The sequence below is a fragment of the Sus scrofa genome, chromosome 3 (genome assembly GCF_000003025.6).
Source record: "Sus scrofa isolate TJ Tabasco breed Duroc chromosome 3, Sscrofa11.1, whole genome shotgun sequence".
NCBI lineage: Eukaryota > Metazoa > Chordata > Mammalia > Artiodactyla > Suidae > Sus > Sus scrofa.
Window position 1 is genome coordinate 58,296,944 of NC_010445.4, and position 562,775 is coordinate 58,859,718.

The following is a 562,775-nucleotide window of genomic DNA, read 5'->3' on the forward strand; positions in this document are numbered from 1 at the left end:
TATAAACACTCGTGTAGAAAGAGCAAATTGAAAAGCCCTCTTGCCTTAGCCTGGATCATAAGTAGGCTAAACAGTAGGTATGTGCTTCTGAATCTGGTCATCCGGTGACAAGTACATTTTCAGTATTGTCCATTGGTCCAGCTCTTTTCATCATGACAACAGTGTATTTAATTAATGCTGACTATCTTGCTGCATCACCGATTTACTTCTTATTTTTTCTTTTTAGGGCCGTACTAGCAGCATATGGAGGTTCCCAGGCTAGGGGTCCAATCAGCGCTACAGCTGCCAGCCTACACCACAGCCACAGCAATGCCAGATCCTTAACCCACTGAGCAAGGCCAGGAATTGAACTGGCAACCTTCTGGTTCCTACAGATTCGTTTCCTCTGCACCATGAAGGTAACTCCTACTTCTTATTCGTCAAGATGGTTGAGATCATCAATTGCCAAAGTCCTAACTCGCATGTGATGCCCATTATGGTCTGCCACCTTCATGCTGGGCAGTTATCTTAGGTTTTATCTCATGAGTAATTGCCTTCCTCTTCTCCCCACCAGAAGCAGCAGACACCAGTGGCATTTTGTAGATATCCCAGAATGTGAAAGCATAAACCACAATATATAATACACTAGCAACACAGTACACTCAAGAGTATCAACTGTTTACCTTCGTGATCATATGGCTTACAGGGAGCTGTCAACATCCACTTCTAATTAAAAAACTCTCAACAGGAGTTCTCGTCATAGCTCAGTGGAAACGAATCTGACTAGCATCCCTGAGGATGCAGGTTCAATCCCTGGCGGATCTGGTGTTGCTGTGGCTGTGGTGTAGGCCAACAGCTATAGCTCTAATTCGACCCCTAGCCTGGGAACCTCCATATGCCACAGGTGCAGCCCTAAAACAAACAAACAAAAAACCACTAAATGCATTGTTAAAAACATTCCTACGGCAGGTTCTCACTGATGAAGTGTTTCTACTAAACATTTTTAAAGATTACTATATATACATTTAGAGCTGTAAATTCCCATCCGTTATAACGGAATTCCACCATTTTTTAAGGGTTGTATTTTTTACTACTCAGTTCCAAATATCTCGTTTCCATTCTGATTTCTTGATTGAATTACTTAGAAGTATGCAGCTTAATTTTTCAACATTTAAGGATTTTGTAGTTATCTTTGTTTCCATTGTCACCATAGAACTTATTCTTTAATATGATTTCAACGTGTATACTCCTTTGAAAGTTGCATTTGCTTTTTGGGCAGTGCATAGTGGTTCTTGGTGAATAATCAATGTGCACTTGCATGTATATTTTGTAGTCATTGGCTTTGGTGTTTGGTTTTTCTTTTTTTCTTTCTAGGGCCGCACCTGCAGCATATGGAGGCTCCCAGGCTAGGGGCGAATTCAGAGCTGTAGCCACCAGCAATGAGGAATCTGAGCAGCATCTTTGATCTACACCACAGCTCACAGCAACACTGGATCCTTTACCCACTGAGCAAAGCCAGGGATGGAACCCACATCCTCATGGTTCCTAGTCAGATTGTTTCTGCTGTGCCATGATGGGAACTCCCCAGTTCAATTATTTTATATCTGTATTGGTTTCATGTCTGTTTATTATATCAATTACAGAAACAGGAGGGTTAGAATCTCCCAACTATGACTGTGAATTTGTTTTCTCCCTTAATTCTGTCAAATTTTGCCTCATATTACTTTAAAGCTCTGCTAATTAGGTACATACCTCCTTAGGATTATTCTATCTTCCTGCTGAACTGATCCTTTTATGATTGTGAAAACTTCTTCTCTGGTAAAACCCTATCTTAAAATCACTTTGGCTTTAATATAGCCATATTTGCTTTCATTGATTAGTGTCTGCATGATATAACTTTTTCCATGCTTTGTTTTTAACTTACAATCTGTATCTTTTTTTTTTTTTTTTTTTGCCAGAACCCACGCCAAATATAAGTTCCCAGATGAGGGACTGAACCTGAGCCGCAGCAGTGACCTACACCACAACTGCGGCAACCAACGTCGATCCTTTAACCCACTGCACCAGGCCAGGGATAGAATACCCATCTCCACAGTGAGCAAGATCCTTAATCCACTGCACCATAGCAGGCACTCCCAAACTATATCTTTTATAAATAGCATATAGTCTCTTATTTAATCCAGTCAGACCATTTTTATCTTACAGTTAGAGCATAGGTACCCCTACTTTCTGAATGTTCGCTTTACACCACTTCACTTTTATGAAACACCTACATCAGTACCTGTTTTTGCTAACTAAAAAATCTGAGGAAGATTTTTGCTTTCATTAAAAAAAAAAAAAAAAAAAATAGACTTCCCTTCGTGGCTCAGTGGTTAACAAATCTGCTAGGATCCATGAGAATGCAGGTTCGATCCCTTGCCTTGCTCAGTGTGTTAAGGCTCTGGTGTTGCCGTGAGCTGTGGTGTAGGCTGGCAGCTGCAGCTCCGATTAGACCCCTAGCCTGGGAACCTCCATATGCTATGTGTGCAGCCCTAAAAAGCAAAAAAAAAAAATAAATAAAATAAACTGTGTGCTTTATGCCAATTCATTTTGTGCATCTGCTAGCAAGATGTGTCCTAAGATAACTGCTGCTGTGCTTGTGAAAGGTTTCAGAAGAAACTTGTACTTTTGATACTTTTGAATAGTAGGGGAAACCTGTATTTAGAAAAATTGCACTTCTTCCTTCTTTCCTGCCCTTTTAATCAATTAAAAGTAAGAATGCCATTTTCTCATTCAACTTTAAAGGCTTTTCCTATTTGGAGTTAATATTTATTTTGGTTAAAATATACATAATACAAAATTGGCCAATTTAATCATTTTTAAGTGTACAATTCAGTGGTAAGAAGAGCATTTACAATGTTGTACAACCATCACCATCTATCTCCAGAAAGTGTTCTATTATCCCAAATAGAAACCCTGTACCCATTTAACAGTAATTTCTATTTCCCTTCCTCTAAGCCCCGGTAACCATCCTTCTACTTTCAATATCTATGAAACTTGACTGTTCTGGGAATACAACTGTTCCTCATGTAAGTGGCATCATACAATATTTGTCCTTGTGTGAAATAATCTGCCTTACTTAGAGTATTTTCAAGATTTGTTCACGTTGTAGCATGTGCCAGAATTTTTTTCAAGACTGAAAAATATTCCATGATATGCATATGCCACATTTTTATCCATTCACCTGTTGGGTTATTTCCACCTTTTGACTCTTGTCAATAATGCTGCTATTGAACACAAGTGTACAAGTATCTGCTTGAATCCTTGTTTTCAATTCTTTTGAAGATAAACCTAGGAGTGGAATTGCTGGATCATATATTCTATGTTTAACTTTTTGAGGAACTTTATCCAGACTTGGAAAAATATCATTCCACTATTGCTTAAGTTTATATAGAAATTTACAATTCCCTCATACATCATTTTTTCTTGCATGTTGTGGGTTAATTTTCATTTCTAAGGATATTCATTCTTTTCTTTTTTTTTAGGGCCACACTAGCAGTATATGGCGATTTCCAGGCTAGGGGTCAAATCAGAGCTGTAGCCGCTGGCCTACACCACAGCCATGTCTGAGACCTACATCATAGCTCTTGGCAATGCCGGATCCTTAACCCACTGAGCAAGGCCAAAGATCGAACTTGCGTCCTCATGGATGCTAGTCAGATGCATTTCCGCGGAGCCACGATGGGAACTCCCCTAAGGATATTCTTAAAAGGTCCTTCAGCAAGGGCCTGAAAAGAAACTCTGGTTTTTAATCTGAAAATGTCAGTAAAGAACAGGGGAGATAACTCTGCCGTGTCTAGACTTATTTTCAACCGTGTTCTCTGGCACAGTCAGAGTGGCACCTACTTTCTTGACTCGCACTGCTGCTGTTAGGAAGCCAGCTGGTAGTCTGTCATGTTTTGAAGATCAGGATCCCCATTCCGGATCTTTTAAGAGCCTATTTTGTTTGAGGTCCTCTTTTCACTTAGTGCTACGTCCCACACAGGTGTGGGTGTTTTATTTACCTTGCTTGATTTCATTGGCCTTCTTCAATCTGATGACATGTTGCTGGTACCAAGAAAACTCCAGTCTCAGCATGTCACCCTCCCTCGCTACTCTCTCAGTTCCCTGTCACTGACTATCAAACCTGTACTTTTCTCTTTATAAATTCACACTTCTTTACAGCCTCCTGTTACTCAACAGTGTATTGTGTATTTTTACCAATCTTCCAATTTGTAAAAAGAACTTTTTTCTGCTGCTTACTTCATCTGCCGAATTTCTGATTTTAACCATCATGTCTCATTTCTGTTAGTTCTATTTAGCTTCTTTCCAAATCTGGTGAATTCTGAAAATCTCATTCTTTCATTATATTGCTATGCTCTCATTTCTATAGGCATATTAAAGACATTTCAGAATATAAAGTAAGTACTGGATCATTCCAGAACCTACAAAGTTTGTAGGTTTAATATGGCAATTTTCAGGTTTGCATTGACTCTTGCACATGGTGGCTTTCAGTTTTATATTTGTTGGTACAGTGCATTTGAGTGTGAATAAAAGTCTGGAACTATCTGTGGGACTCCGTTGAGGGCTGGTTTGAGGGTCATTTCCTCTAAAAAGAACTGAAGTTTTCCTCTTCTTTTAGCTATTGGAGATTTCCAATTAACAGTGCCAGTTCTAGATCCACAACTGTATAAAGGAGCTTCTGATAAGAAATTCCCAGGGAAGATACTTCCCTCTAAGATGGGTAGATAGTTATTCTTTTCAGAAAAGTTTATGTTTTTGAAAGTTCATCCATTAACTTTGGCTTGAAGTGGGTTGGCATCAGGCAGGGATCTTTGACCTCCTACTCTGAACTCACAGGTAAAACCTAGGTTCTAGACCTTGTCTACACTACTTGATTTCAATTTAATTCCTTTTAATACAGCTAGAGCTGTCTAGGAGAATCACTGCGCTATAGAAATAGAAAGGTGGCTTCTTTATGAATTTTCTTCCTTCACAGAAATGATTATTTTCAATACCACTGTTTGAAAACTTCTAATAATTTCATTTTGTAAATTCTTAAATTATGAATGGCTAGAAGAGAGACAAAGTATTTCAATCTCTTACCTTTTTAGAACCATTTAACCAGTCACTATTTGGGTTTTTTGGTTCATTCTCACGTCTAAGGGTAGTTAAACTGTGGTGTTTCTTTACAAAAGTGTGAGAGCAGTTTCCACTTGGCTGGGGAGAAACTTGTTTCCATATTAGCATTGTAATAATCACTCAGAAATCACTACAGCATTGAATTTCTGTGCTTTTAAGACGAGTTCCTGGAGCAAACTCTTATACCTGTAACATTCGATGAAAGGTGTATTGAATCTACAACCAGAGATAATGCCAATAAACTGAGTCAAAACATTATATGAATACTTTAATGCAAAATGCTTAACACTTAAAATTAGCAAAGCTTCATTTAAATTAAAACTCCATTTGACTAAAGATGGTTAACCCCAAGAATTGCACAGTAGTTGATTTCTGCTATATAATGCCAGTCCTAATGCTATACAGTAAGCACTGCTTTGCTGGCGGTCGTTTCCTCCACTGCTCTTCTGAACCCTAAGGGGTGGGGGAGAGGGTACGCAGACAGACACACAACAAAACGCAACCCAAATAAACTGCGCAGTGATTCCTAATCGTTATAACCCATCTGACGAAGCTGTCAGATCAAACAGCCGGGGAACAACTGCAGGTGGTTTCCAGAGCTGATAAGAGGTTTCGTTTTTACGGCTTGGTAGAAGCTCTGCACTGGGTGAGCAGTCACAGTTTAAGGATGCATGTTCTGTAAATAGTTACTACATATACACATTTAGTGTCTGTAAACACTAGAAATATACATTAGACAGAGTACCCTTACCAGGTGGGTACAGTTTAAAAAAGAAGATGAGGTAACATGAATCTCAAAGTCCACAGGAATCCTGCCTGAAGAGTTTGAACAGCTGCCAGTAATTCACTTCCAATGTGCAGGGGGGTTATGCGCCTCTGGGACCCCTAGGGTTTGCCAAAACTGGATTCACTGGCTTTCAGCATAGCAACCGCATCTTTCACTGCGTGGTAGATAACATTCTTCACCTGAAAGGAGGAGAGAAAATGTGGTCAGTTTACCATTAACTCGAAAATCTGTGGCTAAGAATAAACTTCCCCCTACCAATTTTATAACCATTTAAAACTCAAAATTCAATATGAAGTGTTAATAACAGCTGAAAGGCTATTTAGGGCTCCTTGCTAGTATTTCATACACATTTTAAACCCAGGCCGCCTTTGAAAAACTTTTCCCCTCCATAGGCTTTGATCGCACATGGCCCTGCCCCCAGTGAGTGCGGGGAGAAGCAAGTCCCAGGGTATAACTCTAGTTTCCAGAGTTTCTTTACTGCCCTGGTTTCCCACATTATATAATTCACTAAGGAAAGCCTCTAAAGACCCCACTCTCTGAGACCCTCTTTGGACTGCAGAGACTCTGCTCTACTCTCCCCAAGGCTGAGAACACTATAGCACTAAAGGTCTTTGATCAAGACCCCTGTCTGGCAGCTGAGCCACAATCCCAAGTCAGACCTAGTCATTTTCAAGACTAAAGCCTTTCTTTGGGGGCACAGCCCCTTACAAAGTCTAAACAATATCAAACCAAAATGAGATTTTGTGTTTATTCCTCCTTTGCCTAAGTGGATGGTAGACCTAGATAGAAAGCCAGTTCATCAACTCACCGTACTGAGCATGATATGGCCAAATGCACTGATTATTTTTATAAGGTCAGTAATGGGCCATGAAGCCAGGATCAGAGAATGCCAGGAATCAGTGCTATTTTTACCTGTAATTTATCTTCATGATTCGTATGAGTCTGTGACAGATAGCGGAATTCCTGAGTGAGCCAGAAGCAGTGTTTAACATGCTCTGGAGAAACGAAATCTTCAGCCACTTTGATACAACTATATAAGTTATGAACCTGGAAAGTGACAAACCACATCAGTTAACACGTGCAAAAGTTTACAGTGTAAAGAGAATAAAGAATAAAGGAATGGTTCTTGCCTGATGTGGAGCTCCTGCTGGGATAAATACCACATCTCCAAGAAACTGCACAATAGCCCAGCCTTGAACTCCATACTCTTGATGAAGACGCTTTCTTAATGATCGGTCTAAATACCAGCTCTGATCATGAATGGGATCGTGATCTGCAGGGTTTTCCTGACCTTGCTCCTCTGATACCTGGAACACATACAAAATGTTATGAAACTGAGCAACAGGCTGAGGCTCAGGGAAGACATTTTGCCCCCCCCTGAACAGTGTGGGTGGCCACGAAATGTCAGGCCTCCTTGAATACACGCTCCTGATGGCAGAAAGAGACCAACAGTAGTCGAAGACATTAACAAAATGAAGCAAGAGAAGAATGAAGGGAAATGTGGCTTGCCTTATGTCATTTCCTATAAATCATGACTAGCAGAGTCTTTTTTTGTTTGTTTTTTTGGCTGCACCCACGGCATGTGGAAGTTCCCAGGCCAGGGACTGAACCCTCACCACAGCAGCAACCCTAGTAGCCACAGTGACAATGCCAGATACTTAACCTGCTGTGCCACATGGGAACTCCCAAAGGGATTAACCTTGAGCACAAAAATCTCCAAATGCACTCACTATAACATAAGACAAGACATAAATAAGAAAAAAGCCAAGTCCCCCTCTGTTCAGAGGGGTGAGCCTAATCATCTAGAAATCACTGTTCCTTAGCAACCAGCCTCAGACTATCCAATCTGAGATGCACAGACTTAACTTCTGAGGTTGTGATTATTCCCCAGTAACCGGGTCAGTTCTTGACACGTAGTAATTGATAATCCTGCATGCCACAGGGTAAGGAGCACACCTTTTTAAGAAATTCTCTTATCTTCTCTGTGTCTTTAGCAGCATATATGTGCCAGAGGGCTCCTGGTTTCTCTTTTCCTTCAATAAATCTCTTTATTGTGAGTTCATCAGAATCTCCATCTTGGATGGTTTTAAGGACTTCTGCAACAAAAAGAGCAAATATCAGACCACATGTTCTAGTTCAGAGAGAAAGCTCCACTTTCAGGCTCAGCACCTACCTTCCTCTTGGTCACACTGTCCTTTAGGAATCCCCACATAGACCATGACATTCGCTGCATCAGATACATCTAAATGAAGATTTGTTGTTCCGTATTTCCGATCTTCTGGTGTAATTAATCCTTCAAACAGAAAATGCCTTAGATTTACTGGGACAGCAAAGGCTGACAGTTTTTCCCACTCCCTGGGATAATGGTCACAAAATTTAAAAGCTGCCTTTCTAGTCATGTACAAATAACACAATCATATTAAACATGAAATTATTTCATCTTTCTAACTTTGCAAAGAATCTCTTATTAACTAATTACAAAAATTAAAAACAAAAAACAATTTCTAATACTAGGACAGGTGACAGGCAAAATACAAGTTGTTTCTGGTGACAGGCAAAATACAAGTTTTCTCCTTCTGAGAACTGAAAATCTTAGATGAAATTACTAAATTTTTTTCAATGAGTCAATATGCTGGCAAGAAAGAAAGCTAAAGCTAGAAAGTGTAGCCAAAAAAAAAAAAAAAAAAAAAAGAAAGAAAAAAGAAAAAAAACGAAAGAGGTGAGCCGGAACACAAGGTCCATGCTGGTGCTCAGTATTAAGACTCTGATCTCTCACCCCAGAAGGCCCACTTTGTTCAGTATTGACCTTGAAGCTTGGATGCCCATCCTGACATGAGGACACTGCTTCCTGAATGGGCAGCACAGAGAAGCATGGCCGGTGGTGGGCGAGCCAAGGTGGTTTTCTAACCTGCCTGGCCCTTAAACAACCCTGTCTTCTTTGGAGGCCAAGGAATTTCTCTCTGTAGTTTGCAGGCCTGTGGTTTTATGAGCAGAGGGTACCTTATAATTTCAATCTGGGATCAAGGCCCTAGGGCCTTGCTGTGCTTTCCTTTCCTTGCAGTTTGCTGAAGTATCAGATTTATATTGGGCAAAAATCACAGGATAAATGAGATTTTCTTTACTATGGAAAAGGAAAAATATAAAGGGAAGAAACAGTGAAACAATTATGGAAAAAAAAAATGATGCCCTTTGTAACTAGGTGATGAATATATGGGAAGTCACTGTACTAGGCTCTCAAGTTCTCAGTGCATTTGGAAAATTTTCCCCCCCCTTTTTTTTTCTTTTTAGGGCCGCTCTTGCGGCAGATGGAGGTTCCCAGGCTAGGGGTCTAATCAGAGATACAGCTGCCGGCCTACACCACAGCCACAGCAACACAGGATCCGAGCCGTGTCTGTGACCTACAGCACAGCTCATGGCAACGCTGGATCCCTAACCCACTGAGCGAGACGGGGATTGGACCCGCAACCTCATGGTTCCTAGTCAGATTCTTTTCTGCTGTGTCACGACAGGAACGCCTAGAAAATATTTCTATAATGAAAAGTAAAAATATAAAATCTAAAAAAAACAAAGCAGTTAACATGACAGAAGACCAATAAATGGAAATAACAGTTATTTCATGGGACATGGACAACATGGATAAAGATCCAAAAGTTTGATTCTATTTACTTTATGAAACTCAAAAATGATTAAAAACTGAAAAGGTATTTTGCAGGAATACAAATATGTATGTTAAAACTAGAAATGTAAGGATATGATAAACACAAACTTCAGGATGCTTTGTTAACACTGGGGGCAGAAGGAAGGAGATGAAACTGGGACAGGAGTCGGGAAAAGGAAAAGATCTCAGAGCCTCATCAGAAGCTGCCTGCTGGTTTGGCTAGTGCCAAACAGTGAAAAGAGCTGTGCAAAACAGGAAGAAAGGGACCTCTACCCAGCCTTCAGCCCAAAGCCCCTTCCAGTCCTAGCAATGGGTGACTGCACATTGATAAAACCAATCTCTAAACGGAGAGAGCCTCTAACACAGATGGAACCAAAAGCAATGGTCCCAGGGAAAGGATTCCCAGAAAAAAAAGAAAATCCTGAAACAAAACACACCATGGTCTTTTATGAAAGGAACATAAGCTGATACAGTAAGGGTGCTGTGGCAGAGCCCTGGGGCTGGAGGTAGGCTCCAGCCTGGAAATTAGTGGCAGCCCCAGACCTGCCACTCTCTGCCCCTTGGATATGTGATCAGGTCAATGTCCCCCCTATCCTCTTGAAGTCCTGCTTCCCGTTTGTAAAACTAGTGGAGCTGGAGAGAGGCCAACCCTACGCTCTTTCCAAAGAGCCTTTTCTCTACTTTGAGGAGTCAGCTTAGTCACCTAACTTTTGAAAAGTGACCGCTTTTTAAATTAAATGATGTTTAAGGTATAAAGTATTTGAAAATGAACACTTTTTCACTGTTTCCATCCTGAGTGCTTACTCCAAATGGGAACAATTTTGATACTATAAAGCTATTAGAGAGTAACACTGCCATCTATCTATTGGTGTTAGGGGAAAAATACACTTGTAAAAAATATGCTGCTGTTTATTTTGCAAACATCTCAGATAACCAACCACTTCTACCCTATAAGGCTTTGAAATTTCTGTAAAGCATGGATAATCACCGTGCAACATTACACCATTTGCGTTAGTGGAAAAACGCTTCCACTTACTTAAGTTCATTATAAACCCCCACTGTGAATAGAATCGACCCGAGATCCCAGCCATCAGCTGCTCTGAGGGCTCGGGGGAGGGGAACTAAGCTAGGGAGCATGCTGCAGACCCACAACCTATGTGGAGCTCTCTAAACTGAGACCTGAAAAGCAAGGGGGCTCTGCCAGCTGGGTCCTCTCTTCCACAGACCAGGTCTCACCCTACCCCAGCAGAACTATCTTGGGCATAAAGACTGTGGGAACTTCCCAACATAAACTTCCCTCTTGGAATATTCCCTGACCTCACTTCCCTAGGCTGACTCCACCGTCACAGAAGAAATGTGGGGCTGAGGTCCAAGCCCTCGCTCCCTCTCCCCCGCACAGTGTCCGGAGAACACAGCCAAAAGACTGTCCTACCACCCTCAAGTCTGAGAGACTGGAGTTGGGATAATTATGGAAGGAAGGAATAAAATCAAAGAGATACAATTCAAAGGGTGCTTTCAGTACTAACTATGACCCACCAACACAGAACACTGCATTCAAGGAAGCAGGTGTTAAAATAGCTGAATGGTAGCAGACTAACCTAAAAGTCCAGCAACATTAAAGCAAGTAATAAAATGACAATCATGCAATGATGTACCACACAACCATTAAAAATGATCACACTAAAAACCGTAAGTGACATGCAAAGGTTTAATAATATATCATTGGGTATAAGAGAAAGTTTTTAAATGACATACGCCTTACGACTGCCACTATGAAAGGGAAATATACATACGCATGGCCAAGGGATGAAAAGAAATATGCAAAAACGTCCCGTGCTGTGTTAACAGTTAGGATCATGGATGTTTTCCATCTTTCCCTCCCCCAAAATCAATGTTCCAAACATTCTGATGTGCTTTATTTCCATAATAATTTTTTGAAGCCAGCCATTTCTTCCTTACCATAAGCATTATACATCTTGGGACCCAGATCCGGCCTAACAAAGTAGTTTGGCAGTCGTGAAGCCAAGTTCAGTTTGCCGTCTCTCCTTGTGTATTCAGGCAGTGGAATGTTGGCCATCAGATCATCAAACCTAGGACAAGGGAACCATGAATTTGCAAAATAAACTTGTGTTTCTGACACATTGTGGGATTTGCTTTTTTCCTTCTTCACCAAGACAGACAAAGTTATCTGTTCTAGTGAAGATGGAGGGAGCTATCACTAACAGTATTTAAGATCAGAGTTACAGTGGCTGTGAACAAAGACGTCTTCTTTCTCTCCCACAGCACACAGAGGTATCAAAACGACCTAGACTATTTCAGACAAAAGATTTGGGCAAAAAAAAATTTTTTTTTGTCTTTTTTAGGGCCGCACCTGTGGCATATGGAGGTTCCCAGGGTAGGGGTCTAAGAGGAGCTGTAGCCTCTGGCCTACACCAGAGCCACTGCAACGCCAGATCCGAGCCGGTCTGTAACCTACACCACAGCTCACGGCCATACCAGATCCTTAACCCACTGATCGAGGCCAGGGATCAAACCCGCGTCCTCATAGATGCTAGGCAGGTTCATTAACTGCTGAGCCATGATGGCTACTCCGGACAATAAGTTTTTGATGATAAGGTTCATTCACAAATCAAGAAAATGGACGTAGCAGTTGTGCTGTCTTGTCATCTAATGCCTTAGGCAATGACAGCACCATCTTATACCCAGAGCCAACATGTTCTTCCTGTCTCCTGCCTCCAAATCAGTGCATGCACAGTGGAGCTGGCCTCTCCCTGGAGGAGCACTACAGTGGAGGTTTTCATTAGTGAGCCAGACTTGGGTCAGTAACAAACTTCATCTCACCACGTCAAAAAGAATTTATCCTACCAAGTCAAGGACAGGATCATCCCCCCTCCCCATCTTACCTGGAGGGCATCATATCTCTAAAATCTTCTCCTGGTGGCCAGTCCTTAAGTTTCAACACCATTGGCTCTTTTTCATTTTTCAGGCGGTCTGAAAGGGAACCACAATTACTGACTTGTTACTACTCATAACTCAGAAACAGACCAAAATCAATGGCAAATTAGCACTTTAAGCCTTAACAATCCAAATAAAATTTATCTCTGCAAAATCCTCAAATCATGATACATTTAGTATATTATTTTCCTTTAATACTCCCTTCCTGCAAATTGCCAACCATGTTATTTCTACAGTGCCAAGAAATCCATTCATACCCAGGAAGCAGCAAAGGGTACGTAGCAAAATAAAGATTAGCAACTAATTTGTATTAGACCCCTATCTTTTCTAGATACTTATTAAACTGCTACTTGTCCTTTTGAGATTTCAAACACTCCCTTTTGTCCATGCCACAAAGGTGGTTTTTCAAGAGATCCAGCCTCCTGTTCTGTGTTCTAGAAGTGAACAGCTCCGCAGCTAACAAACAGCAATGCACTTTAACAATCAAAGGCCACAGATGTTCAGAAACAGGACCCATACAGCCCACTCGGCCACCGCCCCTCCGCCCCCAATCTCTCCATCTTCTGGATGATACATACAGGGTTTAGTTAGAACTACTTTCTCGTAAGAGAACAATTACCCACTGCAGGTAATGCCAAGGAACCAAGAACCAAGGAGCTCTAATTGAAAAAGATATGTTGATAATTATTAACTGCAATGACAACTATTATTCATTGCTTGCTGTATCCCAGTCTCCGCTAAGTGTTTTAACCATTTAGTCCTTGCAACAAAATCCAACACCCCAATAAGATCAGGTACTACTTAATATTCCTACTTTGGGATGAGGAAATTGAGATGCCTGAGATGAAGCAGCAGAACTGGAACTGGAACCCTGGTCTAATTTCAAACACTAAGTGTGTGTGTGTGTGTGTGTGTGTGTGTGTGTGTGTGTATTTTAATACATTTTATTGGCATATAGATGACTTACAAAGTTGTGTTAGTTTCAGGTATACGGCAAAGTAAATCAGTTATACATATATCCATTCCTTTTCAGATTCTTTTCCCATATAGGTTCTTACACAGTACTGAGTAGGTTACATTTGTACAATGTTTCATGGTCAACCAAGTACTGTCCATAATCTAGTTTAAATAGGTATCCACTCTAGGAGACAACACACACAGGAAAGCACGGGGTACAGTGTATGTTCAGCATGCCAGTGGCACAACAGTGTGGACGGTGTGCTGGTGGTCTGGGCAGCAGAATCATCAATGTGGAAAAGGCAAACTGCATAGACTCTGTGCTGCCTTAACCAGCTACAGGCATGAGGAAGTGTGGAACCCCGAAAAATCAAAGTACTCAAGCTCAAGTACACAAGTACATATCAGGAGTCAGGATTTGAACCCAGGCCTATCTGGAGAGTGCACTGTGGTAGCTGTGCCTCCCGATCCCCTTTCAAAGGACCGTCTGGGAGTTGCCATCGTGGCTTAGTGGAAACAAATCTGACTAGTATCCATGAGGACGTAGGTTTGATCCCTGGCCTTGTTTTGTGGGTTAAGAATCCGGCATTGCCATGAGCTGTTGTGTAGGTCGCAGATAAAGTTCAGATCTGGCTTTGCTGTGGCTGTGGTATAGGCCAGTGGCTACAGCTCCGATTCAACCCCTAGCCTGGGAACCTCCATAAGCTGCGGGTGCAGCACTTAAAAGAAAAGAAAAAAAAGACAGAAACAAAGGACTGGCTGCCCAGACATGGTTTTGGGGTCTGCCTTAGCTGCAGAGAGCTACCCCACAGGTCACGGCCTTCACAGGGCACCACTACCCAGAGACAGGGGGATAAAAGCCCTGACATTTCCCACTTCAGCCCAACCTGAGGCAATGAGGGGCAATGCTTGCTCCAGAACCCCCTGCCAGACTGGCTGAGATTTCACTGAGTCTGCACCACACCTGACTCCCTTTCCTACCCCATCCTGCTTCCCCCCTCTCCATTTCAGAGGTTGATCTCCAGATAACTATCCCATCTTCACATCTACATGTGGAAAGCCCATCATGCCTTATTTAAGAGTAGGCTCTACTTGTTATAAAGTTTGTTGACAATATGGGACCGTACATGTGGGTAAGGGGAAATAAAGAAGCAGGCAATTACAAGATAAAAAGTATGTCTCCAGAGAATGAGAATGATAAGTGAGCAAACTAGAATTACTCAGAGTCTAAAGAATGAACTGGCCAAATCCCAGGAGGGATGGGCGGGGGCGAGGGGGAAAGACGAGTGCCTATGCTGATGGGAATCCCAGGGTCCGGTGTGGATGTGATGTTCTCGGAAACAGTTCACCGACTGGCCAATCCACGTGAAGGGCCCCGACTCAGCTCCAGTCACAGCTGTCTTACCCCACAATCCCCCTTGCTCAGAAGACGTAGGCAGTGACCAATGTGGGTTGAGAGGACTCACATTCTCTGGCACCTTCAGGTCTACTTACCTTGTTAAACAACAATTAAAATTTTAACAAAGTAAAAAGCTAAATAAAAGCACCAGCTTTGAGTCACAAGTCCTGGCTTCTATGGGCACAAGTGGACCCACAGCATTTCTGTCACAGGACAGACAGGGAGTCACCTCAAGTCCAGATGACCCAAACCACACCTCTCTAAGGAACTACGAAGGGAACCTGGCTCAGCCCCAAAACAGAACTTAAGGGCGGGAGGAGATAAGACACTAATTGTAAACTCCAGTGTCATAAAAAATGCTCTTATTGCCACTGAAGGGCCACCGACTCCTGCAATTCCCGTGCCCACCCCGCTTCAAAGGTCTTTAATACATACTTGGAACATCTTCAAATCCATCCCAGAAGTCTCCTACTGTGGCTCCTGTGATGATTTCATTGGTTCTGCAATTAACTAGGTCAACTTCCTGATTCCCAAACTCTTTCCTGAAGGACTCGGGTTTCCAAAGTTCAGTGTTCAGTTTATGGTGCACTCCTGACACCATCACTGGCTAAGAGAAAAGAACGAAGACTTTAGTTTGAGCTTCCCCAGCCCTGTCCCCACACCCGTGGCAGCCCCTCCTCCAATAGCTGCTGATTTGTTTTTCTCTGGCTGGAATTCAGTCTCAAAGTGACTGTGGGGTCAAGGATCCCAAAGTGAAAGCTTAGCTCTCTGAGCACGCTCAGCATTTCTTGCCTTCGCCACTCAGCCCTGCTCATGTTCTGCTCTCAAACTACATTAGTGAGCTTCTAAGGGCAAGGATCACGCCTTCTGACTCCAATCCCTACTCACAGAAAACTGAGTCAAAGGCTCAAAGGCCAGGCAGGGGATGTGAGGGACAAAGGTGGCAGGAGTGCCCTGTCCTATGAAGGTGCTGCCACTGGCCTCCAGCCTGTGGCCTTGAGGTTGCCAGGTCTTTTGGCTATCCAAGACAAGCTAGAAATCCTGATCTTTACATGAAAAAACCTGATTGAAATATTGGCAACAAGTTTGCATTTTTAAAAACACTATGTAATCCAAACAAGACACTAGGGATGCAGACTGTATTCATTCTGTCACTGCCATTATGAGCAAGTCTTGTCAGAATACAGGACTGAAAACAATTTTTTTTGTTAAATGCATACTTTTTGCTACTAGCAATTCTCCAAGTCCTGGCCTTGTCTAAGAGCAAAATGTTTCTCTAGTGAGGACTTCATTTGGTCCAGAAGAGATGATAAAGATTCAGAAAACATAAATCCAAACAAGAAAGCAGAGGAGCAGGTCTACAAAGCCACGCATGCATCTCCTAAACCAGCAACCAATATGGAGCATCGCTGCCCTTGAAAGCAGGCCCCTTCCCTTGGGGGACTACACACCAATTCCAGGACAATACCATACGGCTCAGGACCACCTAAAAGGGCCTCAACACAAAGGTTCTAATTCATGCAGGAGAGATGCCGGATTTTTACCCAGTTTTTGTCTAATCCCCCAAACCACACTGGCCTTAGTCACACTCCCACTTCTCCTAGCGAGGGTTAGCACACCAGAATCATGCAGCCCAGAACGCTCTCATCAAAAACCTGAGGAGGACTGGTCAGAAGCCATCAAAACCTCACTGGAAAATGCAGCTCAGGAATACATGCTGCAAAATAAGACTCAGAGCCATACTCTGCACTCTAGTTATATTTACCCTAAACATTCAAGTACAGTAAAAGAAATATAGTATATAGCATCTATAACCTGGAGGAGGGGCCGGAGGTGGGGTGGGGTTATCAGAAGTGTTCTAAAAGCACCAGAAGGGGATCCGAGCGGGCTGGGCAGCAGGAGCCTCTCTTACCTGCCCCTGTTTCCAGCACTCCCTAAACACATTCCAGTTGCTCTTGTTGTTGGGATCTTGCAGGCACAGCAGGCGATTATCACACAGCCAGTAGTGAGGGGTGTCAAAGCCCAGGATGCTGGGCTTAATAGTCAGTCCTTGAGGCCTCTTTGACAAATCAGAGCAAGTCTTATTTTGCACCAAAGAGGCAAAGATGTCATCAAGGATTTTTGGTGTATTCTTGAGTCCATTTTCTGTCTGAATTTGAAAAAGAGCACAAGTCTTAAGTATGTTGTTCCCTACCATCAAAGAACGCATTCCTCCAACGGCAGAATGAGCAAACACTACACATTCAGGAAGAAGTCCAAGCCGGGACCCTCAGGGAGCTAAGTCCTCTTCCTCTACCCAACATCACAGCTCTCAGAAGTGGGTTCAGGAAAAGGTGTTAATGGGAGAAAATGACCCAGCCCAGAATTATAATCCTGCGAAGCCCACCTGCCGATGAAACAGCCTTCGGTATCCACGAAGGAACACATGGGACTCACAGTTGCCTTTCTACTTTCCGTTTCAATTTCCCTAGTCTCTTCCTATTCTGACTATTCATCTTTTTAAGGTGGAGCATAAACAATAAAAGAAACACGTACCTTTCCTGTAGAGGAATTCAAGAGATTTCGCAGGAAACCAGAATTGTTGTTGCTTACAGGTGTCAAAATTGTGCTGTTAAAGGTGTGGAGGACTGTGCTAGATTTGCTCAAGGGGGGGAGGGGTGGAAGGCATTTGATTTCATTCTTTAAAATTGGCATCGTTGGCTGTTTTTCTAAAAACAAAACCAAAAACATCCAGATGGAAAAGCATTCTGAGGCAAATCCCTTCCTCACTAGTTGTCTATTAATAGAATTACTTGGAACTTGGTTTTCATTTACTAGAACCAAAAAACGTAAGAGGATAAAAACTAATGACATTATTGATATGGACAAGGATTTCTAAGTGCTATTAAAATACACACACACACACACACACACACACACACACACACACACCTCCAATATCTAAGGTGATACCATGGTAAACAGTATTTTTTGTTTGTTCCTACTATATAAAATACAATTGTTTTTTGTAAATTAACATTGTAACTATTAACCCTGACAGATATGCTTATAAATATATTCTCTTAGATTTTTCACATGTATAATTAAATTGTTTACAAAAATCAACAGTTTTATTTTTTTTTCCCCATCCTAGCTTTGTTTGCCTTACTGCAACAGCCAGACTACAGCACATTTAATAAAATAGTGAGAGCAGGTATCTTAAGGAAACTGTTAAAAATATTCAACCAATTAAAAAATTCAATCATTATTATGATGTTTGCTATTAGTTTTACTGTAGAAATTCCTAAGATTAAGGATATTCCCTTCCATTCCTTATTTAAGGTTTCTTAAAAAATTATAAATAGGTATTGAATTTTATTCTTTTTGTGACTCCTCACATGACCCTTACCCCACTTTTTTAATTTTAAAACTACACCTTGGAGTCCCCTTTGGCGCAGCAGGTCAAGAATTTGGCATCGCCACTGCAGCAGTTTGGGTTGCTCCTGTGACATGGGTTCAATCCCTGGCCCAAGAATTTCCAGTCTATCAATCAGCAAAAGTTCTCCTTTCTGGTGATGCACTTTGAAAACACTTGCATCTGTGTCAGGTCACGGGATAACTACAGGGAACCACGTTCCATTCCCCATGACCTCTAGCCACTCTGTTTTCACAACAACCGGGGCTGCCAGGTCCCTCTGGGGACAGATGCAAGTTCTCCAGAACCAGTAGGAAAGCAAGAAACACTCACCCTTGTTTTCTTTGTTGACATTCCCGCTGGTCAGGTCTGCCAGCCAGTTCAAAGGAGAGGTGCTGGCTGGACAGGCAGGCTTCACGCTGTTGGCGGGCTTGGAGGCAGCTTCCCCACCCACAGCCGCTGGTTCCAACGCTGAGGGATTCTGTGGGGGCACGGCACCAAGAGTCGATTTTTCTCCAGCTAAGGAAGTCTGTGGTGAAAATAAAAGGAGACTTTTACATGAGCTGAAAAACTGTATTTCCCCTTTCTTCTCTCCTCCCCTAACTGCTCACCACCAAGAGATAAATATCCAAAACATTACAACTGCAGTAATTCCGCAATAATAGAGCAGAACTGTAATGTAAGAGGGATTTTAATTTTTGCCTTCTAAGAATTATAGTTCCCCTATGAACTCACCCCAGTGTCCTGAACAGGCACTCACAACCTGGTGGCTGAGTGAGGGACTGAATAAATGAGGCGGCGGGGGTGGGGGGGGTGGGGGGGCAACACAGCTGTGAATTAGAAGGAAATGGGATGCAGAAAAAAGAAAATGCTCTTCTGATTTAGGACAAGGTAGGAGTCTTTAAAGTGTGAGGAACAGCCTTTAAAAGACTGCAAACATAAACTGGGGGGAAAAAAACCAACACTGGACAGAACGTATCACTTATATTTCTGTTACTTAAAAAACTGGTCTGACAACTCAGCTATTGAGTTTACACACACATATTAAGAAGGAAAAAAAAATAGTCACACTCCTACTGTGGTCCTGGCCCTTGCTTTACATGTGATACAAACATGTGATGCCCAATGACCAGTATTGTTTATTATTTCTCTACTGAGAGGAAGCTGACATTCATCTGAGCTGAACTTATGCAACTAGAAAACGGCAAGAAAAGAATTCTGATTCCAAAGATCACAATTCTTCTACCTGTGCTGCCCCTGATACACAGCTTTATGAAAATGTAAAATAATTGTTAAAAGCGACGTGGGATGAAGATTACTGGGGTGAAGAAGAGAAAGGAGACAGTGGGGAGGAAAATGTGATGGTGCCACCGGTGAAGGAAAAGGCCTCAAGCACTAAGCAAATGTACATTTTTTCACTTTGAGTGATAGCTACAAAAAGGTTCATTTCAATAGTATTTCCTTCAATTCTTCATATATATAGATAAAATATATTCAGTAATTTATTTTAAAGCTTATCTGAATAATTTTAACTCTATAAAACATGAGATTTTTTTTTTTTTGGTCTTTTTAGGGCCACACCCATGGCATATGGAGATTCTCAGGCTAGGGGCTGAATTGGAGCTACAGCTGCTGGCTTATACCACAGCCACAGCGATGCCAGATCTGAGCCATGTCTGTGACCTACACCACAGCTCACAGCAATGCCAGATCTGAGCCATGTCCGTGACCTACACCATAGCTCACAGCAATGCCGGACCCTTAACCCACTAAGTGAGGCCAGGGATTGAACCCACAACCTCATGGATCCTAGTCGGATTCGTTTTGCTGCACCATGATGGGAAGTCCTGAGAAGTTTAAAAAAAAAAAAAATACCCATACAAAATTCACAGCAGCTTATAGGTAGACCATATATAATAGAAGAGGATTTTCCTTTTTCAAGGAACAAAAATTAAAACCTACTAAAAGAGGCTACAGATGAGGTCCACAAAAATAATGTGAAAATTGAGAATGGGCTTATGAAATGTCACATGAAACATGAATTTATCTCTTTCCACCCACAGCTCTCCCCATGTTCCTTTCAAATATATTATATAAATCCTTGGGTTATTTGAAAACAGAGAGACAACAATCACAAGGATGGTAAATCTAGCATAGACAGTAATACCTGTTTTATGTCTTCCTTTGAGGCTGGCTTTGAAAAGAGTTTGAATTGCCTGTTTGAACAGGGACAATTTGCCTTTATTCCCCATTTTGCTCTTACAGAATGAACAATGTCTCCAACATCATAGAGGGCTAAAAAAAGGGCACAGGCAAACATCTGAACAAGGATATTAGGTACTTTCAACCTCAACATTACAACGCAGAAGCTGCTATTTCCAAAAGGAGAACTTTTTTTCGCATAATACTCTAAGGGGCTTACATTCCCTCCTTTTCTTCCTAAGTATGCCTTCCCCCAAAAGTGCCATTTCCTTTCCTACAAAATTATTTACAAGGCCTTTATCAAAAAGTTTGGGGACAGTATTTAATAATTATTTCTGGATAATTTATGGTACATACTAAAATAAAGTTAGAAAGTAATTATACTCCATAAAGTAACCAAACTAGCAGCCCCTATGAGCTAACCAAAACAGGGGAAAAAGAAAATCGTTACGCCCCATGAGGTACCTTTTCCAGGAATGATCTGTGTAGGCATGAGGTTCTCTGGTTCATGTATCTGACTCTTCACACATCTCAACCAAGAGAAAGTCTTGTAGGCAGCACCTGCAAATAACTGATTTGTAGTAACTGCTCTTCACGGACTCTGGCCCCAAAAGCTTCAGAAATCCATCAGCCACAAATCAATGAAAGGCTTTTTTTTTCTGGCTGCAGCTACAGCAAATGGACGTTCCAGGGCCAGGGATCAAACCAGAGCCGAAGCAGTGACAATGCTGCGTAGTTATGCTGTAGGCCACCAGGGAAGTCCAGTGAAAGGCTTAATTTAGGAGTACAAGGGGCTTGGAGAAGAATCAAGTCAGTTCTCACCCTGTTGGCAATTTTTCCTCTTCATCCGATAGCAATCCACACACACTCCAAACCCACACCGAGGACACACCCAGTGCAAGTTGAAGATGGTGGTGTCACACACGTCACACATTTCTCTAACACCTTTGACAGCTCGCTTCCAAGCAACCTGTCCTGCAAAAATCAATAAATCACTTAGTCTAGGGGAGGTAAAGGCTTCTGAAATAAAACACGAAGAGGGAAGGGAGCTGGTGTCATTCTTCTCTCACCAGAGTTCCCACTAACTGTTCAGCCTCCAGAGCCCATCTCAAATGCCTCCCTGGCCATGAAGCTCTCCTGGACTCCATCAGCACTCCTATCAACTTGTATTTGTACTTCAGACTCAGACCTCTCACAGTATACAGCCAGGTACAGTTTTACTTCCCTCTGGCAAACCCAACTCTGTGCAAGCAGAACCCGTGCTCCTGGGCCCTACCTAGGCATCCCCGCTCCCGCTCCCACCCCGGAGCTCTGCACACTGCTGGCGTGTATGTACTTAGGACCGCTGAGTACATCAATGAAAAAAGCAGCAGTGGTTACACAGCTGGAGTTCAGATACAGCTATAAGAGAGCAGTGGTTCTTGACCTTCTGCATCATGAGACTCTTTGAGACTATAAAGGCAGCATGGATCACGCCTTCTCCAAAGGAAAAAAAACGGACTCAGATACACAAACCCAAACTTCAGCAGAGTATCAGGTAACTGATTCACAGGTGCCCTAAGTCTACTCAGGCCATTAAAAACCCCAGGGCGTGTGAAGAACCTGGATGGAGCAGCTGAGCTGGGTTCCTCCTCTCACATTTCTTGACTTATCAGTCTCTACTACCCCAACAAAACAGAGTGCTTCTAAAGCTGCTCTTCACGTCAGGAGGACTGCGGCTACTCTGGCTTCCCACCTAGCTCTGAATTTCTGCTCCTGGGAATGCCCCAGTTCCCATTCCTTGGACATAATAGTATTCAAACTTATCCAATAAATTATTGCTGTGCTTAAACTAGCTTCACTTAGTTTCTGGAACCTACAACCAAAATTCTTAAGACTGGTATGTTGGGATGCTTACAATGAAACATACATAAATGTTATGGAGAGTCTGAAAAGAAATCTATCCGAGGAATGGGAAAGCTTCATTTTTAACTCTCAATCTTTTGGGAAAGATAAAATGATGGAAGAAAGTGTGATACTTAAAAAGACAGATGCCCTGGAGTTCCCATCGGGCTCAGTGGTTAACAAACCCAAGTGTCCATGAGGACATGGGTTCGATCCCTAGCCTTGCTCAGTGGCTTAAGGATCTGGCATTGCCGTGAGCTGTGGTGCACGTCGCAGAAGCAGCTCAGATCCTGAATTGCTGTGGCTGCGGTGTAGTCCGGCGGCTAGAGCTCTGATTCCACCCCTAGCCTGGGAACCTCCATACGTCGTTGAGTGCGGCCCTAAAAAGACAAAAACAAAAAGCCAGATGTCCTTTGGTGCTTGGGGCTGGACACCTCACAGATGGGTGTGCTATGTCTCTGGACATTATACCCTGAGATGCCATGAGGGAGTTCTGGCTCTAACGTGTCACCCACACTGATCTCTGTGGCTTACTGGGCTGCCAGATTAGTGTGAGAGAGCTTTTAGAGAGTGGAGGACACTGCACACGCCCAGCTGGAACCTCCAAGTATTTCTGTAATGTTTCCCTGAAACACATTCTGGATTAAGAACCTTTGTCTGAGTGGCAGCAATGATGGCAGGAGTGAGTCAAGGGTAAAAGCATAAGGAAGGGTGATCCTAGGGAGGCAGCTGAGGGAAGGGAAGCTCAGGCTTCCATGGGCTATACCATCAGAACCTGGTGCTTTCAAAGACTTGTCAAGGAAGAGGACTAAACAAGGTGTCAGGCAAGACTTGCTAGTGTGGCAGGAATTAGTTCAAATGGTTACATGAATAGTCAATCAGGAAGCGTGAAGTATAATTAGGAGGCTGGGAAATTACCCTCAGGAAGGAAATGGCTGTGCTGTGTGCGCTACTGGGACAGGGATTCTGAGTTGGTTACTGATATTCAAACACCTGCACTAATAATTAGGTGTGTTCATGAAATATGAGTGGGATGAACTTTGAGAGACATTCCAGATGAGGGTAAAAAGCCCCAGGATTAAAGCTACTTTGTGAATCCTAGAGTGGGAGGGAGACATTGTGAAATAAAGTCAAAAGCATGAGCGTTGGAAATTAAAAAAAAGAAGAACTTTTGTCTCAGACCAATCAGAGGCCCCACCCCCTTTTGGTGAGCCCATACTGTTGGTAAGGCTGTGCAAATTCCACCACCATCTCACCTTTACCTTTCTTAACAAAAAAGGAGTTCCACTCCTTTAGTAATTGTCCCCAAATAAACCTCACAGAGAGGTGACTGACTCTGATGAAGTCAATAGGCAGAATCTGTTACAAAAGGAAAAATGTAACTTCATCATACCAAAGTCATCTAAACTTATGGGTGAAAAATGGAACCCATGAAATTAGGACTTAGGTGTCATTTAAGAATGAAAATCAAGTTGGACTCAAAAATCCTACCCCCTAAGAGATGCTCTTACTGTGTGGCTCAATAGTTGACATAGCTTCCTTTTCAGAAATCACCATTTGACAGAAGTGGTCTCCAATGTTGGCCAGGATATACTTTGCCGTGTCCAAATCAGTCCCCACAACATTTTTGGTTAAAGGCAACCACAGGCCGATTGCTTCACTATCATACTTGTTTGGTGTTAAGAAGCCTTCTACCCGCAATACACCATGTTTATTGAACTGTAACCTAGAGAAAGTAGGAAAAAAGAGTATTTGTCACTCAAAATATTAATAGCTTGTTGTTACTATTTACATGTTATTCAATCAACCAATTCCTTCCCAGTTTTCTATAGTCTTCATGGCTAATTACAACAATTGCTACTTGGCAACATCAACAGAAAGATTTTTAAAACTTCCAAGTCTTCCACCAAACGAGAGGGGGACTGGTAGGGAGAGGGAGGTGACTTTGCACTTGAACCAAGAATCTACTCATATTGCCTACAGTGACAGCTACTGAACATGTGTGACTTGAAACTTAATAGCAAGGAAAATCACAAGCCACCACAGAATGAAACTGATAAAAACCAGAAGGTGATAAATAATCTGACCAGATTTGAATACAACTACTGCTTCAAGAATAATGCTCAGCAAAGGAAGGCCAAGTCTAGACATCACTGAAGCCATGACCACCTGGATCTTTAGGAATCCTAGCTGCAAGTTACTCTGCAACCTTCTGGAATGACAGGCAGTGTTCAGATGGGCCTTGGTACCTATGAAAGTGGACCAAAGAGCAGGATATTTCTCAGAATATTCTCTTTCAACATCTTGAACATTTGAAGTGTTTTTTCTATGCTATGTATTAGTTTTAGATTTAAACACATTATATATCAATCTAGCTGAAGACACAGAAGTAGACACAAAACACCCAGTCAAGCAGGATGTGACAGGCATCCTAACAGGCACTGAATCCTACAGGAGCCAGAGAAAAAAGTACTGACTATGAGTTCCATGGGGCTAATATGAAAAAGACTTCGCATAACAAAATTGTTAAGTAATTAAGTCTGGCCTTGCAAGAAAAGGTAGACATTAGGTAAGAGAAGCCATGTCAAGGGAAACGGTATTTCATACAAAACCAAGAACAATGCAGGGACCTGGATTTCTTTGCTAGTCATTGGGCAGCTGCCAGAATTCTTTGAGCCGAGAAGACATACATAAAGTTGTGTTTGAGAAAGAGTATTTGTCCAGAAGAGTGTAGAACGAACAGGAAGGACACTGGGAATTGCATAACAGATGCAAATGTATTTCTAGGAATCCAAAGAGAGATGCAAGTTTTTAAGTGACAGCCTAAATCAGAGATAGTCAAAATTCTAAAAACGAAATCTGAAAACCATTTCAATTGGGGAGGAGATGGAAAACAGAATCTGGCAACTGAGCTTCACCACTGAGACCCACCCTATGCTCTCCCTTTCATCCTCAGAATTTAATGACAAACTTGATGAGAGGACTAATGACAATCTCAAATCTTCACTCTAAATATCGTGGCGAAAAGGCTCTGCTTTTAAAATTATGATATTCTTTTAACCAAAGAAGTGAGTTTGTTCTGGTTTCTATTATACTGGCTTCTACTAGACAATATTAAATAAAGGTACTTTCCCTTCAAAGAAGTAAAAAAAATGGGAAAACAGTTAAGTCATAAAACTAGTGGTTTCTATTTAGTGGCAAAATAGTAGTTTTTTAAACGCTCTAATAATATTCAAAAGAAAAAATTATCATCCCCTCCCTAAAATACCTCTGCAACTTAAACTAAAACCGAACAATTTACCTAGTCCCATTTCTTCCAGTAGAAGAGACATAAGAACATGAAATCAACTTTATAATAGGAATACACAGATCTGTATAGAGCATAACCATTTTGTGCACTCTTCAAAATACATAAAAGTACCCCAAAATGCATATATACCTTAACACACTTACCTAGGTAAAAATAAAAAAGTCTCCAGAGAAGTTGACAAGACGTCACCTTTACTGAGTACCTATTCTGAGCCAGCTGTTATTCAGAATATATTCTAATATAAGGGTATGCTACCACATCAAGAGTTCTAAATGCGCACACACACACACACATCATCATGATGTTTTTCAATTCACCCAGGAATGAACAGAACAAACTACTATCTTAAAAACTGTAGTTCATTAAATAAGCTGAACTCTGAACGTTCCTAGGCCAGGTATAATTAATGATCTAAAATACCTGTGCATTTAATTTAGGTCATCAGTAATCTTTAATCTTGATTTAAAAAGGGGGGGGGACAGAAATAAATAAAAGTCAAAACTTCTGTTAATGATTAGAACTAGTTGGCGTGAAACTACCTAGATTTCTGAGAAAATGTATCAAATCTAAAAGCGTATCTAGGAGTTCCCCACATGACTCAGCAGAAACGAATCTGACTAGCATCCATAAGGACACAGGTGCGATCCCTGGCCTTGCTCAGTGAGTTAAGGATCTGGCATTGCCATGAGCTGTGGTGGAGGTTGCAGACGTGGCTCGGATCCCTCATTGCTGTGGCTGTGGTGTAGGCAGGCAGCTACAGCTCTGATTCACGACCCCTAACCTGGGAACCTAATATGCATGTGCTGTGGATTCGGCCCTAAAAAGACAAAATACAGGAGTTCCCGTTGTGGCGCAGTGGTTAATGAATCCGACTAGTAACCATGAGGTTGCGGGTTCGATCCCTGGCCTTGCTTAGTGGGTTAACGATCCGGCATTGCCGTGAGCTGTGGTGTAGGTCGCAGACGCAGCTCAGATCCAGCGTTGCTGTGGCTGTGGTGTAGGCTGGTGGCTACAGCTCCAATTCGACCCCTAGCCTGAGAACCTCCATATGCCACGGGAGCGGCCCAAGAAATAGCTAAAAAGACAAATAAATAAAAAGACAAAATACAAATAAATAAAAATAAATAAAAACACATCTATACCCAGAACAACACTGCTCACTTATATATCAAAACAAAACAAACAAAATCCCAGAAGGTTACTTTTTTCTTCACTCAGGACAGAATTAATTTTAAAGAAAATCTGGCTTACAAAAAAAAAAGCAATGTAGGAGTACTCATTGTGGCTCAGCGGGTTAAGAAACCAACACAGTGTCCTTGAGGATGCAGATTTGATCCCTGGCCTCACTCAATGGATTAAGGATCCAGTGTTGCTGTAGCTATGGCACAGGCCTGCAGCTGCAGCTCTAATTCTGACTCCTGGCCCGGGAACTTCGATATGCCGCAGGTATTGCCATTAAAAAAAAAAAAAAAAAAAAGAGCAATGTAAAAATCAAAATTTTGGGAGTTTCCATCGTGGCTCAGCGGTTGGTGAATCTGACTAGGAACCATGAGGTTTCAGGTTCGATCCCTGGCCTTGCTCAGTGGGTTAAGGATCCAGCGTTGCCATGGCTCTGGTATAGGCTGGCGGCTACAGCTCCAATTCTACCCCTAGCCTGGGAACCTCCATATGCTGCAGGAGCGGCCCTAGAAAAGGAAAAAAAAAAAAAAAAAAAAAAAAAATCAAAGTTTTTGCCCATAGAAGTAGAAAATATATATATTTTTTAGAAACACCTCTTCCTGCTGGCAAAGGTACGAAGAGATAGGAATACTCAAACACTGCCAGAGGGCATGGACACAAGTAGGTAACCTTCAGGCAGGGCAATTTGGCAAAACCTGCATATCAAAGCCTTAAAACACCCACACCTTCAGACCTAGTAATGTCACTTCCAGTAACCCTTCCAAAGTAAATAATCAGAGATGGGGACAAGGAGATGATCATTTCTCCACTCTTTTTCATGGCAAAAAATAGATAATAACCTTAATACCAACAAGGGTTAAGTGAATTTTTAAACACTGCATTTATGGGCTTTTGTAGTTATTCAAAAGCATTTACATGGAGTTCCCTTCACGGCTCAATGGTTAACAAATCTGACTAGGAACCATGAGGTGGCAGGTTCAATCTCTGGCCTCGCTCAGTGGGTTAAGGATCCGGCGTTGCCATGAGCTGTGATGTAGGTCGCGGATCTTGCGTTGCTGTGGCTGTGGTGTAAGCCGGAAGCTACAGCTCCAAAAAGACCCCTAGGTCTGGGAACCTCCATGTGCCGTGAGTTCGGCCCTGGAAAAGACCAAAAAAAAAGGATTTACAGCACAAAGGTTAACATCATCAAATGGTTCCTACTGGAAAAGTATGTATTAGGATAAGCTGAGATTCAAAACAGTATACACAACCCACCATATAGGTAATGGGGTTCATAATATATATTTATGAACATGTAAACAGTAAAATGCACTGAAAAGTTAATAGTAGTTATTTTGGAGGTTTTTTTAAACTTTCAGAATTTTCCTATGTTTGTTATTTTCATATATAGAAGTTTTCATTTTTAAGCTTCTTTGCTTTAAAAAAAAAAAAAAAAAAAAAAGGAGTTCCCATCATGGCACAGCAAAAAATGAACCTGACCAGGAACCATGAGGTTGTGGGTTCGATTCCCAGCCTCGCTCAATGGATTAAGGATCCGGCGTTGCAATGAGCTGTGGTGCAGATCGCAGACATGGCTCAGATCCTGTGTTTCTGTGGCTGTGGTGTAGGCTGGCGGCTACAGCTCCAATTTGACCCCTAGCCTGGGAACCTCCATATGCCACCAGTGTGGCCCTAAAAAGCAAAAAGCAAAAAAAAAACCTGAAAAGGAGAATGAGAAAGAAGTGATGTGTAATAAGATCTAGATTTCTAACCCCGCAGATTAAAAAGAATAATCTCTACTCTTTTCAGTTTTAGCCTTGCTGTTGACAGAAGAGGAGGGGGAAAGATACAGTACCAGGCCAGGTGATCTCAGCTTTTCCCCATGACCTTACCTTCTGAAGTGAAAGAAGCGGCAAAATACTGGCGAGTCTTTCTGTTGTTCCTTGTCCTTTCGGAGGCTATCCAGGCGACATTCCCGGCACTTGGGCAGCTGCGCAACAATGTTCACACAGGAGTCATCCTGCACAAAGGCCTCACCGCTCTGCTGCAGCTTCTTGAGTTTGGCTGGGTCTGATAAAACTGACTTCCGGGACGGGGCTACAATAATTAGATGAAGGAAATGGGACCTCAGATTTTTAGAAATCACATCAATATTTGACTGAATTCTATTCAAAGGGTCAGTTTCCTCAAAGGGAGAACTCTTCTCAATTACTGATTCAACTGTAATTTCTAAAAGAAGACAACTAGGAGTCCCCGTCGTGACTCAGTGGTAATGAACCTGACTAGGATCTATGAGGACGTGGGTTCAATCCCTGGCCTCCCTCAGTGTGTTAAGGATCTGGCGTTGCTATAAGCTGTGGTATAGGTCGCAGACACAGCTTGGATTCCACGTTGCTGCGGCTGTGGTGTAGGCCAGTGGCTACAACTCCAATTCGACCCCTAGCCCGGAAACCTCCATATGCTACAGGTGTGGCCCTAAAAAGCCAAAATAAATAAATCAATAAAAATAAAAGACAACTGTCAGAGGAACTAGAAGTTTTCTCCTTAGAAGTATTTCTCATTTGGTGAATCATTTAGCAACTTACAACCCCAAATTCAATATCTAAACTCACGATTATAAGTTAACACATACTTCTAGTCACAACCCTAGATGATAAGATAAACACTTGGGGAAGACTTTCCCAAATCAGGTACTTAATTCAAACTCACTGCAAACTTAGTAATACACAGAAATAGGGTCACCTCAAGAAACATTAGACTGTGCGGAAGTCAATTTTGTCACTCTTCACTCAAAAAAAAAAAAAAAAAAAAAAAAAATAGACTGCCCTAAGGTATGTTTCTAAAGTACTCTGAAAAAGCTACCATTCTAAATATAACAAAAACCAAATAGCTTTCTTGAACAGTCCCCTTGATCTATAAGAGTTACCTTCTCTTTTGTCTCATTTTTGTCTTTTCTAGGGCTGCACCCATGGCAAATGGAGGTTTCCAGGCTAGGAGTCGAATTGGAGCTGTTGCTGCCAGCCTAAACCAGAGCCACAGCAATGCAGGATTCGAGCTGTGCCTGCAACCTATACCACAGCTCACGGCAATGCTGGATCCTTAATCCACTGAGCGAGGCCAGGGATCAAACCCTCAACATCATGGTTCCTTGTCAGATTTGTTAACCACTGAGCCATGACAGGAACTCCAACAAGAGTTACCTTCTAAATGCTTCCAAGAGATGTCAATTTCCCTCATATGCATGTTCCATTCAAGATTAAGAGCACTGGCTAAAGACAGGATTTTGATTTTAAGTGAATGCATAATTTAAGTTTTAATTTACAATGGGCAGAAGAACTTGAAAGGAAATGATAGTATGGTTTCTAAAAAAAAGAGAAAAAAGTAGAGATGTCACAGAAAAGGGCACCCACTGTGTCAGCACAGAAGGGAATCCATTTATAAGTCAGGAGCCTTGAGGAATACAGGGGCTCAACCAACCAGACTGAAAATACTACACAATCTGACGTCAGTTGAATCTACAGACTCAGAACCTGCGGACGGACAACAAAGGAAAACCTGGGACTTGCGTATTCTCGGATGTTTGGTATCTACAGGAGTGGGGCCGGGAATCCTGGAAACAATCCCTCTCAGACACTGAGTGACAACTGTATTTCATATAAAACCAACCAAAAAGACTTTTTCTTAGGGTCCAGGGGAGCTGAGAAGAGGAAAGTAGATTCTTATGCAAACAAAAAACAAAGCCAGAACTTTTGAGGAAGGCTGGTATATAGTATAGTCTTGGAAGAAACTGGAAGTCCTTGAACCAAAGGCAGCTTTAAATAGAAGAAGCATCTTTAATAATTCCCTAGAGGTGTTCTGATCTTACTTCTTTCTTAAGGCAGGACTAGAGCACACTGTAAATGCTAAACAGATGCTGTCAGGCCTTGACCCCTTAAATACTCTTATTCAGTTAGTGAAGTGTGAGAAAGGAGAAAAAATAAAGAGATCAGTAGTTCATGATGGAGTTTTAACTACTCGGATACTGAAAACACACCATCCTTGGAGGTGGACTGGGCTTTCCCAAGGCTGAGTCCAAAGGTTATCTTATCTGTCCTGCCTGGGCTCAAAAGAAGAAATATCTAGAAATAAGCAAGTTGAACTCTCTCTATCTAGCTCTTCAGTGAGGAGAGCAATCATTCTCCCATCAATGATTCAATTCAGAGCAGATCCAAGGAGGAGAAAAAGCAAACTTCTGAGGAGCCACACATCTACCAAACAAGAAAAGGGCAGCTCTTCAACTCCAGCTTGCTTTTGTCTTCTAGCCCCTAAGCAAACACTGGCATAAGGCACAAAAACAGTTTCCATGCCCAGAAGCAACAGTGGTAGAAATAGCACAGAGATCCTGGTAGGCTTACACCTCTTCTTACTCCCCAGCCTCAAGTCCCAGTAGACAGCATGCACCACAACGTAACCAGGTTTTTCATTTCTATTCAAACCATTTTAGTGGGAGCACAGCTGCACAACATATTAAGTAAGACAAAAGCTGGACCCCGTAACTACCTATAATGTGCTTACCAGTATAGAACTTTTACTGTTTCTTCACATAATATTAAAATAATTTGCCTTAAAAACTAGCTCAATGTGAAGGCTGATGACTCAAAAAGGATAAAAAAATAGAACAGGGACTTGGTTATGAATATTCACTTTCTTTGGAGCGTTACATAACTCCTGAGGAACAGTATAATCTTATGCAATTAATTTTATGCAAATTAACAGCTTTATCAACTTAAGTCTCAAAAAGGAAGAAGCTAGGTCCCAAGTACTACTCAGCAAGGAAAATTCTTTTCCAATTCCCCCAATTCCACTTCAAAAAGACCCCCAGTCAAATCCACCCATCTTTTCCCTCTACTTTCAGAGTCTACAGTAAAAGTTGAAGTGTAGACTATTCATTTTTCCTTTTTTTTTCCTTTCTTTTCTTATGGCCATACCTATAGCATACGGAAGTTCCCAGGCTAGGAGGTGAATCGGAGCTGCAGCTGCCAGCCTGTGCCACAGCCACAGCAACACCAGATCCAAGCCATATCTATGACCTCATTGAAGCTTTTGACAATGCCAGATCTTTAACCCACTGAGCAAGACCAGGGATTGAACCCACATCCTCACAGACACTATGTCAGGTTCTTAACCAGCTAAGCCACAATGGAAACTCCTGGCTATTCATTTCTTACATATCTAAAAGAATAACATTTTTATTAGGGTTTTTTTGAAAGTTAATTTTCCCACACTGCTGACAGTTATCAAATGTATTTTTAAATTGTAACAGATCTGAACCTTTTGACATAGTGAAGCCATTTAGCTCTACTAATTCTGGTAAGAGAACATCTGATAACTACCATTACCGGAATGCATCCTAAAACTTAAGTAGTATGAAATGCAATTTTCTCTAAAGAAGAGTACTTAGTTTTAAATTCTAGGTACAACAGGACCTCCCCTAAATCAGAGACTCTGTTGTCTCAGTGCTCTTTAAATTCTTTACCTAAAAATCCCTCTTCTAGAGGTGGGAATACAATTCCCTTTTTAAAAAATTCCAAACGTGGACTACCTGAGTATAAAATTTTAATTACCTTCTCCACCCCAACCTGGATGTTAAGATCAGTGATAGGCTGAAGATAAAGCAATCACCATATTGTTTTAGATTTTTTAATTTTTTGTGTGTTTTTAGGGCTACACCCACAGCATATGGAGGTTCCTAGGCTAGGGGTCAAACCAGAGCTGCAGCTGCTGGCCTACGCCACAGCCACGGCCACAAGGGATATGAGCCACATTTATGACCTACACCACAGCTCACGGCAACACCGGATCCTTAACCCCACTGACTGAGGTCAGGGATCAAACCCATGTCCTCGTGGATACTAGCTGGGTTCGTTACCACTGAGCCACAGTGGGACCTCCTGTTTTAAATTTGATTTCAAATTTTTTTTTCCCTTATTTTTATTTTGTGTGTCTTGTTAAGGGCCACACTCAAGGCATATAAAAGTTCTCGGGCTAGGGATCAAATCAGAGCTGTAGCTGCCAACCTACACCACAGCCACAACACTAGATCCAAGCCTCATCTGTGACCTACACCACAGTTCATGGCAACGCTGGATCCTTAACCCACTGAGTGAGGCCAGGGATTGAACCCGCATCCTCATGGAGGCTAGTCAAGTTCTTATCTTGCAGAGCCACAACAGGAACTCCTCAAAATTATTTTCTTACAAACAAAAATTGGAAACCACCTAATAGGAACCAGTTAAGTCTTACAGTAAATGCACACAATGGAATCCTTGAAGCATTTAAAAAGTTGATAGACACCTATACTAATCCACTGGGTAAAACTGTTGGTATAAACTCATTTGAGTAATACAGTTTATCTGTGTTTCTATATATACGGAACCAGGGCCACCAAAATATTAACAATAATCATTTCTGAGAAGATTTGGGGATTTTACTTTCTTCTTTGAACTCTTCTGACTGTATATGAACTTTCATATACAGTCACTGTCAGATTATTTTCTCATAAGGAAAGGAGATATGTATGTAGCCAGTACCATCTCTCACCTTCTACGAATAAAGATATGAAGAAACACTCACCATTCTGGATTTTATTGTTGCTTCTTGTACAACAGCTCTCACCATCTCCTTTTACCGAAGACTCCTTTAAGTTCTGTGTCTGGCAACCTAAAGTTGGAGGCTCTACCTTTTTTTCCACACAACTATCGGAGCTATTACTACTGACACCTGCTTTCTCTTCTGGCTTATTAGAAAGGACATCAGATGTGGAAGGTGCATGTTCTAGGTGCTTCTGCAGTTCAGGAGTACCAGCAATTTCCGCTTCTGCTGCAGAAGGCGGCTTTGTAGGTGAGCACTCCTTAGGAAGGCCAGATGATGATGGAGGAAGAGGCTCCAAGCTGTTTTCCTGACCAGTGCTGGTCTTCAGCTGGGTACAGCTTCCTTTTGGTTCACTCAGGGTTTTTAGGTCTCCAGTTCCAATCTGAGAGGACTTTGAAGATAGCAACCCTACTTTACAGACAACTTCTGGTTTTGTTCTCAGTATTTCAGGTTTTGTATTTAGACAGGAAGAAAGTTCTGGTAAAATCTGTTTATGACACCTGAAAAAGACAATATGCAAAACTAGCATCCAGACCCTCTTTCATTTCTTCCTTATCTTCCAAAAACAATTGTTTGGCTCTCTAAGGTCACCAGTGTGAAAGAGAAAAGAAAACCAATTGTATAAGAGAATTTAGGATAGGTTTCTGTGAGCTGGAGTTAAAAGTAATCGGTTAATGGCTATGCAAAAATTATCCTTAACCCTAAGAAAAATACAATCCTAAATCTTATCTGCAACTCTTCATACATCTTTTACTACTTCAAGTTACTTCTGCTTCTTACAGCATAATGAACCTTAGCTTTCCCTCAAAACAAACTGAACATCACATGGAACCAAAACCACCACCAGCACAAAACCCTGTCTGGTTTTGAACATGTAACCAGCCTTAGCACTGGATAATTTCATTCTTGTTTAGTCAGTGATCAGGACTCACAACAAATAGAAGAGTTGGCTGACTGTTCACAGAGCAAGCTGCTGTCCCTTCAACCCCAACAGGGGTATCCTTTTTTTTTTTTGTCTTTTTTCCCCTCTGCTTCCCAGGACTGCATCTGAAGCATATGGAAGTTCCCTGGCTGGGGAATCAGAGCTGCAGCTGCTGGCCTAAGCCACAGCTCACACCATGCTGGATCCTTAACCCACAGAACGAGGCCAGGGTTTGAACCAGCATCCTCATGGATACTAGTCAGACTCGTTACCAATGAGCCACAATGGGAACTTCCAGGAGTATCCTTAAAGAACTTTTGCGTCTCTAAATTTCATCCTAAAGTTCTTTCCCCAGCAAAATGCAAAATCCTTCCTGCTCCATCTTTTTTCCTGCCTCTAATGAAGGATCTTATCGTTGGGAAGTTCTCATTTAAACACTCATCCTGGACATCTTTGCTCAGACACCAAACTTCTTAACCCTTCCCTCTTTCTGCTCTGAAGAACACTCTACCCTCTATCCGACTGCTATGCCATCCTCCACGCTCTATCCCAGGCAGCCCACTTTCCTCCAGTGAACCCACCTTACTGCAGTGGTTCTTCAAGCCCACCTCTCTACACCAGTCTCTGACCCATATCTTGAGGCTTTATCTACTGCCTACACAGGCCAACACCCCTTCTAAAAGAGACCCTTTCCTTAATACTCTTCTGTAAACCTTGTAACCACTTGAAATCTCGGGTTAGATTTTTCACCTTCAACTATAAATTAGTAACTCTATCTCCTAACTATGGCTTCCTCATTTCTATGACCTAATACTTTCTCTGCTGCCCCATTTCTCACCTACACTTGAAGTCCCAGCTGATGAGAACCACTCACCAGAACCCTGTCTCCCCTCCTCCACACTCCCATTGACCTCAGTCTTTAACATACAACCAATCTGCTCCCTATTCCTTGAAAGTAGACGTCTATTCTACAACTGTCTACAGTATTTCAATTAACCATTCTCACTGTATCAAGAAAGCTGCCCTTCCGTCTTATCCCCTTCTGTTCCATAACCTTTTGTATGCAGTTTTGTATATGCCCCAATACCCTTTTCACCTCTGAAGGCACCTGAACAACATGGAAACTAACGTCCCTGGACAACCTGAGGTACAAGAAACAGCAAGTCATCACATCAAGTTTTAGCTTTGCTAATACGCTATGAAACACAGAATGGAGGGTCAGTCTTGCCATCTGAGTAATGTCAGCTGAGATAGAAAGAACCATGGCCAGAAGAACCTTTCTTCATATCAGGATAAAACACTGTTTTTTGGGGTTTTTTTTTTTTTGGTCTTTTTGATATTTCCTTGGGCCGCTCCTGCGGCACATGCAGGTTCCCAGGCTAGGGGTCGAATTGGAGCTGTAGCCACTGGCCTACGCCAGAGCCACAGCAACGCCAGATCTGAGCCGCATCTGCAACCTACACCACAGCTCACGGCAACACCGGATCGTTAACCCACTGAGCAAGGGCAGGGACCGAATCCGCAACCTCATGGTTCCTAGTCGGATTCGTTAACCACTGCGCCACGACGGGAACTCCAGCATAAAACACTGTTAACATCTAAGTACTCACCCTTGAGGAATTTTTGCTCCAAGGTTAGGTGGAGAGTTGGCGGCCTGAGGGGTGTTCTGCTGTCTCGGGTCCTTACTCGGCGGAGTTGCTGCAGTACAGCCAAGCAGTATCTCCTTAAAAACTGTTGTGGGAACAGACTGTACTGGACACACACTGGGAGAGGCCTAAAAGATACCAAACCAAACAGGTATTAAAAGGAAAGCCTCTAGCTGAGGCATTACAAAGTGCTAGCAAGATTCAACTTCATTTGCTTGGTTTAGTAGCAAACAAGCACAATACCATCACCAAATAAAAAGAACAGGATAGGAGAACAAGTAATAAATCACAAAATAAGGGCTTATACCTGAGGGCTATTAAATAAGTCACTCCAGCTTTTCACAAAACTTGAGTCTTCCTATAAAAGATCACAAAAGCTGATCTTTTACAGATCTCTGAATCATTATGCCAGGAAAATGCAGCCATGTGGCAATTACTTCAACAATGCAATGCACAGAAGTGAGCTTATAATCGACAGTCTTCAAATGGTGGCAGCTTCACATGCATTCAGTTCAACATTACTGAGTGCCCACCACGCACTTACTGCGCAGACTGGCAGGAGACCAGACCACATAGGACTCTTGCAGGCAGTGGTGCCTACTGGGTACCAACATAAGCCTTTACAATGCAAAAGGGTTGAGGACATGGTTCTTGCTCGTATGTTGGCTCATCGAGTCATAAAGGTCATCCCAAGCTGCAAAAAATATCAAGTCATGACAGGCCTGTGGGACAAAGTTAGGACACTTGTCCCCTTCCCTTCTTGTGTAGTTGCATCTTTACAAAAATGTAAATAATGGACCAACTTCTTCCCAGTTCATACTATCCAAAAAAACTTCCCACCACAGAAGAAGAAGGAAGAGATAAAACTCAACTGCAGACACCTATACGGCCTCTGACTATAAAGCAGGTGAGATCTACCAACCATCGTCTCCAGAGTCTTCACAGATGCTTACATTTCAAGTCACAGCCGACTCCATCTCCCTCACCACAATGACCTTTACATTCACCTCACCTTCAAATCTAAACCTGAAGAATTTTCAAAGCTGTTTCCATCTTCTGGTTACTACTAAAAGTTGATGCAGAACTTCCCTTAGTACGTTCTTAAAACCTCACAATTCTGAATGTCTTTTTTTGGCAGACATTTACTCTAATAGCCTTGAAAATACTGTCTAGTACATGCTAAATAAAAATATCTGAAAAATAAGACTTTACTTAATCACTATTTTAAGTTTTGGCATAGCTTCCAACTATGTAAAATAATAAATTGCCAGATCACACAGTAGACTACTGTCAGCTCCATGCTGGTTAAATATTAGCTTAGTGCTCCCCAGAAAGACCTGGGGAGGACGCTCTGGACACTGCTTTAAGGATGTCCTTGGGATAGCCTACTTGACCTCTCTGGGCCTCAGTTTCCCAAACCTCAAAATGAAGAAATTAGATAAATTTATTCCTAAAGTCCTTTTCAACTCTATTTCCCAATTCTCTGGTAAAAGTTTAGCCTCCCCAGGTTTAACTGCCAAGTCATTTCAAAATGCTTATTCAAGATTCACTTTTGCCACGCATCTTCCCTCACATCACCTTCCTTATTCTGAATGATGCTTGGGGTTAATGCACTGATAGAATATCCTTCTTAAATTCCTCTCTTAAGAGTAATGTACTTAAGTAATTTAGATCACAAACTTTGGCATAAATTTTTATTCTGTACGATATCCACTGAACTGTTCAAGCAAAAAAACTCTCCATCTCATTTCCCATATCTGACCAATGAACGAGGAAATCCTGTCTCTATTTCCAAAATGTTTGTGGAATCTATAAATTTCTTTCCATGCCACCACTACCACCATCTTTTCCCCTAGTATACTAACTGGCCTGACTTTGTTCCATTTTTGCCTGAACCTTCTACCTCCTTTCTAAAATTTATTCCACCACAGAGCACTCTTTATTAATCAATCAGATGGTGGAGCTGCCTACAAGAATTCTATGTGGTCTGGTCTGCACCAACCTGCACCACTCAACTCTATCAGCTTCCTTTCTGGTCTTCCAACGTTCTAAGCTCTTTCTTGCCTGCATCTCTGTACTTGCTATTCCCTCTGTCTGGACAGTTTCCATATGGCCAGCTGGTTCCAGTTCCATCCTTCACCCTCAAATCTGCTCAACTGTCACCTCAGCATCTCTGACCACTCTTTCTGAGGCAGTGACCCACAACCTTATGCTTTATGGCATTACCATGTTTTTAGCTTTTGTTGTGCTACCACACTGTGAAAGTGCCTGAATTTCCTTTTTTACTATCAGTCTCCTCCCAATGAACCGTCAACTCCTATGGGCAGAGACTGCTCTTACATCCACTGTTATACCTTCTAAAGCCAGGCATGTAGCAGTTGTTCATAAGACTGGTGGAGTGCATGAATGAAGAAATGCTATTAGCACTTGTTATTTCAAAATAGCTAGAAATAAGTCTTATGAGTTACCTCAAAAGCCAGGCAGTAGTGCTCACCAATGTCTAGCACATATTAAATGTTCAATAAGTATTTGTTAGCGAGTGGGACGGAGGAACAGAGGGGAGGAAGGAGGACTCTGTTGTTTTCACAATGGAGCCTCAACACATCAAGAAAAAGATGTGGAGAGGAGTGGCAGCAACAGCAAAGGATTTAAGAGCATTGGGTCCTGGTGTTAGACCTGGTTGGAATCCAGTCTCTGACACTTCCTGGCACACTATTTAACCTCTCTAAGCTTTGGTTTCCCCGGTCGTAATAAGGAGTAATGAATGAGAGTACTGACAAGGAAGGAGAGTAATGTCGCATACTATACAGGACTGTGCTTTACCACAGTGCCTGGCCCCCAGATTAGCTGTCCCAGAGGAGAAAAATATCATGAAATATTTCTCAGTTCCGTCATCATGTGTAAGAATTAGCATAACCTAGGATACTTTTCCTTTAAGGAACTGAAGCATATCACTCTACAGCTTTCCTAAGGTTTAGCTCGACAGGGATAGAGCTCCAATCCAAAACCCGTCTCCACGTGCAACCACTGCACTGGCCTCTGACTTGACAAGGGTCAAAGTTTCTTCTTACCTGAAGAGTTTTCCCTGAAGGTCTTCTATACCAGTCATGGCAATAGTTCCTCCCTGCCAGCAGACGGAGATAATATAATTGAGTGTATGGTGGTATTCTAAAAAGGACACTGCTGGCTCACACTCCTCAGCAGACTCACTCTGTTAACTGGGCAACATCCTAACTCTGAGGAATAGTCTACTAGGCAGAGAAGACCTTCAAGGAGCCAGATGTTACTGGCAAACAGGTTTACCTTCTCCAAAAATATCCATCGAGAGTCTCGTCTACCTAACCCCAAACTCCTATCATCCAAAACCACCAAACTTTGTGCCAGTCCAACACATCTGGAAAGTGCAAACACAGTAAGATGTGTGCCAAGGGTGTTACTGTACTCACCTTTCACTCACATTTAAATGACCTCCCTTTCTTTCCCCAATTCTTCCTTTACCTCTCCATCTTTCTTGAAATCTATGCTAGGCCAGTGTTTCCAACAACTTGCCTGATTACAAAAATCACCCAGGATAAAAAAAGAGCATTTACTGATATGGAAAAATACAATGTACTACTGTAAAGGACTCAAGGAAGCTACACAAGAGTATGGTTTTTAGTTTATTAAAAGAAAGAAAGAAAGAAAGCCTCCATGAATATAAAGGGAAAAGAACAAAAATAAATAAAAAATAAAAACCAGGAGGAGGATAGGTATTCCAAAACATGAAGTGTGAAAGTCTCTGAAAAGTATGACAGTGAGTGCTGTTTCTTTTCTTTACTATGCCTTTCTGGGTTAGCTATATATATATATATATATATATATGTATATGTATATATATATGTGTGTATATATGTGTGTATATATATATATGTATATGTATATATATGTGTATATATATATATATTTTTTTTGGTCTTTTTGTCTTTGTTGTTGTTGTTGTTGTTGCTATTTCTTGGACCGCTCCCGCGGCACATGGAGGTTCCCAGGCTAGGGGTTGAATCGGAGCTGTAGCCACCGGCCTACGCCAGAGCCACAGCAACGCGGGATCCGAGCCGCGTCTGCAACCTACACCACAGCTCACGGCAACGCCAGATCGTTAACCCACTGAGCAAGGGCAGGGACCGAACCCGCAACCTCATGGCTCCTAGTCGGATTCGTTAAACACTGCGCCACAACGGGAACTCCAAGCTATATATTTTTAAATGAGAATAATCTTTCCTTTAATATAAGAATCTCTATCTTGAAAGTAAGTGTAATATAAAGAATAACTTTCATAGAAAAAGTAATGTCTAAAACATCAATATCCTGTGAGAATTTACTCTCCCCAACTTCCTTTAGAATGAAAAAATGACCAGCATAGGTCTTAAGAGCTGAAGCAGACATTTTTTAAACATCAAATTTATTTTCAGATTTTAGAAGCAGAAATTAAGGCTCAAAGAGGTTGAGGGACTGACTAATCTCCCAGCCAAAGGTCAGGCTCTTCTGAAAAAGTATCTTCTACTGGGCCCAGCAATCAGTTCGGCAGCACACAAACGTACTGAGCTGGACCATATGCTGACAGACAGCAAAAAGACGTGCTCCCTGCCCTTCAAGAGTGTGAGTCAGGAAGAGAGGATCACTTATCTAGGTATGTATTACCATACTGTACGAGCACCTCCTTCCAAGTTATAAATTTACTTGATTAATTACCTATCACATCACTGATAAACTTGACACTCTGAAGAAATGGCACCTTGCCCAACAGGAGGTCAACACCAGTCCTGCTTGGACCCCAGGTTGATTTCTCCATGATACATCATCAGGATGCATTTCTACTCCCTGCTCCCCTCCCCAACATAACGTTGTGTGGTTCTCCTTTTCATCTCACTATTTACACTGATACATTCTCTATGACAGGCAACACCCAATCGACTTCTCCAACTGCCCTTTTATCACCTCTACCCCAAGATGGCTAACAATCTACCCAATGCCAAAACCTGACAGGTTATTATTATTCTACTCTGTTTCTCTTTCAGCTTTTAATACCATGGATTACAGGACAATATCCCATGTAAGATTACCACTAAAATGCAATAATCATATTCTCAATTTATAGTCCTTAATACATTACCTCCCCCTTGAAAACTGTAAGGACAAATGAAATACTAATTTTCATAATCAACTCTTCATTCTTTCCTGAACCACCTAAGGTTAAGCCTACACACTTGGAAGGAAGACAGAGGTATTAGATACCTTGGTTTACAAAGCTTCTGGTCAAGTGTCAAAGCTCCTGTTTCCGGTACATAAGCTTAAGACACGGGAAAGCCAATCAGCCTAGCTGCCCAGATTCTTAAGTATCTGTGTAGCACATGCTGACTTTTGTTCTAATTGATGTTGTAGTCCAGTCTGCCCCAATCCGAAACTGTAGATTCATTAATTGACCCTGACCCACTCTCTCATGCCATCTCTAACTCTACCTTGCTCCCCCAGACCCCAATGGTCCTCTAAAATGCTGCCAACAATCATAATATAAACTTGGTCAATTTTAAAATTCTAAACTCCAACCTGGAGCAGAGCATCATAAAGGCGTTTCTGACCACTTTAATGCAGTAAACTATGCATGTGACACCAATGCATTTGGATACCTAAGCTGTGAAAGGTATTTGAATTGTAATAGGGCCTAAAGATTCAACTCACTTAAAAAAGAATCAGTCTTAGCCACCGTCCCCTTTCCCCCCCACCCCTTCACCATCAGATTTCTAAATCTGTCCCTGTCATTTATAACCCAGTTTATCCCAGTCCCCCAGTCCCTATTTGGCTAGTCAATCTAGCCCAATCCTTTGGGAATTCTGAATAAAACTGCCCCACTGCGTACGCTGTGATGCTATGAAGACCTGTACTAAATACAAAGCATAGTAAAACAGGGCATTTGATCTGGTCTGGTTTATAGATTAAAGTGATGGCAGAGATATTAGGTATGGCTTCCCCTGAGGAAGCAACACCACATTAGGAAGATAAATGAGAGTTAATTAGAGTGAAGATGGAATTAGAAGAGAAAGGAGAACAGTGAATCCTGAGGTTGGAGAAAGCATGAGATATATGAAGAGCTAAAGAAAGCCAGCTTCTTTACAACACAGGAGAGGGAAAAGCTGACAGCCTTAAGTTTCTTGATCCAAATCCTAACTATTTCAGAGCAGAATAAAAGCTAGTACTTGAACTAACAATGTCATTCATAGAAATCTGTAATTTTCTAGGCAGAAATTACTAATGGCAAACCAACCACTTCCTTCAAAAAGCAAGTGTGTTGTGATTCACCTAATTATAAATGACCAATCAAATCTCTCTATTATTGAGAGGGGAACTCTATTTCAACACCGAATCTACTCAGAATTCTAAGGTTCCTGCCCTTTTCTTACGCTGTTACAATTTGATACACACAACTCAATTTATCTTCACAAACATCTCCATAGGGAGAAATGATTAAATCTATTAAGAATTTTAGGCAAACATCAAAAACTAAACTTTCTTTTACAAAAATTGTGAACCAGAAACTTATATTATCTCCATCTGCTTCAGTATAGAAATTATGGCCAAGATCTGGGACTAGTAAAAAGCAGACACAACAGCACAGAAGAGCAGAAAAGAGAGCTTTATAACCACTAAACACACTGGCCATGCACTGTGAGAATTAAAGAAGACTTTACACAAGTGACAAAGATAAATCAAGGTTACCTCAGAGCAAGACTTTGCTTGTTTGGAAACCAGGCTTCCATTATTCTCAGAAGACTTGCGTTTTACAGCTCCAATTCTTGTAGAATTACCTAAAATAGTTACAAATAGGTAAATTGGCTTCTCTGTTTCTCTTAATGTGAAAAGGAAAAAGGAGAGCAAAGATTTTAAACAATATATCTTACCACATGTCACAAAGTTATCATGTACAACTTCAACATGAATCAGTGATGGATCGACAATTTTCAGCGCTGGAATCTTAAAAATAAATAAAAGAAAGATCCTGGGAAATTTTTAAATGCTCAGTAACATACCTGAAATTAGCTCTATTAAAATAACAATGGGGACTTCTAACACATCATTTATTTTTAAAATAACGGTGGGAGTTCCCATGTGGTGCAGCAGAAACAAATCCGACTAGGAACCATGAGGTTGCAGGTTCGATTCCTGGCCTTGTTCAGTGGGTTGAGGATCCAGCATTGCTGTGAGCTGTGGTGTGGGTCACAGACACGGCTCAGATCTGGCATGGCTATGGCTCTGGCGAAGGCCAGCACCTATAGCTCCGGGTGGACCCCTCCCCTAGGAAACTCCATATGCCTTGGGTGTGGCCCTAAAAAGACAAAAAAACAAAAATAAAATAAAATAAAGGGTTGTACCTTTTTCTATTACAGTATTTTAATATAAAAGAATAAAGATGTTTAGCTCCTATATCATAATTCCTTTTTATAATTTTCTTCCCCTGTCAAGTTATCTTACGTGCAATTATCATCTTTACCTCCTCACAGTTGACTTGAAGAGTTTTTGATGCTGGGTTTCCATTTACAATGGTTGCAGAAAACCACTGGGTAGATGGGTCCAAGCTATAAATTTTCACTTCTGAACCAACTAAGTTTTTGTCGCCTTAAAAAAAAAAAAAAAAATCCTTAGAACAATTTGCATTATCTCCCCACCAAACCATTATCCAGGATAATCTTTTTCCAAGTCTTTAAAAAATGCAGTAGACAAAAGTAAACATTAAAAGATATTGCTATAAACACAAGAAGACAGACATTTCAGTAAAGCTAGGGGGACATTTAAACTTTTATTTTAGAGCTTCATTTTCCTATTGGTTTATCTTATTAAGAGTTGCAATATATTTATCCTGGCATTTATATCAGACCACATATCAGATAACTGATTTTGAGACTTAATTCACTCTGCTATGCAGAGTTTTAGAGGATCCAAATTCAGGAACCTCAAAAAACTGTTCAATCTGCTGAAATACTTATGATTGTGAAATTCACCAAGAAAATCAGCAACAGTAAATGGTAAGATCGGGATTACCAAATAGACATTTTATCAATTTTATAAGACTAAAATCCCAAGCATGTCAAATTCCATATCAAAATATAGCTGAGCTTGTTTTCTGTTTGTTTGTTTTGGCCACACCTGCAGCATGCAGGAGTTCCAGGGCCAGGGATCAAACCCATGCCACAGTTATGACCTGTGCCACAGCTGCAGCAACGCCAGATCCTTAATCCACTATGCCTCAAGGGAACTTCCCCAGCTGAGGTTTTTAAATATCTACTTTACTTTTATCATTTCCACATCATCTTTAAGCTTTCCAAATTGCAGAAGCTTTAGATATATTATACATAAGGTCTTCCAATCACCTAGTTGCATGAGAAAAGCAGCAAAGGGATTTCTAAAAAATTAGAAATTGTAATGATCAAATGAGTGAGAAGGGCTAAAACATAGCTTTTTATAGACCACAACTATCATCAACAGATAATCCACATACCTTGTAAAAGATGGCTTTCATCCAAATGTTTTACAATCAAAGCTTGAAATTCTTTACTGACATTCTGATTATCCATAAGGGAAAGTCGAAGATTGTTTACATCCTGAAAAATGGAAAATCATTACATTTTTAGGTAACAAGAATAGCTGTTTAAATTACAGTGGATATTTCAGTTTAATCAGAGAGATTAAAATAGTGTCAAAATTAGTTATCTGATGGCACCAAATCACAGCCACTACAATGACTGGACAGGTCAAATGGTAAGAAAACATCAAGGTATCACAGGCATAAGGCAGAAAGTGAAGTCACCCCAAGCTAAGAGAGTGACAGATACCAAGAGTGGCTCAAAGCTTAAGTGTAAATAGGACACAACTTGGGCTATGGGAAATATAAGCAAACCAGTGGGATGAACTGGGAGTTTGGGGTTAGTAGATGCAAATTATTACATTCAGAATGGATAAGCAATGAGGTCCTACTGTATGGAACAGGGAACTATATCCAGTCTCTTGAGAGAGACCACGGCTGAAGATAATATAAGAAAGGCCAGGTATATATATGGTATATATATGTATGACTGGGTCACTTTACTGTACAGCAGAAATCGGCACCAATTGTAAATCAATGCTACTTTAACATTAAAAGAAAAAAAAACCACACAGATCCTTAGTGTCAATTCATTGAAACTACTATTTTTAACAACAAAAAAAAATCACTTCACACAGATTCATTTAACCAAACTAGAATTTCAAACATATTCTTCTTTATAAAGGGTGATAGAACATGATAGAAGATAATATGAGAAAAAAAGTATATATATGTATAACTGGGTCATTTTGCTGTACAGCAGAAAGTGACAGAACACTGTAAATCAACTTTAATGAAATTTTTTTTTAAAGGAATAAAAACAAAACAATAACAACAACAACAAAAAAACGGTAAAGGGGGGTGGGAGAGACAAAATCTCAGTGGAGTTCCGGTCGTGGCACAGTGGAAATGAATCTGATTAGGAACCATGAGGTTGCGGGTTCGATCCCTGGCCTTGCTCAGTGGGTTAAGGATTTGGCGTTCCATGAGCTGTGGTGTAGGTGGCAGACATGGCTTGGATCTAGTGTTGCTGTGGCTCTGGGGTAGGCCGGCGGCAACAGCTCCAATTAGACCCCTAGCCTGGGAATTTCCACATGCTGCGGGTGCAGCCCTAAAAAGAAAAAAAAAAAAAATCTGAATGAATAGCCTAAGTCTTCAGCAAGCCAGTTCTGAAACATTCGGATTCTTGGCAGCTCTATTTCTGGCACAATTCCATAGTGTTCTGGCTTTGAGTGTACACTCGGTTATGATAAATGTATACGGAAACTGTCAATAGGAATAACCTGCCAAACCCAAACTATACAGCACTGAAGCCCTTCCAATAGCAGGCCTTCATGCTTTTCTGCCACTGTGAAATGAGTACATAGTGATCAAAGATAGTTCATCCGTTTCTCCCACTGGCAAGAAGAGTCTGTAAGGGAGACCATGGTTGAAAAATGCATTTCTTAAGCCAAGTAACATTAGACTTAATCTAGAGTCTTCAGAAAAGCTCAACATTAATTACCAGAATGGGCCATGTGTTTTTTTTTTTTTTCCCCCTCGTGCTACCGATATTTCAAAATATTTAAAATGTGTTCTCCAACTCCTACTATTAGACAATATAGCATGTTAATGGGGAGAGCAGCAAATAAGGTAGAATAATTGTACTCTGCCTAGAAGAGTTTTAGGACTCTTTAAAAGTGCCAGATAACTGACCTGGATACTTTGTCCTTTTTCTTAGCCACCGATAACTAAGACATTTTCAATCCAAAAGACAGACTTAAGTTTCAATTCCAAATTCTGCATATGCCAAATGATTTTCAGATTCTCTGTTCATTACTTAGGGCAAGCATCCTACTGTGGTAACTACGTTGCTTAGAATAGTTTCACACAGTAGAAGCCTTATGTGATCATCAGTATCTACAAGAGAATGCTCTGAAGCACTAAACTTTGGCCACTATTATCATTAGTGAAAGTCAAGCGCCTACATCATAGTCCTCCTCTATTAGTAACAACACTCACAATGACAGCACAAAGAGAACCTCCCTGAGAATAAATAAAAACTTACTGATCTTTTTTAATCTCAAGAAACAAAACTGAGTTCTACTTTAACTGAAAAGGTTAGACACATGAAAAATGTAATAAAAAAAAAAAAAAACCTGTCTCCAAAACAATGCTAAGAAGTAAAAACTACTCTACTGCTCAGTAAAGCAGATATTCACAGGTCCTCCTGTGTGTTCTGTGATCCTTAAGAATAGGGAAAATATTAAGATGCCTTTCTGACATATGAAAGTAACTTGCATCTGCAATTAAGCAAAAGCATCTTCCTCTGTTCCATTTACTTAAACACTACCAAGTTCAGAGTGTGAATCTTGTTCTCACTCCCCTTTCAGGATATGGAGATAAAAGTGAGACTTGAGTACAGAAAAGCTGGTACTCTGAGTTTTCCAATACAGGCCCAGCAATGGCAATGATCAATGGCTCTAAACTGCCTTTTAGCAATTAAACTGGCTTAATTATTCACAGCCATAGAAACAAGTCAGGCAACAAAATACAAGTGGGTAAAGGGGATTATTGAGTTTCATAAATGACATCTAAAAGACCAATGTTATTATACAGCCAACATTATTCCTGAGGTACTGATCTGTGGAGATAATCTGTGTGTTCTTCCCCTCCATCCCTACATTTTTATAATAAAAGAAAAAAACCACATATGAGCAAGACCCAAGAGCCTAAATGTTGTGAAGAAAAACGTGGGAGTTTCGCGAGCTAACTATAAAGAATAAGAATACACACACACATTTGATTCATATTGTTTGTGGTAATTATGGTCTTTACGTCTCCTCAACCCTGTGCTGGTGAATGCTGGCTGAATCACTGCTCCTAGAGGAAAGATGGGTTAGGTTCCTTCAAGCCTCTGGTCACGACATTTTCATCAACCAATCAACACATAGCCTTGTTTTCTGTGTCTCTGTTGAGAAACATTATATAGTATATAGTACTACATTACTAACCTTGAATTCACAGCCACTATATCTCACGGCTGAATGAAACTTACCTAATACATGTACTTTCTCCCTAAACACATCACAGCTTCCTTGCGCTTCAGCACTACACTTGGGGGCCACTTCAACAGTAAAATCAACAACAATAAAAGCACAAAAATTCACTACTAAATAGATCTTAAAAAGGACACTTGCAGCAGGAGAGATGAAACAAAAGGCAGAGTGTCACCTTACTTGACCTCAGCTGGGAACATGTGTCACACAACTCAAAATTTTCACCACTCTGCACATGTCTGTGAACGGCTGTGAAAGCACCAAAGCACTGATTTGGGACTTACAAATATATTTTAGCAAGTAAGCAAATTCCCAAATATAGAATCCTTAAATATTGAGGACAAACATGCTTATAGATATTATGTGTGTTTGTGTGTGTGTGTGTATGAATGATAGTCAACCTTTAAAATTATTTTCACATCACCTAGGAGTTTCTATACACAACAACATCAACTGTAGTACCTTTAGCTTTCTGACTCCAAATAAAGAGTACCAACCCAAAGGCTAACATTGAACAATAATATCTAACAACTCAACTGCTGATGGGATGGGTCCTTTTTTGTTAGAAATCTGAATTATCTGAATTAGGACAAGTAACATCAAAATTTTCATCCTCATACTAAAGGAGTTTGTATTTCTACTTTTAGAGTTTAATATTGTTCCTATGTTTTACCTGTATAGGCTTCAAAAGGTCTTTAGAAAGAAATACTCTTTGTTGATCTCCCAAAAAGCGAATAGATGTTATAGATCCTAAACCAGCTTTGTCCAACAGAGGTTTATACATCTGAAACAAAACAAAATGTTTTGGCATCATAACTGCTGTCAGCAAAACTCTGAAAATGGGAACTGTGGGAACTGACAATTTTCTTTTTTTGGCTAAACCCATGGCATGTAGAATTTCACAGGCCAGGGCTGAACCTGCGCCACAGCAGTGACCTGAGCCACTGAAGTGACAATACCAGATCCCTAATCCACTGCATCACAGGAGAGCTCCTAGGACTGGCAAATTTCCATATACACAGAAAGAGATTAAGCCATTCAATTTTTTATTTATTATCAGAATCTCAATAACTACTATTTATGCAACTACAACAAGATCAGGTAGTTTTTATCCAGAATCAATCATTTAAACCAACTACACATTTGAGAGTCTTTAACACTTAGATCTGGGTTTCAGATGTATGGTTTCCCCAAATTTTATGCAAAATGTTTTATTATGTACATTTTTCTGAGGAGACAGGGCCATGTTTTTAGCCAATTCTCAATAGCTAGGGGAAAAAATATAAAGGCCAAAATACAACTTCAAACAAAACCCTCCATCCCTCAAAAAGCTCCAGCAGCTCTTCTCATCCATGGGCAAAATCTTAACTTTGCTGCACAGCATCCAAGGCCCTTCACAAGCTGGTCAGGCTTTCAATCATCCTCCTGGCATTTCCAACTATCCAGTGTGACCCTCCTTCAAGCCCCAGCTCGTGTCTCAAACAGCCTGAACTGTCCTCTCCAGACACAGTGATCACCTTTTTCCTTTAACTACACCAAACTTAGGGTATGGAAATGGCACAGTCATATACTGACTGCTAGTATCTTCAGAGCCAAAAAATAGTATGAGCCAGAGGGAACCTTAAAGATCATGAGATCAAAAGTAGAAACCCTTATGGGGCCAGGCAATAACTACTATTTGGCATCAGGCAACTGTTGCAATAAGGAACCACTACAAGGCTCCAGTGTTGCTATATTTTGCAGTCTTTCCAAGAAAAGCTGGAAAACTAGATTTTCAGGTTATACTTTCTACATTTTTTAAAGTAAAAAGCTAATTCAGATTTGCTTCGGTTGTGAGGGTCAAACTAAAAAGATCTGTATGTCAGTATATACCTGCTGGTTTCTAATCTCTGACCTAGACATCCCCCACATTACCTCTACCTTCCCACTCTTCAAGTGAGGGAAACTTGAGGCCCAAGAAAGTCAAGGGTCCAGAGATGGAAGGCTCCTAGCAGGGCTGACTGGAATTCTGGGTGTTTTTCTGACACTTCTACATTGTCATATATCACTATCATTATTTTCCAGAGGGCCAAATATAGGCATTACATATAGATTTTCCCTGTTTCATTCATAAAAGATGAAACATCCTCTTCTCAGGCGTTCAATAGACCCAAGTTTTACTCACAATCGCAGGCCACTGAACAATTCGCTCAGAAATTTCGGGAGACTTCCGTTCCGCTAAGACCAAGTTATGTTCTACTAAAAAGGCTCTTCTTAGAAGGCTATAGACATCGATCCATCTTCTCTTCCTCCAAGATTCCCCATCAAACTCCACACACACCTAGACAAACAGAATTCAAGAAAAGAGACTTGATTAACAAAAACAGACATGAAAAATGCCCCAATTTGAATTATACCCTTATCATTCTACTTGAATCTTTTATCTGAAGTGTGCTGGCCCCTATTCCTGATCTCTTACCTCCCTTCACAGCCCACAGTGAACTACCCAGATATGTTAGTCTAAACCATCAGCTTTGGCTCCCAAACCACTTTAGGAAGCAGAAGTCAAGAGATTTGGGAGCCAGTCTTTGCCCTCAAAGTAACCTCTGAAAAGCCCTAATCCAAAGAACCCCCTTGTAGAAGGTTTTTACATATGGTAATTAGACATCAGAGCTTTGAGAACTGAAAAAACAGAAATCTAAAACCCAAAGAAGGACTTATTGCAGGGCGCTGTGATTCCATGTTGACAGTGAGTTTAAGATGACACCCTCTGCCCCCCATCAACACAATCTACCACTGGCTTTCCAATCCCTCTGTTATCAGGAGGACTCAGCACAAGGTACTTTCTCAATAACACTTTGAGTTGAATAAACTGGAAAATTTACATCAGAGTTCTACATCAAAAACAATTTTGGTAAATATAGAAATTGGCAGTAATTGATAAATGACCCTAATTTTTTCCAAAACTACTTTCAGCTTCTTACATGAAAATGAAACTACCTTTGAAATACCATATTCCAAGTAACTATGAAGTTTTCTGTTTCTGATCTGCAAAACACCTTTTAACCCTAATGTTAAAAATCTTATAATTTATATAAATATTTTAAAGATATTAAAAAATTCAGTCCAAAAGTGCATCTCTGGCAGTAACCCTGAAGTAGGAATCAGTTACAAAACCTTAAAAGTCACATGAATGTACCAAAACATGTTAGCTTCCTTAATCCATCATGAACATGCTACCCCTTAATTTATTCTGTATCTATTAAAATGTTTTCCATACATTAAATGAGCTACAACAAACTCACTCGATTCAGTGTAAAAATTACTTTTTTTTTTTAGGGTCCACACCCGCAGCATATAGAGGTTCCCAGGCTAGGGGTCTAATCGGAGCTACAGCTTCCGGCCTACAACACAGCCACAGCCACTTGGGATCCGAGCCGCATGTATGACCTACACCACAGCTCACGGCAACGCCAGATCCTTAACCCACTGAGCAAGGCCAGGGATCGAACCTGCAACCTCATGGTTCCTAGTCAGATTTGTTTCTACTGCACTACAAGGGGAACTCCTAAATATTACTTCTTAAATTTGGTTTAAGAGTCCTCCTCTTACTAGAGAGGCCTCTCATGTTTGGTTTCAAGGAATTAGTGAATACATCTATCAACACTTCATAATTTCATAGACAACCACATCTCCCTTTTCAACCTTCAACTTTTTCTTTTTTGGCCACCCCGCAGCACATGGAGTTCTCAGTCCAGGGATCAGATCTAAGCTGCAATTTCAACCTATGTGGCAGCAGTGTCAACAGTGGATCCTTAACCCATGCCAGGCCGGGGATGAACCTGTGTCCCATTGCTCCAGAGACTCTGCTGATCCCATTGCACCACAGAGGGAACTCCTCAACTTTTAATGTTTTGTTTTTTTTTTTAAAAAAAGTATTTAATTTCCATTCATGTCAGAACCCAATTCAAAAAATTCTTTCCTCAAAGAAGCCTTCCCTTACCAAAGAGCCCTTCTCTCTCCCAAGAGAAGTCCTTTGTTAACTGTACTCAAAACTCTGTACTTTTTCTTCCCAGCACTTACATTTTGAATTATTCATTTGTGTTTAACTGATAGACATATTATGAACTCAAAGAGGTCAAAGTCTATGTCTGCTTTTACTTACCACTGTACTTTACAGGGTTTCCAGTCTCCTGTCAGTTCTGGAACAGTTGTTGAATGAATGAGTTTCTCTCTGAACTGTGCTCTTACCTTCTGTTTCTCTCATCCATTTGGAAGGGAGGAAGTTCCCAAGTGACATACCACTAGCCTCCTTACCAAACCTTTATAGCTACAGAATATCAATCTTTAAATTCAATAAAATTTAAGACTCATCCTATCCTTCTCCCCCAACCACAAAATGTGCACCCCTAATTTCTCAGGCAACTTTCCCTGAGAACTTGCATACTTTTTGGTGGGGCAGGTTTTTAACTTTGCAGTTATTACAGAGTAAGTGCAAATGTGGAATGACTTGCTATGAGACGAGGCCCCAAGTATTCTCTCCTTCGTCCTATGTAGTCCATCCATCACTTTAACCAACTAAATTAAATGGTCCTTCTCAGAGGTGTTCAGAGACTGCCTATGCCCCTTTCTGCTTCCCTGGCCACAGGACCCAGGTCCTTTGATATCTCCCCTAGTCTTTCTACCCCACATCACATCACCCTCAAATCCAACCTAGCTTTGGATTACAGGTTTCCCATCAATGTAGTGTAAGAGGAATGTGCATCCACAAACTTCAGAACCAGAAAGACCTGGGTTTGAATGCCAGCTACGTTGAAGCATTCTTAGAATGATATTACATGCATAAAATATGTCGGATTACAAAGGAAACCAATTAACTGTACCTAGGTTAAGAACCTTTACCTAAATCTAAGTTTCTGATTCCTGTTTGGTAGCTTCAAAATCAAAGTACTAACACCTACAATCATTTAGGTAGATTGCAAAGTATGTTAAGCATCTGGCAAAGAGACTAGATAGTTTTAAGACTTCCATGGTAATTCAAATCTTAATTTATCGGGTATTACTTCTTCAGTTAGGACAAGGGGAAAGAAGGTCTTCAATAGGATCATCTAACAACTACTCGGAAAAAAAAAAAATCATCTAAGACCTATAGTGGTTCCCAAAACTTAAGCACTATCACAATTCTTACTGTAACACTATCTATAAAGCTTATGATCAAGCCTAAACCAAAATCTAGACAAGGTTCCCTTTACATCTCAGTTTTTGAGTGATGTGAAAATTACATTTAGCTCTTTAAAAACAGTTTATGACTTTGAAGTATTGTGTTAAAAATTCACATTTAAAACAATGAGTTTTTTAAAAATAATAAACCCAAAAAGCTGTGTGCTTTCTTCAACATCTCTAAAAAGTTTCCCATCTATCACAGCCACATGTCTTTCATTTGTGTCTTAAGGTCTTAAATTCTATATTTAAGGACCACCCCCCTCCACAAGAAAAGTCTCTTCTGCAGAAATTTCTATTAAAAAACATACCCATGAGAATTCAAATTCAGGGGGAACTAAAGTGATCTGACCACGCTCCTGCAAGCTGAGGGATACAACTAGTTCTATTTCCAAACTGTGTTCTTTCTTCCACAATCACTGGTTCACACCAAGGAGATGTTATTTATGTTGTCTCACTACAAAGGCCAGAAAGAGGCCAATTAACTTTGATTTACTACTTATAATTCCCAAATTTCCTGGTTTTTTTTTTTTGAATAGAGCATTTTGTAAATGTGTGCCAATTAGTATAACAAATATCTTGACCAGATGTTGAATATTTCAAATTAATTATTTCAAACTAATTTCTCCCACGGAAAATCTTTTTAATATATATGAATTCTCTAATCAAGTTAATCTCAAAACCTCTCTTAGTATACACTAATCTTACCCAAATATACGATTATGAAAACCATGAAGATGGCCAAGAAAAATGTTTCCAAGTTTAAAAGTAGGCATTTACCCGATGGCATGACTTTTAAGTCAAGAAGTTTTTAATGCCATATCTGTTCTATGCCCAGCTATACGATGCAGAACACCACTAATTCCACTACTCCACAAATTAGGAAAAATTAATTCAGTATGCTTCTATTTATGTCTTCTTATACCTAAATAAAAAGCTCGTCTAAGACCCCAGCATCACGCATTCTATTATAAGGGTAAACAGCTTTTTATTACACTGTGCTAAGTGCTTCTCATTTTACATGGGTTGACTGGAAACGGAATCCACCAACATTCGAGTTTGAATTGTATGCAAGCATGAACCGATTATGCATTGGTCATGGCCTTCACCTGACAAAAAGGGCTTTAACAGGAAATGATACATACAGATGGCCAAGTACTACCAAGGGCATCCCTAAGAACTACGAAGGAGCAGAAGACTCAAGGAAAAGGTAGGTTCAAAGGAAAGGGAAAGACCTAGACAAACAAGTTGGGGAAAGAGGGCCTTCCCAGCATGCATAATGAACAAAGCCAATTTGCCTAAAAAGAGCAGGATAAAAATAAGGCTAAAGTCGTCCTTATAATCACACCTGATTAAGATCTGTTGTTATTCCAGATAAAGAAAATGCCTCTGCTTCATAGATTATTTCTAAACTGCTTTTCTATATAGAAGTAATAATTGTATGATTCCTTCATTTATTTGTTTAGGTATTTTAGTAAAAAACAATATACCAGGCAATGTTCTCAGTGCTGGAGATAAAGAAACCAGCAAAACAGAGTGCTCTAACCTCACTCCACCTGACTGTTAAAGCCTAGTGGTTACAGTCTGGAGACAAACTTGGTCAAGTTATTTAACTCCTTTAAGCCCCAATTTCTAACAATGAAAAATGCAGTTTACCATCTAGGATTTTGTGAAGATTAAACAAAATTATTTGCATAATAATAAGTATGTTATTATGTCCTCACCTAACTTGTTTGTAATCAACTACTAAACACTGTAGCCAAGTAAGTGACTTTGTTGCAAAGTCTTTCTCTAGATGAAACAAAGTTAACAAGCTTTGGCCTCATTAACATCATCCTCAACCAAGGAAGCAAATCAGTCTGGACACACTTGTACTTCTACCAGTACTAAAACAGTTGCTCACTATTTCAATTTTATTCATTCATATTCATTACAGCACCCAGTCCCAACCCACTCCAAAACTCAGTAGCCAGGTAAGCATGGTCTTAGTTGCTTAGTTCCTGCCTGCATCTTGCCAAACACAATTAGTTTCAGTGTTTTTATTAAAAACTGTTTTTGCTAACACAACATGCCCTAATTAAGTCATTGACTTCATCTGCTACTCAATTAATGACTGCTGTAATAAATCATGATTAGGAAAGAAAAACAGAGTAGTTCCTTACATGAGGGCTGAGTTGTGATGTCCCCAGGTTAAGGAGAAAAAAAAAAAAAATCCAATAGAATCAAAACTGTTCTTGAATTAAAATCCCTGCCGTCTTCAGGTTAGGCAGCTTAGCAGAGTGGAAGAGACAGCCAAACCTAGGTTTAAATGCTCCCTCCATCATTAGCTAACTATGCAAGTCTGGGCAAGACTCCTTTCCCTAAATCCATTTCTTCATTCTGAAAATGAAGATATCACCACCACTTCAAAGGCTGGAGGTGGGGGAGATGTGGAGATTAAAAAGAATACACATAAAGGACCTCCTAGACTGCCTCCCTAATCCAACAGGTCCACAATCACTGTCCGGGAAGGGAACACCTAGTCTCTCATCATCTGCCAAAGAACTAAAGACTATAAAGCTTAATTTTGTTTACAATAAAGTCAGATAAAAACAAGCACACTAGAGAAAATTTTACTTGACAAGTGAAATAAACCACAAGAACTATGACTGAAACCTAGTACACAAAGCCCATTTTATTGAGAAAGGGTATTAGCCTAAAGCAAATAGGTTGGCCATCCTTGTGCCACACTACATTCTGTCAGTATCAAAATCCAGCTTGCTAGGAATGAAACCAAACTTCACAGTGTAGGACAGGACACCTTTGGTGGCAAAGCCTTTGATCAGGGAGCATGACAATTAAGAGGGAGGGCTCAAGGGTCAAAACTTTCTGGATTAGAACCTAGGCTATGCCAATTCCTCGGTATGTGACCTGGGGAAGATGATCTCCCCCATCCCCAGGACTTCTCTCTGTAAAACTGGGACCATAAGTAACTATCCCCAAAGAACTGTAAGGATTAAATAAGAGCACAGCTCTGAAGTGTTCAGCATGATGCCTGGCATATGGTTAAACATTCAACGGTCTTTCCTTTTCAACTAGATGATAAAGCACACTATAGAAGCTTTACAAACACATCACCACCCATCCCTTTCCTACAACCCTTTGCAGACTAATACTGGTTGGGGCATGCACTGTCACCTCAAAAGCGTTCAAGTGAACAGTGTTTCAGAAGTCAGCATGTTCAAGTACCAGCGCAAAAACTTACTTTCCTTATTTGAGCAGTTTTCAAGAAAAATTGAAGATAATGACCAAGTGATACTGAAACATATCCATTACCCAGGAATGGCAAGCTCCTCTGTTCTGGCAAGCTCCCTTCAAGTTATCACCACTTTGGAGTGTTTGTTGGGGACCGTTTTTCAGTTATTTCTGCACAAAGGAGTCTTTGTTGGTACAATGGCTTCCTCACTGGTAGTTTCCAGACAACACTTTCACAGCAATACTTCTATTAGGGAGTATGATCAGAAGTCATCTCTTTTTGAAAAGAACTGTGCAAGGTTCTGCGTGTCACTGTGATTAAAAATCACACTGGCCGCACTTGTTCCCATTTCTCTCCTTCCCCTCAAACACCCAAATGGAATACTTTGAAGCCATTCCTCCAAAACACCATATAAGGGGCAGCTCCACCCCGACCCTCCATATATGGGCATATCCCACACCCACCCACAGACTCATCAGAGACAACCAGGAACCCACTCCAGCCCTGACCCACCATATACGGACAAATACCCACCCTAATAGATCTAAGCTCCTCCCTCTACTCTCACACTTCTTTTCTAACAAGTCTGAAAGTTGAATAAGTTGGGTGAAGAAATTAGGGGGAACAAACAAGAAACCCAACCGAAAGCGCTTCCAAGCAGGAGCGCTCAGTCCTTAATGACTCCAAACGTCACCCACTTGCCCAACTTCATCTTTACAACACCACTCCGCCTTTGGAGAAATAATCGTACAGCCCTAATGAGGCACAGCTCGGGCAAAAACTAAGCATGTCTGAGCAACCCTAAGCCCATTATTAAACATAGGCAACTCTAGGCCAAGCACACCTCGCTCTACACACCATTTGAAAGACTTTCAAGGTCTAGTTGCCTGCACCTTCAGATCAGATGCCAACTTTCTGGTCGCCTTTTCAGAAAAGGGGGGGGGGGTGCCGGCTGTCTCGTTACCTAGGTAACTAGGAAACGGCCGCCAGCCGAGGCCCGGGAGCCGTTTTACCTTCAGATCCTTCTTGGTAACGTCGGTGTGGGAGACAGCTCGAATGGTCCCGGAGAGCCAGGGCCACTCGGCGACGCGCTCCACGTCCCAGCTGTCGTGGCCGCCTTCGCTGCCGTCGGCAGCGGACAGACTGAGGAATCGCTTCCCCACCAATACTGGCCAACTTTCTCCAAGCGTGAGCACCATGATTTCCACGCTGCAGGAAGGGCTCCTCCCTGCAAAAACACAAAAACAAAATGCAACGGGGGCGGCCGGTGGGAGGGAGGCCGGGAAGAGAGCGCGGTGGGGGGAGGCCGGAGCGGAGGGAAGGGTTCTAACCCCGCTCGGAGGACGGGACCCCAGGCAACCGCGGGTGCGACTGAGGATCCCGCAGCCGATCTCTCCACCCGCGTCCTCCCCGCCCCCGATCCCTCCCCCACCGCAAACACGGGCCCAAGCGCCGCGTGACCCTCGCTCTCCCAAGTTTCGCTTTTCCTAAACCTTAAACCTAAACGCAGACAGAGTGAAGGGAAAATCATTTGCAGCTTAAGTGAATTTGAAAGTGTTCGCCCCTCACCCCGGAAAAGAAAAGGCCCCGAAGCAGAGGGCCCGTCCCGGGCGGGCGGTCGGGTCCCCGCCCCGGGCGGCCCCGCGGGAGGGGCGAGCCCGCGGTTCCGCACTTGCCCCGCCGCCCCGCCCCGACACCCGCTTCCCAGCCCCCGACCCCCGGCCTGCGCCGAGGCGCGGGGGCGGCGGGGCCGCGGGCTTGGCGCCTTCACCTTTCTTCCTCCGCTCCCCTCAGCCGAGGCCGCGGCGCGCTTACCCCGCCTCCCGCCTCCCTGAGTCACCGGCGGCGGCCGCCGTTTCCAGCCGCCCAGCCGACTCTAGCTCTGACTTGGTTCAAGAGCTCTCACAAGACACGCACAGCCTCCCGGGCCCGCCCCCTTGGAGCCGCTTCCACCGCTCATTGGCTGGGCCCAAGGAGCTGGGCGAGACTCGTGGGGAAAGAGCCCATCGCCATTGGCCGTCCTAGGGAGGGCGGGGCGAGAGAAAAAAACAATTCCTTGGCTGCCTCCTCCCTTTCCCCTCCCCCTTCCGACTCCCGGACGACCCCCATTAGGTTAAAGTACACCAAGCGTAAGTGAGGGATCCCTCCGCCACAGCCATTCTTTCCATTTGTTGCCTCACAGGATACAAAAAAGTCCCGCGAAATCGGCTATCAACTTTAGGACCCAGAGGGAAATTACAGTGGTGCACAGATAAGACTGAATGGCGAAGCCCAGAGCTGTAAGTGCCTATTGGATTGCTTTTCAAGTGCGTAGGCTGTCGACCGAAGATAGGCATTCCACTTGGCGGAAGAATCTCACAGGAAAAGGGTGAGGGCGGTGCAGAGTCAGCGGGGGAGGGAAGGGACGGGAACGTGCGGTTTCAAGCGTACTCAGCTAGAGGGAGGAGCGACAGCGCTCTGGAGGCTGGTGCGCAGGCGCTTTGCTGAGCAGAGGCTGGAGCTTGGGCTGCTGGGTGAAATGGCCGCGGGAGGCGCAGGCGCACGTGGTGTTCATCATGGAAAGTCTAAAGTCCGCCATTTTGAAGGAAAAATGAAGAAAGGCATGGAGTCATTGGGAAATGACGTTAATTAAATCTAGAGCAAAAGAGGACATCAGTAGAATGCGAAATGGATTTTTTTTTTTAATGTAAAGGGAGGATGGGAAGATATTCTGAGACCTACAAAGAAATTGAAGGACTAGATCAAGGTCATAATGGTGTAAGAGATGTGAAGAGGAAGTGACTTTGAAGGACAAAGGAGTTGAGAGGTGATTATGTCTTTTGGACCTCAAGTTTTTTGGTTGAATAAAGAAAAAAATGGAATAAAGGAATTGAAGTTCTCTTATTTTATAAAGGCTGGTGCTTGACATGGCATCACATTTAATCATGATTAAAATTAAGTGAAGAACTCAAGCTACCAATTTTACAAGTGTGAAAACTGAGAATCAGAAAAAGTTCAGAAACCTATTTGTGAGATTATAGATGCAAGTTAACTCCGTGTTGGCTTTAAACTTCTATGTTCTGAACAGATGACATTAAATTAAAATTTTAATTAAGAATAAACACTGAAGAATTAATTTGGATTGCAATTTGCAGACCATTCAAAAGGGAGGAAATGGAACAAAGAAAACCTATTGGTCTAACATAGGTCAGAATGGGATAGAGAAAAAAACAAATAAAACTTAAGACAGAATGTGGTAAATAGAAAAAAAAAACTAGAGAAGTCTAAATATCAGTATTTACAATAAATATAAGTGGGTTAATTTTGCTCAGAACTTAAAAAGACACACTGGATTGAAAACAAAATCCTATAAATTGACCTCAAGTGAACTCCAAAAACACAGAAAACTTGAAAATACTGGGTGAAAGAGTTTCTAATCTAATGGTAATTGAAGGAAAACAAAATAGCACTGTTAATATGGCTGAAAGCAAAAGCATCAAAGAGAAAAGGATTTTATGTCAATAAAGGGTAAATCCCACAAACATAATACAGACTCTTGAATTATTATGACTCTGGGAGCATAGGAACATAGCCTAGCCTAAGCTAAGAGTAAACTTATGAAAACATCTTGACAATTTGTAATAAGAGTAGAAGATATAAATACATCTACCCTAGAAACAGGCATTTCAGATTTTTAAAATAGGTGAGGGTATGGAGGACTTAGATTACATAATTATTAATTTGAAAAATAATAGGAAAAAGTTCTATTAAACTTCAAATGACACATAATGCCTATGTTATATTCACAGTTCCAGAATTTAGGAAAGATAGATATTCTATGCATTTTATAAAACTTGCAAACCTTTTATTATCAAATCTTAACCAGGAGAGTGCAATAAAGGAAAGCTATAGCTTAATCACATTATAAATAGAGGTGAGAAATTCTTATATAAAATATGAGCAAGGGAGTTCCTATTGTGGCTCAGCAGAAACTAACCCAACTAGGATCCATGAGGATGTGGGTTCGAGCCCAGCCTCACTCAGTGGGTTAAAGATCTGGCATCGTCATGATCTGTGGTTTAGGCCACAGACTTGGCTTGGATCCATGTTGCTGTGGCTGTGGCATAGAGTGGTAGCTGTAGCTCTGATTCGACCTCTAGCTTGGGAACTTCCATATGCTGCAGGTGCAGCCCTAAAAAGCAAAACAAATAAGTAAATTTTAATTTAAAAAATAATAAAATATAAGGAAGCCAATTCCAGCAGTATATTTTTAAATAATCACCATGAATAATTATGTTTATTATATGAATATGAGGATATTTCAAGATTAGAAAATTACTACAGGTCACCATAACAGATTAAAAGAGAAAAATCATGTTCATTTTAGTAGAGGGTTAAAAGAACATGCACTCACAATGAAAGCCAAACTACCTAGAAAGCTAGGAATATTAAGAGCACACAGTATTCAATACTTATTCATGATTTTTAAAAATAATTTTAAACTTCCTACAAAATATGAGGAATATGAGACATCCACCCTAGAAAAACACCTAGAAAGATGAACTAGGAAACAGCAACAAGGTTTTTCATTTAGGCATTTTTTTTTTTTTGGCTGTGAAAAATTAGAAATAATCTAAATATGCTTCAGGTGGGGAATAAATAAATGAAATATACAATATAATGAAAAGCCATAGTGCATTTGAAAGGGAATAAAACATATTTAGATGTACCAATAAGAATAGACTAGCAAGAGTTCCTATTATGGCTCAGCAGTTAATGAACCTGACTAGCATCCATGAGGATGCGGGTTCCATCCCTGGCATCACTCAGTGGGTTAAGGATCCAGCGTTGCCATGAGCTGTGGTGTAGGTTGAAGACACGGCTCAGATCTGGCATTGCTGTGGCTGTGGTATAGGCCAGCAGCTACAGCTCTCACTGGATCCCTAGCCTGGCAACTTCCATAAGCTGCAAGTATGGCCCTAAAAGACCAAAAAAAAAAAAAAAAAAGAATAGATTAACAAAACATATTTTGAATGAAAAGGTTGCATTTGGTAATATCTGAAAATACACAAAAATTACACTATATATGTTCTATGAAATATACATATTAAAACTTATGATGACGGCTACTGGTATTGGAGGGCACACCCTAGTACTGAGGGTACTGGTCAAAGGTAATTTAGTGTTCTTAATTCTCTCATTTTTATAAGGCAAATGTATTCATCTTTTGAAATTTAAAGCTGTATTTAAAATCCTATTTAGCAGATGTAAGCTATAATACATGGAGGGGATAATCAATAAGATCCTTCTGTATAGCATAGAGACCTATATTCAATGTCTTATAATAAACCATAATGGAAAAGAATAATTTTCTCTACAGCAGAAATTAACACAACATTGTAAATCAATAATACTTCAATTTAAAAAATAAATTAATTTTAAAAATCACATTAATGGAATCTATAACATTAACACTCAATAGTATTCATAACAAATTATTAGAACTAATGCAAGAGTCAAGAAGGTGGTGCAATGAAAGATCAATAGCAAAAAAAAAATCAAAATAATTCCTATACTTCAACAAGCATAAATTAGAACGTACAACAGAAGAAAAGAAACAATTTATAACCATGAAAACTATAGAATTTCCAGGAAAGAACAATGTGAAAGAAACAAAAACTATAGGACTTTACCAATGAAAAGAGATCCACAAAATAGATGCATAAAAGATTTGAAATTTTCCATTTCTTTAGATGACTTGATAAAGATGTCATTTCTGCTCAGATGAAACTACTTACAAATTTCTTTCAATGTATGAAAGAATCAAAATCAAAATATATAAATAATTAAGAGAACACAGAAACAGACCCATGTATATGTGAACAATTAGTTTATGACTAACACACCATTTTAAATGAATATAAACAATAAACTCTTTAATATATGCTTTGAGGTCTATTTGTTACCCAGGAGAAAGTAGCAAAGTCACATTCATATATCAAAATTCACGAAAAGAAGTTCCAGGTGGACCAAAGAGCTAGGTATAAAAAATCTAGCAAAATATTTTAAGATTCCTTCTCCCTTTCCTTCTTCCTTCTCTTTCCCTTCCTATTCCTGAACATTTCAGTCCTAAAGCCACTAGGAGTGCAGAGTAAAATATGTTTTTATAAGAGGCTGGCTGGTATGGAATGTTTGAGCTAATAAGGAATTACGGCCTGGCATGCGAAGTGAGATGAGAAGAATCCACATACAGGTCAACCCAGCATGGAATACCTAGAAACCAAATAACATGAGGCAGGCATCTATAAATGGGGGTCACCTGGTGTGTTATGAGAATCCAACTAAGGCAAAGAAACTGCTCACATTGAAGAAAAATCTGGCACTGTATATTAGACCCTGAGAAAGGTAAGGAAAGCATGTATGCAGGGACCAGCAAAGGACACTGAAAAGACTAAGAGAGATCTTAGAAGTTGGGAGGAGAAACAGGAGAGAGGTCCATCCTGGAACCAAGGAGGAGAGAATTTCAATATGGAGAACCATTCAGAGAAGTCAAGGATATACTGAAGTCAAGGCAGATGGAGGACTGAGAAGCATTGACACTCCCAACCAATAAATTTTAGCCTAGTCTATTTGGTCCTTGATTCTGCAACTGCAGAACGATTAGAATGCAATTTTCTGTCTAAATCAGCTTCCCTTAAGGAAAGGGAATTGGGAGGTATTTTCCCTCCCTTAAGGTATTGTCCTTAATGGAGGTAATGTCATAAGAAACTATCAGCTAGGAGTTCCTGTTGTAGCTCAGTGGAAATGAATCTGATTAGAATCCATGAGGATGCAGGTTCAATCCCTGGCCTCCCTCAGTGGGTTAAGGATCCGGCATTGCCATGAGCTGTGGCAGATAGGTCGCAGATGAAGCTTGGATCTGGCATTGCTGTGGCTGTGACAATAGCCATTGGCTACAGCTCCAATTCGACCCCTAGCCTGAGAACCTCCATATGCCATGGGTATAGCCCTAAAAAGCAAAAGACAAAACCAAACAAAACAAAACTATTATCCAAATTCCGGCATATATATTACAGTCAAAATCCTGCCACTAAATATATAAATGAGGGACAACAGAAGGTTCCAAAAAACTTTAAGAAAATCAGCAAGTAGAAATTTGGAGTCTATTTGGTCCTTGATTCTGCAACTGCAAAACAATTTGAATACAATTTTCTGTCTAAATCTGCTTCCCTTAAATAGTACTAGAATAGTGTTTTGTATGAAAATTCAAATGTCTTATGTTATTTCTGTTAATGCACTGCACCTGTGACAATTAATGATGCAAAACATCAGTACTAAGCTCCATGCCCTTTTTTTTTTTTTTTTTAGAATTTTTCCATCGAGGGAGTTCTAGTTATTGTGCAGGGGAAATGAATCTGACTAGGAACCATGAGGTTGTGGATTTGATCCCTGGCCTTGCTCAGTGGGTTAAGGATCCAGCGTTGCTGTGAGCTGTGGTGTAGGTCACAGACACACCCCATCTCAAGCTGCTGTGGCTGTGGTGTAGACCGGCAGCAATAGCTCCGATTGGACCCCTAGCCTGGGAACCTCCATATGCCTCGAATGAGGCCCTAAAAAAGCAAAAAAAAAAAAAAAAAAAAAAAAAAAAAAAAAAAAAAAAATTTCCATTGAGGAATAATGTATTTCCAGAAAAATGCACAGATTTAAGTAAACAGTTTAATTAGTTTTGCAAAAATCCATATAACCCACACCACTATTAAGATGCAGAACAGAGGTCAGCCAACTGTAGCCTACAGATCAAATCCAGCACACCACCTAATTTTCTGCAGCCTATGAAGAATGATTTTTACGTTTATTTAATATTTGGGGAAAAAACAGAAGAGTAATATTTTACAACTATGAAAACAGTACAGAATTCATTTTATTTATTTATTTATTTAGTCTTTTTTTTTCCTTTTCTAGGGTCGATCCCGTGGCATATGGAGGTTCCCAGGCTAGGGGTCTAATCCAAGCTGTAGCCGCCGGCCTATGCCACAGCCACAGCAACGTGGGATCCGAGCAACATCTGCGACCTACACCATAGCTCACGGCAACACGGGATCCTTAACCCACTGAATAAGGCCAGGGATCGAACCCGCAACTTCATTGTTCCTAGTCAGATTCGTTAACCATTGAGCTGCAATGGGAACTCTGAGAACAGTACAGAATTAAAATTTCAGTGTCTGTACATAAAATTAGAACACAGCTTCTAAATAGAAGGACCACATAACTTACTTTTGTCTATAGGTGCATTAATGTCTTCAAAATGTGGTCCCTATATATCCCTAGATAAATGTCCTGGATTAGGTCCATCGGAAGGATTAATACTGGCTAATACTTGCCCCCCCCCAAAAGAAGCTCTCTCTTCTTTTTGGTGGGGGGGTGCCCCCACAGCACATGGAGCTCCCTGGCCAGGGATCAGATCCGAGCCACAGTTGTGACCTAAACTGCATTTGCAGCAACATGGGATCCTTAAACCCACTGTGCTTGGCCAGGGATGGAACCTGTGTCCTAGTGCTCCCAAGATGCTTCTGATCCAGTTGCACCGCAGTGAAAGAAAGAATCTCTTTCTTAAAACCCTATATGTCACTTACTGACTTCTCACCATCTGGCTGAATGACTATACATTAATAACATCACATTGTTTCAAAAGTTTCGTAGGACTTGTCCTTTAGTCAATGGGACTTGTGGCTGAATATATTCTTATATCTCCAGCTGTTTTCTTTTCTACCACCCCCACCTCAACCATCTGTGCGATGAGCAGAAAAGGAAAAGATGGAAAATTTCACATGGGATTTCTTAAATGCAACCTCTTGTTTTTTTTTTCCCAGTGCTTTATTATGAACAATTTTAGCTATTACCCATATGCCTACCATCTGAGTTCTACAATTGTATTTCGCTATTTGCTTTATTTATACAAATTTATTTATTTTATGTATTTTTTCCTGAACCAAAGTTGCAAACATCATTGAACTTAACCACCAAATACATCACTGTGCACCTCCTAAAAATAGATTTAAAAAAACTATAATATTATCCAATATAACTTAATACCCTGTCCATTTTCAAATTTCGCCCACTATTTTGAGTTTAATTTTGAACAGACACCCTTGGATCTCAAAGATTCCCTCAAGGAAAGAGATGGTAAATACTCTATAATTAAGAAGTTTGGATTTTTCCTGGTCTCTAAAACAAAGTGAGAACTTAAAGGGTTTACCTTCCATCAAAGATGAACAAACAAAACATTTCTGTCTCGCTCCTGTGAAAACACAAGGAAAAAAAGAAAGAAAAAAAAAAAAACCACAAGGTAGTCATCACCCTTAAGATATTTTCCAAATAAAAGATTATACATGTTTGGATTCTTAATATCTACCCCTCTCCCCCAACAATGGATGATTAACTGATTTTTATATATTGATGGTGATAAGTTCTGGCTTTTCATGACTAAATGACTTGGAGTACATAAAAAAATTTAGAACATAGGCACATCCATTTGTTTATCTATAGCTAACTGCATGCTACAACAGCGACTGAATGATCCTCGAAGCCTAAAATATTTACTTTCCACCCCCTTCCAGAAAAGGTTTGCAAAACCCTGATGGAGAACATTCCATGACTCCTAAAAGCTCCGAAGCACTGTTTTCTACTCCATACTCCTGCCCAGAGTAAACCTTGTTCCACTTTCTATTACTATAAATTGACTTTACCCATTTTTGAATTTTATTTAAATGACACATAACAGTACATATGCTTTTGTGCCTAGCTTCCTTTACTCAGCATGTTTTTGAGAAGCATCCATGTGATTACATCTATAAGACGTGTATTCCCTTTCTTTCTTTTCTTTTCTTTCTTTTTTTTTTTTTTTTAGGGCCAAACTTGCAGCATATGAAGATTCCCAGGCTAGGGGTCTAATTGGAGCTACAGTTGCCTGCCTATGCCAGAGCCACAGCAACACCAGATCCAAGCCCTGTTTGCGACCTACACCACAGCTCACAGCAACGCCGGATCCTTAACCCATTGAGCAAGGCCAGGGATCCAACCCACAACCTTGTGGGTTGTGTCAGACTTGTTTCCACTGCACCACAACAGGAAATCCGTGTATTCCCTTTCATTGCCAGGTAGTATTCCATTGTCTGAATAGACCATATTTTGTATGTCCATGCTCTGTTATATATCTGAATGGTTTTCAGTTCTTGGCTATTATGAATAATGTAATCAGAAATATGTTTGGGTTTAAATCTACTATCTTAGTGTTTGATTTGTTTGTCTTATCTCTGCTGCTTTATACTTTACAGTATTTTAACTCTGCTATTGTTCATCCCTTCCTACAAAGAGAGATTTCTATTTAATGTAGCTTCCCTTCAGCCTAATGAACTTTTCAAAATGGATTAATAGGGAGTCCCCTTCGTAGCTCAGTGGTAATGAACCCAACTAGGATCCATGAGGATGCAGGTTCAATCCCTGGCCTTGCTCAGTGGGTTAAAAATCTGGTGTTGCTATGAGCTGTGGTGTAGGTTGTAGACACAGCTCAGATCTGTTGTTGCTGTGACTGTGGCATAGGCAGTTGGCTACAGCTCTGATTCAGCCCCTAGCCTGGGAACGTCCATATGCCAGGGTGCAGGCCTAAAAAGCACTAAATAAATAAATAAATAAAATTAAAAATAGATTAATAATTCATTCTGAAATGTAGATGACATAAGAACCAATAAAATGAATAATCTGATCATTGCTCACTGAGCGATTCTGCCTAATGATAATCCTAAACCAAGAATTTGACCTATAGGTGTTCCCAGCATGGCGCAGTGAAAACGAATCTGACTAGGAACCATGAGTTTGCCAGTTTGATCCCTAGCCTCGCTCAGTGGGTTGAGGATCAGGCATTGCCAGTGAGCAGTGGTGTAGGTTGCAGATGTGGCTTGGATCTGGTGTTGCTGTGGCTGTGGTGTAGGCTGGTGGCTACAGCTCCGATTAGACCCCTAGCCTGGGAACATCCATGTGCCACAGGTGTGGCACTAAAAAGACAAAAAAAAAAAAAAAAGACTGTAGATTTACTGAGTTTCTTAGATCTGTGGGTTAATATCTTTAATTTTAGTAAAATTCTTAGCCATTATATCTTTATTGTTTCTGCCCCACTCTATTTCTCTTCTTCTGGGACTTCATTCACATGTATATGAAACTGTTCACTACTGTTCTTTACACAGATATTTTGTTTTCACTCTTTATTTTGATATAAATTATTTATTTATTTATTCTTTCTTTCTTTCTTTCAGTGATTTTTCTTCCAAGGCATATGGAAGTTCCTGGGACAGGGACTGAACCCACGCCAAGCAGTGATCCGATCTGCTGCAGTGACAATGCCAGATCCTTAACCTGCTCTGCCATCAGGGAAATCAGGTTTCAGTAATTTATAATGACTTGTCTTAGAGTTAGCTAATGTCTGCCCTTTAAAAAATTCTTTGTTCCTTATATCATTTTTTTACATCTAGCATTTCCACTTGGCCCTTTTTTCATAGTTTTCCTCTCTTTGGGGAAATTCCTCATTTGTTAACATATGTTGTTCATTTGTCCTACTAAATCTTTTTAAAATTAAAATAGTAGTTGATTTGCAATGTTGTGTCAATTTCTACTGTATGGCAAAGAGACACAGTCATATCTATGTACATTACTTTTCTTACATTATCTTCCATCATGGTCTATCCCAAGAGACTGGATATCTTCCCTGTGTCATACATGTCCTACTAAATCTATTACATATTTATCAGTTATTTGAAATATGGATTTTGATTATGCCAACATATGAGACAGCTCTATGTCTGATTCTACTGACTATTTTCTCTCTTGAAGATGGATTTCATTTTCTTGTTTTAAAAATGTATTTTTATTTATTCATTCATTCATTCATTTTGGCCACACTTGTGGCATATGGAAGTTCCTAGGCCAGGGATTAATTCTGAGCTGCATATGGAAGTTCCTAAGCCAGGGACTAATTCTGACCTATGCCACAGCTGCAACAATGCTGGATCCTTAGCCCACTGTACCACAACAGGAAATACTAAAATGTCTTAAATTTTCTTTTACATTATAGATATTGTATGTCAAGTAACAGAAGTACCTGGGGTAAATAATATTCATGCTCTGAAAAAGGCATACTTCTGTTGAGCTGTTAGTGTATGTATGTTGTAGGGGAAGTGGGATGGTGAAACAATCTTATCTGTTCCAACAAATCTGGGACTGGACTTTGTGTTTATTAGTTAGGTTCAGCTTATTACACACTTTGAATTATTTGAGAGCAGGTCAGGGCCAGGATTAAGGTGAGGCAAGTGAGGCATTTGCTAAGGAGCAAAAATAGATAGAATCAGTAAGCACTGTGCTGAACCACATTGGAGTCTGAGGCAGCAGGGAAAATCAGTAATACCATTTCTATATTCATTTAAAATTTGAGATTATGGAGTTCCCATCATGGCTCAGTGGTCAACGAACCCAACTAGATCCATGAGGATGCAGGTTCAATCCCTGGCCACTCTCAGTGGGTTAAGGATCCAGCATTGCTGTGGCTGTGGTGTAGGCTGGCAGCTGCAGCTCTGATTCGACCCCTAGCCTGGGAACATCCATGTGAAGCAGGTGCAACCCTAAAAAAAGACAAAAAAAAAAAAAAAGATTTTGCTTATCAGAGGTGTTTGTGTGTAAACTTTTAAAAACATATTGTATTAAAATATTGCTTATCATAACTAAATTTGAGGGAACCCCCCCCTTTTTGACCATACCCACAGCAAGAGGAAGATCCCAGGCTGATCAAACCCATGCCACAGCAGAGACCTGAGCCACTGCAGTGACAACACTGGATCCTTAACCTGCTGTGCTTCAAGGGAACTTCTTTTTTATGCTAAAGGTAAATTCCTTGTACGCCTTACTTGGCTACCTTAGACCTGGCCATGTAGTGTCAGAAATTTTCTTGAAATCAGACCTAGGATCTAAGTGCCTAGAAGACTGATCTCTCCTCTCTTGACCCACCTTAACATGTCAGCAGGTCCCCTATGACTGCACATCAGGGGTCTTGCTAGGTTTTCTTGCAGTAATTTGCTGTTCCCTCCTACTCAGTGTAAGGCCCATTGTGCTTCTCCATTCTCTTACTTCACCTTCAGACGTCAACTGGCCTGGCACATCTCGGCCTCACAGTGTGTCTCTCCCTGATCTTCTGCCCCAACTTTTCTTGTGAGCACTTAGTGAAGAAGTCTATGAAAAAGAGTCAGCAGTTTGGTTCAGACTCCCCTGTGTCTTCACCATCCAGGTATTCTAACTTTTTTTTTTTTTTTTTTTTTTTTTTTTTTGTCTTTTGTTGTCGTTGTTGCTATTTCTTGGGCCGCTCCCGCGGCATATGGAGGTTCCCAGGCTAGGGGTTGAATCGGAGCTGTAGCCACCGGCCTACGCCAGAGCCACAGCAACGTGGGATCCGAGCCGGGTCTGCAGCCTACACCACAGCTCACGGCAACGCCGGATCATTAACCCACTGAGCAAGGGCAGGGACCGAACCCGCAACCTCATGGTTCCTAGTCGGATTCGTTAACCACTGCGCCAGGACGGAACTCCATCTAAACTGTCACTTCAAACAATATCCTGCCTTTAAAATGGCATCTTACTTTTATTATTATTATTATTGTTATTTGTCTTTTGTCCTTTTAGGGCTGCACCCGCAGCATATGGAGGTTCCCAGGCTAGGGGTCTAATTGGAGGTACAGCTGCTGGCCTACACCACAGCCACAGCAACACAGGATCTGAGCCTCATCTGTGACGTACACCACAGACACCACAACGATGGATCCTTAACTCACTGAGAGAGGCCAGGGATCGAACCAGCAACCTCATGGTTCATAGTCAGATTCGTTTCTGCTGAGCCACGACAGGAACTCCTGCATCCTGCTTTTAAAATTGGAGTTCCTGGAGTTGCCGTCGTGGCGCAGCGGAAACGAATCCAACTAGGAACCATGAGGTTGCAGGTTCGATCCCTGGCTTCACTCAGTGGGTTAAGGATCTGGCAATGCCATGAGCCATGGTGCAGGTCGCAGACACGGCTCAGATCTGCCATTGCTGTGGCTCTGCCATAGGCCAACAGCAACAGCTCCAATTAGACCCCTAGCCTGGGAATCTCCATATGCCGCAGGTGTGGCCCTGGAAAAGAAAAAGAAAAAGACAAATTTTATAGTCCATATCTTTCCTTCGCATGTTCCTGCTTTCCTCTACCTCCTTGATCATATAGGCTGTATTGATGATGACTGTTTTAATGACCTTGTCTACTAACTCTATTATCTATAATATTTGTGGGTCTGTTTCATTTGATTGGTTTTTCTCCTCATTTTGAGAAGTGTGTCTGGTAGTTTTTGATTAGATACCAGACATTGTGAATTTTGTTCTGCTGGGTGCTGGATATTGTTGTATTCCTACAGTTATTGCTGAGATTTGTTATAGAATGAAGTTAAGATACTGAAAAAGAGCTTTCCTTTTGAATTTTTGTTTAGTGAAACAAGCAACCCTTACACTAGGACTGATTTTACCACATTATAGAGGCAATTGGTCTAAGGCTTATTTTGCCCTTCTGAGGACTCTACTCAATGCCAGGTGAATGATGATGCATTCTATTCTGTCTGGTGCAACCATGTACTATTCTCAGCCCTCTGGTGATTGTGTTCCTTTCAGACAGTTATTACCCTTGTTATAGGTAGTTTATCTACTCAAATGCTATGTGAGCATTTAGTTAACAACTCAAGGTGGACCTCTTAGAGTTATGCAGAACTTTTCCTTTGTGCAGCTTTTCCACCTGTGAACTGTAGCTGCCTTGGCCTCCCCAGTTTCCCAACTCTAAATACTCAACTTAAGGAGATCTCCAGGCTCTGCCTGGGTTACCACTTGCTGCACTGTTACCTGAAAACTCTCTCAAAAATGTAAGCTAGGGAGTTCCCATTGTGGCTCAGCAGTTAAGAATCCAACTAGTATCCATTAGTTTGATCCCTGGCCTTGCTCAGTTGGTTAAGGATTCAGCATTGCTGCAAGCTGCAGCATAGGTCACAGATGTGGCTCAGATCTTGTGTTGCTGTGGCAGGGGCATATGCCGGCAGCTGTAGCTCCAATTCTACCCCTAGCCTGGGAACTTCCATATGCTGCAGTTGTGATACTAAAAAGCCAAAAAAAAAAAAAAAAAAAAAAAAAAGGTAAGCTAAGGCAATTGTCAGGCCTACCTTGTTTGGTTCCCTTCTCTCAATTCTGCACCACTCAGAGTTATTTCTGTCACTCACTGTTTCATAGTTTACTTGTTGAGTTTTTTGTTTTTTGTTTTCAATTTGTGTCAGGCAGGAGGAGTAAATATGGTCCCTGGTATTCCATCTTTCCAGAAGCAGAATTTCATCAAAATTGCAATTGAGATCAGGGAGAAGATTCAATAAATGATGTAAGCATATATATTAATTGGTATCCTAATTTGCAATTATAGGGTCCATTGTTGATAGTTCTAACAGAAAATAAAAGCATGAAGCAATATGGAGTTCATGTTGTGGCTCAGCAGTAACAAACCCCACTAGGATCCAAGAGGATGAGGGTTTGATCCCTGGCCTCGTTCAGTGGGTTAAAGGATCCAGCATTGCCATGAGCTGCGGTGTAGGTCATAGATGCAGCTTGGATCCTGCATTGCTGTGGCTGTGGCATAGGCCTGCAGCTGCAGCTCTGATTGGACCCCTAGCCTGGGAATTTCCATATGCTGTGGGTGTGGCCCTAAAAAAGCAAAAAAAAAAAGTGTGAATCAATATAAAATATAATGGAAATTTTCCAGAAGAGTTGAAGAGTTAGACTTTGAGGTGAAGCATTTAGAAATTTAATTTGCTTGTTTAACTGCCCAAAGGAATGATTGCACCATTTCCAGTGCTGACACCATACTTTTCAGCATAGATGTACTGCTGCTGCTGCTGCTGTCTACTCTGTGTCTCTCTTCATCACCCTCTTCAGGAATTACATTTGGGTAGAAACTGTCTCCTCATTACACTCTTTTGCAAATCAAGACCTCACTTGTGCATGCCTGGCTAATGAAACCTAGATCATATGCTTCTTTCCTAGCCACAGAGAAGCTGGGGAATTATATTTTGGCTTATAGCATGAGAAGGCAGGGCACATAACAGCCCTGGATATAGAAATGGGATTCATATGACACTAGTTGGCCACAAATAAGACAAATGATCCCACAGCAAAAACTAAATAGCCATCTGAAAGAAAGGTAAAGTTGAATTCCCTGTCTCACACCTCACACCAGAAGGTCAAAGCTTTAATCAGGAAAAAGTAAAACAGTAAAGGTACTAAAAGAAAAATGGGAACAACTTAAAAATAATCCATTTTATTTTTATTTTTAAATTTTTTTTGCATATTTGTCTTCTACTCAAATATCTAAGGACTTACAGATCTAAAATAAACATTAAAAGAGTTCCCACTGCAGCACAGTGGGTTAAGAATCCAATTGTAGCGGCTCTGGTCACTGCGGAGGTATGAGTTCTATCCTTAGCCCAATGAAATGGGTTAAAGGATCCAGCATTGCTGCAGCTATAGTGTAGGTCACAGCTGTGGCTCAGATTCAATCCCATCCCTCAGGCAAGAACTTTTTATGCTGTGGGTATGGTCATAAAAAATAATAAATTAAATAAACATTAAAACAGACCAATAAAATGCTGATGACCTGTAGAATAAATATAAATCTAACTCGATGGCTCTACCTTAGGCACAGGCTGTACTAATAGGCTCTGGGGAGTGTTTCAAAGATTCTCCACTTTCCCATCTGTATGACAAAATATCCACAACCAATCAGCTGTGCTTTTGAGTCTTACCCTCTATTGTCTACTTTTATCATTAGGTATATCTCCCAGAGAGCCCTTTTAGCTTTTTTTTTTGGCTTTTTGCCTTTTCTAGGGCTGCTCCCATGGCATATGGAGATTCCCAGGCTAGGGGTCTAATCAGAGCTGTAGCCGCCCAGCCTACGCCAGAGCCACAGCAACACAGGATCCGAGCCACATCTGCAACCTACACCACAGCTCACGGCAACGCCGGATTGTTGACCCACTGAGCAAGGCCAGGGATCGAACCCGCAACCTCATGGTTCCCAGTCAGGTTCATTAACCACTGCGCCACGACGGGAACTCCAGCCCCTTTAGCTTTTAAGAGCCAAGGGCGAGAGCTGTTCCTTGTGGTTTACTAATAGTGCTGCTGGAAGTTCTTAACTGCACTGTGGACAATAGGACACAAGAGTGGCAGTTGGGCAGCAGAAAGAACAAAGGCTTTGACTCATGAGCCCTGGTTTGTGCCCTGGCTCCATCACTTACTGGATGATTGAGCACGTTTTCTAATCTCTCTGGGGCTCAGTTTCCTTACAGATAAAATTGCCCCAGTAATACCTACCACGTAGCACTTTTCATGAAGACAAGATCATAAAAAAGAACATTATATGTGTGTGTACAAAACATTATGTATAATGTTATTTTTATGAAAGAAGAGATGTTCAGTTATGCATATTGTTATGCATACATATTCCACCACAATATTTATAAAATTAATTTTAAAATAGGACTTTCCTTTGACGAATGAGGAAAATTATCCTTCTAATACATCAAGGAGGACATAGTTTTCATTGTGGAATGTGAAATGTGTATATAAGTCATCCATTTTTAACTATCCAGGGGCTCTTAGCTGGATTGATGAGATCAGGGGTTAAAAAGAGCTTTTCACTGTCAGTAATTTTAGAATTTAATAGCATCATATCACCATCTCATTTGCCTACAGCAAGAGAAGTATTCACCTAATTTCTTATCATAGAGCACTGCTAAATTAAAACTGGTTTTATCTATTCTATGTTTGGAGAAACACGAGTTTCATCCTTGCAGTCCTGGTTTAACAAGAGCTGTGGGGAAGATTTACCTAACCTTGGAAAGTTGAGGGTGTATCATGAAAAAAGAATTATTTAATAGACCATCTTAAATATGTTTTCTTTTTTATTACTCAATGAATTTATTACATTTATAGTTGTACAATGATCATCACAATCCAGTTTTATAGGATTTCCATCCCACAACCTCAGCGCATCCCCCCACCCCCCAAACTGTCTCCTCTGGAGACCCTAAGTTTTTCAAAGTCTGTGAGTCAATATCTGTTCTGCAAAGAAGTTCATTCTGTCCTTTTTTCAAATTCCACATGTCAGTGAAAGCATTTGATGTTGGTGTCTCATTGTATGGCTGACTTCACTTAGCATGATAATTTCTAGGTCCATACATGTTGCTAAGAATGCTGGTATTTCATTCCTTTTAATGGCTGAGTAATATTCCATCGTGTATATGTATCACATCTTCTTGATCCACTCCTCTGTCGATGGACATTTAGGTTGTTTCCATGTCTTGGCTATTGAAAAGAGTGCTGCAATGAACGTTGGAGTACATGTGTCTTTGCGAGTCATGGTTTTCTCTGGATAGATGCCCAGGAGTGGGATTGCTGGATCAAATGGTAGTTCTATATTTAGTTTTCTGAGGAATCCCCATACTGTTTTCCACAGCAGTTGCACCAATTTACAATCCCACCAACAGTGTACTAGGGTTCCTTTTTCTCCACACCCTCTCCAGTACTTATTGTGTGTAGACTTTTTGATGATGGCCATTCTGGCTGGTGTAAGGTGGTACCTCATAGTGGTTTTGATTTGCATTTCTCTAACAATGAGTGATGTTGAACATCTTTTCATGTGCTTCTTGGCCATCTGTATGTCTTCTTTGGAGAACTGTCTGTTTAGATCCTCTGCCCATTTTTTGATGGGGTTGTTTGTTTTTTTGGTATTGAGCTGCAGAAGGTGTTTATAAATTTTGGAGATTAATCCCTTGTCAGTCGATTCATTTGCAAAGATTTTCTCCCATTCTGTGGGTTGTCTTTTCGTTTTGTTTAGGGTTTCCTTTGCTGTGCAGAAACTTTTAAGTTTGATTAGGCCCCATTTGTTTATTTTTGTTTTTCCTGTCATTACTCTCAGAGGTGGATCTGAGATGTTGCTGTCGTTTATGTCAGAGAGTGTTTGGCCTATGTTTTCCTCTAAGAGTTTTATAGTGACTGGTCTTATATCTAGGTCTTTAATCCATTTTGAGTTGATTTTTTGTGTATGGTATTAGGGAGGGTTAAATATGTTTTCCAACAGAGAAATTATTAAGAATATCTCACCTCCAAAACTCAAGCATCTCATCAGCTTTATTATTTGACTTAACAGTGACTTTGACTGTTAGAACCAATAATAATGCAGATTTGAGGGTATTGTTACTATGATGTGGGTCTAGAAAAGTGAAATCCTCTCATTGGTTCACTCACCTGCCATGTGGCATCTTCAAAACCATTTTTCATACAACTGCACACTATCAGAATGGCCAAAATCCAAATCACTGACAACACCAAATACTGACAAAGATATGGAGCAACAGGAACCCTTGTTCATTGCTGGTGGGAATGCAAAGTGGTACACCTAGTTTGGAATACAGTTTGGCAATTTCTCACAAAACTAAACATACTCTTACCATGGGATCTGGCAATTTTGCTCCTTGGTATTTCCCAAAAGAGTTGAAAACTTAAGTCCTGATAGTATATACAGAAAATCCTAAGGACTTCACACAAAAACTACTTGAACTGATCCATGAATTCAGCAAAGTAGTAGGATACAGGATTAGCATCCAGAAATCTGTTGCATTTCTATATACTAACAATGAAATATTAGACAAGGAATATTTTCTTAAAAATACCTTCCAAACAAATAATAAGATACCTAGGAATAAATCTGACCAAGGCCGTGAAAGCATTATATGCTGAGAGCTATAAAAGATTAATCAAGGAAATTAATTAAAGAGGATTCAAAAAACAGAAAGATATCCCATGCTCCTGGATTGGAAGAATTAATATTGTTAACATGGTCATACTACCCAAAGCACTCTACAGATTGAATGCAATCCCTATCAAATTACCCATAACATTTTTCACGAAACTAGAACAAATAATCCAAAAATTCACATGGAATTATGAAAGACCTATAATTGCCAAAGCAATCCTTGGGGAAGAGGGAACACAAAGCAGGAGGCATAACTCAGACTTCAGACAATATACAAAGCTACAGTAATCAAAACGGTGAGATGTTGGTATAAAAACAGGTAAATAGATCAATGGAACAGAATAGAGAACCCAGGTATAAACCCAGACACCTACAGTCAATTAATTTTTGACAAAGAAGGAAAGAATAGAAAGTGGGGGAAAGACAGTCTCTTCAGCACGTTGTGCTGGGAAAACTGGACAGCTGCATGTAAATCAATGAAACTAGAACATACTCTCATAAAAATAAACTCAAAATGGCTTAAAGATTTAAACATAAGATACCACACCATAAAACTCCTAGAAAAGAAAATAGGCAAAACAATCTCTGACATAAACTGTACAAATATTTTATTAGGTCACTCTCCCAAGGCAACAGAAATAAAAACAAAAATAAACAAATTGAACCTAATCGAACTTGCAAGCTTTTGCACAGCAAAGAAAACCATAAACAAAACAAAAAGACAGTTGGAGTTCCTGTTGTGACTCAGCAATAATGAGCCTGACTAGTACCCATGAGGACTTGGGTTTGATCCCCGGCCTCTCTCAGTGGGTTAAGGATCTGGCATTGCCATGAGCTGTGGTGTAGGTCTCAGATGCGGCTTGGATCTGATGTTGCTGTGACTGTGGTGTAAGCTGGCAGTTACAGCTCCAATTTGACCCCTAGCCTGGGAATTTCCATATGCCATGGGTGCAGCCCTAAAAAGACAAGAAAAAAGAAGAAGAAGAAGGAAGAGAATGAAAAAGCCTACAGAATAGAAGAAAATAGTGGCAAATGAGGCAACTGACAAGGGTTTAATCTCCAAAATATACAAACTCATACAACTCAACAACGACAAAAAAAACCCAATCAAAAAATAGGCAGATCTAAACAGACATTTCTCTACAAAAGATATACAAATGGCCAATAGGCACAAGAAAAGATGCTCAACATCAGTAATTATTAGAGAAATGCAAATCAAAACTACAATGAGCTACCACCTCACACTGGTCAGAATAGCTATCATTAATAAGTCTACAAATAACAGGAAGTTCCCATTGTAGTGCAGCTGAAATGAATCTGACCAGTATCCATGAGGATGAGGGTTTGATCCCTGGCCTTTCTCAGTATGTTGGGAATCTGGCATTGCCGTGAGCTGTGGTGTAGGTCGCAGAGGTGGCTCGGACCCTGAGTTGCTGTGGTGGTAGCATAGGCTGGCAGCTGTAGCTCAAATTCAACCCCTAGTCTGGGGAACTTCCATATGCCTCATGTGTGGCCCTAAAAAGACAAAAAAAAAAAAAAAGTCTGCAAATAAATGCCAGAGAGGGTATGGAGAAAAGGGAACCCTCCTACACTGTTGGTGGGAATGTAAATTGGTAGAACCACTATGGAAACAGTATGGAAGTGCCTCAGAAAACTAAAGATAGAACTACCATATGATCCAGAAATCCTGCTCCTGGGCATATATCCAGACAAAACTATAATTCAAAAAGATATGTGCACTCCCATGTTCACTGCAGCACTATTCACAATAGCCAAGACATGGAAACAATCTAAATGTCTACTGATAGATGAATGGATTAATAAGATCTGATATATATATATATCACATACATACATATACATACACATTGGAATACTATTCAGTCATAGAAAGAACAAAATAGTGCCATTTGCAGCAACCTGAATGCAACTAGAGATTCTCATACTAAGTGAAATAAGTCAAAAAGAGAAAGACACCATAAGAAATCACTCATATGTAATCTAAAATATGGCACAGTGAACCAACAACTATGAAACAGAAACAGACTCACAGATGTGGAGAACAGACTTGTGGTTGCAAGGGGGAGAAGGAGGGAGTGGGAATGGACTGGGAGTTTGGGGTTAATCAGTGCAAACTTACCTTCAGAATGGATGAGCAATGAGGTCCTGCTGTACACCACAGGGAACTATATCCAATCTCCGGGGACAGACCATGACGACTGGGTTACTTGGATGTACAGCAGAAATTGACACAACATGTAAATCAACTATAATTAAAAAAAAAAAAAGAATGTCCAACACCAAAAGGGAACCTTAATGTGAACTATTGACTTATGATTATTATGATATGTCAGTACAGGTTCACTAATTGTAACAAATAGACCCCTCTGGGGGATGTTGATAACGGTGCAGGCTATACATATACAAGGCTGGGGCTAGGGTACAGGTAACACTCTATCTTACCATCAATTTCACTGTAAACATTAACCTGCTTTTTAAAGATCTTAATTTGAGTTCCCATTGTGGCTCAGCGGTTAACAAACTCAACTAGCATCCATGAGGACTTGGTTCAATCCCTGGCCTTGCTTAGTGAGTTAAGGATCCAGCATTGCCATGAGCTGTGGTGTAGGTCACAGACACAGTTCAGATCCTGCATTGCTGTGGCTATGATGTAGGCTGGCAGCTACAACTCTGATTGGACCCCTAGCCTGGGAACCTCCATATGCCACAGGTGAGGCCCTAAAAAACCAAAAATAAAATAAAATAAAAATCTTAATACAAATAACTGTCAGAAAATTACAAAGGAGTTTCCACTGTGGTACAACAGGATTGGTGGCTCTGTAGCACCAGGATGCAGGTTCAATCCCCACCCAGGCACAGTGGTTTGAAAGATCAGGCATTGCCTTAGCTGCAGTGTTGGTTGCAACCGTGCCACAGATCTCCTCCCTGGCACGTGAACTCCACATGCCATGGAGTGGTCAAAAAAGAAAACCTATGTCTACCTGAAAATCTGCACATAGATGTTTGCAGGAGCTTTATTCATAATTGCCAAAACTTTACAGCAACCAAGATGTCTTTCAGTAGATGAATGGTGAAATAAACAGGTATATCCAAATAGCGCAATAATACTCAGTGCTTACAAAAGAATGAGCTATCAAGCCATGAAAAGACATTGAAGAACTTTAAACGGGTATTTCTGAATGAAAGAACCCAATGCTGGAGTTCCCATTGATTAAGAACCCAACACCTGGAGTTCCCGTAGTAGCCCAGTGGTTAGCGAATCCGCCTAGGAACCATGAGGTTGCAGGTTCGATCCCTGGCCTTGCTCAGTGGGTTAAGGATCCGGCATTGCCGTGAGCTGTGGTGTAGTTTGCAGACACGGCTCGGATCCCGAGTTGCTGTGGCTCTGGCGTAGGCTGCTGGCTACAGCTCTGATTCAACCCCTAGCCTGGGAACCTCCATATGCCACAGGAGCAGCCCTAGAAAAGGCAAAAAGAAAAAAAAAAAAAAAAAAAAAAAAAAAGAACCCAACGCTGTGTTGGTAAGGATGTGGGTTAGATCCCTGGCCTCACTCAGTGGGTTAAGAATCTGGTGTTGCCACCAACCTTGGTGTAATGCAGCTCTGATTTGACCCCTAGCCTGGGAACGTCCATGTGCTGCAGGTGCAGCCCTGAAAAGGAAAGGAAGCCAATCTGAAAATACTACTTATTGTATGATTCCATTTGTATGACATTTTGGGAAAGGCAAGACTGTGGAGACAGTAAACAGATCAGTGGTTGCTGAGGCTGAGAGAGGGCAAGGAGAGGGATGAATCGTCCCCGCACAGAGGATTTAAAGGATAAGGAGGACATTCTGTGACCCTGTAAGGATGGTTACATGTCATTGTACAGTGTATATACATTGTACATGAAATGTATAGCTCCAAGAGAATCTGTCATGTAACCTGTGGGTTTTGGGTGCCTATGCTGTATCAGTGTATGTTCATCAATGGTAACAAACGCACCTCTCTGGGAGGAATGTTGATAATGGGAGAGGCTTTTTATGTGTGGGGGCAAGGAGTGTATGGGAACTCTCTGTACCTTCCTCTCAATTTTGCTGTGAATCTAAAACTGATCCAAAAAAAATAATAAAACAACTTTTCACATCTTCCCACCAGAGTGGTCTCCCTGAAGTGACTGTAGCAAAAATCTTTCCGTGGCTGGAAATAACAAGCCAAAGACCCTTACTGTGTTGAGTTCCTCCATGCTTCTCACCACTTACTGCTGCCCTGCACAATTAATCCTGATGAGCACAAGCATATCTGTAGTTCCCCACCTTCACGCTGATGTGTTTTGCTTTGTTTTGTTTTTGTTTTTTAGCGCCCTACCCGCAGCATATGGAAGTTCCCGGGCTAGAGGTCAAATTAGCGCTGTAGCTGCCACCCTACAACACAGCCACAGCAACACAGGATCTGAACCTGTCTGTGACCTATGCCACAGCTCATGGCAATGCTGGATCCTTAACCCACTAAGCGAGGCCAGGGATCCAACCTATGTTCTCCTGGATAATAGTTGGGTTCATTACTGCTGAGCCACAATGGGAACTCCGACGGTGATAATACTTGATTTCATGATTTTGCTTATACTGTTCCAAGAATCCAGGACAACCATGCCTTCTCCCAAACCTGGCTAATTCCTGCTTACATTTGAGATTCAGCTCCAGGGTCACCTCTCTGACCTTCCCAGGCTGGGCTGAGCACCTAGCCTTCTTTCTCTAGTTCTCAGGGTTCATGGGTTTGAGTGGGTTTGTGAGGTGGGGCCGTGGTCAACAGAGGGAGCAGAGCCTGTGGAGATGGGAAAGCACAGGCTTCTGTGTGATCCTTAGTCTAGCAGACGGTGGCTGATGGGTAGGTGGTTGGGGAGGGGTGGAGAGAGAGTTTTACACCAAAGGCCCAGAGGAAGGAGGCTGGAGAGTCACACTGGGCATAGATGGAGTTTTTCAGGCATGTCAAAGAGTTCAGACTCTATGCTGAGAGTGAATGACAGCCACTGAAGGATTTAAACTTTAAGAGATCTTCATTTCAAAAGCTTTATTTCATCAACCGTATCATGAATTATAAAGCAAAGGAGGTGAAAACCACAGCAGGGAGATCTGAGCGAAGGGACTTTTATTCTTAATTGCGGTGGGAGATGGTGGTAGCTTGACGTGCATGAGCAAAAGAGGAGGTGGAGGGAAATGGAAGGGCTTGGTAAATAATAAGGAATAATCAACAGGACTTGGGGATTTAGAAAGGGCTTGGTGGTCACAGTTTGCTGGGGTGGATGGTGACACTATCCGTGAGATAGGAGACGGGTAAGAAAACTGGCTTAGGGCAGAATTGAGTTGGTCAATTAGATCTTTATTTTTTAAATTATTTATTTTTAGGGCTGTACCTGCAGCATATGGAAGTTCCCAGGCTGAATGGCCTGAGCTAATGGCCTGAACCTAGCCTGAACACAGATTGGGACTTGAACCCAAGGTTTTAAATGAGAATCACTCACCCTGTGTCTGGACTCACTGAGGTTCAGGTTCTTCATGTCTCCATGCAGAAGGAATTCAGCGAGAGACAAAGTGATATGCAAGAAACAGATTTATTAAGATAGGATGCTTGTGAGAGGTGCAAGCGGGCAGGCACGGAAGCTCTGCTCAGAGGATCTGGTGGGCTAGTTTTATCATCCAATGGGAGTGGGTGTTGGAAAGGCCTGCCTCTTCCTTTCTGAGAGTAGTAGCTCCTCCTTAGTATCCTGTAAGGTCTGTATTCAAATCTGAAGAAGGATGGTCTTCAAACTCTTGCCCTAGGTCTGAATCTGAATGCAGGCCTTATCCCATTCCCCTCCCAAAGACCTGAGGCAATTCTCTCACCTCCACTAGTCAAGCAAGCCTGCCTTGTTCTGATGATTTTCTTGAACTTACAATGGGCTCCCAACATCCCCCAGGTTTCCCTCTTTATCTATGATCCACTATTGGGACTTTACAACCACCTGTGCCTACTCCATCCCTATCAAGGATAGGGGTAGAATCAGAGCTACAGTTGCTGGCCTACACCATAGCCATAGCAACTCAGGATCTGAGGCGGGTCTGTGACCTACACCAGGATCAGGGCAATACTGGATACTTAACCCACTGAGTGAGGCCAGGGATTGAACATGCAACATCATGGATACTACTGTAGGTTCCTTTCTGCTGAGCTGCAGCAGGATCTCTGAGCTTAATTTTTCAACCTTAGCTTCAGTGGAGTCATTCAACATTTATCAAAGATTTACTGAGCATCTACTATGTGCCAGACCCTGTTCTAGATACTGGGGATAGAGTAATACATAAAACAGAAAAAAAAAAAAAAAAAGAAAAAAAGGGAGTTCCTATTGTGGCTCAGCAGTAATCAACCTGGCTGTATCCATGAAGACATGGATTTGATCCCTGGCCTCACTCAGTGGGTTAAGGATCCAGCATTGCCATGAGATGTGGTGTGAGTCATAGACACAGCTTGGATCCTGTGTTGCTGTGACTGTGGTGTAGGCAGGCAACTTTAGCTCTGATTCAACCCTTAGCCTGGGAACTTCCATATGTTGTGGGTATGGCCCTAAAAATCAAAAAGAAAAAAAAAAAAGAAAAAAGAAAAAATCCTTCCCTTCTGGAGTTTACATGCCCGTGGGGAGAAAGGGGGTGGGGTGGGGAATTAGTATATTTTACAGGGTGTCAGAAGGTGATAAGTGTTAGGAATAAAAAAAAAAAAAAAGCTGGAATGTGGTCTAAGTGAGAAGGTGATATCTCAGCAGAGACCTGAGGATGTAAGGAACAAGCTATGTGGGCAATTGCGGAAGAGTGTTCCTGGCAGAGGACCAGCCAGTGCCCCGAGGCGGGAGTGTACCTGGTATGTCCCAAGGATGCCAGAGAGGCTGCAACAGAGGGAGCGAAGAGGAATAAAGTCACAGGTAGCAGGGGTCCTAACGGGCACAGAAAATGCCTTGGATTTTGATCTGAATGAAGTGAGGGAGCTCCCACTGTGGTGCAGTGGGATTGGCGGCATCTCAGGAATGCTGGGTTGCAAGTTTGACCCCCGGCCCAGCCCAGCGTGTTGAAGATCTGGTGCTGCCACAGCTGAGCTTAGTCAAGATTGTGGCTCAGATCGGATCCCTGGCCAGGAACTCTGTACACTGCGGAGCAGCCATAAAAGGGAAGAAAAAAATCTCAATGAAATGGAAAGCCACTGAAAGGTTCTGGAAGGTTTTCAGACTCGGAAAGAGATGACCTGATATAGGTTTGTCCAGGATCCTCCTTGGGGCAAGAACGGAAGTTGGGGGTCCAGTTAAGCTACGGCTGTAGTTCAGGTGGGAGATGGGGGTAGCAATGGAGGTGGTGAGAGGCAGTCAGATACTAGCCGTATTCTGAAGGCTCTGCTCACTGATTGAATGTGAGGTGTGAGAGAAGGGCCAAGTCAGGGATGTACAAGCCCAGTTTTCACAAGGTGGCCTGGCTCACAGATACAGTTCATGAGTGGCATTCTCTAAGTGACTCTGCTGCCTTCTGTGGCTCACCACCAAGTCTATTTCTAGGAGAATCTGAGCTTGAATTATGGTATCTCAAACATCATCAGAAAATATTCGATCCATTAGCATGACCCTCAAGAATCGTGTGTTTTCTGTTCTTACATGCTGCACAGTGTTTTGAAATACCTAACTCTTTGATTCTCCCTGAAGTCTTCCCCCTTTCTCTTTCCTCTGTGAAAGCCCCCACTCCACACTGTTGAACTCAGGACTAACATATGTCAGCAGAAGTGAAGCTTTCGGAGTTCCTATCGTGGCTTGGCGGTTAACAAATCTGACTAGCATCCATGAGGACACAGGTTCAATCCTGGCCTCTCTTAGTGGGCTAAGGATCCAGCATTACCATGAGACGAGGCACCAATCCTGTGTGGCTGTGGCATAGGCCAGCAGCTACACCTCTGATTTGACCCCGAGTCTGGGAACCTGCATATGCAGCAGGTGGAGCCCTAAAAAAAAAAAAAAAAAAAAAAAAAAAAAAAAGTGAAGATTTCACAATATGGCAAAAATACCTACTGAAAACAGAGAGGAGCCTATAAATTAGTCTCATGGGTAAATAGAAATCCTAGATCAGGCTTCAAAATAAGATTCAAGGTGAGTTCCAAAGGGAATTGCAGATTAAGTTCTCCATGTGAGACCAGGATTAGATAAAGCTAAAACTGATAACCTTAAGCTAATTTAAAAGGTAAAGTAACTACTTCTATCTACTGTTAATTAGTTTGCTTAAATAATGCTAATTAACTCTGAACACTACAGCTATTTTAATGAAAAGTTGACTTGTGGGCTATTCGGTCTCTGCCCCTCCAGATTTGCCCTTCTCTTGTCTCTGTGACCCAGGAGGCTGACCCATCTATTAGGTAAGAGATTGGACGGTGGGAGGAGGGAGAAGTTGGCATGTTTATTCCCCAGGCTCTTCTTTCCCTGCTGGACCCTGGATTAACTGCATTCCTTTGGTGGAGGTCACATCTCCTGCCAGGTGGCACTCTCTTACCACCACACCTGCTCCTTCCAGGCCCCACTAACCCAAGGCAGGGATGGCATCACTCCGTTGGGAACACACCTCCTTGTGGTTAAACTTGACCCCACCCTCACCCTGTAGATACAGTCCCTTTATTACTCTATCTTTGGTTATCTCACTTGAGCTTTTGGTGCCAGGATCCTGACTGATGAAGTGATGTTCCTTGTTAAAAAGAAGGAAGGAGGGGAGTTCCCGCTGTGGCTCAGAGGTAACAAACTTGACTAGTTTCCATGAGGACAGGGTTGGATCCCTGGCCTCTCTCAGTTGGTCAAAGATCCGGCGTTGCCATTAGCTGCAGTGTAGGTCACAGACGTGGTTCAGATCCAGTGTTGCTGTGGCTGTGGTGTAGGCTGGCAGCTGTAGCTCTGATTCAGCCCCTAGCCTGGGAACTTCCATATGTCGTGGGTGTGGCCCTTAAAAAAAAGACAAAAGACAAAAAAAAAAAGAAAGAAAGAAAAGAGCCCAACTAGTATCCATGAGGATACGGGTTCAACCCCTGGCCTTGCTCAGTGGGTTAAAGACCCGGCGTTGCCTGAGCTGTGCTATAGGTCACCTATGCAGCTCCAATCTGGCATTACTGTTGCTGTGGCTGTGGCTGTGGCTGTGGCTGTGGCTGGCAACTGCAGCTCTGATTCAACCCCTAGCCTGGGAACTTCCATATGCCATGTGTACAGCCGTAAAAAGACAGGAAAGAAAGAAAGAAAGAGATGGAAAGAAGAAAAGAAAGAGAAAGAAAGAAAGAAAGAAAGAAAGAAAGAAAGAAAGAAAGAAAGAAAGAAAGAAAGAAAGAAAAACTTTTTTTCTCCTAACAAGTTAATAATAAAGGCTAATCTGTCTTGATTGCTTGTAACATGATTTGTAAATTTTATCTTGTAGACTCTTCAAGATAGCCCTATAAGGGAGGTATATTATTGTGTTTTTCTCACAAGAAACTTTGAGTCTTTGAAAGTTTAGGAAGCTTGCCTAAGAGCATGAAAGATGAGTTCGTTTGTCTTCTGCGCTGGTGGGTCTTTTTACCCCAGTCCTATATTGTTTGTGATCTTGGGTCTGAAAAGTCTCCTGACTCTGCCATAGACCATTATTGACTGCTGCAGCTGTGACTAGGCTCATGCAAGGGGCTGAGAGGGGCCTCTTGGCAGCCCAGTTGCTTTGACAGATTTGGCTGCCAGCTGCCCACTATTGCAGTGTGGTTTCTTTCCCAGAGCAGCCTTTGAGGGGCTCCCACTGGGGGCTGAAGGAGAGGACAGGGGTCTTCTTCCCTTTTTCTGTGCTCCTTCCTACCCACCCTCCCCCACCCCTCCCTATGGGACTGCTTCAGCCCTAAATTCCTTCTTACCCTTGACTCTTTTTCATGAGTATATCTTTCCATTTTAAGGGTTTAATATGAAATATTTTTGCATTTGTACTTTTGTATTGTTTTGCTTTTTTAAAAAAAATCCTGATTTGTGTTGCTCTGACTTTTTATTTTTTGTATTTTCTCCTCCTTGTGATTTTTTTTTAGGGCCACACCCATGGCATATAGAGGTTCCCAGGTTAGGGGTCCAATCGGAGCTGCAGCTGCCAGCCTACACCACAGCTACAGCAACGCCAGATCCGAGCCCCATCTTCGACCTACACCACAGCTCACGACAATGCCAGATCCTTAACCCAATGAGGGAGGCCAGGGATGGAAGCTGTGTCCTCACGGATGCTAGTCATTCAATTCCGCTGAGCCACCACAGGAACTTCCCTCTTCCTTATGATTTTTTATAAAGCAATTTTAGTGGAGGGCAGTTGACTTACAATGTTGTGTTCCAGGTATATAGCAAAGTGAATCAGTTATACATATACATATATCCATTCTTTTTCAGATTCTTTTTCCATATAGGTTATTACAGAATATTAAGTAGATTTTTCTGTGCTTTACAGTAGGCCCTCGATCTGACTTATTTTAAACGGTATTACCTTGCTTTTCAACCTCTTAAGTCTATCAGGTTTGTTATTGTTGTTGTTGTTTGCTTTTTAGGGCTGCATCTCCAGCATATGTTCTAAAAGCTAGGGGTCGAATCCACAAAAGCCACAGCAACGCCAGATCCTTAACCCACTGAGTGAGGCCAGGGATCAAACTTGCATTCTCATGGATACTAGTCAGATTCATTTCCGCTGCGTCACAAGAGGAATTCCCAAGTCTACCAAGTTTTTAATTTTATCTGCTATTTGTTTTGCTTTAAATGCTTCCTTTTTAAACTTTTATTTTGTGTGCAATTTAAAAACATATTTAACTTTTCAAACACTATAAACCAACTATAATGGAAAAAATAAAAATCATTTAAAAAATAAAAATTCTCAGAAAGAGAAAGACAAATACCATATGATATCACTTATATCTGGAATCTAATATATGGCACAAATGAAACTTTCCACAGAAAAGAAAATCATGGACTTGAAGAATAGATTTTTCATTGCCAAGGGGAGGATGAGGGTGCGGGATGGATTGAGAACTTGGGGTTAATAGATGCAGACTATTGCCTTTGGAATGGGTTAGTAATGAGATCCTGCTGTGTAGCACTGGGAACTATGTCGAGTCACTTACGGTGAAGCATGATAATGTAAAAAAAGAGAATGTCTACATGTATGTGTAACTGGGTCACCATGCTGTACAGTAGGAAAAAAATTGTATTGGAAAATAGCAATTAAAAAAATTAAAAATAAATAAAAATGAAAAAAGAAAAATTCAATCAAAAAATTTAACTTTTTGAACATTGTGTTTAATTTTTAATCTTTTTGTTGCTGTTTTTCTTTTTTTGCCCTGCAATACTGTAGCAGTCACTACTTTATCGTCAATATTTTTGATCTGGTCTTACTTGTTTCAATTTTTTTTCAATTCCTTACATTTTAAATTAATTGGCTTCCTTACTTTTATTTATTTTATAATTTCTGTTCTTAAGCTCTTAGCCTCCTTTTTATCTGAATACATAATAGCTTTGGAATTTATTTAATGATTGTTTGGTATTTCTTCCTGGTATTTATTTTTATATTTAAACTATACCATTAATTTCACCAGATGAATTATTAAACTTCTGTCTTTGTTTTGAATTTGTTTCATGAATTTGAATCATGATTCTTCTCTTCTTTTCATTTTACTCCTTTACCCTCTTAAAAAAGATAACTTCACCTTAAGAGTTTTATCTATTCTTTTCTTTTTTTATTTTTAATTTTTTAATTTTTATTTTTTGTCTTTTGTCCTTTTTAGGGCTGCACCAGTGGCACATGGAGGTTCCCAGGCTAGGGGTCTAATTGGTGCTATAGCTGCCAGCGTACACCAGAGCCCCAGCAATGCCATATCCGAGCCGTATCTGTGACCTACACCACAGCTCACAGCAACGCCAGATCCTTAACCCACTGAGTGAGGCCAGGAATCGAACCCGCAACCTCATGGTTCCTAGTCGGATTTGTTTCCACTGCACCACAATGGGAATTCCCTTATCTATTCTTTTCTTAACTTCTACTTTTTATTGTTTTTTTTTTCCCTGTAAAAGTCATCAAGGAGTTGCTGAGAGGTTGAAAGCTTCCACAAAAATTCTTGCCATAAATTGGAACAGCATTGTAGGTCAACTATAATTTTTTAACGTTAAAAAAATAAAAAAAAAAAAACAAAAAACCCTCTCACCGTAAACTAGCAAGATTTCTTTTCAGCACTGGATACAGCTGTCTCTCTGAAATCTCAATAGATTTCACATGCTCCTACACTACTCAAAAGATTAAAAAAAACAGCTGTATGGGAAACAAATCACCCTTCCTGAAATGAACACTTACTTTTCTGGCCAGGGAGGGTGTGCTGTGCATCAGCTTGAAGGGCAAGGATTTAACAGAAACTGTCATTGAGCCCAGGGAGCTGCATGTTCAGATACAACCAGTGAGGCAGTTACCAGAACTATGCAAGTAGATGATGGGTATTCCCCAGGGATTACTTTGTGCTAATGTTCACATTCTTAGGGGTTTTTTTGTTTGTTTGTTTTGTCTTTTTTTGTCTTTTCTCTGCCTGCACCTGAGGCATATGGAAATTCCCAGGCTAGGGGTTTAATTGGAGCTGTAGCCATGGCCTACACCAGAGCCACTGCAATGCCAGATCCAAGCTGTGTCTTCAACCTACGCCACAGCTCACGGCAACGCCAGATCCTTAACCCACTGAGTTATGCCAGGGATCAAACCTGCAACCTCACGGTTCCTAGTCAGATTAGTTTCCACTGCGCCACAACGGGAACTCCACATTCTTGGTTCTTATGCTCCTGGGAAAAAAATGTCTTTAGCAAGTAAGTAGGTGTGAATCTCAGTCTATAAATACCCATATGTAAGAAATCAAAAATTCACTACTTTTTTTTTTTTCTGGCCCCTCCCTTGACATATGGAAGTTCCCAAGCCAGGGATTAAACCCTGGCCACAGGAGTGACCTAAGCCATAGCAGAGCAATGCTAGATCCTTAACCCACTGAGCCACCAGGGAGCTCCTGAAAGCTTCTTTACTTTTTATAATTCACCTTATTTATTTTTGCTTTTTAGGGCCACACCCGCCACATATGGAAGTTCCCAGGCTAGGTGTCAAATCAGAGCTACAGCTCCCAGCCTACAACACAGCCACAGCAACTCAGGATCCAAGCCACGTCTGTGACCTCCACCACAGGTCACCACAATACCAGGTCCTTAATCAACTGAGCAAGGCCAGGGATTGAGCCGACATCCTCATGGATACTAGTCGGATTCACTTCCGCCACAATGGGAACTCCTATAATTCACCTTAAATTCCATGTCCAGCCTAGTGGAAGACTCTAACTTGAGTCCTGACTAGGGTCCCCCATCCACAAGGTTGTATCATGGTTTGAGGACCTTACTCTGATCCAAGAAATGGTCGCATCAGGGATCCAAGCCAGGGTTCTGCTGCTCTCCTGCTCCACGCCTGCTAAAGACAAGGGGCATCTTTTTGAGGTTGACAAAAGGACAGGATCGTCATTTCTCCAAAACCCACAGACTCTCTCTCCCTGGCCCTTACTCTTTCCTCTCCTCATTCTCCTTCATGACAATCTTTGTGGGTTTGGGGATGATCCTTCTCTCATCTGAAGTGTCTTCAAAGCCTTGTGTTGCTGCGCATGAATTTCTTTCTCTTCCTGGTAGAATTCACGGCAAACTTGTGGGGTGCTTCTGGTTCTTCTCTGGAACAGGACAGGAAAGTGAGTACTTAAGATCTCTATCCTTAGGTTTTCTCATTTGTAAAACAGGAATAATAATGATATTTAACTAAAAAAATAGACTTGTTTGTTGCAAGAACAAAACAAGTGTTAAGACAGTGACTGGTACATGCATGGCAAATGCATGGGGTGAGCCAAGAGTGGCTTATACAGTTTTAAATGGTTGAAAAAAAATTAAAGGAAGAATAACTTTCTATAACACATGAAAATGACATAGAATTCACGTTTCAGTGCCTGTTTTATTGTAACTTGGCCACATCCATTCATTTATGTGCTGTTGCAGCTACTGAACTACAATAGCTGAGTCCAATAGTTGTTTGTTTGTTTATGCTTTTTAGAGCTGCACCTGGGGCATATGGAAGTTCCCAGGCTAGGGGGCGAATTGGAGCTGTAGCTGCAGGCCCATACCACAGCCACAGCAATGCAGGATCCAAGCCACCTCTGCAACCTACACCACAGCTCAGGCCATCTCTGGATCCTTAACCCACTGAGCAAGGCCAGGGATCAAATCTGAATTTTCATGAATACTAGTCAGATTTGCTATACCTGGGCCACAATGGGAACTCCATCCTTTGGGGGTTTTATGGATGCCTTATTACATAACACAATTGACTAAACCATTGATAAATGACCACTGATTCAACTTCCAGCCTCTCCCTCGTCCCCTGAGGTCAGAGAATAGGAAAGGACTGAAAATTCTAACCCTCTGATCACCTGGTTGGTTCCCTTGGCTATCAGCCTCCAGCCAAAAGTGCTTCTAAAAATCACCTCACTCATATATCAAGACAACCTTATCACTCTCAACACTTAGGAAATTACAAGGGTTTTTGGAGCTGTGATCCAGGAAATATGGAGAAAGAGCAAATATTTTTTATAAATCACAATATCATAGTATGGTAGCACAAACCAAACGTTAATTTCTAAGGCATAATGATTGGGCCAGCAATGAACACATGACCTAAGCCTGGACTATCAGAGTTTTTCTGTAGTATTTTTCTCATTAGAACTTAGAAAGATCCCTGTTTCCTCTCTGGGTGTGTGCTCTGAGGATGTAAGGTTGAGACTGCCCTTGGCCACATCTCCCACCCCATAGGTGAGCCAGTATAAGAGAAAAGGCTGGCATGGAGAGAGGAAAAGAGGAAGAGAGTCCTGGCAGAATTTAAGCCCTGGATCTAGCTGAATCTGAAGGTGGATCTAGACTTAACTCTCTCTGCAGTCTTTCTACTTGAGCCAATGTATTTCCCCTACCTCTTTAAGCTAGTTTCAAGAGTCTTGACAAGTAAATCCTTGTAGGCAGAAACTGTATCTTGTATTAATTTATGCTTCATGGAACCTAGAGCAAGCACAGAGTGAGGTCTTAAGGAAGATCTGTTTTAAAAACTAACAAAGAGGAGTTCCCTGGTGGCCTAATGGTTAAAAGATCTGGCATTGTCACTGCTGTGGCTTGGGTTGCTGCTATGGCCCAGTTCCATTCCTCGTCTGGGAACTTCCACATACCTTGGGTTTAGTTTTTAAAAAAAAACAAAAACAGGAGTTCCCATTTGGCACAGCGGAAATGAATCCAACTAGGAACCATGAGGTTGCAGGTTCGATCCCTGGCCTCACTCAGTGGGTTAAGGATCTGGGGTTGCCGTGAGCCGTGGTGCAGGTCGCAGACGCAGCTTGGATCCCATGTTGCTGTGGCTCTGGCGTAGGCCAGCAGCAGCAGCTCCAATTAGACCCCCTAGCCTGGGAAACTCCATATGCCGCAGGTGTAGCCCTGAAAAGACAAAGACAAAACAACAACAAAAAAAACCACACAGATAATTACCTTAGTCAAGTTTAAATTCATTTCCTTGGAATCTCCAAATGCACACTAATGTACATACTCAAGTACACAACAGACTCCCCTTAGCAAAACTGGAGTGTGTATGTACACACATGCACACAAACATACATATAAACACACGCACAAATGCTTTTCTGGAAACACAGAAATAGTCAAAGGCCAAGTTGCCAAAGCCAGTTCTTTAGAGAATATATACAGCAATATGTATAAGACATGGAAGAATAATTAGTATTTTTTAGCTCTTATTTTCCCAGGACTACGCTTTGTGCTATTTTCTAGTCCCCCTCATTTGCTTCCCCATGGAATCCTGTCAGGTAGATATTTTTAATCTCCATTTCATAGATGAATGAACTAAAGGCTCAGAGAAGTAAAATTCAGGGCCACCAGCTAATATCTAGATCTGAAATTCAGAACCAAGTCTGACTCCATACTCCTGTACCACAGTTTGTAGATTTGAAACAGGAGTTGAAACAGGACACAACAGTTCACCTCTGAGAACACACCTCATGTCTTCCAGAATCAAGAGAGGTACATATCTGAACACTCCTGTTGTGGCTCAGTAGGTTAAGAACTTGACTAGTGTCCATGGATGTGGGTTCAATCCCTGGCCTCACTCAGTGGGTTAAGCATCCAGCGTTGCTGCAAGCTGCTGCATAGGTCGCAGATGCAACTTGGATACCATGTTGTTGTGCCTGTGGCATAGGCTGAAATCTGCAGCTTCTATTTGACCCCTGGCCTGGGAACTTACATACGTTGCGGGTGCGGCCCTAAAAAGACAAAAAAAAAAAAAAAAAAAAAAAAGAATGTATGTGCGTGGCTGGATTACTTTGCTGTACAGCAGAAATTGGAGGAACATTGTAAATCACTTCGACTTCAATAAAAAAAAATTTTTTTAAAGAGAGAGAGAGGTACATATCTAAAGTCTCAGGCAAACCCAACTTTTGAGGGCTCATCCATGTGAAGGGAGGTGACACCCTGTTTAGGGGTGTTGATGGCACTGTGGCTTGTTTGCTCTGTGAGTCTTCGGAAGCTGCAATGATGAGGAGCAGGAATGAGAAGACAGTGTTGGGGGCCATGGGGGAGGGACGGGGGGGGGGACCAGAGCTACAAAGGGGAAGTAGGTGAAGGCAAAGAGGGAGGTGCAGGGAGTTCCCATCGTGGCACAGTGGAAAGGAATCCAACTAGTATCCATGAGGATGAGGGTTTGATCCCTGGCCTTGCTCAGTGGATCAAGGATCTAGCATTGCCATGAGCTGTGGGGTAGGTCAAAGACACAGCTCGAATCTGGCATTGCTGTGACTGTGGTGTAGGCTGGCAGCTGCAGCTCTGCTTTGAACCCTAGACTGGGAACTTTCTAGGCTGTGGGCTCAGCCCTAAAAAGAAAAAAAAAAAAAAAAAGAGGGAGGGGCAGAGAACCAGACCTCCTTGTCACCAGGCTTCTAGTTTTGTTCTTTTCAGGCAATGACCATCTTCCAACCCATTAACTGCTGACCGTAAATTGATATGTGCACACCCCAGGCCATCTTTTCTTCTACACTAAGTGGATGACAGATGTACTACTAAAAACGCTGTCTATTGGGAGGATACCCCTTCGCCCCTGTCTTTCAGACTTGCTTCTGAGGGAAGATATAAAACAGCAGCTGTTCCCTTGAGGCTGTATCATACAGACCCATCTGCAAACTCAGCCTGCCCTTTGTGTTCCTCTGTCAACTAGTCATAATTCCCCATGAGGTCCACAGATGTGGGTTGAGAGAGATGGTAAAACAGTAGAAGCAAAAACCGTGGGGATGTGACTTACCTGCTCATGCAACTTTCTGGAGATTTTAGACCCAGTGGAGCCTCATCTGGATACATTTCCATCATCTACTGAGTGCTGTTCCAACAGTACCATTCAGTGGATCAAATAACACCTAGTTTATCTGGGAGGCAGTTTGGGTTGCCTTGTGTGTCAAGTGCAAGATTCAATCTCTATCAAGGCCCAAACTCAGCCTTGGTCTGAGGAGTTCCCATCATGGCTCAGTGGAAACGAATCTGACTAGCACCCCTGAGGTCGCAGGTTTGATCCCTGGCCTTGCTCTGTGGATTAAGGATCCGGCATTGTCGTGACCTGTGGTATAGGTCCTATTGCACCTCTCTTAATAGTGGATTACCCAGCGTTGCTATGGAGTAGGCCAGCAGCCGTAGCTCTGATTGGACCCCTAGCCTGGGAACCTTCACATGCTGCAGGTGCGGCCCTAAAAAGACAGAAAAAGAAAAATTGTTTTAAAATATCATTTTTCTATCCCTGGCCTCGCTCAGTGGGTGGGGGATCCGGCGTTGCTGTGAGTTATGGTGTAGGTCACAGACTCAGCTGGGATCCCACGTTGCTGTGGCTGTTGTGTAGGCTGGCAGCTGTAGCTCCAATTCAACCCCTAGCCTGGGAACTTCCATATGCTTCAGGTGCGGCCCTAAAAAAAAAAAAAAAAAAAGAGAGGCAGAGAGTAAACCAGGCGCTTTGTGTGATAATAAAGAGTCAATGCAGTTTCACTGATCACAACAAATATGCCGCACTGGTATGGGATGTGGAGAGTAGGAGAGGCTATGAGTATGTGTGGGAGGAGTAGTTGGGAAAAATATATATGTATACTACAGCTTACATAAATGATAATCCACTTTTAAGAGAGGTGCAGGAGGAAAGAAGGAGCTCCACAATCAAACGAATATAATGGGTTTGAATCTTAGTTTGCTAAATTTATTTTCCTTAAATCAACTTAGTTCTGACTTGTAGAAAGGCCACATCCTTTCTACGAAATCCATCCTAGGCACTGTTGTCCCCTCCTCCTCTGCCTTGCACCTGGCTGGTGCATTAGGGCCAGGCAGAATGCAGATAGAGAGTCGGGAGCATCCGAGAAGAGTCTCTAGTCTCCAGACTGCTCCCTGGAGAGAATGTGGGGGAAGCATCACATTATTCATGAAGGGAGGCTTCTAGTTTTTTGTTTTTTGGGTTTTTTTAGGGCTGCACTCGTGGCATATGGAAGTTCCCAGGCCTAGGGGTCAAATTGGAGCCACAGCTGCCGTCCTACACCACAGCCACAGCAAAGACAGATCCTTAACCCACTGAGCAAGGCGGGGGATTGAACCTGCAACCTCATGGATCCTGGTCAGGTTCCATGTGCCACGAAGGGAATTCCCTCACACCGCTTTCTACAGCAGCATCCCCTCCTATGACCCAGTGACCCTGGAGATTAGTACTCCTCTCTGTGCGGCCTGTGGAAGTTCCCAGGCCAGGGACTGAATCAGAGCCACACCTGCAACCTGTGTCACAGCTGCAGCAAAGCAAGATTCTTGAACTGGCTTTGCCAAGCTGGGGCTGGAACTTGTGACTCTTCAGTGACCCGAGCTGTGGCAGTCAGGTTCTTAACCCACCACATCACAGGGGGAATGCCTAAGAATTCCTCTCTTTTTATCTAACTTCTTTTTTTATTTTTTATTTTTTTTCGCTTTTTTGCTTTTTAGGGCTGTGACCGCAGCATATAGAGGTTCCTAGGCTAGGGGTCTCATCAGAGATGCAACTGCTGGCCTACACCGAAGCCACAGCAACGCAGGATCCGAGCCACGTCTGCGAGCTATACCATAGTTCACCGCAGCACCGGATCCTTAACCCACTGAGTGAGGCCAGGGATTGAACCTGCAACCCCATGGTTCCTAGTCAGATTCATTTCTGCTGCACCAGAATGGCAATTCCTTATCTATCTTTTGTGCCTTCTGGGGTGGGGGCTCAGGAACATGTGGCTGGCTATTCCCCCAGGCCACTTCTGAGCCATGGCAAATTAGGTGAGGTGGTCCCAGGACTTCAGTGTCCCTGGCATGTCACTCAGCCATTTTTACTCTATAGCTCAGTGCATGAAGGCCTGAGAAATGCCTTTGAGGGACCAGAGTTCTGAGAAGGAAGAAGGAACAGAGCTCCTCTGCGCTCAGATCTCCGAATTTACTGCATCTTTTTCTGTGCTGCCCAGACAGTAGCCACTAGCCACATGTGGGTATTTAATTTTAAATTAAGCAAAATTTAAAACTCACTTCCTCAGTCACACTAGCCACATTGCAGGGGCTCAATGGCCACATGGGTCTAGTGGCTACTGCCTTGGATGGAGCAGATAAAGAATGGTTCCTTCATCACTGAATATTCCACTAGGTACCTCTGGACTGCTCTGTTTTCCATTCCTTTGGATCTAACCTGGGTGGGAAACCACCAGTTCTCTTGTTTCCTCTCCAGCTGTCTTCTCTTCCACAGGCGAGAGAGAATTTTTAATCTCCTTTCACCTCCTGAAGAGAAAGAGAGAGAGAGAAAGAGAGAAATAGGGAGGGCCTATTGCGGGGGTATAGTGGTTAATGGTTTACAACACCCTCTACTCCTCAGCTGTCCCATTCTTCTTCCTCACTCCATTATTTCTGCAGTGAAAGTTGTCCTTAAATTGCTAGTCTTTCCTCAGAGTCATAAGAAGAGGAAGGAGTGGGTCACATAGTGATTTATTAAAAGTATCCTATGACAATGCCATTCCTTTTATTATACAGGAAACTACTAAAATGGATATTGATTAGTACTTTTATTATTCAACATGAGCATGAGATTTTATCGTTATGTTGCCTGTATTCCTTTACCATAACGGGGTTCTTTTAAAAAAGAAACAAAACAAAACCAACAACAACGACAACAAAACAAGATTCTAGAATGCTGATCTGGCAAGTGAAAGTCTGAGAAAAAGGCATCTTATCCCGGTTTTAGAGGGAACGTGGAATACAAATGAATTGGGAAATATCTAGCAAAGCAGAAAGGAGGTTTGGAGGAGGGAGGGAGGTTTTGCGGTTAGTAAATAAACCAGAATGCCCTGCTGTCGGCTGTCACGAGAAGAGTTTTATGAAGACCATGTTATCACACTGCGGCAGGATTTTGTTCTCTCTCTCCTCGTGCATTCAAGAGAGATGTGAAGAGGAAATGAGAAGGGCAGAAATAGACCCTACCCCCAACCCCAGTGGAGCTGTAAATAGACAATTAAATATCTGTGCTCCTAGAGGCAGATCTTGAATGTAAGTTCCCAGAAGGAACAATGAAATCAAGCTTTCCTCCTGCTACTGAATGCTGGAGATGGGCGTGTTCCTTACACTGTATCGCATATATTCTTTTATATATATATATAATTTTTTTTTCTTTTTACAGCCACACCCAGGGCATATGAAAGTTCCCAGGCTAGGGGTCTAATCGGAGCTGTTGCTGCCAGCCTACGCCAGAGCCACAGCAACATGGGATCCGAGCCTCATCTGTGACCTACACCACAGCTCACTGCAGCGCCGGATCCTTAACCCACTGAGCGAGGTCAGGGATCGAGCCCACATCCTCATGCACACGGTGTCGGCTCTTAACCCACTGAGCCACAATGGGAACTCCTCTATTGATTATAAAAGTGACATGCTCAGTCTAGGAAACTTAGAAAAAAAATATAAATACATATGAAGAAGAAATGAAAAAATAACCACTCTCTAGAGATAAGTATTATTATAATTTCCTTCTGTTTCATTATACACACACACTTTATTTTATCACAACTGGGAATATACTTTAGATACATTATTTGGGTGCTTTTTATCTTTTTACATTACATTGTGAGTATTTTTCCCTTTTCATTAAAAATTGATTTAAGGAGTTCCCATTGTGGCTCAGCGGAAATGAACCTGACTAGTATCCATGAGGACGCAAGTTTGGTCCTCGGCCTTGCTCAGTGGGTTAAGGAGGCAGCATTGCTGTGAGCTGTGATGTAGGTCACAGACTTGGCTCAGATCTGGCCTTGCTTTTTTCACTGCACTCGTGGGATTCAGAAGTTTCCAGGCCAGGGTCTGAGCCACAGCAGTGACCCAAGCCACAGCATTGACATGGCCAGGTCCTTAACCTCCAGGCCACCAGGGAACTCCCCAAATGGCTTTAAAGCTTTGCCAGTAGAGGGCACTGGAGAGACACAGCAGAAGGAAAGTTGCTTCCTTGGTCCAGGGTCCTTGTTCAGTAGGTTCCTACATCAGACACAGCATCTCCAGTCCTAGGTACTTGCAGCACCGAGTCTAGCAGATTTCCCTGGCACCTCTGGCGGTTTTGCAGCAGAGTGCCTCCAGTAACATCTCCCCATGAGCAGCTTTCTCTGGCACCCTAGAAGGCTGATTCCCAAGGTCCACTGCAGCAGCATCTTAGCAACCCTGCCACCCTGTGCACCATGGCAGCTCTATGTGTCGCAGGTGCTCTGTGTGTCTGCTATTGCTATAGTCTTTAGAGTTCTCTTTGCTTCTTCTTCTCCTTCTCCATCTCCTTCTTTTCTTTTTAGGGCCGCACCAGAAGCATATGGAAGTTCCCAGGCTACGAGTCGAATGGAAGCTGCAGCAGCCAGCCTACACCACAGCCACAGCAAAGCCAGATCCAAGCAGCATCTGCAACCTGTGCCACAGCTTGTGCAACACTGGATCCTTAACCTACTGAGTAAGGCCAAGGATTGAACCCACATCCTCATGAATACTAGTTGGGTTCCTAATATACTGAGCCACAACGGGAACTCCTAAGCTTGTCTTTGCTCTTACTAGCAAATTCTTTGTTATTCCAATCCACTATTATGGTTTATAATTCTTTGTATTAAAATTTCCTCATTCAAATTCTATGTTGTTCCTCTCTTCTGATCGGACCCTGACTGATCCAGGGGCTAGACTGCCCTGATCTCTCTCATGGGTGATGGAGCCTGACTCCTCAGGCCAGCCTAGATCTCAGCTCTGATCCAGACCCAAATATTCTATGTTGCAAATAGAATATAAATAATCAAAACTCTGATTTAAATTTGCTTTTAAGCTTTCAGGTTGAAAGCCTTATTGCTATTCAATCTAGGGAGGCACAGTACAGGCACCACTAAACTTCTTCCTCTATTCAGCAGCCACCAAGTTCAGTCTATTCCTCCTTCATCTTTTCTCTCCACTCTGTTGATGTCTCTCCATTCCTCTTTCCCCATTTCAGGCATCTAACCTTCTATACACAGCAGTGCATTCTCGTTGTCACCAAGTAATTCCCCTTTCCACCCATTGCTCTACTCAAAACCAGTGGCATCTGAGTTAACAGGCCCCAGTCATGACCTTGGGTGATTAGTGACCTTGTGAACTATTGAAGATCATTCCTTTTCCATTTTCTGTTATCATCCAGAGCCACCAGCAAATGACACTGCCTGACTTACTGAGTAAATAAGGGATATCAAAGATAACAGCTATTCTGCTTGGTTGAACACAAAAGAAAACCCTCAGTTTAGAGATATGTGAACTGGTATGAAGGAATAATAAATTCCTCCTTCTTTGGTTGCTGGAAATCACTCATATCCTTCAAGATCCAAAACACATCACTGTTTTTTTACCTGAAAACTGGGTTTCCCTCTTGGTGTGTTTGCCTTTGGGTAGGAGCCAAAAGACACAACCAAGTCAAAGAGCAGGTGTAGAAAGGATTTATTATTTGCAGCAAGTAAGGAGAACACCAGGGATTTTTTTTTTCCCCAGAGCATTATCTCACCAAACAGCAAAATTGGGGAAGTTTTAAGCTATGAGTACAAATATGTTCATGAAGGGTCTTGATCAGAGAATTCAGCATAGAACTGGGGCAAAGGTTGGCAGAGTCTAAGCTTTACTTGATCGAAGTCACGAGGGTCAGGAAAAGCCAACATTATCATTCTTTAGGTTCCAGTTAATCGGTTGGTTGTGAGCCTTGAGGGGGGTTTGAATTGTGGAAAACAGCACAAGAAACTGCTTCAGGCTAATCTTTACCTTTGAAATAGACCTGAGAGTCTTTACAACTGACGTTTTATCTTTGCTGTTGTTACTTCTCTTGCCTGAAAACTGTCGCATTTTTTTTTTTTTTTTTTTTTTGGGCCGCATCCACGGCATTTGAAGGTTCCCGGGCTAGGGGTCAAATGCAGGATCTGAGTGGAATCTATGACTTAACACCGAAGCTCACAGCAATGCCAGATCCTTAACCCATTGAGGCCAGGGATCGAACCCACAACCTCATGGTTCCTATTCGGATTCATTTCTGCTTCGCCAAGATGGGAACTCCTGTCGCATTCTTTTGTTCCCGTAAGATCTTTAGACCTGGTCAAGGACAAGCAAAATGGCTTAAGCCTGTCTTACATCAAGAAAGACTTGCCTGTTTCTCTTTCAACAGGACCCTCTACCATAGCAGATGCTTACAGTTTCAGCAGTGTTTTTCTCTCGGCTAATTAGTAGGAATAGATCCTTTCTTTCCCCTGTGCCCTTACTGTGTGTTTATCCCTTGGCTGTAGAGCAGATCACAGTTTTTCTAGATTGAAATCAAATTTCCCATCAAATGTGAATTCCTACTGAGAAGGTACCATATCCTTGTTTATTTTTTAGTTGCCTAATTAATGAATGCTCTATTGTTATGTTAACAGTAATAAAATTGATACTACATGATCAACATTCAGAGGACAGTAACAACCAGAATAAGATGAACTCTAGACAAGTGATTCTCAAACTAGCTTGCATCAGAATCTGAGGTTGGGGGAGTTCCCATCTTGGCTCAGTGGTTAACGAATCTGACTAGGAACCATGAGGTTGCATGTTCAATTCCTGCCCTCTCTCAGTGGGTTAAGGATCCAGCATTGCCATGAGCTGTGGTGTAGGTTGCAGACGTGGTTTGGATCCCGTATTGCTGTGGCTCTGGCATAGGCTGGTGGATACAGCTCCGATTGGAACCCTAGCCTGGGAACCTCCATATGCAGAGGGAGCAGCCCTAGAAAAGGCAAAAAGACACACACACACAAAAGAATCTGAGGTTGGGGGTGGAGTGAAAGAGGGAGGTTTATTAAAACACAGGCTCCTGGGCCCTACCCATAGAGTTTCTAATCCAATAGGTCTAGGGTGGTGTCCTCAAATCTGCATTATTTTTCTTTTAGGCTGTGCCCCATAGCATGCAGAACTTCCCAGGCCAGGAATTCAACCCACACCACAGCTGTAACCAGAGCCACAGAAGTGACAACGCTTGATCCTTAATCTGCTGAGCGATGAGGAAACTCCCCAAATTTGCATTTTAATTTTTTAAAATTTATTTTGGCCTCATGTGTGGTGGTAGGAATGTAAAGTTCACAGGCAAGAGAAGGAACCCACACCACAGCAGTGACAATGCCAGATCCTTAACCTGCCACACCACAAGAGAATGCCAAATCTGCATTTTTAAAGAATTCCTGAGAGTCCCCATCATGTCTCAGGGGTTAAAGAACCCAACTAGTATCCATGAGGATGTGGGTTCTTTTTTTTTTTTTGTCTTTTGTCTTTTGTCTTTTGTCTTTTTGTCTGTTGTTGTTGTTGCTATTTCTTGGGCCGCTCCCTCGGCATATGGAGGTTCCCAGGCTAGGGGTTGAATTGGAGCTGTAGCCACCGGCCTACGCCAGAGCCACAGCAACGCGGGATCCGAGCCGCGTCTGCGACCTACACCACAGCTCACGGCAACGCCGGATCGTTAACCCACTGAGCAAGGGCAGGGATCGAACCCGCAACCTCATGGTTCCTAGTCGGATTCGTTAACCACTGCGCCACGACGGGAACTCCAGGATGTGGGTTCTATCCCTGGCCTCGATCCATGGGTTAAGGATCTGGCTCGGATCCTGAGTTGCTGTGGCTCTGGCGTAGGCTGGCAGCTGTAGCTCCAATTCGACCCCTAGCCTGGGAACCTCCATATGCCTCAGGTGCGGCCCCAGAAATGACAAAAAGACAAATAAATAAATAAAGGAATTCCCAGGTGATGCTGCTGGATGAGAAGAGAGAACAATGATGAGATAGGAGGAAATGGGCAGGGCACAGCCATCAAAATAATGACACAGCCATTGACAAGAACTGGATACAACAACAACTGGTTAGATCCAATTAGGGCTAAAATGGCAGATTTGATCTCCAGCCTCATTCTGCCTTCATTGTTGTGTATTAGCATGCTAAATGACATGCCCACAGGCACCAGGACAGTTCTAAGGCTGAGCATAAAGGGGCAAAGAATGGGCAGTGGCCTAATTCCTGGAAATCCCCACTCCCCTCCCTGAAATAGTTGGAATAACCCTCCCACTCATTAGCCTAAGAAATTACCCAGCCCATAAAAACTGATCACACCCAACACTTGCGGGGGGCCCCCCCCTCCCCGCTTTAGAGCCAAACCAGCATAAGGAAATTCCCAGGCCAGGGGTCAAATCAGAGCTGGCAGCTGCCAACCCCAGCCACTACAACTCCAGATCCAAGCCACATCTGTGACCTATGCTGCATCTTGCAGCAACGCAGGATCCTTAATCCATTGAGCAAGGCCAGAGATTGAACCCTCATCCTCATAGACACTATGTCAGGTTTTTTGTGGGTTTTTTTTTTTTTTTTGGTCCTTTTTTGTTTTTTTAGGGCCTCACACATGGCATATGGAGGTTCCCAGGCTAGGGGTCTAATCGGACCTACAGCTGCCAGCCTATGCCACAGGCATAGCAACGCCAAAACCAAGCCATGTCTGTGACCTACACCACAGTTCATGGCAACACCAGATCCTTAACTCACTGAGTGAGGCCAGGGATCGAACCTGCAACCTCATGGTTCTTAGTCGGATTCGTTTCCACTGCGCCACAACTGGAACACCCATGTCAGTTTCTTAAGTTGCTGAACCACAACTGGAACTCTGGGCCTCTTGTTTTCTTTTTTAAGGGCCACACCCTTGGCTCAGTGGGTTAAAGATCCATCATTACCCTGAGCTCTTGTGTAAGTCGCAGACACGGCTTGGATTCTGTGTTGCTGTGGCTGTGGTGGAGGTCAGGAGCTGCAGCTCCAATTCAACCCCTAGCCTGGGAACTTTCATATGCCACGGATGTGGCCCTAAAAAGACAAAAAAAAAGGAGATCCTGTCATGGCTCAACGGTTATAAAACCTGACTAGCATTCCTGAGGAAACGGGTTCGATCCCTGGCCTCACTCAGTGGGTTAAGGATCTGGCGTTTCTGTGAGCTGTGGTGTAGGTCGAAGACACAGCTCAGATTCCAAATTGCTGTGGCTCTAGTGTAGGCCGCTGGCTGCAGCTGATTACATCCCTAGCCTGGGAACCTCTATATGCCGAGGGTGTGGCCCTAAAAGCCAAAAAAAACCAAAAAAACAAAAAAAAAAACAAAAAAAAAACCCACACAACTCATTTTACCTATCACTTTGCCTCTGGCCAAATTCCTTCTGCACACAGACATAAATAATCTGAGCTTCAAAGTACTGAGATGACAGTGGGTTAAGCATCCGGCATTGCCATGAGCTGTAGAGTAGGTTGTAGGTCGCAGACCTTGAAACTGACAGTATTGAAGGCCTGAAACACAGATTGGGACTTGAACCCACGTGCTGGGACTCGAACCCAGCCTAAACCCAGATTGGGACCTGGACCCAAGATTTTTTTTTTTTTTTTTTTTTGTCTTTGTTGTTGTTGTTGTTGCTGTTGTTGTTGTTGTTGTTGCTATTTCTTGGGCCGCTCCTGCAGCATATGGAGGTTCCCAGGCTAGGGGTCGAATCAGAGCTGTAGCCACCGGCCTACACCAGAGCCACAGCAACGCGGGATCCGAGCCGCGTCTGCAACCTACACCACAGCTCACAGCAACACCGGATCGTTAACCCACTGAGCAGGGGCAGGGACCGAACCCGCAACCTCATGGTTCCTAGTCGGATTCGTTAACCACTGCGCCACGACGGGAACTCCTGGACCCAAGATTTTAAGTTAGAATCACTCGCCCTGTGTCTAGACTCACTGAGGTTCGGGTTCTTCATGTCTCCATGCAGAAGGAATTCAGCGAGAGACAAAATGATGGGCAAGAAACAGATTAACTAAGATAGGACACTCGTGAGAGGTGCAAGCGGGCAGGCATGGAAGCTCTGCCCCGAGGATCTGGTGGGCTATAGTTTTATCATCCAATGGGAGTGGGTGTTGGAAAGACCCGCCTCTTCCTTTCTGGGAGTAGTAGCTCCTCCTTAGTATCTATCTGATAAGATGTGTATTCAAATCCACAGAAGCTTGGTCCTCAAACTCTTGCCCTTGGTCTGAATATGAATGCAGGCCTCATCACTTCCTCCACCCAACGACCTGAGGCAATTCTTAAGGCTCCACTAATGATCAAAACTGCCTTGTTCTGATAGCTTTTTTGAGCAATTTATTTACTTAAAACAATCTCCCAGTGTCCCGTAAGTTTCCCTTGTCATCTGTGGTCCCGTATTGAGACTTCTAAAATACCTGTGTTGGAGTTCCCGTCGTGGCGCAGTGGTTAACGAATCCAACTAGGAACCATGAGGTTGCAGGTTCGATCCCTGCCCTTGCTCAGTGGGTTAAAGATCCGGCGTTGCCGTGAGCTGTGGTGTAGGTCGCAGGTGAGGCTCGGATCCCGCGTTGCTGTGGCTCTGGCGTTGGCTGGCGGCTACAGCTCCGATTCGACCCCCAGCCTGGGAACCTCCACATGCCGTGGGAAGCGGCCCTAGAAAAGGCAAAAAGACAAAAATAAATAAATAAATAAAAATGAAAATACCTGTGTCTACTCCATCCCTACCAACGTAGCTTGGATCCTGTGTTGTTGTGGCTGTGGAGTAAACCGGCAGCTGCTCCAATTGGACCCCTAGCCTAGGAACCTCCATATGAAAGGAAAAAAGGAAAAAAAAGTCCTGAGACAAGTTGTTCAGTTTCAATTGGAAGCTTATAGGTTCAAGTCCCATTTGAGGTGTGGTAGCCCATTTCCTCTTTCTCAATATTCTCTCCACCTGTGCTTCTGTCATCCTCAGATTAACTCCAGGTGTAAGAAGACTCCCCAAATGAATCTTTCCCTAAAGCAGCACCTGTCATAGAGTCACAGTTTTGTTCTTTGTTTTTTGTTTTTTAATTTTTATGGCTGCACCCATGCATGTGGAAGTTCCCAGGCCAGGGATTGAATCCAAACCATAGCTGTGGCAACACCAGATCCTTTTAACCCACTGCTACTGGATGGGGGTCGAATTTATGCCTCTGCAGTGATCCAAGCCCCTGTAGTCAGATTCTTAACCCACTGTGCCATGGTGGGAACTCTGAATCACAGATTCTTGACACAGACTCTTCGGAGTTTTCTAGTCATTCCAATTTTGTATCCAAAGCAGGAATACTTTTGACTGTCAAGTGATCCTCCACATTTAAAATCTCCTCTGTAACAGTTGATTGTCCTATTCCCTTCATGCTGTGACACATTTTGAGCTGTCAACTCATCTGGCTGCCTGTGACCAGCCTGGGACTGAAGATGATATCAGCTGGCCAACACCAAGGACTGTCCTCTGTTATTTGGGCTCCTCTGGGAACCTCCCTTGTTTTTATTTTATTTTATTTTTATTTTTATTTTGTCTTTTTAGGGCCCTGCCAGAGGCATATGGAAGCTCCCAGGCTAGGGGTCGAAATCGGAGCTGTAGCTGCCAGCCTACACCACGCTATAGCAACCAGGGATCTGAGCTGAGTCTGCGACCTACACCACAGCTCACAGCAACGTCGGATCCTTAACCCACTGAGCAAGGCCAGGGATTGAACCTGATTCTTCTTGGATACTAGTCGGGTTCGTTACTGATGAGCCACAATAGGAACTCCCCTCCCTTGCTTTTAAATTCTCACCCACCCATTCCTGACTCATCCTAGATCTTCACAGGACGTATGTTCCAACAGCCTGGGTTTGAACCTGGGTTTACCTTGGGGACTTCGCTGAATTGCCATCCCTCCTTTCAAGCTCCACCCTTCCTCCCCACCTGCCCCAGGTGGCTTTTTATAAGGCCTTCCCCATTGGCTCCCCCAGGGGGCGCCCTCACCCCAGGCCAGTCTCGGAGGTGACCCATTGTCTGGCCTGCACAACTTCAGGCCACTTGGTGAGACGGTCCTCACTGGGGGAGAAATCCTGTCGCCATGGTTTGCTGCTGGGTGGGATGGGTGATGGGGCAGTAGGCACTGAGGAGGGGCCTAGGCTTGGGTTTGGGAGTCAGATTGCTAGGTTCTGCTTGGACACTGTATTCCTTGGTGAACACGGGCAAGTTACTGTCGCTGAAACCTCAGGAAATTGCAGGATTAGTGTGAGGAAAATGCATTTAAAGCACTTTCCATCAGCCTAGTAGCGCAGTGTTCTAAATGTTAGTTGCTAATAAGTTTGGATCCATTGACTTCCATTTGAGTCATATTTTCCCATCCGAGGGAGGGATGTTTGCAGGAAAGAGGCAGGGGCACGGGATTCTGTAACTAGAGGGAAGGTGGGGGTAGATGAGAAAGGGGGCTGAGCAGGCTATGGTGGAGAGGAAGCCATAAAAATTGGGGGAAGGCTTTGTGCTACTTGCCTTATAGACACTATTTGATGTAACCCTTAGAGTTATAGAAGCAAAGGAAATATAAGAACACCATCCTTCTTCACAGCTGAGGGGGTAGAAAGGTGACCTAACTCGCCCATTGTCAGCACGTTTGAACCTAGGAATTGAATAGCTGTGCTGCTCTTCCTATCTGATCCAGTGGAAGCAGGGCAGGGAAGAAGCTTGGCATAGGGGGCACCTGGGTAAGGGCAAAGGGGACTCAGCAAGGGGGCTCTGGTCCTGAAAGACACTGTTCCTGGAGTTCCCACTGTGGCTTAGCGGGTTAAGAACCTGACTAGTATGCATGAGGATGCAGGTTCGATCCCTGGCCTTGCTCAGTGGGTTAGAGTTTGGTATTGCTGCAGGCTGTCGTGTAAGTCAGAGATGTGGCATGGATCTGGTGTTGCTGTGTCTGTGGCTGTGGCATAGGCCAGCAACTGCAGCTCTGATTTGACCCCTATCCTGGGAGCTTCCATATGCTGAAGGTGCAGCCCTAAAAAGACCAAAAAAAAAAAAAAAAAAAAAAAAAAAAAAAAACCTCTTCCCAGTAGGCTGCTTCACAACTCAACCCCAAATCTGTCTGTCCCCCTCACAGCCCAGCAAGCTACCGCCCTCTGCCCCTGAAACTATATCCCAGCCCTCCTGATTATAAATGGATATGTCACTTGTTTGAGGCAAGGTTAATGGCTTGCTGCCATGTAATTTGGCTTTGCATCCTCATTCTGCCCCTAACTGGCTCTGAGTCCTTGGGCAAGAGTTCTGGGCCTCAATTTCTTTATCTGTAAAATGGGAGAATTTTAAATTTCCCCTCTCCGGATCTTAATGAACTAGAGTGAGTTGTGGAGTTCCCATTGTGGCTCAACCAGGTTAAGAACTCAACATAATGTCCATGAGGACTTGGGTTTGATCCCTGTCCTTGCTCAGTGGGTTAAGGATCTGGCCTTGCTGCCAGCTGCAGCATAGGTCGCAGTCGTGGCTCGGATCCTGTGTTGCTGTGACTGTGGTGTAGGCCGGCTACTGCAGTTCTGATTTGTCCCCCAGCCTGGGAACTTCCATGTGCTGTAGGTGAGGCTGTAAAAAGAAAAAAGAAGAAAGTGAGTTGTATCCGTGAGGCCCTTAGCCCAGAGTCCAGCATAGAGGAAGTGTAAGTCTGGGTTACCGGAGTGGATCCCATGTGTCAAAAGTCGGTTTGGCTTGGCCTGGCTATCAGCCGCCCTGGCAACCCTGAGGAGTCATTTTCTGTCTTTGGTCAGCCATTTCCTCCCCTAGAAGGTGGCAGCAGAGTCCTTTTGCTTTTGCTCATACTAGGTATCAGCTTGTCCTCTGCACTTGCCATGCAGTGAGTGACCTCCCCAGAAGATGGATCCTAGGATTCTCCCCATTTCATAACCAGAGCACTGAGGCTCAGAGATGTGAAGTGAGGAACTCAACATCACAGGGCTCGGAGGGGCAAAGCCTGGAATCAGAGTCCCTTTTTCAGACATAAACCTAGGATGAAGTCCTGTGGACAAAACAGCTCAACAGTTTGGCTTGGAGCAGCAGGGGGGAGGTGGGGTGTTAGGGAACCTGGGACATCAGACTTCTACCTACCTGTCCCCCAGGAACTATAAAGACGCTCTTGCTTGGGAGACCACAGGACACTTTCCCAAGGCTTTTGTTTTATTTAGCCATGCTTATGTCTGCTTTCTTCATCTCCATATTCAGTGCAGACAACTGGCTCCAGAGTAAAATATACCCACTTCTTGTGGAGAAAACGAAAACCTCCTATACTGTTGGTGGGAATGCATATTGGTGCAGCTGCTATGGAAAACAGTATGGAGTTTCCTTTAAAAATTAAAAATGAGGAGTTCCCGGTGTGGCACAGTGGGTTAAGAGTCTGACTGCAGTGGCTTGGGTCCCTGAGGCGGTTCGTGTGCAATCCTTCACCTGCTGCAGTGGGTTAACTGATCCAGCATTGTCCCCACTGGGGAATGGATCACAGCTGTAGATCAGATTCAGTCCCTAGCCTGGGAACTTCTATATGTTGTGGGTGCAGTCATAAAAAGAAAAGTAAAGAAAAGAAAAGAAACGCAAAAAAAAAAACAACCCTAAAAATAGAACTATCATATGATCCAGCAATTCCACTCCTGGGCATATATCCAGAAAAGACAAAGACTCTAAATATACATCCACCCCAAAGTTCACTGCAGTACTGTTCACAATAGCTAAGATGTGGATGCTACCTAAGGGTCCACCAACAGATGAATGGATAAAGAAGTTGTGATATATATGGACAATGAAATATATTAATCAGCTATTAAAAATGAATGAAATAATGCCATTTGCAGTAACATGGATGGACCTAGAGATTATTATACTAAGTGAAGGAAATCAGATAGAGAGACAAATATTATATGATATCACTTACATGCGGAATCTAAAAAAAATGATGATACAAATGAACTTATTTACAAAACAGAAACAAACTCACAGACATAGAAAACAAATTTATGGTTACCAAAGTGGAAAGGGGGCGGGAGGGATAAATTAGGAGGTTGGGATTAGCAGATGCACACTGCTGTATATGAAATAGATAATCAGTAAGGACCTACTGTGTGGCACAGGGAAATCTATTCAACATCTTGTAATAACCTACAATGCAAAAGGATCTGAAAAAAAAAAGTATAACTGAATCACTTTGCTGTAACCTGAAACTAACACAATATTGTAAATCAACTATACTTCGATAAAGAATATTTATAGGGAGTTCCCGTCGTGGCACAGTGGTTAACGAATCCGACTAGGAACCATGAGGTTGCGGGTTCGATCCCTGCCCTTGCTCAGTGGGTTAATGATCTGGCGTTGCCGTGAGCTGTGGTGTAGGTTGCAGACGCGGCTCGGATCCTGCGTTGCTGTGCCTCTGGCATAGGCCAGTGGCTACAGCTCCGATTCGACCCCTAGCCTGGGAACCTCCATATGCCGCGGGAGCGGCCCAAGAAATAGCAACAACAACAACAACAAAAGACAAAAAGACAAAAGACAAAAAAAAAAAAAAAAAAAAAAAGAATATTTATATATACCCACTCCTGAATCTCTACTTTTCTTTAGATAGCTTTGCATCTGTAAGGTTCTGACTCCCTGCTACTCTTTTTAATAGTAAAGAGTGGCACAATGAGGCACAAGGATTGGGGTAGAATCAGAACTATAGCCACTGGCCTATGCCACCAGCCACAGCAACACCAGATCCGAGCCGTGTCTGTGACCTACACCACAGCTCATGGCAACGCCGGATCCTTAACCCACTGAGAGAAGCCAGGGATGGAGTCTGCATCCTCATGGATACAAGTCAGATTCGCTTCTGCTGAGTCACAACGGGAATTCCATCTTCCTTTCTTTCTTTTACGTGCCCATGTCTTATCTGCCTTTCTCTGTCACTTACTAGTGTTTTGACCTTGGGCACAATATCTATGTCCAAAGGCCTGATGTGAAGCTAAAATGAGACAATGCTTGTAAAGTGCATAGCACCCTGCCTGGCCTGCTAAGTACTCAATAAATGGTAGTTTTTTATCATTACATTATTAATAAGAACTGGATTATGACTTCTAAGTGCTTTTGCCTCCTTATTGTCTCCCCAGCACCCAGTCTTATGTTTGTAAAATTCTGCTTATTCATTTGTATAACGTGCACACTGGGCCACTTCATCATTGCTGCTGTAAAGAGGTGGCAGCTGAGCTCTGGCCTGCCTCCTGGCCCTGGGCCCAAGCCTAGACATTGCACCAGGCTATTGTCAGAGGGAGGCCCTGTGGCTGGTGGGTCACAAACCCATGGCCCATGTATGCTTTGCTTACAGGACTGTGTGTGATACCCACTTTGGGCCTTGCAGGGATGTAGGAAGAGACCAGCCTTCAGAGGATGTGGAAGAAACAAAGGCAGGTCCCCAGGGATTCTGAAGGCCGCTGCCTGTATTAGTGTCATAGAACAGACATAACAAACTACCAAAAACTGGATGGCTTAAGACCAGGGAAATTTATTCTATCATGGTTCTAGAGACTAGAAGTCTGTAACCAGGAGTTCCCATTGTGGCTCCATGGGTTAAGGACCTGACAGTTTTCTCTGTGAAGATGCAGGCTTGATCCCTGGCCTTGCTCAGTGGGTTAGGGATCCAGCGTTGCAGCAAGCTGCAGCATAAGTTGCAGACTGACATGGATCCTACATTGCTGTAGCTATGGTGTAGGCCAGCAGCTGCAGCTCTGATCGACCTCTGGCCTGAGAATTTCCATATGCTGCAGGTGTGGCCATTAAAAAAAATGTATATATATATGGGTTCTGAAATCAAGGTGCATGCAGGGTTGGTTCCTTCTGGAGACAGACAGTGAGGGAGAATCTGACCCACACCTCTGTCAGAGCTTCCTATAGCGGCCGGCTCTTCTTGGTGGTCCTGGGCTTAGAGATTCATCGCTCCAGCTCCCGATCCCATCACTACATGACCTCCCCCTGTGTGTCTATGCATCCTCTCCGCTTCACCTAAGGACAGCAGTTATTGCATTTGGGGTCCAGCCTAATCTGCTATAACCTCATCTTGACTGCTTACATCTAAAGACCCTATTTCCACATTCTGAGGTCCTAAGTAGGGTAGTAGATATAAATTCTGGAGGACATTACTCATCCTACTCTACACCCCCTCTCATCCCCAACCCATCAGTGGAGTTGCTGGTGTTTCTCAGGTGTGGTCCTGGTCCCTCATAGAGAGAGGGTTGCATGGTCTGCAAAGCTGAAACTGTTCTTAGATTCAAAGAAACACAGACTTGGAGTTCCCATCATGGCTCAGTGGAAAAAAATCTGACTAGCATCCATGAGGACATAGGTTCAATCCCTGGCCTTGCTCAGTGGCTTAAAGATCTGGGGTTGTCGTGAACTGTGGTGTATTTAGAAAACATGACTCGGATCTGGTGGTGTTGTTGCTGTGGTGTAGGCTGGCAGCTACAGCTCTGATTCGATCCCTAGCCTAGAAAACTCCATGTGCCAAGGGTGTGGCCCCTAAAAAAAAAAAAAGACAAACACTCTTTTTTTTGGTTTTTTTTTTTTGGTGGTGACCTTGGCAAATGGGAGTTCCCAGGCCAGGGATTGAACCTGCACCACAGCTAGAAACCAGAGCTACAGACATGACAATGCTGGATCCTTAACCACTAGGCTGCCAGAGAATTCCATTTTTTTTTTTTTTTTTTTTTTTGCTTTTTATGGCTTGTACGCACAGCATATGGAAATTTCCAGGCTAGGAGTACAATCGGAGCTGTAGCTGCCAGCGTACACCACAGCTACAGCAACATGAGGTATGAGCCTCATCTGCGACCTATACCACAGCTCACCGCAACGCCGGATCTTTAACCCACTGAGAGAAGCCAGGGATCAAAACCATGTCTTCATGGATGCTGATCAGGTTTGTTAACCACTGAGTCACAAGAGGAACTCCCTGCCCGAGTTTCCTGAGACAATCCCCATTTCGAATATTCCAGCCATTACCCAAAGCAGTATATTTATATTTGTCAGACTGCAGCCCTAGTTTGAGGGCCTGAAAGAAAAAGTTACCCTGCCCTTAGCACACAGTCAGTCCTTCACTGAACAAATTGGGCACCTACTATGAGAAGGCACCGGAAAGCCAATGAGGAATACAGATTTGGAATACAAATTGTCCCTACCCCAGGGAGCTCACCAATATCACAAATGCATAATCATCAGTGCAGACTAGCAATGGAGGAGCCCATCCAGGAGCTCTGAGGGCCGTGTTAGGGACCAAGCATAGCTCCAAACAGGAGGTCAGAAGAGGCTTTCCTGTCTCTTTCCTGCAGAGAAGGGAACGTCCAAGAAGACGTGGTCGTGGTTTGTGGACGTTTAACCGGCAGATTCTTGACTCGCTAGGAGGAAGATTAACCACAGTCAAGTTGCATCAGAGGCTGAAGCTGAGGTTCCTCCCCCACCCCACCTCCCCTCTACACCCCAGCCACACTCCCTTTCAGGGAGAACTCAGCTAAGGGGCTGGGTCAAGGGGGAGGGCTCTGAACCGAGAGGAGGGAGTGGCTGGGGTTCGGGCTCTGCAGAGGGAGGGGCTCTATGTGCCCTCTGCCCCACTTACCCCCCTCCCCCTTCCTCCTTCACCAACACTCCTGCTGCTGCTCCCCAAAGGTCAGGCTTCTCTCCTCCCTCTTGGGGGTGCCCCTTACCCTGTCCTGGAATGTGGTAGCGTTAACTGTGCCACAGTCTAAAGCAATCCACAGTCTGGTAGTTATCTGTCTGCTGAGAAGCCCCTCTAAATCCTTGCTCCCCTCAGTTCCCCATTCTGCCCCCCACCCCCAGCCGCTGCCACGTGAACTCAGGGGTGGCACAACCGGGTTCGTGAACAGTGCAGCAGAATCACTGGGACTGGTGGGTTAGAGTGTATGTTCCAGGCCCTTCCCCTCAGAGCTATCATTTAATTTTCATGGGCCCAGGGCAGGTCTTCCTTCTTCCATATAAAAATACTAAAACTTGGACTTCCTGTCATGGCTCAGTGGAAATGAATCTGACTAGCATCCATGAGGATGAGGGTTGGATCCCTGGTCTCAGTCAGTGGGTTAAGGATCTGGCCTTGCCTCGAGCCATGGTGTGGGTTGCAGACACTGCTTGGATGTATTGCTATGGCTGTGGTATAGACCAACAGCAGCAGCTCGGATTAGACCCCTAGCCTGGGAACCTTCATATGCCTCAGGTGCAGCCCTAAAAAGAAAAAAATAGGAAAAATTATTTTTTACTGCCATGTTGGCACAGAGAATATAATCCAGGCTAGACTAAATTATCTTTTTTCCTTTCTTTTTTCTTTCTTTCTTTCTTTTTTCTTTTTCTTTTTCTTTTTTTTTTTTTTCTTTTTTTGGTCTTTTTAGGGCTGCACCTGTGGCATATGGAGGTTCCCAGGCCAGGGGTTTAATTGGAGCTACAGCTGCCGGCCTGTGCCATGGCCACAGCAATGCAGGATACAAGCTGCGTCTTCAACCTACGCCACAGTTCACGGCAATGCCAGATCCTTAACCCACTTACCAAGGCCAGGGATTGAACCCGCAACCTCATGGTTCCTAGTTGGATTCGTTTCCGATGCGCCACGATGGGAACTCCTAGACTATGTTTATTTCGTTCATCTCATTTTATTTATTTATTTATTTATTTTTGTCTTTTTGCCATTTCTATGGCCGCTCCCTTGGCATATAGAGGTTCCTAGGCTAGGGGTCCAAACCGAGCTGCAGCCACTGGCCTACGCCAGAGCCACAGCAACTCGAGATCCGAGCCACACCTGTGACCTACACCACAGCTCATGGCAACGCCGGGTCCTTAACCCACTAGGCAAGGGCAGGGATCAAACCTGCAACCCCATGGATCCTAGTCAGATTCGTTAACCACTGAGCCATGATGGGAACTCCTCATCTCATTTTAAAAGAAGTGAAAACATGTTCGTGGGCCCCAGGCACTGTGCCTCTTATACTAGGGGGATGTGGCAGCCCTGGCCACCCTGGATATTTTGACTAAGAGGGGCTGGGGATTTATACTTGAACTTGATGCTGCTGACCTCATTTAGAGGAGGAAAGTGGTCTGTGTTTTTCATTATGACCCTAAATGCAAAGAGGCAGAAACAGGTCCTGAAGCAGCTCTAGGGCAGACTCCTGCGGACCCCCACCTCAGATGGGGGATTTGGGGGGGTAGTCTGTGTGTTATGGGTTGTGATGGCCGAGGGAGAGTCATCAGGAGAAGCAGAACGGAAAGTGAGATGGAGCCAGACTTTGGACTACAATAAGGCTTTCTAAACTGGGGGGGTGGGGGTGGGCAGGTAGAGGTGTCAGTGACAGCTCTGAGAGTCATGTGAAAGCTTTGGATCCACTCCCCAGGACGATGCTGGTATGCACACATAAAACAATGTTTACACAGGCTCTCTGGGGTCAACAGCAGTAACCTGTACCCTGGAAAAGAGAAGCATTGCGCCAACACCGTCTCCCTCCCCCCGACCCATCCAGCTCCCTGCTCCTGGGTTCCAAATTTCAGGCTCGAAGATTCTTTGTGGGCTAATCAGAGAAGGCAGTGCTGTTCTTGACTGAGCATCAGTTTCCATGGGGAAATGCAGGCCTTTCTTCTATGGCAGATTTCTGAAGGGCTTTTGCAGCAAAACTGTTTGTCATTTGGGGGTTGGTTGTTCTGATGGTAATCCACTTTAATGAGCTCAATGGTAAGAACAAACAAACTGGCCTTTTCTGGGCCTTTTGGGGGGGGTCCTGGCCCTGAGTTGAAGTGCTTCCCACCTCCAAATCCAAGCGTCCTGCACGTTCCCCTGTGCTGTGGCTAGCCAGCGCTCAGCACAATAGCAGCGCCAGGGTGAATTAGAGTTTTATGCCAGCAATTCACCCAGCTGCTGCAGAACTTGCTTCTGCCTGGAGAGAAAAAAAAAAAAAAAAGGCTTTGATTAATTCTGAATTAAAATAACTGGAAAGAAATCTCTGCAGTTCACCAATCAGAGAGAACAAAAGTAAAATTCAGCTAACCCCAGAAGCCAGGATTTCAAGTTTCACATAATCAGCTAGTTCAAATTATTCATGTTGATTTTGTATTTGAGGCAACTGTTTTCCACTAAATCAATTAAAATATAAATGTAAGAGATTGTTTTGTTAAAATAATAGTACATCATTGAATGTAAAGAATGTAAATATCCAGAATAAATGTGTGTATGTGTATTCATTTAAGTTCTCTTTTATAGCTTTTTTTTTTTTTTTTTTTTTTTTTTTTGCTTTTTAGGACCTCTTCTGTAGCATATGGAGGTTCCCAGGCTAGGGGTCTAATCTGAGCTACAGCTGCCAGCCTACACCAGAGCCACAGCAATGCCAGATCCGAGCCTCATCTGCGACATATACCACAGTTCACGGCAACACCAGATCCTTAACCCACTGAGGCCAGGGATCAAACCCACAACCTCATGGTTCCTAGTCGAATACATTTCCGCTGCACCAAGACAGGAACTCCTCTTTTATGGATTTTTCACTCTCTAATTCCACAGCATAGGGGCTGGTTGTGGCAGCAGAAATTGTGTCTACCCCGGTACTTGCTTTACATGTGATTTCATTTAATTTAATTGTCTTGTAAGCAACCCCGTGGGAGACCACCATTTTGTGGGTAAGACACTGAGGTTCTAAAAGCAACCATTTGTCATCCTCATTATTGTTGTTGCTGTTGTTATTTCTACTGAGATAGACTCTTCTTTCCTGGATAGCCTAAATTTTATGTTTCCTGAAGTCAGGTGGATGAACCAGGCTTCTTCTGATATGGAAATTCTCTGCTCATGTAATCAACACAATTCTCACGCATGGAGCAAGAGCTACTTGTTTTTCCGGACTTGTCAGCCAGGTCTTCTGGAACAATGGTGTTGCAGGGAAGTGTGAACTTCCGTCATTTTTCTCAGTGGGACATTACTCTGAAGCCTAATCAACTCTTTCTAGGCCCTTGTCCAGAGGATCTTGAACCCTTGGGAAAAGAGGGGAATGCAGTGAGCTCTGCTCAGCACTTGTCCAGCCCAGCTGTCTCAGTCCATTCTGGTTACTACAACAAAATACCCTGAACTGGGTGATTTAACTGACAAACATTTATTTCTTGGAGTTCTGGAGGCTGGGAAGTCCAAGAGATGCATCCCAATGTTCACCGCAGGACTGTTTACAGTAGCCAAGACATGGAAGCAACCTAAATGTCCATCTACGGGAATGGATAAAGAAGATGTGGTTCATATATACAATGGAATATCACTCGGCCATAAGAAAGAATGAAATAATGCCATTTGCAGCAACATGGATAGACCCAGAGATTATCATACTAAGTGAAGTAAGCCAGACAGAGAAAGACAAATATCATATGAGATCAATAATACATGGAATCTAATAAAGAATGATACAGGGGAGCTTGTTCACAACACAGAAACACACTGGAAGATTTCCAAAACAAACCTATGGTTACCAAACGGGAAACGTTGAGGGGATGGATATATAAGAAGGTTGGGATTAACATGTACACACACAAGGGAATCCCTGTCCTGGCTCAGAGGTAATGAACCTGACTAGGATCCATGAGGAGGACGTGGGTTCAATCCCTGGCCTCACTCAGTGGGTTAAGGATCTGGCATTGCTGTGAGCTGTGGTGTAGGTCACAGACACGGCTCAGATCCCCCATTGCTGTGGCTGTGGTGTAGGCCGGCAGCTATAGCTCTGATTGGACCCCTAGCCTGGGAACTTCCATATGCCATGGGTGTGGCCCTAAAAAGACAAAGCAAACAAACAAACAAAATATACACACACTACTACACACAAAATCGATAAGTAACAAGGACCTACTGTATAACACAGGGAACTCTACTCCACACTATGTGGTAACCTATATGGGAAAAGAATCTGAAAAGAAACAGATATATGTATGTGTATAACTGACTCACTTTGCTGTACATCTGAAACTAACACAACACCGTAAGTCAACTATGTTCCAATAAAATTTAACAACAAAAATAAAACAAAGGGAACAAAAAAAAAGATGTGGTAGATTTCATGTGTAGTGAGAACTCTCTCCCTCGTTCACGGTGGACAGTCATTTTGCTGAGTCCTCACGTGGCAGAAGGGATGAGGTGAGGGCACTCCTCCCTCCCCTAATCCTCATGACCTAATCACCCCAAATACCAGCACGCTGGGGGTTAGGTTCCAACATATGAGTGGGCGAGGGGCAAAAACATTCCATCTACAGCAACAGTCCCACTGGCGACCATGGCCAGTGGGACTGTTGACACTCTTGGAAGATGTCAGGAAGCTAAAGAGGTTGAGTAGAAGCTGGGGATGGGGTGAGAATAGCAATCAGCCTCTTCCCTGGGTTTGATATGAGGGATTAGAGATTCTCTGTCTTCAGGGGCTGCTAGCTTTGGAAGATATAAGTCTGTGGCTGCTGAGTTATCCATCTGTCTTCAGGTTTCTGCTCAGCTATCACCTCTGTGCAGACACAAATATCAGAGCGGGGCGGGGGGGGCGGTGTCAAATCAGAGCTGTAGCTGCTGGCCTACACCACAGCCACAGAGAAGTAGAGGGAGACAGAGCTAAATGGGGTTGATTTGGGTGGAGAAATACAGCTCTGGTAAAGTAGGCACTGCCTGGGAGTTGATCTAGTGTTTTTCATCCCTCCTTCCGTCCATTCATTCATTCGTGCAACAAGCTTTTATGCAATGTTTGACACATGCCTTCCATAGGCCCATGAGCATGGAGCCAAAAACCATGGATGGATAAGCCAGGCTGGTATTCTCTTGTACCTCCCAGCCTTCTGGAATCAAAAGATGTGGAGTGGTTTGGGAATTTAGGCTGTGGGTGCGGGGATCAGGGCTCCCACCTCAGAGAGGTGCTTGACATGCCTGTGGTTGGCTGGGGCTTGACATGCCTGTGGTTGGCTGTTGGTGAATATTCCTCAGCATCTGGCGGTCCCCAACAGTCAGAAAGCTTTTGATGGGAACTGTTGGGCCTTTGCACATCTTTATGTCCATCTGTGACCTGGTTTCCGTTTCCACTCTAGGAATGAGTACACATCTCATGGGAATGATGGCGATCATACAAAGGATTTTCCAGGGCAGTTTCATTTGAGCCTCACAACAACCTCATATAGTCAGCAGGGCAAAGATAATTTCCCCTACGTTCCAGGTAGAAAACAAAATCCTGAAGCATTGATAGGCTGTAATTTTTTCCAAGGTCAAGGGCTCATTTATTATGCAGGCAGAACTCTGAAAATTCTGATTCACAGTACGGTCCACATTGCTTGATCCATGTTGCTTCTCTAGCACATATCTTGCTAGGCATGTGTTAGAAGACAAACTTGTGTGGGTTGAGTTTAGGGGCCTCAGAGGTCCCACAGACCCTGAACTGTTACCCCCAAAGAGCTTCCTTCCATGTTTGAATGGAAGTTTTCATCTCTAGAGAGCCCTTTAAAAAATACTGGGCTCTTACTTTGAAGACCTTGAAGCTTCATCTATAAATACCATAGACAAAGTGGCTTACAGTCACAGGAATTTATTTCTCATCTTTCCAGATGTTGGGAAGTCCAAGATGAATATGCCAGCCGATTCAGCTCCTGGTGAGCACTCTCACCCTGGCTGGCAGTTGGCCACCCTCTTGCTATGTCCTCACACAGTGGAGAGAGAAAGAGAGTGAGCAAACTCTCTGGTACCTCTTTTTATAAGAGTACTAATCCCATATGAATACCCACCCTCATGACCTCATCTAAATCTAATCACTCCTAAAGACCCCGAATCCAAATATAATCACATTGGGGGTGAGAGGGAAGGACTTGACATATTATTTTGGGGGAAACATAATTCCATCTGTGGAAACCTAATCTGTAAGAGTTCCCACTGTGGCACAAAGGGATCAGCAGCATCTTGGGAGCCTTTGGACGCAGGCTCGATCCCTGGCCTGGTGCAGTGGATTAAGGATCTGGCATTGCTGCAGCCGCGACTTAGGTGATGACTGTGGCTCAGATCTGATCCCTGGCCCAGAAACTCCATATGTCTTGGGGCAGCTCAAAAAGAAAAAAATTAAAGAAACCCAATAAGTGAAACATTAGCACTCATTAGCACAATCCAAATTAATTGATCAATTTCACCAGACATCACCATGGAGCACAGACGGCAGGATCCAGGGGGAATGGTCCCCAAGGTCAGCTCTGCCTCCTAAAAGACAAGAGGAGACTAGTAGAGGTTTGGGCATTACCAGGTGAGTTATGGCAAGTTGGGGCGGGGGACCTCGATGTGGTAGGGATGCTTATCTCCAGCTTATTGCTTTGGGCCCTCTGAGAGTATTGTACTTCTTAGCTCTTCTGTGGTAAGGTGGGACCATGAGAAAAGGTCTGGTCAATGAGATATGAGCTCAGGAGGCATGTGTCACTGGAACACTTATTTATTTATTTATTTATTTTTTTAGGGTTGCACCTGCAACATATGGAAGTTCCCAGGCTGGGGGTTAAATCGGAGCTGAAGCTGCCGGCCTACACCAAAGCTTGAGGCAATGCTGGATCCTTAACCCACTAAGAGAGGCCATGCATTGAACCTGCATCCTCATGGATACTAGTCGGGTTCATTACCACTGAGCCATGATGGGAACTCCTAGGCTGGAGGATTTAATCACCAGTGTGATACTCTCCAGAGGGACCCTCCCCAGCAATCCCAGTGGTGGTTGTTCTGTCAGCCTCCATGGAGGGAAGAGACTTGAAGTAGAGACCCAGCCAACCTGTGGTTATCACTTTGCATATTAGACATGATGAGTTTGGGGCTGTTTGTTACTGTGGCACAACCTAGCCTCTCTTGGTTGATGCATCTGGGTTCATAAAACTGTAAGAGGATACTCAAGGCATCCTGGTGGGAGGTTGTAGGGGCTATGACTACAGACTCAATGGTCAAGCACCAGTGGAATCACATGATTCAGGCCCACAACTCATCCTGCTGACTCGGTCTTCAGAATGTTATTGGGCCCTTCTCAATGAGACCAGAGAATTCCTTAGAATTTGTCCTTCTTTTATGAAGATGGGCTGTTAAGTCAATGCTATATGATGACCATGATGGTTCTGGAACATTGGCTTATATTTTATTTCATTTTTTTATTTTTATTTTTGTCTTTTTAGGGCCAACTTGTGCCATATTGAGGTTTCCAGGCTAGGGGTTGAATCGGAGTTGCAGCTGCCAGCCATAGCCACAGCAACACAGGATCTGAGTAGGGTCTGCGACCTACACCACAGCTCGTGGCAATGCCAGGTCCTTAACCCACTGAGTGAGGCCAGGGATCGAACCTGTGTCCTCATGGATGCTAGTCAGATTCATTTCTGCTGAGCCACGATGGGAACTCCATGGCTAGAACTATTTTAGAAGCTTTGGGCTAGAGGGGATAAGTGGAGGACCTCTTGTTGGGTTAAACAAGAGTGTATCCAGGAGTTTTCTTGTAGGGTAGTAAGTTAAGGATCTGGCATTGTCACTGCCAGAGCTTGGGTTGCTGCTGTAGTGCGGGTTCAATCCCTGGCCTGGGAACTTTCACATGCCACAGGCACAGCAAAAATAAATAAATAAATAATAAATAAATAATAATAATAATAAAAATAACAATGTGAGAAACATAATTCTAATTCTCTTAGTTTTTTGTTCTTGTTCTTTTGGTCTTTTGGGGGCTGCACCTGTGGCATATGGAGGTTCCCAGGCTAGGGGTTAAATCAGAGCTGTAGCTGCCTGCCTATGTCATAGCCACAGCAACATCTCAGCCATAGCAACACCAGATCCAAGCTGCATCTGTGGCCTACACCATACGGCAACGCCGGGTCCTTAACCCACTGAGCGAGGCCAGGGATTGAACCTACATCCTCATGGATGTTAGTCAGGTTTGTTACTGCTGAGCCACAACAGGAACACCAGAATATTTTTTCATTCATTCATTCAACGCGTATTGAGCCCCTGCTGTGTGCCAGTCACTCTCCAGCAGTATACAAAAGAACAAGTGCCCTTATTTTCACCGGGCTTATATTTCAGCAAGAAACATATGTCGAACAAGAAAATTAAGTGAAAAAGACGGTGCACTGTACCAGCTACTTCTTTAGGTCACCTATAACTCATGCTTGCTGAAAGCAGCCTGGTCTGGAAGAAAGAGCATGAACATCTGTCCTGGTTCTCAGTGCCGCCTCTTGTTTGCTGGGTGACCTGGAGTCCGAGTGGCCACATTTATTTTATTTTAGTCTTTTTGCCATTTCTGGAGTCGCTCCTTTGGCATATGGAGGTTCCCAGGCTAGGGGTCCAATTGGAGCTGTAGCCGCTGGCCTACACCACAGCCACGGCAACACCAGATCCTTAACCTACTGAGCAAGATCAAGGATCGAACCAGCAACCTCATGGTTCCTAGTCGGATTCACTAACCACTGAGCCATGACGGGAACTCCCTGAGTGGCCACATTTGTGATTCTAAATGTGTATAGGCTGTAGGGGTCAGGGGCAGGTGTAACCAATGTGATTACAATTCCTCAGCTGTAACATTTTAAACTGTCATCAAACATTTCGGTGAAATAGAGAATAATGTAATGAACACTTAATATACACACCTACCAGCTTAATGACATGAAACTGGGGGTTCCCATCGTGGTGCAGCCGAAATGAATCTGACTAGGAACCATGAGGTTGCAGGTTCAATTCCTGGCCCCGCTCAGTGAGTTAAGGATCCGGCGTTGCCATGTCCATGGTGTAGGTCACAGATGAGGCTTGGATCCTATGTGGTTGTGGTGTAGGCTGGCAGCTATAGCTCTGATTAGGTCCCTAGCCTGGGAACTTCCATATGCCGTGGGTGTGGCCCTAAAAAGACAAAAAAGTAAAAATAAAAAAAAATTTTTAAATAAGACATGAAACTGCAAATTCAAGAATTCAAGGTGTCTCTTTCCCCCTTCTTTTATTTTCTTTTTTCTTTTTTTTTATTCTTTTCCTTTTTCCCCCCTTCTTTTTATGGCTATTCCTGAGATGTCATTGGAAGTTCCTGGGCTAGGCGTCATATTGGAGCTGCAGCTAAGGCCTATGCCACAGCCACAGGAACGCTGGATCAGAGCTGCATCTGTGACCTATACTGCAGCTTATAGCAACACCAGTTCCTTAGCTCACTGCATCCTCACAGAGACAACAGCAAGTCCTTAACCTGCTGAACCACAATGGGAACTCCTCAAGGTGGCTTTGTCATGTGTCAGCTTGGCTGGCTTGAACTGGGTTTCCCAGAATTCCCTTCCCTGTGTGTTTCTGCCGAATTAGCCACAGGAGACTTTTCCTGGGATTTGGAGAGCAGTGCCGAAGCCATATTATTTCTTACACATGGAAGGTCAGGGCACTGGCTTTTTTTTTTTTTTTTTTATAATTTTTTTATTTTCCCACTGTACAGCAAGGGGATCAAGTTATCCTTACATGTATACATTACAATTACATTTTTCCCCCACCCTTTGTTCTGTTGCAACATGAGTTTCTAGACAAAGTTCTCAATGCTACTCAGCAGGATGTCCTTGTAAATCTATTCTAAGTTGTGTCTGGTAAGCCCAAGCTCCCGATCCCTCCCACTCCCTCCCCCTCCCATCAGGCAGCCACAAGTCTCTTCTCCAAGTCCATGATTTTCTTTTCTGAGATGTTCATTTGTGCTGGATATTAGATTCCAGTTATAAGTGATATCATATGGTATTTGTCTTTGTCTTTCTGGCTCATTTCACTCAGGATGAGATTCTCTAGTTCCATCCATGCTGCTGCAAATGGCATTATGTCATTCTTTTTTTATGGCTGAGTAGTATTCCATTGTGTATATATACCTCATCTTCCGAATCCAATCATCTGTCGATGGACATTTGGGTTGTTTCCATGTCCTGGCTATTGTGAATGAATGTCCTGGCTGCAATGAACATGCGGGTGCATGTGTCTCTTTTAAGTAGAGCTTTGTCCAGATAGATGCCCAAGAGTGGGATTGCGGGGTCATATGGAAGTTCTATGTATAGATTTCTAAGGTATCTCCAAACTGTTCTCCATAGTGGCTGTACCAGTTGACATTCCCACCAACAGTGCAGGAGGGTTCCCTTTTTTCCACAGCCCCTCCAGCACTTGTTATTTGTGGATTTATTAATGATGGCCATTCTGACTGGTGTGAGGTGGTATCTCATGGTAGTTTTGATTTGCATTTCTTTTTTTTTTTTTTTTTTTTTTTTTTTGGTCTTTTTGCTATTTCTTTGGGCCACTCCTGCGGCATATGGAGGTTCCCAGGCTAGGGGTCGAATCGGAGCTGCAGCCACCGGCCTACGCCAGAGCCACAGCAACGCGGTATCCGAGCCGCGTCTGCAACCTACAGCACAGCTCACAGCAACGCCGGATCGTTAACCCACTGAGCAAGGGAAGGGACCAAACCCGCAACCTCATGGTTCCTAGTCAGATTCGTTAACCACTGCGTCACGATGGGAACTCCTGCATTTCTCTTATAATCAGTGATGTTGAGCATTTTTTCATGTGTTTGTTGGCCATCTGTATATCTTCTTCGGAGAAATGTCTATTCAGGTCTTTCGCCCATTTTTCCATTGATTGATTGGCTTTTTTGCTGTTGGGTTGTATAAGTTGTTTATATATTCTAGAGATTAAGCCCTTGTCGGTTGCATCATTTGAAACTATTTTCTCCCATTCTGTAAGTTGTCTTTTTGTTTTCTTTTTGGTTTCCTTTGCTGTGCAAAAGCTTTTCAGTTTGATTAGGTCCCATGGGTTTATTTTTGCTCTAATTTCTATTGCTTTGGGAGACTGACCTGAGAAAATATTCATGATGTTGATGTCAGAGAGGCACTGGCTTTTTTTGGGCACTGCTGTTTCTCCATTTACCTTGTTGGCCGGGGAAGCAGACAGGCCTGCAGGGCTCCACCTGGTCCTGCTTTTTTCTGCAGTATCTCTGATTGCCGAAACAGGTTTATGCTAAGCTCTGTGACAAAGGTGTCAGCTTCTCCTTCAGGATACCCTTCATTGAGGCTGGAGGCGGTGAGCAACTGACATAGCTTCCTGTCCATCCTTGTGGTTTTCAGCTCATGTTCATGGGTTCTGCCTTGTTCTCATGCTCCTCTATTTTGCATCTGTCTTCTCTTCCTGACTGCCCGCCCTGGGGACTGCCAACTCCAGCATCAGAGAAGAAACATTCTTCCAGAGAATTATTTAAACAGCCCCCACAATTGCATATGGTTAAGTCCTGTAACAAAGAACATATAGAGGTTGATAGGTATGCTGGTAGGTATGTAGGTAGACAGACTGCCAGATAGAGATGGGGAGGTATCTTGTAGAGGTTTTGCTTCTCTGGTTGATACACCCTGTATTTCCTCTTGATTACACCCTCCTCCATCCTCTACCTAGAAGTAATCAGGATCTCATATTTAGCATTTCTTATTCCTATTTTTACTCTATATGTGTTTTCCCATAAATGATATATAGTATTCATTATTGGATTCTCATTTAATATTTAATAAACAATAGCTCAAGCCTCTCCCAATCACTGCTTGATTATTGATTCTCAGATCTTCCTATTCCCAAAAGGTGTCTCCCTGTTTAGCTCTGGGGTCCCCAAAAGAGTGCCTCACATGAGACCACAAACCCCTCTGACCGCTGCTTGCCATAAAGCATGTGCCATTTCCTTCCTTTCCTGTTCCAAAGACCTGAGGGAATGTCACCATGGTCACTGCCATTGTGCACCTGCAGATCAAGAGTTGGCTCCCTGGCTCCCAGCTCACTGGTTCATGTGCCAAAGCAGATCTGGGTTCTGTCTGAAGAGGTCAAGGATGCCCTTTCCTCTGTCCCCAACACCACACATCTTCACCTCTGTCCCAAAGCAGCCCAGCTTGTGTCTAGGGTCTCAGATATTCTCTCATTAAATTAGGCTCTTCCTCTTGTCGCCTCCATCCCTCAGATCCTGAAAAAACACTCCTCCTTCAACCAAACCAAACTCACCTGCCACCCCATCACTACAGCAAGAGGCAACCTCTCAGAGAGTATCTTGGAAATTCATCCACAGTCAAATAACACTTACTCACCCACAGCTTAAAAGAAAAGATATAAAGAGATACAGAGAGGAAGCTAGGCATTTCCCACAGTTGCAGGGTGCAAGAGCACACAGTGATTTCACATTCGCCATCAAGGTCTCAATGTGACAGCAATGCAGGCATCTTCCCCAAGAACAGTGCATGAACAGTTGCTGTACCTTTAAGAAATGTAAGAGGATTCCATTGTGGCTCAGTGGTAATGAACCTGGCTAGTATTCTTGAGGATGAAATTTCGATCCCTGGACCTGCTCAGAGGGTTAAGGATACGGTGTTATCCTGAGCTGTGGTGTAGGTCTCAGAAGCAGCGCAGATCTGGCATTGCTATGGCTATGGTGTAGGCTGGCAGCTGCAGCTCCAATTCGACCCCTAGCCTGGGAACTTCTGTGTGCTGCAGGTGTGGCCCTAAAAAGTAAAAAAAAAAAAAAAAAAAAAAAGTGCCGTAGTTGCCATCTCTGCAGCAGCACCGGGATGCAGGTTTTTCAATCTCCACCTCAGCACAGTGCGTTAAAAACATACAGCATTGCCACAGCTGTGGTATTGGTCGCAACTGTGGCTCAGATCTGATCCCTGGCTGGGGAACTCCATATGCCACGGAGCAGTCAGAAAAGAAAAAAAAAAAAAAAAGAAATGTAAGAGCCTATACTGGTCTTTTTTTATCAAGTCAAAAAAATAGTACCCAAAGATTCACTCAATCAATTCATGTTAATTAGGTTCCAATCAAGTGTCAAGAACTAATTGATGGATGCTTGGGATCCATTGTAAAGTAAAACCAATCAAGAGCCCTGCCTTTGTGCAGTTTCTATTCTGGAACAGAACAAATTCTTGAAAATATTAACTGGTAGTTTATTTATTTATTTATTTATTTATTTTTAGGGCTGCACCCACAGCATATGGAGGTTCCCAGGCCAGGGGTTTAATCAGAGCTACAGCTGCCGGCCTATGCCACAGCCACAGAAATGCCAGATCTGAGCTGTGTCTGTGACCTACGCCATAGCTCATGGCAATGCCAGATCCTTAACCCACTGAGTGAGGCCAAGGATAAAACCTGAAACCTCACAGTTCCTAGTCGGATTTGTTTCTGCCGTGCCACAACAGGAACTCCTTAAATGGTAGTTTAATATCAACAAACAAACCACCCACTCAACAAATGGGCAGAAGGTCTAAATAGACATTTCTTCAGAGAAGACATACAGATGGTCAACAGGCACATGAAAAAATGCTCAACTTCACTATTAGAAAAATACAAATCAACATTACAATGAGGTGGAGTCCCCTTGTTAAGAGTCTGGTATTGTCAATATAGTGGCCCAGGTTTGCTGCTGTGGTGCAAGTTCAATCCCTGGCCCAGGAACTTTCATGTGCCATGGGCACAGACAACAACAACAACAACAGCTACAGTGAGGTATCACCTCACTCCAGTTAGAATGGCCCTCATCAAAAAGTCTACAAATACCGAATGATGGAAAGGGTGTGGAGGAGAAGGAAACACACTGCTGGTGGAAATGTAAATTGGTGCAGCCACTATAGAGAAGAGTATGGAGTTTTTTTAAAAACTAAAAATAGGGAGTTCCCGTCTTGGTGCAGTGGTTAACGAATCCAACTAGGAACCATGAGGTTACGGGTTTGATCCCTGCCCTTGGTCAGTGGGTTAATGATCCAGCATTGCCGTGAGCTGTGGTGTAGGTCGAAGATGCGGCTCAGATCCCGCGTTGCTGTGGCTCTGGCGTAGGCTGGCAGCTACAGCTCCGATTTGACCCCTAGCCTGGGAACCTCCATATGCCACAGGAGTGGCCCAAGAAATGGCAAAAAGACAAAAAAAAAAAAACAAACTAAAAATAGGGAGTTCCCGTCGTGGTGCAGTGGTTAACGAATCCGACTAGGAACCACGAGATTGTGGATTCGATCCCTGGCCTTGATCAGTGGGTTAAGGACCCAGCATTGCCGTGAGCTGTGGTGTAGGTCGCAGACACGGCTTTGATCCTGCGTTGCTTGGTTGTGGTGTAGGCTGGAGGCTACAGCTCCGATTAGACCCCTAGCCTGGGAACCTCCATATGCCATGGGCGCAGCCCAAGAAATGGCAAAAAAGACAACAACAACAACAAAAACCCCTAAAAATAGAGCTACTATATGATCCTGCAATCCTACTTCTGGGCATATATGGGGAGAAAACTCTAATTGGAAGAATACATGCACCCCAATGTTCATTGCAGCACTGTTTACAATATCCAAGACATAAAAGGTACCCAAATGTCCATTAACAGAGGAAAGGATAAAGATGTAGTACATACACACAATGGTATATTACTCAGCCATTAAAAAAGAATGACATAAGACTTCTCGTCATGGCTCAGCGGCAATGAAATCAACTAGCATCCATGAGGAAGTGGGTTCTATCCCTGGCCTCACGCAGTGGGTTAAGGATCCAGCATTGCTGTGAGCTGTGTGTAGGTCACAGACTTGCCTCAGATCTGGTGTTGCTGTGGCTGTGGTGTAGGCCAGTATCTGCAGCTCGGATTTGACCTCTAGCCTGGGAATTTCTATATACTGTGGGTGTGGCCCTAAAAATACAATGAAATAAAATAAAATTAAATAGAATGAAATGCCATTTGCAGCAGCATTTGTAGACCTAGAGATCATTATACTAAGTGAAGTAATTCAGACAAAGACAAATATCGTATGATATAACTTACATGTGGAATCTAATAAAAAAGATTCAGGAGTTCTCATGTTGTGCAGCAGGTTAAGGATCTGGCATTGTCACTGCAGCGGCTTGGGTTGCTGCTATGGCACAAGTTCAGTCCCTGGCCTTGGAATTTCTGCATGCCATGGCGTGGCCAAAAAAATAAAATTAAATAAATTTAAAAAATGATACAAGTGAACTTATTTACAAAATAGAAATAGACCCACAAACAGGAAACAAATTTTCAGTCACCAAAGGGGAAAGGGGTGGGGAGAGATAAATTAGGAGTTTGAGATTAACATATACACACTACTATATATAAAACAGATGACTAACGAGGACCTACTGTATAGCACAGGGAACTCTACTCAATATTTTGTAATGATCGATAAAGGAAAAGAATCTGAAATAGACGTAACTGAATCTCTGTGCTGTAAACCTGAAATTAACACAATATTGTAAAATAACTACACTTCAATAAAAAAATATATAAAATTGAAGTTCCTGCTTTGGCACAGCAAGTTAAGGATCTGGCATCGCTGCAGGTGTAGTGTAGGTCATATTTCTGGCTTGGATTTAGTCCCTGTCCGTGGGCGCAGAAAAAAAAAATTACATGTATACACACACACACACGTCTATATATACATGTACAGATATATGTATATATGAAAGTATATATATATACTCACAGACATACATGTATATATATATACACTTTTTTTTTGTCTTTTTAGGGCTGAACCCATGGCATATGAAAATTCCCAGGCTAGGGGTAGAATCAGAGCTGCAGCTGCCAGCCTGTACACCACAGCCACAGCAACTTGGGATCCAAGTCACCTCTGCAACCTATACCACAGATCACGGCAACACTGGATCCTTAACCCACTGAGCAAGGCCAGGAATCAAACCTGCGTCCTCATGGATACTAGCCAGATTCGTTTCCACTGAACCGTGATAGGAACTCCTATACCTTTTTTAAATGGTAGTTTATTCTCCATCTCATATTTGTGCCTTCCCTTCAGAATCCCAAAGATATTTTTCAGGCCAAGTTTCAGCTGGAGCATCATATTTTCTTAAATTTGATTTTTTAAAATCAACTTTCTGAGGTATCATTTCCAAAATTCATACATTTCAAGGGTATGGTTAGTTGAGTTTTTTAAAAATGATACACTAGGCAGCATCCATCACAAAACAGAGAGAACACTTCCATCACCTCAGCATTCCCTTGTGGTCTAACACCCTTCACTCTATACAAATATCACTCTGTTTTCTGTCACTCTAGATTAGATTTGCCTTCCCTAGGGTCTCCTATAAATGAATAACACAGTATGTACTCTTCATTGGGCTTATTTATTTATTTTTCTTAGCAGAGCTTTTGTTTGTTTGTTTGTGTTGTCTTTTCAGGGCTGCACCTGTGGCATATGGAAATTCCCAGGCTAGATGCTGAATCAGAGTTGCAGCTATAGCTGCAACCTATACCACAGTTCACGGCAATATCAGATCCTTAACCCACTGATTGAGGCCAGGGATCGAACCCTTGTTCTCATGGATACTAGTCAGGTTCGTTTACCACTGAGCCACAACAGTAACTCAGTGTAGAGGTTTTTGTTGAGATTCATCCATGCTGTTGCCTGGTAAATCATGCCTTTTTATAATTGAGCAGCATTTCATTGCATGGCTACTCCACATTTTGTGTATCCATTCACCTGTTGACAGCCATTTGGGTTGTTTATACCTTTTTAAGCTGTTACAAATAATGCTACTATGAACATCTGTGTACAAGTCTTTGCCTGATTGAATGTTTTTATTTCTCCTAGGTAAAACGCCCAGGAGGTAAATGTATATTGGGCTGTTTGGTAAACATAGATTTCTTTTTTTGTAAAGACTTAAACATCTTCTCATATTTATACATTTTATGTGTATATTTTATCTTATGAATAAAATCTTTAAACATTTGACTTTTGATAAACTACCAACCTGTTTTCCAAAGTGGTTGTGTCCTTTTTCCTCCCATTAACAATGTACAAGATTTCCACTTGCTTCTCATGTTCACCAGCACTTGGTACCATCAGCCTTTTTCGTTTTAGTCATTCTTTTGGGTGTGTGTGGGGGGCTATCACATTGTGGTTTTATTTTTTAATTTATTATTATTATTATTTGCTTTTTGCTTTTTGCCATTTCTAAGGCCACTCCCTCGGCATATGGAGGTTCCCAGGTTAGGGGTCCAATTGCAGCTGTAGCTGCCAGCCTCCACCACAGCCACGGCATCTCGGGATCCAAGCTGCGTCTATGACCTACACCACAGCTCACGGCAACGCCAGATCCTTAACCCACTGAGCAAGGGCAGGGATCGAACCCCTAATCTCATGGTTCCTAGTCGAATTTGCTAACCACTGAGCCACGACGGGAATTCCTGTGGTTTCATTTTTTATTTTCTATTTTTGACTGCCAGCACAGCATGTGGAATTTCCTGGGTCAGGGAATCCCGAGCCACAGCAGTGACCTGAGCCACTACAATGTTAACATCAGATCCTTAGCCCACTGAGCCACATGCAAACTCCGGAGCCACACGGGAACTCCATCGCTGTGTTTTTAAAGTGCCTTTCATTGTTTTCTTCTCCTTCTTCCCCTCTTCCTCTTATTCTTCTTCCTCTTCCTCTTCTTCCTCTTCTTCCTCCTCCTCTTCTTCTTCTCCTTCTTCTTTGGCTGCCCCATGGCATATGGAGTTCCCAGGCCAGGGATCAGACATGAGCCAGAGCTGTGACCTACACAACTGCTGAGGCAACACTGGATCCTCAACCCACTCTGCGGGGCCAAGGATAGAAACATTCCAGAGATGCCATGGATCCCATTGTGCCACAGCAGGAACTCCTTCCAGGCACTGTTTTAGTGCTTTATTAACTTACTTCTCACAACCACCTTATGAAGTGAGTTCACTTTGCATATGAGGAAACAGAGGCACAGAAGGTAAGGTGGGGGCCCAAGGGCACCACATACCTAGTAAGTGGTAGAACTAGGGTTCAATCTGGGGCACTCTGCCTCCAGACTTAGGACTCTTAACTCCTCTGCTGCACGAGCCACCTGAGATGATCTTGGGTGCCACCATGGGTGTCATTTATAAGGAGGCAGCCTGGGACCTGAAGAGAAGAGGTATTGCCTAAGTCATGGCTTTACCACTTAAAGACAGATGTCTGAAGAACCACATGCCAGGAAACAGAAGAAGCTGCAGCTGCCAGCCCACATGTGGGGGCTGGGCCAGGCTGAGGGCCAAGGGTCCCTGGTCTCAATCTCTGCCTCTCCCTGCTGAGCCCTGCCAAACGGCCACGTGGCAGCTCTGCCGGCAATAGATAGCGCAAGACCGTCCCTCATCCACCCACTTCCGCTGTTTCAATCCTGTCAGCGCCTAGGGAAGGGCCCCATCTGAGTCAGTAACCGTTATAAGAATCTGGGGGTAGGCCAGGGGAAAAAACAAGCTTGCTGCCTTGAATCCTTTCTGGAAACAGGTGGGGTATAAATTATAAATCAATACCTGTGCTAGTCCTGTAAGGGGAGAGGAAACAACCAAAGAAAACAGAAAACCCCACAACCACACCAAGTTTCCAATGTTTCCACCTCTGATTTTATGATACTCAAGGAATAGGACAGAGAGGCGGTCCCTGGACTTTGGAATTTCAAACACCAATGAAGTTTCACAAAAAAAGGAAAGGAAGGAATGACATTCATTTGGTTGTTTGGTAGCTTTTTACTTTGCCAGGAGGGACATTAATAAAATAACAACCTCTAATTGCTATCACCATTATGTCATAAAAGAAAGGACATATTAAGAACCCCTAAGGTATAAAAGATGATCTCAGAATAAGAGATGGTCTTTTAAATGGGATACATTAGCTTTATGAAAAAATACACTGTTATCCTGGTTTTTCTCATTGAAAATGGTATCATTGCCAGGTCCTCATTCCCAGGAACCCCTGGGGCAGTAGAAAGTTCATGGTCTGGAGAATCAGAGAGGTAAGTTCAAATCCCAACTCTGCGACTATCCCTGGAGCTCTCCGCGGCATCCTGGTTATCTACCTATTGCCATGTAACAAACTACCCTAAACTCAGTGGCATAAAAAACAACCATTTACTACATGTATGTATTCCGTGTGTCAGGAATTTGGACAAGACGCAGTGGCATAGCTTGTCTCTGCTCCAGTGTATATGGAAACACAGCTGGGAAGACTCAGATGGTTGCCAGTGACTCTAATGACTAAGGGTCAGGGTCATCTGAAGGCTTCTTCCTATATCTGGTCCCTGGGCCAGGATGACCTGAAGGCTGGGCTCAGCAGAGACTGTAACTGGAGCACCTACATGTGGCTTCTCCCCATGACTTGGGCTTCCTCGTAGCATGGGGGCCTCGGGGTAGTCACACGTTGTTTATGAGGCTGGTGGCTCAGTCGTCCAAGAATGAGCAGCTGGGAGTTCTCATCATGGCTTAGCAGTAACAAGCCCAATTAGTATTCATGAGGATGTGGGTTTAATCCCTGGTTCTGCTCAATGGATTAAGGATCTGGCATTGCTGCGAACTGTGGTATACGTTGCAGACATAGCTCGGATCTGGGGTTGCTGTGGCTGTGCAGCAACCAACCCATCTGAGCTGTGCAGCTCAGATTAGACCCCTAGAGTGGGAACTGCCATATGCCACGGGTTCAGCCCTAATGAAAAGAAGGGAGTTCCCTTTGTGGCTCAGTGGTTAACAAACCAGACTAGGAATCATGAGGATGTAGGTTCAATGCCTGGCCTCTCTCAGTGGGTCAGGAATCTGGCATTGCAGGGAGCCGTGGTATAGGTCAAAGACGCAGCTCAGATCCTGTGTTGCTGTGGCTGTGGCACAGGCTGGCAGCTACAGCTCTGATTCAACCCCTAGCTTGGGAACTTCTATATGCTGTGGGTGTGGCCTTAAAAAGCAAAAAATAAAATAAAATTAAAATTAAAAAAATAAAAAAATAAAAAATAAACAGAAAAGCAATGTATTCCATTGTGTAAGTACATCGTAATTAATTTAATCAATTTCTTACTTTGGATATATAAATCATTTCCAATTTTCATTGATTAAAAATAACTTAGCAATGAGTATATTGTTGCATATTTTAATTATCCATGATAACTTTTTTAGGATAAATTCCCAGAAATTGAATTTTTAAGGCTTTTGATGCTAAATTATAGTCCAAAAAAAAGTTTGAGTTCTTGACATTTCTATGGGTTAAATATGGTATAGTAAGGTCTCATCATACAATCAATAACTCACTTGAATTAAATTTACTGAGGGAGAGATGGGGGGGAGCTGAGATGATGTAGGGGTTTCTGCCTGTTATTGCCCTTCACAAGTTCATGAGACGTCTCCCTGCGGTGATGATACGGGAGGGTGTGGCCCTGCTCCTTCCTCAGCAGATCTCTGTCCCCATGCGGCTCTCATGGTGTGAGTACCACCACTCGATACGTGATTCTAGGGTTTTTTTGTTTGTTGTTGTTGTTGCTTTTTAGGGTCACACCCCAGTATATGGGAGCTCCCAGGCTAAGGGTCAAAACAGAGCTATAGCTGCCAGCCTACACCACAGCATCTCAGGATCCGAGCTGAGTCTGTGACCTACATCACAGCTCATGGCAATGTTGAATCCTTAACCCACTGAGTGGGACCAGGGATTGAACCCTCATCCTCATGGATCCTAGTCGGGTTCATTAACCCCTGAGCCATGAAGGGAATGCCTGATTCTAGTGTTTACACATCTTTTTTTTTATATGACATGCTCTTATCCTTCCACTTCTTCAACTAGAAATGAACAAAAATATAAAGTGGTCTGATTGATAGCTTGAGGAACAACTCATTGTATTAGACCATTTTGGACCATAGAAGTAATTTTTTACTGTGTACTATTTTTTGGTTTAAACCTCAGCATTGATATGGGAACTCAATATAAGGTACAGATACACCAGAAGTGATTTACCATGAAAAAAAAAAAGGAAGAAAGAAACTTGAGTATTAGAGCCTCTAATTTTTCCCCTTTAAGGCCCTGCGCAGGACCCTAGCAACAAAATAAAAATTACATGTGCAAACGTGAAATATTTTAAGTAATATCTGTTATGGTGGCTATTTTTCCAACTCCATCTCACAATCATATTTCCTTTTTTTTTTTGTCTTTTGTCTTTTGTTGTTGCTGTTGTTGCTATTTCTTGGGCCGCTCCCACGGCATATGGAGGTTCCCAGGCTAGGGGTTGAATCGGAGCTGTAGCCACTGGCCTATGCCAGAGCCACAGCAACTCAGGATCCGAGCCGCGTCTGCCACCTACACCACAGCTCACGGCAACGCCGGATCGTTAACCCACTGAGCAAGGGCAGGGACCGAACCCGCAACCTCATGGTTCCTAGTCGGATTCGTTAACCACTGTGCCACGACGGGAACTCCACAATCATATTTCTTGTACCAAGTATTATTCAAGTGGTCAAAGGCGTTGCGGGGAGCTGGCTAAAGCAAAATTGAATTGGGAACATATTTTCTTAGGGTTTGAAGAGATATGTTTATGAAGTTGCCGTGATTTCCATGTTTAGTTTAAGCTATGGCTACTCCCCAGTGGAGGAATGGTTTCTAAGAATATTAGAAACTCACCCAGCTTCATGACGCAAAGGTACAGAGCTAAAGACTGGTGTGATCACGGTATGAATGCATCCTGCAGCCTTGCCCCTGGAAATGTTCAGATAGTGGCAGAGAAACAAGTTTGAAATGTACAGAGCCAACATCTAGTCTATGAATATTCTTCCAATCACAGGGTTCATAATAAAATTGTAATTGGAGGATTCAGTTCTCATCAATGCCTAATCAAAATGATTCTCCTCTTTTAGGAATTTTCTCAATAATATAGTGTATACAGTTATACATGCACTATATCTATTTTTTACCTTTTTTTGGGCCATGCCCCGAAGTTCCTGGGCCAGGAATCGAACCTGCGCCACAGCAGCGACAATGCCAGATCCTTAACCCATTGAGCCACCAAGGAACTCCTATCTTTTTACCTTTTTGATGGGCATGATGCAACGTAGAATGCATCAAGTTTTCCCTGTTTATAGAGAGTACAGAACTGTAGTGGGATTACAAAAAGCAAGTAAATCTGTGTGCAGTGATATATTTTATGAATTCCAATGGTAAATAAGAAACATTTCAATCAACCATGCTAGGATAAATACCAAATTATATTTCTATCCTCTTCATAAGGAATGGTAACACAAAAATCATTGTCAAATGAAGAGATGATGGGAGTTCCCGTCATGGTTCGGTGGTTAACAAACCTGACTAGCATCCATGAGGATGTGGGTTTGATTTGTGGCCTCGCTCAGTGGGTTAAGGATCTGGCGTTGCCGTGAGCTGTGGTGTAGGTTGAAGACGTGGCTTGGCTCCTGCGTTGCTGTGGCTGTGGTTGTGACCTGTGGCTATAGCTCCAATTGGACCCCTAGCCTGGGAACCTCCATATGCCGTCGGTTTGGCCCTAAAAAAGAGCAAAAAAAAAAGAGAGAAAGAAAGAAAGGAAGAAAGGTACAAAGAAAGCAAGACAGACAGACAGACAGACATGGTGAAAAACACACAGCTAGAAAATGTAGAAAAATATTACAAAGGAGTGTTAGGTAATTAATAAAAATGCCGTGATACTTTTACTGCTAGTGACATTTGTGATATTTTTCAGTTTTAAAAAAAAAATTTTTTTTTGTCTCTTTGTCTTTTTAGAGCACACATGCAGCATATGGAGGTTCCCAGGTTAGGGGTCTAATCTGAGCTGCTTCCACTGGACTATGCCAGAACCACAGCAACGCCAGATCCGAGCCACGTCTGTGACCTACACCACCCCTCACAGCAATGCCGGATCGTTAACCCCCAAGCGAGGACAGGGATGGAACCCGAAACCTCATGGTTCCTAGTTGCATTTGTTTCTGCTGTGCCACGATGGGAACTCCACTTTTCAGTTTTCAAAAAGTTGTAATTTGTTATGATTTCTTTTCTCTTTCTAAAAAACTATTTACAGCAGTTCCCTGGTAGGAACGGTTAAGGATCTGGTATTGTCATTGTTGTGACTTGGGTCATGGCTGTGGTGCAGGTTTGATCCCTGGCCTGGAACTTCCACAAGCCTTTGGTGCATCCAAAATAAGTAAATACATACATAAATAAATAATATTTAGAGTCATACTTAATTTTGTATTCATAGTTTTGAGCTTCCAAATTCTTAAAGTTTTAGTCCTTATAAACCTGAATATGCCCCTGAATATTTTACTATATATTTAATATGTATTCCTTTCCATGGTCAGTGAGATTGAATTTCACCTGTTAATTAACCATTTATACTTCTTCTTTTGAGCATTGCCTTTTCTTTTTCCTTATTTTTCTATTGGAGGGCTTTTGCCATTTTCTTATTAGTTTGCAAGAGTTCTTTGTCAAAGAATACCAACCTCTTGTCTGTTACATATGTTAGATTTTTCCTACTCTGTCATTTACCTTTTAAATTTACCAATGGTATTTTTGACAGAGAAAAATTTAAATATACATTCATTTATATTTTATACCAATACAGCAATTAATCTTTATCCCTAATGTACATACTTTACATTATTCCTGTTCTATGTATATATGTGTGTGTGTGTGTATATATAAATATACAAATAAATATATATTTATATATAAAATATATTTATATATTTATTCTATATATGTGTGTGTATAAATATAAATAAATATATGTATTAATGTTTAGAGTCATACTTAATTTTGTATTCAAAATATATACATATATAAAATACATATATTTATTTATCCCTGATGTACATACTTTACATTATTCCTGTTCTATATATATGTGTGTGTGTAAATAAAAATATATATAAATATATAATTATATATAAAAATAAATATGCATATTTATATATATATATTTATATTAATTGCTATATTTATATAGCAATTAATCTTTATCCCTAATGTACACATTTTACATTATTCCTGTTCTATATATATATGTGTGTATATATAAATATATAAATAAATATATATTTATTTATTTATATAAATATAAATAAATGGCTGCCCCACAGCATATGGAGTTTTCTGGCCAGGTATCAGTTGTGACCTATGCCACATCTGCAGCAATGCCGAATCCTTAACCCACTGTGCCAGGCTGGGGATTGAACAACAACAACAACAAAAAGTCCTAGGGGAGAACTTTGGCCCAGCTTGTGTCTGTGGCCAATTAAGGTAGTAAGACCTGTGAGAAAATGACATTTAACAGATTGGATATAAAATGAAGACGTCTTCCCAGAAGAAAGGGGAAAGGTGCAGGTCAAAATCAGATCATAAGCAGCCACCTTAACAGCAGTTCACCTGAAAAATAACAAAGTGAGCCACAGAGAGGGCTGCAAGAGTCTCATTGTCTAGAAGCCTGTATCCATTCTCTGGCCTGATGTTTTCAGGGTCAAGGACAAATTGGCAGGGGTTTATGATGGAGAGATGTAGCACGTGTAACAGTTACACTGAAAGAGATAGAATGAAACAAAAAAGCAACTTTCTTGTTTCTTGGTTCTTTTCTCTCCTCTGCCTCAATGCTTGCTCTGTTGAACACATCTCCCCACATCACCACCCCCCCCACCAGTCCTTGAGTGAAATCTGGTTGGTCCTACTAGTTTTCTGGTCCTCTTCAGATAACAGAAAGACCTCCAGACATTTTTTTTTTTTATTTGGTCTTTTGTTTTTTGCCTTTTTAGGGCTGCACCGGTACATATGGAGTTTCCCAGCTGCCAGCCTATGCCACAGCCACAGTAATGCAGCATCTGAGCCGTGTCTTCAACCTACACCACAGCTCACAGCAATGCCAGATCCCTAACCCACTAAGCGAGGCCGGGGATCCAACCTGAGTCCTCATGGATGCTAGTTGGGTTCGCTAACCACTGAGCCACAATGGGAACTCCCTCCAGACATTTTAATTCCATGAATAGTCTCACTTCATTCATTTAAATGTCCAGGTGTGTGCAGTAGTCAAACCTGAGGATTCCATTTATAAGAATAAGGGGGCATCTCCAGAGAGAAATGGCATGGGATCAGCTTCTCTCATTTCCCACCAAAAGGATTTCTTTGAAAACCCCCCCCGCACCCCCGCCACCTCGCCTTGCTTCCCTCCCACCATCACTAACAGCATTTTGGACCTGGGGGTGGGGGAGGTCTTAGAAGCATCCTATTTGCTTGGTACTGTCCAGATCTGCCTAGGTATCCCAAGGTTCTGTCTGTGGGGTATCATTTTAACCATCTTACCTTGAGGAAGTTATGGTGAGGCTGAACAACAGATCAAGAGAAAGAAAGCAGCAAGTGTTACAGTTCTGCTACAATCACAGCTCCCTGGGTGGTAAACAAGCCAAGTAAACACAGCATGCCTGGTAAACACTGTCAACACAGGGGTAAACAAGGCAAAGGGGCAGAGGGGAACTACAGTTTAGGGGAAGGAAAAAGCAAGGGAGGATAGGCAGGTTCAGGATTGGCTAATTTGAGTAATTTAGTGGGCTTGAGGGCAGAGGAGCTGTCCCCAGCTGTCTGATAACTGGCCCTGGGGTGATAAGCTGGGTATATGGTGGCCTGTGTGAGCTCCTGATAAGGCAGTTGGTGGGGTGTGAACTTAAGGGGCTGTGTACGAAGGGGAACTGACTGCTCCCTAGCCTGGGCCTCAAAACTGGTCAAGACAGCATTAAAAAAAAAGAGAGAGAAACAAAACTGAATTACAGGGATTTTATAGGTTCTTTGGAGACCACTCATAGGTTATGTCTCAACTGCAGTGTCCTTATTGTGGGCAAGGTCTTTCTTCCACTTGTATCACAAACTATCTCTCTACTTCCTCTGAAGATATAGTCTCGGCCTCTTTCTGCAAGGTCTGAGGTCTCCTTGCCTCTCCCAGGAAGCTAGCTGTCTTGGCCAGGGTTTCTTTAAAGGAGGCTTCATGCTAGCTCTTTCCTGTGCTTCTTGCATCTGACACTGAATTATACATAAGCATCAGCAAAGGAGGATAGCGCTCTAAGAGGGCATCATGGTGGCAGTGAGGAAGGAGGCAGCTGAGGCCAGAAGGAGTGGAAAAAGATTTTTCAAGAACAAGGGAACAACATATCAGGCAGCCCTTATGTAATAAAGGCCAGGGCTAGGGTGAGGAGGGTGAGGCACTCTCCTCAGTGGTGAAACTGAAGGGCGTGCCACAAATGCAGTAATCAAGATAAATCATATTTAATGCAATTTAAAAAAAAACCCACGTAGAAGGTGCGCATTTCCCCTTTTGCCTAAGGCTCCAAAATGGCCCCAGCGTTATACAATTATAGCTTCTAGCTTCCTTCCGGCCAAATCATGCCCCTGAGACACTTCCAAACAGAAAAGCTGGAGGAGTCCTCTAGGAAGGGCTCTCCTTAGTTAATAAATCTGAGCCTCGAAGAAGGAGGCTAGGAATACAGTGTATGAACAGTGGAGAGGGGACACTTGTCTAAGCCCCAAATGCTTAAAGTGAAAAGGGCTAGAGGGATATTTGGGGCGTGGAGGTGGCAAAGAGCTTGTGTGTAGGCAGGGATCAGGTCACGTAGGGACCTTCAGAATTTTAACTAGGGGAGACGCGGGCCCAGATTTGTTTCTTATGCAGATAATGCCTTGTGGGTTAGTTCTGGAGGGGTCAGATCTGGATACAAGAAATCCCTTATGAGGCTAGTGCAGAATCCAGCGAGGGACTATGCCCATCAGAACAGGTGGAGACAAATTCCTAAGGGCCAGTCCTCAGTTTCCCCGCTGGAACACAGAGGATGGGGCAGCCCCCGGGTCTCTGCCCTGCCAATTGGGCCACCTCAGGGTCCCCTGTGAGCGGCGGATGTGCCGGGGGGCGCAGAGGAACCACCCCAATTTAGCTGGGGGCCTGGGGCCAGCGGGGCGGGGCGGGGCCGGCCGGTGCCCAACCTGCTCGCTGCCCAATCGCCGCCGGCCCGCGGTGCCCCGGGGGGCTGGGGCCGCCGCCGCCGCTGCCGCCGGAACGTGCCGCGGCTGCGCCGACGCGCGAGCGCCGGGCAGGGCGGCGGGCGCGTTCAGTCTGGCGGCGGCGGCCGTGCGCTGACGGACGTGCCCGAAGCGCCGCAGCCGCCCGCAGCCGAGCCCGGCCGCGCCCGCCCGCTCGCCCCCCGCCATGGTGGCATGGATCATCTCCAGGCTGGTGGTGTAAGTGGCCTTCTTCCCCGCGTCCCTTCCTTCCTTACCCCCTTCTCCGCCCCCGGCCCCCGGGGCTGCGCGCGCCCCTGCAGCGCCGGCCCTGGTGGCTCCGGCTATTAATACCCGGCGGCCGCTAAATTTAGCAGGTACAGTAGCTGCCGAGGGCGCCGGCGAGCGGGCGGCGCAGGACGCGGCTGCTGCCTTGCGGGGCCCGGCCCGGGAGCGGGGGACCGGCGGGCGGAGGCAGCGAGGGCTGGGGCGCACGGGGCTCCGCCGGGGGCCGCTTTGTTCCCCCGCTGGGTGCGCTCGGCCGCGAGGGCCCGAGTGGGCGAGCCGCGGGGACCAGCGTCCCTCTCCTTGGGGGGAAATGTTGGTTTGGGGTCGCCCGTCGCCGCGCCCCGCCACCGCGCTTTTGTCAGGTGAAAACGACGGAGCCCAGAAGAGCCTGGGGCTCTGCCTAGAGGGGTCGGCGCCGAGAAGGGCGGAGAGCCGGAGGCGGGGCTCCTAAGGGGGCGAAAAAAATACTCCTTTTTAGGTTTCTTAAATTGACAGCGGCAAGGCGAGAGGGGCGGAGGAGGACATGTGCGAATCTTGGGGTAGCTGCCTCGCGTCCCCTTATCTAAGTCCTTTGACGGGGATGGGGATTGAAGGAGAGAGAGGGACAGGCATCTCCAGGAATTCACGGGAAATTTCCGAGTGACAGACGGCCACCCTGACCGTGGGGATGACATCTCCCAGGCGTTGCGGGAGAGCGCAGAGTCATCCGGGGCGAGGCCTGTGTGAAGTCATTGCGGGTGGGCGTGGGGGGCGTTTTGCTCTGTCCAAGCCCCAGAGCTGAGTAGACCTTTGCAGAGCTCCTCCCCTCCTGGATTTGTTCTCCTTTGGAGGGAGACAGGGCCATCTCTTACAGTGCCTCTCCTTCCCAAGCCATTCTCGCCTGAGTGGGGACAGATTTGCCACCTGCTAGGGGAGACGGGCTGAAACTGATCAGGGGAGAGGGGCCAGGGAGTGCGACTGGGGCTTTTTCTTTGTCTAAGAAAGAGGGGCTCCCGACTCTGCTTGATTGTGCAGCATCACTGCCCACGTTGTGGAACGTCTTCCATCTCCTACCCTTCTGTCCTGATTTTCAAAGAAGCAGTCAGAGGCAGGGCTTCTGAAGTCATTCTCAGCATTGTCTCCTGGTCACCGTTCTGGACTTTTCCTCTCAAAGACAGTGTGTGTGCCTCTCAGCCCCCAAGTCATTCATTCCAGGAGGGCCTCTCCACAGCTGTTGCTGCCTGCTGAGTGGTGGTGGGGGGTGTTGTGCTGTACCTAGAGGTGGCATGTTAAATATTTAGAAGATTTCTGCGGGCAGAGCTGGCTTGAATTACCCAGGGAAGCGGCTGGCACGCCTTGCCCCACCTCATGCCCGACCAAGGCTCGTCTTGCCTTCAGGGTGGTATTTTTTTTTTTTTTTTCCTCCTGAAGTAGTGCTGTGATCTTCATACATGCAGGTGGCTTCTGGGGTGGGGTCAGGCACTGCTCAGGGTGGGACCAGAGCGTTGAGTTGACCAGTCTGGAAGGCTCACTCTTTATAGGTCCTGCTGGGCTGGGGCTAGAACACTGGGGAGTGATGGTTTCTGGTCTGGAGTCCATGGAACCGCCTTTAAATGTATTAGCACCCTCCCCCTGTATGCTAAACCACTGAGGCGGGTGGAGAGGAGAGGCATATATTTGGGCGGGGGGGTCTTAGGGACTTGCTGTTAATTTTTAAAACAACCACACTCCTGAGAAGTGAAGCTTTAGAGAATTTAAATGACCATGAGGACTGCCCCTCAGGTCAGCCCAGGACTCTCTGCTCCAAGGGAGAGTTTGTGGAATTTGTGGTTGTTATTCCCACAAAAGGTCAGAGATATGACTTACCCCTCAATCCCTAATTCTGTAGAGAAGCCCAACTTGGATGTGTCTGTTGCAAATGGTTAAAACCACTTTAATAAGCAGTACCTGTTTCCTATAAATAATACCCGTTCATTAGAGGAAAATTAGAAACTATAGATCAATAGACTGAAACTCATCCACGTTATTACTGTACAGAAATAGTTAATGATAATTTGGAGAGGTATATTCATCAAGGCATTTTTCCCTCAGGATACATGCCCATATGTTTCTATTTACCATTTGAGGAAGTTATCGATTCAGCCCAAATTTCCGCAAACCTCTCAGCAAAGAGAAGAAATACCATGTTTGGAGTCTGAAAAACCTTGGTTCAAGTCCCAATTTCGCCTCTTGCCAACAGATCCCAGTTCACAACTCATATCACAAGAGATTCTAGTTTGCAAGCACTAGGTAACCTCATCTTACTGTCGCAGAGATTTCAAAGATGCATGATACCTACCTAAATTGCCAAGCACCGCAGAAGGCATTAAAGCCATGAGAGTCCCCTCCTTCTGTTCTCTGGGAGACGGGGGAAGAACTCCAGGAGGGGCTTTCAGATGTTATTCCTGTGGTTTTCACCCTGGCTTCCCTGAGGGCCACCCAGCCTGAGTGGGTGGGTTCTGGGCGCCTAGTCCTGATTCCTTTTGTTTGTTTTATATATTGGGGTTCTAGGTAAAATATAATTTGGAAAATATATGAGTTTTACTACTAAATAAAAGCCACTGATCCAGTCCTCCCCTCATCTGTGAAACTGTAGAGGAGTGTGCCTTTCCCAAGGACTGGAGGGGAGCTGGTAAAGAAAACAGGCTATGGAGTTTGGGGTCCATGCCCTTTTCACCTCTGCCCATCCTGAACAGTTGTCCTAAATTGATCTCTTTCAGGCTTTCCAGACCTCTAGTGTGGCGTCCTATGGTTTTGTCCACAAGCCCCTTTCCTATAGGCATGTTTTCATGGTTTTGGAAGCCCCTGTCACATCAAAGAACATTCAAGGAAGACCTATCACTGTGTTCTGAGGATTGGGAAGGGAGTGTCTTCCTTCCAGCCAGAGGCATCAAGGCAAGCTGTTGGTGTCTGCAGACAGCCAGCTCTGGTTTGTGGCTGTCTGTATTGCCGTGGGCTGTGAGCGTTTGGGGGCAGTGGTGGTGGCTTTTTTCCCTCCCTTCCCCCAGGCTCATTTTTTGAAGTGCTGCCCGGCACTTCAGTACACTCAGTGAAGGTTGGTTGTGTTGAATGAGTGAGATCAGAGGCCCTGGGATAAGTAGGGGAGCCAGTCAGTGTAATCCCCTGGGGACACAAGTTAGTGGGCATCAGGACAGACTTGTGCCCACTGGGCAAAGCTCTTGGAATGGGAACCAATTTGAGACACTGCTTTCTTGCCAGCTGTCTTCCTCTAAACTCCCTTGGCTCAGCCTAGGAAGAATTAAGGAAGCAATATTAGTGCAGTGACAAGGCTGGCCTTGTTAAAACCTGGTTGATACCCGCCTGGAACATGGGAGCTCACTTAGGACTGGCCTGCTTGCCTCCTTTAATGTATTTTCTTTCCAAACAACTCAAGGGCTAGATGTGAACGAATTTCAAACTATGCACTGGAGGGGGCACCCAGCAGTTGCTCTGCGCCTTCTTGGGAGAAGACACTATCTTGAAGCATTTATTCCAAGGAGCAGATGTTGACTCATTGTCTCTGGACAGCGTTTTGGCTGAGGCCCAGGATGTTGGCTAAATGGATCTAGAACTTCCAACCACTTATAGGATTAGCAGACCAAAACTCTTAACTCACTGCATGGATGGAGGGAGGGAGGGGAAGCGTCCTAATTCAACAAAAATTTTAAATAACTGATAGCAATGCAGAAAAAAACTCCCCCCCCACATTGCACATCTTTTAAAACTGTGAGTTTTTGCAAAGTACAGTCCGATGTTTAAAACAGAGTCTTGCGTTGGTAGCTAAAGGTCTAGCTAAGTCCTGGGACTGTGATTTGGAACACGAGGCCTGTGGTGCCCTGGGTCAGGGGTAGATGTATAGAGGATCCTGGAAGGAATGTGGGCTGTCCTCAAGATGTTCCCCAACTGTGGTAACACAAATGGAAAAAAGAAAAAAACATAAATTCTTAAACATAAGCTTGCCTTTTTGGGGGGCCTGATTAAAAACAGTGGAAGGCAGAAAAATGATCCTGTAAATGGAGGGTTCAGGTTAGTTGAGGATTTTTTTTTCCCCTGGCACTGGGTGTGGTACAGGATAGGAGCTAAGTGAATGTTTCAGTTGAATTGTGAGCAGAAAGATGTTGGGCCGGAACTCGGGTTCTAGTCCAAGTGCTGGTCTGACCTGCTGGCAGAGTCCTAAGAGTAACTCGCACCTGCGCCAGGGGCCCTGCTCCTTGGTCTGTGAGACAAGGGTGTTGATCGGAATCCTCTTGGAGGTCTTTTTTTTTTTTTTTTTTTTTTGTCTTTTGTCTTTTGTTGTTGTTGTTGTTGTTGTTGTTATTGTTGCTATTTCTTGGGCCGCTCCCACGGCATATGGAGGTTCCCAGGCTAGGGGTTGAATCAAAGCTGTAGCCACCGGCCTACGCCAGAGCCACAGCAACGCGGGATCCGAGCCGCGTCTGCAACCTACACCACAGCTCACGGCAACGCCGGATCGTTAACCCACTGAGCAAGGGCAGGGACCGAACCCGCAACCTCATGGTTCCTAGTCGGATTCGTTAACCACTGCGCCACGACGGGAACTCCCCGATCTTCATTTATTAATCCTGCCTGCCTGCTGGGAAGTAACTTTTGTGCACTTCTTCCTGATGTGTCTTATGTGCAGGTTAGCTGACAAGTGAAGGTCCCACCTGGTTATTAATGGCTCAGTCCTCCCCTTCCTTCTGAAGCAAGCTTTCCTCTTTGGAGTGTGCACTATTTGGGAGGAGGAAGAGCCCCGGGAAGAGTGGGAGAGGTGACCAGTCAGGCCCTCAGTAGCCACCTAGTGAGGCTGCCATTTTGTATTGTATATGTGTGTTGTGTGTGTGTGTGTGTGTTTTCCAAGGGATTTCAAGAGGCTGGGGGACAGGGAAGACTCTGCCATGCAGTCGTCACAGTGTATGGCACCTTTGGAATTTTATTGCCAACAGTGAGTTGCATGCCTGACTGGTTACCAGGCTTCTTTGTGTCTGTGGGAATTTTCTGAGAAGCAACAAGAGTTAAGAGGGGTTGTGTTTGGATATGAAGATACTGTCCTCTCACTTCTAGGCCTTGGGAAGGGCCTGGAGGATCAGAAAATGGATAGTTATATACATATTGTTTGTTCTGATCTTTCAGATCTCATCTGTCTTCACACAGAAGCACATTGTTTTCCCTTTGGGTTATTTTAGTTGCCCCCAGGGCCTTGCCTTTGATAGTAGAGAAAAAAATAAATATAAAGGACCAAGCGTCTGGCACACAGTAGGTGTGTCTGAAGGAATCTTATCCGATGTTGTAGGCCCTCGAGTGTGGCATGTGTACTTAGGATGGCCAGTGGGTTTCTCGTCTCATAATTGACAGGAGGCTTCCTGGGCCCAGTCTCGAAATGGGATATGAAGCTGGGTTGGGCTCAGTGGGGAAGGAGTTGCGTGAATGATTCGTGCTGGGAAGATGGTAATGGGGGCACACGTGTTGGTTCAGTATTTGCTCTCCCACACTTGGTCTGTTCCTGGTCCCAGAGGGCCTGTTGCCCTGTCAGACTTTTACACACTTCCCTAAATTAGTGAACAGAGAGCAGCATCCTTTACCTGAGTTAACGTCCCCTCCTGACCTCCTGCCCCCTCCAGGCCTTTACAGTACCAGTCAGTTCAAGGCCTAGGTGCCTCCTTGTTACCAGCATAGGGAGCTGTCCAGCCAGTGGCTCTCTAGTCTGCCTCTTCCCCCTTAGGATGATCACATACGGATCACATTTCCCCCTTTTCGTTTGCCTTTCACCAGTCACAGCTCGGTTACTTTCCACCTTGCCTTCTCTCACATACTTGTGCATTCACATCTTTTCTGCCTCCTTGTAGGGATCTCTGGATGGTACTCTGGGCTTTGAAACTGGTTCCCATTGCCATCTGGTAACATCGCCCATTCTCCTTCCCTCTACTTAGCCGTGGAGGTGGGCAGTGACTCAGGCTTAGCTACACATTCTCTTGGGAACAGAGATTGGTGCTGAAGTGGGTCTGTGACTCAAACTGAGCCACTTGATCCTTTCCCAGGGTTTCTTGATTTGAAGCTGGGAGAGAATAGCCTTGCCTGGGGGACCCAGAGCTGGAAGATGTGGAGGTGGGGTTGCTGGTGGCTGCCTGGTAGGTGGAGACAATATGGAGGCCAAAGGGGTGAATTATGGCAATGCAGAGGCAAACAGAGATGAAATACAGGCACAGAGAGCAGGAGGCTGATACCAGGGTCTTAATTCTAGTTACTCAGGCCCTGGTTCTTGCAGCGCCTCCTTTGATGCCTTGGTCTGTCCCATATCCCAGAATGAAGGCCTTGAATAGTACTTGTATTAATTTAACATTTATTGTGGTGTGAGGATGGACTGGGTTATGCTGCAGTAACAACTCTCAGATCCTAGTGGCTGGAGAAAACAAAGCTTTATTTCTTGCTTTACCCTGCCTGTTCACGGTGGGTTGGCCAAGGCATTCTGCTCATTGTAGTCACTAGAGGCTCAGGCTGACCGAGTCCTCTTTGTCTTAGGGCGCTGTCATTGTAGCACAAAGCACCCAGGGATTCACTGGCAGAGGGAAAGAAAAATGGGGAGTCATGCAGGCTCTTAAGTACCTCTAACCGGAAGTGACCTGTGTCACTTCTGCTCACATTTCATTGGCCAAAGAAAATCATACGGCCAAGCCTGAATTCAAGTGGGTGGAGAGTTACAGTCTCACTAAACATTTGTGAACAGCTCCAGTGACCACCGTAGATATTAAATGAATGCATCCTAAACAGCTCTGCAAATCTATAAATGTCCTTTTGTTTTGCTAAAGTTGGTGTAAAATGTGGTTGTTTTTTTTTCTTCTTACAACTGGGACAGTCCTAACACACTCCTTTACCCTTTTGCATTAGAAAAATTCCTCACTCTCTCTTTTCTTTATCTTATTTGTGAGTTTAAAAAGAAGGTCTTAATTTGAGTCATTACTAAATGACCACAATTTAGTATTTGTGGATAACTGATGCCATTCCATGGCCAAAGACCTTGAAGGTGCCTTATGTTCCATGTTTGTCTCCATCTGCCTTCCTCCATGAAACCTCCCTGGGGTCCCCTTGACCAAAGAAAGATTTCTGTTCTTGGGTCCCCAGTGTGGCATTGTCACTTTGTGCCTTGAAATGTGGGGGTTTGTGCATTTGCCCTCCCCCTCCTTAAGGACCACATCTGTTTCTCAGCCTGCCTCTCAGCTCCTCGTGTGTAGCAGGTGCCTGATGAGTGCATGTTGGATCATGAGTGAGTCAGGACCTCTCCATGCAAAGAGGGGTCTGTGCACCAGCAACATTGGCATCACCAGCAGCTAGTTAGGAATGCAGAATCCCAGGCCCCAGCCAAGGCCCGATGAATCTGTGTTTTATCAAGATTCCTGTGAGACTTGAAAAGCACCGAGTCTGGATTTCACAGGGTGTCATCATCTCACCTGTGAAAAGAAAAGAAACTGATTTGCCTACGGTTCCCACTCTTGGCTGTAAAGGGGGATGTGGTCCCAACCATCCATTTGTGTTGGACTCATCCCCTCTGGTCTCAGAGGTCCCAGCCCTGACTTTTATGAGTTCCAAATGGCGTAATTGGACTCCACTAACCCAGGGCTCAACTAAAACTTTCACAGATGGACTGTCTAGCTGTGACCTGCATAACAGGTAGTTTTGCGGTAATTAGGGTTTAAGCTGCCAGGGCAGTGGCAGTCAGTCAGAATACTCTGCCAATGGGTCATGCTACTCAGAGGAGGGGGGGCTACAACCTCCCTTGAGAGAGAGGTTGGTGAAACACAGTCAGCTGGTGCAGGGGACTCAGTGGGTTTACAGGAACACAGGAGGGCTTTTTCTCATGGGCATATGAGGCCGAGAACCACTGGTCCCTGTATGTCCCTCCTGAGGAAGTCACATGATCCCTCGGGCTCTGTAAATGCTTCATGTGTCATGTGTCCTATGTGCTGTGGAGTCCAGGCTTCTCTGTGAGTCACTTTCAGCCCTGCCTTCAAAACACTCCCAGTCCAACCAGCTCCCAGCTCGACTGCCACGGCCCTGTTCCAACCCCAAATTGCTGCTCTCCTGAACCATTTCAGAACCACTCTAATTGTTTTCCCTGTTTCTACTCCTGTTTCTCCAGTAATTTGTTTAAAACTTAAGATGGGAGTTCCCGTCGTGGCTCAGTGGTTAACGAATCCGACTAGGAATCATGAGGTTGCAGGTTCAATCCCTGACCTCGCTCAGTGGGTTAAGGATCGGCGTTGCTCTGAGCTGTGGTGTAGGTTGCAGACTTGGCTTGGATTTGGCGTTGCTGTGGCTCTGGCATAGGCCGGCGGCTACAGCTCTTATTGGACCCCTAGCCTGGGAACCTCCATATGCCACTGGTGCAGCCCTAGAAAAGGCAAAAAGACAATCAGTAGATCAATCAATCAATCAATCTTAAGAGAGATCTTACATAGAAAACAAACTTACGGTTACCAAAGAGGAAAGGGGGTGGAGGAAGGATAAATTAGGTGTTTGGAACTAACAGATTCAAACTACTATATATAAAATAGATAAACAACAAGGTCCTATTGTATAGCACAGGGAACTATATTTCATGTTCTGTAATAAACTATAATGGAAAAGAATATGAAAAAGGATGTATACACATGTATATCTGAATCACTTTGCTGTACACCAGAAGCTAACACAACATCGTAAGTCAACTATGCTGCAATAAATAAGTATAATAAAGGAAAACATTTTTCAAAAAAAAAAAAAAAGATAGGTCTTAGTTTTCTCCCGCTGTTTAAAAACTGTCTAGGGAGTTCCTGTTATGGTTCAGCCATAATGAACTAGTATCCATGAGGATGCGGGTTTGATCCTTGGCCTCGCTCAGTGGGTGACAGATCCAGCGTTGCCATGAGCTGTGATGTACGCAGACCTGGCTTGGATCTGGCACTTCTGTGGCTGTGGTGTAGGCCAGCAGGTGCAGCTCTGATTTGATTCCTAGAATGGGAACTTCCATATGCTGCAAGCACAACCCTAAAGAAACCAAAAACAAACAAACAACTGTCTAAAGATTTTCTGTCACCTTAAGAATAAGATTCAGACTCCTTACCATTCTCGACAAGACTCAGCGAAGCCTGACCCCTGCCCACCGCCCTAACCTCACCTTGTATTGCTCTCTTTTCCCTCAGCTCCATTATCCTCACTTATTCCTGGAAGGCAACAAGCTTGTCCTGCCCAGGGGCCTTTGCACTTGCTGTTCCCTCTGTCCTGTACACACCGCCATGGATTGTGCATGGCCCTTTCCCTCTTTCCATTTGGGTCTCTGCTTATGTCACCTCTTCAGAACAGCTTCTCCAGACACACCTGCCCTCACTTCTGTCTTCTTGTCCTGCCCTGAAACTATGCTTTTAATTCTTTTGTTCACTTGTTTCAGGTCTATCCACTAGGATTTGATCTCCATAACTTCGAGATTTCTATCTTCATCACAGCTGTTTTCCTGGTTCGTAGAACAGTTCTAAGCTCAGAATAGGTGTTTGCAAAACATCCAAATGATGACTTTGTATTCCCTCTGGGATTAGAAAATCCTATTTTATTTTATTTATTTAGGTTTGTTTGTTTGTTTATTTATTTTTTCTTTTTAGGGCTGCACCCAAGGCATATGGAGGTTCCTAGGCTAGGGATAGAATCAGAGTCACAGCTGCTGGCCTACGCCACAGCCACAGCAACATGGGATCTGAGCCGAGTCTGCGACATGCACCACAGTTCATGGCAATGCCGGATCCTTAACCCACTGAGCAAGGCCAGGGATGGAGCCCGTGTCCTCGTGGATACTAGTTGGGTGCATTAACCACTGAGCCATGATGGCAACTCCAGAAAATCCTTTTAAACCTAGGTTTGGATGGAAGATGATATGAGAAAAAGAATGTATATACATATATGACTGAGTCACTTTGCTGTACAGCAGAAATTGACACCACATTGTAAATCAACTATACTTTAATTAAAAAGTTAAATAAAATAAACCAAGGTTTGTAGAACCTTGATTTGTGATCATGGCAAGTAGCATAACCTCTCTAAGCCTCATTTTCTCACCTGAAAAATGAGAGATTTGATTCCTCTTTCCGGCAATATGGAAAATTGTATAGTCTAAGCCCCTCCCATAATAAAAATTAAAGATTTTAAAAACAATTTTGGATAAAATCTAATAGCAATCATAAATAAGCTTTTAGGTAAGTAAGGGAGTTTGCCAGGGGGCAAAACAGAAAAGGAATCATTTTGCAAGTGTGTAAATTAGTACTGTAGCAGCTGCACAACAGACAACCCAGAGATTTAGCTTAAAACAACAGTCATTTTGTTATCATCTCCCCTGGCTATGTGGTCAGGAATTTGGACAGGACACAAAACTCGTTTCTGCTCATGATGTCTGGGTCTCAACTGGGAAGATGCAAATAGCAGTGGCAGACTGGACGTCTCTTTCTTTTCTTGGGTTCAAGGGCCTTTCTGTGTGGTCTTTCTTTTTTTGTGACTGCATCTATTTTATGAAAGTTCCCAGGCTAGGGGTGGAATGGGAGCTCCATCTGGGGCCTATGCCACAGCCACACAGCGACACCAGATCTGAGCTGCATCTGCGACCTATGCTGCAACTTATGGCAACACCAGATCCTTAACCCACTGAGTGAGGCCAGGAATCGAACCAGCATCCTCAAGGATATTACATCGGATTCTTAACCCACTGAGCCACAATGGGAACTCCCCATGTAGTCTTTCTATGTAATTTCTCCAGCACGGAGGCCTCAGGATAGTCAGATTTCTTACACAGTAGCTCAGGATTGCAAGAGTGTATGGCAGAGAGGCATCCGTAGAAACAGACTTTTTATGAGTGGGTGTCAGAAATCCCAGGATGACACTTCGGCTGCATTCTATTGGCCAAGCAGGTAATGAAAGCCATCCTAGATTTGAAGAAAGGGGGATTCGATTATTTCTCCATGGGTGGGGTAGCAAATAATTTGCAGTCATCTTTAACATACCATGCTGAAGGATTGGCCTAACTTGATTTTTTGTCTGCCTAGAGAAAAGAGGGACCTTGGGTCTGCAGAGGTTTGCATAGAGCTCAGACTTGAAGGGCTGTTCTGCGGTAAAAGCTTAGACCTGCAGGCACAGGGAGATGACCATGGAGCTTGTCTGTCTTGCCGAGAGTTCTTGGTAGAGGGAAGCTCTCCGTGGGGAACTTGAAACCACCTATGGACCTGTCCTCATGTGGATATGGGCTTTGAATGAACACATCCTGTATGGTCTGAGCATCCTCAGCTGAGAGATTAACATCATTGCCCTGGGTCAGCATTACTCCTGGGGCGTCTGACAGAAATTAATCCATTCTCTCTAAGAGCTCTCAGTACACAGCATACAGAGTTAGCCCCAAAGCACATATATTCATGCTTCAAAATTATAAAACATGTGAGGTAATAACCCCTCTGAGCAGAAGTTAAATACTCCAAGATTAGCCCTCCAGAAATAAATACATAAATAAATATATAAATAATGTACATATATATATATATATATTATTATTTTTTTTTTTCTTTCTCGGTCTTTTTACAGCTGCACCCATGGCATTTGGAAGTTCCCACACCCACTGTATATGGAGGTTCCCAGGCTAGGGGTCAAATCGGAGCTGTAGTTGCCAGCCTACGCCACAGCCACAGCAATGCCAGATCTGAACCTGTGACCTACAGCACAGCTCATGGCAACGCTGGATCCTTAACCCACTGAGCGACGTGGCTGGGGATTGAACCTGCATCCTCATAGCTACTAGTCGGGTTCTTAACCTGCCAAGCCACAATGGGAACTCTATAATATATATATTATTTATATAAAATAATTATTTCTTAGAACCTTAGAATAAGTCTTTCTAAAATGAAAGAGGAATTGAACATATAAGAAAACAGCAGATCCCAGGGTGGAGCAGGGAGAGGAGTAGGGCCCGTGGGAAAAGAAGCGATTCTAAAAGTAAAAAAGAGAAAGTATTAAAATTAAAAACCCAATGGATAGTTTGAAATGATGAAGGATTGAACATCAGGGGTGTGATATCATCTGCCTTTTGGCGCTAGAGGGATTCTTAGTGATTTAAGGCTGTTGTTTGAAGGACAAGGAGGATGGGGCCTGAGGGATTAGGTCATTCATCAAGGTCAGTGGCCTGATTGGCTAGGTCAGGACTGGAGGCTAAGTCTCCAGTTTCTGAAGGTTGATGTGGAAGAAAGACGTTTGTTTTTGGTGGCTAGAGGGTTGGGCTAGGACCAGTGGGCTATGAGAAGACAAATTTTTGTTTTGATAGAAGGAAAGCTTTCTAGTAATTGGTGCTAAAGCGATGCGATGAGCTCCTCTCTTCCAACCGTGAGACCTTCCAACTCTAAACCTGTATGATTCTGATCCTTCCCCTTATAACAGGGGAGGAAGAGAGAATTGTTGAAAAAAATCCTCTTTTCAGTGGCAGGCCTTCTGTCCTTGTTCAAGATACATTGATTCATTGCTTGATTGAGTCATTCATTGATAACGGTGCCCATTTATTGACCATTTGCTTTGTCCCAAGCACTACACTGGGCATCAAGGATTAGAAGATGAATGAGGGGAGTTGCCGTCGTGGCTCAGCAGAAATGAACCCAACTGGTATCCTTGAGGACACAGGTTCGATCCCTGGCCTTGCTCAATGGGTTAAAGATCTGGTGTTGCCATGAGCTGTGGTGTAGGTTGCAGATGCGGCTCGGATCTGGCATTGCTGTGGCTGTGGTGTAGGCCAGCAGCTACAGCTCCGGTTGGACCCCAAGCCTGGGAACCTCCATATGCTGTGGGTGTGGCCCTAGAAAGACAAAAATAAAAAGAAGATGAATGCATTCCTGTTGCATCTTTGAGAAGTTTCTGAGGTCAGATGGCCAGTCAGTGGGGAGCTTGGACTTGGATTCCTGTGTTCTTCCTGCCTGGCCAGTGTTCTTTCCACTGGGTGGTTATTTTGTGGGTGTGTGTGAATGTCTTTTCTGGCTTTGGTTGGAAATCAAAGGGAGGAGCCCTCTCACTGGGGAAGTGGTGCATCTGATATGTAAAGGGAGATTAAACCATCGCTGCCTCTCTCTGCCTGGGGACTCTGTGGCAGCCAATGTTGAGAGAGAAGAGGAGGCAGAGGGGAGGGGATGCAGAATGAATACAACCTGGGACAAAGAGATGGGTAAAGTTGAGCATCCTTATCCACTGCATTAGTCTACTATTGCTGCTGGAAGAGAGAACCACAAAGTTGGTGGCTGAAAACAACAGAGCTTTAGTCTCTTACAGTTCCGGGGGCCTGAAGTGTGAAATGAGTTTTGGGGAGCTCAAGTCCGCGTGTTAGCAGAAGTGTTTCCTTCTGGAAGTTCCATGGGAGAATCCATTTTTTTGGTTTGTTTGTTTCTTCCAGAGTTTGGTGGCTGTTGGCCTTCCTTGGCTTGTGACCACATCTTTCCAGTCTGTGCTTACTTAGGCATGTTTTCTTTTCTTCTGTCTCCGTATCTTTCTGTGCCTCTCTCTTAGAAGGACATTTGTCGTTACATTTAGGACCCTAGATAATCCAGGATAATCTCCCCCTTGCAAAATCCTTAACTTTGAATCACATCTGAAAGTCTCTTTTGCTGTATAAGAGACTTTCTGGGGACTAGGACCTGGATGTCTTTGGGGACCATATGCAGCTTATTAAACCCATAGCCACTAGCCGTGCTGCCACCAGGCTGAGAGAGATTCATCTAAGAATAGCCTACAAAAGAACACTCCTCTGTTCTAACATCTTATTCTGTCTCCATTTTCAGACTCACCTGGATTTGTAAAAATTAATTATTGAGTCAATAAAAAAGATGACAAAGAAAGAGGGTATAATGGACAATAGTACAATGAATACGCCTTTCCCCACCATCCAGTTTAAGAAGCAGAACATTGCCTTCATCATATCAATATACCACTGTTTACAGACACTTGGGTTCTTTCTAGATTTTTGTTTTTCTCTTACAAAGAAAAGACTTGTGCAATGAACATTCTTATATGTGTTTGCTGGTGCACGTGTGCACACATTTCTTTAGGAATGGAATAGCTGAGGCATAGGATACATGTATCTCCCATTTGACCAAATAACATAAATTAAATTTCATAAAGGTGTGGGTCTCTTTCTGGGCTCTCTATTCTGTTCCATTAATCGACTTGTCTGACCCTGCACCAGGACCGCACTGTCTGCTTCCCATAACTTTGAAGAAAATTCTTGCAATCTGGCCTGGCAAGTCCCCTCTGCGTTTTGTTCTTCATAAATTGTTTTCCAAAATGCTTTTCCTTCAGTGAAAAAATAGGGTCACTTGCATGGTATCTTTACCATCACTTGCTGTTGTCACACTAGCATTTTTGCCAGTCTGGTGGGTACAGAATGGAATCTCATTATAGTTTTCATTTGCATGCCCCTGAATACTAATGAGATCAAGCATCTTTTCATATGTTTATTGCCCATTCATGTTCTCTCTCCTGTGAAGAGCCTGTCTTCAGAGTCTCGCCAGTTTTTCTCTTGTCCTTAGCTTACTGATTTGTAGGGATTCTTAAATATTTTAGATGCTAATCCTCTGTCACTTCTGTGTTACACATATTTCTCCCAGTCTGTGGTTTATTTTTTCATCTTCTCTCCAGTGTGTCTTGATGAACAGAAATTCTTAATATTAGTGCAGTGGATTTATCAGGTTTTTTTCATGTATAGTTTATACTTTGTGTGTCTCAGGAAAACTTTACCTCTCTGAAGTCATGAAGCTATTGTTCTATATAGCTCCTAGCTAGCAGCTTTAGAGTTTTGCCATTCACATTTTTTTCTTAATCCACTTTGAGATGATATTTTGTAATGATGTGAAGTAGGACTCCAGAATTTTTTTTTTCATCAAGAAAACCAATTGTCCTAGCACCCTTTGTTATAAAGTACATTTTTTCTCTTTACATATGCAGTGTCCAGCCCTGTCACAAATTAAGTTTCTGTGGATATGTAAGTCTATTTCTGGGCTCTTTATTCTGCTCCACTGAACAGTTTGTCTGGCCCTATACCAATACCACTGTTTTAATTACCATAACTTTATGAATATTCTTGGACTCTGGCCTGGCAAGGCCCCCCCACCTTTAAAGGTGCCATAGCCCTTTCCTCGTCTCTGTGTCTCTCTCTCCCTATGTATATATATATATTTCCTCTTCTGAATATACATATATAATTTGAATTATCTTAGAATTATTTGAACTACAACACATACACACACAGTCACTTAAAAATGTTGGGAGTTTGATTGGGATAACATTGATATTCTTTTTTTTTCTTTTTTTTTCCGTCTTTTTGCCTTTTCTAGGGCCGCACCCCCAGCATATGGAGGTAACCAGGCTAGGGATTGAATCGGAGCTGTAGCCACAGGCCTACACCAGAGCCACAGCAACTCGGGGTCCGAGCTGCGTCTTCGACCTACACCACAGCTCACGGCAACGCCAGATCCTTAACCCGCTGAGCAAGGCCAGGGATCAAACCCGCAACCTCATGGTTCCTAGTCAGATTCGTTAACCACTGCGCCACGATGGGAACTCCAACATTGATATTCTTAAGATATTGAGTATGTCAATTCAGAAACATGGTATCTATCTGTATTTATTTAGGTCTACTTTAATGATTTCAGTATGTTAATAATTTTTACTGTGAATGTCTCATGTGTCATTTAATAGATTTATTCCCAGTTACTTGCTATTTGTTGATGCCAGTGTTTTTGTTATCTTATTAAAATTTTTGTCTTCCACTTGTTAGAAGAATGCATCCTTGCTAAACTATAGATTTCTTTTGAGCTTTCTGGATAAATAGTCATGTCCTCTGAGAATAGCCCAGTATTGTGTCTTTTCAGTAACTATTCCTTTTTTCCCCTCTCTCTTCCCTGTCCTGGTTAAGATCTCTAGTGCAAGATGACTAAAAGTGGTAAGGCAGACCTTCTCATCTGTTCCTGATTTAAAAAAAGGAATGTTTTGGAGTTCCTATTGTGGCTTAATGGGTTAAGAACTAGACTGGTATCCATGAGTTTGCGGGTTTGATCTCTGGCCTTGCTCACTGGGTTAAGGATTCCATGTTGCTGCAAGCTGTGATGTGGGTCTAGGTCACAGATGTGGCTCAGATCTGACGTTGCTGTGGCTGTGGCGTAGGCTAGCAGCTGCAGCTCCGATTCAACCCCTAGCATGGGAGCTTGTGTATGCCACAGGTGCAGCCCTAAAAACTTAAAAAAAAAAAAAAAAAAAAAAAAAAAAAGGAATGTTTCAACATTTTTCCATTAAGTATTGTATTTGTTGTACAGTTTTCAGAAATATACTTTATCGTTGTAAATTTTCTTCTTGTCCTACTTTGCCGAGAGTTTAATAATGAATGAGGAGTTCCCGTCGTGGCACAGTGGTTAATGAATCCGACTAGGAACCATGAGGTTGAGGGTTCGATCCCTGGCCTTGCTCAGTGGATTAACAATCCGGCATTGCCATGAGCTGTGGTGTAGGTCACAGACTCGGCTCGGATCCCGCGTTGCTGTGGCTGTGGTGTAGGCCGGTGGCTGCAGCTCCGATTGGACCCCTAGCCTGGGAACCTCCATATGCCTTGAGAGCGGCCCAAGAAAATGGCAAAAAGACAAAAAAAAAAAAAAAAAAAAAAAAAAGAATGATACTGTATTTTTTCTAATGCTTCCATTGAGATGATAATGTATTTTCTTTTGGCCTTTAATCTGTTAAGTGGCAAATTGTATTAATTAATTTTGCCGTTAACCAACTTTGCCTTCCTGGATAAACCAAATTTGATCATAAAGTTGTTTTTCTTTTTTGTTGTTAGAACAATCCCAGATTCAATTTGTTAATGTTTAGTTTAGGATTTTTTTAAGTTATGTTTGTGAGTGATATAAGCTGTGTTATCATGTCTGGTTTTGTATCAGAATTATGCTAGCCTTATAAAACAAGTTGAGGGCGAACATATCCTCTTTTTTTTATACCCTGGAGTAGGTTTGTGTTAAGACTGGATTTCTTTTCTTTTCTTTTTTTTTTTTTTTTTTTTTGTCTTTTTTGGCCTTTTTTTGTCTTTTTAGGGCTGCACCCACGGCATATGGAGGTTCCCAGGCTAGGGGTCAAATTGGAGCTGTAGCCACTGGCCTACACCACAGTCACAGCAATGCTGGATCCTTAACTCACTGAGTGAGGCCAGGGATCGAACCTACTTCCTCATAGATACTAGTTGGTTTTGTTAATTGCTGAGCCCCCATGGGAACTCCAGGATTGGATTTCTTTATTGTGTGTAAAATAAATGACCTTGCCAGTAAAATTATCAGGGCCAGGTGTATTTTTCTGTGGGAAAATTAAAACTAGTGATTCTGTTTCTTTAATGGTTATAGATTTTTCCCTATGTTCTTGAATCAATATTAGCTTAGTTAATTCATTTTAGTAGGTTTTTAAATTTTATTTATTTATTTACTTTTTAGGGCCGTGCCCACAGCATGTGGAAGTTCCCAGGCTAGGGGTCAAATCAGAGGTGCAGCTACCTGCCTGCACCATAGCCACAGCAACACCAGATCCTTACCCACTAAGTTAGGCCAGAGATTGAAACTCATCCTGGTGAACACTTGTTGGTTTGTTACCACTGAGCCATGACAGGAACTCCTCATTTTAGTAATTTTTCAAATTAATTGATAGTTAACTGCATTGCTTCTGCACTCCATGCTTTTTTCCTCTCCTGCTAGCGCTGTCGTTAGACATGTTAAATGTCCTTACTCTGTCTTCCATATCTCTTCATTTCTTATTTCTGATCCCTTGTTTTGTCTCTGCTACTTTATGAATAATTTTCTTTATGTCTGTCTCCTTAGCAATCTCTAATCAGCTGCTGAACATATTCATTGATTTAAAAATTTTTATTATTCTGTTATTGTATTTTAGAAATTCTATTTAGTTCTGTTTCAAAACTAGTCATATTTTATGGCCTCTGTTCCTTACCCATATTTGAAATTTATGGATCTTTTATCCATGCATTATTTGTAACATCACACATCAATCATTTAGAAACTATTTGTTCACCAAGTCAAATGCAGATATTCTAAATGTTGGCACATTTCCAAAAAAATGTTGACAATTTCATTATACAGTCTCAAAAAATCACCTTCATTAATACTGCCATCAATCTTGGGATACTGTCAATTCATGGTGGTGGATAAAAACTTTCCCCAATTCTCATTTTTTTTGCTGGATATCTCAAATTTTATCATTGGCGACAAACACTATTTGTTTTTCTTGACGTAATGGGCTCATTTCATTCATTTCCTAAAAGATGCTTGCCAGATACCCAACTCTGAATAACCATAATTTGTCAGTTATTCAAGTAACCATAGCGTTCCATGAAAAATAGTGGATAACCAGCATGCAACTCAGTGATACAAGGGCTTTTCCTAAGACAACTGTCATACTTTAGTATGCAGCAGTATTAATGCTTATTTCCCATTTCATCACAAAATATTATAAATGCTTGTACTCCAGGTTTGAGATTTAATAAAATTGATGATTTCCACTGCATCATCAGTGACATTCTTTAATGAAACAGGCGTTTTTTTTCCTGCTGTGTCATGGTGAAGAATGCAATGACTGCTGGTAAAGTTCAGTGTCATTGCCTTGATTCCTGCAAAGACAGTGATTTTACCCTTTATTGCTTTTGCACTGTCCATGCAAATTCAACACAGTGAAAAAGGCACAGGTCCTAGTATTATTATTAAAATGCTTTGAACCCTCTGAAAAGGTCCCAGGGACCTCTAGAAAGGGTTTTGGGGTCTCCCTGGGGGGGGGTGTCTTGCTTTGGGAACCATTCACGATGTAGTCCACTCAGTAATCATTACCACATCTAAGAAAATCAACTCTTATTCCACAGCTTCATCCAACATGTGGTCCATACTCAAATTAACCTCAATTAAGAGAAAATCCTTTATTTACTTATTTTTACTTGTTTCTGTTTGGATCCACATTCAAAATTAAAGTTCACACGTTCAATTAGCTCTTGTATCTTTTGACCAATCTAGAACAGTCCTCCCCTGACCGCACGTACCAAACAAATGTATGAAAAGCCTAGGCCGGCTGGAACGTAGCACATTCTGGATTTGTCAGACTCATTGTTACGATTTGACTCAGGTCAAACATTGTGTAGATGGTGAGGTACACCTCCCACTGCCTTCTGTCCAGAGGACAGGATGTCAGGCCATCCCTGTAGTCGGTGAAAGGAAACCTGACTACTTGGTGAAAAGATTTACAGTTTCTTTAAATGCAGAATTTTTGGTTGTTTGCAGTGGGAGGGTAAGTCAGAGTATCTTGTCTGAAACTGTTGGACATAATGGTCTCCTTTTGATTCTTCATTTTTGAGATTCAAAGGTGTATCAGAATTCATTTGGTTCCAAGAAAAAAAAATGTGACTCATGCTGGCTCACATAACTTAAAAGTCTAGGGTGGCACTGGCTTCGAGTAGGGCTTGATCCAGCAGTCCAGGAGCAGCACCAGAACAGTGGGCTCTCTTGGTCTCTCCCCTGCACCCATGTTAAGGCTGACTCCCCTTGTGGACACAGATGGCTGCCAGCAGCTGCTAGGGGGGTTGAATTTCTCATTGATGTCCAGCAGGAAAAGGGCGTCTCCCTAATAAAAGGAGCATATCCTCTGTGGGACCCAAGGGGGTTTCTTCCCCAGAAGTTCCTAGCAAGCATCTTGCTCTCTTGATTTGGTCACATACCTGTCCCTGAGCCAGTCCCTATGGGAGGGGGATGGAATGTGCAGACTGACTTATACCAGCCAAGATGCACCCTGGATCTGGGGATGTGGTAAGCTTCTCCGAAGCACAGGGGCTACATGGGGCTGGGGAGAGGACCCAGAGAGCATCTGCACCCCATGGCAAGATGACAGCAAATAGGAGTTCTCCTCGTGGCTTAGCAGTTAATGAACCCGACTGGGATCCATGAGGATGCGGGTTTGATCCCTGGCCTCACTCAGTGGGTTAAGGATCCAGCGTTGCTTTGAGCTGTGGTGTAGGTCTTGAACTCGGCTCAGATCCTGCGTTGCTGTGGCTTGGCATAGGCCAGGAGCTGTAGCTCCAATTCAACCCCTAGCCTGGGAACCTCCATATGCCGTGGGTGCAGCCCTAAAAACCAAAACCAAAAAAAAAAAAAAAAAACAAAAAAAAAGGATGACAGCAAATAGATAGATCCCTGGCCAGGGAACTTCCATATGCCCTGGGTGCAGCCCCCAAAGAAAAAAAAGGACAAAGGCAAATATCCATTAGGGTTAGAATCCCTAATAATGTGAAATCCTTGATGGAGTACATACCATGTGGCAGATATTGAGGCATACCCTTCTTTGGTCATTGATCGAGTTCACTAAGTCATCTCGTATTTAGTGAGATGCTACTGTGGGCCAAGTGCTGGGCTGCCACTGATGGGAAAGAGTCCTCACCATCACGGCATTCCTCCTATAAGGCTCCGTGACGTTAATACAGCAGACATACAGGATGGACGTTACTACTTCTGTCCCAAAGGGTAAAACAAGCCCAGAGGCTCCTCAGGAAGTTAGTGGTAGGACTGGATCCAGAGAAAAATGGTGCAGCCAGCAGTCCCACCTGGCCCAGGGCTTGGGGGTGTAGATTCTGGCCCCAGCTCTACCCATGATGGGTTGTGTGACCTTGAGTCTTTCTCTCCGGGCTCCTCTTCCTCTCTGTAAAATAGAGTGGGGTGGGGCTGAACCTCCTGGCAGGAGGTGCCCTGGTTGTTCCCACCATCCCACTGTCTACATCTCCTAGAAGTGCCAACTGCCCTCAGCATGGTAGACCTTCTCGCCCCCTCTCAGCCTCTCTCTCCAGAGTCTCCCGGGTCCTGCAGGTCTTCGATGTTGGTGTGAGGAGCTGTTAAGAACTAGAGACCCAGGAGGGAAAAGGCAGGACCCTCAGGAACTGCCCACACTCACATGCACCAGGGGGTGAGAAAGAGAAGGTGAGGACTGCAGGACTGGCTGGTGAGAGGCTGGTGTGGCTTCTGCCCACCCAGACCCTAGAGAATCAGTTTAAGAGGCTCTTGTCCATCTTCCTTTGTAACAGTTTAGCCGGGTTGCTGGGTTTCCTATCAAGGCCAGCTCAGCCCTGCCCACCTGCTCGCCCCACCTGTGCTTGCCTCATCTCAGGAGAGGCTGGATCCAGGCTCTGAGGTCAGCCTGGACTGGCCCAGGCCCGCAGTGTCCTCCCAGGTGTGACTGAGGCTCTGCGCTTCCCCAGAGGCAGCTCATCCAGCTTAATGAGGCTCCGGGCAAGGAGGTGCCTTCCCTGTAGGGCATGAGCAAATTCCCTGGCTGGCAGGCTGGCGGCAGGATGAGGTCAGCTGTGGTTGCCCTGGCACCAGGCAGGGAGCTGTGGGGCTGGCTGAAGTCCCTCTGAATGGGAACTCTGAACCTGGCAGGGGAATTTGGAGATGGCTTCCTGAGTAGGTAGACCATCCCACTCACTGTAGATAGTCTTTCTTTTATTATCATCATCATCATCATCATTATTACTTGCTTTTTAGGGCCACACCCATGGCATATGGAAGTTCCCAGGCTAGGGGTCAAATCAGCGCTGCAGCTGCCAGCCTATGCCACAGCCACAGCAACGCCAAATCCAAGCTGCGTCTGCGACCTACACTACAGCTCACAGCAACACTGAGTCCTTAACCCACTGAGTGAGGTCAGGGATCAAACCTGCCACCTCATGGATACTAGTTGGGTTCATTATGGCTGAGCCACAATGGGAACGCCATACCTTCCTTGATATGATTGTACCACTTGAAGGTTTGCAGACTCCTTTCAGGTCTCTTGTTGGATACAGGGTCATAAGCATTGTGGCTTCCAGGCTGAGACCAGCCTGCATGTGCTTATTTGTTTTGTAGTATTTTATTTTATCGTAATTTAGATTTTATTTACTGCATCTATGGAATGTGGAATTCCTGGGCCAGGGATCAAACCTGATCAAACATGACAACGTTGGATCTTTAACCTGCTGTGCCACATGGGGAACCCCATGCCTTGGGGTATTGTAGATTTGAATCCGTTACCACATTTAATGGGGTTCCCACTATGGTGCAGTGGGATCGGTAGCATCTCTGGAGCGCTGGGATGCAGGTTCAATCCCCAGCCTGGCACAGTGGGTTAAGGATTCACCGTTGCTGCAGCTGTGGCCCAGGTCACAACTGCAGCTCAGATCTGATCCCTGGCCCAGGAACTCCATATGCAGTGGGGTGGCCAAAATAAATACATACATAAATAAATTGGGTTGTCTTTAAAAGAAAAATTGAAAGGTGTGGCAGTAATATCCAGATTTCTGTCTTCTCTTGAAGAGTAGGGAGATCTGGCGTCCCAAGAGGATTCCAGCAGGGGAGCATCGGCTAAGTGAGCTATGGCTGCATTTGATGGGGTGTGGGCACCCCGGTCTGCCCCCCCCCCACCCACTTACTGCAGGCTGCTGGAGGTTTCCGCTTCTCATCTTACACCTGGTCCAGCCTGATGCAGTATTTCCAGAGCAACCTGGGAAGATGGGCATTCATATCCCCATTTGGCCAATGAAGTAACCAATACCGAGACTGGTTTCAACACTTGATGTTGGAAAATAGTCATGGCTCTGCCACCTAACAGTTCTGAGACCTTGGGTGTGTTACCTTCCCTGCCTGGGTCCCAGTCTCCCCATTCATAAAATAAAGTCGGGGGGTAGCTAAATTCTCACGGGGGTCCTACTACTTACGTCATCAGAGTAGTCATTGACTGTGTGCTGCTTGGCCCTGAAGGGACACAGGACTGTGCCTTGTTTCCCAGACATAAAGGCAAAACTTAGGTCCATTTAACCATAACACCAACAAGTCCTTTTCATGATACATGTATATACTCCATGTCAGCTGTTGTATTGGCAGTGCACATACCTTGTTTTGCTTAATCCTGAAATGGTTGATGGGATAGGTCAGGTTGGCAGTATTATTTGCATGGTACAGATGAGCAATCTGAGATTTAGAAAGGTTAGGGCATTTGCCCCCTTCCTTTTTTTTTTTTTTCTTTTTTGGCTGCCCTGGGGCATATGAAATTCCCAGGCCAGGGATCAGATCTGAGCCTCAGTTGCAACCCAAGCAGCAACACTGGATCCTTAATCCACTGTGCCAGGCTGGGGATCCAACCTGTGTTCCAGTACTCCTAAGATGCCACCAATCCTATTGCCCCATGGCAGAAATTTGCCTGGTTCCTAATTGTCAGATCCATTGGATCTGTCTGATTTCACAACCTTTGCCTTGTCTTTGCCTGCGTATTGCTGCGTCCCCTGTGTCCAGAAAGGATTGTTAATAGTGGCAGCAGTGAGAGAGTGAGGGTGCAGCCCTTCTGTGGGCAGTAAGACTCCTGGAGATTCTGAAGTACCAGGGGCTGGACAGGCTGGTCCCGAGAGGCAGCATGAAAGAGGATTGAATGGTCTTCCAGGTGCAGTTTGGATGCCCTTCTGCAGGGAGGGAAGCATGTGCGTGTCTGATGATATCAGGTGAGGTGTAGGGGTGAGAATGTGCCAGTTGTCTTTGAAGGATCAGACGGGCTGGAGTTGAGAATTCATGTTGTGATGTCTTGAGAGGTCTGGTAGGAAAGGTAGACTTGAGGTCAAAGGACAGGCCTTTGCTTTTAGGCGAGAGTAAGCCATTGACTTTTTTTTTTTTTTTTTTTTTGTCTTTTTAGGGCCACACCCTCAGCATATGGAGGGTCCCAGGCTAGGGGTCCAGTCGGAGCTGTAGCTGCCGGCCTACACCACAGCCACAGCAACTCGGGATCCGAGCCTCGTCTGCGACCTGTACCACAGCTCACTGCAATGCCAGATCTTTAACCCACTGAGCGAGGCTAGGGATCGAACCCACATCCTCTTGGATCCTAGTTGGGTTTGTTAACTGCTGAGCCATGATGGGAACTCCACCATTGAGGGTTTTGATAGAGGGGGAGGGGTGATGTGAAACAGTTACATCAATGTCAAGTTTGAAGCAACAAGAGTTGAACCAGGGTCTGGGCAGTGGGAATGGACAGCAAGGATTGAATTAGTAAATCAGGAGAACATAAGTGATTGACAGGACCTTGAACCCCGCATTCTGATGTGTGGAATTAGAAGGAATTTGGGGGAGTTCCCTGATATCTCAGCGGCTTAAGGATCTGGCATTTTCATGCTGCAGAACAGTTTCATCCCTAGCCTGGGAACTTCCAAGAACACTGCCCCTAAAAAAGATGGAATTTGGGAAGTTATCTAGCTTTATCTTGCCCTGGTGCAGGGATGCCTCCTTTGGTGACATCTGTGACAGCAGTGCATTGGGTCACTGCCAGTGCAGGATAAGGGAAGAGTTTTTTATGTGGCTCTTAGCTTCTGGAACCAGCACATAAGGGCAAGAGTTATTCAGCGTCTGCCCTGGCGTCAACAGTGTCCCCCAAGTTCGTTTCCACCCTAGACCTCAGAATGTGACTTTATTTGGGAGTGGAGTCTTTGCAAATGTAATCAAGTTAGGATAAGTTCACAGTGGATTAGGATTGGCACAAATCCAGTGACCAGCATCCTTATAAGAAGAAGGAAATGTGGACCCAGACTGAGACATGCAGGGCAAAGACCATGTGACAGCTAAAGCATTTTGGAGCGATGCCTCGGCAGACCAGGGAATACCAAGGATTTCTGGCAACCCCTAGAAACCAGGAAAAGACAAGGAAGGATTCTCCCTTTGAATCTTTGGAGAGGAAGGTACCTTGATTTCAGAGCTGGGAGAGAATAAACTTCCATTGTTTTAAGCCATCAAGTTTAAAGGAATTCCCGTCGTGGCTCAGTGGTTATTGAATCCAACCAGAACCATGAAGTTGCGGGTTTGATCCGTGGCGTTGCTCAATGGGTTAAGGATCCAGAGTTGCCATGAGCTGTGGTGTAGGTGGCAGATGCAGCTCGGATCCCATGTAGCTGTGGCTCTGGTGTAGGCCGGCGGCTGTAGCTCCGATTCGACCCCTAACCCGGGAACCTCCATATGCCATGGGTGCGGCCCTAGAAAAGATAAAAAGACAAAAAAAAAAAAAAAAAAAAAAAAAAGGTTTATGGTACTTTGTTAGAGCACCTGTGCCCGTAATCTTGAAAAACCCATGGCCCCCGGTGGCCTCCCTGTCCTAAGAGAACACAAGGGCTGCCCCACATGATTTTCCTTAGAGGACCAGTGCCGGCTCCAGGTACTTTCTCCTTTCCATTCTGGTGTTCACGGTCATTTCAATAATCCAGGCTAGAATCTGCACTGATGTTCAGAGCCTTCCACAGGGTCCTCCCAAACAACCTTATTTCTCACTGTTCCTGGTGACCTTCCCTCCATATGCCATGTTCTTTCTGTGCTTTGACCTGAGTAATTGTTAATCCTCTCCTGAATGCCACCTCCCACTCTGCCAAGCTATATATCACCCATCTTTTTAAAATTTTTAAATTAAAATGTCTTCTTGGAATATAGTTGGTTTACAAAGTTGTGTTAATTTCAGGCATATAACAAAGTAAAGCAGTTATACAATGATCCATTCCTTTTCAGATTCTTTCCCCATATAGGTTACCACACAGAGCTGAGTAAATTTCCCTGTGCTATATAGTAGATCCCCTTACCCATCTGTTCTCTATATAGTAGTGTGTGTATAGATCAATCCTAGTCCCTCAATTAATCCCCTCCTCACAAGTTTCTCCTTTGGGAAACATAAGTTTGGATAAAAATCTTTGAGTCTGTTTCTGTTTTGTAAGTTCTTTTGTATCATTTCTATTAGATTCCACATATTAGTGATCTCGTACAATATCTGTCTTTCTGTGTCTGACTGACTTCACTTAGTATGATAATCTCTAGTTACATCCATGTTGCTGCAAATGGCATGATTTTATTCCTTTTTTATGGCTGAGTAGTATTCTATTGTGTGTATGTACCACATCTTCTTTATCCAGTCCTCTGTTGATGGACATTTTTGTTGCTTCCATGTCTTGGCTGTTGTAAATAGTGCTTCAGTGAACATTGGGGTGCATGTATCTTTTTGAATTATGGTTTTCTCTGGATATATGCCCAGGAGTGGGACTGCTGTCTTATATGGTAGTTCTCTATATTTAGTTTTTAAAGGAACCTCCATACTGTTCTCCATAGTAGTTATGCCAACTTACATTCCCACCAACATTGTAGGAGGGTTCCCTTTTCTCCATTCCCTCTCCAGCATTTATTTTTTTGTAGACTTTTTGATGATGGCCATTCTGACTAGAGTGAAGTGGTACCTCATTATAGTTTTGATTTGCATTTCTCTAGTAATTAGTGATGTTGAGCATCTTTTCATGTGCTTTTTGGCCATCTGTCAGTCCTCTTAGCAGAAATGTCTGTTTAGATCTTCTGGCCGTTTTTTAATTGGGTTGCTTGTTTTTGTGATATAAAGCTATGCAGATGTTTGTATATTTTGGAGATTAATCCCTTGTCGGTTGCTTTGTTTGCAATGATTTTTTTCCCATTCTGTGAGTTGTCTTTTTGTTCTGTTAACAGTTTCCTTTGCTGTGCAAAAGCTTTTAAGTTTAATTAGGCCCCATTTCTTTTATTTTTGCTTTTATTTTCATTACTCTAGGAGGCAGATCAAAAAACATACTACTGTAGTTTATGTGAGTCTTTTGTCTCTGTTTTCCTCTAGAAAGTTAATATCTCATCTAACATTTAGATCTTTAATCCATTTGAGTTTATTTTTGATATCACCCATCTTTAATGCCTACTTTTTCTTCCTGGGTCATTCATTCTAAAGTAGATCCTCTGTCCTGCAACCTCAAAGCACATTCTGCTTAATAGCACCAATCATTGGGGAGTCTCCTTCCCAGCTGTCCTGAGACATCTCATGGTTTTCTTCTTAACTCATTTTTTCTTTTTTTTCTTTTTTTTTTTTTTTTTTTTTGCTATTTCTTTGGGCCGCTGCCGCGGCATATGGAGGTTCCCAGGCTAGGGGTCCAATCGGAGCTGTAGCCACTGGCCTACGCCAGAGCCACAGCAACGCAGGATCCAAGCCGCGTCTGCAACCTACACCACAGCTCACGGCAACGCCGGATGGTTAACCCACTGAGCAAGGGCAGGGACCGAACCCGCAACCTCATGTTCCTAGTCGGATTCGTTAACCACTGCGCCACGACGGGAACTCCCTCATTTTTTCTTTTTTTACTTTGCCAGTGTTGATGGCTTGTTTCTTTAGTGCTTTTCTCTGTCCCTTGAAGGTAGACAGACTGTCTGCTTTTCTCCTCTATACACTCTATACATTGTTATTACTCAACATATATAGAGAGGAGTTTGGAGGCAATGATAGGTGATAATTTTCTTTGTGAAAATTAAAAAGAAAGATGGGAGTTCCCTGGTGGCCTCGCAGGTTAAGGACTTGGCGTTGTCACTGCTGTGGCTCTGGTCATTGCTGTCGCATGGGTTTGATCCCTGGTCTGGGAACTTCTGCATGCTGCAGATGCAGCCAAAACAAAACAAAACGAAACAATGCAAAAAAAGAAAAAAGAAAGAAAGTTGACTCAAAGGGAACTCTTATTGACTTTCAGGGTAGAAAGCATACTATGGCTCCGAGAAGGTGATGATGTCTATCTATACCTTGGGAGCACAAACTCCATATTTTTCTCAGCAAGTGCAGCCTCATTTGTCCAGAAGGCAACAATCAGGCATTGAACATCTTCTGTGGTTCTGATTCTGTGATGGGCATGAGAAGGTGGTGCTGCATAAGACAGAAATGTCCTTTATGTGAGTGTTCAGTTTTGTGGGCAGTCCTGACCCAGAGGAAATGAATACTTGTTGACTTACTACCCAATGGCTTTTCATTCAGGTGGCAAGGTACAGACAGGCCTGGCAGTCAGGGTGGGGTCCCAGCAGCCAAGTTTGTGCTAGATGACCTGCCCTCTCTACTTGGCTGTGGCCAATTAGATCCGAGGTGACTCAGACCAAACCAATTATGTTTTCCCTCTCTGGGCAACATAGACGTGAGATTCAGAGGTAGCCAGTTGCTGTGGGCTGAAGTGTGTGTGTGTGTGTGTGTGTGTGTGTGTGTGTGTGTGTGTGTGTGTGTGTGTGTGTGTCCCGGGGTCATATGTTGAAGCCCTCTCCCCTAATGTGAAGGTGTGTGGATGGGAGGCCTTTGGGGGGTAATTAGGTTTAGGTGAGGTCTTGAGGGTGGCACCTTCATCCTGGGATTAGTGCCTGTGTAAGAAGAGACTCCAGAGAGTTCTCTGTCTGTCTCTGCCATGTAAGGACACAGAGAGGAAGTTGGTCATCTGTTAAGTCCTCACCAGCCATACCAGTATCCCGATCTTAGACTGCCAGCCTCCAGAAGTATGGGAGAATAGATCTGAGGTTTAAGCCACTCAGTCTGTAGGATTTTGTTATGGTAGCCTGAGCGAAGACATTAGTTATTCAAGAAGCAGGAGTTGTAATGTGTTAGGAGACGAGGTTGCAGCCTGTGTTCTGCCAGCAGAGCATGTTGAAGGTGGGCCAGCAGAGAAGGAAGAATGTCCAAGATGTTCAGAGAACACAGAGGTGCCAGAAATGCTGTGTGGTTTTCCAGGACCCTTCAGTCCCTGGTTCTGGACACTTACAAAGCCCATCTGCCCTGAGGTTCTTGCTCCACCCCAGCATCCTCCCCATTAACTCTCTGTGTTGCTTACACCGGCTTTGTCAATTTCTGTTACTTTGCAACCAAAAGAATCTCTACCAAGGAATTCCTGTCATGGCGCAGTGATTAACGAATCTGACTAGGAACCATGAGGTTTCGGGTTCAATCTCTGGCATCGCTCGGTGGGTTAAGGATCTGGCGTTGCCATGAGCTTTAGTGTAGGTCGCAGACGCAGCTCAGAACCTGAGTTGCTGTGGTTCTGGCGTAGGCCAGCAGCTACAGCTCCGATTCGGCCCCTAGCCTGGGAACCTCCATATGCCCCGGGAGCGGCCCTAGAAAAGGCAAAAAGACAAAAAAAAAGACAAAAAAAAAAAAAAAGAATCTCTACCAAGACCCTCCCATTTGGCAGATAAGGAACACAGGAGCCAAGAGGCTGACTAATCCGGGCTCCGTTAGCGAGTGACAGAATTCAGGCTGCAGTTCAGGTCCTCAGACCAGCTGTCTGCTCTCCTGCCCTTCCAGGCTAGCAGGACGAATTTGTTAAACTCAGGAGGTTCTGGAAACCACAAGGAGAAATGCCGTTATTCCTCTCCCGCCACCCGTTTCAACCCAATGTGTGTCCTGTCATACTTGAAAGTGTCTTTCCAACATCACGTGTTTCCCCCTTTTTTTCTGTAATCCTGTCAAATGGAGTAAGCAGGGCTGTCACCACGTGCATTTTTTTTGCCTCTGAATCTTGCATCTAAGATTCTTAGCAGCGTGCCCTGGTTAACAACAAAGTAATGGCCAGTCCTTCCTGCCTTCACTGCATTTGTCTGCCTTTTGTTCTTGTAATCGGATACAGGTTTCTGTCAAGAACAGGTGATTTCCTTCGAGCTATATGATAGGGAACACCTGACACCCGTGCCTGTTTGGTTTCTATATTTAAGATATATTTTTAAAATGAGGTCATCATTAATTGGAACCTATATAAAAATAGAAAGGAAAAGTTGTTCCTGTTTCCACCGTCCCACCCCAACGGCCGATAACTCTGTAGAGAATCTTTCTAATGGTTTTCTACTTATGCATTGGGTTTGTAAAAATACATAGACTTGTAGTTATGCATGTTAACAGTTTCCTAGTCTACCTTTGCCTTAAACATGGTGCTGAAAGAGTTTGGTGCTGTTTCAGACTTTTTATAAATATTCTTAACAGCTGTGTCCATTCAGGTAAATTGAGCCCAATTAGCTTAAGTGCAGAATAATTCCTTTGGGGCATGAATGGCAAGAAATATATGAAATGTGAGAGCCGTGCCTCCCTTTGTTAGACCTTTCATTTGTTTGCGATTGTGTGTGTGTGTGTATGTGTGTGTGACTGTAGGTTATGGTACAGTTCTTCGTTGCTTTTCAGATAATTTCCTTATGCTGGATTCCATGAAGTGGAATTGTGGATAAACAGGTGTGACGCTTGGAGAGGCTTTTGTACCTGTCATAGAATCCCTTTCACACAGGAAGTGCCGATTCCCCCTGCTAAGCAGCAGTGTGAGAGGCCCTATCAGAGATTCACTGCACTGTTCTCCACCCTTGGCTCTGAATAAGTAATACCAATACGAACAAATAGCTGCTTCTATTAGTGCTCTTTGAGGTCTGTTAGGAGAATTCCCAGCCACCAGTTTGTAGATCACATGACCCTTAGCAAGAGGGAGGGTCATGCATTTTGTCCTTTCATTTGATAAAGTTACAGTAACTGTTTGTCTCACTGGAAAGATGTTGCCATTGTGATATTGTAGATAGTTTTACATAAAAATCCTTCAGCCTTTTTTTTTTTTTGGTGGATGGATAAAGACTAGGTAACAATTTAAGCCAACTGGGAATATTTTATTATGATCATATTTATTCAAGCAAAGGTGGGAAAATGAGGGACTAGATTTTCTTTTTTTTTTAAATTAAAGTATAGTTGATTTACAAAAAAAATTTTTATTATAGTTGATTTCTTTTTCTTTTTTTTATATTTTCTTTACTCAACTGTTTTTGTATACTCTGTCTTGGGAAGAGAGGCCTTTGTGTTTTTTTAGATGAGGGTGGGTGGGAAACGTCTCACAGAAGAGGTAGGTCTTGATTTAGAGGGAACAGGAACGTGGTGAGGACTGTGTTAGAACTCATGTGGTGTGTTGGGTTTGGCTGGATCAGCAGGCAGGGCCTGAATGCAGGATCCTGGAAAGCCAAGCTCAGGATTTTGGAAACTGATTACTACTCATTATGGAGCCGTAGAGAGGTTATGAGTGGGGAGGGAATGCAAAATGGTACAGCCACTTTATTTTTTTAATTTTTAATTTTTTTTTTTTTTTTTTTTTTTTTTTTTTTTTTTTGCTTTTTAGGGCCACATTTGCAGGCTCCCAGGCTAGGGGTCTAACTGGAGCTACAGCTGCTGGCCTACACCACAGCCACAGCAACGCAGGATCTGAGCCATGTCTGTGACCTAAACCACAGCTCATAGCAACACCAGATCCTTAACCCACTGAGTGAGACCAAGGATCGAATGCACAACCTCATGGCTCCTAGTCGGATTCGTTTCCGCTGCACCACAACAGGAACTCCAGTACAGTCACTTTAGAAAGGAGTTTGGCAGTTTCTTATTAAGTTAAACATATATTTATCATCTGTCACAGCAATTCCACTCCCAAGTATTTACCCTAGAGATATGAAAACATATATCCACCAAAGACTTGACTCAAATGTTCATAGCAACTTTATTCCTGAAAACCAGAGGTTATGGGCAGGAGAGTGGCCTGAGAATGAATCTGGCCGTGAGGTGTAAGACGGACTACTTTTGGTCAGAGTGATGGGAAAGGGAACTAGTCAGGAGGTACTCACAGTCCTCCAGGCGTGACATGAGAAGGGCTGATGTTGTGAGGTGACTAAAAAGGGCTGAGTACAAGAGGCACTGCAGAGAAAAAGTCCAAAGCTTGGAGCCTGAGATGCAGGTTCTGAGGGAGAGAAGGAGGTTATCTGAACGAGGGCAGTTAGTACTGAGGATGGAAGTAGGGCAGTGGTTTTAAAGTGTGCTTCTGGGGCCAGCAGCAGCAGCAACACCTGGGAACTTGCTAGAAAGACAGAGACTCTGGGCTCTACCCTTGACATTCTGGGTGCGGCCCAGCAATCTATGCTTTCCACAGGGGGATTCCAATGCAGCCTCATGTTTAAGAGTCACTGGGAGTTCCCGTTGTGGCTCAGCAATAACGAACCCAACTAGTATCCATGAGGACCTGGGTTCAGTGCCTGACCTCAATCAGTGGGTTAAGGATCCAGTGTTGCCATGAGCTGTGTGGTAGGTGGTAGATGTTGTTCAGATCCTGTATGGCTGTGGCTGTGGCAGAGGCTGGCAGCTGTAGCTCAGATTCAACTCCTAGCCTGGGAACTTCCATGTGCTGTGGGTGTGGCAAACACACACACAAAAGAACCGAAAAGAAAAAAGAAAAAAAAAAGAGTCACAGACATAGGAAAATCAAGTAGGATATATGACGCAGGAGGAAATACCAACAGGCTGTTGGAGGTTGGGGGAGAGGGAGGATTGGGGAGGGAGCCGAGGGGCTGATATGGCCACTGGGTGCATGATCTGTGCACGCAGGAGCCCAGGAGTGTGAAGAGGGCACGGGCGGGAGGAAGGGGGCCAGGGCCAGGCAGTCTTGGGGGCGTCTCATTGCGACTCTTTGCTTGCAAGTAAAGCGAAATGTACCTCAGATCCGCTTTAGCAAGAGAGGACTTTTATGGAAAGGACGCTGGGGCAGCTCCTGGAATGTGAGAGGAGAGAGTTCACCTAGACACAGGAAGAACCGAAGCCAGGAACCGAGCATGGGGAGAACTCGGGGTAGCTCCTCTCGCTGCCCCTCTCTCTCCCTTAATTCATGAAACCAGCATCCATCCAACTCCCAACCACGTGCCTGTTTTAGGTAACAACAATGAGCTAAAAAAAAAATACATGAGGAGTTCCCATCATGGCTTATCAGTAATGAATCTGACTAGTATCCTTGACGTGAGTTCAATCCCTGGCCTTGGCTCAGTGTGTTAGGGAGTTGTCATGAGCTGTGGTGCAGGCCAGCAGCTACAGCTCCAATTTGACCGCTAGCCTGGGAACTTCCACATGGGTGGCCCTAAAAAGCTAAAAATATATTTATGATTAAAAAAAATTAAGAAGGTTCAGCTCTGTCTTCATACAGCATGTCTGTCTTTCTCAGCATGAAATGTCTCTGTTTCTCTATGTCCCATTCTTTCTGTCTCTGCAGGCATCCATTTCTGCTTGGTGAGCATTTGGCCAGATATGGCCCCCCCATAGCTGCTGGGTTACAGTCCTCATTTTCAGTAATCTGAACATCTCTCAGCTCTGATGCTAAATTCCTGGGGGAAAAATCTGAGCGGCCCAGCTTGGAGCCAACATTGGTTGAATCAGCTCTGGTTGGAGGCCGCTGGGTCCTTGGTCCTCACCCTGGAGGTGGGGGTTGGGGTGGTCCTTATGAGAGGGGAATGGCAGTGGGACTGTGCCAGAGAGTGCACTGTTTTCTTCGTTATTGGTGTGATCTGGGGTTGGTGGGGGTAGTTTTTGGTTTCTTTTTATAATGAACTTATTAACAGAGCACTCTCACAGCAATGAAAGTTCCCATTGAGGGTTTGCACGCACTAATTATTAGAAGCCCTTGTGGTCCAGGAGGAACTTATGGGTGCAGAGTTGCTTTGTTTCTTTTTGGACATGGGATTATAACCTTTAAAGTAGCTCCCCCCCACCCCGAGAGTCTGTGATTATAAATGAAACAACAGAGTTTGAGCATCCAAGCCTGAAGGATGGATTCTGGGCTTGGAGGGGAGAGAAGGGCATTGCAGTGGCATCTGTGTTCCTTCTGTGTTCCTTCCTCTCGGCCAGAGCTGACTCACCTTCATCTGGTTGGTGCTGAGGTGAATTTAGATACATGCATCTTTCTTTGCCACAAAATCTAGGGCAAGGTGACTAGTGGTTTTACAGGGACTAATCCTTTGTTGTATTGGAATATTTGAGTCCTGGGAGACCACTGGGCGTAGGTGTGAATGGGTCGTTACCTCCCTTCCAAGGGGGGAAATGCCAACTCACTGATTTCCTTCACAGTCCTGGTTGTAAACTGCTTCTCTAACCTACTCTCTGCCCCTGCACCATTCATTCATTCATTCGTACCATCACTCACTCATTCATTCATACATTCACTCATTCATTCATGCCTTCTGTGTGCCAGGCACCATGTGAGGCTGTATTTTCAATTTCATTTCCTCCCATTTCGTATTTTCAGTCACCCACCTTGTATCCTCTTGGTTTTCCCTCCTCCCCTCAGCCTTTGGATGGACCCTGGCAGAAGGTGCCCTGGAAATGAGAGCCGCCCCCAACCTGTGCCCTGTTAGCCTGGCCCCAGCTGCACTGAGCCCCTTGTAGCCCCAAACCCACCATGCTCTCCTATTTCTGGGGCTTGGTCATGTTTTTGCGCCTCCTGGAATACCCACCCTTTCCTCCTCAATCTACCAACCCTCTGCTTATTCTTTCATGATCTCCTGGAGCATCTCCTGCTAATTTAGTGGCCCAGCCTCAGCTCACAGAGTACAGTTGTGGGTGAGATTGAGTGTCATCCAGGGAGACTTGACCTTGGTGATGTCTGGGACTGTCCCACCCATCTTTATATCATGACAATGATGGTAAAGGACTGAATGCTATGGTGGGCAATAGGATAGGGGAGAAAAGGAAAGGATAAAGAAGACAGTTTAAAACCCTCATAATTCCATTACAGGGATGCTTAGGAGGGATTCTTAATAATTTCTGAACACAAAAAGTTTGTTAGTTGAAGTTACTGTGTATCTTGTTTTCCCATTAACATTAATGTAGTAATATTTCCCAGTGTCCGAAAGATTTCTAAACAGGCTTTTAGTGACCTTTTAAAGTTATACAGTCAATTCCCTTTTTAAATTGTTGGACATCTTTATTATTTTTAAGTTAAATATATAATAAGCCCTGGGCATTCCCTTGTGGTTGCCACTCTAGCGGCTCGGTCAATCCTGGGCTCGGAAACTTCCACGAGCTGCAGGAGTGGCCAGAAAAAATTTAAAAAGCCTTGGAATGTATTTGTGTCTTAATCTTTGTTTGCCTTTGATGATTTCTTTTGGATGGCTTCCCAGGAGTACAGTTACTAGGTCAGAGGGTAGTAAAGCTGTTAAGATCTGAGAGATAGTGGCAACCTGCCTCCCAGAGAGATTGTACCAATCTCTGCTCCTATCTGCAGCTTTTGGTAACTGGCTTTGTAAATTCCTAAAGAAGATGGATGCAAAAAAAAAAAAAGAAAAGAAAAAAAATTGAAGCCCTGATAGCTTCTTAATTGTCTGTGGCTTCAATCTGGGGAAAGTGGCAGCTTTTCTTATGTTAGGAGCCAGGTGGAGAAAGGCCTGTTGCTTTGCAGCCTGGGGCTGGAAGCTTGGCCCTCAGTGACAAGGTCCAGCGCTGTCAGCACAACCACCCTTTCCAAGACTGAGTGTCCTGGAGGGATTCTACAGCTTTCTGAAGCGGGGCGGAGAAGCTGCTTACTGAGCATTGGGCAGGGGGCACCAGGCAGCACCTCATGAGCCACACATCCATTATTGAGGAACTCAGCTTGGGGAAAAACATCAACTTTATAAAGCCTACCTGACATTAAAGGAGAATGGAGTGAGTATGAAGCATTTGTTGCTTTCACTGTGTGCCTTCATTTGCATGGGGCCTCCTGGCTTAGTGAAGCCCAGGAGCAAAGGTGGGTTCCCAGGGGTTTTTTTTTTTTTTTTTTTTTTTTTTTTTTGCCTGATAGGAAGTTGGAGCTGCCTGGAAATTGAACTTGCAGCCCCATGATATGTACATCTGTTGAAGTATTAAGTATACTCTGCTGGTATTGCTTGTTTTTGCTGACATACTTCTGGACTTGGTGCCATTTAGAGAACACTTAAACAATAAAATGAGCCCTAATCAAGTTCTTATTTTCCAGCTGAGGATGATCTGTCATAAATTATTTTTAAATTGACATTATATTGTCACTTAGGAAGCTGAACAAAAATAATTAAAACATTTAATATGAACAAAATGGTAGATGGGAAGCTAATACCTGGTGAGTATGAAAGTTTTCATATTCCGGTCCTTAAAAACTCTCATCTCATTTCATCCTTACAGTGGGAACTGTTATTTCTTTTTTTTTCTTTTTAGGGCCGCACCCACGGCATATGGAGGCTCCCAGGCCAGGGGTCTAATCAGAGCTATAGCTGCTGGCTTGTGCCACAGCCACAGCAATACCAGATCTGAGCCGTTTCTGTGACCTAAACCACAGCTCACATCAATGCCGGATCCTTAACCCACTGAGCGAGGCTAGGGATTGAATTGGCAACCACATGGTTCCTAGGCGGATTCATTTCTGCTACACCTCGATGGGAACTCCCCCAGGGAACTGTTATTTCTTATAATTGTAGATGAAGAAACTGAAACTTAGAAAAGTTAAAGAACTTAATCATGGAGTTCCCGTCATGGTGCAGTGGTTAACGAATCCGACTAGGAACCATGAGGTTGCGGGTTCACTCCCTGACCTTGCTTAGTGGGTTAAGGATCCGGCGTTGCCGTGAGCTGTGGTGTAGGTTGCAGACTCAGCTTGGATCCCGCATTGCTGTGGCTCTGGGGTAGGCTGGTGGCTAGGCTCCGATTAGACCCCTGGCCTGGGAATCTCCATATGCTGCTAGGGAGCGGCCCTAGAAAAGGCAAAAAGACAAAAAACAAAACGAAACAAAAAAACAGAAAAACCCCACAAAACTTAATCAGGGTCATGAAGCCAATAAGTGATAGAGATGAGATGAAACTATCTGCTCCAGAGCCCCTGTCCTCTCCATCTTCAGGGGTTTGTTTTTCTCATGGCCCTGGCAGGAGCTAGAAGAAAGGGCTTTGTAAACCAGCTGCTGTTACCTGCTCCTGGGGAGGGAAGGGCTGTGTGCCCCTAGGAGAGCCTGTGTGGTTTCTGCTGGGGGCCAGAATCTCCTCTGAGAGGCACTTAGAGCCGGTTTCAGAGGAAGCCAGAGGGAGAGTTTGGACAGCTCCCAGCTTCTCTGGGCTTGGACACTCACTGTGGGTGCTTATGCTCAGTTGGGGCGATGTGGGTTCTTCCACAAATACACACTTTGGGTGGGTACCACTCGACTGGATTTCTGGCCCTCTCAACTCAGGAACGAAATCCTCACCTTTTGGTACCATCCTCATTGGGTTTGTTGGTGGTACCGAGGTGTGAAGGGCTTTGTGCACACAGATACATAATCTACTGCCAGAGGAGCCTCGGTCAGCCCCAGTGGACGTGAGTTCACGTTGCCCAGGAGAAGGCTAAGGGGACCTGAGCTTTCAGGCATCAGTGTCTTAGTCAAATCGTCTTTGCTTTTCTGTTTTGTTTTTGTTTTTATATGAACCAGGATAGAGAAAGCCAACTGGATCTCTTATGATCCAGAAAGGGGAATTCTTCATGGTAAAGAGGCAGGCAGCTGCAGCTGGACTCCATGGGGTCTCAGAACCTGGGCTGGAAGCTGTTGGGAGGCCTGCTGTAAACTTTCTCCCAGACCCCCCCAGACCCTGGTCTCATGACCCTGCTTCTCTGGCCACATTTGTTTCTGTGCTTGTGCGTGCAGTGTGTGTGTGTTTGTGTGTGTGTGCGCCAATGCATCGTGTGCACACTGCTGCTCTCTGACTGTCTCTCTCTCCAGGTTTCCACTTTTCATGTATATAGGACCAAACATGGGCACCTGCAGTGATAGTCTCCACTCCTGAGTTTATATCTCTTTTGTCCAGCTATCCAGCAGAAACCACTAATTCAAGTTTCTCAGTCCCAGTGCTGACCCCTGGGAGATAGAGGGAGGTCAGAGGTCAGAGGGAGGTCATGTTGTATGAACCTGGCTGCTGCGCCCCCCCGCCCCCCGTGTTTGAGAGGGGACCTTTTTAGAAAAAATTTTTTTTTTCCTTTTCAAGGCCTCACCATGGCATATGGAGGTTCCCAGGCTAGGGGTCAAATCAGAGCTGCAGCTGCTGGCCTACACCACAGCCACAGCCACACCAGATTCAAGCTGCATCTGTGAACTACACTTTGGGTTGCAGCAATGCTGGATCCTCAACCCACTGAGCAAGGCCAGGAATCGAGTCCACATCCTCATGGGTACTAGTTGGGTTCTTAACCCACTGAGCTATGATGGGAACTCCCAAGAGGGAAACTTTTCAGAGGGGAAGAAGGAGGGCTAGATCGACACCCTGTCAGTGGAAAACTGGGTATGTCGGTCACTTTGGCTAAACAGGTAGCATTTGGACTGGACCAAGGAATGGAATGGAAGCAGGGAACAGATTTCAGGTCAGAAGAAGAAAGAGCTCCTGAGTGTGGTCCAAGGTAGACCAGCCTGCTTTGGGTGATAGCAAGGTCCTTTTTGATAGCAAGTTCAAACCTACTCAGGAGAAGCATCCTAGGGGATTTAGGCATCTGCTGGGTGGACCTGTTGGCCTTCGGGGTCCCATGTGGCTATGACAGTCTGGCTGTGAGCTGCTGCCTTTGCTGCAGTCGCTTCCCCTGGATTCTTCTTGCATAGAAACAGATTGGAGGGATGTGCACCAGTATTTTTTGGCATACCAGTCTTGGAAGGCCATATTCAGTATAGAAATATTTTAACTACTGTTCTTGCTGCATGGTAGGATTCTGGGTGATTTTGATTTTATTCTTTCCCGCCTTAACTTTTTTTTTTTCTACAATAAACACGAACGGAGTTCCCTCAGCAGGCTAAGGATCCGCTGTTGTCACAGCTGTGGGTGGGTCTGGTTACTGCTGTGGTACGGGTTCAATCCCTGGCCTGGGAACTTCTGCATGCCTTGGGCAGAACCAAAAAAAAAAAAAAAAAAAAAAAAAAAACCAAACAAACAAACAAAAAAGAACCCCAAAACCCAACCAACCAACCAACCAACCAAAAAAAAAAAAAAAAAAAAAAAAACCCGAGTTATTTCTACATTAATAGTAAGCAAGTTAAACCCAGTGGTTGAGTTTCAGTAGGCCAGGATCTACTGAGCGGCTGGTATAAGATGAACAAAGTGTGGTCTCTGCCCTCCAGGAGTTTATGGCCTAACGGGAAGGGGGTGATATGAGAGCACATAAATCAAGCTGAAAGGAGGCTGTGTTAAATGCTGATAGACTATTACAAAGTGTGTGAAAGGCACTCCTATATGATAAAACCCTCCTGAGAACCTCAGGGAAGGGTTTCCTGACAAGAGTAGCACTGGATCTGGGGATAGAACAGTGGTTCTCAACCAGGGCTGTTTTGCTCTGAGGGGACATTTGGCAGAATCTAGAGACATTTTGGATTGTCACACCTGAGAGGGAGGCACTGCTACTGGCATCTAGTGGGTAGAGCCCGAGGATATGGCTGAACATCTTTCAATGCTCAGGACAGCTACCCCGTCCAGCAAAGAATTACCTGGCTCCAAATGTCAGTAGTGCCGAAGCTTCTAATCCAGTGCCTAGGATTTTGGAAGACAGAGATGAGGAACGAACATTCCAGACAAAGAGAATGATGGCAGGGCACAGCGGTAGAAACACATAGACGTGCACAGGAATTAGCAGAGGGCACATGAGGCTGGTGGGGTGGGCTGTGGCCGGCTGATGGAGGCCCTTGGTGCCAAGGCAGGCAGTTGGATGTTTTCTGTGGGCAGTAGAGAGCCAAGGAAGTTTTTGAACAGTGGAACCGCTCCATCAGGAATGACATCATTTCAGAGTTTCCTTGTGGCATAGTGGGTTAAGGATCTGGCATTGTCACTGCAGTGACGGGGTCACTGCTGTGGCTCAGGTTTGATCCCTGGCCTGGGAACTTGTGCATGTTGCAGAAGCAGCCAAACAAACAAACAAAAAAAGGCGGGGGTGGGGGGGGAGGAGAATGGTTTCACTTCTCGTCATCCCAGCTTGGCTTTATTGCTTGCTCACCTGCACATCCACTGACGAAAATACTCCTGTTTTTTCCTGTTTTCTACCCCAGTCCATCCATTCTTTGTTTTCAACTCATCTGAAGGGGAGCACTGTCAGCACTCTGCTTGCTGACCCATGATTCCCATCTGCTGGTGACAAAGGGATACAGCAAAAATGTGCTCCCCCTTTGACCTTTCTGTTTCCTGCTACAGCTTGCAGGAATCTACCATGGCAAGGGGTGACTGTCCACGTCTGTCCCAGTGGCCTTGTAGCTGCTTTGCTTGTCCGCCTGCCACCACTCTTTGGGTGTTTGCTAACATTCTCACCCTGTCTCCAGATGCAGAGTGAGGCGGGAGGTGGCAGAGAACAGTTCACACCTAGTGGTGTCTAGCCAGTGTAAGCAGCCAAGCGGAGGCCAGGGCTAGACCTGGGTCAGGCTGCCATCCTGGGATGGAAGGATGCCTGGGCTGGGGGACGAGGTGCCCCAGAACTCAACAGGATCCTCTCTCCGTCTGTTTACTGCTGGCTCGTCAGCAGCAGAGCAGTGCTGGACACCTGCCATGCCAGTCAGTACGACGTGTACCAGGGCAGTAGGTCAGTGATGGCTAAATGAGAGAATGAGGAGACCATAGTCTGGGGATGAGTGACGAGATGGTCCAGGATCACCCTGCCAGCTGAGCCCAGAACCGTGGTTCCTGACCCCTAGTTGAGAGCCCTTCCCCTGGGCCACACCCCTCATCAGTGCACAGAGACCCTGAGTGTCATCCTGGGCTCTGGCTGATACGGCTGTTCCCCCAGAGCAGGTGCCTTTACCCAAGCTCTCTGTGCTCCAAACACTTCTTAACTGCTTGAATGCCGCTGCTCCCCAAACCAACTAACCAACCAACCCGCACTAAAAAGCAGCTTGCCTTCTCTACCTGCTGTGTGGCAAAGGAGTGGTAGAACGAGCCAAACCTAAAACTTGGGAGGTCCCCAGTATATAAACCCCCCAGGATGCTTCAGCCCAGGCCTCTTTCTCCACAGATAGTCAGGGCAGTGGTGCCAGGTAAGATCCTATAGATGCTGAAGTTTGAGCCAAACCATACCATTCATAGTAGAGCCTCTTGGTCCAATGCACAAAGGGAGAGGGAGTGGTGTGAACTTGTCCTCAGTGTTTTTTTTCTCTTTTGGGAGGGATACAGGCTGCACCACAGGTGTCCTCTGAACCTTCTGGGAAGAGGCATTTCCCTAATGTCACACACCCAGAATGAAGCAAAAAAGCCCAATCATGTGCTTTTATGATGCTTGCCACTACGACATTGATACCCCTCCCCACACCTCCACACACACACACACACACACGCTGGAATGTTGGTGTCTGCTTCACCATCCAACTCTCAGAGAGGGACTCGCTGGCGGTGCTGTCCAAGCTCTCACAACCACGGGGCATTCCTGGGTCTTAGAGGCACAGGGCTTGACCCAGCCCCACCCAGGACTGGCCCTTTGTCTCCCACGATGGCTTCTGTATCACCCCTCCTGGTAGTGGGACACTGTGGTCCTTGGCTCAGAGCCTTCCCTGTGAAGAGAACTCCACAGATCTGTGCAGCATTTGTTTTCAGTCTCTTCTTGTGCATCATCCTATTTGACTGGACCACCAGATGGAGATAAACCAGCCAGTCTCGTGGGTGCTTGTCCAGGTGCCCTCATCTGGTGGGTGGTACAGCACAGACCAGCACAAGGTCCTGAGCTCCAGAGCCTCCAGGGTGGTCACTCCTTCCATGGGCAGCTTAGGGTTCAAGCAGCTTTACAGCCAGGCTGCATCCCCCGTTCAAAGGGGCTGACCAGCACTGTGGTGGGGAAAGCCTCTGGGTGCCAGGAGTACAGAGGTAGTCTGCAGAGCAGTGCTGGGCACGGCCCTGGGTCTGTGTGTCAGACGGCCTGAGGCCCTCACTCCCTGGGCAGAGGGGGTGGGGCCGGGGAAGGAGGGGTAGATCCTTGCTGGTGGGATCCACATGGCCCCTCAGGCGTTCCTTTGATTTCAGCAGAACCCAAGTGGTGTTAGAGTTTGCAAGAGGCTTGGTAAATGGACTTATGTATTAGGTAATCTCATTTTAGATAAAGCAGTTCTGCAATCTCTTAAAAAGATTTTCTCAGCCAAGTCCCTTGATTCTTCATCCTATAGATAGTGTGTGATCAAAATATTTTACTGATTTGGGGACTTCCCGTTGTGGCTCAGTGGGTTAAGAACCTGACACAGTGTTCGTGAGGATTCGGGTTTGAGCCCTGGTCTTGCTCAGTGAGTTAAGGATCTGGTGTTGCCACAAGCTTCGGTGTAGGTCGCAGAAGCATTATGGATCCAGTGTGACTGTGGCTGTGGCGTAGGCTGGCACCTGCAGCTATGATTCCACTCCTATCCTGGGAACTTCCATATGCCACAGGCGGCCCTTAAAATGTGTGTGTGTGTGTGTGTGTGTGTGTATGTAACTGATTTTGGGAAATCAAAAAAGCTGGGACATAAGTTTAGCACTAAGGCTTTGAAACCTCAGATTCTAGTTTTCAGCCTTAACATGGACTTGCTATGTGACTTTAGCTTGATTATTTAACATCTCTGACCCTCACATTCAGTGTGAGAAATGGAGATTAGAATCATGCCTACTTCCTAGAGTTGTTGGGCATGCAACAACTCTAGGTGCTTAGAGCCATGCTCAGTAATTGGCCCCTACCGCTTTTTTTTTTTTTTTGGCCCCTACCGCTTTTAAGTTTATATGATTTTTTCCCATTATAGTTGATTTAAAGTTTTCTGTCAATTTCTACGGTACAGAAAAGTGACCCAGTCATACTTATACACATATTCTTTTTCTCACATTATCCTCCATCATGGTCCATCACAAGTGACTAGATATAGTTCCTTGTGTTACACAGCAGGATCATATTGCTTATCCACTCCAAATGCAATCTATCAACCCCAAACGCAAAGTCCATCCCATTCCCTCCCCCTCCCGCTTGGCAACCATAAGTCTGTTCTGCAAGCCTGTGAGTTTCTTTTCTGTGGAGAGGCTCATTTCTGCCCTATATTAACTTCCAGATATAAGTGATATCATATGGCATTTGTTTTTCTCTTTCTGACTTACTTCACCTAGTATGAGAGTGTCTAGTTCCATCTGTGTTGCTGCAAATGGCATTATTTTGTTCTTCTTCTTCTTCTTTTTTTTTCTTTCTTATTAATGATGGCCATTCTGACTGGTGTGAGGTAGTACCTCATAGTAGTTTTTTTTTTTTTTTTTTTTTTTTTGGTCTTTTTGCTATTTCTTGGGCCGCTCCTGCGGCATATGGAGATTCCCAGGGTAGGGGTCCAGTCGGAGCTGTAGCCACTGGACTACGTCAGAGCCACAGCAACGCGGGATCCAAGCCGTGTCTGCAACCTACACCACAGCTCACGGCAACGCGGGATCGTTAACCCACTGAGCAAGGGCAGGGATCGAACCCGCAACCTCATGGTTCCTAGTCGGATTCGTTAACCACTGCGCCACGGCGGGAACTCCTCATAGTAGTTTTGATTTGCATTTCTCTAATAATCAGTGATGTTGAGCATTTTTTCATGTGCTTTTTGGCCATCTGTATATCTTCTTTGGAGAAACGTCTATTCAGGTCTTTTGCCCATTTTTCAGTTGGGTTGTTGGCTTCTTTGCTGTTGAGTTGTGTAAGTTGTTTGTATATTTTAGAGATTAAGCCCTTGTCAGTTGCATCGCTTGAAACTATTTTCTCCCATTCTGTAGGTTGTCTTTTTGTTTTTTGTTTTTTGTTTCTTATGGTTTCCTTTGCTGTGTGAAAGCTCATCAGTTTGATTAGGTCCCACGGTTTATTTTTGCTTTTATTTCTGTTGCCTTAGGAGACTGACCTAAGAAAACATTTGTAGAGTTGATGTCAGAGAATGTTTTGCCTGTGTTCTCTTCTAGGAGGTTGATAGTGTCTTGTTCTACATTTAAGCCTTTAAGCCATTTTGAGTTTATTTTTGTGCATGGTGTGAGGGTGTGTTCCAGTTTCATGATTTACATGCGGCTGTCCAGGTTTCCCAGCACCACTTGCTGAAAAGAACTTTCTTTTCTTTTTTTTTTTTTTTTCCAAAATGTGAAACATTCCTTCTTGGTTTGGTTCCCTGGATACCAGGCCAGCCCTCACCAGGGCTTTCCTTTATGCCTACCCTGAGATCATGGCTGTTTGGGGCTCACAACAAATGGAAAGAAGACATATTGTATTCATTCTGAAGCAAACAAAACTTCTCAATATTGCCATCCTCGAAGCCAACTCTGTTAGTCTGTCTTGGAATTGTTCTCTCCTTCTTAGTGACCTAGTTTTATCCATTCTCTTCAGATCTGCGGAAGCAAATGGCACAGTTGTTCAAGAAATAGTGTAGTTGATGGAGTTCCCATCGTGGTGCAGTGGTTAATGAATCCGACTAGGAACTATGAGGTTGCAGGTTCGGTCCCTGGCCTTGCTCAGTGGGTTAAGGATCTGGCGTTGCCGTGAGCTGTGGTGTAGGTTGCAGACGCGGCTCGGATCCCGTGTTGCTGTGGCTATGGCGTAGGCTGGTGGCTACGGCTCCGATTAGACCCCTAGCCTGGGAACCTCCATATGCCGAGGGAGCAGCCCAAGAAATGGCAAAAAGACAAAAAAAAAAAAAGTGTAGTTGAGAGGAATATCTTTATTTTCTAAACTAAGCCAACTATTTGGTGTATTTCACCTTCTGAGAGTAAGCGCTATTCCACCACACCTTTTAGAGCCATACCAAAGATTACCTTTCCAAGCTGGGGCCACACCTTCTTCTCTCAGAGCCTGTTTGACAGCTGGGGCCCCAGGAGTTGTGCAGCCAGCAGAGCAGAGAGGAGGGCACTCGCTGACCTTCTCCCAGTAGAGCCTGGGCTTCCTTATATCACCTGCAGGGGAGGTATTCCTGACCACTAGGGCGCTGCTGCCCTAGTCTCTTGTATTTAACCTAACTCCATTACAGTTAAGACAGTGCCAGGGAGCCTCCTCTCAAAATTTAAATTTCACTCACTGAAGGAAACCTGGCAGTCTTCCACTTTTGCTTTCTTTTCTTGGGCTTTTGCAGTCTTATCAAGGAGGCCTTCTGGGCACAAACCAAACGTCCCTCTTCAGGCAATCTCTGTTCTTCTGTGAGCATGTGGGTCAGGTCTGGATGACGAGGTCTGCCTTCCTCCAGCTCCTCCCACGTCCAGGGAGACAACAGCAGTGATTTTGTTCACTGCGTGAGCTCTCCTGCTGTCAAACCCACTGGCACGGAATCATGGCAATTTCTTATGAGCCACACAGTTTATAACTGAGTCACCTCAGATCCTTTCTGGAGCAAATCAAGGTATAAAAAAATAAATGAATATGTAAAGTATCAATAGCAGAAATGTACTTGGTAATGAAACTTCTGGATAGAACATAATATACAGCATTTCTGAACCTATCTACAGAATAGAAACAGACTCACCGACATGGAGAACAGACTTGTGGTTGCCAAGGGGGAGGAGGGAGGGAGTGGGGTGGATGGGGAGTTTGGGGTTGGTAGTTGGGGTTATATATGTATGACTGGGTCACATTGCTGTACAGCAGAAATTGACACAACACTGTAAATCAACTATACTTGAATTTAAAAAAAAAACAGCATTTTCTCCCCTATACAACCAGAACCATTTAAAGAATACATATTTACAGTGCTTGCTAATTTTCATTCATCCGAAGTGTCGCTATAACTGCTGTAATGAAATGAGATAGGTTTAGGGCCTTCTAAAATTGGGAAATTTTGCCTTGCTTGACAATTTCAGTAAATTAAATAAATAGCATTGTACCCTGAGAGATGTAACTTGAAAAATTATAAATTCTGTTTTCTAAATTTGTTAGAATGAACTGTTTAGGGATTAAATGAGCTAATGGCCTTTACTCAGTATATTCTATTTTTATAAAATTGTCAAGTGTGGGTGATTTTTGAACAAATATTCATGTAGAGAATTTTTTTTGTTCATAAACATCATACATTTATTTTATTTTAATTATGGTAAAAAGCACATAACAAAATTACCATCTTAACCAGTTTTAAGTTCAGTCATATTAAATATATTCATATTGTTTTGCAACCAATTTCCAGACCTTTTAAATCTTATATATATATTAATATATAATGTGTATATTAGATTTAAAAGTATATATATGTATATACACACACACATGTTTATCCAATCACCTGCCGATGGACACTTGAATTGCTTCCATCTCTCGGCTACTGTGAATAATGCTACTATGAAGATAGATTGCAAATATTTCTTTGAGACAGAACCATTTTTAAATCTCAGTTGCATTCTGCTCTGTTAACCTGGCTGATTTTGACCATAAGAAAATCAGTGACTCAACCCGTAAGACCGAACTCATTTGGCAGTATTTGTTCACATAGTATCACAGAATCATCAGCATGAAGACTGCAGCCTCAGTACAACTGAGTGAGAAGGTTGCAGGGCTGGGGTTCATACCTGGGAAGGTGTATTTACCACAGGCCCACATCCCTGCTGCAAGGGAGGCTGGAAAAGTGAACATCAACCATTTTCAGCTTCCAGTATATAAGGTGAAAACTTCCCTACACCAGGCAGTGCGGGTCATTGCTGTGCGGGGAGCTGGAAGAGTGATTAACGTTTGTTACACCAGTTCACCAGCATTTAAAATTTTCACACCCCGTTAGGTCACAACTGTCCTACCTGTCTTGAGTGACTTGGTGTGGCTGAGATCACACCAGGACACATGTGCTTGGTGGTGAACATAGGTGTAGGACCGACAAATTGTTGGTGCTCATGTGGTCATGGGGAACCTTGGAAAACCTCTGTACTTGTGTCCGTGCTGGTTCTGCTCCGTGGGTTGTCTTTGGAACCAGGTCTTAGGTCCCCCTTAAGTCCAACTCCTTGAGAGTCCGTCCCTTCCTTCCTTCCTTCCTTCCCTCCTTCCTTCCTTCCTTCCTTCCTTCCTTCCTTCCTTCCTTCCTCCTTCCTTCCTTCCTCCTTCCTTCCTTCCTTCCTCCTTCCTTCCTTCCTTCCTTCCTTCCTTCCTTCCTTCCTTCTTTCTTTCTCTCCCTCCCTCTCTCCTTCCTTCCTCCCTCCCTCCCTTCCTTTTCTGGCCGCAGTAGCTTGATGTGGGATCTCACTTCCCAGATCAAGGATTGAACCTGGGCCCCTGGTAAAAGCACTGAAGCCAAACCACTAGACCATCAGGGAACTCCCCATTCTTCCTTTTTTTTTTTTTAATGGAAGTTCCCGGGCCAGGGATTGAATCTGAGCCACAGCTGTGTCAATGCCGGATCCTTAACCCACTGAGCAAGGCCAGGAATCTAACCCACATCCTCACAGACTCTATGTCGGGTACTGAACCCGCGGAGTCATAGCAGGAACTCTGCATTTTTCCTTTCTTGATCTGTTTTTGTACTTGTGTTCAGGAGTGGATCTAAGTTTCACAGAGCCCTAAGCTTTTATAATGGAGGAGGGGCTTTCTCACAAAAAGTCATAAAAAATTTGAAGAGCACACTGTTAGAACGCTGCCCAGGACCCATGAAGCTAAGGGGCCCCGAAGCTTAAGCTTCACTGTAAATCTCCTGCTTATATGCATTTCTTTTCTTTTTTTTTTTTTTTCCTGTTAAGAAAATGAAGGCATAATTTGCCTACAGTGAAATTTACTTTTTGATTGTGTAGTTCTATGAGCTTTGACAAATGCATGCAGTCATGTAACCATTATCACAGTATAAATATAGAACAGTTCTGTCACGTCCAGAAATTTCCCCATGCCCCTTTGAAGTCAACTCCCCCGCCTTCCACCCCCAGCCTCTGGCCACACATCTGTTTTCTGTCTCTAATAGGTTTGTCTTTTTTAGAATGTCGCATAAATGGAGTCAAGTGACATAGAGCCTTTTAAGTCTGGCCTCTTTCACTTAGCATAATGCATGTGGATCTCACCCATGAGGTTGTGTGTCTCGCCTGCCTTGTGCCAGCACCGGAGATGCTGAGATGGGGCAGACCCAGTCCCCACCCTCAGCGAGCTCACAGCCTCACGAAGAAGGCTCTTGGAACATCACCATAGGCTTTTTCTTCAATGTTTAATAGACACAGCTTCACCCCACCAGCTGTCTTATTCTGATCTACTTGGCACTCCAACCACTTTGTGATTGCCCTGAGGAGAAAATCTCTTACCTTCTTGAGGTATCATGTCAGACTGGAAAGAGTAAGGGGTTTGAAGCCAGGAAGACTCTTTTTTTTTTTTTTTTTCTTTTTAGGTCCCCACCTGCAGCATATAGAGGTTCCCAGGCTAGGGGCTGAATCAGAGCTGTAGCTGACAGCCTACACCACAGCCATCACACCACCAGATCTGAGCTGCATCTGCGACCTACACCACGGCTTATGGCAACACCAGACCCTTAACCCACTGAGCAAGGCCAGGGATCTAATCTGTGTCCTCATGGATACTGGTCGGGTTCATTACCACTGAGCCATGACCAGAATTTCCCCAGGTAGATTCTTGAATCCAGCTCACCCACTTGGCAGCTCTGTGACCTGGTGTTAGACGCAGACTGTGGCACAGAGGAGTGTTGAGTCAGTATCTGTTGAATGAATGAATGAATGAGTATAACCTCTTTCAGTCCCAGATCCCTCCTGTGAAAAGGGGATAATGGTTGCAATTTCACTTGACTGCTCTGGGGATCAGTGCTTGGTGCAGCACCCGTGGGCATCAGTAAAGGTTTACCCTTTTCCCCTCCCCTCCCTTGGAGCCCCTTGACACTCTCCCAGACAGGCGCTGGTACATTGGGTAGACCTGCAAAAGCTGGCTGGGTAGGCGACACCAGCACCTGCCATGTGGGAGCCAGAAGGGCATGAGCTGAGCAGACACATTCCCAGAACATCCCACAGCTACCCCACAACTACCACCCTGAGTCCAGCTCCAAGAGCCCCACCCCCACTCTCATGGTGCAGACAGGAAGGCCCATCAGACCTTTCTGCTCACCAAGTATATTCCTTGTAGGGGCTTTAGAGAAAGGCCACCAGGAGGAGAAAACCATAAGCCTTTACCAGGGGACCCTCTGGCTGAGAGTTGGGGCTTGGCTCTCAGATCCTGGGAACAGATACAGGCTGGGAGATGGGCAGCCACAGGATAGTTATGTGAAGGAAATCTGATTTCTCCTTCAAAACACACTCAGCAAGATTCCAGTAGTTGTTATGAATCAATTATTTGTATAATTGAATGTTTACTGGCTGCCTTTCCTATCAGAGGGCCCAAGGCACATAATAGATGCTCAACAAATACTTAATGATTGGAGGAAAACTGGTTTGCACCCAAAAGAAATGGCATTAGAAGTGACTATTTCTGTAGAAGGGAGGGGAACTAGTATTTGTCCTTCCTCTCTACTGTCTGTGGGCTGTTAAATCTTTACCTATAGTCTCCTTGTTTAATCTGTGCAGTGGCTGTTGAACATAGGTGTTTTTCTTCTCTACATTCAAGGAAGCTGGTTCAGAGTAGTTAAGAAACACACTCATAATCCCATAGCTAGTTAGTGATGGACCTGGATTTGAACTCAGGTCTGATCTTAAGGCTCAGCTTCTGGATTTCTTAAGAATAGAAATATCTACAATTTATTATTATTATTATTATTTTGTCTCTTTGTCCTTTTTAGGGCCACACTCGCGGCATATGGAGGTTCCAAGGCTAGGGGTCTAATTGGAGCTGTTGCTGCCGGCCACAGCAACACCAGATCCAAGCCACATCTGCAACCTACACCACAGCTTATGGCAACGCCAGATCGTTAACCCACTGAGCAAGGCCAGGAGTCAAACCCGCAACCTCATGGTTCCTAGTCCGGATTCATTTCTGCTGCGTCACGACAGGAACTCCCAGAAATCTCTGCAATTTAGATTTAAAAAATAAAATAGGCGTTCCCATCATGGCTCAGTGGAGACTAATCTGACTAATATCCCTGAGGACGCAGATTCGATCCCCAGCCTTGCTCAGTAGATTAAAGATCTGGCATTGCCGTGAGCTGTGGTCTAAGCTGCAGATGTGGCTCAGATCTGGTGTTGCTGTGGCTGTGGTGTAGGCTGGGAGCTGTAGCTCTGATTTGACCCCTAGCCTGGAAAACTCCATATGCCATGGGTGCGGCCCTGAAAGACAAAATGTATATATACACATATATAAATATACACATACACACACTCAGGAGATTCCCTTGTGGTGCAGCGGGTTAAGGATCCTGCACAGGCTGCAACTGCAGGTGTTCCATCCCTGGCCCAGGAACTTCCACATGCTGCAGGTGTGGCCAAAAAAATATATATTCAGGCTGGTGCTTGAGCAGGATTTGAGTGGGTTGGATTGCAGAGTTTAATGCTTAACAGCATGAATTGAAAATTTGAAGCATAATTGTACTGTTTTGTGCTTTTCTAAATTGGATTTGGGAGTATTTCTGTAATCCAATTTACATTTGGATTTTTGCCACACACATTACACACAGCTCTAAATAAGCAATAAAACCCCTCTCTGTTCTCGGGCGATATGTGGGCTGAAGAACGGCCCTGAACTTCAGGGCAGGAAGCATGGGTTTGAACCATACTGGATGGGGAAGGGGCCTTTGGGAGGTCCCTGAACTGCTCTGAATCTCAGTTTTTCATGTGTTAACTGTGACAAGACCCCCCCTCCCCCACCCCATGATCCCAGAGGGCTGTGGTGTAGATCAAAGGAGCAAATAAGTCAATGAGATGTTTGTGAGGGGGTTCCCCTAGGAAGAGTTTTGTATGTGTGAGGAGTCCTGCAGCGAGGAGTCAGGCCTGGGAAAAGAAAGGCTCTGCCAGAGAGGGGTCAGTAGAATCATGTGCCAAAGTGAGGAAGGAGGATGTGGTTTGTTTCTGTTTTACTAAGATCAGCTTGGATGGAGAGATAAAACTTATCTCTTATTTGTGTGAACAGTGTATGTGCTTGGACCCCTGGAATTATCCTGTCACCTGGCGTCAATAAATACGTAATGCAGGGCCAGAGTGGGACTCTCTTGGGCAAGGAAGCAGGCAGCATTCTCCCTCCTTCTCTCCCAGTCCTCATTCATTTATTCATTCATTCAGGGCTCACTGCAGGTTCTCAGCCATGTGCTACGGTCAAGTTCAGAAGGCAGTGTAATGGAGGTCTCCTATGGTGCAGTAGATTAAGGATCTGGTGCTGTTACTGCAGTGGCTCAGATTTGTTCAGTGGTGCAGGTTCGATCCCTGGCCTGGGAATTTCCACAGGCTGTGGGTGTGACCAAACCAAAAAAAAAAAGGCAGCCTGTCATGGGCAGTGGGATCAGATAGACCTGGCTTCAAGGCCCCCTCCCCTGGACAATTGTGAAACTCAGTTCTTTGATGTCACAAAATTCCAGTTTACTCATTTGTATTATAAGGAAAATAATACTTTCTGTCTCCTAGGGTCATATGCAGATGATAAGTGACAATGGTTGAAAAGAATTTTACACAGTTCTTGGTACATAATGAGCACTCCGTGAATAAATAGTAGCTTATAACTCATAGTAATATAATCTCCAGGGAGCCAAATGCACAGGGGGGACAGTTCTGCTGTTTTCATATTTTCTTCCTCTAGCCTTTGAGAAGGTCACAGTGGGGAAGTAGAAGCAGAGGCCCAAAGGTTGGGCCCCATGGCAACCAAAGCCCAGGTGGTTTGCTGTGCCCTGGGAACCTGCAGCTATGCACCCAGTCTGAGAAACTGCCCAGCTTAAGTTTGCATAACCACTGAGAGTAAGGATATTTCCTACAGAGCCCAGTCAAGAGCAGGCTTGCTCAGCTGCATTTAGAACCTAGGCCCATAGTGTGGCTGAGACAGTTCTTCAGAGCTGTAGCATGAACAGGCCCTGGAGGTGTTTTGTGGATTTTGTGAATCCTGCCTTATTACGCATAGACCCTTCAATATCAGCAGGTTGTCTCAGAGCTTGGAGGCGGATGCCTGGTCAGCTTTATCCATTTTGGAGACAAATACACACACACACACACACACACATACACTTATGAGTATAAATTCCTCCAAATGCCTTTTTTTAAATGACAAGTTTATTGAAATATAATTAGTAAAATGTACTCTTTTCAGTATGAGTTTTTTTGTGTGTGAGTTTGAATTCTGAGTTTTGGTAAATGCATGCAATTAAGTAACCACCACCACAATCAAGATGCAGGGCAGTCCATCATTCCCCAGATTCTTTCACTCTCCTTGTAATCAACCCTCCCACCATCTCTAATCCTGGCAACCACTGATCCGTTTTTGGTCCCTCTAAATTTTCCTTCTTCAGAGAACTGTGTATATGGAATCATACAGCATCTTGACTTTGGGATTTGGCTTCTTCCACCTGGTGTAATGCCTTTGGGACTCCAAATGCTTTTCTTTTCAAATGGCCACATCCACAACATATGGAAGTTCCTGGCCCAGGGATTAAATATGGGCCACGGCTATGACCTACAACCGCAGCTATGGCAGTGCCAGATACTTTAACCCACCATGCCAGGTTGGGGATCACACCCATGCCTCTGCAGAGACCCTAGCTGTTACAGTCGATTCTTAACCCACTGTGCCACAGCAGGAATTCCCCAAATGTTTTTGTCTTTTCTAGGGCTGCTCCTGTGGCATATGGAGGTTCCCAAGCTAGGGGTCTAATCGGAGCTGTAGCAACCAGCCTATGCCAGAGCCACAGCAACACAGGATCCGAGCCGCGTCTGCCACCTACACCACAGCTCACGGCAATGCCAGATCCTTAACCCACCGAGAGAGGCCAGGGATCGAATCCACAACCTCATGGTTCCTAGTCGGATTCGTTGACCACTGAGCCACGACAGGAACTCCCCCAGATGCTTTTAATTGCAGCAAAATGAGTGGTTCTGAAATCAACATGGAAAGCCAATAATATTCCTGTGTACCATTAATAACCATTAGAAAATCTAATTTTAAAAACTCACGATACCACCCCCCAAAAAAAGACCCCTGAAGTACTCAAGAATAAATAAAACAAAACATGTCCAAGATCTTTATAGAGACATGAATCAATGAAAGAGACCATGTTCATGAAGAGAAAAACTGATTTAAAAGATGGTAAATCTTCCCAAGTAAGTCTGTGAATTCAGTGCACTTCCAGTCGAAATGCCGATAAGGTTTTTCATGGGACTTGACAAACTTGTCCTGAAGTGCATCTAGAAAAACAAAGTGCTAGGAATAAGCAAGACCATTTTAAGAGTATCAGGACTTATTATAAAGCTGTGAGAGTTAAGACACTGTGGTGTAAGTGCATGGTTAGTTAGTAGGCTGGTGTAACAGAGTGGAGAGCTGAAATAATACCTGCTCATGTTAGAAGACCTTACATATAGCGATGGTAGAATTGCACATCCTTGGGAAAAAAGTCAGTAAATGTGACCGGGACAGTTGGGATCCATACAGAAAAGAATGAAGTTGAATCCCTAACTCACGACATACATAAAGATAAGTTCCTAATGAATTAAAGCCGAATAGTGAAAAAGCAAACATTAAAGAGTGTTATGAGAAGATATATGTGACCAGGAGTTCTTCAACAAGACGTTTTAAAAAAACAAGCTATATAAAAAAAAAAGATTGATATATTTATCCACATAAAATTTAAAACTTTTATACAACAGAAGGCACCACAGCAAAGTTAAAAGGGCTCTTTATTGGGAAAAGAAGTTCGCAATGCCTATGTCCAAGGCATAACTTATACCCAGAATTCACAAAGAAGTCCTAAAAATCAGTAAGAAAAAGATAACCTAATGGCAGGGGAGGAAAGGCATATAAATAGTCCAGTTAAGGGGGCCAGATGGCCAAGAGGCACAAAATGTTGATCAACTTCACTTGTAAATGAGGAAATAAAAATTAAAACAAGCACGAGATACCATTTCACACCCATCAGACTGGCAAAAATTTCTCAACCTGACTGTACTAGTTTGGCAAGAATGGGGAACATCAGAACTTGTTTACATTGCAGAAAGGGGTAGAAACGGGTATAGCCTCTATAGGGAGTGGTTTTGCCTTGTCTGGAGGAAGGTGGGGCAGTTGCTGTGACCTAGCAGTTCCACGCTGTGTGTGAACTGTAAAGTCTCACATATCCAGGAAGACTCATGTAAGATGCTTAGTTCAATCCTATTTGTAGTGATGACTTGAACAGACCCTAAATATGCATCAGTAAAATGGATAAAGGAGTTCCTGTTGTGGCTCAGCAGTAACGAACCCGACTAGTATCCATGAGGACATGGGTTTAAGCTTTGGTCCTGCTCAGTGGGTGAAGGATCTGGCGTTGCTGCAGCTGTGGTGTAGGTTGCAGCTGTAGCTCAGATTCAGTCCCTGTCCTGGGAACTTCCATATGCCTTGGATGCAGCCAAAAAGAAAAAAGAAATTCAGTATTCCTATATGGTATACCGTTTCTTAAATTCCATTTGTTTTATCATAATATGAACAACTGTACAAATAGGCCTATTATTTCATGTTTTAAAAATGAATTTCAACCAAAAAATATTGCTAGCATTGATTTTTAAACATTTGGAACATAATTGGGCATGGGGAAATGTTGGGCCAGCACTCAGATACCTGGGAAGACTGTGGAAAATACCGTCTGTTTCATGGTTTGCGGAAGTCTTGGCCCTGGTTAGTAACCACGGTGCCACAGCTTGTAGCTGAGCCCTAGGCCAGCGATTGGTCCCCTGCAGGCTCGGGGAACGGCAGGCAGCCCTCCCTGGTGACCCTGACTGGTATCCCAGTTACCATCAGTTCACGTGAGCAGTACCTCTCTTCCTTGGTCAGATGTTGATAACCAGCTTCAGAGTTGCCTCTTCCTGACATTGACCAGTTGGTAGGTGTGTGGTCTCTGCATTCCAGACCATTTACTCTTTTCTGAGCATTTGCCATCTTGCCTGGGACCTTGGGCGCCTTTTTTTTTTTTTTTTTTGCTTTTTAGGGCTGCACCCATGGCATAAGGAGGCTCCCAGGCTAGGGATCTCAGTTGCACCTGCTGGCCTACACCAAAGCCATAGCAATGCAGGATCGGAGCCACATCTTCGACCTACACCATAGCTCACAGCAATGACGGATTCTTAACCCACTGAGCAAGGCCAGGGATTGAACCTCCTCATGGATGCTAGTCATTAACCACTGAATCATGACAGGAACTCTACTCTGGGCTCTTTTAAAAACCACTTGGGGCACAGTGCCTGTGATGCTCGGGTGAAGGGTCCAGGGTACCAGAAATAGCACCCTAGATAGGTTTCTCCACCTCGACCCCTCTGGTGCTGTGGACTGGATGATGCTTTGTGGGGATTGTGTCATAAGATGTTGAGCAGCATCCCTGGCCTCAGCCACTAGATGCCAGGAGCATTCTTTCCTTTGTGATGACCAAAGTCTTTCCAGACATTGCCTAGATGTCCCTCGGACAATTAAACCACCCCCATCTGGGCACCACGGCCTCAGAGGATGGTGTTCACGTGAGACCCACGGCACCTTCCTGACCCTGCAGCTCTGGAGGAGGTGGGGGCGGCAACCTGGATGGAGGACCCTGATCTGGAGCAAGAGGGGGAATGGAGGGCAAAGATGGGAGCATGTAGCAGGCAGATAAAGGGAGGCAGTAGGTTGGGCTGGGTGCTTCAGGGTGGCGGTAAATGAGAGCAGGCAGAAGGGGGAGGGTGCAGGGCTGGGAGCCCCCATGTGAGGCTACGTTCATTCAGACAACTGGGAGGAGTGTTAGCACGGAGCCCATCTCCTCTCTAGAGAATGGCACTCAAGCCTCCATTGTCCCACTCTTGAGCCAACCTTGAGCACTTAAATAGCTTTAAATCCTCCTGAGAATTTTATCACTTTCCTCTTGACCTTGTAGAGAGAGTTACGTGAAGCCCTCAAGTGGGCTGAGTTCTTTGGAAAGAGGTTGCAGTTGTTTGATAAGTATTCATTCATCTGACGTTTGTCTAGCACCCATCTGGGCAGGGGCTGTGTGAGGCGCTGGGGACCCCGCGCAGCTCAGGCCCGGATGGTCTCACTCAGCCAGTACAGGCAGCCTAGGGGGAGCTGAGGGTGGGGGTGGGGGGACAGTAAGCCTGCTGTCAAGTTGTCCGGGTCACATCCCAGCTCAGCTTCTGGCTGCTGTGTCTTTGGGGCCTCAGAGTCCTGGTCTGTGAAACAGAGCAGTAGAATTCATATCCCCTATGGTCTGATGTTGAGAGGATTGAGAGAGTGTATACAGCTGGTAGAGCAGTGCCTGGCATTAGTGAGCCCTCAATATTAACATCATTATTTTTATTTATTTATTTATTTATTTGGCCACGGCATGCAGCAGCTTGATGTGGGATCTCAGTTCCCAGACCAGGAATGGAACCCGGGCCACAGCAGTGAAAGCACTGAATCCTAACCACTGGACCATCAGGGAACTCCCACTATCTTTTTTTTTTCCTTTAGGGCCGTACCTGTGTCATATGGAAGTACCTGGGCTAGGGGCTGAATCGAAGCTGCAGTTGCCGGCCTGCTCCACAGCCACAGCAACACCAGATCTGAGCCTCGTCTGTGACCTACACCACAGCTCACAGCAATGCTGGATCCTTAACCCACTGAGTGGGACCAGGGATTGAGCCCGAGTCCTCATGGATACTAGTCGGGTTTGTTACTGCTGAACAGGAACTCCACTGATATTATTATTTTCAATGTTTTATTATTAAAACTAGTACATAAGGAGTTCCCGTTGTGGCGCAGTCGTTAACGAATCCGACTAGGAACCATGAGGTTGCGGGTTTGATCCCTGGCCTTGCTCAGTGGATTAAGGATCCGGCATTGCCATGAGCTGTGGTATAAGTCACAGATGCAGCTCGGATCCCACGTTGCTGTGGCTCTGGTGTAGGCTGGTGGCTGCATCTCCAATTAGACCCCTAGCCTGGGAACCTCCATATGCTGCGGGAGTGGCCCTAGAAAAGACAAAAAAAAACCCAACCAAAACTAGTACATAAGGGCTGTAACAGACTTAAGGAGTGTCAAGAAAATTCTGAAAGACAGGTGATCAAAAACAGAAGTGGCTCTTTTTTTTTTTTTTTCTTTTGTCTTTTAGAAGTGGCTCTTCTGAGATGGGTCTTAAAAGCTTAGTGGGACTTTAGGGAGTTCCCGTCGTGGCGCAGTGGTTAACGAATCCGACTAGGAACCATCAGGTTTCGGGTTCGGTCCCTGCCCTTGCTCAGTGGGTTAACGATCCCGCGTTGCCATGAGCTGTGGTGTAGGTTGCAGATGCGGCTTTGATCCCGCGTTGCTGTGGCTCTGGTGTAGGCCAGTGGCTACAGCTCCGATTCGACCCCTAGCCTGGGAACCTCCATATGCCGCGGGAGTGGCCCAAGAAATAGCTAAAAAAAAAAAAAAAAAAAAAAGACAAAAAAAAAAGCTTAGTGGGACTTTAAATTGGGGGGGGAGGTAAGAAAAGAAAGGGGTTATGGGAAGATCACGTGGTAAGATTCAGGCTGAAGAGCGAAGAGCAAGCAGGCAGGAGGTCACAGCTTGAAGGCAGACCAGCAGGCTCACTGGGGGACAGCAGCTGGCCAAGATCCAGAGCAGAGAGAGGGGTGGGCCCGGAGACTGGGGAAGAAGGGCCTTGCCAGGAGGACTTGGTCTGAATGGACATAAATCCCAAGCCCCTTTGGCTTGGACCTACTTCATTTGTTATTTCCTTTCTCCCAAAGAGATGTAGAACTTGCCATTTTCCTCCCCCGGGCAGTGAAATACTGCCTGTGCTCCCTTTTTCCAGTGTCACTGAGCTTTTAGAGACAGAAAAGCAAATTCGCTTTACTGTCCCCATGTTGTCAGACGGGAGCCAGATAGGGGGACCCTGGCAGCCACTTCGCATCCAATTCCAGCAGATGGACGAGCACAGGCCTCTCTTGTCTGGGCGCCTGTGAGGCTTCCCGCTTCTGTGACCCGTTGGGGGTATCGCTGGTTGGGGTTCCCAGGGGAGCTGATTCTTTGATGTCAGGTGGAGATGCACTTTCTACCTGTCCCTTCTGCTGTTGGCACGCTGCCTCAGTGCAGGGACCAGCCACCACCGTGGCAGATGTGACTAATAAGCTGGGCGTCTGGGCCCAAGGAGGGCGTGTTTATTTCTCCGGAGACTGTGGCCTTGTGCCCGAGGCTTTGCTGAATCAGCTGGGTGCCGTCTGGCATCCCCCTCACTGCTGACAACTCAGTCCCAAGGTCATGGGTGTCCCTGGATGGCCCTGACCTCACCGCTCTCTGAAACTCCCCCCAGTGAACATACATATATTTACCGAGCACTTGCCAGGCCCAGGGGGATGCAGTCCCATGGGCGAGACAGACACCATCCTTGACTTGGTGAGCTTGAAGTCTCGTGGGAGAGACAGGCATTGAATAAACCATTGTAAGTGATACAGATGAGGGCTAAGAAAGGGAAATGTCCGATGAAGAACAGGAGAGGAGGAACCTAATCCTCAGGGGGTGCCTGAGGTCAGGGCAGGGCTCACAGAGGAAGGAATTCTCCCTGGTACCTAGAATACCGTGTAGGGGAGTTCCCCTCGTGGCGCAGTGGTTAACGAATCCGACTAGGAACCTTGAGGTTGCGGGTTCGGTCCCTGCCCTTGCTCAGTGGGTTGACGATCCGGCGTTGCCGTGAGCTGTGGTGTAGGTTGCAGACGCGGCTCGGATCCTGCGTTGCTGTGGCTCTGGCGTAGGCCAGTGGCTACAGCTCCGATTTGACCCCTGGCCTGGGAACCTCCACATGCTGCGGGAGCGGCCCAAAGAAATAGCAAAAAGAAAAAAAAAAGAATACCGTGTAGGGGGAGTTCCCATTGTGGCTCAGTGGTTAACGAACCCTACTAGTATCCACGAGGATGTGGGTTTGATCCCTGGCCTCACTCAGTGGGTTAAAGATCCAGCATTACCGTGAGCTGTGGTGTAGGTCATAGATGTGGCTCGGATCCCGAGTTGCTGTAGTGTGGTGTAGGCTGGCAGCTGCTCCTCCGATTTGACCCCTAGCCTGGGAACGTCCATATGTCACGGATGCGGCCCTAAAAGACAAAAAAAAAAAGAATACTGTGTAGGGACAGGGCAGGGTGGGGTGGGGCCAACCTCTATCTCCAAGGTGGCTTGTGACTGAACCAGTGTGGGCTTCCCCCAGGCTCAGTGTCATTGGCACCATGGCCGTCCGTCTCTTAAATTTCTTGCTTACTTTCAGGCTACTTTTTTTCTTTTTTTTTTGGATGATTTTTACTTTTTTCCATTATAGCTAGTTTACAGTGTTGTGTCAATTTTCTACTGTAAAGAAAGGTGACCCAGTCACACATACATATATACATTCTTTTTTTTCACATTATCATGCTCCATCAGAAGTGACTAGATATAGTTCCCTGTGTTAAACAGCAGGATCTCTTTGCTTATCCACTTTCAGGCTACTCTTTTGCCCCCTTTGCTGGCTTATCTTACTCCCCAGACATGATTCCAGCCTTCCTAGAGGATGGCCTTGCTCTCTAAGGCAGCTGACAGTGATAGTAAGAGGCCAGGCTCAGAGGAGAACAACCTGCCTGGATCCCAGCCCCTGCTTTACTCCTATTGGTCATGGAACTAGACACACACAGACTAACCCCTCCACACCTTGGTACCTTGTCTATAGAAGAGATTGTCTTGGAGTTCCCTGGAGGCCTAGAAGTTAAGGATCTTGCGTTGTCACTGCTGTGGCTCAGGTTGCTGCTATGGCACAGGTTTGATCCCTGGCCCAGGAACTTCCGCATGCTGTGGGTACCCACTCACAACCAAAAAAAAAAAAAAAAAAAAAGAAGGAGGAGAGAGAGAGAGAAGAGGTTCTCTTTACCAAGGCGTCTGAGGACCAAGGTCATGACTGCAGAACGCTAAGTGCAGGGCCTGTGTGAGTCAAGGACCTGCACTAAGGGCCTTGACTCACACAGGCCCTTTCCCCTTCCTTTTCAGCACCAGAAACAGAGTTGATTCAGTTACCTTTCTGTTTTTCCCTGGACTCTTGATGAATGCAGAATTTCGGAGTGTTACTTGGCCACAGCTTATGGTAAAGCAGACCCTGCTGGGTAAACTGCATCTGACTGGGTGTCCTCTGTCCGACCTCTCTGAGGAGGGAGCCATGGCTTTGGGCTTCCCGAATGTGTTATCACCTTGTGCCACTCTGTCCACAGGGTGGTCACTGGAGATGCTGGCCACTGGGATCAGGGCGGCTGCCATACCCAAGCAGCATGCACCCACCTGAATTGAAACCTGGGGGTGACACCTGAATTCACCTCTCAGGTGAAAGGATTTAACCCTTCCAGGTCCAACATGCCGTTAATTCATTCATTTCAAAATATCCGTTGAGAGCCCCCTATGTGGTAGGTACTAGGAACACAACATGGAACAAAACAGATTCATTCTGTGCCCTGAAGCACTTAGAACCAAATGGGGAGATGCTGTCAATCAAATCTTCATCCGATAATAGTAAAAGAGCACCCTGACCATATGTGCGTTGCACTTTGAGAGTGTCATGGGGAGATTTGACCTATTTGGGTAGGTTGGGGAAAGTGTCCATGAGGAGGTCACATGGAGCTGGGATCTGATGGATGAATAGGCAGCAATCAGATGAAGGAGGAGAGAACAGCACAGGCACTGTTGGGGAGAGTGCAGGTGGAGAGAATGAGGGCAGGTAGAACTATGCCATGCAGAGTCAGGTTTTTTTTTTTTAATTTTTAAATTTAGAATGATTTTTACTTTTTCCATTATAGCTGGTTTACAGTGTTCTGTCAGTTTTCTGCTGTAAGAGTCAGCTTATTGAATGACCTAGTGAGCAGCCCTGGGCATGATGGTGATGCCCAGTCAGGCTGGTGTTCTTATTTTTGCTTCTTCATCTTCAGAGCAGTGTGATACAAAGTGAGGTTAATGCAAGGTGGGAGCAGGCATTTGTGGTGGGGAAGGATGTATGTGGTGCGGATGGATGCGTGTGGCGGGGAAGGGTGCTTGTGGCGGGAGGAGGGGTTGGATTGGATTGGATTTACAGTTTGAACAGTTGACTTTGGCTGCAGGATGCTGAAATCAAGCCTGAAGGGAGTGAAATTTGAAGAAACGTTGCGTGACATGGTTTTGATGGACAAGGAAGCCCAAGGTGTGGATGGGTTTTAGAGAGCATCTGATGGGGATTAGCAGCAGGGAGGAACATGTGGCCTTTAATTTCAGGGATCTCGGCTGTTCAGCTTGGCTTCCCACCTTCACTCTCCCCCCTCCCCCATTTTTGGTTTCCATGATCCCAAACTACCCTTCTGTGTTGCCAAATGAGAGATTTTAGGAAGATGGGTCGGGTGCTATAACAGGACATAGAAGTTTCTAAGCACATCCCCAGCCAAGAGCAAAAAAACCTTCAAGGCATTTAGAAAAGTAAGCCTCATAGTAGCATCTTCTGTAGCTTGGAGGATGCTTCTGGCATTCATTGCAGACATTTTCCATCAACTAGGATGAATAGAAATCACATTTCTCCTTTCCCCTCTCTCTTCCCTCCAGGCTGATATTTGGCACCCTTTACCCTGCGTATTATTCCTATAAGGCCGTGAAATCAAAGGACATTAAAGAATATGTAAGTAGCACTTTTGCTGGGGGTGGGGGAGCTGATGGGGTTAGTTGGGGGAAGCTGGGCCTGAAGGAGGGTGATGGATGGTGGGTACTGGGAGCGGGGCCAAGGAGGCCCTTCATTAACCTCATTTCATGTGACCTGTCAGGTGTAACCCAGGAGTCCTCTCCTGTCTAGACCACCTCTTTAGAGCTAGACTTTGTTCAATCAGGGGGGAGGCTCAGTAAGAGGATACAACAGCCTCTTCCCCGTCCCCCCCTTCGCCCCCCGGTCTGCTGCACGCCACTCTATGTATGGCTTAAGAAGAGCAAGTTCATCTCACTGAACTGCAGGTGAGACTGTAAAGCAGTGTTACTGGGAGACAGTCTAGCATTGAGGTGAGGAGCTTGGGTCCTAGAGTCCAGCTGACCTGGTTTGTCTCCTGGCTCCTGGCTTGGGCTCTGATCTCCATTCTAGTTCCGGGTTCAGAATGCTCCCATGATTGAAGCCCTTTCACTTTATGAGCTTTTAGAGGGCAGGGACTGTCATGCTGTGACCATTTCCCACAGTGCCTAGCAGAGGGCTGAACACACAGGAAGGAGATCAGGAGCACTTACTGGTTGGAGGGTTGTATTACTGTTGGGCAATTTAGGTGCCCAAGTCATAGCCCTAAACGTGCTGCTGCAGCACCTTTAGGCTGGAAAACCATCAGACCGCCCCTGAATGATAAAGACCTGCAGGGGGCTGGGGAAGAAGGGGCGTCCCCTTGTAGGACAGAATCCCAGGTCAAAGTACAAAGGATATAGCTTTTGTCTTCAAGAGAATGAAGTCAAGTCTTGACAGACATCTGCTTGTTGCAATCAATGCTGGACAAGAGTCTTAACTTCTAAGAGTCTTAACTTCTAAGAGTCTGGGTTTCCTTATTGGAGCAGTAGGTGGATATCAATAATCCTAGCCCCCAGTGCTGTGGGCAACCAGGCGCTTTTCTACTCAGAAGAGGTCACTTGGCAAGTTAGGCACAGGTAAATCATTCCAAGCAGGTTTGGAAGTTGTTATTTTCTCAGCTTTCCCAGAGTGTTTTTAGGGTGACACCAGCCACCTCCAGAGCCATCTCCTCCCACCCTCTCAGTTTCCCAGAACTGCTTGCCTGGCTTGCATTTGCTACCAAGCAGGGGATCCAGACAGGGCTTGTGTTCTCTGGAGGCTGGGTCCCTGGTATGTGTGAAGGAATCTCAGAGTGTGACCTATAAATAGCCATTAAGTTGCAAGCCTAGAACCTCATGATTCCTAATTGACTTGGCCCAGGGAAGGCGCTGGGCAGCCTCTTCCAGGTCTCCCCTTCCCGACCCCTTCCAGCCTGGGAGGCTGGAACATGATGCCAGAGAAGGAGGCAAAACAGGGGTCACTGCGGTTCAAAGTCTGATCCTCTGCTTTGCAGGGGGGGAAACAATTCCGTCTGCTCATCTGGGAGAGAGCAAACCCTGGTGACTGTTTTGCTCTGACTAAACTACGGGAGCCTGGTTTATGACTCGAATGGCAATTCATTAATTTTAACTGAAAAATAGAACTGACAAGCAGGGCAGCTGTTTGTGTTGGCGGTGAGCATGTGCTTTTCCCAGGAGGGAAAGCTTGAGCGTTAAGGTTAACTGGTTTCTTGGTAATAATGAAACTGGGGGAGTTCCCGTCATGATTTAGCAGTAACGAACCTAACTCATATCCATTAGGATGCAGGTTCCATCCCTGGCCTCGCTCAGTGGGATAAGGATCCAGCATTGCCATGAGCTGTGATGTAAGTTGCAGACGTGGCTTGGATCCCATGTTGCTGTGGCTATGGTATAAGATGGCAGCTGCAGCTGTGATTCGACCCCTAGCCCGGGAACTTCTATATGCCACAGGTGAAGCCCTAAAAAGCAAAAAAAAAAGGGGGGGGGACAAAAAAAAGAGAGGGAGTTTCCATTGTGGCTCAGCAGAAAAGAACCCGACTAGTATCCATGAGGATGTGGGTTCAGTCCCTGGCCTCGCTTTAAGGGTTAAGGATCCAGCATTGCTGTGAGCTGTGGTGTAGGTCGCAGACATGGTTCAGATCCTGCATTGCTGTGGCTGTGGTGTAGGCCAGCAGCTGAACCTCTGATTCAACCCCTAGCCTGGGAACTTCCATGTGCTACCGGGATAGCCCTGAAAAGGAAAAAAAAAGAGAGAGACAAACCTGGGAACTTCCTTCGACTCCTGCCTGTCCCTCACCACCCAGCCCCACCCACATGCCCGCTGATTACGACCCTTCATCTCTATCCTCCTAGTAATCACGTCTCTCCTTCTGTGCTGCCTCTGTCTTCAAGCAGGCTCTCATCATTCTTCCCTGGAATGTTTCAGTGGTATTCTGTATTTTTTTGTTGCCACTATAACAAATTACCAGGAGCCTAGTGACTCAAAATAACACAAATGCATTATCTCACCTTTCTGGAGGCCAGTAGTCAGATGGATCTCCCTAGGCTGAAATCAAGCCTCCTTTTGGAGACTGTGCGGGAGAATCCATTTCTTTGCCTTTTCCAGTTCCTGGAGGCCACCTGCTTTCCTTGGCTGGAGCCTCCTCCTCTGCCGTCAAGTCAGAATCAGCCACCCTGCACCTTCCGCCCTCCCATAGTCGCACCTCCCTCTGACCACAGCTGGGCAAGATTCTCCACTTTTTTTTTTATATTTTCTAGGGCTGTATCTGAGGCATATGGAGGTTCCCAAGCTAGGGGTCTAACTGGAGCTGGAGCTGCCGGCCTACGCCACAGCCACAGCAACTCGGGATCCGAGCCACGTCTGCCACCTACACCACAACTCACGGCAATGCCAGATCCTTAACCCACTGAGCAAAGCCAGGGATCGAACCCGCAACCTCATGGTTCTTAGTCGGATTCGTTAACCACTGAGCCACGACAGGAACTCCGCCACTTTTAAGGATTCATGTGATTACAATGGGCCTGGATAATCCACGATAATCTTCCCATCTGAAAGTCCTTAACTTAATAACTGCAAAGTCCCATCTCCCTTATAATGTAATAGACTCACAGGTTCTGGGGATTAGGGTGAGGACATTTGGGGGCGGGGGCTGTTATCCTGCATACCGTACCCCCTCCCTGGGTTCTCCACCTCCTGACCCTCATCTTATACTCCATTGTCTATAGCAGTTCCACAAACCTTTAAAAAATGGAAATCTACTCATTTCACTCCCCCTGGATCCTTCAGTGGCTGCTTATCACCTGCAAGGTCAAGTTCGGTCTTCTCAGTGTTGAACTTTATCCTGTTCCTCCCACTTTCCAGCCACTTCTCTGCAAGCATCAGTGTTCTTGATCTCAACACCAAAAGTGTGGCCTGTGGACCAGCATTTTCGGTTATCACCTGGGAGCTAGTTAGAAGTGCAGCATCTCAAGCCCTACCCAGACCTTCTAAGTAAAAATTGGCATTTTTAACAAGATCCTCAGTTTGAGAAATATCACTCTTGATATTCATAGCTTTTTATGTCTTTTCCAATTTACTGCACCAGTCAAAGGTGGGGGGCAAAAACTTAAACAGAAAGGAATTTATGGGAATTTGTAAAATTAACTAGAAGGCTGGGGAAAGATTCTCAGAAACTGAGGAGAATCCAAGAAGGCTGGGTGACAGCCAAGCTTATGCCACAGGAAGGTTCTGGTTAGGGATCTATTGCCATGTCACCACCACAGAACTGGCTGCCAGCTGCCTTTGGAACATTCCATGAAGATCATTCTGGACTGGGGCATTTGACTTTTCCAAGACTAGATAATAGGCCTTGATTCCTATAAAAACCCACAGGCTGGGAGACACCCTCCAAATTAGAGACACCCACTTTCCCAGTAGTTTTAAAAAATACACACATTGGAGTTCCTGCTGTGTCAAAGTGGGTTAAGAATCTGACTTCTGGGAGTTACCGTTGTGGCTCATGGGGTTAAGAACCTAGCATAGTCTCTGTGAGGATGCAGGTTCCATTCCTGGGCTCACTTAGTGGGTTAAGGATCCGGCATGTGTCACAGATGCGTCTGGGATCCAGTGTGGCTGTTGCATAGGCCTCAGCTATAGCTCCTATTCAGTCCCTAGCCCAGGAATTTCCATATGTTGCAGGTGCAGACATAAAAAAAAAAATCCGAGTGCAGCAGCTGGGGTCAATAAGGAGGTTCAGGTTCAATCCTCGGCACATGCAGTGGGTTAAAGGAGCTGGTGTTGCCGCAGCTGTGGCACAGGTTCAGTCCCTAGCCTGGGAACTTCATATGCCACAAATAAGGCCATTACAATTTTTTTTAATAAATAAATACACACAGATGCAATGCAGGCATACCCGAGAGATATTGCGTGTTTGGTTTCAGACCACAGCAGTAAAATAAACAACGCCAAAAACCAAGTCACACAGACTTTTTGGTTTCCTTAGTGCATATACCAGTTATGTTTTCACTATACTATACATTATTAAGTGTATTATGGCATTATTTCTAAAAAAATAAAGTATATGTCTTTAAAAATAATGCTTTTGGGAGTTTCTGCTGTGGTGCAGCAGATTAAGTATCTGACATTGTTTCTGCAGCATCTCAGGTCATTGATATAGTACAGGTTCAGTCCCAGGCCTGCAAACTTCCACATGCCAGGGGTGTGGCCAAGAAAAAGAAAGAAACAAAAATAATGCTGTTGGAGAAATGGTACCAATAGACTTGCTTAACACAAGTTTGCCACAAACTTTCAATTTGGAAAAAAAAATGCAGTATCTGTAAAGTGCATTGAAGAAACCAAGGTGCAACAAAATGAGGTGTGCCCGCATATTATGTATGTGAAAATACAGAATGCAGTGATATCTATTACAGTTACTTCTTGGGTTACACAACGTCCACTCCTTTACCTAGATTTTGGCTTTTTTATAAACCTTCCTTGGACTTCCCTTCATGGCTCAGTGGTCAACGAACCCGACTAGGATCCATGAGGATGCAGGTTCGATCCCTGGTCTTGCTCAGTGGGTTAAGGATTTGGCGTTGCTGTGAGCTGTGGCATAGGTCGAAGACGTGGCTTGGATCCAACGTTGCTGTGGCTGTGGTGTAGGCCCACAGCTATAGCTGCGATTCAGCCCCTAGCCTGGGAACCTTCATATACCTCAAGTGCGGCCCCAAAAAGCAAAAAAAAAAACAAACAAAAAAAAAACAAAAAAACAACCTTCCAACAAGACTAGCACTCATTTACTTGCCAAACCCAAGTTTCCTCATGTGAGTCCAGCTCCAGATACAGTATCTCTGGCAAAGTTCTCTCCGTCTCTGACCGTGACAGGATCTGACTTTAACATTCAACACTCTAAAAATTAAATCTTTGGAGTTCCCATCGTGGCACAGCGGAAATGAATCTGACTAGGAAGCATGAGGTTTCGGGTTTGATCCCTGGACTTGCTCAGTGGGTTAAGAATCTGGCATTGCCTTGAGCTGTGATGTACATCGCAGATGTGACTCAGATCCCACGTTGATGTAGCTGTGGTGCAGGCCAGCAGCTGTAGCTCTGATTTGACCCCTAGCCTGGGAACCTCCATATGCCGAGGGTGCTGCCCTAAAAAGCAAATAAATAAATAAATATTAAATTGTCAAGTGAACCATTGCTAACACACCCTATATACTATATTAAGGGGAGAAGGAGAATAAATAAAAATAAAATTAGTTAAAATATTTAAATCTATACATGACACAGTAAGTAAGAATATGGATAGAAGCTACAGTTCTTATTTATGCAAGTAGCTATGAGTTCATAGTATTTTTGTCTTTAGTTAAAAGGTAAGTTTCGGAGTTCCTGTAGAGGCTCAGTGGTAATGAACCTGACTAGAATCCATGTGGATGCAGGTTCAATCCCTGGCCTGACTCAGTGGGTTAAAGGATCTGGCTTTGCCCTGAGCTGTGGTGTAGGTCACAGACTTGACTCGGACCCCATGTTGCTGTGGCTGTGGTGTAGCCTGGCAGCTGTAGCTCTGATTCGACCCCTATAGCCTGGGAACTTCCATATGCCTTGAGTGTGGCCCTAAAAAAAATTTTTTTTAAAGGGTAAAATCATGATTCTTGTACAAATATAAAACAAACACGTATTAAAAATTTTACTTAACTCATTAAGTAATGAGGGAACCAGTAAGGTGTTAAAAAACAGTTCAGAGACAGAGTTCCCTGGTGGCCTAGAGTATTGTCACTGCTGTGGCTCGGGTTCCATCCCTGACCAAGGAACTTAGCTTGCTGTGGGCGACCAAAACAAACAAACAAAAAAACAGTTCAAAGGACACTCCAAAACAGACATACTAGCAGTCAGGAATGATGAAATTAATTTGTTCATAGATATTCAACTGATTTCTGGGGAAGGTGGGGCCACTGGACCCAGTGGTACCTCCATTGGACAAAATTCTTTTGCAGTCTATAGACTAAATCATTTGGATCGTAATCAGTTTTCTATAGCTTACAAAGTTGCAAAATAGCTCAAAGACATTGCAAAACAAGACCCTTGCAGAATTAAGATAATTCAGAAGGCTGCTCTGGACAGCACCTAGCATTCCACGGGACATCCATTCCAAAGTCCTTCCCAATTTTTCCTGCTACTTTCCTCTTCCACCATCCAGTCCATGCTCCTTGTGCCTTCAGTTAGTGAATGAGGTTTCTTCTCCAGGGCTGTGGCTTAAATCTCCATTCCTGAGGAATCTGAGGCCTTATCTTGTCTTTGCAGAGTTGCAGGGTTGTAGTAATGATCCATAGACCTTACTTCTGAACAAGACAATACTAGGAGATTCCCTAGAGGATCCTTAACTTCCATCCACCCTCCTTCCTGTCACATTGTATAAGAGCAACTCTGCTTCCCCTTGATAATCAGAATTTGTCATCCTATCAAAGCCCATAAGTCCCTTTATTATCTAATTCCTTGTGACCTGGTGGCTTTGAAATTGCCAGGTGACCTTCTGATCACTATTTCTACTTTATCAGAACCGTTTTGTATCCCTGGTTGAAAAATCCATCCCTTGAGTGCTAAAATTATTAAAAAGCAGAGCTCAGAGGTTTGAGGATAAGAAGCAGAAATGTTCTGAGGGGGTTAGACCAGTGATTCTCAACTTTAACATGCATATGAGTAAACAGAATTTCATTAAAATGCAGATTCTGATCCATTAAGTCTGGAGTAGGACCTAAGGTTCTACATTTCTCATAAGCTCTTAGATGATTCTGTGGTGCTGGTCCATGGACCATACTTTGAGGTGCATGGAGCTAGCATCAGGCTTTATCACAGGAAACAACACTCTCATTTCCTTGGTTCCTGAAGCTGTGGATTCTGGCTAAGATGTAGCATCATGTGTTAGTCATTAGTTCAGAGAAGAAACTGCCCCCTCTAAGGTGCAGCTTATCAACCTCACCGAATGCTGACTCCCACCTTGTTCTTTCTGGAACTCTCCAAAGCTCTTGTAGCACTGTGTTAGGCCAGCTGCCTTATGGCAGTGGGGTGCATGATGAGATCAGTGACTCTCCAGAGCCTCAGTCTATTGTCTTGTTTCTTTTGCTATAAAAGAGAGCCTTTGGTCAGAAGCAGTGTTGGGTGGAATACATCAAAATGAAAAGGGCACTCACTGAGTTCACAGCTTGCTGTATGGCTGCCAGAAATAGTGAAGTTGGAAAAGCAAGTCCACATGCCCAAGAGATGAATATTCTAGAATAATATTGCACACTTTGTGCTGTGCTTTCCATGAAGGAAGGGTCTTAGCAGAATGAGCTCGTTCTGAGGAGGCTGGCTGGTGCCTTGAGATAGGGTACTGTCCTAGAGATGCTTAGTCACTGCTTCTGGCACCTCGGTATCTGAGCAGTGGTCATGGCCAGGTTGGTCTTGGCAAGAGGAATGCCCATAGCTGAGCCCATATTCTCCCCCTGTCACTTCCACATGACCACTGGTATACAAGCCCAATGAACATGCAATATGGTGCCTGAGGTGAAAGACTAGTAGACAGACACAGGGCTGGTCATCTCATCCACCTGATTACCAAGAGCCTCCTCTGCCATCAGGACTTTTTAGTGAGCATGAGAATGGGCCACAAGTATCTGCATTCTGTGGGCCCATTCACACAATTCCCAATCCACCTCAACACCAGCTGCTCAGTCTTGTCCCTTCCCAGTACCTTACCAAATCCTTACCTGGGGTTTTAAAATGTACCCCAGATTTGTTTCAGCCTGGTTTAGTAAGGCATGCAGACACAGACATGACTCATGGAGGAAGAAGTTTTACTCACAGTTCCCTGGAAATAGGGGGCACAGCACACCCTGCAGGGCCACATGGAGAAGCAGCAGGGTCAATCAGGAGTTGAAGAGTGAGGGAAAAATGTGGCAATGACCTTTATTATGGTGCCTGTGGGAAAGTCAAGGCAAGGCAGCATAAGCAAGTGTGGAATGGGCTAGTTTGAATAATTTCAGCAGGCTCTGGGATTGGGGGCTGCTTGTAGTTGTCTGCTACCAGGCCCTGGGATGATTAGGGCTGGAAAATGTTGGCTCATTCTGTAGAAGCTCCATAAGGGAGAGAGTTTGGAGTCTGAATCCTGCATTGATCAGTTTGCACATGTGCTGTGGGGCAACAATTTGACTATCCCTATGAATTAGCTGGTCCTAGGGAGGGCAGTCCCTCTCTAGTCAGCAAGACCCCAGATGTCACAGCAAGAATACGGAAAATAAGAAAATAACATTAATATTCCTGGTGACAATATAAAGGCCTTAATTACCTTAGGGCATTTCTCCTCCTGGCTAAGAGGGCTGCTCAGAAGTCTGCCTGCAGGGAATTTCCCTTCTCCACTCTCTCGGGGTCACCCTGACTATACAGTCATCCACTGTGAGCTTGTGCCAGCAGATGATGCATACTCATCTGGAAACCAGGCTCAGATTCTTCCTTTCTCAGTCATTGGGCATAGGGGATTCCCCGTGAGGCTGGAACAGGGCCCAGAGGCAAGAAGGAGTGAGAGGCTCAAGAAATACTAGCATGACTGGCATGGGGGAGGGTCCAAAGGTGAGGTGAGCTGTGAGGTGAGCTAAGAGGTGGCTAAGCCTGCTGCCCCACAGCTCACAGAGGAGGACTTTTGCAGGCTAACAGGAGACCTGGCAGCAAGATCTGATGGGCTGAGGAGTCTCAGCCCACCTCTGTGGTTCAGGGAAGGTCGCCAAACTCTACCTCCCACCCTTTTCTTGTAGCCAAGGGTCACTGCTTGTCTCCTATCTCCTCACCCCTGCCCTTGACCAGTCCAGAGGGACTCCCCAGTTGTGCTGTCAGCTGTCCATTCCAGAGTTACCCCTGGAGTATATATGGAAACTTCTTTAGGCTAACACTTCCTGCTTCCTCTCTGCAGATGAGTATGCATCATCTGCTGGCACAAGCTCACAGTGGATGACTGTATAGTCAGGGTGTCTGTAGGCCCAACCTCCATCCTGAGATTTAGTTTTGCCTTTCAAGAGGCCTGTTGGGCAGTGTTCTTGGATCTCCTTCTGGACGCTCAGACTACCTTCAGCCTCATGGATCTCAGCGTCTAATCCCTAAATTGGCGCTTTCTGTACTTTTTTTCTTGTGTGAGTGGCTCCATAACTGTCAGTCACTCATGCCTCAACTTCAACAGACCCATTTCCTCCCATATATACCTATCCATCCATCTCATGGAGGAGATCTATTGCCTTACAAACTATCTAATTCTGTCTTCTCAAAAAGCCACCTAGACCAGTATTTTCCAAAGTATATTTCTTCTCAACCTTTTTTTTTTTTTTTTTCTCTTTGTCTTTTCTAGAGCCGCACCCACAGCATATGGAGGTTCCCAGGCTAGGGGTCTTATTGGAGCTATAGCCGCTGGCCTACAACAGAGCCACAGCAACACGGGATCTGAGCCGTGTCTACAACCTACACCACAGCTTATGGCAACACGGAATCCTTAACCCACTGAGCAAGGCCAGGGATCGAACCCACAACCTTATGGTTCCTAGTTGGATTTATTAACCACTGAACTATGACAGGAACTCTGGAAATGACATTTAATCTGATATCCTAGGGCTGAAATTTGCAGGCAGAGGAAGATGCTCCATTAGGAAATGGAAAGAGATTTATTATAATTGAAATGGAAATTTGAGGAGGTGTGGGTGAGGAGGAGAGCTTTTGATGGAGATAATTAGTGTCCGATTTATGCAAGGACTTGTAAGCAGGTTTAAGGAATTTGGACCTTATTGTAACAACAAGGATCTACTGAAGGCTTTAAGCTAGGGTGGGGAATCATCCAGTTTGGATTTTAGAGGGTCATTCTGACTGGAATGTGGAGGACAGATTGGGAGTAGGGCAGAGGTGCAAAGACCAGTCAAGAGGCTGTAGTTCTGGTTTAGACAGGAGATGTTGGTGGTGGGAAATAGTGGCAGAAGGATGGAGAAAATATAAATTCAAGAGAAATAAGAAGGTGGAAGTGACAGAGCTTGGTGATTTGTTGGCTGTGAGGTGAGGAATGCAGAGTTTCCTTCAGGGAGAATGTCTAGTCTTAGGTAAGTAGAGAATGTCAAGAACAAAGCCCTGGGGAGGAATCAGTGAGCCTGAGAAGTAGCTAGAAAGTCAAGAGGGAAACCTGGACAGTTGTAGTGTTGGGAGAGTTTTTCAGCAAGTAGTAATTTCAAATCCATCTGAAAAGTCAAGTAAATCAAGTGAAAAACTGAAAAATGGTTGCTTACACTCCCTTGAAGTATATTACCAAGTGGAACCCCCAGAGGGCAGTTTTGGTGTAATGGATTCAGCACACTGAGTAAGAGAGGGATGAGAAAGTAGGCACTGCAGGCGTAGATGACTCACTGAAATTTGTAGCTAGGGGTTGTCAAAATTTTTTTCTATCATTTTTGTCATTTTCTGATATTTCTAACAAAAGATACTAGAACATGTTTTGAACACTAAAAAATAAATGCCTACAAAGAGGTAATTCTGGCTCCTGGCAGTGTATCTGGACACAGTGTTGGGAATTCCTGGATTCTGGCCCCAGTATGCCATGGTCTTTACAGCTGGACAAGATCTTGTTTGCTTCTGGTTAAGGAGACTGCCTTGCTGCAAGGTAACCTTGGTAGTATGTAGTATCTCAGAAAGCAGTTTCTTTTGATGGACTAAGCCAACCTTGTTCCCAGGGGACTGTCTTATTTTTCTAAGTAGAGAAGGTCTCTGATTAATCTATTTGAGCCACATTAAGAGATGTGATTATTGAGATGAGAGTTTGCTAGAACTGCCTTCATTTTTTAAAGATATTCTTGCTGGGTATAGAATTTTACATTGACACTTTGTTTTCTTTTTGTATTTTAAAGATATTATTCCATTTCTTTTGATATTATTTCTGATAAAAAAAGGCTGCTATAATTCTTTTTTTTTTTTTTTTTGGTCTTTTTATGGCCACACCCACTGTATATGGAGGTTCCCAGGCTACGGGTCAACTTGGAGCTGTAGCCGCCAGCCTGTGCCACAGCCATAGCAACTTGGGATCTGAGCCATGTCTGTGACCCACACCACAGCTCACAGCAATGCTGGATCCTTAACCCACTGAGCAGGGCGAGGGATCAAACCCACATCATCATGGATACTAGCCAGGTTCATTAACTGCTGAGCCATGACAAGAACTCTGAGGCTGCTATAATTCTTATTGTCATTCCCCTGTATGGAATATCTTTTCTCCCTCACTTAAGGTTTTTATCTTTGTTTCTTAGAAATTTTACTGTAATGTGGCTAGGTGTGATTTTCTTCTTATTTATCTTATTTTGAGTTCAGTGGGTTCCCTGGTTTTGTGGGTTTTCCATTTTGGTCAAATTTTGTTTTATTCTAGTCTAGTCTAGTCTAGTCTAGTCTAGTCTAGTCTAGTCTAGTCTAGTCTTTTTGCCTTTTCTAGTGCTGCACCCATGGCACATGAAGGTTCCCAGGCTAGGGGTCTAATCGGAGCCATAGCCACCAGCCTACGTCACAGCCACAGCAACACGGGATCTGAGCCACGTCTGCAACCTACACCACAGCTCACGGCAACACCAGATCCTTAACCCACTGAGCAAGGCCAGGGATTGGGACCACAACCCCACGGTTCCCAGTCGGATTTGTTAACCACTGTGCCATGACGGGAACTCCGTTTTGGTCAAATTTTGGAGATTTTCAGTCAGTATTTCTTTTTTTATGAGTTTAGTTTTGTTTTTTTCCGCTGTACAGCATAGGGGCAAAGTTACACATACATGTACACATTTTTTTCCTCCCATTGTTCTGTTTCAATCTAAGTATCTAGACATAGTTCTCAATGCTACACAGCAGGATCTCATTGTAAGTCCATTCCAAGTCAGTCAGTATTTCTTAAAATAATTGTTTTGTCCATTTCTCTTTTTCCTCTCCTCTGGGATTCCTATTCCATGTATATTAGACTGTTTGATGCTATTCCACAGGTACTGAGACTCTTCATTCCGTAGGTTGTCTTTTTGTTTATTTATAGTTTCCTTTGCTGTGCAAATGCTTGTAAGTTTGATCAGGTCCCCTTTGTTTATTTTTGTTTGTATTTCTATTGCCTTGGGTGACTGAGCTAAGAAAACATTTGTATGGTTGATGTCAGAGAATGTTGTGCCTATGTTCCCTTCTAGGAGTTTTATGGTCTTGTCTTATATTTAAGTTTTTCAGCCATTTTGAGTTTATTTTTGTACATGGTGTGAGGGTGTGTTCTAGTTTCATTGATTTACATGCAGCTGTCCAGTTTTCCCAGCACCACTTGCTGAAGAGGCTTTTTCCCATTTTATATTCTTGCCTCCTTTGTCAGAGATTAATTGACTGTAAGTTTACACTTAAGCTTTTAATCTTTTGGAAGTTTCTTGTGTATTACACAAAATGAGATCCAAATTCATCTTTCTTCATATGTATAATTTTTTTGCAGCTCCATTTATTGGACAGTTTCTCATTTCTCCACTGATCTGAAATGCCCCATTTATAATATTCCAGAGTTCCATAGATATGTAGATTTGTTTCTGGGTTCTCTACTCCATTGGTCAATTGGTCTATCTCTGTACCAATAATTAGCAGACTCATTTTATTAGCCTCTGGTAGATTATGGTATCTATTAGGGTAGATACCTATTCTCTTTTTCAAAAACAGTCTAGCTCATTTTGATTTTTTGTTCTGCTGTAAAAAAATTAATATCATCTATTAAGTCAATAAACTATTTAGATTTAGATTGTAAAAGTATTAGAAATGTAATATGTATTATGTGAAAAGTTATGTCCTATTTGGTGCTCTTATACATGATCATGATAGTTTTCTACCTAAAAAAAAAATGACTCTAGAAAAAACAAACAAAATAAATAAAAAGACTCATCACCATGCTCCATGTCACCTAAATTTTCTCTTGTATTATCTTCTAGAAATTTTATAGTTTTGTACCCATCATTTAGGTCTGTGAACCATTTTGAATTAATTTTTGTGAAAGATGTAAGATCAATGCCTACATCTATTTTTTTAATGCAAATGTCCAGTTGATCCAGTGCCATTTATTGAAAAGACTATCCTTTTTCCATTGAATTGCCTTTTGCTCTTTGTTAAAGATCAGTTGACTGTATTTGTGTGGTCTGTTTTGGGACTCAGAATTCTATTTGTATAGTAAATTTGATGTATTTATATGTCGTTTCACTAATAGCACACTGTCTTGATTATTGTAGCTTGTAAGTCTTGAAGTTAGACAGTGTCAGTTCTCTGACTTTCTTCTTCTTCAGTATAATATTGGCTATTTAAGTCTTTGCCCTTCCATATAAACTTTAGAATCTATTTGTCTTCTAGTTTCTCCCAGCTTTTATAGCCTTCTAACCACTGTTTTGAAATTTTTAATCAGCGTTTATTGTCATTATTGGTAGAAGGGTTAGTCCCATACAAACTCCCCCTTTACCAGAAGCCAGATAGAGAAGATTAAGGGATTTGGACTTTATTCTGCAGGCTGGGAGATTTTATAGATTTTTTTTTTTATTTTTCTTTTTAGGGCCATTCCTGAGGCATATGGAAGTTCTCAGGCTAGGGGCTGAATCGGAGCTGCAGCTGTTGGCCTACACCGCAGCCCTAGCAACAAGGGATCCGAGCAGCATCTGGGACCTCCACCACAGTTCACAGCAATATCGGGTCGTTAACCCACTCACTGAGCAAGACCAAGGATCGAACCCACATCTTCATGGATACTAGTCGTGTTTGTAACGCACTGAGCCACAACAGGAACTCCAGTTGGAAGATTTTAAATGGGGGATTAGTAGGATGAATTCATGCTTTGGGGAGATTAGTATGGGAATGGCTTTTAGGGTGGATTGCCGAGGGGAAAGCCAAGAGACAGGAAAGTAGTTAGGAGATTCTCGCAGTTGTTTAGGAGAGAGGGGACCAAGGCCTCAAGTGGGGAAGAGAGACAGTAGAAATGGAAAAGGATGGTCACATGGGGGAGCCTAAAAGAAAAGATCCAGTTTCTATGAGGGGCTGTGGTGCTTTCCCATGGGGAAGGGTTTTTAATGACCAGTGGTGGTTACCATCATTCCATCTCAGAGAGTCTGGCCTGCTTAAAGTTCCTGCCAAGGTGTGCCTCTACTGGGGGCTTGGAAACCTTAGTCATCTGGTGTTAGTCCTGGAAAAATGACCTGACTTAATCCTGAGCCACTGCTAGTCTTCAGGTCCCCCTGGCTCACCTGAGGACAATCGAAGGCCACCAGAGGTCTGCTTTGATCTTGAGCCCGGGTCGGTTGTTTGCTTCCAACCCCAAGGTCTGGAGTGGAACTGGACCAACCTGGGGAAGGACAGGAGAAGGGGTTCCCAGTGCAGGCCACACTGCCTGGACAGACTCTGTGTGCCTGCCGGGGCCTGGTCTCCAGGTTGGCAGCCGCTCATCCTTGACCTTTTCTGCTAGCTTTGTTGCTTTGTCTTTCAACAGGTCAAATGGATGATGTACTGGATTATATTTGCACTTTTCACCACAGCAGAGACATTCACCGACATCTTCCTTTGTTGGTAAGTCTTCCAGGAATGGGAACTTTTCCAAGGAAGATGCTGCCTAGTGTCTGGGGAGAGGTGAGGCAGGTCTGAATGCTGTCACAACCCTTACTGCAAGGCAGAGAAGCAGAGATGCTAACTGGGACATTTCAATCAATTAGTCTATACAGTTGTTCAAGTAAATGTTTATTCTATGACCTTATTAAGAGCAGGTATTGTTCTTAAAATGGTATAATGATGGGCAAGATAAACACAGTTCCTCAATTAATAGAGTTGGTAAAGAAGCGTTCATATGTTAAAAAAATTAAAAGGAAAGAAAGAAACAGCACACAGACGTGTGCAAGAAAACTAAGTTTCTTACGCTATTCATTCTCACCATTACTGCTTTTCATAGTTGTACATACTTTCAAAGAATGTGTGTGTGTGTGTGTGTGTATATACACATACATGCATACGTTTGCTTTTTTTAAAACAATAGTACTACAGTATACCTAACAGTTCACACTTTGTTTCTTAAGTTCATTTATTTATTTATTTTTGTCTTTTTGCCTTTTCTAGGGCTGCTCTGGCGTCATGTGGAGGTTCCCAGGCTAGGGATCCAATCGGAACTGCAGCCACCAGCCTGTGCCACAGCCACAGCAATGTGGGATCCAAGCCGTGTCTGCAGCCCACACCACAGCTCATGGCAACACCGGATCCTTAACCCACTGAGCAAGGGCAGGGACCGAACCCGAAACCTCATGGTTCCTAGTCAGATTCGTTAACCACTGAGCCACGACGGGAACTCCTTAAGTTTATTTTTGAAATACTTTCATGTAAGCATAAATAGGCCTATTTTTTTTCATTTTTAAAAAGTTTTATTGAAGTATAGTTGATTTACAGTGTTGTGATAATTTCTCCTATACAGCAAATCTCCCTGATTTACAGTGTTGTGATAATTTCTCCTATACAGCAAATCTCCCTGGTGGCCTAGTGGTTTAGGGTTCGGCATTGCCATTGCTGTGGCTTAGTTTCAATTCCTGGCCTGGGAACCTATGTTTTGCCATGGGTGCAGCCAAAATAAAAACAATATACTACTTTTTGGGCTGCAACTGTGGCACGCATAAGTTCCCAGGCCAGGGATCAAATTTGCACTGCAGTTATGACCTGTATCACAGCTGCAGCAGCTCCAGATCCTTACTTAACCCACTGAGTCACATGAGAACTTCCAAGATCTACTTATTTTCAGTGGCCATGTAGAATTTTACAATATGGACATACCATAATTTATTTAATCAATCCTCCCTTTTTTTTCTTGTCCTTTTAGAGCTGCACCCATAGCAGTTGGCTGCCATGCTATAGTACATGACAGTTCCCAGGCTAGTGGTCTAATTGGAGCTGCAGCTGCCAGCCTATGCTACAGCCATAGGAACTCCAGATCTGAGCTGTATCCATGCTGTGTCTGTGACCTACACCATAGCTCATGGCAACATTGGATCCTTAACCCACTGAGCAGGCCAGGGATTGAACCCGCATCCTCATGGATACTAGCTGGGTTCATTACCACTAAGCCATGACAAGAACTCCTAGTCAGTCCTCTTTTGGCAGATAGTTTATTTTCGCTATGAACAATGCAGTTATGACAGCAGTGGAGCAAGTGAAAATCATAAGCTAAATCTTTGTATTGACAAGATGTATCTTAGGTGAAAGAGGCTGTGAATAATATACATTATGATTATATATAATAATATATGTTTATATCTAATGCGTCTGAGTTTGTGCACATGTGAACATGTACTAAAGATAGTGTGGCAAATACTCATCAGTTAACCAAGGTTATTTCTGCAACTTGGGATCAGGGGGTTGTTTCATTTCATACAATATTTGCTGTATTGTATGAATGTTTTACCATGATCAAATATCATTGGAGAAAATAATAAAGATATTTCCATTTTGGAAAAAGAAAGTTCTTACCCAAAAAGGATTAGACTTACCCTCTAGGATGTCCTGGGTCAAAGACACCCACTTCTCTGAACATCACTTCACTGAGTCCTGTCTTGGGTCAATGACCTTCATGACCTCAGCATGCAGTTTTTCCCCTGGAGGAACCTGGCTTTCATGTCCACTGGGAGAGAGTGATGTCTTGGCTATTACGGCCTCAAGCTGGAAGGAAGGAATCTGGATGACCTAATTTAATATGCCTGTGCCATCCTGCCCTGTCCTGTGCCCAGATAAACAGCAGACTCGAGACAGGGCTGAGGTGCCAGGAGTAGAGATGGAACTCTGCTGCTTTTTGTCTTCCCCAGGCCCTAGGAGGCCTGGCACTAGAAGGCAGACCCCATTTTGTGCAGAGCGACATTGGGGAGGCTTCTGTCTATACCATGGAGATGAGGCCAGACACAGTGAGGACTAAAGCGCATGGCCAGCACGTCTAGTGGTTCATCTTCTGTCTTAACAATGCCCTCCTTCTATCAGATGCTGGGTGACCTCCTGCTGTCCTTCAGTCCCCAATCATGACCATCAGGGGGAACAGTGTTAGTGCCATGGGCTCTTTACCACAGGTATCAGCATTTCAGCTTTGCTGCTCTTTGCTGGGTGAACATCCTGCCTGATGCTGGATGTGCTCTTCCCTGGTGGCTAGAGTATGTTTTATCCATGGCCTTGGAATTTTAGAGTCTTATCCCTAATAAGTGCCCAACAACTTATTTCTGGGATTGATTTGATTTTTTTTTTTTTTTTGTCTTTTTGTCTTTTCTAGGGCTGCTCCCACGGCATATGGAGGTTCCCAGGCTAGGGGTCTAATCAGAGCTGTAGCCACCAGCCTACGCCAGAGCCACAGCAATGCGGGATCCGAGCCGCGTCTGTGACCTACACCACAGCTCACGGCAACGCCGGATCCCCAACCCACTGAGCAAGGGCAGGGATCGAACCCGCAACCTCATTGTTCCTAGTCGGATTCGCCAACCACTGCGCCATGACGGGAACTCCTGATTTGATTTTGATTTGGGAGATGTATTTTTTCTCTATTGCTGCCGTAACAGATTACCACAAATTTGGCAGCTTAAAACCATACAGACTTATTATTTCACAGTTTCTGTGAGTGAGAAGTCCAGGTAGAGTCAACCAAGTCCTCTGCTCAAAGGCCAAAAATCAGAGTATGGCTTGGCTTGGGCTTTTATCTGGAGGCTCTGGGAGATTCCACTTGCAGGCTTATTCACGTTGTTGGCTGAATTCAGTTCCTTGTGGCTGTAGGACTGAGGTTCCCATTTCCTTGACATGTGCCACTCTGTCATCTTCAAGCCAGCAGTGGCATGTTGAATCATTCTCATGTTTTGAATCTCTGTTTTCTTCTGTTAGCCACCAGAGAAAGATCTCTACATTTGCTGTTAAGGTTTCATATAATGAGATTAGGCCCATCCTAGTAATCCAGTATAATCTCCCTGTCTTTTTTAAAAAAAATAATTTCATTATTTTGGAGTTCCTGTCGTGGCTCAGTGGTTAACAAATCCGACTAGAAAGCATGAAGTTGCGGGTTTGATCCCTGACCTTGCTCAGTGGGTTAAGGATCCAGCGTTGCTGTGAGCTGTGGTGTAGGTTGGTAGGTTGCAGACACGGCTTGGATCCCATGTTGCTGTGGCTCTGGTGTAGGCCAGCGGATACAGCTCCAATTAAACCCCTAGCCTGGGAACCTCCATATGCCATGCAAGCGGCCCTAGAAAAGACAAAAAGACAAAAAAAAAAAAGAAAAGAATTTTATTTATTTATTTATTTTTGTTTTTAGGGCCGCACACACGGCATATGATGGTTCCCAGACTAGGGGTCTAATCAGAGCTGTAGCTGCCAGCCTACACCACAGCCACAGCAACGCCAGATCCAAGCTGCATCTACAACCTACACCACAGCTCACGGCAACACTGGATCCTTAACCCGCTGAGCAAGGCCTGGGATCAAACCTGCAACCTTGTGGTTTCTAGTTGGATTCGTTTTCCCTCCACTGTGATGGGAACTCCTTCCTGTCTTAAAAGTCAGTTGATTAATTACTTTAATTACATCTGTAGAATCCCTTTTGCCATGTGAGGTAACTTATTTTGGGGGTAACTTAGGGAAGAAGGTCATGGGTTCAGAATGCTGACTGCCACAAGAAGACCATCTGTCTTTTTAAGGCCACATTGAGGCATATGGAAGTTCTGGGGCTAGGGGTTGAATTGGAGCTGCACCCACCAGCCTACACTGTAGCCATGGCAACACCAGATCCAAGCCTCCTGGTAGGAGGAAGCAAGGTGTAGGAGGGGACCAGAGGATGCTACTGTGTGAGTCGGGGGTGGGGTGGGGGCAGGGGCATTATGGGAGTCATATATCCCGTATGATTGTATATCTTAGCCTGAGTCCACTTCTGGAAGGATGCACAAGAAACTGGTGATGTTTGTGCTTTTGGAAAAGCATCCAGGATGGGAAGGAGACTCTTTGTCATGTACACTTTTGAACTCCTTGAATTTTTTAACTATGTGCCTACATGACCTACTTTTTAAAAAATACATCTTTTACATAATAAACTAAAGAACTGCAGTGCACCAGATCCGCGTGGATGGTTTGTGTACCTTGCATTGATTCCTGAGCTTGCCAGATTCTCTGCCAAATACTTTCAAGGAGTTCCCCTGATGGCTCAGTGGTTAACGAATCCGACTAGGAACCATGAGGTTGCGGGTTCCACCCCTGGTCTTGCTCAGTGGGTTAAGGATCCGGTGTTGCCGTGAGCTGCGGTGTGGGTCACAGACGCGGCTTGGATCTCGCGTTGCTATGGCTCTGGCGTAGGCCGGTGGCTACAGCTCTGATTAGACCCCTAGCCTGGGAACCTCCATGTGCTGAGGGAGTGGCCCTAGAAAAGACAAAAAGACCAAAAAAAAAAAAAAAAAAAACAAAACAAAAAAAAACCCCTTACTTTCAAGACAAAATAACCTCCATTATTAATCATGAGTGTTCAAATGTAGGAGAATCACACCTCTTGTCCTTCAGCCCCATCTCTTTTCTGGCTGTGAAACACTAAACAGTCTTGACAGTTGCTGAGGAAATACTCAAGAAGGGTCTGCCAGAAGCAGAAGGCGGCGGACTGGGAGCCTCAGGAGGAAAAGAGGGTAGAGCTGCTGATTGGACTTATGTGAGAGTTAAAAGGCTCTGAAATGACTTGATAGAAATCGCACTTTGTTTTTGCTCTCTCATCAAGGAGGATGCCCAGGAGGAGGTTACTTTCTTATTCTTCAGACTAGCCCAGGTATCATTTTCCCCTCATAGCATCATATTTTAAGGTACTCAGGATTTGCTTTCATATGGTTTGAGAAGACATGCAGACACAGAAATGACTGTCATGAAGGAATAATTCACAGATTCCCAGAGGCACAGCCTGCCACACAGGGCCACATGGGGAAGCATGATCAGGAGGCAGAGGCAGGAAGTGTGGGCAGGAGCCTATGTTGTGGTTCCCATGGGGGGGGGGGGAACAGTCTCTCCAGAGTTAGCAAGGCCCCAAGGTGTCAAAACATAGAATACAGAAAACAAAGACATGGTTAACACACATCAGGCCTGCCAAGTACAGTTGCACAGGTTGTTCATGGCACAAGATATCTGGCCAAGGAGGCAAATGGAGCTGAAATTCAGGTGGAGCTCCATTTGCAAGTCGTGCTCATAGAAATGCATCCAGGCCCTGGCTTTTTCTCAAAAGCACAAAGGCACCACATGGGTTAGCAGAGGCCTATGATGGCACTTCTCCCAGGTTGCTATTCTATATTATTTGTGATTATTTGAGCTATCTCTGCTTACCTGAATGGACTGTCAGTTCCAAGGATGCCAGAACCTCTTCTATGTTTCCTGCTAGACTGGAAGCTCCAAGAGATCAGAGATCAGTCTTCTTCTTTTTTTTTTTCCGGCCATTTCTAGGGCTGCTCCCGAGGCATATGGAGGTTCCCAGGCTAGGGGTCTAATTGGAGCTATAGCCACCGGCCTATGCCAGAGCCACAGCAATGCGGGATCCAAGCCACGTCTGTGACCCACACCGCAGCTCACAGCAATGCTGGATCCTTAACCCACTGAGCAAGGCCAGGGATCGAACCTGCAACCTCACGGTTCCTAGTCAGATTCGTTAACCACTGCACCACAACGGGAACTCCAAGGGATCAGTCTTCTTTACCCGCCCCACCCCATCATCTCCTTTGTGCTCAGTACCAGCTCCATGGGCGGGTACCCTGTTAAGTGTTTATAGGGTGCATAATGAATGATATGCAGGACTTTAAATTTCAGAAGTTAGTTTACCTGCACCCTGAACTCCTCTTTCTCTTGGCACCAAAAAAATCGAGACCTTTTTGCCTGCCGATGATTTGAGCAGGATAAGAGGCATCCTCTTTCCTGGCAAGAACTGGGCCCCTGTCCTTGCCTATTTTTGGGACCAAGAAGGGGAGGCATTATTCTCAGTCTGGAGTTTCTTTCTTTCTTTTTTTTTTTTTTGGCCACAGTGTGTAGCAGCCTGATGTGGGATCTCAATTCCCAGACTGGGGATTAAACCCAGGCTGCAGCAGCGAAAGTACCAAATCCTAACCACTAGACAATCAGGAAACTCCAGAGATACTTTTGTCAGGACCCTGCTATGAATTCTCCAGGTGTTTGTACCTTCTTGACCTTGAGTGAAAAGTGAATGACTGGGAACTTGGATGCGGGTAGATGTGGCATTCAGACCTATGGGAGCCTGGGCTCCAACCGAAATGAGCAGAGAGTAGCAGGAAGTGCCTGCTGTCCTCAGGCATGGTTAGAGGGTGACTGCTAGAGGGACCCTGGGTCCATGGCTTGCTTGGAAATGAAAGAAAACATGAATCTGCTTTCAGAAGAGGCCCCAGGAGTTCCCATTGTGGCTTAGTGGGTTAAGGACCTGACATGTTCTCTGTGAGGCCTTGCTCAGTGGGTTAAGGATCTGGCATTTTTGCAAGTGTGGCATGCTCTGCCAGTCTGGCTCAGATCTCATATTGCTGTGGCTGTGGCGTAGGCTGGCAGCTTAAACTTCGATTCTGCCCCAAGCCTGGGAACTTCCATGTGCTGCAGGTGTGGCTATAAAAAGAAAAAGAAAAAAAAAGGTCCCTGTCTTGTGCTGTCTGTGTGTGTGCGCGTGTGCGTGTGCGTGCGCACGGACGCACACGCACACACACCTTCATGGGAATCTGGGAGCCAGGCGGTCCTCGTGCAGGTGGGAGAGGTGTCTGCGAGTTCTTGCCTTTCGTAGGCACAGGGTGGTGTTGGTGAGAACCTGACAGAATGTGTATTTTCTCATCTCTCTCCAGGTTTCCATTCTATTATGAACTAAAAATAGCATTTGTAGCCTGGTTGCTGTCTCCTTACACAAAAGGCTCCAGCCTCCTCTACAGGAAGTTTGTACATCCCACGCTGTCTTCAAAAGAAAAGGTAATTTATCTTGCTCTGACTTTCATTCCTTCCAGTGGGTGAAAAACTTTTAAAAAGTGACTTTTTTAAAAAGGCAGATTATTTTATTGCAGGACACTTTCAATTAGCTCTTATTTGCCCCCTGCCCCTGCCCGCCAAAGTTATTCCTTCTGATCTTTCTTAAGTCAACTTTTCTGACCTGTTTAGATATCGTGGTAAAATTCTCAAGATATTATTCATCATTATTCATTGTAAAACACAAATGTTGTAAAACATTTCCATACATTGAAGCAAAAGACAGAAAAGATTCGCTCGGACTTCCCGTCTTGGTACTGTGGTGTGGGTCGCAGGTGCGGCTCGGATCCTGCGTTGCTGTGGCTCTGGAGTAGGCTGGCGGCTACAGCTCCGATTAGACCCCTAGCCTGGGAACCTCCATATGCTGTAGGAGCGGCCCTAGAAAAGGCAAAAAGACAAAAAAAAAAAAAAAAGACAAAGACAAAAAAAAAGAAAAAAAAGAAAAGAAAAGAAAGAAAGAAGAAAGAAAAGATGCACTCATAATTCATCTCTCCAAACTGAATTTCCTTCCTTTTATCAGGGTTACCCCCTGTCTTTTTGCAGAAAGGATTTTAATGTAGACTATTAGAAAAAATCTTTTATTTCTTTCACACATGATTTTTTTTGGCCACACGCTTGGCATGTAGGAAGTTTCTGGGCCAGGGATCGAACCTGCACCCTAGCAGTGACCCAAGATGCTGAGGTGACAATGCCAGATCCTTAACCCACTGCACCACAAGAAAACTTCCTCCCAAAATTTTAAAAACTTAACATAAATAGGAAAATTGAAGCCTAGAGAGGTTAAATGACAAATTTGTACCCAGATAGCTACTAAAGAGACTGGAATATAATGAATTTCTAATAATAATGTTTGTTTTATTGTTCATTGATAAAATATACACTACCAATTAAATATCTGCTATTTTACTAATTATCAGTTGATAGGCATTAATGAGGATAGTCATAATAATATGTTTCATGCTACTTACCGTTTGTGTTTGTTTTACTTCAAAGTACTTACAAATATCCTTAAATGCAAATATAGATTTGCCTAATGAATGTCAGAGATGGAAAAAATAAGATAAGGAGAAATTGCAGGAAGAACAACAATAACTAACTAGGATTTAAGGAGGAAATTAAAACTTAAACTTCTTGAAAAGAAATTTAAGCTACTTACAAGATATGGTCACTGTCTATAAAATCATTTTTTGTTTAACATCTCCACTGAACCTAATTTGCTGGATTTCTTTTCCAAGGAGTGTTCCATTGTTTCGTTAAGGCTTCACATAGTAATAAATGGAAAGACCATTAAAATAAACTTGACCTCTAGTTTATTAATTTGTTTGGTAGCTCCTTTTGTGTGTGTGTGTGTGTGTGTCTTTTCTAGGGCCGCACCTGCGGCATATGGAGGTTCCCAGGCTAGGGGTCTAATCGGAGCTGTAGCCACCAGCCTGTGCCAGAGCCACAGCAACACGAGATCCGAGCCGCCTCTGTGACCTATATCACAGCTCACAGCAACGCCGGACCCTTAACCCCCTGAGCGAGGCCAGCGATCAAACCTGCAACCTCATGGTTCCTAGTGGGATTCGTTAACCACTGAGCCATGGTGGGAATTCCCCGATAGCTCCTTTTTTTATGTAATACAATCTATGTAACATTTCCTTAAAGTAAAATTTTAAGAGTCCCCCTCCACAAAAACCTCAAACCAAAGAACAATAAAAAAATGGAACAGATACATATTTCTGTCCTGAGATCTTAGTCATGTTTGCACATCATCCTCTTCCACTTGGCCTTCATAATGACCCATGAATATCACCCCATGTAATGTACAATCCCTTCTTTTGACTTATTTTCTTAGGATGACTTCTCAAGAGTGGGATTATTGGGTCTAATATTGTATGATTCACTAATGATATTATATGATTTTCTAAACTGCTTGTGCAGTAGAATTCTACAACATGAATTAAGAGTGCTATGGGTGGCTTGACATTCATTTCTGTTGTTTCCGAAAGTTGGATACTTTGGGTTCTAGGGGAAGGTTTTGGGATATCGGTGGGATGAGCAGGCTACTGGGGAGAATCCCTTTGGGAACTAGGACACAACACTTCCTATCACAGAGGGTGATTTTGAGGAACGGTAATTACTGTCTTGACCTGGTTATCAAATCTCCACTCTTCCTACTTCCCTTTCTCCAAACACTGGCCTTAGCCTGAAGCTGCCAATGTCATTACCATTGACTGTGACTGACTCTTAAGAGCTGCCAAGAATCACTTCCGGAGTCAGTCAGGGGTCCCAGTGAAAACAGTGTTGTGACTTCCGAGGAAGTAGAAACAAAGACCAAGCAGGGGGTTGACTGCCCACCCGTGCACCTCAAGGTGGAGGAAGTGCACTGGTGTGCTGAACTTCAAAGGAGACGGAGGCCAAGTGTCATTAACTGAACCCGTGCAAGGAGCTTCTCTGCTTACAAATCGGCTATTTGTGGGAGTTCCCGTTGTGGCTCAGTGGTTAACGAATCCGACTAGGAACCATGAGGTTGCAGGTTCGGTCCCTGGCCTTGCTCAGTGGGTTAAGGATCTGGCGTGGCCGTGAGCTGTGGTGTAGGTTGCAGACGCAGCTCAGATCCCTCGTTGCTGTGGCTCTGGTGTAGGCCGGCGGCTACAGCTCCAATAAGACCCCTAGCCTGGGAACCTCCATATGCCACGGGTGCAGCCCTAGAAAAGGCACAAAGACAAAACAAAACAAAAAACAGCTATTTACTCAAAACAATGACAGCAAAACAACCAAACCCAAACAAAAAGAATGAGCCAGAGTTGACTCAAATTTGAACAAAACCAATACGATACATGGTTTTGGCCCTGGAAGTAGACCTCAGTCCTCTTGCCCACCTCACCTTTACCTTGTGGTATGATGCTGGCTGACTTCTAATTTCTGCTTTTATTTTATTACCTTTATTTTATTACCTGTGCAGTGATCTTCCCCATCAACAAAAACAATACCTGTCTCTTTCTGTGTCCTAATTTCTCCCATCCATATACACATGGATTTGGATACAGTATGAAATAGCTATGGAATAATAGAATTTTAGAGCTGCCAGGGCCTGACCCCGTTGAGATAAGAAAGATGGCAGTGCTTATTGAAACCAGCCACTGTGTCAGGTGCTTTCCTGGAATGATCTCATGTAGTTCTCACCGTGCTCCACGAGTTAGGTGCTATGCTGTCCTCATTTTTCAGAAGGTAAAACTACAGGTTAAGTACCTGCCCATGTCTGACAGCCAGTTAGCGGCAGTACCAGCAAGAGTCAGTGATTGGGGTGTTTCCGCTGTGACACAATGGAATGAACAGCATCTCTGCAGCACCAGGACACAAGTTTGATCCTTGGCCCAGCACAGTGGCTTTAAGGATCCAATGTTGCCACACTTGCATAGCTTGCAGTTGTGGTTTGGATCTGATCCCTGGCCCAGAAATTCCATATGCCTTGGTGTGGCCAAAAAAGAAAAAAAAAAAAGAAAAAAAAGAAACCTGTGTTGGGGCACGTGGCCAAGTTCAACGCTCGGGAGACGGGAGAAGGAACAGAGATTTATTTGAAACTTCCAACTCAGTGGTGCCTCTGTTTTCCTTTGACAGGAAATCGATGATTGCCTGGTCCAAGCAAAAGACCGAAGTTACGACGCCCTTGTGCACTTCGGAAAGCGAGGCTTGAATGTGGCCGCCACGGCGGCAGTGATGGCTGCTTCCAAGGTACAGTGCCAGGACCTGACCACCATGGCTGCAGCTCCATCAGGGACAGGCTAAGGACCAAGCACAGGTTCCTCATCCTGTTCGGGATCCCACTGAAAACCTGATGGAAATAATGGTGAATCTTGCCTGCAGAAAACTGCACTCAAGCACACACACACAAATGATTCGTGCAATGGTGAGAGGTTCCCAGAGCCCTGTGCCCCGTCTATGGGTCTCTTGTTAAGAACCTCTGAATTTGGAGTTCCTGTCGTGGCACAGTGGTTAACGAATCTGCCTAGGAACCATGAGGTTGCGGGTTCGATCCCTGGCCTCGCTCAGTGGGTTAAGGATCCAGCGTTGCTGTGAGCTCTGCTGTAGGTTGCAGACGAGGCTTGGATCTGGTGTTGCTGTGGCTCTGGCTACAGCTCCAATTCAACCCATAGCCTGGGAACATCCATATGCTGCAGGTGCGGCCCTAAAAAGACAAAAAAAAAAAAAAAAAAAAACCTCTAAATTACACGAAGCTTAAGCCTAGGGCAAAGAGAAAAGGGATGGGAAGGGGAGGGTCTGAGCTCTTTCTGCAGTTTCCCAAGATGCACTGGAAAAGTCACCTACATAGACAGATGCGGAGTCTTCCCTGAGTGAGTGGGTGGGCTCCCATGGGTGGCCCAGCAGATCCAGAGGAATGAACCCAGGGTCCCAGAATAAGCTGAGTGGTTCAAATGTGGAGGACAGTGATGTGTGTATCAGCAGTAACCAGGGGTAGAGGAGGTTCGACATAAGTGCCGGTCTTGAGGGATATTGGGATGTAAGCAATTACTTCCTTCTCTCCTCCACTCAGCCCTGTTCAGGGGTCCTCTGGGTTCCTTCTAGATTCTTCTCCCATCACATTCTCCTTGTCATTGTGCCAGTTTCTCATTACGTGCTCAGTTCTGAAAAATTAAATTGGTAGATCTTTACTCTTAGAGGAAATTCAGCCAACTGCCCCAGTGTTTCCAGATGACTGCCACTTTCCCGAAGCCCACATGTGGAGTAGGGGTCTGCACTTGCCTGGAGGGGAAAGAAAGACAGTGATGCTAGTATTTGGGAAGACACAGTGGTTGGGAGGTGATGGCCAGGGGAGGGTTTGGGAGAAAGAAATGGTAGAACCATGAAAGGGTTTGGAAGAGGATCATTGAGGAGTTCCTGTTGTGGCTCAGTAGGTTAAGAATCTGACTAGTATTCAGGAAGAAGCAGGTTTGATCCCTGGCCTCACTAAATAGGTTACAGATCTGAAAAAAAAAAAAAAATAGGTTACAGATCTGGTGTTGCCGCAAGCTGTGGCATAGGTCACAGGTGCGGTTCATATCTTGCGTTGGCATAGGCCTGCAGCTGCAGCTCCAATTTGACCCCCAGTCTGGGAATTTCCATATGCAGGGGTGGCCCTAAAAAGAAAGGAAAAAAAATAGGAAGAGGGTAACTGATAGAGATCTTGATGCTCCATGGGCTTCTGGTGGATGGTACGATGGAGGGTGCCAACAGCCAGCTGGGGCAGAGAGCTGAGCTGGATTTTCTGGGCCCTGAACCCGGGAGAGGCACTTTAGGAACATTTCTTTTTTTCGCTTTTTTTTTAAGGGCCACACTAGCGGCATATGGAGGTTCGCAGGCTAGGGGTCGAATCAGAACTACAGCTGCCGGCCTACACCACAGCCACAGCAAGTCAGGATCCAAGCTTCATCTGCGACCTACACCACAGCTCATGGCAATGCTGGATCCTTAACCCACTGAGCGAGGCCAGGGATTAAACTTGCATCCCCATGGTTACTAGCCAGATTCATTCCCACTGAGCCGCAACGGGAATTCCTAGGAGCATTTCCTAGAGAAAGACTTAGACACGGGTCCAAGTGTTTATAAAGCACCTTCCATCTGAAGTCAAGGAGTTCTGCAGACAAAGGCTGCTGGGGAGGCTGGAAAACCAAAAGGGGATGATTCCCATTTCAGAGAAGGACCAGTTTCCTCTGTGACACAGAACCATAGTGAAGTGTCCCACTGGTACCTGGAGGGGCCCTGCCCACCTTAGTACAGTAATTGTTGGCAAGCCAATGGATCCAGTGCGTATCTTTGGAGGGGAAATTCTGCTTTAGTATCTGAAGGTGATGTATCAGGTTTTGTGAAGAGCATTGAATTCCAAGATCCTTCTGTTTGAGATGGAATCACTTTATGCTTTGAGTTTAAGTTGAAAGAAAAGAGAATTCAGAGTTGCTAAATTCTGGATTCATGAGGACACCTTTGCCACCTAAAGCTGCAGAAGCCTTCTCCCAGGCCTTTCTCTTCACCCTATCTTCTCTGCTTCTGCACCTAAAGGAAGACAGGTTACCACTGCTCTTTCTTCAGCTCATGGGGCCTCAGTGTGGTATATTTCTTAGAGTGGCTCAGTGATGGTCACCTGGCCACTCTGCCACAAGTGTAAATTTTATTCTGTTGGTAATTCCCCAGGGCCATCCTTTTCCAGGTCTACCTCAAGCTGGAGTCTCCCGAGTTTTGACGCCATCTTGGCCAGTCATCACCATCCCCTCTGACCACCGAGGAAGCCCGTGAGCCCAGGCCTTCAGCTGGGCACCTTACAACAGCTAACCTGAAGGAAGCTCCAGCCAGTCTGAATCTTGTCCCAGAAAATAACTGCTCATTAGTTCTTCCTAGTTGGACTCAAGTCGTGAGGGGTGCCTGCTTCCTGCTAAATTGGGTTTCAGATGAGAAAATTCCTAATGCCTAGTGGGGGCTTTGCTTTTCCTCTCAAAATATCTTGAGAAAGAAAAATACTCTTCTCTCTCCAAAATAATGCCCTCTATTTTTATCTTATTTTACTTATTTATTTACTTATTTTTTCTTTTTAGAGCCACACCCATGGCATATGGACGTTCCCAGGCTAGGGGTTGAACTGGAGTGGCAGCTCCGGCCTGTACCATAGTCATAGCAACGCGGGATCTGAGCCACGTCTGCAGCCTACACCGCAGCTCACGGCAATGCCTGATCCTTAACCCACTGAGTGAGGCCAGGGAACCCTCATCCTCATGGATACTAGTTGGGTTCATTACCACTGAGCCACAACAGGAACTCTACCCTCTATTTTTAATTTATTTATTTTTAATTGAAGTATAGTTAATTTACCATATTGTGTTAGTTTCAAGTGTACAGCAGTGATTCAGTTGTCCATGTATATACTTTTTCAGATTGAGTGCCCTCTATTTTTGAAACAGGTGTAGTTTTAAAAAAAGAACAACTAAATTCTGTCTGGCTGAGGGGTAAATCAGTGGTTTCTATAGCAACAGTGGACCACTCCAGGCAGAGGTCATGGGATGATAATTTCACCAGTGGGTTCAAATTTGGCTTTAGTGGCCAAACCACCTGGGAAGCTTTGTTTTTCTTTTTTAAATAGATTCTCAGATGTGCTGAATCAGAATTTCAGGCAGCGGGCCCTTGAATCTCTATTTTTAACAAGTTCCCCAGATGATTTTTAAACAGTCAGCTCTGTCCAGGTCACTGCTTGAGGCCCCATCCAGAACCGTAAACCACAGGTGCTCAGGGTTAAAGCAGTTAACTTCTTTAACATTCCTGGGATGCAGATTTAACTCCTTAGAAGCATTAACCTTGAGAATGAGAAAGCTGAGTCCTAAACCAGAACAGTCAAAGAAATTTTGTGAATAAAAGACACCCTGTCTGGAGTTCCCATTGTGGCTCAGTGGGTTAAGAACTCAACACAGTATCCATGAGGATGCAAGTTCGATCCCTGTCCTCGCTCAGTGTGTTAAGGATCTGGCATTGCCACAAGCTGCTGTGTAGGTCACAGAGGCAACTCAGATCTGGCATTGCTATGGCTGTGGCGTAGGCTGGCGACTGCAGCTCCAAATCAACCCCTAGCCTGGGAATTTCCACATGCCTTGGGTATGGCCCTAAAAAAACCAAAAAAAAAAAAAAAAAAAAAAAAAAAAAGACAGAACTAGAAAGCTAAAACCAAAAAATTGCATATTGGAAATTTCTCCCCAAGCCTATTAACCCCCTCCTCTACCTCACCCCCCACCCCAGTTTCTCCCAAGGTCTAATCCTTGCACCCTTGGAAAGTAGTGATGCGTCTTTGCTTTCAGTGAAAACTACTCTGTCTCCTTCCTGGGCTCACTTCTCTAGTGCCTTCTTTCTAAGTGTCCCTAGTCTTTTGGCTGGCTCTGCCCTTAGCTAACAGGTGTTTCCTCAACAGTAAGTCCACCCAGAGGGAAAACTGAGCCCCACATCTTTTTTAGAATTGGGAATCTCTTTTTAAAAATAATGTTCCTAGAGTTCCTGTCGTGGCTCAGTGGTTAACAAACCCGACTAAGAACCATGAGTTTGTGGATTCGATCCCTGGCCTGCTCAGTGGGTTAACGATCTGGCATTGCCGTGAGCTGTGGTGTAGGTTGCAGACGCGGCTCAGATCCCTCGTTGCTGTGGCTCTGGTGTAGGCCGGTGGCTACAAGCTCCGATTAGACCCCTAGCCTGGGAACCTCCATATGCTGTAGGAGCGGCCCTAAGAAAGGCAAAAAGACAAAAATAAAATAAAATAATGTTCCTGTCATGGCTCAGTGGAAGTGAATCTGACTAGGAACCATGAGGTTGTGGGTTCGATCCCTGGCCTTGCTCAGTGGGTTAGGGATCTGGCGTTGCTGTGAGCTGTGGTATAGGTTGAAGATGTGGTTCGGATCTGATATTGCTGTGACTCTGACATTTGGCTGTAGCGTAGGCCGGCAGCTGTAGCTCCAATTGAACCCCAGCCTGGGAACCTCCATATGCTGCAAGTGTGGTCCTAAAAAGCAAATAAATAAATAAAAATAAAAATAATGCTCTAGGAGTCCCCATTGTGGCTCAGTGGTTAACGAACTCAGCTAGTAACCATGAGGATATACGGGTTTGATCCTTGGCCTCGCTCAGTAAGTTAAGGATCTAGCATTGCCGTGAGCTGAGGTGTAGGTTGCAGATGTGGCTAGGATCCCATGTTGCTGTGGCTGTGGTGTGGGCCGGCAGCTGTAGCTCCAATTTAACCCCTAGCCTGGGAACTTTCATGTGCTACAGGTGAGGCCCTAAGAAAATAAAAAAATAATAAAAATAAATAAATAATAAATAATGCTCTAGAGGGAGTTCCTTGGTGGCCCGCCTGGTTAAAGATCCACTGTTGTCACAGCAGCAGCTCAGGTCACTGCTGTAGCACGGGTTCAATCCCTGGCCCAAGAATTCCGCATGCCGTGGGGCTGGCCAAAAAAAAAAAACCCCAAACAAAACAAAACAAAACGAAATAATGTTCTATAGAGATTCGTTAGTTAAGCAAAACATATTCTCACACAAAGAAACCATAGTGAGAAAAACCAGTTGATTAAAAGTTTTAAAACCGTGTCGTATCCAGGCCCCCTGATTCCCCTTGAAATCTGAACCATATCCTAGATCTCTTCCACCTGCCCAGTTCTCAGGCCTGGTAAATCAATCTCTTCTTTGTTTTCTTTTTCTTTTTTTGTAAATCATCTTGCTTTTTACTTGTCTCATAACTTGAAAAAATTACACTGGTTTACTTTCCCTGGAGCTCCTATCCCTAGAACAGTTCCAGCGGTGCCAGTACTATTATTAAAATCACCTGTTTAAGACAGCCGCTTGAAGTGAAGCTGGCATCCTGTGAATTAAGGATTCTTCTCCCCAGGCTGTGGGTGTATTTCCCCTACCCTCCCACCCCCTCTGCCTAGAATCTGATATTCCCTATTAGACTGTGAGCTGTCGGCTCTGGATTCTTTTCCTTTGTTTCTTGCTTAGGAAAAACAACAACAACAGTAACTGAACAGCACCAAGTTGTTTGATGTTTTGTGCTCATTAAGCCTTATCGATTGATCCGAAGAATAAACTTTTTGATGCCTCCAATCCTGCTCTGTCCAGAATGGTAACCACTTGCCACATGTGGCTATTTAACCTTAAATGTATTGAAATTAATTTAGCAGTTCAGTCCCTCTCTTACCCTACCTCAAGTCCTCAGCAACCAGCATGGTTGGTGGCTGCACGGGTATAGGATGTTTCCACCGTCCCAGAAAATTCTGGCGGGCATTTCTGCCCAAGCCGTCTGTTGAGTCTCTTGTGTTTTCCTTTGCTTTATTTCCACCTTCTCACTTGCATTTCTCTGCTTTGACAAGGACCCCTCCCTTACTCCCTCAGCCCTTTGGGGCCTTTGTATATGAGGTTCATCGGGAAAACGGGAGATGGAGACCCAGCCGACAGCCTTGCTCAGGGTGGAGCTTTCATTTCTCCCTTGGTCCAGCCCCCACTTCATCACCATAACCTCCACTTTCCTGTCTGTCTTATCAGCCAAAGCTCAGATACTTTGCCTGAAATTACAGTCAGTGTCCACTAGGGGATAGTCAAGCCTTGATTACATATAGCCCTAGCATCTGCACAGCCAGGCACATCATAGAGAGAGAAATTATAGCGGTTTCCCGCTCATTTAAAAAAAAAACTCCCATTTGGCATTCCCATGGTGGCTCAGTGGTAACGAACCCGATTAGTATCCATAGGACTTGAGTTCGATCCCTGGCCTCACTCAGTGGGTTAAGGATCCAGTATTGCCATCAGCTGTGGTGCAGCTCCAATTCAACCCCTAGCCTGGGAACATATGCTGTGTGCCCCTAAAAAGACAAAAAAAAAAAAAATCTCACTCAATTTTGCTTTAAAAATCAACTCTACGGAACCATTCAATATAAATATTTATATTTTTTAAAGCCCTCTCCCTTTGATCCTTATATTTTATCCATCACTGCCTTATTTGAACCTTGGAGTTCTCTTGTAGCTCACTGGGTTAAGGATCCAGTGCTGTAATTGCAGCAGCTCAGCTCCCTGCTATGGTGTGGGTTCCATCCCTGGCCTGGAAACTTTTACATCCATGGCCCAATAGATAAATAAATAAACCTCTTGACTGAATAAAATACTGCTTTCAAACTACCCTGGAAGTTTATTCTTGGAACTAGATATTTCTGGAAAGTTCCTAAGCCAAACAACTTGGAGCTTCTGACCAGACTGGAGTCAGAATCTTTTGTTTTCTTTCTAGCAAAAAAAAAAAAAAAAAAGAAAAGAAAGACCTATCTGTTTACAATTAATCAGAAGACAGGTATTGATTTTCTTTTTGTAAAACCTCCCTGTATCCACTGAAGCTTAGAAGTATGTCCGAGGAAGAAGAAAAGACTGCTATCCCCTCGTCTCCCTTCTCTGGCTTCGAACCTTTGTGTCTGTAGAATCCCAATGGCTACCACTCCAGGATGCCTCATGTTTGTCCCTTCACCCCTCAGAGGAACATTTCCCAGCCTCTATGCTAGCTTTCATCAAGTTAGCCCTCTTTCTTCTGTTTTCGCCGAGGACTAAGTGTTGTAAAAGTAATATTTAGAATTCACCACAGCAACCCCTTTTAAACACCAAGATTATCTAAACAGTTATGGACAACCTGCTGGAAAAATTTGGAAGTATTCCCTACCCTCTAGTCTCCTAAACAAATCAGCTGGCACGGGAGCTCATTTCCAAAACAAGCTGAGGCAGAACCAAGCAAGCCTTGTCCACTGTGGTTCCATCACGCTCGGCTTTGTTTCAGTGCCCTGTCATTCTCACCCCTTTCCGCTTGGAATGTTACCTCACCTTGCTCCACACCATAGACCGTGAGGTGGCTTAAAACAAACAAGGAGTTCCTGTGGTGGCTCAGCTGTAATGCACCCGACTAGTATCCATGAGGATGTTAGTTCGATCCCTGGCCTTGCTCAATGAGTTAAGGATCCAACATTGCCGTGAGCTGTGGTGTATGTAGGTTGTAGACAAAGCTCAGATCCTGCATTGCTGTGGCTGTGGTGTAGGCTGGCAGCTGTAATTCTGATTCAACCCATAGCCTGGGAACTTCCATATGCCTCGGTTGTGGCCCTAAAAAGCAAAACAAAACAAAGCAATAAGAGAGAGGGAGTTCCCTGGTGGTCTAGTGGTTAGGATTTGGCACTTTCACTGCTGCAGCCTGTCTCAATCCCTGGTCTGGACACTGATCTCAGGTCTGGGAACTGAGATTGCACATCAATCTGCTGCAAGCCAAGGCCAAAAAAAAAAAAAAAAAAAGAGGTAAAACAAAGACTTGGCCTCACAAATCAGCTGAAGAGGAAGGGCCAGCACCCACGTGGAGCTGCTGGTCTGACATTACTTGCCCTGTTGCCCATCTCTGTCCAAGTTTGCCGATGGAGATTACATGTAGCTGGAAAGAGAGGAGCCCACCTGCCCTCTCCTGGGAAGAGCCTGGATGAACCTAGGAGGTCTGAGAAAGCATTTTTAGGATCTCCAAGAGCGGGAAGAGCTGTTTCTTGGCTGTGGTGACAGCACCTTCTTGGTCACCTTGTCCCTGACCCTTCCCTCCCATCTTCTCCCTTAGTGTTGGTGGTATTCTTCAGGGACCTGCCTGGCCCTCCTTTTCCTCCCAGAGCCATCTCATCCTTTCCCTCACCTTCAGCTTCACCTGATGCATCTGATTCCCAGATCACCTCCTCTGCCCCGGTCTCAAGTCCAGTGTTTCTGGTTCTCTGGACATCTCCTCCCTGTCTCCCGGGGAACCTAGAGTCAGCAGTTCCCTGAACTCCAAGTCTGCCCCTCCTCTTATGTCCTAACTTTCTTGTTTTCTTTTCTTTCTTTCTTTCTTTTTTTTTTTTTTTTTTTTTTTTTTTTTTGCCTTTTCTAGGGCCACTCCCTCGGCACATGGAGATTCCCAGGCTAGGGGTCTAATTGGAGCTGTAGCTGCTGGCCTATGCCAGAGCCAGAGCAACGTGGGATCTGAGCCGTGTCTGCAACCCACACCACAGCTCACGGCAACGCTGGATCCCCAACCCACTGAGCAAAGCCAGAACCGAACCCACAACCTCATGGTTCCTAGTCAGATTCGTTAACCACTATGCCACGAAAGGAACTCCATGTCCTAACTTTCTGATGAGAATGAAATCACCATCCTCTCTGGCCTCCAAAGCTCCAAATCTCAATCATGCCCCTCTTTCCTCCAACTTACTCCTCAAGTCTTACTCTAGCTTGGATCATTGCAGTAGCCATATTAAGTGGCTTCCTGTTAGAGGCTGTTCAGTCGGGCCCTGATTCCCAGCTTTCTCTCCTGACTTCTCTGGTGCTTGGACTGTACTCATAGCGCCATCTTCTGTGCTGTCCTAGAAATAGCAACTCTGTGTGCTATTGATAGAATTTTCTCTTTCCTGCCTCTACTAATGCTGGTTCTTCATCTGCCCCTGTTCCCACCTGTTTGCAATCCTGTCTGCCTTTCAAGGGCAAAATCCGCCTCCTCCACAGCAGCCTCCTTGCCTTCCTGGTGGAACTGTTCTCTCACTTCTTGGTCCCCCAGTGGACCTCTTTATAGTCACTTATAGCCATGTCTTATCTGTACCCTTGCTAAGTAGTCAGTAAATGGTACAGGAATGAGGGACGGCTGTTCATATTTGTAGCTCTCTCAGCCATGAGAGGCATGTTTAGCAGCAATTGTGGGCTTTAGAAATAAACCAATCCAGGCTAAAAATCCCAGCTCCTTCACTTGCTGTTGCATCTCTGTGAGCCTCAGCTCCTTCACCTGCAAAATGGGCATGGTAATGGTGCCTGCCACCAAATGGTCATGAGGCGATGTCCATAGAGACTTCCCAGGGTGCAGACCTCGACCGAGTGCTTAATAAAGGCTGCCCATTGTTCACTTCTCTTATGTCAGTTTGCTCTCTGAGGTTGATCATGATCTTTGCTCACTGTTGAACCAGATAAAGGAAACAAGGTAGATACTAGCATTGGGAAGTTACTTGCAATTCAAACTCTCGCTGGTTAAGAACCTGACTAGCATCCATGAGGATGTGCATTCCATCCCTAGACTCACTCAGTGGGTTAAGGATTCGGTGTTGCTGAAAGCTGTGGTGTAGGTCGAAGATGCAGCTCGGATCTGGCATTGCTGTGGCTGTGGTGTAGGCCGGCAGCTGCAGCTCCAATTCAACCCCTAGCCTGGAAACTCCCATATGCCATGAATGCAGCCCTAAAAAGCAAAAAAAAAAAAAGAAAAAGAAAGAAAAGAGAACAGTACAGCCTCTTCTGGAGAGGAGGCTCCCTCCTGCTCCTGTGGGTCTCTCCTGGTCTTTTCTCTTCAGTGGGACAGTGTGAGCACAGTTGGGGTGTTCCTGTGCTCTTGTCCCTCCCTGTCCACCTTGCCTGTGTTGTGTGGCCCCAGGCAAGCTCCTCTCCCACCCTGGGCTTTGGGTCCCTCATTGCTCCGGGCCCACCTTCCTCCTCCTCTTGAGCCTAGAGGTGACCACATGCTGAGGGGCAGCTGCTATATAACACGTGAGCTGCCACCCCCACCCCCCACAGAGAGAAATATCCCCGAATGGCTTGTTAGGGCAGGAAGCAGTCTTAGATGCCACCATCCATCCATAGCCCCTTATTGCACAGGGGACAGGGAGGGGGTGGGAACGGACACTGAGGTCCGATGCTGAGCCACCTGCCCAGGGTCACACTACTGTTAGTGGCTGTGCTGGGCTCAGAGCAAGACTTCAGTCCCCTGCGCTGTGTTCCCTGCATCACCCACGGCCCTTCCCCTCCACACGCTCCTGAGCATGTTCTACTAGGACCACAACCCCAGGCCCTGAGGACTGTGTGCCTGTGAGAGGATTTTAGAGCCATTCCCAGCCCTGGGGATTTTCAGGGTTGTCTGCCTGCTCTTCTGACAGTCTTATCTCAACACTTCTAGGAAGTAAGAAGCTGCATTAATACACAGAAGGAGGCCTCTAGCAAAGGCCCAGGGCAGGCTGGACTTCCACGCAGGAGAGGGAAGGCCACAGGTTACCTGAAGATACAAAGATAGTTTCTTTAAAGCTCTATGCCAGAGTTCCCATCGTGACTCAGTGGAAACGAATCTGACTAGCATCTATGAGGACGCAGGTTCGATCCCTGGCCTTGCTCAGTGGGTTAAGCATCCAGGGTTTGCTGTGAGCTGTACTGTAGGTTGCAGACTCGGCTCGGATCTGGCGTTGCTGTGGCTGTGGCGTAGGGCAGAGGCTACAGCTCTGATTGAACCCCTAGCCTAGGAACCTCCGTATGCCTTGGGTGCAGCCCTAAAAGAGACAAAAAAAAAAAAAATCCTAAAAAAAACCCCAAAAAACCCGAAAAACCCTCTATCCCTGTGTGCTGATATAACATTGAGAGTTAACTGTATTTCAATTAAAAGAAAGAGAAAGCTGGAGCTCCTGCTGTGATGCAACAGGATTGGTGGAGTCTCTGGAGCACTAGGACTCGGGTTTGACCCCTGACCTGGCGCAGTGGGTTAAGGATCTGACATTGCTACAGCTGCTGTGTAGGACGCAGATGCAGCTTGGAAACTCCATATGCCCCCGGGGCAGCCAAAAAGAAAAATGAAATTAGGATATGAAAAAGAAAACAAAACTTCCTCACTGTGAGAAAGGGAGCAGTTATAAATGTAGCTCCACTTTTCTTTTTTCTTTTTTTCTTTTTAGGGCCACACTCACAGCATGTGAAAGTTCCCAGGCTAGGGTTCGAATCGGAGCTGCAGCTGCCAGCCTACGCCACAGCCACAACAACACAGGATCCAAGCCATGTCTGTGACCTGCACCACAGCTCACAGCAACGCTAGATCCTTAACCCACTGAGCAAGACTGTCGTCATCCTGCAGAGCCGGGTCTCACGTCCCAGACCCCACTCCTCACCTCCTTGTCCCATCAGATCCAGCCGGCTTTCCAAAGCAACCGTCCCTCACCCAGTAACGTTCAGGTTTGCGTTCTGTCTCCCATTAAGAAAACTTCTGGGAAGGGTGGCTGGGAAACAAGTCTTTTTGTTTTGTTTGGTTTGGTTTTTAGGGACGGACCTGCGGCACATGGAAGTTCCCAGGCTAGGGGTTGAATTGGAGCTACAGCTGCCAGCCTACACCACAGCCACAGCAACACAGGATCCGAGCCACATCTGCGACCTATACCACAGCTCATGGCAATGCTGGATCCTTAACCCACTGAGCAAGGCCAGGGATTCAACCCACATCCTCATCGATACCAGTCAGATTTGTTAACCGCTGAGCCACATGGGAGCTCTTGCGAAACAGCCTTAATTCCAAACGTCCACGTGCCCGGCTCCAACCTGAGGAAGGAAGGCAGGGCAGATACCAGGAGCCATTCTCCATGTGTGCCACACAGTGTATCTGGAATGTTCTCCCTCCTCTAAAATCCTGCCTTCTTCAATTTGCTCACTACTCAGAAACCTTTGGCGTAGCTCTTATCAAAGTCCAAGTTTAGGCCAACTATGGTTTTTCTAGCCTTACCTCCCATTCATCAGCAGCATCAGAGCCTCTTCCCACGTGGGTTCCGTCTCAGTTTCCCAGACACACCCCAGGTTGTCCACTCTCACACCTTGGCTCCAGCCACTCTCCGGACACAGACAGCATCCTTCCCCTTTCTTTCTGATGGTGCTTCCTGACCTTGCTCAAGTTTGAGCTCAGCCCCTGCCTTGCTCAGGTTTGGGCTCCCGAACGAGACCTCCCCATGTGTCCCAGCCAACAGGGTTCTCTCTGTCCCCTGAACTTCTGCCTTATGTTTTGTCGCCTGTCATTGGCAGTCTTGCTCGCGTTCGTGTCTTGATGCCCCAGCCAGGCTGTAGGGTCCTAGGGAACAGGAACCACATCCCCTTCTGTAGTCATCTCCCTTCCCCTACGGGGCTTCCCTCAGCTTTCCACCCTCCATCAGGGTCGCCTGCAAATGTAGGAATGAAGCAATGAGCACGTGAGTGAAGAGGCCAGGGCAGCATGGTGCCCTTCACCCGTTTCCTCGGCTTGGTGCCCATGGCTTTTTTCTCTCTCTTCCCCTTCATCAGGTGGCTCGACTCTTTCCTTTTGTCTCCTCTTTGGACCTCAGAGAAGGGCAGGTAACCCCGTGGAGAGGTGTGACTAACTCCAAACTGATCCAGTTGGGGAGAGAGGCCAGCAGCCGCCTCTGCCCACCAGCCACAGGCGGTCTGGATCCGAGCCCGGTGTGTCTCCTGCCGACACCCATGTGTGTATGTGTGCGTTAATCCCAGAGCCGGGACGGTCAGCCTCTTCCCAGCGCCTCTTGCTGCGTTGATTTGGTAGCCTCTAACGTGTGATTAACTTACTTGGGCTTTTTGTCTTTTGTTTGTTTAATGCCTGGAGAATGAATCGAATTTGATGATTGATGCTCTCGTGGAAGAACTGCCCGCGCTCTCTCGTGGGTTAATCCAATTGGTCACAAACGAGGCCCCATCTTCATCCAGCATGTTGAGAAGGTGCCTGCTTGGCCTTGGCGTGGAGCATGGGTCAAGGTTAACTGTGTCGGCGAGGCGGGGACCCCATGGGAACTGAGGAGGATGTACTAACTCTGTTTGAATCCCCAGTGGGAATTGTGGTTATGCGGGTGGCTTTGTGACCAGTTGCCTGACTCGCTAAAACCCTTTGTCTAGATTCTTGGTTGTCATCAGTTGCAGGCATTAGATACTGTGTGAGGTGAGGTGGGCTAAACTTTGCATCCTGCTGGAGCCTCCTTTTTTCACTTGTGTCCTTGTGACTTGTGTCCCTTCTCCCATGTATCCCTTTGGAAAAAGAGAACCTCGTCGAGGGCTTGCAACCGGACTTAGTGACTCTGTGGGCCCCAATAGCGGCTATTCTGCTAATGATAAATTGTTTTACTTAGACTATCAGGTTATTAAAAGTCTGGGTTTGCCCAGGAACACACTCCCTCCCCTGACAAAGAAAAGCATCAGAACAGAGAATTTGGTGTCTGTTGCCTACGTGGATTTCTTATTCCTTACAAATTGGGGGAAGGATCAGGAATTAAAGATCTCAGATTAATAGGAAATTCAGTGACATGGTTTGCCTCTTAAAGTCCAATTTTCTAAGAGAGTTAGCCAGGAGAAAGAAAAGATTGAAATAATCAGAAATAGGAGTTCTTGTCATGGCTCATCGGTAACAAACCCAACTAGTATCCATGACGATGTGGATTTGGTCCCTGGCCTTCCTCAGTGGGTTAAGGATCCGGTGTTGCCGTGAGCTGTGGTGTAGGTTGCAGGTGAGGCTCGGATCTCACATTGCTGTGGCTGTGGTGTAGGCTGGCAGCTGCAGTTCCCATTCAGGCCCTATCCTGGGAACTTCCATATGGCGTGGGTGTGGCCCTAAAAAGAATAAATAAATAAATAGATAAAATAATCAGGAATGGACTCCCCTCCCTTGCCCCCAAGCTATTTCCGTGGGGTTTCTGGGGTTCTGGAAGCATGGCTGATAGAACCACTGGACTACGTGGTGCTGACGTGCCCATGGAAAAGCAAGGTGAGTCTGTTAAAACAAACAGCATGTAAACAAACAACGACAACAAAATTGGGTAGCCTCTGTTTATAATACCTCAGGGAATAAAGAGGCCAAAGTATGACAGAATACAAGCAGGAGATTCGTTTTCATGGCAGGCTGAGTTTGTCTCCCTTTCTGGTCTCTGAGGCTGTGGAGGTTCTTCCAGGGATGAGATGCTGAGGGTGGTGCTGACATGTGGTGTGACAGTCCCAAGAGCAGGTGCTGAGGCGTGCCTACAGAGGCTCGTCTTGGTTCACGGAAGGGCCCAGAATTCCTAGCTTTTCCTGTGGCTCGTATTCTAAACCTAGTGTTGCCTGGGGAGGAAATGGTTACAAGAATTAAAACAGACACACCCAGAATTTATTCACCTTTCACCAAGGTTGTCTTAGGAGACCCAACATTTATTCTAGAGATTTTCAGATCATTTTAGAATTCCCTTTGTGGCTCAGTGGGTTGGGAACCCTACTTGTGTCCGTGAGGATGAGGGTTCAATCCCTGGCCTCGCTCAGTGGGCTAAGGATCCACAAGCTGTAGCGCAGGTCGCAAATGCGGCTCAGTTTGGCGTTGCTGTGGCTGTGGTGTGGGCCAGCAGCTGCAGCTCTGTTTCAACCCCTAGCCTGAGAACTATATATATATAAAAAATATATAATAAAAAATATATAAAAAATAAAAATATATATAATAAAAATATAAAAAACATATAAATATATATAATTTAAAAATATATAAAATATATAAAATATATATAATATATAATATATATAAAAATATATAATATATATAAAATATATATAAAATATATAATATATATAAAATATATATAAAATATATATAAAATACATATAATATATATAAAATATATATAATATATATAAAATATATAATATATATATAAAATAAAATGGTTACTGGGAGTTCCCGTTGTGGCACAATGGAAACAAATCCGACTAGTAGTATCCGTGAGGATGCAGGTTTGAGTTAAGGATCTCGCTCAGTGAGTTAAGGATCTGGCGTTGCCGTGAGCTGTGGTGTAGGTCGAAGATGTGGCTCAGATCCCGAGTTGTTATGGCCGTGATGTAGGCCGGCAGCTGTAGTCATGAGTGTGGCCCTAAAAAAGCAAAAAAAGAAGGAAAAAAAAAAAAAAAAAGGTTACCTCTATGTTAAGAATTTTTTAAAAAAATCATTCCAGAAACTTTTATTTTGGAATTGCAGTCAGAGCCAGATAATGAGCCAGAGAAGAAAGCCATAGATTCTTGAAGTCAAAATTTTCGAGTTGGAAGGGAATCTCGCTCAGCCTTTAACTTCCCAATGACCAAGTTGGGAAGCAAGACCAAGTTGATGGGCCAAGGTTCTCATAGCAGAACTGAAGCTAAGCTCTCAGGGCAGTTTCTGGAGATACCACTCCTGCCTTCTTGTTTGTTTATTTTAAATAGTTCCATGTTGTTGTTTTTGGTCTAGATGGCATTTGTCAGCATCATGGAGCCCTTGTATTCACAGAACGAGGTCCCGAGGGTGACCTTGGAGGAGTGCAGTGGGTGTTACTAAAATGAAATTGTAATGATTTCTTAAAGGTAATGCATGTTCATGGTACACAATTCTGAAAGTACAAAAGAGGGAAGACAGTGAGAAGTTAAGTCTCAGTTGGCACAGCTGTTTGAAAAGAAACCCTGTCAGCTTTTAGCAGGCACTGTTACAAATGCATTCATTTGGCCATGAGCAAACAGTATAACTGGACCCCCATCTCCTTAGCAGACAAAACTGGGAAGACCCCATCTGGGGTAGAATGAAGAGGCAGCTCTCAGGGGTGACAGATAACTAAGAAATATACTTCTCTTGGAGTTCCCATTGTGGCTCAGTGGTAACCGAACCTGATCAGTATCCACGAGGATGCGGGTTTGATCCCTGGCTCCTCTCAGTGGGTTAAGGATCTGGCGTTGCTGTGAGCTGTGGTAGATGTAGCTCGGATCCCACGTTGCCATGGCTGTGGCTGTGGCTGGCAGCTGCAGCTCCAGTTCAACCCCTAGCCTGGGAACTTCCATATGCCGTGGATGTGGCCCTAAAAAAAAGGGAAAAAAAATATACTTCTCTTTTCCCTTGGATCCCACCTTCAAGTTCTCCAGGGCCAGGTCAAGTGTGTCTCCTCCAGGATGCCTTACCTCTCAGATGTGTGCCCTCTGTCCTTTGCACCCTACAGCCCTCTGGCATCTTTCATACACCCCTTGTGGGTAGAGCTCAGGCCCCTGCTCAATAGATTGCCCCGTCACGTCTGGGGATCAGGCTGGTGCATCAGGGTGGGGGTGGGAATACCCTGCTGCACACTTGACTCTGGGGATGGCCCAATAAATGGTTACATGTTCATGTATTCAGCTCCTTGACCCCTAAAGTGTATCAGATAGAGTGGCAGATGCTAAGGCTGTGTTAGTAAATAAAACAATCAGGAGAGAAAGACAAACCAACAAACAGTGCCTATGCCAGGGAGCTGAAATGGTTAGAGAAAGCTTCTCTTGAGAAGTGCAACCATATTTCATTAAATCTAAAATTTTGGAGTGCCCTTCGTGGCTCAGCAGTAACGAACCCAACTAGTACCCTTGAGGACTTGGTTCAATCCCTGGCCCCGCTCAGTGGCTTAAGGATCCAGCATTGCCGTGAGCTGTGGTGTAGGTCGAAGATGCAGCTCGGATCCTGAGTTGCTGTGGCTGTGGTGTAGGCCGGCAGCTGTAGCTCTGATTCGACCCCTAGTCCGGGAACTTCCATATGCCACAGGTGTGGCCCAAGAAAGAATTTTATTTTATTTATTATTTTAATTTTATTTTGGCTGCACCCATGGCGTGCAGAAGTCCCCAAACCAGGGGTCAAAACTCACACCACAGCAGTAACAACACAGGATCCTTAATCTGCTGAGCCATTAGGGAAATCCTTCTTCCTCTTCTCTCTTTTTTTAAATTCAACAGCACATTGTTTGTCTCAGGCAACTGCAGTAACATCATCATTATCATAGTTGACATTTTTGAAGCACTTATGTGTCCTGGGCTCTATAATGAATATCTTTTTTTTTTTTTTTTGTCTTTTTGGGCCACACCCATGGCACATGGAGGTTCCCAGGCTAGGGGTTGAATCGGAGCTGTAGCCGCTAGCCACAGCCACAGCCACCGTAACACCAGATCCGAGCCGCATCTGCGACCTACACCACAGCTCACAGCAATGCCGGATCCTTAACCCACTGAGCGAGGCCAGGGATCAAACCTGTGTCTTCATGGATACTAGTTGGGCTTGTTAACTGCTGAGCCGTGACGGGAACTCCTGTAATGAATGAATATCTTAAGGCGTCATCTCGTTTACCTCTCCCACCCCCATCCTGCCATGTGGATGCTGTTTCACAGGTGGGAAAAGTGAGGTGGAGAGAGGTGAGGTCCCCCAGCTATTGGTGATGGGACTAGAATTTGAATCCAGGTCTGACTCCAGAGCTGTTTTTTTTTTTTTTTTTTTGTCTTTTTGCTATTTCTTTGGGCCGATCCCGCGGCATATGGAGGTTCCCAGGCTAGGGGTCGAATTGGAGCCACAGCCACTGGCCTACGCCAGAGCCACAGCAACATGGGATCCGAGCCACGTCTGCAACCTACACCACAGCTCACAGCAACGCCGGATCGTTAACCCACTGAGCAAGGGCAGGGACCGAACCCGCAACCTCATGGTTCCTAGTCGGATTCGTTAACCACTGCGCCACGACGGGAACTCCCGAGCTGTTGTTCTTAATCTTCGTTTTCTGCCGCTTCTGGCATGGCATTTCTGGGTGGTTATTTGTCCTTTTTTTTTTTTTTTTTTTTTTTTAAAGTTTTGTCAGAAATCAAGCTGTTTTTTTCTGCATATTTCCTGAGAATGCCTAGCACAGTGTCTCGCCCATGGAAGGTCCTTGATAAATCATCAAGAAATAGATAAATGAATAAATGGAAGAATGAATGGAAGAGTGAATCTGTGAGTGGCTTTCCTGAATGTTACCTTAATACAGAATGACTCCATTATAATATCTCCTCCCTCTTTTCAGAATTTTTGTTTCGTTTTGTTTTGTTTTTTCCAAAAAAAATTGGAAACCTTCACAAATTTGCATACCATCCTTGCATAGGGGCCATGCCAGTCTTCCCTGCATTGTTCCAATTTTAGTGTATGCGTTGCGGAAGCGAGCACAGTTTTCGTTCTTTTGTTGTCTAATTTTTTTCTAAATTCATGTTGTCATCTTAAATGTTTCTGAGTAAAATAATCATGGATCATTGGATTTGGAAGGGATGATATTGGGCAGCTGTCTTCCCCTCAGTTTCTTGGCAAAGATCTCCGAGCTGTTATGTCTAGAAGTTAAAGCCTCTAACTCCTTGCCCACCATCATTCCAGAACAGTATCTGAAGCGACATGGGTAATTTCTGACTTTTTCCTATAATGCCCTCCAAACACCTCTTTGCCTGAATTCAGAATTCTAACTGTATGTTTGAGTGTGTGTGTGTGTGTATTTGATTATTTAAATAGTTTTATTTTTGTCGTTGTTAGTTTCCTGGAGACATTTTTCCTTTCAATATGTTTAGTAGCCTGAGAACTTATCTTTTTCGCATTTTAATGCATCTTTGTTTCATTCTGACATTTCTCGTAAATCTGTCTGCAAGCTCCTTTGCTTTCGCCCTTCCCTCTCATGAACTCATTCTGCATTTGCTCCTTTAGCGAGCTGACTCTTTGGCTAAAGCTAACTTCAGTGAATTGCTATGCTTTTGTTGCCCCGTTTTCATTACATTTTTTTTTTTAACTAAAATGAAGAAAAAAATCTCCAGACGCTTCTGCCATGTCTGAAAGCCTCTTACGAAAGCTGTCACAGCCTCTGTTTCATCAATTCCACCCCCAGCCCGGAGTCCCTGTTGTTAGCTGCTCTCGTTGATTTTGTGCTGGTTTGTTGGTTCTGTTCTAGGTGTTGTCCCTGAGCCCTGTAGCCCTCTAGGATGACTCTTTTTTTTTATTATCCAAATAAAATACCCCCATCCCCATCTGTGCAGCCTGTGTACCTAAGGGAGGTTTGTATACCGGTAGGGGTTTTGGAAGATGCTCGAGTTTATCAGTTCTCCTGGTGGTTACTTGCCTGTCACCTCTTTTTTTATTTTTATTTATTTATTTATTTGTTTATTTAGGCTTCTTTAGGGCCACATCCGAGGCGTATGGAAGTTCCCAGGTTAGGGAGTCGAATCGGAGCTGCCGCTGCTGACCTCTCACCACAGCCGCGGCCAGGTAGAATCCGAGCTGCTTCTATGACTACACTGCCGGATCCTTAACCCACTGAGCGAGGCCAGGGGTCAAACTGGCATCCTCACGGATACCAGTCGGGTTCGTTGCTGCTGAGCCACAGCAAGAAACGCCTGCCTGTCACCTCTTGGTCCAAATCCCAAACCAATTCGCAATAACCCCAATCCCCTACCAGCCCCTCCCCCTCGGGCTTCCTTCTCTCCCACCTCCCCGAAGGGGAGTCTCCCCCTCCAGCCCCTGAGGCACACCTGAAGCTACGCCTGCATCCCGAGCCTTCATTATGATCCTTTTCACTCTGTCCTCCAGACGGAGAGGACTTTTCCTTTCATAAGTGTAATGGATTGATCTTGCTTTCCTAAACAAAAGAACCCTTTCCCCCCCCCCCCGAGATCAATTCTGTGGCTCCCTCAGAATAGGAAATGGTTAGAGTCAGCAGGGTTTTGCTGTGCATGTGTATTTTTTAATATGATTCTTTTATGCCCTTCCTGATTCATTACCTTTGGGGTATTTTATGAAGCTCAAAGGCGACGGTGGCAGTAAATGTGCCTTAGGAACAGTAACGTGAACAGATAAAGGAAATGGCTGTTGTGGTACATTTAAAAAAAAACACTGTCTGTATTTTATTTCCTTTGAGAAGAGTAAGGACTGAGCACATAGAGGTTTTTTGAAATTTTTGTTTATTTATCTTTATATTTAGATTTTTAAGTTCTGATATTCTGGCCAGATTCTTATGTCCTCCTGGGAACTGACACAAGATGTAGCTTGTAGCTATATAAGGATTGCTATTTACGTAAGGATTGTCTGAGAAGCAGCAGACAAGCCCTGGAGAGTAGGAATTGCAGGCAGCGGCCCTGGGTCTCGCTGAGGCGCTAGCTTATCGTGGGGGGCGTGTGAAGGAGAGACAGGAGCCCACGGGAGGCCCTTGAATATTCCTGACCTTGACCCCCCTCCATGTTTCTAGCAAGTTCACTGCAGAGTCCTTCCAGAGAACCGATTCCACCTCGCTGATGGTCAGAGCTCCCTCTTGGCCTTGGTCATGTCTGGTCCCCATGACTGCCCCTGGTCTGTGGGCAGGCCTCTGACCTGTGCCCCCTCCTGTGTTGTGTCCAGGGACAAGGTGCCTTATCAGAGAGACTCCGGAGCTTCAGCATGCAGGACCTCAGCACCATCAGGGGAGATGGCGCCCCAGCTCCCTCAGGTCCACCCGCACCGGGGCCTGGGCGGGCCAGCGGCAAACACGGCCAGCCCAAGATGTCCCGGAGTGCTTCTGAGAGCGCTGGCAGCTCAGGTAGGTGTCACTTCACTGCCCCTCTTTTCCACCTCGTAGGTGGGACCTCTTAGGCCATATGGCCCTTGCCTCAAGGACCTGCCACCAACGCAGACATCCACCAGACCATGCCAGGCCAGCCAAGGGGTAGAGCACTACTCAAGCCAGGACAGGAAGCTGGCCTTGGGGGCTCTCGCCAGGGGCTGGGTTAGGTCACCTGCACCAGAGGGCCCCCCTTCCTCCATCTGATTGTCTAGAGAGTTGGGGCGGTTGAGCAGTACCTGGACCAAACCCAGAGGCGACAGGCCCAGCTGGACTTGGGTCAAGGCAGCTTTCTCTGTTTTCGTCCTCTCGGACCCCACACTCCCAGGAGGGCTCGCCTGTCCTGAGCACCTGTGTCCCTCCCCACCAAGGCTTATGGCTCTCGTGGTTCTCTTCCGTGCCTGGTATTGCCTGTCTTCTCTCTCACTCCATCAGCTCCTCCCCTCCTGGAGCCCCCAGGCACCATGCACACTCTCGGCCACCAGTGCCAAGGCCACACCAGCTCTGAGGTCTCATTCCTGTGGAGCCCACGGCTCTGTGGAAACCACACATTACCTCCATGTCTACCCCTTCCTACGCCTCCCCATGCCTCCCCTTGGTGGATTATTCACAGCGGCTTCAGAACTGGGAAACGGAGAAGTCTGGTGGGATCTAAAAGCAAGGTGATGGATATTATTCAGCCATAAAAAAGAATGAAGTTTTGCTCTTTGCAGCAACATGGATGGACCGGGAGTAGAGTGAAAGAAGTGAGAGAGAGAAAGACAAATCCTGTATGTTTTCACTTATAGGTGGAATCTAAAAAATAAAATGAAAGAACCAGTCTGACAAAACAGAAACAGACACGTAGATACTGAGAACAGACCAGTGGTTGCCAGAGAGGAGAGAGGAGGAGGGGGCAAAAGCATTGAGGAGGATTAAGAGCTACAAACGACTACATATATAATAGATAAGTTATGGGAGTTCCCACTGTGGCTCAGCAGGTTAAGAACACAGCTAGTATCTATGAGGATGTGGGTTCAATCCCTGGCCTCACTCAGTGGGTTAAGGATCCGTCATTGCCGTGAGCTGTGGCATAGGTCACAGATGCAACTCGGATCTGGTGTTGCTGTGGCTGTGTCTTAGGCCTTCCCACAGCTGCAGCTCCAGTTCGACCCCGGGGAGCTTGCAGATGTGGCCCTGCAAATTAAAAAAAAAAAAAAAGGTTACAAGGAAGCAATGTGCCACAATGGAATTTACCCAATATTGTACCTTTATGTGGAGTATGATCTATAAAAATACCGAATTACTATATTATACACCTGAAACTAACATAATATTGTAAGTCAACTGTACTTCAGTATTTTTTTAGAAGGCAGTGGGAGGCACCCCCTGACTTTGAACATCTCTCCAGACAGGCACCAGATAGAAATGAATTTGGGCTAATGTGTTTGGATCAGGTCGCTCTGAAGTGGGAGAGAGAGGAGGGGCCTCTGAGCAGGTGCCGTTGGATTACTTCTCAGAGGAGAAGAATTTAACTTCATCCCCTGCCTTCCCCTGGGCTGCTGGACACAAAGGCTGGCCTCTATGGGCCAGGCAAGGGCGTTTTCTAGCACCCGAGAGGAAGCCGAATCTGGATGACCCCCTCCCCCACCTGGTGTCTCTCCAGAGACCCACCTTCCTGGGACCCCTGTATTGAGCACAGTGGGACTCCCCACACCTCCCCGGGGCCTCCCTGTGTGCCGGGCTGGCTCCTGTCAAGTGGGGGCTGTCACTGATGGTGCCCCCGTCCCCACAGTGTGTTCCTGCTGCTCCGCCTGCAGGACCCGGAAAGGTGAGTGCACAGCCAGGCAGCCTCCCTGCAGCGTGTGGGACTCGCCAGCCCCCAGAGGAGGCTCTAACCCTGAGCTGGTGTCTGACCCTGGGGCTCCCTTTCGGCTGCAGGGTCTAGGGGGTGGAGTTAGGCTAACTCCTTAAAGCAGCAAACAGGTATTCTCTTACAGTAAATACAGGCTAGAAATTTGGGAGTGGCTTAAGTGGGTGGTTCTGGCTCAAGGGCCTCTCAAGAGTTGTGGCCAGGATGCCGGCTAGGGCTGCAGGCATCTGAAAGCTTGACTGAAGGTGGCTCTCTTGTGGCTGTTGGCTCGAGGCCTCAGATCCTTACCACGGGGGCCCCTCTAGGGCAGCTTGAGCGTCCTTACAACATGGCCACCGGCTCCTCCCAGAGCGAGTGATGCAGGAGAGAGAGGGCAGATGGGACACCCCCACTTCTGCCTTTTGCTCTTTGCTGGAAGTGAGTCATTAAGTCTAGCCCACACTCAAGGGGAGGAGAGTTCCTCTCCTCCTCTTCAAGGGAGGGGTAATGAACATGGCTGGAGCTATTTTCAAACCATCATGGGGTCTCAGTTCCTTGTGCTTTGGGCGATGAGGACACAAGCACTTAGCCAGGTCCTCTGGAGCAATGAAGCCCTGTGGTTCCAGGGGTTTCTGCTCCTGTGCAGCCCAGGGAGCCCTGGTCCTGCTTTGCCACTTACCAGCAGTGTGACTGTGTGCAAGTCACCTAACCACCCTAAGCCTTGGTTTCCTTCAAATAGTGGTGAAGATCCCCGCTTCCCCACTTGGCTGTGCTGTTGTGAAGATGGCTGTGAAAGGGCTTGTTGAAGGGTGACGATGTTTACTGGAGACCTGGGGGTGGGCGCAGGTCTGGACTCTCCCAGGCCAGGGCAGGGCCCCCTGCTGCCACCCTCCTTGGGTGCAGGTGATGGCTTGGCCTGGTCGTTCTCTCTTGACCTGCTCCTGCGCTTTCCCTGATCTTAACTAGACTCGCCAGGGAGCAGAGATGGTGCTGTGCTAACTCAGCCCGCCCTGCACCCCCGATGAAGAAGAGGGGCTACCCCTAGCCTGTAGCTGCTGCCTGGGGTGAGGGGAGGAGGTAGCCGTGCCTGGTGCCCATTGAGGCCCGTGCCCCCAGCCTGGGCACCTCTGACACACGGCCCGTGCCTCCCGCATCAGTGGAGAGCAGAAGGACCTGGAACTGCATTCTAGGCAGGGTCCTGTTTTCCCTTTATTTCTTGAGTTTCAAGACTTTCAGTGCTGGAGTTCCTGCTGCGGCGCAACGGGATCGGCGGTGGCATCTTGAGAGCGCCGGGACGCAGGTTTGATGCCCAGCCTGGCACAGTGGGTTAAGGATCCGGCAGTGCCACAGCTGCAGCATAGATTGCAGCTGTGGCTCAGATCTGATACCTGGCCCAGGAACCTGGCCAAAAAAGAAAAGACAAGCAAACAAAAAAAACAAGAAAAGAAAATCCACTGTAAGACTTGTAGTGCTAAGGTTTTTAAAGGTCTACAGAAGACCTAGGGGTTTGGGAGGCCTAAGGCTAACGTGAACTGATGGCCCGGGGAGTCCGGAGCAGAGGGTTGTGGAGACCAGCATCCTGCAGAAACGCAGGAGCTTGTATATTGTCCCCAAGGACAGAAGAAACGGAGAGGCTGCGCTCAGCTGTGTCCAGCACTGGCGGCCCAGACTCGGGCCTGGTGGCGGTGCTTGTTCATGGCAGACACAATCACAGCGTCCCAGTGGCCCCCGGCAATCATGGTCATTTCTGTCTACTCACTCTTTACAGTTTTGAGTTTGTAAGTTCCGTGAGCCACTCAGAAAGCCTCTCCTTCTGGGAACCTCTTGCTTGGGGGACCAGGGAGAGCAGAAGAGGAGACCTGCCTTCTCCTCCGTTCTTGCCTCCTGGGCCTGCTCCGTGCTGCTCTCTGGGGAGCCCCCACCCCCACCTCTCCAGTGCACTCCAGTAGCATCACAGCGCAGTGTGGGGATTGAGGGGAGTTTGGTCCTCCTGGGAGTTGCAGGGATAGGGGGTTGCTGGGGACTGGGCAACAGGCGGGAGGCGGTGGAGGCCTCCAGCTGGGGTGGCCCTGCTCAGAGTCGGGCTCTGGATGTCTCTGCCCCAGCCCTGCCTTTCCCAGCCCTCCTGACACCTAGGGACCTGGACTTCCTCCCCCACCTCCCAAGGTCTGCTTTCCTGGGACCGGCTGATAATCTGTCTACACCATTTCCCTCTGTGACTGTGGGGAAGCCCCTAGCTCTCCAGGCCTCAGTTTCCCCTTCTGCAAAATGGGGGCATGGAGCTTATTGCCCCTCGGGCCCTTCCAGCTCTGATCTGATGTGTGAGGGAAGAGGACCAGGTGTGAGGAGCATGGGAGGAGTTTTGTCTTACACTGGGGCCAGGCAGTGATGATTTCAGAGAGTCACGGATGGTTTGGTTAGAGGCGTCCTCCTGGTCCCCCAAAACAGTTCTCATCTGAGCAGCTCAGGCCCCAAGAGAACATCCTGCTCCCTTCCTGCCCCGCCGTAGATTGCTCCCTGTGGTTTCCTGCACATCTGGCTCTTTTTCTGTGCTTCCATCATTCCCTCTCTCTCCCACCCCTGCCGCCCTCTCTCCTCGCTTTTCTCTCTGCCTCCTTTGATGTTGGAGAACTGCTACAGCTTGGGATGAGTCAGAGAGGTGGGGTTTTGTCCCTCCCTGCCTCAAATCAAATGGATGGGACATCATTTTTTAAAAAAGCAAAGGCATCCCTTTCTATCCTGTCTATTTAAAAACCGAGACAATTGCATCCTTCTTGAGTGTGGCCCTGGGGCAGCTTCTTCCCTTAGCAGCAGGAGCCGTCAGAAGTCGAGAGCGTGAGAAGTGTGACTGTGTGTACGTGTGTGCCTGCACGAACACTCCCTGCACACGTGTGTGTCTTTCATCCCTGGAGGTCCTGCCCTAACAGAATATTCTTTTCTTTCTCCTCGGTGGCTGTCGGGGACGCGGATGTAAGTGTTCCAGATGGGTGTGCTCTTCTTCAGACACATTTGCTGACTTTCCTTAACCGCTCCCACTAATGTGTGCTGTGGGGGGCTGTTTGCTAACCCGGGACGGTCTGCTGCACTGTGGGGGTGGGGTGGCCTTGGGCTCCTGCAGACGGATCAGCCTGGCCTTTAGGGCTGGACGTTTCTCTCTCTGTGCTCTCCACACAGAGAGAAGTGCAGCTGCTCCCCAGCCTGTTGTAGGCATGTTTGCTAATACAGAATGTCAGCCGAGGCCACACACTCATTCCCCTGCTCTGGAACAGAAGAGTGACCTGTTCTTTCCCAGAGGCTGCGCAGCCTCGGGCACCGTGGTCAGCTCTGCAGGTTCATGGCCTTGGCTGCCGTCACCTGAGGCTTGGAGGTGGTTGTGGCCATAACTGTGCATGAGAGATGCTCCATCTTGGTGGGACCATGTTCTGTGGGGTTTGTTTCTTCATTTATATTCCTTCTTGGTCCAGAAAGAATTTAAATTTGCTTGTGGAAATGGAGATGATGAAGTCAGACTGTCAAAGATGCTGGGCTTCCTCCAGCCAGTGCAAAGAGGGAAACACAGTCAAGGGATCCTGTATCCTGACACAATAGCCACCCCGAGGTTCAGAGGCTCAGCTTTGCCACAGTGTTTATTCTCATGGGTCCTGAGGGTCAGGCAGAATATCACTTTTTTTTTTTTTTTTTTTTTAGCTTTTTAGGGCTGCACTTGTGGCATATGGAAGTTCCCAGGCTAGGGGTAGAATTGGCGCTACAGCTGCTGGCCTACACCACAGCATAGCAACATCTGTGACCTACACCACAGCTCATGGCAATGCTGGATCCCTGACCCACTAAGCGAGGCCAGGGATGGAACCCACATCCTCATGGATACTACTCAGATTCGTTTCCACCGCGCCGCAGCAGGAACTCCACAAATGACACTCATGGTAAAAACCTTCTGTCAGAAGTTATTTCCGGCCCCCAGAGCTGCCCACACTAGCTCCCCACCTCCACTGAGTTGAATGCTTGTTTTCTATTCCTACCTGAATATCTGGGTTCTCCTTGATGCATCACTCCTCGGGGATCAGAGAGTCAGTTTTTTTCCCCCCTGTCTTTTAGTCCATGCTCAAGGATGCAGTGGAGAACAGTAGCAAAGCTATTTTTGTTTCAGTCCTAAGATAGTGGTTGTTATTGTTTATTATTATTATCGTTGTGGTAATGTGTGAATTCATTGTTCTGTCGCAGGGAATCCAGGCTGGGTGGACAGTCTGAATTGTTAGATTTCTGAGGATCTTGCAGTGACTCTGGGCTGCCTTCTAAACCCCACAGTGATCAGTACAGGGACCTGGATTTAGAGGGAACCACGTGTGCAGAGACACAGACACAAACCAGCCCGCTCTTACGATGCGGGCCTTCATGCTGGGGCAGAGCTGGCAAGGCTGCTTCTGCAGTTTCTGCCCTGGGCTGAGGGCAAGCCTGTCATCACCTTTTCCTCCTAGCAGATGTCCAGAAGGGATGTCTTTGTGATGGTTATTGCCTTCTGATTTGAGACAAGAGTGAGCTCTCTGAGATGATGTCAGGGCTCCACCACAGTTAGTGGATGGGCGGCCACTGTGTGTGCAGCCCTGGGTCAGGTGCTAAGAGGGGCTGGGAGGGTCAGCCATAGACCCCAAGCACAAGATGCTTTCTGTGGGGCTGAGGCAGTGACAGTGATGGACAAGAGACCCAGGACAGGCAGCACAGCCGTGTGGTACACATTCTAAGCCCCATCCAGTGACTGAGCAGGGGGGCCCAGGTGTCCAGAGTATTCAGGGAGGGCTCCCTGGCGTCACCAGTCTTCATGTTCAGTAGTGCTAAAGGTGCAGCTGATTTGGGCAAGGGAAGGGACCAGAAGTAAATGCGCTGGGGGATGCACAGGGGCCAAAAACACAAAGGAAAGTAAATGATCTCCGGCCTGGCTCTTACTCAGATGCTGTCTGAGCCTACAATTCAGCTTTGAAATTCATGGTTGACAGCCGTGCTCTCTTGCTGCCCCCTGCTGGCTATTGAGAACATAGCATCAATGACCCAGAAAGCCTCTTAAGATTAGGTTTCCTCTACTAGTTTTACTTAACTAGCATCTGCTGCTGTTATTCACCCTCCTCCCCAACATCCCTTATTTTGGGGGCCGAATTTGCGGCACATGGAAGTTCCTGGAGCCACAGCTGTGACTTACACTTCCTGCAGCAGTGCCAGATCCTTTAACCCACTGGGACGGGCTGCGGATCGAAGCAATGTTTCCACAGTGACCCAAGCCATTGCAGTCAGACTCTTAACCCACCACACCACAGCCAGAATGCCTGTTATTCCCTTTTTGATGGAGAGAATACATTTGGTGGCTGAACATGTTTTTAGGAGTAGTAGCAGGGTGTCCCAGAAAGAGCAGGCCCTTGGGGTGGTTGGACCAGGTGACCTGAGCGCCCCTCTGCTCTACATTCTTTTTTTGTCTTTTTAGGGCTGCACCTGTGGCGTGTGGAGGTTCCCAGGCTAGGGGTTGTTTCAGAGCTATAGCTGCAGGCATACACCACAGCCACAGCAACTTGGGTTCCAAGCCGTGTCCTTGACCTACGCCACAGTTCATGGCAATACCGGATCCTTAATTAACCCACCGAGTGAGGCCAGGGCTCGAACCTGCATCCTCATGGATACTAGTCAGATTCGTTTCCACTGAGCCACGAAGGAAGCTCTGGCCCTGGATTCTGATTATTGGCAAAAACAATATATGAAGCCTAGAAAGATCTGTCTCTGGGTGTCAGAGAAGCAGGATATGGGCAGGAAGTATTTTATTTCTTGCCTGAGGTAGGACCATGTGGTCAGATGCCATGGACTATGCTTAGCACTGAACATTGAAAAAAGACGACACACTCAGTGACACGAAGCTCAAGCTTTCCCTGCAGATTAGTCATGTCACACCAAAACAGGAACCTTGCTGTCGTTTTTGAGGGGAAGGCTGTGATTTGATTCTCCTTCCACTAGGCTCCTTTGCTTCTCTAGGACTTGGCCTTTGAACTGAAAAATCTACATAGTTTTGCTTAAAGTTCCTTCTGAAAGCTTCCTGGCATTTTACATCCTGTCTCTTAAAGGATGCTTGGAGCTGAATGTGCAAGTGTAATTAGGACACTGTCAGCACTGATTGTATGTATTATAAAGAAAACTGTGCCGCTCCCCTCTGGAGGTCACTGCCGCCATCCTTTCTTGAGGAGATTCTTTCCCGGAGCGTTCTGCTGTGGCCTCACAGCTGTAAGCTGCAGGGTTTGACTCTTCCCAGTTAAGGCAGTGGTGCCCGCACCTTCCTTGGTCGCTTACCAGTAGACTCTGAAGCCTGTGAACAGTGCCTGACCTGTCTCACAGTTACAACGATCCCAGATCCCCTGCAGTATCCCTGGAGGAGACTGGGGCCTCGGCTCTCCTAACCGGCCTGGGTTGCGGTGCTGTGTGCCTAACCTTGACCTTGCCTGCCCTTCTTTGCTCCTTTCTGCACTGATCCCGCCTCGCTGTACTTTGTCTCCTCTGTGTAGATTGTAAATGGACTTTAAGTGGTTGAGGGAGATGTGAATGAGGGTGGTGTGAAGGCCTGGGAGCCCCACCAGGTCCACAACCCCTTGGCGTTTTCTGACGAGGAGGAGGAAGACCTGCTGGATTTCATGTACAAGTTTAAGGAACCTCGAAAGACGGAGTTCCCCCTGGAGGTACACGGTGTCGGGGGCTGCCGGGTGGTACGTGTGTGTGTGTACAAAGGGCTCGCCTGAAGATCTGGGGCTCCTGGGAGCGGCATCTCTCGGGGCCTCCAACATCTCCTGAGTGTCTGGGGAAGGGAGATTTCCCTTCAACCAACAGGCAAGACAAGCCACAAGGCAGCATCCAGCTACTTGCCAAGGGGCGAGAAAGACCCTACTATTTTTATTTAAAAATAGGAGAGCTGAGATAGCGTCCAGTGAAAAGCAACCCAAATGAGTGTCTTGGGGGAAGAAAAATTCAGAATGTGCTATACGACAGGTTTTTACAATGAAGGCTTGTTCATCTCCGCGTCTCCTCTACCCAGCATAGAGCCCGGCACAAAGTGGATGCTGGTAAAATGTTATCAAGGGACACAGCCCTTCAAAATGACCGAGACAATACACTTGGCATATGTACTCTTGCCAGTTGTAGGTGCGGATGGAGTTTCGGCTGCAGGAGGGCCAAGCCCAGAGCCCCAGGGCCTTGCTCTGTGCAGGGTCACCAGCCGTGGGCTCCGGCGCAGGGTGGGCAGAATAGGGGGGCCCCAGTGTCCTCCTCTCTGTCCCATCACATCTCCCCTCCTTCCCCATCTGCTGCACACTGTGGCCTGAGAGTCCTGAGGCAAATAAGGAGTCCCTCTCTGTCCAGAGAGGAGCGAAGCTTGGGAGACGCAGGTGAGGCCGCGCATGGAAAGGCTCCCCTCCTCCTACACGTCAGCCTGTGGGCCGCGTTCACAGTGGGGCCAGCGTTCCCACGCAGCGCTCATGCGTTCATCAGATCCCTTCCGTATGTGGGGCAGGCTGGGGTCAATTTTCAAGTTAGAGGTTTTGGTAAAAGCAATTCCAGGTTTGGACTCTGTCCAAGGAGTCCTTTAGAGCCTGGGCAATGCCACGATGGGGAGAGGGGTCCTGTCCAGAGGGCACAGAAGGTATCAGGACCATTCTAGGTCTTGAGGGTTTGTTCCTTTATTGTTTTGTTTTGTTTTTTATTTTTTGGCTGCCTCCACACTCCCCAGCCAGGAATCAGATCTGAGCTGCTGTCGCAACTCAAGCCACAGCGGTGGCAATGCTGGATCCTTAACCCGCTGTGCTGTGCGCGGCTGGGGATGGCAGTTGCGTTCCAGCGTTCCCAAGATGCCTCAGTTCCCATTGTGCCATGTGGGGAACTCTTGGTTTTGTTATTAAAGCTGCACAAGCCCCTTTACTGTTTACCGTTAACCGCCTGAAGTGGATCCCTGAAACAGAGGTTTCGCTGGCTTTCTCTTCCTCGTCCAGAGGTGGGTGGTGAACATTTCCTAGTCATGAAGGGGTAGTGTAGGACTCAGGAAGCAGAAGGCCAGAGCCTTCGGTTCCTGCTGCTTTCCCTCCTGCCTCCCTTCCCATGTGCCTTCTAGGCACCAAGCTCCTTACTGGGAAATGGTGGCGAACCGACCTGCCTTCAGGAAAGCCCAAGTGTGGCTGGGAGACAGTGCCCCCAGAGGTGCACTCCACTGTGGGTGCAGAGTCCCCTGACGTCCTCGTCTGTGCAAAACATTGTGAGGATGGAGGAGGTGATCTGGGCCATAGGGGTGGGGCTCGGGAGTGACTTTGGAGCCCGGTGCTGGAAAGAGCCACACAGAGAGAGGAGGGAGGGCCTCCGGTCAGAAGGGATGGAGGTGTGAGAGGACAGTGTAGAAAACGAAATTGAGTAGAGAAGAGGGCAGGGGCAGGGGGTGAGGGTGGCTGGGGCCAGTGAAGCCCCTGGAGGGCTATGTTAGGAAGAAACATTTCCCTTTTATTGTGACAGTAACTTCCCCTGTGATTTGTGTGTCCCAGGGAAAGAGGGATCCCTGGATAATCATTTGTGGGGAGAGGAGGTAGAACACTTCGTACTTAAAGACAGTGTTTCCTTTGCGTGTGTGGTTTGCTGTGCATGAAAGGATTTCCCATCCAGAAAGAGGACCGGAAATGTGTTGATAGCAATTTTAAGCACGCCTCAAGGCCCGTTCCCCAAGGAATAAGAAAGACAAGGCAAGAAGGGGGAGGTATTTCTCCCTGCAGAGTCCCTGGTTAAGATCATTTTGCTCCCCAGGCAGAAACAAGATGTGTCATCCACCTGCACAACCATTCACTTGGGAGTTCCAGGGATTTAGAGCATAAAAAAAGGAGGCGCTGCCCTCCTCAACTGGCTCAGCTTCCCGGGTTTGATTGGCATGTGATTAATCCCTGCTGTGGAAACTCCGAGTGAGCCCCCAGCCCCATCCAGCCTCTTCACACATGTGCGTTTGGCCAGAGGTCAACACAGACCTGTCCGGGTGCTGCTGTCCTCAAAAGCTTCCGTGTTTACACCAAACCGAGGGCTCTTTTTTTCTGTTTTCTCCACCAGGCACCGCCTAGAATCCTTCGATCTCGCTTCAGGAAGAAAAGTACCTCATCCTCGGCCACTGAAACCACGTGAGTGAGATGAGCCAACAGCACCGGATCCACAGAATGTTTCTTCTCTGCCTTAAAGAGCTATTTATTCACTCATAACATAGAAACCCCGCAAGCTGGTGTGCTGAGCGTGCAGCCTTGGACATGGCCTTTTCTCTCCCCCATCTTCCACTTTTAAGAGCCGCCCCCCCCTTCCTTTCCTTTATTTTGCTGGGGAGAGGCTGAAGGGAAAGGTAGTGTGTGGGGAGGGTGTGATCTTTAAATCTTCTGAGGTTAGTAACTTCCACAATTGGGTTGTCATTACAGATGGCAGGGTTTTTAGAAGTAGACAAGAACCACCCCACACTGCTGAGATGTACATTTGTAATTTATTTGTTGCATACTTTGTTTTTAGTCCTGTATATGCAAACAAAGCAATTTTTAAACCCCCCCCCCTTTTGTTGTTCTTGGTACTAATACTTTGGACTCTGATGTACATATTTACGGCTTTCGGCTTAATATAGTGGGCTTGCAAGGGCTGCCAGAGGTTCTAATGTGCAAGAAAACTGCAAAAACAGAAGTGTAAGAAATTATTTTGATCCTAGAGAATGTCTCAGACGTGCTTTTGAAGCTTCCAAATACAGCTTGAGTACAACACCCCTTTCCCTGCAGGGTGATGGTCCATTCGCTTCAGCCAGTCAGTCAGTATACCAGAGACGTTCAGAATGAAGAGAGACAATATTTTAGTGACAGAGGTGAGTGGAATGAAGTCAGGGGAACAGCCTAGAATACAAGTTACAGGAAGCTCATCTCCCCCAGGGATCCAGGCTGAGGAGTCTCTGAATCCTTCTGGAGGATTCACGTATAGCGCTGTTGTGGGGAATCGCTGAGGGTTTCCAGTGCCTGACGACAACTGTTTCTCCTTCACAGTATCCAGGGCTCTGACTGGTTTCCCCAGGGAGAGGAGCCTATCGTCGGAGCGCCCTGTTTTAGAGAAAGCTAAGCAAAACCCAACTGATCCACTCAAACACACCTAGAACTGCGCTTTGTTGCAGATAGGCCATGAAGTGATTCTGAGACACCTGGGGAACGATCCACATGCTGGGTTCTCGAAAGGTCCTTAGAGGTTGAGCTCTTCATGGACGTGGCCTGCAGCTCCACGGGGCAGCTGTGGCTCGCGCCCCCTGTTCCCTACCTGGCTTGTGCAGAATGTGGACGAGAAAGCAGCATGCTCGTGGGCACTCCGATTTTACCCAAGTCTGGATCGCTTAGTTAGAGAACAAGTATCTTCTTAGTATCTGAGGAGACTCCCTTCTTAGGTTGAGAATTTTATGTGGAAAGAAGAATCTGGCTTCAGTAGCATTTTGGTCTGAGGCAGCTGCTCTCCACTGGGAGAGCTGAGCCTAAACGTAGGACTCGTATACTTGTGCTTAGAGTTGGTGTTTCCGTTCAGTGTGATGCATGCTGTGGCCACAACCCAGTTACTTATAATCCGTGGATTGTCTTTGTTCATAGATAAGCCCCGAACACGAGAGAATTAGTGTTATGTACCACAGAGAACTTCCCCTCAATCAGCTGTGGACAGGCCCAGTTAAAGACTGTTCCCTGACTGAGCTACGTGAACATACATCAGTCTTTGCTGATGACACACTGGCTGGATCTTAGCTGCCTCGGAAAGGGTTTTACTTGATTGTTACCAGATATGCATATTTAAATCCCTTCTCCCCACGATGCCTCTGAAGGTGACTTTGTAATTTACAAAAGGATTTAGGAAAATAAACCTAAAGGCAAATTTGCAGTTCAGAGGGCAAATAGAGGCTGCCTATTCATTGTCTGTGTCCCCCACTCACCAATACCTAACCTGCCCCCACACCCCTGACCCAGGGAGGACAGAAACCTTGTTTTCTTCAAGCTCACTGAATAGTTTCAGACAGAGGGAAAATATATGCTTTAAAATGTATTTACTTGTTACTGGGAGTACCCAGAATTATCAGAAACAAATGCAAAAAAAGCTTAAGCAGCTTTTTAATAACCTTTTTTTTTTCTTTTTGCCAAAATAATCAATGCCTTTAGCAGCAGAGATTCAAATCCTATTGTGAACAAGCTATATTTTCACCATTTTACAATGGAGACTCTTCACAAGTACGGGCTATTAAGTTTGCACTCAACTATGCCAAAAACAAGCTCAAAGCACTCTACTCTCAGACGCGCTGTATTACGTCTCACTTAAGATTTAAAAATATAAAGGTATCCAAACTGCTGTCTTAATGTAACTATTTCTCCTTCCAGTGTTGGTTAGGGAGTTCAGTTTTCTCTCTTAAAAACACTCACTGTACAACTGAGAGCAGCTGTCATTATTTCTGGCAAAACGTGTTTACTTATGCAACAAGCTGTGTATTTGTGTGTGGATGGACGTAAAATGTGAATGCCTCGAAGTGTACATGTAGTGGCGTGGCGTTCTGTCTAGAGGATCAGACTGAATGTTTTAAATTTGCCCGTTTACGGACACAGGCTGTTTACAAACTGCTGGCTGGAAAGTCTAATTTTCACGTGGCCACTTTTCAGTTCTTCGCCGTTGAGCACCCGTCCTGCGTCGGAGGCGATGAGATGTGGTGGTGGACTTAGAAACTGGAGAGTTAGGCATACTCCCTCCTGGCTTTGTGTGAATAGCTTGCTCACTTCACTGGCCTCTGAAACGTGTGTTCTCTGTAGTAAACTGTCCATGTGTTCGTGATAACAGTGCTTGTCAACCACGACCAGCCTCGAGTTCCTTCCCAGTTGTGTACCTGGCACAGTCAGAAACGATGAAGGATGTGCCCGTTTGCAGCGGCACACACCCAGAGAGCTGACGTCCTGGACCGTGACTGTGCCTGTTTCCCCTTTGTTTATTTCTGTAATCCCTATAGAACGACCTGTAATAAAATAGTATACTGGTCTGTGCATTAAAGGGTTGGTTGTAAAGTTACAGTATTCCAAAGGTTGAAGTTCTGCTGTTTTGTTACAATGCCTGATATATATCTTGAATAAAGTCTTAACATTTTTCTTTTAAAAGACATCTTTGCAATGTTGGGCTTATGAGGCAAGAGAAGATACTTAGTTTTGAAGCTGAGTGTTCAGCCACGACCTGGCCTGGTGCCCGGTGACTTGGCTCCATGCCTACTGCACAGAATTGTTGCGAAGAGAAAAAATTAAATGATATCAATGCTTTGAGAACCAGGTGACCACATAAATATAAATCGAGCAGCATGCTTGTCTTACATTTTTAAAGATCACCAGGGGCAACTAGGTAGCTGGGAAAACAGAGTTGTTCATCTGGAGGGCAGTTTTAATTCTGCAGATGGACCTCTGGTCTGTTGCTTTCTTTCTCATCTGCAGGTGCGGGCATTCATGCGCAGGTCAGGAGAGGGTGGTGCATGTGGGGGTGCCCCGGGGGAGGTATGGATGCCCTTGATGCCACTGCAGCCCTTACCTTTAAGGTATAAACAGGTACAAAGGCCTGGAAACTCAGACTCTGAAACATTACAGGGAAGCACTCATTTTCCTTTGTAGTCTGTGTTTGACACGAGGATGGAAAGGAGAGCAGCGGTGGAAAAGAAGATTCTGAGGACAGAATGAAGGAAGAGATGCAAAGGAAGGCTGAAAATCCGCTCATTTATTCATTTACTGAGCCAAGTCCAGTGCCAACAGAACCGAGATTAACTAGGTTAAGAGCTGACAAAAAACTGAAAAGCAAAGTTACAGGATTTAAAAGCTGACTGGTTCAGTGTCATGAAGAGGTATTTAGTATTTGTGGTGCTAGGTTAGTCACTTTTTTTTTTTTTTTTTTTTTTTTTTTGGTCTTTTTGCTATTTCTTTGGAGCCGCTCCCGTGGCATATGGAGGTTCCCAGGCTAGGGGTTGAATCGGAGCTATAGCCACCAGCCTACACCAGAGCCACAGCAACACGGGATCCGAGCCGAGTCTGCAACCTACACCACAGCTCACGGCAACGCCGGATCGTTAACCCACTGAGCAAGGGCAGGGACCGAACCCGCAACCTCATGGTTCCTAGTCGGATTCGTTAACCACTGCGCCACGACGGGAACTCCAGTCACTTGTTGATTTCCCTGTGAGTTTTCATGTTGCTAGAAGACTTGGGGAAATACACAAGATTCCAAGGAGACAGGCCCAGGTTCTGTGACTCACTAGCTGTGTTTTGTATTTAACCTTCTGTGTGCTTCATTTTCCACAAATCTAGGGATAAATCATATCTCCCTTGCAAGGTCGCTATGCAAGTTAGCTGTTTTGTGGAACCGCATAGTAGGTGTTCAATAAATTATACTTTTACAGATACCCAAATGTCATTTAGATAGACCTTTTAAAGTTTTGTTGTCAAACTAGAAAATCAATATTGATGATAAGCCCTGCTATCTACAAAACAAAAATTACATACATGAAAATGTCCTTTCCCCTAACCCATGTGCCTGTCAGCCCTTCCATGCCAGCCCATCTGTGGCTGCAGGGCCTGTTGCCAGCGGTGGTCCGGCCTCTCCTGTCCCTGGCCTAGAGGGGAAACCAGGGTGCTCTGAGGCCCCTTGAGACCTTGTCACACTGCACTGGACTCGTCAGAGGTGGGGGAAAAGGCTTCTCCTCCTCAGCTTCTTGGGGACTCCAGTTTCATCTTCAGCTTCCGGGGCTAAATGGAAGAGGGGAGGAGCCAGGCAGGTGCAAAATGGCACGGAGGGCTTGTCAGAAGCAGGAGACAACGAAAACCCATCCAAACAGAAAACCATTCCATGCTTCACGCTCTTGAGATTCTCACTGCAAATCAAATGTCTGTTCTTTATTAACTGGTCCCATAAATAGACACACACTTGGCCTTGGAGTATTAGAACACGGTTGTCACCCCTTTTCCTTTTAATGAACACACACTGGGTTCAAAGAATTCCTCCAATAATCCTAGTCTGACATGCCACAGAATTTCAACTTGGTTATCTTTTACCTTATCTATTAACAACAGAGGAAATGCGTCTTATCATCATCGACTATTATATTACAGGATGTAAAGCAGTGATTGAGGCACAGTCCTATTTAGTAATGGTTTTTCAGCTAGACAAAATGCTTGGTTGTTTGAAAATGCTTCCCAGACGATTCTGCCCTAGATTATAAACATCCTGAAAAACTGAATTTTCCTCAGTGCAACTGAACTGACCTTCTTCAAGGGAACAATGCTTAACTCTTACGTTGTGTCTAAAAATGACTGAGATTACCTCTTCCTCCTTAGTTTCTACAATGTGTCTTTGAAAATTTTGGAAAAAATTCATCCTCACAATTAAATATATGAACTCTCCAGGCTTCCTGTTGTGGCTCAGTGGGTTACGAACCTGAGGAGCATCCTTGAGGATGCAGTGTCAATCCCTGGCCTTGTTCAGTGGGTTGTGAATCCAGTGTTGCCATGTAGGCTGGAAGCTGCAGCTCCAACTCGTCCCCTAGCCTAGGAACTCCCATATGCCACAGGTGCAGCCCTAAAAAGCAAGAAAGAAATAAATAAAAATATGAAATCTCAAATGGATAAACTAACTTAAAAAGATAATACCTTTTGGAGTTCCCGTTGTGGCGCAGTGGAAACGAATCTGACTAGGAACCATGAAGTTACAGATTCGATCCCTGGCCTCGCTCAGTGGGTTAAGGATCCAGCGTTGCCATGAGCTGTGGTGTAAGTTGCAGACGCAGAACAGATCCTGCGTGGCTGTGGCTGGCAGCTGTAGCTCTGATTAGACTCCTAGCCTGGGAACCTCCATATGCCATAGGTGCAGCCCTAAAAAGCAAAAATAATAATATCTTTTAACTCTTGGTTAAAAAGCTTTTATTTCCCCTTATACAGCCTCTTTTTTTTGGTCATGAATGGGCATTCTGAAAGGCTATTTCATTTACTCTTCTCTCAATAAGAAATTCTGTTCCAATAAACTAAGTCAGAACTGTTATGGACACAGTGAACCTAGTATACTAGATTTGTGTTGCTACCCTAGGCTCCTCTCTGAGTGAAACTGCTCACAAGTGGGCCACTGGGCTCCAGACCCAGGAATACCCCCTACACTGGTCATTGACCCCAGATGAGACCTGGTATAAAAAGGCAGGCTGGCCCGATTGGTCTCTCAGCAATTGGAGGCTAGAGATAGGAACAAGCGTCGTGATTTCTTAGAAAAGAACGTCAAAGGGGCATTATATTATGAGGGTGCAGACACTAAGAGTGAACAAAAGCTGTGAATGAGGGAAGGTGCTGAGGAGAGAGGGGATGGAGCCAGCGATATAAAAAGAACCAAGTCATATGCATAGCAGACCCCAAGCCTAAGATCCACCACTTCCTGCTGCCGAGGCCCCCAGAGGTGCCTTGGATCCAGGATCACCATGTCCTTTCTGTTCCTGAGGCCTGGGGGTTAGTCCTGGGTGGGACATGGGGATGTGAAGGGGTTCCTGAGTTCCCAGCACATAACCTTAAGATGATGTCACACTTCCTGAGCTAACTTGTTAGCTTCATAACCTTTTAATGTCTATCCTCTGTCCTGACTGGAGAGTTCTTGCCATTAGTAAGCCTTTATCATTTGTTAAAAATAATCGGTAATTTAAAATTGTTTTTCTCTGAACAAATCTGGGAATGTTTAGCCCATTTTAAAACTTTGATAAATTTAATGTTGTAATGTTGGTACTGTGTATTTCCATATCCGATGGGACAGTTTACATCATGTTTTATACTATATCATCTTGGCAAAGACGTATACATGAAGATTCAGTAACTGGGTGGGAAGTCATCAAACTTCTCATCTATACTTTCAGGTTTGTTCGATCTTGATACTTCTGATAAGGATCATCAGCATACCAGTTTCGCCTCTTCCAGAAAGACGTTGTCATTTTATCTAAGAGCTTACTCTGGGTTTTATTGCAGAAGACAAATTCCCTTAAGCGTCTTTTTCGTGCAGCCGTCTTCTTCCATAATTTTTTCTTATAACCAGCCTGTGAGATAATGTTACAAAGACATTTAAAACATTTTATTATATAGGAAGCAACAGGTATCTTCACAACTTATGGTTTAGAGGTCCACTGGGAACAAAGACTAAACTTTCACAGGGGCTGGTATGTTCTTCAGAAAAATGTGATCTCAATGAGGGGTAGGCAGAGAAGGCACATGTAGTTTGAAAAAGAAACATTAATAATTTCAATAATTTCTTTCTTCTTCTTCTTTTTTTTTTTTTTGTCTTTTTAGGGCTACAGTGGTGGCATATGAAAGTTCCCAGGCTAGGGGTCGAATCGGAGCTGTAGCAGCCAGCCTACACCACAGCCACAACTATGCCAGATCCGAGCCACATCTGTGACCTACATCACAGCTTCCAGCAACACCAGATTCTTATCCCACTGAGCAAAGCCAGGGATTGAATCCGAGTCCTTGTGGATACTAGTCGGGCTTGTTACTGCTGAGCCACGGCAATAATTTAATATTTTTTAAAAAGATTATTTACACGAAAACCGCAGACTATAAAGCCAAATAAACTGTGGCTGGTGAAGTACAGGATAATGATAGATAATTATAATAGCTAACTTTATATACATAACCTTATTATCTCTTCAACAATTTCCAACAATAACATACTGTTCTCATTTTACAGATGAAAGAGAAACAACCATGCATTAGAGAAGTTAGATAGCAGACTGACGTCAGAGAACTAGAAGGGTTCTTGGCCAATATACTGCTGTTCTCCAAAGGTGGAGGATGATGAAAGGAGTACTGACTAGATGCTAACATTTATGTTCAGTTAGGGGGCCTGAGTATTACAAGGGCTTCGAAGCCCACTTCTCAAGTACATTGCATCATTTATTCTTTTCACTTGCCGGGGACCAATTTCTTTAGTAATACTTTTCGAAGAAATAATGACTACACTAAAACTATTATTAGAAGTGGTGAAGGAATGGTTACCACGTATGTAACCACATATGTTTAATCCAGACCGCCATATACACCATCCACTCATTAATTTTAAAGAATTAACTTTTTAAGAAACAGATAATTAGATTAAATATAAAAGGCATAATCATAGCCTGTTTAAACTAGAAGACCTCTTAGGTGCTGCCCAGGTTAATGCTTCGCTAAAACCACACACTAATTTATAGGACAGGTGAGACTAGAACCCAAGCTATTGGTAAGAGCACTTGGGTCCTTTGAACTAACTGAACAAAACCACAGCTCTTTGCCGAGAAGGCACCTTGGGTTCTGACATGCTTTGGTGTGTGTCCTCACTGTGACCAGCAACTTCTATAGTACAGTGATGCTTAGAAATAAGGTTATAAGAGTTGTGGCTTTAAAATGCCAGAGATTAGATGGTTACTTCTCATTGCTTATGATTTCAAATTTAAACATTCAAACCAAAATCTCCATATTTGTGTAGTAACATTCTAGTTTGCAAGCCAACCTGAGTCCCTGTGCATCTCTAACATACTGACAGCTGGTTTGTTCTCCTGCCCGTCACCACCAGAATAATCTCCTTTGAAGATTATGCTGTGGAATGTAACAAATGTGAAAATGCTTGAAACTTTTTAGACAATCTCTACATTCAGAAATGGAAGGAGGGGAGTTCCTGCTGTGGCTCAGTGAGTTAAGGATCTGGTGTTCCACATGCTGTAGGCGTGGTCAAAAAAAAGGAAGACGGGAATAAACAATAAAAATTAGCAACACCTGGATGAAACTGTGCTACAGAAAATACTTTCAGTTTTTATATATTTCTGTAAATTAACCCACCCACATTTTCTGTTTTCTTCTTAAAACTTCCAAGTAGTAAAAAGGAATTAGGATTCAAATAGTTATCAAAACTCAACAGTGTCTTGTAAAATTCTGGTCTTTACCTGCTTTCTAATTATCACCTACTCTGTGTTCATGAATAATAAGGACATGAATGGAAAAGCCCACATTCACATTTAAGACCTACTGCGGGGGAAGACAGAGGAGGAATAATTTGTCAGAATCCCTCTCCAGAGGCTGTGGTCTCTGACCAGCATAAGCACCGAGTTCTATCTGATAGGGTTGCCGACCATATATACCATACATCAGAGAAAGACTTGTAAAGTTAATGAAAAAAGTATATGAGGGACTAATGTTCTGCCATGAAAGATCAAGCCACCTGGAGAACCCAATCCAAGGTAGGCTGGAAACTCCCCAGTCCCCAACTCGGTGCCATGCAACCAAGTCCTAGCTCAAGTACACTTTGCTGTTTTAACGCTTTGGGCTCAAACAAAGCCTCCCCTGCAGGTTATTACACACTGGGGCCTTCAGAGGGATTCTGGAAATCATTAGAAAAGCCAGGCACAAGAGGAGACTGGAGACTCTCCACTGTGAATACTATTTTGTTTTATGAACGCTTAACCATGTTTTCTTCATGTGGATGTGCTTACATAATGCATAGCCTGCCAAGCCCAGACCTAAGCAAGCACTGTGAAAGCTACTAGGGAGATGGGGGAAGGTGTGGCGGGGGCAGGCTAGCTGAATTCTGTGTCAGTTTACTCTAAGCTCACTCTCCTTTTCTAAGCAAGGAACCGTGTGAAGACTCACCTTCCTCCTTAGCCACAGGCCAGAATGAAGTCGAAGGAACCTGTAGATGACAGCTTTCACAGTCTTCCTCTTGCCCTTTCGTGAACTGAAGTATGTTACGGTTCTGACTGGTGGCTTCAGGACATGTGGGAGCAAGGGGGCCACTCTAAAATATATTTTAAAATGCTTAATTCCACAATAAAACTGACTGAAAAATAAAATCCACTTCTATACTGTGAAATGAAGCAGCTGCACTGGAATAGAGCTTTCAATACACATTGTTACTTCGACCATCCTTGACACTAGGCCTAAATAAGAAGAGCAACTATTGGAGTTCCCGTTGTGGCTCAGTGGTTAATAAACCCAACTAGTATCCATTCGGGTTCAATCCCTGGCCTTGCTCAGTGGGTCAAGGATCCGGCGTGGCCGTGAGCTGTGGTATAGGTTGCAAAGGCGGCTTGGATCTGGCGTTGCTGTGCCTGTGGTGTAGGCCGGTGGCTACAGCTCCAATTGGTCCCCTAGCCTGGGAACCTCCATAAGCCACGGGTGCAGCCCTCAAAAGACAAGACAAAAAAAAGAATAGCAACTATCATCAACTTGCCAGCCCTCCATTATCTGGGCCCTCAATCCCTATGAGAGAATTTACCCTGGCATATCTTAGTACCCTGATGTCTTAGCCATCTGCCCTCTAGCTTATAAATTCCTAGAGGGCTTCAACTTGTTTTTATCCTTGTATTGTTACCGCCAAGTATGGTGCTGGGCACCAAGGAATGCTTACCTAAATATCTGCTGACTGAATGAGTGCCACAAGCAGCCCAGCCTTGTAGGGTGAGCATCTTGTTCACTCCTCACTTTGGCTGACAGTTTCCACCTGGGAAACCACATCTGGAACACCACAAGTGGGCCCCGTGTTGTCGTCCCTGCCACAAACATGTCTATTCTCCCATCCTATCATGCAAAGTCTATTAATTGTAGGCAGGCAAAGAATATCACCTACTTCTTAGATGCTGTCATAGGCATGAAGATTCTAGAGCTTTTGTCCAAGCATCATGTTTACTGAAATTTATATACTCAACCTGTTGAGGACTGGTGCAGTAGGTCCACACATGAGGTTTCTGACAGATGTGATAAGTCTGGGGGCAGACAACAAAGCCGATGTCTGAATATGACTGAAATGTCGGGAGGACAGTACAGAACTAAGACAGGCATTCTTGGCACAGTTTTGATAGGCTGAAGATGCCAAAATATGCAGCGGCCGTAAGATTCCTGGGGAGGGAGAGAAGCACACACACTTAATATGAAGCTCCAAAACATGCACTCAGCTATTTAAAATGAAGTAATGGATCAAAGCAACAAAGTGTCATACATAATTAACGGGTCCTGAGCTTTTTATCAACCTCATTGAGGTAGAGCTCACAGACCACAGTATCACCCATTTGTGAACAATTCAGTGCTTTCCAGTCAATTTATAGAGTTGTGCAACCATCCCCACCATCTAGTCTGATGTGTTCTGGTTCTACATTCGATAGTGGGGGACAAAAGATATATAACATTAATTCCTAACTTGATGAGACTGTGTTCCCACACATAAAGCAACAGTATGGCAAACGCAGACACACAAAAGCTTCACAGCAGAGCGGCCAGAGGATTCAGAAAGAAAACGGAAGAGGTACTTGAGCTCCCCTCTAGAAAATGAACCAGCTGCGAGAAGAGAAGGATGAACAGTGTCCAGGTAGGATGAACAGCATATGCGGAGGCAACAAAGCTGGAACAAATCTGTGTCAGAAGTAGGGACTGGACCTGCCAGAGGCTGAGCACTGCTGGCTTACTGGAGATGCCTGGGAAGTAGTGGGAAACCAGGTGGGCAGCTCATGGAGAGCCTTGCTGTGTGGATTCAAAGTAGTCCTCTTTATCCTTCAACTATGGCCAGACTCAGAGCCCCTGGCTGCAAAGCAGAATCACTCATAGAGGAGTTCCCGTCGTGGCACAGTGGTTAACGAATCCGACTAGGAACCATGAGGTTGCGGGTTCGGTCCCTGCCCTTGCTCAGTGGGTTAACGATGCGGCGTTGCCGTGAGCTGTGGTGTAGGCTGGTGGCTACAGCTCCGATTCAACCCCTAGCCTGGGAACCTCCATATGCCGCCGGAGCGGCCCAAGAAATAGCAACAACAACAACAACAAAAAGACAAAGACAAAAAAAAAAAAAAAAAAAAAGAATCACTCATAGAGCCCTGACTCTACCTGTGGACTCCGACAGAGGCTAGTGTGGGACCTGAAAATGTGCACTTTTTTTTTTTTTTTTTTTTTTTTTGGTCTTTTTAGAGCTGCATCCTCAGCACAGGAGGTTCCCAGGCTAGGGGTCCAATCAGAGCTATAGCTGCCAGCCTACACCACAGGCCACAGCAGCAGCAATGCCAGATCTGAGCCACATCTGCGACCTACACCACAGCTCACGGCAACGCCAGATCCCTAACCCACTGAGCGAGGCCAGGGATTGAACCCATGTCCTCATGGATACTAGTCAGGTTCGTTAACCACTGCACCATGACGGGAACTCTTGTGCACGTTGATAGGGCTCCACAGGATGATGGAACTGTGAAAAAGCTGGATTTGGTGATGGTTGCACCAGTGTGCAAACCCTCTGTAATTTACCCCCTCCATCCCTAAACCCACTAAATTTACTAAAAATCAGCCAATTGTATGCATAAAACAGGTAATTTCATGGTATGTAAATTATACCTCAGTAGTTGGTTAAAAAAAGCTCCACGGGTGAGTGTGATAACTAAGTGAGGGTTTAGAACCACTGCCTACTGTCCACTGCACTGATTTCACATACTGAGGGCAGTGTGGTGAAGAGGTGAAGGGCCAGTGTTTGAGTCAGACTGTCTGGGTTCATGTTCCAGCTCTACTGCTTATTAGCTGTGTGACCATGGGCCAGTTATTTAATCTCTCTGTGCCCCAGTGTTCTCAAATTTAAATGAGGTTAATCATAGTCAGGAAATGAGAATTAAATGAGATCAACCATGTAAAGTACTGGGAAGAGTGCTTGGCACAGAGAAAACATTTAATGAACTAGCACTAACAGCAGATAATAAGAGAGCTGAGGAGTTCCCGTTGTGGCGCAGTGGTTAATGAATCCGACTAGGAACCATGAGGTGAGGTGGCCTTGCTCAGTGGGTTAAGGATCCGGCGTTGCCATGAGCTGCAGTGTAGGTTGCAGATGCAGCTTGGATCCCGTGTTGCTGTGGCTCTGGCGTAGGCCGGCGGCTATAGCTCTGATTAGACCCCTAGCCTGGGAAACTCCATATGCTGTAGGAGCGGCCCTAGAAAAGGCAAAAAATAAAATAAAAAAAAAAAAAGAGAGCTGAGGAATGCTTAGCAAAGATGGAATAATGTTAATAGCTGCCAGAAGGAAGACTTAAAACTGTTATTTTGCTTTTCTGTTTTCTATCAAAGATAACTACTGTCAAACCGAAAAAGGAAGCATCAACATTAGTGAGTTAGGTGAAATCAAAGATTCAGGACACTGATGGGAGAGCCTTACACCAAGCTCCTGGAAGTCAAATTCTTTACTCAGTGCAGACCTTCCATCTTTCAAGTATAAATAATTTATATCCTGGAGTTCCTGTTGTGGCACAGTAGAAAGGAATCCAACTAGTATCCATGAAGATGTGGGTTTGATCCCTGGCCTTGCTCAGTGGGTTGAGGATCCAGCGTTGCAGTGAGCTGTGGTGTAGGTCGCAGATGCAGCTTGGATTCTGCATTGCTATGGCTGTGCTGCAGGTGGGCAGCTGAAACTCTGATTCGATCTCTAGTCTGGGAACTTCCATATGCTGCAGATGCAGCCCTAAAAAGCAAAAATAGGGAGTTCCCATCGTGGCGCAGTGGAAATGAATCCAACTAGGAACCATGAGGTTGTGGGTTCAAACCCTGGCCTCAGTGGGTTAAGGATCCAGCATTGCTGTTGCCATGCGGTGGGGTATAGGTCACAGACGTGGCTCGTACCTGGTGTTGCTGTGGCGTAGGCCAGGAGCTATAGCTCTGATTAGACCCTTAGCCTAGGAACCTCCATATGCTGCAGGTGCAGCCCTCAAAAAGAAAAAAAAAAAAAAAAAAAAAAAAAAGCAAAAATAAATAAATAAGCACATCATTTTGGCAACATCAGGCAATGCAGATTGTACGCATACTCTGTGATTCAGCATTCCAGTTAGTTTTATATGTATACACACACACACACACACACCCCTTAGAGAAACTCTTGCACTCATGTACAAGGTCAATCAGCTTTGTACCTAATTGCCCCAAACTGGAAACACCCCAGTGCCCATCAACAGTAAAATGTAGACTTGTGGGTAGTCACATAAAGAGACAATTCTATAGCAATGAGAAAACAATACAGCTTGTAGAACGAATGAATTTCACAAAGAAAAAGAAGACAAAGAGTACATACTGTGTGATTCCATTCATGTAATGTATTACTTAGAGATGCATTATAGATCTTAAAATTATTACAGAAAAAAAGACAAGGTAATAATAAAAATGATGTTTCTGTTTATGTCTGACAAAAATAAGTAGTTTGACTGGGGAGGCACACAGAAGTGGGGAAGAGGCTCCAAGGCTCCTGATAGTGTTCTATGTCCTGGCCTCTGAGTCAGTTATTCCCATGTTTGCTATAGAGTCATTTGTTAAAGCTATTCCTGTATGCTATATACATTTTTCTTTACATGTTATATTTCACAGATACCCCACGTAAACAAGCTCTTCTGTAAGAGTCGGAAATTTTACACCTCTTTATTTCTATTCCTGCACACAATTTTATCCTATATTTTTGTGCAAATAATTTATTGATAATCTTGTCGTATTTGAATGATCTTTAAGTTTTCGCATAAGTCCTTAGAGCCTTCACTTCTGTCACCTTTTTTTTTTTTTTTTTTTTTTTTTTTTGCCATTTCTAGGGCCGCTCCCGCAGCATATGGAGGTGCCCAGGCTAGGGGTCGAATCGGAGTTGTAGCCGCTGGCCTACACCAGAGCCACAGCAACGCGGGATCCGAGCCGCGTCTGCAACCTACACCACAGCTCACGGCAACGCCGGATCCTTAACCCACTGACCAAGGCCAGGGATCGAACCCACCACCTCACCTCATGGTTCCTAGTCAGATTCGTTAACCACTGAGCCACGACGGGAACTCCTCCGGTCACTTTTCTGTTAAGAAAAACTTACGACTGCCCTTGTGCCAGGGACTGAGTAAACCAGAGCCACAGTCCCCGAACGTCGTGTGAATCTCATACATATACGCTTACCACGTGCCAGGTACTATGCAGGCGCTTTACCTTCACGAACTCATTTTGCCTTCAGGTGGATGTTAATATACCTATTTTAGAGCTGGAGACTCCGTAGTTCAGAGATATTAAATAATTTTTCAAGGTCAAAGGTGGCGAGTGTCGGGTCCCAGCCTCTAATCAGAAATTCAGATCGGACTTTTCTGCCTCCTTCCACCCCAGGTCTTCTGGTTTGTTTTCTAAGGATGGTGGAATGGCTAGGAGCGGTAAATAAGCGCAAACTGGGAAAACCCAGGTCCGGAAGGGTCTGAAAGTCTCGGTAACTTCCGGTGCTGACCCCGGAGATAATTCCGAACAACACTCTGGCATCAAATAAAGACACCCCCCCCCTTTTTTTTCCTGCTAACCTTCACGATAAACGCCCAATCCATCCTGCGCCAGGGCCCACTTCTGTGAATCGAGCGCACCCATTTCTACTGACCTGTGGCTGCTCTCACAGCACCGGCAAAAGCGGAGGCCGCCATCTTGCCATCCGACCCTACGGCAGCCTCATTGGGTCCAAAAACTTCAGGGCAAAGGAATTTAGGCAGAGTAATCTGGGTGGAGTCGAGGGGGAGGGGGAGGGGAGGGGGAGGGCGAGAATGAAAAAAGGGAAGACACTAAGTCTACCTGTATTGAATGCCTTTTATATATGCCAGGCTGTCCTTCACCGCTGTAAAACAAGTGCCTATAGAATAGTCCCTGGCATATAGTAGGCTGTCAATACAATTTTACCGAGCATTTGCTTGAAAGATGTATTTAAGTACATAACATATTTGAAACAATTTATTTTTGCTCATTTTATTACATTTATTTGAGAGAATAAAATGTATCCTTCCAAAGGTGGTATATATTAAGCTAGATGGATAGGAAATAGCAATGTTATTAGAATTTTTTAAAAAATGAATGCCAACTATAATCAAATGAATGTAAATATCCTAAGGATTCCTCCCCCCACACACACATATACACACGTATTTTCTTTTTCTTTCTTCTTTTTTTTGTGTGTCTGTGTCTTTTTGGGGCCACACCAGCAGCATATGGAAGTTCTGAGCCATAACAGTAACTCCACACATATTTTTTTCTAATCAATAACACTGCTATTTGGTGGAAGGACATTTCATCTCTTCTTGAACACTATATTCCTTATCTTATTCCTGAGAATTAGTAATCATCCACTAAAAAAAAAAGTTCATTCAAACAATAAAAACAACAAACCTCTCTTCCATTCCCGTTGCCTAAGATGTTTGATGCATAGACAATATATGACAACATTTATTGGTTGAAATGGGTAAGGGTCAAACACTGGCTCTCAATGAGTTCACATTTAATGAGGCGGCAAGTACAGACCATAAATACAAGGCAGATAAGTGACTCAAGGGGCAGTTCAGTTAAGGAGACTGCTGGTTGGGGTGATCAGGGACAAGGAAGTAGAATATAAATGGGTCTTAAAGAATGGTGAGGATTTTTAACAAGGGCAAGGTCACTCTTGGTAGTAAGAACACTAGGAGCTGAGGTAAGAAGAAAGGGAGCCAAGACAGACACAAGATGTATTTAGAGCAGTGTTCTCAAACATTTTGGTCTTAGAACCTCTTTACATGCTTAAAAACTGAGCATCCTAAAGAACCTTAAATTATATGGATTATGCCCATTAGTATTCATTACATTGGATAGTAAAACAGAAAAAAAAATTTATAGCTTTTATTTATTTATTTTTGCTTTTTAAGGCCACACCTGAGGCATATGGAGGTTGCTAGGCTAGGGGTCTAATCCAAGCTACAGCTGCTGGCCTACGACACAGCCACGATGACATGGGATCCGAGCTGAGTCTGTGACGTACACCACAGCTCATGGCAACGGCAATGCCAGATCCTTAACCCGCTGAGTGAGGCCAGGGATTGAACCTGCAACCTCATGGTTCCTAGTAGGATTCATTTCTGCTGTGCCACGACAGGAACTCCCATACCTCCTTTTCTGACTCTGCCCCTCCGTCTTCCCTCTTTCACTCATAAGGATCCTTGTGATTATACTTGGCCTGCACAGATAATCTTGATAATTCCTCAATCTCAAGATGCTTGATTTAATCACACCTGCAAAGTTCTTGTCATGCAAGGTAATATATTCACAGGTCTCTGGGATTAGGAGAATGTGGATGTATTGGAGAATAATTATTTTGCTTACTGCACTTATTGTCATTTTAAAATAACAAGTATGAGAGCTCTCTTGTGGCACATCAAGTTAAGGATCTGGCATTGTCATTGGAGAAGCTTATGTTGCTGCTATGGCATGGGTTCAACCCCTGGCCTGGGTATTTCCACATGCTGTGGGTTGGACAAAAAGGAATAAAATAAATTCAATAAAATAACAATTATAAACCTTTTCCATGTTAATACAAACATATTTTTATGAAAAATAACTATTTCAAAAAATTAGTGAGAAGAGTGGCATTGTTTAAATTTTTTTTTTTTTTTTTTTTTTTTTTTAGGGCCACACCTGCACCATATGGGGCTAGGGGTCCAATCAGAGCTGCAGCTGCCAGCCTATGTCACAGCCACAGCAACACCAAATCCAGCCGAGTCTAGGATCTACACCACAGCGTGGCAACGCTGAATCCTTCAGCCCATTGAGTGAGGCCAGGGATTGAAACTGCATCCTCACGGATACTAGTCAGATTCTTTTTTTTTTCTTCTGCTTTTTAGAGCTGCATATGGAAGTTCCCAGGCTAGGGGGCGAATCAGAGCTGTAGCCACCAGCCTACGCCACAGCCACAGCAACGTGTGATCTGAGCCACATCTTCAACCTACACCTCAGCTAATGGCAACGCCGAATCCTTAACCCACTGAGCAAGACCAGGGATCAAACCTGCATCCTCAAGGATGCTAGTGAGATTCATTAACCACTGAGCCATGACAGCAACTCCTGAGGACAGTCCATTTTAAAGCAAAAAAAAAAAAAGTCATAAATTGCACATGAAGATGGGGATTAAGGACTTTATTAAATGACAAAAACTATAGAAATTAATTTTGGAGTTTGAAATCTTGAAGATGGAAAAGTTGCTAATGATATTGAGGCCCAACGCTGTGCCATACATGGCTGGAGGAGATGTTCATTGACATTGAGAGGTTTATGGCCAAGGTGTTAGAAAAGTCATCACACTGGCGTCAGCTAGCATGAGAGCAGTGGGCAGGGATGGGCTGGCAGGGCTGCCGTTTAATTGTTAAAATTACTAAAAAAAAAAAAAAGTGGGCGACTGCTCTTGAGGCTAAGTGATGGCAATGTGAAATATCAAGTATAATGTAATTACAAAATTATTCGGAAAAGCAGTAAACCTATACAAACATAAGTAATCATTTGATTTTAGATAATTTTATTTTTCTGTTTTTTGGACTTTTAGGGCTGCATTGGTGGCATATGGAGGTTCCCAGGCTAAGGGTCTAATGGGAGCTGTAGCTACCAGAGCCATACCAACGCCAGATCCCAGTCTGTGATCTACACCGCAGCTCACAGCAACGCCGGATCCTGAACCCACTGAGGCCAGGAATTGAACCCGCAACCTCATGGTTCCTAGTTGGATTCGTTTCCGCTGCGCCCCAACGGGAACTCCTTAGATAATTTTCAAAGTCACTTCTTTACAAATGGGATTCAGTAGCGTTGTCTACCGCTAGGGAGAACTACAATGAACTATCTAGTTAAGACTTGAAGTACCTTACACACGCAATAGATAAGTTATTTAGTTTCTATGATATTGTGATAAGATCATTACTAGTACTAATAGTATTGAATAGTGTTCAATATTTAACATATGTTTCCGTGATTACAGAATCGGTGGAATGCTTTGAACAGTGTTTCTGCACTGACTTCATCTCACAGATTGTGGCCAAAATTATCTTTTTAAAATACAAACTTGGTGGAGAAAGCAGTGTGGTTTAATATGGAAGGAGTAGAGACTGTGGAACCTGAAGAATCAGGGTCCCTATCCCTTCTCTGCTATTTATTAGATACATGAACAAATAATTTTGCACAAAGGTCTCCTCAGTGTTCTCTCACCCAGCCTCTCAAAAGCATGACTCCCTGAAGGACTGTCAAACAAAACAAACGCGGAAACCGAGACACTACCGTCGTTTACGTAACTTTGGGCAAATCCATTCCTTTCTACGAAATATCCAGCCGACGGAAAAGGCTGAGCCACTTTCCTGCTAGAATTCTCCGAAGAATCACACCTGCTCAGTTTTCGCAGGAACCGAAGCCCCAGTTTCCGACGTCCTCCAACCGGTTCAGTTCACCTAGTACCCTGGGCTTCCCGCTACAGACCAGAACCCGAAGCGCAACCCGGAAAGAGAAAGCGCCCTTTCCGTCCCGACAGAGCCCAGCCTCTCGGAGGGGCTTGGACAGGGGCAACAGGAGGTTGCGCATGCGCAGTGGCGGTGGCTGCCCTTCCGGTACGCAGGGCGCGGACAGGCGGCACGGACGCAAGCACGCTTGCGCGCGCGCACGGTCTCCCCTTCTCGCGCCGCCGCCGCCCCTGCTCTCACTTAGACCCGCAGCGCCGTCCGCCGCGCCGAGATGCTGCGGGCCTGTCATTTATCCGGCGTGACCTCCACCGCCCAGGTAAGGATCAGGGCGCCGGAAGAGAGTGTGTGGTGACGGGCAACCTACTGAAAGTGGGGGAGGCTTTGTCTCTGCCTAGGCCCGGGGACAAAGGCGTGTCTCAGGGCCGCCTTTATCGCGAGAGTGTCGGGTGGGCCCGTGAAGCAGTTAATTCGGGAGTTTGCCAGACTGGGATGACTTGAGGGTTATTGCTGAGCGGGATGGGGCATGAGGAGAAGGTGGCGGGGAGGCGGGCATAGGACGGGAGGCACGGCCTAGGGGACGTGCCATCCAATCAGCCCTGCGCTGCCCCAGTCTAGGACCAATCGAGGCTACTGGCGCTCGGGTCGCCGGTTGGGCGCGTGATAGGTTTCGCACAGTCGGTGGTTGAAGGTCGACAGGGAAAAACTACACTTCCCAGCAGGATACGCACAGCCTTGTCTTATTGCATCTTAGTAAGGCCGTTCTTGGACTGCTGGAGTCCGCGTTTTAGGGGTCAAGGTTGTAATTATCACGGAGGAGGGATTGCCCTTCTTTTTGTAGCTGAGAACACCTCTTGAGCTCTTCGTTCTCTGAACAAAAATGAAAGGTTGTAGTTTATGGAGCTCGAACTCTTGGTGCTCAAGGAAGGTTAGGCGACATGACCTTGTGCTCATTTCTGAGATTAGCCTGTGTCTCCAGGTGCTGGGACAACTTTGGCACACATTCAAGGAGGTTAGAAACCCAGTTCCTTTTATTTCTGCATGATTGTCAAAGTAATTTGCTAAAATTAAAAATAAAAAAGGTAAACCTATTCCCACTGCTCACAATTAAAGAAAATTGGTATTTTGGCAAAATGTGATGTTGCAAAACAGGTACTGTGACTCATGCAATTGAGCAAAATCCCTAGACATAGTGAGTTAGAAATCATAAAAATCAAACTTAATTTTTTCTTTCAAGTTTTCTTATTTCCCTTTCATTTTAAGGGTAAGAGAAGCAGCCTCTTCCATAGGAAAGTGGGGTGTGTGTTGGTTTTCTATTGCTATATAACAAATGCCACATATTGAGCAGCTTAAAACAAAACCGTTTCTGGACATGAATGGGGTTCTCTGCTATGGTATTGTCCCCACTGTGGTTCTCATTTGGAGCTAAGGGTTCTCTTCCAAGCTCTTGTAGTTTGTTGGCAGAATTGTAGTTTGTTGTGGTTGTAGGGCTCAAGTCTTTGTTCCCTCCCACCCCACACCTCCGGGGTTTAAGTGGGTTTAATTCGGAGCTGCAGCAAGCTGCATCTGCAACCTACACCACAGATCATGGTAACACTGGATCCTTAACCCACTGAGCAAGGCCCGGCATCGAACCTGCGTCCTCATGGATACTAGTTAGATTTCTTTCCACTGAGCCACGATGGGAACTCCCCCTCAGACCCAGATTTAAAGGGTTTATAGGATTAGGCCAGGCCCACCTGGATCACCCCCTTCTGATTAAATTCAGGTCATCTGATTAGTAACCTGAATTATATCTCTGATACTCCTTTTGCCATACAACCTCGGATCATGGGCTTAACTGCAGGGGGCAGAGATCATGGCGGCCATATGAGAGTCTGGCCCTGTTGTGATGCCCCAGTTGGGCTAGGAGGGGGCAGGATGCAGAGCTGCCTTTTGGGGCGGGACTGTAGAAGTTTGTCTCTGGAGCCCTCCTTTCATGGCACTCTCTTCATTATTTTGCCCTCAGGTTACATTGTCACTGTCTGCAGTAAAGTCCAAAATTACTTTTTCCTTCCTTGCCTTTATCAAAATATTTTCTAAAAACTTAATGGGATTCCATTTAGGAAATTAGAAGAAAACTGGTCAAAACTTACTACTAAAATATGAATCCATTTCTAGCCTACAACCAAGATTTCTTACCTTCCTAAAATTTCTGTCTTGTAAAATTCATTGGTTTATTCTTATCTTCTCGTTCATTCCATGGTGTTTGATGTGTTATTTTGTGAAACTCTTTTCGCTCTTTTCCCTTTTCTCATGTAGTATCTTGGGTCCCAGGTTACCCTTCATCTTTTTCATTTTCCTTTGTTGAGTCTGCTTTTTCTTGTACCCCTGGGAACCCAAGTATCCCAAGGAACTCTCTTCCCCCTTCTCCCCCTCTCCCTAGCTCTTTCTCTCTCTTAAATTAAGACCTTATTTTTTTAGAGCAGTTTTAGCAAAATGGAGGGAATTTACCACATATCCTGTGTCCCCACACATGTATAGCCTTCCCAGTATTAACACCCCTCAGTAGAGTGTTAAATTTTTACAATCGATGAACATACACTACCATATGATTCTCTGATGTCCATAGTTGACATTAGCATTCCCCCTCCCACCTTTTTTTTGGCTGCACCCATGGCATGTGGAAGTTCCCAGGCCGGGGATCGAATCTGAGCTGCAGCTGCATCCAGAGCTGTTGCAACACCAATCCTTAACCTACTGTGCCATGGTGGGAATCCCAGCATTCACCTTTGATGTTGCACATTCATTCTTTTAGACAAATGTATGACAACATGGGCGAATCATTTATCCATCATCTTGTATCATACAGAGTATTTTCCACTGTCCTAAAAATCCTCTGTGCTCCGTCTGTTTGTCACTTGCCTACCCCTCCGCCTGGCACCCACCATTCTTTTTACTATCTCCATAGTTTTGTTTTTTTCAGAATGTTGTATAGATTGAATCATATAGTTTATCGCCTTTTCAGATTGGCTTCTTTCACTTAGTAGTTCATTTAAGGTTTCCTCTGTTCACCTGCTGAGGTGAATGGTGGTTCCAATGTTTGGCAGTTAAAAATAAAGATTCAGTAAACATTTCAGTGTAGGTTTTTATGTGGACATACATTTTCAGCTCTTTTGGCCATTCTGATAAGCGTGTAGCGATATTGTTGTCCCCTCTCTTTATATACGCTCTCACTTGGGATTACATCAGTTCTCAGAACTAATGCCTAAGCAGATGACTGTCTAGCCTCCTCTCAAACTTCGCACTCAAATTTCTACTTGATTTTGTCAGCTTTTTCCAGAGTATTCCATCTGTCAAAATCCTTTCCACTCATTAAACCATCTTGTTAAATGTCTTCTGGCTTTTACTATTACCCTTGTAGAGGCCGTTCCTTACCGAGCTGTTAACAAATCCCTTTACAAGAGCATACAGAACATGTATGCCATGCCCTTCGGTGATGTCCCATCAGAATAAAATCTATACTCTCTACCACACTTGTCAGGCCCCTCATGGTCTGGCTCATTGCATATCTCATTTTTCTACTCTCCCTTATTCTGTTCTTCTCATTGCCTTTTCATTGCTGTTTACCACAACGTCTTCCCACACATCTTTGCTTAGCTTACTCCCTTCGTTCACACATTTTCTCACATAGCATCTTCCCTTATGAGAGCCCTTCCCTGTCTGAAGTAGAGCTCTGGTCACTCTCTCCTTCTCTGCCTCACTCTGAACTTGCCCTTACCCTACTTGGTTTTGCTTGTATCCCTTATCACCTCCTTACATCTATGTACTTATTGTGTGTTTCCTACATTAAAATGTCAGCTCTTTAAAGGGACCGTATCCACATCAGTACTCACAGTAGTCCCAGCTCCTAACTGATGCTTGGTAAATATTTGTGACATGTTTAAGTGAAAGAATAAATGGGTTCTGTGAATTTTTCTGAAATTCCGTAAGTGGATGTGACCTCCTTTAAACCTCCATTAGAACCTCTAATGGTGTTTGAGGGTTCTTCAGAGAAACAGAATGGATAAGATGTGTATATAGACAGATTTATTACAAGGAATTGGCTCATGCAGTTGTGGAGGCTGTCAGGTCCAATGTTAGCAATAGAGGCTGGCAGGCTTGATAAGCACAGACGTGGGAGTGCCTGTGGTGCCATTTCAGTGAAGGCTGGCAAAGTGGAGCCACCAGAGAGCCGACGGTGCAGTTCCAGTTTGAAAGCAATCTGCTGGAGAATTCCCTCTTGCTTGGGGAGGCTGGTCTTTTTGTTCTACTCAGGACTTCAGTTACTTGGATGAGGCCCACACACGTTGTGGATGGCAGTCTAGTTTACTCATACATAGTTCACTGATTTAAATGTTGATCTCGTCCAGAAACACCTTCTAAGTTAACATATAAAATCAACCTTTGCAGTTGACATCCAACTTTTTTTTTTTTTAAGGCCTACATCCATGGTATATGGACGTTCCCAGGTTAGGGATCTAATCAGAGCTGCAGCTGCCAGCCTGTGCCACAGTCGTAGCAACGTAGGATTCTTAACCCACTGAGCAGGGCCAGGGATGGAACCTGTGTCCTCATGTATACTAGTTAGGTTCATTACTGCTGAGCCACAACAGGAACACCACATCTAACTTATACTTAATGTCTGGACTTAATCATCCTTAAATTGCTTATATGGGGGTATGCATCAGAAATGAACTGCTCTTTCTTTCTTTCCCAGAAATGAGCTTCAGAGCTCTAGTTCTTCCTCAGATTACTTCTCAGACCTAACAGCATGCTTTCACTTAGTCCCAGGACAAAGGCATCATCAGGCCCAGCCTATTTTGAGGTGGGCCTTGAGTTTGGAGGACCTGGGCTTTCAGCCTAGCCCTCTCCCACACTACAAATTTGGGAGAGGTCATCTGCAGATGCACTGATCTGTCTTTTTAGTGCCTTTTCCTTGTCATTATTGAAGAGCACTTTTTCTCCTAAGTATAGAGTATGTTTATACTGAGAAATAATACTGTTTGCATGCCAAACCTAATGGGATTTTTTTGGTGTGATTTTCTTTTCTTTTTTTTTTTTTTGTCTTTTGTCTTTTTTTAGGGCTGCACCTGGTTCCCAGGCTAGGGGTCTAATCAGGGCTGTAGCCGCTGGCCTACACCAGAGCCACAGCAGCATTAGATCTGAGCGGCATCTTCAACCTACACCATAGCTCACAGCAACGCCAGATCATCAACCCACTGAGTGAGGTCAGGGATCGAACCCGCAACCTCATGGTTCCTAGTTGGATTCATTTCTGCTGCGCCGCAACGGGAACTCCTATGGTTTCTTTTTAAATGTTCACTTTAGTTTGGTAGTGCTAAGGAATTAGTAGTTGGTGCATTACAACATTACCTGAGAATTTATGTTTAATCTCGCTTTTTGGTGTCTTTTTTAAAAATTGTATTTCTATAGGTTGGAAAAAGCAATGCTAATAACCTTATGACATTGATTACAAGGTTATATGTCAAGGAAAATGTTTTTGATACAATATTGTCTTTTCTACAGTGTAGGTTATTGCTGATAAAAAGGTATTTCAGAACTAAGAAGTGGCCAATATTTTGTGTGTTAAAGTTAAGATATTTAGTTTATATAGATAGATAGTTTAGTTTGGTGCTTAAGAAAGAGCTGTGGCAGTAGACCTTGGGTTTGGCAGTGGTTTCTTTTCCTTTCTTTCTTTTTTTTTTTTTTTTGTTTTAGGGCTGTACCTGCAGCATATGGAAGTTCCCAGGCTAGGAGTTGAACCAGAGCTAAAGCTGCTGGCCTACACCACAGCCACAGCAATGTGGGACTGAGCCACATCTGTGACCTACACCACAGCTCACGGCAACACCGGATCCTTAACCCACTGAGCAAGGGTTAAGGATCGAACCCGCAACCTCATGATTCTCAGTCGGATTCGTTAACCACTGTGCCACGACGGGAACTCCTCGGCAGTGGTTTCTTACATGTGACACTACAAGACACAAGATAAATGGGATTTACAAAATTAAAAAAAAATTTCTTTGCATCAAATGACACTCGAAAGTAAAAAGGATAGGAGTAAATATTTTTTTAAATCATATATCTAATGAAGATCTATTATCAGTAGTATGTAAAGACCCACAACTCAGGAACAAGAAGACAACCCAAATAGATAGACAAAGGACTTAGATATTTTTCCAGGGCTGATATATTAATGGTCAACAAGCATGTGAAAAGATGTTCAGAATCCTTTGGGGTTTTTTGTTTTTTTTTTTTTTTTTTTTAAGGGCCACACTCATAGCATATGGAAGTTCCCAGGCTAGGGGTTGAATCGGAGCTACAGTTGCTGGCCTATGATACAGCCACAGCAACAAGGGGTTCAAGCTGCATCTGCGACCTATACCACAGCTCACAGCAATGCCGATCCCCAACCCACTGGGCAAGGACGGGGATGGAACCTGCATCCTCATGGGTACTAGTCAGATTCATTTTTGCTGTGCCACAACGGGAACTTCTAGAATCCCTTGATATTAAGGAAGTGCAAATCAAAACCACAGTGAAATAGCTACTTTACAGCCAACAGGATGATTCTAATAAAAACAAAGTAACAAGTGTTGCAGAGGATATGGAGAGATTGGAACCTTCATACTTTGCTGGTGAGAATGTAAAATTCTGCACAGTTAAAATGGGAATTAAGGTATGACTCTTCAACTAGTCCCACCCAAAAGAACTGAAAACAGATGTTCAAAAACTTACAGATGGATTTCAAAGCACTGTTCAGAATAGCCAAAAGATAGGGACAATCAAATGTTCAGTTAGGGGAGTTCCTGTTGTGGCGCAGTGGTTAACGAATCAGACTAGGAACCATGAGGTTGCGGGTTCGATCCCTGGCCTCGCTCAGTGGGTTGAGGATCCGGTGTTGCCATGAGTTGTGGTGTAGGTAGCAGATGCGGCTCAGATCCCAAGTTGCTGTGGCTCTGGCATAGGCCAGAGCTATAGCTCCAATTGGATCCCTGACCTGGGAACCTCCATATGCTGTGGGGGTGGCGCTGGAAAAGACAAAAAGACAAAAAAAAAAGTTCAGTAATGTATAGATAGATAAAATATGGTATATCTATACAATAAACTATTTCAGCCATAAAAAGAAATGAAGTACATGGTACATGTATAATGATACATGCAACATGGATAAACCTTGAAAACATTATACCAAGTGAAAGCCAGGTACAGAAGGCCACATATTGCATAATTCCATTTATACAATAGATCCAGAATAGGGAAATCTGAGAGCCACAAAGTAAATAGTGTCTGCTGAGGAGAAGGGAGAATAAGGAGACTGCTTAGTTGGTACAGGAATTTATTTTTGGGGTGATATAATGTTCTGGATCTAGATAGTGGTGATGATAGTATAGCATGTGGATGTTCCAGATGTCACTGAATTGTACGGTTTAAAATACTGAATTTTACAAGTGAATTTTACCACACAGGAGAAAAAAATCCACTTACCACCAGGTAGTTGCAGATGGCCTGATGTATACAGAGCTAGAGTTAAAAAAAAAAATACATATATGTGTATATATACACACATATAATTAAAGTAATATAAAATAATATATAATTTGAAGTAGCACCCATTAGCCAAAAATAGGACAGTTTGAGTTTTCAAAAAGATAATAATAATCCTAGCTGGTTTTTAAGTCCATCAAAAGTGTTTAAATCCATGAGTTGAGAAAGATACTGTTATGGTTTACTATAGCTACACAAGCACCTTGAACTTGGGGTAAAGTATTTATTGTCTCACTCAGTTCTGGGGGTTTCCTGGCCTCAGCCGGGCAGTTGTGGTCTGCATCCCTTGTGAGGTTGTAGTCAGGCAGTGGCTGGGACTAGAGTCATCTCAAAGGCTTCCTCACTCACATGTCTGGCAGTTGATATGGCTGCACCTGAGACCTCAGCTGGGACTGTTGGCTGAAACAGGCACATGTGGCATTTTATGTCTGGGCTTCCTCACAGTTTCTTGGCTAAGTTCCAAGAGTAAGTGTAACAAGAGACAGCCAGGCTATCCCTTTTATGTCCTGGTCTCAGAAGTCACAATGTATTACTTTTCACTGCCTTCTATGAGTGAATTAGTAACTAAGGCCTGCCCTTGTTCCAGGGAAGGAATAGCACTTGATGAAGGAGTAGCAAGTTTCTGAAAGAGCAGGTGTTAGAGGAAATATTGTTGCAGTCAGTTTTGGATAATACAGTCTGCCTTCTAGCCACAACACACATCCCTCCTACATGCACTTGATTCACAACCTCATCTTTATACAGCATCAGGCTTAGACTACAGGACCAAGATCTTGTCATCAAATCAGATCCCTATGCTGATAAGACAGCTTGGATGTGGTTCCTTGAGTATAGGTCCTTAATTACTTTCCCTTTCAATCTAAACATCTATGAACTAAAGGGTCAAGTTCTTTGTTCTCCATATATCCTGCATACAGTATAGTGTTCAGGTACTTTAGACACTCCCTTCCCCAAAGGCTGAAAACAGGAGGCACACAGCAGCCCCTGTTCATATCAAATGTCAAATCCTGCTGGGCACATGCTGCTGCTTGCTTAATTAGGACTTTAGTCCTGCTGTTTGGGAATGTTTCTCCATAGCTCTTGGTTCTACCCTGTGGGTTTCTGGTTTCACTCCTTAAATTATCCTTCAGGGAGTTCCCGTCATGGCGCAGTGGTTAACGAATCCGACTAGGAACCATGAGGTTGCGTGTTCAATCCCTGGCCTTGCTCAGTGGGTTAACGATCCGGCGTTGCCGTGAGCTGTGGTGTAGGTCGCAGATGCGGCTTGGATCCCGAGTTGCTGTGGCCCTGGCATAGGCTGGTGGTTACAGCTCCTATTCGACCCCTAGCCTGGGAACCTCCCATATGCCGCGGGAGCGGTCCAAGAAATGGCAAAAAGACAAAAAAAAAAAAAAAATTATCCTTCATTTACTAGAAATGCAGCCTGGTAGCAGCCAAATTGTTTTCTCAGATTACCCTCTGTGTGTAGAAGTTCTAGAGTCTAGGTATTCTTTTCCCCTTTAAATCTAGACTGGCCTGTTTTTTCATCAGCACAGTTCAGCTAACAACTTTGTGGGTTTCTTGTGTGTCTTAGTGGAGTTTGCTCCATTGGACATAAGGCATACCCACAAATCTGATCAGGATAAGCTCTTCTCTATTTTGGGCTCCCTGTGAGGCTGCTGTGGGCTAAAACCTTTAGATTCTCTCTCAGTAGCCCTGTTCTTTATTAAAAAGAATATGGGACACATACTTTTAAAAGTCCTTAGTGGACCTTTTCTCAATGTAAAAAATTCTTTGAGGAACACCTCCTTAGATCTTCCTGAGGTCTTAAAGGATCTTTGCTGGAGTTCCTGTTGTGGCTCAGTGGTAATGAACCCGACCAGTAATCGTGAGGATGCGGGTTCGATCCCTCACCTTTCTCGGTGGGTTAGGGATCGGGCACTGCCCTGAGCTGTGGCATAGGTCGCAGACGTGCGTTGGATCTGGTGTTGCTGTGGCTGTGGTGTAGGCTAGCAGCTGCAGCTCTGATTCACCCCCTAGCCTGGAAACTTCCATATGCTTTGGGGTACAGCCGTTAAAAAAAAAAAAATAGACAAAAAATAAAAATTAAAAAAAAAATTGTATGAGGTGGGAAATGTAACCATTTTTGAAAACACAATCTGTCGCAATTGATAAATGAAAACTAAAAAACCCTACAATTGTTCACCATCAGAAGATAGTTATATAAAAGGATAAAAAAGAATCAACCGTTTATCCTACCATTCCTATATGAACTGTACTTTTTTTTTTTTTTTTTTTTTGTCCTTTTAGGGCTGCACCCACGGCACATGGAAATTCCCAGGGTAGGGGTCAAATCAGAGCTGCAGTTGCCAGCCACAGCCATAGCCACAGCAATATGGGATCCAAGCTGCGTCTGTGACCTACACTACAGCTCATGGCAATGCTGGATCCTTAACCCACTGAGCAAGGCCAGGTATGGAACCCTCATCCTCATGGATACTAGTTGGGTTTGTTGTGGCTGAGCCACAACGAACTCCTGAATTGTAGTATTGAGTAACCAGATTGTAGATGAGGGGAAGCATCTCTCTGTAAAATATGTCAAATTAAAAATGAAAAATAGAATTAGAGACCACTTTTTGCAACTTCCAATAAATTAATGGATCTAGGTATTGTATATTAACACAATTGATAACATTGCAAAAAGAAAGGCAATCAGGCATTGTGTGCCTCCTGATGAGAGAACACACCACCAGCTAAAGTCTTGCCAGGAATTCCCTGGTGGCTCAATGGATTAAGGATCCACTGCTGTGGCTCTGGTTATTGCTGTAGTGAGGGTTTTTATCCCTGGCCTGGAACTTGCGCATGCCTTGAACACAGCAAAATAACTACATCAGAAAAGTCTTTCCAAAGAGAGTAAACCAGAGTCTGAGCAAGTGTCTGGTTCCAGCTACAGCCTGCAGGAAATACAGAGGACAGGAATGTGTTAATTTGTGCCTTGAACAAAATCCATTCTGTGGAAAATTCTACAGGTCAAACAAGAAGATTCTTCAACAGAATAATTACAGGAGGGAACACCTGTAGATTAAAAGAGACTTAGAAAACATCTTTTTTTTTTTTTTTTTTTTTTTAAACAGGCAAGACTAAACTATGGTATCAAGAGATTCATACTTGGGTGATAAAACAGTAATAAAACTTAAATTTCCTGACTTTTAAAGCTCTATTTAGAATATGAAATGTGGCGTTCCCATCGTGGCACAGTGGTTAAGGAAACATGAGGTTGTGGGTTTGATTCCCTGGCCTTGCTCAGTTGGTGAAGGATCCGGTGTTGCTGTGAGCTGTGGTGTAGGTTGCAGACACAGCTCAGATCCCACGTTGCTGTGGCTCTGGCGTAGGCCGGCAGCTACAGCTCTGATTGGACCCCTCGCCTGGGAACCTCCATGTGCTGCAGGTACGGCCCTAGAAAAGACCCCCCCAAAAATATACAAATAAAAAATAAAAAATAGAATATGAAATGCAACATAGACTGAGAGTAGCCTAATGAGTAGGATACTTAAGTTTTTTAGATCAGGAGCCACTATTTCAGATAAAAACTGTATTAATTTGAGTCGGTACAATTTTTTTAATAAAGAAGTGTGAAACTTTTTGTTGCTGCTATTTTTTGGTCATAAAAGGTAATTTTTTTCACATTTTATCCCTTTTTTAATCAAGGTGCATATTACACTTGGTGCTTTTTACAGTTTAATTGAAAATATTTTTTTGAAAGCTCAGTTTTCCAAAACAAAAACAGAAAGTTCTGGTCATGGCTCAGAGGAAACGAATCTGACTAGTATCCATGAGGACGCAGGTTTGATACCTGACCTCACTTAGTGAGTCAAGGATCCAGCATTGCTGTGAGCTTTGGTAGGTTACAGACCTGGCTCTGATCTGACATGGCCGTGGTGTATACTGGCTGGTATAGCTCTGATTCGACCTCTAGCCTGGGAACCTCCATATGCTGCAGGTGTGGCTCTAAAAAAAAGACAAAAACAAAAGCAAAAATGTTCAGAAATATTCTGAAAAAGAATATTTCTCTCCCAGGAATATTCTGGAAGAGAGGACTAGTTGTACCTGATTAAAACGTAATTCTAAAATGCAATGGTTAAAACATTTATGATGTTGGTCTTTGAATAGAAGTGTGGGAATAGGTGGAACAGTGGAACAAATTAGGAAATCTGAATATATATCAAGGAATTGGATATATTTTAAGTTGGCATTTCAGTTTGTTGGAAAAAATGGCTTATCCAGTCTGTGATTTAGGGACAGCTGAATAGGCATTTAGGAAAAAATAAAATTGAATCTATACTTTATACTTTACACTGGATTCAAAGATTTAAATATAAAAGAATGAAACCATGAGAGTCAAACCATTATTTTATACAGTGGGAAAATAAAAAAAAACAAAAAACAAAAAAAAACCCATTATTTTATAATCAAAGGGTGGTTTTCTAAGAATATGAGAAAACCCAGAGGTCTTTAAAAGATTGACAGTTTTGATTAGGTAAAAGTAATTTTCTGCACAGCAAAAGTTTCCATTGGAAGAGATAAACAGATCACAAACTGGATAAAAACATTTGCAGTTAGCAGAGATGTGGCTCATTTTTTCATGTATAAAGAGCACTCAGAGAAGAACATAAAAAAAAGGGACCTAATTAAACTTAAAAGCTTTTGTACAGCAAAGCAAACCATACACAAAATGGAAAGACGCTGTGGACTGGGAGAAGATTTGCAAATGAAGCGACTGACCAACAAGGACTTAGTTTCCAAAATATACAAACATTTCACACAACTCAATAAAGAAAACCCAAACAACCCAGTTGAAAAATAGAAGACCTAAGTAGACATTTCTCCAAAGGAGACATACAGATGGCCAACAGGCACATGAAAGGATGCTCAACATTTTTAATTATTAGAGAAATATAATTACAGTGAGGAACCACCTCATGCTGGTCAGAATGGCTATCATTAAAAAGTCCACAGGAGTTACTATCATGGCTCATTGGTAACTAACCTGATTAGTACTTGTGAGGATGCCACTTTGATCCCTGGCCTCGCTCAGTGGGTTAAGCGTTACCGTGAGCTGTGTGGTGTAGGTGGCAGGTGCAGCTCTGATATGACCCCTAGCCTGGGAACTTCCACATGCTTCAGGTGTGGCCCTAGAAAGACCAAAAAAAAAAAAAAGTACCAGGGGAAGGGAAAAGTCTACAAGCAAATGATGGAGAGGTGGTGGGGATAAAGGAACCTCATACACTGTTGATGGGAATGTAAATTGGTGCAGCCACTATGGAAGATGGTTTGGAGTTCCCTTAAAAACAGTTACTGTATGATCCAGCAGTCTCACTCCTGGGCATATATCTGGAGAAAACTATAATTCAAAAAGATACGTACACCTCAGTGTTCATAGCAGTACTGTTTACAATAGGCAAGACATGGAAGCAATCTAAATATCCTTCAGCAGATGGACGGATAAAGGAGATGTGTACATACACGCAATGAAATACTACTCATAAAAAATAATGAAATAATACCATTTGCAGCAACATGGGTGGACCTAGAGATTTTCATGCTAAGTGAAGTAAGTCAGAAAGGTAAATACCATTTGATATCCCTTATATGTAGAAATCTAAAATATGACATAAATGAACATATCTATGAAACAGAAACAGAAACAGACTCAGGGACATAGAAAACAGACCTGTGGTCGCCAAGGGGTAGTAAGGGAGGGATGGACTGGGAGTTTGGGATTAGTAGATGCAAATTATTATATATAGAATGGATAAACATGGAGTTCCTGGTATGGTGCAATGGGTTAAGAATCCGATTGCAGAAGCTCTGGTCACTGCAGAGGTGTGGGTTCGATCCCCCACCCAGCCCAGTGGATTGAAGGATCTGGCATTGCTGCAGCTGTGGCATAGGACAGACGCATCTTGGATTCAGTTCCTGGCCTAGGAACTTCCATATGCCGAGGGTGCAGCCATAAAAAGGAATTAAAAAAAAGGAAACAAGGATAGCAAGATGCTACTGTATAGCACAGGGAACTATATTGTATATTCTGTGATAAACTGTAATGGAAAAGAATATTAAAAACTATATATACGTGTAACTGAATCACTTTGCTGTGTAGTAGAAATAAACACAACATTGTCAATCAACTATACTTAAGTAAAAAAGAACATGAAAAAGATCAGTCTTATTTAAAAATGGTCAAAGGATATACTCTGATAGTCCTTAGAAAAGGAAATAGGAGTTCCCTAGTGGCTCAATGGGTTAAGGTTCTGGCATTGTCACTGCTACGGCTCTGGTTATAACTGGCGTGGGTTTGATCCCTGGTCTGGGAACTCCACATGCTGCTGGTGTGGACCAAAGAAAAAAAAAAAAAGGAAATAAAAATAGATCATATATATATATATCAAAAGGTGCACAGTCAAAGGGAATTTTGATTAAAACTAAACTGCAATTATATTGAAGAGGCTGTGGGGAAACGTTCTCTAATACTATTAGAGAACAGTTTGGCTAATTTGTCAGTATTTATCAGCATTTCAAATTTTACTATTAGGAGTACTTTTAGGAATTGACCCAGAATGATATTTATGTTTCTCAGGCAGCATTGTTTATTATAAAAATTTAAACAAAACCTCAGTGACCATCAAAAGGGGCTGGTTAAATATATTAAGTAACAGCTGTTGGAAGATGAAGGGAATGAAATGTATCCAGTGAGACACTGTCTTGAGACCAAAAAACAAAGCAGACAGATTCACATAATCTGTGGATCCGTTTATTATCCACCAAAAGGTGGGGTTGGTGGACAGTGATCTGGAAGCATTTACAACTGTGCTCCACACTTCCTAGGGGCTGTTGGGACAATTTATAGTTAATCTAGGGTGTGGGGTAGCTGCTTGGGAACAGGAAGTGCATCCCTAAGCCAAGATGATTGAATGGATAACCCGTCTGGTGGGCAGGGGAATGCTTCAGCCAGGGTCTTCATTAGTGTTTGGGGACTACCAGAGTATACAGGCTCCCTGTCCTAATGATTATTAAACAGTATGTGTTAACTACAGAGCCCTTGGTGACAGAGAAGTGATTTACCACACAGTACAGTCCAGTTAGCTAATTGTACACTGTTAACAGTTCCCTAGTTTTTTTTTTTTTTTTTTTTTTTTTTTTTCCCCCTTTCTCTGTCTGCCTCTGCAGCATATGAAAATTCCTGGGCCAGGGATTGATTCCAAGATGCAACTGTGACCTATGCTACAGCTGTGGCAACACCAGATCCTTTAACCCACTGTGCTGGGTGGGGATCAAAGTGTACCTCCATAGCAACCCAAGCTGCTGCACTTGGATTCTTAACCCATTGCACCACAGAGGGAACTCCAGCAGTGACTTAATTTTTGATGTGAATACGTTTTTATGCCTATTGATGTAAATTGCTGTCGTAAACAATACACAACTTTAATGGTTTCCTAATATTTCATTTCTGATGGTGTTGACATATGAAAGCAGATGCTGTTCTGTTTGAAACTTCATGCTACTGCTTTACCAAACAGTGGGAAAAAACCCTTTTCTCTTAATTTTAGTTCACAGTGTTGAGAATTCTACACTTAAGGTGCTGATTGAAAGACTTTTAAAATGCCAATTATAGTTGCTTTACACATTGTAAAAGTTTCCCCCCCCAAATGTATTAATACATTAATTTGATGCTTACCTCTAGGCGTTGGCAGATAGGATGTAAATTGCAGCTGTAATTCCAGAATAGTTTCGTGTCACTCTGATCATGTGATATATTTTCTTCAAACTTAAGATACTTTTAGAAGGAGGTTTGTGTTATTCTTTAGGAGCAGTTTCATCAGGGAACCTAGAGACAAAAACATTTTTCCCCCTTGTTGCTGTTTGATTTCGTACTTGCTATAAGTAAAGATTTTTTTTATGTATGTAGTAGGTTCGAAATTTCAAAGTGGTAACTATGAATGGCCTTAAATTTATCAAACCTTCATCAGATAGTATTTAGATATCCATTTATTTGTTTTATTTAAGGGATCTACATTTTGTTAAGAAACATTTGATTTTATGTACACAGCAACATGGATGCAACTAGAGTTTCTTCTACTAAGTGAAGTCAGAAAAAGAGACAAATACCATATGATTTATATGTGGAATCTAAAATATGGCACAACTGAACCTGTCTACAAAACAGAAAGAGACTCAGACATAGAGAACAGACTTGTGGTTGCCAAATGGGAGGGGGGAGGGAGTGGGATAGACTTGGGTTTGAGATTGGCATATGCACACTGTGGTTTATGGAATGATTAGCCAAATGGGGACATGCTGTACAGCACGGAGAACTCTACCCAATATTCTGTGATAATCTATGTGGGAAAAAAATCTGAAAGTGAATGGATGTGTGTACATGTATAACTGAATCAGTTTCTTGTGCAGCAGAAATTATTGCTGTATATCAGCTCTACTTCAAAAAATTACAAAGTGTTCTGATCATTGGCTTTTGTGTAAAAGATAAGTCATGTGGAGATTAGTAGTGCATGAGCATTTACAATATTAGTTAAAATTAGTTTTTTTCTTAAAGCTATTGACTTTTAGTTTGATGATAAATTAGGAGAAACCAAAAATGAATGTTTAGATTTAGACGAATGCCACTTGGAATTGACTGGCTTCCTAATCATTTTAGAGTTGGGAAACTTGGTTTTCTGGATTAATTAAGTTGAGGTTGGGTCTTTCCCCTGAGTAGATTCATTTGTATCTTAGTGTGGTGTTTTTTGCTAGATTGCATAGGTGATTTTTCAGATGTCTTAAGTTTACAAAGTGAAAATAGGTATTTTATGCTTTGTTTTGTTTTGTTTTCTTGCCGGTTTATAAAACACATGGCAAATTCCAGTTGTCTCCAAGAAGTAATTAGCATAAGATACATTTAAAAGTACTAATTGGGTGCACACACACACACACTGGAATACTACTTAGCCATAAAAAAGAATGAAACTTTGTCATTTGCAACAACGTGCATGGACTTGGAGGGCAGTATCCTGAGGGAAAGAAATCAGAGAAAAACAAGTACTGTATGATCACTTATATGTGGAATCTAAAAAATTTAAGAAACTAGTGAATATAATAAAAAAAAGACTCAGAACAAACTAGTGATTGATTACCAGTGGGGAGGGTGGAGGGGCAAAATAGGGGTAGGAGATTAAGAGGTACAAACTTATGCATAAAATAAACTTCAAGGATATATTGTACAGCACAGAGAATATAGCCAGTATTTTCTAATAACTATAAGTGGGGTATAACATTTAAAAATTGTGATAGTAAGTTGTACACCTGAAACTTATATAATGTATATTAACTATACCTCAGTAAGAGAAAAGTATTAATTGCTGATCATCTGATAGTCTCTTTTTATTTTTATTTATTTATTTATTTTTTATTTTTTTGTCTTTTTGCCTTATCTAGAGCCACTCCCATGGCATACGGAGGTTTCCAGGCTAGGGGTTTAATCAGAGCTGTAGCCACTGGCTTACGCCAGAGCCACAGCAACATGGGATCCAAGTCATGTCTGCAACCTACACCACAGCTCACGGCAACGCTGGATCTTTAACCCACTGAGCAAGGCCAGGGATCGAACCCGCAGCGTCATGGTTCCTAGTCAAATTCATTTACCACTGTGCCATGATGGGAACTCCTGATAGTCTCTTTTTTAAATTTAAAAACTTTTTTTTTTTCCTTTTTACAGGTACACATGTGGTATGTGCAAGTTCCTAGGCTAGGGATAGAATTGGAGCTGTAGCTGCCGGCCTACACCACAGCCACAGTAATATGGTACTCAAGCTGCATCCAAGACCTATGCCCACAGCTTGTGGCAATGCCAGATCCTTAACCCACAGAGTGAGGCCAGGGATCGAACCTGCATACTCATGAATGTTAGTTGGATTCTTAATTCACTGAGCCACAATGGGACCTCCCTGATACTTTCTTTTTTTGAGATCTTGAAAGTAATTTTATGAGTCTTGAGGTGCAGGAAACATCACTGGTGTTTTTTGTGGGTTTTTTTTGTTTGTTTTTTGTCTTTTTTTTAGGGCCACACCTGTGGCCTGTGGAGGTTCCCAGGCTAGGGTCTAATTGGAGCCGTAGCTGCCAGCCTACACCACAGCCACAGCAATGCCAATCCAAGCCAAATCTGCGACCTACACCACAGCTCAGGGCAACGCTGGATCCTTAGTCCACTGAGCGAGGCCAGGGATTGAACCTGCAACCTCATGGTTCCTAGTTGGATTTGTTTCCACCGTGCCATGACAGGAACTCCCAGCATCACTGTTTTTAAGGGTCTTTATTCCATGGTAAATTGGTTTCTGAAAATAAATTTTTGTTGGAGTTCCCATCATGGCTTAGCAGTTAATGAACCTGACTAGCATCCATGAGGATGTGGGTTCGATCCCTGGCCTCACTCAGTGGGTTAAGGATCTGGCGTTGCCGTGAGCTGTGGTGTAGGTCTCAGATGCGGCTCAGATTCCTAGTTGCTGTGGTTGTGGTGTAGGCTGGCAGCTACAGCTCCAATTTGACCCCTGGCCTGGGAACCTCCATATGCCGTGTGTGTGGCTTAAAGACAAAAACAAACAAAACAATTAAAAAAAAAACGTTCTGTTTAATGAAGACTTTTATAATAAAAGTATTGCTTTTGAGTTCCTAGCCCTAAAAGCCTCCCAGATTCCTATGACTGTATTTTTTTTTTTTTTTTTTTCTTTTGGTCTTTTCTAGGGCCGCTCCCGAGGCATATGGAGGTTCCCAGGCTAGGGGTCTAATCGGAGCTGTTGCTGCTGGCCTATGCCACAGCCACAGCAACGCCGGATCCTTATCCCACTGAGCAAGGGCAGGGATCAAACCTGCAACTTCGATAGTTCCTAGTTGGATTCGTTAGCCACTGAGCCACGACGGGAACTCCTCCTACGACTGTATTGATTGTGCTGTTTCCTCCTTCTTCTCTAGAGTTGTCTCTGTGGGAAGTTTGTCCTCCGTCCACTCCGACCATGCCGCAGATACTCCACCTCAGGCAGTTCCCGGTATGTAGTATATCTCCCTATACACAGACTTTTTAATTGTGTGCTAAGGGTGTGTGTCTCTGTGTGTGTGTTTCTTGAATATGGAAATATCTGCTTAATTTTTTTTTTTTTTTTTTTTTTTGTCTTTTTGCCTTTTCTAGGGTGCTCCTTCAGCATATGGAGGTTCCCAGGGTAGGGGTCTAATTGGAGCTGTAGCCATCGGCCTACGCCAGAGCCACAGAAACGTGGGATCCGAGCTGCATCTTTGACCTACACCACAGCTCACAGCAACGTTGGATGCTTAACCCACTGAGTGAGACCGGGAATCAAACCAGCAACTTCATGGTTCCTAGTTGGACTTGTTAACCATTGAGCCACAGCGGGAACGCCAAAAATTTTTTAAAGGGGTACACACATTGGAACTTTGCCATAATATCTTTGGAGCATCACTTATTTGTAGGTAAAAATTTGTTATGGTGTGCCTTTTGGTTCTTTGCTGATTGGATGAAATTCAGGGTAGAGACCCTAGCCCCCCCATCCCCTCCTGTGCTGTCTTCCATTCTATGGCAAATAGATTTAGATTTATACCCAGAACTCAGCAGGTTGGAAATTAAAAGTATTTGTTCTCCTTGACGTTCATTTTATTGTATTTACAGAAATGTGTTTTTGGGTTTTTTTTGTTTGTTTTTTGCTGTTCCCAAGGCATGTGGATCAAACACATGCATGTGGGCTAGGGATCAAACCCACACCACAGCAGTGACAATACTGCATTCTTTTTGTTTTGTTTTGTTTTGTTTTGCTGCACCCTCATCGTATGGAAGATCCCAGGTCAGGGATCAAATCCAAGCCATAGCTGGCAACACCAGATTCTTAACACATTGCGCCTGTCTGAGGATCAAACCCATGCTTCTCCAGCGACCGGAGCTGCTGCAGTTGGATCCTTAACCACTGTGCCACAGTGGGAACTATAACACCAGATTCTTAACCTGCTATGCCACCAGAGAATTTCCTACAGAAATGGTTAATAAGGGGGAGGACTTTTTTTTTAAGGCCATACCCATAGCATATGGAAGATCCTGTGCCAGGGATTGAATCCAAGCCACAACTGCAGCAATGCTGGATCCTTTAACCCACTGTGCTGGGCTGAGTATCAAACCTGTGGCTTCGTAGCAACCCGAGCTATTATAAGTTGGATTCTTTTTTTTTTTTTTTGTCTTTTTAGGGGTGTGCCCCTGGCATATGTAGGTTCCCAGGCTAAGGGTTGAATTGGAACTGTGGTTGCCAGCCTATGCCATAGCCACAGCAGTGCCAGATCCGAGCCACATCTGCAACCTACACCACAACTCAGGGTAGCACTGGATCCGTAACCCACTAAGCTAGGCCAGGGATCAAACCTGCATCCTCATGGATACTAGTCAGGTTTGTTTCTGCTGAGCCATGACGGGAACTCCTATAGTTGAATTCTTAACCCACTGCGCCACAGCAGGAACTCCAGGGAAAGGAGCTTTGAAGATTAGTGATACTTGTTTTTTGAGTTCAGAGGAAACTTCATGACTGTGAACATGCTAAGTTTTAAGTATTAAAGGGCAAATTGCTTGGTTTTTCCTGTACCGGATATTACTATTTAAAAAAAAAAAATTCCACAAGTAAAAAATAAGCATTTTTTAAAAATTATGAACATGTTAAAATCAAATCAGGTAATACAACATTGTGAATCAACTATACTTCAATAAAAGTTTTTTAAAAAATGAGTGAAAGGTGATTGTAGCTGTGGTGATAAACTGGGCTGCTGTCATCTGAATCAGCGGTAGAGAATTACAGGCCCGAGGTCTTTGAGACTCTTATTGGTCTAGGGAAGTACGTTTAAGAGAACTGAAAAACAAAAATGTGTTTCCTATTTCTTTCACTTAGGTTGTCTCCTGGCAAAATTGCCGGCGCTGGCATTTTATTCGTTGGTGGTGGTATTGGTGGCACTATTCTGTATGCCAAATGGGATTCGCATTTCCGGACAAATGTAGAGAAAACCATACCTTATTCAGACAAACTCTTTGAAATGGTTCTTGGTTCCCCACCTTATACTGTTCCATTACCAAAGAAGTCGGTAAGAGTTTTAAGAACAGTTTCAGTTTATCCTATGGTATACTTTGAAAAGCAGGTTGTTTTCATATTAAAAATATTTTGTATGTATAGTTCAGTAGAATTTTCTGGGTATATGTTTGTCATTTTTCTTTAAATTGACCTAATATTATGTTGAGCTGGATTCCCTTTGGAGTCCTATAAGTGCTCTCATTTAGTCCACGCCACATAGAAAAAAATTATATGGCACACCAGGCTAAATGGAATGGTGAGCTCAGGCAGAGCTTATTATAGTGAGCATGCATTTCATAAGTTAAAATAATGAAACTTAAATAAAAATAAAATAGATATTGTTCTTTTGTTTTCTTTTTTCTTTGTCTTTTTAGGGCCACACCCATGGCATATGGAAGTTCCAGGCTTGGGGTCCAGTCAGAGCTGCAGCTGCCAACCTATGCCACAGCCCCAGCAATGCGAGATCTCTTCTGTTTCTGTGACCTACACCACAGCTCACGGCAATGCTGGATCCTCAACCCACTGAGTGAGGCCAGGGATCGTGGATACTAGTCGGGTTCTTAACCTGCCAGGCCACATCGGGAACTCCTAGATATATTTCTAATTTTCAGTAGTGACAAAATTCAGAACCTATTCTGTTACGTCTGAGTGGTCGTCTTTGGGACCTCTGAGTCCCAATGCCAATTTCTGGCAAAAAGGGGGACAACATAGGCAGTAAATGAAAATATTTCTTTTACTCAGTAATTTTCTCTGGTACATTATCTAGCAGTCCTGTTCATGAACAGTGCCTTAAATTAGGTGGTTATTGAGAAAGATAAAAACATATTACAGTTAGATGATATATCATAATGTGTAAGTATGTGAATCTTGGAGATTAAAGAAATAAAAAACAGATTTTAATTTTTATTATATTTTTTCTTTTTTGGCCCCACTCGAGGCATATGGAAGTTCCCGGGCCAAGGATCAAATCTGAGCTGGAGTTGTGTAACCCACTGTATTGGGCTGGGGATTGAATTGGTCCTTCCACAGAGGCAAGCCAGATCATTAATCCATTGTGCCACAGTGGAAACTCTGAATTTTAATTTTTACTAAAGTTTTTTATTTATTTGTCTTTAAAATTTTTTTGACCATACCCACAGCATGTGAAAGTTCCTGGGCCAGGGGTTGAACTTGAGTAACAGCAGTGATGTGAGCTGCTACAGTGACAACACCAGATCCTTAACCTGTTGTGCCACAAGGGAATTCCCTCATAGCCATTTATTTATTTATAATCTTTTTTTAGGGCCGCAACTGCAGTATATGAAGGTTCCCAGGCTGGGGGTCGAATCGGACTGTAAGCTGCCAGCCTACATTGAAGCCACAGCAATGCAGGATCTGAGCTGCATCTGTGACCTACGCCACAGCTCACAGCAACACTGGATTCTTTTTTTTTTTTTTGTCTTTTTGTCTTTTTTTTTGTTGTTGTTGTTGTTGTTGCTATTTCTTGGGCCGCTTCCGCGGCATATGGAGGTTCCCAGACTAGGGGTTGAATCGGAGCTGTAGCCACCGGCCTACGCCAAAGGCACAGCAACGCAGGATCCGAGCCGCGTCTGCAACCTACACCACAGCTCACGGCAACGCCGGATCGTTAACCCACTGAGCAAGGGCAGGGACCGAACCCGCAACCTCATGGTTCCTAGTCGGATTCGTTAACCACTGCGCCATGACGGGAACTCCCTGGATTCTTGACCCACTGAGTGAGGCCAGGGATCAAACCCACATCCTCATGGATACTAGTCAGCTAGTTACCGCTGAGCCATGGCGGGAACTCCCCCTCATAGCTTTTTAAAGAACATTTGTTTCTAACCAAATGTATTTAGAAAGAAAATAGAAATAGCCTTCTTAGTGTTGTGTATGTAAAAGGAATGGTGTTTAAAGTGAAGGCCCATATATCATATACTTTATTAGTTTCCCTAAGAGAAGTCTTTGTTACTGTTAAAATATGGACTAGTCATTTGGAATGAAATTTTTGGACTGCATTTTTCTAGTATGATGGCTTCTCTTACTATGGTTAATAAAATACATTGTTATGAATTATTGATAACTTTATGTTAAAAGCCTGGAAGACTTAACTTTTAAAATAATACAAGTTACTGTATGCTACCTCTTTTCATAAATAATATTATATCTGAAATGTTAAATGTTTTTCATTTCCAAGATTCAGTCTGGTCCACTAAAAATCTCTAGTGTATCAGAGGTAATGAAAGAATCTAAACAGCCTGCTTCACAACTCCAAAAACAAAAGGGAGACACTTCAGCTTCAATAACAGGTACTTATATGTAGAATCATTCTTTTAAAATTATGGGTAAATGAACTGTTCTAATGTATTTGTACTCATCATCGGGGTGGGGGGGCGGGGGCTGGTCCCCATGAAGGACTCTTCTCTCACCCTGGGGAGGGAATATTCTTACCTGTCACCTTGACTTCATTTTAGAGGTTGAGTGGGATATGGAGTTCATTTTATTGTGAACAGCTCCTGAGTAAGGCTAACAACAAGAATTGTCTTGCCTGCAGCAGACTTATTTTTCCCCTTTTCTCTGACCCCTATCCTTTCACCTTTTTAGATTTTAAGGTTTATTTTCTTTCCCCATCTCTTTTTTCTATCTGTTCACCGGTTCTTTCCTCTCTTCTTTCATAGTGATGAAAGTGTCCTGAGGAAGTTCCCTGGTGGCTCAATGGGTTAAGGATCTGGCATTGTCACTGCTGTGGCTCGGGTCACTGCTGTGTTGCAGGTTCAATCCCTGGCCCAGGAACTTCTGCATACTGCAGGCATGGCCAAAAAAAAAAAAAAAGAGAGAGAGAGTCCTGATCTAGTCTTGATCTACAGATGTTTTTTGCCTTTATGATTTCCCTGTAATCCCCACACTATTTACAGCATTTAACTAATCCTAACCTGTTCAATATACTTTTGAATCCATTATGTTCCTTCTTAGTCACTTCTGTCCTTCATTAAATCAGTTGACTTTCAGAGTTCCCGTTGTGGCTCAGTGGTAACGAACCTGACTAGTATCCATGAGGATGTAGGTTCGATCCCTGGCCTTGCTCAGTGGATCTGGTGTTGCTGTGAGTTGTGGTGTAGGTTGCAGACACGGCTCAGATTCCACGTGGCTGTGGCTGTGGCGTAGGCCGGCGGCTACAACTCCGATTCAACTCCTAGACTGGGAACCTCTGTAGGTCGTGGGTTCAGCCCTGAAAAGACCAAAAACAAAAAACAAACAAAAATCAGTTGACTTTTATCTAGCAAATATTCACTGAGTAGCTACTATGTGCGAAGTTCTGGGTGTCTTCTAGGCACTGGGGCTATATCAGAAAACAGTAAAAACAAAAACAAGTGCTGTGAACATTCCTCACTGGGATGAGAGGAGGGAAATTGTATATACATACACGAGTAAAATATATATAGGATGTCATACAGTGACAAGTGTGGGAGGAAATAATGCAATTTTAAATGGAGTGGGAAAGAAAAGTTTCTTCTGGAAGGTGTCGTTTGAGCAAAGACTAGAAGATGAGACCGTCAGTCACATAAAAGGTGCGTAGGGAAGAGCATCCAGGCAGAAGGATTAGCTAGTGCAAAGCCTTGGCCTGTTCTAGCAAGAAGCAAAGGAAGCTGGAGTGGAGTGAGAGGACAGGAGCAGATAGGTCAGAGAGGGAGCAGAAAGCCTGTGGTAGCAGTGAGAAGCGGCCATCACAGGAGTTTTGCTTCCTAGTCTGAGTGGGAAGTTGTTTGGGAGGGTTATGTGTCAGGGGATTGATATCTGACATTTATTTTCAAGATCACCAGTAATTGTGGAGGATAAGGAACCAAGGGCAGAACAGGGAGACCAGTTAATGGGCTTTGTGGTAATCCAACTCTGTCTCTTAAATGGCACCTTCAATTTACTAAAAATATAATTTTTTTTTCTCCATTTTGTTGCTTCCTGCCTCACATCTATTCCACCTTCAGAATTAATCATTTTCTCTTCCATCAACAGTATTATTTATAATTTACAAGCTCTTGCTTTTTTAACCCTCTTTTTTTAACAATGTCTACAAAATAGTTTTTTTAGCTGAGCTCTGTGCATTATTGACTCAACATCTAAACTGTGACCTTTTCTTCTTGAGATTAAAATGTCATCCTGTTCTTGCTCACACCTCTTCTTTAATCTTGATAACTCTTCAAAGCAATTAAAAATATTTTTTGGTTACTTTCTTTTGTCTGCCTTCTTCATTACAGGTTATTCCCTTTGTTATTATTTTTCATGTTATGTAAATATTATGTCCTCTTAAGTTCAGATTTACTACCATTTACTACCGTTACTAGAAGCCTTGCATGAGAATAATGGTTACAATGCAGGTGGATGCTGACAAGACTTCTTTCCCTTGTGCTTTTCTAGCCTTTGTTCATCTTGTGAGGGTTTATGCAGTGGACAGTGCCCCTAACTAATTGTGGGTTTGAATAGTGGCAGCACACATGTTTGTGTCTTTAAGGAGTCAGATGAGAAGTGGGAGATAGTAGTAGTGGTCTCCTGTGTGTTTGTTTCTCTGTTAACCCAGGAAACTATAAATACCATGCATAACATATTTATAGCACCTACAGAGGCAGCTCAAATTATTTCTGCAGCAGGTGATACACTGTCGGTCCCAGCCCCTGTGGTTCAGCATGAGGAATCTATAAAAGCCGATCGCCCTGCAACTGGTGAAGGAAAACCTAAGCCTGCAACTTCAGGTAGTTAAATTATCTGTACTCATGGTCTTATAAATGATATGCTCATCAAAACTCTGTAATGTCATGGCGATCCTTAGAAACTCTGTAAATTCACATTTATACTAGCTTTAAGTATGTAGACTTGTTTAGGCAATTTTTAATATTTCAGAGTCTGAATAAATCTTTGAAAAAAGGCTTTAAGAGCCGGCCCCTATTTCTTCATGTTGGAGTCATTAAGTGATGATGTGGTTTTAGAATCTTTATCAGAATAATGCCCTCAGATTGATAAAGCTGGCAAGTACAAATGATGGTGTTTTTATGTCCCCATTAGCTGTTGAAATTCTGTGCTGAAATTTGATTTCCTCTTATTTACTTTTGCTGCAAGAGGAAGCATCCTCAACTTCTGTAAGGGAACGGCCACCTGAAGAAGTTGCAGCTCGGCTTGCACAACAGGAAAAGCAAGAACAAGTTAAGATTGAGTGTATGTAAGCCAGATGGCTTCTTAATAAGTACTTGTGTTGTCTTTCTTAGTTGTTTTCCTCAACCATCACACAAGTTTCTCATCTCTCAGCTCGTTGTGGTTTCTTTAATGGCATTGCTGTTCACCCCCTCTACTTCGTGATTTGTTTCTTCTAAACTGCCAAATGACAAGGGGTATTCTTAACATATACCTGGGAGAAATTCCAAGTGATACATGTACTTTCTCCATTTGTTTTTGTTATCTATTAGTGGTGAAGATTTTTTTTTTAATACCCTGGGTAACAAATTATTTATGTTTTGGTAACTTGCTTAAGAGTCTTCTAAGTGTTACACTCATAAATTTACTTGTGCAGGTCAGAATAGCTCCCACTCTGGTTTATTTCTTGGCCTCTGGACTCAATCTAGTTGTCTCCTTAGCTGACATTGTTGAGGGGTGGAGTGTTCCACACATGGGTGGTTTCTACTTAATGGAAGCATTTTCCTTTTCAGATTTCAGTTTTTTAATTAGTTTGTTTAATATTTTTAAAGAGACATAGTAAATACCTAAAAATGTATTTTCCTGTCTTAACCAAGGAACATTGAACATCATTTGCATCGATGTCCCTGGAAGTAGTGTGTGAGGAGCTTTTGCTGGACTGAGAGATGTTGGTTTTAAATTCTTATGGCATCTGTTTATAGCTTTTGTTTGTTTGTTTGTTTTGTCTTTCTGTGACACTTAAGTCTTTAGTCTTAGATGGTTCTTACTTTCCTTCAGTGCTTTGGTTCTGCCCTACTTCTGGGAGGCAAGTCTGTTAGAATTGTGTAAAGAGTAGAAGGGCCAGAATGAACAAAGCTGTAGGGCATTCGTTTGGGTTCTTGGATTTGGTTTTTGTTTTTGTTTTTTTGTATTCTTCTGAGTTGTTGGCCATGTTACAGCTAGTTGTTAGTCATAGTTACTACGGCAACGCCGGATCCTCAACCCACTGAGCAAAGCCAGGGATCGAACCCGAAACCTCATGGTTCCCAGTCAGATTCATTTCCGCTGCGCCACAGCGGGAACTCCACTGACTTCTAAATAAGTGAAGAAAAATTTTTTTTTGGTCTTTTTTTTTTTTTTTTTTTTTTTTGTCCTTTTTGCTATTTCTTGGGCCGCTCCTGCGGCATGTGGAGGTTCCCAGGCTAGGGGTTGAATCGGAGCTGTAGCCACTGGCCTACGCCAGAGCCACAGAAACGCGGGGTCCGAGCCGCGTCTGCAACCTACACCACAGCTCACAGCAACGCCGCATTGTTAACCCACTGAGCAAGGCCAGGGACCAAACCCGCAACCTCATGGTTCCTAGTCAGATTCATTAACCACTGCGCCACGACGGGAACTCCCCTGAAATATTTTTATACTTTTATTCCCACTTCTTAATTTTTCCTAAAATCTCCACTACTTCAAATTAAGATCACTTTTTTTCTTGTATTCGTATTTTTCCTTTACTTTTCATTTTCCTTCTTTTATCATATGAATACCTGGAAGTAAATTTTAAATTTAAGATGGCCATGTCTGCTGTTTTATCATGCTCCTTTTCTCTTTGTCCAGTTTTTTCTTGTCTTTCATGTTGCACAAAGTGAAGGTTTTTAGGATTTTGTCCGTCATCTCTTAATTTTCTCTCAAATTTTACTCCCCTTTTTTTGGCTGCATTCGTGGCATGCAGAAGTTCCCAGGCCAGGGATCGAACCCCTACCACACCACAACCAAAGCTAATGCAGTGATCATGCCAGATCCTTAACCTGGTGTACCACAAGAGATCTCCCCCAAATTTTACTTTTAAAATCTGTGTGTAATTTTTATCGAGAAACAAAGCACAAAAAACTAAGTGGGCTTATATCAAATAAAAAAATTATGTACATGAGTTTCACTTGTGGCTCAGTGGGTTATAAACCTGACTAGTATTCATGAGGGTGTGTGGGTTTGATCCCTGGCCTTGCTCAGTGAGTTAAGGATCTGGTGTTGCTCTGAGCTGTGGTGTAGATTGAAGATGCAGCTCAGATCCCACGTTGTTCTATAGGCCAGCAGCTGCAGCTTGGATTCAGCCTCTGGCCTGGGAACTTACATATGCTGCAGGTGTGGTCCTAAAAAACCCAAATTCTATATGGCAAAAGGGTCAAAATCAATAAAATGAAAAGGCAGTCTATGGAATGGGGGGGAGTATTTGCAAACTGTATATTGGATACAATATTAATATCTAAAATATACATGGAAGTCATACAACTCAATAGCAAAAATAAAAAAAAAAAATCAAAGCAGAGTGCTTTTGCCTCTGAAGAGGGCTGTGGGCCTCAGTAAAGTGGTTTACTATTGTTTGCTTGGATATCCCATCATTAACTCAAACGTGTTCCCTCCCTAGCCGTTTTTTCTCTATATCCCCCTAGGTCTTCAAGTGATCTTTAGTCTCACACTCATGTCCTGGTATTTTCTCATCACGAACCTTCCCTTCTGTGTTTTAGTGGTGCTGTGTATGTTTAATGAGGTTCCATTTGTTCTTCTCTAGCTTTTGCTGCTTTTGCTCAAAATTATTTTTTCTTTTTATCTGAAATCATCCCTTGCTTTACTTTAAAAAAAAGGAGAATACTTCTTTTTGATTCCTCAAGCAACAGATAGAAATGTGATCTTAATAGCTGGTAGCCTTCTGAACACTGGTGTCTGCTATTTTTTGAGTCTTTTGTAGAAAAACAATGTTCATTCCCAAACTTTCTTTTTTGCATGTTTTCTTGCTTGTCTTTTTCTTTCTCTTATCTGTCTGTTGTCTCCTTATATCTTGATGATAGAGATTATTTGCTCTGATAAGGAGAAGATATGAAAATGGGCACCTCTTTTCCCCCTGTAGATCTGTATGATTATTATTTAAAATGAAAAATACTGGAGGTCCTGTTGTAGCTCAGTGGGTTAAGAACCTACTAGTATCCATGAGGATGTAGTTTTGATCCCTGGCCTCACTCAGTGTGTTGAGGATCCGGCATTGCCTCAAGCTGTGGTGTAGGTCACAGATGAGGCTCAGATCTGGCATTGCCGTGGCTGTGGTGTAGCTGGCAGCTGCAGCTCTGGTAGACCCCTAGTGTGGGAGCTTCCCTGTGTCACAGGTGCGGCCCTAAAAAGACAAAGGAAAAAGAAAAACACTGGTGTTTATGCTGAATTTATTGCCTCCAATAGGTAAAAGGGCTACAGTGCCCTAAACCTTGTTCCTCCCATTTGAAATATATGCTGGCCTTCCTTAAGCACTTTAAAAAAATTGATCTATAGTTGTTTTACAATACTGTATTAATTTCGAGTGTTCAACAAAATTGATCTGTAGTTGTTTTACAATACTGTATTAGTTTCAAGTGTTAAATGATTATAAATATATATATATAATTTTTCAGTTTTCTTTTCCATTATAATTATTAAAAGATATTAAATATAGTTCCTTGTGGTATACAGTAAATCCTTGTTGTTTATTTTAGGTATAGTGGTGTGCATCCAGTGCTCCTAATTTAACCCCTCTTCCCTCTGTGGTAACCATAAGTTTGTTTTCTTTGTCACTGAGTCTGTTTCTGTTTTGTAAGTATGTTCATTTGTACTGTTTTTTAGATTTCACGTATAAGTGTTCTGTGGCTTTTTCTGACTTATATCACTTGATGTGATAATCTCTGTGGCCATCCATGTTGATGGAAATGGCAATATTTCATTCTTTTTTATGGCTGAGTAATATTCCATGGAATATATATATACCACATCTTTATCTATTGATGGACACTTAGGTTGCTTCCATGTTTTAGCTATTTTTAATAGCACTGCTGTGAACAGTGGGGTGCAAGTATCCTTTTTTTTTTTTTTTTTTTTTTAAGGGCCACACCTGCAGCATATGGAGAGTTCCCAGGCTAGGGGTCAAATCAGAGCTACAGCTCTTGGCCTATGCCACAGCCACAGCATCGTGGGATCTGAGACATATATGGGACCTTTACCACAGATCACGGCAATGCTGGATCCCCGACCCACTGAGCAAGGCCAGGGATCAAACCCATATCCTTACAGATACTAGTTGAATTTGTTTCTGCTGTGCCACAAACAAGCTCCTGGATGCATGTATGTTACCAGGAGTAATATCCTCTTCTTGATTGATGCTTTTGTCATTACATAGTATTCTTCTTTTTCTTTAAGGCCTTTGTTTTAAAGTTTTTTGTGTCTGATATGAGTATTGTCACCTTCACTTTCATATTGTTTTCATTTGCATGAAATATCTTTTTCCATCCTCTCACTTTCAATCTCTTGTCTTTTGCCCTAAAGTGGGTCTTTTATAGGCAGCATATTGTAGGTTCTGTATCTTTTGATTAGAGCATTTAGTTCATTGGCATTTAAAGTAATTACTGGTAGGTATTATTTGTTGCCCTTTTAAACCTTATTTTCCAGTTGATTTTGTATTTCTTTGTTCCTCTCTTCTTTTTCTTTTTCCTTTTGTGGTTTGATGGTTTTCATTTGTATTATGCTTGAATTGCTTTCTTTTTTGTTTTTGTGAATCTATTGTTATATATTTTTGATTTGGGGTTACCCTGGTTTTCAAGTATGTTAACCCATTACTATACCTACTTGCTTTAGACTGATAGTCATATAAGCTCAAACACATTCTTAAAGATCTACATTTTCTTACTCCCCCTTCCCACATTTTGTGATTTTGATGTACTATTTTTACATCTTCATGTTTATCATTTGGTTATTCATTGTAGTTATAATCTTTTTCTCAAGTTTTTTTTGGATTCTTTTTAAAACTATGTCATGGCATATTTAAGTGATTTCCATTCTCTTTTATTCCATTCTCTTCCTATTGTGATTTTCCTTTTTCTATAGAAAACCCAAAATATGTTTTCTTTTGAAAAAAATTCAATTATACATAAAAATAGTATAATGAACCCCCATAGATTCATCATCTGGATTCAGTAATTGTTAATACTTTATCATATTTTTAAGTGAAACTGTGATTCTCTAAATCTGTATTTTTTGTTTTTTGGTGTGTTTTGTGGGGGAAATGTTATAGAAGACTGGATAAAGAGGAAATGATTAAAGTCATGTGGGGAGAGAGATCTGTTTTTTACTTTTTTTTTTTTTTTTCTCCTAACTTTAGCACTAGTCAAGAGCTTAGAAGATGCTCTGAGTCAATCTGCTTATATCACTCAGCAGGCTATTGTGGCTCAGAATGCTGCGGTCCAGGCTGTCACTGCCCATGCCAACATACTGAAAACAGCCATGGATGATTCTGAGGTGGGCCAAAGAATATTAGACATTTGTAGTATGTGAGAATGATTCCTTACTCCTAGGTTGGACTTTATTTCACTAAGCGAAAACAAACTAGAGTGATTGTCTTATTAGAAAAACAAATATGAAAAAAAACTTTAAATGTTCTTTTAATGAATTTTACATATGGTATTTTATCTCACAACAAACATATGGTTTAAGAATTAGTTCAGATTTGTTTCCATATCTTAAAATGCTTGAATGTATTTGTTGTTTGCTATTTATTTAGGTTTCTTTTTTAGGGCTGCCCCCACAGCATATGGAATTTCCCAGCCTATGCCACAGCCACATGCCAGATCTGAGCCTCACCTGCAACCTATACCACAGGTCACAGCAATGCCCGATCCTTAACGCGATGAGCAAGGCCAGGTATTGAACCCACATCCTCATGGATACTAGTCGGGTTCGTTACCACTGAGCCACAATGGGAACACCATGTTCTTTGCTTTTTTCTTTATTTTTAGGGCCACACATGCAGCGTATGGAAGTTCATGGGCTAGGAGTTGAATCAGACCTGTAGTTGTAGGCCTGTGCCACAGCCACAGCAATGCAGGATCTGAGCCACATCTGTGACCTATGCTGTAGCTTGCTGCAACCCTGGATCCGTTCCTTACTCCACTAAGCAAGGCCAGGAATTGAACTCGCATCCTCATGTACACTATGTTGGGTTCTTGATCCTCTGAGCCACAACAGGAACTCCTGTGTTGTTTGCTTTTTAGAAAATTATTTTTGCTTTAAAATCACCAACAATTTTTAAAAATAAACTCTTTTTTTGGAGATGCTTTTAGATTGACACATAGTTGTAAGAAATAATACCAGCCATTCCAGGTACTCCAAAACACCAGCTACTTTAGATGCTTATGCTGATTATTTAACTTATATTGGATACTTCAGAGAATAATATAATTACGTTAATTTAAAATTGAATACTGGCACTCAGTAAATTTCCTTTATAATTACATTCAGCTATTCCATATATAAAAATGTATGTTGACACCAAGTCATTTAAAGAATATAATGAAATTGAGAACCTATAAATCTCAGGGATTAGGATCGTACATGATCAGTAAAGTTACTTTGCCACCATGACTGGGTAGTTTATAAAAAATTTAAATACACTTCATATTATTTTAGTCATATATACATACATTACAAGGAGTTAAATTAGACCTCTGATGCAAACAGCCAAGAAACTACAACTTTTGAAAAATAAAAATGAAATTGTTTTATTTAGAGTTCAAGAAAACAATTTAAACCTTAGAGTTCAGTCAGGAAAGTGGAAACCACACAGGGAATATTTAACATGCTGGTTATACATGTGTGGAAGTTGCATATCAGGAAGTTAAGTTCAAACCCAAGTGGGTTCTTTCACAAAACGTTGATTAAAATCTTTAAGTGTCGGAGTTCCCGTCTTGGCACAGTGGTTAACGGATCCGACTAGGAACCAGGAGGTTGCGGGTTCGGTCCCTGCCCTTGCTCAGTGGGTTAATGATCTGGCGTTGCCTTGATCTGTGGTGTAGGTTGCAGACGCGGCTCGGATCCCACGTTGCTGTGGCTCTGGCATAGGCCGGTGGCTACAGCTCCGATTCAACCCCTAGCCTGGGAACCTCCATATGCCGCGGGAGCCGCCCAAGAAATGGCAAAAAAAAGATTTTAAATGTCCACAGTGCTGCTTTGGTGCTGTGAAGGCACATATTTCCTCTTCCCACTGAACATACAGTATGTAGTGCATGTGGCTTAGGCAGTACAAGATATATTGACTGCAAGTGATTTTACTAAAGGACACTTTACAGTAGCAGTTACCAGATGAGGGAGTATTAGCTTGTGTTACAAAATAATCAAAAATGTATGAATACAATTTTGAAAATGTTAAAAATGATTCCAGCTTGTGTTTCCTCTAGTACAAGAAGCTGTAGGTGCACACAGGCTCATTCTAATCAACTCTGAGTTACTCTCTCAAAGCATCGTTTGCAAATAGTTGGACTAGGCTGGATTGTAGGGGAATCAATCTGGTGTCTTTTACAGGACAGCTTATCTTTGGACCTCTGTGAATAGGAATACCTTTGACAGAGGGATTCATATTTTGGCCTCCAGCAATGTCATTTGACACCATTCGGGAGTATGGGTTAGTTACGAAGAGTTCTCTCTGTACAATACCAGGGGCTTCTGACAGCATACAATGAAGTCTTGGAAAATTGGTGATATAGGGCAGATATTAATATGGCCCAAATCAGCATCCTTTATTAATGTTTTTGCAAGATGGCTAAAGTCAGAGTTCACTGAAACCTCAACTTCATCATTCACATCATAAAATTAATTTGTTTTGTCACTTGGCAACAATCTGTGTAGAATATAAAAACAAAAATGTGAGATACAAAGATAGAAAAAAAGTACTAAATATTTTCCTCTAAAAGCAGGGGTTCTTAACCTAGAATTGGGTCTGTGGATAGACCTGAATGGGAAACATCTTTATTTTCCTTAGTTTCAAAAGCGTTTTCTTCAATTATGAATATTGAAAACAAAAGCAGTAGTATCAGCAGTACCTGTAACTTTTTTGCCAATAGGACGCACAGGTGTTTTTATATCACAGTATGGTACTGCAGATCTCTTGACATATACTTAGGCTCATCACTACTGTAAATTAGGGCATTTATTAGTGCTACCACTAGACCTTGGTTTGTCTTTCACAAAATTAAAAAAATACATAATTGGGTTCCTTTGTAATCTTGTAGTTTCATTTTAAGCATTAAAAAATGTTATTCTGAGAAACTTCTTCAGACTGCCACAGTGATCCAGTGGCAAGAGGAATCTCGCCTTTAGGAACTTGGTTGTTTAAACTTTCCATTGATAAAAAAGAAAAAAAACCTTTCCATTAATAATGGATATACCTTTAAAATTGTGAACACACTAGATGTTTGTGGGAACATATGGAGAATTGCTCCTGAGTGATCCATACCAGAGGCATTACTTGTGCTGAGCCTAGGGCTGCAGAGGCAAAACTTGTATTTCTACCAAGGAAAATACAGGTTGGACAGCCAAAGGCCAGGACACCTCTCTGGGATGGCATTCATGTTTTGGGCTTGCAGTGGCCCTCTTTGGGTGGTTTGAAATATAATTATTGAAATATAGTTAATGAACCAAGTCAGTCGTTTATTCCGTGATAAAAGTTAGTTTATTCTTCAGTAGTTTAGTATTTTCCTGTTCATTTCCAGGGTCCTAGCATAGTATATAGTCACCCCTCAGTATCTGTAGGGGATTGGTGTTTGGTTCTAGGACCTGCCATGGATACCAAAATCCATGGCTGCTCAAGTCCTATAGTTGGTCCTCCACATCTGTGGTTCTGCATCTGGATTCAGCCAACTGTGGATTGTGTAGTACTCTAATGAAAAAATCTGCATGTAAGTGGGCCTGCACTGTTCAAACCGGTATTGTTAAAGGCCCAACTGTACTTTGAAGATTAGCCATACGTGGTTTTGCTTCATATCTACACTTAATACACTACTCTAACCTATATGTACTTGGCAAAAGGAGGAGGAGGAAAAAAAAACCATTTAAAATAGTTAACTGATTTTTAAAAAATAACTTCAAAGAGTTGAAACAATTCTTCCACTCACTGTTCATATGATGCAGAGTGAGGGGAGAATGGAAGCTGGACTCATCTATGCCAAGCTTCAGTGACTGGGATTCTTACCCATCCTTGTATGAGCATCTTGCTGCTTTAATTTACAAACATAATTTGTGACAAGTTATTGTTCTTATTAATCTTTTCTGCTTCATAACTTTTTTTTTTTTTTTTTTGGTCTTTTTAGGGCCATACACACAGCATATGGAGGTTCTCAGGCTAGGGGTCGAATTGGAGCTACAGCTGCCGGCCTACACCACAGCCGGCAGATCAGCAATGACAGATCTGAGGCAAGTCTGCGACCTACACCACATCTCATGGCAACGCCAGATCCTTAACCTACTGAGCAAGGCCAAAATTGAACTTGCGTCCTCATGGATGGTAGTCATACTCGTTTCCACTGAGCCACAACGGGAACTCCTGCTTCATAACTTTTTGAGAATTTTAATAAAAATATCATCTCTCCTTAGAGAAGGCTTGTGTACACAGCCTTTTACAGTTTTGGGGAGGGGTGGTTGATGGGAGATGACTCATGGACTTCTTTGATCCTGTCCATGAACATTAGATTAAGAGTTCCTCTTCCAGAGAAATATCGTAAATAATTTTTTACCTTTGACTTTCATGTCACTACTTTCTGCTTTCAGTCATGTTATTATGACAGTAACAGCAATTATTCATATTCGTGTAACTTTTTGTTTAGGTTGCAGGTGAGAAGAAGTCAGCTCAGTGGCGCACAGTGGAGGGTGCATTGAAGGAACGCAGGAAGGCAGTGGATGAGGCTGCCGATGCCCTTCTCAAAGCCAAGTAATTACTCATGGACTTCACCAAGTAATTAGGGCCTCCTGGTGGCTTTCTTTTGGCTGGGTTTTCTTTGTACTGTCTGCATAGAAAGAGGACGCAGAGAAACCCTTCCTTGGCCTCTCCATCTGCACTGTATTGGACTAGAAGCATGGAAGTTTAAAAAGGAGAGAGAGATGGAGCTCTCTTGTGGCTCAGTGCGTTAAGGATCTGGTGTTGTCACTAGAGTGGCTCCTGTTGCTGCTTGTGGCACGGCTTTGATCCCTGGCCCAGGAACTTCTGCATGTTGTGACTGTGGCCTGAAAAGAAAAATTTTTTTAAAGGAGAAAGGAAATAAAATATAATTTGGCCAAAATAAATTTGGCAGAAACCTATATAAAAGAGCTTGTATAAAAAGCAGTTTTTCGGAGTTCCCGTCGTGGTGCAGTGGTTAACAAATCTGGCTAGGAACCATGAGGTTTCGGGTTTGATCCCTGGCCTTGCTCAGTGGGTTAAGGATCCGGCGTTGCTGTGAGCAGTGGTGTAGGTTGCAGATGCAACTTGGATCCCGAGTTGCTGTGGCTCTGGCGTAGGCCAGCGGCTTCAGCTCCAATTAAACCCCTAGCCTGGGAACCTCCATATGCCACAGGTGCGGCCCTAGAAAAGACCAAAAAAAAAAAAAAAGGCAGTTTTTCTTTGGATCATTATTTACGTGGTGTGTCTCCACAGATTTTTCTGCAGTGGTTTGAGCAATTTTATCAGAATTTTAAAAGTGTGTCATGGAGTTCCCCTCGGGAAGGAATCTGACTAGGAACCATGAGGTTGCGGGTTTGATCCCTGGCCTTGCTCAGTGGGTTAAGGATCTGTGAGCTCTGGTGTAGGTCACAGATGGGGCGTGGATTCTGTGTTGCCGTGACTATGGTGTAGACCAACAGCTGTAGCTCTGATTCAACCCCTAGCCTGGGAATCTCCATATGCTGCAGGTGCAGCCCTAAAAAGGCAAAAACAAAACAAAACATAATATTTTTGCCTTAACTATCAAAGTAGTTAGTATATAATAGGTCTAGTTTTATGCCACCTTGACCTTGATTCCTGAAAGTTGGCTAGAAGTGGGATCAAGCAGGCAAACCAAGTACAAGATAGACCTCTAACAAGGGAACCTGCTTTTTTTTTTTTTTTTTTTTTTTGGCTTTTTTGTCTTTTTGTTGTTGTTGCTATTTCTTGGGCCACTCCCGTGGCATATGGAGGTTCCCAGGCTAGGGGTTGAATCGGAGCTGTAGCCACCGGCCTACGCCAGAGCCACAGCAGCACGGGATCTGAGCCGTGTCTGCAACCTACACCACAGCTCACGGCAACGCCGGATCCTTAACCCACTGAGCAAGGGCAGGGACCGAACCCGCAACCTCATGGTTCCTAGTCGGATTCGTTAACCACTGCGCCACGACGGGAACTCCGGAACCTGCTTTTGAATAAAGGGTTCTCACCAACATTACAGAACTGTTATTTATCATTCAGAATTTTGCTGTCTTCTTAACAAAATATTTATGATTGATAGAGAAAGGGGAGCCTTCTAATAAAGCCAGCGTATCTTTTAGGAGATTGAGGGCATTATGCTCACGTCAGTAAACCAGGAGTCAGGGCCCTGAGTTGTGTGTTTTGTGGTACATCATAGTCCATCCTCACTTGTGAGGGCTCCTGAAGACCCATCTGTCTGGTCAGTGAACTTTTTGGCCTCCTTCCATGCTTTTTTGTTTTCCTCAAGCTCTCACTGGCAAGGGTGTCAGCTTAACCCTTGTAAGAGCTGCCAGTGTTCTCCGTGTGACAGGCAGTGTGCAGGGAGCGTCCCATGAATTACCTCTAATCCTTACATAGGGGTAAGCAGCAAAGCAGAGCCTGGTCTGGGAGCTGAATCCAGGTCTGCCTGGTTCTGAAGCCTATCTTTTCCTGCTACCGTGCTGCTCATCTGGTCCACTTTATAAATCCAGTTTCTCACCCAGGTGCTTTCATTTGTTGGTGAGGAAAGCTTCGCTACCTATTGACTATGAAAAAGCATTGAGTAATTTTTTCAAATTAGTTTTTCATAGACTTTACCATTGTATTTCACTAACTTCATCCAGATTCTTTAATGAAATTGACAGGGACTAATATTAAACCTTTGTTTTGTTTCGTTGTTTTCCAGAGAAGAGTTAGAGAAGCTGAAAAGTGTAATTGAAAATGCAAAGAAAGAAGAGGTTGCTGGGGCCAAGTCTCACATAACTGCTGCAGAGGGGAAACTTCATAGCATGATAGTTGATCTGGATAATGTGGTCCAAAAGGTGTGTTTCTTGGGTCTTTTACAAGTATTTTTTATTTTTAAATGCATTCATTTTGGCAAAGGATTTTAAGAATTCAGGAAAATACTAAGATTCCTATCATCTTTCTTTTCCCTTGAAAAGACTATTAAGTTGTTATTAATTTTAAAAACTTGCTTTGGATAGAGAGTGGATTGTTCAGTATTGTTACTTTTTATAATATGGTCATTACCACTTAGGGAAATTTCCATTTTGTGGCAGATTTTCTGTCTGCACTTGTGATTTGTACAGGTAGTTTCCAGAGAAGGAGGGACAGTGGCACAGTGAGATAGAGGGCTTGTCCATGGCATTTAAATGGAATTAGTGGGAAACAAAGACAAGGCTTACATTCTGTTTTCTGGGCTTTAGATTTCTTTCTATACATTGTTCCTGTATTTCCAACTAAGTATAAGTAAATAAATGAATATGCCTTCTATTTTTAAAAGTTTATGGTACTTTTTGTTCACTTTAACCACATACCCCTTGTATTTGTTCAGGTTCAAGCAGCTCAGTCTGAGGCTAAGGTTGTGTCTCAGTATCATGAGCTGGTGGTCCAAGCCCGGGATGACTTTAAACGAGAACTGGACAGTATTACTCCCGAAGTCTCGCCAGGGTGGAAAGGGATGAGTAAGTACACCTGATGTGTTGGTACTTTCCTTTTACTGTTTTTGACAACCGAACAACTATCTAAACTTGCTTCAGCTCCGTTCTGCTAGTCTAAATCCTTCTGGCATGAGTACTTCTTCTGATGTGCATTATAGTGTTTTTTAGCATTTTATTTCAGTCACAGCTATGACAGGTGACACACCTGGCTTAGGCATGGTGGGCACAAGCTCCAGCCAGTGAGATTTGATATCCAGGTGAGTGAGAGTGACATTATGACTGTATAATCATGACCCTGTCAGCATATTATATATATGTAAAATTACTCAGAACCTCCGGTACTTTAAAAATATTCATAGTGAATTACTTAAGGCACACCTTTTTTGACTGCTCTGTGGCAGCACTGTGGTTGAGAACTCACCCAAGGGTGCTGGGTGAAAAGGAAGTCTGCGGGGTGGCCTTCAACTTGCGAACAGCTCAGACTGTAGGGAACTTTGATGGCTAAACAGTTACCCATTGTAACTGCAGGGAATCGTCACATTTCCTTGGAGTGCTGTGTGAATAATAAGAATCACAGATGACCAGTCTCAACAAAATCAAAACGGTATTGCTTGGATGCCAGTGTCTGTTAGAAACTGCATGTCAGGTAGCATCTGAAGAACTGGCGTTCAGGCCTCTCTGGCGTGAAGGTATCAAGGATGCATCACAGACCCCTGTCTGGTCTAAGGAGCTCACTAGTGCCCCTGGGTGAGTTCTAGTTCCTCTCCTTATCAGAGCAAATAGTCTGTATCACTCAGATATAAGGCAGTGAGGAATTCTGTCTGTATCATGGCACCATGGAGATTTAATGGCAAGAAATAGAGTCAAGGTGGTCAAAAAATAACTCAGATATTTAGTTTTTTTAGTGCAATTGACTCACTTAAGAGGGAGATGGATATCAGATTCTTATCAAAGCCAAAAATAGGAGTTCCCGTCGTGGCGCAGTGGTTAACGAATCTGACTAGGAACCATGAGGTTGCGGGTTCGGTCCCTGCCCTTGCTCAGTGGGTTAAGGATCCGGCGTTGCCGTGAGCTGTGGTGTAGGTTGCAGACGCGGCTCGGATCCCGCGTTGCTGTGGCTCTGGCGTAGGCCGGTGGCTACAGCTCCGATTCAACCCCTAGCCTGGGAACCTCCATATGCCGCGGGAGCAGCCCAAGAAATAACAACAACAACAACAACAACAAAAGACAAAAAAAAAAAAAAAAAAAAAAAAAAGCCAAAAATAAAAGGACTTATAAGGGAGGATTAAGTGGAGAAACACACAAAGTTGAGTCCAGGAACAGCGAGTCTTGTTTGACCATTGTTTAACCGGTTAGCAGCTAGCAGAGGGGCAGTGTGGCCAGTCTGTCCTTGAGCAGACTCACTTCAGCCACATCTATACCATTTCCCTCTTCGGAATTTTTCAAGGGCTGTGCCTCATTGAGAGTTAAAACTGAGATGGATTCGTTACCTCCCTGACCATCTTCCTCTGCAAGTCACTCTACCATGTTACAGTATTTTATCCTTTTGAAATACTCACTGTTTTTTATTTGCTGTGTATCTGTATCCATTGAGAGTAAACTCCTTGGCCTAAATGTGCTACTGATACAGTAGTGAGTCTAGGTTGACTATAGTAAGTTTAAATAAGGTTGAAAGGGCAGGTCAGGCTTTGCCTGTGGAGAGTTAGTTATGAGTGCCATTCTTTCATCTAAAATACTTGTCTTTCACGGCAGTGACAAGGCAAACACTGCCCGATCACGGAGAGTACAACTCCCTCAGGAGAAAGAAAACAACAAGCAAGATGAAGAAGCTGAGAAACCACTCCCAATCAAACCAACAGGAGAACTCACCTAAAACAGTCAACAATGAAACAGATCTCGGCAGTCTGACAGACCTGGAGTTCAAAAGAGAAATAGTGAAAATACTGAAGGAATTAAGAGAAGATATGAACAGTAATGCAGATACCCTCAGAAAGGAACTAGAAAATATAAGGAGGAGCCAAGAAAAACTAGAACATTCATTTGCAGAGATGCAAACTGAACTAGGGGCAGTAAAAACCAGAATGAATAATGCAGAAGAACGAATCAGTGATATGGAAGATAGAATAATGGAAATCACTCAATCTGGTCAACAGACAGAAAACCGAATCAAAAAACTGGAAAGCAATATAAGAGACCTATGGGATAATATAAAGCGGGCCAATCTACTCATAATAGGAATTCCAGAAGGAGTAGAAAAAGATAAGGGAATGGAAAATATATTTGAAGAAATTATTGCTGGAAACTTCCCAAATCTAAAGGATACTGGATTCAAGATACAAGAAGCACAGAGGGCCCCAAACAAACTGAACCCAAACAGACCCACACCAAGACACATCATAATAAAAATGGCAAAAGTTAATGATAAAGAGAGGATCCTCAAGGCAGCAAGAGAAAAACAGAATGTTACCTACAAGGGAACCCCCATAAGAATATCAGCTGATTTCTCTACAGAAACACTACAGGCCAGGAGGGAATGGCAAGAGATATTTAAAGTGCTCAAAGGAAAAAATATGCAACCTAGAATACTCTATCCAGCAAGAATATCATTTAAAATAGAAGGGGAAATAAAAATTTTTCCCAACAAACAAAAACTTAAAGAATACAGCAACACAAAACCCAGGTTAAAGGAAATATTGAAAGGGCTTCTCTAAACCAAAAAGAAAGGAAGGAAAGGGAAGAAAAAAGAAAAGAAAAAAAAAAAAAAAGAAGAAGAAGAGGAAGAACTAGGACTGAGGAAACTGCAATCAGAGAGAAGTCACTCAAATAAGCCAGCATACAGATTTAATCATGAACATGCTTCAAACAAAATAAAATTAAAAAGAAAAAAATAAAAAAGCGTCATCAAACCATAAAATGTGGGCAAGGGATGTCAGGAGGTAAATAACCCTTTTTGTTTATATGTATGTCTCTCTTCTTAATTTTAATATAGTAATGAAGTGTTTGAACTTACAGGACCATCAGGCTAAAACACACATTTATGGGAAGGGGTTAGCATACTTAAAAAACAGGGCAATCACAAGCCAAAACCAAATATTGCATTTGCAAAAAATGAAAAAAAAAAAACCACTCAAGCAGATAATAACAGGAGACCATCCAACCAAAAAAAAAAAAAAAAAATGGAGAACCATAGAATCAACTGGAACACGAGGTTCAAATGGCAATAAATAATCATCTATCAATTATCACCTTAAATGTCAATGGACTGAATGCCCCCATCAAAAGACACAGAGTGGCTGAGTGGATAAAAAGGCAAAAACCTTCAATATGCTGCCTACAAGAAACTCACCTTAGGACAAAAGATACATATAGATTGAAAGTGAAAGGGTGGGGAAAAATATTTCACGCCAATAGACATGACAGAAAAGCAGGAGTCGCAACGCTCATATCAGACAAAATAGACTTTAAAACAAAAGGCATAAAGGAAGACAAAGAAGGACACTATTTAATGATTAAGGGATCCATCCAAGGAGAGGATGTTACTATTGTCAACATATATGCCCCAAATACAGGAGCACCCAGATACACACAACAAATATTAACAGACATAAAGGGAGATATTGATGAGCATACAATCATAGTAGGAGACCTAAATACCCCCCTCACATCAATGGACAGATCCTCTAGACAGAAAACCAATAAAGCAACAGAGATCCTAAAGGAAACAATAGAAAAGTCAGACTTCATTGATATCTTCAGGACACTACATCCAATAAAAGCAGAATACACATTCTTCTCAAATGCTCATGGAACATTCTCAAGAATCGACCACATATTGGGACACAAAGCGAATCTCAATAAATTTAGGAGCGTAGAAATTATCTCAAGTATCTTCTCTGACCACAATGCCATGAAATTAGAAATCAACCATGGGAAAAGCAAAGAGAAAAAACCTACTCCATGGAGACTAAACAACATGCTACTAAAAAACCAATGGGTCAATGAGGAAATCAAGAAGGAAATTAAAAACTACCTTGAAACAAATGATAATGAAGACACAACCTCTCAAAATCTATGGGATGCTGCGAAAGCAGTGCTCAGAGGGAAATTTATAGCAATCCAGGCCTTTCTCAAAAAAGAAGAAAGATCCCAAATTGACAACTTAACCCTCCACCTAAACGAATTAGAAAAAGAAGAACAAAAAAGTCCTAAAGTCAACAGAAGGAAGGAAATTATAAAGATCAAAGAAGAAATCAATAAAATAGAGACTCAAAAAACAATAGAGAAAATTAATAAAACCAAGAGCTGGTTCTTTGAAAAGGTGAACAAAATTGACAAACCCCTGGCCAGACTCACTAAAAAGAGGAGAGAAAGAACCCAAATAACCAAAATTAGAAATGAAAAAGGAGAAATCACAACGGATACAGCAGAAATACAAAAAACCATAAGAGAATACTATGAACAACTGTATGGCAACAAGTTTGACAATCTGGAAGAAATGGACAATTTTCTAGAATCTTACAGCTTGCCAAAACTGAATCAAGCAGAAACAGACCAACTGAACAGACCGATCACTAGAAATGAAATTGAAGAGGTCATAAAATCACTCCCTACAAATAAAAGTCCAGGACCAGATGGCTTCACAGGTGAATTTTATCAAACATATAAAGAGGAATTGGTGCCCATCCTCCTTAAACTCTTTCAAAAGGTTGAAGAAGAAGGAATACTCCCAAAGACATTCTATGAGGCCACCATCACCCTCATTCCAAAACCAGACAGAGATACCACCAAAAAAGAAAACTATCGGCCAATATCATTGATGAATATAGATGCAAAAATTCTCAACAAAATCTTAGCCAACCGAATCCAACAACATATCAAAAAAATTATACACCATGACCAGGTTGGGTTCATCCCAGGTTCACAAGGATGGTTCAACATACGCAAATCAATCAGCATCATACACCACATTAACAAAAAAAAGGTCAAAAATCATATGATCATCTCAATAGACGCAGAAAAAGCATTTGACAAAGTTCAACATCCATTCATGATCAAGACCCTCGCCAAAGTGGGTATAGAGGGAACATTCCTGAATATAATCAAAGCCATTTATGATAAACCCACAGCAAATATAATCCTCAATGGGGAAAAACTGAAAGCCTTCTCACTCAAATCTGGAACAAGACAGGGATGCCCACTCTCACCACTGCTCTTCAACATCGTTTTGGAAGTCTTAGCCACAGCAATTCGACAAACAAAAGAAATCAAAGGCATCCATATAGGAAGAGAAGAGATCAAACTGTCACTGTATGCAGATGATATGATACTATACCTAGAAAACCCTAAGGACTCAACCCCAAAACTCCTTGAACTGATTCATAAATTCAGCAAAGTGGCAGGATATAAGATTAACATTCAGAAGTCAGTTGCATTTCTGTATACCAGCAATGAAACATTAGAAAAGGAATACAAAAAAATGATACCTTTTAAAATTGTACCTCACAAAATCAAATACCTCGGAATACACCTGACCAAAGAGGTAAAGGACCTATATGCCGAGAACTATAAAACTTTAATCAAAGAAATCAAAGAAGATGTAAAGAAATGGAAAGATATTCCATGTTCCTGGATTGGAAAAATCAATATTGTGAAAATGGCCATCCTACCCAAAGCAATCTACAGATTCAATGCAATCCCTATCAAATTACCCATGACATTGTTCACAGAACTAGAACAAACAATCCAAACATTTATATGGAACCACAAAAGACTCAGAATCGCCAAAGCAATCCTGAGAAACAAAAACCAAGCAGGAGGCATCACTCTCCCAGACTTCAAGAAATACTACAAAGCCACAGTCATCAAAACAGTGTGGTACTGGTACCAAAACAGACAGACAGACCAATGGAACAGAATCGAGAATCCGGAAATAAACCCTGACACCTATGGTCAATTAATCTTTGACAAGGGAGGCAAGAACATCAAATGGGAAAAGGAAAGTCTATTCAACAAGCATTGCTGGGAAACCTGGACAGCTGCATGCAAAGCAATGAAACTAGAACACACCCTCACACCATGCACAAAAATAAACTCCAAATGGCTGAAAGACTTAAATATACGACAGGACACCATCAAACTCCTAGAAGAAAACATAGGCAAAACACTCTCTGACATCAACATCATGAATATTTTCTCAGGTCAGTCTCCCAAAGCAGTAGAAACTAGAGCAAAAATAAACCCATGGGACCTCATCAAACTGAAAAGCTTTTGCACAGCAAAGGAAACCAAAAAGAAAACAAAAAGACAACTTACACAATGGCAGAAAATAGTTTCAAATGATGCAACCGACAAGGGCTTAATCTCTAGAATATACAAGCAACTTATACAACTCGACAGCAAAAAAACCAATCAATCAGTGGAAAAATGGGCAAAAGACCTGAATAGACATTTCTCCAAGGAAGATATACAGATGGCCAACAAACACATGAAAAAATGCTCAACATCGCTGATTATAAGAGAAATGCAAATCAAAACTACCATGAGATATCACCTCACACCAGTCAGAATGGCCATCATTAATAAATCCACAAATAACAAGTGCTGGAGGGGCTGTGGAGAAAAGGGAACCCTCCTGCACTGCTGGTGGGAATGTAAACTGGTACAGCCACTATGGAGAACAGTTTGGAGATACCTTAGAAATCTATACATAGAACTTCCATATGACCCTGCAATCCCACTCTTGGGCATCTATCCGGACAAAGCTCTACTTAAAAGAGACACATGCACCCGCATGTTCATTGCAGCCCTATTCACAATAGCCAGGACATGGAAACAATCCAAATGTCCATCGACAGATGATTGGATTCGGAAGAAGTGGTATATATACACAATGGAATACTACTCAGCCATAAAAAAAGATGACATCATGCCATTTGCAGCAACATGGATGGAACTAGAGAATCTCATCCTGAGTGAAATGAGCCAGAAAGACAAAGACAAATACCATATGATATCACTTATAACTGGAATCTAATATCCAGCACAAATGAACATCTCCTCAGAAAAGAAAATCATGGACTTGGAGAAGAGACTTGTGGTTGCCTGATGGGAGGGGGAGGGAGTGGGAGGGATCGGGAGCTTGGGCTTATCAGACACAACCTAGAATAGATTTATAAGGAGATCGTGCTGAATAGCATTGAGAACTATGTCTAGATACTCATGTCGCAACAGAAGAAAGGGTGGGGGGAAAAACTGTAACTGCAATGTATACATCTAAGGATGACCTGACCCCCTTGCTGTACAGTGGGAAAATAATAAATAAAAAAAATAAATAAATAAAATAAAATAAAATACTTGTCTTTGAAGTTCCCTGGTGGGCTAGTGGGTTAAGGATCCAGCCTTGTCACTGTTGTGACACAGGTTTGATCCCTGGCCTGGCGATTTCTGCATGCTGCAGGTGCGGCCAAAAAAGAAAAAGAAAAGAAAATACTTGTTTTTGGTCTTTCCGAGAAACTAAATCCTACTGATTTTTCCGTGCCAACCTATGAAGTTTTTAGCTTAAGAATACCTTTTCTTGGGTAATTTAAAAAATGTCCACTGTAAAACATGAAAACATTCAAGCAGGTGTTTTCAACCCAGGGCATTTTTGTCCCCAGAGAATATTTGGCAGTGTCTGGAGACTAATTTATTTGTCACATTGAAGGGTTCTAATGGCATTTACTGGGTAGAGACCAGAGATGCTGCTAAACATCCTCCAGTGCACAGAACAGCCCTTCCAACAAAGAGTATCTCACCCAGAATGTCAGAAGTACCAACGTTGAAAAACCCAGCATTAAAGAAATGTGTCACATAGAAAGGGAAAATCCCCTGCAGTGGGCTTATTTTGGGGGAAGAGGGCAACCTCCATTTCATTTCTTATTTTTTTGATAGATTCAAAAGTACAAATGGCACCTGCTGAAGTTTCCCTTCCAACCCTGCCCACAGCTGCAGTTTTCCTCCCAGTATTACTGATTTCTTGTGCCCCTCTGGAGTGACTTATTCCATGATTACTTCAGCCCTTAATTGATGTCTTCGCTTCTGAAATCAAGTCTTTTAAGACCTATATACCAAGCTCATTATTACTGGTTTGTGTTATCCGTTATTTTGTTCTTACTAGTCTTATTTCCCTGAGTTACAAGTAATTCTGATGATACTCATCTGTCTAGTGCTTTTTCTGTGTTCTCCACAGCTTAGCACAGTGTCCAACATATAATAGCACTGTTGAGCATTATTATTATTTTTTTTTTTTTTTGTCTTTTTGCTTTTTCTTGCGCCGCTCCCATGGCATATGGAGGTTCCCAGGCTAGGGGTCTAATCGGAGCCGTAGCCACCAGCCTACGCCAGAGCCACAGCAACGCAGGATCTGAGCCGAGTCTGTGACCTACACCACAGCTCACGGCAATGCCAGATTGTTAACCCACTGAGCAAGGGCAGGGACCGAACCCGCAACCTCATGGTTCCTAGTCGGATTCGTTAACCACTGCGCCACGACGGGAACTCCCTGTTGAGCATTATTTTATGTCTAGCACTATTCCTCAGGCTTCACATGTATTCACTTATTTAAAGTTCATAATAGTCCTTTGAGGTAAGTTTGTGCCCATTTTATAGATAAGAAAACTGAGACAGTGAGGTTAAAAAATTTGTCCAAGTTTGGGGCTAGAGCCAGGATTTCATTCTTACTAGCCTCACTGTTCTCTGCCTGGTTGATTTGCATTTCCAGCATAGGGCCCCCTTTTGGGCTTTTGAGAAGAGGAGTGATATGACTGAATAAGTAGAAAAATTCATTTTTATTAGATTGAGGTAGAGAGGGATGCCCAGGTGAAGGAAACTATTCAAAACTGCTGGAGTAACCTGTGGGCAAATCGATATGGGCCCCCTGGTGGCCAAGGGCACTGAGAATAAAGGAAAGGAAAAAGAGACAGAAGTAATCATTTAGCAGTAGGTTTGTTGAACCATAATTTATAATACGTAGTGAATCTGTCGAGGTATATACTCCCTGATCTGAAAGTTCAGCTCCTAGGTATGAGCTCAAGAAGAGTAAGGTGGGAGAGGGAGTTCCTGTCATGGCTAAGTGGGTTAAGGATCTGGCATTGCCATGAGCTGTGGTGTAGGTTGCAGATGTGGCTCGGATCCCGTGTTGCTGTGGCCATGGCATAGGCTGGTGGCTACAGCTCCGATTCGACCCCTAGCTTGGGAACCTCCATATGCCACAGAAGTGGCCCAAGAAATGGCAAAAAAGACAAAAAAAAAAAAAAAAGAAGAAGGTGGGAGATTCATTAAAAGTTGGAGTTCTCATGGTAGCACAACGGGATCGGCAGCATCTCTGGAGCCCGGGGACACAGGTTTGGTCTCTGGCCTAGCACAGTGGGTTAGGGATCTGGCATTGCTGCAGTTGCAGTGTAGGCTCAGATCCTATCCCTGGACTGGGAACTCCATGTGTCAAGGGGTGGCCAAAAAAGAAAAAAACAAGTTTATAGAAGCACTGTTTGTAAGAGTAGAAAAATGATAGTTGATTTTTCTACTCTTACAAACATGGCAGTGCAAATGAATGAACCAGACCATTTCTCTCAAACATAAATGTTAAGAAAAGTTGCAAAAGAGTACATGGAAATAGGATGTACCACTTACATGAAGCTCGAGAACATGCAAAATGAAACCATGTATAAAGGATGTACATACATGTGAAGTATAACAGAATGAATGATGAATACCATATTCAGAAAGGGGGTACCACGTTGGGGGAGGGAAGAGGAGCCACTAGGAAGTGTGCATGTGGGTATTCCCAAGATTGAGAGAATGGGGTGCAGGTTGCCAGTATTCCCACGGGACCTTTCCTTTATTGATAATATACCAGTATCTATAACCATATGTGCGTGTCATGTTGAGACTGACCTATGACCTCTTAGCTTGTCCATCTTTGCCAGTTTTTTCCTGCAGCATTGGGACAGAGCCCTGCTTCTTTGGTTGAATACCAGATTCAGTGGTTGACATTTAGAGCCATTTTGGGTGGAAAATACTTGTCATTGAACTTGTTCAGTCCAAGGGTTGTCCCAGGATGTGACGCAGCTTATCCTGAGAGGCAGGAGACTGGCTGTGGGTCCCCTCCTGTCAGGTGTTCTCATGGTGGAGCGTGTGATCATGTTGAGGAGCATCAGGCAGTCATGGATTTCAGTTTAGTTTGCAGAGGTTGAACCCAACTTTAATATGAGTTCACGGTTTTCAGGTTTCCAAAGAAGAAAGGTTAATTTCTTAAGTATTTACAGTGTTAGGAATGGCTTGTTACTGAGCACAAAGTCCTGAAATAGTCTGATGCAGATGCGAGGGGGATAATTGAGTATTGTAGTTGCCATGTAAAAATTAAGTTGATTGCTTTGTAAAAATAGAGATGAGTCCCTGGAAACCAAGAATACTTTTTTTTTTTCTTTTTTGGCCGCACTAGCAACACATGGAAAGACCTGAGGTGGGGATCAAATCCAAGCCACAGCTGTGACCTTTGCCAGAGCTGTTGGCAACGCCAGTTCCTTAACCACTGCAAAACAGTGGCAACTCCCCAAGACTACTTCTAATGTTATTGACTCTCCTTATCTTCTGAAATGTTAGAATTTACCTTGATTATATTGTTTGATAATCCTTTAAAAAAATTTTAGAAAATTCATAACTTTGCTTTCTAATACTAAAATACACTTCTCCTACTACTAGTTTCTGGCTCCTCGTTTTCTTTTGGATATTCCTATTTAATGATTTGTAACTGAAACATGAACAGTGGTTTTTTTTCTAACTGTTGTTCTTTTCCTTTGTAGGTATTTCTGACCTAGGTGAGTAATTATGTGTATTGTTTGTTTAAAGGCTTTTGTTTCGAGTTTTAAAAGAGACTCATGGAGTTCCCGTCGTGGCGCAGTGGTTAACGAATCCGACTAGGAACCATGAGGTTGCGGGTTCGGTCCCTGCCCTTGCTCAGTGGGTTAAGGATCCGGCGTTGCCGTGAGCTGTGGTGTAGGTTGCAGACGCGGCTCGGATCCCGCGTTGCTGTGGCTCTGGTGTAGGCTAGTGGCTACAGCTCCGATTCAACCCCTAGCCTGGGAACCTCCATATGCCGTGGGAGCGGCCCCAAAGAAATAGCAAAAAAAAAAAAAAAAAAAAAAAAAGAGACTCATGTTTAAAGTCTTTTTGTTTTTGCCTATGCCTCTTACACTAAACTGTCTGAATTAATATAAAGTAGAATTATGTTGCATGTGACACATCTGATTTGGATATTTTTGTCATCCATGTGCTCAGGAACAAAAATGTTTTCACCATGTGATTAGAAACCTGTAGATATGATAGATATATATGTATATATAGTATACCTAAGATTTTATTTTGTAAAATTTCAAACATGAAAAGGAAGAAAACTACAATGAACTTCTGGGACCTGTGAGCCAACTTTAGCAATTATTAGCACATGGCTGGTTTTGTCGCATTTATTCCCCTGACTTATATTGAAGCAGGTCCAAACATCATATTCTTTCACTTATAAGAACTTCAGTTTGTTTTTAAAAAATGTAATCAGCACACCATTGTCACACTCAACATTAAATTCCCCAGTGTCATCAAATGTCTCTTTAGTGTTCAAATATCCATGGTCACTTTATAGAATGAGTTTTTGTAGTTGTTTTGTTCAAATCAATATCCAAAGGAGCTACTCATGTTGAATTTGGTCATTTGAAGCTACTCATTTTGAATAAATCTCTTTTCCTTGCTCCTTTTTTGCTTTTCAGTCTGTTTATTGAATGAAGGGAATAAATTCATGGAATGGAGTTGTTTATTATAGTACTTCCCATACTTGGAATTATGGCTGTCAGAGCCATAATTCTAAACCTGGTGATATATCAGAATGCTTTGGAGTTTGAGATTTGGAAAAAGAAAACATGTATAAGCCTAAATCAGAATCTTTGGGTATGATTATTTTAAAATGCTCTACAAGTGATTCTGATGGCCAGCTCTGGCTGCAGATCACTGTCCTAGATAACATCTGCGTGAGAAAAAGTGCAGAACCCTTATAAGGGAAAAGTCTGAGAATTTGAATTTGATTCAAGTTTTAGCAGAAAAGTGTCTTTAATTGGATCTCTGTTAGGACTAATCACAGTTATGCATGAAAGGAAATGTAGAAATGATCATGTAAGTAAGCTTTGTCCTTAGAGTCAAAATCATGGTGAGTTATAAAGCCACTTTCTAATTAGTTCACATTAAAAGTACTGCTGATTTGGGTTCTTGGAAAAGAACTGATTCTGCACTTGAAGGCCTCCCTGAATTATTTTGCTGGAATTGAAAATGCCTAGTTGGCTGGCCATGAGCTGTGAATCTCTGTGACACTGCAGCCTTTTTGTTTGTTTGTTTTTTAAATCTTTTATTTTAGGGCCGCACCTGCAGCATATGGAGGTTCCCAGGCTACTAGGGGTCGAATTGGAGCTGTAGCTGTCGGCCTACATCACAGCCACAGCAATGTCAGATATGAGCCATGTCTTCGATCTACACCACAGCTCATGGCATCCTTAACCCACTGAGTGAGGCCAGGGATTGGGTTCATTACTGCTGAGCCACAATGAGAACCCCCTACACTGCAGCCTTTACGTCAGCTTCTCTTGGCTTTTCTTCCTAGCTGTTAAATTACAATCAGGTGAGACAGGTTACCTTATAGATGTATGATTTTGGTGAAATCAACATTTTCATGTGGTTTTGTTTAGCTGACAGGCTGTCTGCGGATGACCTGAACTCCCTGATTGCTCACGCGCATCGCCGCATTGACCAGCTGAACAGGGCGCTGGCTGAACAGAAAGCCACAGAGAAGCAGCATATCGCCCTAGCCTTGGAGAAACAGAAGCTGGAGGAAAAGCGGGCATTTGACTCTGCCGTGGCAAAAGCATTAGAACATCATAGAAGTGAGATACAGGCTGAACAGGACAGAAAGGTAAAAGAAACGAGAACAGTTGCCTCACATTTAAAGTGAATCTAACTGGATTACCTACTTCTGGAGATAATAGCAACAGTCACTGACTTTAAACTTACAAGCTGTAACTCGGGTCACCTCACTTCTTGAGTAGAGCTTTGGCCTTTGCTCTAGTCAGAACTTCTAGGGAAGGACTGGTCTAGTGAGTGCCTTTATGTTGAGCCAGTGCAGAAGTGCTAAGAAAGGAGCTGCTGGTATCCAGGATTATCTAGTTGATCGTTTCCCAGTGGAGCCTCTGTCAACTTAAGCAAGTGCTGAAAGAATCTCATTGGATTTGAGTGTATTTTTCTCCACAAGTGTTTTAAGATAGTTGGTTAAGCCTGGATGAAACAGCTGTAGTCTTCTGTCTGTCACATGGTGTATTGAATAGGTGTCTACGGGCTGATTTGGGAACCTGACTTCTCATCTCGTTCATGTCTTCTCAGCCACGCAGTTGAAGCGCTTTCCTCCCTAGGCTGCCAGGACACCAAGCCTGTTGGCCTTCCCCCACTTTGCCCTTCTTTGCTCAGCCTCTCAAATATCAGCACACATGGGCATTGTTTTTGTCTTTTTTTTTTTTTTTTGCTATTTCTTGGGCCGCTCCCGTGGCATTGTTTTTGAAAGCTTTTATCCTTATCCATCTAGGCTGCTTCCAAGTGCTCTTAACTATGGCCTTGAAGCTTAAATACTGTCTCTCGCTGACTTTTTTTGTTTGTTTGTTTTGTCTTTTTGCCTTTTCTAGGGCTGTACCCACGGCATATGGAGGTTCCCAGGCTAGGGGTCTAATCAGAGCTATAGCCACCAGCCTACTCCAGAGCCACAGCAACGCAGCATCCGAGCCTCGTCTGCAACCTACACCACAGCCCATGGCAACGCCGGATCCTTAACCCACTAAGTGAGGCCAGAGATCGAACCTGCAACCTCATAGTTCCTAGTCAGATTCGATAACCACTGCGCCACAATGGGAACTCTGTTGCTGACATTTATATTGCTGGCTCTGATCTCTGCCTTGGCTTCAGGGGCTGTCCTGCAGCTGACTGGATGTCTCCAGTTGGATTTTCAGTTAGTCATTTCAAACTCAGCATACTCAAAACAAGTTTCTTGATTCTCTGCAACCTGTCTCCCAGCCCCTCAGCTCATCTGTCTCTAAATAAACCTCCATCTACCCAGTTGATCAAGCCAGAGATCATGTCCAGTTAGTTGTTCCTCCATCAGCTTTCACATCCGGGTGACTGGCAGAGTCCCAGCTCTGCTCCAGAGTAAATCCCCACAATCTCCACTTTTCTCTTTCCCCATTGCCACCACCTTAGTTGGCAGAGTATCATCTCAACAGGTTCCCAGTTTTTATACCCATCTTCTATGTCTATTTACACAGGCAAGTGGCCCTTATAATACAATGTATTCTCATCAGACACTGACTGCCACTGCATTTTCTATAAAATCCAAGTTCTTAAGTTAACCAAAAAAGCCCTTGATCTCACTCCTGCTTGCTGTGGGCCAGACTTCCCTTACTTCCCAGTTATCCTGGGACTTTTTGTTGCCATTTTGGTGCCTTGACTACATCTTTTGCCTTGAAGTAGCCCTCTCCTGTTCCTCTCAATCCCAAAGGAGAGCCCCTGTATTACTTTCTCTCATATTGTCCTATTTATTTTCCTAAAAACAAGTATCATGATCCGAGATGTCTTTTGACTTGTCACTGATTCCTCTATTGAAATGTGCACCGCAAAAGAGCAGCAAATTTGCCCTGAGCATCAGTCCATCCAAGCTTATAATAAGTAAGCACTGCCTGGCACCCAGGGCTGGCACTTCATAAATACTTATACACTGACTGAAGGATTCGTCCATTAACTATAACAACTATATTGTTTCTGAGAAAAAGTTACTTATGAATTCCAGGTAATTTAGTATTAAATAATTTGTAATGTGACCCATGGCTAATTTTTATGCCAGATGCGATATAGGCTTTTCATAGTTTCGGCTTGATATGGCATGTGTTAAAAATCAAAGTGATTAATAATAAGCAGTTTCAGAGCAGTTTTTTTTCTTTGTTGAGAGAAATTGGTTCAGTAACTGCCAGCTATTTGTTAATTTTCTGAACACTTCTGCACAGGGGGCATTGCTATTCACGGATGAGAAAATGGAGCCTTAGAAGATGAATAGTTTCCTCAAGGCCACGCAGATGGCTGCTGTGAAGCTGTCTTTGATCCCAAGTCTTTGTAGTTATTTTTTTCTGTGATCTTGGACTTCTTAATTCTCAGGAGAGTGAGACTTGGGAAGTGACAGCGTTTTGTAGAGGAGGCAATCTGGTGATAGGGAAGAAACACAAATTTGGGAGTTGGCAAGAACCCTGTTTGAAATCTGATTTTGTCACAGCCCTGGTTTGAGTCGCCTTCCAATATCCAGCTTTCTGATTCACGTGGGAATTGCAAGTAGAGAATATGTCATGGGTCTAGCATGTCCCAGGGACCTGGACGCTGCTCCTTTGCTAAAAGCCCGCATGGGGCATTGAGAACTTCTCCTTCCTGTGCTTGGCTTTACAGGTCGAGGAAGTCAGAGATGCCATGGAGAATGAAATGAGAACCCAGCTTCGCCGACAGGCTGCTGCCCACACCGATCACTTACGAGATGTCCTCAGGGTCCAAGAACAGGAACTGAAATATGAATTTGAGCAGGTGAGGACCTGCTGTAAAGTGGCAACTCCCCTTCACCCTCCCTTTCCCCTTTACATTGTTACACCCTCTGCTTTCCCTCCTTTCTAACGTGTTCCATGTCTTCCCGCCTGAGGGCGCCGAAGAATAGGGTAAGATTTCTAATGGTGCCTATTCTTGGTGGAGTGGAGGGGGCTTTTGTATATTTACAGATCTGCTCCTTTTTATTACTTATTTATTTTGGCCACACCACAGCATGCCTAAGTTCCTGGGCTAGGGATTAAACCTGTGCCACAGCAGTGATGCTGCATCCTTAACCACTAGGCCACTAGCGAACCTTTTTTACATTAAGGTGTACCCATGTGTTAGTGATGAGGTGTGTTTTGTGTCTGTGTTCTAGTCATTTGGAGCCGTCAAAGCTTTAAGGAGGGTTGGCATGGGGGTTCCACGAATGCAGATGGTAATGACCTGATATTTTTATCTCCTGGTTTATCTCCATAAACTTTCTTTGGATTATATGCTAGTTCTCAGATTTTTCTATCTGAGGAAACTTCCTAGAGAGATTAAAGTTTGAAAAATCACAGCATATCAACTGTTCTACCTTTAATCATAATTAGTTTTTACTCAGCAAGTCATTTTTATATTATTGTGTCTCACAAGAAGGGTTTCAAATAAGGAAATCTTGCAGAAAACTGAAATTTATTCCAAGATGAAAAGGTATATTGCTTTAAATTTTATTTGATGGGTCTTTTTCTGGGAGAAATGAACATAAAAGCTCTTAAGTACAAGATATTAAATACAATTATTTTCTAAAGTTGTCACTTTCTCCCTTTAATAGACTTTTTTCTTCTTCCTCTAATATTAGGTTCCACCTGTAAATTTATAGATTATACATCAAATATAAGCTTTAGGTAATTTCTGAAACCTTACACATAATGTAGGAGTTTCATGACACTTGCTTTGAGATGTCAAAGGCCCTCTTTGCTTTTGAAGGTATCAGCTGCTGGAAGACTTAGTGGCCCGATAAATGACATGCAGTGATTGAAGCAGCGTCACCTTTTTTCTGTGCACTTTTTATCATTTCAGGACCTATCTGAGAAACTCACTGAACAAGAATTACAGTTTCGTCGGCTCAGTCAAGAGCAAGTCGACAACTTCACTCTGGATATAAACACTGCCTATGCCAGACTGAGAGGAATCGAGCAGGCTGTTCAGAGTAAGTGCACAGGCCTGAGAGATGGTTTCAGTCAGCCCCACCTCTTAGGGTGATTTCTTATTACAAGGATCATGGTATATACATCGTTGACATTAGGGAATGAAGAGGCCCAAGTCACTCTTATTGAACTATATTCATCTCTTGGAAAATTAGCCCCAGATTTGATAAGTTTGGAACACAGTTGTGAGAAGAAATGAAAAAGAATCTAGCTTGAGGTTTTTACTCCCTTATGTGGTGACAGGCAAGAGGTCACCATTTACAAGGCAGTTTACCCAACACTCTGGTTATGTCTCACGTGCCCTGAGTGGAGCAGAACTGCGGTGTGCTGCATGCTTGTCCTCCAGGCTCTTGTCTTGTCTCCAGCCCTGCTGTTGGAGGCTTATCTGGAGGGTAGCTACAGGGGCCTCTCTGCCCTGTTGAAAGTGTAAAACGTCCTTATAGTGAAGATGTCAATGAAATGGGTTTCTTTGGGATGTGATGGAATTGTTTTTGGCAGATGAGTGTAAGAGTAAGCTAAGTACCCATAAAATGTCCAGATCCAGTCGTCTTCCATTCCTATCCATGAAGTTTCTGATGGCCTTAGTTATTATGTCTTAGCCTCGTTTATCCTTTCTTTCTCAAATATTTCTAAAGATAAATACATCTGGTATCTGTTGTCTTAAATGTCACAAGAAGAGGGAAGGGAGACTCAGCTGTGCTTGTGCACACATCCTCCCAGCTTTGTCCATGGTTTTAGTTAAAATAAGTCCTCATCAGATTATGTCAAGCCCTGTCGCCTCATGTGAAGAGGTCTGCTAGGAAAAACGCATCACAAGTAGTGGTGGGATGGGCTTGGAAGAAAGAGGCCGTCTCCGGCTCCACCTTTCTCTTTATTTAGCTTGTTGAAGGCATATCAGTTCTCTGGATATATGAGACGGTTGTGTGGTCAGGTGGAGAAAAAGTCTTTGCTTTTTTTCCCCCCAACAGGTCATGCAGTAGCTGAAGAGGAGGCCAGAAAAGCCCACCAACTCTGGCTCTCGGTGGAGGCATTAAAGTACAGCATGAAGACGGCGTCCCCAGATCTGCCCACTGTTCCCCTGGGGAGCGCGGTCGAGGCCGTCAGAGCCAGCTGCTCCGATTCTGAATTTACCCAGGCTCTAACCGCAGCTCTCCCTCCAGAGTCCCTGACCCGAGGCGTGTATAGTGAAGAGACCCTTAGAGTCCGTTTCTATGCCGTCCAGAAACTGGCCCGAAGAGTAGCCATGATTGATGAGACCAGAAATAGCTTATACCAGTACTTCCTCTCCTACTTACAGTCCCTGCTCCTGTTCCCACCTCAGCAGCTGAAGCCACCGGCAGAGCTCTGCCCTGAGGATACCAGCACATTTAAATTACTGGCCTATGCCTCCTATTGCATTGAGCATGGTGACCTGGAGCTGGCAGCTAAGTTTGTCAATCAGCTGAAAGGGGAGTCCAGACGCGTGGCCCAGGACTGGCTGAAGGAGGCCCGAATGACCCTAGAAACTAAGCAGATAGTGGAAATCCTGACGGCATACGCCAGCGCCGTAGGCATAGGAACCACCCAAGTGCAGCAAGAGTGAGGGCTAGGAGGTCTCACAGTCACACTTCAGGTCAGAGGAAATGAGTAATATGTGACGGGTTTGCAACAGGGCCTACAAGTGAGGTTACAAGTACTGTTCTCTGTGTTCACGCCTGTCGCATTTGTATTATTTCCTCTTGCTATCATGTCAGTCAACTCCAGGAGTACTTTATTTGCAACTTGTGTAACATTTTCTGTTTTTCAGGTTTTACTGATCAGGCTTGCGAGCCAATCAAAATGATGTTTGTGATCACTATTACTATTGATTTTGCCCTTGGAGCAAACTGAATAAAAACAGAAAGGTGAAAACTTTTTGTAGCTTTTCCCTTTTCAAAAAATGCAACTTCTGGGAGTTCCTGTGGTGGCAGAGGAAACGAATCTGATTAGCATCCATGGGGACACAGGTTCGATCCCTGGCCTCACTCAGTGGGTTAAAGATCCAGCACTGCTATGAGCTGTGGTGTAGGTTGCAGACACAGCTAGGATCCCAAATTGCTGTGGCTGTGTTGTAGGCTAGCAGCTGCAGCTCCAGTACCACCCCTAAAAATCTGTATTGTAGGAAATTGGAGATTGGGAGAAGCAGCAACAGCAGAAGTAGGAACTTATGGGCAGTTGGTTTCCAGGCTGGGGACTAGGCCCCAGAAATACTCTAGGCCTGTTCTTGGCTGGTTGTGGTGAACTGATTCCTCCCAGTCAAACTCAATAGTTATGTACAAACCAAAATGCCAATGCATTTACAGCTGTACATGCACCATTCTAGTGATTTCAAAGGCACCAGGAGTACTATGTATCCCAAACTTTTTTGACTGCTACCACAGGAAGAAGTTGTATTTTATGTTGGGACCCATTCAGCCAGACACACTTCTGTGCATGTACACAGGAAACAGTTTCTGGAGCCACCGCTTCCCCTTTCTACTTATGATAACACTGTGTCAGCCCTTCTCTACCCATAAATTAATCCCACAGCTCTAAAGAGTTCACAGCTCCCAGTTCTGAAACATCAGTGCTCCTTTCTGGTGCGTGGACTGTGAATCTCTTCACCAAGTGGGGGTGGTGAGCCTGGAACCTTAAAGGGATTGAATAATTCTGTGACCTACTTGAACCAGAGAACTTGCTTTCCAAGGCCTGGAGAGGGACTGTGAGGCATGAGCCAGCAAAGTGCTGCTGTTGTGGGAACAGGTTCTGCTGGTACAGATGGTCCTTGCCTGTGCAGTGTGGCTAGACAACCATCTTTGACAGGTTGGGCTCCTTCCCTCCCCCTATATGTGCCTTACATCTAACCACCAAGTTAAACATGCCCAATTCTCTGATAACTGCCGCTCTTCCACTGAGATCCAATCAAAACGGTCCTATAAAGCTTACCCTGCCCATCCACACTCCTAGGGACTGCTAGCTCAGAGCAGGTCCTGTTAGGAGAAGTCAAACAGCTGACATGATCGAGCGCGCTAAGATATGTGTGTCAATGTGCACTGCAGAGAGATGTCACAAAACTTAGCCACATGTAATGCACTTCATTTTCTAAGCCGCTCCATTAAAACAGTCTGGTTAGCATTCACAAAAATTGATCTCCAACCCTGCAGTTTTAAAAGACAACGCATTTTATTGTTAGCATACTCAAATGTTTTGTTGAACCAAAACCCACAACTTGTAGGTTATTTACTTTGACGTAGAAAAACCGAACACCTTTTACTATTAGAGGCTAAAGAAAGAATGCAAAACAACCCCATGGGCCTTTAAAAATTTTTTTTCTGAACTGAAAACAGTTACTTGCCTGGAGTAGGGTGTGGAATACCTGTAGCAGGGCTAAGACCACCATGCCTGCCGCATTATCACCCACTTCACACCACATCATCCCAGGTGGACAGTCCCCCAACTAACTCCACGGCTTCGAAACACTGCGGTGAGGATTCAGCACTCGGACAGGGGAGACAGCTCTACGTCTGTAAGGAAGGACCACACCAAGTACCTACTCAGCCAAGAATCAGGAACCAGGGGCAAAGGAGGGGCTGAGCGAACAGAAGCTCCCAAGCAGCCAGGTTCTTTACCTGTCACTTTGCTCATTTGCTTGGCCATGAGCTAAGGGGCTACTTGGGACCATGCACATGAGTACTTGGGTAGCTAACTACTGGCATTTCCCCTGCCTGCTCTGTCCCTCCATTAGATGCCTTAAACTGATGATCTAGGAGAAAACATAAGTCAATACTTAGGTTTCTGAGAACGAGTGACTGTGTCCTGGCCAGAGAATGGCAGATGGAGACGGGGACAGGCACTATGATAGACATCGGTCCAGGAGCTCAGAAGCATCGACCATGGCAGGGTAAAGACGAAGGTGCTCGTCTGAGAACACAGGAGATGCCCGGGCCAATCTGGAAATCAGATATGACCTGGCAGTCTAGGCAGTGCTGGAGACCCTTGTGAAGCTCCTGCAACCCTCCCAAACCGTTTGCTTCTAATACCATTTCCCAGTCACAATGGTAAGAGATGCTAGAGGCCAAGGTTCTGAAACTACTGCATTGCCAGTAATCCAGTCATGTCAAGAAGACACTTGTCTTTCTGTCATCACACACACATCATTATAGCACAACCGAAGAAGGTGCCAACACTCAGAGATGAAACAGTCTTGCGCAAGCCCCAAGCCTAGCAGGAGAATATGGGCTCCACAAAAATAATGGAAACGCATATACATGTACCTTAATTACAACATTTACTCACAGCTTTCATTTTCCCAGCTGTGCAGCCCAAACTCCTGCCACTGTTGTTTAATCAGTTTTCTCTGATGCAAATTTTCCACATAAACATCCCCGAGGCTGGGATACTACTGACCAACTGTGATATAACTGTATGGAGACTCCTTCAGACGCTTTCTCTGCGGTGGAGGAAGCGCCAGTGTCACAGCGTCAGCCAAGAGAGGCTGAAGTCCATGATGGGGGAGGGCAAAGTGCACTGACAGCAGTGGACAGACACTGCACGGGAAACGAGGGGCCATGTACCACATAATGTGTTCAAAGAAAACGGCAGTGGCGCTTCTGTGCGTGCATGGCCGTTTTAGTCTAGGAATTTAACCTAAATCAGTCAACGCTGCAGTTCTCAAGGGCAACTGCAGCAGTGTGCTAGGCCACAGCTGCTCCTGATTCACCCACTTTCATTTGCCTTCACTGATGTCGCTGTCACTGTCGCTGTCACTGTCACTGCTGCTGTCACTGGTCAATGCAGTTAGCTCTCCCAGGGCTTCCCTGTAAGAAAAAATCAACTGGAGAGTTATATGGCAACTCAGGCCCTAAAAGGTTCTAGCAAGTAAACAAATCTACACACACTCCCTGATTTGTATGACAAAGGAAACAAATCATTACACCAATACTACATCTTGAGTTTCTGCAAAGAAAGGAAATTCAGGCACAGAAAGCTACAATCATTTGAGTGGGCAGGAGACCAACAGTTGGCTCCAGTTCTATAACTTTCCTCCAGGCTGATGGTGTGGAACCCACGTACCTCTGCTCCTGGGTGAGCGTGAACTCAGCCATTACTCTCCGGGTGAGGCCCTCACAAACAGGCAAGCTGAAGGCACTTGCCAGCTTCACTAGCTCGATGGCCTGGGCAGGGCTGCTGGATGCTTTTGCACTGTCCAGAAACTCATTTAGCAACTCAGCCCTATAAAAGAATGGCAAAATTGTCAACACAGCCCAACCAGACCCCTCAAAGATTTACATACAACATCCAGGACCTTTATCAAGTTCAGTCATAAAGTCCTCAGTACTAGCTTTGGAGACAGTTACATGAAGTCTAACTTCAAAGGGCCAAAAAGACAGTGAACACTGGCTGGTTCCCCATCGTCACTGAGGATCGCCCAAGGTACCCGTGTGCTGCGCTCATGGAGCACAGATTAACAGCGCCAGCCTCGCTCTCCACAGTGGGAACCACTGTCGTTTGCTTGCCTCTCAGAAAAGTGCCCACTGCCAAGGCTAAGGTCTGAGGACGTTCTGACCTCCTCCCTCCTGGCTAGTCAGGGGTGTACCAGGCAGGCCTGGTAACTTCAACTTACCTAGGGATCTTATTATGCTTCCTGAAAAGCCCCAACATTTTCCTGTTCAAGATAAGATAGGAAGATGATTACAAATACTAAAAGAGTGGAAAGCAATCGAATGATCATGGCTCTTCTCCCAGACTCAAAGACTAAGCTTCCATCCCAACAGCGAAGTGCGAGCTCCTGAATACACGTCTGTGAGCCCCACTGCCTCCCAGCCCCATTTTTACGTCAGAATCACCCGGGTGCTTCAACTCCCTCCCTGCAAACTTCATATATGCACATTACAAGTACACAGGCAAACCTGACTGGTTGCTGGTATTGTGAACTGCTGGGGTACCTCCCCGGGGCAGTGGGGATGTTACAATCAGTGTGCCCTAAAAGGACCCTGTGACGCTCGGGCTCAGATCAAGGCATGGTCTCATGTAAGTGCTCGCCATCATCCTGCCACGTGCAGGACAAAGGAGAAACACATACACTCAGCTCCCATGATCAGCTGAGGTCCGTACCCCTGCGCCAATCATCACAGCCCGATTCCCAAGTGTGTGTCAACATGCTGGAGTCAACAAATCCAAGCAACAAATGATTCTGTTGCAGCTGCAAAAGTGACGCATGATTCACTACCAGACAGCAAAGCCTTCGCTAGCTTTTCCCTAGAGACGGCGAACAGCCACATCCTGGACCAGTCATTATATATTCTGATTAAGGTCCTCTCTTGGGAACAAGCCATGCACAATTAACTCTCCATCCCTCCTCACTGGCTCTGAGAACCTGCATTTCCATCCCAAACAACTCACAGGGGAACCACCTGTGACTGCCCCTACCAGGTCTCTTCCACTGACCTCTCTCTGCTTTTGTAAAAATGAATATGCAGAAGGTCTCCACTCACGATTAAAAAAAAAAAAATGAGAAGTGCCGACGAAAACAATGAAATAGCATACAGGGCACAAACCAAAGACGGGTTTTAGTCAAGACCAGGTTTAGTAAATACTGGTCACCTCCAGTTTCTGGAAGTGCTGGTACACAGCCCACATTTGAAGCTAGGGTGGGGAGCATCCACAGATGAGATATTTGAATAAGTCAAATGTCCAAAACACTCTAAATTAAGATTCTTTGATCACTTTTCTCTATTTAAGTGAACAGAGAAGTGATTGCCCACAAATACAGAAAACAAGCATGGAAGGAGAATTAATCAGCTCATCAAACCACACCCTCTCTTAAGCACATGGTGTGCACTGGTTCTTCTTCCACAAGCTTGCTTTTGAGTTGCAATTTGGAAATTCCCACAGAAAACTCATTATGTGGAACATACAGTCTCCTGAGAAGCTGCACATCATTCGGTCAAATAAGAAGCTCTCCTGACCAGGAGAAATGTTCTCTGAGGTCCAGGCTCAGAGGCTTCCAGGTTACACGTGCCGAGCCTACTGCACTCACCAGGCTTCCTGGGTCCTCCCGGCCCTTAGGAAGAGGACAGCCACATAGTTCAGAGAGCTGGCAGGCCACTCGGGAGCAGTCTGTCTGGCATCCTGGCTTTCGTAAGTCGATTTGATATCTGCAGCACAGTCAGCAAACGCCACCTGCAGCTGAGAGGCTCTGAGAGTCAGCCGAACTACCTAACTGGTTTTATGAGGGTTCAGGATTTCAGTGGACTCCCAAGGACCACTAGGATTTTGGATCAATGCATTTTCACCATTTGAATGGCACATTGCATGTACAGCACATGGTAATACAGTGTTTTTTCTTTAAAAAAAAAAAAAAAAAAAAGGGCATTCTGCCCTGGGTTAATAATTTGATTAGCCACATACTTCAAATTCAGCTATGGGTTTGTGTTTCCTTTTTAAAAGAGAAATTTAAAGAAAAAAGCGAGCTGTTATTAACCGTCAAGACTGAAGAGAAGCCAGTGTCACTCTGTGTGCTTTGGCCTAGAGGAATGAGGGACTTTAGAAATGGTACCCTAAGGGTTAGACATATTCAGATGTGTAATTTACACCTGGGTTTAGATGGCAGGATTCTCCACGACAGATGAAACCAGAGAGATCAGCCTCAGCGGGCCCTCAGTATTAGAGGGTATGCTGGTTAGCAAACATCTAATAACAGCAGCAAAACCTGTGTGTGATACAAGCCTACCTCTGGTGGGTGCTGGTCCCTTGCCATGAGCATCAGAATCTCCTCTTTCAGTTCATTGCGGAAAGTGTGACCGTATTCTTTACTATCTTGAGAGAAACAAAAAAGAACTGAATGAGAAGTGATCTCTGCCATGTAAAACCAACACTTTGGCTGACTGCCAGCAGGCACCTGTATTTTTTGGTGGAGGGAAATAAACTGCTGCTATGTACCGCAGGATTATGGAAAGGCAGCAGGATGATTCCTGATGGGAAAGGACAAGGGAACAGTGAAAGCTGTGCCAGTGCCCTGCTCCCTGGCAAGTGTTAGCCCAGCTCGCACTCCACTAGAGTTCCACACTTTAAAGCACGTGGGCGAGTTCCCATCATGGCTCAGTGGAAACAAATCTGACTAGCATCCATGAGGATGCAGGTTTGATCCCTGGCCTCACTCAGTGAGTTAAGTATCCGGCTTTGCTGTGAGCTGTGGTGTAGGTCACAGATGCGGCTTGGATCTGGCATTGCTGTGGCTGTGGCAAAAGCCAGGAGCTACAGCTCCAATTTGATCCCTAGCCTGGGAACCTCTCCTATGTGGCTCTAAAAAAGGCAAAAAACAAAACAAAACAAAACACACATAGGAATCGTCAATGGTCTTGAAATGCGAATTAGTCCTGTGAAGGAGGAAGGCAAGGCTAGGGTCTCAGTGTCTGAAGGTAACTAGGGGCAGAAGAAATTAACTGTATGATCAGAGTCCCCTAGTGGACAAGATACAACATCTTTTGCAGCCAATTCACACACAGATCCACAGTCATGGCTGTTTCTTAGAAACCCAAGTATTACTAACTGGTAAGCTACTGAAGCGGTGATGCAACACATTACAGAGGAACTTGGGGTGGAGATTGCGGATATGCCATGTAATTAACATGGATATCACACAAGTGCATGAAACAGTCTTTTCTTATCATGAAGGAACTAATTTGGTTATTTTCAATACATTTTTACTCATGTAATCCAATATACAACATGAGCTACTGACCCTGAAGTAGACAAAATAATAATGCCTTCAATCTGAATTTAACTGATTAAAAACAGAAGTTTTCCTCCCTAACAACATTAACATGCTCGTTAATCAAAACAAGAAAGTGAGACAGGTCTAGACATATGAGCTGAAACTGACCTTTCCAGATCTGAGGAACCATATCTAGCCGGTTGGCCACATCTAATGCTTGGAGAAGGTCTATCATCGTTTGGGAATGGGGAAAGAAGACCTGATTAAGAAAACGCAAGTAAATGTTTAAAGTACCACTCAGCAAAGACACCCACAAACACATCTACAATGATAAATGGTAAGTTAGCATCTTACTGAAGGTATCAGATCCTTGTACCACTTCAAGGTGACATCAATTTGTTCCATGAAGCAAAGCAAATTAAAGAATTTGGAGCTGTAATGGAGAAAGAAAGAACATTTAGTGGAAAATCCCTGCCTAACAGTGGAGTGATTCAATTACAGCACAGGCACATGATGACACATTACATGGAATTAAAAAACTTGGAGTTCTCGTTGTGGCACAAAGATTAAGGATCTAGCATTGTCTCTGCAGTGGCATAGCTTTGATACCTGGCCCATCACAGTAGATTAAGGATCCGCTGTTGCTGAAGCTGTGGCTCAGAATCAATCCCTGGCCTGGGGAACTTCCATTTTGGCTTGAGTATGGCCAAAATGAATGAAAACATAAATAAAACTTTAAAAAATAAAAGCAGTTTATAAGTTACACACAATCTCAAGTTACATTGGCCAACGCTTGACTCAGAAGGCCTATCTGTGCTTTCTGGACTTCCCAATTAACGCCTCCTTATCCTCAACTCGTTATTTTTTTTTTTTTTTGTCTTTTGTTGTTGTTGTTGTTGTTGCTATTTCTCGGGCCGCTCCCGCGGCATATGGAGGTTCCCAGGCCAGGGGTTGAATCGGAGCTATAGCCACCGGCCTACACCAGAGCCACAGCAACGTGGGATCCGAGCCACGTCTGCAACCTACACCACAGCTCACGGCAACGCCGGATCATTAACCCACTGAGCAAGGGCAGGGTTCCTAGTCGGATTCGTTAACCACTGCGCCACGACGGGAACTCCTCAACTCGTTATTGATGCCACCTCCTCAGTACATTCTCAGCTAGTGCTGAGGAGAGAGTATCCTATTCATTTAAAAAGCATTCAATGTGGAGTTTCTGCTGGGGCACAAGTGGATCGACAGTATCTCTGCAGTGGCAGGGACACAGGTTTGATCCTCAGCCCAGTGCAGTGGGTTAATGATGTGGTATGGCCATAGCTTTGGCAAAGGTTGCAACTCCAGCTTGGATATGATCCCTGGCCTGGGAACTCCACATGCGCAGCCGAAAAAGAGAAAAGCATTCATTGTGAAGTGAGGATTTAGACACACAGATGATTATCATCACACACTATAAATAGGCTGCCTCCTTAAGTTCCTATTTTTATGCACCTAAAAGCAAAAGGAGCTTCTTGGAGTTCTCTGGTAGCTCAATAGGTTATGGATCTGGTTTTGTCACTGCTGTGGGGCGGGTTTCATCCCTAGCCTGGGGACTTCCAAATGCCATAAGCAAGGCCAGGGGACAAAAGTCTCTTTGGGCTCCAATATCTTAAAAAAAAAAAAAAAAAAAGACTGAGATGAATGCTTTAAGGACCCACTGTACTATGAATTTAAAAATATAGAAGAATGGAGTTCCCATCGTGGAGCAGTAGAAACGAATCCGACTAGGAACTATGAGGTTGCAGGTTTGATCTCTGGCCTCTCTCAGTGGGTTAAGGATCCAGCATTGCCGTGAGCTGTGGTGTAGGTCGCAGATGCGACTTGGATCTGGCGTTGCTGTGGCTCTGGTGTAGGCTGGCAGCTGCAGCTCCAATTAGACCATTAGCCTGGGAACCTCCATATGCCACGGGTGCAGCTCTAAAAAAAGGACCCCCCCCCAAAAAATAAATAAATAAGACACACAAAAAAAGTAGAAGAATGTACAGAGGAAAGATAATGTGGATTTAAAGTGTTACAAATAAACACAGCTTAAAAGATACACACCAAACATCTCAGTCTGGCAAATCAGTTTTACCACTGTTTGAATCTCCAAGCATTCAATTACGTTTATCATTAAAGTCAGGGTCATGCTGCCTGAAACCAGAGTTGAGACAAGAGGGTGCCCAGCAGACTCCTACTCGCAGAATTGAATTCTGGTTGCAAACAAGTGCCCATTAATGCAAAACAACACATTTCCAATACACTTACTAATAGAAATTACGACGATGATCAGATCCAATCAATTTCCAGTTGTCTCCAGTGTTTAAAAGGCCATGGACCTGGTAAGCAAGTTCTAGATCTCTGAGAGATGAGCACTGAAAATTTACAAGTAGTAAATAAGCATCACTCTGCGATTCTTATGAGCCAAACTGTGGCTTATAACATAAAGAACAAAAAAGTACAGTTATCTGTAGAAACAGCTATGCTGATTTAACATTTTACTGGTTGACAACAAGTAAGTTAGGATTACAAGAAACTGGAGGGAAAATAAAAACAAATCAAGTTTTGTGAAATTTAAAACAAAATAACTTTAACCTAGTAATTATTCTAAGACACTTGGTTGTCATGCAGAGGACTGAGTGCTCACTCCAATACCACTAGATTGGCAAAAATCCTAAGAAATGATTCCAAACCCCACCAGCAGAAGCGCTTCCCTCCTAAGAAATAACTGTACTGCTGCCAACAAACAAAATGCCATGGAAACGTGCTTGGACATGCATGTCTGAATACCTAGAAGAAAAAAAACTTGGAAGGATACATATACACTAAACTGGAAAGCAATTATCCTAGGGGAACAGGATATGCTAATTCATTCTAAAACTGCTTGTAATTTTTCCTATGATTAGCATGATAAAGGGAAAAACTAAAATAAAAGTTTTAATGTTTTAAAAAGTTACCAGCAGGCAAATATTAAATACTTTGAAACCTTATCTGAAGAAAGGTAAGAAGACAATGTATACAATAAGATAGGAATGTTGTGATTCTGCAGACATTTGAGAAAAATGAGAACTGAAGACAAACAGAAGTGAGAGGAAGTGAAAGAATGAGAGACCCCCCCCCACCATAAATTTAGTAAATGGATAAAAGAAAAAAGACAAAAGTTAAACAAGAAATGGTACTTACAACCCTCATGGCTGACTGAAAAAACATATCTGAAAAATCAAAGTCCACAACAACCTTGGTTACTATGGTTAAAATATGTTTTTAAGACAGTAACATTAGCAATAATCCTGGCAACAAAACTGGTAACATGTAAGACAAACCTAAAGGAGTCAGAACTTCAGAAGCATACAGCAAGGGCCTCTGACATTTGTGCTTTCTCAGATAATCACCCAATAGGGTATTAAGCTAAATTAAACCCTGTCCTAATCACAAGGCTCAAATACTCGGCAGTCAGGAAAGCAGGCTCTGTCTTATATAAGCAATTTCTGTACACACCATCATCCGGGTCTCTTGGAGAAAATCTCTTTCCCATTACTTCGTTCATTATATCATAGATGATGAGGGACGATCCTTTCGAAGGGCTTTCTGCAGAACAAAAAGGCAACTGGGTTTTATCATGAGTCTACATCCTGCATAAACACCAGGTGTCCTAAGTCCTAAGGCCGTACTTCTCCTTACTACACCTGTGGCCCAAGACACAGTGCTGGCTGGGTGTATCCTGGAAAAGGAAGGAGCACCCTACCAACTGCAGCCCTGCCCTGGACCTGCGTACTTAAGAAAACAAACATGTTTTTGCTATTAAACACTTGTGTTCCTTTTAACTATAATCAGGATGAGAACCAAGGGGAGGGGGGGGGAAACCTGTAGAATTAACAGATGTGGGCAGTCCTTAAAACTACATAACTGAGGACTGATATGCCAGAAAATGCACCTATGATATTTTCAAACAGTTCACATATTTAAAGCAGTAACATAGTTTTCTTTTTAATTCATAGTTGAACCTGAGGCATAGGTCAAATTGAAGCTGCAGCTAGCTACCAGCCCACACCATAGCCACAGCAATGCCAGATCCAAGCTGCCATCTGTGGCCTACACCATAGCTCAGGGCAACGCCATATTCTTAACCCACTGAGCGAGGCCAGGGATCAAACCCACATCCTCACAGACATTGTTGGGTTCTTAACTCACTGAGCCAGAACGGGAACTCCAAAGAAATACTTTCAATGATAGTATAGGTATACTTTTCAAGTTCCTCAAGCATGTTCCCATTTGTTAGCAATCTTAGTTATCCTACTATTATATAATAACCTCTTTTGTATGTATCCTTCATTATTTTAGGCTTTCTCCTTTAGGGTAAATTCCTAGAAATTATTATTGTAGGCAGTCAATTTATATCCCTAAGACATCGATTCTCCCCCTGGCACAGACCTGGGTATTACTTAGGAAGCAAAAATACCAGTGACCTAAGTCAGCAACAAAACCAGAGTGATGTGTGATGTTGCTGAGAAATGGAACAGGCTTTGGCATCAGAAGTGTTAGTTTCACCATGATGACACCAAGGCTGAGTAAAACTTTAGAAGATAAAATCACCATGGAAAGCATGTATCTGTTTTCAAGATAAAGTCACTCCTACCAACAAAGGAGAAAACAAACACTTCTCTATAGGTGAGAATGTGAATTCTATAAAACTAGCACCAACCCCCAAGAGAAAACAAGGTTTTCTGTGTTTTTCACATATAAAGCTTATTGTGGGAGAGAAGGACAAGGTTCATCATTTCTGAACCAGGGGTTCGTTCTCAGGTTGGGGCAAATGGATAAGAACGAACAGACTGTGAGCCTATAATGTGCCTTCTAAGCACAGGAAAAGACACTATCGTAATTTACTCTATCATCACACACTGATGGCTTCGCTCAGGTTAAGGTATCCAGTCCCTTCCAACACAGCTGGTCAATGGCAGAGGTGCTATTTCAACTCAGGTGTGCCTGCTGCAAAGGCCATCCAACAGAGCACAGGAGTCCTAAAACTAGGTGACAAATGGAACTTCAAGGTTTTCCCATGAGGCTTCAAAGTCAGGTCAAGGTTACTGTGGAGCAGCATTATCCAACTGCTTCCTGAAAAAGTGAAAATGTTCTAGATCTGCATCAATGAATGGCTACTGAGCACTAATGTGATGAAGGAATTCTACATTTTATTAATTAGGAGTTTGCTTGTAGCACAGTGGGTCAAGACTCCAGCACTGTCACTACAGCGGCCAGGTTGCTGTTGTGGTGCAGGTTCAATCCCTGACCTGGGAAGTCCATATGCTATAGGCATGCAAAACAACAACAAAAAAATTAAACATCCATTTGTGATAAGTGGCTGTTGTACTGGACAGCATAGTTCTAAGAGCAAATGAACCCCAAACTAAAGTACCTCTGACCAAAACTGCAAACCACCATTGTTAGTACGTTTAATGACCTCTCTCTGCTCTAAGCTCAAGTTTGACATCACAAACAAGATCACTAGCTTCAAGAACAGCTCAGGCTGTAGACAATGTTATTCTGTAAACTAGTCTTCTTCTTTTTTTTTTTTTTTAAGATCATAGTTTATTACTTCAGATAAAAAGATAGGATACAAATTAGGGAATCCCTTAAAATTCAACCTAGAGTTATACACCATTTAGTACTTTTGCATTTGAATGTTAACAAAAAAAAATCTCTAAACACCTGAAAGCCCCACTAGTAACATGAACTATGGTAATAAAAAATCTGACATATTATTTGTTCAATATATAGTATTTACACTGTGAAACCAAAGGTGACACAATAGTGATAAATAGTAAAAAAATAAACTTTAAAAAGCAAAGGTTTATATTCTTACAACGTGCTAATCATAATTGTATCTAAAAATTAAAACAGCAGAGCTTTCTGTTACAAAATTCTTTTTTTTTTTTTTTTTTGGTCTTTTTGCCATTTCTTGGGCTGCTCCTGCGGCATATGGAGGTTCCCAGGCTAGGGGTTGAATTGAAGCTGTAGCCACCGGCCTACGCCAGAGCCACAGCAACGCGGGATCCGAGCCGCGTCTGCAACCTACACCACAGCTCACGGCAACGCTGGATCCTTAACCCACTGAGCGAGGCCAGGGACCGAACCCGCAAGCTCATGGTTCCTAGTCAGATTCGTTAACCACTGCGCCACGACGGGAACTCCTGTTACAAAATTCTTAATCATCTGAGTTGTAGTCATTACCTGCTACTGATTTACATGCAACCTCTGCTAGAACTGACCTTTGATTTTTTCTCCCAAGAAAGTGTGAGTAGATAAATGACATTTAAGAGCAGACATTAATTTACTTGTGGACAGAAAAAGATAAAACTGTACTCAAGATTAGTACTAGTCACAAGCCCCTTTCCTATAGAAATGATAAAACTAGTAAGACCAAAAAAAATCCAAAAAAAGGAGATGCATATAGGCAAAGAGTACCATGAATGGCACAGCTCAAAAAATCTTGAAACGAATCAGACATACATCTTTTCTCTCTCAATGATGAGAGGGCTATTCTGCCATCAAATAATAATGACTGTAGCAAGTAAGGGGCACTAGGTGTATAGATAATTATATCTTGCAAAATACTAAGATGGCAGGGGTGGATAGAAGAAAGAGCAATTTACATATAATTCAAACTATATATATGGCATAACTGGAATGTAGCCCATTCCAAACTGACTTTGTGAAACAATTGGACCTTTATGATTTAACAGTTAAAATTATAACAAGTGTAATAACACAACAGATTTACATGGGTGTGAACTAGTCTTAATTCTAAATCAGTAAAGTCAGCCTAATGTCTACAGAAGTCAGTATAACATAACCGACATACATACCATGTTGATAAAACAGCTGAATAACATAGTGATACGTTGCAAGTGAGGGTTCTTGTATCACGGGGTACATGGAAAAAAAATTAAAGAAAAAGTCAAACACAGCTACACAAAACATAGCTTACTGAGGCATGCTGAAAAGCACATTAATAGTAGTATTTAAATTCCTCTGAACAAAGACATTTTGTCAGCTCATGTGATTAATGTAAAGCATCACAGTGGAAGGTGTCATAAAGGTTGAATCTCACTTAGAAAGTCTAGATGCAGGAGTTTCCACTGTGGCTCAGCAGGACTGTTACTGCTATGGCTCTGGTTATAGCTGTGGCATGGGTTCAATCCCTGGCCCAGGAACTTTTGCATGCCATGGACTCAGCCAAAAACAAATAAAAAGTCTAGATACCTACTACTAAAACGTTAGAGAATGGACTATACTATGATTCTTCATTGAAGAGCACTAGATCAAACTGAAGTGAACTGATTCCCAAAACAACTTCGATAAAGTACTAAAACGTACAGTACCACACATCTGGGTTCAAATACTTAATTATGCTAGAAAATGTCACGAAATTTAAAACCAGTCAACTGGTTTTAAATGAACAATTCTCCCCAGAATCAAGAGAGCCATAAAAAAGTACTTAAATTACTAAAAGAGAATCACTTGTCATAAATAACAGAAAGATGACAAATAGTAAATACACAATTAAAAAGTGTGCCAGAAGGCGGAAAGGAAATTCCTAAAATATTATGTAAATGGTAACAACAGTTTAGCCTCTTTTTTGTTTATCTGGACCTGAAACCTCAGTCTCCAATGAGGTACGCTAGAACACATCCTCACCTATTCCAATGGCTTTCATTTCCCGTAGTGTCTGTAAGGCTGGCAATTTTCCAAATGCATAAAATCTTCGGAGACATTTCAGAATAGTATTAAAGGTCTGCAGATTGGGTTTCACATTCTGTGTCACCATTTGTTTCAGCAGGTCCTAGTTGAATCAAGAGGAGGAAGTATTTTTATGCCTGCGTAGGTAATCTGTCCAATAAACTAACAGTAACATACTAAAAAAGAATTGGGCACTCTATGTCTGAAGAAGGTTAATGAAGCCCCAATTTAAGAATTATCTAGGAGTTCCCGTTGTGGTGTGGCGGTTAATGAATTCAACTAGGAACCATGAGGTTGCGGGTTCGGTCCCTGGCCTTGCTCAGAGGGTTAAGGAACGGGCGTTGCCGTGAGCCGTGGTTAGGTTGCAGATGTGGCTTGGATCCCGTGTTGCTGTGGCTCTGGCCTAGGCCGTCGGCTACAGCTCCGATTAGACCCTTAGCCTGGGAACTTCCATATGCTGAGGGTGTGGCCCTAGAAAAGGCAAAAAGACCGGGAAAAAAAAAAAAAAAAAAAAAAGAATTATTTAGTAACTAGAGGACCAGTAACTCTGTGCCTTAGAGGAAGTCCCTCCATCAGTCACTCCAGCCCCACGTGATCAGGTGGCCAAAGGTTGACTACTGCAGAGTTTGAGACTGAAGCAAAACAGATGACAATATGGACTGTGTTTTTTTTTTTTTTTTCATTTTCCTGCATGAGCAGTTGATATGGTTTCTTTTATTACTTCAACCCAGTGATTTCAATTTTCTGAAACTTTTTATTAAAAAATTGTCTTAATGAAAAAATCATTATGAGAAATAAGTGAATAAAGCAACCCAGGTCTTCCTAGATTCTAGCTGTATGCTTAGGTCACACATCAGATACAGCTACTTAAACTACAGGGTTGCTGGAAGGGCGTGAACACAGTCATTGCCAAGAGGATGCCCAGTGAATACCAGCTCCACCCCATGTATTCCTATCAAAGGGTATTTTAGGCATATTAGAAGACAAAGTGAGGGTTCATCCTTACCAATATATTATTCCATTTTTCTTCAAATTTTTCATTCACTACCAATGCTGTTGCTTCAATCAATGAATTGAAAGTGTATACATCCGCTATAAAAGAAGAAAACTATTTCAACAAAATTCAGGGTTGGATGAAAATGGAGAAATCTCAACGGATACTGCAAAAAAAATACAAAAAACTGTAAGAGAATACTATGAATAATTATATGCCAACAAATTTGACAACCCAGAAGGAATGGACAACTTTCTAAAGACTTACGGCCCACCAAAACTGAATCAAGAAGAAACACATCAACTTAACAGACCAATCACTAGAAATGAAATTGAATAATGTAATAAAAACACTCCCTACAAACCAAAGTCCAAAAGACCAGATGGCTTCACAGGCGAATTCTACCAAACATACAGAGAAACTTACACGTACCCGTCCTAAACTTCTCCAATAGGTTGAAGAAGGAACACTCCCAAAGACATTCTATGAAGCCACCATCATGATAATACCAATACCAAAGATACTACCAAAAAAGAAAATTATAGGCCAGTATCTCTAATGAATATAGACACCAAAATTCTCAACAAAATTTTATCCAACTGAATCCAGCAACATATAAAAAAGGATCATACACCATGACCAAGTGGGATTCATCCCAGGTTCACAAGGATGGCTCAACATAACCCAAATCAATCAACGTCATACACCACATTAACAAAAGAAAAGTCAAAAACCACGATCATCTCAACAGATGCAGAAAATGCATCTGACAAAGTCCGATATCCATTCATGATGAAAACTTTTACCAAAGTGGGTACAGCGGGAACATACCTTAACATAATAAAAGTCATTTATAACAAACCCACAACAAATATAATAATCAATGGAGAAAAGCTGAAAGTCTTCCTACTAAAATCTGGAACAAGACAAGGATGCCCATTCTCACCACTTGTATTCAACACAGTATTGGAAGTCCTAGCCAGAACAATCAGACAAAAAAAAAAAAAAAAAAAAAAAAAAAAAATCAAAATTGGAAGGGAAGAGGTAAAATTGTCACTGTCTGCAGATGACATGATACTATATACAGAAAACCCTAAGGACTCCACACAAAAATTACTCCAACTGATCAATGAATTCAGCAAAGTAGCAGGATACAAGATTAACATTCAGAAATTGGTTGCATTTCTACTAACAATGAAACATTAGAAAAGGAATACAAAAATAAAATACCTTTTAAAATTGCACCCCCCAAAATTAAATACCTAGGAATAAACCTGACCAAAGAGGTGAAAAGACTGATATGCTGAGAACTATTAAACATTAATCAAGAAAATTAAAGAGGATTCAAAAAATGGAAAGATATTCCATGCTCCTGGGTTGAACTCTTCCAGGCTTCAGACAATATTACAAAGCTACAGTAATTAAGACAGTGTGGTCCTGGAACCAAAACAGACACACAGACCAATGAAACAGAAAAGAGAAACCAGAAATAAACCCAGACACCTACGGTCAATTAATCTTTGACAAAGGAAGCCAAGAACATAAAATGAGGAAAAGTCAGTCTTTTCGGCAAGTGGTGCTGGGAAAACTAGACAACCACATGTAAATCAGTGAAACTGGAACACATCCTCACACCATGCACAAAAATAAACTCAAAATGGCTTAGACTTAAATATAAGACAAGACACCATCAAACGCCTAGAAGAGAACACAGGCAAAAAACATTCTCTGACATTAACCTTACACATGTTTTCTCAGGTCAGTCTCCCAAGGCAACAGAAATAAAAGCAAAAATAAACCAATGCAACCTAATCACATTGACAAGATTTTGTGCAGCAAAGGAAACCATAAAAAAGAAAAAGACAACCTATGGCATAGGAGAAAATAGTTTCAAATGATGCAACTCACAAGGGCTTAGTCTCCAAAATACACGGACAACTTATACAACTCAACAGCAAAAAAAACTAACTACCCAACTGAAAAATGGGCAAAAGACCTGAAAAGACATTTCTCCAAAAAAGATATACAGATGGCCAAAAGGCACATGAAAAAATGCTCAACATCACTAATTATTAGAGAAATGCAAATCAAAACTACTATGAGATACCTCACACCAGTTAGAAAGACCATCATTAATAAATCCACAAATAACAAATGCTGGAAAGGGTGTGGAGAAAAGGGAACTCTCCCGCACTGCTGGTGGTAAAATAAATTGGTACAACCACTATGGAGAACAGTATGGAGGTACCTCAGAAAGCTAAATATATAGTATAACTACCACATGACCCAGCAGTGCCACTCTTGGGCATATATCCGGACAAAACTTTCCTCAAAAAAGACACATGCGCCTGTATGTTCACTGCAGCACTATTTACAATAGCCAAGACATGGAAACGACCTAAATGTCCACTGACAGATTATTGGATTAAAAAGATGTGGTATATATACACAATGGAATACTTCTCAGCCATAAAAAAGAACAAAATAATGCCATTTGCAGCAACATGGATGGAACCAGACTCTCATACTAAGTGAAGTTAAGTCAGAAAGAGAAAAATAAATACCATATGATATCACTTATATCTGGAATCTAGTATATGGCATGAATGAACCTTTCCACTGAAAAGAAACTCATGCACTTGGAGAACAGACTTGGGGTTGCTAAGGTGGAGGGAGAGGGAATGGGATGGACTGGGAGTCTAGAGTTAATAGACTGCATTTCAAGTGGATAAGCAATAAGATCCCGCTGTATAGTATAGCACAGGGAACTATTATCTAGTCATTTATGATGGAATATGATGGAGAATGAGAGAAAAAGAACATATATATATATATATATATGTGTGTGTGACTGGGTCACTGTGCTGTTCAGTCGAAACTGACAGAACACTGTAAACCAACTATAATGGGAAAAATAAAAATCATAAAAAAATTGGGGGTTGAAGATTAAAGGCAAAGTGGTAATGCACACGTGTCCTCAAAACTAGGAAGCCACTCTTTTCTGCAGCTCTTGACTCCAGCTCTGATCACCAACACCACGGCAAAGATTAAGAATGAGCTCATAGAAATGCAAATCAAAACTACCATGAGATACCACCTCACACCAGTCAGAATGGCCATCATTAATAAATCCACAAATAACAAGTGCTGGAGGGGCTGTGGAGAAAAGGGAACCCTCCTGCACTGCTGGTGGGAATGTCAACTGGTACAGCCACTATGGAGAACAGTTTGGAGATACCTTAGAAATCTATACATAGAACTTCCATATGACCCTGCAATCCCACTCTTGGGCATCTATCCGGACAAAGCTCTACTTAAAAGAGACACATGCACCCGCATGTTCATTGCAGCCCTATTCACAATAGCCAGGACATGGAAACAATCCAAATGTCCATCGACAGAGGATTGGATTCGGAAGATGTGGTATCTATACACAATGGAATACTACTCAGCCATAAAAAAGGATGACATCATGCCATTTGCAGCAACATGGATGGAACTAGAGAATCTCATGCTGAGTGAAATGAGCCAGAAAGACAAAGACAAATACCATATGATATCACTTATAACTGGAATCTAATATCCAGCACAAATGAACATCTCCTCAGAAAAGAAAATCATGGACTTGGAGAAGAGACTTGTGGTTGCCTGATGGGAGGGGGAGGGAGTGGGAGGGATCGGGAGCTTGGGCTTATCAGACACAACCTAGAATAGATTTATAAGGAGATCCTGCTGAATAGCATTGAGAACTATGTCTAGATACTCATGTCGCAACAGAAGAAAGGGTGGGGGAAAAAAACTGTAACTGCAATGTATACATCTAAGGATGACCTGACCCCCTTGCTGTACAGTGGGAAAATAATAATAAAAAAAAAAAAAAAAAAAAAAAAAAGAATGATCTCATAATTGAGGCCAGACCCTGACAGTTTCCAGGTGCTTGAGACAGAAAGAAACGACAGGGGAATTCTCCAAACACACTTACCTCGGAGTCTGTTGTTTAATAATACAGTATATAAGTTTAATGCCTGCGTAGGAGCTTGATGCTGGAAGAGGGAAAGGATAAAAATTAAGCACCATCAAATCTGTTTAAGAAATATTTGCAGGGCTTGAGAACATAGTAGTAAACAGACACAGTCCCAGTTCTCAAGAAGCAAATCCTCTGTGCAGTGGTTCTCGACGGGGCCACTTTCGCTTCCCAGTGACACTAGATAATGCCTGGAGATATTTTTTATTTTCACAGCTGTGATTTGGGAAGGCTAGACCACTAGCATGCAGTGGGTAGAGGCAGCTCCTACATACTCTTCAGGCATAGGCCAGCCCCTGCATAATGAAGCACCTGGCCCAACTGTGAGTCGTTCTGAGGTTGAGGAACCCTCATTTAGTTGGGCATTAAATATAAAAATACATAAAAGAGGAGTTCCCGTCGTGGCGCAGTGGTTAACGAATCCGACTAGGAACCATGAGGTTGCGGGTTCGGTCCCTGCCCTTGCTCAGTGGGTTAACGATCCGGTGTTGCCGTGAGCTGTGGTGTAGGTTGCAGACACGGCTCGGCTCCCATGTTGCTGTGGCTCTGGTGTAGGCCAATGGCTACAGCTCCGATTGGACCCCTAGCCTGGGAACCTCCATATGCCGCGGCAGCGGCCCAAAGAAATAGCAAAAAGACAAAAAAAAAAAAAAAAAAAAAAAAAAAAATACATAAAAGAAATGTTACCTTCACCATTCCCCGGATCATTGTGCAGTAGGAATGTGCGTTTTTCTCCGGCATTAGAGCAAAGATTCTCTCAGCATTGTTTTTTGTTCTAGACACAAAAAAGTACATGGTAATCACCAGAAACAGGAAAAACCAGTAACAGCCACAATTTACTGAGAGTTTAACAATTTTCCAGGCACTGTGCTAATTAAGCACTTCGTGCATATAATTTCAAGTAATTTTTGCCACTCACAGAGGAAGATTTGGTTATCATTTTGAAAGTGGGAAAAACTGAGGTTCAAAGATGTTGCATAAAAAAGCAATATAGACTCAAGGCGTTAAACAAAAAGCAAACTGCACAACAGGGTACATAGTAAAGTTTCCCCCACCCTCCTTCCATCAGCTATAATTCCCGAGAGGCAACCACAAGTGGTATCTCCTAAATCCTTTATCCTATTCTAGCCTATGTACACAAGGCACATTCTAGCCCACATTCTCCTCCCTCCGTCCATCAATACCTTATTTATATAAACCATGCCGTACCTTGATTCTCCCTGTTACCTACATGTTTTAGAAATCAGATAGAAACCAGGTTCTGGGCCAGAATGCTACTCCAAAGTCCAGGCTCTTAACCATGATGCAAAATTATTTATGCCTACTAAAGAAATTCAATTTTTGATTCTATTCATTTTATCACTTCCAAAAGACTTTAGAAACTAATGATAGCTTTTCTTTTCCAGACATCCATATGAAATACCTTTTTTTTTATTTAGACACTGTACTCAGTTAATTTAAATTCTGGCCAGTAGTCTTAATTTCAAACCATGCTCTAGCATACGTGCATTCTAACATAATCAAAAATTCTGAATGTTTCACAATGAAAGGTGTAAGCTGCCTGCAAGGTTTGACTACTGATGAAACTACCAAAAGAACCATACCATGAACGTAATATGACGTTAGGTGGAAAAGAAAAAAATCAAGTGTCAACTTTGTGCTACTGGTTGGAAGTAAAGAGCTTATGAAAAAAGGGCCAAACACATGAAAATCACCTGTGACATTTATACTGCACACAGAAAACATTACAAGATCATATCTGAATTGTCTTCGAGGGGTGATGGGAAATATTCCACCATAAGGAACCACAATACAAGCTCTAATTATGTGTAATGTACCTCCAAGTAACTCCGAGATGATGACCCGCCTTCGTCTTAGATTTCTCATTATCTGCCTCTGTGGCCTCTTCCTGAAATGAATCATCATCAACAGATATAAAATATGATAATGGAACGTGTTCTCTGAGTTATGGTCCTCAAAAGTCACCAAATCAATAAACATTCAGAAAAGCAAAGAAAATACAGGTCCAGCAGAAGGCAAAAAGGAAACCTAGCACCCTAATTTCTTAAGTGTAAATAGACTCATTTACAGATGAAAAGTAAAGCTGGCCCTTAAAGCAATGACTGATAGCCCGGAGAGAGATGAAGCTAGTGTTCTGAATGACTGGGCCCAGAGAGAGAAATCGGAAATTCAAACAATGCATTGATCCGTGCAGAAAGTGTTTACTAGGGTGAAAGCAAAAGAAGACAACATAACCAGAAATGGAATATAATTAATGCCTAACACTGGCCCAACAAAAGCTAAGATACTAAGCTCTGGGGGTGAGACTGACGTAGACGGGGCTGGCTTGGCTGGCCTAGGACAAGCTGGTGCTGGCTCTGTGGCCTGAGGGGAAGAGGGCCAACCACCCGGGAATTAAGGAGAAGATTCTCTGGAAGGTATGGTGTGACTGTCTATGGCACTTTAAAAGACTGAGTTATATACTCTGTACATAAATAATCTGTATTTAGTGGAGAAAAATGACCTAAGACATAAACTGTAAGAATACCTATAATTATATATCATCCAGAGAGAAACAATTTCTAATACAATTTTCCTTATGCCGATGAAAATAGCTTATAAAAATGGAAGCTATATTGTTGTTGAGCCTGTTTTAATAGAGCATGAAAATAAACCTACACCAGCACTCTGAACCACCATATGCCATCACCATAACTGAATCACATACTACTGGACATCTAGCTTGTTTTCAACACTTTGATATTAACTATCATATTAGGAAAAATGTCATACATACATCTTTGTTCACCAGATCTGCAGATCTCTTTGAGATTTATTTCTGGAAATAAAAGTCTTGGCTTGAGAACAGAATATGACTCCGCATCAGCAGGCCATACCCCCAGCAGAGTATGCTTACTCCTTTCTGCCCATGTATGTATGAATTTTTGAGGGGACTGTTGTAGGACGTCTGTGACCTACAACACAACTCTCAGCAACGCCGGATACTTAACCCACTGAGCAAGGCCAGGGATCAAATTCGCAACCTCGTGGTTCTTAGTTGGATTCGTTAACCACTGAGCCGTGACAGGAACTCCCAAAATATTTTTTGTCCTTTTCGGGCCACACCTGTGGCATGCGGAAGTTCCCAGGCTAGGGGTTGAATCGGAGCTGCAGCTGCCAGCCTACACCACAGCCAGAGCAATGCCAGATTTGAGCCATATCTTTGACCTACACTGCAGCTCACACCAATGCTGGATCCTTAACCCACAGAGCAGGGCCAAGGATTGAATCCACGTCCTCATGGATACTAGTCAGGTTCATTATTCCTGAGCCACAACAGGAACCCCAGGGTCAAAATATTTTTAAGGAGGGAACCCAGGTTAAAACAATTGTTTAAATCTTTCTCTTCCTCCACATCACTTTATATCCAGGCTATGTACTGTGCCACATACCTTAGAACACACCTTTTCTACCCTAACACAGGCACAAGAACCTGCCTTAGTCTGAGAAGGTATCACTACTAGAAGAAACTTTAAAAATCACTGTCAAAGTCCTTACCAATTCTTCTGACTGTTCGCGTTGCTGAAAGTTATAATTAGCTGAGGGCTCTTGGTTACCATAGTAACACAGTAAATCCAAGAGACTGTTAGTTGTTTCCAGAGACACAGTGGTTCCTGTGGGTAGGAGAAAATAAGGGAAAGAAACCTTGAAACATCAAAGAACCAAAGTCTATTAAAGTTCTTCACTTTTTCTACAAGCTTGTGCCTGCCTGGCTACACATTTAGAATCACCCACCACTTTAGCAATGGATAAGCACACACTCCACATCAGCTTAACAGCCTGAGTGATGCAGATAGGACACAATCCCTACTAATACTTGTTGGACAGAAAAGATAAATACAAGACCCAGTTAGATTCTATGTCTGTTTATTTTATGTACTAATACCTCCAAAGAAATGACCTATGCTTCCAACTATCATTTTCAAACTGAATTCTCTGCAAATGAGTAGTCCCCTGGGCCCGGTTCTATTTTTACAAACACGAGCAGAACTATTCCACCTGGATCCAGGCCCTCACGGAAAAATTGCCTAAATGCTAGAGAGTCTAATTATAGTAACCTTTTAAAAATTGTTGCTCAAAATGTTATGTTCCTGGAGTTCCTTGGTAACTCAGCAGGTTAAGGATCTGGTATTGTCATTGTTGTGGCTTGGGTTCGAGCCCTGGCCCAGGGCCTTCTACATGCCGCAAGGGCAGTCAAAAAAAAAAAAAAAAAAAAAAAAAAAAAGCCCACCAGGAAACTTACAAAGCACAGCAGAGTGGAGAATGGACAAGTGATGCTATGTAACTTGATTGGGTCACACTATCTCAGAGCTGTGTGACCATGAAAGATTACTTTCAGTCAGTGTCCTTTATAAAATGACTATAAGCACACTAACTCAAAAGGTGTTATAGAATTAAATGCCTAGCAAAGTGTCTGACACTTATTAAGGCTTGATAATAAAATTTTCTCTTTCCTCTCCTGGTATGTTGACTGGTTCCATTACTCTCGGCTATGGGGTCTGACAGTCTTTAGTAATGTTTACTGCATGTCTGCATGTGCCTACATCACACAGCGTGTAAGAGAGACGGAGTCATAGTACTCTGAAGATGTTAATGATATTTAACAAGTAGAAGGTAAAGCCTCCCTAAATGATAACCTGTATCAGTAACTGATCTGTGCATCCGACGCTTATATAGGCCACACCCCAAAATTCTCAAACACAGCTGTCTACAAATGTTTCTTGTTGAATTCCAGACTCTACTGGTTCAGTCAGTCCAATTTCTATCTCTGGTATGTTTGGTTGATTTTTATCCCAAATCAATGAACAGCACTCTGGATTCTAAAACTTAAACAATCCTGTTACCTTCCATATTACTATATAGGCACATTTTCATAGTAGCTTACGAGCCAGCCACCTAGCTCTATACACCCCTGAAAGTTCATCCAGATTAAATTCAGAGCCACAGGATGCAAAAGACAGAAGCTCTGAAGAATCAAGGGACTTTTCCAAGGCCACAGTGCTAATTAGTGCCAGAATCTATCCGAGCCTCTGATCCTTTTACAATATTTCTTTCTTGTCTTTTTTACACCTCCCAAAAGAAAGAGAAAATGTGAATACAGTATGTCCATGCCCGATGTTAAAAATAGAAGCTAAGGAGAAATGGCTATTAAATTTCTTTATCTATGATACAGCACAAGAGGAAAACATACAAAAGTTGCAACTCTATAAACCCACACACCTACGGTCAACTAACCTATGACAAAGGAGGCAAGAATACAACGGAGAAACGAAAGACAGTCGTCTGTTCAATAAGTGGAGCTGGGAAAACTGAATGGCCACATGTAAAAGAATGAAATTCGATCACTTCCTAACACCGTACACAAAAATAAACTCAAAATGGATTAAAGACCTAGATGTAAGACCAGATACTATAAAACTCTTAGAGGAAAACAAAGGCCCCTCTCCAACATAAACATAAACCACAGCAACATCTTTTCAGATCCACCTCCTAGAGTAAGGACAATAAAAACAAAAATAAACAAATGGGATTTAATTAAACTTAAAAGTTTCTGCACAGCAAAGGAAACCCTAAACAAAACGAAAAGACAACCCACAGAATGGGAGAAAATCTCTGCAAATGAATCAACTGACAGGGGATTAATCTCCAAAATCTATAAACACCTCTTACTGCTCAATACCAAAAAAAAGCAAACCCCATCAAAAAATGGGCAGAAGATCTAAACAGACGATTCTCCAAAGAAGACATATGGATGGCCAAAAAGCACATGAAAAGATGTTCAACATCACTATCTATTAGAGAAATGTAAATCAAAACCACTATGAGGTACCACCTTACACCAGCCAAAATGGCCATCATCAAAAAGTCTACAAACAATAAGTGCTGGAGAGGGTGTGAAGAAAAAGGAACCCTGTTACACCATTGGTGTGAATGTAAATTGGTGCGACCACTGTGGAAAACAGTATGGAGATTCTTCAGAAAACTAAAAATAGAACTACCATTTGATCCAGCAATTCCACTCCTGGGCATCCATCCAGAGAAAACCATAACTTGAAAAGACACATGTACTCCAATGTCCATTGAAGCACTGTATGCAACAGCCAAGACATGGAACCTAGATGTCCATCAACAGAGGAGTGGATACAGAAGATGTGGTACATATACACAATGGAATATTACTCAGCCATTAAAAGGAAAGAAATAACAGCATTTGCAGCAACATGGATGGACCTAGAAATTATCATGCTAAGTCAAGTCAGTCAATGAGACACCAACATCAAATGCTATCATTTACATGTGGAATCTAAAAAAAAGAACACAATGAACATCTTTGCAGAATAGATAGCGACTCACAGACTTTGAAAAACGTATAGTTTCCAAATGAGACAGGCTGGAGGGTGGGGGGATGCACTGAGGGTTTGGGATGGAAATGCTATAAAATTTGGTTGTGATGACTGTTGTACACCTATAAATGCAATAAAATTCATTAAGTAATTAAAAAAAAAGTTGCAACTCTAGCCCACCCACAACTTTAAAATGATACTGAAGCAAAACTTGAAATACTACTTACTAAACTATTAGAAATATAAACACGATCACTGAGCAGAGTAAGAATAGTTGCACTCGTAACTTGTACTCATAACTATGCATGGGTCATATACATGACTGTGGCCCACTTTCAAGTCCACATTCCCAGGGGCTTTAAATGAACTTAAGTCACCTGCTTGCAAGAGCTGATCAAACATGTCCACAGAAGCTTTGACCTTTCTGAGTTTGATTCGTTCCTGCAGGGCAGCCTCACTTACATCTTCAATCTGAGGTTCAAAGTACTCGGGCATTAAACACTAGGAAAACAAGACAGCTAAAGTTAGTATAAACAGATCACTGTGAAAGGACAACCAAGGAGGACAGAAATTTCATTACTAGCACATCAAAATAAAACGTCATGGTTCCAACTCATATTTCACATACCAGATGGTATTTTACCATTTTAACATGAATGTCTCTGTATAGAATACCACTTAAATCAAAAAACCTCTCCAGTCTCCAAAACAAGATTATTTAGCTTGGGGCAGAGAATTTAAAAGCACCCAAATCTAAGTATTTACTCCGTAACTGAAGAATCCTATATCCAACTAAACATCCCAACTTTGAGCTGAACTTTTCCCTTGCTAAAACCATCCTTCCCACTTTCCTCCCAACCTGGGTTAAAAGTGCCAGAGCATATCCAGTTCCCAAAGGCAGAACCCTTTCATCCTTGATACTGCTTCTCTAAACATTTAATGCTGTTTTACCTCACTAATTTACTCAAACACTTGTTGAATGTCTACTACTTTACGCCAGGTACTAAGCTAGGCCACTATTTTCCACCCTCAAGGTACTCACAACCTAACAAAGAAAGCAAACAAGGAAATAATTACGATACAGTGTGAATGATAAATGACACAAATGATCTCAGAAGGGTGAGAATGCTGCCTGCCATGGAGGTAGTTGGAACTACAATCTGGAGTTCCAAGTAGAGATAGCTAGGCTGATACACTAGATTGCCAAATGAAGTGTAAGGGTCACTAAAGCAGGAAGACTTTAGACAGGAAGAAAAGAAACTGACTGGGCATGGAACCCTAAGAAAAACATCAAGGCCTAAGGAGTGGAGAGAAAAGCTACTGAGGGCAATAGGAACAGTCACAGAGATAAAGTCTGAAGAGTCTGGTGTCACAGAAGGCAATGGAGCAAATAAAATGAAGATACATATAGCTTAAAAATAATAAATAAGGAGTTCCCGTCATGGCGCAGTGGTTAACGAATCTGACTAGAAACCATGAGGTTGGGTGTTTGGTCCCTGCCCTTGCTCAGTGGGTTAACGATCCAGCGTTGCTGTGAGCTGTGGTGCAGGTTGCAGACGCGGCTCGGATCCCGCGTTGCTGTGGCTCTGGCGTAGGCTGGTGGCTACAGCTCCAATTCAACCCCTAGCCTGGGAACCTCCATATGCCGTAGGAGTGGCCCAAAGAAATAGCAAAAAGACCAAAGGAAAAAAAAAACAAAACAAAAAAACAACCCACACAATAAATAAATAAATAAAACTTAATAATCACAGTATGGTGAGCAAAGATAACTACATACGTTAAAAGACTCTCCACCAAATATCGCAGGCATTCAAATGACTACTCAAATATGAGCCATGAAAGCTTGATTTAATTTACATTTACATTGTATTACTTGAAAATTGCATTTACCTCTCCTTACCGGTATATGAGGTTCAGCTATGTCCTTCTGAAAATATTTTGGGTATGAATTAATAATAAATTTTGCTGCATTCTCCCCAGACTTCTTTGCCAACAAAAATGAATGCTATATAAAGAAAAAGATTTAGATATAAATCAGTATTACATGTAATGCAAGTTACACCCTCAGCAAGAATTATGCCCCCTGCCCCCTAAAAAGAACTCAATAATACACAGAATTCAAGACAGAAGTTAAATTACATAATTGTAATTTATCCACCTCTGCTGAGTGTGACATAGCTTCAGTTTACATCTCACACACAGCCTGTGGTACATAAAAACAACGCACTTACAGTGAGTGGACTGCTCTACAGTGGGAAAAAAATCCAAACCAAATACCCCCTCCACAGCCAATCTCTAAACTTTTAATATATAAACCCTTGTACACAAACTAAGAAGATAAAATACTGGACAAGTTATATAAAAATACTCACAGATTCCACAGAGGATGTTGGTATGAGATAAGGATCATCTTGAAACACATAAGGGGCAGCTGTGCTATCCTGTGGAGAAGACAAAGTCTCTTCAGGTAGATTTGTTTATTTACTTTTAGGGCTGCACCCGTGGCATATGGAGATTTCCAGGCTAGGGGTCCAATTGGAACTACAGCTGCTGGCCTACACCATACCCACAGCAATGCCAGAGCCGAACCGCATCTGTGACCTACACCACAGCTCACAGCAACACCAGATCCTTAACCCAATGAGCAAAGCCAGGGATCAAACCCACAACCTCATGGTTCCTAGTAGGATTCATTTCCACTGCACCATAAGAGGAACTCCTTCAGATAGATTTTTATTAGGAGAACCTTGAGGGTTTTGGTGATGTCATGTATCACACATGCAAAAATGTGTGTTTTCGTGTGTGTGTAGAGACAAATTCTAATACCTACACTGTACCCTTGGCTCTGGAAGATTTGGTTATAATTATGCACAACTTAAAGCAAACAATGGCTCAAACTCCCAGGACTGCTTTCTAATTAGAGGCTGCCATCACCAGAGCCTACTGCTCTTTTAAACTCAAGGTAAAAGAGCCTCTAAATTAACTAGCCTGGGCCCCAGTTTCCTGCACCAGGCTCTCCTTTAAACGGAGGAAACTACCCACTGGCCCTCTCAGGAGGTGGGAACAGCGGCAGCTTCTCCCATGTCCTGCCACCCAAGGGTCTATACTTTATACAAAGTTGTTCTAAGTAAAGCCCTGAGTGAAGTAACTCTCCAGCACCACTGGGGCTAACTTAGAATGGTCCCCACATTACTTCCTCTAGCCTTCACCTCTCCCCCAGAGCCCCCTTCCCTGCATCTTCTGGGACCTTTGTGCCACAGGAAAAACTCAACCTACCTCTTGAATCTCTTCTGACTGTCCCCTTGATACCGTGTTGTACTGACCTGACCTCTCCAGGGGAGAGCTTCCCTGTGGCTCTAAAGGAAAGGAGGCTCACACCTAGGGAACGGAGGCAGTGCTTTTTTGGGGGGATGGGGGGGGGAATCCACAGCTTTCCGCAGCCATATTGAAAACCCATATCCCTTTTGCATTCATTTGAGGCTCATTTCATCTGGTTATATCACTCTCCACCAAGATGTGGTGGGTAAGTAATGGCAACCTGGAGGGAGCTGTTATAGGGTAGCTGCCCTGGTCTATGACTCTCTGATTACCAAGTGGCTCTGTCCCACCCACCATCCTTATCAAACACCTGGCTGGGACCTCTAGTTTTGGTGATATGCTGGATTTCTTTTACCAGGCTTATTCTTCATATTTGTTTCCCATTTTCCTCCCTCAACAATGTCCAAGCCTTTCATGGATTCTGAGAAACAACTTCTCTGGCCCTGCTGCTCAGATGCCTCAAAATAAATCTATCCCCAAATGAAGTTCCCTGAAAGAGCTATTTGTCATCTTATCTCAGTGAATGGCACCAAGCACCCTGCAATCCAAGCCAAAGATCCTCCTCCATTACTTTACCAAAACTGTCATCAGGTGTGGCCAACTTTAGTGTGTTAATATCCCCTACCTACCCGCTGTCCCTTATCCCAACTGCCACTGCCTTAGTTCAGTGCCTTCCTTATTCACTCACTCAGTATTTACTGGGCACCTCATGTATGCCAGGCATTACCTTACCTACCAGGGAGACAACAAAATCCCACACCCTCTCAGAGCTCACAACCTAATGGGGACAAAAAAAACTCTAGAAAATAAACAAAATAAATAAAACATGCAGTAATATATTTAAAGGAGATAACTGCATTGCAAAAAAAAAAAAAAAAAAAAAAAAAGAAAAGAGAGAGGGATCATTATCAGAAAAAAAAGATACAATTTTAAATGGTGTGGTCAGGGAAGGCCTCAATGAAAAAACTTGAGATGAAGGAATAAATTCTATGGGTTTATCTGTTAAAAATATTCCAGGCAGAACAAAAAGCAAACATTAAAGCCCTGGGGCAGATGTACATCTGCTAAGAAACTAAGGATCAGCTACAGCAGAGTGAGCAAGGAAGACGGTGGGAGACGCGGTAAAAATGGCTGTGGTGGTGGCTGGGATCACCTAGGGCCTAGGGCCTTCTGATGAACTTTGGGTTCTTTTCAATGATGACCAATAAGCCACTTGAGTTCTGAGTAGAAGAGCAATGTGATTTACCATTTTAACAGGGTCACTATGGCTACTTAATAGAGAAGAGTCTGAGTGTGTAGGAAGTTGAGGGAGTGAGGAGAACAGAGACTCTTGTAATTAATCCAAGATAGGAAGAGGTAATGGTGGCTTGGACAAACACTCAGCATTTGGATACTGTGCAGAAAAACAAGTTACCAAGGCTTGAAACTGCTATCCTTAGAAAACCTTGCTTTCAAGGCCTGGTGGGTATCTGGGACTTGGATTTTTGGAGGGTCCAACCATTCCCAGTACTGTTAAGAATGGTTCACTGGCCTATGTACTACATGGCTTATGCTCAACACCTGTTTTCCTTCTGGGAGTGTGGAATTTTGGTATGTGCCAGGGACAGATTCTAGGTACCATGCCTCTAATGAGTGTTCCTCAAAGACTTTTCCATGTACGTCACACCTCTGCTAAAGGAATTCAGTGTGCCACTGGGAAAAGACTCTTGGAAACTTTCTCCTGGTTTCCTTTGGACTCCACGTTGCGTGGCTTCTCCTTTTTCTGATTTTGCTGTCTTTTCACTGTAACAAAAGGAAGCTGTAGGACCACAAGCTGAGGCCCCAGTGAATCTGCCTACCAAACCTCTGCACCTGGGTGTGGTCCTCAGGAAAAATATTTTGAAGGAAGAAACAGGATTTACTAACATGCAGCACCAAAAATGAGAGGAGCAACTAGAAGCACGCAGCTGCCATTAATGAGACAGCAGAGAAACGTGTGAGGTTTAGAGGGAAGGAGTTAGGTTTTGGACGTGTTAAGATTTTTATCACACCACGGAGTACTCACATTGCTGTCTTTTCTAAGATTTCCTTTTTTATCCTTTAATGGACTTGGATAAAAATCTGAAGTCCCTAGCATAGCATTCACACTCTTGCCTCACTTCTCATTTCTCTACCCCTCAAATCCTTGCCTCCCCCACACAACCTACTCATTCTGTGCTTTTTTGTCTCTGCTTGTGGTGTGGCCACTGCATTGAATGCTCTTTCCCACTATCCCCACTTCTCACCTTCCAAGTTACCAACCAAGTATCAGCTCTTCTCAAAGTCCTTTCCCAGTCTGGGTTAGGCACACTCTCCTCAATGCTCCTTCAGCCTCCCTCTGCAGGAACCGTGCAAGGACTGGGTCTCAATTCCACAACCAGCACAGTGCCTGGCAAGGCACTGTTAAGGGCAGAATGTGTGGTTACTGAAAGACCATCCCTTGGATTTTAAGGGCCTAAACCCAGACAAGTCAGACAACTGTACACATAATACTATAAATTCTTTGAAGGGTCCTGGGATATTCTCATTGAAAAACTGAGAACAATCTCAGAGGCCAGTTTCTCTAGTTTACATTTCAGGTACCTATTTATGGATAAGCGAGCTGAAAATCTCAATGTCTTGCTAGTGTGGAGATGCAGGATTTAAAAACCCTTCCTCAGAAACTGCTAGGGTATATCGGTGCATACCTGGCCAACAACCTCTAAGTTTAACGTCTACAACAGAAGAACAATTCTCGAAATCTGTGACAACAACCTCAAGAAGGATCTGTATCCATGTAGATATTGTGGCAAAAAGAAAGAACTCAATTACTTTAGACATTTCCCCAACAGCTAATATTGAAAGTATAATTTCCAGCTAATGAAAAACAATCATAAAGTTCCATTTCTGAGGCACTTATTAGGGGTTCAGTCTATCCATCAGACTACAAACTCTATTCTTGAAGTGCTAAGAGAGGAAATTATCACAAATAGGTTACGAAGATAGTTGTAGCAATAAAGAAATAGCTAGCAATTACCGAGCATGTCCTTTGTGCTGGACACTGTCCTAAACCCTTTCACGTGTACTAACTCATTTAATTCTCACCAAAACCTCGAGGTTTGGTGCTATAATACAATACCCATTTTACAGATAAAGAAACAGAAACATCAAGAAAAAATGTAACTTTGTGATAAAAACAATACAGTTGGCTCCAAGACCTAGATTCTTAATCACTGCACTACTTCCAGCATGGTGGGTACACTATCCTCAAACTGGTCTACAAGTCACTTGCATTACAGTTTGACATCCAAACCATTCCCGGGGAACATGCATTTCAACAAGCTCTTCAGGAGATTAAGTTTAAAAACCACTGGCATAGTATATAAAAACACTTAATTTGGAGATAAAACATACAGTACTAAGTCAAGACTTTTAATATTCTAATCAGCCCTGGGTTTGAAAGTTTTAATTTTCTCATTTGTCACATAAAAGGACTGGACTAGATAACTAAGAAACTTTCCAAATTCACAACAGTTTAATCGTGGATAATGAAGAGGTATGAATATTAAATTATTAGTTGGGTTAGATTAAGAAAAAAAAAATCCTACTTACCCTGTGTACTGTGGATGCAAGTGCCTGAAGAATGGCCACTTTGTCCCTAAGAATGAGAACCATAAGTTAACCCTCACCAGGGCTTTTCAGACAAAGTGAACAAATGATTCTACTCTCAGAAAGGGTGTAGCCCCCCCAAAAAGTAGCCACAAACTAGTTAACAAATTAGTAACAAATTAGCGAGGCTGTGCCTCCCCCCAAATTTAGCTGATACTGAATTATGAATTTTCATGTCATGAGATGGCTTCTTGTAGCTTTTTTCAATCATAAAAAGTGTAAAAACCATTCTTACTTCAAGCACTATAAATAGGCCTCGGGAGTTCCCGTCATGGCTCAGTGGTTAACAAATCTGACTAGGGACCATGAGGTTGCAGGTTCGATCCCTGGCCTCCCTCAGTAGGTAAAGGATCCAGCGTTGCCGTGAGCTGTGGTGTAGGTTGCAGATGTGGCTCGGATCCTGCATTGCTGTGGCTGTGGTGTAGGCCAATGGCTAAAGCTCCAATTAGACCCTACCCTGGGAACCTCTATATGCCGTGGGTGCAGCCCTAGAAAAGACTAAATAAATAAATAGGCCTCAATTTGCCAACCAATGCTCTCTATCAACTATCTTATTTCACCTGTTCTATCAGTGCATTTTTCACAGCCCTGCCTGTGTGGTGTCTTCCTACCACCAGAGAAATCACGGTCATGTCCTGCCGTACCTTACTGTTTTCTCTATCTGTGGGCCTCATACCATAAGGATCATAAAAATCACCTGAAGGATTTGCATTTTAAACAAAACTTCTAAGTGATCCTGATGCCAATAAAATAATGTGACCATTTTAAGGTACAGCTAAACTTCTACCTTTTCAGTAATACTTACCTTGATTAGTATAATACAACCACTCTTGATCCTATCCTACGTAGCCTCTAATCATGTGTATACAGTTAGTTACATATGTAGAATGAATCTAAGAAAATGTAAAATATGCACATGACTCAATTATGCGCAAGCCTTCTGACTGCACCCTCAATACACTCCCTCTCTGTATGCTCAGTGGCATCTCTGTCAGGGATAGCGGCACAATAGGTTGGTAAAGTGCAATGGACTGGAATGCCACTCAATGCCTTATTCATACATACATATATTTCTAGTCTTATCTTGGTTCTGGTTCTCAGGTCAGTGAAAACAAAAATGAACCTATATATTTCCAGATAATATCACACTATGTAGTCACTAAAAATTAAAGCATAAAACAGTACATCCAAAAAAATCAATTCTACTAAACTAAATGTATATGTACAACTTATATAAAAAAATGTTATACCCTAGAACTTTATTTTTTTTAACGGCCGCACCTGTGGCACATGGAAGCTCTTGGGCTAGAGGTCAAATTGCAGGTGTAGCTGCAGGCCTGTGTTTAAGCTTGCAGCGACACAAGATCCTTAACCCACTGAGGGAAGCCAGGGACTAAACCCACAGCCTTGTAGAGATTAAGTCCAGTTCTTAACCCCCTGAGGCACAATGGGAACTCCAATCCTGGAACTTCAAAATAATAGTTATCATCTGAGATCTGATTATGTGGCAACTGTTCAAATGCTCATTTGATCCTCTGAAACAGGTACCATATTTTCCTATGGCACAGACAGATTAAATAATATGCTTGAGTTGAGTGATTGCTGATAAATGCCTTTTTGCATGCTCAATTTACTTAACTCCCATTTTGGCAATAACCATTAGTTAATTAATTAAGTAACTAAGGAAATTAAGGAATTTAAGAAAGCTTCCCCACCCCCGACCTCCACATGAACTAGGAGTCTCCAGGTCATGCTACAAAACTGATCTTTAAACAATTAGATAATAACACTTACACAAACTTTGGTGAAGTTATTTTAGTTCTTACATATTCAACAAATGTTGAATAAATAAAACAATTTGTTCAATGATCTAACCATGAGTTAAAAAAGCTAAATTTTGCAGTCCACACAATTTTATTTTATACCTCATTAAAGACCATAAATACTTGTCTCCCAACAGTGTAAAAACTTCTTTCAAAAAGAAGTCATTCCCTGACTAGCATCCATGAGAATGTAGGTTCGATCCCATGCCTTGCTCAGTGGGCTAAGGATCCGGTGTTGACGTGAGCTGTGGCGTAGGTCACAGACGTAGCTCGGCTATGGTGTTGGCCAGCGGCTACAACTCTGATTTGATTCCTAGCCTGGGAACCTCCATATGCTTTGGGAGAGGCCTTAAAAAAACAAAAAAATTAAAAATAAAAAATAAAGTTATTCTAATGATAATACTTATGATTGACCATTATTACATAAATATTAACCCAAATTTAGTTCAGAAGGTCTTTTAACCCTTAATTAAACCCATTCACTCACTACTCTCCACTTTCCTTTTCCATGTTTAGATCCCCCTAAGCTTTTCTCCTCTCAGTAGCCCCCTCCCCAAGAATGCTCTCTTGTTTTTCTTCCAGTCACTAGCTCTTTACCTAACAATGTTTCACTCATAATTACCACTTAACCACTTGCTAAATGACACTGAATACTCACCAAGTTTTCTTTTTTGGAATGACCACTTCTTCAATCCCTTAAAGGAAGAAATAAAAATGAATGTTTCTCAACACTGCTAAGGTAAAGAAGTATAATGCGCTAATATAAAAGTGGTAGTAGTTCAAATATTTTTATATACCTGTTACATTAGCACCTTCAACCTCTGGGTGAGCTGCACTTCCAGAATAAAATCTGTAGGGGGAAAAAAAAAAGCCCTAAAGCTAATAGTCATTAATAGTCCACCTCACCTCCACCTGTGTGCAAATGAGCCATAATTTTCCAATCACCGTGGATCAAACTAACTCAATAATTAATGTCAATATATGCTGAAAAGACATGGCCTTAGTGGCAAATTCAAAACCATTACAAAATACGTACAAGACATAGACAAAAATTTTTTAAATCAGACAATCTAATTAAATAAAATCAGAGAAAAAGAAAAAATTTAGTAGCACTTGAACAATTTGAGAAGCTGATCTGAAATATAAGGGATTTTCAACTTTGGGAACCTAAAATATTGAGGTAAAAAAGGAAAATTTAATCAAGTCCTGCTTTTATGTGGATAACACCCTAATGACAAAGACTATCCCACTTAAAGCAATTATGACAAATTACGAAACTGAAATCACCATGGCCTTCCATCCCATTTCCTTCAACAATCAGGAATATACCAAATATACGTCCTAATTTAAACTTGGGAGTTGTTGGTATTTAACCTAAAATTAGAATCAGTGGAGTTCCCTTTGTGGCTCAGCAGTAACGAACCTGACTAGTATCCAAGAGGATGTGGGTTCCATCCCTGGCCTCGCTCAGTGGGTTAAGTACATAGCGTTGCTGTGAGCTGTGGTACAGGTTGCAGACGAGGCTTGGATCCTGCATTGCTGTGGCTGTGGCTGGCAGCTGTAGCTCTGATTCAACCCCTAGCCTAGGAACTTCCCATAAGCCGTGATTATGGCCCTAAAAAAAAAAAAAAAAAAGGAAAGAAAGAAAGAAAAAAAAATTTAAAAGAGATAAAGTCTTGAGGAACCAAATCCAAACAGCCCTAAAAAAGAAAAAAAAGATCATTGACCAATGACGTGATTTTAAAATGTTATGATCACACTAAAAAGTAGTCAACCTACCCCAGAGATAAGAAAGGATATATGCTATCTTGTGTATTTCCTTCCTAAATGGCATTGGTTATCACTCAGAAGATTGCCAAGTTGTTACTGGACGATTACTTCCTCTACTGGTTATGTTTGATCTCAGACACCATTTTAAAATTACACTTCCCCGATAGGGATCGACTTTAGGACGGGATGAACTCTTTCAAATTGTGCTGTTTCTCATGACATGTATGTGCAGAACACACACACTGCTGTCTTCTGGATGAATGCTGACAGGTGCTGCTGTTAAAGCAAAAGAAACATGTAGAAAAATATAAACTTTGGGGACTTCCAGGAAAGGAACTGGGATTGAACAGCAGCAGTGAGGCTGCTGCAGTACCAGGTGGAGCGTTTTCTCTTTCGTTGTGAGGAGAGTTGGAGGAGAGTATTATATATAAAACTTATACTGTAAATTAAACATTCCATTCATTCCTCACAACTTTTCAGATGACTATTACTAGCACCCACCTTCACATAAAGGTATTTATCTCCTACCACCTCGCAAAGGAAATGGCAAACGGTGAATTTAAAACTAGGTCGTTTTCAAACTTTTTACAACAAATTCCCGTCTCTCATACTTCCAACAACACCACTGTTTGTACTGAGTGGGAAAAAAACCACACAAATGATACATATGCCAAGCTTTAACAATCACAGCAATCCTATTCAGAACTTTTAGACTTTTCTGTTTTTATGGACACCTAGATGATTTCTTTGGCCAAACAACCAGCATACAACGGAATCCATAATCTGCCTTTAATTTGATAAGACCTGATTTACCCTGGTCCTCTCCGGCGGGTGAAAACAGATAAGGGACGATAAAATTTTTTACTTAAAGCTTGTGGCGGGGTTGCTAATAACCACACTCACTAAAATGCAAGCTCAACAACATCGGGACCCTAATCTTGCCAAGAATTTTAATCCCGGCGTATGCCAAGCAAGCAAAAAATATCCCTTTAAGAAGTGCTTTTGGATCCCTCATTCAAGGACGCGGGATCCACGTGCCGGGCTTCCCCGGTACGCGGCCGCAAGCGCGCGCAATCTTCTCCAGTACCTTGTTCCCCAGCTCTCAGGGGGAAAGAAGATACACAAGGCCAAGTTGATCCCAGGGTCTTTTTCAGGGGTCCTCCAAGTTTCTCTTACCTGCTTCTGGGGGTCCGTCCACATGGACCCACCCGCCGACCCGTCAGAGGTAAGCAAAGCCCGCTGCGGACCCCCAGCCAGCGAGCCGAGGCCACAGCCGCCATCTTTGGTGTCTTCGCATAGCATGCTGGGAAAGCACGCCCTCCACCTTAAGAGGGAGGTGGGCGGGGACTAGCTCGGCTATTGGCTGAGACCGACAAGACGAAAGCCATCGTAAAAAAGGTTTCAAACTCATGGTTTGAAATACTTTATATGGGAAGTTAAAGGCTCTACAAGCCTAATTTTCCTCTAAGACATTTCCAAAAAGTATCAATTCTATGTTTTATATGTCTTCAATCGTTTTCAAGATAAAAGGGAGAACAAGAGTCGTGAAATTATTTTCCTTCCCCCCTCAACAGAAGTAAACTCGTCCATGTACTGCTCCTTCCAGCGAGCATTTCTCCCGCGCAAGCGCAGTTTAAATCACGTGGTGGTAGCGGGCTTGAGGCCCCGTTAAGACCTTACCCGTGGCCGCTGGAATATCTGTCTGGGTAGCAGAGCTTGGAACCGACCTGGAGGATGTTGGGCTCAAAGAACATGCCCTGGCGGCGGCTGCAGGGCATTTCCTTCGGGATGTATTCAGCCGAAGAGCTCAAGTAAGGAGTTGGTGGGGAGCACGCAGAACCTCTTGCGGTCGGGGCCGTAAACTACCGTTTCCAGAAGGTCTTGAGCCCAGTTGCTCCTCTCTGGCCCTGGCTTTCTGGCGCGTGGCCTGCTGGGACTCGTAGTCCCGGGAACGTCTTGCGCTCTCAGGCATTGCCTAGAGCAGAGCGTGGCTGGGGTAGTAGAGTTTGTATGTGGGGAGGTGAAGGTTCCCAGATTGCAGCGTTATCATCTTCCAGTCTTTTTCGCTAATTAGCCAACCTTTGTGGAGTTACTATAATTATCTGACGCGGTTTGCTAAGCACATGATTCTTCTTCTCGTCTATAAAATGGTTATTCTTCAAGGCTCCTTTCAGAAGACAACTTCTCTCTCTTGGGACCTTTCTATATTTTCCGCCTATATACTAAATCAAAAGGGTTCTCTTAAATCATTTTGATCACTGCAGCATTTGACAATCTTCATATTTTCCAGGACCATATTGTCTTTAGATTTTATTTTTGCGACAAGTACTTCTTTCTTACTCCTTTACTCAACCAGTTTATCAACCCACAAACATTTATCCATCATCCCGTTTTTGCCTGGCATTCGTGACACATTGGTGAACAAAGGCTTTGTATTCATAGCTTATCTTAGAATTCTTCTCAGACTCCTTAACTAATTCGGCTTTTCCTTAAATCTTGCAATCCCTCGAGATTCTATTCTTTTTTTTTTTTTTTTGCTTTTTAGGGCCGCACCCAAGGTATATGGAGGTTCCCAGGCTAGGGGTCTAATCAGAGCTATATCTGCCAGTATACACCACAGCCACAACGCCAAATCCCAGCCATGTCTGTGACCTACACCATACTCATGGCAACGCCGGATCCTTAATCCACTGAGCAAGGCCAGGGATTGAACTGCAACCTCAGGGTTACTAGTCAGATTTGTATCTGCTGCTGTGAAACTCCTCAAGATTCTGTTCTGATCATACAGCTTTCTTGTCCTAATTGTCCTGCTTAGACACATTCACCGTTTTCATGATTAATACTCAAATTTAAATCTCCAGCACAAATTTCTTTTCCCTGTTTTTCAGACTCATGTTTTCAGCTGTGTTCTAGACATCTCTACTTGAATTTCACACAGAGGTCTTAAACCTATGAGATACACCAAAAACTCAGCAACAGCCCCTCTCCCCCGCAACGGAGGGAGAACTTGCTCCTCCAAAATAGTGTACCTAGGCTCGTACAAAATAATTACAGTTTTGTGACATGACACAAATTCTAGACCTGTTTCTCCTGACATCTAATTTGCCTATTGGGCCCTTGCTTTGTGTCACCTACATATCTAATTATTCTCTACTCTCCTTTTCATCACTACTATAGCTCTCTTAGATTAGACACTTATCTCTTTTTCTTCCACCTTCCCTGCCCTTATACCAGTCTAGTCCATCCTTTACATTGCTGTTAAAATTAGTGTTGCAGAAGTTCCCTCTGTGGCACAATGGAATCGGTGGTGTCCTTGCAGTACCAGGATGCAGGTTCCATCCCTGGCGGGCACGGTTGGTAAAGGATCCACTTTGCTGCAGCTGCAGTGTAGGTTGTGACTGCGGCTTGGATCTGATCCCTGGCCCAGTAACTCCATATGCCGTGGGATGGCCAAAAAAGAAAATAATAACAAAATAAAATTAATTTTCCAAAGTGTAGATGCTACTGTCACCCTTAAAACCCTCCAGAGGCTTTCCATTTTTCTCAGGTAAATGGTACTTTCTTAGCTCAGTCTACAAGTTTAGCCATAATTGGAGCCGTGTTGATTTTAGCTGTAACATCATCCCTTCCCCAGCCCTGCTAAACCACTTGCCATTCCATAAACTGCCATTCTGTTTTAACATCTGGGCCTTTCCTTAGTCTATTTCTTTGCATGCTCTGGCCTTAGCCAGAGATCTGCTTCCCTGCTCTCACTGCCCCCCTCCAGCAGGCATCCAGAGAGCACCTCTCCCACTCTCAAGGCTCACCTCCACCTCCTTCATTTTCTGAGGTCTTTCCACACCTAGTACAGTTATCTATCACGGTGTCCTAGTTACTTTTTGTGCTTGTTTATATTTCCGTTTCTCCACTGGCCTTGAGTTTTTTCATTCCTTTCTTTCATCCTCTTATTGAATGAAGGAATGAATTGATGATCCCCTGAGGCACAATAGTATGCTGATCCAGAAATTTCAATTATATCATCACTAGCCATAAATAGATACTATTTCATCCAAAAGCAAAAGTTGTTTTTTTTTTTTTTTTTTTTTTTTCTCTTTTTGCTATTTCTTGGGCCGCTCCCGCGGCATATGGAGATTCCCAGGCTAGGGGTCCAATCAGAGCTATGGCCACCGGCCTACACCAGAGCCACAGCAATGCAGGATCCGAGCCGAGTCTGCAACCTACACCACAGCTCACGGCAACGCCGGATCGTTAACCCACTGAGCAAGGGCAGGGATCGAACCCGCAACCTCATGGTTCCTAGTCGAATTCGTTAACCATTGCGCCACGACAGGAACTCCCAAAAGCGTTTTAAGATGCTCTAATTTTTTAAAAGTTCACTGTGGTGTTTTCAGACAGGGAACTGTATGAGCAGATGTACACCCATACATTGTAGACCTATTTGAGTGCAGGGTTGAGAAAGCTCAATGGCTATCCCCCCTTGTATTGTGCTAGGTTCTAATAGCTTCTCATGTCACTTGGAGTAAAAGCCAAGCCCTTAAAATGGCCTGCAAGGGCCTTTCTGGCCCCTGCTATTTCTCTGAACTCACTGCTACACTCTCCCTGGCCTCCTGGCTGTTCCCAGAGCACCATAGGCACACACCCACCTCAGGTCCTTGCACTCCCTGCTTCTTCCTCCTGTAAGAGAACTGCATGGCTCACTCCCTCTTCTCATTGATGTGAGAAGTGGCACAGTGGGTTAAGAATGCAGTGTTGTCACTGCAGTGGCTTGGATCTCTGCTGTGGCACAAATTCAATCCCTGGCCCAGGAAATTTCACATGCCACAGGTGCAGCTCCCCACACCCCCCTCCCCCCCAAAAAAAAACCACAGTGAGAGACTACATCATACTCTAGGATGGTTAGAATCAAAAAGTCTGATGGCAAAAAGTGTTGGTAAGAATGTGGAGAAATGAGTTCTCTTGTGGCACAGTGGGTTAAGGATCTGATGTCACTGCAGCGGCTTTAAAAAATAATAAAAAGGCTCAGTGGTTAACGAATCCGACTAGGAACCATAAGGTTGCGGGTTCGGTTCCTGGCCTTACTCAGTGGGTTAAGGATCCGGCGTTGCCGTGAGCTGTGGGGTAGGTCGCAGACGCAGCTCGGATCCCGTGTAGCTGTGGCCCTGCCATAGGCTGGTGGTTACAGCTCCGATTTGACCCCTAGCCTGGGAACCTCCTTATGCCACTGGAGTGGCCCAAGAAATGGCAAAAAGATAAAAAATAATAATAATAATAATAAGGTTAATTTAAGTGACAACAGGTAGCATTTTTTTCACCTTAAATTTGGATAGTTTTTTTGGTTTGTTTGTCTTTTTGCCTTTTCTAGGGCCGCTTCCGAGGTATATGGAGATTCCCAGGCTAGGGGTCTAATCTGAGCCGTAGCCACCGGCCTATGCCAGAGCCACAGCAACTCGGGATCCTAGCTGAGTCTGCAGCCTACCCCACAGCTCACGGCAATGCCGGATCCTTAACCCACTGAGCAAGGGCAGGGACCAAAGCCGCAACCTCGTGGTTCCTAGTCTGTGCCACGATGGGAACTCCAAATTTGGATAGTTTTTAAGTGCTAAGACTCCGTGCTGGTTAGGACAGGTGGGCAGTCTATTGTTAACCTACCTTTTCAGGAATGCCAAGGTGGTGGATTATATCAGGAGTTTCAAAACAGTTCACCCCCTTTAATTAAAGAATTTTGCTCCACCAAGGAAAGGATTATATTTTTAGGAAATAGAAGTTTGAATTATTCTATGCAAAAATCTTTATGCAGATAGGTGGCATAAGCTTACTTACAGTGGAGTTTGGCTAAATGAATTCTGTTAATTGCCATATGATGAAAGATTTTGTAGTTTTTAAGAATTACACTTCCAAATTCTTTTTAGTGACCTAAAAACACTTACTTAATGCAAAATGAACATGACAAGTGCAGTGTTAGAAATACCAAATGACCCAGTTATAGTTTTAAAAAAAGTATTCATAGAAGTTTATTCAGAGGAGTTTTCTCTAGGTTGTGAGACTTGGATTTCATTATTTTCTAAATTAAAAAAAAAAGTTGAAAAGTAAACTTGGCATGAATATAGTTTTGGTGAAAGTAGTGCGGTGTCCCATGGGAGCCCTACTTTTTATTTTATTTTATTTTATTTTTATTTTTTGGCTTTTTGCCTTTTCTAGGACCGCTCCCAAGGCACATGGAGATTCCCAGGCTAGGGGTCCAATTGGAGCTGTAGCCACAAGCCTATGCCAGAGCCACAGAAACCGGGATCTGAGCCACATCTGCGACCTACACCACAGCTCACGGCAACACCAGATCATTAACCCACTAAGCAAGGCCAGGGATCGAACCCGCAACTTCATGGTTCCTAGTCGGATTCGTTAACCACTGCACCACGACGGGAACTCCAGGAGCCCTCTTTAAACCAACATAAAATACTGTGATGGGAGTTCACATTGTGGTGCAGCGGATACGAATCTGACTAGGAACCATCAGGTTGCAGTTCGATCCCTGGCCTCGCTTAGTGGATTAAGGATCCGGCATTGCCGTGAGCTGTGATGTAGGTTGTAGATGCAGCTTGGATCTGGCGTTGCTGTGGCTGTGGTGTAACTCCAATTAGATCCTAGCCTGGGAAGCTCCATATGCCTTGGGTACGGCCCTAAAAAGAAAAAAAAAAAAAATTACTGTGATGGAAACTTTAGTAAAGCAGATTATTATTTCTCAAAGGTTTGCATACTTATGTTTAATTTTTCACATTTTACTATTCATACATACTGAGATTATTGGGTCACCTCCCCTTTATTGATCCATGTGGGCTTTGGGGTTAGGTCTGGTCTGTATCTCAACCCCACCCCCACCATTCTGGGCTCTGTCACCTGGATTAAATTGCATAACCACTCTGAGCCTGTTTCCTCCTCTGAAAAATGCATACAGTGATGCCCATCTCAGAGGATTAAAGTCAGACTAAACGCTGCTCATAATGCTACATTTGACATGTAGCACATACTAAACTTCTTTGTGTAAAGCCTTCCAACATGTTCAGCAAGGGCAAGATGTGCACTAAATCTGGTTTTTAAAGGTATTACCGCAGTTCCCGCTATGGTGCAGTAGGTTAAGGATCTGACTGCAGCAGCCCTGCAGAGGCTCAGGTTTTGATCCCTGGCCCCACGCAGTGGGTTAAGAATCCAGCATTGCTGCAGCTGTGGTGTAGGACACAGCTGCGGCTCAGATTCAGTCCCTGGCCCAGGAACTTGCATATGCTGCAGGCATGGCCAAAAAACCCCCAAAGATGTTACCACTCATTCTCCCAGCTTCAGCACATATTCATTGAGCAGCTATTGTGTGCAGGCTCTCTGCTAAGTGCTGAGCTGTGGTAGGGGACAAAGTGGACACAGAGTCTGCCTCCTGGAGCTGTCAGCATGTCTGCAGACGCTAACTAAATCATTGCTTTGTAAGCGAGTGTCGAAGAGGAAATATCCTAGAAGCTGGTTAACCTTCATCTTCCCTGCTCTTTTCTGTCTCCCTAGGAAGTTAAGCGTCAAGTCCATCACGAACCCTCGGTATCTGGATAGCCTGGGGAACCCTTCGGCAAATGGCCTGTATGACTTAGCCCTGGGCCCTCCGGATTCCAAAGAGGTGTGCTCCACCTGTGTGCAGGACTTCAACAACTGCCCCGGGCACCTGGGCCACATCGAACTCCCGCTCACTGTGTACAATCCTCTGCTCTTTGATGTACGTCCTGTTTGGGCTGCCCTGGCCGAGAGGGTCCCAGGGCTGCGGTTGGGATTTGAGCATGCCCCCCTCTCCCCAGAGGTGGTGTCTCAGGAGGTTAGCTCCAGGCACTCTTGAGTTAAAGTTCTCTTTACTCTGCACTTTAACACCTTGAGGAGCGATAAACCATAATGGGAAAGAAGATGAAAACATACATGCGTATAACTGAATGGCTTTTGCTGTGCAGCAGAAATTAACACAACATTCTCAGTCAGCTATGCTTCAGGAAAATGTTTTAAAAAATAGTTACTATAAAAAATTTTTTTAAATGAAAATTAAAGGAAGTTCCCATGGTAACTCAGTGAAAACAAATCCAACTAGGATCCATGAGGAATTGGGTTCAATCCCTGGGCCTCATTCAGTGGATTAAGGATCCGGCAATGCCATGAGCTGAGGTGTAGGTCATAGTTGCAGCTTGGATCGGGTGTTGCTGTGGCTGTGGTGTAGGCCGGCAGCTGTAGCTCTGGTTCATCCCCTATCCTGGGAACTTCCATATGCCGTGGGTATGGCCCTAAAAAAAGAAAAAAAAAAAAATTAAAACGAGATTAAAGTCTCAAGGGGCCAAATCCAGCACATTCAGCTTGCTCTCTGGCTCTGCCGAAAGGATCTTCAACTTGATTCCCATTGAGGAGAGCCACAGCTGGGTTCTGTCTACCCCGAGGGTGAACACATCAGATTTGTCCCCTATACCTTTCGTTTTGGGGGCTTTGTGTCCTTCACAACTCTGGATGGAGCTTCCCTGGCAGTAGAGGACTTTGGAATTCTCCAGGGCTCCCTGGGCCCTTCAGGTGAATGTGTAGGCTCTCACTTAGTGACAGGAGGAAAAAGCTCGAGAAGGCCCGGCGCTGAGCTGAGCATGAAGTTACTGGCCAGAATCCTCCTTGTACACTTTCAGCCTCTACATCAGTTAACCCAGCCTCCAGGGTTGGTTTTAAGCTACACAGATGATATAGTGTAGATGGATGTGATTTTTGTCTTTTAGTCATGTTGGGGGAAGAGAATTCTTGGTTCAATACTAAATATTTTAGGTGGAATATGCTAACTCATTTTCAGTATTTAAGTCAGCATTAAATCTAAGTAGTTAAATAAAAATAGTGGCTGACCCTAGACGCAAAGTAAATTTCTAATTTTAACGGGTTAAAATGAAGCCATAAGAGAAAATATAGAGGAATATGTATCTGGTTCTTAAGATGAAGAAGGACTTTTCAGGCATATAGTGGGATGCTTAGAGGAGTAAACTGACTACGTAAAAGCAAAAATCGTGAGAATGTTGTAAATCATTTTGACTTTCTAATATCGTGTTTCTTTTGTTCCCTGTCTTCAGAAACTTTACCTGCTGCTCCGGGGATCCTGTTTAAACTGTCACATGCTGACTTGTCCCCGGGCTGTGATTCACCTCCTACTCTGCCAGCTGAGAGTTCTGGAAGTCGGGGCCCTGCAAGCAGTGTACGAGCTCGAGAGAATTCTATACAGGGTAGGTGGGTTGTGATTGTCACAGCAGTCAGACCAGCCAGAGTGGTGGGAACAAGTGCTGTTTGTGTTGAGTCCTAAGAACAGTCACTGGGATGGTTGAGCGTTAAGTCTTATAACTGGGCACCAATAGCTAGGCATGAAAACATGAAACCGTAAGAATAGCTGAAGATGTGTTAATGAAAACAGCATGTACCATTTTGCTCATCAGTGAGCTCCCCGCCTGCCCAGATCCAGAGTCCAGCTAAAGTTCATGCATTGCTTTGGTTTGTGTCATCTCTTTGGTCTGTTTTAATGTAGGATGTCTTTTGTTTGTTTGTGGGGTTTTTTTGGCTTTTTTTTTAGGGCCACACACGGCATGTGGAGGTTCCCAGGCTAGGGGTCCAGTCGGAGCTACAGCTGCCAGCTTACATCACAACCACAACACAGGATCTGAGCCACGTCTGTGACCTATACCACAGCTCACAGCAACGCTGGATCCTTAACCTACTGAGCAAGGCCAGGGGTCGAACCCACAACCTCATGGTTCCTAGTTGGATTCGATTCCACTGCACCATGATGGGAACTCCTAGGATGTTTTACTCAAGAAAAGTCCTTTTCTTGATACTTTGAAGACATAAGGCCAGTTGTCTTGTAGAATTTCTCATTGTGTCTCATTATTTCCTCATGAGATTCATATTTTGTTAAGAATGCATCTACACAATATTGGATTCTTTTTACCATTTTAGGAGGCACTTGCTGTCAGGTTGTTCTACCACTGGTGACACTGGGGTTTTTTCTTTTCTTTCTTTCTTTTTTTTTTTAATGGCCACACCCATAGCATATGGAAGTTCCTAGGCCAGAGTTTAAACCTGAGCCACAGCTGCGGCAACGTTGGATCCTTAACCCAATGAGCAAGACCAGGGATCAAACCTGCATCCTTGTGGATACTAGTCAGATTCGTTTCTGCTGAGCCACCAGGGCAACTCCTTATGGATTTGTCTATGAAATAGCCCATCAAGAGCATCTCATCGATTCTAATGCTGTATTTATAGATTGTTTTAGATGTTTGACGCAATCATGTTGCCTGTGAATAATAGCAGTTTTATTTCTTTTCAGTCTTTTTATCTTTCATTTCTTGTTCAGACCTTATTTTGGTGGCCAGGATTTACATTACTGGATTGAAGGGGTAGCTTGCATTCTTGTCTCTTGTCACAAAGGGAAACCTTTCGCCTTTCCTCTTTCCCTTCCCTTTCTTGAATGACTCAGTCTTAGTAAAGTGAGGTGGTAGAGCAGATAGGATTCCTACCAGTGGTGTGGCCTGGTGTGGGTGGTCAGAGCCCAAGCAGGGCAAGGAAAGCATTAAGGGAAGAGCAGCTTTGCCTGTGCGGGCAGCTGAGAAGTTAACCTAAGTTCAGATTGTCCAAAAGAGAGATGGTGAGAGAGAAGGACTTTCTTAAGCCTTTCTTCAGAGTAAGTTATACTTTTTTAAGGAATTTGTCCATTTCATCTAAAGTGTCACATTGGTAGCCATGAAATCATTAATGATGCCTAAAGAACTGCAACTGTAAAAAAAAAATTTTTAGGAGTGCCCATCGTGGCTCAGTGGTTAACGAATCCGACTAGAAACCATGAGGTTGCGGGTTTGATGCCTGGCCTCAATCAGTGGGTTAAGGATCCAGCGTTGCCGTGAGCTGTGGTGTAGGTCACAGACATGGCTTGGATCTGGCGTTGCTATGGCTCTGGCATAGGCCAGCGGCTACAGCTCCGATCCCCTAGCCTGGGAACCTTCATATGCCGCAGGAGTGCCCCTAGAAAAGGCAAAAAGACAAAAAATAAATAAATAAAAACTTTTAGTAACACATACACACAGAAATGCATTAACCATATGTAGTCTAGCAAATAGTTACAAAGTCACCATCATGCATATGATGATCTTCAACATCAACATCTTGTTCTTGGACTTCTCTGGGAGCCTAGTGGTTAACGATTCCATGTTGTCACTGCTGTGGCTCGGGTTTCATCCCAGGCCCTGGAACTTCTGCATGTCACAGGTGTGGCCAAAAAAAAAAAACCCCAAAAAGTTATTGTCCCTCTCTCTTTCCCCTCCTTGTATGCTTATTTTTGACACTTGGTACTTAAAACATTTTTTGTGGAAATAAGTCGAGGTGTAGGCTGAAGCTGTGTTCCTCCAGAGAGAAGTCTTGTTGCTTCTGCAGTGTGCTTGGTGGCCCGGGGACCATTGTAGTCCATGTTCAAGGCTGAACGCTCCCTGGGCTGCAGGCAATGGGTGTCCAGGTGGTTCTGTTCCTGGGCTGATCTGTTTTTTCCCTTAGGGGCTCTGGCTTCCTGGGTTTGTGGGGTGGGATGTGGGAGGAAGGCATCCTGTTAGATTCCTGTCGTTGCATGGACTCTAGGCTTTGATTTCTGTCCGCTTCATCATTCAAGGCCCTCAAAAAGACAAGTTCCACAGTTCCTGCTGTGGCGCAATTCGATTAGCCGTGTCTTGGGAGCTCTGGGTCGCAGGTTTGTTCCCTAGCCCAGTGTAGTGGGTTAAGGCTCTGGCATTGCTGCAGCTGTAGCTTAGGTTGCACCTGCGACTCCTATCTGATCTCTGGCCTGGGAACTTCATATGCTGTGGGGTGGCCAAAAAAAAAAAAAAAAAAAAATTCCTGAGTTGTGGTATGTTGTCACATTGTGCAGCTCCAGGGAGCATCAGAAGTCTGTTGGTATCTTCCCCTGAGGGACGTGGCCACGCTTTGGTTGGCCTGGAGCGGTTCAGCACAGCAGCCCTGCCTCAGAGCAGCCTCGGCTTCTGCTCTTGGACCTGGATTCCCATTTTCCCTCCGTGTGGCCTGGTTACCCCTCGCTGTCCTGTCAGCTCTTCAGAGCTTTACATTTTAAAAGCTACTGTATCCTGCCTTGGTTCTTTCCACTTTTTGCTTTGGTCTAAATAATCAGGCCTACCGCTATTGGAAGCAGAATATTCTCAATTTTGATTTTTTTTTTTCTTTCCCCCAACAGCAGTGTTGCCTCACTGTTTTGAAAGTGCACCCCAGCAGCCCTGAGCTTTCTTCTCTCCTATGAAATGAAAGCTTACCACCCTCGGAGAGGCTCGTGGTGCTGCTCATCATGCATTTGCTTTTCTTTGATAATATGGTTTTTGTCTTTCAGTTTCTGGAAGAAAATCCTGATCCTACGGCCTCTGAAATTCAGGAGGAGTTAGAGCAGTATACAGCCACAATCGTACAGAACAACCTCTTGGGATCCCATGGCTCACATGTGAGTTACCCGTCTCTACTCCCCCAACACTGAGTTTTTAGCATAATTATCACAGTTCCCTCTGCACTGTCATTTGTGTATCCTTTGGCTTCCCAAAAGCTAAAGGCCTGGGAGTTACTGCTGTGGCTCAGCAGGTTATCAACCCAGCTGGCATCCATGAGGACCCAGATTTGATGTCTGGCCCTGCTCAGTGGGTTAAGGATCCAGCATTGCTGTGAGCTGTGATGTGGGTTGCAGATGTAGCTCAGATCCCCCATTGCTATGAGCTGTGGTGTAGACTGGCAGCTGCAGCACCGATTTGACCCCTAGCCTGGAAACTTCCACATGCCTCCCTAAAAAGGTGCAGCCCTAAAAAGCAAAAAAACAAACAAACAGGAAAAGCTAAAGGCACGTGACCTCGTAAGTTTCATAACCATCCCTGAGCCACCATGCCCTCTTTGATGCCTGCCCATAGAACCATTGAGAAGGTTGATGAAATTTGGTACTTTGACGTACAGCATCCAGTGAGGCTCTGTTTTACGAGCTCACTTGGAGAGTGAGGCTGGTGTCCTGGTCTTCTTTCCCCTCCAACACTAAAAGACTGCCGCCTTCCCATCCCCACATTGCACCTGTCTAAGTGTTAAATTGTTCAGGAAATGAGCGATGGCGATAATCAACCTGCCGGGACCCAAGATTCGGATTTAATTGCTCTGTGCTGGGGCCTAAGTGGAGGGTACAGAAGCTCCTGGGGGTTCCTCATTTGCAGCCAGCCCAGAGCCACTCGTGTCGCTTAACTGAGGGTGTGCCTTCCTCAGACCCCTGAGGTCCATCTGAGGGAGGCGGCAACTACGTCTAGAGAGGTTTGTCTTTTTTGGTGGGGGCAGCAGGAGGGCCACACCTGTGGCATATGGAAGTTCCCAGGCTAGGGGTTAATCAGAGCTATAGCTGCTGGCCTACACCACAGCCACAGCAATGCTGGATCCAAGCCATGTCTGTGACCTACACCACATCTCATGACGGCACCGGATCCTTAACCCACTGAGTGAGGCTAGGGATCAAACCTGCGTCCTCATGGATACTAGTTGGGTTGGTAACCTGCTGAGCCACAGTGGGAACTCTAGCTTTGTCTTAAGGTAGCATTTATTGATCCCTAGTGTATTCCACGTGCCCACTGTGATCTCTTTATCTCAGTCACAACTTGGTGAAGGGGTTGTTATTCCCATTCACATGCTGTAAACGAGGACAGAAGTCACTCAGTGATTGGCAGAGCTTGGCTCTATCAGAGTGCTCTGGAAAACTTTAAGAAAGGGGGGTGAGGTTAGACAAAAAAAATAAAAATAAATAAAATAAAAAAGTTCCCGTCATGGCACAGTGGTTAATGAATCCGACTAGGAACCATGAGGTTGCGGGTTCAGTCCCTGGCTTTGCTCAGTGGGTTAACGATCTGGCGTTGCCGCGAGCTGTGGTATAGGTCGCAGGCGCGGCTCGGATCCTGCATTGCTGTGGCTGTGGTGTAGGCTGGCAGCTACAGCTCCTTTTAGACCCCTAGCCTGGGAACCGCCATATGCCGTGGGAGTGGCCCAAGAAATGGCAAAAAGACAAAAAAAAAAAAAAGAAAGGGGGGTGATGGAGTTCCCTTGTGACTCAATGGGTTTAGAATCTGGTGTTGTCACTGCAGCAGCTTGGATCACTGGTGTGGGGTGGGTTTGAACCCTGGCCCAGGAAGTTCCGTATGCCCCAGGCGGGGCCAAAAACCATCCCCCCACCCCCACAAAGGAGGGTGGTGGCTTCCTCTGTTTTTTCCACAGTGGTGACAGCCGCAAAATGAATACCTGCTGGATTCTCTGCAAAATGGCACCCTCAGGCCCCTGCTTTTTTTTTCAACAGGTGAAAAACGTCTGCGAGAGCAGGAGCAAGCTCATTGCTTCTTTCTGGAAGGCGCACATGACTGCCAAGCGATGCCCCCACTGCAGGTGAGTACCGGGCTCCTGCCTCCCCGTCCGCCCAGGGAGGAGCCTCGGCCGGTCACCCACAGCTGTTACTCAGCGCCACATGGGGTTTTTCCCTCACGACTGTCCTCATGTCTAGAACCGGGCGGTCAGTTGTCCGCAAGGAGCACAACAGCAAACTGACGATCACGTACCCAGCCATGGTACACAGGAAGGCTGACCAGAAGGACGCCGAGCCTCAGGGTAAGCAGGCCCGGCCGTGGGAGGCCCTGGGCGTGTTTTTCTTGTGTGGCCCTTAGACGTGTCCCGAGCCTTGGGCATCTCTGGTCCTCCGCACTGCTTTTCTCAGCAGCGAGTTTGTGGTGGGCCTGCTGATGGGAGGCGTCCCGCTTCTTAGGGCTGGCGGACATCCTGGTGGGCACCCAGCCCCGGCCTCCTGCAGAGCTGCCAGGCGGGCCACAGCACGACGCAGAGCCCCACAGGCTGAACGAGGCATGTCTTGCCTCAGGGTGATCGATTTTCTGAAAGATTTGTGAAGAAGAAATTAAGAAATTTACTTGGCAGGTATTTAGAACAATTTTTTGTTGTCAAGTAAGAGTGGGTTTATTTTGAGCTAAGATACAGGTGAATTTTCAAGAAGAACCGCAAGCACCTGAGGAATGTTAGCGCCTCCTGAAGGCTGCTCCTGGCTGTCCTCGCCTATCCCTGGAGTGGAGTGTCTCCCGCTCAGCTCTGCCCCGTCTTTGGGGGTACCTGGGAAGAAATTTGAGAGACTTAGTGCTCCTGCTTTTAAATTTTTTTGTCTTTTTTTCTTTTTTTGGTCCTTTTAGGGATGTACCTGAGGCACATGGAAGTTCCCAGGCCAGGGGTCTAATCGGAACTGTAGCTGCCAGCCTACGCCAGAGCCACAGCAACGTGGGATCCAAGCTGCATCTGCGACCTACAGCACAGCTCATGGCAATGCTGGATCCTTAACCCACTGAGCGAGGCCAGGGATTGAACCTGCAACTTCATGGTTCCTAGTCGGATTCATTTCCGCTGCACCACAATGGGAACTCCTAAATTTTTTTGTAGTTGTAAGTTTGTTTGGGTGTGTTTTTTGTTTTTTCTTGTGCAGTGGTGAAGGTTAAATAAGCCATTCCATTTGAAGTACTGAGATCAGGGCCTTCTGTGTAACCTGTGCTCTGTACATGCTGACCCTTCATTTTTTGTTTTTGTGCCCCAATGTGCCAGAGTAGAAAAAGCATCACCTGTGATTGACACCTCACTCTGCTGCTTGTTCCGAGTGGCTTAGAGAAGGTTGCTTCTTGGAACTTGGGTTCTAAACTCTTATTTAGTGGCAGCAACAGAAATTCTTGCCCAGAGTTGAGGGAATTTCACGTGCAGACTGCTTCTAAGCTTTATCCCAGAGTTCAAGATCATGGAATAGTCAAGGAAATAAATTCTCCTGGAATTGTGGACTCTTGAGGACTATGGCAAGTAACTGTGTCAGCCTCTTTGGGCTGCTGTAACAAAACTACCATAGAGTGAGTGGCTCATACACAACAAATTGCTCACATTGTGGAGATCAGGAAATCCATGATTGTGGTGCTGGCACACTCGGAGTTAGTGAGGGCCCGCTTCCTCACTGACGGCCAACTATTTCCTAAAACCTCACATGGGGAGAGGGCCAAGGGAGCTCTGTTGGGGTCTTTTCACAAGGACAGCAATCCCAGTCATGAGAGCTGCACCCACATGACCTAATCACCTCCCAAAGTTGCACCCTCCCAGCACACCACCATCTTGGGGATTAGGATTTCAACCCATAAAACTTGAGGAAATACAAATTTTTAGACCATAACAATAGCAAACCTGTTTATTATTACTTTTTTTTTTTTTTTTTTTTTGCCTTTTTAGGGCCACACCACAGCATATGAAAGTTTGCATGCTAGGGGTCGAATTGGAGCCTTAGGCCACAGCCGACAACACAACCACCGCAATGCCAGATCCAAGCCACATCTATGACCTACACTGTGGCAACACTGGATCTTTAACCCACTGAGTGAGGCCAGGGATCGAACCTGCATCCTGATGGGTACTATCAGGTTCTTAACCCACTGAGCCACAATGGGAACTCCCATTATTACTTTTTAAATAAACCTTCTATTTCACATTAATTTAGACATAGAGAAGGGTTGCAGACATGGTGTAAAGAATTCCTTTGTATTCACTTTCTGTGACGTGAGAAAGTTCCTGGGCCAGGGATCGAACCTGAGACACAGCAGTGACAAAGCTAAATTAAATCCTTAACTACTAGGCCACCAGGGAACGCCTCTTGTGTACTCTTTACTCAGTGTGCCCTAATATAACGTCTTAGATCACTGTGTTGCATTTGTCAAAACTGAGATGTTCACATTGGTGAACATCTATTGTTAGATATTCAAAAATATTATTAACTGCAGATTTTTTTTTTGATTTCTCCACTTTATCCAGTAATATCCTTTTTATGTTCCAGGATCCAATCCAGAACACCATTTAGAAAGCCTATTTAATGGTTAACCATTAATAACCACGAGGATAGATTTTCCTACACTATATACAGATTTTGAAACAATTTTTTAAGGTTAGAAACTGCTGCTCTGGCTTTAAGGGCACCTTAGAAAATGGTCATAGGTTGTAGAGTTCCCGCTATGGCACAGTGGGTTAATGATCCAGTGTTGTCTCTGTGGCACTGTTGGTTCGGTCTTTAGCCCGTTGTAGTGGTTTAAGGATCTGGCATTGCTGCGGCTGTGACAAAGGTCCCAGATGCGGCTCACATTCAGTCCCTGGCTTGAAAACTTCTGTATGTGACAGTTAAATCCCAAAAAAGAAGAAAGGAAAAGAAAATATTCATAGATTGAACATAAGGGTGGTCGAAATTCTAGAAGGTAACCATTTCCTTGGGGTGAATATCTAACAGGTAGCCTTTCAGTGCCTTTGCAAAATCCACTCTTTGCAGTAATCTTCACTGCAGCTATGAGACTATGATGGCACCACCCCAAATTCTTTGCACTCGAAACAAGTCAGCGGTTGTCTTTCGATGGGTTTTGGATTGGGCTTTTAGTGCTTAGCCAGTGTTTACATGTTGGGCCCTTTGCCTTGCGTCAAGGACCCTACCTATGGCCGAGCCCTGTGCCAAGGTGGAGACCTGACCTTGGGGCCTCTGCTCTCGGGGGAGGTTGCAGGTGATGCTGGTCAGTATGCCATGTAGAGGTGATGTGGCAGGTGAGCAAGGCAGGTGAGCGCTCTGAGCGAGGGTCTGGCCAAGATCCTGGTTCAGAGGGGCCCAGGCAGTGAGGCCTGTGCCTCAGTGGTTCCCATGTGCTCACGGTTCCCTCTAGGTTTGTGAAGTTCACTATGCTCCCATGTTCATCAGGCCCCATGGTGCATGTTAGCATTTTCAAATGAGAATTTTTTTTTTCAGGGCCACACCCGTGGCATATGGAGGTTCCTAGGCTAGAGGTTGAATCAGCTGCCAGCCTACGCCACAACCTTAGCAACACAAGATCCAAGCTGCATCTGTGACCTACATTGCAGCTTGTGGCAACCCCAGATCCTTAACCCACTGAGTGAAGCCAGGGATCGAACCCAAGTCCTCATAGATACTAGTCAGGTTTATAACCCTCTGAGCCACAATGGGAACTCCCTGAAGGCCTCTTCTGACTCAGAGCTTTCGAGAGAACAAGGCCAGTTAGCCTGAACGTGACCACTTTCCATACCAGCAATCTCTGGGACAGGAGCTGGGGTGGAGAGCTGCCAGATTCAGCTCCTCCTTAGCCATGCAAGCCTGTTTAGCAAGAGAGAATTTGTTTCCAGAAATGCCCACAAAAAATTGCTCTTTAGGTTAATGAGGTCTTTTTCTTACCCCACCGAACACACATAACTTTCTAATCTGTGGTTATTCCTAAAGGTCAGAGCCTCTCATCAGTGCGTCTCCACACTGCCTTCAGTGCATTAACTGGTTGAAATGTTTTGCTTTTATAGGAATCAACGTTTTAAATGTGTCACCTCTTGAACTAGCAGTTCCGCTTTTATGGTTTTAGCCTAAGAATTAGGCATGCCCACCGTACTGTTTAAATAGTTTACAATTGGAAGTGACTTAAATGCCTACTAATGGAGACTAAATTTATAAATTATAGTCCATTTATTAATTGTTATCCAAGTTACAGATTTCTCTAAAAACTTTGGATCATGCATCTTCTGTAGTTGGTAAAGAGACCAACTGGAGAATTGGAGGTGGAACAAAGGTAGATATTACAAGTGTAGAAAATAGGAGAAGAGAGGAAGTTTTAATACAGATTATCTTATAGTATATGGAACATGTGTATTCAAGCCAGTGAAAACTTAGTATTTGCTGGGTCCTAGATACTCTTTGGTGTTGGGAACACAGAGAAGACAGAGTTCCTGCCCTGCGAGGTGTGTTTTAAAAAGAACATTGAGAAAAAATTTTTTTCATGAATGTGTTCCAGAAGAGGTTGATAGTTTTGAACCAGGAGGTGTCATGTTAATTGTCTTTGTTAATCCTTTAAATGCTTGGAGCCACACCTTCTCAATGGCAGCTCCAAGGGTGATTTTCTGACTTATAGCTGATAAACAGCATCACAGAGTGGTCTTGCTTCATCTGAGAAACCAAAATCACTCTACTCCTTACACACCAGCATGCTCTTTGTAAGAAGAAATTGAATATCTATTTACCCATGAAAATGTTCATCCTCATTTATCCATAATTCTACTGCCATGAACCTTTCTGATAAATGCTGTGTACCTAAAGTGATTTATCGCAGTGTAATGTATGGTAGTGAAAAATTGGGATCAACTCAGATGTTCACCTATTACAGTGAGCTGGTTCTTTTTTTTGGGGAGGGGGCACACCCACGGCATATGGAGGTTCCCAGGCTAGGGGTCGAGTCAGAGCTATTGCTGCCAGCCTACGCCACAGCCACTCGGGATCTGAGCTGCCTCTATGACCACAGCTCATGGCAATGCTAGATCCTTAATCCACTGAGCAAGGCCAGGGATTGAACCTGTGTCCTCATGGATGCTAGTTAGATTCATTTCCACTGAGCCATGATGGGAACTCCTAGAGTGTTCTTGGGTCAGGAAAATATCTCTCAGGGATATCATGCAGCCGTTAAAAATGATAACAGCAGCTATGGGGTGATGTGCAGAAATGCTCACAAGATGACCCTAAATGAGCAAAGTCATACAAAATAAATCTTAGGGGTTATAATGATCTAAACTTCGGTATGAACCAAAGGACTGGAACAGAATTTTAAAGGTGGTAATAGTGATAAATATGATGGAGTAGCGGTGTTTTTTTTTGTTTTTTCTTTTGCTCGGTTTTATTAGATTTTATACAATAGTTATGGTTTTCATTACTTTAGAAGTTAGCTCAGGGGGTGTGTGGGGGAATCCAGAGCAGAGAGTGTACTACTGTCCTAGAGATTGATTGTTGAGGTCAGATTGCAGGCTGGGCCAGGTGGGGAAAAGAAGTGATCAATCCCATTATGGAGGGAGCGCCTTTAATTGATTTATTGTCCTCTGATTCCCCCTCTTCAGCTCCAGGAATCGAGGAAGCTCAGATGGGAAAACGAGGATACTTGACGCCCTTGAGTGCCCAAGATCATCTCATTGCCCTCTGGAAGAACGAAGGTCTAGAGAAATAGCTCTTTATCGTCTCCTGGCTGGGATTTCCCGGACTTATTTACCTTGTCTCATTATTTGTATTTGTTCAGAATTGTGATTCTTGGAAATCGCTCCTGAAATCAAACCATAGGTTTGGGGGCAGGCTTCAGGGTACATTGTCCTTGATGAGTGATGATGTGGGAAAGGTCCTTATACCTTAAGCCATGAATTTGACAATGACTGTAACTGAGGCTGGTCATTAAATGACAGCTGCAGGTGGGGCACCGCTTAATGCAATTTGGCATATGTCTAGAAAGTTCACTGTTTAACTCATCCTATTTTATTTTATTTTATTTTTGGTCTTTTTTGTCTTTTTATGGCCCCACCCACGGCATATGGAGGTTCCCAGGCTGGGAGTCTAATCCGAGCTATAGCTGCTGGCCTACGCCAGATCCAAGCCACATCTGCCACCTACACCACAGCTCATGGCCCAACGCCGGATCCTTAACTCACTGAGCGAGGCCAGGGATCGAACCTGCAACCTCATGGTTCCTAGTTGGTTCCCACTGCACCATGACCGGAACTCCTCATCCTGTTTTAAATGCCCATAAAAGGTTTGGGTTTTTTCTTTAAAAAAAAAAAAAAAAAAAGGGTTTTTTATGGGAATTCCCTCTGTGAATCCAAAAATGAACTCTAATATGTCTTTTTTAAAAAGATTTGGCTTTTTATACATTTTAGTTCTCTACGAAGAGGAAAGTTTTCCATTAGTTTTTGACTTTATAAGAAAAGCTATGTGCTGTATTCAAGCCCTCATGTCGCCCACCCTCTGAGAGTGCCTTTTGGAACACTGAATGTAACTGCTGTGTAATGACAAGCACTTAAAAATGCAAATGCTGCTCAAGGGATAAGTGTTATGTTGGAAGAAAAGAGCACTCAAGTTAAAAGGAGTCTTGTTGGCCCTAACACACTTCTGTTTATTCTCTCTGTAGCTTGTTTTTTTGTTTTTTCAGTTCCCAGAAACTTAAAGTATAGCTTTGATCCATAGACGATCCACTCTTGGTAGCATCTATATGGAAGGTTTTTAAACTTTTTTTAAGAAGGCCAACTCTGGAGTTCCCGTCGTGGCGCAGTGGTTAACAAATCCGACTAGGAACCATGAGGTTGCAGGTTCGGTCCCTGCCCTTGTTCAGTGGGTTAACAATCCGGCGTTGCCGTGAGCTGTGGTGTAGGTTGCAGCTTGCAGGTTGCAGGGTGAGCTGTGGTGTAGGTTGCAGACGCGGCTCGGATCCCGCGTTGCTGTGGCTCTGGCGTAGGCCGGTGGCTACAGCTCCGATTGAACCCCTAGCCTGGGAACCTCCATATGCCGTAGGAGCAGCCCAAGAAATAGCAAAAAGACAAAAAAAAAAAAGAAGGCCAACTCTTTTTTTTTTTTTTGGTCTTTTTGGGACCACACATGTTGCATCTGGAGGTTCTCAGGCTAGGGGTCAGATCAGAGCTGCGGCTGCTGGCCTATACCACAGCCTCAGCAACACTGGATCCCAGCCGCATCTGCGACCTGCACCACAGCTCATGGCAAAGTGCCGGCTACTTAACCCACTGAGCGAAGCCAGGGAGTGAACCTGCATCCTCATGGATGCTAGTCAGATTCTTTTCATCTGAGACACAAGGGGAATTCCTCATTTGATTTTTGTTTATTTTGAATACATTTTTTATAAATACCTAAGTAGTGTGTGTGTGTGAGAAAGAGAGTCAGAGAAAGAGATCAAGAGAGAGTCTAATAGTCCAGGAAGATAACCAGAGCGTGTGGAAGTTTTTGATTCTCATCCTTACCCTGGGCAAAGCACCGTCATCCCTGTAGAACCCGTCCTGAAACCCACTACCTCCCTGCGTGCAGGCTCACAGCACCCAGAGACTATTTTTTGCTCATTAGTTTTTATAAAGAAAAATTGATCTTATTCTACACATTGTCTTATATTCTTTTTTGTTGTTGTTGTTGTTGCTTTTATACACAGTAATATTTTTGTGGTCGTCCATGCTCTCACATGTAGATATAAATGATCTTTTTGGTGTATTTCAAACACAGGGTTCTTTCTGAATTACCTCTTTTTGGGACTGGAAGATGTTGGCCTGGAATCCAGGTTCAATCCCAGTATGTTCTTTCTGGATTTCTTGGTGGTGCCCCCCTCAAGGTAATGCCCTTCGATTGACTTTATTTCACCTGAAAAAGGCTTGTGGGATAACTTGAGTAATGTCCCCCAGGAGAGGATGGAAAGGCCAAGGGCACTGAGAAGTAAAGCAGTTCCTTCCCAGGTTGCAGGTGGTAGGAATGTTTTCCTCTCCGTTTTCCCCGAAGGCAGGAGTGTGGTTTCTGAGTGTGGGGGGTGTGAGTAGGGATGGTGAGAGGCTGAGGAACATGACTCTCCATGCTGACAGGGCCCAATTCCACGTGTCCCACAGGTATCGGCCCGTCAACCGCCTAGGGGACCAGATGTTTACCAACGGCCAGACGGTGAACCTGCAGGCTGTCATGAAGGACGTGGTTCTGATCCGAAAGCTTCTGGCGTTGATGGCTCAAGAACAGGAGCTGCCGTGTGAGGTGGCGGCACCAGCTCCAGATGAGGTCAGGCTCACCTTGGAGCTGGCGTCACTGTGGGCGCAGGGAGATGCCTGCTGTATGTGAGCTCTGGGCTTGGGAGGGCCAGGTGATGGCGGAGGGAAGCGTGGGCCTGAGCGTGGCCCCAATAACCATGATCTTGATTCCATTGCTTTAATTTCTTGGTGTCATCTCCCCTATAAAATGTGTGTGGTCTGTGGTAGGATATTTTGATTGTGGTTTGGGCCACCTGCTCTCACTGGTAGTTCTAGAAAGAACAGGGTGTCTCCCTCAGGCTCTAAGGATGTCCCTCCTGGGTTACGGTACCAGAGCCCAGGCCACCCAGCTTTGGTTTTGTCTCGTGAAGGTCTCCAGCGTTGGGGTCAGGAAGGCAGTATTAGTTTCTAGGACTATCAGATTTGGGGCCTCAGCTTCCTCTGCAGTAAATGGTGGAGCTGAACTCAGTTTTCCCATTTCAGCAAATGTATCCTGAACCCCTTCAGTGTGCCAGGTCCTCGGCGGGTATAAAGATGAGTCAGGCGCTCAGAAAGCTTGCTGAAATCACTGACACCCTTCCCAGCACTGAGATGCTCTCTGGATGCAAACAGGAAGGACTGTTTCAGCCTCCCTTCCCCTGCTGGGATAGGCCTGCTATGAACGAGGCTTATCACCAGGTGGCACCATCTGTCTGGGGCAACTGTGCTCTGGGTTACTTGGCCTTTCTGCTTGGAGTTTCTTTGGTTTTGCTTAAATTTTCTGATCTGCCAGTGTAGATGTGCTTTTAAAAATCCTCCATATTAGAGAAATGTGCCATCTGTGGGTCCTAGTCCAGTTTCGGGGGGAAGACCATAGGTGAACCATGTCCAGTGACCATGGCTAGGATTTTACGTGGTTCCTTGAAACTAGGGCAGCCTATGTCCAAGGGGGGAGAAAAAAGGCTTAATCCCTGTAGAAGTAAACAGCATCCTCCCTGCTTCCTAAGGGCCTTGCTACCTGAAGTTGCAGTGCCTTCTTTCCATCTGGTTAATAGGATGCATTGGTTTCTTCTCCCATTTGCTCCTGGTATCCTGTTCCCATGGTGACCCTCTCACGAATCCCTGAGTGCCTGCTGCAGGTGGGCAAGTGCCATTCCAGACAGAGGATATGTAGGGGAGGCAGAGTCTTACCCATTGTACAAGTAGTTATGTGGCCTTGAGTCGGGTGACACCGTAAGAAGTGAGCTAATCTGATAGGGCACCTGTCACCACACAGGTAACCGTCTCTTCCTGTGAAGCTCCTTCAGCTGGAACAGAAAATACACCTGTCTTCCTCTCTGTAACTGAGAAGACCCTTTTAATCCTTGGAGTTGAGGACAAGTCCGCTTCACTAACGAGTTCCATTTCATTCTCATTTATGGGATCCTCTCCCCTCTTTCCACACTGACAGGTCTCTTCTCTCCTCTGACCCATGCCGGGGGGGGTGGGGGTTGGCATCTGTCTCCCCTGTGACATACCCACCCCGACGAGGCCAGTATAGGTGGCCAGAGAGTGTCAGCAGTAAGGCTCTAGGGCAGCCTACTGCCTCAAGGTCTGTTACCTGGGTGGGTAGGGGGAGAAGAGGAAGAGGCAGAGCTAAGGACTGAAATGCTGAAAGGATTGGTTAAGTATTTCAGCGAGGCCTGGAGATCAGCCAGTAACTTGACATATCCTGCATCTTAATTGATGACCTGGGAAGTCATATGGCAAACATTTTCCTTTTAAGAAACTGCTACCTACATTTTTGTAAGTGCTTTGGATCAAGTTTTTCCAAAACCGTAAATGAAGCTGAAACTCCATATGAGAATCTGTTTTTCTGGCAGGGTAACAGAGCTTCATAAGAAGAGTATTGATGTAGGTAGAGTTTCTAGGCTTGCCTTAAGAATTAGATATTAAGGGGTTTTAGCAGCTGCTCCTAACAGATGCCTCCATTAGCATATTGGCTTGCGCGCTTGGATGGAATAAGCACCGTGTTGGAGAAGCCCACATTGCAAATAAATAAAGGTGGCCTCTGGCCAGCAGCCAACCAGAAATAGAGGCCCTAATCCAAGAGACCCTGGCCCTGGCTGACTCCTTTACTGCAGCCTGTGGGAGACTCTGAAGCTGAGAACCCAGTTAGGCTGTGCCCAGATTCCTGATGCTCAGAAACAAGTAATAAATGTGTGTTGGTGAAAAGAAAAGGAAAGACACTTCTTAGAAATTTGAATTCATTGTACTCTTGGGAAAAGGCTGGTACCTCCATCATGGGGCTTGATGTTTTGTTGACACATAGGACAAGGTCAACTGCTGAGCAATTTTGCCCCTGCTCTGTCAAGTTCAGAAGTCATGAAGGCAAGCTCCCGAGCTCATCATTCGTCAGAGCTCGAGTGAGAAAGAAAAATGAAATGGCCTGGCTCTTTTTGAGGTTTTTTTTTGCATCACGCCCCTTGTCTTGGTTGTGTTTCACCAGGAAAAAGACTCTTCGACTGCTATGGACCGATCCTTTTTGAGTCTGCTTCCAGGCCAGTCCCTCACAGACAGACTTTACAACATTTGGATTCGCCTTCAGAGCCACGTCAATATTGTGTTTGACAGCGAGATGGACAAATTAACAATGGAAAAGTACCCTGGCATTAGACAGGTGAGCAGTAAGTTGGACCCCCATTGCTAGCCGAAGGGGTTAAATAACAAACATATTTCTTTTGGAGGAAAAAGATACGTACTTGGGTTTTGTATTTTTTAACATTTTCTGTGGACTCTTTTCTCCATAAAGATCTTGGAGAAGAAGGATGGCTTATTCCGAAAGCACATGATGGGAAAGCGAGTAGACTACGCAGCCCGCTCGGTCATCTGCCCAGACATGTATATCAACACCAACGAAATTGGAATTCCCATGGTGGGTACTGTTAGGTGGCAGATGGGAGGGGTGATGGGGGCTGGAGAGAGGGTGTGCAGCTGATTTCCAGGGCTTGGTTGGGGACAGCCTCCACCTCTTCCCAGATGAGCCATTGGGAGAGGGCCAAGGCCATGGGATGGCATCGCCCTCACCCCTTGCCAGGTCTCCAGACACCCTCCCTGCACAAGGAGGACCCATCTCTCGGACCGTCCGGGAGCAGAGAGCAGGGGACACATCCCACCTGCCTGACTTCCTCCTGTCTTGGCCTAGCGGTTAAACCTTCCTAGTCAGATTGAATACAAGACAGAGATGAGGAGTGGGGTGGGGGTGACCCCTGTATTATCCCTGCATCAGGAGTCAGGGCCGTGCAGGAGAGGACGCCTCGCCCATCCTCTCAGATGCCCAGGGGCCAGTGGTTTGCCCCATCACCCATTAGTGTTTCCTCGGGGGGGAGCGGCCTCCTTATCTCACTTCCCAACCACTTCAAGCCGTGGGGCTCATTAGCAGCAGCCCTTTAATCAGCTTCCTCCTTAATGGGCCTTGAGGTCAGTAATAGAGGATGGTTTAATTCCCTCCTTGGAGAAGCTCATTTCCTTGCACTCAGCCCCTTCTGCCCCTCTCGGGAGAGGGCTGGTGACAGCAGAGCACAGAGCTCAAGTGTTCTGATTGCCTCCTGTGTGCTGCCACATTGTCCTCCCGGCACATGTGGGCTTCCTGGGCAAGGGGGTGACCTATGAGGGGACAGGTGTCAGAGTTGCGAGGGCTGTGCCCATTGCCGTCTGGGAACTGTGGGTCTTTGCATCTGGGAGTGGGTCAGGTGGCAGGAGCAGCACTGGAGAGCCCAGTGGTGACATTCCTAGGTCTGAGGCCCTGGGAGGAGAGGCCCATGACCTGTTCATTGCTTTCTTTGGACAGAAGGCAGGGGCTCCTCCTGTTGGCTTTGGCCTCAGGGTGCCTACTGTGTCTCCAGCTTTGAGAGAGACCTTGAGTGTTGCTCTTCTTTCCACCTTCCAAAGTCCTCTCTTTCTTGAATCTAGGTTCGTTTGGTTATGGGGGGACTCCGAGATCACCCCTCTGCCCACCGTCAACCTGCCCCAAGCCTCAGGGCCATGATGGCCTGGGGGTGTTGCTCACAGGATGGCTGCAAGGACCAGAGCCTGTGACACTGCTTCTTGATCCTTTGTGGCACACCCTTCCTGTAGAGCATTGTGCACAGGTGTCACAGAAGTAGAGAAGGTGAAGTAAGTTTGGAGAGTAAGCTAGAGATCCAGCAGTGAACCAGACAGACCAGCAAGTTCCATGAAGCTTACATTCCAGTGGAGAGGCATCAACAGATACACAGGTCCTTCCTCAACTCGTGACGGGGTTATATCCCTGTAAACCCATCTTAAGTTGAAGATAACCGTACCTTGAAAATGCAATAATGGACCTAACCTACTGAAAAGCATAGCTTAGTATCCAGCTTACTTTGCCATAAATGTGTTCTGAACACTCACGATAGCCTACAGTTCAGCAAAATCATCTCATGCAAAGCCTTCTTTATAGTAAAGTGTTAACATTGTCATTTAAGTTGTGAATTCTGTACTGAAAGTGAAAAACAGGGTGGTTGTAAGTAGACCAGTTACCTACCCTCATGATCACGGGGCTTGCTGGGAGCTGGGGCTCACTGCCACTGCCCTGCCCAGCATCACGAGGTATCTCACCAGGTTTTGCTAGCCTGGGAAAAGATTGAAATTCAGAACAGGAGGTATGATTTCTACTGCACACGCACGCGTTGCCTTCAGACCGTCGTAAAGTCAAAAAAGTCCTAAGCCGGGCACGGTCTGTACGTAAACACTGTCAGGCAGTGGTCAGCACGTCAGTAGAAGTAGAGCAGTGCGGAGGGTTCGGGGAGTGCCTCCTATAAGTGCCATTAAGCAGGGACCTGCCCATCATTGCAGGGGCCTCTCAAGGTCCAATGTAGTTAATGTGCATTTTGAAGTATCAAAGCATCTTAGTATTCAGTTGCTCAGAACTCAGCCAGGGAACTTGTCTTTCATGGGGTGTGTCTCAGGGCTGGTGTTCAGTGGGGCACTGCATTTCCTCAGGTATCAGAAGACCAAATCAGTTTCATCTCAGGCTGAGCGATGAGATTGAGATGCCATGTCTGGGCTCAGGGCATGGCTGGGCTGCCATCAATTAGTGCCGGCTCTTGGGGTGGGTGGCTGTGGCTTGTAGGTACTTTCCGCCTTGTCAAGCTAGCGTCCCATGCTGTAATCCTGTCTTTGGAGACCAAGTTTATTTGCCTACCAGGAAATGATATTTTAAGGTGGGTTGAGAAAACGTTGGTGAACAAATGACAACACTCAGATTACTCTCTCCGGGCAGACTCTACTAGAAAAGGAGGCCCGATCTCCCTTAAGGGAGTTAGTCAGGGGAAATGATTGGAGCACACAGCGAGGACACTGCTCTCCTCCGTCCGGGAAGAACCTTCTTGGCTCAGAGAGCACTTCCACCTCTTAGGGGAAAAGCCACATAGCCCGTTGAGTCGGGTCTGGGGTCCATGGAACCTTTTTCTGCCCACCCCAAGTTCTTGAATCCACTCCTTGTGTCCAGGTGTTTGCCACAAAGCTGACCTACCCTCAGCCGGTCACCCCCTGGAACGTTCAGGAACTGAGGCAGGCAGTCATCAACGGGCCCACCGTGCACCCAGGGGCCTCCATGGTCATCAACGAAGACGGCAGCCGCACAGCCCTGAGTGCCTCGGACCTCACCCAGCGGGAAGCCGTGGCCAAACAGCTCCTGACGCCCGCCACGGGGGCACCCAAGCCCCAGGGGACAAAAATTGTGAGTAATGGGCCTATTCGGTCAGGGGCCCAGCTGGCTCCTGTTGGCTCCCCCGTGATGGTGAGAGCAGTTCCTGCCTCCCCGAGAGGAGGCACCCCCACCCCCCCGTGGGTGCTCCGTAGGGGCTTCAGGGTGCTGACCTCATCTAGATGCCCAGGTGGGGCAACACCATGAGTAAAACTTCACTTGGGGAGTTCCCGTTGTGGCTCAGTGATAGTATCCATGAGGATGAGGATTCCATCCCTGGCCTTGCTCAGTGGGTTAAGGATCTGGCATTGCTGTGAGCTGTGGTATAGGTCGCAGACTCGGCTTAGATCCAGCATTGCTGTGGCTGTGGCATAGGCTGGCAGCTGTGGCTGTAATTAAAACCCTAGCCCAGGAACTTCCATATGCTGCAGGTGTGGCCGTAAAAAGAAGAAACAAACAAAACTTCATTTGGCTGTTCCGTGCATTTAGTACAGTGCTGCACACGTCAGGGGCTTGGGAAATACCCTTTAATCTTAAAACTCCATTGTGATTTGCTGCCCTTAAACGGGGCTGCTCAAAGGGTGGTCCTCAGAGCAGCAGCATCCCTCAAGTTGGTGGGAAAAGTACATCCCCAACCCACCCACCCACCAAATTAAACTGTGGAAACAAACTGAGGAGTCTGTGTGTTAAGCTCTGTGGAGGGTTCCTCTACCTGCTAAAGTTTGAGAACTGCCCTAAAGGAAGGAAACATTCTATTGGTGACAACTAATAACAAACATGTTTTATCCCATGCTTCAATTTCAGGCAGTTGCTTGTGGTCACCGTAGTACTATGTTAAGAGCTCCCAAGGCTTTATCTGGGCTCCCTCGGAAAGGGTACATGATGATTAGCAATGTCCGTTGAGGGCACAGTTTGGTGGATGGTATCTTCTGTGTCTGTGTGAAAGAGCAGCCATTCCTGCGGCAGGGGGTAGGGGGGGGCAGGGGATGTAGCAAATGACCCTTAACCCAGGCAGTGGTGGTAGGAGTTGTTGGGAGTGAAATGGTCTGGGTTTGAGATTAACCTATGGTGACTGCCCAGAGTTAGGGGATGCCCGAGTGCGTCCCCCTCACCCATCTGCATCTCTGTTAGACCTCCCCTGACCCTGTGACTTGTCCAGACGCAGTGGCTGACAAGGTCTTCTTTTTAGTGGGTTAGGGCTCTCCAGAGGTTCCATAGGCCTTGGAGGTACTTTGGAGGAGGGACGGAGAGGGAGAGGGAGCACTCTTGGCCTTGTCACGGTGACCACTGGTCCCCATTGCTCTTCACTGCGGCCTGTTCTCTCCCTGTCTCACTGCTGTGCTGAGATGGAGCAGTAACAGGCCATGTGTTTTCTGCTCTGGTGGCAGGGGACACACAGACACAGATCCAGTCACCTGTTTTGTTCTTTTCTCCTGTGTTAAGTGAGGTTTGTGCTCATGGGATTCTTCTGCCATTCCTTTTTTTTTTTTTTTTTTTTTTTTTTTCCTTGTGTCTTTTTAGGGCCATACCCACAGCATATGGAGATTCCCAGGCTAGGGGTCGAATCGGAGCTATAGCTGCCGGCCTACACCACAGCCACAGCAACGCGGGATCTGAGCCACATTGTTGACCTACACCACAGCTTACAGCAACACCAGATCCTTAACCCACTGAGTGAGGCCAGGGATTGAACCTGCGTCCTCATGGATGCTAGTCGCGTTCTTTAACCACTGAGCCACGATGGGAACGCCCTATTCTGCCATTCTTCAGTGCCTAGTGTTTTGCTACAATCTGTGTGAAGGATGCAAGAGAAATCAATGTTTTTTTTGTTTGTTTGTTTTTAATTTATGGTGAAGCTTGGCAAACACCAGGTTATATATATTTTTTAATTTTTTTAAATATTTTTGATTGAAATATAGTTGATTTACAGTGTTGTGCCGATTTCTGCCATACAGCAGAGTAACCCAGTCGTACATATGTATACATTCTTTTTCTCATACTATCTTCCTTCGTGGTCTATCTCAAGAATGAGGTCATCTTCCTATTAAGTCATGCGCAACAGTCTCACAGTAGGAAATTTTGAGGGAAAAGTTGAGCAAGGAGAGCAGAGTGGGATCAGCTGGTGCCCGGTCCACTGCGCCCCCTGCTGCATTTTGCCAGGGACCACAGATGAGCTCCCGCTGCCCTGGGTGGACAGCGTGGTGAGGGCACCAGGGACCGGGACCGAGACCATGTGGTGTGGCAACACGAAGGAGCAGCACCAGAGGATGGCGACTTCACGCACATGATGCTCTAGAAGAAAGGAGTTTGAGGGGCTGCTTGGGGTGGGTGGGGCAAGTTTGGGGTCATCAGGAGGTGAGATGAGGGCCAGCCCAGGGGCAGCAGGGGAACCAAGGGTGAAAGCAGGACGTCTTTCCAGGGAGGGGGGGGGGCTTGGCCGTGGGCTAGGTGTCAGGGCTGCGGAAGAGAGATGAGCAGGAAGCCATGGGTTCCTGCTCCGGAGATGGATGCCCTGGGAGGAGCATCCTGGGCCCTTCTGGACGGAGGTGATGGTGGAGAAGCTATGTCTCCTGTGGAAGTTAGGAATGTGGGATTAGATGAGGGGGCAGCGGGTAAGAAATGAAGTCACCAGAGCGTTCGACTCTTTGAGCGCAAAGCGCAATGAAGAGAAAGTGAGGGGACCCTCAGGAGCAGGAGGAAGGAAGATAAGGTGTCAGGCTGCTGTGGGAGACAGTGGTCAGGTCCGCATCCGTCTGCCACCTGTGTGTGTGAGTGTGTGTATGTGGGTCAGGACCACCCCCGCAGTACCTTTGCATTCCCCAGGGGCACTTAGTAGGTATTTGTCGAGTTAAATATGATGTTTAGGAGGAGGGAGGAAACAGAGGGAAGATGCCTCAGATTTGCCCCAAGAAAGGTCACCTTTGACCCAGGAGAGCCCTTTGATCAAAGTGGGAGGTGCTTCAGGGGCTTTGTGATGAGGCAGCAGAGCAGCAGCTTCATCTGCAACTGAAGAAAAAGCAGAAGGATTGAGGGGGCGGGGGTTTGGACATTATTGGAGTGTGAGGATGAGGCAGATACATGGGGGAACTGCCTTCGCGTGTCCTAGTAGCATCTCTGGGGTCAGGGTTCGAGATGGGGAGCTTAGGAGGGGGCAGGTCGGCCTGGCCACCACAGGCTGGTCAGGTCGTGGGAAGGGACAGAAAGGACTTCTGAGCAGCTGTGAGACTGAGTGAGGTTGGCCCAGTCAGTTGTCTTCCAACTTAAGTTTGAATCCCAAGCCCCCTGTCCCTGCTGCCTTCTAGCCCCTCCCCCGCAATGTCCTGTCCCTGAAGGCCTCTTTCTGCACTTGGCCTGTCATCCCCAAGACTCCCCTAACCCTGCTGGCCCTTCAGGGCTCAGCAAAGCCTTCTTTCCTCAAGGGCAGGGTCCACAGGCTTTTTCGGCCGAGGGCCGGATACTGAGTATTTTAGGTTTTGTGGGCGATAGGGTCTCTGTTACAACTACCCAGCCCTGCCTTTTTGGCCTGCAAGCTGCCGAGGCCGCACAAAACCACTAGGTGTGGCCACGTTCCCCAGAACAGGCCTGACAGGTGGCCTGCCTGCGGGCTGCAGTGGGCCATTCTCACGACTTACATGGAGTTTCCCCTATGTGTCCCGCCCTCAACTCTGTGGCTCCTTGCCCTGTGTTGTCACTCTGCATGCACCCATCCATCCTCCCTCAAGTTCTTGAACCCCGTGAGGACAAGGGCAGGGTGTCCTGCCCGCCATTCTCCCAAGCACCCACCTTGTAGGAGGCACTCAGGAATCCCCTGTGTTCTGAACGGATGGATCCAGGTTGAGGTTCGGGAGGCTCCAAGCTGTGAGGGCCACGTTTGACCTGAGAATGTGGCCAGGGTCAGAGACAGGAAGGGACCTTGTAAAAGAAAAGTGGTTTTCATGTTGGGACTTGAGGACTAAGGGTGATTATCTTCATTTTCCAGAATTACAGTAACATTATATGTAAAGTTTATACATGTAGTCAGGTACATGTGCATTTATAATTTATCTGTGGGAGTTCCCTTGTGGTGCAGCGGGTTAAGATCCGGTGTTGTCACCGCAGCAGCTTGGGTCGCTGCTGTGGCATGGGTTTGATCCCTGCCCAGGAACTTCCACATGCTGCAGATGTAACCAAAAAAATAAACTGAAAATAAAAATTTTATGTGTATATATACACACAGATGTATATATACACAGATGTGTGTGTGTGTATATATATATGTAATATATATTATACATATAAATTTACCTGTAAAGCAGTCTTGCTGAGTGTGTTGCATGTAGATCATGACCAGGCTAAAGGACTGGGAGATGTGACTGGGAGAGAGAGACCCCGGTCCTAGGAAGGTCAGTGCAGGTTAGATGAGGAGGGGGAAGGGTGCCTAGAAGGACCGTGTACCCTGGGAAGTGTGAAGTCTCTGCCCTTCCCCTGGGCCTTGTCCCGGCCCAGCAGTCAGCCAGAAGCAGATCTTTGGCTCTGGGTCTGCCTCTGAGAACTCTGACCCGGGCGCTGGGGTGCAGTAATTTTCACCGCAGTGTTTATTTAGAGACCAGAGAAAGGAAGGGCCTCAGGTTTGGATTGGCGAGGGGAGCAACGTGTGCTCCAGGGCTTCTGTTTGGATTGGCCGGTGCCTTCCAGACAGGCCTGCAAGTCTTCCCAGCTGTGGGAGGTTTGCTTACGCTGGAGGATGTCTTGAATTTGCGAGCCTCAGATCTGAGGCCCCTCCTGGGGTTTGGGACCTGAGCCCCAGATCCCAGCAGTTTCTCCCTTGAGAAGCTGAAGAAATAAGACCTTGAATGTCAGCTCAGGCCCTGGGCAGACCCTCCTGGGAATCCTCAGAATCCAGGTCTCCGTGGAAACAAGGATGTGGGGGCAGGCGAAGGACGAGTTTGAGTTCCCTGGGGAGCTGCTTTTAGGCCTGCCTTTTAGAATTTGAAGGTTAGCTCCCTGCTTTCCTGAGTTGGAGGAAACTTTCAGCCTAGCTGAACAGGAATTAGGGGTGGGGAGCGTTTCTTATTAACCTCTAACCTCTCTGTACCCAGCTTTCTGATCCAACCTCATAATGTGGACAGTGTGAGAAGAAGAAACTAGACTTGGAGTAATTTGTTTCCCCCAGCCTGTCTTCTGCTGGGTAATTTAGGGGAGACTTGAGGTGGGGGGAGGTCCCATGGAGTGTCTGTAACTCCTCTGGACTGCTAAAAGCAGCCTGCAGAATGATGGGGGTCGCAGTTGTGATTAAAGTAGTATCTCTCTCTATCATTTAGGAAGCCCCGTAGTTAAAATAACGTAAGATTAAGGGCCTTACACCAAAGTCAGCTTTGTGAGAGGAGGACATGACCAAAGGCCTGTCGATATTGGTTAAGGAACAAAAAAGTGTGATCCGTGGCTATCTTTAAAATTACTTGTGGTTTTCTTTCTCTTTAAGTTTGCCTGCATTTTCTATATTTTCCCCTACAATCAGCATATCACTGATTTTTTTTCTTGCTTTCTCCAGAAGTCGTTGAAGATCTTTTTTAAAAGCTTTGTAACAGTCGTACGCACTCATTGTAACCCGAACATCCCTAAGATGTGCAAAGGCGAAGGTGATGATGCCCTCTGCCTCACTCCTCCCGAGGGGGCCATAGGCACAGCTTGATGAGGCTCTAAGCATCCTTTTCCCTCATGTATGTAAAATGGAGATTTGGGTGGGTTTTTATTTTATTTATTTATTTATTTATTTTGTCTATTTGCCATTTCTTGGGCTGCTTCCCACGGCATATGGAGGTTCCCAGGCTAGGGGTCGAATCGGAGCATAGCTGCTGGCCTACAGCGGAGCCACAGCAACTCAGGATCCAAGCCGCATCTTCGACCTACACCACAGCTCACGGCAATGCCGGATCCTTAACCTACTGAGCGAGGCCAGGGATCCAACCCGCAATCTCATGGTTCCTAGTCAGATTCGTTAACCACTGAGCCACAACAGAAACTCCTGGGTTGGGTTTTTAAAGGAGAAAGATTTATACAGTCTGACGAGCATCCAGAGTGTGGGTTAGGTTTTAAATTGCCTCATCCTGTCACCTTAGATGGCACCTGGATTGGCTCTCTTTTACTGGAGTACATCATACTCATCACTGCCAGACTGGTGTAGAGTTCAGTCATCCTTTTTCATCCATACATAACATTCCGCACTACATACCATGATTTATCCACCCATGCCCTGCTATGGGCCAGCCAGGTTTTTCCTAATTGTGGGAGGTTTTTTAGCCACACCCATGGCATATGGAAGTTCCTGGGCCAGAGATGGAATCTGAACCACAGGTGCAACCTAATGCCATAGTTGCAGCAACGCCGGATCCTTAAGCCACTGCCCAGGACTGAGGATCGAACCTTTGCCACTGCAGAGACAACACCGGATCCTAACCCACCTTGTCACAGTGAGAACTCGGGTTTTTCTCAGTTTTTCCACAGTAAACACTGCTGCGTAAACATACATGGTCTTAAAACGTCGGCTGGCACTTTTTTTAATCCTGAAAGGCCAAAAGGAAATGAGTTTTAAGTGTTCTGAGATCTCCTGTGAAATCACTTTCCCAAAAGAGAGTGGCAATTTAAACTTCTTATTAATTTTTAAGTGCAGTAAAACATTTTCAGAGAGCATTGGACTGGGAATCCAGAACCCTGTGTTTCAGTCCTGGCTCTGCCGAGTGAGAGTGGGCAAGGATCTCTACGACATTGAGTTCACACTGAGAATAACATTCTCATGTGGGACTGCTGGGGGATTCTAGAGGTCTGCCAAGTCCTTCCGAACCCAGGAGTTTTATGGTCATGTGTTGATGGGCCATCCTCAGGTATGTCCATTTCTTTCTTCAGATTAATCCTCAGAGGAATTCCAGGCTCTGGGAAGGCCATGCATCTCTAAGAAGACAGAGATTACTGGAGGGGGCCTGGAGCCTCATTTGATTATACCTCTGAGCCCAGAGCCAGGGACTGTGCTGTGCTAGCAGCAATTTCTCAGAGCACCAAAGGGACTTAGTAAGCTGTTTCTCAAAGATTTCTAGGGTTTCACTCCAGACTAAAAGGATTTTTTTGGCCACTTGCATAGCATGCAGAAATTCCCAGGCCAGGGATCAAACCCATGCCATAGCAATGACACTGCTGAATCCTTAACTGCTAGGTCACCAGGAAACTCAAAAGTTCTCCTTTCATTTAGTTGAATAGAACATGAGATAGGCAGAAGCTACACTCAGCCCCGGGCCGAGGTAGCAGTGATGCTGAAGTTGCCTTGCTCACCTCCCACTCTCCACTCTGCCCCCAGGTGTGCCGGCATGTGAAAAATGGAGACATTCTCCTCCTGAACCGACAGCCCACCCTGCACCGGCCCTCCATCCAGGCGCATCGTGCCCGCATCCTGCCCGAGGAAAAGGTCCTGCGGCTCCACTATGCCAACTGCAAGGCCTACAATGCTGACTTTGATGGAGACGAGATGAACGCCCACTTCCCTCAGAGTGAACTGGGCCGGGCCGAGGCCTACGTCCTGGCTTGCACAGACCAACAGTACCTTGTGCCCAAGGTGGGTCTGACCTTGAGGTGGTTGCACGTCATCGCCAGCATAGCTTGGTAATTCGGGTCCAGGCCCTCACCATCTTCCGGAGTCAGTGGGTATCTCCAGAGCAGGGGCGCATGGAACAGAGGGTCTTGGCTTCTTCCAGGTGGGGTCTTCAGCCCTCTGGTTTGCTTAGGGGCAGGAAAGGTTTCTCTCTTGCTCCATCTTAAGATGCCAAGAGAGAGGTTGTAGCAGTCCTCTCAGAAAGCTGAGTTTAGTAGCTGCATCGTAGGTCTTGTCTTCCAGACTGTTTGGATTCTATAACATTGCGCCTCTGGCAAGCATTAGCATCCCAACTGTGACGGTCCCTAAGGTCCAGAGATGACCTTGATCATTGCGTTTGGACACGCAGGAGTTTTAAGAGACAGCTTACCTCCAAGAGTGCAGATAAAATTCCCCTCCCGCCCATGAGGAATCTCCTCTGGAATCCCTTCCCTCGTTTGCAGCAGAGTGATTCAGTTACCCCTCATTCATTTGGGTTGCAGTGCAGCATATACAAGACTGGGTAGTAATAACAGTAAAGAACTATGGCTGCCATTTGCCAAGCACTTTCTCAGTGCCAGGCTCTGTACAGGGCACCTTGGAGGCCTCTCTTTCATGCTCCCCACAGTCCATGGCATAGGTGCTGCCAACATCCACATTTACTCATGGAGAAATGGGCCAACTTGCCCGAGGGCACAGAGCCAAGGAGGAAGGGCCAGCAGCGCCCAGATCCTTGTGGCTTTTGTTTTTTCCCCTGTGCGAGCCCTGCTGCCCTTCCGTAGAAGAGGTGGAGACCTCTGCACCAGAGGCTGCCCCAAGATGCACAGCATCTGTTAGCAACATCTCCTCCTGGGAACATCTCTTCCCCTGTCAGTCCCACCTCGGGGATCAGGCATCAGGCCAGAGTCCTGGCATCCCAGTCTCTTTCCTACCAGATGCACCACTCTGGCTTTGTACTGGATCCTGTTTTTATTTTATTTTATTTTGCTTTTTAGGGCTGTACCCACACATTTGGAAGTTCCCAGGCTAGGGGTCGAGTCAGGACTGCAGCTGCTGGCCTACACCACAGCCATAGCAATGCCAGATCTGAGCCGAGTCTGCTGTGCTGGACTCTCAGCAACACCAGATCTCTGACCCACTGAGCAAGGCCGGGAATTGAACCTGCATCCTCATGGATCCTAGTCGGGTTCGCTTCCCCTGAGCCACAGTGGGAACTCCCTGGATCCCATTATTTGACTGCAACTTTCTCTCCCATCTCTGCTAACCTCAGCTGGTGGTTGATTAGTGAAGGGGCTGACAGTAGGCAGGAGGGGTTATGGGCCCACTCATCTCCCCCAGAAATTATAAGAAATAATTTGATCAATTTTGGTATTCATTTTACTAATAATTAGGAATTCCCTGGTGGCTTAGGTTAAGGATCCAACATTGTCAACTGCTGTGGCTCAGGTAACTGCTGTGGTGTGGGTTCGATCCTTGGCCGGGGAGCTTCTGTGTACCACTGGTACAGCCAAAAAACAATTTTTTTTACTATAATTAGAAGAAATAATTAGAAGGAAGTAATTTGACTAATTTGAAAATTGGTCTTTGGTAGGTGTGATGGCAATAAAAGCCACCATCCACTGAGCATCCCGTGCCTCAGGCACTGCTCTGAGCAGTTTGTAAACATCCTCTCACTCAGTCTTCCTAAGAGCCTTAGAAGTATGGTGCAATTTTTAGATGAGGAAACACAGGTGACTTGCCAGCCAGGGCTGAGGCCAGGATGGGAACCCAAGAGCTGTGACCCCCAAGTCTGTGTGCTCAGCCTTGTGTGTTCTCAGCCCCCTTGACAGGCAGGGCTGGGGCTGGGTGAGGACAGGTGGCAGTAAGTGGCTCCCCGGGCTGAAGTGCTTTCAGGCTCTCTAAAGACAGTGTCACATGTCACCCCAGGGACACTAGCATCAGTTGGTGTGTTTTTTGCTGGCAGAGTGACCCCTGGAGCTGGGCTACTTTGAAGTTCTCAGACCAGTGAACTTGAATGTCCTGTACTTAATTTCGATTAAATAGGTAGCAAAGGGGACTTGATGTTTGCACCATGTCCTGCCAAGGGCTGGCCCATTTAAATCCAAATGCCCCTCATCGCAGGCTCTCCTGCCTGTAAGTTTTAGGTCAGGTGACAGGCAGAGCACAGGTATATAAGCTTAAGTCAGTAAACTAGTTTCTTTAAAAAAACAAAAACAAAACAAAACAAAAAAACAACTTTTGGGGGCTAACAGGAGGGTTTGCTTTACTTTCATTTTCTTTTGTCAGAGGTAAGGAGCTTTTGATTCTCAATAAAGTCTGATAGTCCTCAGCGTAAATACCAAGAGGTAAAATCCTTATTTTTGCTAATGGTTGTGAAAATTACCTCAGACATATACTTTGGTGGCAAAGTCTGAAAAGGACAAGAGTTGGTTTTCCTAAACTAGGAAAATGGCGTTTTCTGGTAATTTTTCTTGGTGTATCTTTATTTCCCTTTGTTTCCATTTCTCTTGGTTCATTAGTCCACTTCCCTGGTTCCAGCTTCTCTTCCTTGACTAATCATAGTACCCAATTTAAGTTAATTTTATTGCTGGTTGTATGGATTTAATAGAGTTGTGGGTTGTTTTCTTACTTAAAGTAAGAGGTGAATGGAACTTCATTTGTTTCTTTTCCAAGAAAATAGTTCCACTTTTCATTTACATATTGCTTTGTGGGTTTGTTTTTTTTTTCCTTCTGTTTGTTGTATTTACTGAGGGCCAAAGCTTTGTGCAAGTTTGTTTTTTTTTTAACAAGTCTCAAGACACAGTATCCTGACTTTGACGTAGTCAGCTAGAAAATGCAAGTCACGGAATACTCTAAATAAGCATCCTGACCAAAAACATCAATTATAATGTCATTTTACTGTGATATTAAGTGGAATAGGATAGCTGACAATTATCTGGGTTTTTGATTCAGAGCTGGTCTTTCTGATCTCAAGCAGATTTGGGGAATTCAGAATTATAAGTGGACCCTTTGTAAATTGCTTTAATCAGCATCCCTCCCTCAAATTCATGATTATTGCATTGAAAGCAATTTAGCTGTTAAAGTAATTTTCTAGTCATGGAAAAATCTGGATGGAGGGAGAAGGCGCTGACTAGACCCCGTAACTTGTAATTATGTTCTTTAAGGGAGGAAAACAAAAGGGAAAATCTATATAATCTGTATCACAGTCCCCAAAGACTGTGGGATAAAGTCAGATCCCTAATACTGTTTTGAATTTCTCCCCTAAGCAAAAATAAGACCTTGTCTTTGGAACAAGATGCAGAGTATAGTTTTGTTTTGTTTTTTTTAATTTATGTTCATAACTCAGTCTTCAGAGAGGGCTGCATGCACCACCCAAACTTGCCTTCCGTCTGCAGCATTTATTCAGCTCACCTGTAATAATTATCTTTGTGTTTACACAAAGCCCATTGCTATGGTATTTGGGCTGTTTGACAGGCATTCCTTTCAGCCTTCGACTTAGTGCATGTGATTAACTTGCCGGCACTTCTCCATGGCTGCATTTGTGAGTTCCTTAGTTAGGGAACACAGCCGTAATATTGGATAGTATTTAACTGATAAGCAAAGGATGGCAATCTTTAGATCCAAGGCACAAATTTTTCTCAAGTTCCTGTAAACATAGAAAAGTTTGCTCAAACAACTTCTTACCAACTGTCAGTGAGCGAGGCTGTTTTTACTTTAGTGTGCCTTATGGTGCCATGAATGCAGACCTACAGGTTAGGTGCCAGAGACCAGAGATCAGAAAGGCTGTGTGAAGTGGCAGATGAAGTGAATGTACCCATGCAAATGGGGTTTTTGTAAAAGCCCTTGTTTGGGGGCATCTGCCGTGAGCGCGTCCTAGGACTGTATTCTTGCATTCTTCCCTCCTTCGGTCATGCACATCAAAGCCCTCTCGGGACCCTCTTGAGGAACCTCTGCCTGGAGCCCTCCCTCCCTGCACTGGCCAACTCTGAGTCACCCCTCAGGCCTGGCTGCAGTACCGCCCCTTTGAGAGACCATTCCTGCCCATGTCCACACCCCACATCTCTGTGATGACCCATCCTTTTCTTTTCCTCCATGGTGCTTAAACGTCTTTATGATGAGGTGTTTATCCAGTCATTTGTTTACTGCCTCGCTCTTCCTGCTGGAGTGCATTGAAGATATCACCCAGTGCCTTGGCGTGCAGTGGGCTCTCAATAAATATTTGTTGAATGGATGACTGATTTAGAGAAGAACCAGGTCAGAAATGTGTGAAAAATACCACAGCATAAAACCAAAATATAAAAACAGGAACACAGCTAACGGCAGCCAGACCAAATTGATGCATAAATGCCAGAAATATGCCAGAGTAACTAGAAGCAGATGGGATTATGGAGAAAGGGCTAGCAGGCCTAGATGCGTTTGAAGCAGCTTTGATACAGACCAGTGGGCAGAAGGCAAAGGTGGAAGCAGGTCAGGAAGCCCTGGTCATGTGCTCTGGGAGGCACTTTGCTCTCAAGACAGGAGGCCCAAGCGCCCGCCTGGTGCAGCTGTGAGGCAGGACAGGACTGGGATATGGGGCGGGGGGGGGCGCTATCGTGATTAGGAATTAGAATGCGACTTAGATTTTTTTTCTTTGTTCCTCTCTTTTCTATTTTGGTTTGTAGGATGGCCAACCACTGGCAGGATTGATCCAAGATCACATGGTTTCAGGGGCAAACATGACCATCCGAGGCTGCTTTTTCACTCGGGAGCAGTATATGGAGCTGGTGTACCGGGGACTCACAGACAAAGTAGGGCGCGTGAAGCTCTTTCCTCCCGCCATCCTGAAGCCCTTTCCACTGTGGACAGGAAAGCAGGTAATGGGGAGAAAACAAATGGTGGCAATAAAAAAAAAGGAATGAAAAGGTTCCGTTTCACTCAGTGAAAAGGTTCCGTTCCTGGGAGAGCCCAGGCCAAAAGGAGAGAAATGGCTAATCAAACAGTAGTCTGATGTTCTCTTTGATAGGGTTTTTGGATGTGGATGGTTTCAAGGGGTTGTCTACTAAGCATGGGCTGCATAGTTTCTGTCCCTCACTTCTCTCTTTAACTTGATGTCCTCGAAATCCAGATAATGGTAGTAATTGGCAGTGGTGCTGGGTGGTAGCAGTAGTTATATTTGTTGGGAGCACTTCAAATGTGGTATCTTACTTGGGAGTTCCCGTTGTGGCCCAGCAGATTAAGAACCTGACATAGTGTCCGAGACGTTGCGGGTTTGATCCCTGGCCTCGCTCAGTGGGTTAAGCATCTGGTGTTGCTGCAAGCCACAGTACAGGTCATAGATGCAGCTCGGATCTGTCATGGCTGTGGCTGTGGTATTCGTCTGCAGCTGTAGCTCATGTTCGACCCCTAGCCTGGAAACTTCCATATGCCACAGGTGAAGCCCTAAAAAGCAGAAAACAAAACAAAACCAAATAGGGCTACTATGAACATCCTTGTGTGTGTCTTTTGTTGAACATATGTATGCATCTTAAGGGGCGAATACCAAGAAATCAAATTGCCGAGTCTTAAATCTATCTTCAACTGTAATTGTTCAGTACAGTTTTCCAGTTGCAGCTTGCATCTCTACCTGCAGGGCATGATGGGTCTCTCCGTGTTCTCAGCAGAGCTTTGTATTATTGTCTCATTGTGCTTGGGTGTTTTTGTTTTATCCCATCTGTGTCGTTTCAGCCTTTGAAATGGGTGTGTAGTGGCATCTTATTGTGGTTTTAATTTGCCTTCCCTTAATGACAAGTGAGATTGAGCACCTCTTCGTATCCTTAGGGTCCCTGGGATCTCATCTTTTGGGAAGTGCCTGCTCAAGTATTGGGCTTGTTTCTATTCTATGCCATTTTCTTATCCTTAGGTAAGAGTTTTAGAAACATATTGTAGGGCTGAGTCCATTGCCAGATTATAGTGTTATGAATACCATCTATTTGTTGGCTAGCCTTTTCCCCCTTAATGCTGTTTTCTAATGATCAGAAATTCTTTTAATTTATGTAAAATAATTCACCAGGCTTTGCCTTTTATGGCTAGTCCTGTATAAAAATTATTTGCGCCAAGGTCATTAAGATATTTACGTTATTGTTAAGTTGCTTTATTGTTTTACCTTTCATACTTAGATCTGCTCTCTGCCTGGAGTTGATTTTTGTGGGTATTGTTGATGTCAGGATTCATTTTTTTTCCTATATGACTATCCAGCTGATACAACCTCATTTGTTGAAAAGATTGTCCTCTTTCTATTGCTCTTTAGTCTCTCTTGTGTCGTAAATCAACTGATTGGTATATGTGTGGGTCTTTTGTGGGGGTTTTGTTTTTTTGATCTTTTTTTTCTTTTTTCTGTGTTTTTTTAATGTTTATTATAGTTGATTTACAGTGTTCTTTCAATTTCTCTACAGCAAAGCGACCCAGTTATATATGCATATACATTCTTCTTTTCGTATTATTTTCTATCATGTTCTCTCACAAGTGATTAGATATAGTTCCCTGTGCTATACGGCAGGACCTCATTGCTTATCCATTTCAAATGCAATAATTTGCATCTACTAACCCCAAACTCCCAGGCCATCCCACTCCCTCCCCCTTCCCCTTGGCAACCACAAGTCTGTTCTCTCTGTCCAAGTCTTTGTTTCTGTTTTGTAGATAAGCTCATTTGTGCCATATTTTATTCCCCATACAAGTGATATCATATGGTATTTGTCTTTCTCTTTCTGAATGATTTCACTTAGTGCAAGAATGTCTAGTTGCATCCATGTTGGCTGCAGATGGCACTATTTTGTTCCTTTTTATGGCTGAGTGGTATTCTATTGTATATATGTACCACATCTTAATCCATTCATCTGTCAGTGGACATTTAGGTTGTTTCTATGTCTTGGCTATTGTGAATAGTGCTGCAGTGAACATCGGGGTAGATGTATCTTTCTGAATGAAAGTTTTGTCCAGATAGATGCCCAGGAGTGAGATTTCTAGGTCATATGGTAGTTCTATATTTAGTTTTCTCCATACTGTTTTCCATAGTGGTTGTACCAATTTACATTTCCACCAACAGTGTAGGAGGGGATTCCCTTTTCTCCACACCGTCTCCAGCATTTGTTATTTGTAGACTTATTCATAATAGCCATTCTGACTGGTGTGAGGTGGTACCTCATTGTAGTTTTGATTTGCATTTCTCTAATAGTGATGTTGAGTGTTTTTTTCATGTGCCTGTTGGCCATCCATATGTCTTCTTTGGATAAGTGTCTATTCAGGGCTTCTGCCCATTTTTCAATGGTTTTTTTTTGTTTTGTTTTGTTTTTGTTTTTGTTTTTGTTTTTGTTTTTGCTGTTGAGTTGTAAGAGTTGTTAGGTATATTTTGGAGATTAAGCCCTTTACTTGGTTGCATCATTCGCAGCTATTTTCTCTCATTCTGTAGGTTGTCTTTTTGTTGTGGTTCTTTTTTATGGCTTCCTTTGCTGTGCAAAAGCTTATAAGTTTGATTTTGTCCCAATTTTTATTTTTGTTTTTAATTGTATTGCCTTGGGTGACTGGCCTCAGAAAACGTTTGTGCAATATATGTCAGAAAATGTTTTGCCTGTGTTCTCTTCTAGGAATTTTATGGTGTCTTGTCTTATATTTAAGTCTTTCAGCCATTTTGAGTTTATTTTTTTGCATGGTGTGAGGGTGTGTTCTAGTTTCAATGATTTGCATGCAGCTGTCCAGTTTTCCCAGCAGCACTTGCTGAAGAGACTGTCTTTTTCCCATTTTATATTCTTGCCGCCTTTGTCAAAGATTACTTGACCATGGGTTTCTGGGTTTATTTCTGGGTTCTCTGTACTGTTCCATTGGTCTGTATGTCTGTGTACCAGTATCCCACCATCTTGATTGCTGTAGCTTTGTAATATTGTCTGAAGTCTTGGAAAGTTATGCCTCCTGCTTGTTTTTTTTTTTTTTTTTTTTTTCTTCTTAGGATTGCTTTGTCAATTCTGGGTTTCTTATAGTTGCATATACATTTTTGGATTGTTTGTTCTAGTTCTGTGTAAAATGTCCTGAGTAATTTGATAGGGATTGCATTAAATCTGTAGATTGCTTTGGGTAGTATGGCCATTTTAACAATATTAATTCTTCCAACCCAGGAGCATGGAATATCTTTCCATTTCTTTGAATCCTCTTTAATTTCCTTGATTGATGTTTTAGAGTTCTCAACATATAAGTCTTTCACCTCCTTGGTCAGGTTTACTCCTAAATTTTTATTTTTGATAGTAAAAGTCTCCAGCTTTGCTCTTTTGCCTTAACATTCTTGGCCATGTGAATTTCCATATAATTTGAAAGTCGTCTCCTAAATCTCTGCAAAAACATATCTGCAAGGAATTTTATTGAGATTAAATTGCATCTGTAGATCCCTTCAGGGAGAAAGGACATGTTTCCAGTATTGAATCTTCCAAATTATGAATACAGTATCCCTTTAGTGACATAAAAGTCTTGGTCCATCTTTCATTAGATTTCATTCCTAGGGACTGCTATTACAGATGATGATATTTATCAAATTTCCTAATTGTTTATGGTTGGTATATAGAAATACAATTAATTTTTGTATATTGGTCTTGTATTCAGCAACCTTCCTGATTTCATTTATTAGATCTTTGCCCTTTAAATACTTTTTTCATTATAGAAGTGATGTCTAAGTTTTTCACTAAACGAAAAAGAGAGTGATATGAAAGGAAAAAGGAAAAATTTCCTCTCCCTCTAGTCCCACTCTTCATGTACATGCATACTCTTGTAGAAAATAAATAAAGATGGAATTGTGTTATCCCTGCTCAGGAGAACTGTGAACCATTGATTAAATTTGACATTCAGTTTTTGAGCTTGGATTTAAAACCAACCATTGATATTCTGGTGCCTGAGGCATACGTTTTCTTCATCCTCAGGCACATAGATCCCAGCTTTAGTGGGTCTGTAGAATGGCTTTAAATGAGCCACCAGGTCCTCCAAAGGGAGTTCTACTCTTTCAGGCTTTTTTATTTTTTTTAATTTTTCTTTTTTTTTATTACTCAAATGAATTTATCACATCTGTACTTATATAATGATCATAACAATCCAATTTCACAGGCTTTTTCAATTTGTATTTTTAATTTGAACCACCCTGACATACTCCATATATGGCAGGAAGTTTAACTGTTTTCATGTGCTAGGTTGACAGAACCTTTCCTGTAATTGCTCTGTGATATATTTAGGTCACTTAATGATGTATTGTGGCATTTATTCTGTGTCCCTTTGTATAGACTGACTTTGTTCTTCTTAGCCCATTCTGTTCTACCCAATAATAGGGACATACTGTAGTTGATTTAGCTATCTCTCTATTGGCAGGCATTTAGGCTGTTACCTGGTTTTTACTATCCTGAGTAGTGTGCTGTGGTGGACACGCAACTTATATCTGTTCTAGTGTACTTGCACTGGTATATATTTTTAACAAATTCTTAGAATCGTGATTGCTGGGTTAAAGGATATACACATTTCAAAACAGTTTATAAAAAGAAACCCATTCAATTTTTAGAACATTTTAAAAAGTTTAATACAAGCCTCATATAAATAATTTAAGTAATAATAAGTAATGAATTTTCATTCTTAGAGGTTTTGCCATCCTTCACAGTATGAGAATATTGCAGATGATCTTTTCTCCCTAGCATACTTTATGCCTAGAAAGTAAATTATACACTTCTAGAATATTAGTGCAGAAAGAAGAGACCTCAAATCACCCTGTCTGGTATCCCTTTTTTTTTTTTTTTAAATTGAGGTATAATTTATATTTAACATAAAATTTACCATTTTTAGTCAGTGTCTGATCCAGTGATTTTAGTCAGTGTCTGATCCAGTGATTTTTTTAGTGTATTCTCTGTGTTGTAAAACCACCAGTACTGTTTAATTTCAGAACATTTCCATAACCCCCCCCAAGAAACCCTGTATCTATTAGCAGTCAGCCCTAATTCCTCCCTCCCCACCCCCTGGCAATCACAATGTGTTCTCATTGATGTGTCTGTTTTGGACATTTCATAGAAATGGTATCATACAGTAGGAACCATTTTTTTTTTTTTCTTTTTGCATTTTCTTGAGCCACTCCCGTGGCATATGGAGGTTCCCAGGCTAGGGGTCCAATCGAAGCTGCAGCCACTGGCCTACCCCAGAGCCACAGCAACACAGGATCCGAGCCACATCTGTGACCCACACCATAATGCCAGATCCTTAGCCCAGTGAGCAAGGCCAGGGATCGAACCCACAACCTCATGGTTCCTGGTCGGATTCGTTAACCACTGCGCCGCAACGGGAACTCCCAGTAGGAACCCTTTTGTGGCCTGTTTCTTTTACTTAACATGTTTCAAGATTCAGCCATGTGATAGCATGAACAATACCTCATTCCTTTTCATGGCTGAATAATATTCCATTGTTTGGCTCTACCACATTTTGTTTATTTATTTGCCAGCTGATAAATGGATAATTTGGCTTGTTTCTGCTTTTTGGCTGTTACAAATAAGGCTGCAGTGAGAATGCGTGCACTAGTTTTTATAGGAAGTGTACTTTCACTTCTCTTGAATACGTAGCTAAAAGCGAAATTGCTGGGTCATGTGGTAATTCTGTGTTTAACTTTTTTTGAAGAACTGCCAGACTTCCAAAAGCAGCTGTACAATTTTACATTCCCACCAGCAATGTATGAGGGTTCCAGTTTCTCCACATTCACACCAACACTTATTTTTCTTTCATTTTTTTAAATGACCATGTTAGTGTGAAGTGGGGTTCACAGTAGTTTGCATTTGCATTTCCCTTATGATTAATAATATTGAGCATCATTTCATGTGCTTTTGGTCATTTGTCATATCTTCTTTAGAGATATGTCTGTTCAAGCCCTTTGCTTATTTATTGTGTTGTTTGTCTTTCTTCTGTTTAGTTCTAACACTTCTTTATATGTTCTGTCTATTAGATCCATGACACATATATGATACGCAGATGTTTTCTCCCATTGTATGGATTGGCTTTTTTCACTTTCTTGATAGCGTTCTTTGACACACAAATGTTTTTAATTTTGATAAAATTCTATTTATTGATTTTTTTTTTCTTTTGTTGTATGTGCTTTTGGCATCATATCTAAGAGGCTGTTCCCTAAACCAGGGTCACAGAGATTTACGGCTGTGTTTCCATCCAAGAGTTATATGGTTTTAGCCCTCCAGTTAGATCTTCAATCCATTTTGAGTTAATTTTTCCACATGGTATGAGGTAGGGGTCCAGCTTCATTCTTTTGCCAGTGGATATACAGTTATCCCAGTACCATTTGTTGACAAGACTATTCTTTTCCCATTGAATGTTCTTAGCACCCTTGTTAAAAATCAATTAAACCACAAATGTATGGATTCAGTTTCGACTCTCATTTCTCTGCCACTGATCGGTATGTCTATCTTTATGCCAATATCATATCCTAATTACTGTAGCTTTGTAGAAAGTTTTAAAGTCTGGAAATGTGAGTCCTCTGCATTTGGAGGACTCCAGCTTTGTTCTTTTTCAAGACTGTTTTGGCTATTTGGGGTCCCTTGCATTATTCCCAGATGAATTTTAGGGCCAGCTTGTCATTTATGCAAAACTGGCAGTTGGAATTTTAATAGAGATGGAATCTTTGGATTGATGGGGGGGGGGTTATTGCCATCTTAACAGTATCATCTTCCAGTTCATGATGTCCTTCCATTTACTTAGATCTTCTTTAATTTCTTTCAATAAATAGTATGTTACTGTTTGCTCGCTTACAAGTTTTACCTTTCTTTGTTTAAATTTATTCCTGAGTATTTTATTCTTTTTTTTTTTTTTTTTTTTTTTTTTGGCTTTTCAGGGCCATACTTGCGGCATATGGAGGTTACCAGGCTAGGGGTCTAATCAGAGCTGTAGCCGCCGGCCTACACCACAGCCACAGCAACATCAGATCCAAGCCGTGTCTGTGACCTACACCACAGCCCATGGCAACGCCAGATCCTTAATCCACCAAGTGAAGCCAGGGATTGAACCCACAACTTCATGGTTCCTAGTCAGATTTGCTTCTGCTGAGCCATGACAGGAACGCTCCCTGAGTATTTTATTCTTTGTGATGCTATTGTACATGGAGTTTTCCTCCTTTCATTTTCAGATCGTTCATTGTATGGACACACAGTTGAATTTTGAATGTTGATCTCATGTCCTTCTGCCTCACTGAAGTCATTTTCTAGCTCTAATAATTTTTTGTGGATTCCTTGGGGTTCTCTCTGCATGAGGTTGTGTCAGCTGCAGTTAGAGGTCATTTTCCTTCTTACTGTCCAATCTGGAAGCCGTTTATTCTTTCCAGGCCTGATGCCCCAGCTGGAGTCCCTAGAATGTTGTTGAATGGAAGTGACAAGAGCACACGCTCTTTTCTTGTTTCTGACCTTAGGCAGAAAGCGTCGCCTTTGATGGTAGCTGTAGGTTTTCCATCAACACCTCCCCGTTATTAGCTTGATGATGTTTCCTTCTATTAATGGGCTGTTTGGTATTTTTATCATGAAAGTGTGTTGAGATTGTCAGATGCTTTTTCTGCTCCCTTGATTTTACAGACGAGGTGACAGGTCACATCCTCCATCCTTAGTTGGTTGGATATGTATGTTTTTGTTACCTTTCTCTCAGGGTTTCCATTCCTGACCATGCCCAGCTGGTGGTCTGCGCTGTGCATGTGGCACTGTGGTTGAAGGCCACTGGTGGTCAGCATCCCAGGAAAGTCACCCCCCTCTCCTGGCAGTGCCGACCTTGTGAAGGACGAGGGCCATGACCTTCCCGGTCGTTTTCTGTTGAGATAACAAAGAGATGCTGTTGTCAGTTTTCCCCCGGCTTCTGGTGCACATTCATGAAAAGGCAGCTGCTCTCATAACTGCCCTGATCCCATAGAGACGCTGCTTTGGGGGGCCTTCAACAGCCACACAAAGAGCTGTTGAAGCCAGCTGATGGCTCCCAGCCCTCCTCAGCCCTGGTAGCCTGTTAGACCAGGCTGCCTGCCCCAGCCTGCTGTGTCTTTGGGAATGTGTGCTCTTGGCCTCTCTGGAGCTGACACATGGTTATCTCTCCCCCCACCCCCACCCCTGAAAGGGTTTTCTGTGGAGCAGTTGCTTGTTAGAGAGCAGTTGCCTCTCTCTGGGGGCCTCCTATGGCCTCCCGTTAGCAGCTGCGTGTGGAATGGGCAGCCATATTGATGGGCCCAGCTGGGCAAGGGAAGGAATCCCTAGCCTTTCAGAAGCCATAATTAATCCCAGTCAACAAAATTGATTTCCGAAGTTCCTGCTGTGGTCCAGCAGGTTAAGAACCCGGCATAATGTCTGTGAGGATGCAAGTTCGATCCCTGGTCTTGGCGTGGTGTAGGTCACTGATGTGGCTCAGATACTGAGTTGCTGTGGTGTAGGCCAGCAGCTGCAACTCCAATTTGACCCCTAGTGTGGAAACTTCGGTATACCATGGGTGCAGCCGTAAAAAGGAAAACAATATATATTAGCTCTATAAACAATATATATTAGCTCTGTAAAACAATATATATTAGCATAGTTCTAATATATATATTAGAACTGTGCGGGAGCCATGGGGCGGCCAGGTGGTCACATCACCAGGGTGCCCTGTGCTGTGCTCCATACGGAGACTCTGTTCCATGGTGCTCCCTGCTCGGCTGGTTTTAATAACTACTTCTAAAGTACCAGTCCTTCTTGTCATTGTCGGGAGGCTTATTCTCTGTGGTATGTATGTATGTGTTATATATGTATTTTTGACCTCGCGTGTGGCACTCCTTGCACCACAGCAGTGACCCGAGCCACAGCAGTGACAATGCCAGATCTTTGCTGGGTCACCAGGGAACTCTCTTTGCAGCATTTATTTAGCCTCACTGTCCAGACCAGGATCTGGAGCAAGTGATCCTGTTAAAACTTAAATCAGTGTGTCACTCCTGTGATCATAACTTTCCTTCTTACCCTAAACTGAAAGCCTCTGCCTGAACCATGCGCTCCTGTTTTTCCCCTTTCTTTTTGTCTTTTTAGGGCTGCACCCGCGGCATATCGAAGTTCCCAGGCTAGGGGTCACATTGGAGCTGCAGGTTCTGGCCTACGCCACAGCCACAGCAACTCCAGATCCTTAACCCACTGAGTGAAGCCAGGGATCAAACCTGTGTCATCATGGTTACTGGTTGGGTTCTTAACCTGCTGAGCCACAATGGGAACCATGTGCTGTAATCTCTGTGGGGCTCTGTCCTCTTCTGGCGAGGCCTTCCCTGCCTGTCTTATTTAAAATACCAAAGACTCTCTCCCCCTGCTCTACTCTGGGTCTTCCTTCCCCGATTTATTTTCCTCCACAGTTTGGCTCTCCTCAAGATGGAGGCTCCGCTGAGGGCAGAGCCTGTTGTGGTCACTTCTCCCCCAGCGCCTACCTGGCTCATGGTAAGCACTCGATAGAGCTCAATAACTGCTGAGTGAACGAATGCATCTTCTCTGTATCCTACAAAGGAGCAGTGCTAAGGCCTGGACAGCATTGCCCACAGTCCACAGACACTGGAACACTCCCTTGTCCCCGCGGCTTCGCTGCAGGCCAAGCCCAATTCTCATTTGGATGCCTCGGGCCTGCTCTGTGAAGCTCTTCAGAGGGAAAACTCTGGGTTCTTCGTCTTTGCATCCTTTCTTCTCTGGCGCCCTGGCAAGTCAGAGCTGTTCTGTGGGAGGATGTTGCTGACTATGCGTGATCATTGTCGCCTGCTTTGAGGTGGCCTGAAAAGGAAGGAGGCCTCTGACATCCTGTCAGGGCCTGACGTGGCAGCTGCCTTTCCCTGGCAGAGGGCAGCATCTCTCTCAAGCCTGCTGTCTTTGTCCACCTTTTTACCACATACCAATTTAGAATCTTTCTTCACTGTGACCCCTCAGCAGTATCTTTTCCTTTCCTTCCTTTGGTCTATTCAGGAACTTAATTTTCTACTCCTAAGCTCCCTCCTAAGTCATGTAAACAGAAGAATTAAAAACTGAGATCAACTTGTCCCACAGAGGTGAAACTGTCCACCCTTTTTTGTTTTGTTTTGTTTTTTGCTTTTTTCTGCTTTACTCGCAGCTCATCGGAGTGGAGTTGTCCCCTTTCAGGATGAAGAGGGACCGGCAGTCCTAAAAGGAAACATCTCAGCTTTTCTTTCGACCACCAGCTTTGTCTTCTTTTTCCCCTCCAGGTCGTGTCCACGCTGCTCATCAACATAATCCCGGAGGACCAGATCCCACTGAACTTATTGGGAAAGGCAAAGATTGGTGGCAAAGCTTGGGTGAAGGAGGCTCCTCGGCCCGTTCCCGGCTTTAACCCCAACTTGATGTGCGAGTCCCAGGTGTGGCTGCCTGCCCCAGCTGCATTGGCTACAGACTTCTAGTTCTGCGTTTAAGCAAATTGATTTAAAACCATGGCAGGGACATGGAGGCACGTGTGCAGGAAGGGGAGTCCTGCCTCAAGGGAGGGAGTCGGACCCAAGCTGTGCTGACTTGGGTCAACCACTAGTATTTGGCTCTCAGTAGAAAACTCATAACCAGGAGTTCCTGTTGTGGCTCAGTGATAACTCACCCGACTAGTATCCATGAGGATGCGGGTTCAATCCCTGGGCTCACTCAGTGGGTTAAGGATCTGGCATTGCTATGAGCTATGGTGTAGGTCACAGACATGGCTCAGATCTGGCGCTGCTGTGGCTGTGGCTGGCAGCTGCAGCTCTGGTTTGACCCCCTAGCCTGGGAACCTCCATATGTCACAGGCACGGCCCTAAAATAAATAACTTATAACCAGTTTGAGAAGGCTTCTCTAGCAGAAGCCTCTGACCTCGATTCTGCCAAGCTTGACAGTGCAGACCCTGTGTTTTTCCCTGAGACCCCAGAGTGGCTGGATACCCTACCATGAGGTTTGACACCTCCCAGCTCCAGGCCTCGGAGGCAGCCCCAAGGCAGAGAGGGGGACTGTGGCCCCCACACTAAAGATTGCCAAGGCCTGCGTGTGCCTTGTGGGGGCATATCCCCCAGGCCTCAGCTCACAAGTGCTTTGTCCTAGGGTCTAACACGCATTCCATTCAGGACCGAAGCTGCCCGCTTTCTTTCCCCTCATAGATCATATTCTTAACGTGTGCGGCATCATGCACTGGAAAGCCTTCCTGTAATTAGCTTCTGACCTTGAACCCAACTTTATGGAAGTACACATTCAGGCCCTAAAGGATATTAGGTTATGTTTTCTTTTTTTTCTTTTTTCTTTTTTTTTTTTTTGTCTTTTTGCTATTTCTTGGGCCGCTCCCACGGCATATGGAGGTTCCCAGGCTAGGGGTCGAATCGGAGCTGTAGCCACTGGCCTACGCCAGAGCCCCAGCAACGCGGGATCCGAGCCACGTCTGCAACCTACACCACAGCTCACGGCAACGCCGGATTGTTGACCCACTGAGCAAGGGCAGGGACCGAACCCGCAACCTCATGGTTCCTAGTCGGATTCGTTAACCACTGCGCCACGACGGGAACTCCTAGGTTATGTTTTCTTACTCCTGGGGTACCAGGGAGGGAGTACCTAGGCCAAGGTCATGGTTAGGAAGTTCGGGTTCTAGGCGTTCTCCTTTCCATTCACACGGTGTTTCTCAAGGATATTTGACCCCAAGTCAGTACAGACGGGTGGAGGGAGCAGAGGGATATAATTCACTGAAACGTAGGGCGGGGTGTGTATATGTGATGTAGTCCCTGAAAAAAAATTTTTTTAGTGCTCTCCTCCTTTATTTAAAAAAAATAAAAAATGATTCCATTTATACCCCACCTCTTGTTATCAAGGTCTTGAGGCAGGTTACAGTAAGGTTAAGACACGGGGTGGGTGTGGCGGGGACTCACCCAGAAGGCATCATCTCCATGCAGCTTTGGTGGCTGTCCCTCTGCAGGTGGTCATCAGGGACGGGGAGCTGCTGTGCGGGGTGCTGGACAAGGCACATTACGGGAGCTCCGCCTACGGCCTGGTCCACTGCTGCTACGAGATCTATGGCGGGGAGACCAGCGGCAAGGTTCTCACTTGCCTGGCCCGCCTCTTCACCGCCTACCTGCAGCTCTATAGAGGCTTCACCTTGGGTGAGTTCTGGGCAGGTAGCCCTAGGGCTCCTTCACTGGCCGGTGCACCTGCCAGCGTGTTTCCCTGGGGATGGCCAGGTTCCTTCTACAAGGGCATCCTCACTTGGCCACCAGTGATGTGTCCTAGCCTTGCTGCTTCTCAGTGTTTCTTCATGTAGTGTAGAGTCTGTCTCTCTGTCACACACCAATTTCCATTCAGTCTTTTCTCACCCCCCACCGTTTATGGTTTTAGTCCTTGAGACTGGTGTTTTCCCATTCACCTCCATTCTCTCCAGCAAGTGCCCCTCCAGAACCCTCTGAGCACTTGCCAGAGAGAATGGAGGTCCAACAGCAGGGGCATTGGCTCTGTTGGAAACACCACATTGGGGCAGACCTGCCAGGTGATGCTAAGATGGAAAGAGGAATCTTCCGCTGGTTTCCTCCCTGGAAACCCACTGATTTACGAACTTGGCTTTGAGAAGGAAAACAGGTGTGGAGTTCTCTGATGGCTCAGGGGAGAAGGATCCGGGGTTGTCACTACTGTGGCCCAGGTTCGATATCCGGCCCGGGAACTTTTGCATGTGGCAGGGGAGGCCAAAACAACCAAAAGCAAAAAGAAAAGAAGTGTGCCGTTACTTTCTGTGCCTTGAGCTCCTTCAGGGCAGTGCATCTCCAGGTACACATAGCAGAGGCAGGCCCTTCTACAGTTTCCTGAGAGGAGTGAGGGTCGGATTGCGTACTGAGCATGTGCCGCAGTGAGCGTGGGAATCATCCAGCCGACAAGACCACTGATGTTGGGAGGGAGACGATGCCTGGACTGGCTCTCGAGCAGACCCAGGCCAGTGGCCTGCCACAGCCAGAGTTTGCTGGTTGGCCTACAGTGGAGCCTGCGTAATTATATAATATATATTAATTGTGGAAAAGTCCAGACAAATACATGAGAATAATTTAACATCACCCAGCATTCAATTGCCAGAGATAACCACCAATATTGCTTTAATGTGTGTCTTTCTAGACCTTCCAAGTACAAACACATTCAGAAGAAATAAGATCCTATGCCATGTAATGTTTTGGGATCTGCTTTTCCTCCCCGCTCCCCAACCTCATTTCCAAATGTATTTGATAAATGTCCTTTTGGGCGAGCTGATAGAAACCAACCTCTTCAGGTCTCTGGCTACAGTTCTCGTTGTGGAGGTGTGCTGTAATTTAGGTAACCAGTTCCTGCTGTCAGACTAAGCTCTTTCTTGGTTTTCACTGTATTGCTGGGATGAGCACCCTTCAACAAATACCTTTAAAAACAAAGGTAGAGGGAGTTCCATTGTGACTCAGCGGTAACAAACCTGACTAGTATCCATGAGGACACATGTTTGATCCCTGGCCTCGCTCAGTGGATTAAGGATCCGGCCTTGCCATGAGCTGTGGTGTAGCTCATAGACATGGATCAGATCTGGCATTGCTGTGGCTGTGGTGTAGGCCAGCAGCTGCAGCTCTGATTCGACCCCTAGCCTGGGAACCTCCATATGCCACGGGTGCGTCCCAAAAAAAGGCACATAAATAAATAAATAAATAAGTAAATAAAATTTTTTTTAAAGTAGAGAAAGATCCCACACCCAGACCATGGCGAGGACCAGGCCTAACCAGCCAGACTCACAGCTCAGCTTAGCAGATGGTATGAGGAGAAATTGGTCCCCTGGGTACAGAGGCCGTCTGGTGCCATGAGACTGAGAGAGTGGGGCCAGGCTGGGCATTGAGCTCTGAGAGGAGGCAGGACTAGTGGTGGTGCCGTCCAGCCCTCAGGGCCGAGGTTGCTGAAGGGACGGTAGGGCGACCTGGACTGGAAGGACCCACTCTCATGGTTGTGGCTTCCCCGCAGAGGGAAGGTTTCTTCCCCTTGCCACTCACACGGGTTCTTCAGTGGCCCTCCAGCTTCGGGGCCCTGCGTCCGGAGGTCCCAGCATCTTCTCCCTGCTCTTGAGAGCAGTGCAGCCTTTGTGGCCTTTCCTGCTCAGGTTTTGGCTGAGGGACCTTGGAGTCCAGTAGCTCTCAGATATAAACAGAAAATAGTTAATGAAAGATGTCCTACCCCAAGTGAAGCATTCCTCAGTCCTTTGAAGCTGGAAGGACAGGCTTGGCTGGAAGCGACCCCTTTGAAGCCAGGAGGACAGGCTTAGCTGAAGTGACCCAGGCTTTCCTCCTCCCGGAGCACTGGAGGGGGCTCTGTGGTGGTGGTCTCTGTCCCCCAGGCCTGAGGGGGACTCTGCGGTGGTGGTCTCTGTCCCCCAGGCTTGAGGGGGACTCTGCGGTGGTGGTCTCTGTCCCCCAGGCTTGAGGGGGACTCTGCGGTGGTGGTCTCTGTCCCCCAGGCTTGAGGGGGACTCTGCGGTGGTGATCTCTGTCCCCCAGGCTTGAGTATATCTGTGTATCTGCACATGCGTTCCATCAGCTCTAGAGGATGGTCACTGCCACGTGTGACCTCTAGGGGTCAAAACCAAGGTGTCCTCTCCCGCCCTCTCTTCTTTTCTCAAACTTAAACCTCTTCATCTCTGGCCTCCTCATCTAGCATGTATTGATTCAGTGGCGGGAGTGGAGCTGGTAGCTAAGAGCACAGCTGGGGTCTTGAGCCTGGGTTTACTGTCTATCTCTGTAAGCTTAGCCTCAAGTTTAAGCCTTAGTTTTGTCCTTCGTAAAGCACTAAACAGTTGGGAGTTCTCTTGTGGCACAGTGGATGAAGAATCCGGCATTGCCACTGTAGTGGCACAGGTTCGACCCCTGGCCAGGGAACTTTTGTATGCTGTGGGCCTGCCCCCCGCCCCAAAAAGGTAATAAGCATGTAAGAGGTGGTGGCAGTCTCTTAATGATGGTGTGACCGTCACTGTCATTATTCAGGGGCTTCCTGCATGTGTGGCTCCATGCTCCATGTCCTGATCTCACCACGTTTACAGCCTGGTGAGGAGTCAGGCCCGGTCCCATCCAGGCTTGTCTGTTTCACTTTACAGGCGTGGAGGACATTTTGGTCAAGCCGAGGGCTGATGTCCGGAGACACAGGATCATTGAAGAGTCCACCCGCTGTGGTCCCCGGGTGAGGAGGGCCTGGGAGTCTGCCACCTGCGTGGGGGGAGGGAGGGTTCCCACGGGGGGAGCCCCTGCCCCCCTCCCTTGGCTGTAGCCAGCCCCCCAACGTGTTCCTTTTCTCATTTTAGGCTGTCAGGGCCGCATTAAACTTGCCAGAAGCGGCATCGTGTGATGAAGTCCGAGGGAAATGGCAGGATGCCCATCTGAGCAAAGACCAGAGGGATTTTAACATGATTGATCTGAAGTTCAAGGAGGAAGTGAACCATCACAGCAATGAAATTAACAAGGTTAGCCCAGCAGCATGTGCACTTACCACCACCACTTTGGATGCTGGTTTTTACAAAAATTACATTTTGATTCTCACCCTGGGCCCTTTGGAGCAGTGTGGCCGTTTAATAGCTGACTAGATGAGATTAGAGGTGGGGTGGGTGGAATTGCTTGTTTTGAAAAGCCCAGGGCTTTGTTCCCTCACCCAATTATGGTCTGGAAAGGCCTTTGATGAATGCTAAGAGAGATGGTGTTGCATTGTTTTTCACTTTAAATGCTTGTATTTTGGGGTGACTGCATCACAGGGGACTGTGGGGGACAGTGGCAGCGGCAGCATGAAGGATCAGAAACACCAGCGCTGCTTGTGTAGGGAGGTGGGGTGAAGGCCCAGGTTGGGATCCTGCCCCTGCCACACACTTGCTGTGTAATTTCAGGCCTTTTGTGAAGTGAACAGGCCTCCTGAGGTGGGGTTGGGAAGAGCACCTGCCTCCTGAGGGTGGCGCTGAGGGGATTCAGGAGCTCAAATGCACAGTACTCTGGGCGAGGGGTGAGCACTCTGCAAGGCCTCCAAAGCCCCTTCCTCCAGCCGAGAAAGGAGGGGGAAGTCTCCGCACAGGGCAGCGCACCTGGCCTGCACCCTGCTTTCTGGGCCTTGAGGCCCCCCTGAGGAGGAGGAGAGGAAGTGAGGTCGGCACGCAGCAGAATCAGTGTTTGCTTGTGCAGCTCCCTGGCTGGCTGTCAGTGTCCCTTCGGCTGCTAAGAATACAGACCCCATTGGTAGAGTTCCATGCTTAGAGGTGTGGTCAGAGGAGCATTCCCAGCACCCCATGAACCAGGAGGCTCAGTTCCAGGACTGCTGGGGGTGCTGCAGGTGGGGCGTTGTCTCAGAAGCATTTCAGGATTGCTTCTTCCTCCATCTCTTCCCACCCGTCGGCCTCTCCTGCATGGGGCTGGGTCTCCGCAAGCCTAGGCAGAGGCTCGGACAGCCTCAGAGCTACCCCACCACCATCTCCTCCATCCACCTGGGGCTTTGCCCACTTCCACTGGCCCTGGAGCAGAAGCAAGGCTCCAGCTTGGTGCTTGGGCAGCGTGTTGGGAATCGTGAGTGTGGCACAGACTCATCATCACAGGCCCAGGCCAGGCTCTGCTAGGCCAGTTCCCGATGGCATTGCCTTAGGTTTTATTTCTAACCGGCTGCTTTTCAGAATCACAAACTGGATGTACTGGCCCCTCTCCAACTCGTTCCCGGCTCCCTAGCAGAGGCGCCAAGAGAGCGCAGTGCCCAGGACCATCTGTTAGACATCACTCTAGGGCTTCTCGCAAAAGGGTTGATTCCGGATGAGACTTCTTCTTACCCGGAATGGGATCCGGCTGGCACTCCTCTCCAGATAAAGAGTCTGAGTCGGCTTGTGCCGCCTGGACTTAGCCTCTCAACCTGGGATTCCCGAGGGAGTGAGTCACTGACCGACATGTATGTTCAATCCACAGGCGTGCATGCCTTTGGGCCTGCACAGACAGTTCCCAGAGAACAACTTGCAGATGATGGTCCAGTCGGGAGCCAAGGGTTCAACTGTGAACACCATGCAGGTGCGCCCAGGCGGGCTGGCTGGTCTGCAGAAGGGTGGGCGGGCTCTGCAGGAGGCCCTCTTCAGATTTGTTTCTGTTTTTAAAAGGAACCACATTCCATACAAAGTGGGGCAAGTCCTGAAAAACACAGCGATATATAGAAATCAGTACAGGAGCTTAACCACGGTTAACGTGCCAGTGTTACAGACAGTGTGGATGTAAACATCCAGCTATTAATATTTGTCACACAGATATATATTGTAACTTTACATACTGTATTATCATACGTATTCATATTCTATATAGACATTGCGTGTGTGTATATATATGTATACTATATATATATATATATATATATATATAGTCTTAGCTGAGATCCTGAAATTTTGCATGATGTGCTTTTTCCATTTAGTCTAACATTATAGGCATTGTCCTAGAGATTTCTTAACCTTTAATTTTTGGCTCATTATCTCCTCAGATTAGTGCAGTGCTGTCGAAGCAGGTCACAAATTTTAACAACTTTTTTTTAATCTTGACCTTGAAAAGGTCTTAAGCACCATTTCATTGTTTACTGAATAGAGAGGAGCAATAGCAGTGGGCTTAAAAGGACTGGAGAGGAGTTCCTGTTGTGGTTCAGTGGGTTATGAATGCAGCTAGTACCGTTGAGGACGTGGGTTCGATCCCGGGCCCCACTCAGTGGGTTAAGGACCCGGTGTTGCTGTGATCTGTGGTGTAGGCTTGGATCTGGCATTGCTGTGGCTGTGGCGTAGGCCGGCAGCTGTAGCTCCGAGTTGACCCCTAGCCTGGGAACTTCCATATACTGGGGGCGAGGCCCTAAAAAGAAGAAATTAAAAAAAAAATGCTGGAGGCCATCAGGAAGCCCTTTTGATTAAGTAAAATCCAGACATGCAGCTCTCCCCACCCGACACCCCAGGGTATTAGTCGGCAGTTATATTCTCTTCTGGCCTTAGAATGTTATTTTTTGTTTCGGGTTTTTTTTGGCTGCCCCTCTGTCAAAGTTCCCAGGCCAGGGATTGAACCCTTGCCACAGCAGTAACCAGAGCCACAGCAGTGACAATGCTGGATCCTTAACCCACTGAGCCACCAGGGAACTCCAGGCCTTGGAATGTTGAGGATCACAATCAACTATATTTCCTGTTAGTCTCAGTGTCCCCACTGGGACTAGGTGGTCCCTTCTGGGTGTGACACATAATGCTTCTGAAATGTTTTTTACAAAAACCACTCATCTTCAACTGACCCCAAATGTGAAAGATCCAATCAGTTAACTAGTGGAAGACAGTTATTTTCTGGAAGCCTAAGCTCTCCTGATTCCTTTAGAAATCGAGGATGGCCTTCAGGAACTCAGCATCTGTGCTTTTTCTCTGGAAGAGCAGGCCCCTGTACCCCAGGGGACAGCCTGCTGTTTAATGCCCGTGTGGATCCTCAGTTCCCTGTGGGCTTCTTGTCTCGCAGATCTCGTGCCTGCTGGGTCAGATCGAACTGGAAGGCCGGAGACCCCCACTGATGGCATCCGGCAAGTCTCTGCCCTGCTTCGAGCCTTATGAGTTCACCCCCAGGGCTGGCGGCTTCGTCACTGGCAGATTCCTTACAGGCATCAGGCCTCCTGTATGTATTCTGGTTTGTTCTGGCTTTTCTCGTTTCCAGCCTCGATAGTAGGGGGCCTATGACCTTCACCAACACCTATAAGCAAGGACAGTGAGGGAGTAAGTGCCAGGCCATCCCTGCTTACCCACCAGACCCCAGGGCCCGTGAGAACCCTAAAGACATGACCATGTCCTGTTCCCTTATAACGCTGAGCCCTGCATGGTACCTGGCATGTCGCGGGCTGAGGAAGCGATGCTGGTTAATGGAAAGATGAATGAGCTCCATCCCAGCTCCCCCTTCCCGCGGGATGTCCTCTCTCAGCCGGTGCTTACCTGCATCTGAAGGCAGCTGCGGGAGGGGAGGCCCCTCACCAGGTGCTCTCCGTTGCCAGAGGAGCTCCGCAGAGATTTATTTCACAGGGCCCTCCTAGGAGGACCGCCCATGGCTCCTCCTTGACACTGGGAAGAGTAACCGGCTGCAGCTGTAGCAAATGCCTGGTTCTTCCTCATCAGCAACAGAACTCTCCCCTAGAGAAAGGTTTTCTCCTCACCCGTGTCGGAAATGGCTTTTTGAGTGTCAGTACCTTCCGTTGCCTGGTCTAGTGCGTCTCTGCAAGGACACCTGTCGTGATCAGACAACTAAGTCCGGGTTGTGAATGGGACCGACTCTTTGTGTCAAGGCCCTGGCTGCACCCAGGGCTCCCCCCTCATCCCACACAGACTCCGCAGGGGTCGTCTGTGGCCTCTGGCAGAGGATGGTGGAGAACTGACGTAGACCGGAGGTTTGTAAACTGTGGTTATGACCCCTTAGTGAATCCTGAAGTCATCATAATAAATAGCGATGGGCCTTTATGTAATGAAGGAGAATAGGGTGGTAAAGCAGCAGAGTGAGGGATGGGGTCCTTTCATAAAGTTTTCATTGAGGTCTTTGTCTTTGCATGTGTGTGTGTGTACACACGAGTGTATTTCACATTGTAGAAGAGTTTGGAAGATACTCCATTCCTCTGTTAACACTGTTGGGAGCAGAATTCAGTCATGTAGCCTGGACTGAGCAGTGACAGGGTGCCCATGCCATTTCTGTCTACAGAGTGGGGTGTGGCATGGAGAACAGACTGCACGTGTGTGGGCAGAGCCCCCAGCTCCTGGGGTGGGAGCTGGCACTGCTCCTACGCTTGTCCCTTTGCTTTCGGGCAGGATGAGACAGGTCACTCCAGGGGAGGCCGGAAGTCCTGGGGGCTATGGGAACCGGCAAAGCCAAGGGCCCTAGGAGATCAGGCCAGGCTGCTAGGGGCGTTGGCCCGAGCCGCCCTCCAGGAAGCATGCTGTCCTCACTGCCACCCCTGGGACCTGGTCCCACTTCTCCCACAGGAGTTCTTCTTCCACTGCATGGCCGGGCGAGAGGGGCTGGTGGACACTGCGGTGAAGACCAGCCGCTCGGGCTATCTCCAAAGGTAAAGGGCACCTGCTCCACCGCCTTAGGGTCCATCCATTCACCTCTGTCATCTTTCACGTTTTCACTGACAATTCACTTAAGAGCCTTTTGGATGAAAAAAACTTTTAAGGAATTCCCTCTGTGATGCAGTGGGTTAAGAATCCAACTGCAGCTATTTGGGTTACTGTGGAGGCAATGGGTTCGATCCCTGGCCCAGCACAGTGGGTTAAGGATCCAGTGTTTCTAAAGCTGTGGTTTGGATTTGATCCCTGGGCTGGGTACACATGCCATGGGTACAGAAAAAAAAAAAAAAAAAAAACCTAAAAGAATGTCCATGGGTGGCCCGAGACAGAAAATAGCAAGTATTCTTCCCCTTCTAAAGGGCTGGTAGTAGAGTTCCTGCTGTGGCACAGTGGAAATGAACCCAACTGGTACCATGAGGATGTGGGTTCAATCCCTGACCTCGCTTAGGGGCTAAGGATCCGGCGTTGCGGCGAGCTGTGGTATAGGTAGCAGATGCGGCTCGGATCTGGCTTTGCTAGGGCTGTGGTGTAGGCCGGCAGCTGCAACTCCAGTTCAACCCCTAGCCTGGGAACTTCCATATGCTGTGGATGCAGCCCTAAAAAGCAAAAAATTAAGGCTTGGTAGCATGTGAGCTCAGAGATTCATACTCAGGGCCTCTGCAACTGCAGATGTACCATCCCCTGGGGGAAAGATCCTGAGCTGGCACTCTGCCCTGGGAAGGTTCAGCAGCACAGCTGGTGGAGGGGGTACTCCATGCACTGGACGAGCTCCCTTTCTGAGGGGCCTGGATTCTAGGGCCAGATCCTCCCAAGGGCAGAGGTGACATCATGCCTCTAAACTCTTTTTTTTTTTTTTTTTGTCTTGTTGCCTTTTCTAGGGCTGCTCCTGCGGCATATGGAGGTTCCCAGGCTAGGGGTCTAATCAAAGCTGTAGCCGCTGGCCTACGGCACAGCCACAGCCACAGCAATGTGAGATCCGAGTCACGTCTGGGACCTACACCACAGCTCACAGCAACGCCGGATACTTAACCCACTGAGCGAGTCCAGGGATCGAACCCGCAACCTAATGGTTCCTAATCAGATTCGTTAACCACTGAGCCAGGACAGGAACTCCACGCCTCTAAACTCTTAAATCATTTGCAAATACCTGTGGAGTGTAGAAAAAGCTAGGAAACAAATGATTAAATAAGCGTGGGTGTGGCGGGAGTCCATGTGGGGTGGGAGTCCTCAAAGGCCATTCATTTGAAGGCAAAGCAGGAGGGAGGCGGGTACCAGGGATGCTGGCTGGAATGGAAGAGCAGTGGCCATTTCGGGCAAAGGGCACAGATTTCTGCAGGCTCCGACTGCGGGTGGAGGTTCATGGGGGAGAGGGTGAGTACAGTTGAGACTAGAGGGGCTGGAGGAGGCCAGCGCAATCACCCATGCCACCTCCTGAGGGTGGCGATGGAAGGGAAGAAGCTGACGTGGCAAGCACCCAGGGCAGGACATGTCTGACCCAGCTGGCTTTTTAGGCCCCGTGGCACTGCAGTGGCACGGGGTCCAGAAAACCAGATGCTGCATGGGGGGAGAGGAGGGGAGGCATGGCTGGTGTGAGGGGGCAGTGGCAGGATATGCAGGTGGATACGTTCCAGGGTGGGGGGCCTGAGGCTAGGGAGAGGCCTGGAGATGCAGCCTATGGGGCTGGTGCTGATGCTGAGAGCTGCAGCCCCAGGGGTGACCAGTGCCTCAGCATCTTTAGCAAAGGGGACCTGAGTGCCCAACACTAGCCTTGCCTGACCCAGGCTGTGTACCAGCAAGACAGTGTGATTAACGCTGAGCTCTGTCCTTGGAGCTCAGGGGAACAGTAGCTCCCAGGAACCTTCCTCTTAAGGTGGTAGGAGGAGAAGCCAAGGCAAGGTGCCAGAGAAGTAGGCTGAGGCCAGCCCTGGGGCCACAGAGGGAGAGGCTGAGGGAGGCAGCTGACCACTGGGAGCGCCGAGGAGGAAAGGCTCCGGCAGGGGTATCACGTCAGCATTTAGTTCCTAGTGTCCCCTTTGTCCTGACAAGCTCTGGGTTGATGGCATTGGATGGGGAGGCTGCCCCGCTGCTTTGCCTGCCTTGTGGACCTAAGGACACGGGTCCCCAGGGAGCTCTGCCATCCCAGAGAGGAAAAGGGCCAGCAGTTGCCCCGCAGCAGGGGCCGGAGATAGGAGCCAAGGCAGAGCAGAGGCAGCCAACTCCTCAGGCTGTGACCTCTGACGGGAGCAATGCCATAGGTCAGAGCCAGGGGCACGGGGGCCATCCTGCCCCGGAGGCTTGCTCAGCTGCAGTACAGTCCCCTTTCTGCCTTCCACCGCCCCGCCAGAGGCCGCCCTGTGAGGGGACGAGCCCAGTGGGCACTGAGCCGCTGGTGTCTGTACAGGTGCATCATCAAGCACCTGGAGGGGCTGGTCGTCCAGTATGACCTGACGGTCCGGGACAGCGACGGCAGCGTGGTGCAGTTCCTGTACGGGGAGGACGGCCTGGACATCCCCAAGACACAGTTCCTGCAGCCCAAGCAGTTCCCCTTCCTTGCCAGCAACTACGAGGTAGGACTGCCAACCCCCCGCGCCAGCGGGTGGTGGCCCGGGGCCGTGCGGTGGGCCTCCCACCCTGAGCTTTGCCACCCACTCAGAGTGGCTGCTAAAGTCTAGAGTGCGAAGAGCTTACAAGCACCAGGCGATGCCTTAACACCTGACATCTTCAGAGCCCCTCTGTTCTCTGTGAGGTGGCAGAGAGGCTCTCACTCTTCTAGAGCAACAGCCCCAAGTGGTTGTTGCTGCTGCCTGCTTCCCCCTCCCTGCAGCCTGGGTCTCAGGTGCTTCTTTCCCCATTTTATAGCTGAGGCGACTGAGGAAGAGCTTAAGTCACTGGCTGGGGCGGGGGGGTGCCAGGGCTTGTGTCTGCACCTGGGCTCTCTGACACACAGGCTCATGGTTTTCATACCTCACCTCGCTGCCCCAAGAGTGACTGTTAGTGAGCAGTCACTAACAGCCTGAGGGGTTGGCTGCCTTAGTCACTCCGTTTGGCAGATTGGGTGGTTGAAGCTGCCATGACCTCTCCAGGGTCGTACAACAGATGGTCAAATAGAAAGTTATGCCCCGAGGCTGGCTCCTCTCCACCTTGGCTCTTGTCTCCTCCTCCTTTCTTCCCTTTCTTCCCAGAAATTCCATGTTCTGGAAGGATTCTGAGTGTGCTGGTCTCTCCCCGTGAGCTCAGCTCCCAAGTCTGCTTGGCGCAGAGTTAGGCCCCGCCGAGAGGCATTGTGCAGGCTCCATACAGGCCACCGCCGAAGTTGCGTGAGGTGGCCCATGTGTCACGCCCACCCTCATCCCTTTTTGTTCTTGTGTGTGTGGTTCGTTTAGGTGATAATGAAATCGAAGCATCTCCGTGAGGTTTTATCCAAAGCAGAGCCCAAAAAAGCTCTCCGCCACTTCAGAGCCATCAAGAAATGGCAAAGCAGACATTCTAACTCCCTGCTGAGGGAGGGCGCCTTCTTGAACTATTCCCAGAAGATTCAGGCAGCTGTGAAAGCTTTGAACCTCGAGGGCGCAAACCAGAACGGCCGCAGCCCTGAGACTCACCAGGTGATTACTGCGGGCGATACTGGGGGCCGGGGCTTCAGGGATGAAGGTTTTTTCCTCCGTGGAAGGTACCAGTAACGAAGTGTGGTGTCCTTCGCTGTCAGTCAGGGAACAAATGGCACTCAAATAAGAATTTATAGAGGGAAATCTTTACAAAGGTGTGAGCAGGGTTTCAGGACGCTAACCGGGGCTGGAAAGGGGGGGTTCCCCACCTGCCGAAGGCAGGAACAGCCACCAGGAGTGGAGAGGGTGGTAGTGGGCAGAGGCCCTCAGCAGAGGCCCAGGCTCCTCAGAGACCCCCTAAGAGGAGCTAAGGAAAGATGCCCAGCCTCCCTCTCCTCCCACCCGCCCCTTTGCTCCTGGAACCTCCATCAGCCAAATGCAACTGGGTGCTATGGAACAGCTTTGGGGCATGGAGCATGTGAAAACCTGGATGGGGGACAAGCGGGGCTCCAGCACAGTCACCTGGCTTGTGACTGTGGCCTGGTTGCCCTGGGACAGCCCGGGCTTTGCCTCTCATGCCGGTATCATTAGTAGTAGCGCCCCACGTTACTCGACAAGAACCTGCTTGGACAGGAACTCCTGCAATCACCGTGCCTGTGCTTAAACAGGCTGGGACCAGTTGCTCAAAGTCATGGTCATGCAGTGCCCCCTGGGGTGGTTCAGTTTCTCCTCATTTTAAATGTCGAGATGCTTTTCTCATCGCAGTCAGGCTTCAGTCTCTTTCCCCCGCTCTCCTTTGAAGCCTTTGAGCTTCCTTCTCCTGCTGGGTGTCCCAGCAGAGAAGCCCCGTCCTGGTGTCCTCCAACCTGGCTGAGGCCCATCCTTCCTTTCAGGTGTTGAGGATGTGGAGTGAGTTGGATGAGCAAAGCCGAAGGAAATACCAGAAGAAGGCGGCTCCTTGTCCCGACCCCAGTCTGTCTGTGTGGCGCCCGGACATCTACTTCGCATCAGTGTCAGAAACGTTTGAGAAGAAGATGGATGACTACAGCCTTGAGTGGGCAGCCCAGGCAGAGAAGAGTCACGAGAAGTCGGAGCTCTCTCTCGAAAGGTAATGACGTTGACTCACCGCACAGCATGGACAGAGGGAGAGTCTGCTTCTCAGGCCCTTCCCCAGCCCAGCTGGCAGCCTCCTGGGTTCGAGAGTCCAGCAGGAGGGAGGGGAGTGAAGCAGAGGGCACCTTGCAAGCCCAGAGGGCTTCCGGATGGAGGGGAGCAGGTAGGCAGGAGTGCAGCCCTGACCTGGGCCAAGATGGAGGAGAGTGCACCTTGGGGACACAGACTTGCACAGGGGACCTTGCTCTGGAGTTTGGTGTGGTGGGCATGGCTAAGTGAGAGGGCATTGGCCAGCCCTGTGACCTGGGACACACCATCCTCTGCCCCGTGACGCCATGTCCCAGCCTTTCATTAGGGGTTGGGTCTGGTTATTCCAGTCACCCTTTGAGCTTCGGGTTTCAAAGCTCCATCGAAAAAGGACCACATGGAGTCCACAGCTTAGACTTGTTCACAAAAACATAAAACGGGAAAAAAACATCTCGGTCTAGGCAAGTGGGAAGCCAGGCGTGGACGGGCACTGAGCAGCAGTGGATTAAAACATCACAAATGAGAACTTCCCGTTGTGGTGCAGCAGAAACAAATCCGACTAGGATCCATGAGGATGTGGGTTTGATCCCTGGCCTCTCAGTGGGTTAAGGATCCAACATTGCTGTGAGCTGCAGTGTAGGTCACAGACGCCGCATGGATCGCAAGTTGCCTTGGCGGTGGCGTAGGCCGACAGCAATAGCTCCGATTCAGCCTCTAGCCTGGGACTTCCATATGCCACGGTTGCAGTCCTAAAAAAGCAAAAAACCGAAAAAAAAAAAAATCACAGATGCCCAGGGTGCATTCTTGGTGGCGGGGCATTGGGCTCTGAGTGGCTGGGTTGGATCATTCAGGGGGTCCCTCCTGCTCTGCTCTCTAAGCCTGGGCTGCAGAGCTGGAAGCCCCAGGTCATCTGCTGTAGCCTGGCTGCTCCGTTCCCACCTGCCCCACAGCGCCCCATATTTGCTTAGCGAACCTTTTCCTAGTTTGTACAGGGGGAGGTTAAGCCCTATCCAGGCTGTCACAGCTAGTGGGGGGAAAAAGAATCAACAAAGGAAAATGTGACCGGTGAGTGCACAAGCTCCGTGACATTCTCCAGGCAAATGTGAACGGTTAGAGCCTAGACATCTAGAGCTTCAGCCACCCAGCTGGGTGCTGTGTCATTTAGGGCATTTCAGGGTCATGGGCAGGACTTGAAGCTCAGAAGGACCAATTGCTTAGGGAAAACAAGGAAGAGGGAGAGGTAATGGGTCCACGCGCCCCGCTTTCATGGTGGTGCCACTGGCTCCCGAGAAGTGGGTGATGACTGTTCTCCTACTCCCCGCTGTCCCCGCCCCATCTCCAGGTTGAGGACTCTGCTGCAGCTGAAGTGGCAGCGCTCGCTGTGCGACCCAGGTGAGGCCGTGGGCCTGCTGGCCGCCCAGAGCATCGGGGAGCCCTCCACACAGATGACCCTGAACACCTTCCACTTTGCCGGCAGAGGCGAGATGAACGTCACCCTGGGCATCCCAAGGTGTGGGGCTGCACGGGCTGGGGTCTGTCCTAGCCCACCCCTGGGGAAAGAAATCACTTCATCAGAGCGTGTGTGAGCGTGTGCATGCATGCCAGTGAGACAGGGTCTCATCAAAGAGGGGGTCAGGGTTGGAATTTCTAGAGCCCAACTTTGCCTCTGGTTAGATCCATGCCCAAGCCTCTTAGAATCTCCATTTCTCTGTCTGCCAACTCCTCTGTGTAAGTTACCTGGGATGCTTGTGAAACCCCATGCTCCTGGATCGGCCCACATGGTTGCCCAACTTCCAGGGGCACCACTCACCTTGAGCGAGACCCGAAGTGGCCCTGGCCCTTCATGCAGAAGGGCGCACCCGGCTGGATAATGGTTCATGGGCGAGAGAATGGGAGTCACACTCACATGCCTGCCCGGCTGCTTTCTCGCTGAGTGACCCAGGCTCCCCAGCTTCCTCAACCTCGGGCTCTGTGGGAAGGAGGGCAGGGCCCACCGTGCACTCGGGCTATGTGGTTGGGCAGTGCACGGTCCCTGCACCCAGTGGGAGCGCTACGGATGCTGGTTCCCTTCCCTGCCGCTCTCATTCGTCTGATAAGTTCACGCGAGGCACACGTGACAGGGAACAAGGAGACGCAGCCCCATCCTCGAGGAGCCCTCGCTCCAGTGGAGGAAGCTGACGGGAGAGTCACTTGCTGTCACACACAGGGCCAGAGCTGGGACTCTCTGATCAGTCTGTTGCCTCTTGAGATCCCAGGGTCTCTCTCAGATCCCCAAAGACCTCTTGAGGTGTTTGGGAGAAAGACTCACAGAGATAGAGAATCCGAGTGCCCTCAGGATCGAGCCTGCCCGGTTCCCTGACAGGTTGAGGGAGATCCTCATGGTGGCCAGCGCCAACATCAAGACGCCCATGATGAGTGTGCCTGTGTTCAACACCAGGAGAGCGCTGAAGAAAGTGAAAAGCCTGAAGAAGCAACTCACCAGGGTGTGCCTCGGGGAGGTAACTGTCTCCCTGGGACAGCTGAAGGCACCTTCCCCTACGTCCCCTGCTCCGGGGAGAACAGCCTTTGCTACCTGCTCAGACCCTGGTCTCAGACTCCACCAATGAGAGGGAGGCTCTCTCTGCCAGGTGCTGGCTGGGGATGGATAGGGAAGCTTTCAAAGTCTTCTTTGGTTCTGCAGCATTCTTCTGTGCCTTAAAATTAAAGACGCTTCCTGGGTTAGCTTACCAGCCCTACTGAAGCCCACCCCCACTGCCTCAGGCCATTCTCTGGAAGTGAGACCTACAGGCTGAGGGTCCCATCCCATCCCCCCTGGGATCTGTCTACACCAGCAGAACTCATTGGAGTGTCGTCCAGGTTTTGGCTTGTGGTCCCAGCCCTTGTCCCCCCCCCAACTCAGGTTTCCCATAACCTGCTTGTAATGCTCAGCCCCAGGCATTGGGCAAGTTGGGTTCTCTTTGTTTCTCGGTTCTAGGTGTTGGAGAAAATTGACGTCCAGGAGTCCTTCTCTATGGGAGAGAAACAGGCCAAGTTCCGGGTGTATCAGCTGCGGTTTCAGTTCCTGCCATACGCCTGCTACCAGCAGGAGAAGTGCCTGAGACCCGAGGATATCCTGCACTTCATGGAAACAAGGTCAGGACTGGGGCCATATTTGTTGTTTGACTTTGTTGGTTTTTTTTTTTTTTAAGGCCACACTGGCGGCACATGGAAGTTCCCAGGCTAGGGGTCAGAGTGGAGCTACAGCTAACAGCCCACACCACAGCCACATCAACGCCAGATCCGAGCCACATCTGCGACCCACACTACAGCTCACGCAACGCCAGTTCCTTAACTTACTGAGTGAGGCCAGGGATCGAACCTTCATCCTCACAGACACTAGGCAGATTCCCTTCTGCTGCACCACAATAGGAACTCCCTGTTGTTTGACTTTGTTATTGACTTTGAGGGCTCCTGGCCACAGGACTCCCAGCGCCTGGGCGCTTTTGTCCAAATAAATCCTACAAGGCAAGTGTTCAGGAAAAACAGCAAGCCCTGAAGCCCAACCTGGAGCCCTCTCCTCTAAGCTGACTGGTGGACATGACCTCATTAACTACATTCTCCTCCCTGTACCCCCTTCTCGCTCGTCGATAACTCTTGTCTCCAGGGATTGTAGGCTTTAAGACGTGGAAGTGCATGTACCATAAAGAGAACGGAGCCCTGTCACATGAGGCCACTGTGCCACTGTGATGTCAGACCAGCACGTGCAGTCGTTCCTGATTCCTGATACATTTGTATTCTGTTAGGAATGAGCAGGGTACTGACCGCACGCTGCTCTTAAATCCAGTTCCATAACGGACATTACCCCCCGCTTCTTGGAGAAATCCTGGTTCCCTTCTGGGAGAGAGAGTGAATGTCCCTTTTCTCTCAAGTTCAAGTCTCTGTTGGACATTGGAAAGCACAGGTCATAGAGCTGAGTGCACAGGAGTAGGAGGGGGGTCACATCGGGGCTGGGGCAAGCCACAACACACCATCGCTTCTGACTTGCCAGCGGACCTTAAGTCATCATGGAGCACAGACTCAAATGGCTACAGGGCCTGCAGGTAACCAGGCCCGTGAGGCAGGGTAGGAGCCCCTGGCAGGCTTCAGAGCATGCCACCTGCCTCAGTGGCAGGGCCTCCTGATGCAAAATAGTAATAATAAGGGAGTTCCTTGGTGGCCTAGTGACTAAGGACCCAGTATTGTCACTGCTGTGGCTCTGGTTGCTGTTGTGGTGCAGGTTCAATCCCTGGCCCAGGAACTTTTGTATGCCCTGGTCAAGCCAGGGAAAAAAAGGGGAAAAAACCCATCTTCCTCCCCCACCCTCACCTCCCATCTTTGGTTGCTGGATTGCTTGCTTCTACTTTAAAATTTCTTAAGGTTCAGCAACTAATTCATCTCTCTTTTAAAAGCATGGTAAGGCCCAAATAGATCCTGTATATCAGTAGGATTTGGCCACAGACCACTGGCCACTGCCTCAATCTAGACCAGCTATCAGGTAGGTCCTCCAGAGGTGCTCAGAAGTAGAGAACTAGTGGCAGAGTAGAGGCAGACCGTCCCCTGCTCTCAGCCCACAGATACTTACTGAGCAATGCCCACTCACAGTCTAGTCCTGGGGCAACGTGGCAGGAGGGGTGACTCTTCTGCCACGGGGGCCCCTTCTTCCCTCTCACCTTGAAACTGTGAGCTGGCTGCTGGCCGGCAGGTCTTATAGTAGATGAGCTTGGAGGTGAACCCAGCTCTTTGGACATGGGGAGCTAGCCAAGCCAAGGGGAACACCTATGTCGCCCTTTGCCTGAGCCGAGGAGCCTTGTGTGATCAGAGAGCCCAGTGCACTCTGGGCCGTGTCACAAGAGACGTGTCTGCCCCGACCTACCGGCTTGTTAATTAATCAGAGGAGCATCGCTCCCAAGTGTGTCTCGTGTTTGGCCTGGCCAGGCAGCCCTTTCTAAGAGATGGGAATTAGGATCACATGGCCTCTTGAGAATTACCAAGAGCAGGCAGAGCTGAACCGTCTGCCCCATTTCTGTTGTCTCAGAAGTAGGCCGGCCAAGCAGGTAGGTCACATGAGGTGTCCACCAGGCTGTGCTTGGTCTTGTTTTATTTACATGAATTTGGGGAATTGAAAAGCCATCTCTTTTTAAATCTTTCTTTTTGGTGAGGGAGAGCCCTGGCTTCTCCCCAGTGGTGAAATACTTAGTTAGCTCCCACTTTGAATCTGGCTCATGCACTTGAAAAGCTGTGAGAAACAAGGCCCTGTGCAGTGGCCCTTGGGGAAGCTGCTCTGCCACCTGGGCGGAGTGGGCTGGGCCAGGGTGGTTGGTGTGTGATGGGTGCAGGGGGTGGGTCTGGGCAGCCAAGCAGCCACATGCAGGCCCTTACAGACCACACGGTGACAGGGGTGTGACTTCAGAAGAAGCTTTTTCTTTTTTCTTTCTCTCTTCCCTTCCCCCTCCTTCCCCTGTCATTGCCACCCCTTTTTCTCTCTCTTCCCCTTTGCTCTCCCTTTCTTCTCTTCTTTTGTCTGAACTGTGGGATCATGAGACTCTTTTGGCCACACTCACAGCATATGGAAGTTCCCAGGCTAGGGGCTGCAGCTGCCAGCCCACGCCACAGCCACAACAATGCGGGATCCGAGCTGCGTCTATGACCTATAGCACAGCTCACGGCAAATGCGGAATCCTTAACCCACTGAGGAAGGCCCAGGTTCGAACCTGTGTCCTCGTGGATACTAGTCAGGCTCTTCACTCACTGAGCCACAACAGGCACTTCTCATGGGACTCTTTTGACATAGATCGGAGAAAAAAAAAAGTAGCGACACAAAAGCACTTCCCTAGATGGAGACATACAAGCCTTGAAGGTCCCCTGAGTCTCTGTACTGGCGCCCACCCCTTCAGGGATGTGTGATGAATGGAAGCTTGGCTGGGGCAGAAGTGGAAAGAGCTGGGGTGTGTGTTCCAGCCTTGGGGCACTGGCTGTGAATTGCAAGTTGGCAGTCTGTAGTGGGAGCTTCTGTGAGTCTGACTCTGCAAACCACAGGTGGGGGAGCTGTTGGCAGGCCCTTTCTGAAACAGCTGCAGGTCCTGTTCCCCATGGGTAATTATTTACGTGGGAGGGAGGTTGCCGCAGCTGCCACTGCAGTTCCCCCTCATTGGCCACGTTCTGACCCACAGTACAACCTTCACCAGGCAGTCACCGGTTCCCTGGCCCTGGGCAGAATCACAGAAGGGCCAACCCTTGGCACCCCTGGGAGAATCCCGGCACACCCACCCTGCCACTAACCCATCAGGGTTCGTTGTACTTTATCGCTTCCTGTTGTGTTCTGCAAGTTTCCTGTTCACCACAAGCAGCAGGCCGGGTAGAGGGGACTCCCACGGGGGTTATTAGAGAAAGTCTCTTGGGGATTATTACATCTGTGCTTGAACCCCACCATGGGGGTGGGTACAGTTCTAGCAGCTCAAGGGTAAGCTGTGGGGAGCTGCTTGGCAGAGTCCAAGGCCTGAGCCAAAGGCCTAGAGGCACATAGGGTGGTGGGAGCAGGGGTGATGGGGGAGGCCAGCTGTGGGACCGGGGAAGAGCCTCAGAAGGGACAGCCCCTCAGCAGAGGGAGGGGATGAGCAGCCTCTGTGTGGCAGCGGGCCAGCCACACACCCCGTCGGGTTCATCGTGTAACAGTCTGTGGTCACGTGGGAGGGGTCCCACCGCACAGATGAGGTCAGGGCTCTCATCCATCTCGTCTCCAGACTCTGGCAGAACGGGAACTTTAACCAGAGCCTGTCCTTTCAGCCGCCCCCTCTTCCCAGTGGCAATGCATCTTTCTAAAGACATGCCAGGCTTCGAGCCCCCCACCCCCCAACCTGACCATCTTGTCCCTGTCTCCAGCGCCTGGTGACCAGGCTCCCCTGGACTGGTGAGGGAGGAGACTTTTTTTATGCCAATGGTAGAAACATCAGCAACACCACATACAACTTTTAAAAGTTGGAAAAAAAATATTGAGGAAGGAGAGTAGCAATCTTTTGCTTTTAATGAGCAAAACAGTAAACATGTAACCTGCCTGTTTCTCCAGTTAAGGCTCTAAGTGCCTGTCTTTTCATCCTTGCTTTATCCTCCGGGCTGGGCACTTGGTGGGCACATCCTAGGTGCTTGGAGGACACAGGCTGGCTGGCCGGGCAGATGAGGAACTGATCCTTTATGTAATTAGAAACAGTCTGTTTGGGTGTGCTGTCATGGTCTGATGAAAAAGATGGGCAAGAGGTTATATGAAGTGGGGCAGGGGGGCTGGATGAGGCCCCGAGGGAGCGAAAAACAGAAAACCCCAGACAGAAGGGGCCAAGAAAGGCTCTGCCTCAAGTTGGTCCTTTTATTTATTTATCTATTCATTTATTTATTGTCTTTTTAGGGCTGCACCTGCGGCATATGGAGGTTCCTAGGCTAGGGGTTGAATCCTGAGTTCCCCGGAGCTGCAGCTGCCAGCCTGCACCACAGCCACAGCAATGCAGGATCCGAGCCATGTCTGGGACCTACACCACAGCTCAGGACAATGCCAGATCCTTAACCCATAGAGTAAGGCCAAGGATCAGACCCCCTTACTCATGGATACTAACTGCTGAGCCACAACGGGAACTCCTCAAATTGGTCCTTTTAAATCAGTTTGCGTCTAACCTGTTGACATGATTTCCTGCCACAAAGAAAGTCATCCCTGTCTTGGAGGTTCTGATGAACTGTGCCCCCCCCATCCCCCGCCCCCAAGTTCTCATCAAATTGTGGGGGCTCCTGCACCAAGGAGACAGGAGTTGTCAGGCCCCAGCAGTGCCACCTCCTGGAGATGTGGCGGGCAGAGGGCGATCCTCACCGAGCCTGGACTCCCCTCTCCTGCAGCAGGTTCTGCTACCCTAGTTAGAGGGCGACTATGCACAGCAACAGCTGTCGCTTACTGAGCAGCCCCCCTGCCAGGTCTGGTGACAGGTCTCAGACATGGGGTTGTTTCTGATCTCTAGAGCAAGATGGCATGATACGTATTAATGCCCGCATTTCACAGACCAGGGGGGTTAAGCTCAGGAGACCACCCGGGGAGACCATGGCTATGCACCCTGGGAGGCAGGGCACGTGTTCCATCCAGGCCTGTGGGGTGTGGAACAGTGTTCCGTGTGGTGCCGTGTGCTGTTCAGAAACCTCCAGAGAACAAGTCAGCTGGCGGGAGAGGTGGGGTTTCCGTCTCCTGTGTATACCCCCAGCGTCACATCCATTGGGGTGGGATCCTTGGACAGAGCATCCTTCCTCCGCCACGAGGGGTGAGTGAAGGTGCTGGTACAGACTCGGCTGCATGGCTTCCTTTTCGTTTCAGATTCTTTAAAATTCTGATGGAATCCATCAAGAAGAAGAACAATAAAGCATCAACTTTTAGGAACGTGAACACACGGAGAGCTACCCAGCGGGATCTGGATGACTCTGGGGAGTCAGAGAGGACTCGGGTGAGTGAGTGACCCCCGGGGACCAGCCCAGGGAAGGTTTAGGGCTGGGAAGCCCATGGGGTGGCGACTCTCTGAGTCTACTCTCCTGGGAAGGCTCTGTGGCTGTCCTCGGTGCTCCTCCAGCCTCTTCCCCATGGTGGGTCGTCCTTCTGCTTACGTTGGGAGTTCTTTTCCTGGTTTTGTTTGCTCTGCCTTTGACCCACGTAGGCCCAGTGAACTGAGGCACACAGGGTACTGGGCAGGGACCAGAGAGGCACTTTGAAGCAGGGAAGTTGGGCTACAGGGACCAAAGAAGAAGGAGCCAGCAAAAAGCCATCGGAGGCAAAATAGTCCTGGAGTGATGACACCTCATCTGCCAAGAGATCCCGGGGCAATGTGGGGCAGGTCCCTGGGTGTCATCTGAGCCAGCGGCTGGTAGGGCTGTGCCCTGCCCAGGCAGGGGCACAGTGAAGACTGGTCCTTCCCTTCCCCGGCTTGGTGATCTCAACTGTGTCACCTCCCTGGGCCTAAAATGAGGATCTGGCCGAGACAGAGTACCAGGTCCCCTGCCCTGGGGTCTTCCAGTTGGCTCACTCAAGCACGAATGGGCATAGGATGTCTTCGAAAGGCTGCTCCGTCTCAATTCTTAAATCATCCGGAAGGAGACTATCAGGAATTAGGAGCCAAGGACAGAAGAGAGGTGTAACTAATTTCGTTTTTAAATGCTAAGACAGGAGTTCCCATTGTGGCTCAGCAGGTTAAGAACCCTGCTGAGCCACAGCAGGGAGTGGGGAGTTCCCATCTTGGCTCAGTGGTTAGCAGATCCAACTGGGAACCATGAGGTTGCAGGTTCGATCCCTGGCCTCGCTCGGTGGGTTAAGAATCCGGCATTGCTGTGAGCTGTGGTGTAGGTTGCAGGCACGGCTCGGATCCCGAGTTGCTGTGTCTGTGGCATAGGCCAACTGCTGTGGCTCCAATTAGACCCCTAACCTGGGAACCTCCACAGGCCGCGGGTGCAGCTCTAGAGAAGACAAAAAAAAAAAAAAAAAAAGACCCCGACATGGTGTCTGTGAGGATGTGAGTTCAATTCCTGGCCTTGCTCAGTGGATTAAGGATCAGCTGTTGCCACAAGCTTCTGCAGAGGTCTCAGACGCATCTCAGATCTGCTGTGGCTGTGGTGTAGGCCGGCAGCCGCAGCTCCAATTCTGCCCCTAGCCGGGGAACTTCCATGTGCTGCAGATGTGGCTGTGGAAAAAAAAAAATCCTTTGTCTTCATCTCCACCCATAACAAAAATATTTGGAACAGTATTAACACTACCTTCTTTTAATGACTTGGAAAGCTTTGGCACTTTTTTCTCCTTTTAATTTTTTTTTTTTGTCTTTTTGTTGTTGTTGTTGTTGTTGCTATTTCTTGGGCCGCTTCCGCAGCATATGGAGGTTCCCAGGCTAGGGGTTGAATCCGAGCTGTAGCCACCGGCCTACGCCAGAGCCACAGCAACGCGGGATCCGAGCCGTGTCTGCAGCCTACACCACAGCTCACGGCAACGCCGGATCGTTAACCCACTGAGCAAGGGCAGGGACCGAACCCGCAACCTCATGGTTCCTAGTCGGATTCGTTAACCACTGCGCCACAACGGGAACTCCCTCCTTTTAATTTTTAAAATGCAAGATTTTGCAAGCAGTACCTGGAAAGATTCACACTTTAGGAAAGAGGCAGGGGATCCAGGGGAGGTGGGTGGAAGGGGAAGGGTGCTGTGTGCTGAGTGGATGGGGCCATGGGCAGCGGGGGCACTGCCTGGGTGATTGAGAAGAAGGACAGGGGGTGGGTGGGTCAGTGGGTGGATGGATTCACTGGGCGCTGGGTGCTAGTCATCCTTCTCCTCCTTGTCCCCAAACCGCAGGGAGATCGGGAAGGTGACGATGAAGAGGAGGGGCACATTGTGGATGCCGAAGCAGAGGAGGGAGATGCTGACGCCTCGGATGCCAAACGCAAGGAGAAACAAGAGGAGGAGGTGAGGGGACCCTGGCTGAGATGACAGGCCAAGATCACATCCTTTCTCTATCCCACCTGAGGGATCACCCCCAGTGCCTGAGGCCACACCTTTGTGTCATGCTGGAGCCATCAGGAAGCTTGAAGCAAGACCAGCCTGCCGAGTGCACCACTCGGTTGAGAAGGTGGTGTTCGTAGGGCAGCGGCTGGGCCAGGTCAGCCCAGGGCTACCCTCCGGGGCTGGTTATCCCTGCATCCAAAGCCGGTTCGAGGACCCAGAGGCCTCTGGCAGGGAGAGGCAGTCAGGCTACCTCCTGATTGTACCACCGGCATGTAGTACCTCCCTCCCCTCCCCCACACCCGTCCTGTACTGTGATTGCTGCAAGGACAGAGGCGGTGGCAGGGGCTGAGAGAGCTGGAAGGAGGGCTTGGCTCCAAGGAGGGGCAAGAGAGGAAAAGGGGGAGAGAGGAAGAGGGTGGCCCCAGTAGGTGGGGCTGAGGTCGGCCATTCAGGTGAGGCCAAGTCCAAGTAGATGGTGGGGCCCGAGTGACACGGTCCGCACTCCATCCCTGCCAGGTCGATTACGAGAGTGAGGAGGACGAGGAGAAGGAGGAGGACGAGAAGGAGGACGAGGACATCCAGGAGGAAGGGAGCATCCGAGGAGAAGGTTTCCACCAGGAGCAGGAGGAGGAGGAGGGCTTGGGCCCGGAGGAGGACTCACTCCCTGCAGCCCCCCTGACGCAGCCTCGGAAGCCCACCCGCAGCCGGGAGCCCCAGGGCGCCGAGGCAGTGGAGCGCCGGGTGCGGGCCGTGCGAGAGTGCCACCCACTCATCGAGGACTACCAGTATGACACCGAGGCCAGCCTGTGGTGCCAGGTCAGTCCCAGGTGACCGCTGGCACCTGGGGGCACTGGTCACTCTCTTCTTAATCCCTGATCCCTTCAAGAATGGGGGACAGCTGTGGACCCTCTGCCCCCGATCATGGCCCCCACATATTCGACTTACTAACCACTTGTGGGCCAGCGTGTGGGGTCTGAGTCCCCAGACCCTAGAGGGACTTCCATGTATGCCACCTCCAGGCCTCAGTACTAGTTCAACACATGTGTTAACGTATGTGGAAGTTGTCCTAGGGCCCAGCAGAGACCCTCTATCCCCCCACACCTTTGTTCCTGGTCAGCAGCTGCAGTATTATATGGTTCCCCGAAGGGCTCGGTGGTTTGGCTACCTAGACATCTACACCGACTGGCTCTTTCTTTCGTCTTTTCCTTTGACCCTGTTCAGTGGTTCCCAGATGGTTGTGTAGATGCAATCACTGACCAGGATTCAACACATAAAATAGCATGTGTTGTGCTTCGTGGTGCTTGAAAGGAGATGAAGGGCCGTGCTGAGTGGACGTGATTTTCACCTTCACGCCAGCGTCTGTGGAAGCTGTCGCTCTTCTCTTTTCACCTCAGTCTGGGGGACTGGAGGTGGCCCCTCGGTGGTGTTCATGTGCCCCCAGCAGGGCCGCTGCCCCTGGCCAGGGTGTTTCCTGTGGGGCCAGGGGTGCTGGGGGGCTCTGATGGGGTCTCCCAAGAAGCTGGGTCGGTGGGGCTGGGGCTGCCCTCTCCCAGCCTGGCTCCTTCCTGTTGCAGGTGACAGTGAAGCTCCCGCTCATGAAGGTCAACTTTGACATGAGCTCCCTGGTAGTGTCCTTGGCACAAGGCACTGTCGTCTATGCGACCAAGGGCATCACGCGGTGCCTCCTGAATGAAACCACCAACAGTAAGAATGAGAAGGAGCTGGTCTTAAACACGGAAGGCATCAACCTCCCGGAGCTGTTCAAGTACGCTGAGGTGCGTCTCTCCTCAAGGTCTTCACGCCGTCTCAAGCTCGGGCCACCCGGAGGCCAGGCTCCAGCCGCTCTGTCCAGGCCCTACGAGCTTCTAGCCCAGTGTCCCCTAACCAAGTTCGAGTGCTTGGCTCACCCCTTGGGGTCCCCGATAGACGTGAGCATGGTCAGGGGCTTGCAGTATGGAAACCTTTGTTTTACTAAACCCAGAGTTTTCCCCAGATAATTTGAGTACGGTTGCTTTTTTTTTCTTTCTTTTTTTGGCTTTTTAGGGCCACACCCAGTATATGGAGGTTCCTGGGCTAGAGTTTGAATCAGAGCTACAGCCACCAGCCTACATGACAGCCACAATAATGTGGGATCCGAGCCGCGCCTGCGACCTACACCACAGCTCATGGCAACACCGGATCCTTAACCTACTGAGCGGGGCCAGGGATCAAACCTGTGTCCTCATGGATGCTAATCAGATTTGTTTCTGCTGAGCCACGATGGGAATCCCTTGAGTACTATTTCTTTGCCTTAAAACCTTCTCAAAGTAGACTTATGGGAAGTAGTCTTCTGAGCCTGGGAGTCACTCACTTTATTTGGTGGAGGAGGAGGAGGTCCTGGGCGCAGAGGTGGCCCAGCCCCAGCACCACATGCTGGCGCTCCTGCCCTGCCGCCTCCATGGCTCATCCGTCTTTCCTCTGAGCTTCCCCACCCCCACACCCCACTTCCCTGAATCTCCCAGAACCTTCTGAGATGCTCTCAGCCCCTGGGCACAGTGTTCCTCACAGAATTCTGAGTTGCCAGGACCCCTCCAGCCCACTCCCCACTGGTCTGCACTAAGCTGGCAAGGCTCTCCCACCTCATATGCACCCCCACACACAGCACTGCCCCCCTCGGCCCCCTTCTGCCCCTAAGCCTTTCATTGATTGCTTCCCCAGGGGACAGAGAGTCAGGCACTGACCGGGCGAGCTCTGTGTCACGCTCATTGGATTTGTTCAGATGAGGCCAGGCACTGCCTCCTGTGGGGGTGACCTGCCATACTATGGAACCACCCCTGACCCCCCTGCCCACCTGAGCTGGGCTGAACTGGAGGCCTGGCTCACTCCATAGAGCTGGCCCGTTTCTGGTCCATGCTTCCCGGGAGAGGCTGGGGAGCTTCCTCGCCTACCAGGGAAGCCTCCCTCCCAGCAAACAGGACCCTCTTAAACCAACACACATCTTTCTTCCTGTTGACTCTAAAGTGGGTACCAAGTCCTCTCCCGGCTCAGGTGACAACAAGACAGACCTCAGGGCCCGGCCAGCCTGCTGTCAACAGCTCTGTCCACACTGTTTCCTTTCACTACTCCTGGGGCACCTTGTGGCCACTTTGTCATCAGCTGCGCTTGAGCGCCAGACAGGACAGAGTGTGGCCTGAGTGGGACATGCCCTTGGGAGGGAGCGGAAGGCCAAGCCCTCCGAACCAACACTTCCCCCCTCCCCCAGGTCCTGGATTTGCGCCGCCTCTATTCCAATGACATCCACGCGATGGCCAACACATATGGCATCGAGGCAGCGCTGCGGGTGATCGAGAAGGAGATCAAGGACGTGTTCGCCGTGTACGGTAGGTGGGGCCTCCCCGTCCGTCCAGTTCCGCAGGAAACTGAAATTTGGGCTCAGCAAGCATGGTGCCCATGGGGACCCTCAGAGCAACCATGGGGCAGGGGTCATTGGCAGGGCAGTCGTGGGTCCCGTCCCTGAGGCCCCACCCCCAGCATTTCTCACCCACTGGCCTCTGAGGGAGCTTCCACTTCCCCATCTAGCCCTCTGGGTTTCAGTTCCTCAGTGCAGACAATGCTGTTAGGCTCTTGTGTCCCACAAGGCTGCCTCCTGCGCTTCGGGATGGAAGTGCAGAGAAAGCTGTGATGACGGCGAGGGGGTAAATGGGGGCTGCCCAGCCCAGGCCCAGGGTTAGGGAGCTGAGTGAGTAGGTGACAGAGCTGGGAGGGGACAAGCTTGAGCACTGCCGTGTGTCAGGTGATGCCGCCCCAACTGTCCCCTCGTCACTGCTTAACCCTTCCCGCTGTTGCTACCCATGTGACAGGTATCGCCGTGGACCCCCGCCACCTCTCCCTGGTCGCTGACTATATGTGCTTCGAGGGTGTTTACAAGCCACTGAACCGCTTTGGGATCCGGTCCAACTCCTCCCCTCTGCAGCAGATGACGTTTGAAACCAGCTTCCAATTTCTGAAGCAGGCCACCATGATGGGTCAGTCCCCTCTCCCGAGCCTGCTCTGGGCACCTTTCCTCACACCTCCCATGCTGGGGAGGCCTTGAAGGCTCATGAAGCAGCTGGAGTAGGGGGAGCAGATGGAAAGCTGCCTCTGGCTTTTGAAGGAAAGGGTGAGGGGCTTCCTCTCTCTGAAAGGCAGAGGCAATGCTGCCCCAGAGCCTCAGGACCACTCCTCGTGACCTCAGGCTCCCATCCACCCAGCCTCAGTTGAGCCCCCCCGAACCCCTTACCTCACCCCCAACTTCTCCCTCGGTTACCACCCAGCCGCCTCACAAGCGTTCCTGTGTCTTTCCCAGGGTCCCACGACGAGCTGAGGTCTCCGTCCGCCTGCCTCGTGGTCGGGAAGGTTGTCAGAGGTGGGACGGGCCTGTTTGAGCTCAAGCAGCCCCTGAGATAACAGCCTCCATGCACCCTGCGCCTGGCCTGCTGAGAACCAGGGACTGGTGACAGCGCAGAGCCTGGCAGTAACCTTGGGGGAGTCCAAAGAGCAACTGGCCTCTGGGCTGGACCAGCTTCACCTGGGAAGTGGCTGCATTGCTCATCCTTGCTCCCCTCCATCTCAGGATGCAAACATTCTCCTCCAAGTCAGTCATCAAGGTGGCCAGACCTCCCCGCTGTGCTACAGGAGGCCTCAGAGGGGGAATCCCTGCCCCCCGACCCCCCCACCCCAGGGTAGAGAGGACTCACTGCTATGAATAGGCAGTGACCACAGCCAGGATTCCTGGGACTCAGGCCATTCTTGCTGCCCCACAGCCCACTCCTCCCAGCTGCACCAGCCCCTGGGGAAAGACTTCCCAAGGAGGCTTCCGCTCAGCCTCTTTCCCTGGATGAAGCACAGCATGGCAGAGACCTCCACCCACGCAGCTTTTGTGCCTGAGGCAGAGCCCTGGCCCTGCTGGTGTGTGGCTACGTGTCCTTCTAGACCAGATCAGCCCTGAGTCTGGGGCTGGTCTCTCTGGGGCCACAGCTGCTCACTCCACGCAGAAAACCCTGAATCGCCAGTCCAGCCGCCTCTTTTGAACAAGTTGCTGGGCTCCCTGCCTTGCTCTGCTCTCAGTCTAGCACTGAGGCCTGCATCCCTCTCTACAGGCTGTACCCCATCCGGGGTCGTCCGGCCTCCCCTGATCTCTGGCACCAGCAGCAGGGGGCCCTGGCATGAACAGAAAAGTCAGAGGACTTGTCCCAAGACTTTGTAAAATCAGGGGCTGGTTCTATTTTTGTCTAATGTTATTCCAGCTCAGGCTGAGTAATAAACATCACTGGGAGGGAAATTTTTTTCAAATATTTGGGACTTTTTGGTTATGTGCTCAGCTTGCCATTTCTGCATTTGTGATTTGAGGACTCAAGACTGAGATTTCTCAGCAGTCCTGTCTCGGGTTCCTCTTCCTGTTTCGTTGGGGTTTTTTTTGTTTTTTTTGTTTTTTTGTTTTTTTTAAGGCGGCGGGGGTGGGGGGGTTTCCCTTGGCAGAGGATGTGGGAGAAAGCTCAGCCTGGCAGCCTCCCGCTCTGACACCAGCCTGCTCCTGTGGTGTCCCCTGCCACAGCCGCTTCTGGCTCTGAGTTTGGGAGCGCAGAGCAAGTGGGTGGGAGCTGTGTGTGTCTGGGATGGAAAGGGAGAATGACCACGCTGCTTCCTCAGACACACAATGGGACCCAGCCTGTGTATCCTGGGCCTGCACCAGGGAAGACAGCTTCTGAAGGACGCAGGAAGAAGGATTAGGATGGGACCCTGTACCACAGGCTGAGATATGTGTTCTCGGAGTTAAAGGGCCAGTTTACTGCTTGATAATATCCACTCATACTAGAATCGTAGGGGAGGTCCTTAGAGGAGGTTTCAGGTACCCATTGGACAAGTGAGCTTGGGGTTGGTTACCCGGCCAACATGGCTCAACCCCACCAGGGCACTGCGGGCAAGAAGGGGGAGGAGCGAGTCCTGAATGTGGATAGGGCATGGATCGTGCATGCTCAAATCAGACCCCAGACCTGCGTCGGAAGCGGAGGTGACGGCCCCCTTCCCTTTCTGCCCGACCCTCAACCCTCCAAGTGTGTCCTGGGCTTAAAGTGGGATATCCCTGGTTCGCAAGCAGACGCTCAAAACCTCTTACATCTTGGTGGACCAGAGATCCTCCCCTTGCTCCCCCACAAGATTTACACACTCCCTTCAGCAGCTCTCTGTTCAGAAGCCTCCATGGTGGCCTCTTTTGCCGGTTAGACAGCTCATTCTTAGAACTATTCTCAGTATTGTAAATGCTTTTTTCTGAGGGCACAGTTGGTTTTTGGAAAGAGCCACAAGTAGGTCCACATCCGATCTAAGGGAGAGAACAGATCAAGCTGCACGGTCATTTTATTTATTTTTTTAAAGGCCGCACCCGCAGCATATGGAAGTTCCCAGGCTAGGGGTCGAATCAGAGCTGCAGCTGCCGGCTTGCGCCACAGTCACAGCCACGCCAGATCTGAGTCATGCCTGCTACCTACACCACAGCTCACAGCAATGCCAGATCCTTAAACCACTGAGTGAAGCCAGAGATGGACCCCACATCCTCATGAACGCTAGTCCGGTTCTTTATTTTTTAACTAGGGCCGCTCCTGTGGCATATGGAGGTTCCCAGGCTAGGAGTCTAATCGGAGCTGTAGCTGCCAGCCTATGCCAAAACCACAGCAACGTGGGATCCGAGCCGCGTCTGCGACCTACACCACAGCTCACGGCAATGCTGAATCTTTAACCCACTGAGCAAGGGCAGGGAGCGAACCGGAAACCTCATGGTTCCTAGTCAGATTCGTTAACTACTGCGCCATGACAGGAACTCCAGAATTTCCTTTTTTTAAAGCTGGATAATATTTTATTGTATGTATATATCATATTTTGTTTATTCATTCACCTGTCAATGGCTCTTTGGGTTGCTTCCACCTTTTGGCTTTTATGAATAATGCTGCTGTGAACCTGGGGATACAAATGTCTCTTTGGAGTTCCCATCGTGGCACAGCGGAAATGAATCCAACTAGAAACCCATGAGATTGCAGGTTTGATCCCTGGCCTTGCTCAGTGGGTTAAGGATCCGGCCTTTGCTGTGAGCTGTGGTGTAGGTCGCAGACCTGACGGATCTGGTATTGCTGTGGCTCTGGTGTAGGCCGACAGCTGTGGCTCTGATTAGACCCCTAGCCTAGGAACCTCCATATGCTGCAGGTACAGCCCTAAAAAGCAAAATAAATAGATAAACAAATAAATGCCTCTTCAAGTCCTTGCTTCCACTTCTTTTGGGTTTAGACCCAGAGGTAGAATTGTTGAATCACTCAGCAATTCTGTTTTTAATGTTTTGAGGAGCTCCCACACTATTTTCCACAGTGGCTGTACCATCTACATTCCCACCAACAGGGCACAAGCATTCTGATTTCTCCACGCCCTCGCCAATTCTTGCTATTTCCCATTTTCTTTTACTTATATAATCAAATCCACCAGGCAATACCACCTCATACCCATCATGATATCTTAGCCATCCTGACAGGTGTGAGGTGATACTGCTTTGTGGATTTGATTTGGGTCGTGTTTTAATCAGACTCTGGGGCCCTCAGCTGGTCTGTACCTGCAAGAGAGGAACCACTTAAGAAGTGTCTCTCCATTGCTTGCCAATCTTAAAATTTTGAGTTTACAATTGAATTGGGGGCTGCAGGAGTCTGGAGAATGCTCTTGAAATAGGAAAGACTGGTCCTTAAAAGCGGACTAGGTGACAAGTCGTCTGTCAGTGACTACACTCTGAGTAGGTGGCCCTGGACTGCAGGGCGAGCAAGCCGGTTGCCGCCTGTGCTTGAGGCCATGCAGTTCAGCTGATGGATTTGCCAGGCCCTCTGCAGCTTTCCCAAACCTGGGGCAATTTTCTCTCTCCTGCCTCGTTTACACAGGGCTCCTAGTTCAGCCACAACCAACAAAATGGCTACAGTCTAAAGTTTCAGTATTTCAACACCATCAAGCCCCCCTTCTTCCAAAAGTCTGCTTAGAACAGAAGTTCTCAACTCTTCGCATTGGAACCACCTGAGGAGCTTGTATAATGACTGATTCTAGGACCCCATCCCAGAGATTCCTTTTTTTTTTTTTTCTTATTTTTAGGGCTGCACCTGTGGCATGTGGAAGTTCCCAGGCTAGGGGTCGAATCAGAGCTGCAGCTGCCAGCCTATGCCACAGCCACAGCAACGATGGATCTGATCCTCATCTTCGACCTACACCACAGCTCACAGCAACGCCAGATTCTTAACCCACTGAGCAAGGCCAGGGATGGAACCCACAACCTCATGGTTCCTAGGCGGATTCGTTAACCACTGAGCCACGACGGGAACTCCAACCATCCCCTCCTGTTGGCGTGATAACTCTTCAACATTGGAGTCGTGGACGGCAAGTTTCCCTACGAAGATCTTAAGGTCTGATCCCTGCACTCAAAAAGCAGGAGTGCATGTGTGTGATAAAGCTCTCGTGGTGCCAAGGACGCAGTGGAGTTCAGAGGATGCCTTGATCAGCTTCACCTGGGGGGTTGGCAAAAAAAGAGACTGTGATGCTTCTGGCTAGAAAGCAGGAGGCTCACAGCTGCCCCTAGCCCAGCCCATTAAGGAGACTCTGCGTCTTCAACTTACAAGTTCCTACCAACTGGGCACCTGTGGGGGCAGGAGGAGGGGACACTGGACCAGCAAGAGTTTCAAGACGCAGCTCTGAGAAGTTTCCATTTAAAAAGCTAAGCTTGGAGTTCCGTCGTGGCGCAGTGGTTAACGAATCTGACTAGGAACCATGAGGTTGCGGGTTCGGTCCCTGCCCTTGCTCAGTGGGTTAACGATCCGGCGTTGCCGTGAGCTGCGGTGTAGGTTGCAGACGCGGCTCGGATCCCGCGTTGCTGTGGCTCTGGCGTAGGCCAGTGGATACAGCTCCAATTAGACCCCTAGCCTGGGAACCTCCATATGCCGCGGGAGCAGCCCAAAGAAATGGCAAAAAGACAAAAAAAAAAAAGCTAAGCTTGAGTTACTGAATGAGGATCATGCCTCCGGTTCTTGAAGCACCTCCTCCCTCTTTCCAGGAGAGGTAATCAGGAGTTCTGTTTTGTCTGGGACACATCCCCACTTAGGAAAGGCCAGAACCTGGTCCCAGGGGATAGGGCTGAGCACCTCATCTCGCCTGGGCTGCCCTTGGGTGTCCTTAGAGCTGTTGAGCCTTTGGTGGTGGTTGTTTTGTTTGTTTTGGCCATGGCATGTTGCGGCTTGACGTAGGATCTCGGTTCCCAGACCAGGCATTGAACCCTGGGCCACAGCAGTGAAAGCAATGATTCCTAACCACTACACCACCAGAGAGCTCCCGGAGCTGCTCAGCCTTTGAGTAAATCGAGGAACCCAAGAGTTTGGGCTCAGAGGCCTGGAAGGCACATTTCAACCTAAAAAAATCCCACCCACGCCCTTCCTCTTCTCGTTCTGCACCCACCCAACCTTGCCCACTGCACCAGGCCCCCAAAGATGCAGGCCCTGCCTTCACAGATCTTGTGATCTGGGGCCCCAAACATGCAAGCAACAGGAAATTCAGCCCCTTGTGGTCTGGCTAGAGGTTGAGGAACCCACCAGGCATCATGCCAACCTGTGCCCTACCCCTGCCACTCCAGATAGGGACAGCGTGCACCCAGCTGGCTCTAGGGGGCTTTGGGGAGGGGGCCGAGTGGGGAGGGAAGTGAATCCAATCAGGAGTCCAGTCCTCGCCACCCTCCTCATGAGTCTGCTTCCACCCTAGTCGCTTTACCTACTCTCCTGAGTATAGGAGAGGCCGCCCTGTGGTTCAGCCTTAGGCCTTTCTTTTCGAGCAGCGGTCAGCCCTGCTCAGAGGTCAGGCGACCCTGCTGGCTGCTGCTTTCTGGACTGGTTTCCCAACACTGTCGTCTCAAGGAGCCAAGCCGGCCCTGGGCCTGTGGCCTCACATGTGATAGTTTCAGGAACCCTAGGCCCTGGTTCCCCTTCCTTGACCCATGGTTCTTGCCTGGAAGCGTGAACCTAAAGTCCCCATGCATTCAACCGGTCAGACCTCAAGAACGTCCTTGAGCAGCGTGGCTGCCTTTCAGGCAAGAAACTGAGCCGTAAGGAGTTCCTGCTGTGGCGCAGTAGGTTAAGGACCTGGCATTGTCTCCATGCCAGCTCAGTTTTGATTCCTGGCCACCACAGTAGGTTAAGGATCTGGTGTTGCTGGCATAAGTCAAAGCTGTGGCTCAGATTCAATCCCTGGCCCAGGAGCCTGCCAAAAAAAGAGAGAGAAAAAGAAAGAAACTAAGCCGTGAAATTGGATTCCTCTTGGAATCTTGGGTCCTCTGCTGACAGCTACTTGTTCTTTCTGTGCATCAGTTTCCTTGTCTATAAAATGGTCTTTAAAATTATGGAGCGCCTGTTGTGGCTCAGCAGATTACAGACCCGTCTACTATCCATGAGGATTCATGTTCGGTACCTGGCTTCGCTCAGTGGGTTCGCTCAGTGGGTTAAGGATCCGGCGTTGCCGGGAGCTGTGGTGTAGATCACAGACATGGCTCAGATCCCACATTGCTGTGGCTCTGGCGTAGGCAGCAGCTGCATTTCCAATTTGACCCCTAGCCTGGGAACCTCCATATGCTGCAGGCACAGCCCTAGAAAATAAGTATTCACAAAAGTATGTGCAGCTATATGTGTTTACCTATATACCAAGTCGTTTTTAGTGAGGGTAGGGGGCAGTTTTGCCCCCCTGGACGTTTGGCAGTGTCATCTCTGGGTATTAAACAGGAGAGGGGGGTGTTCAAGTCATTTAGCGGGGAGAGACCAGAGATGCTGCTGCATATCCGATAATATAGGGGCAGCCCCTGCAATAAAGAATTACCTCCCCTTTCTCCTGGCTGGCAGCACAGGGGCCCCATGATGCCTGGAGTTACTGTAAAAGGCGTGAACCAGTGGGAGTCTGGAGCTCTGCCAGCCTTCCTCAAGAGGTCCAGGAAGCTGAACGGCCCTGAATGGGTGGACCCTGTCAAGCTGGCCAAGCATACAAAGCCGACGCCCTGTGATGAGAACTGGGTCTTCTGCAGCACAGCAGCTGGACCTCCGGGGCCGCGCTGGGGACCCCTCCATCACTAGGATCTTTGGGGGATGTCAGAGAAGCAGTGTCCTGCTTGACCACTCAGCACAGGCTCCAAGAATGCCACCGGGTCCTCCAGGTCCTGGAAGGGCTGAGAATGGTGGAAAAGGACCAAGATGGGGGCTACAAATGGGCACATCTGGAACAGAGAGATCTGGACAGAATCACTTGGCAGGTGGGAGCTGCCAACAAGAAGCATTACAACAAGTGATGCTGAGTTAATAAATTGCCTCATTTGTAAAAATAAATAAATAAATAAATAAATAAATAATCAAAACATCCAGCCCTAAACATCAGTGGTGTGGAATTTGAAAAACCCTGCCACATACACATAAGGGGAGGGGTGTCAACTATTTCTTTTAAGAAACAGAATCACTTGCATTTTAGCCCCTCTGAGAGGTAAGCAATGGCATCTCAATTTAATTTGCAATTCCCTATTAATAATTCTGAGCATGTGTTCTCTTGTGACACAGTGGGTTAAGATTCCGAGTTTCACTGCAGCATCTTGGATCACTGCTGTGTCTCGGGTTTGATCCCTGGCTCAAGGACCTCCACATGCTGTGGGAGTGGCCAAAAAAAAATCTGAGCATCTTTTCATAAATGTTTTGGCTAGTCTGACTTACATTTATGAGAACTGTCTATTTGTATCCTTTGCTCTTTTTTCTATCGGTTGGTTTCTATTGACCTTTACTGTCAGTTTTTTTCCTTTTTTTTTTTTTTTTTTTCCTTTTTGAAGCCACACCCAAGGAATTTGGAAGTCCCCAGGCCAGTGGTTGAATTAAAGCTGCAGCTGCCGGCCTATGCCACAGCCACAGCCATGCCAGATCCAAGCCCCATCTATGACCTACACCACAGCTTGCAGCAGTGCCAGATCCTTTAACCCACTGAGCAAGGCCAGGGATTGAACCTGCATCCTCATGGATACTGGATGTGTCCTTAACCCACTAAGCCACAACAGGAACTCCTACTGTCCATTTTAAAGAACTCATTTCTTACAGATATGGATAAGCCTTTGTCATCTGCATTCAATACTGCCCCCTCCCCCCATTTAAATGAGTGAGATAATCCAGGTCAAGAATTCAGTGCAGCATCCACACTGTGGTTAAGGAGGCTAGTAACTGTCCATGCAGGGCCATGCCCACCACTCAACTCTAGTTAGGGCAGCTGGTTATCTTTTGAGATACAGAGATAGACTGAAAAGGCAAATCCTCCTTGTAAAGACCAACCAGAGGACCGCAACTTTACGCCGTCTCCAGAGTGCTGGCGGGACCATGGCAATGGCGGAAAGTTACCAGAGTCAGAAGCAGAGCCCCCAGAGCCCTGGGCTCCTGCACGGCTGCTCTTACCATGTTCCAGAAGCAGATGCCCATCCTCCCCTGGAGCTCACCTTGTGTGGCAAGGGGCACGGTCCCCCTCCTTCTTTCCCGGCAATTCCACGGAGACAATCCACACATGGAGGTACGAGGATCTTCAGAAAGGCTGCTGGCTCGAGTCCGGGCCCCCAGTTTCTACCCAGACCCCGAGGAAGGGGTGTTCACATCAGCGGTTGCCTACATTTGCCTACGTGGAGCGCGGCAGGCAGATGCACGGGTACCAAACGCCTCCTCAGGCCAAGGAGCAGCCCTTCTAAGCATGCCCCCTAGGGTTACAGATGAGATAGTTCGGTGCACAAGGTTGGGGAGGCAGGGTGGGGGTGGTGGGGGGTCCTGTGCTTCCACAGCCAGCTGACGAGATGACACTGGAACTAGTACATGACAAGCAGCCCCCCTAAGGAACTAATAACCCCAATCTATGGCCCAAATCAAAGTGGATATTGATTTGGAAGTGTTTGCAAATATGTCATGTGTGTCGCCAGAAAGAATCTCAGAACCTGGGGACAAGCCTTTTGCTGCTGCACGGGAGAGTGTCTCCAAAGATCCCCTCGGCCCTGCAGCACATATCCTAATGACCCCATTTCATCGTTGAAGAAATAGGTCTAGAGAAGGTGAAAGCTTTTTGCACCTAACAAGTGCTCGGTCAGTGGTAGTTTGATCCCTGGCCTGGGAGATTTCACCTGCCATGGGTGTGGCCAAAGACGGTTAGAATGGTAAATTTTATGTTATGTGTATTTAACCACAATAAAAAAACAGAGCTCCTTGAATCCTCTGGATGTTGGAATCAGTTCCAGGGAAAGAGCAGCAAACAGATCATTTTGCAAATACCCTACACAACTGCACAACCTCCCTGACCCACTGTGATAGGGAGAGAAAGTCCTGGACATCATGGGGCCCTGTGACCTACAGCAAGCGGCTCAGCTGATGTTAAACCCACGCTCTCCCCTTTCATGAAATGGACTAATACTATTCCAGGGTTCTTACAAGGGCCAAGTAGGAAGCAATCTGAAAGCTTTTTGCACCTAACGAGTGCTCAGTCAACAGTAGTCAGTGATGGTGTTCCTTTAGCCTGGAATGTTCTCCCTCTTCTCTGCAGAGTAAGCTCCTGTGCATCCTTCAAAGCCCAGACAGCTCAAATCCCACCTCTTCTGTGATGCCTGTGGTCACCTGCGGGATCTTTCACCAATACCAGCTTCTCCTCCCTGCCTGATGTGGGGGCACAGCCGTGCAGTTTCAAGGAGCCAGGTGATACTTGGCCGTGACTTCTTTCCCTCTGCTCTGGTCACCTGGCTCCAGGAGCAAAGCCCCAGCAACTCCATCAACTGGTTCATGAATAAGAAACAGCCCTTTGTCATTGAAGCCTCTGAAATTTGGGGGTTGCTTATTTCCTCAGTGTAACCCAGCTCAGGGCCACTCAAACTGTGGCTTTGCTTCAGCAGCTGGGGCCTCCTCAGGGCACTTGTTTGAGATGCGAATTCTCGGGCCCCACCCTAGATGCACTGAACCAGATTCAGTGTAAAGCTGAGCATGGTTTCTCTCCCCTAAAGGTACTTGGTGGCCATAAATATTTCCTCGGATGCTTCAACCAAAGACTCTGCTAGGGAGGGGCCTGGTGGAGAGGTTTCTCTCCTTCTCTCTGCAGAGAATTCAGATTTGTCAGGGGATGGCAACATGCTCAGGTGAAAACATGCTTGCAAACTCCCTTGCAGCTAAGCGGTTCTTTCCCTGGCCCAGAAGACCTCCCTGAGTGGGGCTTCAGAGAGAGCTTATCGGAGGCAATAGGCCCAGGTGGCAGGTGCCTCTGGCTTTGGCCTTGTCCTTCCCCTTCCTGTCTGTCTGTTACTTGGACATGGTGGTGGATTTTTACCTGGTGGCTCCCAGGACTCACACTCTCCCCAGATTCACACCCCTGGGCCATCACCATCTGCCCTGAACCTGGGCTGGCTGTGCCTAACTCTGACCAGTAATAGGAGTTGCTGCAGCAAAGTAGGGGGACTTCCGCTCTCAGCCTGAGACCTGGGGCGGCCCAGGCTGAGGAGCTGACCTCCCTGCAGATCACATTCCTGTCAAAGGGAGGGCATCTGTCCAACCCATTGTCCAGGCCTGAAACCTGGGACTCACCTCACCTCCTCCTCTTCATCTGCAGCCAACTGGTCACCAGGCCCATCCCCTTGCATGGCCCGGCACCATCACAGGCTTGATCCATTGGCCTGATCCGTGGGGCAGCCACCTTCTTCCTCACCTGCCCCACCCCCCACTTCCTGCTTCCCAGCAAGCCTGCAGGTATGTGGATATCAGACTGATTTTTCTTTTCTTTTTTTTTTCTGTTTTCTTTTTTGCTTTTTAGGGCCGCACCTGAGGCATATGGAGGTTCCAGGCCAGGGGTCAAATCAGAGCTGCAGCTGCCAGCCTACACCACAGCCATAGCAATGCAGGATCCGAGCCCTGTCTGTGACCTACACCACAGCTCACGGCAATGCCGGATCCTTAACCCACTGAGTGAGGCCAGGTATCGAACCCACAACCTCATTGTTCCTAGTCAGATTCGTTTCTGCTGCAACACGACAGGAATTCCCAGACTGATTTTTCTAAAGGCAGATCTAAAGATAATTCCCCAGTGCTTTAGGGTAAAGCCCAAGGCCCTGGCATGGCCTACAGGTCTGTATGTGATACCGTGGCTGCCTCGCTCTTCAACCCCATCTCTATCAACTCCCCTCTCTAAATATCATGGACCCTGGATGTACCAAGCTATGTCTATTGTTTTTATGTTTGTTTGTTTATTTATTTATTTTTGCTTTTTAGGGCCACACTCACAGCTTATGGAGGTTCCCTGGGTAGGGGTTGTATTGGAGCTGCAGCTGTCAGCCTCCACCACAGCCACAGCAAGGGTAGATCCTTAACCCACTGAGAGAGGCCAGGGGTCGAACCCGCATCCTTGTGAATACTAGTTGGGGTTCGTTTCTGCTGAGTCACAGTGGGAACTCCCAAGCTATACCTATTAATACCTGCATATCTTTGCCCCAGCCATGACAAACATCATCCTTTGTGCTAACTCAGTGTCTTAGTCTCATCCTTTGTGCTAACTCAGTGTCTTAGTCTCACTGAGCTGCTCTAAAAGAATACCACAGACTGGGTGCTTTAACCTGCAGAATTTATTCTCACAGTTCTGGAGGCTAGAAGTCCAAGATCAAGGTGCCTGCAGCGTAGGTTTCATTCTGAGGCTGCCTTCCTGGACTTGTAGGCAGATGCCATCTCACTGGGTGCTCACATGATGTGTGAGCAGGGAGAGAGCAGTGAGCTCTCTTATCAGGACACTGATCCAATTAGATCAGAACCCCACCCTTATGATCACATTTAGCCACTTGATTACTTTCACAGAGACTCCATCTCTAAACACAGCCCCCCTGGAGGTTAGGGCTTCAACTAAGAATTTGCGGGGGTGGGAGGGCACAAACATTCCGTCCATAACATTCAGTTAGGAGTTGCTGCCTAGAGAACTGTGTCGAGAAGAATTCTGAGGTCCATCCTAGGCTCTGTGTTAAGGAGAGCTCTGACTGATTAGTCATGCCTGCCTGGGATTTAGAAAAGAGGGATGTGGCGGCTTGTGTGCTATATATTTTCTTTCTCTGTCTTATGGGTTTCCCTTCGATACCCTCTCTCCTGGCCTTAGCACAATGCCTGACACATTTGAGGCTCTCTGTATTTTTTTTTTTTTCCCATGTTAAAATTCCTGGGAGGGGGATCAAACCCATGCCACAGCAATGACAGCACCAGATTCTTAACCCACTGAGCCACCAAGGAACTCCTCTCAACACATTTTCAATAACAGAATCAACAAGAGTGTAGTGGTCTTAAAGCACATTTCACATCCAGACTCTCATTTAAGTTTCACAACAGATGGTGAGGTAGGACCAAAAGATCAAAGCTGGTTGGAAATCTTGAACATGTTCACTCTTCTCTCAGCCTGTGTGCGAGAGGCTGCATTTGTCCTGGATGCCTGGAGTAGGTCTGTCTGGACCACGGGTGGCACTTGCTGCCACCGTCCCTCAGAGGAGCTGAAGCCTTTGTCCTTCCTGCCGCCCCTCCACCTCTGCACCCCCACTCACACAAGCGCTGCCAACACCACCCTCTGGCTGCCAACAGAAGCAAAGACAAAACATTTATTGACAAAACAGACTCAAAGGTTTCAAAACCAAACTTGTGGTTACGAAAGGGGAAATGTTGGGAGGAGGGCTAAATTAGCTCAGTGGAAATTAATCCGACTAGGAGCCATGAGGTTTCAGGTTCGATCCCTGGCCTCACCCTGTGGGCTAAGGATCTGGCGTTGCCGTGAGCTGTGGTGTAAGCTGGTGGCTACAGCTCTGATTAGACCCCTAGCCTGGAAACCTCCATATGCCGCGGGTGCGGCCCTAAAAATACAAAAGACAAAAGACAAAAAAAAAAAAAAAAAAAAAAAAAAAAAAGGTAAGAAGCAAGGACCTACCACATAGCACAGGAAAAGCTACTCAATATTCTATAATGACTTATATGGAAAAAGAATCTGAAAAAGAATGGATACGTGTATATATAACTGATTCACTTTGCTGTACACCTGAAATGAACACAACATTGTAAGTCAACTTATGCCCATAATATTAAAAAGGAAAAAAGAAGAAGGAGTTCTCCTGTGGCACAGTGGGTTAAGGTTCTGGGGTTGTCACTGCAACACCTTGGGTCACTACTGTGGTTCAGGTTCAATCCCTGGTCTGGGAACTTTCACATCCTGTGGGCGTGGCCCCCCCAAAAGAAGCAGCAAATACCTTCTGTGGTTTCCAAGCCTGGCAGAGCAACAGAGGGATTGATTTGCCTTCTGATGGGAGACAGAGGACATGTGTTAATCTTTGCCATGATACAGGAAATGGAGAGCAGGTAAGGGTGTATGGGATGGGAAGAGGGTGCTGTGGTTAAAGGGGAGATGGATTCAAGTCTCCAGTGCACCTGTTAGAACACCGCTCATGTAGTAGTGAGGGTATGTCTGAGTGTGTGGGGGCTGCCTCTCCCCTACCTGTCGCCCCTGTTCCCATGCTCAGCGCTGCTGCCCTGCCAGCCTGGCCTTGCACCGCATGCCTGAGCCTTTTGAGACTTGCTGCCGATGGACACCTTGCCCTGGCCTCTCCTCACCGGGCACTAGCTCTCAGCCAGCACTGTGCTTAGCCCTGTGAGATGTGCTTCTGCCCGGGAGGACCTCATGGCCACGGTCAGTGGCAGGACCATCCCAGGCCGTGTGTTGAGAAGACCAGAGGGCTTGCCCTTGTCCGTGGGGTGGGAAGGCAGGTGAGCAGGTGCAGGGCTGTGTGGGTGTATTTAGTGCAGATGAGCGGGGAGCACAGGGCTGAAGAGAGGAGATGGGGGAGTTCCCTCTGTGGTGCAATGGGATAGGTGGCATCTCTGCAGCACTAAGACACAGGTTCCATCCCCAGCCCGTCCCAGTGGGTTAAAGGATTTGGTGTGGCTGCAGCTGCAGCTTAGGTCACAACGGTGGCTCAGATCTGATCCCTGGCCTGGGAACTCCATATGCCTCAGGGAGGCCAAAAAAGAAAAAAAGAGAAGAGACCAGATCGGGAGGGGTTGGAGCTGTCACTGAGCAGGACCCCGGGAGGCGTTCCCAGAGTGGATCCCCCACTCATGTCATTCACCTGCCTTTTTATCTATAGAAAAGCTTTAGTCAAAGAACCAATTAATCAGAAAATAACAGAGAAAAAAAGAAAACAGTAATAATAATTCAGCCATTCAACAAAGTCAAGGACCTTCAGTTCTTCAAAGACTATAGATCATATTCTGAGCCATGTCTTTGAAGCTGTTTTGCAGGTGCTGAAGCCCCCACCAGGTGGAAGAAGTCAACTGTGTGCTGCCTGCAAGAATGTAGACCCCAGACTGGTTGAAACCAGAAGGTTGATGACACTGACTCTCAATGACCTCACCACCCATCAGTCAGGAAAATGTCCACGAGCTGATCATGCCCCGCTCCTCAAACACTGTAAGACCCTTCACTACCCCCTCCAAGGTGGGCAGGGGGTGGGGGGCACAGTCCTTGAGGCACTAGCCTGCTGTGTACCCTCTTTGCCTGGCAATGAAAGCTACTTTTTCTGTTTCTTCCAACTCTGTCTCCACGTTTCTATTTGGCATCATATACAGAGGCAGCTGAGATTTCAGCAACACGGCTACGCTGGCCGCCGAAGAGAGCACCAGTGTCTGCTCTCTGGACCTTGCAGCCTCAAGAACAAAGCCGGGACTTCCTGCGGCCGGTTCACTCGGGTTCCGTCTCCTCGCTGTGTAGTTACAGTCATGTAGTTACTGCTGGGAACAAAGGAAGCCCGGCCCACCTCCGCTCAGGGCCCGAGGTGGGGGTCCAGCCTCCAGAAAGTTTCCCAAACCTGGATAAAGCCTGTGATCATTTCCCAGGCCCCTCACAGGCCTTCCCAGGAGACCCCCCCCACACACACCCTCCCCCGCCTCCCACCCTGGAGGGGGCACATGCCTTTCCACTTCCTCAGCATCTTTCTGGAGCTGCCCCTGGTCCAGCCAAGAAAGCCAAGGAGCCCTGGGGGTGGAGTCACGGGGAGGAGGGCAGGCACCTCTGCTCTGGGGGAGTGGCTTCCCCACTGAGTGCCCTGTGCCTCAGAAGCGCATTGAGAAGTGGCCAGGTCTTTGCCCAAAGCCCGCCCATGGACAAGCCCGAGTCCCGTGGGAAGAATCCTAGCTGGTTCATTTTTTACCAGATTCCTTAACTCCCCAACAAAGTTGTTGAATGTTTATTGCATTGTAAAACCCAACCCATTTCACATCCGTTTTCTGTCCATTATGTGTCTTGAACTGTGACCTCCCAGAAGGGGCCCAGGACAATGCACCCCACCTCCCCCCAAGACAGCAGCCTTCGGGTCCCTACCTCTCTTATTAACAGAGCCCCAATTTCAACTGGACTGCCATACACCCAGCCTCTAATTAGTCTAAGTCAATGGTAACCCCACACCCTTTGCTCTTGACCCTGGCCAATGACAATTAAGTGGTTCTGGGAAAATATGCTTTTTATGTATAGGGAGAAGGGCCAGCCTCGTCCTTCCCTTTCTGCTGTGCAGGGTCCTGTGGGGGTGGGGTGCTGAGGCAGCTGTCCTGCTGCCCCTGGGAAGAGCAGGGAACTGCAGAGGGCCACCTCCAGTTGACCACGTGGTGGAGTTGTTGCTATGACTGAGCAGGACCCTATGGGGCCTTCCAGAAACAAACCCCTCCCCCATATCCTCTGCTGTAGCTCCTCCCTGAAGTACCTAGATGATAGCATTTACAAAGCTGTTTTAGAGATGCTAAAACCCTCACCAAATGGAAGGAAGTAACCATTTGATGACCATGAGCAAGTAGCCCCCAGACTTACTGGCCCTGAAGGATTGATGATGTTAACCCCTGTGACATCACCCTGTTACTTCACCATTAACCAATCAGAGAATGTGCACAAGCTGATCTCATACCCTGGGATGCCCCTCCCTCACCTGGCCCTGAAAAGTGCTTTGTTAGGAGTTCCCGTCCTGAAGCTGCAAAATGAATCAGATTAGGAACCATGAGATTGCGCCGTGTTCGGTCCCTGGCCTTGCTCAGTGGGTTAAGGATCCGGCATTGCTGTGAGCTGTGGTGTAGATCAGCAGCTGTAGCTCTTATTCTGCCCCTAGCCTGGGAACCTCCATATGCTGTGGGTGCAGCCCTAAAAAGACAAAAGACAAAAACAAATAAATAAAGTTCATCTGTTGTCATCTGTCTTCGATTTTACAAAGAGGACCCCAGGTTTGCAAATCTGCACAGTCCTTATATGTAGGTTGAGTGAGTGAGATGAGATCAGGGAGGTGGAGGGAAGTTAACTGTCTCCTGGACCAGTAGATAAGGTCAGACGCCTAGTCAAAGAGAATTTACAACTGTACAAGAGCACAGTCAGTTTTCTACAACAGACATCCTGGCAAATGTTGCTGGAACAGATAGAGTCTGGTCTCAAGGTTTTGTAAGTCAATAATTCTTAGAACTATTCCAGCAAACATTCACTATCTCAGGAAAACTTTGTCCTTCTTTATTGAGGTGAATAGACAAAGTGCATTTTATGATGAAACTACCAAAAAAAGTGTAGTTTCAACTTACTTTGTATGGTAATAGGTATGTGAATGTTTGCTTTTTCTTTATCTAACAAGATATAATGGCTAGCTCAGGGCCTATCTTCCTAAGGTATCAGTGTTACTGATTTCCATTCTGCCCAAGTTCTTCTTTAACTTCAAACTTGCGGCCTTGAACTTGGATTAAACTTTTCTAACCAGGGCTGAATTAAAGACTGTGGCTCACAGTTTCCTGTTTCCACAAACAGCTGAACCAACCTAGGATCTCCTATCTCCAGGCTTTTGTTATGTGATAGAATTAAAATTTTTATCTTTTAAGCCAAGTCACTTGGGTTTTCTATCACTTGCAGTCAAATGCCTTCCTGACTACCTCAGAGAATTTCCAGGAAGGATTTCGAGGACTTGTTTCCTGTAGATAAGTTTTCCCTTCTTGGGTACCCCTGTCACAGCTACTCACACCCAAAGGCTGGAAGATGTTTTTAACCCTTTCTCCATTGCCCTTCACCCTTCCAGTCTGTCAGCTGCCTCCCAAGTATATTTTGAGTCAGTGGATCTCTTTCTATTCTTTGCCACTAGTGGAGTCCCAGCAACTACGTCACCTCTTGCCTCTGCTATTCAGTAGCCTCTCCAATGGTGTCTCACCTCCCATACCCTCCTTAGATCTTTAAAAAACACAGTTCCCTTGTGGCTCAGTGAGTTAAGGATCTGGTGTTGTCACTGTTGTGGCTTGGGTTACAGCAGTGGCATGGGTTTGATCCCTGGCCTAGGAACTTCTGTATGCCATAGGCATAGTAAAAAAAAAAGAAGAAGAATAGAAAAAAAAATGATAGAAAATGAAGTCCTCCTGTGTAGCCCAGGAAATTATATCCAATGTCCTGGGATAAACCATAATGGAAAGGAATATGTTAAAAAAGAGACAGAGAGACAGAGAGACAGAGAGAGAGAGAGAGAGTGTGTGTATGTCACTTTATTGTAAAGTGGAAATTAGCACAACACTGTAAATCAACTATACTTTAATTTAAAATATTAAAATTAAAAAATATAACTAGGAGTTCCCCGGTAGCTCAGTGGGTTAAGGATCTGGCATTGTCACTGCCATGGTACAAGTTTGTTCCATGGCACGGGAACTTCTGTATGCCATCGATGCAGCCAAAAAAAATATATATATATATATAAGTTATAATGCATAATTTATATATATATATATACACACACACACACACACACACACCCACATATATAATTTTTTCAAAGCTAATGTGTGATGTCACTAGGATGGGAACATAGAAATCTCCTAAATTTCCCTCTTCTCATGGACACACCATACATACAGCTATACATGGAGCCATTGCCTGTAATAGAAATCCAGAAACTGTTAAATTGTTTCCAAAGTGTTGTACACTTTCCATTCCCACCAGCAATGAATGAGAGCTTCTTGTTGCTCCACAGCTTCATCAGCATTTGGTATTTTCTTCTTGTTTTAGCCATTCTAATAGGTAAGTAGTGGCGATTTTAAAATTCTTTTTATTTCCAATTTATATTCTAAGTGATCACAATCTAATGGGTAGCTAACTGTTCTGGCATTCTCTCAAGAATACAAAACAAAGGAGTTCCCTTTGTGGCACAGTGGTTAACGAATCCGACTAGGAACCATGAGGTTGTGGGTTCCATCCCTGGCCTTGCTCAGTGGGTTAAGGATCTGGCGTTGCCATGAGCTGTGGTGTAGGTTGCAGACGCGGCTTGGATCCCGCGTTGCTATTGCTGTGGCTCTGGCGTAGGCTGGCGGCTACAGCTCCGATTCGACCCCTAGCCTGGGAATCTCCACATGCCGTGGGAAACGGCCCTAGAAAAGGTAAAAAGACCAAAAAAAAAAAAAAATAAGAATACAAAACAAAACAAAAAAACCTTACAAATCTATGCTTTCTTAAGGCATGCATAATCAATTGCCAAAAAATTAATTGCATGATATTCATTGTTAACAGTGTCGTAAAGGCCATTGCTATATAGAGTCAAGGCAATTGCAACATCCAGAATGAACGATCAAAACTATGAAGACTCAAAGCTCTGTATGTGTGGAACAAAGATGGTTGAAACCAACTGAAGCTTAACCTCAAAGACAGCAGAAGGCTGGGTTGTCTGAGAAGATGTGGGTGTTCTGGCATTCAGAGGCCAGGCTGAGGATCCCCAGCTAAATGTAAGCAGGTTATGCTGTGAAGGCACCTCCTGGGGAAAGCTCTTTCTGGTACTTGCTTAAAATTCTGAGTGAACTAAGCTCAGCTCAGTCTCTAGAAATCCACAAATCTCTGACTTAACCTTTGACCCAAGCATTCAGAGAATAGGAGGGCACAGTTTGGTCTCTGAAGAGGGAGTCAGCTGGCACCACCATAGGATAAAACCAGAGAATGGAGGGGCCTGCAGAGGAAATGACACCAAAGGGTCTGCCCTCATCTCCTCTGGGATGGAGTTAGCTGCACGCGAGGCCCTCTGAGTGACTGTGAGTGATAAACAATTGGACAAGCACAGACACGTTAATTAATTTATGTCTTTGTGGCCGAAACTGTGGCATGCAGGAGGATTGAACCCACCCCATAGCAGGTGGCAAGGCCGGCTCCTTAACCCACTGTGCCACCAGGAATTCCTAGCCACTTTAATGGATGTGGACTCAGCTATCCTTCCCTCGACTCCCACCTTGGACTCGGAGCCGTCCTCTTGGGAATGGTAGCAGTTCAATGTGAGAAGTCACTTCTGGCTGAGGGGACAGGGCAGGCTTTGCAGGGAGGTGGGGTTTGGACTGCACATTGAAGAAAAGATGGAGCAGGTGGAAAGCGAGGATTGGGAGGTGGGTGAGGAATCTGACTGGTCAGGAATGGGAAGTTCCTGGAGTGGGGGGTAGCCCCGAAAGTTGAGGGACCAACTGCAAAGGCTTTGAATGTCAGATTAGAAGCCTTCAGATACCTTACTAGGAAGCTGTGGAACTTGACAGGTGCAGGCTGGCATGAAGCCAAGACAAATTTGACAGTGAACAGACTGGGCAAGAGAGACTGGGGACAGGGAGTCCTAGGCTATGGCCATGGTCAAAACCCAGAGTGAGAAGTGCTAGAACTCTCTAGCACATCTAGTGCTAGAACTAGAAAAAGAACTAGAAAAAGAAAGGAAAAGGCAGAGATTCTGGTGACCAGATCAATGAACTTGAGCGTGAAAAATGAAGAGAAATCAACAATTTAAAAATACCTTCTGTTCACAACCTGCGTCATGCTTGTTTTTAGGCAGCTGTGTCCTAAGAAAGAGAAAGTCCTCAATGAATTGGTAGCAGATTCATATTTCCAATTCTTTTATGTGGGTCACATATTCCTTTTTTTGTTGTTGTCAAGTATAAGGATTATTATACTTTTATTTTTAATTGCAACCATTAGAGGATAAAAAATTCCAATATTTAAAGCATGAATAAATAAAATATTGCATGTTCCAATAACGGAATAATTAGCCCATCCAAATATAGTCATAGAAACATATTTAAAGACTTGGAATTATATACATAATATACCCTTTTTAAATTTTAGAATACTTCACAGTATTGCTTACTATACACACATTGTTAAATAAAGATCTCTAGAATATTTTCATCTTGCATTGTGTGGGTCACATATTTCCAGGAAAAAAGGAGAATTTCTAACAAAAGAAGCAACTCCTCCCAGGGTCCATGTACTATCTTTCCCTGCCAGCAGAATCCTGGCTATCCTCTGGATTCTGGGTATCTTATTTACAATGTTTATCTCAAGGAGCTTCTAATTCTTTATCCACTTCCTGCAGAAGCCCGAATGGGAGGTGGGGTAGGGAGACAAAAGCCCCTTGATCTTGTCTTATCAGAGACCCAGTAGCAGAGAGATACAACAAAGTTACAGTTCTGTTACTGAAGAGGATGTAACAAATGGACCATTTGTAAAGACTTGGGCACAGATGAAAGGAAACCAACAAGGATGGTGCAGCACCTCCTTAGAGAGCCATTGGCATGGTCAGCTTGTAGAGACCAGCAGAGGAAGTGGTTACCGGGTTGCTGGAAACCAGCAGTGGCCTTCAGTGTGGGAACCAGCCATAGGGCTGCCAACCCATCCCCCACTGGCAAGGAGCTAGAAGCATCAACGCCCTGTGGACTCTTTCCTCCTGCCCTCCTGTTTCCTGCTGGTGTCCACAATGGGATGAAGTCAGCCAGATCCCAGAAGGGGCGGAATCTCCGCTGACAGTTCACACAGGTCAGCCCCAAGGTGGAGGAGAAAGGGGAGCGGATCAGGACGGACAAATAGAATATTCAGCTCATTCATATTGCCATACAAGTCAAAGCAACACAGTAGCAACAGGCCATCCTTTACCCAGCGCGAACTGTGGACCTAGCGTAAGAAAATGACATAAAGCCAAGGCTGGTGGGTAAATGGGTCTTTCTCCTTGAAAGCTGGTCTGCAGGGAAAGGAGATGTGCTGAGGTCCCCAGAAGGAGGCACCCAAGTGCACGTGCAGGCAGAGCAAGACAAAGGCCATGGCAAATCTCTTTTCAGGCTCCTGGTTCCAGCTCTCTGAGAGGCCTGGAGGCCTGTTTTCATGCAAGTCCCTTGATTCCTTAAAAAAAATTTCCCTTGTACACATGGCAGCTTGAGGAGATTTCTGTTTCTTATAGGCAGAGATCTTGGGTATACTTTGTTTGAAACAAAAGAAACTTTGGCACACTTAATTTCATTTAATCCACATAACAACGCTTGGGAAGTAGGTAGCCTTATCTCCACTTTATTTTATTTTTTAATTTAAAAATGTTTCCTTTTTGGCCACCTCACAGCATATGGACTTCCTGGGCCAGGGATCAGATCCGAGCCACAGCTTCAACCTACACCACAGCTGTGGGGCAATGCCAGATCCTTAACACACTGTGCCCGGCCAGGGATCGAACCTGCATCCTGATGCTGCAGAGACACTGCTGATTCTGTTGCACCACGGCAGGAATTCACTTATCTCCATTTTATTTTTGTAAGGCTATTTTTGTTTTTTAATTAATTAATTAATTAATTAATTAATTTTCTTTTTTAGGGCTGCACCTGTGGCATATGGAAGTTCCTAGGCTGGGGTAAAATCGGAGCTACGGATGCTGACCTACACCTCAGTCACAGCGACACAAGATCCAAGTGGCATCTGTGACCAAATGACACAGCTTGCAGCAATGCCGGATCCTTAACCCACTGAGCGAGGCCAGGGATTGAACCTGCATGCTCACAGACACTCTATCGGGTTCTTAACGGGAACTCCCCCTTACCTCCATTTTAAAGATGGAGCTGAGGAGTTCCTTAGTGGCCTAGTGGTTAAGGATTTAGCATCGTCACTGCTGTGACATACATAGCTTTGATCCCTCAACGGGGACTTCCATGCAATTATAGGTGCAGCCAAAAAAAAAAAAAAAAAAAAAAAAGATGAGGCTATTCGAGGTCCAAATAAGATTAGGACATCTTCATCAAGGGAACTGGAACTCACACACTCCAGTCGGCCTGACTCCAATATTCCAGAATTTTCTAGGACTCCATGAGCTGGCAAGGCTGGCCAAAAGTAATTTTCAAAACCAGAAGGGAACTCCACCCTTTTTTTGGTCTTTTTGCCTTTTCTTGAGCCGCTCCTGCGGCGTATGGAGGTTCCCAGGCTAGGGGTCTAATCAGACCCCTAGGGGCCGGCCTATGCCAGAGCCACAGCAACATGGGATCCGAGCCAAATCTGCAACCCACACCACAGCTCACGGCAACACCAGATCCTCAACCCACTGAGCAAGGCCAGGGATTGAAACCCACAACCTCATGGTTCCTAGTGGGATTCGTTAAACACGGAGCCACAACGGGAACACCAGGAACTCCACACTTGACCAAGGCACCCTATGAGGACTCTGGCTTCTCTGTCTCAGCTTGCCAGCTAAAGCAGCTAAAGCACGCTGGAGTTCCAGGAGGAGCCACCCAGCGCCTGAATATTTGAAAGGGACCAACCCTGGACTTGTAAAACTGTAGCCGAGTTTTTTTCAAGTACTCCCAGGAAAGCAGTGTATTTGCACACGCTGTAATTCCTCAGCTAAATGCCAAGGACTGGGTTGACTGCACACAGAAGCATCCTCACATCCCCCAATTCCAGCACCCCCAGCCCCAGAGATAGACCATGTCATTAGAGGAGGGCTGCCTGCTCACCTCCAATGTGGGAGCCTGGGATGGGGCGCTCAGCCACACTCACACTCACACCCACACCCACACCCACCCACCCACACCCACATACACACGTGTCATCCCATCCCCAGGCCCACTCCCCATCAGCATCCCCACCTCTGAGCAGGAAGGTGAGGTGAGGTAATGTCTCCACTGACCAGCAGCGGCCAGGAGACGAAAATAATCTCAGAAGCACTGTGTTTAATTTAAAGCAGACCCACCCGGCCTTAGCCAGGCTGCAATTTTACTCAGGACAACCAGTTTGTTTTTCTTGGACATTCCAGGAACTAACCGGCCACCCGTATAAAATCCCAAGGGGAATGTTAGGGGGGCCCCTTGCTGGGGTCCACGTGTTCCCTGAAGCTCAACCATTTGCTGCCTCCTCTCTCAGGCCAGGGACTCTTGCCTCTGGTGGGGTCACTTGAGGCCTCTCCCTTTGTTCCCAGTGGGTCCTTTGTCCCCAAGCACCTGACTCAGTGCCCAGAGTTCTGGGGGTAAAATGTTGTCAAATAGATAATAGTGATAACTGATCTGCTGAGCAAGAGCCCTCTCTGTGCCCTGCTGTTTGCTGGCCTTCAGGTCCTTGCCACATCCCAGCAGCCTGTGCTGAAAGTTTTATTGCTCTCTTTTCACAGATGCTCAAGCCGAGGCTAAGGGAGGTCACCTAACTTCTCCCAGGTCATCCTGCTGGGACAGGATGCTTCCCACCACCCCACCCTCAGCTCTGGGTCCAAAGCCCAGGCTCCTCTGGCTGCCCCTCTGGACTCCCCCCACCCCTCCCCACCCCTCAACTCCACTCTCCAGATCCTCTAACCTGAGGAGCTTCAGGGGCTTTACTTGACGGTGGTGCCTTGTCAGTCATATCATTGTGAAGGGAGCACCCAGGGGACACTTGGGTGACAGCTGGTGACAGGGGCTGCTGTAATCAAAGCCCTTCCTTCTAGTTCTTGGCGCCCCTACTTTGGTTTTTTTGTTTATTTTTTGCTCTTTAGCGCCTCACCCATGACATATGAAATTTCCCAGGCTAAGGGTCAAATTAGAGTTGAAGCTGCTGGTCTACACCACAGCCACAGCAACATAGGATCCTTAACCCACTGAGTGAGGCCAGGGATCAAACCTGCATCCTCAGGGTTCGTTTCTGCTGAGCCATGACTGGAACTCCTAGATTTCCTTCTAATCAACCCCAGAAGGGAAACTGCCTCTGCTGCCTCCCTGCCTTACGTCTCTTCACTCTCAGGGCAGCTCTCCAGCCTCATTACTGGGACTTCCCTGGATTTCACCTGGGGTAGGGTAGGCGGGATGGGTGGTGGGTCCTAAGGCAGGTAAGACCCCGTTGATGCCCCAGGCGGGCCAGAGGGAGGGAAGCTAGTGCTGCTGGTGGGGTGGGGAGCCTGGAGCTGAGGCCTGCCAGGGGACTGGTGATAAGGGCCCTCTGAGGGGGGCTGGCTCAGGAGACAATGGGCTTAGTGTGGGAGGCCTGGGCTGTTGCTGTCCCTCTCTGCTCCCTGGAGAGGTTTCCATGGCACCCAGACCCAGCCTGGCCACAAGTGTCAATGGAGACATTGTGTGGGAGTCCTTGATTCCCAGCCTCCCTCTGTGGTAGGGAGGGGAGGGGAGCCTTCCCCTCCAGGCCTGCCAATGCCCCCTAGCTCTGTGCTGTGGCATGGTCCCCCTCTCCGACTCTGGGAGGGTAGGGGGTGGGGTGGGGTGGGGGGATGTTGGGGGTCTTCCGGGGAGGGCAAGTTGTGAAGTCTCCATTTAGTCCTGCTTGTCTGGGGAGGGGGCAGCAGGTCACATAGTCCCCTTTTGTGCGTCCGAATCGAAGCCAATACATGAACTCTCCCCTCCCCTGACCCATCCGCAGAGATGAGAAGTTTTGGTGGCAAGTCTGGAGAAATGGGAGGCATTTTCCAAGTTATTGAGCCAAGAGAACATGCCACTCACTTTTTGTTTTGTTTTGTGTTCTTTTCTTTTTCTGGCCACCCTGCGGCATATGGAGTTCCCAGGTCAGGGATCAGATCTGAGCCACAGTTGTGACCTACGCAGAGGCAACACCCGGTCCTTTAACCTAGTGTGCCAGGCCAGGGATCAAACCTGCATCATGGCGCTACAGATGCACCACCGTTGATCTCATTACACCACAGAGGGAATTCTTTCATTTTTTATTTTTAAAAAAATTTTATGGGGAGTTCCCATCATGGCACAGAGGAAACGAATCCAACTAGGAACTATGAGGTTGTGGGTTCAATCCCTGGCCCTGATTAGTGGGTTAAGGATGCGGTGTTGCCCTGAGCTGTGGTGTAAGCCAGCAGCTGTAGCTCTGATTAGACCCCTAGCCTTGGTCTAATTTTTAAAAATTAAAAAAAAAATTTATGGCCATACCCATGGCATATGGAAGTTCCCAGGCCAGGGACTGAAGCTGAGCTGAAGCTGTGGCAATGCCAGATATTTTAACCCACTGTTCCCGAATGGGGATCAAATCTACAACTCTGTAGTGATCCAAGCCACTGCAGTTGGAGTCTTAACCCACTTCGCCAGGATGGGAAATCCACTCACTTTTTTTTTTTTTTAAACCAAAGCATGGTAGCTAGTAAAACTAGTTAACACTTGGCACAAGGCAGCCAATGGCAAATATTGGCTATCATCAATGTACAAACAAAATGCAGTGGCCTGGGGATTCTAGGAAGGCTTTGCAGAAGAGCTGACGTATGAGCTGGGCCTCAGTGGGCAGGTGAGTAGGAGCAAAGGTGAAAAAAGTGAGAATGCTTAGGTACCTGCAGGGCATGGGCTCATGGTACTATGTACTGGGAGGTGAAGATCAGACAGATCATAGGACCCTGGGTTGGGCTCACGAATCTAGACTTTGTTGGGCAGGTGGGGAAGACTTGAACGTTTGAGTGGGATGGAGGAGACACTATCTAATTAAAATGGGCTTGGAGTTCCCATTGTGGATCAGAGGGTTAAGAACCCACTATAGGATGAGGGTTTGATCCCTGTCCTTGCTCAGTGGGTGAAGGATCTGGTGTTGCCTCAGACTGCAGCATAGGTTGTAAATGTGGCTTAGATCCAGTGTTGCTCTGGCTCTGGCATAGGCTGGCTGATGCAGCTCCCATTTGACCTCTAGCCTGGGAATTTCCACATGCTGCAGGTGTGGTCCTTAAAAAAAAAAAAAAGTGCCTCAGGGAGTTCCCTGCAGCTCAGTGGGTTAAGGATCTGGCATTGTCATTGCTATGGCTCCAATCAGTCCTGTGGTGTGGGTTCTAGCCCTAGCTGGAGAACTTTCACTTACCATGGGCACAGCCAAAAAAAAAAAAAAAAAAAAAACAGGCCTCAGAAAGCCCCTCTATTAAGAGCTCCCACCATGACTGATGCTCTCATACAATTGTCATGAAATGGATAATTATGAAAACCTTCATCAATCCCATTTTCTCTAGGAATGTGTCAATCAGACATGATCTTGTGACCTGCTGTATCCTCCCCATGGCACTGGCCAGTGCTGCTGGGTGAGAGGCAGAGGGTGGGTTGGGGAGGGGAGAGAAAATAAGGGAAAGTGGAAGTGGGGGCTGCAGGGGAATGCAGGGTGATGGGAAAGACACTGGGGTGGGGGGGAGCGACCTTGGCAAAGCCCATTCTACAAATGAAGAAACTAAAGCTCAGATAGGTAATCCTAGATCTGGCCTTGCCTCTGGGCACACACTGTCTCTTTCCTTGGGAGACCCTGAGTGCCAGGTAAGCAATTCTCCAGGAGGACAGAAGTGCAGCAGCAGGTGGGTGGGGGGTGGGGTGAGAGGTGGAGGTGCCTCTTCCCCCAGACCCGCCGAAGATGATACAGTCTCAACAGGATCAGAAGGGAAAGACCTGGGAGTTCCCACTGTGGCTCAGCGGTAACAAACCCAACTAGTATCCACAAGGCTGCGGGTTTGATCCTTGGCCTTGCTCAGTGCGTTAAGGACCAGGCGCTTCTTGAGCTGTGGTATAGGTCTCAGATGTGGCTCAGATCCTGCGTTGCTGTGACTGTGGTGTAAGCCTGCGGCTGCAGCTCCAATTTGAACCCTAGCCTGGGAAGCTCCATATGCTACGGGTGTGGCCCTAAAAAGACAAAAAGAGAAAGAAGGGAAAGGGCTGGGAGGCCCACCTGATTCTTCTGTGTCATCCTTTCTTTCCTCCTATGGCAGGGTGGTCACCTAGGAAACATCCATCTCAGAATGGAGATTAGTGCAGGAAATTCATTGTGTGGAGCCCTGGGTGAATGCCTGAGGTGGCGGGGGCGGGGGGGGGGGCGCAGGAAGGAGCAGACGTGAATGGTAGGAGAAACTGGGCAGCTAGGCATTCTCAACAAAGGCTTTGGCCAATCCCACAGGGGCCCTGGAGCTGGGCTGGCCCCTGAAAGCTGTCCTGAGTTGAGACAAGAAGGCTGGCAGCTGGAGAAGGAGGCCCTTCTGTCTGAGAGGAGGGTCTGGACAGTGCCCCACGTGGTCCAAGTGGGACCAATGTCTCTACCAGATTCAACTTCCCTCTGAGTTACAGCGGTCAGGTTCCTGAGAAGAAGGATGTAACTGACCCAACTCAATTTTCCAAGCCAGGCTACACAGGTCAAAGGCTAGGTCAATACAGGCATTTTAAGTGATAGAAAGTGACATTTTTAAAATTTTTATTTGTTTATTTTATTTTATTTTTTAGGGTAGCACCCGCGGCATATGGAAGTTTCCAGGCTAGGGGTTGAATTGGAGCTACAGCTGCTGCCCTGCACCAGAGCCACAGCAATATGGGATCTGAGCCATGTCTGCCACCTAAGCCACAGCTCATGGCAATAATGGATCCTTAACCCACTGAGTGAGGCCAGGGATCGAACCAGCATCCTCATGCATACTAGTCAGCTTCGTTATGCTGAGCTATGATGGGAACTCCCAAAGAACTTGACATTTTTCTAGAAGGCCAACAGAGCCTTGAGGATACCTTGTAAGATGTGGGATTCCACTTTTGCTAGCTCTTAAATTCTGCCTCTCTTCTCCTGGTGCCCTGACCATTCATACACTGCCCCACAGCCAGGGACTATTTTTGGAGATTATTCAAGAAGAACTTCCTCTAGACTCGGCATGACTCCTACTTTGTGCCTGCAGAAGGGGATGTTGGCTGAGCACAGGGCTCCCTGGGGTGGTCTGGGCTGGAGAAGACCTGGACAGCCCCTGGGCGCTCTGCTTCCTTTGAAAGACTGAAAGACTCTGTTCTGGGGTTCCTGTCATGGCTCAGTGGTTAAAGAACCTGACTCATATCTATGAGGACGTGGGTTCGATCCCTGGCCTCGCTCAGTGGGTTAAGCAGATGCGGCTCAGATCTGGCGTTGTTGTGGCTGTGGTGTAGGATGGTGGCTACAGCTCCGATTGGACCCCTAGCCAGGGATGCTCCATATGCCACAGGTGTGGCCCTAAAAAAATAAAGAAAGATTCTGTTCTAATAGCACATCAAACACGTTAAACACAACCCGCCCTGGAGCTCCTGTTGTGGCTCAACGGAGTAAGAATCCAGCTAGGATCATGAAGATTCAGGTTCGATCCCTGGCCTCACTCAGTGGGTTATGGATCTGGCATAGATTGCACATGCAGCTTAGATCTGGCCTTGCTGTGGCTGTGGTATAGGCCCTCAGCTGCAGCTCCCATTTGACTCCTAGCCTGGGAACCTCCATATGCCATAGGCGCGGCCCTAAAATGAAAAAAAAAAAAAGACAATCCACCCTATGATGGTTGTATGTGTGTATATACACACACACACACACACACACACACACACAGGATATACTCACATATATATGTGTGTACATATTTTTATTGCAAAATATTTTAAATAGTTTTAATAATTTTGCTTTTAAAAATAATAGGATATGAGCAACATGTATTATTTCTTGGCAGTCTCCACGCACTCTACAGAGGAGGAAATGTTACTTTCAGTCATTTTTTTCAAATGTAATGAAATTATTGTAAGTACTGTATTGGACATAATGGTCCACTTTGTAGGCATTTATTTAAACATTTATTCCTTTTGACTGAGTGGTTTCTCTTTGTATTTTTTGGAGTAAATTATTTTTTTACCTAGAACTGCAACTTTTTTTCCTGTGAGGATAGTGGTCAGTTGATAAACGGGGTCTGCCTGGGCTCACCTTTTGGGCCAGGTGTCTGGGCCTGGGCAGGCCTGTGGGGATCAACAGCAGAGCCCGAAGCTGGGGTGTGCAGAGAGGTTGTGGATTGTGGGCACTGAGTGTGGGATGGTTTCAGAGAAGAGTCAGCTATTTCCCAAGAGTTGGTGAAAGTCAATTTTCTGCCCTGAGATGCTGGGAGGAGGTTGAGGTCAGCAGATACTGCCATCACGGTGCTCTATTGAGTCTGGCCAAAAATAAGAGTTGGATGAATCACTTAATTTTATTTATTTATTTATTTTTCTTTTTGTCTTTTTAGGGCCACACCCGTGACATATGGAAGCTCCCAGTCTAGGGGTCTAATCAGAGCTGCAGCCATCGGCCTACACCACAGCCACAGCAATGCCAGATCTGAGCCGCATCTGTGATCTTCCTCACAGCTCACGGCAACACCGGATCCTTAACCCACTGAGTGAGGCCAGGGATCGAACCCGCAACCTCATGGTTCCTAGTCTGATTCATTTCTGCTCCACCATGACGGGAACTCCTGATGAATCACTTTAAAAAGTCCCCTCAGGAGTTCCCTGGAGGTGCAGCGGGTTAAGGATCCAGCATCATCACTGAAGTGGCTTGGGCTGCTGCTGTGGTGTGTGTTTGAACCCTGGCCCATGAGCAAGGCCAAAAAAAAGAGAAGTCCTCTCACTTGGTGTATCTTCATGAACTGAAGTGGAAAGATGTCCAAGGTAAGGCAAGCGAAAGAGGCAAATCTCAGGGCACAATGTGTGGTAGCATCTTGCATCGTGTGTGCACACGCAGGTATGTGCCTGAGCTCATGCCTGCTTGTGTACGTGTGTATGTACATGCATACCCACAAGCAGAGACAAATCTGGAAGAAACTACCAAGGACTAGAAACACTGATTACATCTAGAAAGCATAATTGTGAAAGAAATTTCATTTTCCAAGTCACCAGTACCTGTAATGTTTAAATTGTCACTATGAGTGTGTGTACCCATCTCTTGATTCATGTGGCAAATCCTGAAATGTGTCCATTCATGCAAGATGCTTACCTCAAAATTTCAAAATAAGGTTTTGGGTAAGAAGATAAAGCAAACTCTAATGGCAGAAGACTGAAAACAGCAGACCAGGAATGTCCTTTTTTGTCATTGATTAAATATGGACAGAAAATAACCCCTATAAACATACCTTCATAGATTATTCAAGGAAAAAACCAAAGACTACCTGGCAAAAAACAGTGAGGTTTTGGATGGTGATTTTGGCCTATAAACCATTAAATATGTGTTTCTCTTCTTCACTTTCGAAAATCTTGCTTCCAAAATGTTTGTCATAGGTGACATTTCATTTCAGTCTTTGTCCCTTTTATTTATTTATTTATCTTATTACTTATTTATGTATTTATTTTTCTTTTTAGGGCATATGGAAGTTCCCAGGAAGGGGTCGAATTGGAGCTGCAGCTGCTGGCCTACGCCACAGCCACAGCAATGCCAGATCCAAGCCGAGTCTGCAACCTACACCAGAGATCGAGACAACACTGGATCCTTAACCCACTGAGCAAGGCCAGGGATTGAACCCGCAACCTCATGGTTAACAGTCAGACTCATTTCTGCTGCGCCACAGCGGGAACTCCCATCTTTGTCTCTTTAAAAATGTTGTGGCTCTGATGTTTGCTAAGATGAAAATTTGGTTGAAAAGTGAAACTGGAGAGCATTTCTCTAAGGGCTCACACATTTTTAATGATAAAGTATTGGCCACTTGTTCATCCAGGACCTCCAAAGAGTATCAACTGCTATTTGCTAGTCATGACATACCTACAAGGTAAACCCCTGGGCGAATACATGTCATGATGTGTTTCTTGACCACCTGCAGGACACAGCCTCCAGGCCACCTGGGAGCCCAAGGCACTTTGCACCATGTCGTGAACGCCACCAGGGGAATTTCTGAACTTGGTGGTCATGGAGAGGACCTGGAAAAGAGAGGCAGGCAAACAAGCTCTCTCTCTCTAATTTTTTTTTGGGGAGGTGCTCACCCACAGCATATGCAAGTTCCCAGGCTAGGGGCTGAATTGGAACTGCAGCCACCAGCCTACACCACAGCCACAGCAATGAGGAATTCAAGCCACATCTGTGACCTACACCACAGCAACGCTGGATCCTTAACCCACTGAGCGGGGCCAGGGATCAAACCCATGTCCTCATGGATACCAGTTGGGTTTATAACCTGCTGAGCCACAATGGGAACTCCTGAAGCTCTGTATATTTTAAAGGAATTTATTTCTTTAGCAATTTTTGTCTCTAAAATGTGTAGAAATATGAATCCTGTGTAAACTGAATAGTCTGAATTCAGTCTGAAAATAGTCTGAATTTTCAAAGGAGAGGCTCTAGTTGTGGTTGCCCAAGTCTCCATGATTTGCTCATTCATTCATTCATTCATTCAGCCATGGCTGCCCCTAAAGGAAGGGTGGGAGGAGGCTGATGGAGCAAGTAGAGCAGACATGTAGATAAGCCATGTATGATTATTTCCCAGACTCTGAGCACCATCTTCTCATTTCTGCCCTAAGTATCAACATGTACTGTCATTTGCTTAAGATTTTTCTTTTTCTTTAAGAAAGATTTTTTTTTTTCTTTTTAGGGCCATACCTGCAGCATATGGAAGTTCCCAGGCTAGGGGTCGAATCGAAGCCATTGCTGCCAGCCTACACCACAGCCACAGCAATGCAGGATCCAAGCAGCATCTGTGACCTTCCTCACAGCTCATGGCAAGGCTGGATCCTTAACCCACTGAACGAGGCCAGGGATTGAACCTGCACCCTCATGGATACTAGTTGGGTTCATTACCACTGAGCCACAAAGGAAACTCCTTTTATTTATTTTTATTTTTTATTTTTTTGTCTTTTCTAGGGCTGCACCCAGGGCATATGGAGGTTCCCAGGCTAGGGGTCTAATTGGAGCTGCAGCCGAGGGCCTACGCCAGAGCCACTGCTTCTGAGGGAGTCTGTGTCTATTATGGACTGTGTCCCTCCAAAATTCTTAGGTTGAAACCTAACCCCCCTATGGTTAGGTATGAGGAGATGGGTCTTTTGGGAGATAATTAGGTCATGAGGGTGGGACCTTCACTGATGGGATTAGTGTCCCCATAAAAGGGACACCAGTGAGCCTCCTTTCTCTCTTTGCAGTGAGGATACACTGAGAAGTTAGCTGTCTGCAGCTGAGAAGAAGACTCTCACAGAACTCTGGTCTCACCCTTCCAGCCTCCAGCACTTTGAGAAAGAAACTGAGGTTTTTGATAAGCCACTCCATTTATGGTGTTTTGTTGTATCAGGCCAAACTGACTCACGGCAGTATCACTCTGAAATTATAGATTGACTATGGTAGTCATACTTTTTTCTGATACATATAAAAATAAATATGAAATATTAAAATGTTCTAAATACTTGCTCATCATGTGTATCAGCCACGGTGTGAGCAGCACCCAGGGAAACCCCGACTTTGTAGCGGAGATTCGACGCACTCAATATGCATTGATAATCACAACCTAAAACAGGACCTGACTTAAGGAAATGAGACCAGCGCCACATGGTCAGAGGGCCCCGTGTTTGGGGTTGAATGCTCTGTGTGTGTGTGTACCTTGTCTTAGAGTTTTTAATTATTATTTTTCAAAGTTTATCTATATATATATATTTTCATTTTTGGCTGCCCCCACGGCATATGGAGTTCCTGGGCCAGGGATCTGAACCCAGCTGCCATTGCAACCTAAGCTGCAGCTGCGGCAACCCTGGATCTTTAACCCATTGTGCCAGGCTGGGGATCAAACCTGCGTCCCAGCTCTCCCAACACTACCCCAATCCCATTGCACCACAGCAGGAACTCCCAATTATTTTTTAAATTGAGATATAATTGACATATAATATTACATTAGTTTCAAGTGATTCATATTAGTTTCATAATGACTCTGTATCTGGATATATTGCAGAATGATCACTAAATAAGTCTAGTTAACATCAGTCACCGTTCATTGCTATAAAATTTTTTTTCCTCTGATAAGAATCTGAAGATCTACTCACTTAGCAACTTTCAAATGTTCAATGTAGTATTATTAACTAGTCACTCTGCCATACCTTACACCCCCATGGCTTATTTCTTTTGTGACTGGGACTTTGCGTCTTTTGGCTAGCTTCACTCATTTTTCTTGCCTACATTCCCACCCAACCTCCACCCAGCCCTCCCTCAGGAAATTACCAGTCTGTTCTCTGTAACTATGAGTTTGATTTTGTGGGGGTTTTTGTTCTTTTTTTTTTTTTTTGTCTCTTCTAGGGCCGCACCCGCAGCATATGGAGGTTGCCAGGCTAGGGGGTGAACCAGAACTACAGCTGCCAGCCTACACCACAGCCACAGCAACGCGGGATCCTTAACCCACTGAGCGAGGCCAGGGATCGAACCTGCAACCTCACGGTGCTTAGTCGGATTCTTAACCACGGAGCCACGGTGAGAACTCCTGTTCTTGTTTTTGTTTTAGATTCCACCTATAAGTGAAGTCATAGGTTCATAGAGTGTCTTTCCTTTCTCTGTCTTACTTGTTTCACTTGGCATAATGACCTCAAGGTCTAACAATGTTGTTGCAAATGGCAAGATTTCATTTCCTTTTTATTGAAGTATATTCCACTGTGATAGATAGATACCACATTTTCTTTATCTGTTCATCTATTGATGGACATTTAGGTTGTTTCTATTTTTTTTTTTAGGGCCACACCCATGGCATATGGAGGTTCCCAGGCTAGGAGTCGAATCGGAGCTATAGCTGTCAGCCTACACCACAGCCACAGCACAGCAATGAGGGGTTCTGAGCCACGTCTGCAACCTACATCGCAGCTCACAGCAATGCCAGATCCTTAACCCACTGAGCAAGGCCAAGGATTGAACCCGCCACCTCATGGGTTCTTAGTCGGATTTGTTTCCACTGGGCCACAACAGGAACTCCTAGATTGTTTCTATATCTTGCTTTTTATGAATAATGCTGCAATGAACATGAAGGTGCATGAAGCTTTTAATAATTTTATCTCTGAGTTTGCATTTTGTAGGTGAAGTCCAGCGGCACAATGAAGCATGTGCTGGTGGCTGGGAGCCTTGGCTCACACAGCTGGTGGCTGCCTTCTGCCACCTCCCCAGGATGTGGTCTTGCCCCCTTCCCTGATCCCTAGGATCCCAAGCGCTCCCACCTCCACTCCCTGCTGCTGCCTAGAAACCACTGCCCCTCTTGACCTTGGCTACAAGGGCCTGGGCACATGGGCTCTGCTGTGTCTTGGGACAAGGCATGGTGGCGGCCATCTCTGCTGTGGGTGGGTAGCATGGGCCACTCGGCCGGGGGAAAACCTCTTCCCCTCCCCTGATCTAGGCACCTAGCAGATTCCCCTTGGGGATCAGGCCCCAAGGGAAGGGAGATGTCTGGCTATACTTGCTGGTCCAGCATCTGGGGTGGAAAGGGTGTGGGATGGCCAGTGACATGTGAGCACCGACTTGTGGGAGTGGGGGCTGGATGTCTGTGGAGGATCTGCCATAAATATTCCCATGCCCTAGGGACCACGACACTAAAAAGAAAGCAGAAACCTCTATGACAGATCAAGAGAGGGCTTTCATAAGAAAGGAAGAAGCTTTATATTTTAGTATCCTTTTTTTTTTTTTTTTTTTTTTTTTTCTCTTTTGGCCACCCCACAACACATGGAGTTCTTGGGCCAGGAATCAGATCCGAACTGTGGTTGCAACCTGAGTCACAGCTATAGCAATGCGGGATCCTTAACTCACTGTGCCAGGGCTGGGGATAGAACCCCCATCCCAGCACTCCCAAGATGCCACTGATCCCGTTGCACCACAGCAGGAACTCCAGTATATTTCACCGTCTTTAATGGTACCGCCTTTTCTGTATTTTCCTTTTGTTCTGAGCCCGCAAGTGATGTAGCCACTCCTGATCCAAAGCAGTGCCTGGGAAGTCTTGCTGGGGCTGTGCAGGTACAGTTTCCAGGGGGTACTGGAGGATGACTGCTTCTGGCAGGAGGCCCAGAGGAAGCTTCTCGGTGGTAGATGTGGCCACTGCCTCATCTCGGATCAGATGAAATTGGGCCTCGGAGTGAGAAGGGATTTAGACCTGCAGGGCTGGGGAAGGCACTCCTTGAGGAAAGGAACAGAAGTGGGACCTCAAGATCTGCCCACAGGACTGCAAATGTGTGGTCTGGCTGGGGCACAATTCAGGCAATAGGACCCAACCGTGGGAGATGCCTCAGGAAGTGGGTGGGCTCAGGTCAGCTGATGCAGGAAACTGGACTTGGTCAGTGGCCATGGCCAGGAAGCCCCAGATAGTTTCTGATTAGGGAAGCAACAGGTGTGGGCTAGGATGCTGGTGATGCCAAAAGGCCTGGGAGAGGAAATCCAAGTCTGGAAAGTGACAGGATCAGGCCTCTTGCAGTGATTACATGAGTAACAAGTCATACTTGTTTTTATAAACCTTGAGAGGCCAGGAACAGAACTGCAGCAAGATGTGATTCTATGAGGAGAGGAGACTAAAAGCCAGGTGTGGGGAGAGTCCAGAGAGGAAAGAGGCCAGATGTGTGTGGTATCAGGGCCAAGAGAGGAAGACATTGCATTTGTCTCCAAACTTTTTGGATCACATAGCCCTATGATATTTTTGAGTCCACACTCTAATAATATATGTGTATCTTATTTATGCATAAGTTAGGCACTTGCACAATTCTCTTGTGGTGGTTATGAAACAGAAGCAAGAACAACTTTTAAAAGGATACATAGGAGTTCCCGTCATGGCTCAGTGGAAATGAATCTGTCTAGTATCCATGAGGTTGTGGGTTCGATCCCTGGCCTTGCTCAGTGGGTTAAGAAGCCAGTGTTGCCGTGAGCTGTGGTGTAGGTTGCAGACGAGGCTCGGATCCCATGTTGCTGTGGCTGTGGTGTTGGCCAGCAGCTGCAGCTCCAATTCGACCCCTAGCCTGGGAACCTCCATATGCCATGGTGTGGCCCTAAAAAGAAAAAATAAATACATACATAAATAAAAGGATACATAAAATGAGGCTGAAAAGAAGTTCTAATATCCTCTTCCCACCACAGTGGGCTGCCATCTGTTTTTCCTGGAGACCTGGAGCCTGGTATCATGTCTGGAGGCCTCTTGCCAGTTCGTTGCCCCCAGTGGCAGCTGAAGACTGTCCTCTCAGACCTTCTCAAGTAGAAGGTGACTGGGCTTCCGGGTGGTTTGTGTTTTATGTGAGTGTGGAGTGAGTTGTGTGCAGAGTTGTGTGGATGAGTCAATGATAGGGCCAGCAGATGCTGACTTAGTTGAGTGTCATGGAAATATCTGGGCGGGGGACCCCAGGGGGTCCTCACAGCACCCCGTGGGCAGAGCTGTTGCCTCTAGGTTATTAGGAGGATGCTAAGAAGTCCAGCGACTGGCCCAAAGTCACACAACTTGGCCAGGATTCAGACCCAGGTTTGGCTGACTCTGTCCCACTCGGCAGCACTTGGCCTTCCTTGGCCAGCTTTGAGTTGCGTCTGTGTTTCCGGAGAGTTGGGGCTGAGCTTCGCTGTCAGAGTAGGGCTGGTGGTCCAGATGGGGAAGCCCACTGGAGCTGTCCCTGCTGGCATCCTTCCCACTGTTGCCCAGGGCATCCACAGCTGTGACCTCCGTCCCAGGACTTTGTCCAGAGGTGCACTGGAAGCTGAGGGGCATTGGAGGAAATCATCACCCTCCCTCTCCTCTCAAGTGGGACAACTGTGGGGTGAGTCCCCCACTCTCCCCAAGAGGAGCTACAGCCAAGCCCCGGATGCTCTTAGAGGTGACCTATTTAGTAAGTTGCCCTGCTTTGGCTTCTTCCCCTTCCCTTCTATCTCCTCCCCATCTCACTTCCTGTTCCTGGTATCATTTCTTGAACAAACTGCTTACACAAGGAGTTCCTGTTGTGGCTCAGTAGGTTAAGATCCTGACTAGTATCCATGAGGATTCGGGTTCAATCCCTGGCCTTGCTCAGTGGGTTAAAGATCCCGCATTGCCTCGAGCTGCAGCATAGGTTAAAGATGTGACTCAGACCCGGTATTTCTGTGGCTGTGGTGTAGGCTGGAAGCTGTAGCTGCGATTTGACCCCTAGCCTGGGAACTTCCATATGCCACAGGTGCAGCCCTAAAAATACAAAAACAAAACAAAACAAAACAAAAAAAAACCCCCAAAACCCCACCCCAAACCCGAACCAAGCAACCAATCAACCAAAACAAACAAAAAACCGCTTGCACGAGAGTCCTCGTCTCAAGTCCGCTTCTGGGGAAGCCTGTCTCAGCAGCCTGTTGTGGAGGGAGCCTTGTCTCAGGGAATATAACTTGCCTGGCCCACTCCCTCTGCCTTGGCCTTGGCAGACATCGCCAATCAATCACGGCATTCCTTTTTATAAACCCAGAACCCTGCATAGGGCACATCAGGACGCTATTAACAGTCGGGTGGAATTGACAGGGGAGTTGAAATCTCTTTGTCAGAGACAGAACAGCACAGAAGGGGGAGAGGTAAGGAGGAAAGAGAGGGCTTCTCCCCTACCCCGGAGCACCCTGCCCTCCATACAGTTTTGGTGACAAGTCTCAGCTGCCATAGGAATGGAGAACAACAGTTAAAGTAAAATTAGTGCCATTTATCAAGTGCCTGTACCCTTAAGAGCATCCTTGCTGAGCAGCCTTACCAGCACCTCGCCAGCGACCCCGCCCCCAGGTCCTCACTAGGCTGCAATGACCTCAGGTACAAGAGAAGGGCCTTCTGCTGGCAAGGCCTGTATTCTTCCCACCCTGTGCTATCCAGTGCACAGCATGGAGCCTCCAAATGTAGCCCCCGATTTCCCAATCCGTTATTATTTGGCATCACACACATACTGAACGTACATCCCAGTTTGTCCAAGGTGGTCTGGCTCTCACGGCTGTAACTCTTTTTTTTTTTTTTTTTTTTTTTTCCTTTTAAGGCCACACTGCAGCATATGGACATTGCCAGGCTAGGGGTGGAACTGGAGCTGCAGCTGCCGGGCTATACCACAGCCCCAGCATTACCAGGTCCGGGCTGTGTCTGTGACCTACACCACAGCTTGAGGCAACACCAGATCCTTGACCCACTAAGCAAGGCCAGGGATTGAACCCACATCCTCATGCATACTAGTCAGGTTCTTAACCTACGGAGCCACAGTGGGAACTTCCCTTTATTCTTGTCGGTCAAGAGTCAGGCCAGGAAGTGGAGAGCCGGCTTTTGCCAGATTATCTCTACAAGACAGATCATTGATATGTATAATAGGTACAGATATACAGTTGCAGATCTGAAACATGTGTCCTAGATTTTTTTAACTCGTCCTGTGTCTGGGCCAGACTTCCAGAGGGACTGGGGTGAGAAGGGCAGTGTGAGTTAAGGGGGTGTCATTCTGATACTTCTGAGCCACTAGCTATGGGACTTCAAGGCTTCTCCAATGAGAGAAAACTTAAAACTCAAAAAGCCTCTGGCCAAGATAAAAGACCCTTATTGCACTTTCGGTCCCATGGCAATTGTTATAGAATTCTCGAGCCCCTCCAGAGCAACCTGGCCTATTCCTTCCTTCCCTCTACTAGGAAATGTATGCAGCTCACTCTTCATCCCACCCCTATAGGGACCTTATATGCCCCCAACAAACCAGCGAGTGTCTCCTAAGACCTCTCCTCTCTCCTTTGTCCCTGGACTATAAAAACAGACAGTACCACTCACTCAGGGTCAGCTCTCCCTGATTAACAGGAAGTCGTCCTGCTGTGCCAACAGCAACTCTGATCTCAATAAACTCCTCTCTCTTCACCTCGCTATGCTGGAAAATTGTTTTTCCAACCCGTGTGCACAGACCATGACACAGCCACTAGGTTAAGCCTTTGAATTGGGCCTCTTTCTTTGGAGGGTGGGGATACCTCAGCCTTGGGAAGAGAGTACGGCTTACTTTCTGGAACATGATATTGAAACACCCAGTGCATTTGCATGCTTTCTCCCTGCATATTCAACATTTCTGGGAAGTAAGACTTTTTTTCTTTTAAAGCTATTTCTTAAACTAAGGAGTCAGGCTTCTGTATTTCCATACATTTTGATTTTATTTGCATTCAGAGCAGGTTGTAAGAAGCCCTGTTTCCTTTGTAGTGTCCTGTGCTTGGGGTGTGCCTCTGGCCCGGGGAGGCTCCTGGGAGAAGCTGTTGGCACTTGCCAGAAGCTAGAAATTTACCCCGGAAGTTTTTGCTCAGTCTCCCCTCCTGCTCCCTGGCTAACCAGTCCCAACAACCCAGCTCTGAATGGAGCCAGCTTTTGCCTTTTTAAAGACAAGAAATCTATCCCAGCATCCTCCATTTAAGACACTGACCTCAACGCCTCCTGGAATTGACAGAAGGCTCAAGCTGTGGGTCCCTGCGAAGGGACAGGAAAATAAGCCTTAGGCTCTAGGAAAACCAAGTTTCTTCTTGTCTGGGCTGCACCAGGTAAGGGCTTCCTCAGAGGCATTGCTTCCCTCCCAACTGATCTTCCATCTGACTCTTAGTCCAAGATGATAGTTCTTGAAGTCTTGGCTTTGCCTTAAGGGAAGTCTAGGTTTTACCTCTTCTATAAAGCCAGAATCCCACCTTCTTCCTCCTCATGTTGCTGTGGGATTAAATGAAATGAGAGAGCACAAGACAGCTCTCACAGGGCACCTCAGATGGGCAGGCTGCCCCAGAAGGGGAGCCAGTGGCCTGGGCTGACTGCCTCTGTGTCCGTATCTGTAAGTGGCCATGGTTATATTTCACTCAGAACATGTCCTTGTGAATGCCAATATTCTACGTAGAAACCCCTGCCCAATAAATGGTGGTAATTTTTGCCTTGCTGACAATTGCTCAGGGGGCCTCCGCTGTCCCCCCCCCATCCTGGATCCATGGTATATGGTGAAATTTCTGAGTTAACCATTCACAGGAAAACTAATGGATATTGAGCAGCAACCCAGTGCCAAGGACTGGGGATCCGAGATGGAGGTGAGAGATAAGACATCATGGCGTCTTTAAGAAGCTCGCAGACAGACCTGAGGACGAAGACAGACTGGTTGCCACCATTGACAAATGGTAGGAGAATGTGCAAAGCAGAACAAAGGTACAGGTGAGGGGGCTTGGCTGGTCTGCTGGGAGCTGGAGAAGCTGCCCAAGGGAGTCCCTGGCACTGGTGTGGACAGGTTTAAGCTTGTCAAACAGAGGAACGGGGAGCAGGGATTCCAGGTGTGGGGAAGAGTGTGACATGGATACCTGAGTATGGAGTTCCCATTGTGACTCAGTGGTAATGAACCTGACTAGGATCCATGAGGACTCGGGTTCAATCCCTGGCCTTACTCAGTCGGTTAAGGATCTGGCATTGCTGTGACCTGTGGTATAGGTAAAAAATGCAGCTCGGATCTGGCATTGCTGTGGCTGCGGTGTAGGCCGCCAGCTGCAGCTCTGATTCGACCCCTAGCCTGGGAACTTCCATATGCTGCAGGTGAGGCCCGAAAAAGAAAAAAAGAAAAAAAAAAAAAAAAAAAAGGAATCTGAGACTTGCCCACTGGATTTGGTAACAGAAAGTCCTCAGAAGTCTTGATATGAACTGTTTCAGTGGAGTGAGGTGATGAAGCCAGTGAGGGTGAATTCCTGCAAGAAGGGGAGGAAAGGAATTGGTGACAGTTATTGGAAAATCCTTAAGCGGTTCTGTTTAAGGAGAGCAGAGTGGGGGAACCATGCCTAAAGTGGGATGGATAGAATCTCTTGTTACTCTGCTCCTTTCTTCTTCTCCTTTCCTTTTTTTTTTTTTTTTTTTTGCCATGGTGTGATGTGAACTCCCATTTCCCACACCAGACCAGGGAAAGCCCCAGTCTTAACCACTGGACCACCAGGGAACTTGCTGCTCCTCCATCCTTTCATTGACTGGGGCAGCTGTGCTGAGATTCTGCCAGGCAAGTACAATGGAGGGTGTGAGTGTGGGCAAGAAGTGCTATAATGACAAGCTGTGAGCTCTGAGTTGGGTCGGGAGGGGAATGAGGTCATGAAGAACTAATGATCAGTGAACAGAAGGTTGAGTCAGAGATCGTGGGTGTCAACTGGAAGGATGATTGGAATCTGTGTAAGAAAAGGGCGTCATGGCTGGAGAGTGGGATGCCAGAAACTAAGATAATGGAGGGCCATAGTCAGTGGCGGGGATGGATTCCAGGGTATGACTGTGGGAAGGAGAAGTTGGGGTGGTTGTGTCAAGGTCGTGGGTGGAGGGTAGGCCATGAACAAGGCTAAGTGCTAGAGACTGAATGGTTGTGTCCCTCCCACAAATTCATATGTTGAAACCTAGCCCCCAGTGTGATGGCATTAAGAGGTGGAGCCTTTGGGAGGTGATGAGGTCATGAGGGTGGAGCCCCCAAGAGCAAGATTAGTGCCCTCATGAAAGAGACTCCAGGGTGTTCCTTTGCCACTTCCACCAAGGGAGAACACAGTAAAAAGATAGCTATTTAGGAATCAGAAAGCAGGTTCTCCACTTTCGGGTTCTCTACTTTTTGAGCAGGTTTTCTTCACCAGACACCCAGTCTGTGGATGCCTTGATGATCTTGGACTTCCCCATCTTTGGAAGTGTGAGAAAAAAAATTTTTTTTGCCTTTATTTTTTTTTTTTTAAGGCCGCACCTGCAGCACCTGGAAGTTCCCAGGCTAGGGGTCGAATCAGAGCTGCAGCCACTGGCCTACACCACAGCCACAGCAACCCAGGATCCAAACCACAGCTGCACACAGCTTTCTGCTCCGCTGGATCCTTAACCCGCTGAGTGAGGCCAGGGATGGAACCTGCATCCTCACGGATACTAGTTGGTTTCTTAATCTGCTGAGCCACAAAGAGAATTCCTGGACGTTGGAACTTTTAAACCAAACCACAATTCCCCATTCATATAATGTTAGGACAGTTTTTCTCTCTTCTATTTACCCATAGGTATAGATATGTGTCATCACCAGAGCTTGTATTTTAAAATGACCTTTAAAAGGCTTGTTTACAAAAACGTGGAACTCTTCTCCTTGTGAAGCCTTATTCCCAGAGTGACTTACTAAATTAGTGTTTAAAGTTTTTTGCCTATTTTTTTTCACCAGAGTCATCAGATGACCTTTATAAACATACAAACTGGCACTTGTTGAGGTCATTTCGGGCTAGAGCATCTTCCCTAGCCAGTTGCCATAACTTAAGAAGAGGAAAGAAGGAAGGAAGGAGGGAAGTATTGGGGGAGGAAAGAAGAGGGAATGAAGAAAGGGGTGGGGAGAAAGGAAGCAGGCAAGCTTGCAAGCAAGAGGGGCTAAGACTCTAATGCAACATTACATGGAGTTAGTCTTTTCTGGAGGATTATTTTCAGGAAAAAATAAAAAGTAAAAAAAAAATAAAAACCCTTGTCTTATATCTAGCTATCTCTAATGCTTATCTTTGTAACCCCATGTCTAGAACATTGCCAAGAAATATTTGCGGAATGAATTAAATGATTGCTGTTGCCTCCTAGTTCTAGCAATGATTCCTTCTTGGCCCTTAGGATCTTGGGCCTGTGGTCTAAAAAGGAACTCCCCCCTCAACCTCCTCCACTTCCTTGCCGCCTCCCCACCCCAACTCCTATGCCCTGCCTCTGCTCAGCTACTGAGCTCTAACTCGATTCTTTTCTCCTTTGACATGTGTGTTCAGAAGCTCTTTAGCTTTTATTAGACTCACCTCTACTGCTAATACATTACAGAGCTTAATTTCGCACCAGCCACACCCTGGCACTGGACCCTGTTGGGCAGGGGGCCAGATTCAGAATGAAGTTCTCCTCGATAGTGATCAAGTTTGGTTAAGAGGTGCGACATGCACTGCCAGATGCGAAAACTCCAGAATGTTTTTCCATCTGCATTTAGGATGCTGGCAGTTTCTGCCTCTGGTGATGGCGTTTAGGGGACATCTGAACTGGGATGGATGACAGGCAAGAGCAAGAGTTGAAAGGTGTAAATAAAACTCAGTGAGGACAGTAGGAGGAGCTGGGTCTGGTCAGGAGGGTGAGAAAATAAACTGCGTCATCGCTAAAAGCCTCTCCAGTCTTTTACACCCCATCCCCATCTCTCTCCAGGAAGCTTGTTGGTAAGAATTCAACTATCAAGAAGAAAAAAAGAATTTTATTGAAGTCAAACTCATGATTATAACCCAGGCGGCAGATTCTAGGTAAGCTCAGAGAACAGTTCTGCCTGTTAGAAGTCGAAGGCATGGTCATGCACATTTTTGAGACAAAGGATTGCCCATCAGAATGACATTGATACTTTAAAGTTCACCAGGGATGCAGAGTCAGGGTAAACACTAGCAAAGCCAGCACCATGACCCCCTGCAGAGCTGGGAAAAAATACTATTCTCTCTCTCTCTCTGGCCACATCCATGGCATGTGGAAATTCCCAGGCCAGGGAAGTTTCCCCAGCCAAAGCAGTAGCCAGAGCCACAGGAGTAACAACACCGGGTCCTTAACCTGCCATGCCACCAGGGAACTCTAAGAATACTATTCTCTTAAGAAGTTACATTGCTAGCATCAGAAGAAAGGAAAAAAATTGATCTTTACAAATAAATAGGCATTCCTATCTTTGAGGAGCTCGGGTTAATGTGTAACGCTGATGCATACTGCACATTTGGGAGAGAGAAGACCCAAACAAACACAAGGAGAGAATTTTATGTTTAATTTTTTCTTATCCTGCCTTAAAATAAAAATTTTATTGCAAAAAACTATAATTTGAAAAGGTACGTGTAGTCCCATGTCCATTGCAGCATTCATTACAATTGCGAAGGCATGGAAGCAAACTAAATGTCCATCAGCAGGTGAATGGATAAAGAAGATGTGATGTACATAGAAAATGGAATATTACTCAGTCATAAAAAATAATGAAATAATGCCATTTGCAGCAAAATGGATGGACCTTGACATTATCATACTAAGTAAGCCAGACAGAGAAAGACAAATATCATACATTGTTGCTTAAATGTGGAATCTAAAAAAATGCTTCAAATGAACTTATGTACAAAACAGAAATAGACCCACAGACATAGAAAACAAATTTATGGTTACCAATGGGGAAAGGGGGAACAGATAAATTAGGAGTTCAGGATTAATAGATACATATTACTGTATGTAAAATGGATGATCAAAAAGGGCTGACTGTATAGCACAGAGAACTCTACTCAATATTTTGAAATAACCTACAATGGAAAAGAATCTGAAAACACATATATATACACATATATATACACACATATATATAACTGAATCTCTGCTGAACACCTGAAACTACACAATATTGTAAATCAACTATACCTCAATTAAATATATACATATGTAAATTTTATTTCATCAAGCCATTGTCTGGACTAGAGTTGGCTTTGAGAGTTCTGAGAGTGGACACTTTGATAACACATGATGAGTTCCTAGATGAAGCATATCCAGGTGGTTGCTGTTGAGGAAATGCATGGTTAATTTTGACCTCCTGTGGAGTCTGGAAGCTTTCTTTGGTTCCACCAAGCCCTATTCCAACCATGAGAGTGCAGGGTCATGCTTTCGGAAGAGTCCTCACAAATCATTCCTTTGCCTCTTGAGTATATGAAAGAATTCCCATTTGATGATCCAAGTCTTTATAAGCTCCAGGGAGACAAAAAGGAAAAATTTCCAGAGTGAGGCTTCAGGCACCTTTGAGGATACCCTCGGTGAAACATCAGTCACTGATAATGACCTGGAGAGGCAAGTGATCTTCCCACCTCTGCATCCCTTTTCCTGGAGCCTGGGAATTCTCCAGACCTCCACAGTACAACTCAAGGAAGGAGACAGATATAATTTGAGCATAAAAAGCTATAGCAGAAATGCTAGCTGGAGGCTTACTCTTTGCAGTTTGGACATCTCATGCCATAGATGTATATTCCTGAAGCTGATCATTACAAGATCTAATCACATCCACGGTCCCACTTCTTGCCTCCCCCTGCCCATTAACCAGCCATGGAACCAAACATAGCTGAGAAGGACCTGTCATCCATACTAGAGGCCAGGCGCAGTGGGCAGCATATAGTAAGGACCAAGGGACTGGAGGTGCAGGAGAGCAAGAAGGAGAGACTCTAGGGGAAGGGAGGGTGGTCTTTGCTCATCAAGATGGTGGGCGGCCATGCAAAGTACCCAGAGTTTTCCATCCTGGGCCATGGCCATAGGGACACATCCGCTATAGCAGGTTGGAAGAGTACAACAAACCCTGATTCTGTGGCTTCTCTGGGAGAGATCCGAAGCAAGGGACTCTGGGAGCCATCGGTATGATGGAGGCCAGTGGAAAGACAGTGTGGCTTGAGCCTGTGCTGCTCCTTCCTTCAAACAAGGACCCCAGGGAAGTGTTGTCTGACCTGTGTTGAGTGCCTGCTAGGTGCCAGGTACTTAACACATATAACTCCCCCAGCTGAGAAGCCATGTCACCTGCCCAAGGTCCCACGGGGAGAGAGTGACAGAACAGGACAGCAGCTGAAGGCTGATGTGTGCACCACAGATTGAGGACCCTTTTTTTTCTTTTCTTTCTTCTTTTCTTTTTTTCTCCTCTCCTCTTCTCTTCTCTTCTCTTCTCTTCTCTTCCTTCTTTTCCTTTCTTTCCCTCTCTTCCCTTCCTTTTTTCCCCCTTTTCCTTCTTTTCCCTTTTTTTTTTTAAAGCCCAAGCTGAAGCCCACCTCCAGTCCGAGACCCTGTCACACCCCGCCCCCAGGTCCTCCAATCCAGCTGCTTTCCTGACTGGCTTGGTCGTGTCAGGTGTGAATCCACTTCACACCACTCTCTGATCTGTTCCACGCTGCCAAACACACCACACCCATCATGTTCATTTAGGCATTTTGCTGAAGGCGAAAAGAACCCAGTGGGTGAAAGCTGTGAGAGTAACAAAAATGAGGAACCACATTCCTTAGGCAATTTCTTCTTTTCAGCCCCATGTCCTGTTTGGAAAAGGACCCTCAGCCCAGATCAGTGGTCCCATCTTGGAGAAAGGTCAGATGACAGAGACTGTCCTCTCCTGGGTCCTCTTCTTGGTCCCCTAGAATAGAACTTCTCAACCCCTGTCGTGTGGGAAGAACCACCTGCAGAGTTTTTGCTAAAACAGATTGCTGGCCCCTACCTCCGGAGGTTTCTGTTGCAGTAATTCTAGGTAGGGGTGGGGCTGAATCACCATTTCTGACAAGCTCTGAAAATGTATGTGACCGGATTCAAGACCCAATGCCCCCAAATACGGCACTTTGACGTATTGAATCTTAAGCCGAAGGAGTCTGAGAAAACAGAAGAAGCAGGACCGTCATTCTGATCACTGTCCCCTTCTTCCCTGAACAAGTCATGAAAGTCGTATGTGAAAGGTGCTGTTCCCATAACAGGAGGAAGGAATACCTTCCCATCACCAGAAATGGAGAACTGGGGGCCGAGAAATCTGTACAAACATTGTTAAACCAACCCCAATTCTTCACCACTTTCTACCCCCTAGCCCCTTTGTCTCATCAATTCTTCACAAATTGATTATTTCTTTGTCTAAAGGTGTAAAGGTTTCCTGCTCTGGTCGCTTTTTTGAGTCTTCATTCTCTTGTGAAGACTCCATGTACACATAAAAATTGAATAAAACTTGTAGAGTTCCCACTCTGGTGCAATGGGATTGGTGGCGTCTCTGTAACACCAGGTTGCAGGTCCTCTCGCCAGCCCAGCACAGTGGGTTAAAGGTTCTGACATTGCCACTGGGCATCCATGTCTGGGGGTGGCCAAAAAAGAAAAAAAAATATTGTAGGCTTTTCTCCTCTGACCCTGTCTTTGCAAGTTTTATTTTCAGACCCAGCCAGGGACCCTAATAGTGTAGGAGAAAACTTTTTCCTCCCCCACACGAATGCTCTTAGCATCCTTAGGGTTATTACAAGTGGATCTTCTCATGCACTAGCTGGATTTGTCTGTCCATGCTGGAAGAATGGAGAACTTTCTAGATTGCCTGAGGGTTCCTGGGAGATGTGGTTCCTCAGGGTGTTACTCTTTTCCAGGAATATCAGACTGTCCCCAACATTCTCTTTCTCCCACCAACTTGGTGGGGAGGGGCTTGGGAAGAGATGGAGGAGGCATTAAAATAAACTCTGCTGAATGGGAATTTTGCTGAGGCCATACCTGCCAAGAAGTTTCCTAGAAGACAATTGCATTTGATCCAGATGTGAAGACTTGAGGTTGGACATGATATCAGTCTTCTTATTTGTAAAATACAGAAAATACTACTACCTTGGGGATTGGTTTTATTTATTTATTTATTTTTTTGGTCTTTTTGCTATTTCTTAAGCCGCTCCCGCGGCATATGGAGATTCCCAGGCCAGGGGTCTAATCGGAGCCGTAGCCACCGGCCTACGCCAGAGCCACAGCAACGCTGGATCCGAGCCGCGTCTGCAACCTACACCACAGCTCACGGCAACGCCGGATCGTTAACCCACTGAGCAAGGGCAGGGACCGAACCCGCAACCTCATGGTTCCTAGTCGGATTCGTTAACCACTGCGCCACGACGGGAACTCCGGGATTGGTTTTAAAGTCACGCTAGTCATGGAGCACCAGCGCCAAAATCTGGTTTCTCAGAATCTCAGAACCGTGCACTTATTGGTACCTGCAGTGTGAGTGGTTCCGTGGAGTGAATGCTTACTGGGTCCAGGCATTGCGTGCTAACTGCTCCATAGACAATGTTCCATTTATTATTTATTTAGCTATTTATTTTTCTCTTTTTAGGGCCCCACCCTCAGCATATGGAGATTCTCAGGCTAGGGGTCAAATCGGAGCTGAAGCTCCTGGCTATGCCACAGCCACAGCAACATGGGATCCAAGCCTCGTCTGCAACCTACACCACAGCTCAGGGCAATGCCAGATCCTAACCTACTGAGCAAGGCCATGGATCAAACCTGGGTCCTCATGGATGCTAGTCAGATTCATTAATCACTGAGCCACAGCGGGAACTCCTAATATTCCATTTAAACCTCATAATACCTCAAGGAAGAAGATGTTACTCTTCTTGCAGTACTTCTGAAGACACTCAAGCTGAGAGCTTAAGTAACTTAGTCTCAGTCAGAGAACCAGGGGTGGAACCCAGGTCCCACTCGCAATGAGGCTGTTTCTACCACATGAATCCCAGCAATGGCCCCATCAGTACCTCTCAGTAAACTATCAGGTTGGCTGCTGCCCAGATTGCTGGGAGCAGGGAAACTTGGGGTGCTGTACCAACTGCTATTCCAGAGCCGCATGGGTGGGTGTAGGGAAGCCACTTCCCCTGTCAAGACCTGTTTTCTTACCTATAAAGTAGTGTCTAAGGCCCCTTCCAGTGTTAACATGTCAGCACTCCACTACTTTTTCTTCAGGGCTTGGGCACCAATTTGGGTTCTGGAAGTTTCTCGCATTGCCAGTGTACTGCCTCCAAGGGTGCAGCAAAAGCCAGTCCCAGGAGACTACCTAGATGCCTGTAATTATCCCCAGTTTGTAAAGAAGGGGCTTTGCTGGTAATTAAAAATTTTTAAATTGAGCTCAAAATACAGTATTGTCGGAGTTCCCACTGTGGCTTAGCAGATTAGGGACCTGACGTCTCTGTGAGGATGTGGATTCGATCCCTGACCACTGTGACGTCTCTGTGAGAATGTGGATTCGATCCCTGGCCTCCCTCAGTGGGTTAAAAATCCAGCGTTGCTGTGAGCTGTGGTGTAGCTTGCAGATGCGGCTCAGATCCAATTCTATCCCTAGCCCAGGAATTTCCATATGCATCAGGTGTAGCCTTAAAAAAAAAAAAATGCAGAATTGTCTAGGAAAACGCAAATTACCAACATTTATACAAGAGGATACAGCAAACCTGACTAGGCCAATTAAACACAGAAGAAATTAGAACTACTGGCAACGTTCTTTCCCTTAAAAAAAAAAAAAAAAAAAAAACCCACAGACTCAGATGGTTTTACTGATGAATTACATCTAATTTTCAAGGACCTGATCATTCTGTGATACACAAATTCTTCCAGGGTGTGGGAAGTGAATGTACAAGGCTTCATATCAAGCTGGAAAGAGTAGCATGTTTGTCAGCTGGTTGGAGGGGGTGGGGCGCTGGGAAGCTGATGCTGAGTGAGTTGGATGTGTAGACAGTTTCCTGGGGAGTAACAGCTGTGAAGGGGAAGGGGTGGAATCCAGACTGGGGAACCGTCAGACCAGGGTGCAGATCTGATCAAGTCTTTGCCCAAGGAGACCTCCGGAACAAAGACCATCAATTAGAGGATCCTGCAGAAATGCCAGGCATGCGTACCTTCTTTAGTCTTGCTTAGTCATTACCTGGAAGAATCCTGAGAAAAGCATATCTTGGCTCATCCTATCCCATTAGGCTAAGATGATGGAAGGAAAGAAGGAATTAAGGACAGAAGAGAGGAAGGAAGAGAGGAAGGAAGGGAGGAAGGAAGGGGGAAACAATAGACAAATTACACTAAAAAGTTAAAGGTGAAAATTCTAAATAGACTGTTAGCAAATTGAATCCAAGGGTATTTTTAAAGGATTATATGTAAAGGATCCAAAGATGGTTTTAAGCAGAGAATTTATTAATTTGTTACCTGAATAGATAAGGGAGAGAAAAGATATTCCCATTATAATAAATGCTTTGATAAAGGGATTGGATAAAATTATGCCTGTTTGTAAACATGAGCCCAAAATTCTTGGCAAGTTGAGGTAGAAGGAAACTTACCTTGATAGAGTCTAACTACTAAAAACCCTTAGTAAATATCCTATTCACTGAAAAATCAGACATTCTGGAAAAATCAAGGAGGAGACAAGGTTGACCAGGATCACCATCACTTCCTAACAGTCTAGTGGTGACCCTAACCAATTCAGTAAGGGCAAAAAAAATTTTTTTAAATTACCATTCATTGCTCTAAAATTGATTGTGGCAGTGGTTACACAACTCTGTGAACATGCTAAAGAAACACTGAATTGCACCCTTTAAGTGGCTAAGTTGTATGTGAATTATACCCCCCAAAGCGGTTAAAAATCATTATCTTCGCTATTACAACATATTTACTATGTAGAAGACAGTTCTCTACTTAGAAAATCAAAGCAAATAAATTTATTTTATTTTACTTTAAAACTTTGTTTAGGGCCGCACTCATGGCATATGGAAGTTCCCAGGCTAGGGGTCAAACTGGAGCTGCAGCTGCTGGCCTATACCACAGACCTAACAACATGGGATCTGAACCGTATGTGTGACCTACACTGTAGCTTGCAGCCATGTGGGATCCTTGACCCACTGAGCAAGGCCAGGGATAAAACCTGCATCCTCAAGGACACTATGTTGGGTTCTTAACCCACTGAGCCACAATGGGAACTCCTGACAATAAATTTGTTTTTTTCTTTCTTTGTTTCTTTTTTTAAAAAAATTTTATGGCCGCACCCACTGCATGGAATCTCCCGGGTCAGGAACTGAATCCAAGTCACAGCTGTGACCGGAGAATAAATTTAAAAACTAGTAAAAGTGAGAGAGCTTAGAAAGTTGGCCAGCTACAACATCAACATACAAAAGTCATGTTCTAATAAACAAACAGTAGCCAATTGCAAAAACGTCACAGAAAAAGAATCCTATTTACTATAAGCAGAAAGGTTAAACAGCTAAGAGCAGACCAAATAAGAAACTTGGATGACTTAAATTTAAAAACGATACTTTTTTTTTAAATGATGGACAGAAACTGAGATATAAGGGATGGCTGCCAAGCATTCCCTGTGCCTCTGTCCCCATGTCCCCAATGGCTGTGGTGGGAATTCTTTCCAGAAGAGCTTGTGGACATCACAGGGACCATGACGAATGCAACTAATGAACTATTTTAAATGCCTGGCACAAAGTCTGGTGAATAGCGGGCACTCAACAAATGTTAATTATTTCTCCAGATTTCATGTACGCTAGAACTCCGGGTCACGGAAATCGAAAATTGAACTTGATCCAGCGGTGTTGGTGAGTTGGCTGGGTTGGCAGAAACGCTCAGGAAGGAGCATGACATTTCTTTGAACTAAATATGCCACTGAGATGAGGGGATCTGACAGGATATAAGAGCTCGTGGGAAAATGAATCATTCCGGTTTAGAGCTGGGACTCACGCTGTGTGTGTGTGTGTGTGTGTGTGTGTGTGTGTGTGTGTGTGTGTGTATAGAGCTGTCTTACTTGCAGTGATCAGATCATGAAACAACAGGGGTCCCTCAGGTTCACCCCCAAACACCCGAAGTCAGGGACCTACTATGGTCCCCTGTGCATGAACATTAAGCTCAAATTCCTCTCTAGACAAAATCTGGCCCGACGTGGTGGATATTGCTGGTGCTCAGCTTGAATTTTTTTTTCTTTTTTTTTTTTTTTAACTGTTTTTGTCCTCCTCCCCAACAGCTAGAACCTGTAGCTCATTCTCAAAGGACTATCCTGAGGCAACAAAGATTCTGGGAATTTACTTTTCCTTAACAATTAATAGGGTGCCACAGCTGACCTCTGCTCTAATAGGATGTGGTCTGAATTAGGATCAAGTTGAGTTGCTCTAACAAAAAATGTAGAATGACTCAAGGATGAGCACAGCTTATTTTTCAGATAGTGTCCAAAATGAATATTCCTGATTTCCAGACGGTTCTCCTCTGAATGGGTAAATGTGGCCCAGGCTCCTCCCTTCCACACTTTGCCCTCTGAGCACATGTCTTCCAGAGTCACCGCTCCAGGCTGCAAGAGGAAGAAGGACCACAAAGAGACATGTGTGAAAGAGTTGGGGGTTGGCCTGAAAGTGGCGCACATCATTTCTTTCTTTCTTTTTTTTTTTTTTTTTTTTTTTTTTTTTTTTTTTTGTCTTTTTGCCATTTCTTGGGTCGCTTCCGCGGCATATGGAGGTTCCCAGGCTAGGGGTCCAATCGGAACTGTAGCTGCCAGCCTACGCCAGAGCCACAGCAATGCTGGATCCGAGCCGCGTCTGCAACCTACACCACAGTTCACAGCAACGCCGGATCATTAACCCACTGAGCAAGGGCAGGGACCGAACCCGCCACCTCATGGTTCCTAGTCGGATTCGTTAACCACTGCGCCACGACGGGAACTCCCGCACAACATTTCTAATCACAAGGGGGCTGGGAAAACTAGTCTAGCTGCTGACCCCAGGAGAAGAGGAAACTGGTTAGGTAAGCAGCTAACCAGTCTCTGCCATGGTGCCTGCCTTGCTTTTGTTGTTAATTACTTTGGATACCAACCCTGGCCCGAGGACATGGACTTGAGGCTTGGCTTAAATCGTAACGGAGAGAACTTGAACAAGATTTTCAACTTCTCTGAACCTCAACTGTGATGGTGAACAGTGATGATGATAATGATAATAAACAACCCTTTCAGGGTGATTTGGAATTATATAGAAGGTTTTGTTTGCTTGTTTTGTTTTTTTAGGGCCGCACCCTTGGCATATGGAGGTTCCCAGGTTAGGGGTTAAATGGGAGCTACAGCTGCTGGCCTCTGCCACAGTCACAGCAATGCAGCATCCGAGCTGCATCTGTGACTTACAGCACAGCTCATGGCAACGCCGGACCCTTAACCCACAGAGCAAGGCCAGGGATCGAACCTGCATCCTCATGGATCCTAGTTGGGTTCGTTAACCGCTGAGCCACTAAGGGAACTCCCAGAAGGTCGTTTGTTAAAGGCCATTAGAAACACCCAAGCCCTGTGGAAATGCTCTCTTTCATTTGCCCTACCTGCAATGTAATGCCTTCCCACTCTCTCCCTTTATTTAATGTCTATGCCCTGTTCAGAGGCTGGGGCTGATTCCCCATAGGAGTGTCAGAGTTCCCTATTCTAGCCACTGCAGCCCTTTGGGGTTCTGGCACCACGGAATAGAAGACAAAAACCAGACTGCCTTGCAATAGTTTGGGAATTTTTATTACCCAGGAAACCTGCGAGCAATTCTGGCCACTGCAGCACTTACTCCTAACTCAGAAATGTTTGCTTCCTCTCTGGGTGAGCTTTTGGCAATTTGTGACATTCCTCCCCCAAAGCACTGTGGATTCCTGGCCAATGGAAATCCAATTCCAACAACCGAGGTCAAAAACTCAGTTTGAGACATGAAAAAGAGCCTAGAGGCTTACTCTACTACTGCTTCATATTAGAAGAGCTGTAACTTCAGGTCCCCTCGCCCAAGGTAAGCGGGGGGAGCCCAGAGTACCTCTCTAACTCTCATTAGTGCTCCATTAACAATAACCGCTTTTATAAAACTCTCTCAAACATTTCCAGCTCAAGTTATGCTCCACTTTTCCCAAAGGTTTGCATTTCATAAATGCCACATAATACAGCTCCCACTTGTTCAAATCCTTCTTTTGTTAGGTTTAACTCTCGCACAGATAAGTTACCGGCGATCAGAGACTATGTCTTTTGATTCCACACCAAAGACACGCAGACATCAGAAAGAAATGTATTTGTTAGGGACACTCCATGGGGACTGGCATTTCCTGAAATGGGATAGATACATCCTAATCATAAATATCCAATATAACGGTTAGGCTATCAGAATCCCACCTTCCCCCCCAATCCTGGCTTTTTTCTTTTTTTCTGCAGTGGCAGCATGTGGAAGTTCCTGGGCCAGGAATTGAACCTGGGCTAGTGCAGTAACCAGGGCCACAGCAGTGACAACACCAGATCCTTAGCCCCATGAGCCACAGGAGAACTCTCAGAATCCTTGAATTCCAGAATCCTCTGATATTCTCGGGCATTCATCTACCTGGGTTAGCACTGATCCAAATACATGGCACTGCTCAGAACTAGAGTGGGGAGTTTCCATCGTGGAGCAGTGGAAACGAATTTGACCAGGAACCATGAGGATTTGGGCTTGATCCCTGGCCTCGCTCAGTGGGTTAAGGATCTGGCGTTGCCATGAGCTGTGGTGTAGGTTGCAGATGTGGCTTGGATCTGGTGTTGCTATGGCTCTGGCGTAGGCTGGCAGCAACAGCTCCGATTAGACCCCTAGCCTGGGAACCTCCATATACCGCAGGTACAGCCCTAAAAATACAAAAACAAAACAAAACAAAAACAAAAACTAAAAAGGACTAAACAGAGTGGATCATAGAAGGGTTTTAATTCATTCACTCATTCACTTATTTATTCAACAAATAGTTATTAAGTCTAGACCATTTTTAGCACCAGCAAGGAGATTAAAGAGAAAAGGGAGACATAAGTAAGAAAAGCCAGATAAAGACTCATTTTCCGGTCTAGTAAAGTGAGATCAGGGCAGAGAAGACCAATGAAGTTGGACAAAGGATCAGGCAAGCAATTTAGAAGCAAGATTAGGGGTAGGTAACTTTAGGGGCAGGCATGTGGAAAAATGACCAAAAAAGTGGCTCGGAATGGAACGGATCTCACAGCTGTCTTCACTTTTCAGACTGGCAAACATTTAAAGATTGACAACACCAGGTGTTGCTGGGGTGTACAGAGCCAAGGCTCACATGTTGCTGGGAAGGTGTAAATTTGGGCCAACCTTTTGACAGGACAACCACACAAAATGTGCCCATGTTTAAAAAGCACATACACGTGACTCGGCAATTTCAAACCAGGCATTCATGCTATGGGAATAACTGGACAGATGAAAAGAGACGTCAGGGAGTTCTCTTGTGGCTCAGTGGATTAAGGAGCCCATGTTGTCGCTGTTGTGGCTCTGGTCACTGTTGTGGTACAGGTTCGATCCCAAGCTGGAAAACGTCCACATGCCTCAGTTGAGGCCGAAAAGAAAAAGAAAAAAAAAAGTATAGCATATTCATTGCATCATTATTTGAAGAGGGGAAAATTATAGACATTGGGTTGGGTCACATGCTCATCCCTGAACCAAACATGAGAGGTCAGGCCCTCTGATTGGCTGAACCTCAGTCGCACATCCCTCCTCCGTTGCCAGAGAATGGAGGAGAACAAGGCTGGACAGTGCAGGATTAGGACTAGAGGGGAAAATTCCCAAAGGAAAAAAAGGAAGAGCACTGTTACCTGAAGATTGGGGATGAGAAAAACTACCGAGTAAACAAAATCAACAGCTACCCCCTTCCACTATAGCAGGAGTGGTTGGAGCAGAGGGAAGGATGTTTTGGGTAGAGAGAATAGACTCTTTTTTTTTTTTTCCTTTTTAGGGCCACACCTGCAGCACACGGAAGTTCCTGAGCTAGGGATTGGATCCAAGCTGCAGCTGCCAGCCTACACCACAGCCACAGCAATGCCAGATCTGAGCTGCATCTGCAACCTATGCTGCAGCTTGCAACATGGCTGGATCCTTAACCCACTGAGCAAGGCCAGGGATTGGACCCACATCTTCATGGATAAGAGTTGGGTTCTTAACCCGCTGAGCCACAGCAAGAACTCTGGAATTCCTAACAAAGCCTCAGAGAGCCTTTAAAAGCTGTGATGAAGCTCCTTGTCCTGAGAGGTTGAGAAGGAACGTTGGGGAAAGTCAGCCCTTCAAAAGGAGAGCCAGATTGGTCAATCCAGACGTATGAATCACTGAATAACTTGGAAGATGTGGTTGAGGCTGGTGGTGGTGGTGGGGAATTGTAAGAAACACATACACAAGACAACTGCGAATCCTATGTGTGGAATCAGGAAAGGTTGATACTGGATGGGCCCATGTCAAGTCACACAGGTCAGTGTGACTTTGGACAAATGACTTAATCACTTGAAACTCAGTTTCCTTATCTGCAAAATCAAGAGAAGAAACCAATCTCCTGGACCACCCGGGAGAATTTCATGAGGCTGTGTAGGTGAAAACCCCTAACACATTGTGGGTTGAATCCAAGGAGAAGGGCAGGCAGAAGCCCTCAAATTTAAACAAAAGGAAAAACAGTTTGCACAGAGGATATTAATTATGGTGGCCCCAGGAAGTCTGAAAGCCAGAGCTTTGTTTTAGGGCAAAGGGATCCCAGGAATTTAACTTGGGGGCAGTAATGAGGGTTACAACTCTAGTTTTGACCCGAAACTATGTTGAAAAACCAGAACTTGCTCTTTTGCAAGTTCTTAAGTCTATATAAATGGGACAGCTGTTTATTTTATGTTTTTATTCTCCATGCATGCTTCTGCTGGCTGATTAAACTCTTTGGAACAGGGGCACCTTCAACTCCCTGAGGTCAGGAGGGCACCCATGCACCCACCACCCTAATGCTCCACTTGCTTCTGCATCTCATGCCTTTTCTCAGGGTGCAGGATGCAGGATTTGCATAGGGGCAAACTTGAACTTCCTCCCCTCCAGCTCAAAACCAGTGAGTCTCCCACCGCTCCCGACCCCCCACGTGGTCCAGTCTGTGTGCAAAGAGTATTGAACCAGGAGAAGCAAGGCCAGTCTATGTGCCATTGGACAAGCCCTCGGCCTCTCCAAGCGCCTCTCTTCATTCTTAAAATTGTGACAACACCATCTCGGAGGGCAGCCATTGGAAATGGGAGAAACTCTGTGAGGGTAGAGTCTCATACACAGAGGGGCTCTAGACAGGTGCCTGTTTTTATCACCCTTCCATGTCTCCTGGGGCTTCCAGAGTGTCGGAGCTGTGGTCTGTGTTCTGGGTGAGAACTGGGTGGTCCCTTGGGGTCAGATTACCAGGCACAAAATTGAGGGCAAGAACCCGCATGTTCATTGCAGCACTGTTCACAATAGCCAGGACATGGAAACAAGCCAAATGTCCATCAACAGATGATTGGATTAGGAAGATGTGGTATATATACACAATGGAATACTACTCAGCCATTAAAAAGAATGACATAATGCCATTTGCAGCAACATGGATGGAACGAGAGACTCTCATACTGAGTGAAATGAGTCAGAAAGACAAAGACAAATACCATACGATATCACGCATATCTGGTATCTAATATCCAGCGCAAATGAACATCTCCACAGAAAAGAAAATCATGGACTTGGAGAATAGACTTGTGGCTGCCCGACGGGGAGGGAGGAAGTGGGAGGGATCGGGAGCTTGGGGTTATCAGATACAATCTAGAATAGATTTACAAGGAAATCCTGCTGAATAGCATTGAGAACTATGTCTAGATAGTCATATGGCAACAGAACAAAAGGTGGGGAAAAAAATGTATACATGTAAGAGTAACTTGATCGCCATGCTGTACAGCGGGGAAAAAACAAAAAAACAAACATTGCTCAACTTTTCGAACTAATATAAAAAATAATTACATGAGATTTAAAAAAAAATGAGGGCAAGAATCAGCAATCTTTTTTTTTTTTTTTCCGGGCCATGCCCTTGGCCTATGGAGGTTCCCAGGCTAGGGGTCGAATTGGAGCTGTAGTCGCTGGCCTACACCAGAGCCACAGCAACGTGGGAGCTGAGTTGCATCTGTGACTTACACCACAGCTCATGGCAACGCCAGATCCTGAACCCACTGATCGAGGCCAGGGATTGAACACACATCCTCATGGATTCTAGTTGGGTGTATAACCCACTGAGCCACAAGGGGAACTCCTCAGTAGTCATTTATTAGAGGATGTCTTGGGTTTTCGTCTGGGATCTAAAGCGGTGCTGTTACCATGGACACCAGGAGTTCCTTGCCTGTGTCCAGAGGAAGAACTGACAGATTGGCCAGGAAATCTCTGAGCTGTTTGTGGAAGAGGATGAAAGCCCTTCAGAAGTGTGAGTCCGTGGAGAGTAGAAGGGAACAGAAGAGGAAACAGGAAGGAAGGAGAAGCCACTTTCTTTCCTTTTCTTGGTTCCTCATCACATATCCAAGGGTTCCACCAGCCCTGGCCTCAGAGCCCAGCCCCCACCAAATGACCTCACCCCACTGCCAAGGGGGGCGCTTTCCCCGGAGCTGAGGCAGGGGCTCCACCCAAACAGATGGTCACGCTCTGTGGCAAACACCACATTCCACCCAGCATGCTTGAGACAATCCCCCCACGCCTGGCTCTGTGCTTGGCGCCTTGGAATAAACCAGAGACTCAAGAGAGGAAACGTCTGTTGCCACAAGCTGCTCATCACAAACAGCTGTCTTCGCACAGCCAGCTCTGGAGAGGGACGTCCCTAGGCTTGAGCCACCAAGTGACAGAGGTGCCACCAGGCTCACCCCAGGCACATCCCTGGTCACTGATGCCCAGTGTCCGGAGGAATGGCCAAGGGGATGAGAGGGTGGGATGAGCCCAAGTGTGGTATGGCCCCAGGGGTCTCTGGAGGTCGGCTCAGATTACTTGGCTTGAGAGAAAACACCAGATTGGGGCAGGACAGATTCAGCAAAAGGAAGGTTGTGCCCTCAGAAGGTGGCAGAGATGCTATCAGGAACACGAGAGGCAGGCAGGTGTGCTTAGGTGACCCAGCTCACTCTTGGCTCCTGCAGAATGAAGCCCTTTTCCTTCTTTTCTTTGATGTCACAGCTTTTTGCTCTATTATTTCCCAAGAAGCAGGAGGGCTGCTTTCCTGGGCCACTTGCTCTTTTGGGTACAGAGAGCCTGCAAGCTACCCCAGTGGTTCCAGTATTCTCAGTTGTCCAAACACATTTTTTTCTGAGCGGAAAGAACCACAGCCCTGCCCAGGCTTATGTGGCTCTCGGGTTAGTTTCTTTCTCAGGATCAGGTGAAACTTCAGGAGCACACGTTCTGCTGCAAGAAAGCTCCAGGCTTATCAGCAGCCGCCTCTCAGGTTTCCTGGGAAGGTCACGTACTTCATCCAAAGCTCTGGAGATTTTTCCAAAGCTCAGGGCCATGTGGCTTGATCCTTCCCTCACGTAGGCAGGCCCCTGGCCTCTCCTGGCCTGCAGGCTCTGTCTTGGGCCATCACACCCTCACAGGGTGAACTGAAGGGGATGGAACATGCCAGGAGCTTGTGCTTAGCTTGTGCTTAGGGTTGGAGGGGGGGGACTTCTCCTCTCTTAACCACAGCCAGGCACACTCAGCCCATCTAGTTCCCTCGGAACGCATGCCCTGGCATGTTGAAATCTGAATGGGATCTTTCTAGAGAACAGATGCCCAACCAGCTTCCCTTATCCTCCCCCACCCCACTCCACCACCATCCCACACATGCTGGCCTATTTAAAATGCCAATCTGGGAGTTCCTATTGTGGCTCAGCGGTAACAAGCCTGACTAGTATCCATGAGGATGCGGATCCAATCCCTGGCCCTGCTCAGTAGGTTGAGGATCCACTGGTGTTGCTGTGAGCTATGGTGTAGGTTGCAGACATAACTCGGATCCTGTGTTGCTGTGGCTGTGGTGAGGGCCAGTGGGTGCAGCTCCAATGTGAGCCCTAGCCTGGGAACTTCCATATGCCAAGGGTGCGGCCCTAAAAAAAAATGCTGTTCTGTGCCCTCCCTCCAGTTAGAAAGCATCTCTGATCTTCATCTCTGATCTACATCCTCAGGCCCAATCGCCCTTTACTCTGCTCCAATAAAGTGCTCTGAGCGACTTTACCCCCTCTTGCTAGCACCCATATCACCCACTACCAGCTCCAGACAACACCCTGTGCGCACACACCGTGCCTCTCCTGGAAAATCGGTACCACTTCTCCTCAGTCTGGAGCAGACATGGCTGCTCTGTGCCCTTTCTCCTCCCATGGGCATTGTTGTCATTCTGTGCTCAGGAGCTAGCTGCTACATCCACGAGGGGCCGCGGTACCTCACCTGTTTCATGTCTGTCTCCCGCCCTTGCAAAGAATGGTTAAGTAACTAACACAAATTTCTCATCTACTAAATATGAAAGCCAGGGTTTGAACCCAGAGTTTCCATCCTTTTTAAAAAATTTTATTTATTTTTCTATTTACTGCTGCACCTGTAGCCCATGGAAGTTCCCAGGCTAGGGCCTGAATCTGATCTGTAACTGCCAGCCTACACCACAGCCACAGCAATGTAGGATCCTTAACCCACTGAGTGAGGCCAGGGATCGAACCTGCAACCTCATGGTTACTAGTTGGATTCATTTCCACTGTGCCACAACAGGAACTCCCACGATGTGTGTCCTATGTGAGTGGAGTCTTTGGTAGGCATCAAAGAAAAGATAAGCCTCACATCTGGGGGCCATGTGGTGGGGAAGAGAGGTAGCTCCTGTGGGATCAAGAACTGTGATAAAGGAAGCCTCCAGGGAAACAGAAGGAAACTCAAGACATGCTTTGATGCTGCCCGGGGCCTTGAGACTTCGGCTAGCATCTGGTTTGCATCATTGATCCTGTTTCCTTCTTGGCTTTCATCATCATCAGGAAACTCAGGGTTATATTGGAGGTCCCTTAGAAGAAGTGGTTAGGAACCTGTGCAGAGTGACTCCACAAGCCTTATCCTACAATTTGGCCTTCATTTTCTCTGCCCTTCTATGGTGACCCTTTCCTGTTTTGTCTACCCAGCATCCCTTCCTTCGGATCATTTCACCCCACTCTGTTTAGTTCCTACAAAGCCACCAGTCATAGTCCCCAGGTCCATCCCTTACCCTCATTGTAGGCTGGCCAAAGCACCCCACCCTCATTGCCACAAAGATGGTCATGCCACCCAAGACAGGCCAATCAAGGAATTGTCTGAAACTGATATGGGGAGAGAGATGTTCTCTTAGCTACGGCTATTTTTAAACACCTTATTTGTATCATTATTATGTTTATGGGTGTCATATGGAAGTTCTCAGGCCAGGAAGTGAATCCAAGCTGCAGCTGCAACCTACGCTGTAGTCTCGGCAACACTGGATCCTTTAACCCACTGTGACAGGTCAGGGATCGAACTCATGCCTCTGGAGTGACTCAAGTTGCTGCAGAATCTTTTTTTTTTTTTTTTTTTTTTTGTCTTTTTGTCTTTTTAGGGCCACACCCATGGCATATGGAGGTTCTCAGGTTAGGGGTCGAATTAGAACTGTAGCCTCTGGCCAATACCATGGCCACAGCAATGTCAGATCTTAGCCACATCTGCGAACTACACCACAGCTCGTGGCAACGCCGAATCCTTAACCCACTGAGTGTGGCCAGGCATCGAACCCGCAACCTCATGGTTCCTGGTTGGATTTGTTTCCACTGCGCCACAATGGGAACTTCTGCTACAGATTCTTAACACAGCTCATTGCAGTGGGAACTCTGCTCCTGGCTCATTTGAAAGGGTATGAATCTGAGGCTTTCAGTAACTATCTTTCCTACCTTTTGGACACAGCTTTGTTTAGCATGAGGCCATTTGGCAGAGCTGAGAGATGGAAGAAGACAGAACCTTGATATCATTTGAGCCTCAAGATCCAGCTATACCTACAGCCAGATCTACCTGTTGTTGGAGTTAAGGAAGTCCCTCTTTTCCCACAATGCACTGGGATGTAGACTGGAGGTAAAGGTCAGATTAGCTGTTTCTTCTTTTAAGTTCACAGGAGAGCCCTCAATTTGAGCACAAGACCAAAGGGGCAGTGCTTATCTCGGAGTCAAAAACAGTAAGGGAAAGTCCAGTACAAGGTCTGTGACCTGGCAGAGACTTCCAGAGTTAGTTACTAGTTAACAGAGTTTGTAAACTCAAATAGAATAGCCACCCACTAGAGTTGTGGGGATATGATATTTCCACGAAACCCCCAAGCTTGATGAACAGTGTCTGTAAAGGTTCAAACCTCAGGGCAGTCTCAGGCCCTGCAATTATGCTAGGAGAGGAAAGCCCGCTAAAGTAGCTCCCAATGGGGAAGCTTCCCTACACCCTACTCAGCCACGGCCTTGGAAATCACTAGACAAGGGCGTCCTTTCAATTAGTAAGAAGTGGGGCGGGGGGTTGGACTGGTTGACTCAGACACCGGCTGCATCGCCTGGGCCACCCCCCCCTTCCCCCCCCCCAATGGAGTGTATCCTCGGAGCTCTTCTGCATGGTTTTCCTTTCTCTCCACGGCCAGATGGGAGACTTATTACAGTGTTTCTGCTGTCTCTTTGTTGTTGGTCCTGGGGATGTTGGGGATGGTGGGGATGGTTGTTACATTTATTATTTATTTATTTGCATTTTAGAGCTACACCTGCGGCGTATGGAAGTTCCCAGGTGAGGGGTCGAATTGGAGTTACTGCTGCTGGCCTACCCCACAGCTCATGGCAACGCTGGATGCTTAGCCCACTGAGCGAGGCCAGGGATCCAACCCACATCCTTGTGGATACTAGTCCAGTTAGTAACCTGCTGAGCCACAAAGGGAACTCGGGTTACATTTATCTTTTACCTGCAGGCTGCCGAATCCATGAAAGGCTGCTTTGGAACCTGACGGAAGAGGAAAACTCATCACCCAGAAATTCTGGGCTTGGGACTGAATGTGGCAACTAAACATGATTTTGGGTTTTTAGTTTTTGTTTACAGAGGGGGTATTTATAGGATGGTATTTATGGGAAGAAAGATGATTTTGTTTGTCAAGCTTCTTTCCCAGGAGGGACCTCTTTTCTGATCTCATGAGATTTTGGAGGCTCTAGAAGTCAAGACACTCCAACTTCTATTTCCATTTCTACAAAGACAGAACCTAGCCCGGACTGGCCAATCAGAGAGGCCCACCTCTCCATCCATAGTGATCGGTTCCTTTATGGACACATGACCTAAGCAAGGCCAATTATGATTGCTGGATGACATTAGATAAGAGAGGTCCTCTTTATCCAGAAAATGCTGGAGAAGTAAAAGAAGCTTCAAGGAGTTCCCACTATGGCACAGTGAGTTAACAATCTGGCTTATCTCTGTGGCACTGCTGGTTTGATGCCTGGTGCAGTGGGTTAGGATCCTGTTGCCACATGTTGCAGATGAGGCTCAGATTTGATCCCAGGCCCGGGAACTTCCTTATGTCTCGGGTGTGGCCAAAAAAGGGGGGAAAAAGTTGCTTCCAATTTAGCATTAGATCCTCTCTTCTCAAAAGTCTGCCAATAATTCTGTCATCAGAAAATCTTTCCCTAGCTGTTTGACCTTGTGAAAGTTTGGAACCTCACCCATTGGTTTTCCTTTGACCCATGTCATGAGTTATTTAGATCATATGTTTTAATTTACAAATCTATAGGGTTTTTTTATTGCTACTAACTTCATTGTTTTTGTTAGAGAGCACAATCTGTATGAATCTGTATGTGATATGTATGTTCAGTTCTTTGAAGTTTATTTTCGTACTAGGACATGGCCCACTTTTATAAAATACATCTGGGTGCTTGAGAAAACCTTTTTCTTAAATTGATTAGTGTAGAGTTCCATGTAAGTCAAGCATTTTGGCGTTGTTCAAATCATCTATAGTCTGATTTGTGTGTGTGTGTGTGTGTGTTTGCCATTTCTTGGGCCGCTCCCGAGGCATGTGGATGTTCCCAGGCTAGGGGTCTAATCGGAGCTGTGGCCACCGGCCTACACCAGAGCCACAGCAACACTGGGTCGTTAACCCACTGAGCAAGGCCAGGGATCGAACCTGCAACCTCATGGTTCCTAGTCAGATTCGTTAACCACTGCACCACGACGGGAACTCCTGATTTTTTTTTTTTTTAATTGACTTGGTCTGTAAACTACAAAGAGGTGTATTCAGATCTCCTGGGTTTTGCTTTTTTGTTTGCTTTTTTAGGGCCGCACCCACGGCATATGGAGGTTCCCAGGCTGGGGGTTGAATCGGAGCTGTAGTCCCCAGCCTACGCCACAGCCACAGGAACCCGGGATCCAAGCTGCATCTGCAACCTACATCACAGCTCATGGCAACACCGGATCCTTAATCCACGGAGCGAGGCCAGGGATCAAACCCGCGTCCTCATGTATCCTAGTCGGGTTCGTTAACCACTGAGCCACGAAGGGAACTCATATTCACATCTCCTATTATGATGACCTAATTTCTCTTTGCAATTCTAACGGTTGCTTTCCATTTTGAAAAAATAACTTTTTTGGAGGAGAAGTTTTAAGTTCACAGCCAAATTGAGCAGAAGATATCCGTATACCCACTGTCCCCACACATGGACAGTCTCCCCCACAATCAGTGCCCCTCACCAGCGGGGTACCCTTGTTACAACTGATAAACGTACATGGATACCTCATCCCCCAAAGTCCGTAGCTTACATTAGTGCTCTTTTGGTATTGTATGATCTATGATTTTGGACATGTATTCACCATTATGATGCCATAGAGGGTAGATTCACTGGCCAGAAAACCCTCTGTCCTCTGCTTGTTTACATCTCCATCAACCCTAGTCCCTGGCAACCACTGATCTTTTTACTGTCTCCATAGTTTTGCCTTTTCTAGAATGTGATACAGTTGGAATCATACAGTATGTAGCCTTTTCAGATTGGCTTCTTTCACTTAGAAATAGGCATTTAAGTTTCCTCCATTTGTGGATGTAAGTTTTCAGTTCCTTGGGCAAATAACCAAGGGACACAATTGCTGGTTCCCATGGTTGAATTATGCATACATTTTATAAGAAACCACCTGTCTTCCAAAGTGGCTCTATTATTCTCACCAGCAGTGTATGAAGAGTTTCTGTTGTCCTGGAGTTCCCGTTGTGGCGCAGTGGTTAACGAATCCGACTAGGAACCATGAGGTTGTGAGTTCGATCCCTGGCCTTGCTCAGTGGGTTGAGGATCTGGTGTTGCGTGAGCTGTGGTGTGGGTTGCAGATGTGGCTCGGATCCCATGTTGCTGTGGCTCTGGCGTAGGCGGGCCCCTAGGGGTCTGATTAGACCCCTAGCCTGGGAACCTCAGTATGCCTCAGGAGTGGCCCTAGAAAAAGGCAAAAAGACAAGAGTTTCTGTTGTCCAATATCCTTGGATTCCAAACATCCTAATATATGTGAGAAGTATCTTGTTTTAATTTGAATTTCCCTGATTACTTATGATGTGAAGCATCTTTCCTTTTTTTTTTTGGCTGCACCCAAGGCATGAAGAAGTTCCTGCACCAGGGATAGAACCTGCACCACAGCAGTGATCCGAGCCATGGCTGTGACAATGCTGGATCCTTAACTGCTAGTCCACCAGCATCTTTCCGTATTCATAGTTTTCTTTTCTTTTCTTTTTATGGCCACACCTGTGGCATATGGAAATTCCCATGCTAGGGGTTGAATCAGAGCTATAGCTGTTGGGCATTTTGTCCATTTACATTTAAAGTAATTGCTGATAGGTGTGTACTTATTACCATTTTGTTCACTGTTTGGGGGTTGTTTTCGTAATTTCTTTTTAGTTCCTTTCTTCTTTTGCTTGCTTCACTTGTGATTTGATGACTATCTTTAGTGTTATGTTTGGATTCTTTTCTCATTCATGTGTGTGGATTTATTATAGGGTTTTGGTTTGGGGTTATGATGAGGTTTGCAAATAAAAACAGAGCTATTTAATAATCATATACATAATTATTTTAAATTGATGAGTCAAGTTTAAATGCATCCAACCACCTTACATTTATTTTTACTGCCCCACCACATTTAATTTTTTGACATCATAGTCTATGTTTTTGTTTTGTGCATCCCTTAACCACTTATTGTGAATATAGATAATTTGACTACTTTTGTCTTTCAACCTTCCTACTAGCTTTATAATCAGTTTACCATATATTTACCTTTACCAGTAAGCCTTCAATCTTTCATATTTCTAGTTGTGGCATTTTCTTTTCCACATAGAGGAGTCTTTTTAACTTTTTTTTTTTTTTGGTCTTTTTCAGGCTGAACCCACAGCATATGGAAGTTCCCAGGCTAGGGGTTGAATCAGAACTGCAGCTGCCTGCCTACACCACAGCCACAGCCAAGCCAGATCTGAGCCACATCTGTGGTCTATGGTGCAGTTTGCAGCAACTCTGGACCCTTAACCCACTGAGTGAGGTCAGGGATCAAACATGCATCCTCATGGATACTAGTTGGGTCCTTGACCCACTGAATCACAACAGGAATTCCAATATTTCTTATAAAGCTGGTTTAGTGGAGAGGCACTCCTTTAGCTTTTGCTTATCTGTAAAACACTTTCTCCTTCTAATCTGAATTATAACTTTTCTTGGTAAACTGTTCTTACTTGTGGGTCTTTTCCTGTCATCACCTTGAATATATCATGCCACTCCCTTCTGGCCTGCAGAGTTTCTGCAGAAAAGTCAGCCAAGAGTCTTATGGGAGTTCCCTTGTTTATAGCTAGTTGATTTACTCCTGCTGCTTTTAGGATTCTCTCTCTATCTTTAACTTTTGCCACTTTAATTATAATGTAGAGGTCTTGGTATAAACCTCTTCGGGCTCGTTTTGTTTGGGGCTCTCTGTGATTCTGGGACCTGGTGTCTGTTTCCTTCCCCAGGTTAGGAAAGTTTTCAACTATTATTTCTTCAAATAAGTTTCTCTTATCTGCCTCTTCCTCTCTCTCTTTTCTCCTTCTGGGATGTGACTGTTAGTATGCTTGTTGTTGTTTCAGAGGTCTCTTAGGCTATTCTCATTTAAAAAAATTTTTTTTCTGTTCAGCTTGGGTGATTTCTACTGCTCTGTCCTCTAGATTGCTGATCCATTCCGCTGTATAATTTAATCTACTCTTGATTACTTCCCACGTTGTTTTTTTGTTTGTTTGTGTTGTGTGGTGTTTTTTTTGTTTGTTTGTTTGTTTTGTTTTTTTTGGTCTTTTCTAGGGCCTCATCCGTGGCATATGGAGGTTTTCAGGCTAGGGATCTAATCGGAGCTGTAGCCGCCGCAGCAACATGGGATCTGAGCCGCCTCTGTGACCTACACCACAACTCACGGCAATGCCAGATCCTTAACCCACTGAGCAAGGCCAGGGATCAAACCTGCATCCTCATGGTTCCTAGTCAGATTCATTAACTACTGAGCCATGACGGGAACTTCAAGTTGTTTTTTATTTTTTTTTTGCTTTTCCATGTACCTGTGGCATGTGGAAGTTCCCAGGCTAAGGGTGGAATCAGAGCTGCAGCTGCCTGCCTACACCACAGCCACGGCAATGCTGGATCTTTAACCCACAGAGCAAGGCCAGGGATCAAACCCATGTCCTCATAGATACTAGTTGGGTTTGTAACCACTGATAGATCCACAATGGGAACTCCCACTTCACAAGTATTTTTAACTTCGGCTATTATATTCTTCAGCTCTATTAGGCTCTTCTTTATGTCTTCTAACTCTTTTGGGAAATACTGTGTTCATTCCTTCTTCTTCCAAGTTCAGTGAGCATGTTTATGATCATTATCTGGAACTCCTTATTGGATAGCTTGCTTAACTCCATGTTATTTAGTTCTTTTTCTCTGAGGTCACATCTTATTCCTTTGTTTGGAATATTCCTCTGTCTCCTTGTTGTTCACAATTCTCTGTGTTTATTTCTATTCATTAGGTAGGTCAGTTATGTTTCCCAATCTTGAAGAACTGACCTTATGTAGGAGACATATGGGGCCCAGAAGCATGCTACCCTCTGCTCACCAGAGCTATATGCTCTAGGGGTACCCCTTTTATGTGGGGTGCACGAGTCCTTCTGCTCGGCAGGTCCTACTACTGTGGGTGTGGGGTAGATTGGGCTGGGGCTGGCCCTGGCCCAGTTGATTGTGAGGGCTGCTGAGGGTAGGGGTGGAGGTAGGCATATCACCCAGTTAGCTGTCCCCAGGGAGTTGAGAGGCTAGTGCCAGTTGCTTTAGGGCAAGGCCAGGTCCCTGCATGGCTGGCTACACAGCCCAGCAGGGCCTGGAGTTGGTGCCAGTGTGCTGGAGTTTAAGTTTGGTGTTACATAAGGAGTGTGAATTCCAGTCCCTAAAACAAATGTAAATAGGCTTATAATTAAGAATTTATTAGAAGGGATCTTTTTTCCATTTCACTCAGAGCCAAGGCCTAGACAAAACTTTGAGGGTCGAGGCTTTTTTTCTAGTTCACTTCCCAGAGAGTATTACCCTTCAGAGGTACTGGCCTGATGAAGAGTCTCTAATGCTACCTCCCAGCCCACGTAGATCTCAGAATCTGCTTCTGTTCCCAGTACACAAAACCCATCACAGGTCACAAGCTCTAGGCTCTCAGAGATTGGCCGGTAACTTCTGGGTGCATTCTAACTTCAGCATTTCCTTACCTCTGCATTTGGGTTTTCTGATCTTGGACCTCCGAAGATTTCTCTTACTTTCCCACTACCTTAACCCCATGCTTTACAAGATGTTTTTAAAATTACTGTATCCAGCATTTCGGAGTATTCTACATGGGCAGGCTTTCTCTGGCACTTCTGATGGGAATAATCACTTCTGGATGGCTTCCTGCTGACAAATTCGGCTCCAGGCTGCCCCGAGCCTGTGCAATCCTATCAGGTGACCAGAGCTGAACCAAAAGGACTATTGCATAACAGATTTTCTTTTTCTTTTTTTTCTTTTTAGGGCTGCACCCACGGCATATGGAGGTTTCCCAGGCTAGGGGTCAAATTGGAGCTACAGCTGCTGGCCTATGCCACAGCCACAGCAATGCCAGATCCGAGCCTCATCTGTGACCCACACCACAGCTCAGGGCAATGCCGGATCCTTAACCCACTGAGTGAGGCCAGGGATCGAACCCACAACCTCACGGTTCCTAGTTGGATTCGTTTCTACTGCATCACAACAGGAACTCCTAGATTTTCTTCTTTATAAGGCAGTTGTGCTTGATCATAGAATTTGTTCCCTTCTATTACAGTTCATAGAAAGGATTTGACAATGATCAGTCGCTTCCATCTGGGGACAATTTTGCACCATCCGTCCTCACAGGTGACATTGGCAGTATCTGAAGATATTTTTGGTTGTCACAATTGAGAAAGGGGTGCTACTGGTATCTAGCGGGTAGAGGCAGGGATGATGCTAAACAACCCACGACACACAGGACAGCCCCTCTGCAACAAAGATAATCTGGCCCCAAAGGCTGATCGTGCCAAGATTGAGAAACTTTGGTTTATAATTATAATGTCTTTTTAAAACCTTCCGACAGGAATCCCGAGTACAAGTGTGACTGCTAGCTGTTTCTCCTAACTCCTTTGGCTTAGATATAAAATTTGAAAATGTTTATTTGTCAAAAATGATTAAAGGAGAATGAGCATTGTTACAATGAATGGAATATCTTTTCTGCTTCAGCCATGATGCTAAATATGTTAATGAGGATCGTAACATTCATTTCATCATTTTCTCCAGAACACTGGCCCTTTGGGTCAAAGGCTGACATAAAGCTTTCAGAGCAAATGATAGGTAGACTGCAAGTTTCAAATAAATTATGCAATTCAAATCAATTATGCAATTCAAACCATTTTGTCTGAGTTTCTAGGCATGAAAACGTGTGGCATTTCAGAGTTAAACTTTATCAGGTCATCATATCATAATGGGATTGATGTTGCCACAATAACGTTTCCTCTGACTTTCAGAGAAGCTAGAGATGCAAGCACAGGCATGACATCCACTTTGCAGCATCGTAAGTCAGGCTGCAGGTAAGAACCCCTCCTGGCATCACTCCCCTGGTCTCCATCACAGCCTTTACCCATGTCAGCCTGTGAGGCCTTCCTGGGAGGGCCTCCCTTTCCTGGAAGGAAGATTTTTTTTTTTTTTTTTTTTTTTTTTGCTTTTTAGAGCTGCATCTGCAGCATATGGAGGTTCCCAGGCTAGGGGTTGAATCAGAGCTACAGCTGCTGGCCTACGCCACAGCAACATAGGATCTGAGCCACGTCTGTGACTACATCACAGCTCATGACAACACCCGATCTTTAACCCAATGAGCGAGGCCAGGGATTGAACCTGCAACCTCATGGTTCCTAGACGGATTCATTCCCACTGCGCCACGATGGGAACTCCTGGAAGGAAGAATTGAATAGTGACTTGAAAACTTCCTCAGGAGCATCAAGCCCACTTGACTGGTTAGAACGAAAAAAGAGATAATAGCGACCCTCACAAATGTTGTGCCATTGGACTTGAGGAGTCCCACAGGATTGTCCAGGGATGAGGGCAGTGGACAGGGATGGAGCGAGCAACCATAAAGCAGAGATGGAGTGAGTGTTTCATCTTGATTAGGAAGGACCAGTGATGAGTGCAATGGGAAAGAGTGCAGTTATCAATGCATGATGATTGGTTGATGACATATGTGTTATGTCTGCTCTGAGGTCCTGCTTTCCTGTAAGAAAGGCATGACTAATTGGGAAAAGTTATTGGCTGTCTCAGTTATGCACTTATATGGGGTTAGGAGAGGGGTCACCCCACCCTTTTTAGCATACACAGTAGAAAGGGTACAAATCCAGTTGAGTGTTGGCTCATGTCATCAAATCCATCCACACTTCCCTGCTGTCCTATAACAATGGCTCTCATATTTCCTGGACCTAGAATTGGTGGGTTATAGGGGATGAACATTTACTATCTTGGATACCAAGTACCAGATGCCTTAAAGCAGTATCACTCCATTTTTCACTCCAATCAGCAGTAGATGACAGTGCTCATTTCCTCACATCCTGCCAAACGTGGGTGACATCATTCTCCTTAATACTTACTAAACTTTAAAAAAATTTATTTTATTTTATCTTTTGTCTTTTTAGGGCTGCACTCACAGCATATGGAGATTCCCAGCCTAGGGGTCTAATCGGAGCTGTAGCCTATGACACAGCCACAGCAACGCCAGATCCCAGCCACGTCTGCAACCTACGCCACAGCTCATGGTAACACTGGATCCTTAACCTGCTGACCAAGGCCAGGGATCGAACTCGCATCCTCACGGACCCTAGTCAGGTTCGTTAACCACCGAGCCACGATGGGAACTCCAATACTTGCTAATCTGATGGTTGAAGTAGCTGCTGATTTTTAACCCACTCCTGTTGGCCCATCTTTCAAGCTTATATTCCCATGTTTCTGCCCCTAAAATTACTGAGACTACTCCATATTCTAACTTTTACCTAGCCCCTGGGCCCAATGGTTGAGTCTCTATCACTGGAAACAAATCTCGGAGGACAGGATCCTTATATTTCAAAATTTCCTTTCCCTTTCCAGGGCCTTAAGTATTTTGAGAAGGTACAGGGCTGCACAGAAAATGCTTATTGAAATGAATGACCCGAGGCTGATATTCGCATGGGGGAAGAGTGGGCTGTTGGCTCCTGTATGGTTGGGAATTGGGTGGGTTCTGCAGATTTGGAATACACAACTCCCTTAAAACCCTTTACTTGGGAAGTGCTCTGCACCCCTCCACAAAAAGGGGTGGCCTGAGTGGCCATGTTTTCCTGGGAGAGACCCACCCTTTGTCATAATCTATTGGACACCAGGGAAGAACTGATTCAAGCTGAGCCAATTAGATTCTCTCTTGGGCATTCCAAGTGAGAGACACAGGAACCAAGCTCTTCTATTGTATTGTATTGTGTTGCATTGTATTGTATTGCACTGTGTTGTGTTGACTCACACATCCCGTTGCCCTTGGAAACCCACCTGCCCTGAAACTTCCCTCCTGACCCTGCCTGGTCCACCCCTTCCCTCTTGCGCTCCAAGCATCCGGAGGTGAAATTCTTTTTCACTCTTTGAATAAACCCATTTTTCCCCTGCCTCAGAGTCTTGGCATATGCTGTTCCTTCTCTCCATTCCTTGCTTGAACAACTTTGACATATTGCTAGCGTCTCAGCTTAGACCACATGCTCTTTGGGAAAGCACTGCCTGGACCCCCTGAGTTGGAATTAGTGCCCCTGCTCTGGGCTCCTGCAGCACTTCCCCTGTTGTAGGCCCATCGCTTCTGATTGAAATTGCCTTTTTTTTTTTTTTTTTTTTTTTTTTTTTTGTCTTTTTAGGGCCATACCCACAACATGAGGAGGTTCCCTGGCTCAGGGTTGAATCAGAGCAACAGGTGCCGGCCTACACCACAGCCACAGGAAAATGGGATCCGAACCGTATTTGTGACCTACACCACAGCTCATAGCAGCTCTGGATCCTTAACTCACTCAATGAGGCCAGGGATCGAACTTATGTCCTCATGGATGCTAGTCAGATTCGTCTCCTGTGAGCCACGATTGGAACTCCTGGAATTGCCTTTTATATCTCTCTTTACACAGCTATTAGCACTTGCGTCCCCCCCACCTGCCCCGCTGCTGAGGATGAATTAATGAATGATTGCTCAGCACCGCCTCCCTCGCTGTCAGTTCCCCTGCCCTGTCTCCACTTTGTGCCCTGTGTATTCTCTGGGTTCCTGTGAGCCCTTCTCACTTGGCATGGAAGTGGCCCCCTACACTGCCCACCCCTGTGGTGCCGACTGCCGGCCCAGAGCCCACCTGCTGCTGTTGTTCCCCCCCACCCCTGCCAGACCCCTCCCTTTTCTGCTGGCCTGGCTGCCCTCCCTATGCCCCATGTTTGCCCTACCTGGAGAGCAGGTCTGGCTGGTTCAAGGCCCTCCTGGGACTCTCCTTCCACTGCCACCCCCTGAGCCATATCCTGCTGAGTGTCTACCCACGGCCCCATTCACAGAGAAGGGCTTAATGAATATTTAGACACGCTATGTTTGACATCATAAAAGACTTCAGTGCAGGCAAAGCCACCTGTTACCCATTCCCAAGGACAAGAATGACCAGTAAAAGACAAATAACAGATGCATCATGAATCTCAGCTGGTCACAACTGAGGACCAGAGTCAGGGGCTTGTTGATAAGCAAAGCAGTAATCTTTTAATTAATTAATTAATTAATTAGTCTTTTTAGGGACCCACCCATGGCATATGGAAGTTCCCAGGCTAGGGGTTGAATTGGAGCTGTAGCTGCTGGCCTATGCCACAGCAATGGGGGGATCCGACCTGCATCTGCGGCCTGTGCCGCAGCTTGTGGCAAGGCTGGACCCTTAGCCCACTGAGCAAGACCAGGGATCAGACCTCATGGGTACTAGTGGGGTTTGTTACCACTGAGCCATGACAGGAACTCCCACAAAGCAGTAACCCTTTAGTTGCTGAATCTGGGGAGACTCCCTGGCCAGAGTTGTGGGGAGTGTGGGGGGCTCCGGGGGGCTTAGGGGGAGGTCTAGACTGCAGGTGTGTACTAATGGGGACGGAATTATTTCAACACTTCAGTAACCAATAATACCACCTTGGTATGTTCTAGCTGTGTGCATTGTTTATTCTAGCGGTGACTTCCCTGAAGTGACTAGTGACCGTGGCCACGGCAGGATGATACGGAACTGGAGGGATTAGACTGAATGATGGGAAAGACACCTTATCTACCATTGCTTAACACAGGGTCACTGGTGCATATCAGCAAATTATTCATGGCCCAGAAGGGGAGATGGATCATCAGTCTCTGGTGACATTTCCCTGTGACTCAGGGTTTGAGAAGCACTGGAGGTTGTGAGTGCTCAAAGCTGATACCGAGGTAGTTCCTGCCCAGAACAACAGTTGATAAGAATTGAGTCTGTGTGTATGTGTGCTTGTGTGAGATCTAGATATGCACTGTTCACGTGTGATATATATTTATGTGTGGTCTCTGTGTGTGTGTGTGTCTATTATGCATGTGTGTGTGGTGTGGAGGGTAGTATAAGAGTGGTGTGTGGGAGTTCCTGTCATGACACAGTGGTTAACGAATCCAACTAGGAACCATGAGGTTGCAGGGTTCGATCCCTGGCCTTGCTCAGTGGGTTAAAGATCTGGTGTTGCTGTGAGCTGTGGTGCAGGTTGCAGATGCGGCTCAGATCCCGCATTGCTGTGGCTCTGGTGTAGGCCGGTGGCCACATCTCCGATTAGACCCCTAGCATGGGAACTCCATACGCCGCGAGAGTGGCCCAAGAAATGGCAAAAAGACAAAAAAAAAAAAAAAAAAAAAAGAGTGGTGTGTGGTGTGTGTGTTTCCGCACTCTGTGCCGTGGAGGTGTGGTTGTATGTCCATGTCTCTGTGCACACATGTGTTATGGAGGTGCTGAGGCAAGCGTTCTGGATAAGACAGAAAACATGGTGGCTGGGATGGAGTTCCCTGGTGGCTCAGTGGGTTAAGGATCCAGCGTTGTCACTGCTGTGGCTCAGGTTTGATCCCTAGCCCAAGGACTTCCGTATACTGCAGAGGCAGCCAAAAAACCAAAACGGTAACAAACAAAAAAAGGTGGCGGCTGGGAGAAAAGGGAATGGAGGGGACCATCCCTTAGCCAAGTCCTTGGAATGCCCTGTCCACCACCCTTCCAGGAGGCCAATGAACAGGAGACTGGCTGGGACCACCCAGCCACCAATAGCACCGGCGCAAAGTTCCCCCTGATCCGGAGGTTCTCCCACCTCTGCAGGAAGCACATTCCAAAGCCAATTCGACAAAAAAGGAGAGAAAAGTCTTTCCAGTTCCTTTGTGGTTTATAGACCCTTTTTTTTTGTTGTTAGTATGTTGTTTTTTTCAGAATAGCTCTGTGCCAGAAGAACTGACCCTATTGAGCATGTTGGGGAGAATTCATGGCCTGAGTCATTTTCCGGCCACATCAAACAAAGCAAGGCCTTTAGTCCAAGGGAGGTTTTCGCCCTTCTTGGCAGTGACTGTAATACGGGATTATAAAGGATTTTGGTCAAGGGAACATTATAATGAACGTGCTGTTCTAGGAGCCTGAGGTCTTGGATAGATAGGAGGAGAGGTAACAAATGCCTCGTCCAAGGTCGCAGCACTGTTTCTCCCTGCTTGAGTGTCGGCAGGTTCTCAGATAGATTTATTGGTCAGAGAAAAGTCTCTCCAGGGACCTGACCCCCCGTCCAGAACTGTTCCCACCACCACGTGTAATAGGATCCTCCAACTCTGTGGCAGCTTTGGAATCTCATGGTTCACCTGGAGCCGTGACCCAAATGTCACTGTCCCTTCAGACCCCAGGTCTGAGGGTCAGGACAAGCCTTGTTCCTCAGAAAAGGGGCATCATGGGACCTTGACACAAAAGTCATCAGTAATGATATTTTCTGAGCAGAACCTGAGACCCACTTCTAAAATTATTTTAAGAACCTAATTGGGGAGTTCTTGTTGTGGCTCAGTGGTAACGAACCCGACTAGTATCCATGAAGATGTGTGTTCGATCCCTGGCTTTGCTCAGTGGGTTAAGGATCTGGGGTTGGTCTGAGCTGTGATGTAGGTCCCAGACAAGGCTTGGATCTGGTGTTGCTGTGGTTGTGGTGTAGGCCAGCAGCTGCAGCTCTGCTTCTACCCCTAGCCTGGGAACTTACATAGGCTGCAGTTGCAGTCCTAGAAAGCAAAAAAAAAAAAAAAAAAAAAAAAGGAGAACATAATTGGATGGGCTTTGTTCCCCATTTTCAGAAAATCCTTTCATAAATGATTAACTGGCGATACAAAATGTTGCCAGTTGGCTGCTGACCGCATGTTCCCAAACTTCTTGGAGGTTCACAGTCTCCTGCTGGAAGGTTATTGACACCTCCATCAACCTTCAGGACACAGATCTCCTACACTGGCTCTTAGACCATTTGAGGAGACAGCCTGATTATTCATGTATTTGTTTATTAGTCACACTGGCAGCACGTGGAAGTTCTTGGGCCAGGGATCAAACCCGAGCCACAGCCATGACCCTAGTCAAAGCAGTGACAATGCCAGATCCTTAACTGGTAGGCCCCCAGGGAACTCCAAGAAACAGCCTGATTTTTAAAAACTATTTTTTTTTTACTGAGGTATAATTTATACCCAGCAAAATGTTCAGATCTAACCTACAGTTTGATGGATTTTGACAAATATACACAGAGTAAAACCACCACACCAGTCAAGACATAAAAAGACTTCTGTCATTGGAGGAGTTCCCGTCGTGGCTCAGTGGTTAACGAATCCGCCTAGGAACGATGAGGTTGCGGGTTCCATCCCTGGTCTTGCTCAGTGGCTTAAGGATCCGGCGTTGCCGTGAGTTGTGGTGTAGGTTGCAGACGCGGCTCGGATCCCGCGTTGCTGTGGCTTTGGTGTAGGTCAGCGGGTACAGCTCTGATTAGACCCCTAGCCTGGGAACCTCTATATGCCACAGGAGCGGCCCTAGAAAAGGCAAAAAGACAATAAATAAATAAATAAATAAATAAATAAATAAATAAATAAAGACTTCCATCACTGGAAACTTCCTTCTTGTTCTTTTCCAGTCAATCCCAATACCTCTGGCTACTGTCACTGTGGATTGGTTTTTGTCTTCTCTCCAGTGTCTGTTATGGACAGTTTGGAGGAACTGTTTTGTGTTCCTCCAAAATTTGTATGTTGATGGTATTGGGAGATGAGGGCTTGGGGAAATGATCACAGTAGGAGGGTGGAGCTCTCATGAATGGGATTAATGCCCTTATAAAAGGGATCACAGCGAGATCCCTCCTCCTTTCCACTGTGAGACACATTAAGAAGATGGTACGCGATGAACCTGGAAGAAAGCCCTTTCCAGACACTGAATCTGCTGGTATCTTGATCTTGGACTTCCCAGCCTCTAGAACCACCAGAAATAAATGTCTGTTGTTTATAATCACCCAGACTGTGGTATAGCCTCCAAGATGAGCTAAGGCAGTGCCATAGAAGTGGGACCATACAATACATAGTCTTCCATGTCTGACTTCCTTCACTTAGCAGAATATCTGTGCAATTCATCTATACTGTTTTGTACGTTGGTAATCCTTTCCTGTTTTTAACTGCCGAAGAGTTTGCCATCTTATGTACACTCTACAGTTTGTTTCTCCACTCATCTGTTCAGAGGCAGTTGGGTTTTTCCAGCTTGTGGCCACTAAGAATAAAGCTATTATAAGCATTTATGTAGATGTCTTTGTGTGTGGGGTGAATATAAGTTTCATTTGCCTAGGATCCAGGAATAGAATTCATAGGCCATAAAACAGGTGGATATTTAACTTTATAAGAAACTTGGGGTTTGTTTTGCACATTACCTTCCTGAAAGGATGTTTAGAAATCAGCTTGTAAAGACCAAAAGATTCCTATAGGAAGAAGGTGGTAACAAAGAGGCCACAGATTTTAGGAGAGCCTCTCTGGCAGAGCAGGTGGTCCCAGCCATGGGGAGCACTTGATCCTTGGCTCAGAAATGTCTGCATGCCATGGGCACGGCCCAGAAAAAGAAAGGGAGAAAGAAGAAAGGAAGGAAGAGAGAGAGAAAGAAGGAAAGTAAGTAAGGAAGAAAGAAAGAAAGAAAGAAAGAATGAAAGAAAGAAAGAAAGAAAGAAAGAAAGAAAGAAAGAAAGAAAGAAAGAAAGAAAGGAAGGAAGGAAGGAAGGAAGGAAGGAAGGAAGGAAGGAAGGAAGGAGGGAGGGAGGGAAGAAGGAAGGAAGGGAGAAAGAAAGACAGAAGGAAAGAAATCAAAAAAGAAAAATGGCTGTTGAGTAGGCTTCATAACTGGTACTAACTTGGGGCTGTACTCAAGAAAATGCTATTGATGTTACTAACAAAAGTGGACTGAGCAGAGTGGCAATACTGAAATATACAGAAGGTTATTTATGCCAAAAAGTTGACCAAACATTTTGGAATTTTTCCTCAAGTTCAACCAATTACAATTTAGCAGGTTGATTTATTGAGACTATAAACTATGGAAAGGTCACCCTTTGAAAAGCTAATCTGAGTTCTGGATTTTCACTTCTGTAGGCTCTGTTTTACTCCAGGAAAGATAAACCAGCTTTGCTGTGATTTTTGAGGGCCTGGCTAATTGGGTCTTCACTGTCAGCCAGATGTATCATCAAAACATACTGCATGAGAAAGCAGCACAAGAAAGCTTTTGTGTTTGAGGGACTGAAGAGGAGAAAGGGATCTGACCTTGGCTGGACCCCTGGGGACTGGAGCAAAGGTAAATAGTGGCTGGTCCCGTGAGGAGGAGACCCTGCTTCTCTTGGGAAGACCTCAGAGGAAATGACTGCAGGCTGATGGGTGAGGCTGGGAACCAGGAACTGTGCCCCGGAAAATTCATATGAGAGGCTGGACTCGCCTTGTTCTCCTACCTGGAGAGCGGGACCATCAGAAGTGGCAAGTTGGGGTGGGGACTGCGGATGAAAGAATAGCATCAGTAGGCTCCTGGGAGGATCCAAAACCACAAAGACTGATTTTCCTTTTCTTTCTTTTCTTTCTTTCCCTTCTTTTCCTTCCTTCCTCCCTATCATTTTTTTTTTTTTTGTCTTTTTGCTATTTCTTGGGCCGCTCCCACGGTATATGGAGGTTCTCAGGCTAGGGGTCAAATCGGAGCTGTAGCCGCCAGCCTACGCCAGAGCCACAGGAACGCAGGATCCAAGCCGCGTCTGCAACCTACACCACAGCTCATGGCAACACCGGATCCTTAACCCACTGAGCAAGGCCAGGGATGGAACCCGCAACCTCATCGTTCCTAGGCGGATTCGTTGACCACTGTACCATGACGGGAACTCCCTCTTTCTTTCCTTCCTTCCTTCCTTCCTTCCTTCCTTCCTTCCTTCCTTCCTTCCTTCCCTCCCTCCCTCCCTCCCTCCCTCCCTCCCTCCCTCCCTCCCTCCCTCCTTCCTTCTTTCTTTCTTTCTTTCTTTCTTTCTTTCTTTCTTTGCCTTCCTGCAGCATGTGGAGTTCCCTGGCCAGGGATCAGATCTGAGCTGTAGTTGTGACCCAAGCCGAAGCTGCAGCAGCACTGGATCCTTAACCCCTGTGCCAGGCCAGGGATCGAACCTGCATCCCAGTGCTCCCAAGATGCTGCTGATCCTGTTGAGCCACAGTGGGAACTCCAAGACTGCATTTCCTGGTGATGTTGCTTGTCCTCCATCACAGGATGAAGCACTGTTCACCATTTCATTTTCCAGACCCTTCCTGTGTTGGAATTTTACACTCGTACCGTTTGACATGTGACTTTGCATTTATGTGAATGGAGCACACCTCCAACTTTGAGGTTGATGTTGCCATGTCACTTGCTTTAATCAATGGAGTGTGGGTGGGCAGGAGGGACTCAGGAGGCCTCAAGAGGCATCCTGCGCCTCTGTTCAACTTCCTGGGCTCCTGCCATGTGCCATGAAGAGGACATGCCCTAGTAGGGCTGGTCCCAGGAAAAACAGAGGGAGGTAGATGGGAGCCAACGTGAAGCCTTCATTCTAGCCCAGGAGACCTGTAGCCTCAAACAGAGCTTTCCCAGCCAAACTATAGACCTGAGAGCAAGAAAAGGCAATGCCACTGAGTTTTGCTGTGGTTTGTTACGTGGAATTATTATAACATTTGCTGACCAGTACGTACACGAACACTGTTCTCGTCATTCATAGTAACGCAAATCCCGGTTTTCACTGGCTGTTTGGAATAAGACTAAATACCTCAGCTGTGGAGTTCTTATCGTGGTAAGGAACCCGACTAGCATCCATGAGGATGCGGGTTCAATCCCTGGCCTTGCCCAGTGTTGCCGTGAGCTGTGGTGTAGGTTGCAGACGCAGCTCACATCTGGTGTTGCTGTGGTTGTGGCGCAGGCTAGCAGCTGCAGTTCTGATTCAACCCCTAGCTTGGGAATCTGTATATACCATGGGTGCAGCCGCCCCCCAGCCTCCTAAAGACTCACACATACACAAACTTCAGCCCTCCTAGCTGTGGCCATATAACGGAATTCTACTCAATGAGATGCTAGTAGAAGTGTTGTGTGGCAGATTCAGAGACTCATCTTTTTTTTTTTTTTTTTTTTTTTTTTTTTTTTCTCGGCTGCGACCACAGCATGAGGAAGTTCTCTGGGGCTGGGGATCAAACCCGAGTCACAGCTGTAACCAGAGCCACAGCAGTGGCAATGCCGGATCCCTAACTTGCTGAGCCATGAGGGAATGCCTAAGAGTCTTCCTTAAAGGCCAACGGCACGCAGCATTTATGCCTGTCTGCACCCTGCTATCTGGAGCAAGGGTATGATGGCTGGAGCTCCAGCTGACATTCTGGATCCTGAAGAAGCAGCCCAGATCCTAGGGAAGATGGACAGTGAACCACCTGGAGCTACCTGAGCTATTCTGTGAGACAGAAATGAACTGTGTTCTTTCAGCCTTTTTATCTTTAACGTGATGCCGCTGAGCTTACTCCTGACACAGTTCTCAAGGCAGGTTTCTTTTCTTTTTTCTTTTTAGAACCACACCTGCAGCATATGGAAGTTCCCAGGCTAGGGGTCGAACCGGAGCTGCAGCTACCAGCCTATACCACAGCCACAGCAATGCCAGGTCCGAGCCACATTTGAGACTTATACGCAGCTTGCGGCAATGCGGAATCCTTAACCCACTGAATGAGGCCAGGGACGGAACCCACATCCTCCTGGACACTATGTGGGATTCTTAACCTACTGAGCCAAAACAGGAACTCCACAAGGCAGTTTTTACTCAATCTGATAAATACTTGTGATATTTGAAGTATATAAGTCCTTAGAAGTGGACTATTGTGCAGCCACATCCAACTGTAACTACTAACATACTGTGTGATAGGAATCAAAATGGGCGCTGCACTAAACAGGCTAAAAATAAGCCTCTTGGGAAGGAGAATGGGTAGTGACTAAGAATGGGTATGGGTTCCTATATGGGGCAATAAAATTTTCCTGAGATACTGGTGATTACACAACTCTATGAATACCTGAAAAACAATGCACGTGTTTCACAGGGAGAATTTTCTGCTCTGTGAGTTATAGCTCAATAACCTATTAAAAAAATCACTCTCAGGAGTTCCCGTCGTGGCACAGTGGTTAATGAATCTGACTAGGATCATGAGGTTGTGGCTTCCATCCCTGGCCTCGGTCAGTGGGTTAAGGGTCTCGCGTTGCCATGAGCTGTGGTGTGAGTCGCAGATGCGGCTTGGATCCTGTGTTGGTGCGGCTGTGGTGTAGGCCAGCAGCTGTAGCTCTCATTAGACCCCTAGCCTGGGAACCTCCACATGCGGCAGGTGCAGCCCTAGAAAAGACACACACACACACACACACAAAATCACTCGCTTGCTCCTGGTTTGTACCCTCTGAGGCAGGCCCATCATTTTCCCACGTGTCTCAGAGAGCTGAAGTGACCCTCCCAATTTGTCCACCTCTTAAATGTCAGAGATAAGTCAGGAACTCAGGTCTCCTGACTCTAGCACCCACGCTGTCTCCACCCTCCAGTGTGCTTGCCACCCCCACCTGAAACCCCGCAGGGACGGTGGACTTGGGGCCAGTGTAGACAGCACTGGGTTAAGGGTAAGGCTTGCTTTCTGCTCTTCTTTGTTCTTTTTCCTCTGGCTCCCTCTTCCCTCCAGTCACCCTCCCTTATGTCAACTGTCCTAGGTATTCTGCTTGCCAGCCCATTCCACTTTACAGGCATCCTTGCCAAGAAATATAAAAAGGTATTTGATGGGTATAAATCAACATGCAACACGGTTGCAAGTCATTTTTCCCAAATCGTCAGATACCCTACCTCCCAAGAGCCCCTCCACCACACTTGGGGTGGCTGGGAGAGCAAGGCCTTTTCCTTTGGGGTTCTATCATCTAGAGGGCTTTTGATCAACAGCAACACACATTTAGGGGAGGTTTGGTGAATGCATAAATGCATTCTTACTTAAATTTCTCTCCCATCCATAGAATATGTACATTGATGAGCCCATTTCACAGATAGGGAAACTGAGGCTCAGAGAGGTTAGGGAACTGATCCAATTCTTGCAGAGCATGAGTAATCAAGCCGGGCACCCAACCTGGTCTCCAATTCCATATCTCACATTCTTTTCCTTATTTTGTATACGCATTTGTTCCTTAGTATCCCTGTGGAGTCTACCACAGCCCTGGAGCAGAGGGGGAGCTCAGGAGGAGGGTGAAAAGGAAGTGAATGAAAGCCAGCCTTTTCCAGGTTGCTCAAAAGCCTATCTTCCTTTTAAAAAAATTTATTTTTATTATTTATTAAATGTAAATACTTTTGGCTGCACCCATGACATGCAAAAGTTCGTGGGGTCAGGGATAGAACTTACACCACAGCAGTGACAACGCTGGCCCCTTAACACGTTGAGCCACCAGGGAACTCCCAAGGCTCTTCCTCTTTAAGCGAGATTTATGAATGCATCCTCATCCCAGCACATGCACGTGTGTCAGGAAAACTCTCTCTGGGGTTTTCATTTCCAAGGGGAGAAGAGGGCCAACTGCCCTGCATTGCCACTGTTGGGGCATAAAACAGGCAGAAGGTGGATGGGGGGCAGGAGAAAGGCAGGCGAGGTGTGGCTTCCTCTTCTGAAAGGCCAAAAGAGCTGTCTGAACATCAGCAGAGGAGATGGCAGGCATGCAGCCTGAGAGTGGAATCTCAGGAGAGTTTGAAGGAGACTGAGTGTCAAGGAGACTTACAAACTATAGAAGGAAAGGGAGTGTCAGAAAAGGCACAGGCTAGCAAGGTGGAGAAACTCTTGCAAAACGAATGTCCTATAAAGTCCCCTGTAATATCTTGCCTCCTTTCAAAACATATTGTAGGTAGCTGGACACTGGGTCCTCTGCTTGCACTGTGGCCACTGCTGCCCTGGGTACCCCTGATGCCACAAGACACTAATGCCTTAGTCATCAGCCCCATCAGGCAGAATTCCAATTACATCAATCAGTCTGTTTTTTTTTTTTTTTTTTTTTTTGGCTTTTTAGGGCCACACCTACAGCATAAGGAAACTCCCAGGCTAGGGATTGAATTGGAGCTGCAGCTGCCAGCCTGTACCACAGCCACAGTAACATCTGTGACCTACATCATAGCTCATGGCAACATTGGAGTCTGGGATTGAAACCACATCCTCATGGATACTAGTTGGGTTCATAAGTTGCTGAGTCACAATGAGAAAACCACATAATTCAGTCTGGATTAAAAAACTCAGGTGAGGATCTGATTGGCTGTACTTAGTTACTATGTCTGTGCTCCTGTTGCTGGAAGTCAAGGGGAGCCCTTTACCCTCTTAGCCTCCAGGCTGAGACCCTCACACAAGGGCAGATTCCCCACAATTGGGAAGCTGTCCCAGATGCTACACAAACTATTAATCATTGCTCTGTCATTCTCTTCCAGCAGCAAATGTCAGGGACACGCAACTGAAAGGCTGCCAGCTTCCACTGCTGTGGGCCAAGCCTTTGCAAACCTGCTGTGGGTCAGTTCATTTAAAGCTGCCATCTTGGAGTTCCCATAGTGGCTCAGAAGGTTAAGAACCAGACATGGTGACTGTGAGGATGTGGGTCTAATCCCTGGCCTCGCTCAGTGAATTAAGGATCTAGCACAAGCTGCAGTGTAGGCTGCAGATGTTTCTGGGATCTGGTGTTGCTATGGCTCTGGCTTAGTCCAGCAGCTGCAGCTCTGATTTGACCCCTGGCCCAAGAACTTCTGTATGCTTCAGGTGCAGCTATAAAAAGAAAAAAAATTTTTTTTTTGTAGCTGCTATCTTTTCCAGATTTTTATTTGATAGGATGGTTTGCATTTTATGCAATTGGTTTTAAATCAGCTTTTTTTCCTAGCCTACTAATAGTGGCAGAAGTAAATGAGAAGTAAAGGAGAAGATGCTAGATATGGATGGTAGCAAAACCATTTACCCAGTCACAGTAGATTCGCCATGACAGGGCCTGGCATGAGATGGGCCTTTAATCCTCAGTTTTCCATTCATTCCTGGAACCTTCCTGGCATAGTGGTGAGGAAGGCAAGGTTGATTTTATGCTCAAAAACAGTGGGACTGGAAAGGACCTTAGAATTATCCAGTCCAGTTGTCTTAAAGCATTTTCAAAGCCATGGAATCCATGCTTTAAAGGAAATCTTCACGAAAGCCTAAATTCTAAAAATAGATCAAATAGGAGCCACTCTGGCTAAAGTTAGGTTGGGAGCCCAGGGCAGTGGAAGAATCACTGAGTCCAACTCCTGCATTAGAAGTGAGAAAACCCGGCTTAAAAATGAGGGTGACTTGCTCAAGGGCACACAGCCATTTAGCAGCAAAGTCAGCTCCCAGACCCAGACCTCTTAGGACTCCTCCTCCAGTCTCGTGTAGGTCAAACAGAAAGTGCCATTTCTATCCAAAGTTCTAGAAGACCTCGGAGTACAAGCAGCACATTGCTGAGACCCCTCTAACAGAGTGAAACAGAGCAGGGAGAGACAATCCCTCCCATGCTAGCATAGGCACATGTCAACTCTACTTCAGGAAGACCCGGTTGATTTATTGGTGATGCCCAAGGGGAGATGGGATGGCCCCAAGGATGTGTAATCCCATGGAAACAGCAGTGATGTCTGTGTGGTCAGGATCCCAGCAGGATGCAAAAGGCATCTCAAATGCAGGAGAGATTGAAGAAGTGATGCTGGAAAGATGGCACCAGAATCCGGGTTCTTGTTCACGGTGGTCAAAGAATGAATTCCGCGAACACACAGGCAGCAAGCAAAGTTTTTATTAAAGGAAAGCAGATAGCTCCCAGGGTTACTGGGGGTGGGTGGGGAGAAGAGCCCCCCTTTTCTCTATTGTCCTATAGGGGTTTTTATTCCTTAAAGTTGGGAGGGGGATATCAACGTGGGGTCCAGAGAGATGTGGTCTTCTCCCATTGGCCTTATTCAGTTACCCATATCAGTCCTTGTCCAATAAGGTCCTAGGGGTGGAAGTGTCCTGTAAGTCTCATAGTTTCTTTGACCTTTTCCTCCCGTAAACTGAGTCACAGGGGATTAGGGATTATGTCCATCTGGGCGTAGGTACACTCCCTACAGTAAACAAGCCCTGTGGGGATGTTGCTCCCTGGAGCCCTTAAGCCACAAATGTTACCCAATGGCCATATCAAAGAATGCCTCGAAGCCCATGCTCGTCCACTGACTACCTGAGCTAATATTCTGCCTCAGAAGGACCATTTACAAAGACGCAGATAGTGTTCACGGAAACCTACCAGGGGTGTTGAAGCATCACAGGGCTGGCAACAGCAGGAAGCCTTTACCTCTCCTAGACCTAATGGCACAGGCAAGGAAGTGGTTAGCAAATGGGCCACCTGATAAGAGCTGCAGATTTTGTCAGGGGAATCAGCCCACTCATTGAAAGAGGGAGCAGGAAATAAACATCCTGCCCTCAGTGACTTCTACTGGCTAAACAACACCAGAAGCCAGGGCAAAGTAGCCTGGATGAGGCAGTTCATAAAGGTTATAGCATTGCAGGACACAGAGCATGGCTGGGGAGGGTGGAGAGAGGAGCTGGAGGAGCAAGATAAGATATCCGTTACAGTGTGGTCCAGTGGAAGGAGCAGTGTGCAGCCAAATGTTTAAAACAGTTGATGAAAGCCTATTCACGAGCATACCTGCAGGCACTCCCAGAAATTCTCATGGGGCACGGGCACTTTGCAGGACTGGAAGTAGGGAAGAACTTGAGAAACAAGGTCATGAATGTGACCTCATTTGTACCTATGGGGCCCGTGGAGATTTGCATACTTCGTTACTGAAGCCCAACTCTAATGACGTTGGCAGTGGAAGGACATGTCTCAGTTGTAAGGACAGGTGAGGTCTGCAAAAGTCCGCTTTGCCCTTGGAGATCTTCTCATCTCCAGCACTTGCTACCATGGCAGCCTCGGAGGAGTGTGACTTCCTCTCTGGCTCTCACACCTGCATTCCTGCAATGCCATTACCATCCTAACTACCCAGGGTTAGGGCAGAGTCCACAGGCTATATTCACAGCCTCCAACAAGACTACTTTTGTGTCACATGCCAGCCACAAGTTCAGGGGTCCCCAAGCCACCCAGACTTCTAACCAACCGGCTACAAATGTGGGGCTTCTAGCTATACCCTCGGGTTGATGATTCACTAGAAGGACTCACAGAACTCAGGGAAATGCTATACTTACAATCTCAGTTTTATTATAAAAGATTCAAGTCAGGACCACCAAAATGGAGAGGCCCATAGGGAAAAGTCTGGGAGTTTCCATGTCCTCTCTACGTGGAATCTAGGTTCATCACCCTCCCATCCCAGCTCATTTATGTATTCACCAGCCAGGAAGTTCACCCAAGCCTCAGTGTCCAGAGTTTTTCTTGGAGTTTCATTATACAGGCTTGATGAGTGGAATCACTAGCCACATGACTGAACCCAATCTTCAGCACCCCTCCTGCCCCCCCACTCCTGACTCCCTCAATGATATCTCCTGACTCAAAGCCCCAACTTTGTAGTCACGTGGTCTGTCTTTCTGCCTGGCCAGCCCTCATCCGAAACTCTCTAGGACCTACCAGGAGTCACCTAATTAGCGTGAACTCAGGTGTGGTCCCAGGGCCCACTGTGAATCACAAAGACACTCCTGTCACTCAGAAAATTCCAAGAGTTTAGAAGTTCCATCTGAGGAATTCAGGACAAAAGCTGGGTAAATTCTTGTATAACAATATCCCGTAGCATGGCTGTCACAGGCTGAGCTGGACCTGACTAAAGGGGAGTGCTGGGATGGTTAGGATTTTCCTTGGGTCCCAACCTACCATGATCTTGGGGACTTCCTAGAGTGGCACAGGGATTCTGAGGCCACACCCAGGATCAGTTGGAAGGAGTGGCGATTTACCAAACTTGATAGCCTCGCCATAGAAGAGGATTAGAAGGGGAGGGTGAGAAAATGCATGTTGGGTACTGGCTAACCCTGTACAAAGGATACTTGAAAAAAAAAAAAAAAAAAAAGGAATAATCACAGAGTAATAAAAATGACAATGCTGTTTGCAAATAAAGTCTTGTTCATTAGAACATGTATGTCCTATCCCACTTTATCTCCTGTCCTAATGCCATGTAATGGGTACCATGTTTAACTCCCATCACTCAGGAAGTCATGTCTTTTTATTTCTCCTTCTTAAAATCCAGACTCATGAAAGGGAGACTCAGAGAGAGATGAGAGTGCCTCACTGCCCTCTGAATTCTGGTTTTCCAGCTAAGGAATCACTTCCACTCCAAACAACTGTCCTAGTGAATGTGGGCCCTTTTAGGGAATATCACATGGACCTGAAACAGGGGTTGTTTGCCCCTGAAGGGAACAGGGCACCACCTTTTTTTTTTTTTTTTTTTTTCGTCTTTGTTGTTGTTGTTGTTGTTCTTGCTATTTCTTGGGCTGCTCCCGCGGCATATGGAGGTTCCCAGGCTAGGGGCCGAATCGGAGCTGTAGCCACCGGCCTACGCCAGAGCCACAGTAACGCGGGATCCGAGCCGCATCTGCAACCTACACCACAGCTCACGGCAACGCCGGATCGTTAACCCACTGAGCAAGGGCAGGGACTGAACCCGCAACCTCATGGTTCCTAGTCGGATTCGTTAACCACTGCGCCACGACGGGAACTCCCACCACCTTTTATTTTATTTTATTTTTGTCTTTTTTGTCTTTTTAGGGCCATACCCACGGCATATGGAGGTTCTGAGGCTAGGGGTTGATTGGATCTGTAGCTGCCGGCCTACACCACAGCCACAGCAATGTGGGATCTGAGCTGTGTCTGTGACCTACACCACAGCTCACAGCAACGCCAGATCCTTAACCCAATGAGCAAGGCCATGCTAGTTGGGTTCATTAACTACTGAGCCATGATGGGAACTCCAGGGCACAACCTTTAAAAGAACGACATAGCCCTCGAGGACACAACATAAACTGGTTAGAACCCTCTAGGTCCAAGATGGCGCAAGTGAACCTTGAGCCTCATTATACGCTCATGGTAATACATCAGCAGCTAAATGACATGCCCACAGGCACCACCAGTTCTGACGCTGAGCATAAAAGGTCAAAGAGAGGATGGTGGCCCAATTCCTGGAAATCCTTGGGCTAATCCTCCCACTCATCCCATGAAACTACCCAGTCCATAAAACACACCACCCCATATTTTGAAGCCACTCTTGCCTTCTGAGAGACCTAAACTCTATGAAGTGTGTATCTCTCTTAATAAATCTACTTCTTACCTATGTACTGCCTCTCGCTGAATTCCTTCTGCCCTGAGACATATAGAACCTAAACTTCACTAAATCCTGACACCAGGTGTGGGATTTCAATGAAAAGACATGAGCTTGAGTCCCAGTCTGAGGTGTGGCTGGGTTCGAGTTCCATCTGAGATGTGACTGGGGTTGAGCCCCAGTCTTGAGGTGTGCATTTTCAAACCCACATCTGGGCTGATAGGCACAAGTTGCCAAACCAATTGTTAAGTTAATCAAAATGCTTCAAGGAGGTTGGTTAAAAAAACTGCTGCTCCCTCTTTCTGGACGGCCCTTCCACCATTCCGCTTTTCATGGCCCTGCTCTTGGGACCAGGATGGCTAATTACTATAATTTGTGGAGCTCTGTGTAGAGCTCCTGGTTAAAAAATTAAGAATTTCAAGACCGTGTCAGTCGAGTACTAAGCCAAGCACGGGACCCTGCTGAGTGCATAAGGCTCTGTGCAGCTGACAGCCCTGCCCGGGACACCCTCCCCAGACCCCCTCACGCTCTAGGACATGGCTGATCCTGGAGCAGCTGGGGCCTCCAAAACCCTGTCTAGTTCCACGGCCAACGTCCTTCTGATGAATGATAGTTGACAGAACTATAATTTCTGCTTACCCCCTCCCCCCAGTGCAGGAGGGGCAGGGAGTGTGAGCCAGAAATAAATCGTTTTAAGATGCTGATGGAAGGTTGATTGTTACTGCAGCATAACTCAGTGCACCTGACAAATACATACCAAAGCCCTGCAAGTTCTTCCATCTCTCTCTCTCTCTCTCTCTCTAGCTTTTTATGGCCACATGTGTGGCATATAGAAGTTCCTAGGCTGGGGGTCCAATCAGAGGTGCAGCTGCTGGCCTATACCATGGCCACAGCAACATGGGTTCAGAGCCGTGTCTATGACCTACACTGCAGCCCACCACAATGCTGGACCCTTAACACCCTGAGCGAGGCCAGGGATTGAACTCTCATCCACATGGACACTAGCTGGGTTCATTACTGCTGAGCCACAGTGGGAACTCCCAGTTCTTACATGTTTTGACAGTCACCCTGTCCATATTGTTGTCCCCTTAACACCCAAACAGGACAGTCAGAGATTATTTTCTTGGAAGGAACATGACCTGACTCTGTTATCAGAAATTCCCAGAATTACACAAGGCACAACATTACCCACCACTATTTTTTTTCTAAATTTTATGGCCGCACCCACAGAATATGAAAAGTTCCCCCACCAAGGATTAAATCCGACTGAATCTGTGGCAATGCCTGATCCTTTAACCCACTATGCCAGGCCCAGGGATCAAAAGTGCACCTCTGTAGTGACCCGAGCCACTGCAGTCAGATTCTTAACCCACTGCCCCACGGCAGGAACTCCCTACCCAACAAACACTATTTTTAACATGTGAACTTTGCCAGTAAAATGAAACAGGTGCTTTGTTACCAACATTCAGATAAAAGGGTAAAGAGTATATTTGTGAACTTGCTTTAAGATGTCACCACACAATAAAAAGAACATATTTTCATTGGATGTTTTCCTTAAGTGAGGGCCCACTTCCTCCCACGGATCTGAGGCAAGGCTGCTCAAGGAGGAGTAAGAGAAGGAAGGTAGACAGGTTTGGATTTTACTGCTTCGTGGAGATAACCTCCATCCCAGCAGGGGTATCAGGCGAGCAGAAGAAAAGAACAAAGCACTGAGGAACACTGGCCTCCCCCGAAGCTCCCAGTCCCTCCACGCCCCTTCCCACGCCTCTCTCACCCCAGCAAGGAGGAGCCTGGAGGTGGGTATGTCAGCTTCTGTGTTTGCAGGGAGTAGATTGTTCAGGGTTTAAAATGAAATAGCCTGAGGTTCAGTGTAGGAGAGGCGGGAAGGGGTGACAGGTGGAACACTGGGGATTTTTAGAGCAGCAAAACAATTCCAAGTGACACTATAAGGGTGAATATATATCATCACACATTTGTCAAAACCCATCCAATGTATCACACAGTGAACCCTCATATAAACCACAGACTTGATTTAATAATCACACATTAGAAGTTCCTGCTGTGGCTTGGTAGGTAAGAACCTGACTAGTATTCATGAGAATGTGGGTTCAATCCCTAGCCTTGCTCAGTGGCTTACGGATCTGGCGTTGCTGCAAACTGCAGGCATAGGTCACAGATGCAGCTCAGATCTGGCATTGATGTGGCTGTGACTGGAAGCTGCAGCTCCAATTCAATCCCTAGCCTGGGAACTTCCATATGCCATGGGGGTGGCCCTAAAAACATTTTTTAAAAAAAAATCACATATTGCCATCGTTTCATCAGTTTTTTTTTTTTTTTTTTTTTTTTTTTTTTTTGTCTTTTTGCCTCTTCTAGGGCCACTTCCTGTGACATATGGAGGTTCTCAGGCTAGGGGTCTAATCGGAGCTGTAGACGCCAGCCTATGCCAGAGCCACAGCAACATGGGATCCGAGCCGCGTCTATAGCCTACACCACAGCTCATGGCAAGGCCAGATCCTTAACCCACTGAGCAAGGCCAGGGATCGAACCCACAACCTCATGATTCCTAGTCAGATTTGCTAACCACTGAGCCATGACAGGAACTCCAATTCATCAGTTGTGATTTATGTACCATACTAATGCAAGATGTTCATAACAAGGGAACCTTGGTGGGGCCAAGGGTGTATATGGGACTCAGTATTTTCCACTCAACTTTCTAGTAAACTTAAAGCTGCAAAAACAAAACAAAACAAAAAAAGCCCAACTCTACTAATTTAAAAAATATTTGTAACAAACGTATATTCGAGAAAACGCTCTCACTCTTGTTCTCTCTGCCTGTTATTAGTCTTTCTCACCAGGCCTCTTTTAACCAACAGAATGGAGAGATAAAGTAAGAGGAGACTGTGTTGTGAGCTTGGGAGAAAGGCTGTAAGAGACCACTTGGCCCCCTGTGGCTCTGGGTCCAAAGTCACTGTGTACAGTTGCCCAGGTGGTGCACTTCACAAGGGCACCACATCCAAGAAGGAAACTTGTTCTTGTAGACATTAGAGTTCTGTGTATTTATTATGCAAAATCCACGAGGTATGTTTCCTAGATTTGCTCAAGGCTGGTGGTAGCCCTGTTTAGGCTCCAAGCCTTTCCAAAGAGGTTTCCATGGGGCCAACTTTGCCTACCTACCTGGAGGCAGCTCTGGGGTTTGGGGAATGAAAATTTCCCTGTATTTACCTTTCCTCAGGACCTTGAGGTATGGCAGGTCGTGGGGAGCCTTGTGCATAGGAAGCCCAGCAAATGGACATAGATGGAAAACCTGAAGCCCTGTCACCCAGACACAGAGAAAGACAGATGGCCCAGGGCTGGCTCAACTAAAAGGTCAGGGCTCAGAAGGCACGTGTGGTGCTGAGTTGTGTGGCTTCCTGAATGGCAGAACTAATGTCACATATGAGAGCGTAAGTGGTTTCAGGATGCTGCCATGGCTGGGGGTATAAAAGGCTGAGAGCTCTCGGCTCCTCCACCCAGGCTGCCGGAAACCACTGAGTTTCCTGCCTGCCCATCTGTGTGAGGTACAAAGGGGAGGGGCGCCCACCTACTAGTCACAACCTTTTTTTTTTTTTTTTTTGCTTTTTAGGGCCACACATGTGGCATATGGAAGTTCCCAGACCCAGGGATTGAATCAGAGCGCTAAAGCTGCCAGCCTACACTATGGCCACAGCAACTCAGGGTCCAAGCTGCATCTGTAACCTACCTCAGAGCTTACGGCAACACCGGATCCTTAACCCACTGAGCGAGGCCAGGGGTTAAACCCACATTCTCCTGGAAACCTGCTGGGTTTGTTACCACTGAGTCCTGACAGGAACTCCATTGGTCACCACCTTTTACGTGGCTTATCTGCTGCTTTGAGAGCAAGGTCAGGTAGGTGCGCTGATTGCACACAGGCCAGTCCCCTCATCTGGACTTGACTCCTGGTGCGGCCTTGGGCAGGGTTGGGGGTGGGAAGGCATGGGGGTGGAGGCTGTGACAGGTCAAGGGCATGGGCACCTCTCTCCATAAACATCTCTTAGTCCCCTCACCTACTTACAGTGATGCTCTGTAGGAAAGAATTTTAGGAGGCAACAATAGCAGTAACATTCTAGGAGCAGGAAAGCAAACCAAGCAGACTTTTGAGACCAATCTCAAGTCTGAACTGGAAGAATAAATGTTTCATACCACAGACTTCTCAAAGGGAGGGAGCAGGAGCCTCAGGGAAGCCTGGACCTGGCAGGCAGGCAATGCGTGGTGAGGCAGAGAGGAGGAGCACTGTTTGAGGAGTAGTTGATGTATGTATATTTATGTTTACATATGCAAATAGAGCCAGGATGTGTAAATTACCTTGGACCGCCATGTCTGCACTTGGTAAGCTGACTGTGAGTGTCTGCTGTTAGTACATTTCCTAGGGCCCTTGAGCGCCTCTCTTATGCCATCCTGCTGGACCCTACCCATCTCTTGTCACAGCAGAAATCTGGAGTTTTGCTGAGTATCTGTAACAGAGTAATCTGGGTAACAGAGTGGGCCTCTGGATTAAGGGCCAAGAGACAGTGCAAAAGAGAAAGACGGAGGACTCACGCCACTAATTTCTAAATTCAGGGACTCCCAGCCCTTCTTGCCACTAAGCGTCTAGAACACGCTGGCAGCCTGACCTCACCTTCCAGGAAGGAGCCTGGAAGATTCTTCCCTGTGCCATCTGAGCAGCTCAAGGGGGAAAACCTGGACCACATGGAGGGAAACAGCCCAGCCAGCTCCCTCCCCTGCACTAAGATCAGGCTCTGCTACCCAGACCTGCTTGAATAACAAGAAAGTGCCACCTGAGATGGGCTTTGGGAGGCTCTGAGAAGTTAAAGGAGTTCCCTAGGTAGCCTAGGGGTTAAGGCTCTGGTGTTGTCACTGCTGTGGTGTGGGTTGGATCCCTGGCCTGGGAAATCCCGCACGCCATAGGTGTGGCCAGAAAAAAAAAAAAAAAAAGAGGGACATTAAAGAATTTGGGGGTGGGAGGAATATTATGATAAATGTGCAGACACAGGATAGGTGAGGCCTTTGAGAGAGACAGTGAGTGGGATGTCGGGCCAGGGAGCAGCGTTGGGGTCAGGGAGAAGTAGGAGATGAGGTTAGAAAGGGTGTCTGGGACCAACAGGTGTCTGACAAAGGTACCGGGGTGAGCAGGGGCAAAGCGGCTCATCTCCAAGTCATACCCCCTTCCTGAGCTTTGCACCCCAACTTAGAGATGCATCAGCCAGTGGACGCTGTGCAGCGGGCTTTGGGTCTGTGTTGGCTGTTGCCCTGGAGACCAGATAGAAGAGGGCCTCTAAGGCTGAGCTTAGGAGATGGACATTAATTCAGTAGATAATGAGGGACCTGATAAGAGCTTGGAAACGGGAGAGTGACGTGTTGTGCAGAATTGAGTTAGACTTGAAGGACAGATTAATTTATGAGCCAGATGCTGAGAAAGGCGGTGTGGGGCTGCAGCAGGGGTAACCAAGAGCCTCTCAGGTGAACTAGTGTCCATAGTTTCAGGGTGAAGAGATTAGAGAGTAGAAAACAGAAATTGCTCAAAGTGGAACTGAGCCCTTTGGATGGGAAACAAGAAGTCTGATGGAATGCAGGGGGAAGGATTGAGCAAGAGAGCAAGAGAGCAGCTGCCAACCTCTCTGAATGAAAACAAACACCTGGAACTGGACTGAAAGTTACTAAACTTTTTGGCAGTTTTCTCCCCCTCTCCCCCCTCAACCAGACTAACACAGGAATGCAAGGAAAGAATTATTTCCCTTTCCCTCTGCTGTGGTGCTTTCAGCCTTTCAGCTGAAAACAACCTCAGGGAAGCATTGACTTGTACCAAGCAGCTGAAAAATGGAGGAAGTTGGGGAGGTTGGGTTTCCCAGGGAGTGGGAAAAAAAAATTTGTCCTTGGAAATTTTTTTCCCCTCAGCCTTCTGCACAAGGACTTTCCTGACGTGGATAACAAGGTTTGTCCTTTCTTCATGAGAAGAGATGGCAACATGAGCCGATTGTCCTGTAAAGAAGCAGGACTTCCCATTCAGAAGTCACTTCCCCACCTGTGGGCACACGTGGAGTTTACTCTCCGACTCTTTTCTCTGAAAAAAGGCATGGAAGGTCTCGGTTCCAAGTGCAAATAACTGCCAGGAAAGGGAAACAAGAGAGTCCACTGCTGGAGTTCCCATAGGGGCTCAGCGGTAACCCGACTAGGAACCATGAGGATGTGAGTTCTATCCCTGGCCTCGCTCAGTGGGTTAAGGATCCAGTGTTGCTGTGAGCTGTGTTGTAGGTCACAGACGAGGCTGGGATCCCGCATTGCTATGGCTGTGGTGTAGGCCGGCAGCTACAGCTCTGATTCGACTCCTCCCCTGGGAACTTCCATAGGCCGCAGGTGTGGCCCTTAAAAAAAAAAGAAAAGCAAAGAAAAGAGAAGAAAAGATCCATTAGTAACCTTTCACATCTTGGTTCATTTAGCAGGGTCCAGAGGCTGAAAGAGTTTCCAGGATAAATATTAATAAATATCAATCCCACTTCAGAGTAACTGGAAGACATACACACTCATTATCTTGATCCTCAATGTAGCACCAAGGGCTGCAGAGGGTTAGTACGGTTGAGGGAGTCAAGACCCAGAGATGTTAAGTGACTTGCCCAAGAACACACAGGTGGCTGGTGTTGGCAAAACTGGGACTTGAACCTGGGACAACCTTTCCCAGGTGTGGAGGTGGTGGGAACTGGGAGGGTCTGGGGTGCGGGGTACCCTCCTGGGGTTATGTATGGTTGCAGGGTGTCCAGAGGACCTTGGGGACACCATCACCTGTGAGGGTTGAAGCTGCAGTCAGGCTCCCCTGAATTATGGCCACTGTCAAGGCCTCTTCCCTCAGCTCCGAGTGAGACGGAACAAAGGGGAGAGAATAGTGGGCAGTAAGCCCCAGACCACCCCTCAACCCCATACCCCAGTTCTCTGCTCCTTTGAGGCAGCCTGTCCTGGAGAGACAGCCCCTCAGTCACACTCCAGATTTCCTGACCAGAAGCAAGAACACTATCGCAGAACGTGGCCCACCCTGGGGAACTCTGTCCCTCCCTCTGCCATATGACCACTGTAGCTCACAGTCCAAAGTCCCCAAGATGGTTAGAGCTGGGAACTGGGTGGTGGTTGGTCAACCCATGGTCAGTGGTAAACACGGAGGCCACCCTGGGTGGAGGAGCCAGACGTTTTCTACAAAGGTCTCTGCCCCCCGCAAGCTCAGGCCCTGGACAATTGCTCACAGGAACTATGTCTGCAAGAGGCAAAAACGTGGCCGTCACTCTGGATTCAAACACCTAGAGCCCAAACAAACTGCCTCTGGGGCCAAAGCTCCCCTCCCTCAAGGCACAGAGGAAAAGCCCAGGATAACTTGTGGAGGCTTTGACCCAACCTCAGACGTGGACATTGGCAAGATCTCCTTTATCTTCAAGGCTGAAGGAGGGAAGGAGGAGGAAGACCTAGTGTTCTTTGGACCTGAGCCCCTCTGGGGATCCGAGGAGGCTCCTCCCTGTCCTGTCCCCTGCCCACCCCCAAGGTGCGCGCTACTGCCACAGCTGGCAGACATTATTGGGGTTTATAGGGTCAATGCTACCCCTCTAAGGACCTCAGCTAGACGACCCAGGACCCACAGTGAAACCGGATGACTACCTCCCTGCCCCCCCTCCTCAGGTCTCACGGGGGAAGAAAAAGAGACTGGGAAGAGGCCCCTCCAGCCTCTGAGGCAGAGCATCTCATCAATATATCATTTTCTTTTCTTTTTTATTTTTAAAATAATCATTTATTTTATAAATTATAAATTAAATATATTTTATGTTAAATTTATAAATTAAGTTTATATTTTTATTTATAATTTATAAATTTATCATTATAAATTTATAATTTATAAAATTTATAAATTTAACTTATAAATTTATAAATTTAATTTCTAAATTTATAAATTATAAATAAAATCAACATGACCAGGATAGGAATTCACCTCTGACCCATCAGAACATCCTTCACACTTTGAGCTTTCTGTTTTTTTTTTTTTTCTTTTAGGGCCGCACCTGCAGCATATAGACATTCCCAGGCTAGGGGCTGAATCAGATCTACAGCTGCCAACCTACACCACAGCCACAGCAACGCGGGATCTGAGCCGCGTGTTTGACCCTGCAGCCTTCCTAGCAGGGAACAAATGGCCCGTGGAGGGGAAAGTTAGGAGGGCTCAGTGGAGGGGTTGTTTAGGAAGGGATGGGCACAAGTAAAGGAGCCAACAGGAGATGGTAAAATGCCAGGGACTTGCAATGTCTGGGAGCCATGGTCGATCCTAGACCTGAAGGGATGCGCTGAGAAGGAGGAGCTGGTGTATTGAATTAGGAATATGCAGATTACACCTGCTTAAGGAGGAGGCTCAGGCCATCAGGTGGAGGCGGGTGGGGTGGCGCATCTGAGCTGCTACAAAGTCGAAGTGAAACCCATGGGGTCCTTTTGATGTAAGGCAAGTTTCAATACACCCACACGAAGGAAGCAGAGTCACAAGATTTATTATGTAGAAGATTCTGGAAGCTGGGGGAAGGGGGCGGTGTGCAGTGAGCCAGGAGAAGGACAGTCCTCTACCCCAAGTCATGAGCAAGCAGGAAAGAGAGAGCGCGAGCAAACGTCTATTACTTAGAAGGTGGTCAGGATGGAGGTCACTAAGTTTTCCAGAGCTTAATCTTATAGGGTTATTTTAAAGCTGCTTGGTAAGCTGGAACTTCAGGTGGGCATCATAAACTCAAGTCCATACTTAAAATGTCCAGGAGTTCCTGCTGTGGCTCAGTGGTAATGACCCAACTAGTATCCATGAAGATGCGGGTTCTATCCCTGGCCTCACTCAGGGGGTTAAGGATTCAGTGACATTGCTATGAGCTGAGGTGTAGGTCGCAGACGCAGTGTAGGTCACAGACACGGCTTGGATCTGGCATTGCTGTGGCTGTGGTGTAAGCTGGTAGCTGCAGTTCCAATTCAACCCCCAGCCTGGGAACTTCCATATGGCGAGGGTGCAGCCCTAAAAAGCAAGCAAACAAACAAGAATGTCCAGACTCTGGGTGTGAACAGGGTTATCACACTGTAAAATGCCTATCCTAGGCTGCAACTCAGAAAAACAAAAGCTGCTTTTCAAAAAGTTGTTTTTCTCATCACAAGGGGCAAGAAGATGAAACTGTTAGCTATAAGAGAAGGTCTGCCTGACCAGACCTGCAAGTTTGACGGCAAGTGGATGCAGCCACAGCCAACTGGGGGTGGGGTGGTCAGGGCATGGCCAGAGGCATAAACACTACCTTCCAACCCTCTCAGCTCAACCTGCAAAAGCCAGAGGGCAAGGGAGCCGGAGCTGATTGAGGCAGCCTGCAGAGGTCAGCTTCCCAAACAGAGCAGAGCAAGGTTGGACCCAAAGAAGGTACAGAGGCTATCTCACACAGGTAGCAGGCTGACACATTTATTTAAACAGTTCTGTGGGAGTTCCTGTTGTGGCTTAGTAGGCCAAGAACCTAACTAGTATCAGTGAGGATGAGGGTTTGATTCCTGGCCTCACTCAGTGGGTTAAAGATCTGGCGTTGCTAAGAGCTGTGGTGTAGGTTGCAGACTTGGCTCAGATTCTGAGTTGCTGTGGCTGTGGCCAAGGTCCAGCTGCAGCTCTGATTCAACCCTAGCCTGGAAACTTCCATATGCTATAGGTGTGGGAAAAAAAAAAAAATGGAGTTCCCTTCGTGGCGCAGTGGTTAACGAATCCGACTAGGAACCATGAGGTTGCAGGTTCAGTCCCTGCCTTGCTCAGTGGGTTAACGATCCGGCGTTGCCATGAGCTGTGGTGTGGGTTGCAGACGTGGCTCGGATCCCACGTTGCTGTGGCTCTGTCATAGGCTGGCAACTACAGCTCCAATTCGACCCCTAGCCTGGGAACCTCCATATGCCTCGGGAGCGGCCCAAGAAATGGCAAAAAAGACAAAAAAAAAAAAAAAAAAGTGAGCAAATAAATAGTTATGTGTTCATTTTAATGTCATAGAGAGAAGATAGCTAACACATCAAAGCTATTAGTTCACAGCTGTCACTGCTTCCGGTAAGGCTGAAGTAGATCTTTAAATGATAAAAAGTTAGACTCTACCCAGTAGTCTGTGATAACCTGTACGGGAAAAGAGTGTGAAAAAGAATGGATTTGTGTAGATGTATAACTGAATCACTTCGTTGCACAGCAGAAATTGTCACAACACTGTCAGTCAATTATACTTCAGTAAAATTTCAAAAAAAATGGAAAAAGGTTAGGCCATTGAAAGAAAAATATTAGGTGATACTAAGCCAGAGCTAGGTGGTACAAGAATATGGCAAAAATCAGGAGTTCCCATCGTGGCTCAGCAGTAATGAACCTGATGTATCCACAAGGTCAAGGGTTCGATCCCTGGCCTTATCTCAATTGGTTAAGGATCCAGCATTGCTGTGAGCTGTGATGTAGGTGGCAGAAGCGGCTTGGATCTGACATTGCTGTGGCTGTGGTGTAGGCCAGCAGCTGTAGCTCCGATTAGACCCCTAGCCTGGGAACCTCCATATGCATTGGGTGCAGCCATAAGAATAATAATAATATAGTTCCAAAACAGACTAAACAAATCTATGAGGTGGAAATCAGAAGACCGGATACCATCGTAGGGAGGAGGGTGAGGGTGGTGGCTGGGAGGAACAGGGAGGCAAGCTTCGGGAAGGCTGGCAACATTCTGTTTCCTGACAAGGTGTCTTTACGGAGACAAAAGTCATTGAGCTGAACACTTGTGATGTTTGAATGTCTTGGTCGGCCCCTTATCCTTCAGTGAAATTTTATATTTCAGGTGTATGGAAAACGGAAAAGTTGTGATTTTCCTTGTTCATCCTAGGAAAATGGCCACAAAGGATGACTTGGGGGAGTTCCCGTCGTGGCGCAGTGGTTAACTAATCTGACTAGGAACCATGAGGTTGCGGGTTCGGTCCCTGCCCTTGCTCAGTGGGTTAACGATCCGGCGTGGCCATGACCTGTGGTGTAGGTTGCAGACGCGGCTTGGATCCCGAGTTGCTGTGGCTCTGGCATAGGCCGGTGGCTACAGCTCCGATTTGACCCCTAGCCTGGGAACCTCCATATGCCGTGGGAGCGGCCCAAGAAATAGCAAAAAGACAAAAAAAAAAAAAAAAAAAAAAAAAAAGAAAAGAAAAAAAAGGATGACTTGGCCTCTGGGATAAGCTCAGGTGTCATGTCCCTGGGGGTCGAAGGAACTTTGTGGGAATTATCTGAGGCTTGGGTCACTGCTGCTGTAGGGGTTTGATCATTGACCCGGGACTTCCTCATGCCGTGGGCGAAGCCAAAATAAATAAATAAATAAGTAAATAATAAAAAGCATGTCCCTAGAGGTGATTTGCTCCTTACAGGCTTCTGAGAGAACTACCAACCTAAGACCCTTTTAAAAGGTTTTTTGGTCCGAAGGTGGTATGAATTCCAGTTCCAAACCTGCAAGAGTACAGGCTTTTGGTTGGGAAGCCTCAGCGGAAATCTTTCTCTTTATTTTGGTTCCACTCTGAATGAAAATTAGGTATGTTTTTAAATTTTTTCTTTTCTTTCTTCTCTGTCTTTTTTTGTCCTTTGTTGTTGTTGTTGCTATTTCTTGGGCTGCTCCCGCGGTATATGGAGGTTCCCAGGCTAGGGGTTGAATCGGAGCTGTAGCCACCGGCCTACACCAGAGCCACAGCAATGCAGGATCCGAGCCGCGTCTGCAACCTACACCACAGCTCACGGCAACGCCGATCATTAACCCACTGAGCAAGGGCAGGGACCGAACCCGCAACCTCATGGTTCCTAGTCGGATTCGTTAACCACTGCGCCACAACGGGAACTCCTCTTCTCTCTTTTTTTAAGGGCTGCACCTGTAACATATGAAAGTTCCAGGCTAGGGGTCGAACCTGAGCCGCATCTGTGACCTACATGCACGCTTACAGAAACGCTGGATACCTAACCCACTGAGCGAGGCCAAGGATGGAACCTGAATCTTCATGAATACCAGATGGTTCTTAATTCGCTGAGCCACAACAGGAACTCCAAAATTAGGTATCTTAAGGCAAGTAATTGTCTATGGTGATAATATCTTGGGGCGCAAGATCTAACTACACCTGCTGAAATTTCTACCCTGTGAGGGGTCTGGGTACCACCAGGATAGCAATCTGATCTCACATTCTGCTTCAGCCTAGGTTTTGTTTCCAGTCCACTTGGCCAGAATGAATAGAGAGCTCCAAGGCAAACTCTGGCTCCTGCTCACACTTTTCCAATTGTTTCTGCCTCAGAGGGGCAGCTCAGCCTTCATAAAAACATACTTTTAATAGTTTCTCTAGCATCTCAGGGTTTTTTTTTTTTTTGTTTTTTGACTTGCAGATTTCTCCAGAATCTAGCCTACCATGTTTTCTATCTTCATTTTCTTTTCCTCTTCTTTTTTTTTTTTTTTATGGCTACACCTGTATAAGGATGGAATCCGAGCCACAGCTGCAGCAATGTTGAATCCTTTAACCCACTGCGCCATGCAAGGATGGAATCTGTACCTCTGCAGTGATCTGAGCCGCTGCGGTTGGATTCTTAACCCACTGAGTCACAGGGGTACTCTCTATCTTCATTTTCTAACAGTGTCTTACAGTCGGAATCCTCTACTAGGTCATCCTATTTCCTCTTCCTATATTGATCTTACTCATCTTCCCCATTTGCTAAAAATCACTGCATTAGGCAGAATTCTAAGATGGATCTCCAAAATCCCTGCCCTCTGGCATATGCCACTTTCTCCTAGTTATTAATCAAACACCATTCAAGGTGTGGCAATGAAGGGATTTTCCAAGTCTAATTAAGGTCCCAAATCAGTTGACCTTAGAATAAGGAGATGTTTCTGAGTGGCCCTGAATTAATCACATGAGGTTTTTAAAACATAAGAGAGTTCTGTCTGACCAGTAGCAGAAAAGAAAGTCGTGGAGCTGTGCTCCAGCTGGCCTGGAAGAAAGCAAACAGCTGCATTGTGAACTTCCTATGGGGCCGAAAAGCAAGGAACTGTGGGCAAACCCTAGGAGCTGAGGGTGGTCCTGGGCCGGGAGCTGGCAAAAAACACAAGGACCTCATGAGTTCTTATTGTGGCTCAGCAGCTGAAGAAACTGACATAGTGTCTGTGAGGATGGAGGTTCAATCTCTGGCCTTGCTCAGTGGGTTAAGGATCTGACATTGCCACAAGCTGTGGAGTAGGTCGCAGATGTGGCTCGGATCCGGTGTTGCTGTGGTTGTGGCGTCAGCTGGCAGCTGAAGCTCCTATTTGACCCCTAGCTGGGAGCGTCCACATGCTGCAGGTGGCAGTCAAACAAAAACAAAACAAACACACACACACAACAACAACAACAACACACACACAGACCTCAACCCTGTAAGTGCAAGGAAAGAAATTACACCAAAAAACCAGTGAGATGGAGGGAGGACCCTGAGCCCACAGGAGAACTGCAACCTGGCCAGCACCTTGATTTCTGTCATGTGAGACCCTGAGCAGAGAAGCCAGTCACGCTGCTCTTGGACTCAAACTGTGAGAGAAATTTGTGTTGTTTTCATCTGCTAAAATTGTGGTCATTTGTTATACCACACAAAGGAAAAAGAATATACCCCAAACTAATATACCTGCCCATATATGTAGCTTCACGTTCAAGGTCAAATTCAAGTTTCGGCCCTCCAAGAGGTATCCTTGAGCTCTGCGGCAGATCCAGCTTTGCCTGTCATTGCTTCCTTTTCTCTTTGTTAATTGTCTGTCTCTTATATCCACTGGCTTTGTTTATTCATTTCTTTTCAAGCGTCTTTCCCTTCTAGTAGACTATTTTGTCCTTCAAGGCAAGACCATGTCTTAGGTGGGCTCTGGAGTCTAAAGACCTGAGTTCAAATCCTGGCTTTGCTACGTCCTAACCCTGTGTTCTTGGGCAGGTTATTTCATTTCCCTAAGTTTCTCCAAGCCTCAACTTCCCTAGATAAGACATGGAGATAGGAAGATCCCACCTCAAGGGGTGTTGTGAAGATAAAAGGAAGTAATTTCTTTTTCTTTTCTTTTCTTTTTTTTTTTTTTTTCTGGCTGCACCTGCAGCATATGGAAGTTCCCTGGCTAGGGGCTGAAATGGAGCTGCAGCTGCCAGCCTATGCCACAGTCACAGAAACGCAGGATCCCAGCCACGTCTGTGACCTATACCACAGCTTGCGGCAATGCCAGATCCTTAACCCACTGAGCAAGGCCAAGGATCGGATCCACATCCTTGTGGATACTAATTGGGTTCTTAACCTGCTGAGCCCCAACGGAACTCCAAAAGGAAGTTAATTTCTGTAAATTACTTTGACAATTGCAGCCCGGACCAACGCCCTGATTAGCATAATACCATATGCTAATAATGCCTTATGCTAATAATAATTATGGCAACTAATAGGCACTTGGCAAATGTTTGTGCAATGATTATAGGGGTGGAGAATGACAGAATGAGGGCCTGCTTGAATCCCTGTGTGAAGACACGTCCCACATCTTTCAAAAGGATTCAGTCTGCGGAACTGTGTTTTCAATCTGAGCTGTCCCCTGCCAACAGACAGCCTCCCCTGATGTCTCTGTAGGTTTCTTTCCCTCCCTTATTTGTTTTACTCCTTCATTTCCCTTGATTGTTCACAGGACACATTCCTAGAAAAACCTCAAGGGACTGACTTCCTTTGTGCTTCAAGGGGCAGCAGACAGTCTGTGTTCTGTTGGCTGTCGCTGGGCTCCAGTTCCTGGGGACTGAGGGAGGCACAGTCCCTTAGGAGGTCTCAGATGGGAGTTGCCCAGAAGGTGAAGCCCACCTGGGACTTCTAGGACGTGGTGGTGGTAGTGGCGGGGAGTATTCCTACCCTTTCCCCACCTCAACACACCCTCAGTCTTGGCTGCAACAACTTCCTTCCCTCTTTTCCTTCTGGCCACTTACAAAACAGTCACACTTACATCGCCCCTAACAGCTGCAAGGATGCCAGGCCCTGGGGAAAGCACAGCTTCTACCTCGGTGTCAGATGAGAGCCATTTGGCAGGCGAGAGGAAACAGGCCATCTGGAGAGCCTGGTAATTCGAACCAATGACTCCCCACATTTTCATTCAGTGCAAAAAAACAACATTTCGCATCATCGTGGAAGGATGTTTCTTAGAAAGGAAGAAAAGATTACTCATGATCCCACCACCCTAATACCATGACTGGTCTTTTTCCAAATTTGCTTCCAGTTTTTGGCCACATGATAGAAATTTGGATACAATGTGTAGCCTCTTTTTTTTGTTTTCATTTAGTGTTACGTCTGAAGCCATTTCCGGTGTTGACATAATCTTCACATTGCTCTCTTGTTTCTTATTTTTTATTTTTATTTTTTGTCTTTTTGCCATTTCTTGGGCCGCTCCCACAGCATATGGAGGTTCCCAGGCTAGGGGGCTAATCGGAGCTGTAGCCACCGGCCTACACCAGAGCCACAGCAATGAGGGATCTGAGCCGAGTCTGCAACCTACACCACAGCTCACGGCAACGCCGGATCCTTAACCCACTGAGCAAGGGCAGGGATCGAACCCGAAACCTCATGGTTCTTAGATTTGTTAACCACTGAGCCACGACGGGAACTCCTGCTCTCTTGTTTCTTTAACTGTAAATATTCCAGCTAATTTGACTGAGGCATGATTAATGATCCTTTAAACTTTCAGGTGTTATTCATTCCCTTGAATCTTTGAAGTTGGCTCTTGGCAAAACTGTAAATGAAAGGTTTGTTTTCTAGGCCCATCTGCATGCTTTTTAGATCTTTTTGGTTCCCTGCTAGCAATAGCAACTTTAGCCCCAGAGTTCTCTCACCATGGGAGCAATGGGCTCGCCAATCCCAACCTGCTCTCTAAGCCTGTGCCTGCATTCAATGGGCAATTAAAACTCAATTATACAGTTCTACTGTTTTCCTCAACATAAAAGCAATACATGCTCATGTTGTCCAACTTGAGAATACAGAAAAGCAAAAGAAAATAAAAATCTGTTATAATCTTGTTATTCAAAATCAGATGCCACTGTTCCTTGTTCCTCTCAAAAGTGTTGTTGGCACTTTTAACGCCACTCATCTGTGCATAGTCCCTTTCCTCCCCGACCCTGCTCTGCCTTCCAAGTTCACTCTGTGAGGCAGAGGTAATGACTGAATAAGTAAACACTTGAAAGTATATTACCTTGAGACCTTAGGCACCTGTTGAGGAAAAAATACATAAATAGTACATAATAAAACCAATTGGGACATCTGAGGTTGGCTAGTTTACAGTGGAATTCATTGGCTCATAGGACCTGAATGTATAGAGGTAGGATGGGCTGCAGGTGTGGTTTGATCTAGAGATTGAAAGAGTCAAAAAGGAAATGGTTTCTTTCTAACCCCTCTCTCTGCTTTCTCCACAATGTTCATCTCTTCCTAAGGTAAGTGCTTCTTGCAGTCAAAATGGCAGCCTTATCAGCAGTTTCTAGCACTACTTACTGCCTGGCTCCTGTCTAACAGGATATGAGAGCATCTGTCTGTGACCCATAAATTCCTGGGATCCCTTTTGATTGGATCAGCCTGGTTCCTATGACCACCCCTGAACCAACCCTAGTGGCAAGGAAGATGAGACAATTATGCATAGTTGAGACTAGTAGGCCTCAAACTCTAGTCTCAGGACTGCTCATAAAAATTAATGAGGAGCCCACAGAATCTTTTTGATGGAGATTTTTATCTATTGATACTTGCCAAATTAGAAATTAAATTCAGGAATTCCCATCGTGGCGCAGCGAAAACGAATCTGACTAGGAACTATGAGGTTGCAGGTTTGATCCCTGGCCTCATTCAGTGGGTTAAGGATCTGGTATTGCTGCGAGCTGTGGTGTAGGCTGGCAGCTGTAGCTCCAATTCAACCCCTAGCCTGGGAACCTCCATATGCCGAAAGTGCGGCCCTAAAAAAAAAAAAGCAAAAACAAAAGAAACCTCCCAACAGACAAAAGTCCAGGAGCAGACAGCTTCATGAGTGAATTCCACCAAACATTTCGAGAAAGGTTAACCCTACCTTTCTCAAACTATTCCAGAAAACAGCAGAGGAAGGAACATGTCTGAATACATTCTGTGAGGCCAGTATCACCCACCCTGATACTAAGACCAGATAAAGATAGCACCCAAAAAAGAAAATTACAGACTAACATCACTGATGCAAAAATCAACAAAATATTAGCAAACAAAATTCAAATCCTACATTAATCCCACATTAAAACGATCATACATTATGACTAAATGGGACTTATCCCAAGGATGCAAGGATGGTTCAGTATCCACAAATCAACCAAAGTGACACAGATTAACAAACTAAAGACTGAAATAGGAGCATCTCAATAGATACAGAATAAACTTTTGACAAAAGTCAACATCCATTTTTGATGAAAAACTCTCAATACAGGGGACCATGCTGCAACATATAAAGACCATGTATGACAGGCCCGCAGCCAGTATCATACTTAATGGCAAAAGCTGAAAGCATTTTCTCTAAGAAGGAAGCATTTTCTCACAGGAAGAAGACAACGATGCCCACTCTTACCACTTTTATTCAGCATAGTGTTGGAAATCATAGCCACAGCAATCAGACAAGAAGAAATGAAAGAAATCCCAATTAGAAAAGAAGTAAAACTGTCACTGTTTTTAGATGACATGATACTATACATAGAAAATCCTAAAGATGTTACCAAAAAAAAAAAAAAAACTACTAGAACTCATTAATGAATTCAGTAAAATCACAGGATACAAATTAATATACAGAAATCTGTTGTATTTCTATACATTAATGTGAACTATCGGAAGGAGAAATTAAGAAAATCTTGCTTACAATCACATCAAAAAGAATACAATGCCTAGGAATAAATCTAACTAAGAAGGTGAAACACCTATTCTTGGAAAGCTATAAGACTCTGATGACACTGAAGATGACACAAACAAATGGAAAGATAGACTCATGAATTGGAAATATTCATATTGTTAAACCGACCATGCTACCCTAGGCAGTCTACAGATTCAATATCTATCAAAAAACCCATGGCATCGGCATTTTTCACAGAACTAGAACAAATCTAAAATTCATATGGAAATACAAAAGACCCCAAGTAGCCAAAACAATCTGGCAAAAGAAAAACAAATATGGAGATATTATGCTCCCTCATTTCAAACTATATTACAAAACTGCAGTAATCAAAACTTATTGCACTAGCACCAAAACAGACACATAGATCAACTGAACAGAATGGAGAGCCCAGAAATGAGCCCACACTATGTGGGCAGTTAATCTCTGAAAAACGAGGCAAGAATATACAGTGAGGAAAAGATAGCCTCTTCAATCAATGGTGCTGGAAAAACTGGGAGCTACATGCACAAGAACCAAATTGGCCTACTCTCTCACAACATGCACCGAAATAAATGAAAAATGGATTAAAGACGTAAATGTTAAGATTTGAAACCATAAAAGTTGTAGAAGAAAATACAGTCAGTATACCCTTTGACCTCAATCTTAAACATGCTTTTTTGAGATATGTCTCCTCAGGCAAGGGAAATGAAGCAAAAATAAACAAATGGGACTTCATCAAACTATAAAGCTTTTGCATAGCAAAGGAAACCACCAACAAAATGAACAGGCCAACTACGGAATGGTTGAAGATATTTGTAAATGATATATTCAATGAGGAGTCAAAACCCCAAATATACAAAGAACTCATATAACTCAACATCAAGAAAACAAACAAATGGAGTTCCCTGATGGCTCAGGGGGTTAAGGCTCTAGTATTGTCACTGCTATGGCTCTGGTTATTGCTGTGGTGCAGGTGAAACCACCATTAAAAAATGGGCAGAGGCTCTGAATAGATATTTTTCCAAAGAAGGAGGTCAACAGGCAGAGGAAAAGAGGCTCAACATCACTAATCATCAGGGAAAATGCAAAGCAAAACCACAGTGAGATATCACCTCACATCTGCCAGAATGGCTATCAGCAAAAGACAATAAATAACAAGTGTTGGCGAGAATATGGAGAAAAGGGAACTGTCCTGCACTGTTGATGGGACTGTAAATTGGTGCAGCCATTATGGAAAACAATATGCATGTTCCTCAAAAAATTTAAAATAGAGCTACCATATGATTTAGCAATTCTACTCCTGAGTATTTGTTTGAAGAAACTGAAAACATTAATTCAAAAAGATATAGGCACCCCCTATGTTCGCTGCGTTATTTACAGTAGTCAAGATATAGAAGCAACTTAAGTGCCCATCAATAGATGAATGGGTAAAGAAGATAGATAGATAGATAGAGATATCTACACACACACACACACACACACACACACACACACACACACACACACACAAGGAATATTACCCAGCCATACAAAGGAATGAATCTTGCAAATTACTAATCACATATGGATAGAGGGTATTATGCCAAGTGAAATAAATCAGAGAGAGAGAGAGTTATATGATTTCAACTCTATGTGGAATCCAAAAAACAAAACAAATGAACAGACATAAAACAGAAAGAGTTATAGATACAGAGGACACACAGGTTCTTGCCAGAGGGGAGAGAGGTGGGAAGAGGAAAGAAATAGGTGAGAGTGATTATGAGATAAAACTTTCAGTTGCAAAATAAATGAGTAACGAGCATGAAATGTATAGTATGGGGAATATAGTCAGTAATTATGTCATATCTTTGTATGGTGATAGATTGTAACTGGATTTATCACGGCAGTGATTTTGAAATATACGGAAATATTGGTGTGTAACAGGAACTAAGAGAGTCTTGCAGGTTGATTGTATTTCAGAAACAAACTCATAGAAAAAGAGATCAGACTCGTAGTTACCAAAGGCAGAGGATGGGAGGAAGGGAATTGGATGAGGGCAGTCAAAAAGTACAAAATTTCATTTATAGAATGAGGAAGAACTAGGAATGTAACATACAACATGATAAATAAAATCAACACTGCTATAGCTTACAGATGAACATTGTTAAGGGAGTAAATCCCAAGAGTTCTCACCATGAAGAAATAATTGTTCCCATTTCTTTTAATTTTGTATCTATATGAGATGATGTGTGTTCACTAAACTTATTGTGATAGTCATTCCACAATATATGTGAATCAAATCATTATGCTGTACATCCTAAATTTGTTTTTTGTTTTTGTTTTTTTTATTTTTATTTTATTTTTTGTCTTTTTAGGGCTGTACCTGTGGCATACGGAGGTTCCTAGGCTGGGGGTCAAATTGAAGCTACAGCTGCTGGCCTACACCACAGCCACAGCAACGTGGGATCTGAGTCACACCTTCGACCGACACCACAGCCCATGGCAACACCGGATCCTTAACCCACTGAGCAATGCCAGGTGTCAAACCCACATCCTCAGATGCTAATCTGGATGCTAGTCGGGTTTGTTAACTGTTGAGCCATGACAGGAACTCCTGCTGTACATCTTAAATTTGTACAGTGCTGTGTATCAATTACATCTCGATAAAACTGGAAGAAAAAATCCTTCAAAAATAATAAAATAATTCATAAAAATAATAAAATCACACATTCACATGTTAACAAGACAAAAAGATGGTGAGAAGAATGGATTTTTTTAAAAATACGTATTTGCAAGTCTCTTTAAGTCTGGTTTAATAGAAGACAGCTGGATTTTCGTATGTGCTTCTGCATTCAATCTCTGGCAAACTGTTTTGGTTAAAGTACTTAAGGAAAATCCGCTTCACACTCATATGTAATTGGAAAAGGGAGGAGGATTTTTAATAGCCTTTTAGGTTAATTGTGGATATTCTTCTTTGATATTACACCAAAACTCTTTACAAGAGGTAATTCCTTCTTCTTCTTCTTTTTTTTTTTTTTTTTTTTTTTGCCACAATCTTAGCATATGGAGGTTCCTAGGCCAGGGGTCGAATCGGAGCTGTAGCTGCCGACCTACGCCACAGCCACAGCAACGCCAGATCCAAGCCACATCTGTGACCTACACCACAGCTCACGGCAACGCCGGATCCTTAACCCACTGAGCGAGGCCAGGGATCGAACCCCCAACCTCAAGGTTCCTAGTCGGATTCGTTTCTGCTGCGCCATGATGGGAACTCCACAAGAGGTAATTTCTTAAAGGTTTGTTGCACTATGGAATCAGAAACCTTATCTAGAAACTTTTCATACTGTTTAATTAATTAATTTTTTTGGGGGTCTTTTTAGTGCTGCACCTGTAGCATATGGAAGTTCCCAGGCTAGGGGTCGAATCAGAACGGTAGGTGTTGGCCTACACCACAGCCACAGCAACGTGAGATCCGAGCCGCATCTGCAACCTACATAACAGCTCACAGCAACACCGGATCCTTAACATCTTAACCCACTGAGCAAGACCAGGGAGCGAGCCTGCATACTCATGGAGGCTAGTCAGATCTGTTTCCACCGAGCCACGATGGGAACTCCTCTCATACTGTTAAATTTAAACCCACCGTCTCCCTTGAATTTAAAATGGATCTTTTGGGAGTTCCCATTGTGCCCCAACAGGTTAAGAACCCGATATAATATCCATGAATATGCAGGTTCCATCCCTGGCCTTGCTCAGTGGGTTAAGGACCCAGTGTTGTCGAAAGCCACGGTGTAGGTTGCAGGATCCGGTGTTGCTGTGGCTGTGGCTGTGGCTGGCAGCTGCAGCTCCAATTCGACCCCTAGCCCTTGAACTTCCATATGCCGCAGGTGTAGCCCTAAAAAAAAAAAAAAAAAAAAAGGAAAAAAATGGATCTTCTGTAGTACATATACACAATGGAATACTACTCAGCCATAAAAAAAAGAACGAAATAATGCCGTTTTCAGCCATGGATGCAATGAGAGATTCTCATACTAAATGAAGTCAGAAAGAGAAAGACAAAGAGCACATAATATCACTTACATGTGGAATCTAAAATATGGCACAAATGAATCTATCTATAGAACAGACATAGACTCACAGACATGGAGAACAGACCTGTGGTTGCTAAGGGGGAGGGGGTGGAGGGAGTGGGACTGGCTGGGAATTTGGGGTTAGTAGATGCAAACTATTACATTTAGAATGGATAAGCAATTCAGTCCTACAATATAGCACAGGAAACTGTCCAGTCTCTTGGGATAGAATATGATGGGGGATGAAACGAGAAAAATAACATATGTATGGCTGGGTCACTTTGCTGTACAGCAGAAATTGGTACAATGTTGTAAATCAGCTGTACTTTAATAAAAAATACAAAGATTAAAAAATAAATAAAATACTTTATTCATGCATGATTTTGTAACACTGTGCATTAACCATTTGGAAAACATTGATTCACTGAGTAAATGCACGGCTCCCAAATGTTGGCACCTAATACATTATCTAATAACCAAAACCCCCATTCATTTATATTACCATTGATCTCATCAGAAGAGTCCTTAAATGCTGAGAAGTCAAGGTGATGGCAGTACAAGTTTTCCAAAATTCCAAATTCCTTTCTTTTTTGGGGGGGGAGGTCTTTATAGGGCCACACCCATAGCATAGGGAGGTTCTCAGGCTACGAGTCGAATCGGAGCTGTAGCTGCTGGCCTACACCACAGCTCACGGCATTGCCGATCCTTAACCCAATGAATGAGGCCAGGGATCGAACCTGCATCCTCATGGCTACTAGTCAGATTCCTTTCTGTTAAGCCATGAAGGGAACGCCCCAAAATTCCAAATTTCTTTTGAAATCTGGAAAAGATTTCATCATTGGCAGCAAGTAGTCAATTGTTCTCTTTGAAGAGACGGGCTCGTTTAGCTCATTTTCAGGAAAATGTCTCCCAGATACCCAAGTTGAAATAACCATGGTTTGTTAGCTGTTTTCTCAGGTAAAACTGATGTTCCATGCAGTTCCCACTGTGGCTCAGCAGGTTAAGAATCCAACTAATA

At 45.1% G+C, this 562,775-nt stretch overlaps 6 protein-coding genes and 1 pseudogene across 28 annotated transcripts; 4 read left to right on the top strand and 3 right to left on the bottom strand.

The window, feature by feature from the left end:
• On the bottom strand, positions 3,166-58,057 carry KDM3A (lysine demethylase 3A). 5 transcript variants are annotated; one of them, XM_021087280.1, is made up of 28 exons: positions 57,940-58,002; positions 57,138-57,352; positions 49,855-50,010; positions 48,364-48,474; positions 44,569-44,671; positions 43,564-43,688; positions 42,974-43,046; positions 42,792-42,880; positions 39,113-39,165; positions 36,586-36,735; positions 36,006-36,169; positions 33,456-33,973; positions 28,736-28,940; positions 23,887-24,101; positions 21,314-21,466; positions 20,957-21,052; positions 20,457-20,584; positions 18,623-18,818; positions 17,431-17,603; positions 16,808-17,044; positions 15,331-15,502; positions 12,488-12,575; positions 11,544-11,674; positions 8,100-8,219; positions 7,883-8,022; positions 7,057-7,233; positions 6,839-6,973; positions 5,370-6,105 (listed from the first exon to the last, which is right to left on the bottom strand). In XM_021087280.1, exons 10-28 carry the CDS (start codon positions 36,685-36,687, stop codon positions 6,025-6,027), a joined length of 3,231 nt encoding a protein of 1,076 aa, XP_020942939.1. In that variant the 5' UTR covers positions 36,688-36,735; positions 39,113-39,165; positions 42,792-42,880; positions 42,974-43,046; positions 43,564-43,688; positions 44,569-44,671; positions 48,364-48,474; positions 49,855-50,010; positions 57,138-57,352; positions 57,940-58,002; the 3' UTR covers positions 5,370-6,024. The 5 variants fall into 5 exon arrangements, with proteins under 5 accessions (XP_003124983.3, XP_020942939.1, XP_020942940.1 ...); XM_021087281.1 differs by lacking the exon at positions 39,113-39,165 and having other exon boundaries at positions 57,940-57,992; XM_003124935.6 differs by lacking the exons at positions 36,586-36,735; positions 39,113-39,165 and having other exon boundaries at positions 3,166-6,105; positions 57,940-58,057.
• Positions 139,376-262,000, top strand: REEP1 (receptor accessory protein 1). Of its 8 annotated transcripts, none has more exons than XR_002342544.1 (12): positions 139,383-139,544; positions 200,815-200,887; positions 215,799-215,875; positions 223,156-223,276; positions 226,934-227,047; positions 239,927-240,082; positions 247,794-247,971; positions 249,767-252,793; positions 256,357-256,527; positions 258,920-258,987; positions 259,618-259,700; positions 259,876-262,000. XR_002342544.1 is itself a non-coding variant. In XM_021087288.1 (12 exons), the coding sequence occupies exons 1-12, from the start codon at positions 139,513-139,515 to the stop codon at positions 259,980-259,982; spliced, it is 1,197 nt and encodes a 398-aa protein (XP_020942947.1). In that variant the 5' UTR covers positions 139,383-139,512; the 3' UTR covers positions 259,983-262,000. The 8 variants fall into 8 exon arrangements, 5 of the variants coding, with proteins under 5 accessions (XP_020942950.1, XP_020942947.1, XP_020942948.1 ...); XM_021087288.1 differs by having other exon boundaries at positions 249,767-249,802; positions 256,376-256,527; XM_013995986.2 differs by lacking the exon at positions 139,383-139,544 and adding an exon at positions 200,310-200,422 and having other exon boundaries at positions 249,767-249,802; positions 256,376-256,527.
• Positions 262,580-278,167, bottom strand: MRPL35 (mitochondrial ribosomal protein L35). Of its 2 annotated transcripts, XM_003124936.4 has the most exons (5): positions 278,037-278,167; positions 274,259-274,373; positions 269,574-269,763; positions 268,519-268,663; positions 262,580-265,934 (listed from the first exon to the last, which is right to left on the bottom strand). In XM_003124936.4, the coding sequence occupies exons 2-5, from the start codon at positions 274,299-274,301 to the stop codon at positions 265,746-265,748; spliced, it is 567 nt and encodes a 188-aa protein (XP_003124984.1). In that variant the 5' UTR covers positions 274,302-274,373; positions 278,037-278,167; the 3' UTR covers positions 262,580-265,745. The 2 variants fall into 2 exon arrangements, with proteins under 2 accessions (XP_003124984.1, XP_020942951.1); XM_021087292.1 differs by lacking the exon at positions 278,037-278,167 and having other exon boundaries at positions 263,746-265,934; positions 274,185-274,333.
• IMMT (inner membrane mitochondrial protein) lies at positions 278,232-335,394 on the top strand. 7 transcript variants are annotated; one of them, XM_021087283.1, is made up of 15 exons: positions 278,233-278,424; positions 296,673-296,746; positions 298,637-298,826; positions 301,011-301,122; positions 303,457-303,558; positions 303,923-304,018; positions 309,138-309,274; positions 313,630-313,733; positions 315,886-316,021; positions 316,534-316,663; positions 327,478-327,492; positions 329,401-329,624; positions 332,183-332,314; positions 333,377-333,506; positions 334,473-335,394. In XM_021087283.1, exons 1-15 carry the CDS (start codon positions 278,380-278,382, stop codon positions 335,084-335,086), a joined length of 2,241 nt encoding a protein of 746 aa, XP_020942942.1. In that variant the 5' UTR covers positions 278,233-278,379; the 3' UTR covers positions 335,087-335,394. The 7 variants fall into 7 exon arrangements, with proteins under 7 accessions (XP_020942946.1, XP_020942942.1, XP_020942941.1 ...); XM_021087282.1 differs by having other exon boundaries at positions 278,237-278,424; positions 303,421-303,558; XM_003481170.4 differs by having other exon boundaries at positions 278,238-278,424; positions 303,454-303,558.
• On the bottom strand, positions 335,271-373,842 carry PTCD3 (pentatricopeptide repeat domain 3). 5 transcript variants are annotated; one of them, XM_013995989.2, is made up of 24 exons: positions 373,652-373,842; positions 370,999-371,051; positions 370,860-370,896; positions 368,322-368,367; positions 363,767-363,835; positions 363,295-363,399; positions 361,772-361,895; positions 358,549-358,664; positions 356,829-356,899; positions 355,678-355,765; positions 354,949-355,009; positions 350,979-351,064; positions 349,931-350,075; positions 349,099-349,149; positions 345,731-345,820; positions 345,416-345,444; positions 344,501-344,607; positions 342,572-342,650; positions 342,386-342,476; positions 341,234-341,319; positions 340,541-340,689; positions 339,125-339,166; positions 338,575-338,733; positions 335,271-338,318 (listed from the first exon to the last, which is right to left on the bottom strand). In XM_013995989.2, exons 1-24 carry the CDS (start codon positions 373,747-373,749, stop codon positions 338,228-338,230), a joined length of 2,073 nt encoding a protein of 690 aa, XP_013851443.1. In that variant the 5' UTR covers positions 373,750-373,842; the 3' UTR covers positions 335,271-338,227.
• Positions 373,434-453,498, top strand: POLR1A (RNA polymerase I subunit A). The gene is made up of 34 exons (XM_005662406.3): positions 373,434-373,782; positions 379,517-379,721; positions 381,085-381,234; positions 384,384-384,491; positions 386,358-386,443; positions 386,559-386,662; positions 391,997-392,089; positions 394,146-394,251; positions 394,520-394,682; positions 397,119-397,289; positions 397,422-397,544; positions 400,140-400,370; positions 407,665-407,919; positions 412,596-412,787; positions 423,146-423,295; positions 424,859-425,042; positions 428,018-428,100; positions 428,222-428,380; positions 429,849-429,947; positions 431,400-431,552; positions 432,899-432,981; positions 435,387-435,552; positions 436,369-436,590; positions 437,424-437,638; positions 439,013-439,180; positions 440,033-440,168; positions 440,645-440,802; positions 446,030-446,156; positions 448,037-448,147; positions 448,703-449,002; positions 449,761-449,961; positions 451,428-451,545; positions 452,026-452,190; positions 452,511-453,498. Exons 1-34 carry the CDS (start codon positions 373,706-373,708, stop codon positions 452,609-452,611), a joined length of 5,163 nt encoding a protein of 1,720 aa, XP_005662463.2. The 5' UTR covers positions 373,434-373,705; the 3' UTR covers positions 452,612-453,498.
• LOC110259988 lies at positions 458,735-460,023 on the top strand (annotated as a pseudogene).

What these genes read in the sequence shown, in the direction of transcription:
- POLR1A (XM_005662406.3), top strand. Translation starts at nt 373,706, where the DNA reads ATGTTGGGCTCAAAGAACATGCCCTGGCGGCGGCTGCAGGGCATTTCC. An exon ending in TATTCAGCCGAAGAGCTCAA is followed by an intron (nt 373,783 to 379,516) that starts GTAAGGAGTTGG and finishes CTGTCTCCCTAG; the next exon opens with GAAGTTAAGCGTCAAGTCCA. An exon ending in GGGAGTCAGAGAGGACTCGG is followed by an intron (nt 446,157 to 448,036) that starts GTGAGTGAGTGA and finishes CCCAAACCGCAG; the next exon opens with GGAGATCGGGAAGGTGACGA.
- IMMT (XM_021087282.1), top strand. Translation starts at nt 278,380, where the DNA reads ATGCTGCGGGCCTGTCATTTATCCGGCGTGACCTCCACCGCCCAG. An exon ending in ACCTAAGCCTGCAACTTCAG is followed by an intron (nt 303,559 to 303,922) that starts GTAGTTAAATTA and finishes TTTTGCTGCAAG; the next exon opens with AGGAAGCATCCTCAACTTCT. An exon ending in AGGCTGAACAGGACAGAAAG is followed by an intron (nt 329,625 to 332,182) that starts GTAAAAGAAACG and finishes TTGGCTTTACAG; the next exon opens with GTCGAGGAAGTCAGAGATGC.
- PTCD3 (XM_021085685.1), bottom strand. Translation starts at nt 373,251, where the DNA reads ATGGCGGCTGTGGCCTCGGCTCGCTGGCTGGGGGTCCGCAGCGGGCTT. An exon ending in TTGCATCCACAGTACACAGG is followed by an intron (nt 363,836 to 368,321) that starts GTAAGTAGGATT and finishes TCTTCTCCACAG; the next exon opens with GATAGCACAGCTGCCCCTTA. An exon ending in TGATCCGGGGAATGGTGAAG is followed by an intron (nt 355,010 to 355,677) that starts GTAACATTTCTT and finishes TCCCTCTTCCAG; the next exon opens with CATCAAGCTCCTACGCAGGC.
- KDM3A (XM_003124935.6), bottom strand. Translation starts at nt 57,323, where the DNA reads ATGGTGCTCACGCTTGGAGAAAGTTGGCCAGTATTGGTGGGGAAGCGA. An exon ending in TTGTTCAGTGGCCTGCGATT is followed by an intron (nt 48,475 to 49,854) that starts GTGAGTAAAACT and finishes GTTTTGTTTCAG; the next exon opens with ATGTATAAACCTCTGTTGGA. An exon ending in TTCAAGTCAACTGTGAGGAG is followed by an intron (nt 43,047 to 43,563) that starts GTAAAGATGATA and finishes TTTATTTTTAAG; the next exon opens with ATTCCAGCGCTGAAAATTGT.
- MRPL35 (XM_021087292.1), bottom strand. Translation starts at nt 274,248, where the DNA reads ATGGGTGCGCTCGATTCACAGAAGTGGGCCCTGGCGCAGGATGGATTG. An exon ending in ACTGCACCAGTCCTCAACAG is followed by an intron (nt 268,664 to 269,573) that starts GTTGAGTATATA and finishes AATATATTTTAG; the next exon opens with AGTGGCCCCCTTGCTCCCAC. An exon ending in GCCTGTGGCTAAGGAGGAAG is followed by an intron (nt 265,935 to 268,518) that starts GTGAGTCTTCAC and finishes ATTATCTCACAG; the next exon opens with GCTGGTTATAAGAAAAAATT.
- REEP1 (XM_021087288.1), top strand. Translation starts at nt 139,513, where the DNA reads ATGGTGGCATGGATCATCTCCAGGCTGGTGGT. An exon ending in ACCGACATCTTCCTTTGTTG is followed by an intron (nt 215,876 to 223,155) that starts GTAAGTCTTCCA and finishes ATCTCTCTCCAG; the next exon opens with GTTTCCATTCTATTATGAAC. An exon ending in TGAGAGCGCTGGCAGCTCAG is followed by an intron (nt 247,972 to 249,766) that starts GTAGGTGTCACT and finishes CCGTCCCCACAG; the next exon opens with TGTGTTCCTGCTGCTCCGCC.